Source organism: Myotis myotis, unplaced genomic scaffold (assembly GCF_014108235.1).
Source record: "Myotis myotis isolate mMyoMyo1 unplaced genomic scaffold, mMyoMyo1.p scaffold_m19_p_3, whole genome shotgun sequence".
NCBI lineage: Eukaryota > Metazoa > Chordata > Mammalia > Chiroptera > Vespertilionidae > Myotis > Myotis myotis.
In genome coordinates, this window is record NW_023416335.1 from 85,171,107 (window position 1) to 85,747,822 (window position 576,716).

The window sequence follows — 576,716 nt, forward strand, 5'->3', positions numbered from 1 at the left end:
TTAGAGCAGCCATAGGAAGCAAATATAATGCCAATCACATTTAGACTATGTAAAGGAAACCACTCTGCAACACCTTTCAATGCTTATGTTGTTACCTACAATAATATGTAAACAGCAGGCATTTCTACCCACTGCCCCCACCAATTCCACACAGGTTGATTTCTAAGGACCTGCCCACCTCTCACATTCTCTGATCTGTCTAGAAACTATAGCCTTTAGTGGTGGCCTGTGTGATGATAACAGGATTCCTGGATGTAGTAATAAGAGCCATCTTTAGTATCTAAAAGATGAAACCAAAGGACTGTATGAAAGTGACCCAATGATAAAGTGGGATGCCTTCAAACCCACAAGTAAATTCTGCTAGCTTCCTAAATAAAATTGGCTTTAATTATCTAGTTGAGAAGAATATGGAAATACCCTAGTTTTACTAAAACTCGAGTTGAATCTATAAAATGCTAATTGAATGAAACCTAAAATGGAATTATACAGGTAAGGCATGTCATTACCTGTATTAATTGGTTAATTAATCTCTGCTCACACAGATTTCCACTTGACAGAATGTCATTGTGCTTAGGGTTACTTTAAAACCAGCTGCGGACCCCACGGGGGTCCTTCACTGTTTTTCAGAGGCCTTCACTGTTTTTCATACTTTATTTTTTATAGGTTTCTTTCTTTGTTTCCTTTTGTTTTTAAAACCAGGAAAGCAGCCTTCATTTCCAAGGTCATTAACTCCCTCGAAGTTCTCTTCAGGACCATATTGTTTTGTTTTTCTTGAACCTAGGAAAAAACTCAACCACAAATGTAATGTTTATCTTTCAAAATAGCAGCTGAAAAGAGCACAGGATGTGTGAGACCAAAAACACTGTTTTGACTTCCTCTCCTTTTTGTGTGTTTGTGACCTTCCTCAGGTTCTTCCCAGAGGATGCCTGCGATCAATAACATACTTCAGTTTGGCTTAGGCGGAAAGTTTCCTAAATGAGAGCAGCCATCATGACCTTAGGAGCAAAACCTTGTCTGTTATGTGCATTTTGGCACAGGGTTAACTTCAGCTCAGCAATGATTCTCCTCTATCTTGTCTTCTTCAGTATGTCATGACTTGAATTGTGCTGGTCTTGCCTCTCTCCTCAGTTGTTTGAAGATACCCTTTGATCATGGATACCAGGCCTTCTGAAATGTTGGCTTTCGTTGGGCCCTCCATAGGAAAAACTTCCTGAAAATGTCTTCAACTGAGTTATTTATTTTCTTTTTGGGTGCATTCCTTTGGACAACAGGATTTATTAGTTTAAATTTTTGCCTCATAGAACTAACTACCGGTTCTTAATAATATGTGTCCTTTCTTCTACTTCCCATTGCCTCTTTGCTCAATTTCTCCTTAGTTTCATTTTCTGCATCTTTGCACAGTCTTCTGCAACCACCCACCTACTTGCTATTAACAAGGGACCTTTCTCACCCCCACTTTTTTGGTTGTGACTTTTACAAAGTGTATAGGTACTATGGTTTTTAGAAATTTCAATTGCATTGTTTTGATTAGACGCCATTAAAATTCCTGTCAGCAGTACATGTGTTTGTTTCTGTTACATGCACTCTAACTCTTCAGAGAAGTAACTCTTGTGTCTCAGAATGATGGTCATGTCATTTCTTGGTAATGACTGTAATGTAATGTTATGCCTCCACAGTACCATCTTTCTCCTTGCAAAATGTGATTAGTTCTCTTTCAGAAAGAAATGAGTATCAAAGTTTAAAAACGGACTAACCCAAAGAATGGAAAAACTAGTTATGGTATATCTGGGGCAGCATGCTCCATTGGCAGTTTGACCCACAGCACTGAAAGGCCAGGCACTGAAAGAATCAACAAGGACAAGCGGGTCCTCTTCGAACAGTGCACCAGCCACACTGAGGTACCGCAACCCCTTGTCCTGCTGGAAGGGGCTTTCACTGAGACGAGGCTGCTTTAGGACAGTTCCTGAATGTTAGGTATCTCCTGAACTACTGGCAATTTTTGTTTCTTTTCAATTGATTAAAGGTTTATTTGCAGTCCTATGTAATTTTGTTCTTCCAGGGGCTATCTTATTGTATTGGTTCCTTCATTCCTTCTCTGCCTAAAGAATGGTCTTGAGCTGAGCACGTAGGAAAGGGAAGGAGCTACTATTTTTTATTCCTTTGCTGTTTTCGCTGGTGAAACCAAAGGCAGGCCACTTCCTTGGTAAATCTTTTATCTATATTTTTTCTCTCTGTGTGGTCTCTTAAAGAAAATGTCAGTTAAACATGCTGTTTCTGGCTTAGGTCAGGTACTATCTCAAGATGGATTTTAAAGGCCTTTAATGCAGCATGATCCACCAGCCCCAAGAATATCCTGACAAACTTCCAAGCTTAGTGTATTTAACATGTCTGATTTTCTCTTGCCTTCAGAGGCTGTATCCTGGCTCTGAACTTATTTTATCTGTCTGAAATATCCTTTAAGGGAAATCACAAAAATACAAAAGAGGTTTTTACATAAATATTTGGATCTTGGTTCTCTGGAGTTTTAATAATCTCTTCTCCCCCCTCCCCCCCTTTCTTTAAAAGAAGTCAGAGAAAAACTAGATAAAGATTATGCAGAAACCATTTCTTTATATGCTTTCCTACTCTAAGTACAAGCAATTTTTCTCTTGGGCATAAGTTCTCTATGTCACGCAATGATTCAAAGCAGAAGGAAGTTGATTATACCAAACTCAAAGTAAAAATTGTGGACCCTGAGAAGGAAGATACCTACTAAGAAGAGTTCCTGGTGGCTAACTGGGTTCAAATTTTAAAAACACGATCTAGCAAATGACCAAATGGAACTACCAAACAAAATAGAGACAGACTCACAGAGAGCAAGCAGACAGCTCTGGGAGTGGGAATGGGGTTCTGGAGGGATTCAGCAAAAAAGGAAAAAAAGAGAGGGAGAACTCATGGACATGGACAATGGTGTGGTGATTTCGAGGTGCAGGGGTATAGGTGGAGGTGGAAGAGGGGACAAATAGTGATAGAAAAATTTAATTTAATTTTAAAAAATAATTAAAAAATAAAAACAGGGTCATGCACCCATTTTTACACAGGGGCCTCTCACACAAACTGCTCTTCAGGGAGAAGCCTGCACAGAGCTGCCTTCCTGCACTATGTTTCTGCAGTCAGAGCCAGCCCTTATAATGGAGTTCCTCAAATCCTATATCAACCAATAGGACTGAGACTTGCCCTCCAATCAGAGCTGCACAGCTATATCCACTTCAGTAGCTTCATAAATGAATCATAATGGCTCCACTCTGACTAATCAGGACAGTGCCTTTGACCAATCAGACTTCGAGGATTTGGAGCCCTCATTTATACGAGGATGGACCAATCAGGGACCAGAAGCAGAAACTTTCATATCAACTCCCCTCTGGCTCCATGAGCACACTTTCTCTATCCACCCAAGACTGACCAGAGCACAGCAGAGCTGAGCTGTCTAGCCAGGGCCACCTTGCCCTGGGCCTCTTCACAGCTGTGCTGCTTCACATCCATGCTGCTTCCTAATTGAGCGATCTATCTATATAAAAGGCTAATATGCTAAGTGTCCGACCATCCAGGTAATGATGTCAGGTAGCAAAACTTGGCTTCTTCTCCCTAGCAACCACTAGCCTCGGGTGGAAACACTTTACACTGTAGCCAAATGTCTGTGAAGCGTTTGCCTCATCTTATTTGATCCTCACAGGAGTCCTGGAGTGGGTAGATAGGAGACTTGGTGAAATCCTATTTTCTTTTCATTAGCCAGAAAACAGAGATTTAGAAAGTTTAGAAACTTGACCCAATTGAAAAGAAGTAAGAAACGGTGGACCTTGAAAATGACTTCAGGTTTTCTCACTGCGCAGAATATAGTCAAACACTGCTGCAGTTAAATATTTTACCCTTTGTTCTCCCTGCATGATCTACAATAATACTCTGCTTCATGTTGATATTTATTGCTGTGTTGCTGACATTACCTGAAAGAGAAGTTGGGGGTGCTTCACTGGGCTGAAAAAAGTTTAGCTACATCAGAAAGCAGGTCTAATTAAGCAAGCTTGTTCTATATCTATAAAAGGCTAAGTTGACTCACACATGTGTGATACATATAAAGCTCTCGCTGGCACCAATTGCACGCATGTGTTTTGGTCTGTCATTGTCGATCATGAATTTGGTTGTTTTTGTTGACATTCTGAAGTTGAAAGAAAGCAGTGGCATCTCATGGAAGTAACAATGGCAATTAAGTATGATCGTAATAGTGATTGGGTAGATATAATTATCCCCCTGTAACTAAATTTGCCATCATATTCAGAAACAAAGATTGAGGACCTCCTTTTGAAAGAGACTTGCTCATTCATTGTAAACCAGATCCCAATAATCCGAATGCCACTAAAATGAAACAAATCAGTATCCTGTTTTCTACATTTGATGCAATGATGTATCCTATTCTTTTCCCCGCATGGTAAAAAAGACTGGAGAACGGATATTGCATTAAGACTCAGAGATAACAGTGTAATTGACAATAATACTAGATTCAATGGATGATACCGAAAAGGAAAATTTTCCCATCGAATTTCTTAAAAGTATTATTCCTTTGGGAATGCCATGTCATAAATTAGAATTGAAAGTAGATGTAATCATCATGCTACTGAGAAATCTTAATAGTGAATGGGGTCTTTGTAATGGTACTAGATTTATTATCGAAAGATTGCGACCTAACATAAGTGAAGCTGAAGTATTAACAGGATCTGTGGAGGAGAGGTTGTTCCGATTCCAAGAATTGATTTGTCCCTGTCTGACACTGGCCTCAGTGTTAGAATAAGTTTAATCAATTTATCAGTCATTGTTTTTATCAATGTTATTTTTGTATCCTATCTTTGTTGTTTTTATTGTTTATTTATTAATCAATTTTTATATTATTTTAATATACATTTTACTAATTTTCTTTCATGTCTGATATTTCTAGTATAGAGAAAGGGTGAATAGCACTATTAAAATATTTCTTCTAATTAATTTCCTTTCAATGTGCATGAATTCATGCACCAGACCACTAGTAAACTATAAAGCTGTTCTATAGCCTTGCTGCTTTCACAGATGTGCCATATCACAACTGAGCTGTTTTCACTGAAGAAAGTTTCCTTCTTCGCCACACCCAAAACTGGGGATTCCTGTTGGCATTGAATTGGTGCCAAGGACCATTGGTTAGAAAAACCCAAATAGATTTCTCTTGCTTTGGTGGGCTTATTCGCATTTCCCATATTCTTTTGCATGTTGGTTAAACTGGCCTGGGACCCAGGCATATTTGCCCAGTACAGATTAGGGAATAAAATAACTCCTTTTATATCTGATTGCTTTGTAGGGAGCAATCTGTAACAGGGAGACTCTTAAACACACTCCTTTAAGACTTCTTTTGGTCTTGGCATGGGTCACAGAGCAAAATTCATTTCTTATACTTTTAGCACACCTTTGGTTATAACCACCCAATTTGCTTTACACCTAGCTATCACCTCATTAATGGCCAAACAAACTTTAAATGAAATTAGAACAACCCTTAAAAATTTTTTAAATAGTAAGGGCCAGAACCCAACCAAAGAAACTAGCTCATTTCACCAGCCCAAAGATCTTGCAATTTTCAACAAGTTTGAGAAACATAACTCCCAAGTACAAGCCCTGCCTCTGTTTGCCCTAGAAGTGCAATAGCAAGAAGTCTGATCTGGGCAACACAGGTTAACTGTGCCAGTTGGTTTTAAGGGTGTATTTGTCAATAATTCATTGTGGGGCCTTTCCCAGGGCTTTGTGTCCACAGAAGGCTGGGGGTGCAGCGGAGAGTTTTAGCTAGGCATAGACTGTCATGTTGATCTAGTTAAATATCTCTGAGTTAATAGCAAATAGCTTCCTCCTCAGTAGCTAGGGCTAGGTTTGGGTTGAGCTACCAACTAGAAGCCATGAAGACTAAGTGTGGAATAAAGCTCTTACTATTTCTATTCATTAATTATGCTGCTTTATGAATGTTTTTCTTGCTTAATGACTATTGCCACATGCAATGTTTGTTGGGGTCCCAAGTTGGAAAGCTCACTTTAGTGACCTTTGATCATAGTTCCATTGATCACAGTTCTGCAGGCAACCAAAATAGTTCAAGTTTTTCTTTGATTTTTGAGTAATTTTTTAATCATCATAAGAAAAATAATTTTATTGAGGCTTTAAAAATTCAGTCTGTCTAAATAACCATGACCTTCCCATTAGACTTAATTACAATCTGATCTTAGACTAGGCAGAAAAGAAATATCAGAAGACTTCTCGAAGTCTTTTTTCAGGACTTTGATTCTAATAGCTAGAACATTGTTTGAACACAAGGCAAAGTCCTCTGGCTATTAAGTCTGAGAGCATGACACTTCACATTTATGGTTTTCAGAAATTTGAGTGTCCGAAGACAGCCAAGTTTATTTTTTTATTTTCTGCCCAGCGCCTTTTCTTTTTTATTTTGACTTAGGTTCAAACTACACATATGCCTTAGTTGTAATTTATGACTATATATGAAATACAAGATATAATGTACAAAACTATTTAGAGATATGATAGATCAAACCATGGTTAGGCTATCTTAGTCATTCTCATAAAGATTCTAGAGCAGGGGTCCTCAAACTACGGCCCGCGGGCCACATGCAAATACAAATATTGTATTTGTTCCCGTTTTGTTTTTTTACTTCAAAATAAGATATGTGCAGTGTGCATAGGAATTTGTTCATAATTTTTTTTTAAATCTACAGTCCGGCTCTCCAACGGTCTGAGGGACAGTGAACTGGCCCCCTGTTTAAAAAGTTTGAGGACCCCTGTTCTAGACAATTGAATTTTTAAAGTTTTTAGCAGTTAAGTTTATGAAAATATTTCCAGGAAATAACATATATTGCCATGTATTCCACTAATGAATGCATCTACACTTTAAACAATATTTTTAAAGTTAGGGTTAAGTGATATTTTTTTCTTTATTTCATTAAAGTGCCAGAATGTTAAATAATTCACCAGAATTCAAATTAAGTTAGTATTGTTTTTATCTCAGCTGTAGGGAAAATGTTAAAAAATAAGGAAGGAAAAATATATTTAAGGATTACATGGGGATTTTAATTAGATCCTAGGGTAATTAATACATTTTTAAAAATCAGTGTTAAATGGAGTCTGCCTTCAGGGTCTCTATATGTATCCTACTCTATGTATCAGGCTTATCTCATTTTAGAATATTGCACAAAAGATGGAACTAGAAATTTAATCAAACTTCTAAAAAACTCACTAAAAGAAATTTATTTATACTAACGTCATATTCCCTTTTTTATTGTAATAAAATTGGATTTGAAATAGCAAACTACCTGCTTTCTCTGTATTAATTAGAATAATGATTTTGATAAAGATATAAGAAGAGTAAATTCCTATATTTAAAGCTGGCCAGAATAGAGTGGAGAGAAAATGCACTGGGGATATAGGTTGGCTTGGTGATAGAGGGCCTTGAAAAGTTTAGAGTATACACATACACGTACAGCCTCACATATGCAAACTGTAGTGAGGCATATATGCAGTCATGATAGAGAAATATTAGTGCCTCCTCCCACAATCTATGTTGCCAAAATAATGGTTATGACAACAATACCGCTGCACTATTTGCCTGGAAGTGCTAAGCCCGGTATGACACTTGGTAAGATTTAACTGGAGTAGGACAGACATTTTTATGGTATTAGGCCAACCTCTGTGCATATGTTTTACTTTATTTGACTTATAAACACACATACTCACTCAATTATACATTATTATCCTATATAATAAAAGCCTAATATTCAAATTGTCCCCTTGACCAGGAGTTCTACTGGGAGTTCTACTGAAAGTTCGACCAGGGGTGATGGCAGTGATGGCGGCAGTGGCAGGCGGCTGGGGAAAGGGAACAGTGGTGGAGGTGGCAGGCAGCCGGGGAAAGGGAGGCACCCTGGACGGCAGCCGGCAGCCACTAGGGACCCTACCCATGCATGAATTTTGTGCACTGGGTCTCTAGTTATTAATGTTAGTTTATATGGTATCCTTTATTCTAACATAAATAAAAGAGCATTAGAAACATCTCACTTATCCTCATAATGAAAAAACAAAGAGAGAGAGAAGCTGTTTCAATGGTCTTGAAATTTCTGTCTTTGGTGATTCCTTCTTTCTCATTAACCTGGAAATCCAGATTAATCTTTATAGAGCAACCTTCAAAAAATAGGTTATTTACAGAAACTTTTAGCAATCTTCTCAGGAAAAATTCCACACTAGTCATTCTAACAGTCATGGAGATTCATAGCTCCATCTTATCAATCCAGCTGTCATTCTCTACAATTATTCTACATATGCCCTCTTCCAGATGCTGCTCTTCTTGCTAAGTGCTCCCTTATGGTCTTGGTCTTCTTCATACTGTTTCTCCCTCTCAGGTCCTTCTTCCTCTTCCTTTCACTTTATCCAAACCCTTTCCACTCCTCCAACTAAAATCCTTTCTCCTCTACGAAACCTTAAAGGCTACTCCAGGTCATTTTAGACTTTCCTGTCATGCTATAAACAGTTCGTTTATTTGTTGAGTATTACTAATAAAATATGAGACATAATGAGGTTTAAGCAAGACCAGGTTTCAAGTCTTCTGAGTGAATTCCATTCCCTGGACTATCTTTGTGCCTTTCTGCCATTTCTATTTTTCTCTGACTAATTTTTTTCTCATTTTCATCTCTTTTTTTTTCTTTCTCTCTGTTAAATGCAGAGACACATTCTAAGAATGGGGCTTAGAAAGCAATGCTTGGAGGAGGAAAAGCAATAGATGGCAACTAGATGACTAAAGCAGTGTGGAGCATATCCCATCTTTTCACAATCAAAACAAAACAAAATAAAAATCTCAACTGCCACAATCAATCAAATCAAAGGAGAACTGCATTTATTATTAGGACAATTCCCAAAGGGTTGGTATATTGCAGCCCAAGATTCTGAGAGGGAAAACAACAACAAAAACCTCACCTAGACAGTTCATCATGGAAATAAAAACATGCTATACAGAAAATAATGGAAAACCATATAGGGCAATGAGGGTAGGGAGGAAATAAGAAATATAAACATGGGAGCTAAGAAATTTAGAAACAATAAAGGATATCTAAAGTTATAAAGAAAGGAAAACAGTGGGTGCTTAAGTCTGAAGAATGGTAAATAGAAGCCTTCACCTTTTGCCTAGAAGAAACACTTCTATAATAATAAAAGCATAATATGCAAATCGACTGACTGACTGAACAGCAGAACGACTGTCTGGATGACCTTCCAGATGACCAAGCTATGACACGCACTGGTGCCAGGCCAGCCAAGGTGGGTGCAATGTGATTGGTTGGGGGGCCCTGCCATCGCCCCACAATTGCCTTGCAGAGGGAGGGCCAGGTCACTGGCTGGTGGGGCAATCGGGGGTGGGGGTACCCAAAGAGGGATCACCCCAAAAGAGAGAGGCTCAGGCCACCCGGCCAGCAGCCACAGAGGGAGGCCCAGGCCACCCGGATTGTGGTGCTGCGGAGGGTGGGCGGGGCCTCCCTCTGTGGGGCAATCGATCTGGGAGCCCCATGATTGATCACCCTGCAGAGAGAGGCCCAGGCCAGCCAAGCGATCGCACCCCACGCCTATCATCTGCAGAGGGAGGCAATTGGTTTCGGGGGAGAAGAGGGGCAACGCTGCACAGATGGCAAGCAGTGGCAGCGGCCGTGGCAGGGCCAGCTGCCAGCAGCTGGGGGTAAAAAGCCCCGTTAAGCCCTGATTGCTGGCCAGGCCTAGGAACCCTACCTGAAGGGTCTCGGATTGCGAGAGGGCACAGGCCGGGCTGAGGGACACCTCACCCCCATGCACGAATTTCATGCCCTGGGCCTCTAGTTTTTAAATAAAAAGCTAAGACAAAGCCACAAGATACCCTCCAACAGTAATGCTTTGGGTTAAAAGAGAAGCACATTTCAAAGGGCACATTCAGTGATGTTGTTTCACTAAGTGTCTCATATTTGCAAAAATGTTTTTCCAATCATCCTGCTAAAAGTGAAGGAGATATGGGGATAGAACCTGAAAAAAGAAATCCCTGTGCAAGCTTATCACACAAATCTGAATGATCTAATATTCTTGAATTTATTTGGCTGGCTCTATTTTGTCCTCCCCCCAGGTTAGGTAGAAAAACAAACATGAAAATCAAGATGAAATGTAAAGCTACCATCACTTTAAAAATAGTCTTCTTACTCTCTCAAAATCAATGTGAAAAAAAGGAAAACAAAGAACTTCTAAAACTCTCTTACATTCAATAGTTAATGACTATGTTTTTAACTTTCTTTTGTTGAGTCATCAACTCTCCTTCCCCCACTCCTTAGTTTCCAGGGTCAACGAGCAGCATTTTATAAATCACGGGACTGGATTTGCTATGTTTGGTCTTGAGCCAGTTTCTTTATTATCTCTGCTGTTGTACACTACAGTTTTGTAGACACACCAAATAAAATGAAGAAACAAAACAAAACTAGGAGATTATTCCCAGACTGTTTGCCGACTGTTAACTGTTACTAGTACACAAAATTTCTAACTGTTGATAGACAAAACAATGGATGGTCCTTTATTCCTGAATCTTTTAGAATAGAAACCGGGAGTGGGGGGAAGTAAGAATGGGAGGTTGTGATTTCCTTTTCTGTCAAACTCCTTTGTTCCTCCTTTGCCTCAGTTTCCTAATTTGTTGAATAGTGTTGTTCAGAATTTTGTTTTCTTCCCTAGTTCTACCTAGCGCAAAATGCCTTGAGTATTTTTTTGCATCATTCCATCACAACAAAAAGAGAATCAGGAAGGCTATATGTGTATTCATTTATAACCTTCCAGATCTTGCTTCCAGCATTCCTCAGTCTTCAATTGTAGTGTCTCAGGAAATCTATGAAACCATGTCAGTTCACAGTCAACCCCACAGAGTTGATTCCTAGACAAGTGTTTAAATAAGTTGCTGTAAGTCATATGGCTAGTTAGGGTCAGAATTCACGAGAACTAAAACCCAACTCTTCCTTATACGCCATTGAACACTGAAATCATTTTCACTGGAAATTCAGAATGCCTAAGCAGACTCAAGGTCTGGACTGGGTTTCTAGCTCAATCCAGGATGACTCTTGGACGTATATGATCAGAAAGATTCTGAGGTCTTGGGCTGTTTCTCTGGGATTGATGGTCTGATTCTATGGAGTTTAAGAAACCCGAGCCCTCCTTGAGCAGGACCTACTTTCTTCGTGGTTGACCCAGGGCAGAGCTGACACAGCTGAAACATTTTAGAGCACACCCACATCTCTGGTTGAACCAGAACAGAGTGGGTGGGAGAAGGGCCATCTGTTGACACGGTCATTAATCCAATAACAGTGCTGGCCAGTATCCTCTCTGAATTAGTTCTAAGTAAAATTTCTTCAAAATGTAATTTTGTTTTATCCTTAAAATTACGCCCCCCCTACCCCCCCCCAAAACTACTAAAGACTCATCATCGTCATCATGGAGTACCTTGCCTCGAATCACAAATCAGGCCAGTATGCATGTGGGTTTTGTCCAAGTCTGCATAAGAGTGGAACATTTTGTTTTCGGAATGTGAGAAGTATGAAATACAAAGCTGCCAAAAGGCTTCCTCTGAATTGCTCTGGGACTAGGCAGGGCAGGCATTAACTTTCCCAGGGATGGGAGAAGACCAGGCAAGTCTGAGTCAGGTAACGCCCTTGGGTGAGGTCTGAGAAAGATAAAGAATTCAGATCCCAAAGATAGAGCCCATTAGACATTCCTGCGCCCCGCTGAGTCGGTTCCACAATGAAGTGAGAACATGCACGCCCCAACATTTCACGGCCTTTGGACTCGCAGGGGGGGCAGCAGGCAGGGAAGGGTCGGCCTGGTGCTGCCAGAGGTTAAACATTTGTACACCGAGAAGCCAGGAAAGGGCACCTGATTTCTCTACAGAACTGTAGCACTGCGTCTGGGAAACCTGTTGGGAGCGAATTCAGAACTAGAAAATCCAGGTCCGCACCCAGGAGCGCCCCTCCCTTCATTCCCGGATCACGCGTGGGGCCTGCCTCCCCGCGGGGTCGGCCCCTCGGCCCCGCCCACTTCCCCAACCAGCCCCGCCCCGCCCCGCCCAGGCCCCGCCCCCGCCCGGGGCTGCGCGAGCCGACTCCGCCCTCGCCCGGGAGCTGCGGGGCTGCGGGAGCGCTGCCGCAGTCGCTGCCTGCCCGCCGCCGAGCCGCCCGTGCCGCTCAGCTCCGAAAGCCGCGCCTCAAGCCCTCCGTGGGCACCCCGGCCCCGCCATGGTGAAGGTGACGTTCAACTCGGCTCTGGCCCAGAAGGAGGCCAAGAAGGACGAACCCAAGAGCAGCGAGGAGGCGCTCATCATCCCCCCCGACGCCGTCGCGGTGGACTGCAAGGTCCGAGGGCGGAGGGCCGGGCGGGCCGGGCCGGGCTGGGCCGGTGAGCTGCGCGGGGCGCGGGGCCGAGGGAGCCGGGCTCCCCCTGCTTCTCGGGCTGCGCCCCTTGCTTGTCTGGCCGCAGCTTCTTTGTAAGAAAGTGCGTGTGCAGGAAGCCGTGCCTGACGCGGGGCGGGGGGCTTGGGGGGCCTGGAGAGAGAAGGATGGAAGAACTGTGCGAGCTCGCGGCCGTCGGTGCAGTCGCGGGGCCGGGACCGGGTTCCTGCGACCCGGAGGCCAGCGGCGACCAGCAAAGCCTCACAAACAACTCCGGAGTTTGGCACTTCCTCCCGGTGTGAGTGATGTGCCTAAAATGGCTGACATCACAGCCAGCCCAAAGCCCTGCTGCTTCCTACTTTCGCTTGGAGGCTGAACAGCACTTGGACTAAGTCCGCCCACTGTAAGCCTCGTCATTTTAAAAGCATTTTCTTCTTTACCTCCTTTCCCCACGGCCCTTCGCTGTTGGCAGGTGAACTCCAGGATGGGGTCGGGAGAGGGAGCGAGGGGGGCGGGCGCGGGGGGACGGCCAGGTGAAGGTGCGCAGGGCAGCTTCTGGCTGCAGGTTTTATAACTAAAATATTGCAGCTAAAGATCAGTAATTACTATGTAGATGTGAGTGTAAAACCGACAGTTGGCTTTTATAGGACCCTTTAGGCTAAGTGAAATTAAATGTAGCAAACTTGTCCTATGTCCCTTATAAAATGTTCCTTTAATTTTACAAAACGCCTCTTTTAGTTCTAAGTAAAACCAGGAGTGAAATCATAATTGTGCTCATCTTCGTTTGCATTTTTCAAGACTTACTATCACTAGGTTAAACTAAGTTTTAACTTTTAAAAAAACTAAGTTTGTGTGCAGGCATGCGTCATACGCATTATTTTTTATATACCCTACTGAAAATTGTTACTGAAAAATAGGCCACTAATATACTATAAAAATGTTTGAGAATTTAATGTTAATCCGGATGTAGGACTGTTAGCCTGTACTTATTTTTGGAAATGTTCTAGTTAAAAACACAAAGGTCAGGGTTGATTTTAAATGTCTGCCTTGCCTTGGAATAGGAACAGTGAACTTATTCCCGAAGGATTAAGTTTGGATATTGTATTGTTTTTCTGAATCCATTGCAAACAGGCTTGGTCTTACAAGAAAATGTTTGGAATGCACAGACCATGATTCCAGTAGCAAATTATCTTAGCTCTATATTTAAGTAACATTCAGTGTACCTGAAATAGATTGATAATCAAATGCCCAGTCACAGCAGTCTCAAATACATATATATATATATAGATAGATAGGTTTTAATTCTATTATATGTCTTTTTAAATGGTATAAACAAGTATGATTCCTCCCATTAAAAAGGGGGGAGGGGAGCATCAGATGATGTCACTTCAGACAGCTTTGCTCTGTTCCCCCGAAGTGAAGAAGGTTTGAAGCTGCACAGAAATCAGAACAAATTTGCTGGGCAGCTTTAAATCCAACTTTTGACATTTACTGCCATTTCTGAAATGTTGACCCTGTTTTTAGATCCTCGGGATTTCTAACTATTTCACCATATTCACATTTTTTTGGTTATAGCAGCTATGAAAAAGTAACCATTCATAGCTCTGTGCTTTGTTTTCCATTTCTATTTCCTCAGATCCCCATATCCAAAGAAAAAATACTGGAACTAAGCTGTGAGGGCTAGAGTCTTCCTTTGTGACCACACAGCAGTTATGGATGAATGGACAGATACAAAATGATTAATTCTTTTTCTGGCTATCAGCTCAAAGATTTCTTCAGCAAGTGATAAAATACTGCTGTACATGAAAAATAGAATCCTTACAATCAGCTAGTCACTTAATGATAAATGGAAAGCGTATTTTATAACACACATTTGTGAAAGAACTCTCTCTTCATCTTAGAGCTTGGGCAGTGATTACATAATGTTCTCTGGCTCCTTGGGGTGACAGTCACCACCTAGTTTGACTGCCTGGATTCTGCACAGAATCACCCTTCTGGGGGCTTTCCTTTTGTTGAGAGGATCAAGTAAAGCTAGTTATGGACCAGAACTCCTGAACAAGAATTGGTAATACCTTTAACCCTCCTAGAACACAGTATCCTAAAAAACAGCGTTTCTCAAAATGTACTCTTTTTTTTTTTTATTAAATATTTTTATTGATTTCAGAGAGGAAGGGGGAGGGAGAGAGAGAGAGAAACATCCATGAGTAGAGAGAATTCATGGATCGGCTGCCTCCTGCACGTCCCCTACTGGGGATCGAGCCCGCAACCCGGGCATGTGCCCTTGACCGGAATCGAACCCGGGACCCTTCCGTCTGCAGGCCGATGCTCTATCCACTGAGCCACACCGGCTGAGGCTCAAAATGTACTCTTAAGGGGCACTTGCTCTCATATCATCGGGGACTCTGATTTGAAAATACAGGTTCTACTACCTTATGCTTCAAGAATTCCATCACTCCGGTCAGCTGGCTTATGTAATACGCATTCCAGTACTTTTACACTGCTCTTATCTTTTGCTGTTTCTTTAGCTCTTTTCTCACTTTAGGGTGAGAACCCACTGGAAGCAGTTTTATTGCCCCATTTTTCAATCTTGTCTTTTCAGTAACTGTTAATTCCAATAGCCATATCTGTTTATTTTTTTTTTTTTATCTCAACAAGCTGTGCTATTTTTTATTCTTTTCCTACATTTCCCCTTAACTATTTTCACCTTCCTCCACCTGTCCCAATTAGCACAAAACTCTTAGATGTGTAAAAATAGCTAAAAGTACTACCTATGTTTTGTATACCAGGTGAATTTGAAATTAATGCATGTTTTATGTTACAGGCAAAAATTATGTTTGTGTCTGTAACTTTGAACTTTGCAAAATCGTTTGTTATAGATGTGCAAATGTCAAAGAAGATACTTGATGTACTGAGTCAGATATCTCAGTTAAGTCGTTACTTAACTGTTTGGACTTGTGTTTAAGATTTTAGTAAGATAACATGGTAGGACCAAATGGTTCATAAGGACTCTTCCAGTTTTAAAATTCTATGCAGAGGCTAGGACTATATAATTATATTTGGCAGAAATTAAATTGTTTTCATTGTGGAAAATAACTACCTCCTCACCCTAACCAGACGGTTATCCTTCCTGTATTTTGCATGTTATGTTCCTTCCTCATATTAAGTAGCAATAGGTCAAAGAGAAAGGAGATGAATAGAGAGAGGTATTATGTAATAAATCAAATATTCATTTTGGGTTATGTCAGTGTAGAACGGGTGGGGGACATTTTTTCTGCCAAGGGCAATTTGGATATTTATAATATCATTCACGGGCCATACAAAATTATCAACTTAAAAACTAGCCTGCTATATTTGGGCAAACATTTAATTAGCTCACCCCTAGTGCCTTGGCAAGGCCAGACCAAATGATTTCACAGGCCTTATATGTCCCATGGGCCCGGACATCCCCACTCCGGCTGTAGAGCAATAGTTGTCAACAACTCATTTTGTTGTAATGCATAATTATGAAACACCTTTCTCAGTGTCCAGCCTGGTAAAGGCTAACGTTTGCTTCAAAGATATTCCATACGGCATGCCTTTTGCTGATAAATCATATTACCTCTTCTCGTACATTGGAGTTGTAGACATTCTTAAAAGGGATATTTTTTTTTTTTTAATCCTCACCAGAGGATATTTTTCCATTGATTTTTTAGAGAGAGTGGAAGAGAGAGAAATAAAGATCGATGTGAGAAACACATCAATTGGTTGCCTCCTGCACGAGCCCCAAACAGGGCTCAGGCTGAGGAGGAGCCTGTAATCTGGGTACGTGCCCTTGACCAGAATTGAACCCAGGACCTTTGGTCCAGAGGCCTATGCTCTATCCACTGGGCCAAACTGCCTAGGGCAAATGGGAGATGTTTATCAAATTAAAGTGTTTGTGGGGGCGAGAAGATGGGGCAGGATGGAAGCTTGAGAAAAAGTGAAATACTAACCCAGTAAGGTCTAAGTTACCCATCAGAAAATGGCTATTTGGGCCCTTATTCTTGACACTTACTGGCATTTCCTATTTGCATTAAACCGGGCTAGAGGGTTTTATAATTTAGCTTTTTTGGTGGTGGTCTTTGTTTTTCTGATTTTTTTTTTGGTGGTTGGGGGCAGAGGAAAGAAGGAACAAAATATGTGATGACATTTACTGAAATGTGTTGATCTTCACAGAGGGGATTGGGAGCTTGGTTCTCCTTGACAAGTGCATATCATTACCTAGTGTTTGTAAACATCAGTCTGTAAAAGCTTTGCAGGCATTACATTTGGTTCTCCATGAGGGTATTGATATGTGAAGAGAAGCTTTAGTACTGGGAGATAAATTATTTGCTCTGTACATGCCAAGTGACTTGGCAAGACCTCCTGTGTACACATGCCCCATCGGATACTGCTACTGCAGAGCGTGGACCAGGTTGCATATTATATAGTTGGAGGACAAGTTATCTGCTTGGGGTATTCCCAGTGTCATCTTAAACATATTTTCTCCTGACTAGACACGCAGGTATACTATCCTTGGCAAAATCATACACTTTTAAGACATTGTGGAATTCAACTCTCATGTAAGAAAGAGGTTTAAGTGTGTAGAAGTACTTTTGAACAGAAATATCTTTTGGAACACACAGTTATAAGCCTTTTTAAGTTGATTTAGAATTTAACTTAAGAGGTTTTCTTTATGTATTGCTGAAGTTTGACTTGCTTTTAATGTACATTGAAAATGTTATAAGTAGTAATTGTGGGACATTTTCTTTTAGTGCTATCGAATCGTAACTTAAATAACTGAGGTGTCTATTTGAAAGGCATGCTGTTTTTTCAACAGGAAATATTTTCTGAATTCACATTATAACTACTGGTACTTGGACTGCTTTGTCTATCTTTGTTATCAGTAGGGGATGATCCAGGAAAAATTTCTCCTCCGATACATTGATGAATTTATTCTCCTAAACTTGTTGGCACTTTTTATTAGTGCTCAGACTGAAGAAGTTAAGGACTTTGCCCTCGAAGATATTCTTCAGGCCATAACTGCTGTCTGTTAAATAAAGGATTTGACAATTTTGAATTTCTGAATGAGGTTGTTGTTTATACGTTGTAGAAAATAGTAATACTGCAGCTATATTTTCAAGAAGCTTATATTATGTGTGAAGACTTATTTTCTTGGCTCTGTTTTGTTTTTTGTACAAAGCTTAACAATGAGAATCACTTACAGGGTAGACTGCTGAAAGTTGAAAATTGGAAATTATATTAGAGATATGACCCTAAGAAAAATCATTGAAAAAATATGTAATTGTGATTATCCTCTTTAATCAGTATTTATGGTACATATTCTTAATTGCTTTTAGGAAAACTACAATAAAATTGTACTTTCTAACAATTGCATGAATAAAATTATTTTAAACAATTGAAGACTTTTTGTGCTCTTAAATTGAGTAGAGATAAAAATAACTTTTAGGGAGCATTTCTATATTCTACCATTTGGGAGGAAATCAAGAATATTCTTAAGCAGAAGAATTTCAGTCTTGAGTTACAGAAATGAGGAAATTACTCTTTATGATAGAGGGATTTCTAATTTTTCATTGATTTCTTTTTTTACTTTAATGCTGATAAGTTTCCAGCAGTAATTTTATGACTTAGAGCTAATGAAAATATATCAAGAAAAATTAATGTTGAAGTTAAAACACTAACATTTTGAAGTTAAATATCTTGGAAACTTGTTTGGGAAATTAATACTAAGTATGGTGTTATATATTTAATACTTTGAGGTTTTGAATATTTGCATAAGCCTTTTTGGCATAGTTTTGATGGATTTTTGTATTTTTGAATGTTTAACTTTTAATGCCAAAATCATTTTAAGAAACTTAAGTCTATGTTTTGCAGAATGAGTTAAAAATAGGTTAAATCTTGAATTTATTTTTTTCTTTAAATATGATTATAATGTTTAAAATTATCTATACTAATAAAAGGGTAATATGCTAATTAGACTGGGTTGACTGGACATCTTCTGGTTGTCCGGTCCTCCTTCCAGACAAAACCATGGTGGCGGGGCCGAGACAGAGGCGGTTAGGGGCATTCAGGCCCTCAGGGGAGCAGTTAGGGGCGATCAGGCTAGCAGGGGAGGGCGGTTAGGGGCAATCAGGCCAGCAGGGGAGGGCAGTGAGGGGTGATCAGGCAGGGAGGCAGAGGTGGTTAGGGGTGATCAGACAGGCAGGCAGGTGAGTGGTTAGGAGCCAGTGGTCCCAGATTTCAAGAGGGATGTCCGACTGGCGGTTTAGGCCCCACAGGGATTGGGCCTAAACCAGCAGTCAGACATCCCCCAAGGGGTCCTGGATTGGAGAGGGTGCAGGCCAGGCTGAGGGGACTCCCTCCACCCCTCCTTCCATGAATTTCGTGTTCCGGGCCTTTAGTTTAATATAAGAGCCAAAAAAGTGACATCCAAAAGAAGACCCATCTTTATGCTGGGAAAAATGATTTTAAGAGCTAGTTGATTTAAGATCTGCATTTCATAATATTTTGTTAGCCAACCCTTTTCTAGTATTTCTGTTCTGCTGTATATACTACTCCATCAGATTTTGTAGGAAAAAAATCATTTTTTTCTTGCTTTCATTTTAATGCTAGAAAAAATTTTCCCAGGCCCATCAGTTTCAGCTAGTGTAATGCTAGTCATATAAAGCAAAAAGGGCAAACTCCATGCCTCCTGGGCACAAGAAAATGAATTAGCAAAGCTGGGTGTTTTGCATATTAAACAAGTTAGAACATTGTTCATTTTTAATATGGATTCAGTGTTGCTCAGCCCTCTAATTTTTAAGCACTAGAATCAGGGTTTTTATTTGAAATATTATTGTTAAATATTAACTAATTCATACAAGCATTTTAGGCAAAAAGACACTAGAGGCCTGACATGGACAGCTGTTTTAGTTTCCTTTGTAGTGAAGAGCCGTGCTGGTAAATTATGGTCCATGGGCCCAAATATAGTCTGCTGCTACCAATTTTTATATGGCACATGAGCTAAGAATGATTTTTACATTTTTAAATGGTTGGGGGAAGAATCAAAAGAATATTTTTTTCCTTTTTGCCCCAGTCCCCTCAAGCAGAAGAGAGGTACAGTTCAGGACAATATTGTCAAGACTTTATGATTAAGAGTATAAATCCTGCCTTTACCACTGTGATACTTTGGTAAGTTATTTCAACCCTGTCTCAGTTTCTCCATCAGCAAAATAGGGAATATGATAATCTAAAAGCTTATCACAATGCTGTAACAGAGTAAGACTCCATAAATACTAGCCGCTATTATTGTTATTACTACTATTAGAGTTACTACAACTCTAACTTTGTTACAGGGTTTTCCATTCAAACAGTTTCATGATGCGAGACAAATGTAGTATCTATCCAGTTTTCCTTTTTGCTTTTGATTCAGCTTTGCAGATATCACTGGTTTTAAGTTAGCTTACCTTAAATATTTTTAGAAGTAACAGACTTTAAGAAATAAATTAAGCAAAGCAGTTATTAATTTTTTGCTTTTATAGATTAATGCCTCAAACCTAAAGCCATTTTCAGATACTGTTAGGTCCTACAGGCAAATGATAATACTGTAACCTGTATATTAATTTGGGCAAGTCAGAAATCCTCCCAAGCTTGTGTCCTCATTTGTAAAATACAGTTGGTGGTACCAACTTTGCATAGTGTTGTGAAAACAACACTCTGTTGAAACTGTCAAGTGTTAGTGCTTTTGCCCATTTTATTCCCTTTATTCTTGCTTTGTAATATTACTCTCCCTCACATGTCAATTATATAACAACTAGAGGCCTGGTGCATGAAATTCGTGCACTGGGCAGTGTGGGGACGGGGAGGGTGTCCCTCAGCCTAGCCTGTGCCCTCTCGCAATCCGGGAGCCCATGGGGGATGTCTGACTGACGGCTTAGGCCAAGCGGGCCTAAACCATCAGTTGGCCATCTTTAGTACTGCTGTGGAGGCGGGAGAGACTCCAGCCACAGCTGCTTGCCAGCTGTGAGCCTGGCTTCTGGCTGAGTAGTGCTGCCCCTGTGGGAGTGCACTGACCACCAGGAGGCAGCTCCTACGTTGAGCGTCTGCCCCCTGGTGGTCAGTGTGATGACTGGTCATTCTGATGTTCAGTTGATTTGCATATTAGCCTTTTATTATATAGGATATTCTTGCTATTTCACACATAGGCCCCCACCAACTGGAGAGGATGCATTCCTACAACATAAAAACTCTTTAGCACAGTGAATTTCAACCAGTGTGTCATGAGAATTTTTAAAACATACAATACCTGATTATTTAGTCAGGGGGACTGACCCCTTTTCACATAGATTTAAAAAAAAAAAAATGACAGCCAATACAATAACCGTCTGGTGTGAATGACTCAAAATTGTATTTATTTTTGTCAGATTGGCAAAAAATATAATATATTTTTTGGTGTGCATAGAATTTTAGTAATTAGTTTATGTGTGCCATGAAATGAAAAAGGTTAAAAAATTGCTTTAGCATTCAGAAGCTAAGTAACATTGTTTTCTGTTTTTGTAGCATTCTTTACTTAGCTTAATAGAAGGCAGCTGGATTCACATATCAGCTTCTGCAGCCGGCCTGTTGTACTATCATCCACTTAGCTTTTGGAAACTCCACTGTACACTAGTCTGAGAGTAATGAAGAAAACATTGTCTTAGTTTTATTATAAGAATAGTTCTAACAGGTGGGTCCTGTGAAAGGGTGTTCCTAGACCACATTTGGAGAGCTTCTCTAAATACTTGCATATACTGCTGATTCATTGTTTGTGGGTTTTTTTCTGTTTTTTGTTTTTTGCAATATGTATTGCCTACTGGCTTCCTAATAATAAAAAAAGTGAATATTTAGCTTTTTCTATATACTTTTCTATATTGCACATAATCTATTTTCCTGGTATAGTTATAGTAATTTCTGGTTAAATTTATATTCTTTGTTTTTATAATTGACATAAACATTATTCACATCTGAGTAGTATAGAATGACTTTATACTACCTTTCTCATACAAAACCTTTTTATTATTTGATAATTGCTCCTTAGACTGAGAGGGAGAATTGCTTATTTTTCTATGTACTTATTGCTGATTCATCTTCAGACTCTCTGACAGTAGTATAATTGCTTTTCTGTATGTACAGACTTATCAGGTAGCTTGATCATGTTTCCTGTTTTCTTGGTGATAGTCCACTTGTTATTCTTCAGTGTTATCATCTAGACTGGTTACACTCCAACCATGTTGCTATGCAGATGTCCTGAGGGTAATTGTTATCCTGGATTTGAATGAACTTTGCCTCCAACCCCTGTTGGATCGATAGTTTTATGAATCTGAGATCAATATTTTTGAAACCATGCATGCCTGAGAATCTTGATCCTCACATTTAATTAATAAATCATCTGGGTATAAAATTCTAGGTTAGTAATTTTTCCCTCCAGCATTTTGTTATCTTCTGGTCTGATGCCATTCTAATTCCTGGTTCTTTGAACATGGCCAATTTTGCTTTACTTTTTTCCTCTAGAAACTTCAGATGTTTTTCCTTGTGCTTTCAACTTTCAAATTTTTATTGACATAGTTTGCTGTCATTCATTTTTATTCTCTGTATTTAGGTTTATTTTGTTTATTCTTTTTACTATTACTCTGTCCAGCTTTCAGGAAGATGTAAAGATAAACATTTAACTGGAAATCAATAGGACTTTGAATTTTGCTATCTTGATAGCTTTTTAAAGATTTATTAGACTATGTCTTAAACATCAAAAATGGACTTAATGATAATTAATAATAGATAATGGAAACCAGCTGCATTATTAGCACTAGTTTAAGGTCAGACAGGATTGCCTGGAGAGAGAGATATAAGGCATTTTCTGGTTTTCCTCTTTAAAGCTCCAAAACTGTCTTCTTTAGAGTAACAACTCATCACCAACTTTGTGGTTTTGCCTTGTGGCTTTATCACTCTTAACTTTACTTAGGCTTCATTTTGTACTTAATATCTTTTTCATTTATTTTGACATGCTTATATAAGCTGTTGTGCCTGAATTATTTTTCTTTATTGTTTTTTGCTTCTGTGCATATGATTTTAATACTTTTTTATTACTATGCTTTGATGAACAGTAGATAAAAATCTGGCACAGCACTTATTATGTGTGTGGTTTAATTGAGGTAAACCCATTATGATGCAGAATTCTGTAGAAACTCAGGCTATGTTTTTGTTGTTGTTGGATATGAGTATTATCCAGTTTTGACATCATGTCACTTTACCTATTACCAGAATTAATTTGCCTGAGTTGTTAGTCAGGTGGTTGACCTAATATCTTCATGCTTCCTCTTCCCTAAGATGCACATGGAGTCAGATGATATTTTAGGCTTTATTAGTTCTGTGATAATACACAAATAATTTTACTTAACTTTTCTGGCTTTCATTATATTTATAAATATAATATAAAATGATGTATTGGACTAAAATGCCTTTTCATGGTCCTTCCACATGGAAGCTTTTCTTTCTGAGAACTAAACTGATCATATATTCAGAGACACCTATTGCATGGCCAGACACTAGACTAGGAATTTTTAAGTTACTAAGCGGCCCCAACGTTTGAGAAGCACTTAGTGTAGCTGAGATAGACTAACCAATTATGTAAACCAAATTAATCACAACCTATTTAAATGTCTGTATCTGCTTTCACAAGAAAACAACACCCTTGTATCCAAGAGCTAGAAGGCTGGTGGAATGAGGGAATAAGATCAAATGACTACTGAGTATTTATTGTAGATGCATTTGATACTTAGGCATAGGGTTCAAAGCACTTTTAATTTTATTTTATGTGTTAATCCTCACACCAGGATATTTTTTTTCCCATTGATTTTTAGAGACAGTAGAAGTAGCAAGGGAGGGAGGGAGCGAGAAACCAGAAGAGAAGAAGAGAAACAGAAAAGAAGAAACAATAATGTGAGAGAGACATACGGATTGGTTGCCCCTGCACACGCCCAGACCAGGGCTGGGGATCCAACCTGCAACCCAGATGCTTGCCCTTGACCAGGAATGGAACCCACAGGGTGACACTCTAACCACTGAGCCAGGGCTCAAAGTACTTTTTACATTTCACTCTATAGAGACAAATATCCCCCATCTCAAGAACTGGATTTATTTTTCTAGTAGTCATGTATTAACTTTGAAATTTTTCAACTTGGTCAGAAGATACAAGTTTCCATTTAAATTATTTTATGCTTTTAATAGAATATACTAGGAATTTTCTTATAAAAATTCTGCATTTTAAATGGCATTATTCATATTTGAATATGAATGTGTAATTCTCTTGTTGAGTAACATTAAGATCCAAGGTTTAAACAAAAATGAGTCTAGAACAGGTTTGCTTTCCCCCCTCTAATCTTTACACTTAATGTTATAGTGAATTATAGAAATTATTATTCCTATCATACCTAAAATTTTCAGAAAGACAGTTGACATTCTTATTAGGAACAATATGAACTCATGATTAGGCAGTGGCAGAAGAAACCTATTTTGACCAATTTATTCCTGGTAAAGGCTACAATTCACAATAAGTAGCATATGTAATACCATTGTTTATAAATCTGCCTGTAAGTGCTGGTCTAGACTTTCCTTTTGACTACCCATTGCCTTTAAATCTCACCAATATGAATTTTATATATATATATATATATATATATATAAAAGAATAAAAGATTTTTAAGGTACATATTCATATATTAATATTCTGCTTTGTTCCTAATGATATAAAAGAGAGTGAGTTATGATCTAGCACTAAAAGCATTTACAGCCTGATTTTTTATTTCTGACCTATTTTCTAAACATAGACCTGTGCTGATTATATAGAATGAATGCCAATATGTGGTTCAGATTTTATAGATTTCTTAAAATAGTTAGATTGTGACACAATGGCTTTAAATTTTAATTTCTTTTTGTGCCTGTATTGCTGCTTGTATATTGTAGGATTTTTTAACAGTAAAGGATGTTCATTAATGAGAAATGTGTTTTGTAGACATTGTAATTTTAGATTAATTTCTCATTTTTAAATCTCCCCCTATTCCAAGTACAGAATAGTATAATAACTCTATTCATGTAATGATAGTCACTTGAAAAACTGCTTTCTTTTGCTATGTCAGACACAGCATTGCCCATGTGGACTTTTGTCACCATAGCTGAGATTGTAGCAATCTTGTTTGAAAAGTCAAATACTGATTTAAATGAATAAGAAAATGCAAACAAACGTTTGCTGTCTTTATAGCTTAAAAATAATAAATTGGAGCAATCTCTGACATAACTTTTGTGCGTCTAAGATTATAGTTAGGAGAGCATTTTGGAATTTTTAAAGTAGATTTTAAATGATAACCAAGGTTTTTGTTTGTTTATTTTAAAATTCTTACTGGAATGGAAAGGGATTTAATTTTGTTGTCCAGTAATGTAAGTCTTTTTGCAATTGGCCTTTTCAATAGTAGATTGCTTTTTTTTTTTTTTTTGTAGATTGCTTTTTATTTGCTTCAACCTTAGTAGATTTTTATTTCAGCTTATCTCTCTCAGCTAAATCAGCTGGTGAAGGAAATGACAGCTGTCATTTATTAAGTTCGTATTTACTATGTACCCAACAATGATTTAAATGCTTCATATATTTTCTCATTTAATCCCCACAACAACCCTATCAGATAACGCACACTTATGATGAAGTAATTGAGATGGGAAAGTTAAAATACCACTTGTCCAGCTGTTTTTCGTCCTCTAAAATTTTGACATTTCTTGTCTGATATCAATCTTATTTTTCTCTTCTTTTTCTTACAGATTTTTACCTTTTTCAGCTTCTTTAGTATCATTTAATTGGGTCTTAGGAAAAATAAAACACACACACAAAACCTGTCCTTGCTGTTCATAAGTTGAGAAAGGAAAGGAATTCGAGTTTACTGGAGTATTGAATACTGGAAAGTTTGGCCTTTTTAGGTATACAGTTCTGGCAATTTTGACAAGTGTATACAGTCATATACAGAATATTTTCCTCAAATCCCCCACCCCCCCCAAAAAAAAAAAAAATCCTTCATATCACTTTGTATTCATTCCTGTCTCTCACTCCTGTCCCAGTTTTCTGTTCCTAGAGTTTGCCTTTTCTAGAATGTCATATAGATGGTATTATAACCTATGTAGCCTTCCGTCATTCTCATTGTTTTATCTTTTCTGGAAACTGGGAGTTGTCTGGAACAGCTCTTTGATTCCTGTAGCCCTTGGACCAGAGTTTTCTTTGGGCTTATCCAATCCCTGCTCTTCTCTGCCACCATTTTTTTTTTATTTGCTGATGCCAACTGTTTGGATTTGTTTTTAGTAAAAGAATGCCTGTTCTGTTATTTAAAAAATTAAGGTGCTTTATTAACCATATTAATCTAGTCTCTAAAACCCAGAACTCAAAATCCTTTATATGGGGAACTGGTTTAGACCAGTTGTTTTATAAAATTGGGTTCTCGGAAGGGAGCATCCCTAGTCATAGCTAGAAATGAAGGTCAAGGTTCAAAACCCTGTGATGTAGAAAAGAACTTGGAATGTTTTGTTTTCAACTAGGGACAAAAATGATGCGAAAGGAGTTGAGAAAACTAGACCATTAATCAGAAATCCATTTTTAAAGATTTGAATCATCTGATTTTTCAAAATGTTGGAGACTAATTCTGTATTTTGGAAAACAGTACACAGACCAAACGGCACATCCATGGGCAGCTGGCCTGTGCATCCCCATATTTATCCATATTACCACATGAAAGGGTTAAGGAGAATAAAACGGGAAAGAGAAAAACTTATTGTGCTTAGCAGATATCTTGCAGAAAGCTTGCAGCCTTGAGCACCGCATAGTCCAGAAAACCACTAGCTATCTGACGCTGGGAGGAACCAAGGACAACTGGACCCTTAGCGGCTTACAATCAGCAAAAATTAATAAAAACCTTTTCTCTCCCTGCTCTCTTTGCTGACTCCATTTTGTCAGACTCAGCCCACCTGCACACAGGTGCCTGGAATAAAATCTTTTCTTATATATATATGTTTCTTTATTGATTTCAGAGAGGAAAGAAGAGGGAGAGAGAGATAGAAACATCAATGATGAGAGAGAATCATTGATTGGCCGCCTCCTGTATGCCCACCACTGGGGATCGAACCCAAAACCCAGGCATGTGCCCTTGGCCGGAATCGAACCTGGGACCCTTCAGTCCACAGGCCAACGCTCTATCCATTGAGCCAAACCAGCTAGGGCAATAAAATCTTTTTTGATACATTATGGCCTCATGTCATAGGTGCATGACCCCGGCCCACTCTGAACCTTTCACCAAGTACGTTTTCAAATGTGCATTTCTAAATAACTAAATTTAGTTCAGAAGGTTCAGTAGCTCATGTTACTCTGAGTTGAATAAATTATATTGGTTCTTTTCTATATTTCTGTCTCATTTTTATACCTGAAGTGTTTATGATGTCACTTTTTTTTAATGTAATATAATTTTTAACCCTAAGAGATATTTTTTTTTCTTAGTACTTTGGTTCTTAAAGCATTGTTCATTTGCTATAATAATGCAAAATAGTATATCTGAGAGCTTTTGAAAAAATGTTTTTTTCATTCTTCCTAAAAAGGAGGCTCAAATAGAAGTGCCTGAGTATGTAAATTGCTTTGTTAGTATGGGATCAGAATAAAAATTAGATGAAAACCGTTGCATTTTGTCTGAGTTAAGTTTATAACTGAAGCACATTTCTGAGGCTCCTTAGGGAAATGATTAAGGTGACCTAATTCTTAACTAATTGAAACACCAGAAGAGATTTTGTCCTTCATTTTGCTTAAGATGTAATTAAGCAATTTTACTTTATCATAAAGATTTATTTGAACTAGAAATTAGTACCGTGCAAGACTGAAAATGCTTTTGAATGCCGTGTCTTTCTATACCTGCTGTTGAGGAATGATTGTAGGCCAGCGTGTGCTTAGTGTCTTCAATTATAAACTGGGGTAAAAACTTGAGGTTTTAGAAAGATTAATGAAATGATAATTGTACAGCACCTGCGGGAGATCTCTTACCTCACATTAGCATAATTTAAGGTGAACCAGTTTTATTGCAGTACATAGGGAGGTTATGTTTCTGCAATTTGTTTTAAATTAGGCCAGGTAATGTTATATACCCCAGTGAAGAAGCTCCTGTTCACGAGTGATTTTCTTGTTGATTTTTTGTTGTTCTTTAATTAAGAAGTAATCATAGCACTGGCCAGCGTGGCTAGAGCACCAGCCTGCGCACCTAAGGGTCTAGGTTCGATTCTTGGTCAAGGGCACGTACCTGGGTTGTGCGTTCACTGCCTGCCCCCCATCAGGACATGTGTGGGAGGCAACCAGTTGATGTGTCTTCTCTCACATAGATGTTTCTTGTCCCTCCTTCCCACTGTCTCTGAAAAAGCAATGGAAAAAATATCCTCAGTTGAGGATCAATAAACAAAAAAAAATTTAAATAATATAAGCATACAAAAACAAAGAGAATCTAATATTTTATATTTTTAAAGTCTTAGTATTTACTCTATGTATTACGCATATTACTTGGTTTGTGTTTTGTTTTGTCTTTTGTTCAGCATTATGTTTCTGAGATTTATCTCAAAATCAGCAATGCTAGTTGATTTCATTTTAACTATTATTATATGAACCTACAATACTTTATTCTCCACTTGATGGATATTTAGGTTATTTCCAATATTCTTAATGACAATTCTACAGTAACCGTTATTGGAGTTATATCTTTATGTATGTGCACAAAAGGATATCTAAGGCTATAGTCCTAGGAATGGAATTGCTGGTCATAGGTATGTATCTTTAATTTTATTAGATGCCGCCAAGTTATTCCCCAAAGCAATTGTACTGACTCCTGTCAATTCTATGAAAGGTTTCAATTCTCATTGTTCCATACTTCTCCAGCCTTTGGTGGTGTTAGATTTTTATTGCCTGATATATAGGATTTCTGTTGATTTTTCCCTCGTTCCCCATATTGAAATAAAATTTACATGCAATAAAATTGACCCATATTATATGTACAATTTAATTGAATTTGTGGTAACTGTATAAAGTCGTATTTCACCAAAACATTCAAAATATGAAACATTTCCATTAGGCTAAAAGGTTTCCTCATGTCTTTTCAATCTTCCTTCACCAGCCCTTGGCCATGGCAACCACTAACTTGCTTTTTGTCACTATAGTTTTGCCTTTTCTGGAATTTCATAAATATGGAATCATGCAGTAAGTAGTCTTTTGCATTGGGCTTCTTTCACTTGCATGTTTTTGATTCATTATAAATATACCACAATTTATCCATTCATCAGTGGATATTTGTGTTTCTATTTTGAGACAATTATGAATAATGACTCAGTTGATTTTTAAATACTGATCTTCTACAGTCTTGCTGAACTTTTAATTGGTTTGAATAATTTGACTTTCGGATTTTCTACAGTTATATCATTTACACCTGGCAGTTTTGTGTTCTCTTTCTTAATCTTTATATCCATTCGTGTTCTTGTCATTTGTGTACTAGCTAGGATCTCTAGTACAATGTTGAAAGGAAACAAAAAATCAATTTTAGTGGGCATTCCTCATATTTTTGTATTGAAAGGGCATGGTATAAGTCTGAAGTTTCACCATTAAGGGTGAGGTTTGATACAGGTTTCTTATGACTAGCTTTATTTATGTTAAGGAATCTCACCTCTTTTTTGCAAAAAGATTTTATTACGAATGGGAATTGGAGTTTGACAATTGTATTTTCTACATATTTTGAGATGGTTGAGGGGTTTTTCTTCTTAAATTTTATATGTGGCTTTTTTCTTTAAGCTTACTCTTTCAAGTGTTAAAATTTAATTATTTAAAATACACTTAATAAATTGCTAGTTTAAAACTTATCTATCTTGAATATTCTTTAATTCCTCTCCATGACACAGATTGTAATATGGCATGTCATTTATTTGTCATGCATAAGTTAACTTTGGCTGTAAATTGCTTAAGATATGAGCCATGTCTTAATCAAGATATGAGTCAGGTCTTAATCACACTTGAATTTCCCATAGGTTCTAGCACAGTACATTGCAAATAACAGGCCCTTAATAAATGTTGAACAGGGCTAAGTACTTAGGGCTGCTGTTCTTTGCTAAATAGCCACAAATTCATATGTTGCACCACCCGTATCATTATCATGCTGGCTACTAATGTAACTTACATGGGTTATTTAGGAAAAATTAAGCTTAAAGAAGATACAGATTTTATTCACCCATCAAATATTTGTAGAGAACCAACTAAATGCCAAGGTTGGCTGTAAGCTAGCAGTACTGCCTAACGACAGGGATCCATACTGAGAAATATGTTAGGCGATTTTGTCATTGCGTGAACATTATAGAGTATACTTGCACAAACTTAGATGGTGTAGCCTCCTACATACATACCTACGTTATATGGGACAACCTGTGGCTCCTAGGCTACAAGCCTGTTACAACATGTCCTGTACAAAACAATAAGAGATTAAATCAAGCACAAGAGAAGATGATGCAATCAAGATGAGGTGGCAAGTGCTCGCTTCAGCGGCACATATACTAAAATTGGAACGATACAGAGAAGATTAGCATGGCCCCTGCGCAAGGATGACACGCAAATTCATGAAGCGTTCCGTATTTAAAAAAAAAAAGATGAGGTGGCAAGATGAGGTGGACAGAAGATATATGAGGCTGTTTCCATTGTAACATGGCATGGTGCTTTACAGCAAACTTTTTGTTTTTAAATAGATTTTTATTGATTCCAGAGAGGAATGAAGAGGGAGAGAGAGATAGAAATATCAATGATGGGAGAGAATCATTGACTGGCTGCCTCCTGCACACCCCCTACTGGGGATCGAACCTGGGACCCCTCATTCCCCAGGCCAATGCTCTAGCTAGCCACTGAGCCGAACCGGTTAGGGCCAGCAAACCTTTTTTTGATAAGTGAAAAAAAGAGTACACTCTAAATAAGAGATTAAAAGTATACTCTAGTAAATACATGAGTGTAGTGTATGGACTTTGGCTCCATAACTTGGCGATAATTTTCTGATTCATAAGCCGTGGTTCACAACGTTGTGCTGAACAATGGTCTGTGGATAAGTATTTTATAAATTCTTTGAGAAACTTAAATTTTTTGTCTTACTGTCATAGTCTTAATGTTTTATTTGTTTTGCTTTTTTTTTTTTTTTTTTTTTTTTTTTTTTTTTTTTTTTTTTTTAGCTTCAACAAAACATTTATTTCTCACAGTCTAGAAGCTGGAAAGCCCCAGATCAAGGTGTAGGCAGATTCAGTTCTTGTGAAAGCCTGCTTCCTGGTGTAGATGACTATTTTCTCTTTGTATCCTCACATGGTGCAAAGCAGAGACCTTAAGAAATTTTATTGATTTTAGAGATGGGGGTGGGGAGGAAACATTGATGTGAGAGAGAAACATCAATCAGTTGCCTCCCATATGCACCCCAACAGGGGATTGAACTCACAACATAGATATGTGCGCTGACCAGGAATCAAACCTGCAACCTTTTGGTGTCTGGGATGATGCTCCATCCAGCTGAGCCACTCCAGATACCTCTCCTTTGGTCTGCCCCATTGACTTCTCCATTCTCATCTCTTGTACCCTTTCCCACCATATTGGGCACTCTAGCCATACCACATGAAGCCCTTGGAGATACACATTTTAGCTTGATGATTTTATTCATTTTTTTGCCCCTTAACTCTGTCTTCTGTGTGAGTAATGAATATTTGTTCTTCAATATTCCATTCCAGTAGGTTCTCCCTTGGGTAGTCTTCTTCAAACAATATCATCCCTTCTTCTGTGCTCTCTACATTCTTTATTAGAACCCATGCCATATTTATGTTCTCTTTGCATATTTATTTTCCAGACTGATTTTGTATGATCTCCTCTTGACAGAGGCTATCTAACCAATGCCTAGAACATAGTAGACCAGTGGTTTTCAACGTGGAGGCAATTTGATTTTTTAAGGGGGGCATTCGAGAATGAGTTAACAGTGAATTTTTTGCATTTCTTATGGTTCTAGGGGCCTCATATACTGTATATAAATATATATTGTGACATTTGTGCATTTCAGTTATCATGTGTTTTGAAACTTTGCTATTTTTCATATCGCTGCATATTATTATTAATTTCTTAGTGATTTCTTCGTCAGTACTTCAGCTGTTCTTTCGTTCTTTTATTTTTCTCTTTCATGGATGCCATGTTCTTTGGAAGTTTGTTTAGACCAAGTTAATGGCCTTTTAGGCTTCCTCCATGTGAATAGGAGTTCACTTTTTGAATAATAAGAATTATATGTCCGGGGAGGCGGGGCTGGGGGGAGGCATCAGGAGATGCTTTAGGTGGGGCATGGCCAAAAAAGGTTGGGAACCACTGTAGTAGACATTCTTGAAATTATTGTTTACTGGCCAGTTAAAAATGATATACCAAAAGGCCTGGAAACTTGTCATTAATTTGATAGTTAGGGCTGTATATTCTTTTACAAGTGTCAGCCCATGCTCTTTGGCTATTCACTTATGTGCTACTAGAAAAGAGAGCCTGCCAAACAGTCAGTGTTGTACACACTTTTGACTGTCTCAACAGCTGGTACCAAATGTTTAGAAATGACTATTTCCACCCCTCCACTATGCCTCCATCTTAAAATTATGCTTGGAATGAATTCTTATCTCCTAAGGGCTCAAGCAAAACACTGTACTTTATCATTAATTTTCATTTTACCTTATAGCAGTGGTTCTCAACCTTCCTAATGCCGCGACCCTTTAATACAGTTCCTCATGTTGTGGTGACCCCCAACAATAAAATTATTTTCGTTGCTACTTCATAACTGTAATTTTGCTACTGTTATGAATCGTAATGTAAATATCTGATATGCAGGATGTATTTAGGTGACTCCTGTGAAAGGGTCGTTTGACCCCCAAAGGGGTCGCGACCCACAGGTTGAGAACCGCTGCCTTATAGCTTCATGAAATTCTTAGTAACTTTTCATTCACAGGTGTGGAATATCTTACATGACTTAATAAATTCTTCTAGTCTTATTCTCATTATGTACTACTCTCTTGCAGTGCACTTGTTATGTTAGTATACAGTACATTGACAAGCATACCTACTCTAGCACAGTTTAATGTTCTGACAGCTTGATGGTTAGACAGTCACAACTTTGCCAAGTGTTCCCCCGATATTTCCAATACCCATCTGACACCATACATAGCTACCGCAATGTTATTGACTATGTTATTTTTTTGAACCACTAGTAATGTAATTCCAGCAGATAACCTCCTTTGTCTGCTGTTTGCATATGAAACTGGGTACAAGTACTATAAGAAATTAGCTATTACTCTGAAGTGACAGAGTACAGGAACTGAGTTAGGAGGGCAAAAGGAGTATCTCAGGACTTTACCCCAGATGACATTCTAATTTTAAATTATTTCCTTGGGTTAATCAAAATAAAAATTCTAGTAATTGTATGCTAGTTGTATGTCTTTTGACTTTATAAGGGCTTGATTTTTTAATTGAATCTTTCCTTGAATGGTCTTTTAAAAATTTCCTAGACCATTTTTCTGCTGCAAGTAATCTATTATACTCTAGTTATAATATACAAGGCTCAGCACCATAATATTGCATGACAAAGTTGTGTTGTAACCTTTTCTGAATTTTTAAATGTTAGAAGACATTAATCACCAAATGTTGTGCATGGAAAATAGAAATTATGGAGTATGTTATTACTAGAGAGATATGGATAGCAGATGGGGTGTTGAGAGTGAGAAGACAGAACTCTCCCAAGGGACTGGTTTCGTAGCTCCAGAGGCATTATGATGAGTTTTGGTGCCACTGCTTTGATCTTGATTAGAGACCTGACTCCTTGGTCTCTTAGTTTATAAAACAATAATCCTGAAGGTTTCTTTCAATCCTGACCTTTCTGTGATTCTGACTGGAGATATGATATTGACCATCCGTCTGTTTTCATATTTTAGGACCCAGATGAAGTGGTACCAGTTGGCCAGAGAAGAGCCTGGTGTTGGTGCATGTGCTTTGGACTAGCATTTATGCTTGCAGGTGTCATTCTAGGAGGGGCATACCTGTACAAATATTTTGCACTTCAAGTAAGTGGAAAAATAGTAAGACCATTTTTGCCTTTTCTTCAGTGTGTTAGAAAATTGATCCTACCTTGTTCTAAGCCAGCACTTTAGTCTGTGGCCCTTAGCCAGAGCGGTGGTCCTATTTTATAATTTTTTTTTTAAATGAAATTTTTAAAATAATAATGGTGAACAAAAAACCTAGGGACAGAATAGCAAGCGAACTTACAATTTATTTTTACAAAAAAAATTTATAATTTTTCGAAAATATATTTTATTGATTTTTTTTTTACAGAGAGGAAGGGAGAGGGATAGAGTTAGAAACATCGACGAGAGAGAAACACCGATCAGCTGCCTCCTGCACACCTCCTACTGGGGATGTGCCTGCAACCAAGGTACATGCCCATGACCGGAATTGAACCTGGGACCTTTCAGTCCGCAGGCCGACGCTCTATCCGCTGAGCCAAACCGGTTCGGGCGAAAGTTGTGTTTGAGTCTCCTAAACCTGTTTGCCCAGCCTTTAGACAGTCTTTTAGACACACAGAATATACTGGAGTACTTCTCTCTGCCTCTTTCTCAGTCATTACTTTCTCTAGAGCAGTGGTTCTCAACCTTGGCTGCACATTAGAATCACCTGGGAATCTTTTTAAAAGATTCTCATTGAGGCCCAGAAATCAGGATTTTAAAAAGATTCCTAGGTGATTCTAATGTGCAGCCAAGGTTGAGAACCACTGCTCTAGAGAATTGTGTGACTTCAGCAATAATGTTGAAGTAACTTAAGATGGAAGTTATTTAAAACTTAAGTATTTAGTAGTAATCCTAGTGGGTTAAGACAGATTTTTCTTCTGATTATAATTATCCCCTCTGTTTTGTGGTATATTTTTCTGGGTGATAATTCAGTAGGTTTATTGGTTTTTTTCTTAATGTAATCTTGGAAAATGAGCTTTTTATGACTACCTCAAATGTTTTTTAATATTTTTAAAATTTAGGGAGAGTGTTGACAAATAGATTTTATTAGTCTGCCAGAAGATGTATAAATTTCATGCTCATTTTCTGTATTTTTCAAGATGATGGCATATCAATAGACATTACTGAAATACCACTCAACCGTGTTTAATACAATTTTTATAAGAAATATATTTAATAAAGGAAAACTCATTTGCAGTTTTATTGCCCAAAGATACTTGTTGTCTTAATGTTTTGTTATATACTTCTAGTTTTTATTATATATGTTTACTTTTTGCAGTCTTTATAATGATTTGCTGTAATGTCATATTTTCCATTTAATTGTGATATATTTTAAGGAAAAACCAGACTGAAAATTTCAGAAAAATTATCCCTCTTTTGGCTAATAGAAAAATTATTGAATCAGTGAATCATATTAAAAGTTTTAATAAAAGTATGCTCTTTCAGAAGAAACATTAATTTCTGAATATATTCTTTTATAAAAATAATGCCTACAAGTAGAAATAGGTCTGTGTGTTTCTTCAAACTTACTTGTCACCAGATGGATAATTGCTTTTATATTCTATTTCTGTGGACCACAAAGAATAAAGGGAAAATCAGCTGTTTTTCTCCTTTTGAAACTTTTTTTTACAATACTTTAAAACCTGATCTCAAAGAATGTGTTAACTCTGTAATTAAACTGTCTGACTTGTCATCTAAAAGTATGAGTTTGCAAGCAAACTACTACTTAGATAGCTGTGGCAGCTTAAGTAATGCTTACATTTAAAAACCTCTCTTACTGAAATGCTGAAATAGTGTTTAAACCCTCTGTAGCCAGATGACGTGTACTACTGCGGAATAAAGTACATCAAAGATGATGTCGTCTTGAATGAGCCTTCTGCCGATGCCCCAGCTGCTCGCTACCAGACAATTGAGGAAAATATTAAGATCTTTGAGGAAGATGAAGTTGAATTCATCAGCGTGCCTGTCCCAGAGTTTGCAGATAGTGATCCTGCCAACATTGTTCATGACTTTAACAAGGTGAGCCAGATGCCCTGAACTACAAAAAGAGTGCAAGTTCTTTAATTTATGCTTTTTGTAGTTTTCCGTATTTCCTGATTTATTCTATTTAGAGTTTACTTTTTACTTAAAAAATTGAACTTGGGTTTCTTCTGTCCTACAAAATAAACTATCAACATTTGATGGGCTCATTAATTATTTTTAAGTTCCCATTCTATATTTTCCCCAACTATTGAAAATTGTTAAGTACTGCAGAAAAGTTGAAGTGAAAATACAGTTAATATCCTAAATTCTCCATGTAGTTACAAAATTTTATCATACTTCCATCAAATTTTATCATATGTTTTATTTTTATCATCTCTTTTTCTCACTTTTAACACTTGACCCTAGATACATAAAGCTATTATCTCTTAAGAATGAGGACTTTATTTATATAACTACATAATTATCACATCTAAGAAAATTAACATAATATAGTATTATTTAATATCTGGTTGATATTTAAATTCCCCCAATAATTTCTGTCCCAAGAATGTTTTGTTCTTTCAAACCAGGATTCAGAAATTCAGAAATTCTCATATTACCTACAGATGTTAAGTCAGTACATATTTGCCATTTTGAACATGTAGACATATCACTGAAATTGGCATTGCATTTTATCCCTGGTAAAATACATTTGCTGAATATTTATAAGCCAATTTGAAAAATTACTTCAAGGTAATAAACCTTATCCAAAGCAAATAGTAAATAATAGTAGCTAACACTTAGCTCTTAAAATCTAAATGTTTACATGGTTTAGTTAACTCATGTTAATCCTCAAAACCATCCTGTTGATAGTCTTTCTCAACCAGGGTTTCTCACCCAAACCACAAGAACACAGACAATCATTAAATTGACTGTTACTCAATTCTCTAAGGATAATATTAATTGACTAGGAGCCCAGTGCACGAATTTGTGCACCTTGAAAGGAACTGTGGACCGCGAGGCTGCGGTGGGCACAGGGGCAGATCTCGGCCCATCCTCCATGCCCCCGCCTACCCTCTCCTGCCATGGCCGCTGGCCCCCTGTCTGCCAGCAGCCCTGCTCCCACCGCCGCTGATGGCGCCAGCAGCAAGTGCGAACAGAGCTGTCGCCAGCAGTGGATGTGGGAGGCGGCTGCTGGCCCCAATCGTCCCTTAGGAGCAAGGGGAGGTGGAGGGGCGATTGGTGCCGGTGCTGGGTGCTGGCAGTGGGTGCAAGCAGCGGCTCCAGCGCCAGCAGTGGGTGTGAGAGGGGCCAGCACCGGCAGCAGGTGCAAGTGCCGGGCGGGCGGGACCACAGTGCACGAGAGCAAAGAATTTTCAGTAACCACCAGAGGCTCGCCCTAATGACAGCGACCTGCACCCTGCCTTGGTCTGGCGCCCCTGCTCACCTGCTCCACCATCCTGCTGCAGCTGACACCTGCCATGTTCCGCACTCAGCCGCCAGCTGCTGATGCCCACCATGTTCCGCATGCGCCCCTGGTGGTCAACACACCTCATAGCGACTGGTTGTTTGGTTGTTCCACCATTTAGTCTATTTGCATATTAGCCTTTTATTATATAGGATAGGATACTATTCTAGATGCATAGGAGAGTTCATTTTTATCTACAATTGATGGATACCTTGGAGGACATTAGGGCTTAAAATAAGGGAACTAACTGAATCTCTTAATCAGATTATAGGTTATTTGCTGTTAATTTTAATAGCTTATTATAGAAACAAACCCCTGATAAGAATTTTATTTCCAACCTGGCCAGGTAGTTCAGTTGGTTAGAGTGTTGTCCTCATACTCCAAGGTTGCAGTTCAATCCCAAGTCAGGTCACATACAAGAGTCAACAGTGCATAACTAAGTGAAATAACAAACTGATGTTTCTTTCTCTCTGTTCTTTCCTTTCTCTCTCTCTCTAAAATCAATAAATAGATAAATACATTTTAAAAGAATTTTATTTCTTAATAGCAATTTTTCTTCTCCCATTTCTACTTCCATTCTTATCCCAGCAAAGTCTTGACTTATTGAAATACAAGTGATTTACATATTCTAAAGCCAACCCATTTTAAATTATTCTTAAAAGTACAGCTCTTGCGTGAGTTATAAATATTAATCTAATAAAAATGTATCTTTTTCTTCCCAGAAACTCACGGCCTATTTAGATCTTAACCTGGATAAGTGCTATGTGATTCCTCTGAACACTTCCATTGTTATGCCACCCAGAAACCTACTGGACTTACTTATTAACATAAAGGTATACAGTTTTGAAATATTTCTTATTAATGCTGCTGCTATAGCACCTTGGAAATTCTTGTTGAGAAACTAGCCCTATAGGAGCCCATTTTACTGGAAATACAGCTGTGAGGAACTAGGACTCATGGTTTTTATGTTTTTTTTATTTTTTTCTTCTAATTTTGAAATTAAATATGTAATTTTTAAAATTATACTTAAGTTTTCAAGGGCCAGAGAATAAATAGGAGGCTTTTAAGAAAAATAAAATCTGTGTTACAACTACTCAATTCTGATACCATGGACAATATGTAAACAAATTGGCATGACTGTTTTTCAGTAAAACTTTATAAAAACAGATGGTGGGCAGTAGTTTCAACTATAATCAGTTTCAACTATAATCTGTAAGAATTTTATTTTCCTTGTCTGTTCAGTGTAGGCCTTGAGATATTCATGTAATTTATTTTTTTCCAAATGTAGGCTGGAACCTATTTGCCTCAATCATATCTAATTCACGAACACATGGTTATCACCGATCGCATTAAAAACGTTGACCACCTGGGTTTCTTTATTTATCGACTGTGCCATGACAAGGAAACTTATAAACTGCAACGCAGAGATACCATTAAAGGTAATAACTTTTTAAAGTGCTGGCAGACAAGTATTTTGTTTCACTTCATTGTGTTAAGCTAGATTTAATATGTTTGCCATGAATGAGAAATAGAACTCTGTTCTATCACTATATAATATTTGTAGATTTCTGAAGAATCATCTTAACTGTAAATCCACTCTTTTTAGAGAGAGAGAATAGGTGCATGTGAAATCTCATTGCCTTGAGCTGCTGGAAGGTTTCTTCCATGTAGTCATCCAGGCCAATGTTCTATCCTGTTTGGTATAGCCACACAGCAAAGGTTCTTCTTATCCAGAGGGTGTCTGGAGAAGCTCTTCAGGTGTCTGCTCAGGCATCTGGGTTCTAAGCAGATTGTTTTTCTTTTGGATCTTGGTGAAGATAATCACAGTCAGGTTAATTACAAAGGAATTTGGCTGAAGAATTAAGAGCATTGACACAACTAATACAGCTTTGCCAAATAATTAACCTTTGTTTTCTCACCTAAAAATTAAGGATAATAGTGCCTCCCCATTTCCTTTCAAGATCATTATAAAAATAAAATGAAAGTACATGTGGCAGAGCTGTGGGAAAGTAAGTGACATTCAAATACTAAGGTGTGATTTCTTTGGAGCTGCAGCACCCAGTAAAAGTGCTTTCCTGGCTTTGGTTAGCATTTTTACTTATTTCACCTGATGAGTCAGTCACCTGAAATCTACTGCTTGATTTCTTACATTTTTAAATTATCTTAATGGTTCATAATTTTTTTTAAAGGTCAGATTATGCATTTGAGATTCTCTCTTTTAAGTCTGAAGTTTCAACAAATCACCACCACAGTCAAGATATAACTCTAAGTTATACTTATGGCATTATTATTGTTATTAAGATCTGTTAAGACATTTAGTTCAGAAAAGAGAAAATTATTTTCTTTAATGTTAAAAAATCAAGCTAATGAATGGAATATAGAGTAGAATATTTCCATATGTCTAAATAATAACTATGTGGATTAATGTGAATATTTATGACTAAAGAACCAAAAATTTAACAACTTTTCCCTTCCAAACAGGCATTCAGAAACGTGAAGTCAGCAATTGTATCACAATTCGGCATTTTGAAAACAAATTTGCCGTGGAAACTTTAATTTGTTCTTGAACATTCAAGAAAAACATGGAGAAAAACTTAATAACACAGCATAACCATACTCTTTGTATTTTGTGCAGTGATTATTTTTTAAAATCTTCATTCATGTAAGTAGCAAACAGGGCTTAACTATCTTTTCATCTCATTAATTCAATTAAAACCATTTCCTTTTAAAAATATTTTCTTCTTTCCAAGTGTGGTGTCTTTTATCTTTGATTTAGTAGTTGTATAAAGTCATAAAAAACAGTACACTTCACCATATATCTTAGGTAGAGAGATTCTATGTTTTATGCATTTTCGAGAGGAGTGATTATCTAAAGGATAATCATATAAATGCATACATAAAAATGGACCATTGTGACTTATTTGTAGTTGTTAGTTGCCCTGCTACTTAGTTGTTAGAGCATTTAAGCACACAATTTAAGTTTTCTCTAATTAAAATATTCAGTATTTTCGGTGTAATATTTAACTCTTTAGCGTATAATTTCCACCTCAGTGTTTTAATATCCTAGGCATCTGCTGTAATAATATTTTAGAAAATGTTTGGAATTTGAGAAATAACTTGTGTTACTAATTTGTATAACTCATATATGTGCAATGGAACATAAATATCACAAAATTATTTGACTAAAGGCCTGTGTGTTGTTTTTCCCATATAAATAAAAACAAAAGTAATTTGTTTCTTTGTATCTTAAGATATTCCATGTAAAGGAAAAAACATTTTTAAAAAATCTAGTTCTCTATATGCAGTGAGTAAAATAGATTTTTAAAAATAAGCTTTTAAAATAACTATATACTTCATGAGTGCTATTAAAGTAATACCTAAGACTGAACCTTGAAAGTTGCTGTTTAATACATTTTAAAATAATTCTTTTGTATTTAATGGAAGGACTGTTACTAAACCTAAAATTTCTAAGTAGCATAAAATACAGTCCTTTTCTGATCCTGTCTCCTTACAAGTGGAATGCTTTGAATTACAGTGATGATTTTTAAATCTCTAAGGTTACTTTCTATGTGAAATAATTCAGAATCCACCTCCATTTAAAATACGTAGGAATAATTTTGTTGCAAATTTTCAAGATGAAAAAAATTATTTCTGAATTTAGGAAGTCAGAATTTTTAAAGCTTCACAAACCCATAAAGGATTTGGTCTAGAAACTAATTCTAGTTCAAAAGGATGTTATTTGCTTCTTGGCTCTTGGTTTCATTTCAGAGCTTTAGGCTAGGCAGTCAGTTATTCAGGGATTGAGAATTTATTTTAGAAGAGAATATGTTTTGATAAAGTGAAAATTGCTTTTCCCTACCTTCCAGGCTCTAAAATTTCATGGTATTTTAGGAAGCTATGAACATTTAAGAGCACATTAATTCATTCTGAGCATCCTTTATATACCCGGCATGAAGCATTAAGCTTTGAAGATACATCTCTGAAGAGGACCCCTGCTGCCTCATTGGACACTTACGAACTAGTGAGAGGGATTGCTGAATAACAAACTAATTACAATACAGCTGTGATCGGTACTCTAATGGGGAAGCACAGATCCAAGAGTTTAGGGAGCATTTAGGAGGGACAGTGGGATTTTTAGATTGAAGTGCATGGTGCCAGGTCATGCACTTCATGCATGCCATCTGAGGACTTCAGTAGATAATGGACCACTATTAAAGATTTGTATTTTGGAAGGAGCATTTTCGTTTCTCTTTCCTACTGATAATAGTAATGGCTAAATTAGGATAGATGAGCTGCTGTAATAATTGCAACATCTCAGCAGCTCCATAATATTCCAGTGTGGCAGGCTCCAGGTTCCCAGGGATCCAGACTTCTCCACTTTGTGACAGTGCCAGCTTTAAATCTCCAAACTTCCCATGGAAGGAAATGAGCTAGAATGGTGGATTCTGCAGAGCTCTGATGGCCAGGCCTGACAGGCATACATCACTTCCCATTTCCATCAGCCAGTACTCAGCCAAACCATTCCCAGCCAATGGTAAGGGAGATGGGGAAAAGTAGTCATATGTGTTTGGAAGAAAAACCAAATGATTTGCTGATCACATAGCACTGTCATTGCCACAAATGGACATTATAAATGAATGAATGAATGCTAAAATAACTAGAAAAGAAAGATCACCCAGGAAAAATCTCAGGAAGATTTTGAGTGTGTTTAATCTATGTTATCCTATATAATAAAAGTCTAATATGCTAAATGTCCAATCGTTCATTCATTCAAGCAGTCGCTGTGACGCGCACTGACCACCAGGGGGCAGACACCCCAACCAGTAGGTTAGCTTGCTGCTGGGGTGCAGCCAATTGGGACTGGGTGAGACGGACCAGACACACCCTGAAGCCCTCCCCGAACCCTCCCCAGCCAGCCAACTGCCTGTGGTCCCTCCCCAGCTCCGATTGTGCACCGGTGGGGTCCCTTGGCCTGGCTTGTGCCCTCTTGCAATCCTGGACCCCTTGGGAGATGTCAGAGATCTGGTATTGGCCTGATCCCCACAGGCCAGGCCAAGGGACTCCACCAGTGCACAAATCCATGTACCGGGCCTCTAGTCCTATATAATAAAAGGCTACATTTAATTGACACATTCCTAATGCCTTGGTGGGGCCAGACTAAATGATTTCATGGGCCTTATATGGCCCTTGGGCCAGGCCTTTCCCATCCCTGCTCTATAGGTAAGGTGTTTATTTTTTTCCTCTGCCTTCTTTTAGGATTTCTAATTTAATTTTTATTTTCTTTGTAATTTGAAATTTTCTGCTCCTGTGAGCCTCTGCTTCAATAAGGGGTGACTCCCTGTACTCTGACTGACTCTCTCTCTCAGCCCTTTGCCCCTAGGTCTGCCCTTCTCTGATGGATCCAAGAAGAGTTGTTGATTTTTCAGTTGGTTCAACTTTTTACTTGTTAGGGCAGAGTGGCAGCTTCTAATCTCCTTATGTTTGAAACCAGTATGTCTCTTTTAAAACATCGTTTATCTTCTATTAAGTCAAATAGAGTTTTTATTCCTTATATATTCATTTCTCTTTACACACATGTACATACACGTACAAACAGGCCCTGATCTCATACTCCCAGTATAGTTACAGGGCAAATTTTAGTTCAGTCAGACATCAGAATTTATATTACCATGACAATATTCAGCTCAAAGCTAAGAAAGGGTACTATGGTACTCCATTTTTAGGCTCATTACCTTTTTTCATAATCTTTAATAAATCATAAAAATTTCAATCTCTATTAGATTGAGTACTTATTCATCATTTTTTTTTCTTTCCCAATACTGAAACATACCAATTCTCTTTGTGTAGACCTCCCTTAGAGCTCTCAGTCCTGTTTCACTCTGAACCGAAAGTTTTTGTAGCTTGTTGTCCAGTGTGTCATTTTGACCCCGGGTGTTTTCATGTGTGTGTGTTGGGGGGTGGAGGGGATTGGTATACATTTTTTTTTTTTTATTGAGGGAGGAAGGGAGAAAAGAGGAACATCAGTGTGAGAGAGAAATATCAATCTGTTGCCTCCCAAATGCGCCCTGACCAGGGATCAAACGTAGGTATTGTGCCCTGACCAGGAATCGAAACTGCAACCTTCTGGTGCACAGGTCAACGCTCCAACAACTGAGCCACGCCTGCCAGGGTATACATTTTCAGCTGGCTTCTTAAGAAAGTGTTTTCTTGGTATTTTAGATGACAACTCAGACTTCCAGTTTGAATATGGGAAATTTCTAGACTGAATATGTATAAGACCCGTTTCTTCATTCTAAAATTTTTTGAGATTGTTACGCCTGTGTTCTCATACTTCATAATGATGATCTTCAATCTTACAGCTTATGAAATGTTCTTATTTCCTCAATAATTTCTTCCATTCATTCTTTCAGGAATTTCTATTAATCTATTGGGCCTCCTAGAGTGATTCTCTATGCATCTTTGTTTAACTGTTTTCGTGTCTGTTTTACTGTTCTTTATGGGAGATTTCTTTGATTCCGTTCATCAGAGCTCTTCCTCTTCAGTTCTCTGTTTCTGCATGTTGGCCTTCGTTTTGTTGTTACTAACCCCTGTTAATATCCACAGGCCTTTTTTTTGGAGTCCTTAAATCGATGGAAACAAGTTTTTGATTCTACCTTTTGACATTTTCAGCTAGAATTTTATCCTCCTACCCCAACCACCAGCCAGCCATTTGGATTACTTTTCTACCTACCTGGCTATCATGGACATCTTTCCCCAGCACCCTTGAATTATTAAGCTTTAATGTATATTGATTTTTTCCAGGTTTTAGTATAATCTTATAAAAACACTCATTCAAAACAGTTACAATCATTGATTTGACCAGATTGGTCTGTACTACCCATGATTTTACTTTATTTCCATCACTATTAAGACAATTTCTCTTATTAACAGTCAGTCGAATAGAGGTGCTCATCTCACCCAAGCTTTGTCCATCAGCTATCTCCCAGGAATTTTGGAACTTCAACTGTGATTCTGGGGTATACCCTTTGAACTCATGTGCCATGCCTAAGAGTGGAGTCTCGGTGTGGCCATGGGCTTGGAAAAACCAGAGACTTTGGAGGATAAGAATGAAAAGATAAACTAAGAATCAGGCAGGCAGAGAGGACTGCTCAGTTTCCTGGTGGGTTGTGGAGACTCAGCTATACTTCCCTGTTCTTGAGTTCCATAAGGCACTCTATCTTGTGTATGTATGTACTTACCTAAGAGAACTATCATCCAGGTCCTTTCCGGCAACATTTTATCCCTGTCAGAAGATTAAAATCTTGGCACAAGTTGTTAGGATTCTGATCATGACATGAGTGAGAATCTTTGTCTCAAAAGAGGCAGAAAATAAAATGATGGATGTGAAAGTGTTTTGTGCGGCTCTGCACAGTTGTGGTCAATTAATGGTTTTCTCTTTTTCTCTTTTAGCAAGAAACGCTGATCTTAATTTTTAATGCACATTTTTTTCTCCTTTTTAGAGTCTTCACGTCTATATTAGTAAGTGGGATGCAAACAAACAAAACCCATAAAATAAAACAACAAAACCCCCCACACTGTTCTAAGTGGTATTTATCTCATAGCAGCAGTGGGACTACAGAAGACAAAGAAACCCAAAGGCAGTTTAATGTAAATGAAAAGGTCCCAATTCCACATTTGAATGTCGTTATGAGTTAATGCTGGCTGAATCTGTAAGATTCTGCTATAAGTGCACATTTAAGAGTTCACTAGATACCCCCTCTTCTGCCTAGTGGAGTATTGCCCATAATTAAACAAGTTCTACTCGGTGTTGGACACCAATCCTTCCATGTTTAACTCTTTGAGACTTAGTTTTCTAGATAAGGACTTCATGTGTATCTGTTTATAAAAAGGACAACCCCTCCTCTCCACAAAACTACAGAGCTCTCAGTTTGCTGAATGTTTCTTCCAAAGTCAATGCTACCTTTTTTCTCTCTGGGCCTTTCTCAGTGAGTAACATGAGGAAGAAATACGTTTAGTCTCAACTCTCTTAGTATTGATCATTGTTAGTCTTTAATCTGAGAAAATATGACTCACAAGATTTTTTTTTCAGTATTTTCTGTGGATTCTACCCTTCTTCCAACCTATTATAGATTACTCATGAGAAGCAGAATGGGTGGGGGAGGGCCCTTGAGTGCTCAACATCCAATTAATTCTAAATGACCTAAGATAAGACAATCCTAGCTGTCTCCTGCTTACATTTATAAGTAATTTGACAGCATTTCTATATCATATTTTAAACATTTACATTTTTATAAAACTCAAACTAGAGGCCCGGTGCATGAAATTCGTGCACTGTGGGGTGGGATTCCCTCAGCCCAGCCTGCCCCTCTCACAGTCCGGGAGCCCTCAGTGGATGTCCTACTGATGGCCACAGTCTGGCAGCAGAGGCTCAGAGCAGGCGTCCTGTGTGTGTGTGTGTATGTGTCCGCTGGGGGCCTGCCCCCAGCCACATTGGAGGCTCAGAGCAGGCTCTGTGTGTGTGTGTGTGTGTGTGTCTGCTGGGGGCCTGCCCCCAGCCACACTGTGGAGGCTTGGAGCAGGCGCCCATCTGTGTTGATCTCTCAGGCTCCTGGCCTCCACTGTGTGTTTTTCTCTCCCTTGAGCTGTGGCCAGGGTGGGGTGCTGCCTGCAGGCTGCACTTTCCTGCTCATGGATCCCCGGATCACTGCAGAGACCGGGGGCAGGCCCTGCTGGGTGCTGCCTGTGGGGAACTTTCCTGCTCTGGGACCGCCCTCTGCACTTGCCTGCTCTGGGATTGCCATGGGGTCCCAGCTGGCAGCAGGGCTTAGGCGGCACACGGGGGTCCTGGCTAGGGGTGGGGCTTAGGCGACGTGATTGTGCCACCTAAGCCCGGCTGCCCAGGGCCGCACACAGGGCCCGGATGGCATCTGGCACTGGCCAGCCCTGCCTGCAGTATGGCAGCTAATTTGCATATGGCACTGATTAGCCAATGGGAAGTGTAGCGAAGGTATGGTCAATTGTCAATTACCCTTTTTGTCTTTTATTAGATAGGAGGATAGTTGATGATAAAAAGTGAATGGCTTCCCTCTTTCTGCAGTCCCTATTTATAAATGTCCCATCAGCTATCTCCCTTAGCATATCATTGGCATATTACGCTTTGATTGGTTGTTCGGTTGTTCTACCATTTGGTCTATTTGCATATTACCCTTTTATTATATAGGATTTGTTTGAATTGAGATTCAAGCAAGGTCCACACTTTGCATTTGGTTGCTATAGCCCTTAAGTCCATATTTATCTATAATTTCCTCTCCACCTCTACTCCATTACATTTATTGTTTAAAAAGTTGGGTCATATGTCCTATTGAATTTCCCAAATTTTGGATTTTTCTTTTTTTTTTAATATATTTTATTGATTTTTCACAGAGAGGAAGGGAGAGGGATAGAGAGTTAGAAATATCGATGGGAGAGAAACATCGATCAGCTGCCTCCTGCACACCTCCTACTGGGGATGTGCCCGCAACCAAGGTACATACCCTTGACCAGAATTGAACCTGGCACCCTTCAGTCCGCAGGCTGATGCTCTATCCACTGAGCCAAACTGGTTAGGGCTGGATTTTTCTGATTGAGATTCCAGGATGTCATATTAAATGTGCCCATATCCCCTGTATTTTATTTTGTAACTTGATCTGGAGGAAGGATTTAATTCAGGTGATTTATTTTGTGCCGGGGTCCAACCCCAGCAGGTCCAGGGGTCCCCAAAGGTGTAGACGGAGTCAGCGAAGAAGGAATGACATGGAGAGGGCGTTCAGATGATCATCATAGCAAGGTTCTCTAGCCACGTTCTGGTCAGGATCTCCAGTGAGGTTCTGGTTAGGATCTCCAGCCAGGATATGTGTCCATGTTCTCTTGCTAGGTTCTCCAGGTCCTCCAGCCAGGTTCTGTAGCCATGTTCCCTCGCTAGGTTCTCCAGCCAGATTCTGTCCAGGTTATCCAGCCAGGTTCAGTCACCAGGTTCTAGTCAGGTTCTCTTGCCAATTTCTGTAGTCAGGTTCAGTCCAGGATCTTTTGCCATGTTCTCTCGCTAGGTTCCGTCTCTAGGTTCTGAGGCCAGTTTCTGTCCAGTATCTTTTGCCATGTTCTCTCCAGCGAAGTTCTTCTGTCTCTAGAGAACGTTCTGTGTAGGTTCCGTGCCTAGGTTCCGTCTCTCTTGGTTCCGTATTCTAAGTTCTGTCTCTTGCTGTCTTACTACATCTGTATTTATACCAGTTGATTCAATCCTACCAATCTCTGTTACAAAGGTTAGGGCGTTTCTTATCTCCATTCCAGGGAGTAAAGATTATGTAGCTTAAGCATGATTGTTCATAGTTAAAGTGATTAATTACCCACCTGGCACTAATTAAGAGGTTTTATTCCCTCCCTAACTTCAGGGGAAAATCCCTACCTGGGGAAACAACCTTTCTCAGAGACCTTGGTTAAAACACATAGTGCCAAGAAGGTGAGCAAACATATTAAGAACAGTATGCCATATATGCCAGGTCCCTTGAAACAGCAAGCATGGACCGGCTCCCGGCAATTTTGGCAAAAAATTAGTAAATTCCCATTCTCTTCGGTCCTGTTCTCCAAGGGAGACCACTGTTAACAGTTCAATGTGTAATGTAACTTTTAGACAACTTAGTTCTTGACTTAATGAATAAAAAGACAAATGCCTTTCTCTGATCAGATGATAAGATTATGTTTAGTAAGACAGAACCAGAAATACTCTTCACAGTCAACACGTCCTCTACCTCCCATCATCTTTCTGATCTTAAGCAATCATGGCTTAACCCATTTTACAATATCCACTTCTCCACCCCTACAGTCCTTCACACTTGCTGTCAATAATCTTTTCAAAACATGAATTTGATGTTTTCTTTATCACATCTCCTATTTAAAACATTTTCAGGGCTTCTCCTGGCTCTTAGGATAAAGACTAAACTACTTAATGCTGCATGGTCCAGTCCAAAACCACCTCGCCAACCTCATCCTAATCACTTTTCTCTTTGCATCCTGCCACACTGGCTATTTTACAGTTTTATGGTAAATCCTGTTCTCCCTCCATCCATTCTCCATTATGTCCTTTTAGATAGCTTCTAGTCAACCTCCAGAATTTAGTTCACATTTCCCTTCCTCAAGGGAAACCTTTCCTGAAGCATTAGGAAAGGTTATCTTATTTCACAGTTTCATAGCATCATATATTTCCCCTTTGTGGTATTGAATATAATTAAAGTTTTATATTTTATCATTGTTGCTTGTTTGATCAATTTATTTCCCCCACTAGTTTCCTCCGTATCCTTAATAGAGTACCCAGCACCTATTTGGAGCTCATATTTGACTGAATCATTCCTTCCTATAACACCTTGTTTTCTATTCTGGATAATATAACATTTCCCAACCAGTTGTCTGGATGTCTCTTCCGAAATCTATGCTAGCTTTCTCCTAAAATGTATTCACTCTGAATCTGAGTAAATTGCCTTAAATAGAAATCTCATTATGTCTTTCTTTTACAAAATTCTATGATAACATTCTGTTGCACTTAGGAAAAAAAATCTGAATTCCTTCCAAACTCTAACATTCTCCTCTCACTAGACTTTCAATAATTTTCTGCTTTTATCCTACCCTCTTCTTTGTGTTTTGGCTTTCATATAAGCTGGTGGCCCTCCTAAAACAGTTTTCTTTCTCCTCTTACCCCATCTGCACAAAAACATAGAGTTAACTCTTACTCATCTTTCAGATTAAAAGTTTCCTCATAAAGGACATCATAACTCTATTTATTATCTGTCTCCCTGAAACCTTCCACTAGACTAGTGATTTTTCAACCAGTGTGCTGCAATAATTTTTGAAACATGAGATAACTAGTCAGGGGCATTGACCTCTTTTCTCTTAGATTGTCAAATTAAAAAGAAAATGACAAGCCAGCATATCAATAGCTATCCTGTGTGAATGAATCAAAATTATACCTATTTTTTTTTTGTCAGGCAAAAACATTTTTGGTGTGCTGCTGAATTTTAGTAATTTATGTGTGCCATGAGATGAAAAGGTTGAAAATTGCTGCACTAGAGACTACTAGACTGTTAGTAACGCTTACCACTGTGTCCTTTCCACTTGGCACATGATAGATCTTAACACTGAATGAATAACTTCTTGGTCAACTGTAGATAGAAAAAAAAGTTCAATAAAACCAAAGTATTTTTTAGCAGAAAATCTTCAGCATTTGAATAGACAATTCAATGAATATTTGTTGAATGAACTACATTTTGTGGATCAACTCATTCAGCTGGTGAGGGTTTTACTTGGAGACTATTTCATCCTGGAAGGCAATGGTGCAGACGTAGCACCATTCTAAATAAAATGTTCTATGGGTGCAATATTAAGGTTTTTTAATATCACAGAGGTGAATGACTGATATATCTCATGTCTTCTGGTATGCTTTACAGAGTGGAACTTTGGACTAGTTGGTTGCTCTTCCACATTCAAAAGGATAACAAGATTCTTTTAAGGCTGAATGATTAACAAAGGCATGGTAGTAAGTTTTAAAATGTAGGGCAAATATTTTGGTTGTCACAAGAATTTGTACTTAGTGGGTGGGGCCAAGGATGCTAAATGCTTCAAAAGTAGGAAGTCTTGCACACACAAAAATGTGTTGCTCTGTTATAATTTGTCATTTATACCCCTGCTGGGAAGCATGGAAGGAGATTCAGATCTGAGTTTCCATAATGCCAGGGATCAAGGTATCCATTAACCACCCTCCCTTTCACCCCCCAACTAAGTAGAGCCAGGCATAGTTTTCCATTTGGGCATGAATATGGCAGTTTCTTAGAACATTCTTATAACAAAACCATTAGTTACATACACGTTTAGTAGCTAAACCCCACATATCTAGTTTTAATCAACTCCAGAGAACATTACACTTTAGTTAACCCCTCATTATCTGATATCCAACTCCTGTCACAAACTCAGCTGAAATGTCCAAGAAAGGTGAGCCTGTGAAATGTGAGCATTCTCTATTCCTCTCGCTAGTTGACACTCTATACAGCTCCTTGAATGCCTTCATTTAGCTCTCCACAGAAATGCCTTCATAGAACCATGGCTCTCAGCTTTGGTTGAGAAGTGATAGAAATAAAAATGAGCCTTCAATTTTTATAAAAGTTGAAGTTTCTTTTTGTAGAAGATGAAAATGTTCCTTCAACTTTTATGAAAGTGCTAGTGAAAATGTTACCTAATATCTAGTATTTCTTATCTAAATATTCTTAAATTTAGTGTTAAAATATGTTCTCTCCTAATATATACTGATATTAGATAACAGAACTAAATAATTTGTTTCCCTTTTGCCTTGGTTGTCAGGAAACTTGGAGCTAAACTTTGTGCTCAATTAGATTAATTACTTTTAGCAGAGATTTTTCTGTGTATTATTCTTTCAGTAGTGGCTCATGTTTTGTTGTGTATTTAAGACAGAATTTACTTGCAATAAAATGCACATAAATATTCAATTCAATTAATTTTGACAATTTTATACATCCACGTTAACAATCTGGAACATTTTCATCACCCCAGAACATTTTCTTGTGTCCCTTTCCAATCAACTCCTCCTCCCTCTATTGCAACTACTTTTTGGTTTCTATGGCCATATATTAGTTTGGGGCTGTTCTTGAACTTTGTTTGAATGGAATCATACAGTGTGTAATATTTTAGTCTGGCTTTTTTCTCTCAACATTTCTGCCATTCTTCTTCCGTGTTGTTGCATGAATTCCTTTCTTTGCAATTGCTGAGTAATATATCACTTCTTAAATATATCACAATTTGTTTATCATTTCTCCTGCAAGTGAATATTTTGGTTGTTTCCAATATTTGGCTACTATGAATAAAGTTGCTATGAACATTCATGTACAGTGTTTTGTGGACAGCTCATTAAAAAAATCTTTGTTTAATGATTTAACTGTGATTAGATTTATAATCATAACTTAAACAATAAACACAACAACTTACACATTTTAATTTCCCATTGTTTTAGAATTGAAGATCAAGCTAGATATATAACTTATCCCTTCAAATAAACTTCTGCCTTCTCATTTAAATTCACCATAAGGTATATGTGGCTATCTTCTCAAATCCCCATTTTTCTTGTCCAGCATGCAGATCAGATTTAACATATTCAAAGCCAATCTTGATTTTCTCTTCAAACCTAACCCTTCCATGGTTTCTTTAACTCTTTTCTTTTTTTTTCCCAGTCTCTCGGGCTGAAATTGTGGAGTTATCCTTAATTCCTCTTTTTCATAAACCTCACATCAAATCCATCAGTAAATGTGGTGCACTCTACCTTCAAAATACAGATTATCAGGAATTCAGCTACTTCTCTCTCTGTTGCTAACATTCTAATCAAAGGCGTTATCATCTCTTGCTTGGATTAGTCTAATAACCTAACTGGTCTTTCTGTTTCTGTATTGGCCCCTAGAACCTATTCTAAACAGAGCAGATAGAGTGATCATTTCTAAATCTCAGTGACATCATGTCACTCCTCTGCTCAAATCTCAATATTTTTATTCAGAATAAAAACCAAAGGTCTTACGATGGACTGATTACAAGGCCATAATTGATCTCATGTTACATCAACTCCTACCAATTAGAGCCTTTGTATTGTATTTTTAAAATATATATATTTTTATTGATTTCAGAGAGGAAGGAAGAGGGGGAGAGAGAGAGAGAAACACCAATGATGAGAATCATTGATTGGCTGCCTCCTGCATGCCCCCTACTGGGGATCGAGCCCACAACCCAGGCATGCGCCCTTGACCAGAATCAAACTCTGGACCCTTCAGTCCAAAGGTCGAAGCTCTATCCACTGAGCAAAACCAGCTAGGGCTTAAGTTGATATTTTGTATGGTCTGTGAATGATGTTACAAATATCCAAGTGGCCAGAAAATGGAAGGTCCCTTCTGTGAGTCATACCTTACCCAGAAGCCATAGCCTTCCTGCAATCATTGTTAAAAACCCCAGATCTCTTGGTAATGACTTTGAACCACATTTTCAATATTATTAACCCACATAGCCATTCCTAGATGTACAGATTGTATGGTCTCCTGGTATGTGATCAGAACAGAGGACCAGGCACAGAGTACAGCAAGGAGAGAGCAGAAACAGAAGAGACATTTGCCCACCAACCACTACCTTTTTGTTTTTTAAAGATCATATGCATCTTTGACTTTTTGTTATGGAAATTTTGTAACATAAACACAAAAGTAGAAACATTAGTGGCTCTCTTGAGACCATCACTCAGTTTTATCAATTAGCAATATCTCATCTTTCTCATTTCATCTATTCCCTCCTATTTTATTAGTTTTATTTGTGCTGAAAAATTTTAAAGCAACTCTCAAGTATTATATCATAATGGTACCATTGTAATTAACTAATTATTAATAACAGAAAAGGAGCAAAGGGAAGGCCAGACATTATAGGAATGTTTCCTGCAAAACAGTGGGGGAGGGAACCACATAGAAAAGGTAGACACATGCCCAGAAAAGTTGGGGTGACATACAGAAGATATTTATTTGCTTGTCAATCTCACATGGGGACAGAGATCGTTGGCCAGATGGGCATGGCCACTGCAAACACTTGAAGATTTGGAATATATAATCCCCTGCCCAAAGGAGTTTGATCTCTTGTAATTTCGGGACTCTTGGGGCTCTTGGTGCTCAGGATGTGCTCTCTTGATTCTCTTGCATTCACCTAAATGGCCCATGGCCATGCAGATTCCTCACAATGGACTAATGGACTGCAGCTAGCCTGATGCTGAACTTCTCCAACATGGCTTTGCTTCTAGCTCTACCAAAACCCCAGCTACACTTCTTCCATGACTGGACTAAGGCAAATGAGACTTTGAAAACATAGGGGTATAATTCCACAGAAATAAAACTTTCTGCTATATCTTATCATCCCTTACAAGTCTCAGAAAATTCCTTTTCTCAGAATATTATAAGAATTCCAACCCCAATAGCAGCTGGGAGAGATGAGGCTAGCTCCCCTCCTTTAACAATTTCACCCATAAATACTGCAGTACATATCTTTTTTAAAAACAAAATTATAATACTCTTAATCTCAACCTTAACAAAATTAACAGAAATTCTTTTTGTCATCTAAATCTGTGATTAGATTTCCTCGGTTGGCTCAAAAATGTCTTTTTATACTTGACTAGAGGCCCAGTGCACAAATTTGTGCACAGGTGGGGTCTGGGTGGTCTGCAGAGATCAGGCCGAAACCCATAGTCCAACGCTGCCTGCAGCTCTTACCTGCTGTTCCTGCTCATCTTGGCCTCACTCTGCCTGCCACAGGCTCGTGCCCAATCAATCTCAATCGAGAGAGGCTTGCACTGCCGCAGCAGCACTTGCCAGCCATGAGCCCTGCATCTGGCGCCCTCCCAAGGGGAGTGGCCTGTGGGATCGGGCTGAAGCCGGCTCTCCGACATCCCCCTAAGGGTCCCAGATTGCGAGAGGGCTCAGGCCAGGCTGAGGGACCCCAAGGATGCACAATTGGGTTGGGGAGGGACCACGGGAGGGCACAAGGGCATGTCTGGCCCATCTCAATCAGTCCCAATCGGCCGGACTCCAGCAGCAAGCTAACCTACCAGTTGGAGTATCTGTCCCCTGGTGGTCAGTGCAAGTTATAGTGACTGGCCAACTGTCTGCCCCCTGGTGGTCAGTGTATGTCATAGTGAGCAGTTGAGCAGCCTTAGCATATCATTGGCATATTACACTTTGATTGGTTGTTCGGTTGTTCTACCATTTGGTCTATTTGCATATTACCCTTTTATTATATAGGATTTGTTTGAATTGAGATTCAAGCAAGGTCCACACTTTGCATTTGGTTGCTATAGCCCTTAAGTCCATTTTAATCTATAATTTCTTCTCCATCTCCACTCCATTATATTTATTGTTTAAAAAGTTGGGTCATATGTCCTATTGAATTTCCCAAATTTTGGATTTTTCTGATTGAGATTCCAGGGTGTCATATTAAATGTGCCCATATCCCCTGTATTTTATTTTGTAACCTGATCTGGAGGAAGGATTTAATTTAGGTGATTTATTTAGACAAGAATACTTCAGTGGCTGTGCTATAATCTTTCTATTGAATCACATCAATAGGAAGTGATATTCAGTTGATTAATGGATTCAGGTAGGTTTGTATAATTTTATTTAAAATTCTTAATTATGGAGAGAACCAAGATGGCGGCGTAGGGAGTAGACCTGTGCGTGCTGCCTCCCACAACATCATTGAAACTACCAACTATAAGACAAAAAACCACCATTCAGAACCATGGGGAAGTTGGCCCAGTGGAAGTTCTACAACTGGAAGGAAAGAAAGAAATGCAGTGAGACTGAGTAGGAGCTATAGAGGCGCCAAAAACAGAGGTACACAGTCGCACACCAGGCGGGCTGCAACTGGATGCGCGGATTTTTTTCAATCGGATTGCTCGGGGCGGGTCTCTGAGGCCCCAGGCCCCACAGGGAGAGGTGGCACGGCCTTGCAGTGGTTGGAAAGCGAGGGAGGCTCTGTTGTGCAGCTGCTTGCCGGCACTGGGGGACGTGAAGTCCCGGTGTCCCGGAGAGGCGAGGAGCCGCGGAGACTCCGCCATTGCTATTTGCTCCGCCCTGGAGACTCCCTGAGACCCCACCCTACTCAATTTACCTTCCCATCCAGGCTATGCCAGAGGCACAAGAGGAAATGCCTGCGCTTTTACAAACTCTTGAATCCACTGAGCTGGTTCGGGCAGGATCATGAGGCCCCAGACCCTACGGGGAGAGGTGGCATGGCCTTGCAGCCGTCAGAAAGCGAGGGAGGCTCTGTCGCACAGCTGCTCGCCGGCACTGGGGGACACGAAGTCCCAGAGCCCCAGAGAGGCGAGGAGCCACGGAGACGCCATTGCTATTTGCTCCACCCTGGCGACTCCCTGAGACCCAGCCCTAATCAATTTACATCCCCATCCAAGCTGTGCCAGGGGCACAAAAAGACCCACCTGCGCTTTTGCACCCTAACCCAACAAATCGCAGACTTCAATTCCTCGCACCCATGGGAGACACACTCAAGAAGCAGACCCAGGAGAACCAAAATGGCAGCGTAAGGTATAGACCTGTGCGTGCTACCTCACACAACAACATTGAAACTACCAACTATAGGACAAACAGCTATCATACGGAACCATGGGAAAGCTGGCCCAGTGGAAGCTCTACAACTGGAAGGAAAGAAAGAAGAGCATTGAGACTGAGTAGGATGTGCAGAGACACCAAGTACAGAGCCCAACCCAGCAGGCTGCAGATTTCGGCTCCTCGCATCTGGGAGGGACATACTCAGGGGATGAAGTTGGGTTCAGGGCAGGCCGGGGCCGATGTGGAACCGCTCTACCAGCAGGCGCACAAGCACGCCCACTGGTTCCAGTCTCGCGTGGGACCAGACGGGCAGTCTGTGCATTTGGTGGAGGGCGAAGTCCAAGCAGGTGTGCTAGATGTTCAGCCACCAGGAACGCCTGGAGATTTTGTCTGGTGGAGAGCCAACCAGCAGGGGACAGAGTGCCAAGCTTTGTGTTTCCCTGGTGAGCCTGGGACGGCCCCGGTGAGGTCAGGACAGCCCCGGTGAGGCCGATACAGCCCCGGTGAGGTCGGGACAGCCCTAGTGAGGTCCGGATGGCCCTAGTGAGGCCAAAATGGCCCCAGTGAGGCGGGGATGGCCCCGGTGAGGTCGGGATGCCCCCGGTGAGGTTGGGACGGCCCCGGTGAGGTCAGGACGGCTCCAGTGAGGTTGGGACGGCCCTGGTGAGGTTGAAACAGCCCCAGTGAGGCCAGAACGGCCCCGGTGAGGTCGGGATGCCCCCGGTAATGTAGAAATGGCCCCGGTGAGGTCGAGACTGCCCCGGTGAGGTCGGGACAGCCCCGGTGAGGTTGGGACAGCCCCGGTGAGGTTGAGATGGCCCCGGTGAGGCCAAAACGGCCCCAGTGAGGTCGGGACAGCCCCAGTGAGGTTGAAACGGCCCTGGTGAGGTTGAAATGGCCCCAGTGAGGTTAAAACTGCCCCTGTGAGGTCGAGACGGCCCCAGTGAGGTTGAAATGGCCCCGGTGAAGCCGAAAGGGCCCCGGTGAGGTTGAGACAGCCACGGTGAAATTGGAATGGCCCTGGTGAGGTCGGGACGACTCCGATAAGGTCGAGACAGCCCCAGTGAGGCCGAAATGGCACCAGTGAGGTCGGGACGGCCCTGGTGAGGTTGAAACAGCCCCGGTGAGGTTGAAACAGCCCCGGTGAGGTTGAAACAGCCCCTGTGAGGTCGGGACGGCCCTGGTGAGGTTGAAACGGCCCCGGTGAGGTAAGGGTAGCCCTGGTGAGGTAGGGATGACCCCAGTGAGGTCGGGACAGCCCCGATGAGGTCAAGATGGCCCTGGTGAGGACGAAACGGCCCCGGTGAGGTTGGGACAGCTCCAGTGAGGTTGGGACAGATAATGGGGACCAGTATAGACTGATGAACAGGGGTAGATGCAGAGGCAGAGCAGCATTGAACAGACTGTCAAACTACAGTGGGAAGCCTGGGGAGGGTTTGGGGGGTGGTTAAGAGATCAACCGAAGGACTTATATGCATGCATATACGAATAACCAATGGACACAAGACACTAGGGGGTAGGGGAGGCTGGGGGAATGTCAAGGGGGGGAAAAAGGAGACATATGTAATACTCTTTGTAATACTTCAAGAAATAAAAATTATTTTAAAAAAATCTAAAAAAATAAAAAAATTCTTAATTATGAATATAATATGTTCATTGTGGGAAAATTAGAAAATATAGATTGTAATAAAGAAGAAAATAAGAAGGAAGTGTATTGCCACAATCCAAAGATGACTACTATTTACATTTGGTATCTGCCTTTCTAGTTTTTTTTTTTCTATTTTGGTTGATTAATCTTGAAACTTCCCCTTTCTCTCCCTTATTGGACTATACTTCCCTTTTAAATATAATCCAAATAAGTCCTTTTTGAGGTGCAAATATTTTGGGGTGCCTTTTTGATACTGGAAAGAAGGAAGGAAGGGAATGAGGGAGAAAATATAGATTGACCATCTGCTATGTAGCTGTTACTTTTACATCTTTTTTTTTTTTTTTTTTTTTTTTTTACTAATCTTCAAAATGACCTTGTCAGGGAGGTATTATATTCCCATTTTATAAAAGAGGAAATTGAAATTCAGACCTCTTGGTGTTTTTAAGTCTGAATTCAAAGAGTCTTGAAGTCTTCTGATTCCAAAGTCCTAACATTCATTTCTTTCCTGAATTTTGGGGTATTGATATCAAACATGAACATTCTATCTAGGCAGTTAAGAATGTACTTGATGAACAAGTACAAAAAATGTACTTGATGGCATGAAAAAACTTAGTACTTGCTTAAAATGCTTGAGAGATTTTATTTGATATTTAGCAAGGCAAATTCAGGCATATGGAAACAGTACAGAAAGTTCTCCATTTTTCAGAGGTTAAAAAAAGTTGCATGTTTTCTATATTCTACTATATTAAAAAATATATATATTTTTATTGATTTTAGAGAGGGAGATGAGAGAGAATCATTGATCAATGCCTCCTGCATGCCCCACACTGGGTATCCAGCCCACAACCCGGGCATGTGCCCTGACTGGGAATCAAACCATGACTGCCTGGTTCATAGGTTGATGCTTAACCATTGAGCCACACTGGCTGGGCTCTACTACATTTTTGCGATTTATCTTTTTTTGTGGTACTTGCAGTTAGGGTCTTTAACTTAAAGTAGGTGAAAGAATGGAAAAGTAGATAAAAATCTGTGATGGAGGAGATTGGGATTTGAGTTATTTATAAATCCTGTGTCATACCAATTTTTAAAAAATATATATTTTATTGATTTCTGCCGAAACCGGTTTGGCTCAGTGGATAGAGCGTCGGCCTGCGGACTGAGAGGTCCCAGGTTCTATTCCGGTCAAGGGCTTTTACCTGGGTTGCGGGCATATCCCCAGTAGGAGATGTGCAGGAGGCAGCTGATCGATGATTCTCTCTCATCGATGTTTCTGACTCTCTATCTCTCTCCCTTCCTCTCTGTAAAAAATCAATAAAATATATTTAAAAAATATATATATATATATTATTGATTTTTTACAGAGAGAAAGGGAGAGGGATAGAGAGTTAGAAACATCAATGAGAGAGAAACATCGATCAGCTGTCTCCTGCACACCCCCTACTGGGGATGTGCCCGCAACCAAGGTACATGCCCTTGACCGGAATAGAACCTGGGACCCTGCAGTCTGCAGGCTGATGCTCTATCCGCTGAGCCAAACCGATTAGGGCTGTCATACCCATTTTTAATTGCATGAGTTAATTCCAAGAAGCACGGAATTTTAGAACTGGAAGGTGCCTTAAAGATCATCTTCTGGAACATTCTCAATATATAACAAAGAGTCCAAAGCTCTAGTCGGTTCAGTGACTTTCTTTGGGTTACTCAACAACTTTGATATCGAGACATGACTTGAATTCAATATCTTTGACCTGCAGTTTTACATATCGCCATTTTGTTAATTTAACCCATTTTGGAAAAAATTTCCCTCTATGAACAGAAGGAAATGTTTAGACAATCTTTTCATTACACTTAAGGTGAGTTTTATCAGATTCAGAAGAAAGTCCTACAATTGTAACATGTGCCAGAAATGATTGCCTACTATTCTGAAAGCTGAGGGCAAGAGTACAAATAGGGACTGCAGAAAGGAGAAAACATATTTTAAATAAAGCTGTAATTATATTTTTCTAGTTTCTTTAATCCTCTATAGGAAAGTTTAAATAAATGTGCCTTTTAGAGCCATTCAATACTTTAATTCCAAAACAAAGGTAGAAGTTTGATAAGCTTGTTTATAATCTTACTGATCATACTTATAAAAAGAGAAATACTTAACTATAGAAAAGTACAAATATGTAAAATTCATTAGGGGAAATTTAGGCAAAATTGTTTTATCATGTTACACTTTAAAATGCAAATATAAAAGAAATAAATAATAGGAAATAGCTAATTGTTTATTCAGTAACTAGCTCTTGGGACAATGGTTTGAAGCAGCTGGATGATGTATTTAGCATTCAGTTTCCTACTATTTTGTATAAACATTGCCTCTCTGTTTCCTTCATGGATAAATTTAACCTAAAAAAACAGTCTCAGTGTCTCCAGTGCTGTCCTGTTTTCAGGGCAATAATCAGTCCACCATTTTTGACACTTTGTGGCTTACAGGCTATCCTTCAGCAGACAGACATGGGCATTAGTTACCTATTTTCTAATGATATTTCTGGACTGTGTACAGGGACTGGTGGTACCATGTGGTATATGGCTATTTTTTCTGGCTTCTAAGCAATTGGAATGCAGAGAACGACTTAGTTCCATGGTTCTTGAAAGAAGGCAACAGATTTGCTAGACAAGGTTGAAAACAAGCATGTCAATGTCATTGTGGGCTGAGAATAAATTGGGATAAATGTATCATTCCTATTTGCATATCCAGTAATAAAGAATAATATCAGATACCATTCATGTTAAAATACATAATGAAGTAAAAGGAACTCTGATGTAACCATCAATTAACTTTAATAATTATTAGTTCATAGCCAATCTAGTGTGCTCTAATCTACTCAAACAAATTCCAGACATCAAATTATTGTACCATAAATATACTATTTATCTCTAAAACACAAGAACTCGTTATTTTATTTTATTTTTTTACTTTTTCTAATTAAATCTTTATTGTTCAGATTATTACAGTTGTTCCTCTTTTTTCTCCCCATAGCTCCCCTCCACCCAGTTCCCACGCCATCCTCTGCCCTTACCCCTGCCACCCACTGTTCTCATCCATAGGTGTACAATTTTTGTCCAGTCTCTTCCCACACCCCCCACACCCCTTCCCACCCCCCCGAGAATAGTGAGTCCACTCCCTTTCTATGCCCCTGATTCTATTATATTCACCAGTTTATTCTGTTCATCAGATTATTTATTCACTTGATTTTTAGATTCACTTGTTGATAGATGTGTATTTGTTTTTCATAATTTGTATCTTTACCTTTTTCTTCTTCTTCCTCTTCTTAAAGGATACCTTTCAGCATTTCATATAATACTGGTTTGGTGGTGATGAATTCCTTTAGCTTTTTCTTATCTGTGAAGCTCTTTATCTGACCTTCAATTCTGAATGATAGCTATGCTGGTTAAAGTAATCTAGGTTGTAGGTTCTTGCTATTCATCACTTTGAATATTTCTTGCCACTCCTTTCTGGCCTGCATAGTTTCTGTTGAGAAATCAGCTGACAGTCGTATGGGTACTCCCTTGTAGGTAACTGAGTTTCTTTCTCTTGCTGCTTTTAAGATTCTCTCTTTGTCTTTTGCTCTTGGTATTTTAATTATGATGTGTCTTGGTGTGGTCCTCTTTGGATTCCTTTTGTTTGGGGTTCTCTGTGCTTCCTGGACTTGTAAGTCTATTTCTTTCATCAGGTAGGAGAAGTTTTCTGTCATTATTTCTTCAAATAGGTTTTCAATATCTTGCTCTCTCTCATCTTCTGGCACCCCCATAATTCGAATGTTGGTACGCTTGAAGTCCCAGAGGTTCCTTACACTATCTTCATATTTTTGGATTCTTTTTTCTTTTTGTTTTTCCAGTTGGGTGATTTTTGCTTCTTCATATTTCAAATCTTTGACTTGATTCTTGTGATCCTCTAGTCTGCTGTTGGAACTCTGCATAATATCCTTTATTTCTGTCAGTGTATGCTTAATTTCTAGTTGGTCCTTTTTCATAACCTCGAGGGTCTCACTAAATTTATCAGCGGTCGCACTAGATTTCTTGAGGGCCTCACTAAATTTATTGACGGTTTCTAGAAAATTCTTAAAAAACCTTAGAAGTGTGGTTTTGAACTCTATATCCAGTCGTTTGCTTTCCTCCATTTCTGTCATTTGTGACCTGTTTCTTTGTCTCCCCATTTTTTATGCTTCCCTGTGTTGATAGAGTGGCTTTCTGTGTTAGGTGTCCTTTAGGGCCCAGTGGCTCAGCCTCCCCAATTACCTGAGGTGGACACTCTTGGTGCACCCCTTTGTGGGCTTTGTGCACAGTCTTGTTGCAGATAAGGCTTGATTGTTGTAGGTATCACTGGGAGGAATTGACCTCCAGACCAATTGTCTGTGAGAATCAAGCTGTGTCTGCAGTGGGAGAACTTCTGAGCGGGAGACAACCTTCTGGGGCAAGACTTGCTTCAGTGGGGCTTTGGTGCTCACTGAGTCTGCCCCCTGAGTGTGTCCCTTATGGATCTGAGGAGTTGTAATTGGATGGTCCCACTCTGACCACTGGTACACTGGCTCTTGGATTTAAGGAGGTGCTAATTTAGCCTCTTCCTGAGGCTACCCCACAGGAGCTATGGAGAGATTCCTCTTCTTTGTTTGGGGTTTGGAGGTGCCCAGATGAGGCCCAGCTATGAAGCAATGCAAGCTGCTGTGTGGCCTTGGACCTTCTTTTGGAAGTTCTGGGTCCCTCTGATTCAGCTGCAGTTTGTTAGGTAATTTTCAGGTTGCAAAGGGCCAGGCCTTTCATATGCACCACATCCTCAGTTGCCAGCCCTTTCGGCGTGCGCCTCCGTACCTCTGCACTTTACTTCCACACCTCTTCTGAGTCTCAGTGTGCTTTTCTCTTTCCTTCTAGTTGTAGAATTTCCACTCAGCCAGCCTTCCTGTGGTTCTGGATGATGTCCGTTTTGTCTTTTAGTTGTATTTTTGAAGTGGTTTTGCAAGGCAGCAATTTCCGGTGTTTACCTATGCCATCTTGGTTTCTCCAGGAACTTGTTATTTTAAAAAAAAAGACACCCACAATAACATATCACAACAAAAAGAAAGTCCATAATAATTTAATTAATTAAACATACAGTTACTATTAAAATTTCCTGAACTGTCTCATATTTTTGTGTTCTTTTAAGTTAGTGTGTTTGAGTCAATATTCAGATAAGATTCATGCATTGCAATTGACTATTTCTTAAATCATTTTAAATTAAAAACTTGGTATTTTTAATTGTGGTATATATACATAACTTAAAATGTACTTTCTTCACTATTTATAAGTGTACCCTTCAGTAGTGTTAAGTACATTGACATTGTTGTACAATTATCAACAGCATCTATCTCCAGAACTCTTCATCTTGCAAAACTGAACTCTATATCCATTAAACAACTCCCCATCCCCCCATTCCCTAGGTGCCTGGGAATCACTATTCTACTTTCTGTCTCTATAAATTTGACTACTCTAGGTACCTCATAGAAGTGCAATCAGACAGTCTTTGTCTTTTTGTGACTGGCTTATTGAACTTAGCATAATGTTCTCAAGATTCATCCGTGTTGTAGCATGTATTATACTTCTATTCCTTTTAAGGCTGGATAATATTCTATTGTATATTTATACCACACTGTGTTTATCTATTGATGTATACTTGGGTTGCTTCCACCTCTTGGCTATTGTGCACACTGCTTCTCTTAGCATGAGGGTACAAATAACTTTTTGAGACCCTGCTTTCAATTATTTTGGATATATACCCAGACCTGGAATAACTAGATCATATGTTAATTCTTGTGGGATTTTTTTTTCTTTTTAAGAACCACCATACTAGTTTTCTTAACAGCTACACCATTTCACATTCCTACCAACAGTGAATAAAGGGTTCCAATATTCCCACATCTTTGCAAAAACTATTTTCTAGTTTTTATTTCATTTTGTTTCTTAATAGTAATCATCCTAATAGGTGTAGGGGTGGTATCTCATTGTGGTTTTGATGTGCATTTCCCTAATGTCTAATGATGAGCATCTTTTCATGTGCTTGTTCTCCATTTGTATACTTCCTTTGAAGAAATTTCTATTGAAGTCCTTCGCCCCCCCCCCTTTTTTTAAAAAAAAAAATAAGGTTATTTGTATTTTGTTCTTAATTATTAGTTCCTTATATATTATGAATATTAACCCCTTGTCAGATATGTGATTTGCAAATATCTTCTCCCATCCCATGGGTTATCTTTTGGCTCTGTTCATTGTGTCTTTTGAAATACAGAGGTTTTAAATTTTGATGTAGTCCAGTTCACCTATTTTTACTTTTGTTGCCTGTACTTTTGGTGTCATATTCAAGATATCATTGCCAAATATAATGTCACGAAGCATTTTTCCTATCTTTTCTTTTAAGAGCTTTTTGGTTTTAGCTCTTATGTTTAGTCTTTTATCAAATTTTAGTTAATTTTCATATAGGGTGTAGAGTACGACTCTTAAATCTGTCTTGTTTTTTAAGGCTAGATTTTTTTTTTTTTCTGAAGACAGTTTTTGACATTTTAATACTCTATTGCAAACTACAACACATATAGAAAAGTATATTAAACATAATGAACAGTTTAATTTTTTTATATAAAGTAAACCCATATTGGGTCAAGAAATAAAACACTGCTAGCCTCTGGAGCCCTCCTGCATATCTCTTCTCAAATGCAGTTCCCCTTCTCAAAGGCAATTACTGCCTCTACTTTTATGGTAATTCATTTTTGCTTTTCTTTAAAATTTATCTACATAAATATACATCCATGGACACCATTGCTTGATTTTATCTGTTACTGAAATTTATAGAAATAAATCCATACATTGTGTTTTTGATGTCTGGCTACTTTACCAGCAATGTTTTTGAGTGGCATTCATGTTGCACAGAGCTGTAGTTAATTTACTGTACTATTGTATAGTATTTTATTGTATGAGTAATCAGCAGGATTTTACAAATTTCACTTAATTGTGGAATTTAATTATTATTAATTTGGGGATTTTAATTTGTGGAATACATCTGCTCTGAGCATATGCTTCCATGTCTCCTGGTACTCAAGTACAAAGATTTAAATAGGGTAAATACTTTGGATTATAATTCCTGGATCATGGGGTATGTTCCTTTAACTTTACTAGATGATTAAAAAGTGATTCCTTTGATTTTGATTCCCATCAACTGTGTCTGAGAGGTCTCAGTGCTTCACATCCTCACCAACACTTGATAATATTAGTCTTTGCAAGGTTAGCTTTCAATTTCTTTTAATCTATAGATTCCTTCCTTTCTTCTTTTTCTCTCTCCTCCCTTCTAATTTTTCCTTGCAATTTTTTTCTTGTTGAAAAAAAAAAATGGGTTGTTTGTCTTGCAAATAAGTTTTGTTGATGCAGGCTGTTGTTTTCATTCAACAGTTTCTCGTTTCTCTTCCCTGAATTTCCTGTAAACTGGTAGCTAGCTCTAAAAGCATGATTAGATTCTGACTCAATTTTTTTGGTAAGAATATTTCATAAGTTATATAGGCACATCAAGAAGAACATAATATCTGAGTTTTTTTTCTTTCTTTCTGTTGTCGCAATGTTAACCACCACTGAACAATAATTACCTGGGTGGATCTGTTCACTCACAAGGGTTACAAAAAAGTGATATTCTAATTTTTCATTCCCTCATCACTCATTTATTAGAAATACTCTGTATAGAAAAACTTATAATCAGTAGCTAATTAATTGCCTTTACTTAGTGTTTATATATGGAAAATAGGCTAGAGAATTCCAAAATGGCAGCAGAGTAAGTGGAAGCCACTCTAATACTGTCCCAGGACTAAACTGGAATTACAACTAAAAACAGAAAAACCATCCTAAATAATCACCTAGCTGGAGAGACCCCTGATAACAAAGGACAAAAAGTAGAGACTACAGAGAGACTGGTGGGAAGTGTGGAGCCATGAAAGGGTTGGCTGGGCTTCCACAGACAGCAGCTGAAGTTCCAGAGGGATATCTCAGCTGAGGGGGATTCCTACTGAGAACTCGAGATGCTAAACCCCAAGCTGGGCCCCCAGCCCAGAGCAGCAGAACTGAGAAGGGTGCTCACATAACATCTGGCTGTGAAAAGCAGAAGGGTTGCTGTTGGCCAGGTAGAGACTGCAGGAAATGCAGGCACCCTCTTAAAGGGCCAACACACAAAATTCCATGTGCAGTTACTCACTTTGGGATATGGCAGAGGGATGGCAGAATGGACTAGAGCTGTGTAAGCAGAATCCAGGGTTAGGGACTCTGGGATTAGAGCTCAGAAGGCAACCAGTTTCCTGTGCTGAGTCATTTCCTCATCCTGCAGAGGACATCCTTCTCTGGAAGACCTTTACCATCCAGGCAGCTTTTGCCTGGAGGGGAAGCAATTGCCCCACTCTGTTGGAAAACCTCTTGCCCCACTCTGCGGTTGATAGCCTGAGGATAATCAAGACTGAATAACAATCAGACTGCAGACAGAGGTGAATTTCTGGAGGTGTTGAGTCTTTTCTTGATCCCCTACTGGGTCCGGGGCTAGGGAAAGCAAACCTTGGTGCACATTTGGTACTTTCCAAAGGTACTCAGTCCAGCACAGGAAGCCACAAGCTGTGGATTGCTGATAGCTCCAAAGAGGGTGCTCAGTTACAAATAGCATCTGACGTTGTCCTGCCCCAGAGGTTGAGAGGCATAGCAGATCTACGTAATACTTAGACATACTCCAAACAGTCAGACAAAATGGGGAGACAAAACAAAACAAAACAAAAACAACAACAAAAAACACACAGAGAGAAAAAGAACAAGAGAATCTTCCAGAAGAAGGCCTAATGAAATAGAGATAAGAAACTTATCAGATATAGAGTTCAGAATAATGATGGTAAGGATACTCAAAAGCATGAGAAAAGATATAAAAACTATGAAAAAAGGCCAGTTGGAAATAAAGAATGACATAGCACTAATAAAGAAGACATTGGAAGGAATATATGGCAGATTAGGGGATGCCAAGGACCAGATCAGTGAACTAGAAGACAGGGTAGAAAAAAAATCACTCATCAGAGAACCAAAAAGAAAAACAAAAAAAGAAAAACAGGAGGACAGTCCTCACTGGTTTGGCTCAGTGAATAGAGCATTGGCTTATGGACTGAAGGTTCCTATGTTAGATTCCAGTCAACAGCACATACCTGGGTTGTGGGCTCAATTCCCAGTAGGGTGTGTGCAGGAGGCAGCAGATCAATGATTCTCCCTCATCACTGATGTTTCTATCGCTCTCTCCCTCTCCCTTCCTCTCTGAAATCAATAAAAATATCTAAAACACACACACACACACACACACACACACACACACACACACGAGGACAGCTTTAGGGAGCTGTGGGATAACATGAAACCTAATAATATTCACATCATAGGAGTGCTATAAGGGTAAGAAAGTGAGCAAGGGATAGAAAACCCATTTGAAAAAATAATGACAGACAACTTCCTTAACCTGGTGAAGGAAAAAGTCATACAAGTTCAGGAGGCACAGAGTCCCAAGCAAGAAGAACCCAAATAGGCCCACACCCAGACACATCATAATTAAAATGCCAAAATTAAAGACAAAGGGAGAATCTTAAAGGCAGCAAGAGTAAAGCAACTTGTTACCAACAAGGGAGCTCCCATAAGGCTGTCAGCTGATTTCTCATCAGAAATTCTACAGGCCAGAACGAATGGCATGAAGTATTCAAGGTAATGAAAATCAAGGACCTGAAACAAAGATTACTATATCCAGCAAGGCTATGATACAAAATAGATTGTGAAAGAAAGTATTTCTCAGACCAAAACAGGCTAATGGAGTTTATTACCACCAAACAGCACTGCAAGGAATGCTAAAGGAACTTTTATGAGAAGAAGAAGTGCAGAGAGAGAGAGAGAAAAATAGGCATAAAGAATAAAAATGGCAATAAATAAGTACCTATCAATAACCTTAAATGTAAATGGATTAAATGCTCCAATCAAAAAATATAGACATGAAGACATGACACAAATATATGCTATCTATAAGAGACACACCTCAGAACAAAGGATTCACACAGATGATAGTTAAGGGCTGGAAAATTTTTTCCATGCAAATGGAAACAAACAAACAAAAACTGGGGTAGCAATACTCATATCTGACAAAATAGACTTCAAAATGAAGGCCATAAAAAGAGACAATGAAGGTCTACATAATACTAAAGGGATTGATCCAACAACACTGGTAAACATATATACACCCAATATAGGAACACCTAAAGATATAAAGAAATTTAGAAATTTCTAGAGGACTTTAAGGGAGAGATTGACAGCAATATAGTCATAGTAGGGACTTTAACACCCTGATGACTTCACTGGATAGATCTTTAAGACAAAAAATTAACAAGGAAACAGTTTTTCAAAATGGCACACTGGATCAGATGAATTTAATTGACATTTATAGAACATTTCAGCCCAAAGCTGCAGAATATACATCCTTCTCAAGTCACATGGTCATTCACAAAGATAGTCCATATGTTAGGGCACAAAACAATTATCTACAAGTTCAAGAAATTTGAAATCATATCAAGCATCTTCTCAGATCACAATGGAATGAAATTAGAAATCAACTTCAGTAAAAACACTCAAAAACTTTCCAGCACATGGACTCTGAATAGCATGTTATTAAACAATGAATGGCTTACAAATAAGATCAAGAAAGAAATAAAAACTTCTTGGAAATAAATGAAAATGAACACACAACAACCCCAAACCTCTGGGATACAGCAAAAGCAATCCTGAGAGGGAAGTTCTTAACACTACAGGTCTACCTCAAAAAACTAGAAAAATTAATAATAAACTCTTTAACCCTGAATCTTAAAGAACTAAAAAGAAAAAAATAAGAAAGGCCCAGAGTAAGTAGAAGTCAGGAAATAATAAAGATTAGAGCAGAAATAAATGTCTTGGAGACTAAAAAAGCAATGCAAGAGATCAATGAAACCAAGAGCTGGTTCTTTGAAAAGATAAAACATGATACATCACATAAACAAATTGAAAGACAAAAAAATACATGATCATATCAATAGACACAGAAAAAGCATTTGACAAAGTCCAACACCCATTTTTTAATAAAAACACTCAGCAAAGTGGGAATAGAGGTATCATACCTCAACATAATAAAGGCTATATTTGACAAACCTACAGCCAACATAATACTTAATGGGCAAAAACTAAAACCATGTCCCCTAAGAATGGGAACAAGAGAGGGAGGTCTGCTTTCACCACTCTTATTCAACATAGTACTGAAAGTCTTAAACACAGCGATCAGACAAGAAGAAATATAAAAGGCATCCAAATTGGAAAGGAGAAAGCAGAATTCTCATCACTTGCAGGTGAAATGACATTGTACATAGATAAACCTAAAGAGTCCACCAAAAAAACTACTAAATTAAATAAATGAATTCAGCAATGTATCAGGATACAAAATTAATACCCATAAATTGGTGGCATTTTTGTACACCAATAATGAATTTTCAGAAAGAGCAACTAAAAAAACAATCCTATTTACCATTGCAGTAAAAAATTAACATACTTAAGGAATAAACTTAGCTAAGGAGGTAAAAGACTTGTATTCAGAAAACTACAGGAAGTTAAAAAAAAAAGAGAGATAGAGGATGATATAAACAAGTGAAGGAATATATGGTGTTCATGGGTTGATTGGTAGAATAAACATCATTAAAATGTCCATATTACCCAAAGATATCTATATTCAATGCAATACTACTAAAATACCAACAGTATATTTCACAGATCTAGAACAAATACTCCAAAAACTTATATGGGACCAAAAAGGACCTCGAATATCCACAGTAATCTTGAGAAAGCAGAACAAAGTTGGAGGGATCACAATACCATATATCAAGTTATACTACAAAATTGCTGTAATCAAAACAGCCTGCTATTGGCCCAACAGGCATATATAGATCAATGCAACACAACAGGGGCCCCAGAAATTGACCCAAGCCATAACACTCAATATTTGACAAAGGAAACAAGAGCATACAATGGTGTAAAGACAGTCTCTTCAATAAATGGTGTTAGGAAAATTGGACAGGTACATGCGAAAAAATGAAACTAGACCACCAACTTACACTCTATTGTTAGGAGCAGACATATTTATACTTATTATAGCTTCCTAAAAAATTGATATTACAAAGTGCTCTTTTGACCAATAGTGAATAATTTTGGTTAAAGTTGCTTTTGTCTGAAAATTTTTTAAAATAAATCTTTATTGTTTAGATTATTACAGTTGTTCCTCCTTTTTCCCCCCATAGCTCCCCTCCACCCAGTTCCCACCCCACCCTCTGCCCTTACCTCCTCCACTGTCCTCATCCATAGGTGTACGCTTTTTGTTGCTGGGTCAAAAGTCATACACATGGAAAATGTAGCTATTTTCATCCGCAACGTGTCCCTGTGTTTGGAAAGGTCTCTCACAACTTGTTCACGCTCTACTCAGAAAGGGTACGGAGCCATGTAATGGCTTTTTAAAATAATGTGTCCTCTTATGTTTAAAATGAGGATTTCGCTACCAAAAATGAGGATAAAGCAACACTACAGCTGCTATCGCCCCTCTTGCCCTTTGGGTGATAGTTGTGCGTGGGGCTGTGAGCTGGTTCGCGGGCCATCAACGAAGACGTCTGGGCCGCTCATGCGGTTCCGCCAGCTTCCCAGGGGCCGTTGCAGTCTCGCAGGAGCCGTCGCAGCCTTGCAGGGGCCGTTGCAGCCTCGCAAGGGGCGTCGCAGCTTTGCAGGGGCCGTTGCAGACTCGCAGGAGGCATCTCAGCCTCGCAGAGGGCGTCGCAGCCTCACGCAGCCTCGCAGGGAGCGTCGCAGCCTCGCAGAGGCCGTCGCAGCCTCGCAGGGGCCGTCGCAGCCTCGCAGGGGGTGTCGCAGCCTCGCAGGGGCCATCACAGCCTCGCAGGGGCCGTCGCAGCCTCGCAGGGGGCGTCACAGCCTCACAGGGGCCGTCGCAGCCTTGCAGGGGCCATCACAGCCTCACAGGGGCCGTTGCAGCCTTGCAGGGGGTGTCACAGCCTCATGCAGCCTCGCAGGGGCCGTCTTGGCCTCGCAGGGGGCGTTGCAGCCTCACAGGGGCTGTTGCAGCCTTGCAGGGGGCGTTGCAGCCTCACGCAGCCTTGCAGGGGGCGTCGCAGCCTCTCAGGGGCCGTCGCAGCCTCGCAGGGGCCGTTGCAGCCTTGCAGGGGGCGTCGCAGCCTCGCAGGGGCCATCGCAGCCTCACAGGGGGCGTCGCAGCCTCACAGGGGGCGTCGCAGCCTCGCAGGGGCCATCGCAGTCTCACGCAGCCTCCCAGGGGGCACTGCATCCCACGTTGGAGGTGAAGGTGCGAGACAGAAGCTCCTCTTGCTCTCTCTCCTGCTGCTTCCTTGCGTATCACTGATGCTGGAAGTTTCTGAGAGCAGTCTGCAGGTGCTGGACATCATACTTTAACTGGTCAACACGAAGTTTGGCATTCTGTCTTTTGTTGGGAGGCTCCTTGCTGGACAAAATCTCCAGGCGCTCTAGCTGGCTGAATATCTGGTACGCTTGCTTGGATTTAGTTTTCTACTAAGTGCACAGACTGCATGTGAGACTGGATCTGGTGGACCTGCTTGTGCGTTTGCTGGTACAGCGGTTCCATGTCACCGGCCCAGCCGGGTCCAGCTCTGGCTTCCTTCGAACCTGATTCTGCTTCTTGAGTGTGTCCCTTATGGATGCGAGGAGTTGAAATCTGCAGTTTGTTGGGTTAAGCTGCAAAAGCGCAGGTGGTTCCTTTTGTGCCACTGGCACAGCTTGGGTGGGAATGTAAATTGAGTGGGGCGGGGTCTCAGAGAATCACCAGGGTGGAGCAAACAGCAATTGCCTCTCTGCGACTCCTTGCCAATCTGCGACTCCGCGTCTCTGCATCCCCAAGTGCCAGCGAGGAGCTCCGCAAGAAAGCCACCCTCACTCTCCGACCCACTGCAAGGCCATCCTGCCTCTCCCTGTAGGGGTCTGGGACCTCAGAATCCCGCCCCAAACAAGCTCAGTGGATTCGAGAGCTTGTATCCCCTTCCGATTGAAAAAAACCGCGCTTCCAGTTGCAGCCCACCTGGCACGCGACTCTGTACCTCTGTTCTTGGTGCCTCTGCATATCCTACTCAGTCTCAATGCACTTCTTTCTTTCCTTCATGTTGTAGAACTTCCACTGGGCCAGCTTTCCCATGGTTCTGAATGATAACTGTTTTGTCTTATAGTTGGTAGTTTCAATGTTGTTGTAGGAGGCAGCACGCACAGGTCTATACCTTATGCCACCATCTTGGTTCTCCGCTTTTGTCTGAAATTGATCTATCCAATCCAGCTTTCATATGGTTGTTGTTTGCATGACATATCTCATCTTTTACATTTACCTATTAGTATCTTGATTTAAAGTGTCTTGTAGACAGTACAAGAACCTTAATTTTTATTCAGTCTGCCAGTCTGTCTTTGCATTGTTTAATCTATTCACATTTAATAGCATTATTAATATAATTTTATTTACACCAGCCATCTTATTTTCATTTTTTATATGCCTCATGCATTTTTTTCTTCCTTTATTCTTCCTATGGTGCTTTCATTTACATTCAATGGATATTTTCTGATATAACATTTTAATTCCTATACTTTTTTTCACTATTTTTTGAATTATTTTCATCATGTTAGTTCTAGCATTTAAATATCTTTAGAATCTATGCCAAATTTATACTAACTTATAATTATACTAGAGGCCTGGTGCACAAAATTCATGCATGGGTAGGGTGCCTAGGCCTGCCTGGTGATCAGGGGCAATCAGGGCCTTCTTTCTGACTGCTGGCCAGGGCCTTCCTTTGTTCTGCACAGCCCCCTGGTGGTCAGTGCACTCAAAGCGAGCAATCAAACTCCCGGTCTCCCAGTCGAACTCTCATGGGGACACTTTGCATATTAGCCTTTTATATATATAGATAAAATATATCTATAATAATAAAAGCATAATATGCAAATCGAACAAACGACCGAACAGCAGTACGACCGTCCAGACAACCTTCCGGATGACCATGTTATGACATGCACTAGTGCCAGGCCAGCCAAGGCGGGTGCAATGTGATTGGTCGGGGGACCTGCCATAACCCCTCAATCGCCCCGCAGAGGGAGGCCCAGGCCAATGGCCAGCAGGGCAATCAATTGGTGGGCTCCATGGGACTGGGGAACTGGGGGTGTGTGGTGTTGGACATGGGCAGTGCCAGGCCAAGGCAGGTATGGGTGGGGGCTGTGAGGCAGCCGGTGCCACGAAACAGCTGGAGCTGCAAAAGCCCCGGCAGCTGGAGCTGCAAAGGCCTACCCTTGCATGATTTTCGTGCATCGGGCCTCTTGAGAATATATAAAACATTACTCCTATAAAGTTTTATTTGTTCTCCCATTCATGCTATTATTATTAATTTATTATGTTACAAATTCACCAGCACATTGTTATAATTTTTACTTTATGTAATTTTATGTCTTCTAAAGAAGCTTTCATTTACCATTTCTGATTCTCTTCATTTATTTCTCTGGATTCAAGTTCCAGCTGGTGTCATATTCTCACTCCTATACAGCTTTGCTCCTACCCATCTTCTTTGTATTGTTATTGTCAAATACATTATATTTCTTTATGTTATAGGCATTATAATATATTTGTATTTGCCTCCTGCATATCCCCAACTGGGGATTGAGCCCACAACTTGGGCATGTGCCTTTGGCCAGAATTGAACCTGGAACCCTTCAGTGCAGTCTGATGCTCTATCCACTGAGCCAAACCAGCTAGGGCTACATATTGTTTTTTTGAAATTATTTTTAATTCAGTTAAGAGGAAAAGGGAAAAGAAATATGCATTTATACTATCTATATATATAAACAGGAAATATGCTAATTAGCCAAGCATCATGACTGCTCAGGAGGAGCTCTGTGCACAGATGGGCGGGAGGGGACTGCGTGCCTCCCCCACCCCAGTGGCCATGGGAAGGTTGGGGCTGGGAGCGGGCTGGATCAGAGACACAACACACAGAGAGGTTGGAGCTGGGGGCAGGCCAGAGCAGAGACACAACACATGAAGAGGCTGGGCTGGGTGTGGGCCAGAGCAGAGACACAACACACAGGAGCACCTGCCCCCACCCCAGTGGACACAACACAGTGGCCAGACGGCTCTATGAGGGCCAGGCATGGGTCCCAGCTCCACACAGGGTGCCTCCTCACACAGTGGGATGCGGGTGCCTCCTCGCGTGATTTCAATCACATACTGGGCCTCTAGTGTTTTATAATTAGACTAGAATCCCAGCGCCAGAAATCACCTGGCCCCGCCCACCCACACACTCCGCCCACCTGCCCGCTGCCTCGCCGTGCTCGCAGCCCCACCCACCTGCACCAGTGGGCATTATGGCGTTAGGGCCACAGGCCTTTTATAATATAGATAATTGTTTCTTGTGCTCTTTGCTTTTTTGTGTGGGTTAATTACTGTTTGTTGTCACTTGCTTTCACCAAAGACATACCTTAGAATTTCTTGAGGAGACAAAGAAACATGTCCCAAACGAAGAACAGAACAAAACTCTAGAAAAAGAACTAAACAAAAATGCAGCCAAGAAATTTATAGGAAATCATCACTAGAGTAGATGAAGCTAAGAATCAAATTAGTGATTTAGAATATAAGGAAGCAAATTAATGATTTAGAATATAAGGAAGCAAAAAACACCCAATAAGAACAGCAAAAAGATAAAAGAACACAAAAAAATGAGTCTAGTGTAAGGAACCTTTGGGACAAATTCAAGTGTACCAACATTCGCATCATGGGGGTGCCAGAAGGAGAAGAGAGAGAGGACAAGAAATTGAAAACCCATTTGAAAAAAATAATGAAAGAAAACTTTCCTAACTTGGTGAAGGAAATAGACATACAAGTCCAGAAAGCACAGAAAGTCCCTAATAAAATGAACCCAGAGAGGCCCACACCAAGACATATCAGAATAAAAATTGAAAAGGTTAAAGACAAAGAGAGTATCTTAAAATCAGCAAAGAAAAGCAGTTAGTTACTTATAAGGAAGCTCCCATAAGACTGTCAGCTGATTTCTCAACAGAAATGCTCTAGGCCAGAAAGGAGTGGCAAGAAATATTCAAAGTGATGAAATGCAAGGACCTACAACCAAGATTATTCTACCCAGCAAAGCTGTTATTTAGAATCAAAGGACAGATAAAGAGCTTCCAAGACAAGAAAAGGCTAAAATTCATCATCAGCCAACCAGTATTATATGAAATGTTAAAGGATCTTCTTTGAGAAGGATAAGAATAAGAATAATAAGAAGGGATACAAATATGAATAAAATGTCAATAATATGTATCTATCAACAATTGAATCTAAAAAATATAATAAATGAACAAGCAGAAGAGAAACAGTCACACAGTTACACAGAACATTTTGACAGTTTCCAGATTGGAGGGGTGGTTGTTGAGGTAATGGGTGAAAAAGGTGACAGGATTAAGTACAAATTAATTATTACAGAATAGTAATGGGGATGTAAGGTACAGCATGGCAACTACAGTCAATAAGCATTATAATAAAAGGCTAATACAGCTGTGGGCAAACTACGGCCCGCGGGCCGGATCCGGCCCGTTCAGCTGTTCTATCCGGCCCGCGGAGCCAAAAGAGCGGAGGGTTCTCTTGCTCTCCCCTCCGCTCCTTCACCAGCAGCAGTGTTAACATGTATTAGTTCACACAAACACTCCATCCATGCTTTTGTTCCAGCCCTCCAGTCCAGTTTAAGAACCCATTGTGGCCCTCGAGTCAAAACGTTTGCCCACCCCTGGGCTAATATGTAAATGGTTGTCATGCCATGATGCCATGACACCTTAAGGATCGATCAACAGGGACCAGAGGCTGCATGGTGCCAGGCTGGAGCCGGGGGACCTGAGGCTGTGCCTCCCGCCATGGTGCCAGGGTCGGGGGACCTGAGGCCATACCCCCTTGAAGCTGTGTTCCCTGAGGCCATGTCCCCTGCCCCAGCATCGGGACATTAGGCTGTGCCCCCCGCCCAGCAGGGCTTGATGGGGGTGGGGCTGGCCAGGTCTTGATGTCGCCCAATGGGGGTGGGGCCAGCCAAACACATCTATTATAGAGAAAAGGCAAATAGCAATATTAAAATATTTCCTCTAATTAATTCCCTTTTAATGAATTTTGTGCACTGGGCCTTTAGTATTCTAATAACTATATACAGTGTCAGATGGGTGTAAAATTTATCAAATGAACACATAGTAAATTACGTAATGTGTAATCACTGGATTGTACACCTGAAACTAATATAATACTCTATGTCAACTGTAATTGAAAAATTAAAAAAAGCTGCTAAAAAAAGACCTAGTAAAGGGTTTATAAAAATTATTGGTGAGAGGAAAGTTTGACAGATCTCTGATCCCAGAGGGTCAGAGGGAGATGGAGAGACACCCAGCCGCGTCCCTTGGGACAGACACAGCCCCTGACTGGGGAAAGGAAATCTGCAAGACTGTTCGTGCTGGGGGATTTGAGATCTGGGTTCCATAATTATGGAGGACTTAACCTAAAGGGGGCAGCCTGAAGCACTGACCAGACCATGCTGTGCCGGTAAGAGAGGAGCTCACAGAGACTCAGTCTTCCTCATTTCTGCGGCCGGCATTTGTTTGTTTGTTTTCACTGAACCCTGTTCATAGGACATTTTGGATACAGACACTCATCTGTGCTAAGGAGCAAGAGAAGGTGCGGGCAAGTGGAATCTGGTAAGAGGCTGGGGAGAGAAGGTGGTCCAGGAGAGGTGGCAGCAAATTGAGTGCTGAGTCATGCCTGAGCCCAGGACTTGGGAAGCCATTTTCTCCTTAGGATATAACTCCTCCCTCCAGCCCCCAAGCAAGGAATATAGCCACACCCAGATTCCACCATGAATGTGCTAGAGAGCAAGCCACATAACCAGACACCTGGAAAGGAGGAGCAGCGACACATGCAGCTCACTCCCGTCCGAAGAACAGCAGCCATGCAAGCAGCCCACCCCCATCCGAGGAGCAGCAGACTTGCAATCAACCTGTCCAAGTCCAAGGAGCAGTAGCCCCACAAGAAGCCCACCACATCAGAGGAACAACAGCAGTGTGCAGCCAGCCCCCATTCAAGGAACAGAAGCCATGTGAGCAGTCCGCCCCAGTTCAAGAAGTAGCAGCTGCATGTGTAGCCTGCACCCATCCAAGGAACAGCAGCCTCGTGATCAGCACACCCTCTGTCTGAGGAACAGCAGCTGTGTGAGAAGCCTCCGCCACCAGCCAGAGGAGCCACCACAGCTGTGAACAGCACCCACCAGAGGAGCTGCTTCCAATTGAGGAGCAACTGCTACCACAACCACTTGAGAAGCAACCACAGCCTGAGAAGCCACAGCCACCCAAGGAGCAGCCCCTGAACAACTCAACATCTAGATCTGTCAGTGAGATCAAACATGGGTAGACAAAGAAACCCCCAAAGGAAAGAGGACTCACCAGAAAAGCAGCTAAGTGAAACAGAGGCAATGCAACATGTCAGAAAAAGAATTCAGATTAAGGGTCTTAGAGTGCATAAACCGGAAGGAGGAAAAAATCAACAACTTATGCAAGAATGAAGAAGAAACAGATGAAAAAATCAACCATTTATGTAAGAATCCAACAGAAATGGATGAAAAATATCAATAACTTATGTAAGAACCAAGAAGAAATAAAGAGTGATATAGGTGCAATAAACAACAACATTGAAAGTTTCAAATATAGACTAGGAGAAGTGGAGGACCGAATTAGCGAATTAGAAGACAGGGAAACAAAACGCACCCAAACTGAACTGCAATTGGAGGAAAAAATTAAAAGACAGGAGGAGAAACTAAGGGAGCTATGGGACAACATGAAACGAAACAACATACGAATAATAGGGGTGCCAGAACAACAGAAAGAGGAACAAGGGTTGGAAAACCTATCGGAAGAAATAATATCAGAAAACTTCCAAGAGGTGGGGAAGAAAAAAGTCACACAAACACAGAGAGTCCCAAAAAAGATGAACCCGAAAAGACCCATGCCAAGACATATCATAATTACCATGGCAAATGTTCAGGACATAGAGAATCTTAAAGGCTTCGAGAGAGACGGAAAGTTACATACAAGGGATCTCCCATTAGATTATCAAATGATTTCTCAACAGAAACACATCAGGCCAGAAAAGAATGGACGGAAATTTACAAAGTGATGCAAAGCAAAGGACGGAATCCAAGAATACTCTATCAAGCAAGGCTATCATTCAAAATTGAAGGAGAAATAGGAAGCTTCACAGACAAAAAAAAACATTAAGGGAGTTTAGCACCACCAAGCCAGCAATGCAAGAAATGCTAAAGGGACTGGTGTAAAAAGAAGAAATAAAAAGGTAAGAAAAAAAACAGGCACAAAACATAAAAATGGCTACAAACAAGTACCTTTCAATAATAACTTTAAACGTAAATGGACTAAATGCTCCAATCAAAAGACATCGAGTGCCTGAATGGATAAAACAACATGACCCATATATTTGCTGTCTACAGGAGACCCACCTCAGAATAAGGGACTCACACAGACTGAAAGTGAAGGGATGGAAAAATATCTTTCAGGCAAATGGAAATGAAAAAAAAGCTGGGGTAGCAATACTTAATCAGACAAAATAGACCTCAAAGTGAAGGCCATAACAAGAGATAAGGAAGGACACTTCATAATACTAAAGGGATTGATAAAACAAGAAGATATAACCCTGAGAGAGATATCTGCACCCAATGCTGGAGCACCCAAATACATAAAAAAACTCCTGGAAGATATCAAGAGAGAGATAGACAACAATACAATCATAGTAGGGGACTTTAATACACCACTGACATCACTGGATAAATCCTCTAGAAAAAAATCAGCAAAGAAACAGCAATCCTAAATGACTCACTAGATCATATGGCCTTAATTGACATCTTCAAAAAATTTCACCGCAAAGCCACAGAATATACGTTCTTCTCAAGTGCTCATGGGACATTTTCAAAAATAGACCACATATTGGGTCACAAGCAAAGTCTCCCCAAATTCAAGAAGATTGAAATCATACCAAGCATCTTCTCAGATCACAATAGCATAATATTAGAAATAAGCTACAATAAAAACAACCCAAAATACTCAAACACTTGGAAGCTGAATAGCATGTTATTAAATATTTATTGGGTTACCAATGAGATCAAAGAAGAAATTAAAACATCCTAGAAACTAATGACAATGAAAACACAACAATCCAAAACCTATGGGACACAATGAAAGCAGTCCTGAGAGGGAAGTTCATAGCCCTACAGGCCTACCTCAAAAAAAACAAGAAAAAATGGTAGTAAATCATCTAACTCTACATCTCAAAGAATTAGAAAGAGAGCAACAAGAAAAGCCCAGAGTGAGCAGAAGGAAGGAGATAATAAATATCAGAGCAGAAATAAATGACATAGAGACAAAAAAAAAATACATAAAATCAATGAAACCAAGAGCTGGTTCTTTGAAAGGATAAACAAGATTGATGACCCACTAGCCAGGCTCACCAAGAAGCAAAGAGAGAGGACCCAAATAAACAAAATCAGAAATGATAGAGGCGAAATAACAACAGACCCCACAGAAATACAAATGATTGTTAAAAAATACTATGGACAGCTCTACTCCAACAAACTAGACAACTTGGAGGAAATGGAAAAATTCCTAGAAAAATACAACATTCCAAAACTCAATCAAGAAGAATCTAAAAATCTCAATAGGCCAATAACTATGGAAGAAATTGAAGCAGTCATCAAAAAGCTTCCAGCAAACAAAAGCCCAGGACCAGACAACTTCACAGGGGAGTTTTAACAAACATTCAAGGAAGAACTAAAACCTATCCTCCTCAGACTACTACAAAAAATTCAAGAGGAAGGAACATTTCCAAGCTCATTCTATGAAGCCAGTATCACCCTAATACCAAAACCAGAGAAAGACAACACAATGAAAGAGAATTACAGGCCAATATCCCTCATGAACATAGATGCCAAAATCCTCAACAAAAATCTTAGCAAATCGGATCCAGCAGTACATCAAAAAGGTTATACACCATGACCAAGTAGGATTTATCCCAGGGATGCAAGGATGGTACAATATCCGCAAATCAATAAACGTGATAAATCACATAAATAAATTGAATGAAAAAAACCACATGGTCATATCAATTGATGCAGAAAATGCATTTGAAAAAATCCAACACCCATTTCTAATAAAAACTCTCAGCAAGGTGGGAATAGTACTCCTTTTCAACATAGTACTGGAAGTATTAGCCATTGCAATTAGACAAGAAGAAGAAATAAAAGGCATCCAAATTGGTAAAGAAGAAGTAAAACTGTCTTCATTTGCAGAAAACATATTATACATAAAAAACCCTAAAGACTCCATCAAAAAACTATTAGACTTAATAAATGAATTTTGCAATGTAGCAGGATACAAAATTAACGCCAAGAAATCTATGGCATTTCTATACACCAATAGTGAACTTATAGAAAGAGAGACTAAAAAAGCAATCCCATTTACCATCGCACCAAAAAAAATTAAGCTACCTAGGAATAAACTTAACTAAAGAGGTAAAAGACCTCTACTCAGAAAACTACAGGACGTTGAAAAAAGAGATGGAGTAAGACATAAACAAATGGAAGAACATACCATGTTCTTGGATTGGTAGAATCAACATCATTAAAATGTCCATACTACCCAAAGCAATCTCTTAATTCAACGCACTTCCCATTAAAATACCAACAGCATATTTCACAGATCTAGAACGAACTCTCCAAAAATTCAACTGGAATAAAAAAAAGACCCTGAATAGCTGCAGCAATCATGAGAAAGAAGAACAAAGTTGGTGGGATCTCAATACCAGATATCAAGCTGTATTACAAAGCCACTATTCTCAAAACTGCCTGGTACTGGCAAAGAACAGACATATAGATCAGTGGAATAGAATAGAGAGCCAAGAAATTGACCTGAACCAATATGCTCAATTAATATTTGACAAAGGAGGCAAGAACATACAATGGAGTCAAGACAGTCTCTTCAATAAATGGTGTTGGGAAAATTGGACAGATACATGCAAAAAAAATGAAACTAGACCACCAACTTACACCATACACAAAAATAAACTCAAAATAGATAAAGGATTTAAATGTAAGATGGGAAACCATAAAAATACTAGAGGAATCCAAATGCAACAAAATCTCAGACATATGCTGAAGCAATTTCTTCACTGATACAGCTCCTAGGGCATTGGAAACTAAAGAGAAAATAAACAAATGGGACTACATCAAAATAAAAAGCTTCTGCACAGCAAAAGAAACCATCAACAAAACATCAAGAAAGCCCACTGCATGGGAGAACATATTTGCAATGTTATCACCGGTAAGGATTTAATCTCCAACATTTATAGGGAACTCATACAACTTAACAAAAGGAAGATAAACAATCCAATCAAAAAATGGGCAAAGGACCAAAATAGACACTTTTCAAAAGAGGACATTCAGAAAGCCAAGAGACATATGAAAACTTGCTCAAAGTCACTAATCATCCGAGAGATGCAAATCAAAACAACAATGAGGTACCATCTCACACCTGTCAGAATGGCTATCATCAACAAATCACCAAAGACAAATGCTGGAAAGGATGTGGAGAAAAAGGAACACTCGTGCACTGCTGGTGGGAATGCAGACTGGTGCAGCCACTATGGAAGACAGTATGGAGTTTCCTCAAAAAACTAAAAATTTAACTCCCTTTTGACCCCGTGATCCCACTTCTAGGAATATATCCCAAGAAAACAGAAACACCAGTCAGAAAGGATATATGCACCCCTATGTTCATAGCAGCATAATTCGCCATAGCTAAGATCTGGAAACAGCCTAAGGGCCCATCAGCAGATGAATGGATTAGAAAACTGTGGTACATCTACACAATGGAATACTATGCTGCTGTAAAAAAGAAGGAATTCTTACCATTTGCAACAGCATGGATGGAACTGGAGAGCATTATGCTAAGTGAAATAAGCCAGTCAATGAAAGAAAAATACCACATGATCTCACTCATTTATGGATAATTAAGGCCATTATAAACTGATGAGCAAAAATAGATACAGAGGCAGAGCAACATCGAACCGACTGTCAAACTACAGTGGGAAGGCTGCGGAGGGTTGAGGGTTGGGAAGGGGGGGTAAGCGATCAACCAGAGGATTTTTATGCATGCATACAAGCCTAACCAATGGACACAAGACACTGGGGGGCATGGGAGGCTAGGGGAGGGTCAAGGGGCGAAAAAAAAGGAGACATATATAATACTCTTTGTAATACTTTAAGCAATAAAACAATTTAAAAAATTGTTGGCGATTTTCAACATAAATACATTCACAATTTTCCCTACAAAATCATCAAAAAACAACTACATTTTGCATTAATATTTTTATGCTAGCAATTTCTTTGGCAGAATTTGCAGATGTCCTACATCCAGATTGTCGGGGGGTGAAATAAAAACCATAGCAGAGGAGAGGATGATTGACACTGATTACATTTGAAGCAACTATTTAGCAGGGGTGGGGAATGTCCTGCCCATGGGCCACATAAGGCCCATGAAATCATTTGGTCTGGTCAAGGCAATTGGGGTGAGTTAATTAAATGTTTGACTAAATATAGCAGGCTAATTTTTAAGTTGATAATATTGTATGGCCCATGAGTGATGTTATAAATATCCAAATGGCCCTTGGCAGAAAAAAGTTTCCCCAACCCTGCTTTAGAGAAAAGGAGCTTCTAGAGACAGTAAGTAGTGGAGTCATTTAAAACCACCTATTCTGTTTCTGGGGTGCTGCCCCTTTTCTTCCCACCCCATGTTTTAAACCTGTCCTTAGTTTTTTTTTGTGATAAGTGTCTTATAGCGCTTGTTTGCCAGATCCTACCACAATATAAATAGCTTGCTTTCATTGGTATTTTTTAAAAAAATAAAATTTATATTTAGAGCAGTTTTATATTTACAGAACATTTGAGAAAATAGTAGTTTCCATATATCCTGCTCATATCCAGCACAAATTTTCTCTATTGTTAACATCTCACATTAGTATATTATATTTGTTACAAAAAATTAAACAACATTGACAAATTATTATTAATGAAGTCCATACTTTATTCAGATTTCCTTAGTTGTTATTTAACTTAATGTCCCTTTTCTGTTTCAAGATTCCATCTAGGATAGGAAATTACATTTAGCTGTTATTTCTACTTAAGCTCCTTAGACTGCAATGGTTTTCTCAGACTTTTCTTGTTATTGATGTCTTTGAGTTCATAGGTCTTTTGATTATTTTATTTGGCAGAGCACCACAACAAATATTATTTTGAATTAAGCATTATCTCTGGTAATTGGTGAAAATCAAATCCGGTTTGAAATAACTGCATGATAAGAATGATGAACTTATTTTAGCAGCCTTGTTTGTGTATGGGTCATATTATTACTATGTATTACTTAAGTATGGGATATAAAGTTCAGAGCATTCATTGGGTGGGATGACATTCTTTGGGTAGACTGAGTCAATAAAGCTCATCTGAGAGAGCAGAACCAATTAGAGGGTACCTTTTCCCTGGAGCTTTACATTCTTACAGAATCCACATGGCAGATGTTCTGTTTTTCTCTCTATCTTTGAAAACATCTTGAGATAGTTTGACTTGAGACATATGCTACTATTGTTTACCAAACAAGTATTTCCCTTGTCCTTTGTTTGCCATTTTTAAAAATTAAAGTATAATTTACATATAATGATAAGCACAGATCTTATGTGTACAGTTCAAAGTGTTTTGACAAATGCATACACCTTGGTTATCCACACCTCATCAAGAGAGAGAACATGTCCATCACTGCAGAAAGTTATCTCTTGCCTTTTCAAATCAATGCCTGCCCTCAATCCCCAGAGGTGACCACTAGTTCAATTTCTTTTATAATAGACTAGAAGCTCGTTGCACGAAAATTCACGCAATAGGCCTTCCTTCCCCTGGCTGCTGGCACCGGTTTTCCTCCGGCACCTGGGACCCAGACCTCTGGTCTGGCCGCAGTGGAGAAGCCAAGCCTCTTCAGTCTTCAGTCTTAGCTCTGCGCCTGTGTATGCAAATTAACTGCCATCTTTGTTGGGTTAATTTGCATAGTTGCTCTGATTGGCTGGTGGGCGTAGCAGAGTGACACCGATTTGCATGTTTCTCTTTTATTAGTGTAGATTAGGTTTGCTTGGTCTAGGAAATAAAAAAATAGATAAATTGGGTTCAATTAAAATTCAACTTTTGTGCTTTAAGGGACACAATCAAGACAATTCATAGGATGGGAAAATATATTTTCAAATCATATATCTGGTAAGAGACTTTTATCTACAGCACATAAAGAACACTTACAATTCAACAATAAAAAGACAACCCAATTTAACATGAGCAAAACGTTTGCATAGACATTTCTCCAAAGAAGATATGCAAATGGGATAATAAGCTCATGAAAAGATTTTTAGCATCATTTATTCTTAGAAAAATACAAATCAAAACCATAACAAGATAGTGTTTCACAACCACTAGGATGCTTAAATAAAAAAGATAGTCAATGGCAAATGTTGACAAGCATGTAGAGAAATTGGAACCCTCATATATCCCTGGCGGAAATGTAAAATGGTGCAGCTACTCTGGAAAACTGTTTGGAATTCCTCAAAAAAATTTTTAAAATTCCACTCATAAGTATATAAGCAAATAATTGAAAACATATATCCACACAAACCTTGCACATGAATGTTCATTGCAGCATTATTTCTAATGTTGGAAACAAAAGTGGAAACAACTAAATGTCCATCAACTGATGAGTGGATAAACAAAATGTGCTATTTCTATTCAGTAAAATATTATTCAGCCATATAAAGGAATGAATACTGATTTATGCTACAATATGGAAGAAACTTGAAAATATGTTTTATGATTAATTTATGTGAAATATCTAAAATAGACAAATAGATAGGTATAGAAAGTAGATTAGTAGTTGCCAGAGCAAAAGAAGAAAGAATAGAAACTGCTAGTGGGTAGAAGGATTCTTTTTGGAAAGAAAAAAATATTCTTGAATTTTATAGTGTCAATGGATGCACAACTCTGAGAAAATACTAAAAACCACTGAATTGTACTCTTTAAAAGGGTAAATATTGTAGTAGTATAATCATAGCTCCTTCAAAATAATTCTCAAAAAAATCAATCAATGTCATTCACTGTACCAATAGACTAAAGAAAAAAATGTATTAGATTCTCAATAGATTCAGGTATAAAGCAATTATATCCACTTCACCACTTCTGTTTAATATTGTACCTGAAGATTTAGTTAGTCCAGTAAAGCAAGAAAATGAAATAAAAGCCATAAAGAATAGAAAGGGATAAATAAAACTGTCTTTTTTAAAAATAAAGGTTTTTATTGATTTTAGAGAGAGGAAGGGTGAGGGATAGAGACAAAGAAACATCAATGATGAGAATCATCAATCTGCTGCCTCCTGCACGGCCCCTACTGGGGACTGAGTCTGTAAACCCGGGCATGTGCCCTGATTGGGAATCGAACTGTGACCTCCTGGTTCATGGGTTGACACTCAACCATCAAATCACACCAGCTGGGAAAAAAACTGTCTTTATTTTCATAAAATATTATGATGTACATAGATGTATAAGTGAATTTAGAAAGGCTGCAGTACAGATCAATATACAAAGCCAACTGTATTTCTTTATATAGTTGAACCTTAAACATGGGTTTAAGTCACTGGTGTACACTTATACACAGGGTTTTTAAATAAATATTTTCTCTTCCTTATAACTTTTTAAATAATAATTTCTTTTCTCTAGATAATTTTATTGTAAGAATACAGTATATAATACATATAACATAACAAAATGTGTGCTAATCAACTGTTTATATTATTGGTAAGGCTTCTGGTCACCAGTAGGTTATTAGTAACTAAGTTTTTTTGTTTTTGTTTTTTTAAAATATTTTATTGATTTTTTTACAGAGGGGAAGGGAGAGGGATAGAGAGTTAGAAACATCGATCAGCTGCCTCCTGCACACCCCCCACTGGGGATGTGCCCGCAACCAAGGCACATGACCAGAATCGAACCTGGGACCTTTCAGTCCGCAGGCCGACGCTCTGTCCACTGAGCCAAACCGGTTGGGGCAGTAACTAAGTTTTTGGGGAGTCGAAAGTTATATATGGATTTTTGACTGCACAGGTGGTCAGCACCCTTAATCCCTGCATTGATCAAGGGTCAACTGTACTGTCTACAACCAAATAGAAAATAAACTAAATAGCATTTACATAAAAATTCAAATACTTAGGAATACATTTGACAACTGATAGGTAAGATTTCTACAGTAAGGACTACAAAACATAACTCAAAGAAAATTTAAAAAGACTAGCTTGGCCGTGGTGGCTCAGTGGTTGAGTGTCAACCTAGGAACCAGGAGGTCACGGTTTGGTTCCAGATCAGGGCACATTTCCGGAATGTGGGCTCGATCCCCAGTGAGAGGAGTGCAGGAGGCAGATGATTGATGATTCTCTCTCATCGTTGATGTTTCTATCTCCCTCCCCTTCCCTACCTCTTTGAAATCAATAAAAAATATTTTAAAAAAGACTAAATAAATTGCGAAATATACTATAGTTATGGATTAATGATTAAAATAAAAATCCCAGCAGTCTTTTCATAGAAATTACTAAGCTGATTGTAAAATGCATATTAAAATTAAAAAAAACAACAACACAAGAATACAAAAGAAAATTCAAAAAGTAGAAAAAAGTTGAATGGCTAATGTTACTTAACTTTAGGAATTACATTGCTGTATTCATGTAAGGATAGACAACAGATCAACAGAACAAAATAGTCTAGTAACAATCCACATTAATAAAAATAAATTGATTTGACAAAGATACCAAGGCAATCTAATGAGGAAGGAATGTCTTTTTTTTTTTTCAAACAGTACTAAAACAACTGAATATTTATATGAAAAAAATGAGCCTCAATCCCTATCTCACACTGTATATAAAAATTAACCTAATTGAAATTTTAGAATACTACATGCAACAACTGTAGAATATACATCTTTTTAAAGTCACATGGAACATTCATCAAGATAGACCACAGGCTAGCTAGGCCATTAAAGAAGTCTGAATAAATTTCAAATGATTGAAAACAAACTATGTTTTTATTGAAATTAAAGGACAAACAATCTGGAAAATTCTCAATTACTGTGCTGTACTAACCCTATCAATTCCTACAAAAGGAGTGCTATAAATCTTTTATTATAATTGGGGATTTATCTATTTTTCCCATTAGTCTGTCAATTCTTGCATTGTGAATTTTGAAGTTATCTTATTTGATAGATGCATATTTAAAATTGCTGTATTTTCTTGAGTGACCCTTTTACTAATATGAAATATTATTTTCATCTCTGGTAAAACTCCTTGTTCTAAAGCCTACTTTCTTTCATATTAAAATAGGCACTCTAACTTCTTTATGGTTAGTGTTTGCTTTTTAAAAAATATTTTTATTGATTTCAGAGAGGAATGGAGAAGGAGAGACAGATAGAAACATCAATGACGAGAGAGAATCATTGATCGGCTGCATCCTGCACACCCCCTACTGGGAATTGAGCCTGCAACCCAGGCATATGCTCTGGACTGGAATTGAACCCAGGACCCTTCAGTTCACAATCTGATGCTCTATCCACTGAGGCAAACCGTCTAGGGCTAGTGTTTGCTTTTTAATTACACCTTCCTTTCTTTTGTTTGGAGTCTGATTGCTATCTCTCTACATAAAACGCTAATATACTAAGTGTCCCTCCAACAATCTGACCAGTCGCTATGACGTGCACTGACCTCCAGGGGGCAGACGCTCAGCCCAGGAGCTGCCGTGAGGCGCACTGGCCATTTACAAAGAAACAGCACCGCGGACCTGGCACCAACAAAGCAACACTCGGCTTCCCCCGATAGGGACACAGGCCCTGCCACCACCCCGGAGTGACAGCCCACCAAATTGCAGCCAACGCTGCGGAGAGCCAGCCCATGGTGCAAAATGTGGCCCACAGTCCAGCCCAGCCTGGAAACGGTGGCTGTGGGCGCCAGGTAATGACGTCACACAGCAACGCCCGGCTTCTCCCTAGCTGCAGGCCATTTAACAATAAACGGCACTATGGACCTGGCACCCACAAAGCAACATTCGGCTTCCCCCAAGTGAGACACAGGCCCCGCCACAAACCCGGAGTGACCCCCCACCAAATCGCAGGCAACGCTGCGAGACACCATGGCGCAAAACGCAGCCCACAGCTCAGCCCAGCCCTGAAATGGTCGCTGTGGGTGCCGGGTAATGATGTCATGTAGCAACGCCCAGCTTCCTCTCTCTTGCGACTAGCCTCCTTGGAGTTTCTTCAGCCCAGGAACACGACTTGCTTTATAGTCAGGGGCAAACATTTCACACGTTAACCAAATGTCTGTGAAGCGTTTTCCTGTGCCTCATCTCAATCAGCGGTTCTCAACCGGTGGGTCGCGACCCCTTTGGCGGTCGAACGACCCTTTCACAGGGGTCACCTAAGACCATCCTGCATATCAGATATTTACATTACGATTCATATCAGTAGCAACATTACAGTTATGAAGTAGCAACGAAAATAATTTTATGGTTGGGTCACAACATAAGGAACTGTATTTAAAGGGCCAGAAGGTTGAGAACCACTGTCTCATTTGCTCCTGGAGTAGGTAGATAGGAGACTTAGTGGAATGCTAGTTTCTTTTCATTATCTGGAAAACAGAGATTTAGAAAGTTTAGAAACTTGACCTGACTGAAAAGAAGTAAGAAATGGTGGAACTTGAAAATGACTTCAGGTTTTCTCACTGTGCAGAATATTGTCAAACACTACTACAGTTAAATATTTCACCCTTTGTTCTCCCTGTGTGATCTACAACAATAATCTGCTTCATATTGATATTTACTGCTGTGTTGCTGACAATTACCTGAAAGAGAAGTTGGGGTGCTTCACTGGGCTGGAAATAATTTAGCTAAATCAGAAAGCAGGTCTAATTAAGTATATATATATATATAATCTCTCGCTGGTGCCAATCACATGTGTGTGTTTCAATCTGTCATTGTTGATTGTGAATTTGGTTGACACTTCTATTATAGAGAAAGGGCAAATGGCGATATTAAACTATTTCTTCTAATTAATTTCCTTTCAATGTGCATGAATTTGTGCACTGGGCCTCTAGTAATGATTATAATAGGCACCTCTGATGAATTAATGTTATACAACTTTATTATATGTGAGAACCTCACAACAGTGATTGTATATATTTTTAATGAAAAATTATATAGTTAATTATACAGTTTTTTCTTATTACAAAACATCTGACATAGAATTGCACAAACCTAAATTGTATAAAATTAAAAGAAACACCTGCCTGCACATTGTTGTTTATCTTTTGAGGCCTTTTTCTACATGCAAATGCACTTCATTAATTCTATGAATTTGCCACCACTCATTATTAAATGCACCTCAGTCTCAGTCTCATGTGAGCATCTTTCAAGAGGCAATATAAACGACCCTAATCTCAGAACAAACTTCTTGGAAGAAGACATAGAATTTATCTGCTAGATTCCCTTATCAAAGTTTTTCTTCATGGAAATTAAACCCCCCACATTTTTGGGTTGTACATGTATAGGCACTGTCAGGTCCTGCATTATCTCATTCCTCATTGCCAACAGAAAAGCTCCGGGGCAGGAGGTGACAAGATATTGTTTGGGTATAACGTGAGCCACCACTGAGTTGTGCTTCTATGCAGTCTGTTTCCACAGCAGTATAGCCCACCAGGAGTTGCTTGCCACAATCTTGGCTGGTATAATACAAGTGGCTAATGTGGAGCCAGTGAGGCCAAGAGCATCTGAGTACATAAGCAGTGTTCGATAAAATCCATTTCTTGCACCATTTATTTTCACTCATGCCTTTCCATTATATTCACCCCCATATTGCGTACATACAATAGGGGTATCCAGTTTTGTGTAATCATACCTTCACTTCTTCCCTAAGGAGGAAGGAGCAAGTCCATTTTGTCATAGTCCTGTTCAAGATGGTGTCCAGCCACAATCTCTGAAAAGGCACAAAGGTTAATAAAACAAGGTACTAAGACCATAATTAATAATCTTCCTCTTTCTTGCCTTAACCCTTTAATACCCTTCTGTCAGTCAATTATGGGGCCAAGATCTGTCAGCAGTGAAGGGGTGGGATCAGGAATGGGGGTAGAACTCATAGATGAGGCAGCTCCCATTTGGCTGAGGACAATTCTCAGTCAACATTCACAGCAGTTGGGGGATGAGTGTGCCAGTAGGAAAAGGAGATTTAAGCAAAGTATCAACATTCATCCAATACAAGGGGCTAATCCTACCTCCACTCTTTATTCCTTGAACCTTCATATTCTAGTCATAGTATCACATATTAGCTGTTGGTTCAGTGCATATACTGACAGTGCCCAACCATGCCCTAAGTCTAGAGCATTTTGTTATGTAACAAGATCTAACTAATACAGATCAGTTACATAAGACCACAGGGGCCTTTGGTCATGTGTTCATTGTTTCTCCTCTTTTGTCATAAAATGGATCCTTTGGTCTGAGAAACCATGTCAATAGACCAGGCTTCTATAAATTCTCGAATAGTGATCCTGGCAGAGGCACTGAGGACAAGAAAGGCAAATTCATGGCTAGATTAGGTACCAGTTCTGATGAGGATGAATTGCTGCTTCCTCCCTTGTATAAAGAATGCAGTGTGATCAATCTGCCACCAAGTGAGTGATCGGTCTTTTCCAAGAGTAATGCCATATATCGGTCTCTCAAATGGCAAGTTGGGAATAAAGCAACGGCAGTAAACATCAATGTGAATAGATCAGAATTGGTGAGAAGGAGTCCATATTTTTGGGCCCTTGTAAGACTTTCATCACTGCCACCATGACTTCTCTATTCCTGGGATCTTTGTGCTGGCTAAGTTATTTCATTCACCTGGTGCCAGAGAATCTCCTCTGTGATTGATGCTCTTTGGTGGGAATTAACATGAGACACAAAGATAGAAATGCTTTATTCTCACTTCTATAGATCCACTCATCTTCTGTTTTGAGACCAAACTATCCCCAGTACTCCAATCTTTTTCCCCCAAGGTCCTGACCAAGCCAAGAAGTTCATGTATATTCATATCTCAAGCCACTTATTCTTCCTAAGAAGTAAACAATCAAGTTACTACTCACAAATCTGCTCAAGGGAGGATTTCCATCATCACTGTAATTTAGGGCATCAGCAATGCATTTTTAATAGCACCTACATTTTTTACCAACCCATATGTAAACTATGTCAGAGGTTCTTCCTCCTCCATCAGTTGGCCCTAGAGAACCTCCTTTGGCCAAAGGACTGAATTCAGGGAGAGGTATCAGTGCAAGAGAGTTGGTGAAATAAGAGTTTGGATCATTTGTTCACTTAGCTTACTCATGCCTTCTTGGTCCCTGCATGGGCCTGATCCTGAATGTACTATATCCATTGTATAATAGATTGATGCTGTGCCTGCCAGTGGCAATAACTTATAACTCAGTGTATAATAATCAGCTCATGATGGGCTACTCCTATTGTTTAGGCACCTTATGGTCTCCCATAATTAGGCACTCAGTTCCACTTGGGCCAGGTAGCACAAATGACTGATTTTTCAAATAGAGATAATTCACTATTGCAGAAGGCATTGCATTGCTCCAAAACCTCAGAGTATACTTCCTACTGGGACTTACCAGAGACTCTATACATTGCTTATCCACCACAAATACATACTATTGGATTTGGTGGATTATACTGCTCAAGTAGTAGGGCACCTTGTGCTGAAGCCTGGACCTGATTTTGAGATGTCTCTTATTTTGGCACCCACTTGCAAATAAAAGCTTTTAAGTTACCTGAAAAATGAGTTTAATTTATATTCCCAAAGACAATATATACTGACCTCAAAATCCAAAAAGGTCCACCACTATGTGATGAGTCTCTCTGTTAGTGGCAGGAAGTGAGAGGTGCAACAACTTGTTCTTTACATCAGTGATATTCCTAGCATTCCCAGAATATTGGAATTCTAAAAACTTCATCAAATGTGGCAAGCCCTTGGATTATTTTAGACTAGAGGCCTGGTGCACGACATCGGTGCATGATATTCATGCACTGGAGGGGGGCAGGGGTCTCTCAGCCCGGCCTGTGCCCTTTCAGTCCGGGAGCCCTCAAGTGATGTCCAACTGATGGCCGTCAGTCAGATATCCTTAGCGCTGCCTTGGAGGTGGGAGAGGCTCCTGCCACAGCCACTGCCCTTGCCAGCCCTCAGCCCGGCTGCTGGCTGAGCAGTGCTCCCCCTGTAGGAGTGCACTGACCACTAGGGGGCAGCTCCTGTGTTCAGCATCTGCCCCCTGGTGGTCATTGTGCATCATAGCGACCAGTCGTTCTGCTGTTAGGTCAATTTGCATATTACCCTTTTATTATATAGGATTCTATGCCGGGGTCCAGCCCCAGCAGGTCCAGGGGTTCCCCAAAGGTGTGGACGGAGTCGGCGAAGAAGGAATGACACGGAGACAGCGTTCAGTTGATCAGCAGCCTAGCCAGGATCTCTAGCCAGGATCTCCAGCCAAGTTCTGGTCTTGATCTCCAGCGAAGTTCTGCTTAGGATCTCCAGGTTCTCCAGCCAGGTTCTGTAGCCATGTTCCCTCGCTAGGTTCTCCAGCCAGGTTCTGTCCAGGTTCTCCAGCCAGGTTCAGTCACCAGGTTCTAGTCAGGTTCTCTTGCCAATTTCTGTAGTCAGGTTCAGTCCAGGATCTTTTGCCATGTTCTCTCCAGCGAAGTTCTTCTGTCTCCAGAGAATGTTCTGTGTAGGTTCTGTGCCTAGGTTCTGTCTCTCAGTTCTGTGTTCTAAGTTCTGACTCTTGCTGTCTTGTTGCATCTGTATTTATACCAGTTGATTCAATCCTATCAATCTCTATTACAAAGGTTAGGGCGTTTCTTATCTTCATTCCAGGGAGTAAAGATTATGTAGCTTAAGCACGATTGTTCGTAGTTAAAGTGATTAATTACCCGCCTGGCACTTAGTTAAGAGGTTTTATTCCCTCCCTAACTTCAGGGGAAAATCCCTACCTGGGGAAACAACCTTTCTCAGAGAGGAGACCTTGGTTAAAACACATAGTGCCAAGAAGGTGAGCAAACATATTAAGAACAGTATGCCATATGTGCCAGGTCCCTTGAAACAGCAAGCATGGACCGGCTCCCGGCAATTCTATCCTCCATTCTTTGACATGCATTTGCTTTACTAGGCCATTTAGATTGTGTTATTCAAAGTATAACCTATAGACTGGTGTTGTTAATTCTTGGTTACTGGTTCATGGCAAGATAAATTCAGAAATTAAAATTAAAAAGGATAGGAGTACACATTTACTTTCTAGCCTCAGGGCTATTTTAATTCTTCTGTCTTCTGTCCTGGTGAGTACAAAGGGACAAGTACTCTAGATTAATGCTTGTCAAGCTATCTGTGGTGAAGGACCAGTTTTTTCAATATGTTTTAGAGCAGTCCAGGGTATGATATATTTATACCCTGTTCAAGGAGATGAGTCTTCTGATCGTGTGCTTGGATGTCAGAGCAACGTCAAATTTCTACAGGAAATCACAGCCTTGTAAAAAAGAAACTGCCAGTAGAGGCCCTCTGACATTCTTAGTGTGCTTTAAAGTGACAGTTGGCTGTCTGAGGTATCATTTTCTCTTGCAAGGCATACACTTCCATAAACAAAATCCATCCCATCCACAATCCTTAAAATTATTGTCACCATATTGTTCAAGGATCATAGCCACCACACTTTCCAATGCCTCACCTTCTACCTGCACTGCAGCCCAGTGGACACAGGTGTGAAGCCTTAGCAATTATGATCTACTGTGTGGCCTCACTTACTACATAACTTACTATGCCAGGGGTCTTTATCACCCTGAGATATCAACTCTAATATCCCATTCTGTCTGTAGGACATTCCTGGGATCGTCTTTTAACTTGGGTTCTCTAGAAAATACAGCCCGAGTGCAATTTGAGAGAAACAGGAGTTAAGACAAATGGGAGTGGACAGGGAAGGAGAAACGAATAGTGTAATACCAAAACTAGCTATCCCTTGGTATCAAGTCTAACTGATTGCTCAGTGCCATGGGCACATGCTAGGCATGGAGATACCATAGTTAGTAGAACAGATATAGATCTATCCTCATGGACAGGGTCAGCTTTAGGGCATGTGAGCAATACATTTAGAAGGGTTTTATGCTTGAGTTAATGTCCTATGTCACCATCTTGAAAAAATCTCAATAATTTTTGAAAAAGGAGTTCTACATTTTCATTTTGCACTGGGCCCTGCAAGTTTGTTACCTTGTGCTGCTAATGTAAATTGCAGTTTAGTGGGGGAATCAATCATTCTCTCTCCAGAAGAGTGTGAATTGGTGGCATGGAGAGAAGGTCATGTGGCAGAAGAACAGCATAAAGAGATGAACAAAAACACCATTCACAGGGGCAGGAAGGAGGGGAGCCCAAGTGTAGCAGAAGGGGCTCTTTTTGTTGTCTTCTTCACTTCCCCCCCTTAAACTAATCATTAATCCTGAATAATCCAGGTAAACTGAGCAGGTCTCTGTTTCTTAAACCCCGAAAGAATCTAAGAGCATATACATATGGGAGGTAATTTAAATCATGAGAATTGAAATAGAGCAAGAAGAAAGTTGAGGATCTTCTAGGCTACCGCTGACTCACACTATCTTTAAAGAAACTTTTTAATTTCTGATTTTTCATGAATTGATAATTTTGGAAAATAAAAATTTAAAAAGTACTAGAAAAATCAAATGAAGTCACATCACATACAAGCTCAGATTTTTTAGTATTTTAAACAGACATAAAATTATATTTCAGAAAACAATTAGAATAAAAGATAAAAGGATAAAAAAACCTACAAAACTGCACTTTGTTCACTGAAAATGCACATGTAGATGATTAACAGAGGATTGCTAATACAACCTTAATCTGTTATGATTTCACAGTCATAACAACTAAATAAACCTTGGTAATAAATTAGCGATTTCCCACATTAAATGCTATAACAACATTTAGTATTTTAAGTTTGTCACTATTTAAAGTTTTAACATGACAAATGAATGTGCCTTTTGCTTATTAAAGTATCTAATCTAGGTTGGATTGGGGACAATGCTACTTACAGGAGATAATGTAGTACATCTAAACTGTTTCTATGTTTTATTTAATAACACTCATAGCAGAGAAACCAGTCTCTCAAAGGTATGTTTAAGGAAATGGAAGAAAAGATTTTAATGCAATTTTAGCAAGCTCAGGATATTCATTTTTAATTTTTACCCAAAAGAAGCAAACAATGCTTTATTTTTAAAATCCATTTTCAACTCTTTATCTGTAGCCAGGTTCCAAAATGTCTCCTATTAAGTAAGTTATAGTTACATTTAAATTATCTTTTAATGGGAGAAATAAATTTTACACCCATGAATTTCTTATGTGTGGAGTTTATTTTCATGGAAAATAAAAATTCAAAATGTTTTATCAAATTCAAAATTGGTTTCTCTATATTTTATATGTTAACTAGACACCCGGCACATGGATTCGTGCACCGGTGGGGTCTCTCAGCCTGGCCTGTGCCAGCTTGCAATTCTGGACCCCTCGGGGGACGTCGGACTCCCAGTTTCGGCCCGACATCCTCCGAAGGATAGAGTGCGAGAAGTGGCAGGCAGTTGGGGAGGAGCCTGAGCCTGGGCCAGGTGCCACACTGCTCCCACTCATCCTGGCCCCGCTGCACCTGCTGCTGCCTGATAGGTGCTGCCGTGGAGGGGGGAGAGGCTTGCACCGCTGCAGCTGCGCTTGCCAGCCATGAGCTGGGCATCTGGCACCCACTGGTCAGCTGAGTGGGAGTGCACTGACCACCAGGGGGCAGCTCCTGTGTTGAGCATCTGCCCCCTGGTGGTCAGTGCACATAATAGCGACCGGTCGACTGGTCTTTCTGTCGCTTAGGCTTTTATATACACAGATGCCACTCAAGTTTGATGGCTTTATTGCTTCATTTGTCAGTTTGTGGTTTTAATACTATACTATGAGTTATGGCTATGAACTCAAATATACTTCTGAGTAAAATTAGTACTAACACTTAGGTATTTAACCCCTTGGGATCATTTCTCTGGTCATTATTTGGCTTACTACTATCATTACTAACTTGCTGATGTGTGTGTCTTTTCTTGACAAAATAGGATAGTAAGGCTTATTTTACCATCTATAATTTAGGGTTATAAACAAATGACACAAATTTTACTTCCCTAATGTAGCTATGCTTTTCAAAAACAAGCTTGATTAAAAATTCAAATGAGCCAAAACCGGTTTGGCTCAGTGGATAGAGTGTCCACCTGCAGACTGAAAGGACCCAGGTTCGATTCCGGTCAAGGGCATGTACCTGGGTTGCGGGCACATCTCCTGTAGATGTGCAGGAGGCAGCTGATCGATGTTTCTAACTCTCTATCTCTCTCCCTTCCTCTCTGTAAAAAATCAATAAAATATATTTAAAAAAATTCAAATGACTAGAAAATAATATTATAGAAGTAAATAAACATATAAATTTTAACTTACTTTTGGGTTATAGTTGACAAATTAACCTTGAAAAAACATGGTCCTACTGCACATGACAAAGGCATAGCCATGCTACCTGCAACTCATCACACAAGTTGGAGAACACCTGTACTGTGCTATACTCTGTTTAATGAGAGCTGTCCAATCATCATGCATTTGGATATTGATGAAATGTTAAATTGCTAAAAAAAAAAAAAAATGCTGCTAAGCATTTACTCTTAATTTCTGTACTTGTCTTCTGGTAGACCAAACACAGTGTGCAAATTGGCACTGGTCCAAGGACCACTTTGAGTAATGCTGCTTTAGGGAACCTGCGCTGAAGAAACTGGGAGAAGAAATAGTGGAGGAGTTTATGAAGTAGCAGAAGGGAGGAGGAAAACAAGGAGACCATGGGTTTGTGGAAGAGGAGGTAAGTATTAAGAAAGAGGAAGTGGTTAATGGTGTTAAGTGCCAGAAAAGTTAAATAGGCTGAGGACAAAAAAGAAGCCCTGAGTTGATAATTAGGACATCAGTGACCTTTGAAAAAGTGATTTCATTGGAGTGCTGGAGTGGTGTTGCTGGTAGAAAAAAAGCAGGCACTAGTAGGCTCAGGAAGGAGAGAAAACATATGGGGACCTCCCTTTCAAAAAGCTAGATTGTAAAGATATGGAAATAGTATGGTAGCTTATGAGTGCAAAAAAAGGTCAAAGAAAGACTAAAAAAAATTATAATATCATTGAAGGCACCTCCAGATAGAAAATCTAAGAAAGATTGTCATTTGGACTTAATGGCAATCTTAAAACTACTGTGGAGGTGTGGGAAGTTCAGGGGAAGCTTCTTTTAAGAATCTGCAAAATTTCTAATACTTCTCTGGTAGTGCAACAAAGATAAGGATTTTGATTGACTTGATTTTTCCTGAGTTGTGTATAAAGGTTTAAATGTAGCAAGGAACAATTTAATTTACATCCTTTTGTAAATTGAGGAATCTCTCTTTGACTTATCATAATTGTGGTAAATCCAGATGTTAACAAACTGGGTTTAATAAAGCAAATCATACCTATATATGAAGAGAGTTTACTTCAGTTCCCAGAACTTTCCTATGCTCTCCTGCCCCCCTCACTTTTAACAAATAAGAATTTACTGTGTGCCCGACAGTGTGCTGGGTACTAAGGCAATAATGATGATTTGTTCTCTATTCTGAAGGAGCTCATTAGAGAAAAATCATGTTATGATGTTTTCTGGTTAAGTTAGAGGCTCAGTTATGTCACTGAGGACCCATTTTTTAAATATTCCTACTGTGCCATCCTTAATATTTCTGCTTTATTCTCAAGTCAGGTGTCTTAGGTCACAATGCTGCAGCAATTGCATGGAAAACAATCTCATAATAGTTAAGAAGTAGAAGAATGGTGTCATACTTATACTTCATTTTAGCAGGCTTTCAGTGGACTATCTTTGGTCTAGCAAAAACCAAAATTTCACCCTGAGTTCCTGCCTATACTACTCCTGGGCAAGGTGAATAGGATTAGAAAGGATTACCACTTTGATGATATCTTCTCTCTGTAGTTGGAGCTGGTAATGGACTCTACCTCTTGACAAACTTTTGGCCTCCAAGAGAGGGTTTCTGAACTTTGGCTGATATAGCTGACTTACAAATATACCTGGGCTGCTGAGTAGGCCAATGATTGCCAACCCTTTGTATATTCTGGCATATGTCATGGCATACACAGAAAATCGTAATCCATCATACCACTCACTGGGATAATAAACCCAAGAGGTTTGCAGCCATACCTTGCCTGAAGGCTCCTACTGCCTCAGCCCTGCTCAGCTTTTCCAAGGATAAGGAGATTCACATCAGAGCACAACTGTATTTCGTTCACTGCACCTTAGTTGTGAAGTTCTGGAGGGACAATCAATAGCATCTGCCAAAGAGAAAAAAACATGTACTCAAACTAGACAATTTATTACTATAAGTGAAGACCAAGAGACGGAAGAGACAGCTTCTGAGCTAATGTTTGATGGTGGTAGTTCTAGCAAGCTCTTTGATGATGTGTTTGTGCCTTTGCACATGCTGCTTCTCTCTTCTTGCTGTTTTCTTTATCAGTACAATATAATGGATTAGCAGAGTCCAATATACCTGGGTTCAAATCCTCTGCCATCCATCAGCTCTGGAATATTGGGCAAATTAATGAACTCCTCTGAGCCTGTTTCTCCATATGCAAAGTGGGATAATACTACTCACTACTCATTTGAAATAATTGTTTCTTTTTGAAATAATTGTTTTTGAGGACTAAGATAATTATGTAAAACTAGAGGCCCGGTGCATGAAAATTCATGCACTGGAGGGAGAGTCCCTTAGCCAGGCCTGCCCCATCTCACATTCTGGTAGCCCTCAGGGGCGGGAGGCAACCTGGCGATCAGGAGAAGGCGATGCCCCATCACACCTCTGCTGCTGTCACTGCCGGCAGTGCAAGCCTCAGCTGGCCCTGGTTACCTGAGCCTCGGGCGGCCCTGGGTGGCTGGGCAGCCGCCATCTGAGGCTTGCCTGCGCCTTGGGCCAGCCCTGGGCAGCTGGGGGGCTGAGGGGACTGGGGGACTCCAGAGGCAGACGCGTGGAGTGGCTGGGCTGCACGCCTGCTGCCCCAGCAGGGCTGAGGGGACTGGGTGCCACCATCTTGTGGCTGTGGGCACTTTCATCTTTGAAGGTGGGGCAGTCAATTAGCATATTCCCTCCTTATTGGCTGTGGGCGCTGCCATCTTTGTGATGGCATGAGGGTCAATTAGCATATTCCTTCTTTATTAGATAGGATTACCAACACAACTTAATGTTAACCAATAAAGATTTGAGGCTATAAACAAATTAAAAGTTTGTTTGGGAGTCTTAAAAAAAGAATTAGAACTTGAGACCCAGATTTAGGTAGCAATCCAAACTGCTCTCAAGAGAACAAAGGAAGGATTTATAAAGGCAAAAACCACAAAATATAATTCTTTCATGCAAATGAACTATTGCTGGGTAAGTACAGAGATTAGTTAGTTCCAATATACTAGAGGCCCTGTGCACGAAATTCTTGCACTGGTAGGGTCCCTAGGCCTGGCTGGCGATCAGGGCCGATCTGTGTGTTGACTGGCGGGGAGATGGGGGTGGGGGGGGGGGGGGGCTGCTGGCACTTGCCTTGGCTGGCCTGGGGCCTGCGGGCTGGGGCAGCTCCTCCTTACAGTGTCTGCCTCCTGGTGGTCAGTATGTGTCATAGCAACCGGTGGTTCCACTGGTTGTTCTGCTGTTCAGTCGATTTGTATATTAGGCTTTTATTATATAGGATGTAGGGAGGCAAAAAAAAAATTACTTCCTATAATGACCTGCTCTAAGAACTGAAGCACAAGATGTGGCTGGGCCCCACTTCCCTAATAGCCTCTATTTTCAGTGACTCTCTTAGCAATGCTTATTCCATTTAAGTTTTCCCCATTATCAATAGTAAGCCCTCCTTAAATGTTATATCTCCCTGGCAAAATTCTATTCAACTGCTACTGTTCCTTTGAAGATGTCCCTTAGACATTCTAGGTGCCTCCTGTTTTTACACCACTAGACAATTTATTACTATAAGTAAAGACCAAGAAAACATGTTATGTTTTCTGGGTAAGTTAGAGGCATGAAAACATTTATCACACTGTAATCTGTTCTTTACCCACAGTCCTCCTCTCTTCCCTAACTGGTGATCCTGCCATTTGTATCTCCCGGTGACTGGCAGAGTCCAGCTCCTACAATGTGTCCCAGCAATGTTTGTGTTTGTTTGGCCCACTCTGCCTAGCGGACGGGCGGGGGGGCTGCGGTGGAGACTCGGGGCGCCGCCCAGAAGGAGAGGGGCGTGCCCGCTGGGGGTGCAAACGCCTGATACTCCCGGCTTGGCCTGAGCCGCACCCCATGATCCACCCACAGACGAAGATGGGCCCAATCTCGCCCGCCAGACTGTGCAATGCCCCGTTCCCGGCACCCATGCCCGGAAGGGAGCGTTTCGGGTAGAGACAGGTTCGGGCGGCGGCTGCAGCCTCAGGAAAGACGCCTGGGCGCCGGCCGGCCCGGGCTCCCTGCCCAGCGCGCCCGACCTCGCGCCCCCGCCCCGCGCGCCACCCGGCGCCCGGGTTCCCTCCAGACGCCGGCGGGCCCGGAGCCTCGCGGACGTGACGCCGCGGGCGGAAGTGACGTTTTCCCGCGGTTGGACGCGGCGCTCGGTTGCCGGGCGGGGGAGGGCTTGTCGGTTTTCCTCAGGGGACATTCATATTATTTTTGTAACGGGAGTCGGGAGAGGACGGGGCGTGCCCGGCGTGCGCGCGTCCTCCCGCCCCGGCCCCCCTCACCGCTCGCGGGCTCTTGCCCTGGCAGGGACGTCATGCCGCCCAAAACCCCCCGGAGAGCCGCCGCTGCAGCCGCCGCCCCCCCGCCGCCGCCGCCCCCTCCTGAGGGGGACCCCGAACAGGACAGCGGCCCCGAGGACCTGCCTCTGGCCAGGTGAGCGAGCAAAGCCGCTGCGACTGCCGGCGCGCGGGAAGGGCGCCCGGAGGATGCGTCGGGGCTGGCGCCGCGGTGCCTGGCGGGGGCGCGTCTCCGCCGGGGGCCGGTCCGCGGGAGGGGGGTCCCTCCGTGCCCCCCGCGGCGGCGGCGCGGCGGGGGGGGAGGGGTGACAGGGGTCTGGGCGCGCGAGCGAGGGCAGAGCCGCCGGAAGGGTCTGGCTCCCGCTTGACAGGTGTCCGGCGGGTGGGGCTCCAGTCCCTGAGCGAAGTGACAGGTGCCGCCTTCCCTCCGCGGGACTGGCGGCTCGCAGGCGGCGGGTAATTTCGAGGCCCCGTCAAACGGGGGGAAAAAATCCTCCAAAAACAACACAAAAGGACTAGGGTCTGGCGGGGAGTGTTCTCCCGTGGAGACTCGCAGCGCGCCGGTGGCCGGGTGACTTTCTGTTTGGGTCTCCCGGGGATGCAACAGTTGGAAGAGTTCTCCTCGGGCGTGCAGCCGCCGGAGCCTCCCCTGGGAGAGGCCGGCCGGGCCGCGGGCGCTGCTGCGGAGCCGCCATTGGGGAGCGTTCGGGGTCCTGGGGCCAGTTGTCCCCCGGGCACTTGGCCGGGGTGCCGTGTGGGGTTCCCTTAGGCCAGTGCTTCGAGTTCTTGGGGCTGCAGAGCCGTAGCAGTGACTGGGGGGACAGAAAGCTCTTTAGAGGACCCGGTGTGTGGACACAGGTTTAGCCTACGTGCCTAATAGTCCCTAAACTGCCTCTTCCTTTCTTGTTCCATGTCAGCTGGCTTCAGCACGTCTCATTATTTTTGTCCCTTTTTGGCTATGAACCAGCCGGGGGTCCTGTTGCTCCCCCTCCCCCCACTTTGTGTGGGCACAAAATTGGTGTCCTTGTGCTCCCATGAATGGACTTTACATTGAAGAAAGTCACGATACCATGATGTAATAACGCAGCGGACCATGGCAGGGAGATGTTTGTTCTTTTTGGCAACATCTTATTTTTCTCGATTGCGATACTCTGTGGTTAAGAAGCTAAGATGGGAAGAGTATCGTTGTCTTTATTCTTGTCAGCGCCGGTCCTCCCGAAGACCACGTAGCCATTGCAGGGGAATGAGACTCCTTTCTGTCCCTCTCCACTCCCTCCGTCTTTCTGCTCCATTGCCAACTCCTGTTTCTTTCACCTCCCCAGACACTAATAGAATTCAGGCCAAATTGTAAAAGACTGGAATGGGTTTTTGGAAATGGCTTGTGAAAGACCATTAAAAATTCATATATTTAAATAGACTGCCTTGTGGGTCAGTTAAAAGTCATACTCACCAGTTAAAGAAAAAAGCCTGAGGATGTTCTGGGAGAAGACATTAATTTCTGCTTAAATTCTGTTGTATCGAATACTTGAAAGTTTCCCTTTGGAAAGAGCAGTAAAGACTCAGTGAAGTGTCCCATGTTATACAGAGCTTTGGAAGCATTCTGGATTATTGTATGGTAACCAGAAATATTGAAGTTCTGGTCTTCATCTGAACTTTGTTTGTGTTGTTTTTTTTAAACACTTTTTTTTCCCTAACACTTTTTATATACCTTAAATGATTATTAAATTACCCTGTAAGTCAAAACCATACAAAAATAGTTTGCTCTTTATTATCCACATCCACAAAAGGTTTCTTTAGCATGGGCAGCCAAACTCTGTAGACTAACTGCTTAGCAAGGATAGAACCACTGCCTGGCAAACTGAGGCCAAGAAACTTACTGAGGTCCCAGTCCAACTGGACTTCCGGTCACAGAGTCCATTTCTACCTTGAGAGTTGAGATCTTATTTCTGTTGCATTATCTCTGGCCTAAATGGTGTAATTGGAAGGGAAACTCTCACTAGTATCAGCATGCTATCTTTATTGTTGAGATAACCGAAAGTGAATTATGTATTGAGAGAGGGTTGACAGTCTGGAATAGTGGTCAAGGACATGAATTATGAATATGAAGTTAGATTGTTGAGTTTATGTCCACGTTCCCACTTACTGGCTGTCATCCCAGGTGAGTGCTTTAACTTCTCTGATTTGATATTTATCTGTAAAATAAGGATAATAAGAGTACTTACCTAATAGGGCTAATTTGGGGATCTAGGGAAACCATGCATCTAAGCTACTTTATACTGGGGTCATAGTAAATACTCAAAAATTATTAGCTATTTCTCCTATTATTATTATACGGACATTATTTATACAGTACTAGAGGCCCAGTGCACAAATTCGTGCACAGGTGGGGTCCACTGGCCCTGCCCCAATTGGGAGGATGGGTGCTGGGCCTGTTGGGAGGAGGAGATGGCAGGAGGTTGGCCTGCCGGCCCACCCTGATTGGGGACAATCAGAGCCGGGCCAGTTGGGGGAAGGGCGATTGGCCAGTGGGCCCTGCCCCCAAATGTGGTAGGGGGTGCTGATCAAGGGCCAGCAGCTTGGGGGAGGGGCCATGGGTGGTTGGCTGGACAGTCCTGCCCCTGATGGGGTCAGGGGCCGATCTGGGGTGGGACTGGTGGGGGGGGAGGGAGGGGCTGCAGGCCAATCAGGGTGGTGGAGGCCCATTGGGGGTGTGGCCATCCAGGGGGAGGGGCTGCAGGCAGTTGGCCAGTTAGCCCCGCCCCCTATTGGGCTGGGGGGTGTGATCAGGGGCAGGCCAGCCGGGGGGAGCGGCTGCAGACCTATCATGGTGGGGGAGGGCTGATTGGGGGCAGGTTCCCCCAGGGGGACAAAGGGAGGGGACGTTTGGCCAGCGGCCCACTCTTGATCAGGGTGGGAGAGTCCAATCAGGTGCAGGCCGGCAGGAGGGAGGGGCCACGAGGTTGGCTACCCGCCCTACCCCCTGATGGGGCAGTTTGCTGGCTACAGTGGGCGTCATAGCGACCGGTCATTATGGTGGTTATGGTCGTTATGGTCACTGGCTTTTTATATATATAGATTATACATATGGTTAATATTCAAAAATTATTAGCTACTCCTCATAATATTATTATTAGATGTCAAATAGGCATTAAATGAATAAAAAGGAATTATCGAAAAAGAATAATTTATGTCAAGTTAATCATTGTGTAAGAAATGTCATCAGGTAGATTATGTATGAAACATTGATAATTATAGACTCTATTTTAACTAAGTCACTGGTAGTGAATTGATTCTGTAATAATGGGTTTTTCTCCTCTTGCTGTTATAGTTATTCCAGGTTCCCCAAACAGCTTTAGCTATCTATTACTTACTTTTCTTCACAAACTATTTTGCTACTCTGAAGTGTGATTCACCAGGCCAGCAAACATTTTTCACTGTGTAGTATCCTTATTTTGGAAAAACTGAAAAAGATAACCATATACTTAAATTCTAAGTGTAAATTTTTAAAAGATAAATTTATTCTATAAAGATAAATAAGATCCTAAAGTATTTAGTGATGCTAGCTTTTCAGAATAGTGCTATTATTCGCAAACCATTGAAACAAATGTTGACTTAGTTTAATTTATGATTTTGTGCCTATTAAATGTATATCTTTATTTGGTAGGCTTGAGTTTGAAGAAACTGAAGAACCTGATTTTACTGCATTATGTCAGAAATTAAAGATACCAGATCATGTCAGAGAAAGAGCTTGGTTAACTTGGGAGAAAGTTTCCTCTGCAGATGGAGTATTGGTAAGAATTTGCCTAAATTTTTCAAATAAATTTTTATCACCTTAAAAATAAATTTTTGGATCACTGTAGAAAATTTAGAAAATAGAAAAATTCAAAGAAAAGAAAAGCTAGTAATAATTCTATTACCCAGAGGCAGTTTACCTCTGATAACATAAAAACATCACCACATAACTTCCCCACCAAAGTATTTTAAAGCCAATCTTAGATATATTTTATTTATAAAAACTTCACTATAATATAAAGACTTTTTAAAAACAAAGTCATACCTTATAAAATAATTTTTAATATATTCTATTATGCAGGGAGTGTTCAAATTTCCTGTCTTAGAATTAGTTTTATTAGAATTAAGAATCTTTGATAATATTTTGATGTTTCTTCTATTTTTTCTTTGCATATAATATTTGAAATAATTACTAGTGCTTTATATGTACTGGGGAAATATTGTAAGCACTTTGTAAATTACTGATTTAGCAGTCCATTGGGATGTGAAATATAAAATCCTTATTTTACATGTATTATGTAAAATCTTCATTTTATAGATGAAGACACTGAAGTAGAGTAAGGTCAAGTAATTTGACCAAGGTCCCTGGCTGGTAAGATCTAAAATACAGATTTGGGATCCCACCTATAGTTATATATAATTACATATACTTTTATATCTTGCTTTAAGTGTTTTTCTTAATATCATGAGCATTTACTTGTTATTAAATATTTTAAAAAATAGGATAATGTACTTTCCAATGGAAGTATAATATTTTATTCATTAGATGCATTTTAACTTTTTAATTCTTACTATTATTAGACACTTATTTTTTTCCCTAACTATTTTGCTATATAAAATAATGAGATATCTGTCCTTTCTTATTCATAAGAATAGTGTTTGCCACAAAATAAGTCCTTGATAATTTGTTATATAAATTAATGAATGACTCTCTGATTATTAGAGTCAATTTTTATGAGTTGAATTACTGAGTCAAAAGCTATGAACATTTAAAAACTCTTGATAATTATTGCTGAATTGCACTCCAGTCACTTTTAATGAATTTATTTCTCATCAGCATTGTATTAGAATACATGTGTCTCTTTTTACTGATCAGATCAATACAGAAAAAGACAATCTCTGCTGTCTTAGTCTACTCTGTGTACTATAACGAAATACTGTGGGCTGTGTAGCTTATAAACACCAGATATTTATTTCTCACAATTCTAGAGGCTGGGAAGTCCAAGATCATGGTGCTGGTAGATTCTATGACCATTGAGGGCCCACTTTCTTACTCATAATTCTTGTCACTGGCCTTACATGGTGGAAAGGGTGGGAGCTTTCTCTAGCCTTTTTTATAAGAGCAATCATCCCATTCATGAGAGCTCTGCCTTTATGACTTAATCATTGCCTACAGGCCCTACCTCCTAATACCATCATGTTGGGCATTTAGTTTCAGCATATGAATTTGGGGAGAATACAAGCATTCAATCTATAGCATCTATAATAATAAAAGCGTATTATGCTAATTAGACCAGACGTTCTTCCAGACAACCTTCCAGACGAAGCTGGGGCTGTGAGGGAAGCCCGGGTCCTGGGTGCCAGATGGAAGCTGGTGCCGGCAGCCGGGGAAAGGAAGGCCTACTCCTACACTAATTTCGTGCATTGGGCCTCTAGTCTAGTAGTAAAAAAGATAAAACAAATCCCACAATTTCAAAGATCTAAACATATTCTAGAAATCCTTACTAAAAAAAGGAATATTGCAGTATCATGAATGAATGATTTTGGTATTATCATCCCAAAGCATCAAATGTACAGCCATTGATTTGGATGCTTCATATACAAAGCTGTTTTTGTGCATATGCGGTTAAAGGGAGCCAGAGCTTCTTCACTTCTCTTTCAGAAAACTTAGGCTTTTAGTTTTCAGAGAGTTGGGAAGGTGTAGCTGATTATAGAGAGTATAAATGAATATAGATAGTCTCCAATTTATAAGTGGGTTGCAGTTCTACACTGCAAGTAGTGCAGTGTAGTACTTAGGTTTCTAGTTAGTTCAGCGCAACTATAGCAGTAATAGTATAGTAATAGTAATATAGGCCCTCTTGGGCTTTAGACTTGAATACATATACCAATAAATGTTACTACTTTCTTACTCTAGCCTTGTCCCCTCCTGGCTTTGCTCCTGCCTTCCATGCGAACTGGCATAGTTTAAATCTCATGTCCTAATGGAGCTCATGATGGGGACTAAAACATGTGGAATCATTTCTGGTTGTGTACTGGAAGAAGACAAGAAAGGCATTGCATGATACCTTTGGGATTTTGGGTACCTTTTTTGGGGGTACATCAGAGGTTGATGATGTATTGTCCTGTTACAGTTCACCACACTTTTACCTAGAAATATTAAATGATTTAAGTTTTTGAGGGTTGGCCTGAGAACTTCACCTACATTTATGCAGTAATTTCTAAGGGAGAATGTGACAGTGTGTGTGCTGAGAAGAAAGTGTAATGACAAAATGAACCTGTTTTTGAAGTAGCTACTCGAGTTGCAATTGGCTATCTTTGAAACAAGAAAAGGAATGTGGTATTACAGGGAACTCTTTTTTGCAACTGAAAGATGATGATGTTTATTGGAATAGAATAGTGATTTTCAACCTTTTTCATCTCATGGCACACAAACTAATTACTAAAATTCTGTGGCACACCAAAAAAATATATTTTTTGCTGATCTGACCAGAAAATAGGTATAATTTTGATTCATTCACACTGGACAGCTATTGTTGTCTTGGCTGTTATACTTTTTTTTTTTTACTGTCTACAGGAGGTCAGTGCCCCTGACTAAATAGTCAGGTATCACCTGTTTTAAAAATTATTTCAATTCACGAGTTGGAAATCGCTGGAATAGAGGATGGGCTAAGAGTAAGGATTTGTTGTCAGACTAGGCTGACTCAAGTCTTAGATCTACCATTTACTAGCTCCGTGATCTTGAACAAGTTACCTAAAATCTCCGAGCCTCAGTTTTCTTATCTGTAAAAGGGAAAAGTAATCATTTCTGAATCGTGTAATTACTACATGGATTTAATAAATTTGTGCACATAAAGCACGTATTAGTGCAAAGGAGTGCCTACATTAAGTCATACAAGCAGAATAATTTGACTTAAGAATTATTATAAATTTTTAGGAGAACTTAAGAATCTGTTAAAATAGTTGAATTTTTTTTAAAAAAATATTTTTTTTATTGATTTCAGAGAGGAAGGGAAAGGGAGAGAGAAAGTGTTTTCTCCCTTTTGTATAAATGTTTAAAAGTGTGTAATACATGATTTCTGTCTTAAGATTAGATTGTGTTCATGCTGCTTATAGAATATGAATAAGGGACTTTCCATTAAGAAATTGGCCAGAAGTGCTGCTCTTTTTTTTTTCTTTTGCTAATCTTCACCCAAGGGTATTTTTTCATTGATGTTTTAGAGACAGTGGCCGAGAGAGGGAAAGACAGAGAGAAACATTGATTGGTTACCTCCTGCATGAGCCCCTACTAGGGCTCAGATTAGGGAGGAGCCTGCAACTAAGGTACGTGCCCTTGACTGGAATTGAACCCAGGACCCTTTGGTCCTCAGGCTGATACTTTATCCACTGAGCCAAACCAGCTAGGGCCAGAAGTGGTGTTCTTATTGTGACCTACGATGAGTCAGTTGTTAAAATTTTGATTTTCTTTCTGCATCTCGAATGGCAGTGTGGTAGACTGGAAAGGCCTTGGACCTCAAGGCAGAAAACTTGGATTGTAGTTATATTGTACCTACATGATTTTAGGCAAATTGGTTAATTCTCTAAGTCTCAGTTTGCTTATATATAAAGTAGAAATCATGCCTGAATGTCAAACCTCTTAGGGTTTTGTGTGTGTTACACATATGAGTATTCAAGAGCTTTGAAATATATTGCTCTTGATAGAGGCATTTGTTTTTGTGATATGGGTCATTGTATTTAGAAAGATAATGGAAAAGAATGGAGTTAGAGTAATTCTGGGCATTCCATTCAATTTATACTATATAAATATGATGAACAAGTTTCTTAATAACTTTAAGAAGCAGACTGTCTTTTTAATAATTATGTGTAATGAAAGGTCTCTACCTATTATTTTCCAATTCTTAGTAATGTATGTACCATTTCTATTTAAAGATGGTGCTAATATTCTGATTCCATGTGGGTACTGCTGAGAAACAGTTTTCCGAGAAAACATTTACAAACATGAATATGAATGTTATATTTTGTCTTAATAGATGTAGGCTACTTGCAGCTTCTAAGTAAGAAGTGGAATCAGAAACACATTTTATTATAAAAAGTCAGACATTTATAAAAATAGATAGGGAAAATAGTATCAACTCTCATCAACCTCTTAACACGTTAAGCACCCTGTCAATTACCGGTGACTGACACTATACTTTCCATCCGGAAGACAAAATAGGCTGGGCACTTAACATGTTAACAAGTTTCAACAGTTAAACATGGCCAAACTATATTTATCTCTGAGCCCAGATTACTTTAAAATAAATCCCAGATAGGATGTTTTATCTATAAATATTTCAGTATGTATTTGGAAAAGATAAGAATTCTTAAAAAAATAACCACGGTTCATCACACCTAACAAAATTAATGAAAATTCTTTAATGTTAAATATCCAGACTTTAAAATTTCTCAATTGTTTTATAAATTGTTATTATTCAGTATGTTCTAATCAGTACTAAAATAGGCTCATACATTATGATTGGTTGATTAATCTCTTAAATCTCCTTTAATCTGTAGGATTTACCTCCTTTCCTCCCCCTTTCCCTTTGTTTTCTTACACTTTACTTTATTTGTTGAAGAAACTGGGATTTATCCTGTATTGTATATTTTCGATTTCATTTCCTTCATTGTTTAATATATTTGTCTAATTTCCTGGAAGTGGATCTAGAGGCCTGATTAGTTCCTGATTTGATTGTTTTTGGAAGAAATACTTCAGAGATGTTGTGTATGCTGTCAGGTGGAACATAATGTTTTATTATTTCTCTTTTTGATGTAAGCTATTATTACTGGATCAATTAGGTGTAGCTAAAAGGTGAACTGACGATTTTATCATTCCTCTTTTCAATTAGTTGTAATTCTTCTGTAAAGAGAAACTTTTCTCCATCAACAATTCTTATTTGAAGTATAGTTCATTCAGAAAAGGTAGGATAAGTGCTTTATTCTTTGTTTTTTATTGACTAGTTTTCAAACTAATGAGTTTTTTTCTGTAACATCCTTTAAAGGTGATTAGTACTTTTCAAGTATTATCTTGAGAGTACCAATAGACCAGTTTGGCTTTACATAGACATTTAATTAAGATTTTTACTCAATGATAATGTGACATACTTTATAATTTCAAGGATTTTATATAAATGGAGTCATGTAGTATTTAATCTTTGGGGCTGGCTTTTTTCACTAAGCACATCTTCCTGGGGTTATCTATTTTAGTTGTATATCTATTTTAGTTTGGTAAGGCTGCCATAATAAAATGCTACAGACTGAGTGGCTTAAATAATACAACATATTTTCTCACATTTCTGGAGGCTAGAAGTCCAAGAAGAGATGTCCACAGATATAGTGTCTTCTGAGGCCTCCCTTCTTGGCTAGAAGATGACTACCTTTTCCTTATGTTCTGGAATGATTTCCTTATGTGAACATCCCTGGTGTTTTTATGTGTATCCAAATTTCCTGTTCTTACAAAGACACTAGTCATATTGGATTAGGGCCCACACTTATGTCTCATTTTAACTTACTGTACTTCTTTGAAGCCCATCTTCAAATACAGACACATTCTCAGATACTTGTGCCTAGAGTTTCAACACATAACTTTTTAAAAAGGGGTATGTGTAATAATTCAGCTCATTGCATAAATGATAATCTTTTTAATAGACTTTAAAAAAACAGTTTTAGGTTCACAGAAAAAATGAGCAGAAGATGCAGAAATTATATATGCCATATCCACAGATGGATGGTCTTTCTCAGTATTAAGATTCCCCAAAAGAGTGTTACATTTGTACAATTGATGAAGCTACCTTGGTACATCATCACCTACAGCCATAGTTGTTGAAGGTCTAAATGCCCTTGTTTGCCATTTGTTTGTCGTCATCAGTGAAATGTCTCTTTGTTTTTGCCTATTTTGTGTTTTCATAGGGTTCTCTACATGCACAGTTATGCAGTCTGTGAATAATGGCAGTTTTATTTTTTCCTTTCTAATCTTTGTGCCTTTTTTTCTTGCCTGTTGGCGTTGGCTAAGAGTTCAATACAATGTTGAATAGAAATGAGAGTTCCTTCTCTTAGGGAGAAATCATTCTGTTTTTCACTATTAAGTTTAATATTAGGTGTAGGTTTTTCTTGGATATTCTTTATTAGATTAAGGAATTTTCTTTCTATTCCCTTCTGTTCCTGTTTTGCAGAGGTATTTTTTATTTATTTATTTTTTAAAAAATATTTTTATTAATTTCAGAAAGGAAGGGAGAGGGAGAGATAGAAACATCAGTGATGAGAGAGAATTAATGATTGGCTGCTTCCTGCATGCCTTCTACTAGGAATTGAGCCTGCAACACAGGTACATACCCTGATTAGGAATTGAACCATGACCTCCTAGTAGTTTATAGGTCAATGCTCAACCACTGAGTCACACTGGCCAGGCTGCAGAGGTATTTTTTAATGTATTAGAAATAAATGTTGGATTTTATCAAATGCTTTTTCTGCATCTATTGAGATAATCACATACTTTTCCTTTTTTAGACTGTTAATATGATTAATAATGTTGACTAATTTTCAAATGTTAAAGCAACCTTGCATTCCTGGAGTAAACTCCAGTCGATCACAATATACGATCCTTCTCATATATTGTTGAATTTGATTTGCTAAACTTTTGTTAAGAATTTTTGCATATATATTTATGAATGGTAGTGGTCCATAGTTTTTTTTTAAATATATTTTTTATTGTTGATAGTATTATATATATCTTCCACTTTTCCTCCCTTTACCCCCCTCCTCCTAGGCCCTACCTGCCCTGCATGTCTTCACCCCCTTGTTGCCTGTGTCCATGGGCTATGCATACAAGTATATAAGTTCTTTTTTATTATTAAATATATTTTTATTGATTTCAGGGAGGGAGGGAGAGGGGAAGAGAGAGAGAAACATCAATGATGAGAGGGAATAATTGATCGGCTGCCTCCAGAATGCCCCCTACTGGGGATTGAGCCCACAACCCCGGGCTTGTGCCCTGACCTGGAACCAAACCTTGACCTCCTGGATCATAGGTCGATGTTCAACCACTGAGCCACTCTAGCTGGGCAGTATATAGGTTCTTTGGTTTATTTCTTCTTGTTCCCCCAAGCCCCACATGGAAGTATGTCAGTCTGTTCCATGCCTCCATGCTTTGTGTCTTATTTTGTAGCTCAATTCATTTTGTTCATTAGATTCTACAAATAAGTGAGATCATGTGATATTTGTCTTTCTCCAATTGACTTCACTTAGTATAATAGTCTCCAGGTCCATTCATGCTGTTGCAAAGGATAAGAGATCCCTCTTTTTTACTGCTGCAAAGTATTCCATTGTGTAAATGTCACACAGCTTTTGTATCCATTCATCTACTGATGGGCACTTGGGCTGTTTCCAAATCTTACTAGTAGCTATTGTAAATAATGCTGCTGTGGACATAGGATGCACATATTTTTTTCTGATTGGTGTTTTGGGATTTAGGATACATTTCCAGAAGTGGGATCGCTGGGTCCAATGGAAGTTCCATTTTTAATTTTTTTAGGAAACTCCATACTGTTTTTCATAGTGGGTGCACCAATCTGCATTCCCACCAGCCGTGAACTAGTTAGTGTTCCCTTTTCTCCGCATCCTCACCAGCACTTGATTTTTTAAATTGTTCACCCGCCCTAGTTTTTGTCTGGTTTTGTGACAAAATAATGCTGCCTCATTGAATGAATTGGGAAATATTTTTTTCTCGTCAATTTTTTGGTAGAGTTTTTGTAAAATTGGTATTATTTCTTTCTTAAATGTTTGGTGAAACCATATCAGCCTGGAGTTTTCTTTGTGGAAAGGTTTATAACTACAAATACAATTTCTTCAATAGAGATTTCAAGGAATTCGTCCATTTCATCTATGTTGTTGAATTTATTGGCATAAAATTATTTATAATATATTAATATACTTGGTCATTAATATATCTTATATATGTCATATATTAATGTAGTATATAATGAAATGGCCTTCTTTATCTTCCATAATGTTCTTTGCTTTGAAATATACTATTTTTAATATCAATATAGACATACGAGCTTTCTTTTGACAGATATTTGGTACACATACCTATTTTTTATTCTTTTCAACCTATTTGCGTCTTTATGTTTAAAGTGTGTTTCTTCACCAGTCAGAAAGGACATATGCACCCCTATGTTCATAGCAGCACAATTCACCATAGCTAAGATTTGGAAACAGCCTAAGTGCCCATCAGCAGGTGAGTGGATTAAGAAACTGTAGTATACCTACACAATGGAATACTACGCTGCTGTAAAAAAGAAAGAACTCCTACCATTTCCAACAGCATGGATGGATATGGAGAGCATTATGCTAAGTGAAATAAGCCAGTTGGAGAAAGATAAATATCACATGATCTCACTCATTTGTGGAATATGAAGAACAACATAAACTGATAAACAAATATAGATCTAGAGACAGAGAAGCATCAAACAGACCATCAAACTTCAGAGGGAAGTCAGGGGAGGGAGGTGGTAAGAGATCAACCAAAGGACTTGTATGCATGCATATGAGCATAACCGATAGACACTAACAGTAAGGGGGTGAAGGCATGTGTTGGGGGTTGGGAGTTGTTGGGGAGATGTAAATGGGGGAAAAGGAGACATGTAATACTATATGTAATACTTTAAACAATAAAGAAAAAATAAAGTGGGTTTCTTATAGGTAATAGATAATTGGGTCAGTCTTTGTCTTTTAATTGGGGTTTTTAGAGCATCGACATTTAATGTGATTACTGAAATGGTTGGGTTTTAATCTACCATCTTGCTATTTAATTCTATTTGCCTCTGTTTCTTTTCCCTTTTTCTGCCTTTGTTTAGATTGACTATTTTTTTATGATTCCTTTTTTTCTCATTTGTTAATTTATTAACTATAACTCTGTTGTATTATCTTAGTCATTACAATGGAAACTTTTCAGTCTATCAAACAAAATTACTACGTTATGTATAGTATAAAAACTTTACATCAGTATACTTCCATTTCTTTTCTCTTGGACTTTGTTCTATTGTCATATTTTTACTCATACGTGTGATATAAACTCTATAGTACACTGCTATTATTTTTGCTTTAAATAGTCAATTATTTTAAAATAAATTTAAGTAAGAAAAAATGTCTTTATCTTTAGCAATGTAGCTACCATTTTCAGTGCTCTTCATTCTTTTATATCAGTCCAGATTTCCATCTGGCATCATTTTCCTTCTTGAAGGATTTTCCTTTTTTAAAAAAATATTTTTATTGATTTCAGAGAGGAAGGGAGAGGGAGAGAGAGATAGAAACATCAATGAGAGAGAGAAGCATTGATCCACTGCCTCCTGCACATCCCACACTGGGTATCAAGCCTGCAATATGAGCAATGCCCTTACCAGGAATCGAACCATGACCTTCTGGTTCATAGGTTGATGCTCAACCACTAAGCAACACCAGCTGGCCTTGAAGGATTTTTCTTAACATTTTTTATAGTGCAGGTCTGATGATGATTTCTGTCAGCATTTGTATGTCTGAAATAGTCTTTATTTTGCTTTATTTTCTGAAAGATATTTTCACTTGTTAAAGAATTGTAGATTGACTTTTTCCCTCAGTACTTTAAGATGTTGTTTCTCAATGTTCTAGCTTGCATTGTTTCCAAAGAGAAATCTGCTGCCATCTTTATCTTGGTCCTCTGTCTGTAATATGTCATATTTTATGATCTTCTCTTCTCACTGGATTTTCATGCTTTGAGTGAGGTTCATTACGCTTCTTGAATTTGTAGGTTTATAATTTTCATCAAGTTTGGAAAAATTTGGCCATTATGTCTTTAAAAAGTTTCTTTGGTCTCTTCCCTTTCTTTCCTTTCCTTTGGGGTCTTTAATTGTACATATAGTTAAGTACTTGAAGTTTTTCCATAGTTGCCGGGAGCCGGTCCATCCTTGCTGTTTCAAAGGACCTGGCATATATGGCATACTGTTCTTAAAATGTTTGCTCACCTTCTTGGCACTATGTGTTTTAACCAAGGTCTCCTCTCTGAGAAAGGTTGTTTCCCCAGGTAAGGATTTTCCCCTGAAGTTAGGGAGGGAATAAAACCCCTCAACTAAGTGCCAGGCGGGTAATCACTTTAACTACGAACAATCATGCTTAAGCTACATAATCTTTACTCCCTGGAATGGAGATAAGAAACGCCCTGCCCTAACCTTTGGAATAGAGATTGATAGGATTGAATCAACTGGTATAAATACAGATGTAACAAGACAGCAAGACACAGAAGAGAGAAGACAGAACCTACACACAGAGCTTAGAATACAGAGCTTAGAACACAGAACTAAGAAGACAGAACCTACACAGAACTAGAGACAGAAGAACTTCGCTGGAGAGAACATGGCAAAAGATCCTGGACTGAACCTGACTACAGAAATGGGCAAGAGAACCTGACTAGAACCTGGTGACTGAACCTGGCTGGAGAACCTGGAGAACCTAGCAAGAGAACATGGTCACAGAACCTGGCTGGAGATCCTAAGCAGAACTTCGCTGGAGATCCAGACCAGAACTTGGCTGGAGATCCTGGCTAGAGATCCTGGCTAGGCTGCTGATCAACTGAACACTGTCTCCGTGTCCTTCCTTCTTCACCGACTCCGTCCACACCTTTGGGGACCCCTGGACCTGCTGGGGTTGGACCCCGGCACATAGTCATTGGTCCTTTGTTTAGTTTTTGGTTTCTGATTTTCTTTGCTGTGCATTTCATTTTGGATAATTCCTTTTGCTTTGTCTTTAAGTTCAGCTATTTTTCCTTTTGCAACAGTCTAATTTGCCCTTAATCTCATTCAGCTTACTATTTATCTCAGATCTTTTTTTTTTTTTAGTTTTCATCTCTAGAAGTTCAATTTAGGTGTTTTAAAAATATATTTCTTTGAACTTAATATGTTTAATCTTTGCTCTAGCTCGGGTGTTGCTAAACTTTTTCTATAAAGGGCCAGATAATAAATGTTTTAGGCTATGCAGCTCTACCTACCATTGTAGTATGAAAACAGTCCTAGACAAAATGCAAATGGATAAGTGTGGCTATATTTCAATAAAACTTAATTTATAAAAATGGGTAGGCTGGATTTGGCTGTAGTTTTTTGATGACTGCGCTAGCTTCTTGAACATATAAGATTCATTTATAAAAACTGCTTTAATGTCGTTATCTAATAAAACTATCTGAGTTAAAATTTTTTGATTGATAATTCTCCTTATTATGGTTATTTTTCCTGCTTCTTGTTGTGATTTCTTTTTCTGGCTGCAAGATATTGTAAATTTTACCATGTTGTGTATTGGATATTTTTGTATTCTTCTAAATATTCTTGAACTTTGTTCTGGAATTTGATTATTTTTCTTGGACACAGGTTGTTCCTTTTAGGTTTTATGTTAAGGTTTAATAGATGGCACTAGAGAGGAGTTTAGTTTAGGGCAAAGATTGCCACTATGACACTTTGGGTTGAATCGTTTTTGTTGTGGAGGCTATCTTGTGCATTGTAGAATGTTTAGAGGCATTATCTCTAGCTTTAATCTACTGATGCTAGCAGTATACCCAGCCAGTTGTGACAAGCAAAATTATCTCCAGACATATGGCCATATATCCACTGAGATGGAAAATTGTCCCTGGTTGGCAATCACTTGTCTAGTGTTAAATCTTTACTATTGAGGTAAACCCCTTTCCTGTAATGTATACCTCCTGTATTATGTTTTCTCCTCTGGCCATTGGGAATAGGCAGTATTCCTAGCATGTGTGAGCCAGAAGTAATTATTTCTCATCTTGGATGCTTTGATGTTTTGGCAATTTTGAATAAAGCTGCCCTAAATTAAATTGACATAGGTTTTCAACTCTTTGGGTAAATACCAAGGAGCTTGATTGCTGGATCCTATGTAAAGAGTTTGTAATTTTTGTAAGAAACCACCAAATTGTCTTCAGTATGACTGTACCATTTTGCTTTTCCAGTGTTAATGAAAGTTCTTGTTACTTCACATCTTTGCCAGCATTAGTGTTTGGATTTTGACCTTTTAATTTTAATGAAGTCTAGGTTATCAATTCTTTTATGAATCTTGCCTTTGGTTTTGTAATCTAAAAAGTCATTGCCTTCATGCATTCAGTGGTACAGAATAGATGCCCTAGAAATAAATCCACAATATATGTTCAATTAATTTGTGAGGTGTGCTCTTGACTGGAATCAAACTTGTGACCCTTTGGCTGATGCTGTAATCACTGAGCCAAACTGTTCCCTCGCTTTTGAAGGACAGTTTTGCTGGTTATAGTGATTTTGGCTGTCAGGTTGTTTTCTTTTAGCACTTTTAGTATATCAGCCTGCCTCCTGGCCTTCAGAGTTTCTAATGAGCTGATAATCCTATTGAGGATCCCTTGTATGTGATGACTGACTTCTTTCTTGCTGCTTTCAAAATTCTTTTGTTTTTTATCTTTTGACAGCTTGATTATAATGTGCCTTGGTATGGGTCTCTTTGATTTCATTCTACTTGGAGTTTATTGCATTATTATATGCATTATAATTTAGAAGCCTGATAGTCATAATTTTGATGTTCAGATTTGTAGTAGTTTCTGGTACATATTCAACTATATACAGATAATCAAGTTTATCTGAGACCTAGATATTTAGGAAAACTTTTAAATGAAATCTTCTTAAAACATTCCTATTCTTGCTCCTATTTTAATTTATCTCTTTTATATGTACCTGGCTATTTTAATTCTGCAAAGTATTTTTTAAGGTAAGTTGAATCAGAATTGTATTGCACTCAGAAACCACCAAATATCCATTATTAGTTTTCTTTGACATGGAGTCTATTTCAGAAACTCTACCAAACTTTGTTTATTAAGAATTATTTTTTATTAAACCTATATAATCTTATTACCCGGTGTCACCCAATAAATTTAGTTTTAAAAAGGAATTATTTTTCCTAGTTTTATTTAGAGCATAGCACGTTGATATCCAGTGTTTTTAATAAATATAAAGATAAAGTGTGTTACCATGCTGCAGTGAATTCTGGAAAAAGGACAAGTATTTGCTATTTTAGTAGCAGGGGTTTTATTGAAAGTAAACATATGGGTACTATTAAGTTTTTTTAATATTGGAAAATTTGCCAAAGGTTATCATTTTATGATTTAGAGCTCTAGAAACTCCCAAACCACAGGATTCTTTCATTCTGATGTTAACTCATTTATTGGTGATAGTTCCCTTTTTTCAAGCAGAGTGTGATATTTGTAGAAGGAGTTGACATGCAAACTTTGGAAGATACCATTTATTCACATAATTGAATATGAGCTGTAGAAATTGACCTCTCTCCTCAGTGTTTTCCACCTTGTTTCTAAGAGTGGTAGACATCAGTTTTGTAGCTTTTTGACAGACAAGCCGTTTAGTTAAAGGCTGTTTGAATATGGTGGCAGTTTTTTTCTCCTATATGGTTATATCTTCTTGGGTGGATTATCTTTGGGCCTTTATTCCATAAACTAAGCAGAGAGCTTCACTAGAAACTAAGTTCCAAATTAGTTTTATATTAACTCTTTAGAAAATGAGGTATGTATTATCATTTCTTTGTATGAGTTACTCTTTCTGATACCACTATTTTGTTAACAATGTGTGAATGGGAACTGGCCAACAGTCTTGCCGTACATTTTGTACTGGTGATTGATTCAATGCTGCTTTTTTCTCGGAGTGTATTTAAGGGGGTAGGGGGAGAGACATTCTGTCCAGTATTGGTCGGTCTCTCTCTCTCTCTCTCTCTCTCTCTCTCTCTCTCTCTCTCTCTCTCTCTCTCTCTCTCTCACACACACACACACACACACACACACACACACACACACACACATTTAATATCGATTTAGTGCTGGACACTGTACGAGGCTCTTGGGGCTATAGCAGTGAATTAGATATAATTTTGCTGTCTACAAGATGCTTATGGCCTAATTGAGGTACGGATAAGTGAGAAAGCGAGTTAATTGCTTAGATAGGCCTATCCACTGAGTTCTGTAGTTGTTGTTAAGGGAAGGAGTTCAAGGTGCTCATGTCTTGGGCCAAAGGCCAGGTAAATCTGAACTTGCCAGTTACATATTTTTCTGGGAGTAGAGTCAACTCTCTCCCCACAAAGCCTTTGTGTAACTGAATGGCTGATTCAGCTGGTGTTAACCCCTGCATGTTGTATTTAAAAAAATGTGAAGAATACAAGTAAGGTTAGCTTTTGCATTCCTCTTCCTGGCTATGTTACTCTTGCCTTTTAATTTTTCTGACCACCTCAAAGAATGTCCTTAACGTTAACTGTTATCAACTAATATTATACAAGTGAAAGGGGAATTTTCTGGCATATTAGCATTTTATCTCTTTCGTTCCTACATATAATATAGTGAGGAAGAACTCCAGGAATAGAAGACAAAGGCAGTTTTATCCCTTATATTCCTCTAATACATTCCTAAAATATATTTAACCTGTAACCTTATTTCTAATCACTCATTATAGTCTCATGAATCAAGTGTAAGGATATATCCTTTTGATGCTGAGATAGAGAACATATTCCCAATGGCTTATTTTCATCTTGGTGGTGGCAAATATTTTAAAATGTGAAGATTTGAGGCTAGTGGTTTTAACTTTTAAAATTTCAAGTTAAATTCATGCTAGTTAACTTATAGCATGAATAGTAAGATAATTTGATTTTCTGATGCCAGTTTTTCTGGTGTTTCCAAGATGATTTATGTCACCACTTGGTGGAGCTCTTTTATAAATTACTGCATTGTATAAAAGCAAGTACAAGTCTTCGCTAATTAGGGTTTATCATTAGGGTAGTTCCAGTGAACTAAACTGGAATGATAGCTTAGAGGTAGCCTCTTCAAATGTTGATTATTGATCTTTATTTAAACTGTAATGCTATATCTAAAATTTAAATATTTTAAATATTTTTCTCAAGAGTATTCCTAATTTATCTCTCTTTATATAAATTTAGTACTTTTTAAAGTTGACTTTTCCTCTTATTTTGTAATTGTAGGTAATTTGGAAAATGTAACTAAGATTAATGAAGAAAATTAAAATCATTTGTAATTCTACCATCTAGAGATAATTAACATTTGCTATATTTTTTGCTTTCCATTTTTAAATTTTTCACAAAATCAGAATAAAAACCAACACAGAACTTTGTATTCTGGTGTTGTTGTTTTTTCTTAAGATATCTTTGGTATTTTTCCATGTTTTAATAATCTTTTAAATGTTTTAAGGGTTTTATATTATACCATGATAGAGTTCTATCTTAATTCATGAAACTATTTTATTTTTACTTTTTAAAATATGTTATTATTGATTTTGATGGGGAGAGGAAGGGAGAGGAATAGGGAGATAGAAACATCGATGAGAGAGGAACATCATCGATCGACTGCCTTCTGCACTCTCCCTATTGGAAATCGAGCCCACAACCCAGGCATGTGCCCTGACCAGGAATCAAACTGGTAACCCCCTTGGTTCCTGAGTCAATGCTCAACCACTGAGCACCACTTAGCTGGGCTAACTATTTTATTTTAAAATATTTAGGCTAAAAAAAATAAAAGAAATAAAATATTTAGGCTATTTCCCCTGTTTTGCTATTATGAGTAATTCTTTGAACATCTGTTACACTAAATTTGACTTAACTCTCCTATTTTCAGTTTATAAGTTTTTTGACATAAACTAAACTCTTAAGGATCTTGTTGCATATAACAAAATGTCCTTCATTGACACTGTTTTGAAGTTTAGTATTTTCTAAGTATGTTTTTTGGAAAGTATTGTTTTTTTTCTTTTGTAAAATACTTTTTCTTGTCCTTTGCTCATTTTCCCCCTCTATGTTTTACTATTTCTTTTTAGTGATTCTTTTGGCTAGGTAAAAACAATGACTTTTCCTCTTCTTTAACAATTTTTAAGGTGCTGTTCTGAGCCCTTTTCATAATTCTCATTTAAGTTTTCAAGAAAACACATCAGTTAAAAATTTTAGTTCTTAAGTTGCCATCAGAAAATATAGCCTGGATCTTGAGAGACCTATTAGGGCTGGCTGGAAAGCAGGATGGGATGTATTAATAATCTATATGAAGGTGATGGGGATACTGTGGAAGTGGATGAAATTGCTAAGGAAAAGAGAAAGGTGGTGGGCAAAAGTCCTTGGAGTTAGGAAACACTGAAAAAGTTGTGAGAGAAAGAAAAGAGAATGAGGATGTTGTAGTATTTTAAAATCTAAGGAAAAAACTTACTGTAAGAGTGTCAGATGCTAACATAGAAGTCCTTTTGGATGAAACCAGAAAAGGTCATTCAACTTAGAAAGACAGAGATATTTTTCTGAAATAACACTTTAAAAAAATGTAAGTATTTTTGGTATAGAAAATTATATTGGTTTATTAGTTTCAGGTGTTAAGATTTGAGCTTTTTATACAATGTGATCATCCTACTAATTTTAGTAATCATCTGTCACTGAGTAAAATTATCACAATATTATTGACTACTAGAGGCCTGGTGCACAAAATTCGTGTACGTGTGTGTCTCCATACTGCCTGTACCCTCTCCAATCTGGTACCCCTCGAGGGATGTCATACTGCCCGTTTAACAGGCAGTCAGACATCCCTCTCACAATCCAGGACTGCTGGCTCCCAACCACTCACCTGCCTGCCTGCCTGATTGCCCCTAACCACTACCCTGCCAGCCTGATCGATGTCTAACTGCTCTCCTGCAGACCTGATTGCCCCTAACTGCCCTCCCCTGCCGGCCATCTTGTGTCCACAAGGAGCGGCCATCTTGTGTGTTGGAGTGATGGTCAATTTGCATATTACTCTTTTATTAGGTAGGATTTTTCTCTTCCCCTTTTCACTCATTCTCCTTGTCCCCTCCCTTCTGGTAAACATCTCTTTGGTCTCTGTTTCTATGTTTTTGTTTTGTTTTGTTTATTCCACATATAAGTGAAACCATATGGTAATTTATCTTTTTCTGCCTTCTTTAGCATAATACCTTCTAGATCTATCTGTGTTGTCGAAAATGTTAAGATTTTAATTGTTTTTTATTGCAGTATAATATTCCATTTTATATATTAAAATCACCTGTGTGGCTTCCATATCTTGGCAATTGTAAGTAATGCTGCAAAGTACATAAGGCTGCATATGTATTTTCAAATTAGTATTCTTGTTTTCTTTGGATATATAACCAAAAGTGGAATTGTTGGGTCATATGGTATATCTGTTTTTAGTTTTTGAGGAATTCTGTAGAGGCTGTACTGGTGTACAGTCTCACCAATAGTGCACAAAGTTTCCTTTTTCTCCATATTTTTGTAACATTTTTTTGTAACACATATTACTTGGTGATTTATTGATAATAACCATTCTGACTGAAGTGAGGTGCTATCTCAGTGTGGTATTGGTTTGCATTCTCCTGATAATAAGTTATGTTGAACATCTTTTCATATGTCTTTTGGCCATCTGTGTCTTTCTTTTATTTTAAATATTTCTTTTATTGATTTCAGAGAGGAAGGGCGAGGTAGAGAGATAGAAACATCAATGATGAGAGAGAATCATTGATTGGCTGCCTCCTGCATGGCCCCCACTGGGGATCAAGCCCGCAACCCAGGCATGTGCCCTTGACGGGAATCGAACCCAGGACTCTTCAGTCCACAGGCTGATGCTCTATGCACTGAGCCAAACCAGCCAGGGCCTGTGTCTTTCTTTAAGGTAATTTTTTTTTTAATGTTCTCTGCCCATTTTTCTATTGGATTGTTTATTTTTTGTTATTAAGTTGTATACATTTTTTATATATTTTGAATATCAACCTCTTATTGGATACTAGAGGCCCGGTGCATGGTTTCATGCATCGGTGGGGTCCCTTGGCATGGCCTGTGGGGATCAGGCTGAAACCGGATCTCCAACATCCCCCAAGAGGTCCCAATTTGCGAGAGGGTGCAGGCCAGGCTGAGGGATCCCACTCGTACACGATCAGGGCCTGGAAGGGACTACAGGAGGGCTCCAGGGCGTGTCCAGCCCATCTCACACAGTCCCGATCGGGCCAGCCAACCAGGGAGGGACCGTGGAGGTTGGACGTCTGGGGAGGGACTGTGGGAGGGCTCCAGGGCATGTCCAGCCCGTCTCACCCAGTCCTGATTGGCTGGATCCCAGCAGCAAGCTAACCTACTGGTCAGAGCTTCTGCCCCCTGGTGGTCAGTGCACATCCTAGCAACTGGTTGAATGGTTGAACCAACAGTTGGACACTTAGCATATTAGGCTTTTATTATATAGGATATCATTTGCAAATGTATTCTCCCATATAGTAGGTTGTCTTTTTATTTTGTTGAAGGTTTCCTTCGATGTGCAAAAGGTTTTTAGTTTGAGATAGTCCTATTTGTTTATTTTTGCTTTTGTTTCCCTTGCTCTAGGGAATGTATCCAAAAAGATATTATTCAGACTGATGTCAAATAGTTTACTTCCCATGTTTTCTTCTAGGAGTTTTATGGTTTCAGTCTTTACATTTAAGTATTTAACCCATTTTGAGTTTATTTTTTGTATATGGTGTAAGACAGTGGTCTAGTTCTTTCTTTTTGTTGTTGTTGCATACTGGTATATCTGTCTAGTTTTTCCAGCATCACTAGTTGAAGAGATTGTTGATACTTCAGTGTATATTTTTACCTCCTTTTTCATAGATTAGTTGAAAAACTAATATAAGCAAGGGTTTATTTCTGGGCTCTCTGTTCTGTCTTTTGATCTAAGTGCCTGTTTTGTGCCAGTACCATGTTATTTTAATTATAACTTTATAATATAGTTTGGGATCAAGGAGTGTGATACGTTCAATTTTGTCCTTCTTTCTCAAGATTGCTTTGGCTATTCAGGATCTTTTGTGGTTCCATATAAATTTTAGGAGTAGTTCTAGTTCTGAGAAGAATGACATTGGTATTTTGATAGGAATTGCATTGAATCTATAAATTTATTTGGATAGTATGGACATTTTAACATATTAATCCTACCCTGGTTGGTTTTCTCAGTGGTTAGAGTGTCGGCCCATGGACCGAAGGGTCTGGGTTTGATTCCTGGTCAAGAGCATGTACCTGGGTTGCAGGCCTGATCCTGGCCGGGGTTTGGGAGTATGTATGAGGCAACTGATCAATGTGTGTGTGTGTGTGTCTCTCTCCCCCCTCCCTTCCTTCCACTCTCTCTAAAAATCAGTGGAAAAACAAATCCTCAAATGAGGATTAACCAACAATATTTATCATTCCAACCCATGAGTATGGTATAGCCTTCTATTCATTCGTGTCTTTTTCAGTTTCTCTCTTCAGTGACTTACAGTTTTCAGAGTACAGTCTTTCATCTCCTTAGTTAAGTTTAATCCTAGGTATTTTATTCTTTTTGATGTAATCATATATGCGATTATTTATTTTTTCTCCTGTTCATTACTAATGTATAGGAATGTGACTGATTTCTGAATATTAATTTTGTATCCGGCTACTTTACTGAATTCTTTTGTTAATTCTGTCAATTTTTGATATATTCTTTTGGTTTTCTATATATAGTATCATTTATCTGTAAATAGTGACAGTTTTATTCTTTCTTTCCTATGAAAGACAGAGATCTTTGAAAGCTGAGAGAATAGTCTTAGTAGAATAGTGCTTGTATAGTGAAAGTATGTGTTCAGTGAATGCAATATGTGTGAATTGTGAGAGTATATGTGGTGAGTGTGAGTAATGTGAATAGTGAAAAGTTTGTGTAGTGAGGACATTAGCTTGATAATGTCCAGGGATAGAGGATAGGTTATTTTTTTTAAGGCGATGCAAGCTTATTTGTGATGAAAGGGAAAGAAGTTTAGGAAGAAAACTGTTGGAGAAATTACAAAAGACAGAGAGAGAGAGAGGAATTAATAAACTAAGTCTTAAAGGAGATGAGAGGCATTGTGGGAGGTAGGCAGGGATTAGAATTGTTAATTTGAGAGTGGGAGAAAATGTCTATTTGCCAAAGTCAGAAGACAAGAGAAACTTAGGTTGAAGAAGTTTTGAGGAAGACTGGAAGATAGGGTAATTAGAAATTATTTGATGTGGAGAAAAATGTTGTGGTTGTAGGTATTGTGATTCTTTAACCTTCTCAATATAGTAAAAGTCAAGAGTACAGAATAGTATAGCAATTGAATACTATTAATTGAATCTTGGTGGGTAATGAGATTAAGTATTTCAGTAGTGAAAATGTTAGGAACATCGTGTAGCAATGTGATGAGGAACTATCTTTAAAAAATGGAACAATAAACTTTCTAGTCTAGTTTCTTAATCTGAACAATGAGAAATGAATCAAACGACCTTTCAGATTGAAAATTTTTGAATAAAGTGAACTAAAAAAGAACAAAACATTTAAAGCTACATTGTAAGTGAAAGAAAGACAAGTAGGCCAATGGAACAGAACAGAGAATCCAGAAATAGAGTTTAGACATTTATATAGTAAGTCTTTGCACACAGAGGGGCAAAAGTAATTCAACAAAGGAAGGATATTCCTTTCAGCAAATGATGCTGGAGCAGTTGGACATTTATAGGCAGAAAATGAACTTTGATCCCTGCCCCGCACCATTTATAAAAATTAGCTCAAATGAATCATAGACCTAAACTTGTACAAGGTGACATAGGAGAAAAATCTTTGTGACCTGGGATTACACGGAGATTTCATAGATAACATAACTGTAAGCATGATCCATAAAAGAAGTTAATAAATAGAGCTTCATCAGAATTAAAAACTTATACTCTTTGCAATATCCTGGTTAGGAAAATGAAAAGGTGAGTTTGAGTGAAAATTTTGGCAAAACACATATCTGTTAAAGGATTTAAGTCTAGAACATATAAATAAATAACTCTTACAATGTATTAAGACAAATTGAATAGAAAATTGGCAAAAGCTTTAAAAAGACCTTTCACCAAAGAAGTGATATGGATGTTTAGTAAGATCTGTAAAGTGCTCAATGTCCTTGGTCCTTGGGAAAGTATACCAAAAGAAACGAAAATGTACATCTACTTTAAGACCTGTAGTTTGCTATTTAAGGTTAGTGGCCTTATTTATGACAGTGTATTAAACTGTTGGAATGGATAAACAAATTGTGGCATATTCATACAATGGAGTGCTACTCAGCAATTTAAATGAATAAATGCTAATAGGTACAACGATATGGATGAGTTTTAAGCGGCATTATTCTGAATGAAAGAAGCCAGACAAAAAAGGCTATAAACTATATAAGTCATTTGTATGACATTCTGGGAAAGGAATTAAAATCAGGTCAATGGTTGCCAGGGATTAAGGGTAAAAAAATTCTTTTTTCTTAAAGTAAAATGAAACAAAACTATAAAATTCTAGTATTCCAAGGATGGATATTTATTGTATAGAGAAGGCAAGAAGGTCAGATAGTGGATAGTGTTGAGACAGAGATAGTGTAGTGCAATGAGTGCTCGATTCACTGAAAATAGTTTTGCTGCTGATGATAGTTAACTGATTCAGTGGGTACTATGCCAGGTACCATGCTGATTACTTAAGAGCATCCTCACTGTTAATTTTCACTGTGACTCTATGATTAGACACTATTAATAACATCCTCACTTTAGTAGAAACTGAGGTTTGATTAGATTTAAGCTAGGCACCCACAGTTACACTCCTAGAGTATGTATGCCAACTATTGAACTTAAATAGATTGTAAGATAGTTTGTTTTTGTTTCTGTGAGTTCCATCACTATGTGCCCAAAGTCATAACTATGATAGTTACATAATGAATATTTCACTTAAAAATATATTTTTATTATTTTCAAAGAAGGAGAGGGAGATAGAAACATCAATGATGAGAGAGAATCATTGATCGGCTGCCTCCTGCACGCCCACACTAGGATTGAGCCCACAACCCAGGCATGTGTCTGGGTCAGGAATTGAACCGTGATCTCCTGGTTCATAGGTTGACACTCAACCACTGAGCCACCCTGGTTGGGCCATAATGAATATTTTTTGAAAAATTATTAGAGATCTAAAGTTTTGGAAGATATAAAAAAACAAATTAGAAGGTGCAAAGAAACATGTATGAAGATAAATATATAATTTTTAAATGATTGTGAATTTGGTGGTTATACTGATCATTTTTGTTTAGGCATTTATTATATCAAATGACTGTTAAATTGTTTTTGGTGTGTCCTAATAAAATCTGCTGTTTTAAAAAGTGAGAAAATTATTTTTTTTTTTTTTTTTTTTATTGCTTAAAGTATTACAAAGGGTATTACATATGTGTCCATTTTATCCCCCCGCCCTAGACAATCCCCTAGCCTCTCCTATCCCCCAATGTCTTATGTCCACTGGTTATGCTTCTATGCATGCATACAAGTCCTTTAGTTGATCTCTTACCCCCCTACCTCCTGCCCCGCAACCCTCCCCGGCCTTCCTGCTGCAGTTTGACAATCTGTTTGAGGCAGCTCTGCCTCTGTATCTATTATTGTTCAAAAGTTTATAATGGTCTCTATTATCCATGAATGAGTGAGATCATGTGGTATTTTTCCTTCATTGACTGGCTTATTTCACTTAGCATAATGCTCTCCAGTTCCATCCATGACGTTGCAAATGGTAAGAGTTCCTTCCTTTTTAGAGCAGCATAGTATTCCATCGTGTAGATGTACCACAGTTTTCTAATCCATTCATCTACTGATGGGCACTTAGGCTGTTTCCAGATCTTAGCTATGGTGAATTGTGCTGCTATGAACATAGGGGTGCATATATCCTTTCTGATTGGTGTTTCTGGTTTCTTGGGATATATTCCTAGAAGTGGGATCACAGGGTCAAATGGGAGTTCCATTTTCAGTTTTTTAAGGAAACTCCATACTGTCTTCCATAGTGGCTGCACCAGTCTGCATTCCCACCAGCAGTGCACAAGTGTTCCTTTTTCTCCACATCCTCTCCAGCACTTGTCGTTTGTTGATTTGTTGATGATAGCCAGTCTGACAGGTGTGAGATGGTACCTCATTGTTGTTTTGATTTGCATCTCTCGGATGATTAGTGACTTTGAGCATGTTTTCATATGTCTCTTGGCTTTCTGAATGTCCTCTTTTGAAAGGTGTCTATTTAGGTCCTTTGCCCATTTTTTGATTGGATTGTTTATCTTCCTTTTGTTAAGTTGTATGAGTTCCCTATAAATTTTGGAGATTAGGCCCTTATCGGATATGACATTGGCAAATATGTTTTCCCACACAGTGGGTTTTCTCGTTGTTTTGTTGATGGTTTCTTTTGCTGTGCAGAAGCTTTTTATTTTGATGTAGTCCCATTTGTTCATTTTCTCTTTCGTTTCAAGTGCCCTAGGAGCTGTATCAGTGAAGAAATTGCTTCGGCATATGTCTGAGATTTTGTTGCCTTTGGATTCTTCTAGAATTTTTATAGTTTCCTGTCGTACATTTAAGTCCTTTATCCATTTTGAGTTTATTTTTGTGTATGGTGTAAGTTGGTGGTCTAGTTTCATTTTCTTGCATATATCTGTCCAATTTTCCCAGCACCATTTATTGAAGAGACTATCTTGGCTCCATTGTATGTTCTTGCCTCCTTTGTCAAATATTAATTGAGCATATTGGTTCGGGCCGATTTCTGGGCTCTCTATTCTATTCCATTGATCTATATGCCTATTCTTGTGCCAGTACCAGGCAGTTTTGAGAACAGTGGCTTTGTAATACATCTTGATATCTGGTATTGAGATCCCACCTACTTTGGTCTTTTTCAGGATTGCTGCAGCTATTCGAGGTCTTTTTTTATTCCAGATGAATTTTTGGAGAGTTCGTTCTAGATCTCTGAAGTATGCCGTTGGTATTTTAATGGGAAGTGCGTTGAATTTATAGATTGCTTTGGGTAGTATGGACATTTTAATGATGTTGATTCTACCAATCCATGAACACGGTATGTTCTTCCATCTGTTTATGTCTTCCTCTATATCTTTTTTCAACGTCCTGTAGTTTTCTGAGTAGAGGTCTTTTACCTCTTTAGTTAAGTTTATTCCTAGGTAGCTTAATTTTTTTGGTGCGATGGTAAACGGGATTGTTTTTATAATCTCTCTTTCTGAAAGTTCACTATTGGTGTATAGAAATGCCTCGGATTTCTTGGGGTTAATTTTGTATCCTGCTACCTTGCCAAATTCATGTATTAAGTCCAGTAGCTTTTTGATGGAGTCTCTAGGGTTTTGTATGTATAATATCATGTCGTCTGCAAATAAGGACAGTTTTACTTCCTCTTTTCCAATTTGGATTCCTTTTATTTCTTCTTCTTGCCGAATTGCAATGGCTAACACTTCCAGTACTATGTTGAACAGGAGTGGTGAGAGGGGGCATCCCTGTCTTGTTCCTGTTCTTAGGGGAAATGGTGTTAGTTTTTGTCCATTGAGTATGATGTTGGCTGTGGGCCTGTCATATATGGCTTTTATTATGTTGAGGTATGATCCTTCTACTCCCACCTTGCTGAGAGCTTTTATCAAAAATGGGTGTTGAATTTTGTCGAATGCTTTTTCTGCATCAATTGATATGACCATGTGGTTTTTTTCTTTCAATTTGTTTATGTGATGTATCACGTTTATTGATTTGCGGATATTGTACCATCCTTGCATCCCTGGGATAAATCCTACTTGGTCATGGTGTATGATCTTTCTGATGTACTGCTGGATCCGATTTGCTAAGATTTTGTTGAGGATTTTGGCATCTATGTTCATGAGGGATATTGGCCTGTAATTCTCTTTCATTGTGTTGTCTTTACCTGGTTTTGGTATTAGGGTGATGCTGGCTTCATAGAATGAGCTTGGAAGTGTTCCTTCCTCTTGAATTTTTTGTAGTAGTCTGAGGAGGATAGGTTTTAGTTCTTCCTTGAATGTTTGGTAAAACTCCCCTGTGAAGCCGTCTGGTCCTGGGCTTTTGTTTGCTGGAAGCTTTTTGATGACTGCTTCAATTTCTTCCATAGTTATTGGCCTGTTGAGATTTTTAGATTCTTCCTGATTGAGTTTTGGAATGTTGTATTTTTCTAGGAATTTGTCCATTTCCTCCAGGTTGTCTAGTTTGTTGGAGTAGAGCTGTCCATAGTATTTTTAACAATCATTTGTATTTCTGTGGGGTCTGTTGTTATTTCGCCTCTATCGTTTCTGATTTTGTTTATTTGGGTCCTCTCTCTTTGCTTCTTGGTGAGTCTGGCTAGAGGTTTGTCAATCTTGTTTATCCTTTCAAAGAACCAGCTCTTGGTTTCATTGATTTTCTGTATTGTTTTTTTGGTCTCTATGTCATTTATTTCTGCTCTAATCTTTATTATCTCCTTCCTTCTGCTCACTCTGGGGTTTTCTTGTTGCTCTCTTTCTAATTCTTTGAGTTGTAGAGTTAGATGATTTACTACCATTTTTTCTTGTTTGTTGAGATAGGCCTGTAGAGCTATAAACTTCCCTCTCAGGACTGCTTTCATTGTGTCCCATAGGTTTTGGATTGTTGTGTTTTCATTGTCATTAGTTTCCAGGATGTTTCGAATTTCTTCTTTGATTTCATTGGTAACCCAATCAATATTTAATAGCATGCTATTCAGCTTCCAGGTGTTTGAGTATTTTGGGTTGTTTTTATTGTAGTTTATTTCTAATATTATGCCATCGTGGTCTGCGAAGACGCTTTTTATGATTTCAATTTTCTTGAATTTGGGGATACTTTGCTTGTGACCCAATATATGGTCTATTTTTGAATATGTCTTATGAGCATTTGAGTAGAATGTATATTCCCTGGCTTTCGGGTGAAGTGTTCTGAAGATGTCTATTAAGTCCATCTGATCTAGTGAGTCATTTAGGATTGCTATATCTTTGCTGATTATTTGTCTAGAGGACTTATCCAGTGCTGTCAGTGGTGTATTAAAGTCCCCTACTATGATTGTATTGTTGTCGATGTCTCCTTTGATATCTTCCAGGAGTTTTTTTATGAATTTGGGTGCTCCTGCATTGGGTGCATATATGTTTACCAGGATTATATCTTCTTGTTGTATTGCTCCCTTTAGTATTATGAAGTGGCCTTCCTTATCTCTTGTTATGGCCTTCACTTTGAGGTCTATTTTGTCCAATATAAGTATTGCTACCCCAGCTTTCTTTTCCTTTCCATTTGCCTGAAAGATATTTTTCCATCCTTTCACTTTCAGTCTGTGTGAGTCCCTTCTAATGAGGTGGGTTTCTTGTAGACAGCAGATGTATGGGTCATGTTTTTTTTATCCATTCAGCCACTCGATGTCTTTTGTTTGGAGCATTTAGTCCGTTTACGTTTAAAGTTATTATTGAAAGGTACTTGTTTGTAGGCATTTCTGTTTTTGTGTGGCTGTTTTCTTTCTGAGCTTTTCATTTCTTATTTTTATACCAGTCCCTTTAGCATTCCTTGCATTGCTGGCTTGGTGGTGATAAACTCCCTTAGCCTTTTTTTGTCTGTGAAGCTTCTTATTTCCCCTTCAAGTTTGAATGATAGCCTTGCTGGATAGAGTATTCTTGGATTCAGTCCTTTGCTTTGCATCACTTTGTAAATTTCCGTCCATTCTTTTATGGCCTGATGTGTTTCTGTTGAGAAATCATTTGACAATCTAATGGGAGATCCCTTGTATGTAACTTTCCGTCTCTCTCTTGCAGCCTGTAAGATTCTCTCTTTGTCCTGAACATTTGCCATGGTAATTATGATGTGTCTTGGTGTGGGTCTTTTTGGGTTCACCTTGTTTGGGACTCTCTGGGCTTGTGTGACTATTTTCTTCCCCACCTCAGGGAAGTTTTCTGATATTATTTCTTCTAATAGGTTTTCTAATCCTTGTTCATCCTTCTGTTGTTCTGGTACCCCTATTATTCGTATGTTGTTTCGTTTCATGTTGTCCCAAAGCTCCCTTAGGCTCTCCTCCTGTCTTTTAATTTTTTTCTCCAATTGCAGTACATTTTGGGTGTGTTTTGCTTCCTTGTCTTCTAAATCACTAATTCGGTCCTCCGCTTCTCCTAGTCTACTGTTGATACTTTCAATGGAGTTTTTCATTGCAGCTATATCACTCTTCATATCTTCTTGGGTCTTACTTAAGTTGTTGATTTTTTCATCTGTTTCTTCTAGCTTCTTCCATATGTTATCGATTTTTTCATCTGTTTCTTCTAGCTTCTTCCATATGTTATCGATTTTTTCATCTGTTTCTTCTTGCTTCTTGCTGAGGTTGTCGATTTTTTCCTCCATCCGGTTTATGCACTCTAGGACCCTTATTCTGAATTCTTTTTCTGTCATGTTGCATGCCTCTGTATTACTTAGCTGCTTTTCTGGAGAGTCCTCCTTCTCTTTCCTTTGGGGGTTTCTTTGTCTACCCATGTTTGATCTCACTGACATATCTAGACGTTGAGTCGTTCAGTGGCTGCTCCCTTGGTGGCAGTGACTCCTTGGTCTGCGGTTCCTCTTCGGGCGGTTGTGGTAGCAGCTGCTCTTCAGTTGGCAGCAACTCCTCTGGTGGGTGCTGTTCACAGCTGTGGTGGCTCTTCTGGCTGGTGGGGCGAGGTTTCACGTACAGCTGCTGTTCCTCAGCAGAGGGTGTGGTGCTCAGGAGGTTGCTGTTGCTTGGATCTGCTGTGTTGATTTAAAGGCACAAAATACAACACAACAAGGCACCACGTACCAGGCACTATACACAAATATATTCACGATATTAATAACCCCAAATAAAGGTGAGCACCTGAATTAAGAGAATTAGGGGATAAGGAAAAGGAAGAGAAAAAGAGAAAAGAGAAAAAAGAAAAGAAAATTAGGGACCAAAAAAAGGAGTGCAAAAATGAAAGTGGGAAAAAGGAGGGGGGAAAGTAAAAGCGAGAAAAGAAAGGAAAAGAAAAAAAAAAAGAGCGAAAAGAGAGAATGAAGTGGAAGAGGGGAAGAGACTTTTTATATGAGGAGAATACTCCTATAGAACAGCCATTAATCCCAACAAATTCCAGCAACAGCTCCCTGGAGATAAATGCAAACTAGAAACAACCAATAATATAACGATGAAAATAGAATGGAGAACACTAATCCCAAAATAAAATAAAGAGAAAATAAAATGGCACTTTAAAAAAAAATGGTAAAATGGTAGCAGTAATAATACTGGTTAAAATAAGAAGGTAGTAATTAAAAGGGTAAAATCAGGTGATGGAAAAAAGAAGAGAGAAAAAAAAAAAAGAAGAGGAAAAGAAAAAAAAGAAAAAAAAAGAAAAAAATTGGTTTCTTAGTTAAAAGGTGAAAAAAAAAAAAATATTGCAGTAGTGAAGGTCCTTCGGTTCTTCTATTCTTCAGTGTGGCTCGCCTTAGACCTGCCAGGTATTCAGGAGAGTGTTGAGTTTCCCTGCGATACACTGTTCCTCTGTGTTGTAAACCACAGTCCTTATTTTAAAGCAAGCCGCATTTGTTTCCCAGACTGCCTTATTTTGTGTTTAGCAAAGAGTCAGTTTGTGGGTCAGCCTCTGGGTGGCAGTGATCTGGGGTTGGCCTCTGAGGCTACAGGGCCTCTCTGTCCAGTGGAAGTTCACTGCCCAGAGCTGGCTGCGTAAGAGTTACCAGTGCTGTGTTGTTGCTGGGATTGAAAATCCCTCTATAGGCCAGACCCTGTTAACTCCCAGGGACTGATCAGGTTATTTTAATCCTTGATCTCCTACAGGGTGGAATCTGGGTGTGGCTGTGCTCCTTGCCTGGGGGCTGGGGGGAGGAGTCTCACTCTCCGGAGAGAATGGCTGCCTCAGACGTGGGCTCAGGGGTGTCTCAGCACTCAATTCGCTGTCACCTCTCCCGGCCCCCCTTCTTTCCTCAGTCTCTCCCCAGATTCCACTCCTCCGCACACTCTCCCTCTCTTCAGCACAGGTGAGTGTCTGTATCCGAAATGTCCCATGAACAGGGTTCAGTGAAAACAAACAAACAAACGCCGGCCGCGGAAACGGGGAAGGCTTGGTTTCTGTAAGCTTCTTCTCTTACCGGGACTGCATGGTCTGATCAGCTCTTCAGGCTGCCCCCTTTAGGCTCAGTCCTCTGTGATCACAGACCGAGCTCTCAATTCCCCCGGCAGCGCCAGGAATCCCGCGGTTCTCCTTTCCCCCGTCAGGGGCTGTGCCTGTCCCAAGGGACGCGGCTGTCTGCCACGCGGTCTCCCTCCGACTCTCTGGGCTCAGAGGTCTGGTAAACTTTCCTGCCCAAATCCCTGGTTTTTTTACCTTTCCAGGGGAGTTCTGCTCTTCCCGGCTGTAAACCGTCTCGCCAGCTGAGGAATTTCGCCAATTCGGGGTGGATGTTACTAGTTTCAGCTGCTCACTCCATTTGCTCAGGGACACGACCTGGGACGCGTCTGCCTATACCGCCGCCATCTTCCTGAATCTCGAGAAAATTATTATAGAGTAGGATTTGCAGTTGATTCTAATCTTCATGACTTTGTAAATTCTTTCCTTCTTACAAATCTTGGTGGCATCCAGGTATAAAATCAAAGTGGATGTTACTGGTGATAATCAAAATGCAAGCTTTTTTCATATTTTATATACTTTTACATATAAAATTTTATATAGTTAATTTAATATATAACATATATATTTACACACAATTTTGAGTACTTTAAATTGAGAAATTTCACTTCCAGGACTTTCCTAGTTGGAAACTGGTCATTTTCTTTGCATAGGTACACAAAAATATTTGCTGGTGAATGAGTCATCCAGTTTTATAATGTTGATCTCACCCATAATCTGGTTCCCTCTAAAGAATTAAGTCAAATAGATGATTAAAATATTATTTAATAGAAACAAGTTTAGAAGAAATATTTCGTTTTCTTCCCTAGGTATATGTATGAAGAAGAAAAAGCATTTTATCTAAATACAGAGTTAATTTGGAATGTGACTAGAACAACAGCAGCAGCAAAAAGTTTTATAATTTATCTGATATAAAGTTCATATATTTTGCTCATTAGAAAGTTCCTCAGGCCCTTAAAAAGCAGAACCTATTTATATAACGTTTCATTTAAGCATTTTATTATTTCAAATGAATTTGTGTTGAACTGTATTGGCTATATCCTAATAAAATTTTCTGTTAAAAAATGAATAAAGAACATATTCTATTTTTACAACTTTAGTTACTTCATTTCCAAACCTTTAAAATAATTTTAAAAAAGACCGAAGTTGTTGAAAACACATAGAGAGCAGTTAGGTTCAACAGGCTTTATAGCAAAGAAGCAAATAAAAAACAACATAACAACTAAGCATAAACATTTAAAAAGCCTGGTATTTGGGAAGTTATTTACTATAGAGAAAAACCACCTTTTACATCTCAGTAGTTACTGAGAAATTGACCATCTATATATATAAAAGCCTAATATGCAAATTGTCCCCAAGGGAGTTCCACCGGGGAACTGATCGCTTGCTACTAGGTGCGCTGACCACCAGGGGGTGGCGCGGAATGAAGGAAGGCTTCGGCCGGCGACCAACAGCCGGGGAAGAGAGGCCCTGGCCGGCAGCCAGAAGGAAGTCCCTGACTGGCAGCCGGAAGGCCCAGATCGTCCCTGATCACCGGCCAGGCCTAGGAACCACCCCCTGCACAATTTTCATGCACCAGGCCTCTAATATTAATATAAGCACATATACAAAAGTTGTTGTTCACTCATTTTATTAAAATGCTAGAGGCCTTGTGCACAAAATTTGTGCGGGGGGGGGGGGGGCAGTCTCCTCAGCCTGGCCTGCACCCTCTCGCAATCTGGGACCCCTTGGACATCCCTCTTGCAATCAGAGACTCCCTGGCTCCTAACTGCTCGCCTGCTTGCCTGCCTGCCTGATTGCCCCTAGCCACTCGCCTGCCTGATTGCTCCTAACCACTCACCTGCCTGCCTGATTGCCCCTAACCACTCGCCTGCCTGATTGCCCCTAACTGCTCACCTGCCTACCTGATCACCCCTAATCACTCGCCTGCCTGCCTGATCACCCCTAACCCCTCTGCCTGCCTGCCTGATCACCCCTAACCACTTGCCTGCCTGTCTGATCACCCCTAACTGCTCTCCCGCCTGCCTGATCACCCCTAACCACTCTGCATACCTGCCTGATTGCCCCTAACCGCCTCTGCCTCAGCCCTCACCACCGCTGCTTCTTCTGGAAGGTCATCTGGAAGGACGTCCAGAATGACATCTAGAAGATCGATCGGCTGTCTGGTCTAATTAGCATATTATGCTTTTATTATTATAGATAATATACTTTTAGTCATTATAACATTAAGGAACATACGTATACTTTGTATAATCAGTCTCAGAAATAGTAAGTGTAATTTCAAAATCTAATTTATTGAGGTATAATTTACAAATATTAAAATTAACCAGTTTTAAGTGAACAGTTCAATAAGTTTTAACAAATGTACTTTTAACCATGTATGTACCACCATTAAGATATAGAAATTTATGATTACTCCAGAAAGTTTTCTCATTCTCCTTTTTAGTTATTCCCTAACACCCTTACTCCTGTCCCCAGGCAGCAACTGATCTATTTTGTGACATTAAAAATTAGTTTTACCTTTTCTAGAATTTCATATGAAAGGATTGTACCCATACTCAATGTACAGTATGAACCCATTTGCATCTGGCTTATTTTTCTCAGTGTAATAATTTTTTAGATTTGTCTATGTTGTGTTTATTAGTACTTTTATTTTTTACTGTTGAATAATTCCATTGTGTGGACATACTATAATTTATCTGTTCACCTGTTTCTGGATATTGAGTTGTTTCCAGTTTTTTGTTTTTATGAAGGAAGTTGCTGTTAATATTTTATGCAAAGTTTTCATTTCTCTTGTGTATAAATATCTAGGAGTAGAATTGCTAAGTGTTATGGAAAGTATATATTTAACTTTATAAGAACTTGCCAAACGTGTTTCCCAAAATGGTTGTATCATTTTACATGTTCACTAGCAATATCTGAATGTTCCATTGCTATATATCCCCATCAACCCTTGATATTGTTGGTATTTTTTTAAAATGTTTTTATTGATTTTTAGAGAGAGAGGAAGGGAGAAGGATAGAGAGATAGAAACATAAATGTGAAAAATCATCAATCGACTTCCTCCTGCACTCCCTTTACTAGGGACCAAGCCTGCAACCTGGGCATGTGCCCTGACAGGGCATTGAACCTCTTGGTTCATGGGTCAGTGCTCAACCACTGAGCCACACCAGCCGGATGATATTGTCAGTCTTTTTTATTTAAACACTAGAGGCCCGATGCACAAAAATTTGTGCACTCGGCCAGCGGGGGGAGGTCCCTCAGCCCGGCCTGTGCCCTCTCGCAGTCTGGAACCCATTGGGAGATAACGACCTGCTGGCTTAGGCCTGCTCCCGGGTGGCAGAGGGCAGGCCCAATCCCTAGGTGCAGCCCCTGGTCGGGCTCAGAGCAGGGCTGATTGGGGAGTTGGGGCACCGCCCCCTGTCATGCACAGAGCAGGGCGGATCAGGAGGTTGTGATGCCACCCTCAGTCACGCTCAGGGTAGGGTCGATTGGGGGGTTGGGGCACCGCCCCCTGTCACACTCAAGGCAGGGTCGATGGGGAGGTTGCGGCGCCACCCCTGTCACGCACAGAGCAGGGCCAATCGGGATTGGGGCGCTGCCCCCTGTCACTCACAGAGCAGGGCCCATCAGGGGGGTTGGGGCTCTGTACCCTGTCATGCACAGAGCAGGGCCCATCAGGGGGTTGGGGAGCTCCCCCCTGTCACACACAGAGCAGGGCCGATAAGGGGGTTGAGGACCTCCCTCCTCTCACTCACAGAGTAGAGCTGATAGGGGAGTTGGGGCACCGCCCCCTGTCACACACACAGCAGGGTGGATCAGGGGGTTGGGGCGCTGCACCCTGTCACACTCAGGGCAGGGCCAATGGGGAGGTTATGGCTCTACCCCGTCACACACAGAGCAGGGCCCGTGGATTGCGGTTGGGGCACTGCCCTCTATCACCCACAGAGCAGGGCCGATCAGGGGGTTGGGGTGCCGTCACTGTCAAACTCAGGGCAGGGCCGATGGGGAGGTTATGGCTCTACCCCGTCACACACAGAGCAGAGCCCATGGGGGGCAGGGGGGTGTTGGGGCGCCGCACCCTGTCACACACAGAGCTGCAGGGTGGTCAGGGGGTTGGGGAGCTCCCCCCTATCAGGCACAGAGCAGGGCTGATCAGGGGGTTGGGGCACTTTCCCCTGTCACGAACAGAGCAGGGTGGATAGGGAGGTTGTGGCCCCGCCCCCTGTCACACACACAGCCACAGGGTGATCAGGGGGTTCGGGCGCTGCCCCCTGTCATGCTGATCCCGGTGCTAGTAGGCATATTACCCTTTTACTATATAGGATAGAGGCCTGGTGCACGGGTGGGGGCTGGCTGGTTTGCGCTGAAGGGTGTCCTGGATCAGGGTGGGGGTCCCGCTTGGGTGCCTGGCCAGCCTGGGTGAGAGGCTGATGGCTGTTTGCAGCTGGTCACACCCCCTTCAGTGTGGGGGTCCCCACTGGGGTGTCTGGCCAGTCTGGGTGAGGGGCTGAGGGCTGTTTTCAGACTGGCGGGTGACTGAAGCTCCCAACCGCTCCTTTTTTTCTTTTTTCTTTTTTTTATTCTGGGCCAGCTTTAGCTCTGAGGCTTGGCTCCAGCTCTTCGGCCTTGGCTGCTGAAAGCAGGTATCTGGTTTGTGTGGGTTCTATAATCGAAACACTGTTTCAACTCCAGCTCTGAGATCCCGGCGGGCTGAAAGCAGGTTGCTGGAATTTGTTTAGAGTCTATATTTGTAACAATGTTTCAAACTGCAAGCTCAGAGGCCGGCAGCGGCTGGCGGGGAACGTTGACTTCCTCTGTCACTGAAGCAAGCAAGCCTCATGTTCGCTTCAAGCTGCCTGGCTGCCAGCCGCCATCTTGATTGGCAGTTAATTTGCATTACGCCTTGATTAGCCAATGGGAAGGGTAGCGGAGGTACGACTAATTACCATGTTTCTCTTTTATTAGATAGGATTCTAGTTGGTATATAGTTGTAATATAAGTTTTAGGATATTATTACCAAAGTAGATAAAATTAGTGAAAAGTTTAAAATCAAATACTGATAAGCTTTTTATTATGCATAAATTGGATGGTCTAGAACAATTCTTTTCCTAAAGCTTTTATATAATTGAGATTTCAAAACAATGAAAATTGCATCACATTCTTTTCAGCTTTATCGTAATCTCCAATTAAGACTAAGCAAATAGTTTCAGTTGTTTAATAAAACATCAGATAATTTAATATTCCTTTTGTTTTCAATTTAATCCAAGCTTTACCAACAAAACTGAACTTTTGTAGACAGTGGTATACATTTTTAGGGGAAAAAGTGTGTATTCTAATGATGAAAAATATTCTGATAATGAAAGCCATCACTAATGGAATACTAATTATATGCCAGATATTATGCTAAGACATTCATTTCATTTAATTCTTACAAAGTAAGGTATGCATTATAATTCTCATTTTGTAAGAAAGCAAGTATGGATCAGAGATATGAATTTCACAAAATTAAAATATACATAAATCAGAAGATTGCTAAAATAATGAGTGAATGAAAGCAAAAAGAAGATAATCAAATTAGAAAGCGGGTTTTAGTTATTTCTTTATTTTTAAAATATATTTTTATTGATTTCAGAGAGGAAGGGAGAGGGAGAGCTAGAAACATCAATGAGAGAATCATTGATTGGCTGCCTCCCACATGCCCCCTACTGGGGATCGAGCCCACAACCCAGACACATGCCTTTGACCAGAATTGAACCCGGGACCCAAATTGAGCCCGGGGCCCTTCATTCTGCAGTCTGATGCTCTATCCATTGAGCAAAACTAGCTAGGGCATGGGCTTGTTTTTTAAACAATTTATTTTTAAAATTTCTGAACTCTGAAATTTGTTAACTTGGCTTTGATGACATTGGAGTATTGAAAAATGAACTTCAAAGAACTGACTGACCCCTAAATTTTCCACAGTAAGTTGTAACTTAACTTTTTTTAAATCTCTCTAGTATTTTTTTGTCTTACAATATAAAATGTAAATGTTCGTTAATAGTATAGAATTAAATGCTCTCAAGTATATGCCATCATAAGGGTTTAAATACTATTTTGTTATGTTGAATAAACAATTACACATAACACAAATTTAACACAGTATTCAGTTGTGAATGATTTAATGAAATACTTGAATTTTTTTTTTTGTTTGTTTTCAGGAAAGTTATATTCAGAATAAAAAGGAAGTATGGGGCATCTGTATTTTTATTGCAGCAGTTGACCTAGATGAGATGCCATTTACTTTTACTGAGCTGCAGAAAAACATAGAAACCAGGTAAAAATTTTTCATCAATATCGCCTCTACTATTAAAGAAAATTACACCTGAACTTTCCTCTTAATAAACATTAGTAAATGAAACATAAAGGACTTAGGTCAACTAATGAACTGTCATTCTCTCATGGAGCCCTTAATGAAAGCGTATTTATGCTGAACTTTCTTAAAAATATATCAACTTGTGTCCTGGCAAAATTATCATCATGTCTCTCACTGTCTTTAAACTTTCTTAATTGTAGCGGTTGGATAAAGCCATCTAAAATTAAGAAAATTGTTGTTTTATTTAAATGAGATACATTAAATTGTTTCATTTTTTGGTAATACTTTTTCTTATTACCTCTATATAAAATGTGGAAACATAGGCCTGGTATAATCATACTTAACTTATTGCAATGATTTTCAACGTGTGCCACAAGAATTTTTAAAACATGCATAACATGACTATTTAGTTAGGGGCATTGATCTCCTTTGCCTTAAATTGTCAAGTAATGTGAATGAATCATAATTATACCTACTTTTTTGTCAGGTCAGCAAAATATATATTTTTTTGGTGTGCCACAGTATTTCAGTAATTAGTTTATGTGTGATGAAAAAGGTTGAAAATCGCTGACCTAGGGAATTAGAATTGGTTTCCCTCTTAGAGCTTTCACAGTTTAACTTTATTAAATAAAATTGCTAAATCAAAGTAGTCTTATGTAGCTGAAAAGTAATCAAAATATTTAAGTAAATTTTCACATTAATTTATCCATTCAGCAAATGACTTAGTGGCTTCAGAAGATTAGAAATAATATGGATGTTTGGATTAACATAAACTGGATTTAAAACTGGGCTCTGTTGTTTTATAAGCTATATGACTTGGAGCAGACTGTTGAGCCTTTAGTCTCAAGTTCCTCGTCTGTGAAGTGAAAATTATTAGTTACTTCAGAGAATTACGAGAATTAAGTTATGATGTATAGAGATGTAAATACAGTAAAAACTTGATATAATGGGCTAATTTGGGCGAGGGGGTCTCCATTAAAGCTGAAAGTCCGTTATATAATAAAGTAGGTTTTCCAAATTCGTATGTTAAATTGACAAATTAATTTACCTATTTTTACTTTTGTAGACATGTTTTGTGTAATTAAGTATGTATGAAAAGTTTTCTATACATATCACTGTAATTTTAAACTTATACTCAATAGCTTCAGTAAATGCATGCATTCATGAGTCACATGAATAAACAAAGGCACAAGGCTGGGGCTTGGCTTAGTGCACATGGGAACATTGCCCTAACTTGTTAAAGCTGCTGCAGAAAGTCACGCCACTTGACAATAGAACCAATTACCTACTGCACGTGATGTGAGATTATAGCTAATCATTCCCAAATATTGTTTACAAGCCCTGACTGGGATTTAAATATGTAGACTATAGTTGTAGATATATAATATTTATTTATGTTGGTGGAATTACTACAGTGTTTTTTCTAACATATGGCCTATTCGCTAAAATGTTAATTTAATTATAAGCACATCTTGGCTAAAAGCATTTAAAAATTAACCAGAGTGTTAATTTTCACATGTAACATATGGACTAGAAATTTTGTTTGTTAATTCCGAAATCCGTTAAATCAAGGTCTGCAAAATCAAGGGTTTACTGTAGTTCATAGTCAATACCTGTAACATCTTAGGCACTGACTGGGTCTTAATCTCGTTTTTTCTGTAGCCCTGTCTCCCCATTACCTGCCATACCCCCACAAAAAAAAGGAAAGAAAGAAAACTTAAACAACTGCTAGGATATAATACTATGCCACGTTATAATGATATAAAGATGAGAAATAATCTCTGACCTCAAGAAACTCAATTCAGTGGGAAAGATAAAATTAAACAGATGATTGCAATGCAGTATTATATTCATAGACTATTAAATGAATATGACAGAGAAAGGCTATTACATCTTTTATCTATAATATAAAATAATTTTCCTGGCAAAGCTTTTCCCAAACCCTTTTTCTTGAGTATTCACAGAGCAACCTGATTTATAATTTGGGCACGTCATAAATAAATATAGTAATGTATTTGGTATACTTTTTTCTTATGCAACTTTCATTGTTCTGGTAACTATCCAGGAGTGTTATCTGGACAATTGCATCTTAAATGTGCTCTGGTGAAGGACTAGTTGTTTTTTATTTCCAATGTGTTACAGACTGATTTTTTTTTTAAAAATGTAGTATAAATAAAAATAAAAAATGAAACAACAAAATCAGAGTAGACATAGGACTAAACTTTTTATTATAAGATTCAGCAGGTGTAAAAGTATTGTCAAATTGCCATAACATGCTTACTCTTAATTTCTGTACTTGTGTTTAATTGGGGACTGGTAACAAACATTTCACAGACCAGTATCTACTCATGGAGCATTGCTCTAGAATATGTAGTTATCAACAGATCTATGTGTCTTAATTATGGCTTTTTATGCCGGCCTGCCTACCTGTCTACCCTGCCTCTGTTTTTCTTCAGAGGGAGGGACACAGAAGGAATAGATAGTCACATAAGTTAAACCTAGGAAAAGAAGGCTTTGTATTCACAGTTCACAGTTTTCATGGTGATCCATGGATAGGTAATGCCATATATCTCATTAAAACCGAAACTGAGTGGTTCTTGAATAAATGCTATTCTAAGGTTGATTTTGTTTATTCCTGTATATATCTATACATTTGCTCCACTCTCTTTTCTAAGTAGCAATCTGATCATCTACTCCATATCATTTCTCCCCTCCTTTATTGGATTTTCCACATAGTGTGTCATGCCTGCCCTAATCCCTTCTATATCAAGGGAACTTCTAATAACCTTCTCTTTGGGCTTTGTGCCCTTTGCTAATAGCTGAAGTTTTTATTTTTGTAGTTCTCAAGATAACTGTCTGAGTACTGCAGCCCATTTTTTGGAATGAAACCTATAACTTTAGTTGCTGGACAGCCTATGAATGGGTCTGGTGGCTACCCTTGAGGGCGGTTCAGGAATGGGGAGTCAGTTGGAACAGGAGAGGAGAGTACCCATGTGGGGGAGTGGGTAGCTTTGGAAATGCAAGGTGGTTACATAAAGGGAGATTGAGTCAATAAATTAAAGATAAATGGTTCCTAGGCTTTCTCACTGTCAATGAAGAGTTATAAGCATGAAATGAAACAATTGAGTTTATGTTGGAATTGGATAAATAAATGTGAACTTATGGTTTTAAAAACATATAGGTAAGTAATGGAAATAAATATATAGTTATGTATGTCTTTTATTATCCTTTTTTATATTCTTAATGATAAATAGATGTAGGCATAGGTATGTAGATATAAGGGTATAGGTTGAAGACTAGTGGGTTATTTTTCTCTTCAAATTCTAGGAAAATAAAAATAAAATTAATTCCAAAGGATATAATAGTGATTTGATATAGAGCTAATTATATTTTGAATTGTAATGTCTATGCTTTGAAAATGAAATAAAATAAATTTTTAAAATTGCAATTCACTTTTTTCTATTCTTTCCTTTGTAGTGTCTATAAATTTTTTTACTTACTAAAAGAAATTGATACCAGTACCAAAGTTGATAATGCTATGTCAAGACTGTTGAAGAAGTATAATGTATTGTGTGCACTCTACAGCAAATTAGAAAGGTAAAGTAAAAATTTTATTAGAATTACACCCTGGTTTTTTATGTCATTGTTCATGATTAGATTCCATCTGGGAACTATTACATATTTAGCAAAGTTCTTAGGTATCTTTTTAAAAATATATTTTTATTGATTTCAGAGAGGAAGGGAGGAAAGAAAAATAGAAGAATCAATGATGAGAATCATTGATTGGCCTTCTCCTGCACGCCCCCTTACTGGGGATCGAGCCCAAAACACAGAAAGGCATGTGCCCTGAACAGGAATCACACTGTGACCTCCTGGTTCATAAGTTAATGCTCAACTACTGAGCCAAACCAGCCAGGCAAAGTTATTAGGTATTACCCCTTAGACTTGTTCCCTTTGCTATAAGTTTTCTTATTAATTCTTTGCTTTTTAATTTATCCAAGTATATGCATTCTGAACGTTTTTTCAAAAATGAATTGTTTTTCTATATTTTCATGTTCCCATTTGTTTTACCAAACTTTAAGCTTAGTTCCCACTTTAGCCTTCTCTGTGAGAAGACTTACAGTTTTGAGTGGAAGAGTGACCTAAATTTAAACTTCTTCCTAATGATGTTATTTAATCTAGAAAGAGAAAACATATTGGTGATGGAAGGTATATGTAATCTATACTACCAAGCCATGATTGTATTCCCAGTGGTGGTTTAGAAGATACTTTATTCAACTAGGAAAAAGATGAAATTCAGATAAACTTAGGTTAAGTTTTTAATATAATAGTACTTTCCATCCAAGTCTGTACTCCTAGTATTATAGTCCTTAATTTGGCATGTGCCTATTACTATGTTATTTTGGGGCTTGTTTCATGTGGGTAAAAGAATATGAAAGAATGTTTTGGCTAAATAAGCAGTTTTAAGAGGAGAAGGGAAAAAAGATGTGTCCTTATTAAATATTCAGGGGAGAATGAATATGGAGATAAGAGCTGAAAAGAAACATCTCTTCAAATGGATGTTTTTATTTTTCCTTTTCTTTTTGGTTGGTATGTCAGTCCAACCTCAGAGGTATGATTGTGAGTGAGAAAAGTGGAAAGAAAACTGAAAGATTGGCCTAGGGCTTTTAAAAAAATCCTCACCTAAGGATATTTTTTCCATTGATTTCAGAGAGAGTGGAAGGGAGAGGTGGGGGCGAGAGGGAGAGAGAGGGAGAGAGAGGGAGGGAGAGAGAGGGAGAGGGGGGGAGGGGGGGGGAGGGGAGGGGAGAGGGGAGGAGAGGAGAGGAGAGGAGAGGAGAGGAGAGGAGAGGAGAGGAGAGGAGAGGAGAGGAGAGGAGAGGAGAGGAGAGGAGAGGAGAGGAGAGGAGAGGAGAGAAATATCTATGTGAGAGAGACACATCAATTGGTTGCCTCCTGCATGAGCCCCAACAGGGCCCGGGTATTGAACTTGCAACCGAGGTATGTGCCCTTGACCTGGAATCAAACCTGAGACCTTTTGTTCTGCAGGCTGATGCTGTAACCACTGAGCAAAACTGGCCAGGGTGGCCTAGGGCCTTTTGAAAGATTTTTTCTTGCTTCTGGTTTTTAATTGTAATATGGTAGCATTGGTCATCATTATTTTCTTTTTTAATTGTTTTATTGCTTAAAGTATTACAAAGAGTATTACATATGTCTCCTTTTTCCCCCCGCCTTTAACAATCCCCCGGCCTCCCCTACCACCCAGTGTCTTATATCCATTGGTTATGCTTATATGCATGCATACAAGTCCTTCGGTTGATCTCTTACCCCCCTACCTCCCACCCCTCAACCCTCCCCGGCTTTCCCGCTGTAGTTTGACAGTCTCTTCGAGGCAGCTCTGCCTCTGTATCTATTTTTGATCATAAGTTTATAATGGTCTTTATTATCCATGAGTGAGTGAGATCATGTGGTATTTTTCCTTCATTGACTGGCTTATTTCATTTAGCATAATGCTCTCCAGTTCCATCCATGACGTTGCAAATGGTAAGAGTTTCTTCTTTTTTACAGCAGCATAGTATTCCATCGTGTAGATATACCACAGTTTTCTAATCCATTCATCTACTGATGGGCACTTAGGCTGTTTCCAGATCTTAGCTATGGTAAATTGTGCTTCTATGACCATAGGGGTGCATATATCCTTTCTGATTGGTGTTTCTGTTTTCTTGGGATATATTCCTAGAAGTGAGATCACAGGGTCAAATGGGAGTTCCATTTTTAGTTTTTTGAGGAAACTCCATACTGTCTTCCATAGTGGCTGCACCAGTCTGCATTCCCACCAGCAGTGCACGAGTGTTCCTTTTTCTCCACATCCTCTCCAGCACTTGTCGTTTGTTGATTTGTTGATGATAGCCATTCTGACAGGTGTGAGGTGGTACCTCATTGTTGTTTTGATTTCCATCTCTCGGATGATTAGTGACTTTGAGCAAGTTTTCATATGTCTCTTGGCTTTCTGAATGTCCTCTTTTGAAAGGTATCTATTTAGGTCCTTTGCCCATTTTTTTAAAAAATGTATTTTATTGATTTTTTACAGAGAGGAAGGGAGAGAGATAGAGAGTTAGAAACATCGATGGGAGAGAAACATCGATCAGCTGCCTCCTGCACACTCCCTACTGGGGATGTGCCCACAACCAAGGTACATGCCCTTGACCGGAATTGAACCTGGGACCTTTCAGTCTGCAGGTCAATGCTCTATCCACTGAGCCAAACCAGTTACGGCTGTTTGCCCATTTTTTGATTGGATTGTTTATCTTCCTTTTGTTAAGTTGTATGAGTTCCCTATAAATTTTGCAGATTAGGCCCTTATCAGATATGACATTGGCAAATATGTTTTCCCAGGCAGTGGGCTTTCTTGTTGTTTTGTTGATGGTTTCTTTTGCTGTGCAGAAGCTTTTTATTTTGATGTAGTCCCATTTGATTATTTTCTCTTTAGTTTCCAATGCCCTAGGAGTTGTATCGGTGAAGAAATTGCTTCGGCATATGTCTGAGATTTTGTTGCCTTTGGATTCTTCTAGTATTTTTATGGTTTGCCGTTGTACATTTAAGTCCTTCATCCATTTTGAGTTTATTTTTGTGTATGGTGTAAGTTGGTGGTCTAGTTTCATTTTCTTGCATGTATCCGTCCAATTTTCCCAACACCATTTATTGAAGAGACTATCTTGACTCCATTGTGTATTCTTGCCTTCTTTGTCAAATATTAATTGAGCATATTGGTTCGGGCTGATTTCTGGGCTCTCTATTCTATTCCATTGATCTATATGTCTGTTCATGTGCCAATACCAGGCAGTTTTGAGAACAGTGGCTTTGTAATACAGCTTGATATCTGGTATTGAGATCCCACATACTTTGTTCTTTCTCAGGATTGCTGCAGCTATTCAGGGTCTTTTTTTATTCCAGATGAATTTTTGGAGAGTTCGTTCTTGGCCTGTGAAATATGCCGTTGGTATTTTAATGGGAAGTGCGTTGAATTTATAGATTGCTTTGGGTAGTATGGACATTTTAATGATGTTGATTCTACCAATCCAGGAACATGGTATGACCTTCCATCTGTTTATATCTTCCTCTATCTCATTTTTCAACGTCCTGTAGTTTTCTGAGTAGAGGTCTTTTACCTCTTTAGTTAAGTTTATTCCTAGGTATCTTAATTTTTTTGGTGCGATGGTAAATGGGATTGTTTTTTTAGTCTCTCTTTCTGTAAGTTCACTGTTGGTGTATAGAAATGCCATAGATTTCTTGGCATTAATTTTGTATCCTGCTACATTGCCAAACTCATTTATTAAGTCTAATAGCTTTTTGATGGAGTCTTTAGGGTTTTTTATGTATGATATCATGTCATCTGCAAATAAGGACAGTTTTACTTCTCTTTTTCCAATTTGGATGGCTTTTGTTTCTTCTTCTTGTCTAATTGCAATGGCTAATACTTCCAGTACTATATCAAACAGGAGTGGTGAGAGTGGGCATCCCTGTCTTGTTCCTGTTCTTAGGGGAAATGGTGTTAGTTTTTGTCCATTGAGTATGATGTTGGCTGTGGGCTTGTCATATATGGCTTTTATTATGTTGAGGTATGATCCTTCTATTCCCACCTTGCTGAGAGTTTTTATATCATTATTTTCTTTTGTATTTCTTGTCTAGAGTTGAATCTCTTTGCATGGGAAAAAATTAAAAATGTTTTTTAATTCTTAAAAAATAAGTAATTTGGCTAAGGAATGTGAATTAATTGTCAAATACTTGGAAAACACAGAAAAGCATAAATAAGAAAATATGAATGACCCAAACCTTTAACACTGGAGATATTTCTTTCCTTTGGATATTGTTTTGCATAGAGTAGATCATATTGTATATATAATTTTTGTCTTGGCTTTCTTTTTTTTTTTTAACCTAATAGGGACTTTCTAAATGCTTTTCTGTCCCTTAAATATGTTTACAAACTTTTATCTCATATCTTGGAGCTTATCCTATGAATATTATCCTAAATACTAGAAAGCTTTATAGATTTTTATCACAATATTATTTATGCCACTGAAAAATTTGAACCAACCTATTGATGCACAACTGAAATAAACAAAATATTAGAAATATAATCTAAGTATATTATATTATAAATATTTAAAATTTGATGAGGAGTAATGTCAATATGGAAAAAATTCTTCTAATGTTAAATAAATAAAGCAGGATCTATAATAATAAAAGGGTAGTATGCTAATTAGACTGGACATCATTCTGGATGTCCTTCCAGATGAAGCCAGGGCCGGAGGGAAGTCTGGGTACTGGGTGCAGAGGGAAGCCAGTGCTGGTAGCTTGGGGGAAGGAAGGCCTACCATTGCACTAATTTTGTGCATCAGGCCTCTAGTATACTATAACTGCAGAAGGAAGAAACCCAGACACTAATACATTGAATGAAATGACTGGAAAGAAGTGTACCAAAATGTTAGCTGAGGCTTTATGTAAGTAACTTAAATATGTGTTACCTGTATAAAAAATTAGGCAAAACTCTTGATGCTAATATTTAAGAAAAATCTATTCTGTAAAACTGGTAACTCAAAATCTGGTATCAGAAATAATCATCAGACTCTTTCTAGATACAGAATTTTAGTGAGAATGATTTGAAGTACAGTCCTATTTTTTTTTGTTTTGTTTCCTGCTGTGATAATTTTAACTGAATATTTCTAGGTTTTGCTCTGCTTTATGAGATTAGAAATCTTCTTGGGTATTTGTTTGTGTCTGCCTCTTTCCTTTACCTCCTAGTGATCAATTATACTTATGACTCTCTTGGAAACTAAGGGAGAGTTAGAATATAAAGTTAGAAAATGGAATATGGTACTGACATTTTTGAAGTTTTTAGGTTCTTCCTACCTCCCATTCCCTTTAGGCCAGTGTAAACACTCATTATTTCAGGTTAGTAAATAGGACACAAGGTCAGAGTTCACAAAGAATTTTCTTTAAAGCAGTGGTCTTGTTTGATGCCCTACCAAAAAAGGGAGGCCCCACTAGAGCTTGATGTTGAAGAGAATGTAATTTTTTGAGTCGGACAGATTTGGATTCTAATCTAGACTCCAACATATATTGTGTGATCTTGGACATGTGAATTATCTAACTTTACTGGTTAGTTTTCTAATGTGTCCGTTGAGTTCATAATAGTGCCTATTCTGTTAAGGTTATATATATATATATATATACTAGAGCCCAGTGCACAAAATTCGTGCACCGGGGGTGGGGGTCCCTCAGCCCAGCCTGCACCCTCTCCAATCCAGGACCCTTTGGGGGATGTCTGATTGCCGGTTTAGGCCCAATCCCTGTGGATCCGTCTTTCAATCTGGGACCACTGGATCCTAACCACTCAGGGCTGCCTGCCTGCCTGATTGCCCCTAACTGCCTCTGCCTACTGGCCTGATCACCCCCTAACTGCCCCCCTGCTGGCCTGCTCATCTCCTAACTGCCCTCCCCTGCCAGCCTGATCACCCCTAATTGTCCTCCCCTGCCGACTTGATCATCCCCTAACCTCTCCCCCTGTTGGCCTGATCGCCCCATAACCGCTCCCCCCTGCCAGCCTGATTGCCCCCTCGCTGCTCCCTCCGCTGGCCTGATTGACCTTCACTGCCTCTGCCTCGGCCCCTGCCACCATGGCTTTTTCCAGAAGATGTCCTGAAGATGTCTGGTCTAATTAGCATATTACCCTTTTATTAGTATAGATTTTATTGATTGATTTTAAAGAGAGAGAGAGGAAGTGGGGGGGGGTGTGCAGAGAGAAAGAGGCAGGGAGAGAGAGACATTGATTTGTTCCACTTATTGATGCATTCATTGGTTGTTTCTTCCGTGTGCCCTGACCAGGGATTGAACCTGCAGCCTTGGTGTATTGGGACAGTGCTTTAACTGAGCTACCCAGCCGGGGACTGTTAGGTTTTTTTAAATGTATTAAATGAGGTAATAGACCAGCAGTCGCCAACCGGTGGTCTGCAAGGTCTGAAAGGTTGGCAACTGCTGGCATTAGACAATGTTGAGTCCAGTGCCTGGTGTAAACATAGTAATATTTTCCATGAATCTTAGTTCTTTTAAACAAAAATTCTGGCCAAATTTGTGAAAATATGCATACCATATGTCCCCGCCCCCGCTCCCCCCCCCTTAAAGAATCACAATTGACATTGGCAACCCAAGTTTCTTAAAAGTCCTGTACCTTTTTATGTAATGATGTTTACTTTGAATTTATATTAGTTCACACAAACACTCCATCCATGCTTTTGTTCTGGCCCTCCGGTCCAGTTTAAGAACCCATTGTGGCCCTCGAGTCAAAAAGTTTGCCCACCCCTGCCCTAGGTGCAGCCCCTGGTCGGGCTCAGAGCAGGGCCGATTGGGGAGTTGGGGCGCTGCCCCCTGTCATGCACAGAGCAGGGCGGATCGGGAGGTTGTGATGCCACCCTCAGTCACGCTCAGGGTAGGGCCGAGTGGGGGGTTGGGGCACCGCCCCCCGTCATATTCAAGGCAGGGTCGATGGAATGGTTGCAGCGCCACCCCGTCACGCACAGAGCAGGGCCAATCAGGAGGTTGGGGCACTGACCCTGTCACTCACAGAGCAGGGCCCATCAGGGGGGTTGGGGCTCCATACCCTGTCACGCACAGAGCAGGGCCAATCAGGGGGTTGAGGAGCTCCCCCCTGTCATTCACAGAGTAGGGCCAATAGGGGAGTTGGGGCACCGCCCCCTGTCACACACAGAGCAGGGCGAATCGGGGTTGGGGAGCTCCCCCCTATCAGGCACAGAGCAGGGCTGATCAGGGGGTTGGGGTGCCTTCCCCTGTCACGAACAGAGCAGGGCGGATAGGGAGGTTGTGGCCCCGCCCCCGTCACACACAGAGCCGCAGGGCGATCAGGGGGTTTGGGCGCTGCCCTTGTCACACTGATCCCAGTGCCGGGAGGCCTCACGGCTCTGCTGATCCCGGTGCTGGGAGGCATATTACCCTTTTACTATATAGGATAGAGGTGTGGTGCATGGGTGGGGGCCGGCTGGTTTGCCCTGAAGGGTGTCCTGGATCAGGGTGGGGGTCCCCACTGGGGTGCCTGGCCAGTCTGGGTGAGGGGCTGATGACTGTTTGCAGCTGGTCACACCCCCTTCAGTGTGGGGGTCCCCATTGGGGTGCCCAGCCAGTCTGGGTGAGGGGCTGAGGGCTGTTTTCAGACTGGCGGGTGACTGAAGCTCCCAACCGCTCCTTTTTTTCTTTTTTTCTTTTTTTATTCTGGGCCAGCTTTAGCTTTGAGGCTTGGCTCCAGCTCTTAGGCCTTGGCTGCTGAAAGCAGGTATATGGTTTGTTTGGGTTCTATAATCGAAACACTGTTTCACCTCCAGCTCTGAGATCCCAGTGGGCTGAAAGCAGGTTTCTGGGGTTTTGTTTAGATTCTATATTTGTAACAATGTTTCAAACTGCAAGCTCAGAGGCCGGCAGCGGCAGGCGGGGAATGTTGGAGTCCTCCGTCACTGAAGCAAGCAAGCCTCATGTTCGCTTCAAGCTGCCTGGCTGCCAGCTGCCATCTTGGTTGGCAGTTAATTTGCATATCGCCCTGATTAGCCAATGGGAAGGGTAGTGGAATGACAACAATTTGCATGTTTCTCTTTTATTAGGGTAGATTTTACCTTATTTTTAATTTTTTTTCCTTTTTTAAATTTTGTTCTTCTTATCCACTCATTCGCTTTCTACCTCCTCTATAATGAACCAATATAGCGAATATCATTTTTGCTCTCTTTTCTCTTTCATAATTCTCTTTTTTCTGGTGGTCACTTATATTGGGGTTATCAGTGTTGTGAGTACATTAGTGTTTTGTTCCCTTTGTGTCATGTCTTGTCGAATTTGACATGCTTTCACTAAACAATCACTGGTTTGATTACTGGTCAGGGCACATGCCCAGAATGCAGTCTCAGTCCCCAGTAGGGTGAGTGCAGGAGGTGGCGGATAAATGTTTCTCATCATTGTTTCTATTTTTCCCTTTCCCTTCCTCTCTAAAAAAAAAAAAAAAAATCAATAAAAACATATATTTTAAAAAGAAGCTTACAGTAAACATATTTTGTAATAAAAATGTATAATAATGCATGTAATGCATTTGTAGAGGATTATGTCCAAGAAGTAGAAATTAATAATAAGCAAAATATTGTATATGTTGAAGGTGGTTATGGGGTGCTTTTGATCAGGAAAAACTTATAGAAAGCAATATCTGAATAGGGTTTAAAGGATAAACAGAAACTCACCAAACAAAATGTGTAGGAACTGGGACTGAGCATCCTAGGCAGAGTGATTAGTATGTGTACAAAGCCAAAGCAGTACCATGATGTATTTTAATATTTATAGAGGCTGAAAGGTAGGAAGGGATCAGATTGATAGTGAATTAGACTTTCTCCTGCAGATGATGGGGAGTCATTGAGTTTAAGCAAGGGAGTAATATAGTCATATTTGGCCTTATGAGGTTCACCTGGGATTAATATAGCCATATTTGGCCTTATAAGGTCACTCAGGTCTTTGTAAAAGGGATTACAATTTTTATTTACTGGTTACATGAGATAATCCAGTGTTTACTGGCCTTGAAGTAGACTGGCAGGGTTTTAAAATTTCATTTGTACTGTTTTCTGGAGAGCAGTTGGGAAGATTAACTGTGATATCAAAACCTGTTTATTTAAGGTTATACTTTAGGCACATACTAGAGGCCTGGTGCACGAAAATCGTACATGGGTGTAGGGTCCCTAGGCCTGGCCAGCAATCAGGCCCCATCTGGGCCTTCCCACTGCCGGTTGCCAGCTGGGGCTTTCCTTCGTTCTGCACCACCCCCTGGTGGTCAGCACACGGCATAGCGAGCGATTGAACTCCCAGTCTCTAGGACAAACTCCTGAGGGGACAATTTGCATATTAGGCTTTTATATATATACTAGAGGCATGGTGCACAAAAATTAGTGCACTCGGCATGGGGTCCCTCAGCCTGGCCTGTGCCCTCTCGTAGTCTGGGACCCCTCGGGGGATGACCACCTGCTAGCTTAGGCCTGCTCCCCGGGGGGTTGGGCCTAAGCTGGCAATCAGAGATCCCTCTGGCAGCCCGGCAGCCCTTGGGGGATCTCCACTTGCCAGTGGGGAGCAGACCTAAGCTGCAGTCGGACATCCTTAGCGCTGCTAAGGAGGCAGGAGAGGCTCCCACCACCACCGCTGTACTGGCAGCCATCAGCCTGGCTTGTGGCTGAGCAGAGCTCCCCCATATGGGAGCACACTGACCACCAGAGGGCAGCTCCTGCATTGAGCATCTGCCCCCTAGTGGTCAGTGTGTGTCATAGTGACCAGTCATTCCTAGTCTTTCTGCTGTTAGGGTCAGTTTGCATAGTACCCTTTTACTATATGGGATAGTGGCCTGGTGCACGGGTGGGGGCCGGCTGGTTTGCCCTGAAGGGTGTCCCGGGTCAGGGTGAGGGTCCCACTGGGGTGCCTGGCCAGCCTGGGCGAGGGGCTGATGGCTGTTTGCAGCTGGTCACACCCCTTCAGGGTCCCCACTGGGGTGCCTGGCCAGTCTGGATGAGGGGCTGATGGCTGTTTTCAGGCTGGCCACACCCCTTTTAGGGTGGGGGTCCCCACTGGGGTGCCTGGCCAGTCTGGGCGAGGGACTGAGGGCCGTTTTCAGGCTGACTGGCGACTGAAGCTCCCAGCCTCTCCTTTTTTTCTTTTCCTGTTTTTGTTCTGGGATTTATTTACCTTCTATAATTGAAACTTTGTTGCCGTCACTGGAGCTAAGAGCTGGGCTCCTGCTCGCTCCAGCTCTGTGGCCATGGCCTGCTGAAAGCAGTTATCTGGGGTTTGTTTAGCTTCTATAATTGAAACTTTGTTGCTGTCACTGGAGCTAAGAGCCAGACCACGGCAGGTGGGGATCCTTGGCTTCCTCCATCACTGGAGCAAGCAAGCCTTCTGTTCGCTTCAGCTGTGTGGCTGCCGGCCATCATCTTGGTTGGGTTAATTTGCATATCTTGCTGATTAGCCAGTGCGAGGCATAGCGAAGGTATGGTCAATTACCATGTTTGTCTATTAGATAGGACTAGAGGCCCGGTGCACAGAATTCGTGCACAAGGGGCGGGGAGTCCCTCTACCCGGCCTGCACCCTCTCACAATCTGGGACTGCTGGCTCCTAACCGCTCACCTGCCTGCCTGCCTGGTTGCCCCAAACCACTCTTCTCTGCCAGCCTGGTCGCCCCAAACTGCCCTCCTCTGCTGTCCTGTTTGCCCTTAACTGCCCTCCCCTGCTGTCCTGGTCACCCCTAACTGCTCTCCCCTGCCAGCCTGATCGCCCCTAACCGCCACTGCCTCGGCCCCCGCCACTGTGGCTTTGTCCGGAAGGACATCTGGATGGATGTCTGGAAGATGTCCAGTCTAATTAGCATATTACCCTTTTATTAGTATAGATATGGCAATAGGCTGTAGTGATTACAACTTTAGAAAAGCTAAACAAATCCAGGTATGAATATTAATTTTTTCTTTTAAAACTATGTGCTAGGGAAAAATACTTAACTTTTCTAAACCTCAATTTCAATCTGTAAAATATAGCTAATAAGGCTTTCTTTTTAGGGTAATATAAGAATTAACTAAAATAATGTTACTGGTTATCTTGTCTCCTAGAACATGCTAAGGGCTTTTTAAACAGTAGTTTTTTAAAGCTATTTTTTGCAATATTAGTGCTGTCTCATAGAAATACAGTGCAAGGGCCCTAACCAGTTGGGCTCAGTGGATAGAGTATCATCCTGCAGACCGAAAGGTCCCAGATTCAATTCTAGTCAAGGGTTGTGGGCTCGATCCCCAGTAGGAGGTATGCAGGAGGCAGCCGATCAGTGATTCTCTCTCATCATTGATGTTTCTATCTCTCTCCCCCTCTCTCAAATCAATAAAAATCTATTAAAAATAATAATAAAAAATAAAATAAATAAAAATGTACTTAAAAAAAGAAATACAGTGCAAGACATGCATTTTAAATGTTCTAGTAGCTACATGACAAAAAAGTAAAAAGGAACAAGTGCAATTAATTTTAACATTTTATTTAACCCATATATCTTAAAATATCTCATTTTAGCATGTATCATTCACACAAAAATTGTACACAGAAATTCATAGCATTATTCACAATAGCCGAAAAGTGAAAACAACCCAAATGTTTGTCAACTAATGAATGGATAAACAAAATAAGATATATCCATGTCTATCAAATAATGAATGGATAAACAAAATATGATATACCCATATGATGGAATATTATTCATCCATAAAAGGGAGTAAAATACTGTTACATGCTACAACATAAATGAACCTCAAAAACAAAGCTGAGTGAAAAAAGCTAGACACAAAAGGCTAGACACAGCATATCCATAGAGACAGAAAATAGATTAGTGATTGCCAGGGAGTGGGAAGTGATGGGAGTGGGGAGTAAGGGCTCTTACGTATTGAGTTTTCTTTATGAGGTGATAGAAATATTCTGGAATTAGATAGTGGTGATGGTTTTCTAAAAAGATGAATATAATAAAAATTATTGAATTTATAGACTTTAAAATTTTATGTTATGTGAATTACATTTCATTAAGAAAACAAAAAGCCAATATAAAAGTTATTAAAGAGATATTTTACATTTTTTCTCTTAAGTATTTTTTAATACTTCAGTGTGTAATTTACATTTACAGCACAGCTTCATATGGACTAGTCACATTTCAGGTGTTCATTATTCATAGGTGCTTGTGACTACCGTATTTGATAGCACAGATATATACAGAATGTAATTATCTTCACTATAGAGAATTTTATTCTTAGTTATATTAAGTTACAAAATGATAACTAGAAAAACAATACATTTGACATTAAACATTTTTTTCTATAATTTAAAAAATTCATTTTTTATTACTGTTTTATGTTATGTTAGTTTTCTGTGTATATATTTTTGATTTATATATTTTTTTTTGACTGGCTTGTTTCATGTAGCATATTTTCATGGTTCACCCATGTTGTAGCATAGTTCAGTATTTCATTACTGTTATGGAATAATATTCCATTGTATAACTATACATTTTATTTATCCTTCCATCAGTTTATAGACATTTGAGTTATATGTCTTTGAAGTAGTTGAGAGTATAAAGGAGAGCAGTGTTTTTACTTGTATGTAGAGTTTGTTATTTTAACTTTCTTATTTACCATGTCTTATTCATTTGTTCCCATTGATTCAATTTATCATCTAGTGTCATTTGTTTATTTCACTAAAGTTTTGATCCCATAGACCTTCTTTGTGCTGCTGTTTTCACATACATTACATTTCTGTATGTTACAGGCCTAACAACACAATTACATATATAGTGTTATACAGTTGCCTTTTACTTCAATTAGGAGAAGAAAGGAGAAAAAATATGCAATGACATAATCTTTTATAGTTACATAATTACCTATACCAGTGCTTTTTATTTTTTCATGTAGATTTCATGTGAATTACGTCTTGGGTCACTAGTTTTCAGCTTGAAGAACTTCTTAATTCACTGTTTTTTTGTAAGGTGAATCTACTCTCTATACATTTCCTGATGTTGTTTGGGAATGCCTTTCTTTCAGTTTTCCTTTTGAGTTGTAATTTTGGCAGATATATGATTCCTGTTTGACTATTTTTTCCTTTCAGCACTTTGAATATGTAATCCCACTGCCTTCTGATGCTCAGTGTTTCTAATGAGAAGAAAGCTGTTAATGTTGGAACATTTTTCTTTGGCTGCTTTCAAGATTTTCTCGTTGTCTTCCATCGTTTTTACTTGGATACATCTGGGTGTAGATCTCTTTATATTCATCCTACTTGGAATTTTTTTTTTCTTGGATATATAGAATGTTTTTCATCAGATTTGGGAAAATTTCAGCCATTACTTCTTTAAGTATTACTTCTGCTTCCCCTCACTCTCCTCCTCCCCTTCTGGTACTCCCATTACCCTATATATTGGTATATTTTTTGGTGTCCCACATTTCTGTGAGCCTCTTCATTTTGTCTTTTTCTCTTTGTTCTTCAAACTACTTAATCTCTTTAACTCTACCTTCAAGTTTAGCGATTCTTCTGCCAACTCAGATCTATTGTTGAGCTCCTCTAGTGAATCTCTCATTTAGGTTATTGTACCTTTCAACTCAAATTTCCATTTGGTTACTTTTAAATAACTTATGTCTCTTTATTGATATTCTCTGTAGGATGGGGCATTGTCAGCATATATTTCTTTCTCCTTTAAGCCTGGTTTCCTTTAGTTCTTCAAACATATTTATAAAAGCAGCTTTGAAGTCTTTGTTAAATCTGACACCTGGGTTTTTTAAATGCAGTTTCTGTTGCCTGCTTTTTTCCTTATGTAGAGTTCACCCTTTCATACTTAATTTTTGCAAGCTGGCATTTTTGATAACATTTTGGTAACTCTGGATAGATTCTCCTCAATCCTGCGGCTTGCTGCTATTATTCTTTTCTTGTTTATTTGTCTAGTGACTTAGCTGTAATAGTTCAGTGAAGCCTATTTATCCCATAGTGTATAGCTTCTAATATTGCTCCTCCATGTAGCTTTGGGCATGTGTACAGTCACTCTGAGGTGATAGTGGTTTTAGTGGGGTTCTCTTTGATTATCTTTTCCTCTGACCTCTCTTGTTAATCTAATTGCCTCGGTTACTATTGCACCTAGCTTTTACTTTCCCCTAATTAACTGATCGCTTCATTTTTTGACAATGCCCTGGGTATTGGTGGAAGTGGGGTTAGTGGGGTTGTAGGAATAAGCATTTCTGTAGGCCCTCATGAGTGGATGACATATAGGAGAAAGCTTTATTTTCTTGGAATTACATCCCTGGTTTCTAAAGTTCCCTTTCCCTTAGTTCAGTCATAGAAGAAGTGTAGCTGGTGTTTCAGTAAAGCTACAAGCAAAGCCAGTGTCCACAATTTCCTTTCCATGTTGGAGCCGGGTCCAATACAGCATCAGGCAAGTTGCAGTCCATTAGTCCATTGTGTGTGTGAGTCCACATGGTTGTGGGCCATATGGGAGAACGCTGGAGAGTGCTCCCTAAGTAACAAGAGTCCGAAGTGTCCTGAGAGCACAAGAGGATGAATTCCTTTCTTTAGGGGATCAAATATTTCAAATCATCTGGAGCTTGCAGTGGCCACACACATTCTGGCCAATGACCTTTGTTCCAAGGAGTGACTGACCGGCAAGTATTGCAGGAAGAGTGCTTATAATGTCTGGCCTTCCCTTTGCTCCTTTCCTGTTATTAATAATTAGGTTAATTACAACGGTATTAGTCTGATCCATTTAAGTTTGACTCCCTTTGCAAGAGTCATCTTTGAGTCCAGTCTTGAGGTTTGTTCTAACCTCAGGAGAGCTCTTCTTAGCTTTCCCCCGATTCTCTCTTAGATGGACTAGGATTTAAGTTGTTGTTCTCATATAGCTACCAGCCTTCTCTTACTTGCTTACCACCAAACTCTCCATTATTTTCAATAAGGCTTTTAGCCTTGATTGTTTCCACACTCTGTTCCAATGACTTATGTCTTTTTATTTGATATTAATTGAAGTTAATTCCCTTGGAGAGAGTTTCAGATCTCTGTGTTCTTAAGGTCTATCTCTCCCCTGGGCAACACTTTTGTGCCACTACTCAGGAGATCAGAGTGGGAACAGTGTCCACTTTTTTGAGTGACACCTCTGCTTTGAGTGGGATGCTAAGAAGGCGCCATAGTGCCTTGCCTTCTCAGATTGCCTTTATTGGTTGGAACCTCTGTCTTGTCAGCTAACAGGGGTAAGGGAAGTCAGGGCCCCAGTAATTTTGATCTGCTCTTCCTGGATCTTTTGTCCTATGAAGGCTGAGGGGAGGGAGGGAACCCCAGACCTCTCAGCTTGTCTTGCATGGGATAGACCTTCTGCAGCACAGAGCTGGGGGTGATGAAAAATGCTGGTATCTTGCACTTCCCAGAGAGATAGTCCTAGGCTGGGAGCTCAGGAGAGAGGGAGCCTTGTGTCTTGGCTGCACCTGCCCATGTTAGAGCTTTGTGATGCTGGGATAGAGAGGAGGAAGAAGTAAGTTTTTCTTTAAATTCCACAGACTATCATTGTTCTTACCAAAATTTAGTAAATTTTCTTGAAGAAATGTTTCTATTTTTGCTTTGTACAACCTTAGGAAAATTTCCAGAGACTTTAAATGTTTTTGAATAAATAATTTTCACCAATTATAGTTATTACACTGGAAACAGGTCTATGAAGATCCTTATTTTGCCATTCTGGAAGTCATTGTCCTAAAAAAGTAGGTTTTATTGTATTTTTCAATTGTGTTATTTTAGTGAGACTATTTGTTAAGTAGGTTTTTATGACCTGATCTGGGATTATAACAGATCAAGATTCAATTAAAAAAGTACAAATGAGTTACAGATGCACATTTGAAGTCCAATCCTTTTGTAATTAGATATTACCATGTTGTGTGTGAAATGCATAGTTGGAAAAACCTACTTTAAATTTGTTTTATAATGCTATGATTTTTAAAAAACATATACTTCTTTTTTTTTTTTTATTTCAGCTATAATCTTTATTACTTCCTTCCTTCTGCTCATTCTGGGCTTTTCTTGTTACTCTCTTTCTAATTCTTTAAGTTGTAGAGTTAGATAGTTTATTATCAGTTTTTCATGTTTTTTGAGGTAGGCCTGTAATGCTATGATCTTCCCTCTCAGGACTACTTCCACTGTGTCCCAGAGATTTAAAATGGAACTCCCATTTGACCCAATAATCCCACTTCTAGGAATATGTCCCAAGAAATCAGAAACACCAGTCATAAAGGACACATGCACCCCTATGTTCATAGCAGCACAATTTACAATAGCCAAAATTTCAAATCAACCTAAGTGCCCATCAGAAGATGAGTGGATTAAAAAGCTGTGGTACATCTACACAATGGAATACTATGCTGCTGTAAAAAGGAAAGAACTCCTACCATTTACCACAGCATGGATGGACCGGAAGAGCATTATGCTAAGTGAAATAAGCTGGAGAAACCAAGATGGCGGCATAAGTAAACACCGGAGAATGCTGCCTCGCACAACCACTTCAAAAATACAACTAAAAGACGGAACGGGGAGTGCCGGGGTCCAACCCCAGCGGGTCCAGGGGTTCCCAAAGGTGTGGACGGAGTCGGCGAAGAAGGAATGACATGGAGGCAGCATTCAGTTGATCAGCATAGCGAGGATCTCCAGCCAGGATCTCCAGCCAAGTTCTGGTCTGGATCTCCAGAGAAGTTCTGCTTAGGATCTCCAGCCAGGTTCTGTGTCCATGTTCTCTTGCTAGGTTCTCCAGCCAGGTTCTCCAGGTTCTCCAGCCAGGTTCTGTAGCCAAGTTCCCTCGCTAGGTTCTCCAGCCAGGTTCAGTTACCAGGTTCTAGTCAGGTTCTCTTGCCAATTTCTGTAGTCAGGTTCAGTCCAGGATCTTTTGCCATGTTCTCTCGCTAGGTTCTGTCTCTAGGTTCTGAGGCCAGTTTCTGTCCAGGAACTTTTGCCATGTTCTCTCCAGCGAAGTTCTTCTGTCTCTAGAGAACGTTCTGTGTAGGTTCTGTGCCTAGGTTCTGTCTCTCTTGGTTCCATATTCTAAGTTCTGTCAAAAACATATACTTCTTAAATAAGATTAATAAAGCATGATAAAAATCGATTTTTAAATTATGAAAATATTACAAAGTAACTTTTTAAAAAGCCATAATGTTAATATAATTCTTTTTTCCTTTCAGGACATGTGAACTTATATATTTGACACAGCCAACCAGTTTGTAAGTAGTTCAGTGCATGTTATTTTTCACCTTTTTTTTTTTTTTTTTTTTTAAGAAAGATCTTTCTGGAGTGATCCCAGATATGTTGATAATGTCTGGGTTAGTTTGATTGATTATAGCATGCTTCTTCATAAAGTAAGGTTATAGATCTAAGCCAAACAGATTATTTATCTTCTCATAAAGAAAAATCATATGAAGTACTTGCCTTTTACTATACGGGGGAACTAATAAGGTGAAAGTTGTTTTAGTGCAATGTATCATCAACTGTGGGAAAACTGCAAATTCAATGACTAAATCTTCATTGAGGTCCTATTACAGACATATTCTTTTTAAAAATCCTCGTCCTAGGATATATTTTTATTGATTTTAGAGAGGGATGGGGGAGAGGGAGGGAAGGAGGGAGGGAGGGAGGGAGAGGGAGGGAGGGAGGGAGAGAGAGAGAGAGAGAGAGAGAGAGAGAGAGAGAGAGAAAGACAAAAATCAATGTTAGAGAGAAACATCAATTAGTTGCCTCCCATACATGCCCTGACTAGGGATCGAACCCACAATCTATATATATACCCTGACTTAGAATTGAACCTGCACCTTTTGTTGTACTGGATCATGCTCCAACCAACTGAGCTACCCGGCCAGGGCCAGGCACATAGTTTTTGTGTAAAAAATAAGTTTGAAAACCTATATTAAAATTTCCAAATTATTTTTTTAACCTATAACATATGTTCCAACAGTATACCCATGTAAGATCTCTATAGAGTTTTCCTTTGGGAAAAGAATGAGTAGTATATGAGATTTTCTGCCCCATTCAAGTAGTAGTATTGAAGATGATTAATATAAAGGAAAGTTGTATATTTATTAACTCTGTTAATCATTAATTTCACTTGTTAATTCCAACAAGTGAACGAATCCGTGAACTAGAATAACCCAAACCTCTATTTTTCTCCTTACTATGTTGATTTTCATTAGAAAACAAAGAGCAGAAAAGTATTAAGTAAATGGAAACTAAGTACAGTATAGCATACTATTTCCTGTGCATAATTCAATTTTTTAAATAAAATGTTTACTACTATGGGCACAATATTACCTTGGTATAAACATTAACTGAGACAAAGTAGTAAGTACATGTGTACATTGTGCATTTAAAATGGACTGTATTCTATTATATAATCCAGTCTGCATTTAAAAAAGTGTGTGTGGGAGGGAATCAGGTATAGTTAGAAAGCTATAGTAAAATTTTTTTTCTCCTTCTGATTGTTTACTAGGATATCTACTGAAATAAATTCTGTGTTGGTGCTAAAAGTTTCTTGGATCACATTTTTACTAGCTAAAGGTAAAGTCATTATGTTTGTTACATGATAATGTTTCAGATATAATAATTGATTATTCTTTTGGACTAAGTTCAAAGTTTTATTCAATCTAATGTTGCCTCCCTTCTCTCCCTATCAACTACAACTCTTTCTGTGGCTTGTTAATTATTAGCAAGTCCTTGTAATTCTAATATTGGAAGCAACATTGGAAATACCTCATTTCATTTCTAATATCCACTCCTCTTCTCTTTCTAATTTCTAAAGAATAATCTTATTGATTTTATAAAAATGATGTGTACTTACTAAAAAGAATTCAAATAATACAAAAAAATGCAAAGAAAAACAGAAAAGTTACCCAAAACCCAACCAAAAATAATCATCATTAAAATTATGGGGTTTTCCAAAGCAATGTAATACCCATCAAAATCCCAATGACATTTTTTAAACTAATAGAACAAAATATCAGATTTGTATGGAATGACAAAAGACTCTGAAAAACCAAAGCAATCCTGAGAAAAAAATAACGAAGTTGGAGGTATCACACTATCTGACTTCAAATTATACTACAGAGCAACACTAATCAAAGCAGCATGGTATGGGCCAAAAAAACATATACTCAGACCAATGGAACAGAATTGAGAACCCAGAAATAAGACGCCATGTATGTGGGCAAATAATTTTTGACAAAGGAGCCAAAAGCATACAATAGAGAAAAGAAAGCCTCTTTAATAAATAGTGTTGGGAAAATTGGAAAGCCATATGCAAAAGAATGAAACTAGACTACAGTGTGTCACCAAGTACAAAAACTAAAATGGATCAAAGACCTAAATATAAGATAGCCTATATAATAAAGAAGTAATATGCAAATTGATGATCATGCACTCGCATACAGTGGCCGCCCCCATGTGGTCACAAGATGGCTGGCAGGGGAGGTCATTTAGGGGCAACCAAGCCTGCAGGAGAGGGCAGTTAAGGGTGACCAGGTCGCCAGGGGAGGGCAGTTAGGGGTGACCGGGCTGGCAGGGAAGGGCAGTTGTGGGCGACCAGGCCAGCAGGGGAGGGCAGTTGGGGGTGATCAGGCTGGCAGGGGAGCAGTTAGGTGTTGATCAGGCTGGCAGGGGAGTGGTTGGGGGTGATCAGGCTGGCAGGCAGAAGCGGTTAGGGCAATCAGGCAGATAGGTAGGCAAGTGGTTGGGCGCCAGCAGTCCTGAATTGTGAGAGGGATGTCTGATTGCTGGCAGTTGGACATCCTCCAAGGGGTCCCAGATTGGAGAGGGTGCAGGCTGGGCTTAGAGACACCCCCACAGTGCATGAATTTCGTGCACTGGGCCTCTAGTGAAACAATAAATTACGTAGAAGAAAACATAGGTACTAAACTTAGGACCTTGGTTTTAAAGACCATTTTATGGATTTAACCCTGAAGGCAAGGGAATTAAAGGCAAAAATAAATGAATGGGACTGTATCAAACTAGAAAGCTTCTGCACAGCAAAAGAAACCACCAACAAAAGAAAAAGGAAACCAACCAACTGGGAGAAGATATTTTCGAACAATAGCTCCAACAAGGGCCTAAGACATGGTGGCCAAGAAATGGAAAAAACTCAGCTGTCCTTCAAAAGATAGTTGGTAAAAGAAGATGTAAATAAATATAATGGAATACTACTCAGCCATAGAAAAGATAAAATACTGCCATTTGTGACCACTGGGATGAACCTTGTGAATGTTACGTTAAGTGAAATAAGTCAGCTAAAGCTAAGAACCATATGATTTCATTCATACGTGGAATATAAAACTGAAAGCCATAGACACAGATACTAGTAACAGTATGGTGATTGCCAGAGGGAAGTAGGTAGAGGGATAGTAAATGTTAAAGTGGGCTAAATATATGGTGAAGATGATTTGACTTTGAGTGGTGGGCACATACTGCAATGTACTGAACATCTACCATTGAAATGTACACCCAAAATCTATATAATCTTTTTTTTTGAAATTCTTACTGAGGATATGTTTATTGATTTTTTAAAAATATTTTTTATTATTGATAGTATTATAGATATCTCTCTTTTCTCCCCTTTACCCCCTTGTTTATTGATTTAGAGAGACAGAAACATCCATGTGAGAGAGAAACATTTATTGGTTGCCTCCTGCACATGCTGTGAACCTTCTGGCTTATAGGTTGATACTCAATCACTGAGTCATACCTGCCAGGCAGTGTTTTTCTTTTTTTAAAATTTATCTTTATTGTTTAAAGTATTACCAGAATCTCCTCTCTTCCCCCATTGATATCTCCTCCTCCCCACTTTTGCCCCATCCCCAGGCCTTCACCCCACTATTGTCTATGTCCATGGGTTATGCACATCCTAATATATAAAAGGCCAGGGTTGTAACGACCGATCACAACCGAAGGCTGACCAACACAGAAATCCTTCAGTCAGCGCTGCAGCCTGGTGACCCAGCACTGACTGCCCTGGGGACTGAGACCCAGAGAGAAAGGTAGGGTCTGATCCGCAGGCTCAGTGGCAGCTGTTGATCAGTACTTGCCTCTCTCTTTCTCTCCCTCTTTCTTTCTGAGCTTTATCAGCAGCCAGGCTTTTCTGGCCTCCGTGGGGGCTGCTGTTCAGCCTGCCTCTCTGATCAGGCACAGAGATAGGCCCAGAGATGCTGATTGGCATAGGAACCGACCAATCAGAACCAAATGTGGGTGCTGTGAAGAACCAATGGCTGCCTAGGAGGCAGAGCTTTTGACGTTGATTGGCATAGGAACCAACCAATCAGAACCAAATGTGAGTGCTGTGAAGAACCAATGGCTGCCTAGGAGGCGGAGCTTTTGACATTGATTGGCATAGGAACCGACCAATCAGAACCAAATGTGGGTGCTGTGACAAACCAATGGCTGCCTAGGAGGCGAAGCTTCTGACGCTGACTGGCATAGACACTGACCAATCAGAATCAAATGTGGGTGCTGTGGGGAGCCAATGGCTGCCTAGGAGGTGGAGATTTTGATGCTGACTGGCATTGAAACTGATCAATCAGAACCAAATCTGGGTGCTGTGGGGAGCCAATGACTGTCTAGCAGGCAGAGCTTTTGATGCTGACTGGCATTGAAACCGATCAATCAGAACCAAATCTGGGTGCTGTGGGGAGCCAATGGCTGCCTAGCAGGCAGAGCTTTTGATGCTGACTGGCATTGAAACCGATCAATCAGAACCAAATCTGGGTGCCGTGAGGAGCCAATGGCTGCCTAGCAGGCAGAGCTTTTGATGCTGACTGGCATAGAAACCGACCAATCAGAACTAAATCTGGGTGCGTGGGAAGCCAATGGCTGCCTAGGAGGCGGAGCTTTTGACGCTGCATAGAAACCAACCAACCAAACCAAATTGGCCAGCAGAGGAGGGCAGTTGGGGGCGAGATCAGGCCGGCAGGGGATGGCAGTTAGGGGCGATCAGGCAGGCAGGCAGAGGCAGTTAGGGGCGATCAGGCAGACAGGCAGGTGAGCAGTTAGGAGCCAGAGGTCCCAGATTGCGAGAGGGATGTCCTACTGCTGGTGGGATTAGGCCTAAAGTGGCAGTTGGACATCCCCCAAGGGGTCCCCAATTGGAGAGGGTGCAGGCTGGTCTGAGGGAAACCCCCTCCGTGTACGAATTTCATGCACTGGGCCTCTAATATGCATATAAGTTCTTCAGTTCATTCCTTCCCTTCTCCACCCCCTCTCCCTCTAAGGATCCTCAGCTGGTGTTTTCCTTATGTATTGACTATTTTTATCTCAAGCCATCTGTTTTGAGTTAACTATGTTTGTAATGGTGCTTTTTGGTTCTCAGGTTTTTCTTAGGTTGTCTAGCTCCTTGTTGTTATAAAATTTGTTTTGTAAGTTAGTTCAAGGACTCAGGACATTTTCTTCCAGTAGATTATCTTTTAGATTGGGTTTTTTATCTGATTTCCCCCACTTCTCTGTTGTGATTATATTTCTTTTTTTTCTGTAGTATGTTTGCATAATCTCTGTGCTTTTCCCCCCATGTAACTAGAACTTCATGTGGGCAACCCTGACCTGATGTTCTGTTTTCCTTGATGTGATGTGAATAAATTTCCCTTTACTCACTTTGCATTTTATCTGTGACTTGTGTTCCTCCAAAAGGCTATGAGAGCAGGCTTTTTTTTTTTTTTTTTTTTTTTTTTTAAGACTTTTAGTCAGAGGGAGAGAAAGTGAGAGTTCATCTGGAATGCTATGTGTCTTTTTTTAAAAAAATATTTTTATTGATTTCAGAGAGGAAGGGAGAGGGAGAGAGAGATTGAAACATCAGTGATACGAGAGAATCATTGATTGGCTGCCTCCTGCATTTCCCCCACTTGGGAGCGAGCCTGCCACCCAGGCATGTGTCCTTGACCAGAATCGAACCCAGTGTCTGCAGGCTGACACTCTATCCATTGAGCCAAACTGGATAGGGCTGCTACGTGTCTTTGATGTTCTGAGAGTTTTGTTAGAATAAAAAATAAAACAACACTTCTAGTGGCAGTTATATCCTGTTCCCATAACAGAATTTTGTTGGGATTCTAATTGTTTCCCAATCTGGAATCTTTGTTTGTCAGAAAGTTAGCTATAGTTGTTTACCTTCCTCCATTTTACCCTTTTCTCATCAACAGTTTCTACTTTCTCCAAGTAAGAAGAGAAAAGAAATGATACTTTTGATGTCAGTATATCTCAAATTTGCTATTGGTGCTAACACTTAACCAGTATATTTGTTTGTTTTATTTTATTAGATACTAGAGGCCTGGTGCATGACATTCAGCAGGCTGGTCCCCTCAGCCGGGTCTGTGCCCTCTCTCAGTCCAGGACCCCAGAGGGGTCCTTAGCACTGCCATGGAGGCGGGAGAGGCTCCCGCTACCGCCGCTGCGCTCACCAGCCATGAGCCCGGCTTCTGGCTCCTAGTTGTCATGGTGACCGGTTGTTCTGCTGTTCGGTCGATTTGCATATTAGCCTTTTATTATATAGGACTACAGGCCTGTTGCACAAAGAGATTTGTGCAATAGGCCTTCCTTCCCCTGGCTGCTGGCAGCTGTTGTCCTCTGGCACCCGGGACCCAGGCCTTCGTTCCAGCCGCAGCGGAGAAGCCAAGCCTCTTCAGTCTTCAGTCGTTTTCAGTCTTCAGTCTTTGCTGGGGCCGGAGCCTTCGGTCTTCACTCCATGCCTGCATATGCAAATTAACTGCCATCTTTGTTGGGTTAATTTGCATACTCATCCTGATTGGCTGGTGGGCATAGCAGAGTGACACAAATTTGCATGTTTCTCTTTTATTAGTGTAGATTGGAAGAGAGAGATTCTTTTTATTTGACTTCACTCTACTATTTTTAACTAAAATTCCTTCATATCATTCTTTACCTCTATGGTATTTTTTAATAACTTATTAAGTATATTATTACAGACAAATTTTTCTACCATTCCTATGCATCTAGCAAAACCTACCTGATGCAGGGTTGCTTATTTCTCATAGTTTCTACACCATCAGTATTAGTTGGGATTATTTTTTTTTAAATATATTTTTATTGATTTCAGAGAGGGAGAGGGAGAGAGAGAGAGAGAGAGAGAGAGAGAGAGAGAGAAACATCAATGATCAGAGAGAATAATTGATTGGCTGCCTTCTGTATGCCTCGTATTGGGATCAAGCCCCAACCTGGGAATTGAATCATGACCTCCTGAATCATTGGTCAATGTTCAAACCAGTGAGCCACACTGGCTGGGCTTTGTTCGGGTTATTAATGGTTTAGCAGTCTCATATCAAGAAAATAGAAAGTGAGTTGAACTTCCCTTTTAAAAATATTGTACAACATAGAGCCATAATCAAATATGTTACAGCTATATTTGATCATGACTTGTATATTTTATATAGCTGTACTATTTTTTCCTCAGGTACTTACTATATGCATTTATTTATTCACAGTTCTGTATTTATATAGCTATTGTATTAACTTTCAGGATTTTGTGCTAAATAATTTATAGATGACTTTACAATTATATACTAATTTTGTTTTTAATGACTTTTGTTATATTTTGGGTGGGGTTTAAAAATGAAAACATAGGATTCATAAATAATAGAATTAAAGATTAGCATATATCATACTTCAAAATTATTTTTAGAATATATTCTATAGCTCTTACCAAAACTGGAAGTTTAAAAAAGCAAAAGACCAAAGTAATTTATACATAAGGAATGAATTATAATAATAATAATATCTAAACTTAAAATTCTCATTGTAAACTTTTACTTTATTTTAATTTCATAACTTTATATTTTTATATATATCAAATCTGACTTAGTTTTTATAAAAAATAATCGTTAACATGCCTCTAGTGACTATTGAATAAATGAGTATGTGGATACATCCATACTGACAATTTCCCTGACTTAAGTGTCTCAATCTTGCCCTAGCCAGTGTGGCTCAGTTGGTTAGAGTGTCGTCCTGTGCACTAGAAGGTTGTGGGTTTGATTCCTGGTCAGGGCACATACCTACGTTGTGGGTTTGATCCCTCTTCTGGGCCGGAGGCAACTGATCGATGTATCTCTCTCACATCAGTGTTTCTCTCTCTCTCTAAAATCAATTCTCCTATATAATAAAGAGGTACTATGCAAATTGACCATCACTCCAACACACAAGATGGCCGCCCCCATGTGGCCACAAGATGGCTTGCAGGGGAGGGCAGTTGGGGTCAACCAGGCTTGCAGGGGAGGGAAGTTGGGGGCAACCAGGCCAGCAGAGGAGGACAGTTGGGGGCAACCAGGCCTGCAAGGCAGGGCAGTTGGGGGTAACTGGGCCAGCAGGGGAGGCCCGTTTTGGGGGGAACAGGCCTGCTGGGGAGGGAAGTTGAGGGTGACCAGGCTGGCAGGGGAGGGCAGTTAGGGGTGACCGGGCCTGTAGGAGAGGGTATTTGGGGGCACCAGGCCTGCAGGGGAGGGCCGTAGGGGGCGACCAGGCTGGCAGGGAAGGGCAGTGGAGGCAACCAGGCAGGGACCAGGCCTACAGGAGAGGACAGTTGGGGGTTACCAGGCTTGCAGGGGAGGGCAGTTGGGGGCGACTGGGCCTGCAGGGGAGGGCAGTTGGGGGCAACTGGGCCTGCAGGGGAGGGAAGTTGGGGCAACCAGGCCGGCAGGGGAGGGCAGTTAGGGGCAACTGGGCTGGCAGGAGAGGGCAGTTGGGGGCGTTTGGGCCAGCAGGGGAGGGCAGTTGGGGGCGACTGGGCCTGCAGGGGAGGGCAGTTTAGGCAACCGGGCCGGCAGGGGAGGGCAGTTAGGGACGACTGGGCTGGCAGGGGAGGGCAGTTGGGGGCGATCAAGCTGTCAGGGGAGGGCAGTTGGGGGCGACCGGGCCAGCAGCGGAGGGCAGTTCGGGGCAATTGGGCTGGCAAGGGAGCAGTTAGGTTTCGATCAGTCTGGCAGGGGAGTGGTTGGGGGTGATCAGTCTGGCAGGCAGAAGTGGTTAGGGGCAATCAGGCAGGCAGGCAGGCAGGTTAGCGGTAGGGAGCCAGCAATCCCTTGAGGGGTCCCAGGTTGGAGAGGGTGTAGACTGGGCTGAGGGACATCCCCCCACCACCGTGCATGAATTTCGTGCACCAGGCCTCTAGTAATAAAATAAAGAAAGAATCTCAATCTCTAACTTTACTTTAAAATGTGAATCTTTTTTATATTCAGGGGAAATATTACAGATGGAAGATGACCTGGTGATCTCATTTCAATTAATGCTATGTGTCCTTGACTATTTTATCAAACTCTCACCTCCTGCATTGCTCAAAGAACCGTATAGTAAGTATTTTAAATATTTTGTGCTCCTCCTACTTCATCATTCAACAGTTGTTTGTTAATATCTGATACATCCAAAAAGTGGTTTTAGACCCTAGGCTATGATAATAAATAAATCAGACGTGGACTGTGTTCTCAAGTAATGTAAGATATAGCAGGAGGGATAAGATAAGTAAGCAAGTAATTAGAGTATATGGTAGAAAGTGGTCTGGGCCAAAATATAACAAATACTATGGAAGTTTAGAAGATGAGAAAGTTTTCCCAGCTGGGGAAGAGCAAGGAGGGCCATATTAAGGAGGTGGCATTTGAACTGAGAGAAAATAGTAGTTAGGATTTGAATGTTGTGGTAAGTTGGGGGAGGGCATTCCCAATAAAGAGCAAATCAAGAGGCAAGGCACAGATATGAATGAAACTACATGGGAAAGAGTTGTCCATTCTATAGGAACAGATTAAATTTTTATTATTGAATGCTGTAATGATTATGCGACATTTTTTTTTGTATATGAAGTGTGTTGATCTATTTCAGTGGGTGATGAGATGGGAAATGTATTTAAATAAAAGTAACTGTTGCTAAATTAATTAGATATCATTAAGCAAAGATGAGTATATTGTCATAGAATGGAATTGCTTCCTCTGGTGGCATCATGAGTAGGATTTCAAAATTATTATACTACAGAAACATGTAAAATTAACTAAGGCTGACCTGATTCTTTGGCTCCTAAAATGATGAAAATATTAATAATACTAAAATAATGTAGGACAGATCAAAATATGGAAGTCTCAAAGTGTCTTTGAGTGGCTGAAAAACTGAAGCCTTATTAATCTATGTGAACAATAACTTCATGGGAAAATGAAGTCTGAAGCAGAATTTTGAAAATTTGTTGAACATGGTTTGACAAAAAAGGCAGTCATTTAGCAGAAACCATATGTAAAACAGAGAGAGAGGAAAAATAGAAAACAATAAATATATTTTAAATTTTTCTTTACAAAAATTTCTTTATATGCATTTTCCTTAATATTTTCAATGTTATAATATTAATAACTTCATGTAGGATATTACTTTAGATTGACAGGCTTTTTTTTTTTTTTTTTTGGTATTATTTCAATACACATTTAATTCTCTAAGTGATGTGTTAAAGAGAAGCCAGGATGAGTTATTGAATTGACTGAGTATGATACACTTTTAATTATCTTTTTATTATGGAGAATATCAAATGAATACAAAAGTAGAGAGTAATATAATAAGCCTCCATTTATTTATTACCTACCTTTACTGTCCAGTTCTACCAGCTATTTTATTTTGAAGCACATCCTTATACAATTCATCCTTATAAATTTTAGTATCTCTAGAAGATAAAGACTTTTATTTTTTATTTATTTTTTTTTTAATATATTTTATTGATTTTTTACAGAGAGGAAGGGAGAAAGATAGAGAGTCAGAAACATCGATGAGAGAGAAACATCGATCAGCTGCCTCCTGCACATCCCCCACTGGGGATTGCCCGCAACCCAGGTACATGCCCTTGACCGGAATCGAACCTGGGACCTTTCAGTCCGCAGGCCGATGCTCTATCCACTGAGCCAAACCGGTTTTGGCATCTAGAAGATAAAGACTTTTAAAAAGCATAACAACAGTATCATTATATCACACCTAAAAATCAATTAATAGTGATCTCTTAATACCATCAAATATTTAGTAAGTATTCACATTTTCATTTGTCTTCTAAAAGTAATTTAAAAAATTTTACAGGTTGACTAAGAATCTACATGAGATCTATAATTTGCGATTGATTTCTATGCTTTTAAGACTTTAAAAAAGTTCCTCCTTTATCTATCTTCCTCTCTTTTTTTTCCCCCTTGCAATTTGTATATTAAATACTGTTGTTTCCCATGTTTAATTTTTTACGATTGCATCCTGTGGTTTGGTGTAACATGTTCCTCTCACCTCTTGATTTCTTGTAAATTGTTGGTTGGGCCTTGAGGCAGTTAATACTTTTTATACATAGTCATCTGGAATCTCTGGAATAGCTGAATCCAAATTCAGTTTAAATTGGAAATGCTCAAAATAATCCAGGGAATTTTTAAAAAATCTACATATAAAGATTTTAAGAAATCACAATTTAGTATCACATTATAATATGTATATACTTATCTTTTGAAAACATCATAATTTACTATGGTATTTGCTAAAATTTTAAAAATTTATTCATTTATATACTCTATCTTGCAATTGAATCCATAAATACTTACTTATATTTTTAAGATACTTTAAAAGACAGAAAACATTTTTTCCCCTTGCAGACTGAGTAGGATAATTTAGAATTACTTTATAAGTTGGCTATTTCCCCTTGTCTTCCTAATATTTAGCTTTAAGTATTTTAGTTTATTTTTGAACTAATTGGGGGCAGAAGAGGATAGGAGCATGGCAAAAACTATTTTTAGTACATAATTTATAATAGATATGCAATAAATAGATAAAACTGTTAGCCTTTAAAGGAAGCCTAATAATTAAAAGTAGCATAATGTTATCAGATTATTTTTGACCTTCCTAGTTATATTTAAAATATTTCATTATTTTATACAGTGGAATTTGCAATTGTTCTGATCTAATTTACCATTTTTACAGAAACAGCTGTAATACCTATTAATGGTTCACCTCGAACACCAAGGCGAGGTCAGAACAGGAGTGCACGGATAGCAAAACAACTAGAAAATGATACAAGAATTATTGAAGTTCTCTGTAAAGAACATGAATGTAATATAGATGAGGTAATTTGACTTCGTGATTTTTAAAAAATAGTTAAAGTAGATTTAGATATAAGTTCTTTCTAACAGTATATACTTCTTTTGTAACGAACTTGCTTTTTGTAATTAGTGCTAACCCTTTTGCAATAGCAAAATGTTTAGCAAAAATTTAATTTTCATGTTCAGCTACTTTGATTTTAAAGAGTAGCTCCCTCACTGTGGAATCACAGAAATGTGAATCATTAAGGCAGTAGTTTTCAAATGTGTTTATTCTTTGATTCCTCTGTGATTATTGGTACTCCTAATGTTTTAAAATACCCTGCTAAGAAAGCCCTAGTGTTTTTGGTTTAGTGATAAGTGATACATACCAGCATTAAATTTCTGTTCAGTCTTCTATAATTACTATCTTTCTAAATATTACATCAGATATTAATGGCTGGTAGAGAATACACATAAACACCCAGGAATTGCTTATCTTGTTCATAGAATCTGGAATGTTGGAATTGGAAGGACTCTTATAAATAATATACTCTGCCTCCTTTTTGTAATGAGTAAACAAGCTCCTAGAGACTGAACTAATTACCAACAGTCTAGACTCTGGGACATCTTGCCACCAGTGCTCCTGTCACTGTACCATGCTGTTTCTCTCATACACTGTTATATTGTTCACAATTCACTACTGTCATATAGCTGTATGAAATGCTGCATCTTTGAAATTTCTCTGTGAACTCTAGGAAGAAATGGGGTTTTAAAAGTGTTGGAATGATTTATCAAGATATCTGGGTTTTTAGCACTGTGGCTTTTGTTAATTTCAATAAGTAATAGATATAGACATATAGATACAGATATATCAACTTATGTATATAGATATGTGTAGTATATATACTTTTTGAGAATCACAAATTATCCTTGTTAATAAGCTAACAAATGTGGTTGACATATATATATATTTTTTACTCCAGTCTACTGCTCAGTCTGTTTTCTAATTCCTAGTTGTTAATTCTCTGAATTTCAGAACTACTTGTAAAATTTCATTTTTAAAATCAGGAGTAAATAATTTTTTTTTTACTTTTTTTATTCTTTGTTATAATTTAGAATCATTAAAGTAATGCTTTTTAGAGTATAGGTAATTAAAATCTTTGGTAATAATTGACATTAACTAGTTGACACTTGGTTATTTACACAGCATTTATTGGTTAGTTATATTTATGGTTATATAATTATTAGTGAACTACCCACCTTTTAAATATTCTAGTTAAGTGGGAATTAATTAGAAAACAAAGCTAGTATGTTTAACAGAAGCTTAATTCTTACAACTTATTTGTGAAGTAGAAGACAGGAATTGATGTTAAATCATTTCCAGCTTAGTAAATGTAGACTTCAAAGTTGTAAAAGGAAGTTAAATGAAGGAAAATAAGTTGTTTAAAATTCCACAACACATTGCAAGTGTAGAATAGCCCGGAATATAACTTTAGGTTTTTCTGAGTACTGTGTTTATTTTCCATATTAAAAACAGGAGGCTTTTGCATGAATTTGCATAATTCCACAAAACAGTTTATTTTGGTTTTGAATTCAGTTATTGGGTTTGTTTGTTTTTTAAATATATTTTATTGATTTTTCACAGAGAGGAAGGGAGAGAGATAGAGAGTTAGAAACATCGATGAGAGAGAAACATCGACCAGCTGCCTCCTGCACATCTCCCACTGGGGATATGCCCGCAACCCAGGTACATGCCCTTGACCGGAATCGAACCTGAGACCTTTCAGTCCACAGGCCGATGCTCTATCCACTGAGCCAAACCGGTTTTGGCTATTGGGTATTATTTTTGTGTGTGAAATTATTTTGTTACAAAAGCAGGTTATTTCCCCAAATTTATGCTAAAATAATTGACTTAATATTCCCTAACCTGGGTATTAGATGGTGTGTGTGAAGTGGACTAAACTATACTTTGGGGACAAATCAGAGGCAGTGCAGAAGTAAAAAGAGTCTTGGCTTTGCTCTTAGGCAGATTAGGTTTAAATTCCAGCTCTGTCACTTTTTAGCTATGTAACTTTGGTTAAGTTGATTAAATTTTTTGAGCCTCCAATCTTTTCATCATTTGTTCAATGTGGAATACTGACATTGGTTTCAATGGCTTTTCTTCTTATAAATCCCATTTCATTAAAAACTCTAACTCCACCTCCATTTTAGGACCTGAAACCTGCCTCATATAATTTTAAAGGTAAATAATTAAATTAATTATATATAAGTGTCACACTAGGTTGAATGTAAGTTATTGATCAGAATGTCAGTTAACGCTTTCATTCTAGTGATAGTGATGGAGATTAATTTTTAAAAATTTTAATGGTCATCTACCTCTCTTTTTCAGGTGAAAAATGTTTATTTCAAAAATTTTATACCTTTTATGAATTCTCTTGGAATTGTAGCTTCAAATGGACTTCCAGAGGTAATTTGAAAGAAAACTTAATAATATGTTAATGTGTTTTGGAACTTTTGGGAGGGGGGAATAGTTGTCTAAATTTCTTAAGATCACTTTACTGTATATTAAATACTTCTTGCTCAGGAAAGGGAAGCTAAGAATTGTGATAAACCAACTTTACATAGAAACAAGAAAACCTTTTCAACATGTACTCAAATGTATAAATAAGCAGTATTTTGTAATTTAAACTAGAAATTGATTCATACTAAAATGTTTCAGAAATTTAAGTGTAGATTTTTGAATTTCAAAATTTCATTAATCCTAATATATAAAAACCCAGGGTCCATAATGACTGAAGGCTCAACCGACAGGAAGTCAGTCCTGCAGTCAGTGCTGGGTTGCTGTGGCGACCCAGCACTGACTGCTGCTGCTGTGATTGCGGCGACCCAGCACTAACTACCGAGGGGGCTGCGGATCAGGCCTGGAGAGAGGCCCGAAGAGAGAGGCAGGGTCTGATCCACAGCCTCCGTGGCAGCTATTGATCAGCTGTTGCCTCTCTCTTTCTCTCTGGGCTTCGCCACCAGTTGCGCCTCTGTTTCTCTCTGGGCTACCACGGGGGCTGCTGATCAGCCCTGCTTCTCTGATCAGGCCCGGAGATAGGCCCGGAGACGCTGACTGGCATAGAAACTGACCAGTCAGAACCAAATCTGGGTGAAGTGTGAGGAGCCGGTGGCTGCCTAGAAGGCGGAGCTTTTGACACTGACTGGCATAGAAACCGACCAATCAGAACCTAATCTGAGTGAGCTATGAATGCAGAACCTAAGGTGGGGCCTGAGGAGGGGTTTTAAAGTCAACAGCTGTTTAGTATAAGGTGTAAGAAAGCGATTCAATTTTTTAATGACCAGTTTGGCAGAATAGTGCATATGGCTGGCTATCAGTCCAGATATAGGGATAATGTATTTTTGTCTGCCAAGAGCATCTCCTCCGGCTGAAAAAGGCTCCGCCACCCCAATTTAAGCAATCCTATCCTATATAATCTATCTATACTAATAAAAGGGTAATATGCTAACTAGACCAGGTAGACTGGCTATCTTCTGGATATCTGACTTCCTTCTGGACAAAGCCATGGTAGTGGGGACCGAGGCAGAGAGGGCAGTTGGGGGTGAGATCAGGCTGGCAGGGGAGGGCAGTTAGGGGTGATCAGGCAGGCAGAGGCAGTTAGGGGCAATCAGGCCTGCAGGAGAGGGCAGTTAGGGACAAGATCAGGCCAGCGGGGAGGGCAGTTGGGGGCAACCAGGCTGGCAGGGGAGGACAGTTGGGGGCGAGATCAGGCCAGCAGGGGAGGGCAGTTGGGAGCGAGATCAGGCCAGCAGGGGAGGTCAGTTGGGGGCGATATCAGGCCAGGAGGGGAGAGCCGTTAGGGGTGATCAGATAGACAGAGGCAGTTGGGGGTGAGATCAGGCCAGGAGGGGAGAGCAGTTGGGAGCGAGATCAGGCCAGCAGGAGAGGGAAGTTAGGGGCAATCAGGCAGGCAGGCAGGTGAGTGGTTTGGAGCCAGTGGTCCCAGATTGTGAGAGGGATGTCTGACTTCCAGTTTAGGCCTGATCCCTGTGGGAACCCCTGCCCCCATGTATAAATTTCATGCACCAGGCCCCTAGTCTGTAATAATAAAAGTGTAATATGCTAATTAGACCAGACGTCCTTCCTTCCGGACAAGGCCGCAGTGGGCGGGGGCCGAGGCAGAGGTCCCTCCCCCCCAATGCCGTGGCAGCAGTGGGCAGGGGCCGGGGCCAAGGCCCTTGCATGAATGTTGTGCATTGGGCCTCTAGTATTTAAATATAGTGCTCGCCTGGGCAGCACATATACTAAATATAACTAAACATACAATCACATTTGACTCTAATTTGTTTCACTGCACATCTTTGTGCATAGGATCCATAATTCCATTAATTTTATTGGCATTACTGTATTGCAGAGCATCTCTTTTGAGTATTTTTAAAAACTACTTAACTGACAATAAATTCGGTTTAAATGACTGTGATTATATTGCAGAAATGTTTTACCTTAATGGTGTGCCATCCATCCATCCATCTGTTTTTTTTGCACATTTTGCCTCAAATGTTTTGCTCTTCAATGAGAACAGAACTGAGAACTTATGTGGTAAGGTAAAATATGTGGAGAAAAAGGTACTTCAGATAAAGGATGAAGAACACTCAGTGATAAAGCAGTATTTTAAAAGCAGCTAGCATTAGTCACTAAGACCAAAAGATGTGAAATCAGCTAGACTGCTGATTCTGTGACCTGAATTTGTGGTTAGTCCTTGAAATCATTCATTCATTCATTCAACACTGTTTATTGAGTGCTTAGTATGTGCCAAGCATTGTACTAGATATCATTGATACAGAGATTTAACTTGTAGTTGCTGTCATTAAGGTGCTAGTGGGGCATAGACAAATAAATAGAACATTACAGGGGACTGTAAGAGTCTGATAGAACTATATACAGTGTGTTGTAATATTTTGGAGGAGGACAACCTAATCCAAAGTGGGGCAGATAGGTTTTGCAGAAAATTGTTTGGAGTGATGTCATTTCTGAGCTGAGTAAGCTTTATGAGGGAAAAATGGCATTTCCAAGGGTTGGAAGTTATAGATTCAAAGGCACAGCGATATGTGATAGTTTGGTCTGTTAAGTGAACTCCACCTTGTTAAATTTGGGTTACAGGGCAGAAGAGAGGCAAAAAGGGGCCAAATGTTGTATTACTGAGACTTGTTAATAAAAATATATGCTGTTCACACCCCCCAAAAAATGTTGGACACTTGTAGTAATTTTTCTACAAGAAAGGATTATAATATTAATAGAAATCTTAAGATAAATTTGACATTTTCCCCAGTATTTTGTATATAGTACTCATAGCTGTCAATCAATAAATGATTGATAATTAGTGCTTCACTAAGCTGGTGCAGTAACACTTATTAAACTTAAACATTAATGATTGTTCTACCTAAAAAATTTACGCAGACAAAAAGTTTATACTTTCCTGGATTTCTTCTTCCACTCCTTTTGGAATGAAACTTTAGTACCCTCAGGTTGGAAACACTTTTGCCTTAAAAGTCACACAGAAGGCATGCCAAATAGTTGTCTATCGCACATTGATTTTTAAATTATGATTCAAAATTATGAAGCAGAACTGATAAAAGAATTGCAGATTCTAGCAATTGAAAAAGTGTCTAAGAGTGGGAATAAATCATGCAAATGTGTTAATTGGTCTAATTAATTGAGCTAATACTCTTGCTTAACATACTTAACTGAAGGAAGTTGGAGTGAATTAAAAGATTTAGAAAAGATGGGAAGAATATATAGTCAAGAGGATTTGTTACAGTATTTTGAAAAATATTTTATATTGATAAGCATAGTAGAAGATTAAAAGTGAAATGTGTGGGATGTTTGGAGGATCTTGGCAGTTAAATGTTTATAATAATACTTATTTTTATCTTACAGTTCCATCTCAGTACTGATTTGGGCATTGATGAATCTTGTCTACATAAAATTCTAATGAATGGGGTGCATGCATAAAATATGCTTAAAATTAGACTCAAAAATTTGTAGTTTCCTTTACTTCACTTGCACACATGCCTTATTTATATTGCATGTGAACTCAGTGTGTTCTAAAATTAAGTGTATATTGTACAAAAATTTTTAAATTAAATCTTACTTCTGTGTATTGAGAGATGTAATGACATGAAAGGATAATCATCAGTATTGTTTTCTTTTGAGGTGGAAAGTCTCTCTAAACAGTATGAAGAAATTTACCTTAAAAACAAAGGTCTAGATGCAAGATTGTTTCTGGATCATGATAAAACTCTGCAGGCTGATCCTATAGACAGGTATTGTACATGGTATATTTTTGTTGATATGCTTTTCTATAGGTCAGTTTTGATAGAGGTAGGTTAAACAGGTTTTTATTTAACTTGATCTTTAAATAACATAATGATTACTTCAGATGTCTTTCTATAATACTTAAGCATATAATTTATTAACAAATGGAGATTTCTTATGATACAGTATCTTAGGTTTACATAGATTTTAAACCTATTCTTTTTATTTAAACAAGTGAAAAATATTTTCTCTATTGTCTATGTAAACATTAATTTGCCTCCTGTTATGCACAGGTTTGTGTTGATTTTTAATATCTTTTTAAAGTAATTTTTCTCCAATCAAGTCAAGGCAGAGAATAAATCTTTCAGTATTTCCTTCATGCTTTCTGGAATGTAGTTGTTTTCACTTTTCCTCACTGAGTCTTAATTTCCCCATCTTTACAATGCAAGCATTTACTATAGAGTCACATATATACTTTGTACTATATATACATGTATATTAATGAAAGTACTTTGTAAATAGTAAAGTGATAGAAAAATGCTAGCTACTTGATTCCCAGTTCAACTTATGGAGTTGAATATTTTTCATAAAAATAGGATAGGATAAATTTGTATACATAAGAAAGCAATCAAACATAAGTTAGAGAAGAGGAAAATGAAGATGCTGAACAGCCAACTGAATATATGATTTTGTTTTTTTAAACTAAAAAAAGTTCACCCATTCCCTTCCATTCCCTCTGGTTTGTTCTCTGTATCTAAAAGTTTAAATTTAAAAAGAAAATACAACATATAAGAGAAATCATACTGTATTTATTTTTCTCTTTCTGGCATTTCACTTAACGTAATGTTTTTAAGGTTGCAATGGCAAGATTTCATTCTTTTTAATGGCTGAATAATACTTCATTGTAATTTATATATATATATATATATATATATATATATAATCTTACAGTTTCTTTTTTTTTTAAAAAATATATTATATTTTATTGATTTTTTTACAGAGGGGAAGGGAGAGGGATAGAGAGTTAGAAACATCAATGAGAGAGAAACATCATCAATCAGCTGCCTCCTGCACACCCTCTACTAGGGATGTGCCCGCAACCAAGGTACATGCCCTTGATCGGAATCGAACCTGGGACCCTTCAGTCTGCAGGCCCCGATGCTCTATCCACTGAGCCAAACTGGCTAGGGCATTACACTTTCTTTATCATTCATCCATCAATGGACATTTATGTTTCTATATTTTAACTATTATAAATAATGCTGCAATGAACATTGGGGTGCAGGTATCACTTCAAGTTAGTGTTTTTGTATAAATTTCCAGCAGTGGAATTACTGGATCATGTAGTAGCTCAATTTTTAATTTTTTGAGGAACTTCCATATTATTATTCATAATGGCTGCACCAATTTACATTCACACCAACAGTGCACAAATGTTCTCTTTTCTCCACATCCTTGCCAACACTGGTTATTTAATGTCTTTTTGGTAATAGTCATTCTAACTGGTGTGAGATTATATTTAATTGTGGTCTTGATTTGCATTTCCCTGAAGACTAATAATGTTGAGCATCATTTCATGTACCTGTTGGCCATCTGTATGTCTTTGGGAAAATGTCTGTTCAGATCTGTTCATTTTTAAATTTGTGTTTTTGAAATTGAGTTCTTTATATATTTTTAATATTAACCCTTTATGAGATATGATTTGCAAATATTTTCTCTTATTGAGTAGATTGCCTTTTTTATTTTGTTGATGGTTTCATATGCTGTGCAGAAGCTTTTTAGTTCATTGTATTTCTGCTTGTTTATTTTTGCTTTTGTTGTCTTTGCTTTTGGTGTCAGATTAAAAATATCTCCACTACTGATGTCAAAGAGCTTCTAAACACCTCTGCTTTGTTTCAAGGAGTTTTATGGTTTTTTGTCTTACATTCATGTTTTTAATACATTTTGTGTTAATTTTTTAGGATGATGTAAGATAGTTGTCAAGTTTTATTCGTTTGTATGTAGGTGTCCAGTTCTGTCAGCACCACCAAGGATATTTTTTCCATTGATTTTCAGAGAGAGTGAAAGGGAGGGAGGTGGGTGGTAAGAGAAAGGAAGGAAGGGAAGTGGGAGGAAGGGAGAGAGATACATCTATGTGAGAGACACACATCGACTGGTTGCCTCCTGCATGCACCCTGACCCACAACCCAGGAATTGAGCACTCAACCCTTAACCCAGAATCGAGTGCAACCCTTCAGTCCAACGTTCTAGCCACTGAGCAACATGGGCTAGGGCTCAGCATGACTTACTGAAGAGACTGTCCTTTCCTTATTCTAAATTCTTGGCTTCTTATCATGAATGAATTGACAATATATGTGTGGGTTTATTTCTGGGGTCTCTATTCTGTTCCCTTGATCACATGTATATTTTTCTGCCAATGTCATGCTATTTTGATTACGCTACCTCTGTAATTGAAAAAGTAGTTTGAAATCAGGAAGTGTTATGGCTCCAGCTTTGTTCTTTGTTTTTTCAAGATTGCTTTGGCTGTTTGGGTACTTTTGTGGTTCCATACAAATTTTAGGATCATTTGTTATGTTTTTATGGAAAATGCCATTGGAGTTTTGATAGGGATTGTATTGAATCTATAGATTGCTTTGGGTAATATTGAGATTTTAATATTAATTCTTTCGATCCATGAGCATTGAATAGCTTTCCATTTATTCTTGTCTTCCTCAATGTTTTTAAATCAATGTCTTATACTTTCAGTGTATGGTACTTTCATTCCCTTGGTTAAATTTATTCCTAGGTATTTTATCCTTTTTTTTCTTTTTAAAGGAAGGGAGAGGAACAGAGAGCCAGAAACATCGATGAGAGAGAAATATTGATTCAGCTGCCTCCCGCACACTCCCCACCGGGCATGTGCCTGCAACCAAGGCACATGCCTTTGACCAGAATCGAACCTGGGACCCCTCAGTCCGCAGGTCGATGCTCCATCCACTGAGCCAAACTGGTTAGGGCTATTTTATTCTTTATATTTATTTATTTATTTATTTATTTATTTATTTATTTATTTATTTTTTAAATAAATCTTTATTGTTCAGATTATTACAGTTGTCCCCCTTCCCCCCCCCCCATAGCTTCCCTCTACCCAAGTTCCCACCCCACCCTCTGCCCTTACACCCCCCACTGTCCTCATCCATAGGTGTACGCTTTTTGTTGCCGGGTCAAAGGTCATACACATGGAAAATGTAGCTATTTCCATCTGCGACGTGTCCCTGTGTTTGGAAAGGTCTCTCACGACTTGTTCACGCTCTACTCAGAAAGGGTACGGAGACACGTAACGGCTTTTTAAAATAATGTGTCCTCTTATGTTTAAAATGAGGATTTCGTTACCTAAAGTGAGTAGAAAGCAACACTACAGCTGCTCTCACCCCTTTCGCCCTTCGGGTGATAGTTGTACTTGGGGCTGTGCACTAGTTCGCTGGCCATCGACGAAGCCATCTGGGTGGCTCGCGTGGTTCCACTGGCTTCCCAGGGGCCGTTGCAGCCTCGCAGGGACCATCGCAGCCTTGCAGGGGCCGTCTCAGCCTCACAGGGACCGTCTCAGCCTCACTGGGACCGTCTCAGTCTCACTGGGACCGACTCAGCCTCACTGGGAGCGACTCAGCCTCACAGGGGCCATTTCAGCCTCACTGGGACCCTTTCAGCCTCCCAGGGACCGTCTCAGCCTCACAGGGGCCATCTCAGCCTCACTGGGACCATCTCAGTCTCACTGGGACCGACTCAGCCTCACTGGGAACGACTCAGCCTCACAGGGGCCATTTCAGCCTCACTGGGACCCTTTCAGCCTTCCAGGGACTGTCTCAGCCTCACAGGGACCGTCTCAGCTTCACCAGGACCCTTTCAGTCTCACAGGGGCCGTTTCAGCCTCACAGGGGCCATCTCAGCCTCACAGGGACCGTCTCAGCCTCGCAGGGGCCATTTCAGCCTCACAGGGGCCGTTCCAGCCTCACAGGGGCCATCTCAGCCTCACAGGGACCGTCTCAGCCTCGCAGGGGCCATTTCAGCCTCACAGGGGCCGTTCCAGCCTCACAGGGGCTGTTTCAGCCTCACTGGGACTGTCGCAGCCTCACAGGGGCCGTCGCAGCTTCACAGGGGGCACCGCAGCCTTGCAGGGGGTGCCGCATCCCACATTGGGGGTGAAGGTGCGAGTCAGAAGCTCCTCTCACTGTCTCTCCTGCTGGAAGTTTCTGAGAGCCGTCTGCAGGTGCTGGACATCATACTTTAACTGGTCAACATAAAGTTTGGCATTCTGTCTTTTGTTGGGAGGCTCCTTGCTGGAAAAAATCTCCAGGAGTTCTTGCTGGCTGAATATCTGGTATGCTTGCTTGGGTTTCGTTTTCTACTAAGTGCACAGACTGCTCGTCTGCTGTCTCCCGGTATCCCATGTGAGACTGGATCTGGTGGACCTGCTTGTGTCTTTGCTGGTACAGCGGTTCCATGTCGCTGGCCCAGCCTGGTCCGGCTCTGGCTTCCTCCGAACCTGAGTCTGCTTCTTGAGTGTGTCCCTTATGGGTGCGAGGAATTGAAATCTGCAGTTTGTTGGGTTAAGCTGCAAAAGCGCAGGTGGTTCCTTTTGTGCCACTGGCACAGCTTGGGCGGGGATGTAAATTGAGTAGGGCGGGGTCTCGGTATCACCAGGGCGGAGCAAGCAGCAGTGGGGTCTCCATGACTCCTCGCCTCTCCACGACTCCGCGTCTCCGCGTCCCCGAGTGCCAGCGAGCAGCTCCGCAAGAGAGCCACCCTCGCTTTCCGACCTGCTGCAAGGCCATCCTGCCTCTCCCCGTAGGGGTCTGGGACCTCAGAATCCCACCCCAAACAAGCTCAGAGGATTCGAGAGTTTGTAACCCCTTCCGATTGAACAAAACTGCACATCCAGTTGCAGCCCGCCTGGTGCGCGACTCCATACCTCTGTTCTTGGCACCTCTGCATATCCTACTCAGTCTCAATGCTCTTCTTTCTTTCCTTCCAGTTGTAGAACTTCCACTGGGCTAGCTTTCTCATGGTTCTGAATGATAACTGTTTGTCTTACAGTTGGTAGTTTCAGTGTTGTGGGAGGCAGCACGCACAGGTCTATACCTTATGCTGCCATCTTGGTTCTCCTTAAGTGTATTTTATTCTTTTTAATGCAATTGTAAATGAGATGATTTTCTTAATTTCTTTTTATCATAGTTTGTTATTAGTATATAGAAACACAAATGACTTTTATATATTGATATTGTTTCCTGCAACTTTACTGGTTTTTGATGGAGTCTATAGGATTTTCTATATATAATTTCATTTAATCTGCAAATAGTGACAATTTTTCTTTTTCATCTCTAATTTGGATGCCTTTTACTAGTATTTCTTTTTATTGCCTAATTGCTCTGGCTATGACTTTCAATATTATCCTATCTAATAAAGAGGGGATATGCTAATTGACCCTCATGCCGTCGCAAAGATGGCGGCACCCACAGCCAATAAGGAGGGATATGCTAATTGACTGCCCCACCCTCAAAGATGGCAGCGCCCACAGCCAATAAGGAGGGGATATGCTAATTAACTACCCCACCCTCAAAAATGGTGGCGCCCAAAGCCACAAGATGGCGGCGCCCAGTTCCCTCAGCCTCGCTGGTGCGGCAGGCGTGGCGAGGCCTGCCTCCAGAGTCCCCCAGTCCCCTCAGCCCCCCAGCCACCCAGGCCAGCCCAAGGCACAGGCAGCTAGGGCTGGCAGGGGCTTGTGCTGCTGGCAGTGGCAGCAGCAGAGGTGTGATGGGGCATTGCCTTCCCCTGATCGCCAGGTCACCTCCCACCCCTGAGGGCTCCCGGACTGTGAGAGGGGCAGGCCAGGCTGAGGGACCCCCGTCTAGAGCATGAATTTTCATGCACTGGGCCTCTAGTGTTGAATAAAAGTGCGAGAGTGGTCATCTTGTCTGATTTTGATCTTGGGTAAAACTTTGAACTTTTCATCATTGAGAATGATGTTGGCTGTGGTCTTGTGATATACGACCTTTATTATGTTGAGGTACATTCCCTCTGTGCCTGCTCCGTTGAGAGTTATTATCATAAACGGATGTTGAATTTTGTCAAATGCTTTTTCTGCATCTGTCAAAATGATCATACGATTTTTGTTTTTCATTTTGTTAATGTAGTGTATCGCATCGACTGATTTGTAGATGTTGAAGCATCCTTGCATACCTGGATAAATCCCACTTGATCATGGTATATGATTCTTTTAATGTGTTGTTGAATTTCATTTGCTAATATTTTGTTGAAGATTTTTACTTATGTGTTCATCAGGGATATTGGCCTATAATTTTTGTGTGTGGCATTTTTGTCTGGTTTTATTATCTGGCTAATAATGCAGCCCTCATAAAATGGATTGTGAAGAGTTCACTCCTCTTCCTTTATTGGAAAAGGAAGAGGAGGACTGATATTAATATTTCTTTGAATGTTTGATGGAATTTACCAGTGAAGTTCTCTGGTCCTGGATTTTTGTTTGTTGGAACATTTTTAATTACTTATTTAGTCTCCTTAATAGTAACAGATCTATTCAGGTTTTCTATTTCTTCAGTATTCAGTCTTGGAAGATTGTATGTTTCTAGGAATTTATCCATTTCTTCTAAGTTATCCAATTTTTGTGTGTAATTGTTTATAGTTGTCTTATGATATATTTGTACTTTTGTGGTATCAGTTGCATCATGTCCTCTTTCATTTCTGAGATGAGGAATGGTGAGAGTAATCATAAATCTTTTTGAATGACTATAAGTTTGAATAATACTAGTAAGTATTTTATGTATTTATGTGTTCGCTCTCTCTTTTCTTTGTTTCTGTTGAGTCTAGCTAAAGTTTTGTTAATTTTGTGTATCTTTTTAAAGAACCAGCTCTTGCCCTGGCTCAGTTGGTTGGAGCATCATCATGTACACCAAAAGGTGGCGGATTCAATTTCTGGTCAGGGCACATACCTAGGTTGCAGATTTGGTCCTCCGTGGGGGAGCTTACGGACTTGAGGGGCAACTGTTTCTCTCCTTCCTCTCTCTCAAAAGAAGTCAATAAAAACATATCCTTGGGTGAGGATTAAACAACCAGCTCTTAATTTTATTAATATTATCTACTAGAGGCGTAGTGCATGTATTCAAGCACATTGAAAGGAAATAACTAGAAGGTGGCCAGCAGGGTGGGACTGGGTGAGACGGGCCATACACCCCCTGGAGTCAACCTCCCGTGGTCCCTTATTGGCTGCACCTGGGGTGGCGCTGGGGCTCGAAGGGTGTCCCTCGGCCTGGCATGCGGGGATCAGGTCAAAACCAGCAGTCCAACGTCCCCTGAGGGGTCCCAGAGTGCAAGAGGGCACTGCAAAGTTGTCACTCGGCAACTCCTGTGTTGAGCATCTGTCCCCTGGTGGTCATTGTGCATCATAGCTACCTGCTGGCTGGTCAGCCAGTTGGCCGATCGCTTAAGCTTTTATATATATATATATATATATATATATATATATATATATATATATATATATATATGTTGTCTTTTAATCACTACTTTATTTATTTCTGCTCTGATCTTTGTTATTTTGTTCCTTTTACTATCTTTAGGCTTTGTTTGTTCTTTTTTTCCTAGTTCCTTGAGGTATGAAATTAGATTGTTTGAGACTTTTCTTTTTACCTGAAATAGGCATTTTTGCAATGAAATTTCATCTTTGAACTGTTTTTGTTGCATTACATAATCTTTGGTATTTTACATTTTCATTTTTCTCAGGTATTTTTATATCTTTTAATTTTTATTTGACCCATTGGTTGTTCAGTTTCATGTTGTTTAATTTCCACATATTTGTGAATTTTTTAGTTTTATTCATGTAATTAATTTTTAGTTTCATACCAGTGTGTTTAGAAGAGATTCTTGGTATGATTTTAACCTCTTAAATTTATTATGACTTATTTTGTGGCCTCACATGTGATGTATCTTAGAAAATGTTCAAATGTGCACTTGAGGAGAATGTATATGCTATTGCTTTAATGTTGTTCAAATATTTTTTAACTCCATCTGATCAAATATGTCATATAAGACCAGTGTTTCCTTATTGAGATTCTGTCTGGATGATTTATCTATTGATGTAATATTAGTGGGGTAATGGTAGGGAACTTTTTCTATTATTGTATGCTGTCTATTTCACCTTTCAGGTCTGTTAACATTTGCTTTATATGTTTAGGTGCTCCTATGTTGGTTACATAATATTTACAAATATTATAAGTGTTATATCCTCTTGTTAGATTGACTCCTTTATCATTATGTAACACCAGTTTTTTTGGTCTCTGAGATAGAAATTTAATGTGAATTGTCTTGTATATCCACTTTTTAATTCTCATTTAGATGAGTATAATTTTTAAAATGAGTATCAAAAGAAAATTGTTGAAATACAATTGTCCCTTGAACAATTCAAGGCTGGGAGTGCCAACCATCTGTGTAATCAAAATTGGTGTATATTTTAAGTTGGCCCTCTGCATATGTGGATTCCAGACCATGGATTGAAAACAGCATTGATGGGTAAACATCGCAGGTTTGAACTGCGTGTGTCCATAGCATAAGGGAACAACCCACTTTATTCAAGGGCCAATTCGTTTACTAAAGTAGATAGTGATCTCTGTCTCTATTTAGTCTTTCACCTGCTGTTACTTTTTGGTTCATTTGTTTAAAGGTTAATACCAAAGTGTATTCTCTTAAATTGTCATCTAGAATCCTGAACTAAGAATGGTTGAGAGTAATTACAAAAAATTTCCTGTGACCATAAGTATGATTAATATGGCTTTAGCATGAAATATTTTAATATGTAACTGAAAAATATATAATTTTGTAATTAAATATAGGCAAGTATTTCTAATTTTATTTAAATAAAGTAAAGGTTTTGGAAGACATAATGATTGAAAAGCTTGAGTTTGATATTTTTTGACATGGAACAACTTGATTTATAATGCCATAGAGAAAATATCTAACTTTCTCTTTCAAAAAAATCCTTAATCATTGTACCTATTTGTCATAAACCTAGTAGAAAGAAACCCAATTTAAAAACAATAGTGAAAGCCCTGGCCGGGTGGCTCAGTTGATTGGAGTGTTGTCAGGTACATCCAAAGGAGGTTGCACGTTCGATCCCCTGTTGGGGCATGTACCGGAGGCAACTGATTAATGTTTCTCTCTCACATAGATGTTTCTTTTCTCTCTCTCTCTCCCTTCCTCTCTCTGTAAAGTCAATTTAAAAATATCCTTGGTTGAAGAATTTAAAAAAACACCATAATTTTATTTATTTATGCAGCTGTTGGATTATCTACTTCCTATCACTTCAATTATAGACTTGTCATTTTGTATGATGTTATGAGGCAACACAACATATTATACTGTGTTGTCTTTTGGTTTTTTTTTTTTTTACTCAAAGTACAAAGTGTAAATTTTCAATCTGAATGACTTTGCTTTTTATTATTTAGTTTTGAAATGCAGAGAACACCACGAAAAAGTAATAATGATGAAGAGTTGAATGTGATTCTTCCCCAGACTCCAGTTAGGTATGAATTTTCTTACTCTTCATTTTCATTATAATTGTTTATCAAATGCTTCAAAGAGCTTTGGGTTCGTTTATTTATTCCATTATATATTTATATATAGATGCCACAAATATAGTATATTGAGTGCTTTTTGCGTTCGGTATTTTGCTAATTGCTGAGGATATGACTATTAGACCTAGTTCCGTCTATCATTAAGGAATATAGCCTGGAATGGGAATGTGCTCCATCTCAGTAAATAAAAAAGTAAAAATATGTTTCACCATTTGGTTTGCATACAACCTAGAAGGATTAGAACTATTTTTTGTGACCTTATCCTCACTTACTTCCAATATATAATCTGTTTCAAGTCTTATTGAATTTACCTCTAAAATATTTCTTGAATCCATCTACTATTCTCCATTTCTACTCTCACCACCCTGTCCAAGATATCTTTTTTCTTTGATTTTTTGAGGTATCCTAATATCTGATCTCATCACCATTCCTTTCTGTCTACCACCAGATCTGTTCTCTAGAACCGCCAGAATAATATTTTAGAAATATAATTCTGATCATGTTCACTCTGCCATTAAATCTTCTGAGTGTTTCCTATTGCAATGGAAATACAATGCAAATGTTTAAATAATGCCTACAGGATCTTATATGATCTAGCTGTGTTGCCTGTCTAACCTCATCTTGTTTTCCTGTTCATTATGTATTAGCCAGTTTCCTGAACTCTCCAACCAGCCTCTTCTTTTGTGCTTAAGGACTTTTACGCTTGCTTTTCCCTCTTAACTCTTCTTTCCATGAATTACCAACTGTTACTGTTCCTTTAGGTTCAACACAAATAGTACTTTTTAAAAAAGATTTATTTCTCTCTGCAGTATTTTCTTTTATTCCTTCTCAGAGCATCCTTTTGAATTCCTTCATAGTGTGCATCACAATTTGTAATTAGAAAACCATTTGTGTGCTTGCTTGTTTTTGCTAATATTCATAAAAGACTTTAAGTTGTATACCACATGGACGATGACTTTTTTTGTCCAGCATGTGATAATTAGGGCCAAGGCTAATACTTGGCATATAGTAAGTAATCAGTCATGTTTTTAAATGACCATTTAGAGATATAAAATACATTTTTGTGTAAGTATAGTAATAGACATAAGACAAGTTAATGAAATGGCACAGAATGAACTTTATGAAGTGATATTTGAACTGAGTTTTGAATATGTAAGGATTTATGTCACAGGATACTGGCATTTTAGTGGGTGGGAACAGCATATGCAAATGGATGGAAGGAAGAAACAAGATGTTTCCGGGGAACTATTAGCAGCTCTGTATTGATTGACTGTAAAATGAGAAAATGTCATGGCAAGAGAGGAGGGTGGGAATCAGATTATGAAGGACCTTATTTTCCATACTCACAAGTTTTGACATTAGCTTGTGCACAATATACATAGCCTGTTGGTATAAATGGGTGTTAAGCAGAGGTAAGGATAAAATCAGACTTGGTTTTTGAAAGTTTACATGGTGTTAGTTTGTGAGGTGGTAGAGGCAAACATGGTGAGAAATACTGAGACCTGTTAATCTGTCACAATGGTTCTTAATCAGGGGTCAAATTATAATAACCTGGGGAGTTTTTTCAAAGTACATGTGCCTAGAGCAGTGATGGCGAACCTTTTGAGTTTGGCGTGTCAGCATTTTGAAAAAACCTAACTTAATTCTGGTGCCGTGTCACATATAGAAATTTTTTGATATTTGCAACCATAGTAAAACAAAGACTTATATTTTTGATATTTATTTTATATATTTAAATGCCATTTAACAAAGAAAAATCAACCAAAAGAATGAGTTCGCGTGTCACCTCTGACATGCGTGTCATAGGTTTGCCATCACTGGCCTAGAGCCTACTACCCTAGACATAGTGAGTCAAAATCGCTGTTGTATTGCAGTAATTCAGTTGAAAGATGTTGAAACAAGAGATAGGCAGTGGAAATGAAGGAGCAAGAACAGGTTTGCAAATATTTGATGAATTCATATTTAGAATATTATTCTTGCGGCTTTTATGGGATATGAAGATGTGTAGTAAGTAGTAGGACATAAGGATCTTACATATTAGGGAATAATCAGGTAGAGTTAAAGCCCTAAAGTAGATGAGGTTGCCTGAAGTGAAGGTGTATAATGGCAAGAATGTATGGCTAAGGGCTGAACCAGAAAGAATGCTGTCATTGAAGGACTAAATAGAAAGTAGATTAAATGAGAAGTGTGATTGGGGGCCCAGAGAGTGAAGGCAGAAAAGCCAAAGGTGGGGGTGGGAGCGGGGGGGGGGGGCAGTTTCAGGAAAGAGCAGGTGTTTAAGAAAGTCAAGTATACCTCAAGGAAGTCAAATATAAGATAAAATGAGAAAGATTTTTGGTTTAGAAGTTTGTGACTTAAGTCACTGTGCTTTAAGTAGATTATTGGATGTACAAGTCATAGAAGCAATGTATTTGAAAGGTGAGGAAGTGTAGGTATCAGTTTATAGATGCTTGACTGAGAAAACTGAACATATTTTACTGAATAATATTTAATAATCCTTTCAACCATAAATATTCTACAGTTCTTTGCATCATTAAGTAGTGCCTACAGTAGCAACATACTGCTACTCCAAAATTGGAACATTAATATTTACTATACCATCAATCATACAATTAATAGAATTAGAGAATTCCTAAGATATTGACCTAATTTTATGCTTTAACAATGATGACTTCTAAAATTATGTATGCTTTCCTTTTGAAAAATTTCTTGCTGTCTTTATTTGAAAAAGTTTAGTATTTAATTATATTAATGTTTTATTAAAATATTACTATTTTGATGCTAGCTTATATGTTTTCTCCTTAATATAATATTAGTTTGACCACTTAATGTTATATTGAACTATAGTTCTATTAGTAAATAAGCTCATCGTTTTTTAGAAATATTATGAACACATTTTATCGTTAAGCTTTAAGTAAAATATAATTCCTTGTAAATAATAGTACACTAAGGGTTTTATAAAGTTTTATTGCAGAGAACTTTTAAAAAATAAATGGGAGACAGTGAGTTTGAAGATATATTTAATTTGTGTGTTAGATACATTTCATTTTTTTCCCTTTATTGCTTAACACTTCTGTTTGTTGTTTTTTTGTCTAGGACTGTTATGAATACTATCCAACAATTAATGATGATCTTAAATTCAGCAAGTGATCAACCATCAGAAAATCTGATTTCCTATTTTAATGTAAGCCATATATGAACATTATTTATTGTAATATCTTAGCAAAGAAATTTTAAATTAGAAGTTAAAATTCTGAGTATTTTTAAAATACTTATCTCCCAATCAACAAGAATATAGTTGTCTATTACCTTATTTTTTAAAAGCTTCAATATTAAATATTATTAGTAGATGTTACTAGTAGACAGCATTTTTCTTAGATTTCCTCTTATTTATTATTTACCTTACTCAGCATTTTTTCTTATAATTTATTTTTTTAACTTTATTTTTATTGTTGACATTATTATAGATGTCCCCATATTCTACCTCCTTTGCCCATCTCCAACCGAGTCCCAACTCCCTTCCCTTCAGCCATCACCACACTTGTCTGTGTCTATGGGTTATGTAAATACTATAGGCCTGGTGCATGAAATTCATACATGGGTAGGGTCCCTAGACCTGGCTGGCAATCAGGGCAGATTGGGGTCTTCCGGCTGCCAGCCAGGGCCTCCCTTCTGCTGCTGGCCGGGCCTTCCTTCGTTCTGCACTGCCCCCGATGGTCAGTGCATGTCATAGAAAGCGATTGGTCTCCCGGTTGAACTCCCATGGGGACAATTTGCATATGAGGCTTTTATATTTATACACACACACACACACACACACATACATATACACTAGGAGTCCAGCGCATTATATCTCGTGGCGCTGCCCACCCACTGGCAGCCCTGCCATGACACCTGAACCTGTCCACGGAGAGCTCCAGCATGCCTGGCCCAGCCCCCAAACCCTCTGGCCTTCTCTGGCTGCTTCAAGCCCCGACCTCAGTCCCTCCAGTCGCCTTGGGCTGGTTCTGCCTTCTCCAGGTGTCTCCCCGCTTCTGCCACCTCTCCAGAGCAATGCGGACGCTCCGCCCTGTCATGGCTCTGGAAGAGAGCATGGAAGCCTCCACATACTGTGCTGTGCTCCTTCCCCTGGCAGGTGGGCTGTGGGGCACTCAGAGTGCCTGCGGTGGGTGGTGAAGGACTGGTGAGGGGGGTGTTATGGGCTCTCACCCCTTCTCTCCCCGGCACAGGATGGTCCCGCCTCTTCCAGGCGCCTCCCAGCTTACGCCCCGTCTCCGGAGCAACGCCCCAGCTAATATGCTAATAACCTGGTCATTACCCATTATGGCATCATGCTCATTAGCATACTAGCTCTTTATTAGTATAGACAGATGTTCTTTGGCTAATCCCTTCATCTACTTTTATCCAGTCTCCCTCCTCCCTTCCCTCTGACAACTGTCAGTCTGTTCCTCGTATTCATGCTGTTAGTTTTGTTCATTAGTTTATTTTGTTCATTAGATTTCCGCATATAAGTGAGATCGTATAGTATTTGTCTTTCTCTAACTGGCTCATTTCACTTAGCATTAATAATCTCCAGTTCCATCCATGCTGTCACAAAGGGCAAGATTTGCCCTGGCTGGGTAGCTGTTAGAGCATTGTCCCTATGTGCCAAGGTTGCAGGTTTGATCTCCTGTCAGGGCACATACAAGAAGCAACCAATGAGTGCATAAATAAGTGGAAAAACAAATCTCTCTCTCTCTTCCATCCTCTCTCTCTCTCTAAAAACGAATAAAAAGTAAATTTAAAAGGTAACATTTTCTTCTTTTTTATGACCACATAGTATTCCATTGTGTAAATATACCACAGCTTTTTAATCCACTCATCAACTGATGGGCACTTGGGCTGTTTCCAGATCCTGGCAATTATAAATAATGCAGCTATGAACATAGGGGTACATGTATTCTTTCAAATTGGTGTTTCAGGATTCTTAGGATATATATTCAGAAGTGGGATCGCTGGGTTGAAAGGCAGTTTCATTTTTAATTTTTTGAGGAAACTCTGTTCTGTTTCCCACAATGGCTGCACAAGTCTACAGTCCCACCAACATTGAACTAGGGCAGTGATGGCGAACCTTTGAGTCAGCGTGTCAGCAGTTTGAAAAACCCTAACTTAACTCTGGTGCTGTGTCACATATAGAAATTTTTTGATATTTGCAACCATAGTAAAACAAAGACTTATATTTTTGATGTTTATTTTATATATTTAAACGCCATTTAACAAAGAAAAATCAACCAAAAAAATGAGTTCGCGTGTCACCTCTGACACGCATGTCATAGGTTCGCCATCACTGAACTAGGGTTCCCCTTTCTCCAAATCCATGCCAGCACTTGCTATTTGTTGATTTATTGATGGTAGCCATTCTGGCAGGTGTGACGTGATATCTCATTGTGGTTTTAATTTGCATCTCTCTCATGATTAGTGACTTTGAGCAGTTTTTCATCTATTAGTCATCTGTATGTCCTCTTTGGAGAAGTGTTTATTGAGGTTCTTTGCCCATTTTCAGTAAAAAATGGGCAAAGAACCTGATTTGGATTAATTGTCTTCCTGGTGTTGAGTTGTATAAGTTCTTTATATATTTTGGAAATTAACCCCTGGTCAAATGTATCATTGGTGAATATGTTCTCCTGTACAGTGGGGTTCCCTTTTCACTTTATTGGTGGTTTCCTTTGCTGTACAGATGCTTTTTAGTTTGATGTAATCCCACTTGTTTAATTTTTTTCTGTGTTTGTTTCCATTGTCCAAGGAGATATATCAGCAAAAATATTGCTATGAGAGATGTCTGAGATTTTACTGCCTATGTTTTCTTTTAGGATTTTTATGGTTTTGCAACTTACATTTATATCTTTTACCCATTTTGAATTTATTCTTGTCTATGCTGTAAGTTGGTGGTCTACTTTAATTTTTTTCACGTACTTGTCCAATTTTCCCAGCATCATTTATTCAAGAGGCTGGTTGTCTTTACTCCATTGTATGCTTTTGCCTTCTTTGTCAAATATTAATTGACCATAAAGGCATTTATTTCTGGGCTCTCTGTTTTGTTCCATTGATCTATATGCCCGTTCTTATGCCAGTACCAGGCTGTGTTAATTACAGTGGTCTTATAGTTTGCTATCAGGTATTGTGATATCTCCAACTTTGTTCTTTCTCAAGATTGCTGAGGTTATTCAGGGTCTTTTGTGGTTCCATAAAAATTTTTGGAATATTTGTTCTAGACCTGTAAAAAATGCCATTGGTATTTTCATAGGAATTGCATTAATCTGTAGATTGCTTTGGGTAGTTTTGACATTTTGATGTTAATTCTTCCGATCCATGAACACAGTATACAAGTATTCTTCCATTTGTTTGTATCTTACTCAGTTTCCTTCTTCAATGTCCTATAGTTTTCAGAGTACAAATCTTTTATCTCCTTGCTTAAAGTTATTCCTACCAGTAAGTACCTAGTTTTTGTTGAAATAGTAAGTAGGATTGCTTTCTTAGTGTTTCTCTTTCTGATAGTTCATACTTGGTGTATAAAAATGCCACTGATTTCTATATTTAATTTTGTATCCTGCTACTTTGCTAAATTCATTTATTAGATCTAGTAGTTTTTTTGTGGAGTCTTGTTCAGACCTGATTTCCAAGATCATTTTCTTTCTGGTTCAGACATAGCTTTTATTTAGTTCCTTTAGTAGTGAAAGTTAGTTTAGGATGAACTTAGAAGGTTTTTTGGAGTTTTATGTAGACTACTAGTACAAATTGCCTATCTCAGAATGGACATATCTTGAAGAACAGTAAGCTTTTCTTTGATTTTGCTTCTTTATTACATCAGGTTTATTCATTTTAAAAATTAATGCCACATTTCCTTTTGTGTATAAGTAAAATTTTAGAAGCTTATACACATTTTAATGGATATTTTGGCAACAATAATTTTCTGATAGGAAATGTTTCTTTGTTTCCATGTTTCTAAGACTTGTGTGCTGTTTTTGTTTCATAAAGATAAAATCATTTATTTTATAGAATGGGAAATTTTTGAATGACTGTTTACATTTCAAAGAAAATTATAATTAGTCTTAATTTTGAAACATTTTCTTTTTTAGAAAATATATTTTTATTGATTTTATAGAGGAAGAGAGAGGGGGAGAGAGAGAGAGAGAGAGAAACATCAATGATGAGAGATAATCATTAATTGGTTGTCTCCCGCACGCCCCCTACTGGGGATCGAGCCCACAACCTGGGCATGTACCCTGACTGGGACTCAAACATTGACCTCCTGGTTCATAGGTTGATGCTCAGCCACTGAGCCACACCAGCTGGTTTGTTTATTTTCTAATGTATAATATTTTAAATGTGTTTGATTGATAGAGATTATAAAATGAAGTTCATGTTTGGTTATAGCTGAAGAAAATCAGGTTTGTGATAATATTTTAATGTATCATAATATGCATTTTAATAATTATCTTGTGAGGTATTTTAATCATTAAAATTGATATAACCTGCCCTGGCCAGTTTGGCTCGGTGGACAGAGCATCAGCCTGCAGACTGAGGGGTCCCAGGTTTGATTCCGGTCAAGGGCACATGCCATTGTTGCAGGCTCGATCCCCAGTCGGGGGGCGTGCAGGAGACAGCCGATCCATGATTCTCTTTCATCCTTGATGTTTCTATAGCTCTGTCCCTCTCCCTCTCTGAAATCAATAAAAATATATTTTGGAAAAAAAATTGATATAACCCTACCTTATATAATACATATATTAGAACTTTGTAACCATTTCTCTATCTTGTGTTTCTAAATACGTAGCTAAATTATTTAGGTAATTCTTAACTTTTTTTTTTTAATATATTTTATTGATTTTTCACAGAGACGAAGGGAGAGAGATAGAGAGCCAGAAACATCGATGAGAGAGAAACATCGATAAGCTGCCTCCTGCACATCTCCCACTGGGGATGTGCCCACAACCCAGGTACATGCCCTTGACCGGAATCGAACCTGGGACCCTTCAGTCCACAGGCCAACGCTCTATCCACTGAGCCAAACTGGCCTCGGCCTTTTTTTTTTTTTTTTTTTTTTTTTTTTTAAGAGAGGGAGGAAGGTGGAGGAGAGAGAGTGGGGGGAGAGAAACATCAATTTGTTGTTTTACATATTTATGCATTCATTGGTTGATTCTTGTATGTGCCATGACTGGGGATCGAACCCAAAACTTTTGATTATCAGGATGACACGATGCTATAACAAGCTGAGCTACCTGGCCAGGGCAAAAACAATTTTATTTTTTTCATTTAAAAAATCTTTATTGTTGAAATTATTACTTATGTCCTCTTTTTCCCGCCATTGGCCCCTTTTAGCCCATCCCCGCCCGCACGCTAGGCTTCACCACACTATTGTCCATGGGGTATGCATATATTTATACAAGTTCTTTGGTTGATCTCTTTCCACCCCTCACCCACTCTCACCTTCCCTTTGAGATTCTACAGGTCCACGCTTCTATGTCTCTGGCTCTGTTTTGTTCATCAGTTTACTTTGTTCATTAGATTGCACATATGAGTGAAATATGTGATACTTATCTTTCTCTAACTTATTTCACTTAACATAATACTCTCCAGACCCTCCATGCTGTCTCAAAGGATAAGAGATTCTTCATTTTTTACTGCTGCATAGTATTCTATGGTGTAAATGTACCACAGCTTTTTTTATTTTTAAGTATATTTTTATTGATTTTAGAGAGGAAGGGAGAGGGGGGAGAGAGAGAGAAACATCAATGATGAGAGAATTATCGATCGACTGCCTCCTGCATGCTCCACACTGGGGATCAAGCCCTGCAACCTGGCATGTGCCCCAACTGGGAATTGAATCATGACCTTCTGGTTTATGGGGGGATACTTAACCACTGAGCCATGCCAGCCGGGCTGTACCACATCTTTTTTATCCACTCATCTACTGATGGGCACTTGGGCTGTTTCCAGACCTTAGCTATTGTAAATTCTGCTGCTATGAACATAGGGGTGAATACATTCTCTCTGATTGGTGTTTTGGGTTTCTTAGGATATATTCCTAGAAGTGGGATCACTGGGTCAAATGGCAGTTCCATATTTAATTTTTTGTGGAAACTCCATATTGTTTTCCTTAGTGGCTGCACCAGTCTGCATTCCCACCAGCAGTGTACTAGGGTTCCCTTTTCTCCACATCCTCTCCAGCACTTCTCATTTGTTGATTTGTTGATGGTAGCCATTCCGACAGGTGTGAGATGATACCTCATTGTCATTTTAATTTGCATCTCTCTGATGACCAGTGCCTTTGGGCATGTTTTTATATGTCTCTTGGCCATCTCTATGTCCACTTTGGAGAAGTGTCTATATAGCTCCTCTGCGCATTTTTTAATTTGATTCTTTCTTTTGCTAAGTTGTATGAGTTCCTTATATATTTTGGGTAATAACCCTTCATCAGATGTATCATTGCCAAATATGTTCTCCCATACAGAAGGCTCTCTTTTCATTTTGTTGATGGTTACTTTAGCTGTGCAGAAGTTTCACGTTGCCCCATTTGTTTATTTTCTCCTTAGTTTCCCTTCCCCTAGGAGATGTATCTATAAATATATTGCTATGAGAGATGTCTGAGATTTTGCTGCCTATGCTTCCCCCTAGGATTTTTATGGTTTCACAACTTACATTTAAGTCTTCTATCCATTTTGAATTTATTCTTGTGTCTGGTGTAAGTTGGTGGTCTGGTTTCACTTTTTTGCATGTACCTGACCAATGTTCCCAGCACCATTTACTGAAGAGACTGTCTTGACTCTATTGTATGCTTTTGCCTCCTTTGTCAAATATTAATTGAGCATAATGGGTTAGGTCTATTTCTGGGTTCTCTGTTCTGTTTCATTGATCTATATGCTGTTCTTATGCCAGTACCAGTCTGTTTTGATTACAGTGGCTTTGTAGTATAACGTGATATCTGGTATTGTAATCCCTCCAACTTTATTCTTCTTTCTCAACATTGCTGCAGATATACACGTTCCTTTTGGGTTCCACATAAATTTTTAGAGTATCTGTTAGAGATCTGTGAAATATGCTGTTGATATTTTAATAGGGTTTGTATTGAATCTGTAGATTGCTTGGGTAGTATGGACATTTTAATGATATTACTTCTACCAGTCCATGAATATAGTATATTCTTCCACTTGTTTATATCATCCTCTGTCTCTTTTTTCAATGTCCTGTAGTTTCCTGAGTACAAGTCTTTTACCTCCTTGGCTAAATTTATTCCTAAGTATCTTAATTTTTGTTGTTGCATTTTAAATGGGATTATTTGTTTAGTTTCTCTTTCTGAGACATCATTATCTGTATACTAGAGGCCCAGTGCATGAATTCGTGCATGGATGGGGTCTGGTGGCCTGGCCCCAAATTGGGCAGATCATGGCCAGGCCTCTCGGGAGGCGGGAGGAGGAGATGGCGGGAGGTTGTCCAGCTGGCCTGCCCCAGATTGGGGCCCAATCAAGACTGGGCTGGTTGGGGGTAGGGGCTGTGGGCAATTGGCTGGTGGGTCCCGCCCCTGATTAGGGTAGGGGGGCTGTGGGTGGTGGGCTGGCTGGCCCTGCCCCCAAATGGGGTGGTGGGGGCCCATTGGGGGTAGGGCCAGCCAGGGGGAGTGGCTGTAGGCAGTTGGCTGCCGGCCCTGCCCCTGATCAAGGTGGGGGGACCAATTTGAGGTGGGACTGGGTGGGGGGAGGAGCTGCAGGAGGTTGGCTGGCCAGCTGAAACCACCCCCTATTGAGGTACATGAGCGATCAGGGGTGGGACGGCCAGGGGGAGGGGCTGTGGGCTGATGGTGTTGTGGGGGCTCATTGAGGGTGGGGCCAGCTGGGAGGAGGGGCTAAAGAGGTTGACTGGGTTGCCCCGTCTCCTATTGGGGTGGGGGGCAATCAGGGGTGGCGCTCCTTGTGGGGAGGGGTTGTGGGCCAATTGGGTTGTGGGGGCCCATCGGGACAGGGCCATCCAGGGTGGAGGTCCCCAGGGTTTTGGCTGAACGCTCTGCCCTCCTATCAGGGTGGGAGAGGCTGATCAGGGGTGGGGCTGGCCAGGGAGAGGGGATGTGGGAGGTTGGCTGGCTGGCTGCACCCCGTGATTGGGCCGGTTGGCTGGCCGCAGTGTGCATCATAGCAACCAGTCATTCTCATCGTTTCGGCAGTCTGGTCACTGGCTTTTTATATAATGCCGTAATGACCATAACAACTGGTCGCTATGACGCCCAATCCCACCAGTGAACCAGCTCGATAGGGGCATGGGGCCAGCCAGCCAACCCCCACGCAGCCCTTCCTCCCGTCCGGCCCCATCCCCGATCATACCGCCCCACTCCAATCGGCCCTCAGCCCCTTCCCCCAGCTGGCCCTGCCCTTGATTGTCCCCCCTACCCCAACATGGGGCAGGGCTGGCTGGCCAACCACCTGGGGCCCCTCCCCCCTGTCAATACCACCCCCAATGGGCCCCCACCACCCCAATCAGCCTGCAGTCCCTCCTCCCAGCCAGCTCTGCCCCTGATCAGTCCCCCCACTCTGATCAGGGACAGGGCCGGCTGGCCAACCACTCATGGCCCCTCCCCCAGGCCTCTGGCCCCTGATGAGGCCACCCAACCCTATTCAGGGGCGGGGACTGCTGGTCCACCGCCCACAGCCCCTCCCCATGGCCGGCCCCACCCCCGATCAGCCCTCACCACCCCATTGGCATGTGGCCCCTCCCTCCAGCCAACTCTGCCCCATCGCCCCCCCCCCCACTTGGGGGCAGGGCTGTCCAGCCCACTGCCTACAGCTCCTCCCCACAGCCGGCCCTGCCTGCAATTGGTACCCCACCCCAATTGAGGGTGGGGCCTGATAGCCAATCACCCACGGCCCCTCCCCCCAGCCAGCCCAGCCCTGATCAGGCCCTGAATGGGGTGGGATGGCCAGCCAACCTCCCACCATCTTCTACTCCCAACAGGCCTGCCCCTGATCCGGCCCTGTTGGGGCTGGGCTGACCGGACCCCACCCATGTACAAATTCGTACATTGGGCCTCTAGTTGATATATAAAAATGCCATTGATTTTGAGGTGTTAATTTTGTATCCTGCTACATTGCTGAATTCATTTAGTAAATCTAGTAGTTTTTTGGTGGAGTCTTTAGGGTTTTCTATGTACAATGTCATGTCATCTGCAAATGATGAGAATTTTGCTTCCTCCTTTCCAATTTGGATGCTGTTTATGTTTTCTTCTTGTCTGATCACTGTGGCTAGCATTTTCAGTACTATGTTGAATAAAAGTGGTGAAAGTAGGCATCCTTGTGTTGTTCCCATTCCTAGGGAACTAAATGGTTTTAGCTTTTGCCCATTGTGTATGATGTTAGTTGTAGGTTTGTCATATGTGGCCTTTATTATGTTGAAGAATGATCCCTCTGTGCCACTTTGCTGAGAGTTTTTATGAAAAATGAGTGTTGGATTTTGTTGAATGCTTTTTCTATGGCTATTGATATGATCATATGGTTTTTGTCTTTCATTTTGTTTATGTGATGTATCATGTTTATTGATTTGCAAATATTGTACCAACCTTGCATCCCTGAAATAATTCCCACTTGGTCATGGTGTATGGTCTTTTAAATATATTGTAGGATCCTATTTGCTAATATTTTGTTGAGGATTTTAGCATTTATGTTCATCAGATTTATTGGCCTATATTTCTCTTTCTTTGTAGTGTCTTTATCTAGTTTTGAAATTAGGATAAAGCTGACCTCATAAAAAGAGCTTGGAAGTCTTCCTTCCTCTTTGATTTTTTAAAATAGTTTGAGGAGGATTATTGTTAGTTCTTCTTCATTCCCCTGTGAAGCAATCCAGACCAGGGGTTTTGTTTGCTGGAAGTTTTTTTTTTATTATTACTGCTTTAATTTCATCAGTTGTTATTGGCCTGTTCAGTTTTTCTGATTCTTTCTTATAATTTTAGAAGATTGTATTTTTCTAGGAATATTTCCATTTTATACACATTGTCCAGCTTATAGGCATATAGTTGTTCATAGTATTTTCTTATAATCTTTTGTATTTCTGTGGTGTCAGTTGTTACTTTACCACTTTCATTTCTGATATTATTTATTTGAGTCCTCTCTCTCTGTTTCTTGCTGAGTCTACCTAAAGGTTCATCAATCTTCTTTATCTTTTTAGAGAACCAGCTCTTGGTTTCAGTGATCTTTTATATTGATTTTTTAGTCTCTATGTCATTTATTTCTGCTCTAATATTTATTATTTCCTTCTACTTATTCTGGGCTTCTCTTGTTCTCTTTCTAAATCTTTAAGTTGTAGGGTGAAATAGTTTATTAGACATTTTTCTTGTGTGTCTTTTTTAGGTAGCCATGTAGTGGAACTTCCTTCTCAGGACTATTTTTCCTGTGTCCCAGAGATTTGGGGTTTTGTCTGTTCATTTTCAATCGTTTCCAGGAAGTTTTGTTATTTCTTGATTTCATTGATAACCCTTCATTGTTCAATAACATGCTAGTTAGCCTCCAGGTATTTGAATGTTTTTTAGTATTTTTATTGATTTCTAATTTGATTCTATTGTGACCTGAGAAGATGCTTGATATGATTTCAATCTTTGTGAACTTGTAGAGACTTATTTTGTGTCCTAAAATGTGGTCTCTCTTTGTTAATGACCCAGGCACACTTAAGAAGAATGTATATTCTGCAGCTTTGGGTTGAAATGTTCTATAAATATCAGTTAAATCCATCTGATCCAGTGTGTCCTTTAGAGTCACTGTTTCCTTGTTAATTTTTTGTCTGGAAGATCTATCTAGTGAAGTCAGTAGGGATGTTAAAGTCCCCTACTATGACTGTATTGTTGTCGATCTCTCCCTTAAAGTTCTCCAGAAGTTCTTTTTTTTATATATTTAGGTGCTGTTATGTTGGGTACATATATGTTTACCAGGGTTATGTCCTCTTGTTGGACCGATCCCTATAGTATTTTTTTTATTTGATTTTTTTAAATATATTTTTTATTGATTAAGATATTACATATGTGTCCTTGTCCCCACGTTACCCTCTACCCCCCCCCCCCCATGCCCTCACCCCCCCATTGTCCGTGTCCATTGGTTAGGCCTATATGCTTGCATGTAAGTCCTTTGGTTGATCTTTCCCCCTTACCCCCACCCTCCCCTACCTTCCCTCCAAGGCCCGACAGTCCAATCAATGCCTCTCCGTCTCTGGATCAGTCCTTGTTCATCAGTTTATGTTGTTCATTATATTCCACAAATGAGTGAGATCATGTGGTATTTATCCGCTCTCCAGTTCCATCCATGCTGTGGCAAATGGTAAGAGTTCCTTTTTCTTCTTCCTCTTCTTAAAGAATACCTTTCAGCATTTCATATAATGCTGGTTTGGTGGTGATGAACTCCTTTAGCTTTTTCTTATCCGTGAAGCTCTTTATCTGACCTTCTATTCTGAATGATAGCTTTGCTGGATAAAGTAATCTTGGTTGCAGGTTCTTGCTATTCATCACTTTGAATATTTCTTGCCATTCTCTTCTGGCCTGCATGGTTTCTGTTGAGAAATCAGCTGACAGTCGTATGGGTACTCCATTGTAGGTAACTGACTGTCTTTCTCTTGCTGCTTTTAAGATTCTCTCTTTGTCTTTTGCTCTTGGCATTTTAATTATGATGTGTCTTGGTGTGGTCCTCTTTGGATTCCTTTTGTTTGGGGTTCTCTGCGCTTCCTGGACTTGTAAGTCTATTTCTTTCACCAGGTAGGGGAAGTTTTCTGTCATTATTTCTTCAAATAGGTTTTCAATATCTTGCCCTCTCTCTTCTTCTGGTACCCCTATAATTCTGATGTTGGTACGCTTGAAGTTGTCCCAGAGGCTCCTTACATTATTTTCATATTTTTGGAATCTCTTTTCTTTTTTCTTTTTCGGTTGGGTATTTTTTGTTTCTTTGTATTTCAAATCTTTGACTTGATTCTTGGGATCCTCTTGTCTGCTGTTGGATCTCTGTAAATTATTCTTTATTTCAGTCAGTGTATGCTTAATTTCTAGTTGGTCCTTTTTCATGTCCTCCAGGGTCTCACTATACTTATTGAGGGACCCACTAAATTTATCGGCGGTTTCCATAAAATTCTTGAAAAACCTTATAAACGTGGCCTTGAACTCTATATCCAGTCGTTTGTTTTCCTCCATTTCTGCCATTTGTGACCTGTTTCTTTGTCTCCGCATTTTGGCTGCTTCCCTGTGTTGGTAGAGTGGCTTTGTGTGCTAGGTGTCCTGTAGGGCCCAGTGGCTCAGCCTCCCCAGTTACCTGAGGTAGACACTCTTGGTGCACCCCCTTGTGGGCTTTGTGCACAGTCTTGTTGTAGTTATGCCTTGGTTGTTGTAGGATCACTGGGAGGAATTGACCTCCAGGCCAATTGGCAGTGAGAATCAGCTGTGTCTGCAGTGGGAGAACTTCTGTGCTGGAGACACCCTTCTGGGGCAAGACTTGCTTCAGTGGGGTTTTGGTGCTCACTGAGTCTGCACCCTGAGTGTGTCCCTTATGGATCTGAGGAGTTGTGATCTGGATGGTCCCCCTCTGACCACTGGGTACAGTGGCTCTTGGATCTAAGGAGGTGCTAATTTAGCCTCTGCCTGAGATTACACAGCAGGAGCTACGAAGAGAACTGCAGATTCCCCTTCCTTTTTTGGAGTTTGGAGGTGCCCTGATGAGGCTCAGCTGTGAAGCAATGCAAGCCGCTGTGGGGCCTTGGGCCTTCTCTTTGAAGTTCTGGGTCTGTCTGGCCCGGCTGTAGTTAGGTAATTATCAGGTTGCAAAGGGCTGGGGCATTCATATGCAAAAGCCTCTGCTGCAGCCTGGGTGGGGCGGGGTCTCAAGGAATCAAAGGGCGGAGCAAGCAGCTATGGCGGATCCTTAGCCCTGCCCTAAGGAGTCGCGCGTCTCAGTGTCCCGGTAACGGCTGCAAGCGCCTCTGAGGGAAAGCCGCCCTCAAGTTCGCCCGCTGCCAGACAGTCCAGTTTCTCCCCGTATGAGTCCTGGGTCCCCAGAGACTTCCCGGAACCAGAGTTCAGAGCCGTCCGGAGCTTGTGACTCCCTCCGGATTCAAAAAGACAGCCGCGTCCTCAGGTGCCAGCCCATTCCACGCGCGCGAGCCTCCGTACCTCTGCACTTTACTTCCGCAGCTCCTCTGGCTCTCAGTGTGCTTTTCTTTCCTTCTAGTTGTAGAATTTACACTCAGCCAGCCTTCCTGTAGTTCTGGATGATGTCTGTTTTGTGTTCCTAGAAGATTTTTCAATTGTTGTGGGAGGCAGCAATTTCCCGGTGTTTATCTATGCCGCCATCTTAGTTTCTCCCTCCATCTTTCCCGATCCCTATAGTATTATTAGTGACTATTATTGTCTCTTGTGATGGCTTTCATTTTTTTTTTAAATATATTTTATTGATTTTTTACAGAGAGAAAGGGAGAGAGATAGAGAGTTAGAAACATCAATGAGAGAGAAACATCGATCAGCTGCCTCCTGCACATCTCCCACTGGGGATATGCCCACAACCCAGGTACATGCCCTTGACCGGAATCGAACCTGGGACCCTTCAGTGACGCTTTGTCCACTGAGCCAAACCGGTTTCGGCTGATGGCTTTCATTTTGAAGTCCATTTTGTCAGATATGAATATTGCTACCCTAGATTTTTTGTTTGTTTGTTTTTATTTGCATGGAAAATTTGTTCCCATTTCTTCATTTCATCCTTTGTGAACATTTTGTTCTGACGTGGGTCTCCTGTAGAGAGCATATAATTGGGTCATGTTTTTGTATTCATTCAGTGACCCTATGTCTTTTGATTGGATCATTTAATCCATTTATATTTAAGGTTGTTATTGATAGGTTCTTATTTATTGGCATTTTAATAGTTTATTACTATGTTTCTCTCTGTATTTCTTCTTCTCATTACTGCAGTTCTTTAGCATTTCTTGCAGTGCTGGTTTGGTAGTGATAAACTCCTTTAGCCTTTTGTTGTCTGGGAAGCTCTTTGCTTCATCATCTACTTTGAATGATAGTCTTGCTGGATATAGTAATCATGGTTTCAGATCCTTCCTTTTAGTTCATGCCATTCCCTTCTGGCCCAAAGAGTTTCTGATGAGAAATCAGCTGACAGCCTTATGGGAGCTTCTTGGTAGGTAACAAATTGCTTTTCTCTTGCTGCCTGTAAGATTCTCTCATTGTCTTTAATTTTTGGCACTTTAATTATGATGTGTCTATGTGTGGGCCTGTGTAGGTTCTTGCTTGGGACTCTCAGTTCGTCCTGAACTTGTGTGACATTTTCCTTCACCAGGTTAGGGAAGTTTTCTGCCATTATTTTTTTCAAATAGTTTCTCTATCCCTTGCTCACTTTCTTTTCTTTCTGTTCTCCTATGATGTAAATATTGTTATGTTTCATGCTGTCCCTCAGCTCCCTTAAGCTGCCCACCTGTTTTTTCTTTTTTTTTCTTTTTGGTTCTCTGAGTGAATGATTTTTTTCTACCATGTTTTCTAATTCACTAATCCCATACTCAGCTTTCACTAATCTGTTGTGTATTCCCTCCTATGTCTTCTTTGTTAGTGTTATGTCATTCCTCATTTATGACTTTTTTCATAGTTACTATATCTTTTCTCATGCTCTTGAGCATCCTTGCCATCATTATTCAAAACTTTATATCTGATAAATTTCTTATCTCTGTTTCATTTAACTCTTCTTCTGGAGAATTCTCTTATTCTTTCATTTGGGCTTGATTTTTTCTGTCCTGATTTTGGCTGGCTGTCTGGGTTTGTGTCATGAGTTAGATCTACTACCACTCCCAATCTCTAATGCAGGACAATGTCAGATGCTGTTTGTGCCTGGCCCTGGGTACCCTGTTTGGAACTATTAGCAATTCATAGCTTGTGGCTCCCTCTTCTGGGGCTTGGTGCCTTTGGAAAGGACAAAAATGTGCGCCAAGGTCTGCTTTTCCTAGCCCTGGGCCAGAAGAGGATCAAGCAAAGACTCAAAGCCTACAGAGATCCACCTCTGCCTATAGCCTAATTGTTATTTAGTCTTGATTAGCCTCAGGCTTTGGACCACAGGGAGGTGCAAGAGGTTTTCCAATATGGTGGGGCAGTTTCTTCTTCCTGCAGGCTGAATGTTATTCTCTTAATGGGCCTCAGAAATTTCACAGTCTCTTAATGCAATCCAGCAATTCCACAGTGTGGGGCAAGGGTTTTTCCAATAGGGTGGGTCAGTTATCCCACCCCCACCCCCCAGGCAAAAGCTGTCTGGATGGTAAAGGTCTTCAGAGAAAGATGTCCTCTAAAGCGTGAGGGAATGAATCAGTACAGGAAACCAGGGTAGATGACCTCCAAGCTCCAATCCCAGAGCCCCCAACCCTGGACTCTCCTCACACAGCTCCAGTTCACTCTACCATCCTTCTGCCAGAGCCCAAGGAGAGTGGCTGCATACGAAATTTTGTGTGTTGGCCCTTTACGTGGGTGCCTGTATTTCCAGCTGGCCACCCTGGCAGATAGCAAACCAACCAGATGTTGCGTGAGCACCTTTCTCAGTTCTGCTACTCTGAGCTGGAGGACTAGCTTGGAGTTTAGACCCCAGAGTTCTCAGTGGGAAGCCCCCCATTGCTGAGATATCCCTCCGGAACTTCAGCTGCTCTCTGTGGGAGCCTGGCCAGCCCTTTAGTGCCTCTACACTTCTTCCAGTCTCTATGTGGTCTTCACTTTCCATCCTTGGTTATGATGATTCTCTCCAGCTAGTCTTCATTTGATTATTTAGGATGGTTTTTCTGTATTTTAGTTGTAATTTCAGTTTAGTCCTGGGAATATGTTAGTATAGCTTCCACTTACACTGCCATTTTGGACTCTCCTGAAAGCACAATTTTAAATGATACCAAGCTCAAATCTTAGTTTCATTTTTATCAGTTGATTTTTGGGGGCATAACATACATTCTAATGTAACTCCTAATTGACGATAATTTATGAGAGCATATGAGGCTCTTTTTCGTTTTTGGTAATTGTTTCATTTTTTTTAGTAAGGTGTAATAGATACATTATGACATTGTTAGTTTCAAGTATACAAAATTTTTGTTTTTGAGGTAGAGACTTTTAAGACCTATTCTCTTAGCAGTTTTCATATATGCAATGTAATATTGTTAACTATAGTGACCATGCTATACAGCAGGGGTGGGGAACTGGTTTTCTGCCACGGTGCCATTTGGATATTCATAACATCATTCACAGGCCATACAAAATATCAACTTAAGCCCTAGCTGGTTTGGCTCAGTGGATAGAGCGTCAGCCTGTCGACTGAAGGGTACTGGGTTCAATTCTGATCAAGGGCGCATGCCTGGGTTGCGGGCTCGATCCCTAGTAGGGATTCTATTCTCTCTCATCATTGATGTTTCTATCTTATCTCTCCCTCTCCCTTCCTCTCTGAAATCAATAAAAATATATTTAAAAAATATATATCAACTTAAAGTTTAGCCTACTATATTTGGTCAAACATTTAATTAACTCACCACTGATGCCTTAGCAGGGCCAGACCAGATGATTTTTGGGCGTTTTATGGCCTGCAAGCCCAGTGTTCCTCAACCCTGCTGTACATTGTATCCCCATGACTTATTTATTTTATACCTGGAAGTTTGTACCATTGATCTCCTTCATCCATTTTGTTCACCCCACACACCTCTGGCAACCACTATCTATTCTCTGTATCTATGAGCTTATATTTTTTGTTTTATTTATTTTTAATATTATGTATATAAATGGGATCATAGGGTATTTGTCTTTCTGTTTGACTTGTTTCACTCAGCATAATGCCCTTAATATCCATCCATTTTGTTGCACATGGCAAAATTTCCTTTTTATGGCTGAATATTATTCCATTGTGTGTGTATATGAGTGTGTGTATATATATGTGTGTATATATATATATATATATATATGAATTATATACACCTGTGTATAAATATAAGGCATCACAAAAATATGTATACACATTTTAACAGCTGATAGCTCAATTTTGAAAATGAGTTGTATTTTAATAAACACTGTCTTTATAATTATTCAAAATGTGTATATACATTTTTTGGGACATCCTATATATACACATATACCACTTCTGTTGCTTTATTCATTTAGCCATCAATGAACACTTAGATTGTTTCCATATTTTGGCTATTGTAAATAATGCTACAATGGTCACGGGGTGCAGATATCTTTTTGTGTCAGTGTTTTTGTTTTCTTTATATAAATACCAAGTGGGATTGCTGGATATTATGATAGTTCTATTTTTAGTTTTTTTGAGAAATTTCCATTCTATTTTCCATAGTGACTACACCAATTTACATTTCCACCAACAGTATATAGTGCTTCTTTTCCTCTACATCCTCATCTACACTTGTTATTTTTTATCTTTTTTATCATAGTCATTCTAACAGGTATGAGGTTATATCTCATTGTGGATTTTGATTGGCATTTCTCTGATGATTAGCAACATTAAGCAACATTTTATGTACCTGTTGGCCATCTGTATGTCCTCTTTGGAAAAATGACTATTTAGGTCTTCTCATCTTTTTAAACATATTTGTAATACAATTTTATTTTTTAATTAAACTTATTGGAGATGACATTGATTAATAAGATTATATAGGTTCAAGTGTACAGTTCTGTGATACATCATCTGTATACTGTATTGTGTGTTCACCACCCAAAGTCAAATCTTCTTCCATCACCATATATTTGACCCCTTTTACTGTTTACCCCTCCCACTTCTCTTCCCTCATATTACCACTATACTGTTGTCTTTGACTATAAGTTTTTGCTTGTTTGTTTATCTTGTTTTTTCATGTGTTATTTTCAGTTTTATATCCCTCATATGGATGAAATCACATTATTCTTAACTGTTTCTTTCTGACTTATTTCCCTTAGTGTGATATTCCCAAGATCCATCCGTGTTGTCACAAATGGCAGTATTTCATTTTTTCTCATGGCTGAGTAGTATTCCATTGTATATATGTACCACACCTTCTTTATCCAATCATCTATCAAAGGACACTGGTTGTTTTCATGTCTTGGCCACTATGAATAATGCTGCAATCAACATAGGGGTGCATATATCTTTGTGAATAAATGTATTCAAATTTTTCGGGTAGCTACCCAGACAAGGGGTTTCTGGGTCATATGGTAACTCTATTCTTAATTTTTGGGAACCTCCATACAGTTTTCCATAGTGATTCCCACCAGCAGTGAATCTCTCCAACACTTGTTATTACTTGTCTTATTGATAATAACCATTCTAATAGGTGTGAGGTGGTATCTCATTGTAATTTTGATTGTATTTCCTTAATTGCTAGTGAAGTATAGACAATATGTTAATTTTGATTGAAAAGTATTCTCAATATTTCTGTTTTTCTTCTTAAGAACTGCACAGTGAATCCAATGGAAAGTATCCTGAAAAGAGTGCAGGATATTGGATACATATTTAAAGAGAAGTTTGCTAAAGCTGTGGGACAGGGATGTATAGAAATTGGATCACAGGTAACTATAATATTGATTACTGTTGTTATATTTCAAATGCAACATCTGTTCAAACTGTATAAGTATTATTATGGTATTTGTCCAATAGTATAAAATACTGACACATACTATATCTCCGCTGCTCATCTATGCTGCTATTATGGAAAACTTTATGGGAGAATACCCTTCACTCCTATAAAAAAACAAAAGTAAACATGCAGAAAATTTTAGAAAAAGTGTAGATATTTAAAAAAAATCAAAGAAGAAAAAGTTTTTTAAAAAATCTTTGATACTATTAAATATTATTGCACATGCTTTGACTTCTACATTTAGGAATAGTTCTGTATGCATATACTTGTATGGGATGGGATTATATTGTACATGCCATTTATCAGTAATATTTTTAATACTGCTATTATTATTTCAGAAAATTTAAAACTAATATGTTGGATAAGAGTATGGGCTCTGGATCAGAACCATCTGGTTCTATCATTATAATCAGTCACTTAACTTCTCTGAAAATCAGGTGTTTTTTTTTTGTTGTATTTTAAAAAATATTTTTATTGATTTTAGAGAGGAAGGGAGAGGGAGAGAGAGATAGAAACATCAATGATGAGAGAGACTCATTGATAGGCTGCCTCCTGCACATCCCATACTGGGAATTAAGCCTGCAACCTGGGCATGTGCCCTGACCGGGAGTCAAACTGTGACCTCCTGGTTCATAGGTCGACGCTCAACCACTGAGCTACACTGGCTGGACTGAAAATCAGGTTTTTTATTTACTGTGCTTCATTGTGACATTAATGAGGTAATACATAAAGATATATATGAAAACTGTTTTCTACTATGCACATTTATTTCAGTGTAGCGAGTTTATATTTCAATGCCATGAGTATTTTAAACAATTATATTTAATATTTAATTGAATTTATTGGGGATGACATCTACATAATAAAAACCCAGTGGTCGTAACGAACAAAGACCGGTCGGTCACCAGGAGGTGACTTGACGCTGCATCCCACGGCACGCAGGGTCTGGGTCTCACGCAATTTTGCGCGCTGGGCCCCTAGTTGGTTAATAAAATGATATAGGTTTCAGGGGATAATTCTATAATACATCATCTGTATATTGTGTGTTCACCACCCAAGTCAAGTCTCCTTCCATTACCATTTATCCCCCCTTTACACTCTCCTACCTGCAAAGTTCTTTTTGTTTGTATATGAAATTTATGCTCATAATTTGAAATGAAGCAATATGGCTTGTGTGTGAGTGTGTGTATGTCTGCATGTGTGTATCTCTCAAATTTGATTATTCTTTAAGCTAATGGGAACTAGTTTTTAGGTTAAAATTTTTTGCTGATAAGATCAGTAAAATTTGATTTTTGCCTTTGCCAATTTTATGGACAGAGTCTATTTTGTCATCCTAGACAGCTATCTTGAAAATACATGGTCTAGGTCACAAAAAGTATTACATTAGTATGTAAAAATAGTACTAGGCACATAACATTTTATATATATAATCTGTTGAATGATATAGACTGAAGTGGTATGAATGAAAACAAAGACCTCCCTCTTGATAATTTATTGGGAATGTTAGCTATCATTTATATTTAAGTGTTGAGTTTTAGACAAGCTACCTTTCCTAATCTCTTGGTAGTCATATTCCTAAGAAGGTTCAGAAATGTGTTTCAAGGAAAATTTTAAAAAGATTAATAATTGTTGTAATTTTCTAAAGTAGTGGGATATAATTATTTTTCTTTATTTATAGCGATACAAACTTGGAGTTCGGTTGTATTACCGAGTAATGGAATCCATGCTTAAATCAGTAAGTTAAAAAGAAAATAATAGAAAAAAATTTCAATGTCAACATAAAAAAGGTTTCAGTTAAACTTTTTTTTAAAATTTATTTTTATTGTTGAAAGTATTACAGCAGCGGTTCTCAAACTGTGGATCGTGACCCCTTTGGCGGTCGAATGACCCTTTCACAGGGGTCACCTAAGACCATCCTGCATATCAGATATTTACATTACAATTCATAACAGTAGCAACATTAAAGTTATGAAGTAGCAACGAAAATAATTTTATGGTTGGGTCACAACATGAGGAACTGTATTTAAAGGGCCAGAAGGTTGAGAACCACTGTATTACAGATATCGCCTTTCCCCCCACTATTACCCCTTCTCCACCCAGCTCCTGCCCCCTCCCCAGGCCTTTCACTATTGTATGTGTCCATGGGTTATGCATATCCTGTATAATAAAAGCCTAATATACTAAGTGTCCAGTTGTCCGTTCAACCAATCAAAGTGTAATATGTTAATGATATGTTAAGGCCGCTCAACCGCTCATTCTGATATGCACTGACCACAAGGGGCCAGTCGGCCTGTTGACCAGTCGCTATGACGTGCACTGACCACCAGGGGTAGTCGCTCCTACTGGTAGGTGAGCTTGTTGCTGGGGCCTGGCTGATTGGGACTGAGGGAGATGGGCTGGTCACACCCTGGCCAACCTCCTGTGTCCCTCTCCAGCCCCGACTGTGCACTGGTGGGGTCCCTCAGCCTGCCCTGCACCTTCTCACAATCCAGGACCCCTCGGGGGGAGGTCTGAGAGCTGGTTTCAGCCCAATCCCACAGGCCAGGCCGAGGGAGACCACTGGTGCATGAATTCGTGCACCAGGACTAGTATTCATATAAGTTCTGTAGTTAATCTCATCCCATGTCCCTGCCCCCCTTAGATTCCTTGGTCTGTTGCATGCTTCCCTGTTTCTAGATCTATTTTGTTTGTCGGTTTATTTTGTTCATTAGATTCCACATATAAGTGAGATCATGTGATACTTGTCTTTCTCTGACTGGCTTGTTTTGCTTAGCATAATACATTTTTTATGTGTTTTAGGAAGAAGAACGATTATCCATCCAAAATTTTAGGTAAAATTTTTTAGCTTTAGTAAAAACAATTTTTTTTACATAGAAGTAAGTGTTTTTTAAAATCACTTTATTTTTTTCTTTTAGCAATCTTCTGAATGACAACATCTTTCATATGTCTTTGTTGGCATGCGCTCTTGAAGTTGTAATGGCTACATATAGCAGTAAGTTAAATTTTAGTAAATAAACATTTTAGTTTAATTTAAAGTTAAAAAAAACTCATTGAAAGTGTGGTGTGTTTTTGCGGGGGAGATGGATGTCGTTAAGGTGAAGAAATGCATATTTTAAATCATTATAGACTGAAGAATGTAATCGGTCACAATAAGCCATTTATTTAATTGGCTTATATTCTGAATTATTTCAGGTCATATTGGGAATGGTATTTCAGTGGGCTCCTATTTTGGGCTATTCTGAATCTAGGAAATGTACCTATTGAAATCCCTTCAAATACTTATGAGATTGTAAAATGCTAAGAGTACTAAGGAGCTGCATCCACTGATAGGAAGCACTGCTATAGATACTATGATCATGTAACCAAAGGTTGGAGCTAGAATCCACCAGATAATCAGAAAGAGGCCACTGATAGTGTTTTTTAAAAAATATATAATTTTAAACATGTATTATTTTGCAGATAAGGTTGGAAATGTTAAAAAATACTTCCTTTGCAAAAACAAAAGATTCATCTAAGGAAACAAGTACACAATAAAAGAGAAACTTAAATTTGTAAACAAATATAGAAAACTGTGAATCCTCATTAATAACCGAGAAATGCACATTTAAAAGAAAAAACATTTTCTAAGCAATTAGCAAAATCTTAAAGAGTCCTTTCTTTCCCCCAACCAAGTATTAATGAGACAGTTAAAATGGGTTTGTTAATGCATTGCTGGATTAGATATTAAACCTGTCCCTGATATAAGTTTGGGACACTTAAACCTTTGAAAATTTGATATAAGCTAGAAACATCATATATGCACATATACTCGAAATTTCAAAATCTATACCCTGGGAGTCTTTGGGCTCCAAAATAAAAATTATGTTCTAAATAAATTTTTTTATTTAGCTTTTTATAGTGTTTTTTAATTTTTTGTTTGATAAAACCTTCCAGCCTAAAAGTAAGTAGTTTAAGACTTAACATTTCATACCTAAGTTACATTTTTTTTCTTTTATTTTTAGGAAGTACATCTCAGAATCTTGATACTGGAACAGATTTGTCCTTCCCATGGATTCTGAATGTACTTAATTTAAAAGCTTTTGATTTTTACAAAGTGATTGAAAGTTTTATCAAAGCAGAAGCCAACTTGACCAGAGAAATGATAAAACATTTAGAGCGATGTGAACATCGAATCATGGAATCCCTTGCATGGCTCTCAGTAAGTAACTAGCTAAAATAATTAAAGATGTTTATGTGAATTTGGCATATCTCTTAGTGAGAGATATTAATTAAACTTTATCTCAAGAGCAAATATACAATTTAATGAATAATGTGATTTCAGTGTATAGCCCAAGAATCAAGTGGAATATTAGAATTGAGTTTTCTTTTTTTTTAACTCCTTTGACCATCAGATATAGTGATTTATTTAGGAAAAGCTTTTTTTTTTTTAAAGCATGGCACTTTAATACAAAGCTGAATTCTTTAAAGTATGGAAGCAATTTATTTAAAACAGAGATGTCATGTTTGAAAATTTAAACATCTCTTAAATTTCAACAAAATGATAAAAAATTTTAGATTATACTATTTAGATGATTTAAAAGTAATTTTTTAGTTCAATTTAGTTGAATTTTTTCTATTGTTAAAAATAGTTATAAAACCTATACTATTCTTAAGTCATCATTACTGTTTTTATAGCATTATAGATAAGGCACAAATCATATTCTCTAGGTATTCTATTTATAACATAAACTATTAAGGTTTTGTGGCATTTTTAATGTAGTAGTAGTAAAATACTTGAAGTTCTTCTATTATGTTCTTTAAATCTGCATAGTTGAGTAAAACTTTGTGAAACATCAGATTTATAGATTAATATAGAATTATTTTTTTGAAACTGTGTTGCATGCTAGTATGTATATATTTTTATTTATACCAGTATACAAAATGGCAATGAAAAAATTAAGACTTTAGTTACATTAGAATCCTAACCTGAACATGTAACCTTAATTTTAAATTTTTTATGTTTTAAAAACTTAATGGCTCAGAGATAACTCATTTCTTAGTGTTTGCTTATATTACCATGCAGACAGTGGATAGAAAAGGAGGTGAGGAGGGAAAGTTGATAAAAAGATGTTATATTGCTATCCATTAAATTTAGTAACTCCTGATAGAGGAGCTTTCACTTTATAAGAAAAGGAACAGTTAGGAGAAAATTCAGAATCTGAGAAAATAAAAGTAGCAAAAATAAATAAATAAAATAGAGAGTGCTTTTCACAGGCTGATATGCCATCTCCTTGTAGAAACTGAAATCAACACATTTACTATATCATCTCAAAGTGACTATTCTCATTTCTTTTAGAGAATTACTTTTCATTACATCAATGCTTTTCTGCTATATGCCTTGCATTGGGATAAACATTGTAAGGATACAAAAAAGACGTGGATTTTGAAAATTGTGGAGGAAATAGTAGATATTTACTGTTTAAAAATTGCTTGTGCTGCCCTAGCCAGTTTTGCTCAGTGGATAGAATGTTCGGCCCCATAGATTGAAGGATCCTGGGTTCGAGTCTGGTTAAAGGCATGTACCTGGGTTGCAGGCTCAATCCCTGGCCCTGGTAGGGGCACGTGCAGGAGGCAACCAGTCAATGTGTCTTTCTCACATTGATGCTCCTCTCTCTCTGTCTCTTCCCTTCCCTTCCACTCTCTCTAAAAATCAATGGAAAAATATCCTCAGGTGAGGATTAACAACAACAAAAAATCGCTTGTGCTCAAGCCTATTAGTACATTTTACAGTGTCCCAGGATTCTAAACAATATTCCTTTATTTTTTGGAGAAAAAGTGACATGCTTGAACACTCCATGTTACCAATGCCTAGATCTTAGAATCAGAGCAAATTTCCCTAGTCTTTTGCTTCTATATCACAAGAATTATTCATTAAACTATAGATTGATAATAACATATTTAAATGTATGTAGGGGAACATTAAGTGAGGTACTACTTGCCTTGCTTCTAATAATTTAATGGAAGACATATTTGTAATTTTTATTAGTTGGTATTTATTTTTTTTATTTTTCAATTACAGTTGACATTCAATGTTATATTAGTTTTCGGTGTACAGACATTTATATAATTTACAAAGTGATCCCTTCAGTTAGTCTAGTACCTATATTACACTATATATAGTTATTACAGTATTATTGATTATATTCCCTATGCTGTACTTTACATGCCATATACTTTACATGCATTTTGTAACTACCGTTTTGCACTTCTTAATCCTTCAATTTTTCACCCAGCCCCCTAAGCCCCTTCCATCTGGAAACCATCAGTTTGTTCTCTGTATCTGTGAGTCTGTTTCTGTCTTGTTTGTTTGTTTATTTGGTTCTTCAGATTCCACATAAAATTGAAATCACCTGGAATTTGTCTTTCTCTGTCTGATTTATTTCACTTAGCATAATGCCCTCAGATCCATCCATGTTGTTACAAATAGTAAGATTTCATTCTTTTTTATGACTAATATTCCATTGTATTGTATTAGTGATGGCGAACCTTTTGAGTTCGGCATGTCAGCATTTTGAAAAAGCCTAACTTAACTCTGGTGCCGTGTCACATATAGAAATTTTTTGATATTTGCAACCATAGTAAAACAAAGACTTATATTTTTGATATTTATTTTACATATTTAAATGCCATTTAACAAAGAAAAATCAACCAAAAAAATGAGTTTGCGTGTTACCTCTGACACGCATGTCATAGTTTCACCATCACTGTATTATATGTACCATATCTTTATCCATTGGTCTTTTGATTGGAGCATTTAATCCATTTACATTTAAAGTAATTATTAATAGTTTGTAGTTATTGCCATTTTATTAGTTGTTTTCTGATTGATTTTTAACTCTTCTGTATTCATTTCTTATTCTCTTGCTCACTTTTGTTGTATGTTGGTGGCTTTCTGTAGTGTTGTGTTTGTATTCCTTTCTCTTTATTTCTTGTATCTCTTTTGTAGATTTTGGGTTTTTAATTACCAGGTGCTCCATATATATCAAGTTATGTTGATAGTCTATATTAAGTTGATGTACTTAAGTTTGAACACAGTCTGAAATAACTACCATTTTATGTCTTTGAAATTATTTTTTAATTATTTTCTCTGTATTTTTGTGTGTGTCCCTTAATTTACTATTGTAGTTACACATAGTCTTCCAACTTTGTTTTTTTAATCTTTGTTTTAGCTTTCTTGTTGATTAATGCATTGTTTTTATTATGTGTTTGCCTTTGTCAATGAGAAGTGTTTTTTTGTGATACTTTCTAATTCATATTTATTATTATTATTTTTTCCTTCTTAAAGAGGTCCCTTTAACATTTCTTGTAATACCAGTCTGGTGGTGATGAACTCCTCCAGCTTTCTCTTGTCTGGGAAGATCTTTATCTCTCCTGTGATTCTATATGACAGATGGCTAGAGTAATCTTGGTTGTAGGTCCTTGCTTTACGTTACTTTGAATATTTTTTGCCAGTCTCTTCTGGCCTGCAAAGTTTCTTTTGGGAAATCAGCTGACAGTCTTTTTATTTTATATTTTTCTTTATTGATTAAGGTATTACATATGTGTCTTTATCCCCCTATTGCCCCCCCAACTCCCCACTCATGCCCTCAGCCCCCCGGTGTCTGTGTCCATAGGTTAGGCTTATATGCATGCATATAAGTCCTTTGGTTGATCTCTTCCCCTTACCTTCCCCCTCCCCTACCTTCCCTCTCAGGTTTGACGGTCTGATAGATGCTTCTCTGTCTCTGGATCTGTTTTTGTTCATAAGTTTATGTTGTTCATTATATTCCACAAATGAGTGAGAGAATGTGATATTTATCTTTCTCTGACTAACTTATTTCGCTTAGCATAATGCTCTCCAGTTCCATCCATGCTGTTACAAATGGTAAGAATTCCTTCTTTTTTACCATAGCGTAGTATTCCATTCTGTAGATGTACCAAAGTTTTTTAATCCACTCATCTGCTGATGGACACTTAGACTGTTTCCAAATCTTAGCTATTATGAATTGTGCTGCTATGAACATAGGGGTGCATATATCCTTTCTGATTGGTGTTTCTAATTTATTGGGATATATTCCTAGAAGTGGGATCACTGGGTCAAATGGGAGTTCCATTTTTAGTTTTTTTAGGAAACTCCATACTGTTCTCTTCAGTGGCTACAGCAGTCTGCATTCCCACCAGCAGTGCAGGAGGGTTCCTTATTCTCCGCATCCTTGCCAGCACTTGCCATTTGTTGATTTGTTGATGATAGCCATTCTGACAGGTGTGAAATGGTACCACATTGTCCTTTTGATTTGCATCTCTCGGATGATTAGTGACTTTGAGCATGTTTTCATATGTCTCTTGGCCTTCCTTATGTCCTCTTTCGAAAAGTATCTATTTAGGACTGTTGACCATTTGTTGATTGGGTTGTTTATCTTCCTTTTATTAAGTTGTATGAGTTCCCTGTAGATGTTGGAGATTAAACCCTTATCAGTGATAACATTGGCAAATATGTTCTCTCATGCAGTGGGCTTTCTTGTTATTTTGTTGATGGTTTCTTTTGCTGTGCAGAAGCTTTTTATTTTGATGTAGTACCATTTGTTTATTTTCTCTTTAGTTTCCAATGCCCTAGGAGCTGTATCGGTGAAGGTATTGCTTCGGCATATATCTGAGATTTTGCTGCCTGTAGGTTCTTCTAATATTTTTATGGTTTTCCATCTTACATTTAAGTCCTTTATCCATTTTGAGTTTATTTTTGTGTATGGTATAAGTTGGTGGTCTAGTTTCATTTTTTTTTTTTTTGCATGTATCTGTCCAATTTTCCCAACACCATATATTAAGGAGACTGTCTTGACTCCATTGTATGCTCTTGCCTCCTTTGTCAAGTATTAATTGAGCATAGTGGTTTGGGTCAATTTCTAGGTTCTCTGTTCTATTTCATTGGTCTATATGTCTTTTCTTGTGCCAGTACCTGGCAGTTTTGAGAACCGTGTCTTTGTACTACAGCCTGATTTCTGGTATTGAGATCCCTCCTACTTTGTTCTTCCTTCTCAGGATTGCTGTAGCTACTCGGGGAATTTTTGGAGAGTTCGTTCTAGGTCTGTGAAATATGCTATTGGTATTTGAATGGGGAGTGCATTGAATCTATAGATTGCTTTGGGTAGTATGGACATTTTAATGATGTTGATTCTACCAGTCCATGAACACATATATTCTTCCATCTGTTTATGTCTTCCTTTCTCTTTTTTCAGTATCCTGTAGTTTTCCTAGTATAGGTCTTTTACCTCCTTAGTTAAGTTTATTCATAGGTATCTTAATTATTTTGGTGCAATGGTAAATGGGATTGTTTTTTAAATCTCTCTTTCTGTAAGTTCACTATTGGTGTATAAAAATGCCATAGATTTCTTGGCATTAACTTTGTATCCTGCTACATTGCCATATTCATTTATTAAGTCTAACAAATTTTTGATCAAGTCTTTACGGTTTTCTATATACAATATCATGTCATTTGCAAATAATGACAGTTTTACATCTTCTTTTCCAATTTGGATACCTTTTTTTCTTCTTCTTGTCTAATTGCTATGGCTAGCACTTCCAGTACTATGTTGAACAGAAGTGGTGAAAGTGGGCATCCTTGTTTCGTTCCCGTTCTTAGGTGAAACGGTTTTAGTTTTTGCCCATTGAGTACGATGTTGGCTGTAGATTTGTCATATAAGGCTTTTATTATGTTTAAGTATGATTCCTCTTTTCCCATTTTGCTGAGGGTTTTTATCAAGAAAGGGTGTTGGATATTTCTGCATTAATTGATATGACTATGTGATTATTATCTCTCAATTTGTTTATGTGATGTATCACGTTTATTGATTTGTGGATATTGACCATCCTTGCAACCCCAAGATAAATCCTACTTGGTCATGGTGTATGACCTTTCTGATGTAATGCTGTATCTGATTTGCTAAAATTTTGTTGAGGATTTTGGCATCTATGTTCATGAGGGATATTGGCCTGTAATTCTCTTTCATTATGTTGTGTTTATCTGGTTTTGGTATGAGGGTAATGCTGGCTTCAGAGAATGAGCTAGGAAGTGTTCCTTCCTTTTGAATTTTTTGGAATAGTCAGTAGGATAGGTTTTAGTTCTTCTTTGAATGTTTGGTAAAACTCCCTTGTGACACCGTTTGGCTCCAGGCTTTTGTTTGTTGGAAGCTTTTTGATGATTGCTTCATTTTCCTCCATAGTTATCTGCCTATTGAGATTTTTAGGTTCTTCCTGATTGAGTTTTGGAAGGTTGTGGTTTTCTAGAAATATGTCCATTTTCTCTAGGTTGTCTAGTTCGTTGGAATAGAGTTGTTCATAGTATTTTTTAACATTCCTTTGTATTTTTGTGGGGCCAGTTGTTATTTTGCCTCTTTCATTTCTGATTTTGTTTATTTGGGTCCTCTCTCTTTGCTTCTTAGTGAGCCTGGTGAGAGGTTCATCAATCTTGTTTATCCTTTCAAAGAACCAGCTCTTGGTTTCATTGATCTTTTGTATTGTTTTTTTGGTCTCTATGTCTTTTATTTTTGCTCTGATCTTTATTATCTCCTTCCTTCTGCTCACTCTGGGCTTTTCTTGTTGTTCTCTTTCTAATTCTTTAAGTTGTAGAGTTAGATAATTACCATTTTTTCTTATTTTTGAGATAGGCCTGTAGAGCTATGAACTTATCTCTCAGGACTGCTTTCACTGTGTTCCATAGATTTTGGATTGTTATGTTTTCATTGTCATTTGTTTCCAGGATGTTTTTAATTTCTTCTTTGATCTCTTTCGTAACCCAATCATTGTTTAATAACATGCTATTCAGCTTCCAAGTGTTTGAATTCTTTGACTGTTTTTATTGTAGTTTATTTCTTTTTTTTTAATTAAATCTTTATTGTTCAGATTATTACATTTGTTCCTCTTTTTTCCCCCCATAACTCCCCTCCTCCCAGTTCCCGCCCCACCCACTGTCCTCATCCATAGGTGCACGATTTTTGTCCAGTCTCTTCCCGCATCTCCCACACCCCTTTCCCCCCCAAGAATAGTCAGTCCATTCCCTTTCTATGTCCCTGATTCTATTATAATCACCAGTTCATTCTGTTCATCAGATTATTTATTCACTTGATTCTTAGATTCACTTGTTGATAGATGTATATTTGTTGTTCATAATTTGTATCTTTACCTTTTTCTTCCTCTTCCTCTTCTTAAAGGATACCTTTCAGCATTTCATAGAATCCTGGTTTGGTGGTGATGAACTCCTTTAGCTTTTCCTTATCTGTGAAGCTCTTTGTCTGACCTTCTATTCTGAATGATAGCTTTGCTGGATAAAGTAATCTTGGTTGTAGGTTCTTGCTATTCATCACTTTGAATATTTCTTGCCACTCCCTTCTGGCCTGCAAAGTTTCTGTTGAGAAATCAGCTGACAGTCATATGGGTATTCCCTTGTAGGTAACTGAGTTTCTTTCTCTTGCTGCTTTTAAGATTCTCTCTTTGTCTTTTGCTCTTGGCATTTTAATTATGATGTGTCTTGGTGTGGTCCTCTTTGGATTCCTTTTGTTTGGGGTTCTCCGCGCTTCTTGGACCTGTAAGTCCATTTCTTTCACCAGGTAGGGGAAGTTTTCTGTCATTATTTCTTCAAATAGATTTTCAATATCTTGCTCTCTCTCATCTTCTGGCACCCCGATAATTCTGATGTTGGTACACTTGAAGCTGTCCCAGAGGCTCCTTACACTATCCTCGCATTTTTGGATTCTTTTTTCATTCTGCTCCTCCGGTTGGGTGTTTTTTGCTTCTTCGCATTTCAAATCATTGACTTGATTCTTGCGCTCCTCTGGTCTGCTGTCGGGAGTCTTTATAATATTCGTTATTTCAGTCCATGTATGCTTAATTTCTAGATGGTTTCCCATCATAACATCAAGGGTCTCATTAGTTTTCTTGTAGATCTCATTACGTTTATCGGCGGCTTCTAAACAGTTCTTGAGAGACCTTAAAAGTGTGGTTCTGAACTCTATATCTTCCATTGAAAATTTTGTCCTGTTTCTTTGTCTCCGCATTTTGTTATGCTTTCTTGGTGCACCCCCTAGTGGTCTTTGTGTGCAGTCTTGTAGTTAAGCCTTGATTGTTGTAGCTAATACCAGGGAGGGTTTGACCTCCAGGCCAAGTGCCTGTGAGAATCAGCTGTGTCTGCAGTGAGAGAACTTCTGTCCTCTAGGGAGGTGCTAATCTAGCCTTTGCCTGAGGCTATCCGGCCAATGCCTCTGTGCAGGACTTGGACGGGGCAGGTTGCACAGGATCAACAGGGTGGGCCGGAGAGAGCAGTTATGGCGGCTCTCAGTCCTGTCCCCAGGGGCTCTGCCTTTCTGAGTCCCAGCAACCGCTGCAGACCTCGGAGAGAAAGCTGCACTCGCTCTGACCGAAGCCAGACAGTCCCGCTTCTCCCGTTTGAGTCTGGGTCCCAAGAGACTCGCCTGTATCTGGAGCTCAGAGTCTGCGACTCCTCCCGATTGAAAACGCCAACCGCGCCCTCCGCCGCCAGCCCGCTCCGCGCACTCTGCACCTCAGAATTTGACTTCAGCACTGCGCCTCCTCTGAGTGTCCATATGCGTTTCTCTTTCCTCCTAGTTGTAGGACTTCCACTCAGCCAGCGTTCCTGTGGTTCTGGGTGATGTCCGTTCCGTCTTTTAGTTTCACTTTTGAAGTAGTTGTTCAAGCAGCAAACTCCGGCGTTAACCTATGCCGCCATCTTGGTTCTCCTCCTGTAGTTTATTTCTAATATTATGCCATTGCAGGCTGAGAAATGCTTGATATGAGTTCAGTCATGTGGGTCGCATGTGCACTTGAAAATGTCCCATGTGCACTTGAGAAGAATGTATATTCTTTGGCTTTGGGGTGAAATGTTCTGAAGATGTCAATTAAGTTCATCTGATCTAGTGAGTCATTTAGGATTGCTGTTTCTTTGCTGAGTTTTTGTCTAGAGGAATTATCCAGTGATGTCAGTGGGGTATTAAAGTCCCCTACTATGATCATATTGCTGTCAATGTCAACCTTGATATCTTCCAGGATTTTTTTTATGTATTTGTGTGCTCCTGCATTGTGTGCATATATGTTTACCAGGGTTATATCCTCTTGTTGTATTGATCTCTTTAGTATCATGAAATGGCCTTCCTTATCTCTTCGTATGGCCTTCACTTTGAGGTCTATTTTGTCAGATAGAAGTATTGCTACCCCAGCCTTTTTTTCATTTCCATTTGCCTGAAAGATATTTTTCCATCCCTTCACTTTCAGTCTGTGTGAGTCCCTTGTTCTGAGATGGATCTCTTGTAGACAGCATACATATGGGTCATGTTTGTTTGTTTTTTTTTATCCATTCAGCCACTTGATGTCTTTTGATTGAAGCATTTAGTCCATTTATGTTTAACGTTATTATTGATAGGTAGTTGCTTGTAGCCATTTTCAGTTTTTTGTGCCTGTGTTCCCCATTTTATTTCTTCTTTTACACTAGTTTCTTTAGCATTTCTTGCATTGCTGGCTTGGTAGTGATAAACTCCCTTATTCTTTTTTTGTCTGTGGAGCTCCTTATTTCCCCGTCAATTTTGAATAATAGCCTTGCTGGATAGAGTATCTTGGATTCAGTCCCTGGCTTTGCATCACTTTGTAAACTTCCTTCTTTCCTTTCTGGCATGATGTGTTTCTGTTGAGAAATCATTTGATGATCTAATGCGAGATCCCTTGTACGTAACTTTCTGTCTCTCTTGCACTCTTTAAGATTCTCTCTTTGTCTTGAACGTTTGCCTTCGTAATTACTGTGTGTCTTGGTTTTGATCTTTTTAGGTTCATCTTATTTGGGAGTCTCTGTGCTTGTGTGACTTTTTTGTTCCCCACATCAGGGAAGTTTTCTGACATTATTTCTTCAAATAGGTTTTCTAACCCTTGTTCCTCTTCCTGTTATTCTGACACCCCTATTATTCATATGTTGCTTGGTTTCATGTTGTACCAAAGCTCCCATATGCTCTCCTGTCCTTTAATTTTTTCTCCAGTTGCAGTTCATTTTCGGTGTGTTTTGCTTCCCTGTCTTCTAATTCGCTAATTCGGTCCTCAGCTTCTCCTAGGCTACTGTTGAAACTTTCCACGGTGTTTTTTATTGCAGCTATATCACTCTTTATTTCTTCTTGACTCTTACATAAGTTTTTGAATTTTTTCATCCATCCAGTTTATGAACTGTATGACTCTTATTCTGAATTCTTTTTCTGACATATTGCATGCCTCTGTTTCACTTACTTGCTTTTCTGGAGATGTCTCCTTTTCTTTCCTTTGGGGATTTCTTTGTCTCCCCATTTTTGCTCTCACTGAAGGATGTAGGTGTTGAGTCGTGCAGGGGCTGCTTCTTGGGTGGCAGCAGCTCATCAGCGGCAGCTGCTCCTCGGGCAGTTTTGGCAGCGGCTGCTCCACAATTGCTGGGCACTGCTTGCAGCAGTGGTTCCTCCTATAACTGGTGTAGGTAGGCTGTTTGCACAGCTGCTGCTCCTCGGTCGGGGGCAGGTTGCTCATGTGGCTGCTGCTCATGTGGTTGCAGTACCCTAGGCTAAAGTGTTGGGCCAGCCAGAGGGGAACACACTTCGGAAATCACGGGAGCCCGCGCTGGGGTGGCTGGAGTCTCTGTGACCATGGGACCACAGCCAAGGAAACAGGTCCCTGTTGGGTGTGGCTATAGAGTCCTGGGTGTTAACTGGGGGCACTGTGGGTGGAGGTAAGGCTGGGCTTTCTTTCACAACAGCTCTCCCCTTCAAAAAGGTGTGGTCTCTGCGGAAAATCCTGTCTCTCCAGGACTGTTTGCAACAGTAGCAGAAACTGCCTGCTTAAGCGAGCCCGGTCAGCCTGCTCCTGATAGTCCTGCGGGATCTAACTGTACCTCACACACACACACATGAACACACAAACACACCCCACACAACCACACACTCCTCTTTTAGTCCCTCACTCATGCTATCTCCCTCACTGCCACCTTCTTCCTGCCTCTGGAGTGTTATTGACCTTTTCGTGGATGGAGTCTCCTCTCCAGGTGTCTGGTTATGTGTCTTGTTCTCTACCACATTGGCCAAACAGGATAAAATTCACCTCGACAAGACATGACACAAAGAGAACAAAACACGAATGCACTCATGACACCAATAACCCAATATAAGCAACCACCAGAGAAAGGAGAATTAGGGGAGAGAAAAGAGCACAGATGATATCGAAGAGAGAAAAAAATGGTATATGAGAAAACAAAAGGAAGAAAAAGGAAAAAAAAAATATATATATATGGATAAAACACCAGAGAACTAACAGATAAACCAAAACATAGAAACAACAAATACCCAGTAAAGAGGGTGGGGCAGAATCTTATATAAAGAAAGTAAGGTTAAGAAATTGGATGAATTTGAGGAGGACCTCAGTTCAGTATAGAGGAAGTAGAAAGAGAATGAGTGCATAGAAGAAAGAGAAAGAGGAGGAAAAAAATAAAAAGTCAAAAAAATTAATTAAAAAATAGGATAAAATAAAACAAAATTAGAATGATGAAAAAATAATACAAAAAGAAATAGAAAATAGCCTGACTGGTTTGGCTCAGTGGATAGAGTGTTGGCCTGCAGACTGAAAGGTCCCAGGTTTGATTCCAGTCAAGGGCATGTACCTTGGTTGCAGGCACATCCCCAGTGGGGGGTGTGCAGGAGGCAGCTGATCGATGTTACTCTCTCATCGATGTTTCTAACTCTCTATCCCTCTCTGTAAAAAATCAATAAAATATATTAAAAATTAAAAAAAAAGAAATAGAAAATAAACAAACTAAAAAATGAAAATAAAAAAGAAAGAGATAACAAAATAATAATAAAATTTAAAAAATGAAAACGTGAAGTGTTGCTCCTTTGGCTAGTTTAAGATCCCACTCTGCTGTACTGTCTGTGGTTTCTCAGTTTCCTGTTGCTGGGACTGAAGGCCTCCCTTTAGACCAGTCCCTGTTCCCTGTGGACTCTTGGGGATATTCAGTATATATCTCCTTTGTAACACTCAGGATGTAGTCTGGGTGTGGCTGTATTGGTTGCCTGCAGACTGCAGGGAGAGGCTATCTCTTCAGGAGATAATGGCTGCTTAGGTCCATCACGTTAGGCATGACTCAATGCCAGACTCATGGCCACCTCTCCCTGACCCTCTCCTCTCCTCAGCCTCTCCCCAGACTCCACAGATCCGCACCTCCACATGTACCTCAGGCACAGGTGAGTGTCTGTATTTAAAAGGTCCTATGTACTAGGTTCAGTGAACAAAAGCAAAGACCAAAAAGAGGGGAAAGAGCTGTGCCACTGCGAGCCCCTCTCCCCTTGGCTCGGCGCAGCCTGGGCAACCGTCCAGTGTTCCCCCTCTGTGCTCAGTCTTTCATGACTGTGGATCCAGATCTAGAATCCCCTGCTGCCTGCAGTCCTGCGGACCTTTCCATAATCAGATGCTGTTCCTGTCCCAAGGGACTTGGCCACATTGCCTTGCGGTTTCCTCCTGACCCTCTGGGCTTGGAGGTCTCGCAGTTCTCTCCAGCCCAGATCCCTGATTTTACCATTCTCCTAGCGTCCTTTACCCTTCCCGGCTGTGAGTTGTCTCACTAGCTGTGTCTACTTTGCCAATTCAGGGTGGATGATATTGGATTTAGTTGCTCATTCTATCTGTTTCCCAACAAGGCTCGGGACACGTCCGTCTATTCCACTGCCATTTTGTCTCTGCCTCAGCTGACAGTCTTAAGGAAGCGCCCTTGTAGGTAACTAACTGCTTTTCTCTTACTACTTTTAAGATTTTGTCTTTAACCTTTGGCATTTTAATTATGATTTGTTCTGGTGTGGGCCTCTTTGGGCTCATCTTGTTTGGGACTCTGTGCTTAGCAGACTTGTATATCTATTTCTTATTTTCTTCACCATGTTAGGGAAGTTTTTAGTCATTATTCTTTCAAATAGCTTTTCAACCACTTACTCTCTCTCTTCTCCTTTTGGAACCCCTGTGATGCAAATGTTGTTATGTTTGATGTTGTCCTAGAGGTCCCTTATACTATCCTCATTTAAAAAAATTCTTTTTCTTTTTGCTATTTTGATTGGGTGTTTTCTGCTACCTTGTCTTCCAAATCACTGATTATATACTCTGCTTCATTTAATCTGCCTGTTATTCCATCTAATGTACTTTTTAATTCCAGCTATTGTATTTTTTATTTCTGACTGGTTGATTTTTATGGTTTCACTGTCCTTTTTTATGTTTTCTGTCTTGTGTAAGTTCTCATTGAGGTCATGTATTCTTCCTCTAAGTTTATTGAGCCATCCTTATAAGCAGTGTTTTCAACACTGCATATGGTAAATTGCTTGCTGCCATTTTATTTATTTATTTATTTATTTATTTATTTATTTTAGTTTTTTGTGTTTTTTTTTTTCATTTGGATCATGTTTTTTGTCTCCTCATTTTGACTGCCTCTCTGTTTGTTTCTGTGTATTAAGCAGAACCTATATGGCTACCAGTTTTCATGGGATGGCCTTTTTATATAGTAGGTGTCCTGTATAGGCCAGTTGCACAGTCTCCCTGTTGACCTGAGCTGGGTGCTCCATGGGTGTTCCTCATGTGGGTTATGTGTGCTATCCTTGATTTTTTTTTGGCATGTAAATGGATGGGATCAACCCTCAGGCTGACTGGTTGTGAGGACTGGCTGTGACTACAGCAGATGAACTGTTGTGTGGGGGCTGACCCCAAAGAGTGAGATTAAGTTTAGCAGGACTCTGGTACCTGCTGAGTTCACTCTTTGGATGTGTCATTTGTGATTCTAATTTGGTGGTGTGTTAGTGTAGTCTGAAGCCGGGCACTGGGTACATGGGACCTCTAGGGAGAGGCTCCTGTGCAGGGCAAGGTCAGCTGCTGCCTTTGTCCATCCCAGGGCTGGGCTTGGAGGTGCCTGAGAGTGGGTATGCTGTGAACGGAGGCCTCCTGCCATTAGTACTTGGATTTGGGCCACTTATCAAGGGGTACAGGGCATGCAGAGGCCAGCCACTGCTTGTTTGGGGGTTTGTGGACCTTTGAGAGATGTTAAGAAAGTCTGCAGCATGGGCCCAGGCTGGCTGCTTTTGTGGATTAGCCTCTGAAAGAAGTTTGGGCTGGAACATGAATTGGGTGTGGTGGGCTCTCAGATAATTAATAGTGTGGGGTGAGAATGGCGTTAGCCAGGTTGATGGAGACTCAGATTGGTTGCCCACCTGCTCCTGCAGGCTGTGTGTGGGGGGGACTCAATAAAGGAACATTATGGCACCTGCCAGCATTTTAGTTTCAGAGAAATGCCAGGCCTTGCCCTGAAACCAGACAATTCGTTTTCTCCCTGTATGTCTTTGGAGCTTAGGGAGAGTGTTTATGAGTGAGTGAGTCTGTGATACTCAGGCCCTTTAAGAGGGTGGCTGGGCCTACAGCAGCCCTTTGTCTCACTAGTCTGATTCCCTGTTGATTTTCACAGTCAGCTGTTGTGGGGACTTATCTTCCCAGCACTGGTGCTCTGGGCTGTGCTCCCAATGTGGGGCTGAGACCCCTCACTTTTTAATGGGGATCTCCACAGCTGAGATATCCCTCCTGATTTTTAACTCCCATATCCTGGGTCCATGGATAGGATTTGAGGGGTCAATCCCATATGGCTTTTTTATATCCTTAGTTATAAGAGTTCTGTTCAGCTAGTCTTCAACGTGTTTCTTGAGGGTGATTGTTCTATAATTTAGTTGCATTTTGATGTCACATCTTTGTATTTTTAATGATTATATGAGGGAAAGGTTTAGCATCTTTGTTTTGACAATCTTGAGAAATAATCAAGAACAAAATAAGTGTGAAGAGGAATAAACACACCTCTGTTTCTTTTTATTCTCAGAGAGGTTTACAGGTAATATATGAGTATACAATGCTAAACAATCTATTGAAAAAATCTAATGAAATCTTGATCTCTGGAAATTTAGAGGATTAGAGGTGATTTTGTCTAAATGATACCTAACTTGTAGATTAAATGATTTCCAGATGTTTAATTCTCTTAAATCTGTTAAGCAGTTTATAATGCCATCAGATGATGATAGGGTGATATTTGGAAAACTTATTTCAGTAATTCCAAAATTTATCAGATTTTTAAAATAAAATATTTATAAACAACAATATACCAGATACTTGATTTTCTAAATGGTCTCTCTTTCCTGGTCTATTGTGGATTCTTCCTGTTACTCTCTCCACATCTCTAGCTACCTTAAGTCTGAGCAATCGGCCAGTAGGCTGACCAGCTGATAGCTATGATGTCCACTGACCACCAGAGGGCAGACACTCAAAGCAGGAGCTGCCAAGCTGTGGTGGCTTGGCAGCTGTGGTTCTTGGGTGATGCACCTGGAACCAGAAAGGAGGGAGCCCGATTCCAGAGTGCGTCACCCGAGAACTGCCCTCTTGCAATCCGGGATCCCTTGGGGGATGTTGGAGAGCCAGTTTCAGCCGGATCCCCACAGGCCAGGCCAAGGGACCCTACCGGTGCACAAATCCGTGTACCAAGCCTCTGGTATTTTTATAATGAAGATCTATCTCATTATGCTAACTTATCAGATAAAAATCTTCTGAGGGGACCTATGTATCTGGTAATGGTGTAGTATGACCCTACTATATGATTCCCTGCAGAAAAAGATAGCTATAGAACCTGTATATAATACAAAAAGCTACTGCCTGAAATCCCTGGACAGAAAGAGTAGACAGACTCTATTTAAGGAGAGGAGGGGGACTATGAGCTTTGAGAAGAAACTTTCACCTGGGGCTAAGTGGAGTAGGCAGAAAATTATAGTAGAATGGGGTGGAAAGCACCATGGGAAAACTTGAGGACTTTCTAACCAGGGAAACTGAAGCTGAGGAAACCTTGGCCACTGACGAGTGGAAGAATACTGCAAAGGAAAGAGAGCCAGAGAAAGATTGTTCAAATTCTGTCTTCCCACATCTCTGACTGAAACTTGAATCTTGGGGTGTAATAGACTCAAAGCAGCTGAATAAAAGACAAAAGATCTGAACTGAGCAAGAAGCTGCTGCCCAATAAACAGTTTACAGTTCAAGTTCAGTGAAAGTAATTGCCTCATTAAAAACGAAACAGCAATGCTCATTTGAGAAAAACAACAGAATCCAGAATTTTTACAACTTAACATTTGTGATGTCTAGGATATAATTCTAAAATTACTCAGCATACAAAGAGCATTAAAGGTATCAAGTGCATGCTTTTAGAATGGGATCTTTAACTCGGCCATTTGAAGCCTCAAAGGCTGTTTTTTTTAGCTTTGTTTCTCCTTTTTTCTTATATTAGCAGTTCAAAGTGTGGTCTATGATTTCCTGGTGGTCCCTGAAACCATTTTAGGGAATCTGCAAGGTAAAAACTATTTTCATATTACTATTAAGATGTTATTATCTTTTCACTCTGTTGACGTTTATCATGTATACTGATGATATAAAACTTGGCACCTTTGCAGGCATCAAAGCAGTAGCATCAGACTGGTAGTAGTCATTTTATTTTTCACCACCCAAACTCTCAGTTGATATACAAAACACACTGATGAAGTACTAAAAAGTATTAACTTTATTAAATCTTCTCACTTATTGTTGAAAATGAATCTCAGTAAATCTTACCAATGATAAATTTTGACTTTTCAAAGTGAAAATTAGAATTTTGTTGAGCTTGTATCCACTATAAGCATGGCAGCTTCCCAGTATTTCAGAAACTTTTCAGATGAAATCAGTAACATTAGTAATGTGATTTTTTATTGTATTAAGAGATTCATCAACATCTGTAGGATTTTCATAATTCAGTGAATCAATATTTCCAATTTCATCATATTATGAAATAAAGCATGATAAGAAATTTATTTAAAATTCAAGATAGACCAACAGATTGTAAAGTCTCAGAATATAAAAAGTTTATTTCTGTTCATCAATATTGGTTTCAATTCCATATTGCTAACCTTTAAGAAACTACCATTTATCGAGTTTTGGGGTAGTGTCTGAAACATCTATTAAAATACTCCTTTTTCCAGCTACATATTGTGTGAGGCCAGATTTCCTTATACTTCACTCAAACAACATATTGCTACAAAGTAAATGTAGAAGCAGATTAGAATTCAGGTTCTTCTATTAAGCCAGATATTAAAGAGGTTTGCAAGATTGTAAAACAGTACCACTGTTCTCACAAATTTTTTTTGGTTTTGAAAAATATGGTTATTTTTCATAAAATGTTATTGATGTTAATGTAATGATCTTATTTGGGTTGTGTCTCTCTCACATCGATGTTTCTCTCTCTCTCTCTCTGTCTCCCACCCTCCCCTCCACTCTCTCTAAAAATCAATGGAAAAAAAAATATCCTCGGGTGAGAATTAAAAAAAAATACTTATGTAGATAGATATAATCCACATGACCAAAAACTTTTGGGTCCTCAATAATTTGAATAATGTAAAAGGATTATGTGTCCAAAATGTTTGAGAACACCAGCCTTAAATTCTCTACTTCGTTCAGACTTGTATGTTTACTATCACACACTATGTTTGAGTCTTGATTCACTTTGTAGGCCCCACTTGAAATGCTTCCCTCTTTTTTATTTTTATCAGACTTTCAGGTCTATTTCCACTTTGCCCTTTGTGACAACCCTGTGTATAATCATTTTCCCCTCCTTGAATGTTTGTTTATACTACTTATTGATAATTTATAAACTTTATATCTTATATGTGTGTGTCCCATGTTAAAATAACTGATTTTTGTAAAGCACTTAGAACAGTATTGGGCATTGTATTATAAGATGTGGCAATTAATTAGAAAAGTGGGAGTGAAGAACAGAGAGAGGTCAACTCATGAAGACATCTAGGTAGTGTCATTCATTAAAATACCCAGGTTTGAATGAGATTTGATTGGGAAGATGCATTCTACTTGATTATGCTGAATTTGAAATGTAGGTCATTCAAGTAGAGGTCTCAAGCGTAGTTGGATATGTGTGTCTGGAGCTTAGCAAAAAAATGTAGGCTAGGATTATGAACCTGAGATCTGCCGGCACATATATAACAAAAATTGCCATCCTTTATTGACAATTTATGTTTTGCTAGGCATTGTGGTCATCATAATTCTTTTAGTAATATCATTTAGTTATCATAATCCTTTTAGTATTATTATTCTAGATGAGGAAATTAATGTTTCACTGAAGTTTAATATCTTTGCCTAGACCACACAAGCTATATGGCAGAGCTATGGTTTGAACACAGGTCTCTCTGGCTCCGAAGCTACTAATCCCTGTGTTTTATCAAGTAACTAAAATTTGGAGAATTAATAAGATCACCTAAGGGTAGTATACAGAGAGAAGACAGGTAAAGATAGATAATCCTGAGGAGCTCCAGCATTTACAGGATAGACAGAAAAGAGAAGCCAGCAAGAGATTGAAATAGAACAGCCAGAGAAGAAGAAAATCAGAAGTGGTATCATAAAAAGAGGAAGCATCAAAAGGTGTGAGTGAGTGCTTGCTATTTCAGGTACTATAGGAGCATCCAGTAAGAACAGAAAAGTGTTCTTAGGTTTAACAACAAGGAAGCCACTGATGATGGTAGCAAGGACTGTTAAAAGAAGTGGTGGGGGCAGGAGTGATTACAGTGGGATTTGGATGAGATGTGAATGAGAAATAAATAAGAAATGGAGATAGTGATTGTAGACAGCTTTTAGAAGAATCTTGTCTATGTAGGAAAGTAAAGATGTATACCTGGAGGTGTGTCAGATGGAGGGAATATTGTTTTTTTTAAGATGGGAAAGGTAGGATTAAATGTTGATTGAAAAGAGCCCTGAGGAGTGATCTCTATTGCTAGATTACACACTAGTGACTAAAATAACCACTTTATTTTGCTCATGATTCTGTAGGTCAGGGATTTGGGAAGAGCTTGACTGGGTGGTTCATTCCTGACCATGTAGTGTTAGCAGGAGTCCTGGACAAGATCCACTTCCAAGGTGCTTCTTAACTCACTTTGTTTCTCCTTGTTACTTGCCCACCTCTCCCTCCATTCCATTTCCCTCCCTCCTCATATGAGAAACTAGGTGTCACATAGCATTTTAGTTTTAGGTAATCAAGCTTCTTATAGAAGCTGGCTTCCAAAAGGCTTCTATGGACCAAAAAGACCATAGCTGAAGCTGTAATTTGTTGGTCAAAGCAGTCACAGGGCCTATCCAAAATCAAGGGGACCCCTTGAATAGATGTAATTTCTTGTTTTAGGAGAGGCAAGGTGGGATGGGAAATATTGAATGGCAGAATGGAAGTAATGACAAGCCAAGTTGTATGTGGAAGCCATGGCAGGAAATTGAGGAAGTGTCTGTCGATATAGTGGCTTAAAAAAAAATAGAGCTGAGGTAATTTGCTGAGGGGTAGGTACATGAGTGGGGTTGTAACTGGACAATCAATGGGTCTGAGCTGCCTGTCACTTCTTGAGCCAATTTAGCAGAGACAGGGTTGAATCATATACAAATGTTTATTCCCATAATGCAGGCAGTATGGGAGAGCAGTGGGTCATCCACAAAAATCTGCTTTCCCCCCAACATAAGCCAGATGCTTATATAGGGTAGAAGGATGAAGATTACATGGGGAAGTAGGCAAGAGGGATAAGAATGGGTATACAAAATGGGCAATTTACAGATAATGCAGGCTGGGGGTTTGTAAAGGCCTACAGGTATGTAAAGGGCTGGGTGTTTGCAAAGGGCTGGTGCCTCTGGTTCCTGCAACAAGGTTGTTAACCTTTCCATGATAATAGGCAGCTCCTGGATATGGAGGATGGGCCGAATTTCCAGGTGAGCTCCCAGTTCCCACATGCAACTCCCAGCCAGATTAGAATGTGCTTTCTTTAATCAGAACAAAACAATCATGGTTAACAGAGCATGATTAATATGTCTTTTATTATAGCTGGTCCCCAATGTTCTATTTCTGCCCCTATCAGGGTGAGGAGTGTAAAGTGGTATAATCAGAAGTTTGAGGAGTGCGGACACAATTTGAAATTTTTGCTAAGGAGAACAATAGAGAGATGACTGGTGAAAGACAAGAGGATTGCACTGAAGGCAGTTTTGAGGGTAGAAATTCTAATTTTGTAGTGCCACGCCAACTCTGCGTGGTGGTATTATTTTGGGGGGGAGGGGGCATCACCTAGCAGTCTGGTGTAGGACTTAGAAAAGGTGAACTAAATTGAACCAGAATATTATGGTTTGGCTAAGCAGATGCAATAGAATGATTAATGGGGCAAGTAAGATGAGGAAGTTGATCAGAGTGAAACCGAAATGTGGGTTGTTGAGTCCCAGTTTGTTGTCTCACCAAATCAAAGAATGAAGTTGCGGACCAAACCAGTTAATGGAACCAAAGTTTATAGAGAGAAGCCATCCTGGAAAAGGTGCAGCTGGAGTTCCAGGAGCAGGCCAGTGTCCAGAGCTTCCTTTCCATGTTACAGTCGGGTGTTAGTATTAGTCCATGTGTAGAGCCCCACATGGCTGTAAGCCACATGGGGGCAGGAGATGTGCTTCCCTGCCACAGGAACATCAGGGAGCTATTGTGTGCTAGGGGGAAGAGGGAGGGGGAGAGGAAGTGCATGCCTTTTAATTTAGGGGGTACATATAGCCTTGCTAGCTCCTAATTGGTTTTTTCAAATAATTCTGCCTTAGTAACATTCTTGGGATTAGTTATTCGCCTCACTGTCTTGTTATTGGTTATCTGTAAGCTGCCTATCTTAGCAACATTCATACATTTTAAAGCTCATGTCTTCTGCACTCGCCCTTCCTTCCCCACTCAGTTGGGGTGCCTTAGTAACTCCACCTGTTGTATTGTACCCTGTGAATCACACAAGGATGCCTCAAGAAGTTGAATTAAGGAGTCACATTTATTTTGAAGCCGGGACTACAAGGGGACATTTTGCTCTCCAAATCTCCTAGTCCTTAAATGGCCGCAACACCAGATTTATATAGGCAAAAATCACAAAGGTATTGATTACATCTCGGGGTTAGGAATGAGGAACCTGGTTTGCAAAAAAGCAGTTTGTTACAGAAGCTAGATTGAGCTGATTAGTTATCTATAAAGATTAATTATAGTTTTGGGTCTGGGAACCACTGAGTCAATGGAAACACATTATCTGGAGCCATCGGGTCTTGGGACCACTGAGTCAACGGAAATACATTATCTGGAGCCACTGGGGCAATTTAGAGTAATTGTGCAGTCCTGGTCTCCAGGTACAGAGGAATGTGTTTTCTAAAACCAGTATGACCACAGCCAATGGGATATTCAAATTACAGTCAATAGGGTATTCAATCGAATGGGATGATGTATATAATTCAGAAAATCAAAATAACTTTTCTATTATTTTAGCAAGCAAATAATGACAGAAGCCAAATCAGCAGGGTTAAAATATTAAACAGCAATTCCCACCAAGCATGGTTGCCACCACGCTTCACACCTAGATGGGTTCCCTGAGTTATTCCTTCCCCTCCCCCATGGTCCCAGTCCCTGTCTATCTAGCTTCTCTCTGTCTCCTCAAGAGAGTAACTAAAAGGTTAAGGTTTGGAGTTTCAGCTACAATGTAGGAAACAGGAGATTGCTGAAGAAGGGAGAGATTTTGAAAAACATGAGGTTTTTATGAAATGGCAGTGACAATGAGGATGAAAGGAAGAGGTTGTTCAGAGAGTCAGATGTTTCAACTTAATATTCCAGAGATAGAACATTTTTGGGTAATTTACTGTATACTAAGAAATAATCTAGGGGTTGTATGACTGAATTGGAATGAAGATGAAGGCCATTGGAAAAGAGGAGGTCAAGGAACCAAGAGGCTGAGTGAAAAATGAAGTCACCCAGTACATGTGATAGAAAAAAGGAATGTGGACTAGAAACCAAAGTTTTCAGTGTGTGACTGAAGTAACCAGGAAATTAAAAAGATGAGCAAGGTCCTCCAAAGGAGTTTGAAAAAAGAAAAAATAGATAGAAAATATGAGGGGCAGATGGTTAGTGGGATCTTGAAAAGCTAAACTTCTGTCTTACTTTTTAAAATAATGTGTTTATTGACTATAGAGAGAGAGGTTGGGAAAGGGATAGAGAGCTAGAAACATTGATGAGAGAAACATTTATTGGCTGCCTCCTGCACGCCCCCTTCTGGGGATTGAACTGCAACCCGGGCATTTGCCCTGACCAGGAATCAAACCCGTGACCTCTTGATTCATGGGTCCATGCTCAACCACTGAACCACACTGGCTGGGTTTCTGTCTTACTTTAAAAAAAAAAAATCTCTCTCACAATACCTAGTCCAGTGTCTTACATATGGAATTTGGGTGCATAAACAAATAGAATTGTAATGTCTTCTTGATGAATTTAATCCTTAATCATTACAAAATGAACCTCTTTATCCCTGATTATATTCTTTGCTCTAAAAATTACTTTATCTGATATTAGTAAAACCACTCAGGTTTTTTTTTCATCAATATTAGCATGGCAGAGCTTTTCCTATTTGTTTTGTTTTAACCTATTTTTGTCTTTATACTTAAAGTAGGTTTCTTATAGACAGCATGTAGTTGGGTCTTGCTTTGTTAACCCAGTCTGACAATCCCTGCTTTATAATTAAGGGATGCTTACAACATTTACATTTAATATTGTTATTGGTTTGGTTAGGTTTAAATATTCTGTTTTACTACTTTTTTCCATTTGTTCTACCTCTTCTTTGTTCCTCCTTTCCTTTTTTTCTGACTTCTTTTTGATTGAATATCTTCTATTCCATATTATGTTCTCTGCAGGCTTACTATTTACTTATTCATTTTGTTTTATTTTGTAATTGGCTGTTTTATTATTTATAATATACATCTTCCATTAGTTTATAGTATTACCCCACTTGACATCCTATCTAATAAAAGAGAAACATGGTAATTATCATACGACCGCTACCCTTCCCATTGAATAATCAGGGCGATATGCAAATTAACTGCCAGCCAAGATGGCGGCCGGCAGCCAGGCAGCTTGAAACTAACATGAGGCTTGCTTGCTTCAGTGACCGAGGAAACCAACGTTCCCCGCCTGCCTTGCCGGCCTCTGAGCTTGCAGTTTGAAACATTGTAACAAATATAGAAGCTAAACAAAACCCCAGGAACCTGCTTTCAGCGAGCCGGAAACTCAGAGCTGGAGTTATACATTGTTTCGATTATAGAACCCAAACAAACCAGATACCTGCTTTCAGCAGCAGAGGCCTCAGAGCTGGAGCCAGAGCTAAAGCTGGCCCAGAATAAAAAAAAAAGATAAAAAGGAGCAGTTGGGAGCTTCAGCCCTCAGCCCCTCACCCAGACTGGCCAGGCACCCCAGGGGGAACCCCCACCCTGAAGGTTGTGTGACAGCTACAAACAGCCATCATCCCCTCACCCAGGCTGGCCAGGCACCCCAGTGGGGACCCCCACCCTGAAGGGTGTGTGACCAGCTGGAAACAGCCATCATCCCCTCACCCAGGCTGGCCAGGCACCCCAGTGGGGACCCCCACCCTGATCCAGGAAACCCTTCAGGGCAAACCAGCCAGCACCAGGCCTCCATCCTATATAGTAAAAGAGTAATATGCCACCCAGCACCGGGATCAGCGGAGCCGCGAGGCCTCCCAGCACCGGGATCAGCGTGACGGGACAGCGCCCAAACGCCCTTATTGCCCTGCACTCTGTGTGTGACCGGGTGCGGCGCCCAACCCCCTGATCGGCCCTGCTCTGTGTGTGACAGGGTGCAGCGCCCCAACCCCCCGCCCCCCATGGGCCCTGCTCTGTGTGTGATGGGGTAGAGCCATAACCTCCCCATTGGCCCTGCCCTGAGTGTGACAGTGGCGGTACCCCAACACCCTGATCGGCCCTGCTCTGTGGGTGATAGAGGGCAGCACCCCAACTCCCTGATCTGCCCTGCTCTGTGTGTGACAGGGCGGTGCCCCAACTCCCCTATCGGCCCTACTCTGTGAGTGACGAGGGGAGCTCCCCAAACCCCCTGATGGGCTCTGCTCTGTGCGTGACAGGGGGGAGCTCCCCAACCCCCTGATCGACCCTGCTCTGTGAGAGACAGTGTAAGGAAACCCAAATCCCCTGATGGGCCCTGCTCTGTGCGTGAAAGGGGGTGGCACCACAACCTCCCCATTGACCCTGCCTTGAGTGTGACGGGGGCAGCGCCCCAACTCCCCAATCGGCCCTGCTCTGAGCCCGACCAGGGGCTGCACCTAGGGATTGGGCCTTCCCTCTGCCACCCGGGAGCAGGCCTAAGCCAGCAGGGCGTTATCTCCCGAGGGGTACCAGACTGCGAGAGGGCACAGGCCAGGCTGAGGGACCCCTCCTTCCCCCCGAGTGAACAAATTTTTGTGCACCGAGCCTCTAGTCCTATCTAATAAAAGAGAAACATGGTAATTAGCGTATGTTCGCTACCCTTCCCATTGAATAATCAGGACGAAATGCAAATAAACTGCCAGCCAAGATGGCGGCCGGGGGCCAGGCAGGTGGAAGCTAACATGAGGCTTGCTTGCTTCAGTGACAGAGGAAACCAGCGTTCCCCGCCTGTCTTGCCGGCCTCTGAGCTTGCAGTTTGAAACATTGTTACAAATATAGAAGCTAAACAAAACCCCAGAAACCTGCTTTCAGCGAGCCGGGATCTCAGAGGTGGAGTTGATACAGTATTTTTATTATAGAACCCAAACAAACCAGATACCTGCTTTCAGCAGCAGAGGCCTCAGAGCTGGAGCCAGAGCTAAAGCTGGCCCAGAATTAAAAAAAAAAAAAAAGAAAAAAAGGAGCAGTTGGGAGCTTCAGTCACCCGCCAGCCTGAAAACAGCCCTCAGCCCCTTACCCAGACTGGCCAGGCACCCCAGGGGGGACCCCCACCCTGAAGGGTGTGTGACCAGCTGCAAACAGCCATCATCCCCTCATCCAGGCTGGCCAGGCACCCCAGTGGGGAACCCCACCCTCATCCAGGACACCCTTCAGGGCAAACCAGCCGGCCCCCACCCATGCACCAGGCCTCTATCCTATATAGTAAAAGGGTAATATGCCTCTCAGCACCGGGATCAGCAGAGCCGCGAGGCCTACCAGCACCAGGATTAGCGTGACAGGGGGCAGCGCCCAAACCCCCTGATCGCCCTGCAGCTCTGTGTGTGACAGGGGGCGGGGCCACAACCTCCCTATCCGCCCTGCTCTGTTCGTGACAGGGGAAGGCGCCCCAACCCCCTGATCAGCCCTGCTCTGTGCCTGGTACTGGGTAGCTCCCCAACCCCCTGATTGCCCTGTGGCTCTGTGTGTGACAGGGTGCAGCGCCCCAACCCCTTGATTGGCCCTACTCTGTGTGTGACAGGGTGCGGCGCCCCAACCCCGCCCCCCCCCCCCACGGGCCCTGCTCTGTGTGTGACAGGGGGCGGTGCTCCAGCCCCCTGATAGGCCATGCTCTGAGCCTGATAGGGGGGAGCTCCCCTACCCCCTGATCGCCCTGCGGCTCTGTGTGTGACAGCGTGCGGCGCCCCAAACCCCTGTTTGGCCCTGCTCTGTGAGTGACAGGGTGTGACGCCCCAGCCTCCCACCCCCGCCCCCCATGTGCCCTGCTCTGTGTGTGATGGGGTAGAGCCATAACCTCCCCATTGGCCCTACCCTGAGTGTGACAGTGGCGGCACCCCAACCCCCTGGTCAGCCCTGCTCTGTGTGTGACGGGGCGGTGCCCCAAGTCCCCTATCAGCCCTACTTTGTGAGTGACGGGGGGGAACTCCCCAACCCCCTGATTGACCTTGCTCTGTGCATGACAGGGTATGGAGCCCCAACCCCCTGATGGGCTCTGCTCTGTGCGTGACAGGGGGCAACGCCCCAACCCACTGATTGGCCCTGCTCTGTGCGTGACTGGGTGGCGCCGCAACCTCCCCATCAACCTTGCCTTGAGTGTGACAGGGGGCGGTGCCCCAAACCCCCAATCGGCCCTACCCTGAGCGTGACTGAGGGTGGCATCACAACCTCCCAATCCGCCCTACTCTGTGCATGACAGGGGGCTATGCTCCAAGTCCCCAATCGGCCCTGCTCTGAGCCTGACCAGGGGCTGCACCTAGGGATTGAGCCTGCCCTCTGCCACCTGGGACCAGGCCTAAGCCAACAGGTTGTTATCTCCCGAGGGGTCCTAAACTGCGAGAGGGCACAGGCCGGGCTGAGGGACACTCCCCTGCCCCCCGAGTGCACAAATTTTTGTGCACCGGTCCTCTAGTATAAGAACCTTGGAAGAGTATATTTCCATTTCCCTTTTCCCAACTTTTGTGGTGTCACAACCTTTGTGTCATGTTTAACCTCAACCTATGTCATAAGCCCGATAATACGTTACTTTTGCTTTAAAACATCAGTTACCTTTCAAAAGAGAGTAAAAGAAGTATTTTTAGTTACCCACATATTTACCATTCAAGTACTCTCCATCCCTTATGTAGATCCAATTTCCATCTGGTATGTATTGTTTTCTGTGATAAATGTTTTCAGCTGTTTAATGTCCAAATATCATCTTTACATCACTTTTGTTTTTGAAAGACATTTTGCTGAATATAGAATTTTAGGTTGACAGGTTTTTTCTTAAAAAATGTTGCTCTACTGTTTTCTACTTGCATTGTTTCTGATGAAATCTGCTTTTTATTAATTTTTCTGTAGGTAATGGGACTTTACTTTCTGCCTGCCTTTATTATGTTCTCTTTCTCACTGATTTAAGGCGGTTTGATTATGATATGTCTTGGTTTAGTTTTCTTCAGGTTTCTTTTGCTTAGAGTTCTTTTCATTATGGGAGCTTTTAGATTACATCAAATTTGGAAATTTTGACTATTATTTTCTTAAAATATTTTTGTTGACTCCATCCACACCTTCCTTCAGGGATTCCAATCATACATGAATTAGATCACTTGAAGTTGTCCTGTAGCTCACAGATACTGTGTTGTTTTTTTTTCCTCCAGATGTTAATTTCCTTTGTTTCATTTTGGATAGTTTACATATCTAAGTTTTCAAGTTCACTAATTTTTTCTTTTTGAAAAAATTTTAACATTTTTATTGATTTCAGGGAGGAAGGGAGAGGGAATGATGAGAGAGAATTATTCACTGGCTGCCTTCTGTATGCCCCGCACTGGGGATCGAGCCCACAACCTGAGCATGTGCCCTAACTAGGAATCAAACTGTGACCTCCTAGTTCATAAGTTGACACTCAACCACTGAGCCACACCAGCTGGACACTAATTTTTTCTTCTAAAATGTGTAATCTTCTTATCTTACTGTATTTTTAATCTTAGACACTATGGGTTTTTTTGTTTGTTTGTTTTTGTTTTTGTTTTTGTTTTTTTAAAAATATATTTTATTGATTTTTTACTAAGAGGAAGGGAGAGAGATAGTTAGAAACATTGATCAGCTGCCTCCTGCACATCTCCTACTGGGGATGTGCCCACAACCCAGGTACATGCCCTTGACCGGAATCGGACCTGGGACCTTTCAGTCCGCAGGCAGACGCTCTATCCACTGAGCCAAACCAGTTTCGGCGACACTATGTTTTTATCTCTAAAAGTTTGAGTCTTGTATTTCTTCCATGTCTCTAACATGTTTGTGCTTTCCTTTACCTTCTTGAACATATAGAACATAGCCAATAATAACTGTTTTGAAATCCCTATCTACTAATTCTAACATCTATGTCTTTTTTTTAATTAAATCTTTATTGTTCAGATTATTACATTTGTTCCTCTTTTTTCCCCCTATAACTCCCCTCCTTCCAGTTCCCGACCCACCCTCCGCCCTCACTCCCCACCCACTGTCCTCATCCATAGGTGCACGATTTTTGTCCAGTCTCTTCCCGAATCTCCCACACCCCTTTCCCCCCCAAGAATAGTCAGTCCATTCCCTTCCTATGTCCCTGATTCTATTATGATCACCAGATTATTTATTCACTTGATTCTTAGATTCACTTGTTGATAGATGCATGTTTGTTGTTCATAATTTGTATCTTTATCTTTTTCTTTTTCTTCCTCTTCTTAAAGGATACCTTTCAGCATTTCATATAATACTGGTTTGGTGGTGATGAACTCCTTTAGCTTTTCCTTATCTGTGAAGCTCTTTATCTGACCTTCAGTTCTGAATGATAGCTTTGCTGGATAAAGTAATCTTGGTTGTAGGTTCTTGCTATTCATCACTTTGAATATTTCTTGCCATTCCCTTCTGGCCTGCAAAGTTTCTGTTGAGAAATCAGCTGACAGTCGTATGGGTATTCCCTTGTAGGTAACTGAGTTTCTTTCTCTTGCTGCTTTTAAGATTTTCTCTTTGTCTTTTGCTCTTGGCATTTTAATTATGATGTGTCTTGGTGTGGTCCTCTTTGGATTCCTTTTGTTTGGGGTTCTCTGCGCTTCCTGGACTTGTAAGTCTATTTCTTTCACCAGGTGGGGGAAGTTTTCTGTCATTATTTCTTCAAATAGGTTTTCAATATCTTGGTCTCTCTCATCTTCTGGCACCCCTAAATTCTGATGTTGGTACGCTTGAAGCTGTCCTGGAGGCTCCTTACACTATCTTCATATTTTCGGATTCTTTTTTCATTTTGCTTTTCTGGTTGGGTGTTTTTTGCTTCTTTGCATTTCAAATCTTTGCCTTGATTCTTGCACTCCTCTGGTCTGCTGTAGGGAGTCTATATAGAATTTGTTATTTCAGTCCATGTATGCTTAATTTCTAGTTGGTTCTTTATCATAACATCGAGGGTCTCATTAGATTTCTTGAGGATCTCACTACATTTATCGGCGGCTTCTAGACAGTTCTTAAGAGACCTTAAAAGTGTGGTTCTGAACTCAATATCCTCCATTGACAGTTTTGTCCTGCTTCTTTATCTCCGCACTTTTTATGCTTTCTTGATGCACCCCCTAGTGGTCTTTGTGCGCAGTCTTGTTGTAGTTAAGCCTTGATTGTTGTCAGCAATACCGGGGGTTATTTGACCTCCAGGCTAACTGGCTATGAGAGTCTGCTGTGTCTGCAGTGGGAGAGCTTCTGCGCTCGATCTCTAGGGCGGTGCTAATCTAGCATTTGCCTGAGGCTATCTGGCAAATGGCTCTGTGCAGGGCTTGGGCGGGGCGGGTTCCCGGGGATCTACAGGGCGGGCCGGAGCGAGCAGTTATGGCTGCTCTCAGTTCCGTCCTTAGGGGCTCTGCCTCACAGAGTCCCAGCAACCGCTGCAAACCTCGGAGAGAAAGCTGCCTTTGATTTCCGACCGAAGCCAGAGAGTCCCGCTTCTCCTGTTTGAGTCTGGGTCCCTAGAGACTCGCCGGTATCTGGAGCTTGAAAGGGTGGGGACTACGCCCTACACTTTGCCCCAGGGTAAGAGCTATGCCCTCCACCTTGCCCCAGGGTATGGGCTATGCCCTCCATCTTACCTTGGCCATGTGCTCAGCAAGGCTTCTTCCCGGAAGCCAAGCCGCTGCTGGCCACGCCCAGGATTTCTCTGGACTGGCCAATGATAGTCAAGGGAAGTGCACGCCATCACTATGACCACATCCTGTGTAATGAGACACCGACTCGCGCCTGGCCAATTGGCAGGGCCCACAGTCCTTTCTCCTCCCCTTACCCCAACCCCCTATAAAACCTCTCTCCACACAGAGTTTTCCCTGTCTCTGCCACCTTCTGCTGTGCCAGTAAGGGGGGGGCAGGGGAGCCAAACCTAGGTTTGAAATAAATGACTCTTTGCTTTTGCATCGGACTCGCTGGCTCCCTGTGGGTTCTTGGGAATCTTGAAATCTGGGCACAACAGAGCTCAGAGTCTGAAACTCCCTCCCGATTGAAAACAACAACCGCGCCCTCCGCCTCCAGCCTGCTCCGCGTGCACTCCACACCTTAGTTATTTCACTTCAGCACTGCGCCTCCTCTGAGTCTGGGTATGATATTCTCTTTCCTGCTAGTTGTAGAATTTCCACTCAGCCAGCCTTCCTGTGGTTCTGAATGATGTCCGTTCCGTCTTTTAGTTGTTTTTTGAAGTGGTTGTTCGAGGCAGCAATCTCCAGCGTTAACCTATGTCGCCATCTTGGTTTCTCTCCCATCTATGTCTTTTTAAGTTTGTTTCTACTGACTGATATTTCTCCTTTTTTAGGGTGTTATTTTTTATGCTCTTTTGCCTGCCAGACATTGTGAATTTTACCTTATTGGTTCCTAGATAGTTTCATATTCCTTTCACTATTCTTGAGCTGTGTCTTGGTACACAATTTAGTCACTTAGAAATAGTGTGATTCTTTTAAGGCTTTTGTTGGTGGTGTTTTTAGATAAAGCCAGAACACTCTTTAATCTGTGACTAATTTTTCCCCATTATTGAGGCAGTGTTCTTCTGAGTACTCTTCCTGATGTCCCATACATTACAAGGTTTTCCACTCTGGCTGGTGGAAATCAGAACTCTTCCTGGCCCTGTGTCAGCTCCTCCAATGGTTCTGCTTCTTCCAATGGCTCTTTCCCTGGCTTTGGGTAGTTTCTTCACATGAATGCATTGATCTGTATTCAGCTGAAGACTTAAGAGTAACCCTCTGCAAAACCCTGCAGCTCTCTCTTTTCACCTCTCTCTATTTAAATCTTACCTGTTTGGTAGTCTGTCCAGCTAATTTTAGCTGTCTTGGCTTCCTTGAATTCTCAACTCTGTTTCCTCAACCAGGGAGACCATTAAGCTCTATTTCAGTTTGTCTGCTTGCATTGTAGCCTGGGAACTCCAGATAGTGGCGGTTTACCATTTGTTTTTTCTCTCTCAGGGATTACTGTCCTATGTTGCCTATTGTTCAGTGTCTGAAAACTGTTGTTTCATGTATATTGTCTGATTTTGTAGTTGTTTAACACAAATTAGTCTCTGCCCCTTCATCATGGCTGGAAGAGTTATATGTAGTATTTAATGATTCATAAAGTATTTATAAATATGTGTACTTAAAGAATATTTAGGGTATCATTTCTGTCTTCCTATATTAAATGCATTCTATCTTCTGAATGATACTGTTTCAGAGGGCTACTTACTATATGAAAAGCATAGCTGGAAGTACTAGTTATTAATTATTTTCTTGTATTAAGTTTTAATAAGTCATAAGAAAGTTGACTCTCCTTTAAATATTGTCAAATATATCTGACTCATTAAATTGGATTCTGTCATACTATTTTTCTCTAGTCACCAAACGTTAGCAAGTTTCTTCATTCAGTTACACAAATACTTGGCCAAAGCACTTTTATATAAGAAAAGATTAAAAATATTTTTTAAAATTATTTTTCCAAATTTTAAATGAAGACCTGTTTTATACATCACTACAGTTATAATGAATAACTTTTTTTTTTTTTTTACAAACTCATAAAAAATATTTTAAGCTTCTTTGGTGTTCTTTTGAAAGGTCAAACTTGACAGGAAGTGAACACAAAAGAGAGAAAAGTCTGTAGCTTTGAAAAAGCCCCAAAGGATATCTGTTGTATATTTGTGTGGTGGATAATTAACCTCTGGTGCACTTTGCACAAAGGTTTTAGTATTTACCATTAGACAATTGTCTTTAAAGAATGTTACATATTACTAAGAGCTGTGTTTCAAGAAGGTGGGTGAAGTATAAGGTGATGATTAAGCCATATTTAACACTTTTTCAAAATCTGGGTAAGTGCAATGAAGTAATATGCTATATATTATGCTTATACAACTATGCTTCTATAATGAAAAATGTTTTATGTTGGGTTTTTATTTATTTATTTTTAAAATATATTTCTTTATTGATTTCAGAGAGAAAGGAGGAGAGAGAGAGAGAGAGAGAGAGAGAAACATCAATGATGAGAGAGAATCATCAATGATGAGAGAGAATCATTGACCAACTGCCTCCTGCACTCTCCCCACTGGGGATCGAGCCCGCAACCCAGGCATGTGTCCTTGGCCAGAATCGAACCTGGAACCCTTCAGTCCGCAGGCCTACACTCTATCCACTGAGCCAAACTGGCTAGGGCTTATGTTGGGTTTTTAAAAGCCCCTCATGAGTTATATAAAACAACCATATATTTACTTTTTGCCAACAAGAGGAAACATTTTAATTTTTTAAAATTTGATTCTTTTTGAAAATATAGGTAAGACTTTAACCTTTCCTCTGACCAATATGTTTCTAATTTCTTGCCTTTAACTCTCAGTTAACTAGTACCTTCTCAAGTGATTTAGGAGACTTGATTTCACCATTCAAAACTGAAATTATTTTATTTTGTTCTAAATACAACTGTGCTACCCAATATGTATATTTTTACATTACTTTTCAAGTCACCCAGGATTGAATACTGAGCATTTCCCCCCACCTTTTTCTCTATACTTAGGTACAGAGTTTTGTAATTAAAAAACAAACAACAGCAACAAAAAAACTTTATCATGTCTCTTAGATTTATTTTATTATTTAAAAAATCTTTCCCTTCCTCTGAAATCAATAAAAAATATGTATATTAAAAATATACAGATTTTTATCAAGTAGCTCTAGGTCAGGGGTGAGCAACCATTTTGTGAGTGTGTGCCAAAACCAGCAAAATCTCTGACTCAAAATTTTTCTACGTGCCAACCCTAATTTTTTGAGAACATGTTACACCTACTTGATATCTCTGAAGGTGTACGTATGTGAAGAACCTTGAAGAAATAATAAAATTCATTCGAGCGACAAAAACACAGTATATGATGATGGAAAATACATTTATTTTTTAATGTATACATGTACACTGATACTCTGACAGAAAATGTTATGACTCCGTTTGATATTATCAGTGGGACTTTTGCTGCTGCATCACTGATGACAGAGATTTTACATCAGGTTTATATTTCGTGACCTTCAGAGATATGCACGAGCTACTACTTTCATCCGTCAGGCTACTCCTATTAGGAGACTTAACAAAATTCATCACTGAGAACAAAGATTCACAAGCGTATGTGGATGAAAACATGGAGAGTAATGCTGTTGCAAAGTTTTTTAAACAGAAAAAATTTTCTGGAATGGCATTCCAAGTCCTCAATAGTTCGTTTTCGACACTTTTCTCTGGTACTCCTGTCTCTAATCGCTTTTTTTCAATGTTTTCCAAGTCAACTCTAAGGTCAATAAATTTCTGCTTCCAAATTGAGCTACTCTGAAATTCAATCAACTGCATTTCAAAGCCAGCCATGTCTATCCATGAAAACATTTGTAAGTTTAGTTCCTCCAGTTTCATGTTGTCTGGAAACCTCCTGAATTTTGCTGTCTCTTCCAGTTCTCTTAATTTCGCAAATCTTGAGAAGAACTGCTCAATAGTTGACTTGATGATGTTTAAAAACAGCTTTTGAAGGCTTTGACAATCTGTTCTGTTATCTTTTGGGAGGTCTTTGATGTGCCTCTTGAGGTTTGGGAAATACCTAAATCTCTCACCATCCACATCCCTCTTAAAGACTTCCAGTTTCTTTTCAAAAGCCTTTATGTAACCAAACATAACATCAAGTGTCTTGCCAGTTCCTTGTAATTTAACATTGAAGTTATTCAAATGTTCACAAAAATTGTAAATGGAAGATTATAAGAGAGGGTTTCACGTGCCGTCAAAAGTTACTGGCATGCCATGTTTGGCACACGTGCCAGGGGTTGCCCACCCCTGTTCTAGGTTGTGGCTTGAGATTCAGCATTTCTAACAAGTGCCCGGATGAGTCTCAGGGTGCTAGCCTGTGGACCACTCTTTAGAGTGGTCAGTTTCTGGGTGATTGTAAAGCCCTTACATTATGAGGCTTTAATATGAAATACTCTGTTGGCCCTTTACACTAACTCTGCAAAGTAGAAGGTATAGATATGATTCCAGTTTTGCGTATGAGAAAAGAGAAATACAGAATACCTATAAAGTACTCCTGTCATTGTATCACCTTATTTCTGTTAAGTCATTCACACTGTTTTTATCACCACTATAACATCTAGTAAAGCTTTGGGGACAGTATAAAAGACAACAATATAAATAGTAAATTGATTTTATTCTAAGTGAAAAAATATATGTGTATTTTTTTATCTTGAGTAGCAAGGTAAGTATTTTGCCTAAGAGCTAATTAATGATAGGAAGGGGAACAAGTACCATTTATTAACCAGCTCCTTTTTGCAGTGCACCAACTCTACTGGTATAATGTATTTCTCAAGAAGAAAAGATTAAAAGAGTACTTTATAGAAAAAGAGCAAACTGTATTTTAAAAGGAAATGCTAATGTGCATACGTAGTTCATTCATACAACTTTCAGAAGTAAGATTTTAACATAAGTATTTGTAGAATATATAATATTTAGGGTTGATGAAATTGGGTATTTGGATCATCTTTCAAGGAGATTGAAGGGAGACATGAGAATGAGATGAAATGGAAAACGAGTCTCTTTCCATAAACTGAAATGTTAGAACTGAGCTTTCTCTCAGTTTTTAATGAAAGATTCCAGCTAAATTCATCTATAAGAAAAAACACATGCCCTAACCGGTTTGGCTCAGTGGATAGAGCGTTGGCTTGCAGACTGGGGGTTCCTGGGTTGGATTCCAGTCAAGGGCATGTACCTTGGGTGCAGGCACATCCCCAGTAGGAGGTGTGTAGGAGGCAGCTGATCGATTTTTCTCTCTCATCGATCTTTCTAACTCTCTATCCCTCTCCCTTCCTCTCTGTAAAAAATTAATACAATATATTTTTAAAAAAACAAAGAAAAAAGAAAAAAAAAACACATAAAGCCTGAGAAGTGAAAATAAAGGAAGGCAATATCTTAGAAATAAAATGTTTGATAGTGACCTTGTATTCTACTAATTTAGAATTAAAAATATAGGTATGCAGAAAAGTACAAACAATAACATAAGGATAAGAACTTAGCTTACAGAAATATTCACTGAAATGTGAAGAGATAATTGCTTTTTAAAGGACTAAGAATATAAGCTCAATTTAACAAGATAACTGTAACTTCAAAATAATTAAGGATCAATGAAGCAATAGTGATTTTTATGTGGTTCCTCGTATGTTAAAAAACAAACAGAAAATCCAAAGAAACTGAGATAGTCATTATGAATTAATGCAAGTCTTGTATTAACTAGTTACATGAGGTTGAGTTCTTCATCCAGATCTAGTTATGGTTTTAAACATAAAATCTTTCTGAGGTCTAAACCTTTGCTTCCGTGCCTTCTTGTCTTGAACCCCATGTGATTCCTCAGGTATATTCTTTTGTTTACGCATTTTTCTCCTTCTTTAATCTTTAGAACATTCTGACACATGAGAAATTGCTAGAGTTCACTGTGGAGGAGAAGTATTTATGACTTGTCCATTCATGTCTCCTAACCGCATTCCCTTTGTCCATACTATACATTTTCCTTGTTCATGAATTTACACAGGGACTAAAGACATTCAGGAATGGTGAAAAAATCCAACTCAGAAATGTCCCTTAGTAGCTCATAGAAACTTGCTTTAGGAAGCAATGCTTGTAAAAGCTATCACTGGTTCCTGCTTGGAATCCTTCCTGGTCACCATACAGACCAGCATAAGAATGACTCTTGATTATGCATATGACATTTCAATGTAGAAATCATAATAATTAATATTTTTGCAGGTGTGCTGTTATAGGCACTGTTATAGGCAGCTAAATTCTTCTATAAGAAAAAACACATGCCCTAACCGGTTTGGCTCAGTGTGTAGAGCGTTGGCTGAAATGGGTTAACTTACTTACTTTACACAACCCTGTGAAATCTATGCTATCATTATCACCATTTCACAGATAAAACTGAGGCACCAAGAAATTGAGGAAGTTTCCCTTGTTCACAAAGCTAAGTTGATGGCAAAGCCAGAATTTTAACTCGGGCTATCTAGAGACTACCCTTAACCTTTGTGCTGCCTCTTGGGGTGTTTATTAGTTTACTGTTGGGTATATGCACTGTTGTGATTAGTTTCTTTATTCATGTTTTCTCTGTGTTTGTATCTTTCTCTTTATGTCACTGTGCTGTGGCAGAAGGAGCCTGGGCTTTGGAGTCACCAGGTCTCATTTAATCTTCACAGAAGTAAACATTGCTAACTCTATTTTAAAGATAAGGAAAGCTGAGGTTCAGAGGTATAAATATGAACAAGTTATGTCTCTGTATCTCAGGTTTTTGTCTGTAAAAATGAGGATAATAATACTTTCCAGAGTTGTAAGGAATAAACGAACATTTATGAGAATGGTACATTTTAGAAACATCTCAATTGTTAGTTCCCTTCACTTCATCCCTTTTCCTCTACTGTACAGAGATTTCTTAAGAAAAGAGAAGTGAGAATACACTTAAATGGTATTGGATCTGTTTACCGAGCTTACTATAAGAATGTAGAACTTTTTTTCTTTTCCTGAGATGCCCCTCTCACATTTCTTCCTCAAAACGGAAAAGTTTCACAAAATAAAAGGTGTCACTGAACGCCAGTGGGCAGTGTTCGCTGTTCCACTGTAGTTGGAATGTGCTTTATGAATCATCTCAGTTATTACCCCAGGTAAGTGTGTATTCATTATTCAAGTACAAAAATAAGGGAGATAGCGATTATGGAAGAATAGCTCGGGTATATCCTTTGTACATAACCAGTGGGAATGGAAGCACTTGTGACTCTGGTTCAGAAGGTGTTCTACAAGATCATCATGTTAGATAATTACTTGAATTAGTCTTAGAAATTCCAGCCTCTAAACTTATGGTCATATCATAACTGTGATAATGAGAAAAGCTTCTTGAACCTGGATTTATAACAGAAGTATCTTATGAGATATCTATTCTGATTAATGTAGTTTTAAAAATTTCTGCAGCAAAATAAGAAGCTGTTATTTAGTAAGTTTAGTAAAATTTTTAGAACCACTCTAGTGCAATTATTTTTAAACCATCTAAGCTCATTTTCTTTAATTATAACATAGAACCAACTTTTTTTTACATTTATTTTTTACAAATATTTATGGCTTCTTTTTAAATCTCTAAACTGTCACAACCTAGTTTTAAAATACACGTGAATGTTATGTGTTTTTATCAATTTACTTACTGGTTCTTAATATTTTCCACTTTGCCAGAAATGACCAAATATCAAAAGCATTTTTGGTGTCTTCCTGTAAGTGCTAGATTTAGATTATGATAAGGAAATGTAGAATAGGAAACAGCTGGATTTGTTTCTCTTTTAAAGAAATCTTTTCTATTTTTGGTAAGTTTCAGTGTTTCTTACGTTCAGTAAATATAACATAATTTCTCTTTAAGATTTTGATTATACTTTTAAAGAATCCTTCAGAGACTAACATAAATCTGTCTTGCTCTCTTTTAAGTTCATTTTTTGGAGTTTAATATCTGGTCATTTTTATCTTGATTAAAAATAATAAGTACTTATTTTTATTAATATCTGGTCATTGTACTTAATCTTTCCATGTCTAAGATAATTTAACTGTCTAAAAGGTTTTTTGTTTACTTTATAAGTAATGCTGGGTTTTATTATTTTGTCATTTCAGTTTTTTCTTTTAAACATTAAAATGAGAATTTGGAAAAATAAAATGACTTATCTGTTACTAATTATTGAGTCATAAATAAAAATGAAAATTGGGGTTCCTAATCAAAACCAAACTCTTTAAAATATAAACTGTTCTTGAAAAATACAAACTTTTGCATTATCCTGTAATAGACATATTGGATACTTTTATTAACACTATGTACTTTTAGACCAGGGTCTAACTCACATATTTAAACAAGGTCTTCTAAAAGTAGACTTTTCTATAGTTCAGTTGCAAGTGAAGAATAAATGGCCTGGATGGATGGAGATGGGTAAAAATTGCCATTATAGTGAAAAAATGATATCTCTGACTTTTGTAATTATTTGTCTAGTAACAACTCTATAATCTCTTCTAGACAAACTACTTATACATGTCCTTTTCTATTTTTTAATACATGCCCATTTTTTCCCCCTTGAGTAGCTAAGATTATTGAATTACATGTGTTTCGGTCTAACGAAGTCTTATAGGACCACAACACAAAGTATAGCAATTTTTGCCTAGCCATTTTAAAATTACATATGGGGCACGTAGGCCAAAAGGTATAATTTTTTAGTGCAATGTTTTAAGTAATATCCTATATAAGAAAGGCTAATATCCAAATTGTCCCCACGGGCAGGAGTTTGACCTACCCAGAGTTAGACGTGTGCTGACCACCATTTTTTTTAAAGAGAACTAACTTTAAGGTTATGTTCATAATATAAGGATTTCCTTTGTTGTTTTTTGTGTGTGTGTTTTCCTTCTGTCTGGGATTTGCTTTGTTTTGATGAAAAGGCCTGCTATTTTTTAAGATCAGTAAAAGGTTTATGTATTATAATTTTTTTATGTAACTTAGATGTGCAGTTGCTTTAAAATATAGAGTATTTCTGGTTGAGAATAGTAAAGTGACCACATACCTTTACCTATTTTCCTTCCCTAAACCTCTAGAAAAGTTATAGAAAAGAAAAAGCAACAACACATGGGTTGAAATCCAGCAGTACTGAGACTCTGAAGTGGTAAAACTATGGAGGGAATTTGAGGGATTGATTCAGTTTTGAGAATAAAAAAGAAATGAGGAGTCTATTGATGGATACAGCAAAGTAAAGAAAACTACAGCTCTGAACACACCCAGGAAAGGGCTCTCGTGGAAGTGGGAGACAGTCTCCAAGGCCAAAGGAGCAGGTACAGAGAGTAGTGCAGTAATCAGGAGAGTTCTCTAAAGTGCCAGTGGCTCTCAAACTTTAGCATTTATCAAAAGCACTTGGAGGCCTTGTTAAAACTTCTGGGGCCAATCCTGAACTTTCTGGGGGAGAGCCTAAAATGTGCATTTCCAGCATTTGTCCAGGTGATATGCTAATCTGGCAAATCTACATTTGAGAATTGTAGATTTGAGATCTATTGGTGCATGAAACACCTGGGCCAGTCCCCCACTTATCACTGTGCCAGCCTATAAGAATTCAGAAAATATGTCTCCTTCCATACTAATGAATTTGAAAAAGATGCCCCTCTGGACACATGTGCCCTAGGCTTGGTATACAGAGTTTAGGCTGAAGCCTTGTGTTCCTGTGCAGTGCACAAACTATACAAATATATGCCTGGCTCCAATCCAACTTTTGCATATGTGCACACAGGGCTATGGCTTTGTGCTGTGCCTGCAAAAGAAGCAGAATAGAAATTAAGAAAATCCAGATTTCTATCACAGACTTGAAGAAAAAGGGAGAAAAAAAGGTAATTCTGCTTAAGAAGGAAATGCCACAGACTATTTCACTGCTAAGTTTATTGCCCTTATTTTGGTATTTTGGGACACCTCATTTCAATATTTATTCATCCTCAAAAGAAGGACCAGAAAAAATGGAGGAGAGAAAATAATGATTAAAAAACATATCAGGAGAAAAAATTTCAAAGCTATTGAAAGCCAGAAGACCAGATGGAAAGGACCATAATACCAAGCAAGATGAATGAATGGATACATCTTGGTGAGAATTCAAAATTTCAAAGGTGCCCTAACCGGTTTGGCTCAGTGGATAAAGCATCAGCCTGCGGACTGAAAGGTCCCAGGTTTGATTCCGGTCAAGGGCATGTACCTTGGTTGCAGGCACATCCCCAATAGGAGGTGTGCAGGAGGCAGCTGATTGATGTTTCTCTCTCATCAATGTTTCTAACTTTCTATCCTTCTCCCTTCCTCTCTGTAAAAAATCAATTTTATATATATATATATATATATATATATATATATATATATATATATATTTAAAATTTCAAAGGTAATGAGAAAATTAACATCTTTTAGAGAGAACAAGAAAGTTATTTGCAGGGAAATAAGATCCAGATCATAATCAGTTTTTATCTAGAATTATTTATCTGACCCACACTGTCAACATGAAGGTAAAATGAAACAATTTTCTGGCATGCAAGGACCAAGAAAGTTTATCTCTTGACTGCCCTTTTTGAAATAGAATAACTAGAGGATATGCTTTAGCAAAATAAAAAAGAAACCCAAGAGAGGAGATATCACAGAATCTAAAAAAAAAAAAAAAAAAAATTGAAACTGTCAAAGGAGTACCAAGAGAAAAAAATGGAAAAAATCCTAGGATTCATCAGGCCTAGCAAATAATTGTTCCAAAAGAGAAGTCAATTCCATAAAGGTCTTCAAGAACAAAGTGGTTTCTTTTAACAACGTATCACCTCGTCTAAATGGTGGGATGCAACAGATATAGTTTAAAATTAATAAATCAAGTAATAAGTTATGGTGATGACTATAGTAATTGAATTCTTGTACGAGAGTAATATTGGTAAAAGAAAATTTGCCTTTTAACCTTGGGCTTTGGAATAATTAAAAGAACCATAGGTTTGGTAATACAAAAGGCAAACTCTGTGTGTAGGTATAGGACATTTATTAAACTACATTGATAAAGACCCAGAGTAGATACTCTATAAGTAAATAGATATTAGTTATTTAAAATTAATATTTTTCTGGCAGGAAAGTAATATATAATTTGCTTTTAACTCTAAGCTCCTTCCTTCCAATCTTTATGCCCTCTATTTCAATTCTATAGGTATGTTAGGTGCTGTAGAGAACACAAATAAATACAAAACATAATCCATTTCTTCAAGGAGCTTCAGATATCTAGTAAGGAAGATAAAACATAGCCCAGGCAAAAAAATAAAACAAACAAAACAAACAAACAAAAAACTAACAAAGGCGTTAAAGAACTACAATAAGTAACACAGACAGTGTTATCAAAGGTTTTGTTTAGGAGTTGAACTGGGTCTTGTAGGATGAAAAGGGAAGAGGAGCAAAGTGAGCCTTGTTGACTGGGATAGGGAGAGGGGTGAGTAGTGTGAGTAGTATATTATGTACCTAAATGTCTAGAGCAGCAGTTCTCAACCTGTGGGTCGCGACCCCTTTGGCAGTCAAACGACCCTTTCACAGGGGTCACCTAAGACCATCCTACATATCAAATATTTACATTACAATTCATAACAGTAGCAACATTACAGTTATGAAGTAGCAACGAAAATAATTTTATGGTTGCGTCACAACATGAGGAACTGTATTTAAAAAGCCAGAAGGTTGAGAACCACTGGCTAGAGTCAAGAAAGTGAGAGTTGTGGCCACAGGACAAGTAATAGACCATCCTGGAGTAGAGGTTTCTTGTTTGGGAGATAAGAGAAAACAAAATATTGGGTAGGTTGAGGTAATATTTTGGTGAAATTTGAACTTTGAAACTGGACTTTTCCCTTCAGGTTATGGTTAATCTGACAGCTTTTAAAACTGGACATTAATCAGTACAAGGTGATTTAATAGGTGAATCTAGTTGAGTTGTCTTGCACGGGTTGAAGGGAAGAAAGTAGGAAGCAGGCCGAGTTAAGAAATGATTGGAGTAGTCCCAATATAACATGGCAACAGTGGTGAAAAAATGGTTACTAAAAGAAAGAAATGGATGAAAATTATAACTGACAAGAATGAGAAACTAGGATATAAGGCATGACATGGACCTTACATAATATCTAGTTCAAAACCCATAGTTAAAGATGCAGAGGTCAACATAAAAAGGTTAAATGACTTAACTAAAGCTATATTACTTTGTAGCAAAGCCCTGACTAGAACTCATGTCCATCCTATATAATTAAAGCCTAATATACTAAGTGTCCAGTCATCCGATCATTCTTTCAACCAATCAAAGCGTAATATGCTAATGATGTGTTAAGGCCATTCAACTGCTCACTGTGATGTGCACTGACCACCAGAGGGCAGACACTCCGACTGGTAGGTTAGCTTGCTGCTGGGGTCTGGCCGATCAGGACTGAGCGAGATGGGCTGGACATGCCTTGGAGCCCTCCTGTGGTCCCTCCCCAGCTGGCCAACCTTCTGCGTCCCTCCCCGGCCCTGTTAGTGCACTGGTGGGGTCCCTTGGCCTGGCCTTCACCCTCTCGCAATTCGGAACCCCTCAGGGGATGTCAGAGAGCAGTTTTCAGCCTGATCCCACAGGCCAGGCTGAGGGACCCCATTGGTACATGAATTTGTGCACTGGGCCTCTAGTCTTTTAATAGAACTTTAAGGTTTATTCATTCAGCAGGTAATTATCAAGACCTGTTATGTGCCAGGCACTAATAAAGATGCATATGTAGGGTTTTATTTTTTTTTTATTTTTATTTCTTACCATTTTGTCTTTAGTTTTTGACTATGTAAGACAGGAGGTAGTGCACACAGACCACAGCCATCTGTTTTTATAAGTAGTTTTATTGGAACACAGCCACACTCATTGTTTATGTATTATTCATAGCTGCCTTTGTACTACAATGCAGAATTGAGAAATTGCAATAGGGTGGTATATCCTATAGGCCTAAAATATTTACTATCTCATCCTTAAAGAAAATGTTTTCTGATTCCTGATGTACAACATTAGCATGATTTCCAAAGTTTTGCACTCAGTTGAGAGTTATTTCTTTCAGTATCTCTTCTACACCATTTCCCACCCCTATAACCTTATTTTTTGGTTTATTGATTTTATGTTTCTGTTTGTAAAATGAGTAGATATATGTATGTTTTTTTGTTTTGTCTTTTTCTTACACAAAGTTAGCATGCTACGTGTGTTCTTTTATGCTTTGTTTTTTCATTTAACCATACTTTCTGCCTATCAATTCTTGGAGAGCTTTCTCATTCTTTATTATAGTTGCACTAGAAGCCTGATGCACGAAATTCATGCAAAGGGCTCAGCCCTTGCAGCCCCGGCTGCCTTGGCTGGCCCTCGCAGCCCCGACTTCATCCAGAAGGTCATCTGGAAGGATGTCCAAAGGTTGTTTGGCTGTCCGGTCTAATTAGCATATTAGCTCTTTATTATATAGGATAGCAGTACAATGTGCATATGCACTACAATTTATTCTATGCTTAGACAAGACATCTGGGTAGTTTCCAATTTTTACCATTTCAAATAATGCTGCACCTTGTACATATGTATTTTTATTTTATTAAAAGTGTGTGTTCAGGGTAAATACCAAAAAATGAGAATGCTAGGTTAAAGGGTAAGTGTGTGTGTGTGTGTGTGTGTGTGTGTGTTAGATATTGCCAAATTCCCAGTCATAAGGATTATATCATTTTGTATTCCCACCAGCAATATATGAAGGAACTAGTTTCTCCACAAGGGCTACTGGCTTAATTGTGCTAAGTAATGACATTAAAATATCCTTCCCAGCTCTGGCCAATGTAGTTCATTCAATTGGATGGGCATCTCCCTTTTACCAAAAAATTGCTGGTTCAATTCCCAGTCAGGGCACATGCCTGGGTTGCAGGCTCAATCCCAGGAAGGGGCGGTGCAGGAGGCAGCCAACCGATTTTTCACTCTCACGTCGATGTGTGTTTCTCTCTCTCTCTTCCTTCCTCTCTAAAAATCAATAAAAAAATAATTTTTAAAAAATCCTTTCCATCTATCATTACCATCATTTCAAAAAAATAAAGGCTACCTTAATAACAAAGAAAGGATGTAATCAAAATAAAGGATAAGAACAGCTCTTTTAATTTAAATTGCATAAATATAGCTCTTATTGTGGTTCTTTTTTACTTTTTGCTGAAGACAAATGCATTTCTTCCCTGTAATCAGAGGGATCATTTTAGAATTTTAAACCTGATCATGTCTCTGCTTTTACTTGAAAGCCTTCAGGACTTTCTACAACAACTCAGATCTTAACATGGCTTTATCATGGCCTATAAGTACATGAATGATCTCAACCTTACATCTCCAGCTACTTTGGCTCTGTTTTAATCCTTTCAGTACAGCAAGTTCTCTCTCACAGGGCCTTTGCATGTGGTACCTCTCTTGCCACTTTAAAGAAATAGACATGTCAAAAAATAATAAAACTAAAACCACAAAAAACCCAAGTTCTTACCCTGGCTTTACTTTAACTTGTTATGTGACCCTGTGCGAGTTACTTACCCTTTTAGTTTTTCAGTTTCCTCAGCCTAAGTAAGGTGAGGCCGTTGTTTCAGGCGACTTCTAGGCTCTTTCCGTCCTAAATGGTGAATTTACCAGAAGCCATTTGGATGGGAAGATAATAGAACTCTGCACATTCACCCTATAGGCATTAACTGTAATTTGGCTGTAAGTATATTATACATATTTGTCTTTTATTCATAATATTTACTTAACCTTTAATTATTTTCAAAAACTACTTGAGTGAATTTCTAAAGTAAAGCAGGTTTTGAGTTTGAAAACTAATTATTAAACTCATTAGTTGTCTCTACTTCTGGGGTCCTGTCTTTTGGATCCTGTTTTTGCCACTGCCATTGCACAAAGTGATGAAGGAAATACTTTTGTACCCTGTTAAGCAGTTATTGAAGTAAATATTTTTGAGAGAGGGAAGAAAGGGAAAGGCTTGGTAGAGAAGTTTGCCTGGAGTTTAATTTTGTATTCTCTTATTATTCTTATCTATTGCCCTATTTAAATGATATTCTTTGTACTTTATAAAATTGTCAAAAATGCGTAGCAGACATCAGGTAAAAAGATGAGGAAAGATAAAGTAGAAATTTGAGAATTAGTGGTTTTAGGATTATGTATATATTGATCTCTGGAAAATTTTGCTAATTAAATATTGTTGGTTATTAAATATTTGGGTTGATTTAAATATGTTCTGTGTCATTAGGTCTGTCCATTAGTCCTTTTTAACTTGGAACTTATTTCTTAGAATTCATATTATAAATAGATAAACTTGTTCTCAGGCCAGCTGATGAAAAGAGCTTTTTAAAAAACAATTTACCTTGGGACTACCTTCATGTACTAATAAGCACTGTTTATAAAATTTTCTATATAAAAATTCACAACTGAATAAACAACCACACTAGGTCACATTTTTCTTCTTTTGTGACAAATGGTTAGATTGGCATGTAGGCACTAAAGTAGTTTCGATGTTGGGATGTAGTAAAGATTCTGCTAGGAAACAGTAACATAATATATTGACAAAAGATCAGGTCACCTGGTTCATCAGAGGTCCAGAATTGCAGGACCAAAAAACTATTGCTTCTGTCTCTTCTTAGCGACATACCTTTCATAAATTAAATGTTTCTCGGTTGGGGAGATCAAGTTTGCTAATGTTCCATTTTGTATTTTCTATTCCTCAACTGAATGACTAATTTTTTTAAATACCAATACCTATAATTGGGATTTATACCTCAAATTTGCTTTTAGTATTTTGAATGTAGAATATAAAGTCAAAACTCCTTGATAAAATAGTATCTTCAGTTTCTTCAAATTTTCTGTTGGATAAATTATGTACAATGCATATATTTTCATACATTCTTTTGGTAAACTAATTACTTGTATTTTCTCAGAAAAGGTAATTTCTATGTTCAGAACTAATCATTAGGGGTCTGGAAAGCTGTTTTTCAGAAATGTCCTCATCTTCTATTCCTTTGAAGGGAGTTAATGTGGAAAGGAAGATTAGTTAAATAATCTTTTATAAAAATGTTGAAAACAGTGGGCACCATTTTTTGGGGGGAAGGAGGGCTTGGTATTGTCACTTTAAGGAAACAAAAAGTAAATTCTCAGTTTTATTAATATAAGTTTTCTGGGTAAAGGAGAAACAGAAAGGAATATGTAATTTACCTTAAAGTGCAACTCTAACAAAGGAAAATAACTGTAATACTCCTTCTATCCCTGTAGGTAAGGTTTGCCCAGAATTTGAAGTTCTCAATGTGAAAAATAATACTTGTTATGTTACGTATTTCTTTGTGAAGAATCTTACAAAACTTGTGATTCGTCTTTCTGTTGACAAGAGGGCAATAAAAATTTCCCCACTGAGTGCAGTAATAACAACTATCTGATAACTATTTTGCTTGTGTTTTTTGTTGTTTTCTTTTAATCATCACCTGAGGACACATTCTGATTGATTTTTAGAGAGGGAGGAAAAAGGGGAAAGAAACATCTATTGACTGTCTCCTGTATGCACCTTGACCAAGAATCGAACTTGCATGCCTAGTCAGGAATTGAACTCGCAACCTTTTGGTGTATGGAATGATGCTCCAACCAACTGAGTCACCTGGCCATGGCTAATTGGCTTGCATTTTAAAGTAATAGCTATGCTTTGAGATCTTGCTGTCTTGCTCACAGATCTTTAATCTAAGGAAAGTTCTGAGAAATCTGTTAACAAACTACCACCTCTTTCTTCCACATCAGTAAGTTATTAGTTGCTTTTCAACTCAAAAATATACAGAGTGGGATAAAAATAGGTTTACAGTTGTATGTATGAAAAATAATCCAATAATTACTAATATTATACTAATAATATAAGAATAAACTCTGTTTCGTGCACTCACAACTGTAAACTTACTTTTGCCCCACTCTCTATATTTAGTGCTAAATGTGTTTGTTTTCCAAAGCATGATATCAAATAAAGGTACTTTGGAGTCAATTAAAGAAAACATGTTTACAGCATATATCCTTTCTTTTGGGCTATAAAGGACCATGCTTAATTTCTTCCCTAGCCGTTTTGTTTGTTTGTTTAATAATTTGTTTTCCTTCTAAAGCAGGGTGAGGAACCACTTTTCTGCCAAAGGCCATTTGGATATCTATAACATCATTCAGGGGCCATACAAAATTACCAATTTAAAAATTAGCCTGCTATTTTTGGTCAAATATTTAATTAACTCCCCCCTAATGGCCTTGGCAGGGCCAGACCAAATGATTTCTTGGGCTTTGTCTTGCCGATAGTTCCCACCCTAATCTAAAGGAAACCATGGTTCCCTAAAGAAAATCCCTTCCTTCCCCGTTATTTCATTGAAAATGAGTTTACTTCTCTAGAAAATGACTATTATCCCTCTGAAATCATTGCATCACAAACCCAGAGAAGAGCAAAAAATCAAGTTAAAATCTTAAGAGTATTTGTCCAAGGTTGTATTCTTGAAAGAGGAAGATGTAAAAATCAGATAGGTTAAATGTTGAATTGAAATTATGTGCCTTATTTTCAAATAAAAATATATATTTTTTTAGTTAACTTTGGAGAACTGCTTGAATTTGAAAATAAAGATATGTTGGGAAAAGAAACAGTTTCAGTGTAGTTGGTGCATCATATCTAAATTATAGCTCAAAGCAATACCTTTTTTATATTTACTGAAATGAAAATGTAGTTATATTTAGTTATTTGGCTCTTTAGTTTTACTTCTTTTGATATAAGGAACTATGTCCTTACTTCATGAATTATTTTGACATACAGTAACATTTTAGCAACTTGAAATAATATTTTTAGCTATTCTTTATTTGGCTTTGATCAAAAGATGGAAGGGAAATAACACACAAATTGATTACTTTTTAAGTGCCAAATATTGTATTTTACTATCTTACTATTTATGGTGCTTCACTAATCTAATACTTAAAATACAAGTTATTTAGCATGACATAAATATACCTTGAAAATGTACCTTCAGTAGAATTTTATTTTTTAAACATTTATTTAGCAAAATAACATTTAATTAGTTTTCTCCTCAATTTTTGTGGCATATAACATTTTGAAATTGGGTGCCAGTAAAGCAAGAAAATGGATCAAATAGTAATTTTAAAGCATGCTATACTTCATAGTTAGATAGCATCTGCTTTTTATGAATTGTATGCAAATACAAAATCCTTAATGTTATCTTTAAGTGTAACTGCTCAAGATCCTCAAATAGTATCTATTATTCTACAGAAGTCATTTTTAGCTACTTTTTGGAAAAATACTCCAAAAACACTTATTATTTTAAATTACCCTCTGTTCTCATTTATGTTATTATAGTATAAGAAACATGATAAGTAGTTTCAATTCAGATGAAACAAATTAGATATATGTTGAATAAAATATCACTTAAACAAAACATTTAATATTCGTAAATCACTTAGTATAAAATTACTAAAAACTTTAAAGACAGTACAGATGCTCACCACATGATTTAAATCATAATCACTTTTAGACTTTGAACAACTTTTTAAGGGATTTTTTTTAATGAAGAGGAAGGTACAAATCAAAAATGGCTAAGAAAAATAAATTGGAGTGTATACAAGAATAGAATACATTTTAATGCTTAACACATTGAATACAACTTTTTTTTAATACTAAAAACTTTAAAATGTCCACATGCTCATTTTCTTTTTGAGGTGAAGAAAGAATCGTTCAAGAAAACTTTTCACAGTTGAAGAAACTTGGAGGTTCTGTCCCAGTGAAGTTCTATTGGTTTTATTCCAGGCAGCTTATATTGTAGATTCACTGTCAAATATCTTAGTTTTTAAGGTTTCTAGATTATGATGAATAAAGTTTTCTGTGCCTTGAACTTCCGACCATCTTGAATCATTTCTCCTAGCAGACCAGTTTTTCATTTTTATAGAATTCTGAATTGTGTCTGACGTGAAGTAGTAAACTATTGGGTCAAAGCAGCAGTTTGAAACAGCAATGCAGAGAGTGATTGGGTACATGGTCCTTACTGCTGTCACTGCTGAGCAGTTAACAAATATCTGTGTTCTCATAAGAGAATATAAAATAAGGTTAATATTATAAGGCACAAAACAGAAACAAAATATGACCAAATGTACAAAAATCATTCTTAAAACTTTAGTTTTGTTTATTTTACTTCTACTTAGGGTAATAGGTTTATTTAAAGTTCTTAGCACCATACTAGAACAAGTTACATTTAAAATTAGAGGAATAAAGAATCCAACTATTTCAATGAAAATTACAATCCGTGAGAGATAAGTTTTCCATGTGTCATCAGGAAAATTTTCAAAGCAGGCTTCTGAGGTATTATTACCCCGAGAGTGGGTAGACTGAAAAAAAACTGCTGGTGCACTTCCTCCCATCACAGTTAACCACACAGCAATGCAAACGATTTTTGCATTTCGTTTGGTTCTTAGGGTCTTTGACTTAAATGGGTAAACAATTGCCAGAAATCGATCTACACTAATGCAGGTTAAGAACAGAATGCTTCCATACATGTTGGTATAAAACAGCATCACTGAAATTTTACAAAGTAAATCTCCAAATGGCCAATTCCGTGTTGCAAAGTAAAAAATCCTGAAGGGTAGAGTAAAAACGAAAAGCAAGTCTGACATTGCCAAGTTAATCATGTACGTTGTAGTTTCATTTCGCACTTTGAGGGTACAAATGAAAATGTATATGGCAACACAGTTGGATATTAACCCAAGCACAAACACCATACTAAACATGCACCCATACAAAGTGTACTTAAAGGAGTCATCATAGGAGCATTGGGAGCTGTTATTGCTTACCATTCTAAAAGGCACGGTCAGCTTACTGTGTTGAAGTCCTTAAGGCAGCAGGCTCCTTTGGTATTCAGATTTTGACCACTTAAAAAACCCCCAGTGTATTTGCAAATTCTTCGGATCTTTGGGTGGTCTTACAAATATTTCCTTTCTCTCCAGAATCTCCAAAAGAAACATGAAATTTGTTGCTGTAAAGCTTGCACTTGGTTCCTCAACAGGAAAATAGTCTCATTTTCTAGTATCCAAAAAATCTTTGAATCCAGGGCTTGTTAACCGATGAGCAACCTTTAAAAAATGCAGTCAGTGAAGCCAATCCATTGGATTGTAGATGGTAAAGAAACGCCGTGTTCTAAGATGAAATAAGTCTACTTGTCCGGTAAACTTGTATTTCAGTAGTCTGGATGATATTCCAAAATTCAGGTTTCTTTGTGCTCCAGAATTTTTAAGCTAAAGTTAGCAATTTTATTTTGCTTTTCAATGCAGACTTTCAGAGACTTAAACATTCACAATTTGGTCTCATTTACTTCTTGCTTTTTTAAAATGAAGTTTTCCTTTTTGTTATTCCGGTAGTGGATCCCAAGTGGTGGTAAGTAGAAGAGTCTTTTAAATGCTCCGAAATAAATTCCTAAGCGTGTTCGCTCTTGCTGAACGAGGTCTTTTTCTCTGTTGCCAGCTGTATTGTGTGATGGACTTTCTCTGAAGTGAAAAATAAAGGCTTGCTAGATTTGTAATATGACATCACAGGAGGAAGAGGCTGGGCTTGGACAAAGAGAGGTTTCAGCCCAGTTTGTTTGCAGCTCTTTAATCTGGAAACGTGTCTGCTGAGGATATACCTGGGAGGCTTGTCACTGTTTAGCTGCGTCGTCTGGTTGTTAACTCTTTTTATGCGGAAATGCCTTCTAGGATGACCGCCTCTCGGGTTTTCTTTCTTTTCTTTCCTTTTATTCTTTCTTCTGGTCTTAATAATTGAAAGAGAGAGAAAATCAGTATTAAGCTTGTTTCTCTTGTTTGCTTTTGTGTTTAGGATATGACTTTTTTTTTTTAGAAATAAAATATATATGAGTATTTTAATTGAAATTGCTAGTGATATCTTAATAAAGCATTTTTTAAAACTATAATGACTGAAAGACAGCAATTTAATCTTCGGGTATATAAAGGATTTGATTGAGAGACCAACAGTAGTTTTGCCACTCTTGGCTTCTGTTTTCCATAATTGTTCCTCAAGATTTAATTTAATTGGTATGATTGTGAATGGCTCCAATCCCAGATGTCTTTAGTTTTTGATAAACAATTTTCTAACATTCTTTGCTTTTTTCTATAAAATTGAATTAATATTTTAGGTCACTAGTTCTATTTTTAAATTACCACTTTCACTAAAGAATAAATTTAAAAATGTTTGTTTTGTGCAGTATTAATCTTATGCACACATTAAATTGTATCTTTTCAAACTAATTTTATTTCATTCCCCCACTCCCCCCCTTTCCCTCTTAATATGACATTAACTATATTTTGGAATATGATTCAAATTTGTCTTCATGTAAAAGCTCCTATGAGTGGTTTCTCTATATATTTATATTTGAAGTCTATTCATTTTTTAAAGCCCAAAGAAATTGGAAGAAGAAAATATGTGTGATGGGGATAGTTGAATGTAGATGTTATTTTCTCAAGACTGAAGATATTACAACTACTGGACATACACATGTTTTTCTTATTTTAAATTACCATTTTTCAGAAAAGGCTAGATAAAGTTCTGTTTTACTGTTGTTATTTTCTAGTTTGGTTCCATTTGTACTGAAACGCTTCCTTTTGATATGAATTAAGTAAATTTAGGGAATTTAAGAGCAATTTATTTTCCTTTATAAACTACTTAGCTAATTTAAAAATGTGTGAAAAAATTAAAAATAATATGTTGCAGTAATATATTTTATGCTGATTTTGCACCTTTTTAATTTGAGCTACACTTTCATGTTCAGCAACTTTTGTTGTTTGTTGATAAATCCCTCTTGAATTGTAATCTATTTTTATTGTTTTGACTGAAAAATTTGTAATCAAGTAAAAAACATGAATATTACTTATAATCAATAAACTTAAAACTTTAAATGACTGAATATCTTCGTATTGCATTGGTATAGAAAAAGTAGTATAGGTGTGCTCATATAGAAGCAGGAAACTGAATAAAGAGTAATGAAAAAAAAGGAGTAGATATTTAATAAGCTTGTATTCTCAAAAAATCTTTTATAGTTTTTTTAGTAATCTACTTTCAAATTGATAATCTATTTTTTAGTCATTAAATATTAAATATTAGCAGTTATATACCCTGGCCTTGTTTACTTCCACTTTCATTTTGAATATGGCATTTTCTCAAAGAATTAAAATTCTACATTAGATTATTCTTCCACGTATTAATATTGTTATTCAACTGCTTATTTACTTAAATGTTCATTTGCAATTGTGTGTGTGTGTGTGTGTGTGTGTGTGTGTGTGTGTGTTATTGGTGCTTAAAAATGGGTAGATTACTATTTGTTAAATTAAGCTTTTTGTTATTACAAGCTAACTCTTACATGATGCTTGAACCTTAGTAGATACTCACATGTTTGCTAATAAATGAATCATATCAATAAGTCGGAATTTTGTTATAAATTGTCTCTACTGAGGAAGAGCAGTAGTAGAAGGGCTGTTTGTTTCAACAGGGAAGATTATTGAATGCTGTTTTTGTTTTTTTGTTTTTGTTTTTTTGAGATATTTAATTAAGGGACCAAAGTGAAATTAGATACCTTGAAAAAATTTTAGGTTAAGATTTGAAAAATATACAGATGTCAGATGAGGCTGGAAAGCTAGACCAGATAGACCAGAGCCATATTATCAAGGACTTGGAAAATAAATGCAAGATGACTGACTTTAATGTCAGAGATAAAGGGGAGACATGAAAAGATTTTGGAGAAAGTTGGTAATATGGGTAGAGTGCATTTTAGAAAAACAAACAAAAACCATAGTCAGTGAGGTGTCTTGATGATCTGGACAACAAAAACAGATAGGTGGTCCTGGTAAAAATTCAGGTCAAGCTGGTGAGGACCCAACCAAAAGCTGGTGGGAAAGAAAAATGGAGTGGAATTTAGACACATGTTGGAGGTAAAAATGGCAAGACTTAAAAAAGGAGTAGCTGTGAGGAGTAAGGGAGAAGGAAGAATTAAACTTGATTCCTATGTTTCTAACTTTGTCAACTTAAGATAAAATATTTAATTAACACTATTTGAGCTAAGCAACACAGGATAGAATTGAACTAGTGGTAATGATATGAAATTTGTGTAGACATAAATTATTTTGCTCATGACAGGTGTCTAAAAATGCCAGCTTTTTTTTACACCCTCTTTGAATTGGGAGATGTGAATGGCATATTTAAGTGAAGATGTCCATTAAGATGGCAACTTGCACTTGACCCATAGAAATCAATCTAGAGATCCAGATTTATGAGTTATTGAACTAAAGTCAGGAAAGGGGATAAGAGTACACAGGAAAAGATAGGGAAAATAAGTCAGCATTAAGGAACCAAACTATCTTCAGTCAAATAATCACAAGAATTGAAATGTTAGCCCAAATATCAAGTCTTTGCTTTCAGTAAATGTTCCTTACAAGCATTTCCACAATTTTCAATTATATATAAAATCATAAAAAAAAAAAAAAGATTTGAAAAATATAGAGTAGCTACTTACAAACAGAGTTAAATAAATCCAGGGAATTGAATATATTAATAGGTGGTGCTTTTATATTTGATAGACTCAGACCAAACTGTTCATTTAATGTGAGATTAGTATATTTTTGAAGTTAAGTCTGAATCAATTTGCTTCTTGTATAGAATTTTTAGGGGTTATGATAACATACAGCTGATTTGAAATTTAGTGAATCTCATTATGTAACTCATTACTTTCCAAATTTTAATTATATCAGAAAACCAGATAAATAACCAGCTAGCCTATAAAGTAGATGTTTTTATTAATCACTACAGTAAATGGTATAAATCATTTAGTTGTAAACTAATTTTTATCAACTTGAGAAACAGTAGTATTCTGTTAATTAACCATTAGAAGTTTAAGGATTTGGATTACTTCTGATTTCTTGACTAAATTTCTGCTATAACTGTGGCTTTGAAGAGACAAGAAATCTGATTTTGTTTATCCCTGATTCAAAATAAGCTCATAATAATATTTGTTGAATTAATAAACAATGTTTATTGAATACCCACTATAGATAAATAAATGTATAAACTGGGCTCCTCAGCCATTTTTATTTTCTCTAATATTTTATACTGGTCTTGATAGTATATGAGTTTTATTATAACCCCTCTTTTTTTCCACTGCCACCTTTTGGGACTAATACTGTTCACTCATCTGTAAGGTTATTATAATGCCTTATCTCCTTACTTCTAATCCAACCCATTTCCAGTTTCCTCCTGCCATTCTGTCACAGATCAACTCATGAATGAATCAACTAATTATTTATTTATTTATACTCTTCTTCCTTTCAAAAAGAATTTAAAGCAGATTATAATTTTAAAACTGTAAAAACAGATGGAACTAATAAACATTTAAGATTTTAGGATTTTAGTGTATGTAAATAATACCTACATTTTAAAAATTTTAAAAGAAAGTCATTGTAGAACAGTTAAAAATTTAAATGAGAATTTTGGGAAAAACGATTTTTAAACATTAGTCATATTCACTATTCTAAAATTATTTATTTTGAACACAATAAATGTTTCCAAAAAGCAAAAAAGAAAATTAAACACACATTCATAACACATTAGCAAAATAATAAAAGCCAACAGGGATGGGAAGGGCAATGTGTAAAATGATGTTATAAAAATCTAGGCTGCATTTGACACAAAACAGAAAAGGAAAACATAATGAATTATGTAGTTTTAATTCATTGAAATAAAACATTCCAGAGTGTCAAGGGAAAAACTTGTTTTCCTTTAATTCAGAAATATATTGTGAATCTTTACACATGAACTATTCAATGACCACTGTTGATTGTTTTCTACTAGCAGAACACATGTTATTTTTTATTGGCCCTCAATTCAAGAAAAGCAGTCAATGTCAAAGTGTGGTTCTGGGAAAACATACTTATTGGTAGATTAGCATAGTCTAATTATATTTGGTTTAATGCCAGGCCAAGTTTGATAGTCTAGTGCAGTGGTCGGCAAACTCATTAGTAAACAGAGCCAAATATCAACAGTACAACCACTAACCGCTGCACAGTGAGACTGCTGACTGACTGGCTCACTCAACTCGTGCATGAATCGCGCGCACCTCCCCCGTGCTGCGTCTCCCGTTGCCCAACGGACCGACACCCCCCACTTCTAATGCCACTTCTTCAAAACAGACTCGCCCAGGCCAAAAACTGACTTCTGCGCATGGGCCACGAAGTTTCAATTGCACTGTACATGCGCGCCCGCATGTGGTATTTTGTGGAAGAGCCATGCTCAAGGGGACAAAGAGCCGCATGTGGCTCGAGAGCCGCGGTTTGCCAAACACTGGTCTAGTGTAAAGACTCTCCACCTGAAAACCTTGAAATCTCTGAAACCCCTGTATACATTCCCCCAAGGTTTGGGTCCATGGCTTTGATGAGATTGTCAAATAAGACATGACTAAAAATAGTTAAGAAACCACAGTTCTAAAGAAATGGATTAGAAAATCCTGTAGACTATTTCTCTGAAATATCTGGAAATCTGAAATATTTTGAAAGTTTTTCTCTATGGGTAGAAGAAATCTAGACTATAGTTGCTAGTGCAGATTCTTTGTTAATGAAGTAAGATAATTACATACGTAATAAAATGTAAATCTATTTTTTTATTTAAACAGGGAAGTGTGAAAGTGTTGTGAAAAGAACACAGGCAGAAAATTAAGAGACACTTAATAAACAGTCACTTGACCTTTCTAAGTTTCTGCATCTTTGGCTGTAAAATGAGGGAGCTGGACTGCTCAAAGGTCCCTTCCTGCTTCTGTATCTGATTCTGATTCTTTGAATACTCTGAATGCTGAAGCTGCCAGTTTTTTGTTTGTTTTTTCACTCTTAGGAGTCACAAATCAAGGGGTCACTTTTCATTTTTTGTATTTAAAGATACATATTTAATTTTGAAACCAGGTTGTGCAAGAAACATTCTTTGCTTAACCCAAGAGTTTCATAATATAGGAAGGAATTTGTTCATATTTTGTTATACTGTGAAGAATAAACATTTTAAAAAGTGTTTATATTTCTATAGCATTCTTTTAAAAAATATATATTTCTATTGATTTCAGAGAGGGAGAGGGAGATAGAAACACCAGTGATGAAAGAAAGACATTGATGACTCTACTGGGGATTGAGCCTGCAACCAGGGCATGTGCCCTTGACCAGAATCAAAGAGGAATTGATCAAAACTTTCAAGTAGTCTTTGATTAAAAAGTTTGATGGCTATAATTGGGGTTGTACCTAAAATAACATTCAGGTACAACCCCAATTATATGAGATAATGTGAAAAAAAATTGGATGATAGAATATATGAAACTTAAGCTGAGTAAATTTGTTCAAATTTAAATGAAAGTGTGGAAAAGTAAGATTTTAAAATGTAACAAAAATTTTCAAAACTCTATTTATTTTGAATGCAGCAAATGTTTGCCATGATGAGATGTGGCTCTTCAAGATTATTTTCCATCTCCAATTTATGCTAATGAAAAAAAGCCAAAGTTTTTTCATTTGAAATCTTCTGAAGCCAGTTATGATAAATTTTCTGTTTAATTTTAGAATTGAACAGAACTTTTGCAGTTTGAGAAATGAACATTTGCAATTTATGTTGATATAATGTATTTATTTTCTATAAAAAGATCTTTTGGCCTAAAGGAAAATTTATTCTAGAATCATTACTGCAAACAACCCTTTTTGTCACTCTTTACCCAAGTTCAAAGGGTTGATTGAACTAGTTTGTAGGGTTTCTAACAAAGTAAAAGTGGATGGGATTGATGGTTGAAGTAGGTTCAAGCCAAGAGGATAGTGGAAATTAAAAGGATCATGAATTTTGTTGTGTATAAGACTTAAAACTTGAGAAAATATGTTTTTCGCTGCCAATACTTAAATTGTCTTTTCCTTTTTTTTTTTTTTTTTTTTTTTTCCTATCTCTGCCTGTTCCCCCTACCTTTATATCTGCCTCTTAAAATTCTATCACATTTTTCTATGGAAACTTCTCAATCTCATCAATTTCTTTTTAGTACTTCCTCAGTATGTACTTAGTTTGTCTTCCTTTTAAGACATATTCATGCAGCTCAATTATGATTTAAAAACAAAAAATAAATGCAACACAAAGTGTTAACAATAGATGTTTGTACAGAATAGCGATAAGCATGAACCAAGTCAGTTAAAGGGCCTCCAGGACTACATCAAAAGAAAAAGCTTCTGCACAGCAAAAGAAACCATCAACAAAATGAAAAGGTAGCCCACTGTATGGGAGAACATATTTGGCAATAATATATCTGATAGGGGGTTAATATCCAAAATATATAAGGAATTCATACAACTTAACAAAAGGAAGACAAATAATCCAATTAAAAAATGGACAAAGGAGCTAAATAGATACTTCTCGAAGTGCACATACAGATGGCAAAGAGACATATGAAAACATGCCCAAAGTCACTGATCATCAGAGAGCTGCAAATTAAAATGACAGTGAGGTATCACCTCACACCTGTCAGAATGGCTACCATCAACAAATCAACAAAAGGCAAGTGCAGGCAAGGATGTGGAGAAAAGGGAACCCTAACACACTGCTGGTGAGAATGCAGACTTGTGCAGCCATTACAGAAAACAATATGGAGTTTCCACAAAAAATTAAATATAGAACTGCCATTTGACCCAGTGATCCCACTTCTAGGAATATATCCTAAGAAACCCAAAACACCAATCAGAAAGAATGTATTCACCCCTATGTTCATAGCAGCAGAATTTACATTTGCTAAGACCTAGAAACAGCCCAAGTGCATGCATTTCAGTAGATGAGTGAATAAAAAAGCTGTGGTACAGCCTGGTCAGCATGACTCCGTAGTTGCACAGCAACTTATAAACCAGGTCATGGTTCAATTCCAGGTTGTGGTACATGCCCGGGTTGTGTTTTTTTTCTGTTTAGTTTCCTTTGCCCTACAAGATGTATCTGTAAATATATTGCTGTGAGAGATGTCTGAGATTTTGCTGCCTATGGTTTCTTCTAGGATTTTTATGTTTTCATGACTTATATTTAAGTCTTTTATCCATTTTGATCTTATTCTTGTGTGCTACTTTTCTCAGTCATGGCAGGGTGGCCTTATTTATTTACTTTTCATTTTTATTATTTTTTAAATAAATCTTTATTGTTGAAAGTATTATATTTGTCTCCTTCCCCACCCTCACCCCACCCCTATTGACCCCCTCTGGCCTACCCCTAACCCTCACTCCAGGCCTTCACCACCTTATTGTCTGTATCTATGGGTTATGCATATATGCATACAAGGTCTTTGGTTGATTAGCTCCCACCCACTCACCCTCCCCCACCTTACCTCTGAGATTCCACATTCTGTTCCATGCTTCCATGTCTTTGGATCCACTCTGTGCATGTTTATTTTGTTAATTAGGTTCCACATATGAGTGAGATCATGTGATACTTGTCTTTCTCTGACTGACTTATTTCACTTAGCATGGTGGTGGCCTTATTTAGTTGATATCCTGTGAGGCCCAGTGGCAGTCTCCCTGGACACCTGAGCTAGGTGCTCCAGGAGTGTCCCATGTGTCGGTTGTGTATGCCTTCCTCTTGTAAGTGGGCCTTGATTGCTGTTGGTTCATCAGTGGTGGGGTTGACCCTTAGGCTGACTGGCTGTGATGATCAGCTACAACCACAGTGTACAAGGTGCATGTGGGGGCTGACCCCACTGAACGCAGTATTTGCTTCACTAAAGTCTGGTTCCTACTGATACCATCTTTGGATGTGCCACTTGTGAAGCTAATCGGGTGGTAGTCCTATTGCAGTCTGAAGCCACCCACCAAGTGTATTGGTTCTGGGGCCTCTTGGGAGGGTCTCTCAGATCCAGGCCAAGATCAGCCACAGCCTATACCTTGCCCAAAGCCAACTGGTATGAGCTACAAAGTGATTGACAATTGGTAGCTGCCTATGCTGGACATAGAGACAGGTAGGGGAGGCCATGCTGCAAAGCAAGGCTGGCTGCCACCAGTGCCAGGTCTGGGTCTGCTCAACAAGAGGCACAGGTTGCGCGGAGGCCAGCCTCCACCGGCCTGGAGTCTGAGTACCCTCTAAGAGTTTTTAGGAAAATCTACAGACAGCAATCTGAGGCCGTCTGCCTGTGAAGAAGAGCTGCTGTAAGAGGCTTGGGCAGTTCATCATTTGGGTGGGGCAGGGTCTCTGTGGCTAGGTTAATGTAGATTCAGATTTGGCCCCCATCGACACCTACAGTCTGTGTGACAATAGGGCTCCACAGAGGAACAATGGCAGCTGCCCCTCCAACACGCACCCTGAAGCCACACAACTTGGTTTCTCCTCATATGTGCCTGGTACGTTTCCATCTTTGGAGCTTTAGGCGAGTGAGTGTGTGCACGCCCAGTAAATGGATGCCTGGGTTTCCAGCAGCCCTCCATCTCTCCCAAACAGAGTCCCTCCTGATTTTCACAGCCAGATGTTGTGCAAACTCCTCCTCTTGGCACTGGTACTCTGGGCTGATGATCCCTGTGTGAGGCTGGGACCCCTCACTTCTCAGGCGGACCTCTGCCACCAAGATATCCCTCCTGATTCTCAACTGCCAACGTGAGTGTGGTACCAGCCCATTTTTCATCTCTGCCCCTCTTATCAGTCTCTTTGTGGTTTCTTCTTTATGTCTTTAGTTATAGGAATTTGGTTCATCTGGTCTTTAGATGGTTCTCCAGGGTGACTGTTCTGTAATCCTCCTATATAATAAAAGGCTAATATGCAAATCAACTAAATGGCAGAACTACTGGTTGCTATGACACGCACTGACCACCAGAGGGAAGACGCTCAACACAGGAGCTGCTCCCTGGTGGTCAGTGCACTCCCACAGGGGGAACACCGCTCAGCCAGAAGCCAGGCTCATGGCTGGCAAGTGCGTCGGCGGTGGAAGGAGCCTCTCCCACCTCTCCGGCAGTGCTAAGGTTGTCCAACTGACAGCTTAGGTCCACTCCTCGTGGGCTCCCAGACTGCGAGAAGGCGCAGGCTGGGCTGAGGGACCCCAAACCTCCGAGTGCATGAATTTTGTGCATCGGGCCTCTAGTTTAGCTATAATTGTTGTGTGTGGTCATGGGAGGAGGTGAGCATATCATTTAACTGTTCTGCTATCTTGAATGGAAGTCAGTCTGGCTTGTTTGTTTTTTTAATCATTGAGTTTTGAGAGTTCTTTATATCTTCTAGATACTGGCCTTTTGTTTAGTATATAGTTTACAAATGATTTTTTTTTCGTAGATTCTTTTTTTGTCCTCTCCACATTGTCTTTCTCATAGGAAAAGTTTTTAATTTTGACAAAGTCTAGTTTATCAGTTTTTCCTTTTATGGATCATGCTTTAATGTCAACTCTAAGAACTCTAGGTCCTGAAGCCTCTCCCCTGTGCGTAAAAAAAAAACGTTTTATAGCTTTATTTATATTTAAATCCATGATCTATTTCAGTTTATTTTTGTACAAGGTTCGTTCATTTTCTTTCTTTTCCTTTTTTCCTTCCTCTCTCTCTCTCTCTCTTCCTCTCTCTCTCTCTCTCTCTTTCTTTTTCTTTCTTCCTTGCTTCCTTTCTTGACTATAGATATTCAGCTGTCTCAGCACCATTTTTTTGTAAAGCCTATTCCTTTTCCATTAATTTGTTTTTGTACTTTTTCAAAAAGGGAACAGAGATAGGTGGGACAAATAGATGTGGGATTTAAACTAACCATATTAATATGTTAAATATAAATGGTCTAAACACCCCAATTAAAAGGCAGAGATTAAATTAAACTGGGGAAAAATTAAGGTTTAACTCTACGCTATCTACAAGAAACCAATTTTAAACATAAAGACATAAATAGGTTCAAATAAAAGCATGAATCAAAAGATTAGGTGCCTAGACTGAAGTGAGAATAATTCTAAGATTTGTACTGTGGGTGATCAGGTAGTTGATAATACAGTTAACCAGAGAGGATATTGAAAGGGTCATAGCTGATTGGTGATGAGGGTAATGAATTCATGTTAATGTTTGATCATATAACATTTTAAATGTTTGCCATTTGTACATACATGCAGACCTAGTTGGACATAATGGATCTGAAACTTAAGAGAGTAGTTGTAGTCATAAATATAGACTTAGGAGTAATCCTATCTAATAAAAGAGAAACATGGTAATTAGCCGTACCTCCGCTACCCTTCCCATTGGATAATCAGGGCAATATGCAAATTAACTGCCAGCCAAGATGGCGGCTGGCAGCCAGGCAGCTTGAAGCGAACATGAGGCTTGCTTGCTTCAGGACGGAGGACTCCAATGTTCCACTCCTGCCGCTGCCAGCCTCTGAGCTAGCAGTTTGAAACATTGTTACAAATATAGAAGCTAAAAAAAAACCCAGAAACCTGCTTTCAGCCATCCGGGATCTCAGAGCTGGAGTTGAAACAGTGTTTCGATTATAGAACCCAAACAAACCAGATACCTGCTTTCAGCAGCGGAGGCCTAAGAGCTGGAGCCAAGCCTCAGAGCTAAAGCTGGCACACAATAAAAAAAAAAAAAAAGTAAAATAGGAGCAGTTGGGAGCTTCAGTCACCCGCCAGCCTGAAAACAGCCCTCAGCCCCTCACCCAGACTGGTCAGGCACCCCAGTGGGGACCCCCACCCTGAAGGGTGTGTGACCAGCTGCAAACAGCCATCATCCCCTCACCCAGACTGGCCAGGCACCCCAGTGGGGACCCCCACCCTGATCCAGGACACCCTTCAGGGCAAACCAGCCAGCCCCCACCTGTGCACCAGGCCTCTATCCTATATAGTAAAAGGGTAATATGCCTCCCAGCACCGGGATCAGCGGAGCCGAGAGGCCTCCCGGCACCGGGATCAGCATGACAGGGGGCAGCGCCCAAACCCCCTGATCGCCCTGCAGCTCTGTGTGTGACAGGGGGCGCGGCCACAACCTCCCTATCCGCCCTGCTCTGTTCCTGAGAGTGGAAGGCACCCCAACCCCTGATAAGCCCTGCTCTGTGCCTGATAGGGAGGAGCTCCCCAACCCCTGATTGCCCTGCGGCTCTTTGTGTGACAGGGTGCGGCGCCCCAACCCCCTGATTGGCCCTGCTCTGTGTGTGACAGGGTGCGGCGCCGCAACCCCCTGTTCGGCCCTGCTCTGTGTGTGATGGAGTAGAGCCAGAACCTCCCCATCGGCCCTGCCCTGAGGGTGAGAGTGGCGGCGCCCCAACCCCCTGATCGGCCCTGCTCTGTGGGTGATAGAGGGTGGCGCCCCAACCGCCCCCCCCCCCCCGACAGGCCCTGCTCTGTGTGTGACGGGGTAGAGCCATAACCTCCCCATTGGCCCTGCCCCGAGTGTGACAGGGTACGGCACCCCAACCCCCTGATCTGCCCTGCTCTGTGTCTGACGGGGTGGTGCCCCAACTCCCCTATCGGCCCTGCTCTGTGCGTGACAGGGAGGAGCTCCCCAACCCCCTGATGGGCCCTGCTCTGTGCACGACAGGGTACGGAGCCCCAATCCCCCTGATGGGCTCTGCTCTGTGAGTGACAGGGGGCAGCGCCCCAACCCCCTGGTTGGCCCTGCTCTGCGCGTTACGGGGTGGCGCCACAACCTCCCCATCGACCCTGCCTTAAGTTTGACGGGGGCGGTGCCCCAACCTCCCAATCAGCCCTACCCTGAGCGTGACTCAGTGTGGCATCGCAACTTCACAATCCGCTCTGCTCTGTGCATGACAGGGGGCGGCACCCCAACTCCCCAATTGGTCCTGCTCTGAGCCCGACCAGGGGCTGCACCTAGGGATTGGGCCTGCCCTCTGCCACCCGGGAGCAGGCCTAAGCCAGCAGGTCGTTATCTCCCGAGGGGTCCCAGACTGCGAGAGGGCACAGGCCAGACTGAGGGACCCCCCTCCCCCCCGAGTGCACAAATTTTTGTGCACCGGGCCTCTAGTATAGATATAATTAAAGCCATGATAGTGGCTCAACCATACATATTGGCAAGAGGATCCTGAGGAATATCAATATTAAAGAAGTAGTGAAGTTAATAGGAAGAACTGTCAGAAAGGTCAAGGCCTACCCCAGATTTTTATTCTAATTTCCATTTGCAAGGCAAAATGGTCTCATAGTGATTTGGCTTAGGATAGTACAAAAACATATCCCGTAATATAAGTCCAATAATAATTCTTAAAATACCTAGAAAACAATAGCAATTCCTGTCTTCCACTTCCCCTATTGTTAATTTTTCTACTAGCAGTGGACACGTTGTACTTAGTTGGATGATCAAATTCTCTTTTAAGATCACCTTGGCCTAAATAGCCTTTTAAGTCTTTTACTCTCTGGAGAAGTTCATGCTTGCTTCAGAAATGTATTTAATTATGATTAAATTAGATAGGCATGTAGCTTCTACTTTTTCTGTCCATATTACTTATTCAGTGTGATTTATACTAAACTTGATGACAGAGTCTGGTTTTCTTCACAAGATTAAGTGGCAAAATAGAGTGAAGTATTATCCAAAGAGTGATTATACTGACAGTTAATTTAAGTAGATACATAATCACATGAGACAGCTTGGCTGAGTCCAAGAGAAAACTGCTGTCTGAGTCTGGGTGGAAACAGTGCTACAGGTATGAATACATAAACTTTCAAAAATTAAACATACAATTAAATCTTTTCTTTACAGTTAAAAAAAAAATCAGTTGCTCTATTAGTTATCTATTCTGTGTAAGAAATTTTCCTAAAACTTAGCAACTTAAAACAACTAACATTTATTATCTCGCACAATTTCTTAATATCAGGAATTTGGGGGTGGCTTCGCTCTATGGTTTTGGTCTGGTTCTCTCAGAAGAGATCCTCGAGTTTGCAACCAAGCTGTAGTCAGTTTAAGGCCTCATTGGAATCAGAGAATCTGCTTTCATTTCACTCAGATGAATGTTGGTTGGTAGCCCTCATTCCTTCAACTGGCTGTTGGCCAGAGACTTCATTTGTTTGCCATGTGAACTTCTCATGAGTGCTCAGCACATGGCAGCTGTTTTTTCCCCAAAGCAAGAGATCCTAGAGAGAGAAAGTGCCTAAGATGGAAACTGCAGGTTTTTATAAGCTAATCTCAGAAATGACGTACCATCACTTCTGCTGTATGCCATTGACCACACAGACTAACTTTGGTACAGTGTAGGAGGGGCCTATAAAAGGGTGATAAATACCTAGTGACAGGAATTAATTGGGGTTATCTTGGAGGCCAGCTGCCACAGTTGATATTTAGTATCAGTTAGAAAGCAAATTGTATGATCAGTTTTCTTCTTTTGCTTTTCTGTATTTAATTTAACCCATGATATGACTATGTTATATAACATTCTGGAAATATTTATTGAGTGTTCATTATATAGGAGGCACTGAGATTTTAAGAACTCTCGAAAGTCCTTCGTGGTTCCTGTTAGTCACCTGCTTAAAATCCTTCATTGAGTTTATCTCTCACTCTTTCTTTGCTATGCATTCTGTTTTACTTTATGGTACAAATTATTTTAGTCTTAAGAGTTTATGCCCCAGGGGTGGTTCTGAGTACTTTGTACTTATTATTTTATTTACTTGTCAAAACAATCCTATGAGGGTTATAAGTGAGCTATGTGAAATTTTTCTGACTCATTTTACTTAAAATAACTTTTTTCTTTAGGACTCAAATTAAATATAACCTCTTCCAAGAAGTCTTCATTTGGATTAGTTGTCCCTCTCTTGATTTGTATGGCACCCTGTGGAACGTATTACTCTGTACTGAGATTTTTAAAGTTTTATTTCCTTCATTAGATTAGAAACTATAGTAAAAACAAAAGCTCTGGCATCAAAAAACTTGGTGCCAAATGCTGGATCCACCTCTTACTGTGACTTTGGGCAATGTACTCTTAGCCCACCTTTCTTCACTTGCAAAATGACATGGAAAAAAAATAGTACTTTTCTCCTAGAGTTTGTTGTGAGAATGAAATACAAAGTACTTGATGCTATTCTTTTTTTTTTAAATTTTGTTTTATTTCTTAAAGTATTACAAAGAGTATTACACATGTCTCCTTTTTTCCCCCTTGACATTCCCTCGGCCTCCCTTACCCCCCAGTATCTTGTGTCCATTGGTTATTCTTATATGCATGCATACAAGTCCTTCGGTTGATCTTTTACCACCCCCCCCCAACCCTCCCCAGGCTTCCCACTGTAATTTGACAGTCTGTTCAATGCTGCTCTGCCTTTGTATCTATTTTTGTTCATCAGTTTATAATGGTCTTTATTATCCATAAATGAGTGAGATCATGTGGTATTTTTCTTGGCTTCCCAGGGGCCATCGCAGCCTCACAGGGGCCGTCTCAGCCTCACAGGGGCCGTCTCAACCTCACAAGTGCCGTCTCAACCTCACAGGGGCCGTTTCAACCTCACCAGGGCCGTTAGAACCTCACTGGGGCTGTCGCAGCTTCACAGGGGCCGTCCCAGCCTCTCAGGGGCCATCCCAGCCTCACAGGGGCCATCCCGGCCTCACCGGGGCCGTCTCAGCCTCACCGGGGACATTTCAGCCTCACTGGGGCCGTTTCAGCCTCACGGGGGCCATCTCAGCAACACAAAGTTTGGCATTCTGTCTTTTGTTGGGCGGCTCCTTACTGGACAAAATCTCCAGGTGTTCTTGCTGGCTGAATTTCTGGTATGCTTGCTTGGATTTTGTTTTCTACTAAGCGCACAGACTGCTTGTCTGCTGTCTCCCAGCGTCCCATGTGAGACTGGATCTGGTGGACCTGTTTGTGCGTTTGCTGGTACAGCGGTTCCATTTTGCCGGCCCAGCCGGGTCCGGTTCCGGCTTCCTCCGAACCTGAGTCTGCTTCTTGAGTGTGTCCCTTATAGGTGCAAGGAGTTGAAATCTGCAGTTTGTTGGGTTATGCTGTACGAGCGCAGGTGGTTCCTTTTGTGCCTCTGGCACAGCTTGGGCAGGGATGTAAATTGAGTAGGGCGGGGTCTCAAGGAGTCACCAGGGTGGAGCAAACAGCAATGGTGTCTCCTCGACTCCTCACCTCTCCACGACTCCACGTCTCCGTGTCCCTGAGTGCCTGCGAGCAGATCCGCAAGAAAGCCACTCTTGCTTTCTGACCCACTGCAAGGCCATCCCGCCTCTCCCCGTAGGGGTCTGGGACCTCAGAATCCTGCCCCAAACAACCTCATTGGATTCGAGAGTTTGTAACCCCTTTCAATTGAAAAAAAACCGTGCATCCAGTTGCAGCCCGCCTGGCGCGCGACTCCGTACCTCTGCCCTTGGCACCTCTGCATATCCTACTCAGTCTCAATGCTCTTCTTTCTTTCCTTCCAGTTGTAGAACTTCCACTGGGCCAGCTTTCCCATGGTTCTGAATGATAGCTGTTTTGTCTTATAGTTGGTATTTTCAATGTTGTTGTGGGAGGCAGCATACACAGGTCTGTACCTTACACCACCATCTTGGTTCTCCTTGATGCTATTCTTGGTAGTCAATGTGTTATTGATAAACTCTCCGAAGCCAGAATTTTAAATTACTGATTCAATTATTTAATAGTTTATAGGATTATTGAGGTTATATTATTTCTTTTTTTATTGAGTTTTGCTAATTTATATTTTTGTGGAATTTTCCACTTGATGTAAGTTTTCTAATATATTGACATAAAAATATAATGATTCCCTGTTACCTTTCTAATCTTTTTGATGAAGGTCCCAATTTTTGTTGTTAATACTCTTTATCTATCTCTTTTTCTTAGTTTTACAGCTAGTTTATTTCATTTCATTATTTCAAAGAACCGATTATTCGGTATGTTGATCAAACTGTATTTTATTTTTTTCTTCAGTTTCATTAAATTCTTCTCATATCTTTACTATTTCCTTCTTTTTACCTTCTAAGATTTTTTCTGTCTTTTTTTTCTAACTTAAATTTTTTTTATTAATATGAACATTTAAAGATATACATTTTCCTAGTCCTTTTTTTTTGTGTGTATATAGTACTAAAATGGGCACTTGGTATTCTCAAAGTGGAAAACAAGTTCTCATTCGTGGCTCAGTGGTTAAGCATCAACCTGTGCACCAGGAAGTCAATTTGATTCCCAGTCAGGGAACATGCCCAGGTTGCTGGCTCAATCCCCAACCAATCAATGATTCTCTCTCATCATTGATGTTTCTATCTCTCTCTCCCTCTTTCTTCCTCTCTGAAATCAATAAAAATATTTTTTTTTAAAAAAGATCTCATTCTGACTTCTAAATTAGTGCTCACCATGTCAAAAATATTATTTTGATATGTAAATGGGAAAATCATACTTACCAGTGTTGTTTTAATATCATCTTGTCTCATATAGGATTCACCTTTATTTGATCTCATTAAACAAGCAAAGGACCGAGAAGGACCAGGTGACCACCTTGAATCTGCTTGTACTCTCAACCTTCCTCTCCAGAATAATCATACTGCAGCAGATATGTAAGTAGAATATATGTTGTGCTATCTATTCGACCTACAAATGGATTTGAGCATAGTATAATGTGAGATACTATATAGTAAAGCTGTAGGGAATAGAATTTTGAATAAGACATTCTTGCTTTCAAGAAGAAGGAATATAGAATGCATGACTCAAGTAAAGGTCATGTAATTAAAGTGGTACAAAATGCAACTGAAATCACTCAGGTTTGGTGTAATGAGGACAGTTTTCATGGCAGAGATACCAATTTAATAGGCCTTAGAGATGGAATAGGATTTCAACATGTAAACTGGAGAGGATGGAGGAGACAGAAAAGTGTTCTAGAGTCAGAAATGGTATGAATTCCGAAGCTTAATAGCCAGGAAAGCAGGAAACATTTTATAGGGAGTTGAGATCAGTGCATTTGGAGTGAAGCGTGGGATAGGCACAGGGACTAGTGTGGTGTATGAGATTAAAACAGCTGATTAGTGTATGGTAATGGTGGAAGAAGAAAGCAATAGCTAACATTTACTGAGGGTTCACTATGTGCTGAACAGTTGCCTAAGTACTTCAGATTATTTCTTTTTTCCCATTTAATCTTCCTAACAGCCCTGTAAGGTAGCAGATACTGCTATCAGCCTCAGTTACCTATAAAATAGAGCAATAAGGTAACTTGCCAAAAGTCCACAGAAATCAAACCCAAGTAATCTGACTCCAAAGCCCATGTTCTTAAACATTCTAGATGCACTGCTTTTCATAGAAATGTACCTAATGTTATGTTTCTGTTGAGTTCTGTGTAGACATTGATATTACAGTGTTCCCCGATTAGTGCAGGCACTGTTTTCCAGAGATGTCGTTTCCCTGCTAGCTTGTATTTCTAGCATGTGGAGCTTCGCCTACACATATAAATTTGTTTGCTAGGTAATATATTAATATAAGTAAGTCAAGCCTTATCTTTTTCTTTCATATAACAAAGCAGTTGTCAAGAATTGTTCTAGGCAGTAGGAATACAGCGGTGAATAAGGTGGACTAGGTCCTTCCCCTCATAGAGTTTACATTCTGGAGGAAGGAAATAGACAGTGAACATGTCAGCTAATACATGGGATGATTTTAGAGTACAGTAAGTTCTGTAATGAAAATAATAAGAGCATGGTGAAATAAGAAAAAAAATGAGAGAGGGATAGAATGTTTAGGGAAACTTTCTCTGATGAAGTTTGACCTGAGACTCAAGGACAAGTGGATGCTGGCCAGGCAAAAATCTGCATGGTGTGCATTCCAGACAGAGCAGACAGCAAGTGCAGTGGCCCTAGAGCAGATCAAACTTAGCTGGTCTGAGGAACAGAAAGAAATCTCAGTGTGGCTGGAGTAAAGTGAGCAAGAGGACACTAGTACAAGATGAGGTTGTGCTAAACTGGGGCTATGTTCCCATAGGAAGGAGTTTGGATTTTGAAGAGCAATGGGAAAGCATTAAAGTTTTAAGCAGAGTTATAGCTTGCTATACTTTCTTTTTCCACAGAGCCACTTTCTGGCTGCTGTTTAAAGTACTGGTAGGGTTAGAGGAGGGGAAGAAACAGGGCAAGGAAGAAAGTAGAAAGACCAGTTTGGAGATAATTTCAATAGTCCAAGTGAGAGATAATAGGTGACATGGTCTAAGGTATGTCAATCAGTAGAGAGAAAGAAATGGAAAGATCTTGGATGTATTTTAGAGGAAGATTTAATAGGGCTTGGTGTTTCATTGGTTTTAAAGAACTAAGAAAATAGATAAATTAGAAATAACTCCTAGTTTCTGACTTAAGAAACTGGATGTAATGCAGAGCCATTTATTGAGATGGGAGAAACAGGGGGAAGAAATCAAGAACTCCACTTTGAGATTCAAGTAGTGAAGTCCAGAACATAATTGAATATTTGCACCTAGAACTCAAAGGGGACTAAATTCTAGCCAAGTTCAGTCATTCTACAACATTTGACAGACTAGAGGCCCAGTGCACGAATTGGTGCACATGTGAGGTTCCTCAGCCTGGCCAACAATCAGGGCAATCGGGCCAGCTGGGGGGAGGGGCCGAGGGAGGTTAGCCGGCTGGAGGGAGGGACTGCAGGAGGTTGGCTGGCCATAAGAGGTTGGCTGTGGAAGCGCACAGACCACCAGGGGCAGCTCCTGAATTGAGCGTCTGCCCCCTGGTGGTCAGTGCACATCATAGCGATGGGTTATTCAGTCGCTTAGGCTTTTATATATATACTAGAGGCCTGGTGCACAAAAATTTGTGCACTCGGGAGGGAGGGGGGGTCCCTCAGCCCGGCCTGTGCCCTCTCGCAGTCTGGGACCCCTCAGGAGATAACGACCTGCTGGCTTAGGCCTGCTCCTGGGTGGCAGAGGGCAGGCCCAATCCCTAGGTGCAGCCCCTGGTCGGGCTCAGAGCAGGGCTGATTGGGGAGTTGGGGCGCCGCCCCCTGTCATGCACAGAGCAGGGAGGATTGGGAGGTTGCGATGCCACCCTCAGTCATGCTTAGGGTAGGGCCGATTGGGGGGTTGGGGCACCGCCCCCTGTCAAACTCAAGGCAGGGTCGATGGGGAGGTTGTGGCGCCACCCCGTCACGCACACAGCAGGTCCCATCAGGGGGGTTGGGGCTCCGTACCCTATCATGCACAGAGCAGGGCCCATCAGGGAGTTGGGGAGCTCCCCCCTGTCACGCACAGAGCTCCTCACTCTCACTCACAGTTTTAGCTTTGAGGCTTGGCTCCAGCTCTTAGGCCTCCACTGCTGAAAGCAGGTTTCTGGCCTTTGCTTACAATGTTGCGATTCTGCTGGCTGAAGTCTGGCGGTATTCGTTACAATGTTTCTTAAACTGCTGGCTCAGAGGCCTGCAGCCACAGGAGGGGAACTTTGGTTTCCTCCGTCACTGAGGCAAGCAAGCCTCATGTTATTTTCAAGCTGCCTGGCTGCCAGCCGCCATCTTGGCTGACAGTTAATTTGCATATCTCGCTGATTAGCCAATGAAAAGGGTAGCGGTCATACGCCAATTACCATGTTTCTCTTTTATTAGTGTAGACTAGTGGCCCGATACATGAAATTCGTGGAAGCGGGGATGGGGGTGTCCCTCAGCCCAGCCTGCACCCTCTCCAATCTGGGACCCCTCAGGGGATGTCTGACTGCTGGTTTAGGCCCGATCCCTGTGGGCCTGCTGGCCTGCTCACCCCCAACTGCACCCCCTGCTGGCCTTCTTGCCCCCAACTGCCCTCCCTTGCTGGCCTGATCACCCCCAACTGGCCCCCACTGCCAGCTTGCTTGCCCCCAACTACCCCCCCTTGCTGGCCTGATTCTCCCCAACTGCCCTCCCCTGCTGGCCACATGGCCTCCAACTGCCCTACCCAGCCGGCCTCATGGCCCCCAACTGCCCTCCCTGCCTTGTCTCCTGGAAGGTCTCCTGATCTAATTAGCATATTACCCTTTTATTAGTATAGACTAGAGGACTGGTGTACAAAAATTTGAGCACTCGGGGAGGAGGGGGGTCTCAGCCTGGCCTGTGCCCTCTCGCAGTCTGGGACCCCTCAGGAGATAATGACCTGCTGGCTTAGGCCTGCTCCCAGGTGGCAGAGGGCAGGCCCAATCCCTAGGTGCAGCCCCTGGTCGGGCTCAGGGTAGGGCCGATTGGGGGGTTGGGGCACCGCCCCCGTCACACTCAAGGCAGGGTCAATGGGGAAGTTGCGGCACCACCCCCTGTCATGCACAGAGCAGGGCCCATCATGGAGTTGGGGAGCTCCCCTCTGTCACGCACAGAGCAGGGCCGATCAGGGGGTTGAGGAGCTCCCCCGTGCCCCTCACAGAGCAGGGCCGATAGGGGAGTTGGGGCACCGACCCCTGTCACACACAGAGCATGGCGGATCAGGGGGTTGGAGCGCCGCCCTCTATCACCCACAGAGCAGGGCCGATCAGGGGGTTGGGGCGCTGCCACTCTCACACTCAGGGCAGGGCCGATGCGGAGGTTATGGCTCTACCCCGTCACACACAGAGCAGGGTCGATCAGGGGGTTGGGGTACTGCACCCTGTCACACACAAAGCCGCAGGGCGATCAGGGGTTGGGGAGCTCCCCCTATCAGGCACACAGCAGGGCTGATCAAGGGGTTCGGGCGCCTCCCCCTGTCACGAACAGAGCAGGGCCGATAGGGAGGTTGTGGCCCCACCCCCTGTCACACACAGAGCCACAGGGCGATCAGGGGGTTTGGGCACTGCCCCCTGTCACACTGATCCCGGTGCCAGGAGGCCTCTCGGCTCCGCTGATCCCGGTGCTAGGAGGCATATTACCCTTTTACTATATAGGATAGAGGCCTGGTGCATGGGTGGGGCCGACTGGTTTGCCCTGAAGGGTGTCCTGGATCAGGGTGGGGGTCCCCACTGGGGTGCCTGGCCAGTCTGGGTGAGGGGCTGAGGGCTGTTTTCAGGCTGGGGGTGACTGAAGCTCCCAACCTCTCCTTTTTTCTTTTTTTTTTTTATTCTGGGCCAGCTTTAGCTTTGAGGCTTGGCTCCAGCTCTTAGGCCTCCGCTGCTGAAAGCAGGTTTCTGGCCTTTGTTTACCCTCTGTATTTGAAACAATGTTGCGATCCTGCTGGCTGAAGCCCAGGGGACTAAAGCAGGTTTCTGGGGTTTTGTTTAGCTTCTATATTTGTAACATATTTACTTAGAGTTACAGCTCAGAGGCCAGAAGCGGCAGGCGGGGAACGTTGGAATCCTCCGTCACTGAAGCAAGCAAGCCTCATGTTCGCTTTAAGCTGCCTGGCTGCTGGCCACCATGTTGGCTGGCAGTTAATTTGCATATTGCCCTGATTAGCCAATGGGAAGGGTAGCGGTCGTACGCTAATTACCATGTTTCTCTTTTATTAGATAGGACTAGTGGCCCAGTGTACAAATATTTGTGCACTCGTGGGGGAGAGGGGCCCCTCAGCCCGGCCTGTGCCCTCTCGCAGTCTGGGACCCCTCAGGAGATAATGACCTGCTGGCTTAGGCCTGCTCCTGGGTGGCAGAGGGCAGGCCCAATCCCTAGGTGCAGCCCCTGGTCGGGCTCAGAGCAGGGCTGATTGGGGAGTTGGGGCGCCGCCCCCTGTTATACACAGAGCAGGGCGATCGGGAGGTTGTGATTCCACCCTCAGTCACGCTCAGGGTAGGGCCCATTGGGGAGTTAGGGCACCATCCCCTGTCACACTCAAGGCAGGGTCGATGGGGAGGTTGCGGCGCCACCCCTTGTCATGCACAGAGCTGGGCCAATCAGGGGTTTGGGGCATTTCCCTGTGTCACTCACAGAGCAGGGCCCATCAGGGGGGTTGGGGCTCTGTACCCTGTCACGCACAGAGCAGGGCCCATCAGGGGGTTGGGGCGCCGCCCTCTATCACCCACAGAGCAGGGCCGATCAGGGGGTTGGAGCGCTTCCACTGTCACACTCAGGGCAGGGCCGATGGTGAGGTTATGGCTCTACCCCGTCACACACAGAGCAGGGCCCGTTGGGGCGGGGGGGGTTTGGGGCGCCACACCCTGTCACACACACAGCAGGGCCGAGCAGGGGGTTGGGGCGCCGCACCCTCTCACACACAGAGCCGAGGGCGATCAGGGGGTTTGGGTATTGCCCCCTATCACATTGATCGCGGTGCCGGGAGGCCTCGCGGCTCCGCTGATCCTGTTGCTTGGAGGCATATTACCCTTTTACTATATAGGGTAGAGGCCTGGTGCATGGGTGGGTGCCGGCTGGTTTGCCCTGAAGGGTGTCCTGGATCAGGGTGGGGGTCCCCACTGGGGTGCTTGGCCAGCCTGGGTGAGGGGATGATGGCTGCCTGCAGCTGGTCACACATCCTTCAGGGTGGGGGTTCCCACTGGGGTGCCTGGCCAGCCTGGGTGAGGGGATGATGGCTGTTTGCAGCTAGTCACACACCCTTCAGGGTGGGGGTCCCCACTGGGGAGCCTGGCCAGTCTGGGTGAGGAGCTGAGGGCTGTTTTCAGGCTGGGGGTGACTGAAACTCCCAACCGCTCCTTTTTTTCTTTTTCTTTTTTTTATTCTGGGCCAGTTTTAGCTTTGAGGCTTGGCTCCAGCTCTTAGGCCTCCGCTGCTGAAAGTAGGTTTCTGGCCTTTGCTTACAATGTTGCGATCCTGCTGGCTGAAGCCCGGCAGGTTTCTGGGGTTTTGTTTAGCTTCTATGTTTGTTACATAGTTGCTTGCAGCTCAGAAGTCTGCAGCGGCAGGCGGGGAACGTTGGAGTCCTCCGTCACTGAAGCAAGCAAGCCTCATGTTAGTTTCAAGCTGCCTGGCTGCTGGCTGCCATCTTGGCTGACAGTTATTTTGCATGTTGCCCTGATTAGCCAATGGGAAGGGTTGCGGTCGTACGCCAATTACCATGTTTCTCTTTTATTAGATAGGATTATTAGTATAGACTAGAGGACCAGTGCACAAATTCGTGCATGGATGGGGCCCCTCGGGGTGGCTGTGGGGATCAGGCCAAAACCCACATTCCAGTGCTACCTGTAGCTCCTACCTGTCGCTCCCGCTCATCCCAGCCCCACTGTGCCTGCAGCAGGCTTGTTCCCAATCAGTCTCGATCGGGAGAGGCTCGCACCACCACAGCGGTTCTCGCCAGCCATGAGCCCTGCATCTGACACCCTCCTGAGGGGAGTGGCCTGTAGGATCAGGCCAAAACTGGATCGCCAACATCCCCTAAGGGGTCCTGTATTGTGAGAGGGTGCAGGCCAGGCCGAGGGACCCCACCGGTGCACAATTGGGGCCGGGGAGGGACGTGGCAGGTTGGCCAGCCGGGGAGGGACCATAGTAGGGCTCCAGCACGTGTCCAGCCCATCTTGCTCAGTCCCGATTAGCTGGACCCCAGCAGCAAGCTAACCTACCTGTCAGAGCATCTGTTCCCTGATGGTCAGTGCACATCGTAGCAACCGGTTGACTGTCTGCTTCCTGGTGGTCAGTGCACATCATAGTGAGCAGTTGAGCAGCCTTAGCATATAATTAGCATATTACTCTTTGATTGGTTGAACAGCTGACTGGATGACCAGACACAGCATATTAGGCTATTATATAGGATAGTGAATTGAAGGGAATCAAACATTGATAATAGACTAGATCTGGTACTTATGAAATCATTATGATGTTGATTCCCTTTTCCTAGTGTATTAGTATATTGCATGCAGTAGAAACATCCATGATAAAGTACAAATCCTACTTCCTGCTCAGAATTATTTCTTAGCTACTAATGTAAAATTAGAAAGTAGATTTGGATTATCCTGTAAAATAAAGAGCAGTACATCAGTAGAATGTCAGAAATTGAGATTTGCCCTAGCCAGTTTTGCTTAGTGGATAGAGCATCGGCCTGTGGACCAAAGGGGCCTGGGTTTGATTTCGGTCAAGGGCACGTACCTTGGTTGCAGGCTCTTCCCCTGCCAGGGCCCTGGTTGGGCTCGTGCAGGAGGCAACCAGTTGATGTGTTTCTCTCACATCACTGTTTCTGTCTTTTCCTCCCTTTTCCACTCTCTAAAAATCAATGGAAAAATATCCTCACGTGAGGATTAACAAAAACATAAAAAGAAAAAGAAATTGAGATTTATGTTTGACATACAGGATGGGGGAAATTAGGTTTATAGTTGTGAGTACACGAAACACAAGTTTATTCTTGTATTATTATTTACTTATTATTATTTTATTTTCCATGCAAACAACTATAAGCTTACTCTTGCTCCATCCTGTATTTAGTATACAGGTGTAAATCTGCCTTGATAATTTTATCTAAAGTATTAATTCATAGAAATCTGTATTAAATAATTTAGATGGGTGTATATATGTGTACAGATATGAACCACAGTTATTAATGAGACATTTTTTAAGAGGAAAGAAAAATGACAATACTATTTTAGTATAATAACTTGTTATTTTAAGCTGGAGTCATTTTATGATCTCAATTCCACTATAATTATTAAAATTGAACATGTATACTATGTATTTTTTTTCAATATGGCAGTAATTACCTGGAAAAGCCATTTATTAAAGAGTTAGAAATAATAATGACAAACTTAATTTGCCTATTAAGCTATATTTTTCATTATATATTTAAATAGCCTGCTCAAGGAATAACAGAACAACAGAATAAATATACAAGGTGTGTTTGGATGCATGTGTACAACTATGTGTGTGTGTGTGTATGTGTGTGTGTGTGTGTGTGTGAGAGAGAGAGAGAGAGAGAGAGAGAGAGAGAGAGAGAAGGTGGGAGAGGGGTGAGGGAGAGAGAGAGGTTTTTTGCAAACATATGAAGACTTTTCCTTTGAATATATATAGGTATCTTTCTCCTGTAAGATCCCCAAAGAAAAAAGGGTCAACTACACGTGTAAATTCTACTGCAAATGCAGAGGCACAAGGAACCTCAGCCTTCCAGACTCAGAAGCCACTGAAATCTACCTCCCTCTCACTCTTTTACAAAAAAGGTTAGTAGATGATTACTTTCAAGACCATGGACTCTGAAACCAGCCTGAGTAGGTTCAAATCATGGTTATTCTGCTTACTAGGTGTGACCTTGGGCACACTTAATATCTCTATGCCTCATTTTCCTCATCTGTAACATACAAATGATAAGCTACCTTATAATTATAATAATTTACCTTATAGATTTTTTGAGAGAATTAAATGAATTAATACATAAAATGCTTGCAGCGGTGCCTAGCACATAGTAAGCACTCAGAAAAATGTTATTGTTGCTGCTATTGTTATGATTTCAAATTTATGTCTGGAAATCCTTGCTCCTGATATTGCTTTTGCTGTTCAGGTGTGCATGTTCAGGTGTTCAGATGTATATGAGAGTACACAATGTGCTGTGCCCTAGTACAGGCACATTTCCTAATAACCAGCTTGAATAGCACTCTGATCATGTGTGTTTGCTAGTACAGGGAGGTTGGTTTGTATGTCTGTGCATGTGTTTATACACACAAGTGTACACACCCTTGAGGCTCTTTAAAGGAAAGTGAAAGGCCAGATTTCTCTGTGTTAAATATTTTTTTTCTGATTTATTAAAGTCAGAAATATTGTAAGACAGCCCTTACAAATGCAGTGGTTCCAAAGTGTAGCCCCCAACCAGCAGAGTCCAACTTACCTAGAAAGTTGTAGAAATTAAAATAAACTACTTAATCAGAAACTCTAGGATGAAGCAAAAAAACCCAAAACCTTGTTTTAACAAGCACTCTTGGCAAGTCTGATGCACACTAAAGTTTGAGAACCACTGGGATAAATTGTTAACTAAAATATTCTGATTACCTTATGCAAGTCTTTTAATGGTACATTTAAAACCAAGGGTATTCATATTTAAAGTAGATGGAGGAAAATTCAATTTTGTGGATTTCTTTTCCCCAAACCCTGTATTCCAGTAGTATTTTTAATACAGTAATCTCTAAATAAAGTTTATATCACAGTCATGTTACCACTTAGTAGTACAAGTCTACCATTTTTTCAACAGAGTATGCTCCATTGGCATTTTATATGTGTTTAGGATTTGAAAATTTAAGACACTGAAAATTCATTTTTTAAAACAATGTTCCCTTTTGAATACCAATAGAATTTTTAACATCTCTGCTGAGTGGTTACCAACAGAACTGAAACAAACCCTATGTGGTTTGTCTAATTTCATATTTTATGATCTTCTTTCTTTTACCTTCCACTCTGTCTCAGTTTTATGCTGTAATAATCAATTCAGCAAGTATTATTTTACCTAGCACTATGCTAAGACTAGGAATCATTTATTCATAAGGGAAAGAGTGGTAGAAGTGTAGATATTATTAAAATTCCATTTAACAGCATATGGTTATAGCCATTTAATGTTTTTTAAAAAATCCACTGATAATTCAAGATGAACACTAGACATAACTAATTCCCCTTGTCTCTTCAAGTGTACCGACTAGCATATCTTCGCCTAAACACTCTATGTGCACGTCTTCTGTCTGACCACCCAGAACTAGAACACATCATCTGGACCCTTTTCCAGCACACACTACAAAATGAGTATGAACTCATGAGAGACAGGCATTTGGATCAGGTAAGAAAAGAATGCACTTCACCTTCCCTTCTCCTACATATTTGTTAACTATGTACTGATTTCTTAAGATCATATTCAAATAGCTAGATCAGTTTAGTAGACTTAATATATATTTACTTATTGGCTACCATTTACATTTTTCCTGTAATTCTTACAAATTAAAGCTTGAGAGTATTTCAGTAACTTTGCTTGCTTAATGACATGAAAGATCTTATATGTAAAAGTCACTGAAGAAACTGTTTATCATAGGTTTTTCTGTGTTGTGATAAGCTAGATTTCATTTTATTGTAGAATAAAGCAGGAGACTTAAGAACCAATTGATCTAAAACAGTACCTATTGATTGAATGAATGAATGAATGAACTAACAAACAACTGGGTTAATTTACAGAGAACAATCTCATATTTCCCTTTTTCTTTTGTGTAAACAGGATAATAATATTTTGGGGTAACAGCTTTATTGAGATTAAGTCATATACCATACAAATTACCCATCTATACTAATAAAAGACAAAGATGCAAATTGACCATCCCTCCGCAATGCCCACCAGCCATGCCCACCAGCCAATCAGGAGTGAGTATGCAAATTAACCTGCCAAAGATAGCAGGTTAATTTGCATATGCAGGTGTCAAGAGCCCTGGGAGGCAACGGCGGCCATGGGCTCCCGGGACCATCACCGGCCCCGGGAGGCAAAGCCGGCCATGCCTAGCCACGCCCACAGGCTCCTGAGACCTTCGCCGGTGGAGAGCAGAGAGGGAGAGTGGGTGGAGAGTGGGAGGTATGGAAGACTTGGCAGAGCAGGAGGCCGCTGGACATAGAGCAGAGCAAGAGAGAGGGTGGCTTAGAGGGCGTGGCTCCCTCTGTCACCCCAACTTACTCATCACAGCTGTGGAAACTGACGGCAGGGAGGAGGAAGTCCCACCCCCACAGAATCAGCCAGAATCAGCCATTGGTCAGACAGCTCTCAGCGGCCTAACAGCCAGGACTCTCATTCACTTGCATCTCAGACCGTGACAGCAGAGAGGTGGGACTATGTCTAAAGAACAACTGTTGATGCAACGCAGCTCTGCAGCCGAAAGATTCCATCGTTATCGACAGAAAATGTCTGAAGAGCAATGTGCAGCTGATCTTGAAAGAAGGCGGCACCTGTGACAGAATGTATCTGAAGACCAGCTATTGGAAAAACGTTACTCTGATGCCGAAAAACACTGGCATCATCGACAGAAAGTGTCTAAAAACCAACGTGCCTTTGAAGTAGAAAGAAGGTGGTTGCAACGACAGAATATGTCTAGAGAACAGTCATCAACAAGTACTACAAATTCTGGTAAGAACTGCCTTCTCAGCGAAAATGGAGTACATGAGGATGCAATTCTTGAACATAGTTGTGGTGGAATGACTGTTCAATGTGAATTTTGCCTGTCACTAAATTTCTCGGATGAAAAACCATCCGATGGGAAATTTACTCGATGTAGCAAAGGCAAAGTCTGTCCAAATGATATACATTTTTTATATTACCCAGCATATTTAAAAAGATTAATGACAAACAAAGATTCTGACAGTAAATAATTTCATGGAAAATATTCGTTCCATAAATAGTTCTTTTGCTTTTGCTTCCATGGGTGCAAATATTGCATTGCCATCAGGATATGGGCCATACTGTTTTGGAATACATGGACAAGTTTATCACTGTACTGGAACTTTGCATCCTTCGGATGGTGTTTCTTGGAAGTTTGCTCAACTCTGTATTTTGGATACAGCCAAAGCTACAAGTAAAAGATTAGCAATGCCAGAAAACCAGGGCTGCTCAGAAAGACTCATGATCAACATCAACAACCTCCTACATGAAATAAATGAATTAATAAAATCGTACAAGATGCTACATGAGATAGAAAAGGAAACCCAGTCTGAAGCAGCAGCAAAAGGTATTGCTTCCACAGAAGTAACAATGGCAATTAAATACGATCATAACAGTGACCCGGGTAGATAAAATTCTCCCCGTGTAACCGAGGTTGCTGTCATATTCAGAAACGAAGATGGAGAACCTCCTTTTGAAAGGGACTTGCTCATTCATTGTAAACCAGATCCCAATAATCCAAATGCCACTAAAATGAAACAAATCAATATCTTGTTTCTTACATTAGATGCAATGACATATCCTATTCTTTTTCCACATGGTGAAAAAGGCTGGGGAACAGATATTGCATTAAGACTCAGAGACAACAGTATAATCGACAATAATACTAGACAAAATGTAAGGACACGAGTCACACAAATGCAGAATTATGGATTTCATCTCTCTGTGCGGGACACGTTCAATCCTATTTTAAATGTAGGAAAATTAACTCAACAGTTTATTGTGGATTCGTATTCAAAAATGGAGGCCAATCGGATAAATTTCATCAAAGCAAACCAATCTAAATTGAAAGTTGAAAAATATAGTGGTTTGATGGATTATCTCAAATCTAGATCTGAAAATGACAATGTGCCAATTGGTAAAATGATAATACTTCCATCATCTTCTGAGGGTAGTCCCAAAAATATGCAGCAGCGATATCAGGATGCTATGGCAATTGTAACAAAGGATGGCAAGCCCGATTTATTCATAACCTGACATGCAACCCCAAATGGGCAGATTTTGCAAACATTTTACAACACTGGCAAAAAGTTGAAAACAGACCTGACTTGTTAGCCAGAGTTTTTAATATTAAGCTGAATGCTCTTTTAAATGATATATGTAAATTCCATTTATTTGTCATTGAATTTCAGAAACGCAGACTGCCTCACGCTCACATCCTCTAATTAATTCCCTTTCAATGTGCACAAATTTTGTGCACCGGGTCACTAGTTTAAAGTATAATTCCAGTGGTTTTTAGTATATTCACAGGGTTGTACAACCATCACCAAAGTAAATTTTAAAACCTTTTCATCATGCCAAAGAAAGAAACCTCATACCCTTTAGCACTCACCTACCACCCCATTACCAACCTTCTCCAGCCCCGGGCAACACTGATACACTTTTTGTCTGTAGATTTGCCTATTCTGGATATTTCATATAAATTGAATCATATAATATGTTATCTTTTGTGTTTGGCTTCTTTCACTTAGAATAATTTTTTATAGATATTCATAGATGACCTGGGTGTGTGCAGATATATATGGATTCTTTCTTCCTTTCTTTCTTCCTTTCTTTCTTTCTTTCTTTCTTTCTTTCTTTCTTTCTTTCTTTCTTTCTTTCTTTCTTTTTCTTTCATCTTTCTTTTCTTTCTTTCCTTCCTTCCTTCCTTCCTTCCTTCCTTCCTTCCTTCCTTCCTTCCTTCCTTCCTTCCTTCCTTCCTTCTTTCTTTCTTTCTTTCTTTCTTTCTTTCTTTCTTTCTTTCTTTCTTTCATTACTGATGACAGTATTACAGATGTCCCATTCCCCCCCTTTGCCCCTCTCTGCCCCCACCTCTAGCCTTTACCATACTATTATTTTCATTGTTCATCTGTGTTATAGCTTTTATCAGTACTTTATTCCTTTTAATTGCCAAATAATATTCCATTGTATAGGTATACCACATCATGTCTATCTCTTCATCAATTGATGTACATTTGATTTCTACTTTTTGGCTGTTGTAGGTAATGTTACTATGAACATTCATGTACAGATTTTTATGTGGACATATGTTTTCATTTCTCTCAGGTATTTATTTACCTAATATTAGAAATTCTGAGTCAAATGGTAACTCTGTGTTTAACCTTTTGAGGAATGGCCAGATTGTTTTCCAACATGGCTACCCCATTTTACGATTGTGCCAGCAGTGTATGAGGTTCCAGTTTCTTCACATCCTCACCAACTTGTTATTTGCTTTTTTTGGATATAAGCATCCTAATGGGTAGTTACTTTTTTATTTGCATTTCCCTGGTGGCTAATGATGTTAATTGAGAATCTTTCATGTGTTTATTGGCCATTTGCATATCTTCAGTGGAGAAATATCCTTTGCCTATTTTTAAGTTGGGTTCTATTTTTATTATTGAATTCTAAGGGTTCTTTATGTATTCTTTATACAGATTCCTTATTAAGAATAATTTGCAAGTATTTTCTCCAATTCTCTGAATTCTGTTTTCACTTCCTTGATGGTGTCCTTTGAAACTCAGAAGTTTTTAATTCTGATGTTCAATTTACCTATTTTTTCTTTTGTTATTGGTGCATTTGGTATCATATCTAAAAAATCATTGCCAAATCACAGGTCGTGAAGATTTATTCCTGTTTTCCTCTAAGTTTTATGCTTTTAGCTCTTACATTTAGATTTTGTTCCATTTTGAGATAATTTTTGTATATAGCATGAGGTCCAACTTCATTCTTTTGTATATGGATACTAGTTGTTCCAGCACCATTACTTGAACAGTGTTTACTTTCCTTATTGAAAGTTTTAAAAATAAATTAATCGTAAATGTGTGTTTATCTCTAATCTCTTCTATTTTATTGATCAATATGTCTTTTCTTATGCCAGTACCACACTGTCTTGATTACTGTAGTTTTATAGTAAGTTTTAAAATAGGGAAGTGTGAGCATTCTGATTTTGCTCTTTTACAAGATTGGTTTCACTATTCTGAAACTTGCTTTCTATATGTATTTTAGGATTGGCTTGTCGATTTCCACAAAGAAACCTGCTGGGATTATGATAGGGATTACAGTGACTCATAGATCATTTGAAAGAGTACTGTCAAAACAACAGTGCCTTTCCATTTATTTGAATTTTTCCTAATTTCTTTCAACAATGTTTTTTTAAAAATTTTTTGACTTTTAATTTCTTTGTTAATAAAGGTATTACATATGTGTCTTTAGCCCCCATTACACCCCCCTACTCATGTCCTCACCCCTCCTTTTGTCTGTGTCCATTGGTTAGGCTTATATGCATGCATACAAGTCCTTGGTTGATCTCTCCCCCTTACCCCTCCCCTCCCCTCCCTCTGAGGTTTGACGTTCTGATCGATGTTTTTTTTAGAGTACAAATCTTTCACTGGTTTTGTTAAATTTATGCCTAAGTATTTTATTCTTTTTAACACTATTATAAATATAATTTTTTCCTTAATTTCTTTTTCAGATTGTTCATTACAAGTGTATGAAAATACAGTTGATTTTTGTATATTTATCTTTTGTATATATAATCTTGCTGAAGTTGTTTACCACTTCTAATAGTTTTTAGTGGACTCCTTAAGATTTTCAATATAAAGACCATGTCTTCTGTGAATTTACTTCTTTTCAATCTAGGCAACTTTCATTTCATTTATGTGCCAAATAGCCCTGGCTAAAACCTCCAATATAATGGTGAATGGAAGTGGTGAGAAGGGATATCTTTGTTTTGTTTCTGACCTTAGGGGAAAGCATGCATTATTATTAAATCATTAAGTATGTTGCTAGCTGTGGGTTTTTTATATATGTCCTTTATTAGATTAAGAAAGTTTCTTTCTATTCCTAGTTTATTGAATGCTTTTATCATGAAAGGATGTTGAATTTTGTCAAATACTTTTTCTCTGTCTATTGAGATCATTGTTCTTTCCCTTTTATTGTATTGATACTTAGTATATTATATTAGTTGAATTCTACGTGTTAACCCACCTTGCATTTCTAGAATGAATCCCAGTTGGTCACAGTGTATCCACAGTGCTGCTGAATTCAGCTAATTTTTGTTGAAGATTTTTAAAAATTGATTTTTAAAGAGAGGGGGAAAAATGGAGAGAAAACAGTGAGAGAAACATAGGCTTGTTGTTCCGCTTATTTATGTATTCATTGGTTGTTTCTTATGTGCGCCCTGATAAGGAATTGAACCCGCAATCTTGGTGTATTGGGACAATGCTCTACCAACTAAGCTACCCGGCCAGGACTGAAGATTTTTCCATTTATAATCATAAGAGATGTTAATTAACAATTTTCTTGTGATATCTGGTTTGGTATCAGAAAAATACTGGCCTCATAGAAATAGTTGGGTAGTGTTCCCTCCTCTTCTAATTTCAGAAGAGTTTGTGAAGAATTGATACTGATTCTTCTTTATGTGTGGTAGAATTCACCAGTCAAGCCATCTGGGGAAAGTTTGTGGAAACTTTTTAATTACTAATTCAAGGTCAGCTCTTCTTGAGTCAGTTTTGGTAATTTGTGTCCTATAAATTTTTCTGTTTTATCTTAGATATCTGTTTTGTTTTTTGTATACAATTATTCATAATGTTTCCCTATAATTTTTTATTTCTATAAGGTTGACAGTAATGTTCCCAGTAAAAGTGTTTTGAACAAAAGATGAATTATTGTATAAAGGTGTAACCTACAGATATGTATATCTTTCCAGATTATATTTGGATGTATACATTCTAGTATGTTGGATTTTTTAATGTAGGTACCTGTTGCCTTTTGGTTCTACTGCATCTCTACTATTTAGAAAGATATAAACAGTAGTGCTAAGGATTTCCAAAGAAATTGGGTACCTAGACTAAAAATCATTTGTATGAGAGAAACAGAACAGTCTCAACAGTTCAGAAGATTCTCTGCTGTCCCCTTTCAGTCACTGCATTCCCCTTACCATCACCATCAAGTGTATTAAATATGATTTTACCTGATAATTTGAACCTTTTTCACACCTGGCTCTTTTTTAAGTGCTATTTACAAAGTGAACTGATTCCAATTTCAACTTTCATCTTCTGGGAAATATCTAAGGGATAGGAGTAAAAGTAGGGTTATTATAAACCAAATGATCAGTTCTGAATATTCGAGAGTTGGCTATTTGTGTTTTATTCTTTAAATACAATTTGGGTTAAACACTTCACATACTAGTAGACTTTCAAACTGAGCTCAGGATGGGAAAAGATAACCCTGTAGGAAATTAAATTTCAATTTTTAAGGTTAAAAAGAAAGATAACAAATGCTTTTTAGAAAATAATCATCTTATAAAATTCTGACTACTTTTACATTACACTTATTTCTTAGATCATGATGTGTTCTATGTATGGCATATGCAAAGTGAAGAATATAGACCTTAAATTCAAAATCATTGTCACAGCTTACAAGGATCTTCCTCATGCTGTTCAGGAGGTAGGTAATCTTCCATAGTAAGGTTTTTTTGGGATAGGTCCATATTTATCATATGGATAACTTCAGTTATTAATTAGATAATATATTCTGATCTTACTATATAAATTCACATATTAAATTTTTACTTTTATGTTATTGGTTAATTATTTGTAACTAAAATGTAATTAGAAAAGTAATGCTCTTTAATATCCAAATTTACATTACAACATTAATAAGAAATACTATATCCCTATAATAATCCAAGTCCAGGCTTTTTTAGATTATTTTTTTCTGTATAATATGTGTTTCTTACTATTAAAAAATATTATGAACTATTAAAAAAGAAAATCTAAAGACAAATTCCCAAATTAATTTAACAAGTGTTTTTATTCTTCTTCCTCAGACCTTCAAACGGGTTTTGATCAGAGAAGAAGAATATGATTCTATTATAGTATTCTATAACTCGGTCTTTATGCAGAGACTGAAAACAAATATTTTGCAGTATGCTTCCACCAGGGTATGTTAAAAGTAACCTTTGATTGGGAAAATCTAATTATAAAGCAATGGATTTCACTAAAACATTAAATAAATAATCTGCCTCTTTGCTTTTACTATAGCCCCCTACCTTATCACCAATACCTCACATTCCTCGAAGCCCTTACAAGTTTTCTAGTTCACCTTTACGGATTCCTGGGGGGAACATCTATATATCACCCCTGAAGAATCCATATAAAATTTCAGAAGGTCTGCCAACTCCAACAAAAATGACTCCAAGATCAAGGTTTGTGTTTTCTCTTTAGGGAAGTGATAAAATATAAGAGGGGATTATTTTGATTTAAGCATAAAAATATAAAACTTTCTTCATTTAAAATAAGCTATACTCTTGCATCCCTAATTTGTTTATTTATATTAAGTGGCATGATAAGAATTTGGGGTGAGTGAAAGATACTGTGTTTATACCTAGGTAGGTTTGCAAATTAAGTCATTAGCTTTCCTGGATGCTGGAATCTGTTCTTTTATAAACAGTCTGAGAACCAGTTTGGTAATAGGTTTCAAGTCATATTTCTGTTAGCCAGCCTACTAAACAAAGAGTACTTTTGGTTAATAAATTTTATTCTGTGGTTTATTGAAGGTCCTGTAAACTCTTTCTGTGCACCTGTTCATCTTGCTCTATTATAAAAGTGTAGATGGGTGATTAAAAGTAGATGACTAAGTTAAGTCTTTAGAAGTCCATCCCTAATTCTTCCTGTGGCTTCCTTATACTACCGTGGGCAGTTTTCTGTGTCTACCTCAGAAAGGTGCTATGGATCTGGGAAATGATGAGTGTGAAGCAGTTTTAAATTTTTAGATGAAAGATTCTGTGCAACTACAAATCATTATATTATATTCCACATCCAACCACAACTGCTCTCTGGCTTTGAAGTGCTTCAATTGACTTATTATATGTTATCATGGGCTATTTGAAACTGCTATTTGTATAAAGTGCAAGGCAGGTTAGCAATTACAGTTAATGTCATCTCATCTTGGAAATTGTCAGCCTATATAGTTGTATTTAATGAACAAAAAAAGCAAACAAGGAGAGGGGATAATAATAATATTAATATTTGTGGTATGTTTAATTATATAAATAATGCATTCTTATGATAAAAATTTCAAGCTCTACAGGAACAGATAAGGCAGGAAGTAATTGGAAAATGATATATATGCTTTTGTGTGCCCCTATACAATCCTTTATTTGGTATTACAGTTGAGTATCTGTGTATTAAAATCTGCAATTTATGTTATAAACTGCTAAGATGCCACATCATATTTATTTAATTTACACAGTCATACACTTCCACATGAAAATGTATACAGGGTAATTTTTTAATGATGATAATTAATCCATATTATGCTGATAATGATGGCTATTTGCTGATCCTAGTGAAATCACTTCTGGGTTGGGGTTCTTCTTTAGCAAAGAAGTCCCATGAAAATCCTAATGTATCATTGATCAAGCATTAACAGAGCATCTTAACACTTTATTTACCCAGCATATTTAGGTATTCTGGTTAGTCAAATATATAGAGTAATGGCCACTTACCAATGAATTAAAGGACAGTAAAATCTGGATGTCTACTAGTTCCTTGTACATGTCATCAGATCTTTGTTTTGTCAGGCTAATGCTGTTCTTCAGCTTTATTATCAAGAACATAAATTATATGGTTCAAACAAGGCCAAGAAGACTCATGGAGATTTCTGATTCTGCGATATATGATAAATAGCATTTACTCTATATCCTAATTAGAATAGATTATTACATAATGTCATACATTTTGTCAAATGTAACTTGATTTTTTTTATGAGAAAATATAAAAGAAATGTTAATAACTTACCTATTTATTTAGGAAGAATTAAGTAGAGGTAAACTTAAGTTTTTCTTTTACCCTCTTTAAATGTGGACACCAGCAGAATATGTTCTTGCAGACACATAGTTCTTGCTTAAAAATCTAGGAGACAAGATCAGTGTCTGACTAGACTACCACTATTAAAATAAACCTGTTAGTATAATTTATCAGTGGTTCTAGGGTAGAGGAAACATTTGATTTGGTATTTCTGATAGTTCATCTCTGATAGTATATGTTCATCTCTGTCTGCTCTATGATTTTCATTACTAATTTGTATTTTATCTTAACTTGACAGAATCTTAGTATCCATTGGTGAATCATTTGGGGTGAGTATTTTTCTATGAAATACAGGGACATGCACTAGAAATGGAAGATTTCTATAATTTAAATTTATAAATGCTGTTATTTAAATACCTCATTCAGTCATGTTTTACAGAATTTAGAATATATATACTCAAATGTATTTTCAAATAAAATGTTTTCTAAACTTTCCTTTGAGATTATGTAATATACATATGTGTCTACATACATTCATGTAGATATATACCTATACGTACAAAAGGATAATATGCAAATCAACCCGACAGCCAAACAACTGGTCACTATAACGTGCACTGACCTCCAAGGGGCAGACGCTCAACGCAGGAGCTGCCCCAGCCCACAGGCCCCGATTGCCCAATTGGAGCCTGCCGGCCAACCTATGGGGAACAGGGAACTGGGGGTGGGTGGCAAAAGATGTGGGTGGTGCCAGGCCAACGTGGGTGTGAGAGGGGCCCCAATCACCCCACCGGTCACCCCACACACACAAAGGGTGACCGGTGGCAGGAGGCAGGGCCGGCGAGTGGGTGGGAACGGCCAACCTCTTGGTCCCTCCCCCTGGCTGGCAGGCTCTGATCACCCCATGGGGAACAGGGAACCAGGGGTGGGTGGCAGCTGACAGTGCCAGGCCAAGGCGGGTGCTGGAAGGGCCCCAATAGCACCCCCCCAGTTGCCCCACACACAGAAGGCCACCGGTGGCGGAGGGCTGGGCTGGCTGGGACCCTACCCATGCATGAATTTCGTGCACCAGGCCTCTAGTGTGTATGTATATGTGTATATGTATATATATATATATATATATATATATATATATATATATATATATATATATAAATTGTGCATCAGGCCTCTACTATATATATACAAATCCTATCTAATAAAAGAGAAACATGGTAATTAGCCATACGTCCACTACCCTTCCCATTGACTAATCAGGGCAATATGCAAATTAACTGCCAGCCAAGATGGCGGCCGGCAGCCAGGCAGCTTGAAGCTAACATGAGGCTTGCTTGCTTCAGTGACCAAGGAAACCAACGTTCCCCGCCTGCAAGGACGGCCTCTGAGCTTGCAGTTTGAAACATTGTTACAAATATAGAAGCTAAACAAAACCCCAGAAACATGCTTTCAGCCAGCCGGGATCTCAGAGCTGGAGTTGATACAGTGTTTCGATTATAGAACCCAAACAAACAAGATACCTGCTTTCAGCAGCAGAGGCCTCAGAGCTGGAGCCAGAGCTAAAGCTGGCCCGGAATTAAAAAAAAAAAAGAAAAAAAGGAGCAGTTGGGAGCTCCAGTCACCCGCCAGCCTGAAAACAGCCCTCAGCCCCTCACCCAGACTGGCCAGGCACCCCAGTGAGGACCCCTACCCTGAAGGGTGTGTGACCAGCTGCAAACAGCCATCATCCCCTCACCCAGGCTGGCCAGGCACTCCAGTGGGGACCCCCACCCTGATCCAGGACACCCTTCAGGGCAAACCAGCCGGCCCCCACCCATGCACCAGGCCTCTATCCTATATAGTAAAAGGGTAATATGCCTCCCAGCAGCAGGATCAGCGGAGCCGCGAGGCCTCCTGGCACCGGGATCAGCGTGACAGGGGGCAGCACCCAAACCCCCTGTTCGCCCTGCGGCTATTTGTGTGACAGGGGGCAGGGCCACAACCTCCCTATCTGCCCTGCTCTGTTCTTGACAGGGGAAGGTGCCCCAACCCCCTGATCAGCCCGGCTCTGTGCCTGATAGGGGGGAGCTCCCCAACCCCCAGATTGCCCTGCGGCTCTGTGTGTGACAGGGTGCGGCGCCCCAATCCCCCCACCCCCCACGGGCCCTGCTCTGTGTGAGGGGGTAGAGCCATAACCTCCCCATCGGCCCTGCCCTGAGTGTGAGAGTGGCGGCGCCCTAACCCCCTGATCGGCCCTGCTCTGTGGGTGATAGAGGGTGGCACCCCATCCCCCTGATCCGCCCTGCTCTGTGTGTGAAAGGGGCGGTGCCCCAACTCCCCTATCGGCCCTGCTCTGTGCGTGACAGGGGGGAGCTCCCCAACCCCCGGATGGGCCCTGCTCTGTGCGAGACAGGGTACGGAGCCCCAACCCCCCTGATTGGCCCTGCTCTGTGCGTGACAGGGGGTGGTGCCACAACCTCCCCATCGACCCTGCCTTGAGTGTGACAGGGGGCGGTGCCCCAAATCCCCAATCGACCCTACCCTGAGCGTGACTGAGGGTGGCATCGCAACCTCCCGATCCGCCCTGCTCTGTGCATGACAGGGGACGGCGCCCCAACTCCCCAATTGGCCCTGCTCTGAGCCCGACCAGGGGCTGCACCTAGGGATTGGGCCTGCCCTCTGCCACTCGGGAGCAGGCCTAAGCCAGCAGGTCGTTATCTCCCAAGGGGTCCCAGACTGCGAGAGGGCACAGGCCGGGCTGAGGGACCCCCACCTCCCCCGAGTGCACAAATTTTTGTGCATCAGGCCTCTAGTATATATATATACAAATATGTATAAATATACTAGAGGCCTGATGTATAAAATTCATGCCCAAGGGGGGGGGTCCCTAAGCCCGACCTGCACTCTCTAATCCAGGACCCCTCGGGGGATGTCTGACTGCCTCTCACAATCTGGGATGGCTGGCTCCTAACCGCTCGCCTGCCTGCCTGATCACCCCTAACCACCTCTGCCTGACTGCCCGATCACCCCTAACTGCTCCCTTAGCGGCCTGATTACCCCTAACTGCTCCCATGCTGGCCTGATCACCCCTAACCACCTCTGCCTCGCCCCACACCTGAAACCCAGGATTCCCTCCTCCAGCCATTCGCAGGCACCCAGGACCCAGGCTTCCCCCACTCTGGCCAACCACAGGCACCCAGGACCCAGGCCGGCTTTGCCCGGGCTGGCCGCAGCCACAGGGGACCAGGGGCAGGCAGCTTCGCCTGGGCTGCAGCTGCAGGCACTGGCGCCTGGGACCGCAGGGCGGTCGGCTTGTCCCTCTCCCGGGCTGCAGGTGCAGCCACTGGCACCTGGGACCGCGGGGCAGATGGCTTGTTCCTCTCCCAGGCCATAGCCTGGCTGGTCCCCATTCCTCTCTCGCAAGCTCATTTGTGCCTGGCTTGTCCCCATTCCTTTCTTGTGAGCTCATTTGTGCCTGGCTGGTCCCCATTCCTCTCTCCCCGGTGTTGAGTGTCTGAGCCGTTATGGTATGTGGGCGTGATGACCATTTGCATATTAGCTCTTTAGTATATAGGAGATATATATACACACACACACACACATACACACACACACACATATATATACACACACATACATATATGCACACACACACACACACATATATATATATATACACACACACACATACATATATGCACACACACACACACACGGAGGGTGGGAGGGAGAGAGGAAGAGAGAGGGAGAGAGAAAACACGTTTAAAATTCATTAATTTTGAGTATGATTTGAAATAAGATACTCCAAAATGCAAGCACCATATCCAAATGTCACCAGCCAGTCCCTACCTACTGGTCTCCTCTACACATATATACACTTTTGCTTGTCCTTCCTCTCAGACTTCTAGAATAATCTTTCTCTAATAAATGGATTAGGCTTTGGTTACATGACACTCTGCCCCAGTGTAAATAGTAGGGCATATGGTGATCTTTGTTCCTAAGGGATCCAAGGGAAAGCTTAGCTTTGAAAGTTAATCTAGAATGGGAACCTACAACTGTAGTTCGCCTTCCATTAACATCACTAATTCAGCAGTCCTATATTCAGTGTGCATTACTATTACTGTTTCACCACTCGCATTTCTCTTTATTATGTATTTACTAGAGGCCCGGTGCATGAAATTTGTGCACGGGAGGGGGTGTCCCTCAGCCCGACCTGCACCCTCTCCAATCCGGGAGCCCTCAGGGGATGGCCTACTGACGGCTTAGGTCTGCGCCCTGTGGTTCTCTTCGGTCTGCAGGGCCCGCTTGGCTGCTCCCGGGTCATCCTGGTGATGGCCAAGCAGGCCCTGCTCTCAGTGGCCGCCCCCTGGGACTGGAGGATTTCAGCGGGGCTGAGAGGACTGGGCGCCGCCATCTTTGTGTCGGAGTGGCGGTTAATTTGCATATTACTCCTTTATTAGATAGGATTGCTGCGTAACAAATCACACCCACACTTAGTAATTTAAAACAAACATTTTTTCTCTCAGGTTTCTGTTGTTTCAGTAATCCAGGAGTGGCTTAGCGGGGTCCAGGTTCTGTCGTCATAAGGCTGCAGCCAGCATGTCAACTGGGGCTGCAGTTATCTCCAGGTTCAAATGGAGGAGGATTTCTTGCAGACTCACTTGTATGGCTGCTGGCTGGTCCTTGATGGCTATCTGCCCAAGCCATCCACTCCCTGCCACTTGAGGCTTTCCATGGGGCTACTCACTGCTCACAATGTAATAACTTGCTTCCCCCAGAGCAAAAATTCCAGAGAGAGAGGGAGGGAAGGCAGATAATGAGTAAGATGGAAGTTACAGTCTTTTAGTCACTAACATTGGAAGTGACATTCCATCACTTTTGCCGTATTGTTTTTATCAGAAGCAAGACAACACTAACTCCAGCCCATACTCAGGAGGATCACACAAAGTGTAAACACTAAGAGGTGGGAATTAGTAAGAGCCATTCTGCCTGCCATCCTTCCCCAGATAAAATAACTAGAGAAAGACGAAAAGTTTGTACACTAAAAGACCAGGTGTTAAAATGTATGTTACAAATAATAAAATGATGTGACATTTAGCTCAAGGTAGGCTACAACTCGCAGACTTCACAAAGGAGACACACATAAGTAGACTTGGATCTGGATAAGTATAGAGTAGTGGTGTGCAAACTTTCTTGCTTGCCATAACCTTTAAAAGAACTGAGAAAGTGTTGTTATATGTACTTCCATATTTTAAATTCTTCCTCAGGATATCTCTCTCAAACCGTCTTCAATAATACTGGATGAACTCAAATTTTTAAGTCTTATTGTTGTTGTTAATCCTTACCTGAGGATATTTTTCCCATTGATTTTTAGAGAGTGTGGAAGGGAGAAGGAGAGGGGAAGAGAGAGAGAGAAAGAGAAAGATCAGTGTGAGAAAGACACATCAGTTGGTTGTCTCCCACATGCTCCCAACCCGGGCCAGGGGTCAAACCTACAACCCAGGAACATGCCCTTGACTGAAAATTGAACCGGCGACCCTTTGGTGCATGGGCCGATGCCCTAACCACTGAGAACACTCGCCTGGCCTTAAGTCTTTTTGTTATTTGTTATTTTAAAATTTTATGATTTAGCAGTATTTCAACAAATACTGTATCAATGATGGCTTAAAATATATAAACTACATGATTTGTCAACATAATACTCATAAAGTGAGTCCAAAATTATTATTACTGGACACTTCATCTCATTAAGTTCTCATGATGTTCTCTCTGGTTATGTTATGTCCTAAAAAAAAAGAAAAGAAAAAAAAATTGTCAAAAACAGGGTTCCAGAAAGCTGTTTCAACTTTATGTGCTTCTGAGAAAGAGGAAGCCTCGGTTTGGGTGTAAGTGTGTTCTGAAATTGAGTAACCAGGACTTTCAGAGCAGTAGTCAGACAGGAAGATTTAAAAAGAGGGAGTAATTAATTGGGCACATAGTTATTCTAATTTTGAGATTTTTCATGTCTTATTTGGTCCAGTAAAGCAGAAAATTAAAATGCAGATATTACCTCTGCCTGATTTTTTTTTGACACACCTCTAACTACAGTTAAGGATTGCTAACTACAAAATGCTGATATTAAAAAATTTAATAAGGAATTCTGTAATTTATAGACTTCTGAGAAGTTCCAGAAAATAAATCAGATGGTATGTAACAGTGACCGTGTGCTCAAGAGAAGTGCAGAAGGAAGCAACCCTCCTAAACCACTGAAAAAACTACGCTTTGATATTGAAGGGTCAGATGAAGCCGATGGAAGGTAGGAACAGTCTTAGAATGTTTTTCAGTAGCTGAGCTGGTCATCTGGAGAACCAGAGTGCCAGCTCTGCTTTTGACTTCCATCAATCCCTTTCATGCCAATTTTATTTGGAAATTGTGAGGATTGCACAAAATAATAGGTATGACTGCATCCCAGAGTTAAAAGCACCATATAAATAAACCATATGCCATCTACTGAAATACATTGAAAATATCAGATGTTTAAAATCTGATCATTTCTTACAAGATATTGATAAAATTGTGTTACTTTTGATTAACATTAGATTTTAAAATGCTTACTCTTGAAAAATATTAGCTACCTTGTTATAAGAACCACATAAATTTGTGATATTCATATTTTAGATAGTTTGTTTATAAGCCTTTGACATTAAAAGCTCCTCGCTAAAATAAGAATATGAAATAAGTCATTTAAAGCACCATAGTTACTGGAAATTAGAGTTTTCAATTTATACATATACACATAAAATGTTTTGCATTTTTTTTCATCTGCAGTAAACATCTCCCAGGGGAGTCCAAATTTCAACAGAAACTGGCAGAAATGAGTAAGTACTTATCATTTCACTTTATGTAAATGAAATTGTTTACATTACAAAAATAGTTTTCATGTTAGAAAAGAATAAATACATATAATTCCTTCAGTTAGTGGACTTGCTCAAGTATTTAAAATATAATTTAATCAAGAATGTATTATTTACCTACATAAACATTTGCAGTTTAAATGTATGATACAAAATAAAGGTCATCTTGACCCTTTCTAAAATACTTTGCTCAGGAAGACTAAGAAATGAAACTGCATCTTCAACATGGATGGCTGTGGGTAGGAGATATTTCAGGACAGCAGGACTATAATGAGGAACTCTTAAAGAGTGTTGGCTATAGGGAAAGGTCTTATAAACTTAGCATATATAAAATCATAACCCTTATTTAAACAATAATCTATTCTATTACTGAACTTTCCTAACTTGCAAGTTTTCAAACTTAATTTAAAACAAAAGTTTTCCATTACTTGAAATCAGAATTTTGATAAAGACCACCACCTGATCATTTTCCAAGTTATACAGTAACATAAATTTGGAATGTTAAGATAAATAGAGTTCTAAGTTATTCTGACAGTATAAAGGATTAACCCAAGTACAGTAGATGGAAAGCACATTACGGAAAAGATAAATGTATGCTAACTGCTACTGGGTTGTCTTAGAGAGAGACCTTTGGTATATTAAAACTTAAATATACCAAAAGTTTAAAATTTTTTATTATAAATAAATAAATATATATATATATATATATATATATAGAGAGAGAGAGAGAGAGAGAGAGAGAGAGAGAGAGAGAGTTAGAGTTAGAGTTAGAGTTAGATTTATATTTTACATTGACTAATTTACTCCTATTTTTACTTTGAAATAATTGTGGCTTTTCCACTCTAATAGATGAAAATAGAAATAAAGCTTATAACCAAAATCAGGCCTTGAAAACATGTAGAAGCACTATGGAGCCCTCAAATATACATTTAAAAGGGAGCAAAAAGCTGTAAAAAAAATATGTATATTTTTAGAGAAGAGTTCAGTTTCTGTAGTCAATACATTTCCTGATAATCCACTTAGCTGTGATGGTGAATTCCCTCTGACAGGTTGGAATTCAGGGATCTATGCAGCTGGAAATTTGGGGAGAAGCAGCAGGAGTTTTAACTGGTAAAGCTAAGGAATTCTCCAGGCTCCTTTTCAGCTTTCCTCAAAGAACTGCACTGAAAAAAAAGATCATCAAACAATACTAGATGACTCAGAGTGGAAAAGCAAGAGGGAGAGACTTAGAATTGCTGTTTTCTTTCTTTTCCAAGTGTAAATATTCTTTGTGCTTCTTTATTAAATACTAGAGACCCAGTGCACAAAATTCATGCACTCGGGGGGTCGGGGGGAGGTCCCTCAGTCCGTCCTGTGCCCTCTCACAGTCTGAGAGCCCTCAGGATATGTCCGACTGCCGTGGAGGCAGGAGAGGCTTCCGCCACTGCCGATGCACTCGCCAGCCATGAGCCCGGCTTCTGGCTGAGCAGTGTTCCCCCTGTGGAAGCGCACTGACCACCAGGGGGCAGCTCCTGCATTGAGCGTCTGCCCCCTAGTGGTCAGTGTGCGTCATAGCGACCGGTTGTTCTGCCATTTGGTCAGTTTGCATATTAGCCTTTTATTATATAGGACTTGAGGCCCAGTGAATGAATTCGTGCACAGGTGGGGTACGGCCAACCCGGCTACAATTAGGGTGGATCGGGGCTGGGCCTGTTGGGAGGAGAAGATAGTGGGAGGTTGGCCATCCAGCCCACCCCAATCGGGGCCTATTAGGGCCAGGTTGGCTGGGGGAAGGGGCCGCGGGCAATTGGCCAGTGGGCCCTGCCCCTGATTGGGGTTGAGGGGCCAATTGGGGGTGGGGCCAGCCATGGGGAGGTGCTGTGGGTGGTGGGCTGGGTGGCCCCTCCCTGAATTGTTTGGGGGGGGGTACCGATCAGGGGCCAGCGGCCTGGGGAAGGGGCTGCAGAAGGTTGGCCAACCAGCTCCGTCCCATATTGGGGTGAAGGGTGCGATCAGGGTTGGGCCAGCTGGGGGGAGGGCCTGCGGGCATATCGTGGTGGGGCAGGCTGATCGGGGGTGGGGTTGGCCAGGGGGAAGGGAGGGGGCATTTGGCCGGCAGCCTGCTCTTGATTGGGGTGGGAGAGGCTGAACAGGGGCAGGCCGGCAGGGGGGAGGGGCTGTGAGGTTGGCCGGCTGGCCCCACCCCCTGATCAGCCACAGTGGGCATCATAGCGACTGGTCGTTACGGCCATTACGGTCGCTGGCTTTTTATATATATAGACTAGAGGCCCAGTGCATGAAATTCGTGCACGGGGGAGGGGGGGGGCGGGGGGGGAGGGTGGTGTTCCTCAGCCTGGCCTGCACCTTCTCCAATCTGGGACCCCTCAGATTGGTCTCCCCCAACTGCCCTCCCCTGCTGGCCTGTTCGCCCCCAACTGCCCTCCCCTGCTGGCCATCTTGTGGCGGCTATCTTGTGACATCGCATGAAGGTGTGACGCCACCTAGGCTTTTATTATATAGGATAGGATTCTTTGTGCTTCTTTATGAAGAGCTCCTGTCGACCACTAAAATCAAGTTAAGAATTTTAAAATAATTTAAAAGAAATACCTGACTACTGCAGAGGGAAGGGAGCTTGCAAAGCTGGGTGAAAGGTGAAAGGATTAAGAAAAATAAAATAAAATGAAAACTCATAGACCCTGAAGACAGCATGGTGATTGCCAAAGGGAAAGGAGGCTGGGGGAAGGTAGAAGAGGTTAAAGGGAGATAAATGAGGATGGAAGGACACTTGACTTGGGGTGGTGAACACACAATATAATATACAGATGATGTATTACAGAATTTTACACCTGAAACCTATATAATTTTATTAACCTGTGTCACCCCAATAAATTCAACAAAAAAAAGAAATGTTCTGTTTTTGTCTATGATGTAATTAATAATGTACTTTTTAAATGTCCATTTCCACAACTCTACAGCTTTGGCATAAGCATAACATATATGGCAACCCTTTGCCAAATTACCTGGCACCAGCAGTGCCATTAACAGTACTTCATTTTTTTTCCAGCATCTACTCGAACACGAATGCAAAAGCAGAAAATGAGTGATAACATAGATATCTCCAACAGGGAAGCCAAGTGAGGATTTCATGACTTTGGTGGGTACTGTGTTCACCTCTGGCTCTTACAGAGCTGACTGTGTAACTCTCCCAGGTTCTGTTTACGGCCACATTTAATACATATCTTCTGCTCTTTTTATGGATATAAAATGTTCAGGTGCACATTGAATATTTGTGCAGACAATTCCTAAGCCATTTGCAATGCTGTAGTTAATAGAATATGCATTATTATTGTACAAGATTGAAAATCTTGTGTAAAATCTGCCATTTTAAAGTTGTAACAGATATTTGTTTCCAAAGGATGCCTGGGAGTGGGAGTCCCAACAACCCATGCCTGTCTGAATACTTTGTCTTTTCTTGTGGCGTATGTGTGATGTTTGCTATTATTTTTATTAATTTATATTTATTTTTTTTAATTTAACATGAACATCCTTAAAAATGTGTCTTTTCTTCCAAATGCAATTTGGCTGACTGCCCCCCAATAACCCAAATGATCCTGAATTCTTCTTCTAAAACAGATATTAGAAACTATGAAAAAATTACTAATTTTTATACATTAGATTTTAGTTTACTAATGGAATCTGATGTACTGTGTTTTGTTTTATACGTTTTAGCTTTTAAATACAAGCAGAAAGCAAACTATAAGCATAGGATATTGTCATACTACTGATACAGATTTCATACCTCAGGACTTCTAAGAATTTGTTGATTCTTTCCTTCATCCAACTCATGCTTTAAAATTAGGGTTATTTATAGTGCTCTTGGTTATGCCATTCAGGTTACTGAATTCAGAAAGTATCCATCTAGTCCATGGAAAATAGTGTTCAGCCATAGCTTTGCCTCAGAGGACCCTAATGCAGTATATCCAAAGTGCACTTTCTAATGTTCCTGGGTCCTGAAGAATCAAAATTCAAAATAATTTTACTCCATAAAACAGACTGTTAAATTAGGAGTCTTAATTTTTTTATTTTTTTTTTTTATTTTTTAGAGATTAGTCTAATTGCATCTCAGCAGTTATTCTGCCCTCCTAAATTTGGGAAGGGGTGTGTGTTCTCTCGAATGGCACATGTCTTCCTTGTATCTTTAGAGCTGGCAACTGTCTATTTATCTTTTTTTTTTTAACATCAGATGGTCTAACACTGGCACATTCACAGCCACATTATTTCTAGTTCAGAATTTCAAGTACATATTCAAAGGCCTTTGGGTTAGGCATTAATGTTTCTAAGTTTTTGCAAAAATTTCAAAATAGCTATATTGTAAGAGAGGTGCTTTCCCTCCTGGCACCTAAAGGTGTGTTTGAACTATCTTGTGTGATTAACTTATTTAGAGATGGTATAATTTAAAATAGATGGTATTTAAGGTAGCATCAACTAGCTTTTAGGAAAATCACTTTTGTCTAAACTCTTTCTAAAAAGAAATCTGCTCTGTTTGTTAGAAAACAAATTTTATTTTATGCTCAATTAAGTTTCAAACTTTTATTTTTACAGTTATCTTGATAACAAAGGCACTAGAATGCTTTACTCCATTCCCTCATTAACTTTTGCATGAATATCATACAAATCAGTTAGCTGTTAGGTCAAGGGCTTACTGTATTTCTGAATCTTTTGCTAACAAACTTCCATTAGAAATAGTACCGGAATTTTAGGAACTACAGAGATCGTGTATTGAGATTCCTTAAATAAGGCTTCAGATATTACTTTATTGCTTTTTTGTATTGGTTAAAACTGTACATTTAATATTGCTGTGTTACTATTTTCTACAATTAATAATTTGTCTATTTTAAAATAAATTAGTTGTTAAGAGTCTTAATGGTCTGTTGTGGTCTTTGTATTAATTGCACTAATGTTCTCTTATATCTAAACTCTCTACTGGTATCTCATCTGTTCTTAGCCTTGGTGGGTTTTATATGCTGATGATCCCTAAATTTACTTCTCTAGCCCTTACCTCTTCACAAAAGTCAAACTCTCATAGCCAATAGACCTCTTCATTCCTACTCCTCCCTGCTCTCAACTAATTAGTATGAACCAAAATCAAACAAAAATACCTTGTTTCTACCCTAGTCTTTCCCCATTTTACTAAACACTTGCTTGAGCAAAAAACCTAAGAGTCATCTATTAATTCCTGTTTGGACCACCATTAAAGATTTCTAAAATCTCTCTCTCTCTCTCTCTCAGACAACCCAGACAAATAAGGTCTCTGTTTCCTCTTTCCTTTTTACCTTTCAACTCCATAAAGAACAAAAATGATCCTGTTAAAATGTAAATGGATTTTCATTGCTACCCTACTTGAAGCATTCACACTCCTTATCTTGGCCTATGAAGTGGCCCCTACCTCCTTCTCCATCCTCACCTCACTTTTCTGCTTGCTTCATGTGCTTTAGCCACGCTGACCTTTCTCTAATGATGCCAAACCTGTCCCTACAGCTCAGGCTTTTATGTTTGCTATTCCTTCTGTCTCTAGGTGCTCTTTCCCTAGAATTTTGCCTTTCAGTGCTCAGTTCAGAGGATTTGTTTGACCATCCAAGTATGTAGAAGCAAATAATATTCCCTTCCTCTTTTCAGATGCCATGTACGTACTGTATTCCAATCATAGTTGTAAATGTGATGATACAACAGTTAATAAAAAAAAAACTGCCCTAACCGACGTGGCTCAGTGGACACAGCATCGGCCTGCGGACTGAAGGGTCCCAGGTTTGATTCCAGTCAAGGCATGTACCTTGGTTACAGGCACATCCCCAGTGGGAAGTGTGCAGGAGGCAGCTGATCGATGTTTCTCTCTCATCGATGTTTCTAACTCTCTATTCCTCTCCCTTCCTCTCTGTAAAAAATCAATAAAATATATTTTAAAAAAACAAAACCAAAATCCCATCTTTGTGGAACTTCATTCTATTTCTAGTTTGGGGTAAGTACAGCAAGTGAATAAATAAATGTGGAATACATAATATGTCCAATTGTATTAAGTACTTTGGAGAAAGAGCAGGGAGAGGATAGGGAGTGCTGGTAGGGAAAGTTTTAAATTTTCAGTAGAGTTGTCAGGGAAAGACTTGCTGAGGTGATACTTCAGCAGAGCCCTGAAGGTGGTGGGAGAGAAAGCCATTGACAGGAAAACAGTCCCCAGAGGGGGAAGCCAGAGCTAGGCAGTGGGAATCGTCTGGTGCTGTGGTCGGCAAACTGTGGCTCGCGAGCCACATGCGGCTCTTTGGCCCCTTGAGTATGGCTCTTCCACAAAATACCACGCGGGCGCGCACATACAGTGCGATTGAAACTTCGTGGTCCATGCGCAGAAGTTGATTTTTGGCCTGGGCGAGTCTATTTTGAAGAAGTACTGTTGATATTTGGCTCTGTTGACTAATTAGTTTGCTAACCACTGTTCTGGTGTGTTTGAGCAATAAGGAGTCATAGAAGAATGGAGAGTTGTAAGAGGGGGAGTGGTGGAGCAGGTATCTCTCTTAATCTAATATAAAGTTTATATGAAAGGCCTTTCCTCCCAAGCATCTTTTATGTATATAACAAACCCACAGTTCATCTGCAATTCTGAAATCCAAAAGGCTTAAAAAGAAAGAAAGAAAGAAAAAGAAAGAGGTGGAGCTCTGGCTGGGGTTGCTAATTGGTTAGAGCATTGGCCTGCTCAGTGAAGGGTCGTGAGTTTGATTCCCAGTCAAGGGCATGCACCTGGGTTTCTGTTTCCTCCCCATCCCAAGGTGGGGCACGTGGGGAAGGAAGGCAACCAGTCTGTATGTCTCTCTCCCACTGATGTTTCTCTTTCTCCTCCTCTCTCTCTCCCTCCTCAACCTCCCTGCCACACTCTGAAAAGTAAAGGGAAAAATATCCTCAGGTGAGGATTCAAAACAAAACAAAACAGGGTGGATAGTTTGTTCCTGGAGGAAGAAAGGCAAATAAAGAGGTTAGAGCAGGAAAAGCAGCAAGCATATTTGAAAGGACTGTATTTATGTTGGATGGAGATCTTATATGAAATGCAGTCTCAGGGTAAGGCAAAATCAAGCAATTTATGACACTAAAACTTCTTAATCTAGATAATAAAAATAGATCACTTCTGGCAATTTAGTATTTTAGAAATTAAAGTTCTTTATTTAAAAAAACAAGTTCAAATTCATATATTTTCATCACTTTCCCAGTGCAGATGTTGGGGGAGGGGGCACAGCCATCTACATGCTAGTTCTGTTAACATCTGCATGGATTCATAGAAACTTGCCTGTAGAAGCATATTTTTGTTCCTCATTTTGGGGCCAGATAGTGTACCCAGCCAGCACTGGGTTGGTAACACTGTATAATATTTGAATGGAATTAAAATAGGCTTTTTAAATTCTTTTTTTTTTCCTTTAGAATGTTTTTATTTTTTTTAATTGCTTAAAGTATTACAAAGGGTATTACATATGTGTCCATTTTTTCCCCCCGCCCTTGACAGTCCCCTATCCTCCCCTATCCCCCAGTGTCTTATGTCCATTGGTTATGCTTATATGCATACATACAAGTCCTTTGGTTGATCTCTTACCCCCCTCCCTCCTGCCCCCCAACCCTCCCCGGCCTTCCCGCTGCAGTTTGACAATCTGTTTGAGGCAGCTCTGCCTCTGTATCTATTATTGTTCAAAAGTTTATAATGGTCTCTATTATCCATGAATGAGTGAGATCATGTGGTATTTTTCCTTCATTGACTGGCTTATTTCACTTAGCATAATGCTCTCCAGTTCCATCCATGCCGTTGCAAATGGTAAGAGTTCCTTCCTTTTTACAGCAGCATAGTATTCCATCGTGTAGATGTACCACAGTTTTCTAATCCATTCATCTACTGATGGGCACTTAGGCTGTTTCCAGATCTTAGCTATGGTGAATTGTGCTGCTATGAACATAGGGGTGCATATATCCTTTCTGATTGGTGTTTCTGGTTTCTTGGGATATATTCCTAGAAGTGGGATCACAGGGTTAAATTCTTATAAATCCTTTTTTTGTATCCATTATTTTGGGACTATACTTATATATTAGCATTGCTATATATGATAATGGTAGTTTAATATGAATGTTAAGTTGATTCCACAGACCAACATCAGTTACTTCCTGAATAGAAAATTTTGGGATTTTAACTAAATTTAGTGAAAGAAAATCAGGATGATTTGTTTCTATGCTTTGGCAAAGACTGAATTAAAAATAACAATAAGGTAACCTTTTTCCTTTCTTTTTACAATTCTCCCAACCTATTTGTTGTAATAATAGGAGGGGGAGTCTAATAAGAGACAAGACTGTGTAGTTTGTCATTGCTTCCTTTTCATTACTGGTCAAGAATTCTATTTCTAAATAAAACTCACCAGGTTATGGTTCAGAATGACTGGCAGTTTCTTCCGGTCTCAGCTGAAGAACATTAACCTTTACTTTTAAAAAAGCATGGATTTGTATCTTCATAAACATCTATCAGCAGATGAGGATACTGCTTTATTCCTGTAAAATCTTAACTTTTCTCTGTAAATTAGGGTAAAATTATTTTGGAAGCATTAAAACATTGAACCTCCTCATGTGAGCAGAGTGGAAACAAAAACTTAAGGATAGGAAATCTAAGATGAAAGGAAGGATCCATTCTTATGTACTGTTATTATGAAAATGTAACTTTTCTCTCTCATATCCCTAATTGAACAGTAGTGTTTCTGAGACTCTATCCTCAAAGACCAGAGAGAAGCATGTTTTTTTCAGAGAGATGCATCCACTGGACTCATACGTCATCTTTCAAACGTCTATAATTAGCCCTTATTGTTTGGAATCGGGGATTTTAAGCGCTCTCATCCTTGGCTAAAAACATCAAAAATACTCTTTGGTTACGTATTTTTTAATATACTGAATTAGAATCCTTGAATCTATATTTTGAAAAGGTCCTATGGCGTAGATTATTCTGTTGTACCCAAAGATACGAAGCACTGAGCTATATAGCAGTGCAGACCTAACATAACAAAGTGTAGAAAGAAAACCCAGATACAAATCCACCTGACCCTCCTTAATAACTTGTACTCTGGCAATATGGCTATTGACTCATTGTGGAGTTTGGTAAAGGGTGGTCCATTTTGCATCCTTAAATAAACTTACCTGTTCCCTTTGTTCCAATTTTTACGAAATGAGTTCATAAAAGAAAAAGGCAGCAAGGAGCTTCCGAAGACCCTATCAGACTGCAAGAAAGAGGAAAGGCTTTGGAAGACACTATGAAAGTGTGAAGGTTTTGGTCAGTTACAGTGAGCACAGGAGGGTGCGGAGGAAAAGTCAGACATGATGAGTGGAGTTGTCCAACTGCGAGAACTGACAGCTATAGGTAATAGCCAGATCTGCGTATTTCTTTGCTGGATAAAATAGCAAATCTACCAAAAAGTGGGGGAAAAGGATATATGGTAGGTTTAAAATAAGTAACTGAATGAGACTACATAATTCCAGAAATAGGATTGTAATTTAGAACTAGAGGCATCCAGATTACTTAGCCTCTACAAGATAAGGTGTGCAAAGCTGGATAAACAATGAAACTAAGGATTCTAATGTGACCTCACCAATAAAGAACAGCCACAGGCAATAATATGAACAGCAAGTTGTTTATAACCATTTGTTTTAAGTGGGCTTCAGTATGCTACCTTATTTGAGTAACTGCTTTAAAATACAAGCTCATATCACATGGATTTATAGACATAAGGCATAAAGTTGATGCAATTTTGCTGTTTCTTAGGAATTAAAAAACGTGGATATAAAGTACAGCATAAGGAATATCGTCAATAATATTGTAATGATGTATGTATGGTGCCAGGTAGATACTAGAAATATCGGGGGGAACACTTTGTAAAGTACATGATTATCTAACCAGTATGCTGTACACCTGAAACTAATACAAAATAATATTGAGTAGAAACTGTATTTGAAAAAAAATTTAATAAATTAAAAATACACATCTGTTCTATTATATTCAAATAAACACTTTATTATCAAATAGTTCAGTATCAGAACAAGGTTTCTAGTTCCAAGAGTTTTCTTTACATAACATCATATTGTAAAACGTATTAGGAAGATCTGATACTATCCTATATCTCATTCCAGTTTTTATTTTGCAGTTGGGTAACTTGTTTTTGATCTAAAAAGTATAAATTTATCTCATTCTTCTTAATGCTGTATATGAAATGTGAGTTTTAGTGCCTTTTCAGCTGGTATTTTATAATTATACTGTACCAGGTTAAGAGACCTGATTTAAAGGGACATAAAAGTCAATTACAAGAAAAACAAACATTTTTATATACAGAGGCAAATCTCTCAACACAAAGGCAAAGGACATTTTTCAATTATGTAAGGCAGGTGAGCCCAGAAATAATATTCATTCAAAGATAGTACTTCATATTCAATAATCCCATAAGCGAAATCAATGACTCAGTAAATAGAAAATTAAAGTTAGCCCTTAGGCCTTTGACAATTTATTTGCCAAGGCCTTTTGTGAATTCTACTTAATGCTCTAAATTAGCCACTATTTCTCAGAACAATGCACCAGAAGAATATGAACCTTAACAGATGCATGCTGTTTTCAATTTATCTCGCACAAAAAAGTTATTCTCAGGGCATACTTAAGATTTATAATAAATTGAGTGCCTACTATATGCAAGGCACTGTGCTGGATGCTGAAAATGTGGTGGTGACAGCATTCCTTGTCATTATCTATGCAATATCAGCCTGTTGAATAACAGAACATTCAACCAGACTAGCATATACTTAGACCAATATGCCAAAAGTGTCCAACTTAAGTGACTCAAAAGAGGAAATGGTAAATATAATAAGAATTTTAATTGTTTTCCCTGGAGCTTAGTCACATCTGATCAGAGTGTTTAATGCCTTTTATATCAACTCTGGATTTCAGCAGATGGGGAAGACTGACCACCATCCCTCTTTTGACAGAACGTAAGTATTCAGCCAAATGTAGCTCATTATTAATACTATTAAAGAGAAGTTATTCTCTGGCTTTTAAAGGGAAGACAGGAATGCTAAAAATGTTTTCCTGCAGGTGAGGGTCAATTTTTAAAGGCTCCAACTCTGCTTGCTTTGCTGATAAAGTTCTTCAGAAGATCATGGTCCATTTCTGCAAAGCCTGAAGTTTGTGTTACTACAGTCAAATGGTTTACACAAAACCTGAAGCAGAATTCTTCCAAATCCTAGGAACAACAAAAAAATATTTTAACAAATTCATATTTTCCAATGTAATACAACGTAGAATGAAAACACACAATCAAGGAAAAAGGATTTGATAGCCAATAGGAAGACATATTGGTATGGCAATACCTAAAGAATAGTTATAAAACTATAGTGCTAATATGAAGCTATGGTTGTAAAAATGTAAATGACAGAGTAAAACATTCAGGTTCCTCCACACCAGCCAATACCAGAAATAGGCACCTACATGTCTGAATTCTGTACCTTTCACAGTGAGAGTACTAGTATTACTAGTATTTGTACTGTTGGTTCCACTTTCAGTATTTGTTAAAAGTATGACACCCCTAGGGCAGAGGTGGGGAGCATCTGGCCCACAGGCCATATAAGGCCCACAAAATCATTTGGTCTGGCCCTGCCAAGGCATTAGGAGTGAGTTCATTAAATGTTTAACCAAATATAGCAGGTTAATTTTTAAGTTGATAATTTTGTATGGCCTGCCAATGATGTTATAAATATGTAAATGGCCCTTGGCAAAAAAAAAAAAAAGAAGGTTCCCCACCCTTTTGTTTATTGTCTATATTATTTTGAATATAATACAAAGGGAATATAAAAGAGGAGTGTCATACTTTTAACAAATTCTGAAAGATGGGATGGTTGTTCCATCAGACCCTGATTACCTTCAGTAATCTTAACTGGGAAAATGAAATCATGACTTTCTCCTAAAAGAAATTCCTCAGATTGGTGTTTCTGCCTTACTATAATTCACTCTGGGCCAAAGAATAGTCCTGTAGTACTTCTCTTGATCAGATTTGTAAACTCGAGACAGAATGAAGGTGGCTGGATGCGTTTTTGGCCCCAGACAAATTAGAGCTAGAGGCCTGCTGGCGGAGACTCCAGTTGCCTTTGACCCTGGGCTATGCTGCTGTCTTGACCCAGGACAAGGTGCTGCCAGGTAGAAGTCAACCCAAAAGTTTCTGCTGTATTAGCTGAAACTGATTTATTTAAAAAGCCCAAAATAATGTCCAAGCAGTCACATATACACATTACATATATAAATTACAGCAGATGCTAGAGATGAAAACACAGGCAAAAAATCACAGTAGTAATAGCCATGCCAATCAAATTCACAGTATCTTTTAAGTAAAGAAACAAACTACATGAAGAAAGTCTATCCATTTCACCCCAAACAGCTACGTAAGCTGCTAGGGTCATAGTGGCAATATGACATCTCAAGTCCTTGGTAAGCCCTAAGTGATAGAACAGCCAAAAATACACACACACACTCAATATCAGAACATGTGACTATACATAAAAATGTGCTTCATTAATATATAGTGAATATACCAACATCCATTTGAAATTATGGACTCTTGCTTAAATTTTTAGAAGTGACATTTTTGCCTATAGCACACTGAAATGAAGCAAAACAGCAAATACACTGTTCTTTATGAAAACCTGTATTTTATGTATACATATGGTCTACTTTACTGATGTCTCTTATGTAATGTAGGTACAACAATTAGTTAGATGGGCTACAGTAAAATACAGTGTCTCTATAGGCTAAGTTGAAATTCACTAAATAAACATTTCTTCTTTTTTTTTTTAATATATTTTATTGATCTTTTACAGAGAGGAAGGGAGAGGGATAGAGAGTTAGAAACACCAATGAGAGAGAAACATCGATCAGCTGCCTCCTGCACACTCCCCCACTGGGGATGTGCCCGCAACCAAGGTACATGCCCTTGACTGGAATCAAACCTGGGACCCTTGAGTCTGCAGGCCAATGCTCTATCCACTGAGCCAAACCGGTTAGGGCAGAAACAAACATTTCTTGATATGTGTCAGGCACTATCCTAAGCACTAAGGATTTGGTTGTGAGTAAAGCAAAGTCCTTGCCATTCTTCAAGGAGCTTACTTATTAGAAAACAGAGAGCTGGAAGGTTAACCATACAAATAAGTCACATAAGTAAGGAATATGAAAAAGTCCTGGAAATTAAGCCTAGTTCAGATGAAAACACTATACTACATCTACCAAACTGCCATCCGAGGTAGCTCACCAGAGTCCAGTATTATCACCATGACTTTAACGAACTACAAAAAGCACATTGATTTTTTTATTTTTTGCCAGAAAGCATTTTGCATGTTGTAAGTGCCCAATAAAGCATTACCTGGATGCAAGACAAACGTCCACTATGCTTTTAAATGTCAATGTTTCTAGCTGGGTGAGACTTTTTAAAACATTAAGTAAAAAAAAAACAACAACTAGTATTTAGAAATATATACATAATGTAATCTAGGAAAAGATTAGAAGGAGCTGTGTGAAAATGTTATGTTCTTTGGTTAATGAATCATTTCCTTCCTTATTCTTTTTTTATTTTTCAAATTTTCTTTACTAAGCATATTATTATTTATATAAGCACACAAAAGGTTAAAACCTTTTCTTCCACCCACCACTAAAATGTCCCTGTTTTTTTTTAACCAAAGGAGAGGATATCCTTATAACAAAAGGAAATCAACTCCAAGAAGTATAGCCTGTTTCCTAAAGATTTAGCTCTAAGACAGGTTTTCTTTCCTTTCATTATCATTAAAACAATACATGGTCACTGCACAAAGTTCAAAAAAAAAAACAAAGATAAGGAAATGAAAATCATCCATAATTCCACCATCTAAAGATAACCACTGACTATATTTTTCAGTCTTTTTTCTTCGTAGATAATGGGAATAAAAGCAGTCTTAGTCTTTTTAAATTCAGCTATTTATACTTTTAAAAAAATGAAAATGGGACCATAGTTTTTCATATTATTAATATTCTATATAGTTTATACAATTCTCTAGGGTTCACATTGACTTTTTCTAATTTTTCAAAATTATAAAGAATACTGCAATAAACATCTTTTAAGTTAATCTTTATCCAAATCCATGATTACTTCCTTAAGACAATTTATGTGAATTTCTTAAAGAATTAGATCTTTAGAGTTTTTAATACATATAATACCAAACTGTGCCCCAGAATGATTGTATCAGTTTGCACTTTCATCAGCAGTTTAGGAGGACAGCCATTGTTCTGAGCTGTAGTATTTCTAAAAATATATTCCCTGGTGTGACAAACGTTTTTATTTATATTTTTCATTTGTTCATAAATCTATATGGTTCATTTGTTCAGTCAAATCACTCATATTATCTTTTTTATTTTTAAGAACTATACATTATGGTAAGCTTCCTTTATCATATGTTGCAAAAAATTTCCCAGCGTATTATTTACTTTTTAATTTTCCTTGTATTTTTTGGTGCATAAGCATCTTTTTTTTTTTTTTAAATCAAATCCATCAATCCTTCCTGCCTTTGAGGTCCACCCTAACGTTATATAGTCACTAATATTTCTTCTGATATTTTATTGTTTACATTAAGTATTTAACCTACTTAATGTAAAGATATGAAGTAGACCTGTTTTTTTCCCAGAAGGAAAGCGAACTGAAAAAATGCTTTTCTTACCTGAGCATCGTACTTCACAGCAGCAGAGAGCAGAGCAATGGCGTTCTCCTCACAGATGCCTTGCTTGATAGTTTGCTGGCAGAGCTTTTTCAAACGATTTTCTCTATAAAATGTAGCCAAATCTAGCAATCCTGGTGGAAAGAGATGTTTATGTAGGGGGAGTGACCAAGCACCCTAATTTAAACTCACTCAACCGTTAAGATTTTTTTTGGACATTATTTTGAATATAATCCTTAGTGAAGGCTGTATAGATAGCTTGTGCTCATACACTCTGAGCAGGTGGCTTTCCCTAAAACATGGCTGAACTGAGAAAATACAATAGAAAACAAGCAGCCATGGAAAATAAGAGCAGTGAACAAGGCTTTAATATGTTTCCTAGAAATGCCCCTCTAATTATCTGTCCGCCTGCATTACCAATGTCTGCTCTGGGGTCATTTCCATCAGCATACATACATGCTATAATGGCGCTCATCTCTTTAAAAAGGAAAAGAAAAACCTGTCATGGGGACATGTCTGCCTCTCATCACCCTACCCCATTTCTCTGCTCCTCTCTACAGCAAACCTCCGGGGGAAAGTCCTCTGCTTGCTGCCTCCATTTTCTGAGCTCCCATTCTCATCTCAAGCCATTCCAGGCATAATTCCAGCCCTTCCACTCCTGACATCACACCTGGGATTGTCACTAAAGGCTGCCACAATGCCAAGTCCAAGGCTGTTCTCCAGTTTCATTTTACTCAAGAATGACACAAAATTTCCTGTGGCTGATGATCATCCCTTTCTTGAAATGCTTTGTTACTTGCTTGTGTTTTTCTTCTTTTTAATTAGTTACTCTTAAGTCTCTTGGCTAGACCATTTTTCCTGACTTTCAAATGTTTGAGTGCCCCAGGGTTCAATCCTCATATTCTTATTTCACTTATTCCCCTAGTCAGTGGTCGCCAACCTTTCGGATCTCGCGGACCACCAGCTGGCAACCACTGCCCCTAAGTGATCCCAGCCCGGAGGTTTCAAATGCCATTACTTGTTATCTACCCCATAGGACACTATGAAGCACTCCAGTCAGGAATGGCCAGTTAGCATTTGAAAGACCCTTGTCAGGAGTTTCAGATACTTCCTAAATCTTCAGAGAGAGCTAGAGATACTTTGTTATTGGTGACATGAGTAGTGTTCAGGATGTGTGGCTTGGCTCTAAATATCGTGAGCGCCCTTTTGCCTTTGCATGAATGGCATTCAAGCATCATGAGCTTAAGTAGTCCTATCCCTGTGGAGTGGTACATTCGCTAGGTCTACATCCAGTCCTAGGCTGGTCAAAAGGTTAGCTAAACCCTGCTACCAGAGTATTGTTACATCTACTTCAAGCTAACCTTCCAAGCAAGCTACTTTATAGAGGGCCTAATGGACAGATAGCAGGGATTTCATCAATCTCACAACATTTACTGCTCTTGTTTGTGTCTGCTACTGAGTTTTGTAAGTGTGTAAGAATTTGGTCAGAAACTTGCTTTCATTGTAAAATGACACACATTATCAGAGTTATGAAAGAAAAGCCTGTGGTCCGTTGGAGGATGCTGAAACCATAAGAGTTGTGAATGGCTCAGTGGTTTCTAGTCAGTTTTCAACAACTCCCAAACTCATACCAACAGCCCTGTGTACTCCCCAGCTTCAGACTCACCTTGACCCAGACCCTTCCTCCTTAAGATTCTGGGCATTTGCCCTTCACCCCTTTGTCACTGTCCCTCCATCCTGTTACCTGTAATGCAAATGCGGTCTTGGACCATGAGCATAGGGGCCACATATAGCAATGCCCTGCCCTGTATCCCCGTGTGAGAGAGAAAGATACTATCTTGTTTAAGCCACTCCCCCCCCCAATTTTACTGTCAGAATTAAAGCAAATCCTAAATAACACAACCCTATGCTCAAAACCTCACACCAAGAAAAAAAAAAAAAAGCTCCTCGCCATGGCCTTCATGGTTAGGTATGATCTTGCCCAGCTCTCAACTCCTTAAATCCTCCCAGGATAAGTCTTGCTCAGTCCATTCCAATCACCCTGGCCTTCCCCCTCCTCTTCCACATGCTAACTTTGTTCCTGTCTTAGACTTTTGCACTTACTGTTACCCATGCTTAGAGTGCTCTTCCTTGGGTATCTGCATGGCCCACTCGTGACTCCCCAGGGCTCTGCTCAATGCACTTCCCAATGGAGGCTTCTCTGACCCTCCTGACTGACTGCTCGCATTTATTGCTTAGGGCTGGCCTCCCTCATCTGAGTACAAGCCCCTCAGGGGCAGGGCCTCAGTCTGTCTCTGCACAGATGCCCAAAGGAGCTGCAGCACACAGTGGGCATGGGCACTAAAACATTGTGCAAGAAAGGAAGGAAACTGTAAAACTTCAGAAATCAGACTTTTGTTTACCTGAGTAAAATTACATGCTAATCCGGTAAAAAAAAATGTTATATTGACATGTATAAACATGTCAAATGAATGTTTAAAAATTTGGGGATTGAACTCTTTCTTTAGTTCCTGCCAGCTGTAAACTGAAACTTAGTATGTATTGAACTCTGCATCCATGGGGTACCCTGTGTTGCTTTTTTAATGTCAGGTGAACACATCTGTCTCAAAGCCATCTGAGATGGAAATTCACAGATACAGAGACCAGCAGGGCTTATGATGTGGATTTTATCTGTTTTATAATGAAAACATCTTGAGGGCAATAGATATGACACCTAAAAGTTATGTACAATACTAACATATGGTAATTAAGAGTGGTACCCGCTGCACAGTGATGATAATTCATCTATCTCTTCTTTTATCTATTCAGTCAACTTCTGAATGATTAGTAACAAGGGAAAAGAGTTTGGGTTCAACACACAAAAAGAGAACGCCTTCTGCGATTGCACTCACAGCGACATCCACTCAGGCTCCACAGAAATCACCTTGCCAAGTTACCCAGCACTTTGCCAATCTCTTGGTAAAGTCTAGTGGTAATTAATTACCTACTGCCTCCTCAGGGGGAAGGCTGATGCTGTCTGTGTACAGGTATTCCAGGAAGGCTCGGTAAACAGGATATGAAAATTCACTCATTTCTACGATATCATCCTCACTGTCATCCAATGAAGAACGAAAATGCTCGCACCTGAAGGAAGAAAAGCATGTCAGGTCCTAGCTCCTGGGCAAGAGCAGTTAACACCAGGAGCTCACCCCTGTGGGGCTTAAAGGGGAAGAACCTAACAAGGAGAAAGGAAACACATTACACATGACACTCGCCAAGTTGCACACTTTTATGTCCCTGCCCTGGCCCCTCACTTCCTCTGTGTCCAGTTTTCATTAATTTAACAAGGTTGCAAATGCAAACCTGCTGTGGGAGAGCTGCCCCTGCAGCCACACTGGATGGAGACAGTGCTGCCTCCCTGAAAGTACCACACCGTGTCCAGGGAGCAGCATTTATGGAAGTCGGGTGGGTTTATTTTCGTAACTGCTGAGTAATTTTGTTTCTTCACTTCCTGTTACGGTTTGAATTATCTCTCATAAAATTCATATGTTGAAGTCCTAACATCAGAATATAACAATATCTGAAGAAAGGGTCTTTACAGAGGTTAGTTACCAAGTTAAAATGAGGTCATTAGAGTGGACCCTAATCCAATATGACTGGTGTCCTTATGAAAAAGAGGGAATTTGGACACAGGTGTGTGCACACACAGGGAGGACGCCATGTGAAGACTGCATTTATGTTGCCACAAGCCAAGGAACGCCAAAGATTGCCAGAAATCACCAAAAGCCAGGAGACTGGTGGGCCAGATTCTCCTTCACAGCCCTCAGAAGGAACCCACCCTGTGAACCCCTTGATCGTGACTCCTAGCCTCCAGGGCTGTGAGAGGATAAGTTTATTGTTGAAGCCCAGTTTGTAGTACTTTGTTACAGTAGCCCTGGAAAACTAACACACACACACCCTTTACGAAGGTTTATGGACTATAATAAAAGTGAACAAATGTTGTACAGCCTGACCTTACTGAGAGGTGAACTTGAGACTAACACGCTATATTGAGCTTGTTATTTGTTGCACTGGGATTTAAGTATCTATTAGACAATAGGATGGTTTTCAAAATCATTATGTGAAAAGAAAGAAGCCAGGCACAGAAGAAAACGTGTAACTCCATTTATATAAACTTCTAGAAAATGCTAACTAATCTCTGTGAGAGAGGAAGATTACCTGCCCCAGAGCCCAGGGCACAAGGGATGTTTGAGGAGTGACAGAAACGTTCTCGATCTTGACTTGGGGTGATGCTTTCACAGGTGTATTCATATGTCAAAGCTCCTCAAATGTGCACATTAAATGGACTTTAAATGGATGTAACTCATTGGTCAAAATTTCTATCAGTATATTTGATTTTTTTAAAAATCTGTGTTAGCTCTACCCTGGGTCTGTTGCTCTGGAAAAGCCTTATCTTATCTTTTTTCAAGCCTCTAAAAGTTCCGTACCCCACAGCTGAGTGGGGAGAGTGATGTTCCCCGCCGGGCCCACCGCCTAGCGCGGAGGTTTACTTGTGTTGAAGCCGGCGGTGCTAACAGCTCACAACACTCACCGAGGGCAGCCGGCTGCTCCCTAAGCCAAGGGCCGTTTCTAGTCGTGCAAGGAAGCCGGAGAGCTCCTGGAGAAAGCTCCTGCCCTGAGCCACCGTGTGTGTGTGTTTGTGTGTGTGTGTGTGTGTGTGTGTGTGTGTGTGTGTGTGTGCGAGCTCCTGGAGAAAGCTCCTGCCCTGAGCCACCGTGTGTGTGTGTGTGTGTGTGTGTGTGTGTGTGTGTGCGAGCTCCTGGAGAAAGCTCCTGCCCTGAGCCACCGTGTGTGTGTGTGTGTGTGTGTGTGTGTGTGTGCGAGCTCCTGGAGAAAGCTCCGGCCCTGAGCCACCGTGTGTGTGTGTGTGTGTGTGTGTGTGTGTGTGTGTGAGCTGAGAGCTCCTGGAGAAAGCTCCCGCCCTGAGCCACCGTGTGTGTGTGTGTGTGTGTGTGTGTGTGTGTGTGTGAGCTGAGAGCTCCTGGAGAAAGCTCCGGCCCTGAGCCACCGTGTGTGTGTGTGTGTGTGTGTGTGTGTGTGTGTGTGTGTGTGAGCTGAGAGCTCCTGGAGACAGCTCCGGCCCTGAGCCACCGTGTGTGTGTTTGTGTGTGTGTGTGTGAGCTGAGAGCTCCTGGAGAAGATCTCCGGCCCTGAGCCGTGTGTGTGTGTGTGTGTGTGTGTGTGTGTGTGTGTGTGTGTGTAAGAGAGCTGAGAGCTCCTGGAGAAAGCTCCGGCCCTGAGCCACCGTGCGTGTGTGTGTGTGAGCTGAGAGCTCCTGGAGAAAGCTCCGGCCCTGAGCCACCGTGTGTGTGTGTGTGTGTGTGTGTGTGTGTGTGTGTGTGAGCTGAGAGCTCCTGGAGACAGCTCCGGCCCTGAGCCACCGTGTGTGTGTGTGTGTGTGTGTGTGTGTGTGTGTGTGTGAGCTGAGAGCTCCTGGAGAAAGCTCCGGCCCTGAGCCACCGTGTGTGTGTTTGTGTGTGTGTGTGTGTGTGTGTGTGTGTGTGTGTGTGTGAGCTGAGAGCTCCTGGAGAAGAGCTCCGGCCCTGAGCCACCGTGTGTGTGTTTGTGTGTGTGTGTGTGTGTGTGTGTGTGTGTGTGTGTGTGAGAGCTGAGAGCTCCTGGAGAAAGCTCCGGCCCTGAGCCACCGTGTGTGTGTTTGTGTGTGTGTGTGTGTGTGTGTGTGTGTGTGTGTGTGTGAGCTGAGAGCTCCTGGAGAAAGCTCCGGCCCTGAGCCACCGTGTGTGTGTTTGTGTGTGTGTGTGTGTGTGTGTGTGTGAGCTGAGAGCTCCTGGAGAAAGCTCCGGCCCTGAGCCACCGTGTGTGTGTTTGTGTGTGTGTGTGTGTGTGTGTGTGTGTGTGTGTGTGTGTGAGAGCTGAGAGCTCCTAGAGACAGCTCCGGCTCTGAGCCACCGTGTGTGTGTGTGTGTGTGTGTGTGTGAGCTGAGAGCTCCTGGAGAAAGCTCCGGCCCTGAGCCACCGTGTGTGTGTGTGTGTGTGTGTGTGTGTGTGTGTGTGTGTGTGAGCTGAGAGCTCCTGGAGAAAGCTCCGGCCCTGAGCCACCGGCGCTGCGCGGTCGCCTCTGGTAGTTCTTGTTTCGTGTATATGTGTTTCCCCGGCTGCACTGAAAGCCCCTAAGGGCAAAACCAGCCTCACATTTTCCCATAATTACTGAAGTACCTAGAGTAGTTCCTTGGCAAATAACAAATGTATTTACTTATTTAATTCTCAAAATAAGTGATTCCATACCTAATTTTGAGAAGGACTTTATGTGCATAAATGTACTTTCCATCCACCAGAAATCTCAGGTCTGCGGTGTTGGGGTTGTCAAATTCCCTCTTCAGAGACTCAGCCACTGTGAGGTGGTCGTCAGGTTCTAAGAGAATCACAACAGCAGTGTTTCTAGCATCAGCTACAGACATAATGAAGACGCAGGCTGTAGGACAGCATTGCTCTGCGGCGCAGACACCCGGGAAAACATCAGCTCTCTAAAATAACTGCGCAACTGAGCCATGCTTCTCCCCGAAATATGAACTCGCACCTCTGTAATCATTAAAGGTTAAAACCTCACACACATCTCTTTATAAATCTGGCAAAACAACTACAAAGTCCAAAACTATCTCACGAAATGAAATTTTTGAATATTTAAATAAACACACTAGCTAAAAAACAATTTCTCAGTCAAGTTAAAAAGTAGTCAAAAGTACTTTTAGTATGTAGTGTTTGTTTCTGATACTTTTAAGATAAATAAATCAATCAAACTAGTTTCTTTTCACAGGAGTCCATTAGAGGGAAATAAATGATATGATACTGCACTTAACTAAGTCTTTCCTATCAAAATAAAAGCACCATAGTTCTCTTCCTAGTTTTCAAGCATCACCCAAATGGACAGTGATCAGCTCACCCACAGAGAGGAGGCGCCAGGAGACGGCGGGAGTGGCAAAGCAGGCAAACACGTCGTCGGTGCAGGAGAGGTGGGTGAGGTGAGGCAGGACCACGGACTGGCCCCGGCACTGGCCCCACATGTACACGTGCCCTCCCTGGGTCTTGGCGGCAGATGTGTGGGCAGAGTGGCAGGCTGCAATTTCTATAATTCTAAATTCAAAAAAACAAGTAAACACAGTAAACAGAAGAAGAAATGACTTTATCTCATCCCCTTAGGTTTGATTTCAAAACAAAAAACAAAAAAAGTTACACACCTAATTTAGATTTTCAGGTAGTACAGGTATTTACATCGAAGCTATACTTCAATGCACTTATAACGCATGAAGACCTTATTACCACTTCTAGCCAGCAGGCTTATAAAAACATGTACCATCCCATTTTGAAATCCAGTACAATCCAAGAAAGTAAAGACAAAATAAGGAAGGGGAAAAAAGGTAATATAACTTTTTATTAAAATGTTACTCACTGAAGTAGATAATAAAGGCTAGAACCATCTTGACGCAGGTTCAGAAAGTATTTTCATCAAAACATCACCAATTTTAGAGTTAAACAGAACATGCTGTAAGTCACCGCAACTCACACTGCGAACAGCACATTCAGTAGTGAGACCTCACTGGACTGTGTCATCTAGAGACCAAGCGTGCAGTTTTCTGGGACCCACCTGTGTGAGACCCTGGTGCAATAGGCTCATGACTGCCAGGGAGGCAGTTCTCAGAACACTTCCTAATAGAAAACACTGTTTTTGTTTATTTGGAAGCAATTACTTTGCTCTAAGAACAAGCCACCATACAGATTCAAAGAAGACAGTAAACTATTTTACCCCAAGTGAGGCGGTCATCTCGGGTTTGCTGCGGCAGGCAATGGGATCAGCATCCTCCGTGACTCAGCTCAGAACCTCAGAGTCATCTTTGGCTTCTTCTCCCTCCTCACCTACCACTTCCTTCAGAATATCCACTTGACAGATAACATAGTCCCTTCGTAATTTCCCCCATCGGCCACCACCCTCAGTCAGACACACCCCACATCCGGACCAATGGAATAGTCTCCTAGGTCTCTCTGCCTTAGAACTTCTCTCTCCTCTGACCCAAATTGCACAACACTGGCAGGTTAATAATCTTCTTGAAACACCATTCTCACCAGTGATTTCCCACAAGATAAAACCCAGACAAGTGACATCAAGGCCTTCCATAATTTAGCTTTCACCCATGTCCAACCTTCTTTCAAATGAGTTTTGCCCACACACCCTATGTTCCAACAGAGGTACACACTGCCCCTCAGTGTCGGTATTCACAGTTCAAGTCCTTATTCAGGAATGTTCTTTCCTTTCTCTTTGCCTCAGAAAGCCTACCCATCCTTTAAGGTCCAGTTCAAACAGCCAGGAGGCAAGAGGTCTCTCGCTCACCTAAGCTCTTGCAGTACCGCCTGTCCACACCAGCCGGCCTGACCCAGTTACCTTTTAGGTGGATATGTCTTAGTTAGATTACAAGTTCCTGCCAGGTTGATTCACTGGCTTACTTCTCTCTCCCTAAGCACCCAGTACGTGTCTTACTAAATATAATTTGTAGATCATTTTATTGACTAATTGGGAAAGAGTCAACAACACAGAACAACTGAAGATTGGATAAGCCCACACTGGCCCAGGCTAGCAATTGAAGGGTGGAGATATTCCTCCACTGTGTGCTTTAACTAGAGGTTCCCCAGTCCAGGAGGATGGTCCTCGCACAATCTGGAGATTGCTGTGGCGGCTTCCTCAGAAGGCTGAGAAATATTCTTTTCATGTGCAGCCCAAGTAATTCCCCTGATTTATTAGAAGGTAGCTCTCAGCTCTTGAAGACAACCCAAGTACTGGAGGAAATGAGGCTGTATGTCGCAGAGTGGGGAGCCTGGATGTGGAGGTAGGTTTGAATGCTAGCTTTACCATGAGGCTGTGTGACTGGGAATGTCCCTGAGATCTACGAGTCTGTTTCATCACATTGCAAGGCCAGTATTGCGAATTAAGTGAGAAAACATTAGGCCCAGGGGGTGGAGTGGGGTGGAGGGGATCGATGAGGGAAAAAAGGGGGATATCTGTAATACTTTCAACAATAAAGATAATTTTTTTAAAGAAAAACATTAAGCCCCAAGCGCGATGACTGGTGTACAAACGTAGCCTAACAGTAGAGGTTTCTCATTATTACTACTTCTACTCAGCATTTTAAGTGCCAAAGCCTCATGTGTGTAGAGAATGTGTATTTCTAATGGTCAATTCAAATTAGTAAGGCCTTTCCTATTTACATAGTTAAGTTAGTCAAATTGGCTCAAATCGAACCTCGCCTACATGGGGAAAATGGTCAATACTATTTTGCTTCTCAATAAGGATTTTTTTTTCCAAAAAATAAAGAAAAAGGGCAAATACATTAAATACATTTATTCAAAGAAAGTGAATTTACTACTACCATCCATCTACCCTCATGTTACAACTACATATGAGAGGAGCAATAATTCACTTAAAATGGCTTGGTGCAGCAGGCAAAACATGGGCTGGAAGTCAGAGGCCAAGTACTTAAACTCTTATAATCCATTTTATCATCTTAAAAAAGAGAAGTGGAGGCTTGGTGGTGAAGATAAATGAAGTAATCTACCATCCCAGTGCACATTCAAAAATGGTTCTTCTCAGAAGTAGCAGTTGCTTCAAGCACAATGGGGTCTGCCTGGAAGAGCTCATGGCTTAGCTGAAGAGAGAAGGAGCGCATCTGTGAAACTGCAAACAGTTCCCAGATAACATCATAGCACTGCCTACAAGTGCTCTGGTGAGTAAGGGGAAATACCTGGGGTCTTCTCAGGCCGTCTTTACAGTAAAAGGGGGTAAGAAATACATGGACAAATGTGTAGGCATAGGGTGAAGAAGGTTCAACATTAAGAGGTCCTACCCGGCAGAGACAAGCAACTTTGGGGGGAAGAGAGCAATGACATTTGCTAGGAACAATCTTAGAACCAAGGCTGAAGGGTTTAGATTTAATCTGATGTGATAGACAAGTGGGAAACAGCTGTGTAAACAGAGCCATGATAGGATGAAACCGAGTTCTTAAATTACTCTGGCAACAGTGTGCAGGATAGGCTGAAAGGGAGAGGAAGAATAGCCTAGAAGGTGAGCTGGGAAAGGCTGACGGATATGCAGATGTCATGTCCCAGCATGGCGCCAAGGAAGAACCCGGGTGGCCTTTGATATTGTGGGAGTTCAGGGCAAGTCACCCCAAGATGAGCTTCTATGGTATGCAGATTGTTTTGAGCTAAAGGCCACTTTAGCCATGGGTTCAAGAGAAATTTCTGCCCCTCCCTGAACTACCTAGAATAACTTGAATTAGGAGTCTTTTTTAATTGAGATTTAGAGAGAGGAAAGTAGAAGAGGAGAGAGACATGGATGTGGCAGCGGAACATTGACCAACTGCCTCCTGCACACCCCCTATTAGGGATCAAGCCCGCACCCTAGCATGTGCCCTGACCGGGAATTGAACCAGCAACCTTTCGGAGCACAGGAGGATGCACTGGCCAGAGCAGAGATAACCTCTTTTGATCTACCTATAGGGCAGGACAGACTTCTATTTACTAAACGTCTGCTCTTCTTATCATCCCGCAATGACCCTTTGAAGCCCCCAAAGCACCTTACCTCATCCTAGCTCAGGGATGTCTCATATACCCATGTTCCCTTCTGTCTCTGAACCTCGCATGTATGTGAATTCTCTGACTGTCTCAGTAGGCGGGGTCCCCATACATATGTATGTATTAAATTTGGTTATTTTCTCTTGCCAATCTGTCTCATGTCTATTTGGTTACTATACCAGCCAGAAGAACCCTGAGAGCAGAGGAACGTTTGCTCCTGCCAGATAGTATCCATGAGAGGAAGCAGAGGCCTGAGTCTAAGAAAACACCAACCTGGCAGTGTGGAGGGAGGGGACCCAGTGCTGGTCAGATGGCAGGATGGGGGCTCAACATACAGATAGCTGAGCAGTTAACAAAAGAAAAAGGCCTTCTACATTTTAACTACTTTAGTTATAAAGCAATCCGGTGATCTCTGGGAGAAGGGGAGGTTAGAACAGCCCAACACTGTTTAGATAAATATTAACTACTCTGTTCTCATCATATGTAATCACTTCCACAATGACCTACTCAGTAAAGACTTTTAGATTTTTTTGAGTATCTTTTGTGTACTTTGGGGAAACTCTTAAAATGATAGCCTTCCTTTTCCATGATAATGTTCTATGAAAAATGTAACTGGTTGAAACACAAAGAGTGTCCATCAACGCTAAACTACCCACCACAGAAAACCAAAATTCCTACATTCACTTCTGAAATGTTTACTATTAGCCTCACAAACAGGGAGCAGCCTTTGCCGTTACAGGAGGTGGAAACACTGCTTTTTGCAGAAGGGCTGGTATAGAGACAGCAAAGGGGTTGGGATGCGGAAGGATGAGGAGCTGGCCTTTCCTAAGCACTGCCTGGTGACATTCCCCTGAACTCCTAGAGACACAAGGGAAGTCCAGGGTGGGGCACAGGCATGGCTGACACTGCAGCTGCTACAGGAAGGAGCGGGGAGAAAGTTTAGAGGGAACCTTCAAGTCCAGGTTTGGGACCAAAGCCACTGCCTAGGCACCTCGCCTTTGCCTGAGGTCGTCTGTTCTGATACCTGATTCATATCAAGAAGCAAATTTTCCTAAACCACAGAACACAGACTGCAAATGTTATCAACTTCCTCTTAAGAATGTAAAACAGAAAACAATGAGGAGGGCAGGAAAAGGTCAGTTGTGAGGAGAAGAATGCAGAATATTTGTTGGAGGTTTAGTCATTGTAGTTTGTATAGAGTAACTATTGGAGGTATCGATGAAATATGGCTAAGGGAAATAGAATATTTGACATAAGTTAAATTCTCCAACAATCCAAAGCCAATTTTAAAAAGGAATGAATGAATGCTCATGTTAAAGATATTCTAATACTAGCAGCAAATTCCCCACAATTCTGTATTATGTCTAAGTTTTGTTTAATCACTAAGGAACATTGAGGTTATTTTGAAAATGCACATATTACCTGTCCTTTTCCACAACAACAGGAGTAGGATAGGACTGGTTACTTTTATTGCCAGTGCCCAACTGGCCATAAGAATTTGCACCCCAAGCATATACTTGGCCTTCATCTGTTAATACTAATGTGTGTGCGTAGCCACAGGCAACCTGAAAGAGAAAAACCAAATCCACTCAAGCCTGCAAATAGAGAGAAATATGCTTTCACAGAATAGGTTAAGAATCAAAAAAAAAAAAAAAGAGAGAAGAGGCAGCCTCCAAGAGAGCAAGCATTAAGTTAACCAATCTCTCCATCTCTCCAGAGCCAGCTTAGTTCCCATTCGGCCAAAATTACAGTAAGCTCACCCTGAGTCCTTTAGTGACATGAGGCCAGTATTTACCTTCAATGTGGCATTCATTATGCTCACAGAGACCAAGGGGGTGAAGTTAATAAGCAACAGACACTTTCACTTTTTAAGAAGAATTTTCTTCTTTTTTTATAAAAGTTAACATGTTCAATGTGAAAAAGTATAAGTATGAAAGTAATCTCAATCTTGACATTTTCTTGAGTTATATAAAAATATGCAGATAGCTTTTTTAAATGATCGTATTGTATAAGCAGTTCTTTATCTTTTTTTACTTAACATTATATAGAGTACTATTCCTAAATCATAAAAACCCCTTGTAAACATATCTTCCCCACTAATTCTGTAAGTGACTTTTCTCTTTGGTTCCTCAGAATGGAGTAGAGTTAGAGATCAAAGGGTCTGAATATTTTTAAGCCTCTTGATATATACTTTCAAAATTTCCTTGGAAAAGATTTTAACAATTTATATTCCAACAGCTGTGTAAGAGAGTGCCCTAGAAATTTAAATCTTCTAATGAATAACTATAACTTAATTCAAGGAAATAGAGCTTAAACCTTTACTTCAATGAAGATATCCAAGCAGCTAAACTTTTCATCCTGCTATAGAAACTGTTTTTAATACATTCGTATCTTTGCCACTAAAGACTTAAAAACCAATAGAAGACATACCCGCTGGACACGAACACCTTGCAAAGCTAGTCTACAGGGGGTTGACTGGTTGCCACTACTGCCAAGTCCGAGCTGCCCATTTCCATTGTAACCCCAGACATAAACCTGAGAGAAAATGAGAGACTCAATGCAAACAAAAGACAGAAAGTTCTCTGTGTGAGAAACATGCCATGTGGGTATGACACTGAAAAGGCAAACAGTTTTCTTAAGTGAAACATGAAATAACCTTCTTACCTCCCCATTGTCCACCACCGCCATGGAGCACATCTGCCCACATGCTATGTTCACAACTACTTTATTCTGTAAGCCGCTAGTGACTCTTCGAGGGATCGGCTGATTAGCTGTTGATCCAGATCCTACCTGCCCAGAGTTATTATAACCCCAGGCAAATACCTATTGGAACGAAGAGAACAATTAATGCAATATACTAATTTATAAAGTATCCCAATTATACACTAACATATTTGTATGGCACCTCATCTTTGCTCTCAAAGTGGTTGCTATCCATAAACTGTCACAACACAGGCAAGGAAGTTTTGGTAAAATTCATTCTTTCAAAATGTATTAATTTATAAAATTAGGTTATTGGTGTTATCTATACAAACAGTAGTAATTATTACCAAGTATCATATAATATTTATAATAATATCTACTTTGCACCAGCCATCTTTTCCAGCATTTGGAAATTTTTCTTTTTGTAAATAACCCCTTTGAATATAGCAATATAGAATTTTGCAGTAATAGACATTTTTATTGCATGAAGGTAAAAAATAATATAAACACCGTGACTATGAGTTGCTAACAAGAATAAAACTAAATTTGAGGGAGGTGGTCATTTTAATCAAATGATCATCCTTCTAGGATTGCTACAGGAATCTATATAATTTTACTGAAAAAAAAAATCAATGACATTTATGCTAACTATTCTTACTTCTCCATCAGATGTTAGCACCAAAGAATGGTAAGACCCACAGGCAACTTCAATCACTTGTTTGTTGGACAAATTAGTAGAGATATGACAGGGCACCAAACCATGATTAGTTGTCCCATTGCCCAGCTGGCTATAAGCATTATGACCCCAGGTAAAGACTTCTCCTTCTGAAAAAATAAAAACAAAACACAAACATAATTAGCTTTCAAAATATCTGCTTCATCATATGAAAATACATAGTGCACTTCTACAAGTGAAACTAAAAATTAAGTTGCAAAAGCGAATCAACTTCCCTATTCCACCAAACTCATTCTGTAAAAATATACATTTGAAAATATAAACTACATTCTACTTCAAAGCAACAAGATGAAATTGAAATAAATGCAATTATAATAGCTGGAAGATAGGTTCTTAATAAATGGCAGAAAAAAGGCTGCTTTCAATAGAGTAAATAGAAAAAAAAACATTAGATTGAAAATAAAAAAATTTAACTTCCTTATCTATAAAATGAACACCAAGTTATTTTTAATTTTTGTTATTATATCACTTATTGCACAATATAATACACATTCATAAACATTCATAAAATATATATGCACAATTTCATAAATAATTATAAAACACACATACCCATGTGCTACCATTCAGGTGAGAAAATATAACCTTTGGTCACTCCCAAAGCCCCCCACATATAAATCCTGAATAACAAAATTGTTTGTCCTGTTTTTAAACTTTAAAGAAATGGAATCATACAGTATATACTTGTTTCATCTATATTTTATACCATATTGTCTCTTTGTGCTATATTCCAGATAATTATTTCTGTTCTATCTTCCAGTCTATTAATTTTGTCTTTTGCTGTGTCCAAACTGCATCTTAAATTGTCTACTTAGTTTTTCATTTGGATAATTATACTGTACATCTAGTTCTTTTTCAAATCTTTTATGATCTCTGCAGGTATCTTAGAGATCATTTTTTATTCTTTCAAACAATAAATACAGCCATCTTATCACTGGTATCTGGTAATTCTAATATCTGATATTTAGTAGTCAGTTTTTGCTGGCTTTTTTGCTGGTTCTCCTTCATGCTGCCTGTTTCCTTATGTACCTTGTTGCCTTTGACTATGTGCTGCTAATTGCGATTGGAAAATTATTTTTCAATGGCATCATACTCCCTCAGGCCCAGAATGAAGGTGCCTTCCTAAAGAAAGGATTTACATCAACTTCAGAAGGTACTTAAAGGTATCTCTTTAATAAATTCAAGACAAGATTTCTTGGACCATCCAGTCTGATGTGAATACAAATCTATGATTACAATCTCTCAGGGAGAGGTTTTCTTTCTTTTTTTTCCTTCCTAATTTGCTCAGAGCCAAGGAATTCTTTAGTTCGGTCCTGTAAGATGGAAGAACTGGCTCATCCTTGCCCTGAGAGTGTAGCCCTCTGTGGTCTCAGCCTAATGTGCTGACTTATGACCCCTTCACCTCATGAATACGTTAGACCACAACTCCATTCAAGGGGACAGGCAGATGTCTTTAAGGCCAAATTGGCTTCAAGTTCCCCTCTGACTTCTTAGTTCACACTTTCTCCTAAATCTGATCTAATAATTCCTTTTTGCCTTGTCAGTGCTTTGATGCCTCATGAAAAATATTTTTAATATTTTTAATAGTTGTTTTCAGTGAAGAAATTATCTAAATAATTTAGCCTGCTATTACTGGCAACCAATTAATCCCTAAAGGTTATTTTTTAAAAATGTGAAATAAGCACATAAAAGAATAGAAAATTTATTTTCGGTTCAAAGAATACAAAATGAATACCTAGCTTAAGAAAAACTCTAACTTATGTTTTAATTATAATGTCTTATTAGTCTGAATTCATGAAATAGCCACGAGAATACTTAATTCCTTATATTACTAACTACAGTCATCAGTCACTAACATAAGAATCACAGAATGCTAAGAGTTGGAGGGGATGCTGGAATCTGGCTTTAGTCTTTCAGTTCATAGATCAGGAATCTCAAATTCAAAGTCTAGAGCAGTGGTTCTCAACTTTCTGGCCCTTTAAATACAGTTCCTCATGTTGTGACCCAACCATAAAATTATTTTCGTTGCTACTTCATAACTGTAATGTTGCTACTGTTATGAATCGTAATGTAAATATCTGATATGCAGGATGGTCTTAGGCAACCCCTGTGAAAGGGTCGTTCGATCACCAAAGGGATCGCGACCCACTGGTTGAGAACCGCTGGTCTAGAGTGGGTTCACCATTTTAATGCAAAATAATTATACTTGTAAAGTGTAAACAAAAGGGGCTTACTGGGCTTAACACACTGCCATTCTTATATCTAAAGTGCCAATAATTGCTAGATTCCATCTGCTACATTACTTTACTCTGATATTCAGACATGTTCATATTTTATGTTGTCCAAAGCATAGTCAAGTTCACAAGGCAGACCAGAAACTCTTGTCTAATCAAAAAGTATGTTCTCTGTTTAGGGGATGGTCCTACTCTTTTTTCTCAATAAATAAAGCAAGGGCTAAAATTCTACAGTGTGTTCCTAGGTTACCTGTTGTTGCAAGAACAATATGTGGACCACTCCCATAGCTGAGGCAGGCTATCTTTTTGCCACTTAAAGAATCCAGTCTCCGAGGTTCAATGGTGCTCTGGACATCACCTAAGCCCAAACAGCCACAGCAGTTTGTGCCAAGTACAAACACCTGTGGGGAAAACCACTGTTAGTTAAAGCAGTTCTACTTCTGACAAACCTACAATTACCTTCATACAGGCATTGTCCTCCTAAAACAAAACTGCTTTATTATATAATAAATACGAATCTACTCTCTGTACTTTTTTTTTTAACCTTAATTCCTTAGTTCCCCCAAGGTCTTCAGTCTAGCAAATTTATTTCTGAAAATAGAAGTGGTTGAATTTTTTCTTCAAAATTACCTCATCATTTACTGTAGTATATAAAACTTCATTGCCAGCACTTCCAAAGACACAGGCCTGACGAATTAACTGCAGTTCTTCCTCAGAACAAAGGGAGAAAATTGGCCACTTCCCCACATCTAACATCTTCAGAGATGACGGAGTGGCCTGTACTGGTTGAAAAGGAAAAAATATATATATATTGAGACTATTCGTTTAAAAATTAAATTTCTTTGCCCCTTTCATTTCTGTAGAAGAGCAGGCCTGGTTTCATGAGGAACAAGTTCTTTCTATTTTTGAGAGGCTCTCACTGCTGTGGAAATTGCCTGTACAAGCTCAGGTACTTCAGTACTGCTCTCACTGCAGCGAGAGCCAGAAGCTCTGGACAGAATCAGATGTCACCTACTAATTTTCGTCAAGGACATGGGTATGCTGAGCGAGCACAGCCAAGGGTTCACAAGCCTGAGTGAGGGCAGCGAATGGATGAAGAAATGACAGAGAGAATAAGCCAGGTCTAGGTGGATCTTCCTGTGCCTGGCTGAGGCCACAGAGAGAGATCCAGAGGCAAGCTGAGCCTTTATTTTATAGCCAGAGGTAAACAAGGTATTCAGTCACCATAGTTACAATGATCTTGTGAGTTTCACTTGTTTTGGCAGCACTTTCTACACCTCCCACAGCCCATTAGCTACCTAGGAAGGATCTAGAGAGCGTCATAAGGTCAAGCCTAATTATGCTAAGAAGACTGTGCCCTCTAAGCTGGGACTTGTTTGTGGTTTTGCTAACAGGTCAGCCCTGAGGCTTAACCCTATAGCCACTCCCTACATCTCACCCTTTTTTTATTTTTATTTAAGCTACTATAATGAAAGTAAAACTTAAGCAACAAGAACAAAACTCTGGCTATTAAAACAATAACAAAACAATGCCAATGCAAAACCCAAACTACAGACATGTTAACATTTTAAAAGTTAAACATAAAGCTCTGGCTATTAACAAAACAATGCCAATGTGTTAACATTTTTAAAACTAGTAAGAATAACAAAACAATGCCAATGCAGAACAGCAATAAGTGAGTTTCTGCTAAATGAGAGTTTCTTTTGCTGATTTACTCAGAGTCCTCGGACTTGGCTGCACAAGACTTTGCAGAAGACTGGCAGCTAACCAATGCTAGCATAGCCAGAAACATGATTGAGGGAGTGGCTTCCACATCTTGTTTTTCTACCATCTTCTGGGCCTCAGTTGTTCACTTCTTCAGCTGACCCCATGTTGGCACTTCAGTCCCTTGCATAGCCTTCCTTTTCTTCTTTTTTCCACTTTGCTGTCATCAGGGCAACTCTCAGTCTTTTGAATGATGGGACAAGGAGCTTCTCTGGGTCCACTGTGGTAATGCATTTAACGCTCTGGTACTCAAACTGGCTGCACTGCTCTTTCTGGAAAGATACAAACACAACCTCTTCCCCACATCATTACTGAATCTGGTAAAACTCTTGTCAGGAGGCCCGATGCCTTTCGGCCACTGTACAACCCTCTGCATTGTAATTCAAAAAATTTTAACACATCACATTCTTCAATTTAACACACAACATTCTTCTCCCCCCCCTTTTTTGTTTTCATGGTTTCATTTTAAGAGTAGGATTGGCTCTTTCTGCTATTGTCGGAGTCCTGATCTATCACCTCAGGAAGAACTTGTCAATCCTGCGCTTCCCAGGGTGGCATGATAAAGGTTTACTGAGCCGGCTGGAAAGGCTGCAGTGGGGTTAAGGATAAGGACTCTACTGTCTGGTGGGACCTGAAGTTTCCCTGCCTAAGGGGTATTAAATTATCATCAACATCAGTCATTTACCCAATTGCTTTCCTCTCCTGCATCCTGAACATAGTCCAGGCTGCTTGTTTCCACTCCCTGTAGCCCTTTGACTTTCATTTCCAGCTGCTTGTTTAGGGGGTAAAAGGAGAGGCTTATGAGCAACAGTGAGCTCTCCAAACGTTTACACCAAACCCCCATCATCCCAAACCTGCCGGCGCTGTTCCTTTGCTTCCTCCAATCCTCGCTCATATTTGGGAGGAAGCTCATTGTCCGGAGGGCTCTCTTCCACAGGAGCTGCAGCCCCAGGGACTGGAGGAGGCAGCAGAGGCGCCGATGGTGCAGGTGGAGTCGGAAGCCTCTGGTAGCCTTCCCCCATCTGTTGATTCCCCTGCCACATTCATCCACTCCCTTTCTGGAGTGGGCTCTAGGCAGTCCCGAATCAGGGACCACAGACTGAAAGCAGAGGCAGGCATTTCCTCTGGACCTTCAGCTATATAATGATCTTTAAGTTGTTTTCCTACCTTCTCCCATGCCTCTATATTTACCTTTCCTTCCTCAGAAAACCATGGGCAAATTTTACTCACAAAACCCAACAACTCGAAAAGCTGTCCATACCTCACAGAATAGCCCCGTGCTTGGAGCATAGCCTTAAGATGGATACGTATAAATTCTTTTCCTGTGATCCTGAATTCCCATGTTTTACACCTAGTTACAGCACTGAACTTCGCTCCTTACCTTCCTTCTTGTTTTCTGCACGTGCTGCACTGGAGCGTTCTTTCACCTGACAACTGAAGTTCCCCCGAACTCAGGCCCCGCATTGGGTGCCACATGTGCCAAGCCAGCTCAGCCAAGGGTTCGAAAGCCTGAGTGAGGGCAGCGAAAGGATGAAGAAATGACAAAGAGAATAAGCTGGGTCTAGGACAGGTGGATCTTCCTGTGCCTGGCTGAGGAAGCAAGTTGAGCCTTTATTTTATAGCCAGAGGTAAACAAGGTATTCGGTCACCAGAGTTACAATGATCTTGTGAGTTTCACTTGTTTTGACGGCACTTGCTACATCTCCCACAGCCCATTAGCTTCCCAGATAAGATCTAGGGAGGGTCATGAGGTCAAGCCTAATTATGCTAAGAGGACTGTGCCCTCTAAGCTGGGACTTGTTTGTGGCTTTGCCAACAGGTCAGTGTGAGGCTTAACCCTATAGCTGTGCCCTACACACGGGAATCATCCAAAGCCAAACGTCGGGAGCTGAATGTCTAGCCATCACTTTAAGTGTTGGCTGTGTCTTAAAGACAGCTCTGGAAGCTAGGCTGGTTGTAAAAGCAGGAGGGTAAGGGGGAGAGGTAGGACTGCTATTTCATTAGCTGCCCAAGTCTTAACAAAACAAGTCCTTAGAAAAGAACAACACTGAAAGTGATACCAAGGAAACGGTCCAGGAATTTCAGGTCAGGGGCCAGTTCTGACCTTCAGTTTAAACAGCTGGTGGGTTCCCTCATCCCCCACTCAGGTTTGGGTATTGGTAGGAAGAAACACTCAGAAAGTGTATGTATTCATTTGCTAGGGCTACTATAACAAAGCACCACAAATGGAGTGACTTGACAACAGAAATTTATTTCTCACAGTTCTGGAGGCTGGGAAGTCCAAGAGCAAGACACCAGCACAGTCATGTTCCTGGTTCATTGCTGGTGGTTCTCAGGTGGTGGAAGGTGCTGGGGATCTCTCTAGAGCCCCTTCTAGAAAGGCACTAATCTCAATCATGAGTGTTCCACCCGTGACTTAAGCACCTCCCACTTCTTAATACCATCACCTTTGGAGGTTAGGATTTCAACATATGAATTGGGGTGGCAGGGCAACAACAGTGATACCTTCTGAGAAATGCATTGTTAGGCAATTTTGTCGTCATGTGAACATCATAGAGTGCACTTAGACAAACCTGGGTGCTATGTACCTAGGCTATATAGTATATATATATATATATATATAGTATAGCCCAGTCATCGGCAAACTCATTAGTCAACAGAGCCAAATATCAACAGTACTTCTTCAAAATAGACTCGCCCAGGCCGAAAACCGACTTCTGCGCATGGGCCACAAAGTTTCAATCTCACTGTACGCGCGCTCGCACGTGGTATTTTATGGAAGAGCCACGCTCAAGGGGCCAAAGAGCCACATGTGGCTCGTGAGCCGCAGTTTGCTGACCATGGGTATAGCCTATTGCTCCTAGGCTGCAAGCCTGTATGCATGTTATGTACTAAATACTGTAGGCAATTGTAATGCATTGCACTACAGTGTTACAATGTCACTAGGCAACAGGAATTTTTGAGGTCCATTATAATCTTACTAAAGGCCAGGTGCATGAAAACTTGTGCACTAGGGGGGTCCCTCAGCCCAGCCTACCCTCTCTCACACTCCAGGAGCCCTCAGGGGGTGTCCTACTGATAGCATAGGCCACAGTCTGGCCTCCCTCTTTGGGAAGCGACCACCTATCAGGGGAAGGCGCCACCACTGCTGCTGCCACTGCCGGCCACCTCGGCTGCAAGGTCTGAGCCCCGGGCCTAGCAACCACCAGGGCTCACAGCTGCCTGAGCCCATGGCTGCCTGAGCCCACGGCTGCCTGAGCCCATGGCTGCCTGAGCCCACAGCTGCCTGAGTCCCGGGCCTTGCAGCCACTACCATGGCTGCCTGCCCTCAGCCCTCACCAACACCACCATGGCTGCCTGCCTTCGGCCCTCGCAGCCACTGCAGCTTTGTCAGGAAGGACATCCAGAAGACATCCGCTCTAATTAGCATATTGCCCTTTTATTAGTATAGATAAGACCACCATCCTTATGTGAACTTTCATTGACCAAAAAACATGGTTATGTGGCACATGACTGTAAACTCAAAACAGCACACGTTTAGTTCCTGAGCATCTGCACTCATGATGAGAAAAGAGCATTCAAGGTGGACACTATAAAGCTATTTTGAAGGGAGCTTTTATTGATTTGCTATACTGAAAACACTTTTACTTATGTACTTATCAAATTTCAATATTTTTGTAGATTACAATAAGATGCTAAAAAGCCAATATGCCTATCAAATGATATGTTTGGCCATTTCCCTCAATAATCATCATACTCTTGTCCTGGCGGGTTGCTCCGTTGGTTGGAGCATAAAAAGGTTGTGGGTTCAATTCCTGGTCAGGGTGCATACCTAGGTTGTGGGTTCAACCTGAATGAGGTGCATACAGGAGGCAACTGGTCAATGTTCCTCTCTCTCTCTCTCTCTCTGACCCTCTCCCCTTTCTCTCTCTCTCTCTCTTTCTCTCTCTCTCTTTCTCAAATCAATAAACATATCCTCAGGTAAGGATTAAAAATCCTATATAATAAAGCGGTAATATGCAAATTGACCATCACACCCTCACACAAGATGGCCGGCAGGAGAGGGCAGTTGGGAGCGACCGGGCCTGCAGGGGAGGGCAGTTGGGGGCAACTGGGCTGGCAGGGCAGCAGTTAGACATCAATCAGGCTGGCAGGGGAGTGGTTAGGGGGTGATCAGGCAGTCAGGCTGAAGCGGTTAGGGGCAATCAGGCAGGCAGCCAGGCAAGCGGTTGGGAGCCAGCAGTCCCGGATTGTGAGAGGGATGTCTGACTGCTGGTTTAGGCCTGATCCCTGTGGGGGATAATAATCCCCCAAGGGGTCCCAGATTGGAGAGAGTGCAGGCTGGGCTGAGGGACACCCCCCCACACACACACACACCCAGTACACGAATTTCGTGCACCAGGCCTCTAGTAAATAATAAATAATCATCATACTCTTTATGGGTTTAAAGGAGCAAGGGATTTTCTTAGGCCTGTCTTTCCCATCAGCTATCAAGTCAACTTTACTAGAAATGAGTTCTGGTAGAAAGATGATGACGTTAGATACTTATTTTCTACAGACCTGAAAGGATATTTGTCCCTTCCACCCTTAGGAAACATGGCCTTGCTGACATCTTGGTTCTAGACTTCTAGCCTCCAGGACTAGGAGCAGATAAATTTCTGTTATTTTAAGCCCCCCAGTTTGTGGTCCTTTGTTAGGGCACCCTTAGGAAAATAATACAGAGGCAAAGCAGCTTGTCACTGCTAACAGAATCACCCTGAGTTAGTGGCAGAGCCTGAACCAGGGCACACTCCCCTGATGCCTAATCCAACCACTTAACTTCACCATGCCACTTGAACTGTGAGACCCTGTCCCAAGAATGATGTCGTCTATTATGTTTTGGGCAGCACCCAAGGTCACTTTAGAGCTAAGGACAGAATCTAAGCTTCTGCTTTAAATCATCCACATCTACAAAGAACCTAATTTTCTATGAGGTCCTTATTTTAATATTTTTCCTACTTAACTCTAGAAATTTCAAAAAGAACAATGTTTTGGATATGACATCAAATATTTAATGAAGATATATTATGTGCTAGTTAAGAGTCCTTACATATTATTTCTAATCTTCTCAATTGTAGGACATAGATATTGCTATCCTTGTTTTACATATAAAAAAACTGAGGCCCAAAGAGATTAAGTAATCCTCCAAGATCACTAGCTCCTAATGGATGAGCTCAGATTTCTTTCCACACATGATCTCTTGCTGAGTAAGACGTTCACATAAAAAGTTGTATTACTGGTAGACCTAGTGCTTGCTTGTATCTGCAGAGCTTTGGCTGTTGTTCACACAAAGTCCTTATGAGCAGGGCAGTGATACCCATTGTGTGTTGTTGTCATGCACAAACAGGGCAGATGGCAATATACGAGAAAACACGCAGCAATATAATGACTGATTGCTACCTAATTTTTCCCTTTCAAGCAGGCTTTTGGATTTCAACCTGTTCTGCTATAAAATCAAGTGGTTTCTTAGATGCCTAGAATCAGGTTGCAAATTCAACTAGCAACTAAACATGAGCCCACCTCTACAAGACCTATAGTACCCAGCTCATAACTCTGCTGACCACTGGGATTCCAGTGTGTTTGTAATGTCACCTGCAGCCATACATCTGTGAAAGGACACTTCTGGCCAAGAGAACACTGGCTCTGACAGTATCATTGAACATTTATTGAGTGTCCAATATTAAAGGTATAAAAATGCGACATAATCACTCCCTTCAAGGAGCTCACAATTTAATAGAAAACAAATAACTACAATATAACCTAAGTAAAACAGAAGTGTGAATATACTGGTTTTTAAATCTGTCAGAGGCTAGCTGCTGAAGTTAGTCATCAAAAGTTCATTTTTTGTTGTTTGTATGTAAAATCATACAATAATTAAAGAATTACGAAACAAGAATAAACTGTTTCATGTACTCACAACTGTAAACCTACTTTTGCCCCACCCTGCATAATAAAAGTATATATTAGTACAAGAATTCACACAAGCACCCTATAGGAGCCTCAATCATGCTGCAACCACCTGCAAGATGGGAACCATCTCCATAGAAGGCACCCAACTGCCTCTGTGCCCAACTGTTAGGTCAGGGACTGGCTGACCAAGAGCCAAGAGTGGGCAACAGAAAAATATGTATAGGGGGAAAGGCGCTATCAAGGAATGAGAGCTCTGCTTTACTGCTTTGTTCACATCCAGTCCACCTCCCCCATCTTTCGCTGGCGTCTGTTTGGGAAATGCAAAGTAGCAAAGTTATAATTAGCTCAAGGAAAACATAATTAAGGAAATAGAGCTCCATAAAGTTAGAAACCAAAATGCATTTTATTATTCCTTTGAGTGTGTGTTACATGTGTAATTGTTTTTCCATCAATGAGAACCAAGTCTATTATGATACTTCACTTAACTACAAACAATTATTAAGTTGTCATAATTCAACTTAAAATACAGCATATGGAAAAGAATTAAAATTACATGTTGGACTTCCTAGCAAAAAAAAAAAAAGAAAACCAGCCAACACCTTGCCCTTTGAAGATTTCCTGGCAGTATAACACTTTATATGTAATAACGTAATTTCATTGCTAATTTTTGAGTCCATTTTTTATTTTATAAAATCTGTCTCCAAAGAAAAGTCAGGAATTTTCCTATTAACATTTTGTAAGACTCCCAAGTCCTATATATTACTTTTCTAGCAATTTTTGGACTTTCCTACAAGGACTCACAAACAAGCACTTTGAATCAGCACATGGCAATATTATAGTTGAATTTCAGAAACTTCTGAAACTATGCTCGCTTTGTATAATTTACATTGTTCACTGTATTTTGACAATATTTTATTTAAAAAGAGTGGAAATAGAAAAGTAAAAGTTAATAGTGGCAGTTAATATTAAGCAGATATTAACAGTGAAGAGCAGATATTCTCTAAATTTAATAAAATTAACACTAGATGGAAATCAATGTGCATGCTGAAAGATGTGAAACTTTTAGTACCAATTGGACACTGACTGGACTTAAGCTGGTTGACTGTAATTTTCGGATGTGATGAAACAGAAATAAATTAAAGAATATCTATAATGAATTAAGATTATGTCATCTAAGAAGAAATATTCTATAATTTTTAAAAATATCTGGGAATGGAATGAACATTCCAACTCAAACCCTTCTATAGGACAGCATTATTTCACCCAGCTCAAACGTCACCATCTCTGGGAACCCTCTCTCTACTCCTCAGACTATATCCATAGTTCCTTGCTGGGTCCTATATCCTTTACATTCTATACCCACAGTTGGCATCTTAGTCACTATACTGTGAGCCCCTCAAAGATAGACACTACCTCACTGATCTTTCTATCAGATGGCCAATAAATGTTTGATGAAGTGTTTCATGCCACAGAAAATACATGCTCCGAGGGCATGCTTTTTGTCTAACCTTGCCACTTTCTCCATAAAAAAGGGGAAGTTCTTCTTCCATATGGATTCAGTCCTGTGCAGTCCCTGAGGAAAAAGCATCCCGTATGTCAAATGACACTAGGCAGGTTAAAACTGCTGCTAATTAACAGAAAAAATAAGCTGAGCTCAAATATGGTGAAGAGAAAATAAAGGAATTAAGTTTTAGGCATGGGAGTTAACAGCTGTAACACTCCAAAGGTGTGTTAACTGCTCTGGAACTACCACATTGCTTCTTACGGGAATCCTCCTGCTGAGGTGTGAAAAGCAATCCCAGGATAAACACAGATTCTTAAATCTAAAAGGAAATAAACAGAAAATTTTCATTTCAGAGTTAACTTTCTATAGATAAAGAAAAATAAACTTAGACCTTGTTCAAACTTTCCCTGGGATTGGAAAATTCCAAATCACTGTGATCAGCAGACTTATCAATTCTCAGCTCCACTGAGAAATATACGATTTACTAAACTGGGGAAAAAGGTAGTGGGGGAGGGTAGGTAATGAATGAAAAGGATGAAACGATGAATGAACATGGCTTCGATATCCTAAACTTTAACAAAAAATCTAAAACAACGGCCATCAAGTATGTAGCAACAGTACTGCATGTCCCTGCCTTAGCCATCTTCACAATATTTTCTACCACATAGAAGTAATAGCAGAAGCAGCCCTATCAGAATATATGCACCATGTCCATGATTCAATCATTACAAGTCAACTATCTTGTCACTAAAGATGAAAAAAAAAAAAAAAAAGGCAATTTAATGAGCCCTGGCCAGTTTTCTAAGTGGTTAGAGCAACTGCCTACAGACCAAAGAGTCTTGGATTGGATTCCTGGTCAAGGGCATGCACCTTGGTTGCAGGTTCCCTAGCCCCAGTAGGGGCGCATGTGGGAGGCAACCAATTGGTGTGTCTCTCTCACATGGATGTTTCTCTCTCTCTTTCTCCCCCTCCTCCCTCCCTTCCACTCCTCACTATAAATCAATGGAAAAAATATCCTCCAGTGAGGATTAAACAAAAAGCAATTATATTTAATAATGTAGATATTTCTGATGTAAGTTGGATTATATTTACTCAAATACAATCCATATTTCAAGTACTAAAATGAGAACATTTTATTTAATATTATCTACAAGTAACCAAAATAAAGCCAAGCTTTGCCCTGGCCAGGTGACTAAGTTGGTTGGAGCGTCCTCCCATACACCGAAAGTTAGTGAGTTATATTCCCAGTCAGGGTTTATAGGGGAAGCAACTGACTGAAGTTTCTCACATTGGTGTTTCTCTCTCTCTCTCACCCTTCCTCTCTAAAATCAATAACATATCCTGGGGGAGGATTAAAAAAGTAATAATGAGGTCAAGTCTTAAAGGTGTTCCTTATTGATATTTTATATGCCCTTAAGGATACTGTTAAAATGTTGTTTTCCTCAGCCATAAAAAGATCTCTCAGAATATAAGGAATAATATATTCAGAATACTTATAACTCAAACCATGGCAATTGATACAAAGATTACTTCTAATGTTTGGAAAAGATACGCTTGCTTTAAAAGGATCACTTGGACTTTTCTTATAAATTTACTAGAGGCCTGGTGCATGACATTCGTGCACTCGGGGTGGGGCGGGGGGGAAAGGGGGTCCCTCACCCCGGCCTGTGACCTCTCGCAGTCCCTCTTGCAGTCCAGGAGCCCTCGGGGGGTATCCGACTGATGATGAGCCTAAACCATCAGTCAGACAGCCTTAGCACTGCCGCAGAGGCGGGAGAGGCTCCCACCACCACAGCTGCACTCGCCAGCCATGAACCTGGCTTGTGGCTGAGCAGTACTCCCCCTGTGGGAGTGCACTACCAGGGGAAGCTCTTGCATTGAGCATCTGCCCCCTGGTGGTCAGTGCGCATCATAGCAACTGGTCGTTCCACCGTTTGGTTGATTTGGATATTAGCCTTTTTTTTTAAAATATATATTTCTTTATTGATTTCAGAGAGGAAGGGAGAAGGAGAGAGAGAAACATCAATGATGATAGAGAATCATTGATTGGATGCCTCCTGCACACCCCCCTACTGGGGGTCGAGCCCGCAACTCAGGCATGTGCCCTTGGCTGGAATCGAACCTGGGACCCTTCAGTCCACAGGCTGACGATCTATCCACTGAACCAAGCCAGCTAGGGCTTAGCTTTTTATTATATAGGATAAAGCTAGATCTGGTTGTCAGTGTGGAAAGATAATTTCATATTCCTAGATAATAGGATAATAGACAAACTTTTCTATTAATTTGCAAGTGCTTTAAGAGAAGGCACCATGACTCGTTTACTGCTATAACCACCACAAAGTAGAATGCAATATATTCATTGAATACAGCTTTTTGAATATTGGATACTAACTATATCGGAAATTCTTCTATTTTTGCCTCATCCTAACCAGAAATACTTTTTCCATATCTGCCCCAACTTTATTGAATAAAAATTAGAAAAGAGGAGAGGGATGAGAATAAAGAGAAAGAGAAGAGAAAGGAGAGGAGGAGGATTCAAAGGCAAAAAATTGAAATATAGAAAGAGGACCAAAGTAGAGATGTGACTGCCCTCATTGTTAAACTTTAGACCACCTTTTCTTCCTGGTAGAAGCGAAATCTTGCTAATATGCCAAATCACAAAAAACCATATCCAGGTTTTTGTTTGTTTGTTTGTTTGTTTGTTTGTTGTCTTTTCCACCTCATCCCTGTACCACTGCAGATAGAGATTTATTTTAACAACTGTATATGTTGGTTTTTTTAAAGAGGAAAATAAATAGCTTTTTTTCAGTGTCTTTTAGAAATTTCAAGAATAGAAACACATTAAAAATTAGAATGATGAAAAATGAGCCATTCTGTTTATTTGATAAGACATAATTGCATCTAGGCATAAGAAAATTACCATCTTCAAATAAAAACATTCAGTTGAATTCAATTAACATAATTTCATTTTTGTTGATCAAAATTCCCAATATACTTAGTATCCAACATACAAAAATGATTCAAGATTATTATTTTACAGTACTGTGAAAACATATTGAATCTTCTAGCATTGTGAAAAATGCCTTTTTAGAAAACATTCCAATGTGATACGAACACATAGAAGAAACAGAGAAGGAAAAGAATATACCACCTTGCAACTTTAATAAAGTCATTATTTACCTGAGAAAAATACAATTTAAAAATTACATCAGCTCTATTATTTGAAAGTCAGCAGTAGAGGTACTCAATTATAAAAAAATTAATATTGTAAAATATAGCTTCTAGATATTATACTTTATAAGTTTTGGGAGCAGGCTTCAACAATCCAGACAATGTAACATGAAAAAACATATACTAAAAAAGTTTAATCTACAGTATTTCAACATAGAAAATTCAAAGGAAACCATCTGGAATGTGAAAAAAAGCAAAACTTTCAAATTTTTGGAACAAAGTATAAAAAATATCTTTATGATTTCAGGGCAGGGAAAGATTTCTTAAATAAGACACAAAACAAAAGCATAAACCACAAAGAAAAGACCAATAAATTTTACTACATTAAAGCTTAAAATTTTGGCATAATAAATGACAAAATGAACAAAAGGGAAAAACGTGATAAGGAACAGGAAAAGATATTTTCAACACATATAACTGATAGCTGACAAAGGGTGAGCACCCAGAATATGTAAAGAACACTTAAAAATCAATAAGAAAAAGACAATTTAGAAAGGGGCAAAGGATACAAGTAATTCCCAGAATAAATTAATAAACATATAAAAAGATGCTCAAATTCACCATGGAATTTAAGATGGAAATGCAATCACAATGAGTTAGATCTCATCCATCAGATCTGCAAAATTAGAGAGGAAAAATACCTAGTGTTCGTGAGGATGCAGACCAAAAGACACTTCAACTGCTGTAAGGTAAACTGATATAGTAACTTTAGAGAGCAATCAACAATGCTGCCTTTCAATCTTTTTGATACATATATGTAGTTGAAACAAAAGTTTCATAAAATCTTACCCTTACTACATGAGATGCTTATATCTTCTTTTGTATTTTTTCTATTTTATTCTATTCTACCCTGTTTTATCTTATCTTTCTCTATTTCATTTTTTTAAAACATACTCAGCCCACTAAAATAATTTCAAGATCATTAATAAGTCATGTCTTGTAATTTGGGAAACAATGGTCTAGAGAAACTCTAGAGCAGCGGTTCTCAACCTGTGGGTCACGACCCCTTTGGGGGTCGAACGATCCTTTCAGAGGGGTCGCCTAAGACCATTGGAAAACACATATATAATTACATATTGTTTTGTGATTAATCACTATGCTTTATGTTCAATTTGTAACAATGAAAATACATCCTGCATATCAGATATTTACATTACGATTCATAACAGTAGCAAAATAACAGTTATGAAGTAGCAACGAAAATAATTTTATGGTTGGGTGTCACCACAACATGAGGAATTGTATTAAAGGTCGCGGCATTAGGAAGGTTGAGAACCACTGCTTTAGAGGGTCAAAATTAGATGCTCAAGGGCCAATGTTTCAAGTTTCGGCAAGAGTAATTTTCTAAACTAAATATACATCAACTAAGATAATCTTTTGCATGACATTTCTTATTTTGGTTGTTTTCCTAAGTATGTATAGTTCAATAATTTATTTCCAAGTTATCCCTCTTTAGGACAGATAACTTCTTATTCTTATATACTCTATTTCAAGATTTTTTCTTACATTCTTAATAACTACACGGTTGAATACTATTGGACAAGCAGACAATCTTTCAATGATTGAACATGGTAATATATACATTCTGAATCCTCTCAAAGAACAGGGCAAATAATTCACTTCCCTGTATAAAGCATATACAAGGCAGTCTCTGCACATTATTGTTGGTAAAGCAATCACTATTAATCAGTGTGTCTGCTAATATGACATGTCATTATGGAATGAAATTTGGTTAGGCCTATGTGGTTCATTCAGAAGTCTCTAAGAGCGATAATTTAATACCTTAAAGCCTGACATAATACCAAGTGAATCTTTAACACAGTTTCAAATAAAGAAAAGCAATGACCATGCTAGAAAACAACGTCACAAGTCATACATGGAGGGACATTAAGAAGCAATTGCAAAGTGTAGTAAAATGTAAAGAAAACATACAAATTTTTCAACACATCAGTAGTATACCTTTGGCTAGTCTCTTCCATTTAAGAGCCCAGTCTCTTAACTTGATGTGCTGAGTTAAACTGTAAACCTCGAATAACTTGAACTCAATTAAAAAACATTTGTTTTACCTTTATATTATAAAAGATGATTACACTTGCTTTAATGGTCATAGTATGAGTCCCCATGAAAGACATAGTAGAGAATGGCAAGGGACATTTTCTCCCAGAAAGACAATTAATTTTAAAAACCAGTTCTCTGCCATAAATATCACCTTCAGTTTACCCTCCAAACCCACAGTAACCATGCTGTTAAAACTACAACCCATATGTACACTCCTAGTCCCCTTTCTCTGCTCTCTTTTTTCATTTTTTCATAGCACTCATAATTTTCTAGCATTAAATAAATGTTTATTGTTAATCATTCTTGGCTAGAACGTAAGCTCCAGAAGAAAAGAAATCATTGTCTATTATGTGCACTGACATCTCCAAACACCTAGCCAGGATCTGATACCAAGCAGTAACTCAAATGTTTGTTGAATGAATGAATCCAAGTTGAGAGTTTAGTACAGAATATTTCTGAAGACAGTCAAATTTCAATTTCAATTATAGATTTAACAAATATATACTGAGATCTGATTATGGAAGAGACAGATCATATCATATCAGATAGTGGTAAGTGCCCAATAGAGCAACTTAAGAGCAAGAGCAGCAGCTGCTGTAGAAGAGGCAGCTACCTCCAGGAAGTGATGGCAATTGTTTTGCGGCTGGAATGAAGTTGGGTGCTGTGCAGATTGGGTGGAGGGGGAAAGTAAGCTTTGAACATGGACGAAATAAGGAATGGATAGGCTCTAGGGTTGAGGAGTTCCATACCAACAATGAGGCCTGCATGGTGGGAGTGGGGTGTGCAAGAACCTATTCCAATCGATAACATGTACATACTACCTAGCGCCCTGGAAAACAGAAATCACATTTCACCTGGAGAACTCAGATTCTCTGACAGTGCCGCTTCTGCTGCAGCCCCCAAATGCCGGTATCAGGCATCCTGAACGACTGCAAGGCACGCAAAGTTCCAAGCAGCCCCAGGAGCCACGCAACCGACTTAAGCACCACGGCCCAGGATGGTAAAGCCACCAGCAACTCCGTGCCAGCAGGTGCGAAGCCGGGAGGCCGCACAGGCATGACTGTCTCCGCCCGGCTGGGACAGAGCGTCTTGCAAAGCGCCACTGGTGAGCACGACCACCTCCATTCAGCTGGGACAGAGATCAAGGGCCAGGCGCGCACCGGGCAGCTCCCGGGCAGGCATTCTGACACAGCCGTGGGCTGGAACTGTTCCAACGTTTTATGTAATTTCCCAGAGAACAAAAGCAAAAAGTTCACTGTGAACTCGCCTTCCAATTCAAGTAGGAAGTTCCTGTCCGGCCCAGGCTGGGCTCTTGGAAAGTTATCTGCCTCTGAAAATCTCCATTTCCGGGTCTGAGAGAAGCAATGATCTTCCCTCTTAAAAATAAAGATTTAGAGCGATGCCTCCCCATCCCTCCCACATCAGTTTCGGAACAGCTTCGCCTAGCTTGGTCCAACTTGGCGCGTTATCCCTCCATTCTGGCCCAAATGCTGAAGGCACAAGGAGTTAGTGAGCCCACTGGGGCCTGGACCTCGGGAACAGACTGAGGGCCCGGAGCCAGAGTGCAGGCCACAGAAGCGAACACACAGTAGCCGACGGGGGCCGGCGCGTGGGAAGGGACAGGGGAGCTCAGGCCGCGCCCCCGCCGGGCTGGCCCACGGCCCGGAAGTCTCGGGCAGGCGACACCCCCCGGGTCACGTCCACGCCGCCCTAGACCAGGTCCGCTACCTCCGCCCGCAGCGTCGCGCATGCGCAGCGCCGCCACGGCGGCTGGCTGGTGGGTGTACAACCCCGGGCCCCGCGCCCAGCCCCCGCTGGCGGGTGTGCGCACGCGCAGCGATGCCGGGTCCCGAGGCCTGGGCGGCGGTGCAGCCCGCGGCCGGCGCCTAGGCCCCGCCAGCGCAATTGCGCTCGCGGGAGGTGGGCGCGGCTGGGGGTTCAGAAGCTGCTTCAGAGCCGCGGCATCGTCCCGCAGCGCGGGCAGCGGGGGCGGCGGCACCGCCCCGGGGACACCCGAGACTGGCCCGCTGCAGCCCGGCCCTTCCCGGCTCGGCGCGCCTCCCCAAGCCCTACCTCAGCGCCGGCCCGCCGCCTCCGCTCCGCCTCCTGCGCCGCCCGCACTGCACCGTCCCGGGCGGGCGCGACGATGTGGCGCCTCCCCTGCAAGCGGCCAGGCCTCGGGATGCGCTCGGGTGCCGGGCGGACCAGGGAGGGGAAGAGAGGGGAGCCCACGCGAGGGGAGGGGGGCCGGGGAAGGCGCCTCGCCCCTCCTCTCGTCTCCGCTGCCCACCGCGCGCCCCGCTCCTCCTCGCCCACCTCCCCTCCCCTGGAGCCGCCGCCGGGGGCTGGACACCGCCTCCCGCCCGGGCCCACCTCTGCCTTTTCTCCGGAATTCCCCTGTGGGACACCCCCGCCTTCTCCATGGTTCCGGTGCCCACCGCCCTGGGAGTTTGGAGATGCCCGACTCCTGCGTGTGAGGCGTGTGTGATGCTGCGGGCAACCCGTCTGCCGTCCTGGCCGGCTTCCCTCGGGGTGGTCCCCATCTGGGATCTCAAGTCGCCTTTTTCTCACGGGCCCGTTGTCGCCCGCTCATGTGGGACAAGCCCTGCACCTTTCTAGTAGGAAGGCCGAAATCGCAGGGGTGTGCCGGGGAGGTGACCCGAGTTCCTTTGGGACCAAGACCTGGAACAGCCACTCTCCCTTAGTCGGCCGCCGTCATTTCTGTGTGACCCTCACGCACTTCTGCTGCCCTTCGTGCATTTTAGTGAATGCACCACGGCTTTATAATGCGCAGTAATTCCTTTCAGATTACCACACTCCATTCCTGAGCGGATTTTGGTAAGATGCCCCACAACTAATAATATTATTAGCTGTTCCTATAAAGTCAGCTGGTTGCTTATCTGCCGGCTTTTCAATGACATAGGTTCAACATTTAAATGATTGACAGAAGTAGGACAGCCAGATACAATAACAGATTTCAGCCCAGTGTAGTCAGGTCAGTCTCCTGTTTGGTCTGGCTTTTGTCATTTCATTGGGAAATGACATTTCGTTGGGAAAGTTCCAGAATGGCTAGCTGCCCTCAGTGCAGCCGCTGTGGTGCCATTTATGTCTACAAGCAAAGCTTACTCCATTGAGCCCCAGAAGGAGACTTGCGTTTATTTGATTGTGCAGGACATGAGTAGGGCCAGAAGTTTGCATGCATGGCATCGCCTAAGGCAAACTTTCCCCCTGAAACCATCAGTTACTCTTTGCCCTTTTAATGTAAACTCTGACATAACCATAACTGGAAGGAAAACTTAGAATTTTTATTTTCAAAAGGATAATTAGAGGGACCCCCTTCAATAGTACTTACCCAAAAGGAGAGGATGGCCAGACTAAGAAAAGCAGTCAGAGAGAAGGAGTTATCAACATACCTTCCTTACAATTACTTGGGATGTTTAAAACTCACTAGATTGTGAAATTCTTGAGGGCACAGATCATGCTTTATTAATTTCTGTACCACAAAATACTTAATAGATGTTTGTGGAATTAATCTATTACATGCCTTTAATTCCTCAAATATGCTTCCACACTACATTAAGAAACTTCAACAGAAACACTAATCCACTGTCTACTCTCATTTTAATTGGTTTGTGCTAGTTCTGGGCCTGACTGCCTAGATAGCCTGACCTCTTAAGAGTGGTTGACATCAAATCCACAAAGCCTTGAGATTACCTTTTCTCATACCTTGATTCTCCTTCCTCCTTTTCTTTTTTTTTTTTAAAAAAATATATTTTATTGATTTTTTACAGAGAGGAAGGGAGAGAGACAGAGAGTCAGAAACATCGATGAGAGAGAAACACCGATCAGCTGCCTTCTGCACATCTCCCACTGGGGATGTGCCCTCAACCCAGGTACATGCCCTTGACCGGAATCGAACCTGGGACCCTTCAGTCCGCAGGCCAACGCTCTATCCACTGAGCCAAACCGGTTTCGGCCTTCCTCCTTTTCTTATGGCAAAGCTGTATAACACTGAGTCTATATTTAAAACCTAATGACTTTGTTTTCTGTTCAGGAAAAGGCTTGTCCTCTGATCACCTCTATAGGGAGCGGCTATAGGGTTAAGCCTCAGGACTGACCTGTTTGCAAAGCCACAACAAGTCCCATCTTAGAGGGCACAGTCCTCTTAGCATAATTAGGCTTGGCCGTATGATGCTCCCTAGATCTTACCTGGGTAGCTAATGAGCTGAAGGAGATGCAGCAAGTGCTGCCAACACAAGTGAAACTCACAAGAACATTGGAACTGTGGTGACCACTACCTTGTTTACCTCTGGCTATAAAATAAAGGCTCAGCTTGCAGTCTGGGTATCTCTCTGTGGTCTCAGTCAGGCATAGGCGATCCACCCAGACCCAGCTTATTCTCTTCATCTGTCTTTTCTACATCCTTCACCCACCCCACCTCCCCCCCTCAGGCTCACCGAATCCTTGGCTGTGCTGGCACAGCACACACCTCCAGAGTTAAAATTCATCATTAAACAAGTTTAGTTTTCATTAAACAGGAATTGTTTCTAATTCAAACACTCAAGATCTCTTGTCATTTTATCCCTTTATCCAAACTGTTTGGTATTTAAAGCATTTTAAGGGATTTGAGTCACCATTTACAGAGCAAAATTACAGAAAACCACTTTCATACAGAATGTAACACATCATTTACAAATCAACCTAGTAATAATTTGAGTTGATACTTTTTAAAAGTCCAGAGATTATTCCTGAATTATGAAAAATGTATAGCACAGACTTTCTTTGATTCCTAGCACTGACACATATTGTTAATGGGGAACTTAATGTTAAGATGTGATTACAACAAGAATAATTAGAGCAGAGGATTTCAACAGGCATAGTCCCAAAGTATAGAAAGGAAAACTTCCTATAACAAGTCTGACCCCTGGAGCAGTTGGAATATGGGAAGAAACTGTTAGACTGTCTCTATTTTTTACCTAAATTAAGAAATCAAGGGGATCCAAGAGAGCAGTAGAGTAGGAGGATGTTACACTCACCTCCTCCAAGGACCAAACTGGTTTTTTAGGTTGAATTAGAACAATCAACCTAAATAACCCCAACTGAAAATTCGTTGAATAAGAGTCTTAAGTATTTACAGAAGAAGCCACATAGAGACTGGTAGGAAGGGCATAGGTGCAAAAAGGGCTGGCCCTGCACCCATGTGAGGCAACTGAGAATCTGGAGGGATATCTCAGCAGGAAAAGTCCTGGGTTACTGTGAGGGGTCTCAACTCCACACCAGGTTCCCAGCCCAGAGCACCAGAACCAGAAAAAGAGCCCACATAATATCTGGCTGTGAAAAGCAGCAGGGATTCTGTCTTCCAGGTAGAGATAGAAGTCTGCTAAAAAACCCGGATGTCCTCTTAAGAGGCCAGCACACAGTACACTTGCAGCCACTCACCCTGGGTTCTGGTGGAGGGAGAGAAGATCAAAGTGGACTAGAATTGTGAGAGGAGAGACTGGGCTGTGTGGCTCCAAGGAGAAATCCACCGGGACAACCGCCAGGGTTCCAGTGCATAGTTCCTCTCCCACAAACTCCGTCTTTCTTGGGTCAAGAACTCCCTTCCAGATGGCATCAGCCTGGGGGGATGCAATAGCCCCACCCTCCCAACTCGCTGTTTCCCTGCCCTGCCAAGCCCAAGCCCTGCAGAGGTGTCAGCTGCCTGGGGCCCCAGGTGTAGAGGTCTGGGCAGAATCAGGGGGTGTTGGAGACTGAGTTGTGCGGCTATGGGGTGGGGGCCATTCACCTCAACCTTCCTGAGAGCCTGACCTGTGTCGTTCCTCCACAGGAGGTCCACTGGCTTCACCCTCCCAACTCCCAGCAGCTCTGCCTTGCTGAGCTCAAGGTCTGGAGGAGGTCTGGGCAGAATCCAGGACAGACTGAGTTGTGTGGCTTTAGGGCCATTTTCTCCTCCCACACCCAACCGTCACCCCTGTTCCTGTGCAGATCCCTTCCTTCACAGCCCAATCTTGGTCTGTTTGAGTCTGATAAACTCTGCTGGGCCTCATTCTGATGACTTCCTGAGATTCTGCCCCACACCAAAGTTCTGCAAACAGCTGGCCTTGGTGAACCCTGAGATTTTGCTGGGTGGCTTCATACCAAGCACTGGCGCTGAGTTTGAATCTGTATCAGTTTGGTACCACTGACCCCTACTTACTGATTCACTGAGAGCTGTTCTCCTGTGACGGAGCCTAACAGTCATGGGGGTCTCTTCGGCCTTTGGCTAACCTACCACCAGGCTCAGTGCTGGTGGAAGGCTGCCTTGTATGCAGCTTAGTGCACACTCAGGCCCAGAACAGACAGGCACACACTGTGGGTCACTTTGTAGCTCAAAACAGGTTGCCCAGGGCCAGTCACAGGCAGCATTGGACATTGACCTGCACCGGGGTTCAGTCCAAGAGGCCCCAGAACTACCACACCCAGTGGTGGACTTCAGACCACATCACAGCAGGTCCTGATTAGCTCCACAAGTGGCAAATCCAAAGGCCACCAGACCCTGCTGAAACATTTTGCTTCATGTAGTCAGCACCTGCACAGCAGTTCATACACTGTGTCAGGATCGGTCCTCCTAGCAGGCAGCCTGAGGGTTAATCCCATGCACAAAAGGGGCCAACAGCAATCAAGACTCAACAAGAAGGCTCACATAACCCGCACAGGAGACATTTCTGGAGCATCCAGCTGAGCTGATCAGGGAGACTTTGCCACTGGATCCCACAGGACCTACTACATAAAGCCACCCTATGAAAACAGGGAGACATAGAGCATCTACCTAATACACAGAAACCAAGAGAGGCAGTCAAAATGGAAAAGCAAAGAATATGCCCCAAATGAAAGAACAGGAGAAACCTCGAGAAAAAAGAACCTAATGAAATGGAAGCAGGCAATCTGTCAGATACAGAGTTCAAAACAATGGTTATAAGAATGCTCAAGGAACTAAGTGAGAACTTCAACAGCATAAAAATGAACATAGAAACCATAAAAATAACCAGTCAGAAGTGAAGAATACAATATCTGAAATGAAGAATATAGTAGAAGGAATAAACAGTAGGTCAGATAAAACAGATTAGTAGTTACAAAATAGTCATGGGAATATAAAGTACAGCATGGGAAATGTAGTCAATAATCCTATCTAATAAAGAGAAACATGGTAATTAGTGTCACTCCGCTACCCTTCCCATTGGCTAATCAGCGAGATATGCAAATTAACTGCCAGCCAAGATGGCGGCCGGCAGCCAGGCAGCTTGAAACTAACATGAGGCTTGCTTGCTTCAGTGACGGAGGAAACCAATGTTCCCCGCCTGCCTTGCCGGCCTCTGATTTTGCAGTTTGAAACATTGTTACAAATATAGAAGCTAAACAAAACCCCAGAAACCTGCTTTCAGCGAGCCAGGATCTCAGAGCTGGAGTTGATACAGTGTTTCGATTATAGAACCCAAACAAACCAGATACCTGCTTTCAGCAGCAGGGGCCTCAGAGCTGGAGCCAGAGCTAAAGTTGGCCCAGAATAAAAAAGAAAAGAAAAAAAAGGAGCAGTTGGGAGCTTCAGTCACCCACCAGCCTGAAAACAGTCCTCAGCCCCTCACCCAGACTGGCCAGGCACCCCAGTAGGGACCCCCACCCTGAAGGGTGTGTGACCAGCTGCAAAAAGCCATCATCCCCTCACCCAGGCTGGCCAGGCACCCCAGTGGGGACCCCCACCCTGAAGGGTGTGTGACCAGCTGCAAACAGCCATCATCCCCTCACCCAGGCTGGCCAGGCACCCCAGTGGGGACCCCCACCCTGATCCAGGACACCCTTCAGGGCAAACCAGCCGGCCCCCACCCATGCACCACACCTCTATCCTATATAGTAAATGGGTAATATGCCTCCCAGCACCAGGATCAGCGGAGTCGTGAGGACTCCTGGCACCGGGATCAGCGTGACAGAGGGCAGCGCCCAAACCCCCTGATAGCCCTGCAGCTCTGTGTGTGACAGGGGGCGGGGCCACAACCTCCCTATCTGCCCTGCTCTGTTCATGACAGGGGAAGGCACCCCAACCCCCTGATGAGCCCTGCTCTGTGCCTGATAGGGGGGAACTCCCCAACCCCCTGATCGCCCTGCGGCTCTGTGTGTTACAGGGGGCGGGGCCACAACCTCCCTATCCACCCTGCTTTGTTAATGACAGGGGAAGGCGCCCCAACCCCCTGATCAGCCCTGCTCTGTGCCTGATAGGGGGGAGCTCCCCAATCCCCTGATTGCCCTGCGGCTCTGTGTGTGACAGTGTGCAGTGCCCCAACCCCCTGATCGGCCCTACTCTGTGTGTGACAGAGTGCGGCGCCCCAACCCCTCCCCCCCCCCCCCCCCCCCCCCGCCCATGGGCCCTGCTCTGTGTGTGACGTGGTAGAGCCATAACCTCCCCAGCGGCCCTACCCTGAGTGTGAGAGTGGCGGCGCCCCAACCCCCTGATCGGCCCTGCTCTGTGTGTGATAGAGGGCAGCGCCCGAACCCCCTGTTCCGCCCTGCTCTGTGTGTGAAAGGGGCGGTGCCCCAACTCCCCTATCGGCCCTACTCTGTGAGTTACAGGGAGGAGCTCCCTAACCCCCTGATTGACCCTGCTCTGTGCGTGACAGGGGGTGGCGCCGCAACCTCCCCATCGACCCTGCCTTGAGTGTGACAGGGGGCAGTGCCCCAACCCCCCAATGGTCCCTACCCTGAGCGTGACTGAGGGTGGCACCACAACCTCCCAATCCACCCTGCTCTGTGCATGACAGGGGGCAGTGCCCCAACCCCCCAATGGTCCCTACCCTGAGCATGACTGAGGGTGGCATCGCAACCTCCCGATCCGCCCTGCTCTGTGCATGACAGGGGGCGGTGCCCCAACTCCCCAATCAGCTCTGCTCTGAGCCCGACCAGGGGCTGCACCTAGGGATTGGGCCTGCCCTCTGCCACCCGGGAGCAGGCCTAAGCCAGCAGGTTGTTATCTCCCGAGGGGTCCCAGACTGCGAGAGGGCACAGGCCGGGCTGAGGGCCCCTCCCCCCGGAGTGCACAAATTTTTGTGCACCGGGCCTCTAGTATTCTAATAATTATGTATGGTGCCAGGTGGATAATGGAAACATTGGGGGAATACTTTGTAAAGTATATGACTGTCTAACAACTATGCTGTACACTTAAAAGTAATACAAAATAATATCAAATGTACATTGTAATTTAAAAAATAAATAAATAAAATTGTCTAATATTTCACAGGTAGATTTACAATAGTGCATATCTTTGTGATCAGAGCACATGATCAAAAATGTTTAGAAATCACTTCCATAGAGTACCATCAGCTCTATAGGCAGGTATCTGATTTCATCACATTTTGAATCTTTGTAATATTATAAGTACAATATTTGGAATTTAATAACATTGTAAGTATAATAATCAAAATGTATATAACATTTAAAATTTTACCTTTTACTATGCAGTTAGTAAATGTTTATCCTTCAGTCACTTTCAGTATAATATACTTATTTAGCAAATCTTGGTAATTTTACATAATGTTTCTTTACCTTAACATTACTTTGTATTTTATATTTGCAAAATCATAGAGCTGAAAGAGATGAAATATTATTCCTCAATTTATAGATACCCAGATTGTAAGGTAACTTATCTCAAGTCTTTGGATTCATAATATCAATGCTTTTTCCAATGCATCATCCGATTCACAGAAAAATAGCAGGATTTCATTATCCATCAGATAAATGATAGCAGCTATGCCATTACACAAGATGGGAGGAAGGTACAGCTATTTATCATAGAAGCTTAAGTGAAATAAATTCTTTTTAACTTTTCCCTTTAAAATAATTATACGTTCACAGGACATTGTGAAGATAGCACAGAGAGGTCCTATGTTCCTGCCTCTAGTTTCTTCCACTAGTTATATTTTATAAATGGAAGAAGTTTACCAGGCAACATGTTTGCTCTCAATTCAAACCAATAGCTTTAATAATGATAGCCGCCATTTTTTGAGTACCTATTGTATACCAGGAGCTTTAACTATATTATCTTGCTTGGAGCTCATAAAAGTCCTTTAAGGCAGGGGTCATCCTCAGTTTACAGCTAAGGCAACTCAGAGAGATTAAGTCACTCCCATCAGTCCCAAGGCCAATCTGTACCATAGACAAAGTACCATAGACTGGGTGGCTAATGCACAACAGAAATTTATTTTTCATAGTTCTGGGGACTGGAAGTTCAAGAGCAGGTTCTTTTTCCAGGTTGCAAAATGCCATCTGATTGTATTCTCACACAGTGGAAAGAATGCAAGAGAGTTCTCCAGAATTTCCTTCATAAAGGCACAAATCCCATTCAGGGCGTGGGGGGGTGGGGCTCCACCATTAGGGGGGGGACCTGATTACCTCCCCAAAGCCTCAGCTCCTAACACCATCACATTGAGGGGTAGGGTTTTAACACATACATTTTAAGAAGATGCATTCAGTGCATTGCACCTACATCTGGACTTGTGCACTTTGCATACCCTCCTGTTCCCAAGATTGAAATGCCCATGCTCCCATCTAAGTCCCACTCTTCCACTTTTGTATGATATCTGTCTTTTATAGTCTCAATATTGTTACTCTAGCAGTTGTCACCTCTCAATCCTACATTATTATTTTTTTCTCTATTCTGGGTTATTCCCATAAGCATGTTAACATTGTGTACCATTTTCACAACTTTTTAAAAACTTCCTTTAAAAAGAAGTATCTCTTACCCTTTGAGACAGCATGGAGAGACCTGGAGAATATTATGCTAAGGGAAATAAATGAGTCAGAGAAAAACAAGTATCACATGATCTCACTCATATGTGGAATCTAATGAACAAAATAAACTGATGAACAAAATAGGTCCAGAGACATAGAAGCATGAACAGACTGAGGAATCTCAGAGGGAAGGGAGGAGGGTGGGTGGGGAGAGATCAATCAAAGAACTTGCATGCATAGATGTATAACCTAAGGATACAGACAATGCAGTGAAGGCCTGGGGTGGGGGGTGAGGATGGGGACATGGAAGGGAATCACTGAGGTGAAAAGGGGAAACCTGTAATACTTTCAACAATAAAGATACATTTTAAAAAATAAAGCGGAATTTCTAACCTTAAAATAAAACAATGTCCTGACAACCCATTCCCCTCCAGCTACCACCCTATTTCTCTGCTTTCCTCCAAAATTCCTGGAAAGAGCCATTTATACTCTCTGCATCCTCATCCCCTCCACCTATTCATTCTTGAATCCACTCCAATCAGTTTTCTGCTCCCACCTCTCCACTGAAACTGCTCTTGGAAAAGTCACCACTGATCTCCGTATTGCAAAATCAGGGGTTATTTCTCAGTTATCTCACTCCAACTCTCAGCAGTGTTTGAAACCGTTGTTCATACCAGCTATCTTGAAGCATTCACTTTCAGGAGGCCCCTCTCTCTGGTCTCCCATCTAACTGGCAGCTCCATTGGTTGATCACCTCTCATCCCCCACATCTCCAGTCCTTGGCACGCCCAGAGTTCCGTCCTTGGATTCCTCTGTTCTCTCTCCCTTGGTGATGTCATTTATTCTCAAGATATAATTTTTAGTGTTCAGCTTCTCCAGCCACTCCTGGGGCCATTTCCCCTCAATGTTCTGTCACTTTACTGGAGTAGATTCATGACTCTACTCTAGCAAAACATGAAGCCCTTGTTCTTTTTCCATCCCACATTGGGCCCAGCCATAATGGGACTGTCTTCCCTTTTTAATTCTCCAAAGCAGAGAGACTTCATCTTGCTTTTTTCCCCCCCAGACAGCCAGGCAGAAATGCCCCACCTTCTATTGTTGTTTTTTTTTTTCTTGAGAATTCAGAAAAGTCTAGTTATACTTCAGGGAAGAGGAATCTCTTTTTTCCTCCTTGTTGAGTCTTCAGCAGCAAAAAAAAGTACAAATAAGTTTCTCCATAGGTCACCTTGTTACAGATTAAATGAATAAATTAATTAATGAAAGAGAACTGTACTTAGCTGCCCTGGCATGCCACTGATTGAGTAATGACCTGGTGAAACAGATTAGTTTTCTAAAACTTAAATTTCTCAAGACTTTATGAAATTGGTGATTGGTATTACATTTTGAAGTTTCCAACATTTCAGATAATAATATACTGCAAATGCTAAGAAAAAGCAAAGACTTGGGTTCAATTGGCTGACCAAATTGTGGGAAAGCTGACTGGCCAGAAGCTAAAGGTTGCAAAGTACTGGGATAAGGAGTCTGACTGAGGGGAGAAGTTCCAGAGAAGAGGAGGAGGAAATGTAGGAGGAAAAGGAGGAGGAGAAAAAAGAGAAGGAGGAAAATGTGAGGAGGAAAAGGAAGAGGAAAAAAGAGAGAAGAAGAGATGGAGGAGAGGTAGAGGGAGAGAAGGAGGAAAAAAAAAAAAGGCCACTAAACAACACATTTCTTGGTCAGAAGAAAAGAGATGCCTCTATATCAGATAGACATTTTTCTTTTGTGTTTCTATTTTTTTGTCTGTTATTTTATCATTTATAATTTCTTTTTCAAATGTTATTCCAGATAATGTCATTGTGATCTATGTTTCTGCAGGTCATAGTTTGGAAATACAGCTAGGTCACACTAAAAGAGAACAATTTTCTGACTCCACATCTCAGGACAACCTTATGGGAGTATTAGCCCTCCTTAAATCCCATAGGGGCTGGGAGGATGGGATGTTCTAGTATAATCTTGCAGACACCATCTAGCATCCTCTGGGGTGGACATGTGACATCCTGATTGTAGACACATACAAGGATGTCACTAGGAGGAGTCTAAGAAAGTCCCCTCTAGCCCAGCTGATGTAGCTCAGTGGTTGAGCTTCAACCCATGAACCAGGAGGTCATGGTCTGATTCCTGGGCAGGGCATTTGCCTGGGTTGTGGGCTCAATCCCCTAGCAGGGGGCATGCAGGAGACAGCCAAAAAATGATTCACTCTCATCATTGATGTTTCCATCTCTCTCTCCCTCTCCCTTTCTATCTGAAATTTAAAAAAAGTATTAAAATAAATAATAAGAAAGACCCCTCCACTCACTCAGTTGCCCTCTCTCCCCCTCTTCCCTTTTAGTTTCTTTTTACATTGTCACACGAGGAAATGATGTTTGGAGAGCTGCTGCTGAAACATGGAATATCCCAATGGAGGCACATGATGCACAATTATGAAGAGTAATACCACAGGTCTAGGCTTATTGCAGGAAAATAAATCTATGTTATGTTGCTGATATAGTATCTATCATAAAAATCACTTACATAAAGTTGTACACAAGGGCATATATTTACACAGAGACCTGCCTAGAATTATGTTGACTTAAATATTAAGAGTGGTCATCTCTGAGTGGTAAGATATTGGTGAATTTCTACTTTATTTCTTGTATTTTTTTTTCTATAAGGCTTAAGGATCAAATAGTTATGTGAATAATAAACTTTTAAAAGCCATATGATTCTGGGCAATTCCCATTTATCTCATGTTGCTTATAATGGTTTTAAAAAAATAAATGTATTCCATCATAGAATTTCTTTTTTTATAAGACCCCATAACTGGCATCACATGTTTTTTCTTTGTGGAATAATCATCAGGCAGGAAATGTTTTGATTCTGGAATAACATTTCCTGATAAACATTTTTTGGAAGCATTTAAGCATTTCCTGATCTAAAACTTTTTGTGATTTTTCTTTGTGTATCCTATTGTTTTAATTAACAATACTTTAGCCCTATGGGACATAATCATCCTGTTGGAGAGAAAAAAATTCAGAAAAACATTTTATTAGAGAGACATTTTCCAGTAACCAAGAAAATAAGATTGGCACAATTTTCACTTAGTGGTAAAAATAATAAATAGGCTCCCTTTAGCCTACATTTAAGAAATTTTGGTTCATTTAATTCTCCCAAGAAACTGCATATTCTTAAAACCAAAGAGTTACTAAAAAAAAAAAAATTCTAGGCCTCCAGAGTAAAATTGACAAAGGGTCTTTCTTCCTTCTGCAAATTACCCTTTGCATGGCTGGTTCTGCAAGCTCCCTGCCAAGACAGGGAGCCAGGGCCAGGCCGACTATGACAGTGAACAAAGGAGATAGAATCCACAGCTATTTATGGCCCAGGTGCTGTGTACCCTTTATTACCACAGTTGTGACAAATACAATGAAGGAGATAACCTTGCTCTCCTGACTTCTAATCTTAAGTGGAGAAATGCTATAAAGGCAAAGGGGAGACAAGGCTGGAGATGAGTCTAGAAAGGCAATTCCTTGAGAGCTTTAAACAGAGATCAGATATGGCTTGGAGAATAGCATGAGGGGAACAGAAAGACATAGGAAAAGAAACAGACGTGGTGGCAGGAGTCCAGATGAAAGACAATGCAAGCTGGAATTTGAGCAGTGGCTTTGGGATGCAGAGGAGAGGACAAAAGAGAAATTAAACAAATACTTACATTATATAGTCTCTGTGGTCATTTTTCTCTTATTCTATCTTAACATCAATGGAGTCTTCAGCGGGATTTAACTTATCTCAGTTGGCGTAAGGGAAACAGAACAAGGTGTTTTTTACCCACCCTGGGTCAGAACTCTGAGGGACGAACAGCTTGCTCCTGGGCAGCCAGCCTGGAAGTGGTGAAACTCTGAGCCAGGTTATCTGCAGGTTTGTTTTTGGTCCAATAGCTCCACCCCTTCACTTGAGATTAACAGTAGGACTTACCTTGCGTATGGATGGGGACGAGGTCTTGAACCCAGTGCAAATGCAGCAGGCCATAAATCCTAGGACCATTTATAGACTTGATATTTTCTTCCTGTTCTGCCCTCAAAGTCTTCAGGGAATTGGTGTACCTCATACCCTCACCTGGCAGTGTCCTGGATTGGGTCTGCTCATTTACAGCCCTCCTCACAACTGACTCTTCAACCAAATTGCCTTTTAGGGAACAGACTGTCCTGAAGCCTAGTCAGATATCAAACAAGGCTTCTCTGCAACAGCAGAAATTCAAAGCTGATGTTGCCACTCCAGCCTGAGCCAATGTGGGTCTACAGAAGGTATTGTAGCAAGTCTGCACCACAGAGGAAAGGCAGGGACTGTCTCTGGCCAAACTGTTTAAAATTCAGGATCTCAGGCTTTGGGTCAGGAGCGCCATCCCAACTGGTGAAAATGCACGGGACGGGTCAGGGAGAGTTTAAGAGCCCCACCTAGAAGAAACTGTGCTGAGACTCTATTATTTAGTACTGGCGTCTCTTTAACCCTCTTCCCTTTTGAGATTCCTATCTGGTGTACTAGTTCCTAGCTAGAGTTTGGTGCCTCAGACCCAAGTCACTAGAGAAAACTTGGAAACTAACTCATCGTCTCATTTTGCAAGACCAGTGTAATGTTTCTAAAGCTCAATAGTATAGTCTGAACTGATGATCTCATATGTATCACAGTGAAAAGAGGAACAAAATAAAATTTCTAACTCTTTTTGTAAATTTAAATAATTGTCGATGTAGTTAGTAATTTGAGGTAAGGCCAGCTTCATGGTTTCCAAAATTAAAATTAGGAGAAAGGTGTGTAAAAAAGTTCTGGTCCTGTTACCTGGAACTACCTAGCCTGGGAAATGGACCATGTACTGAACCCTTGTCCCAAATGGCTATCCATCCTATTTCCAGAGACCTTCCCAAGCAGCATATAGGCCAGTGGTTCTCAACCTTCCTAATGCCACGACCTTTTAATACAGGTCCTCATGTTGTGGTGACCTCCAATTTCATTGTTACAAATTGAACATAATTAAAGCGTAGTGATTAATCACAAAAACAATATGTAATTATAAATGTGTTTTCCGATGGTCTTAGGCGACCCCTGTGAAAGGGTTGTTGACCCCCAAAGGGGTCGCGACCCACAGGTTGAGAACCGCTGATATAGGAGAAATGAAGAGTAAGATTTTAGGTAAATTAGGAAGCAATGATCAGTCAATAATGTACAACAGGATTTCAAAATAGGCAATACATACTAGGTGTACTGGTTAATAATGGCGAATTTTGTAATCAAAGAAAACAAGATAATTTCAAGAGAAACATCAAAAGTGCTTTATTCAAAGTAATGTCCATCGCGAGTTACACATTTCCCTCTCTTTTAGGTAATTTGTGGATAGCGTCCCAGTAGAACTTTTCTTGCTTTGATGCAAACCATTCAGAGACCCAATTTTCCACTTCTTCGTACGTTTTGAAGTGCTGCTCAGAAAGTGCGTGTGCCATCGATCAGAACAAGTGGTAATCTGAAGGAGCAAGGTTTGGTGAAAACAGAGGGTGGGTTAATACTTCCCAGGCAAGATCCTTTAATGTGTCTTTAACTAGTTTTGAAGTGTGTGATGTGCGTTATCACGAAGCGAAATTACTTTGCCCTGTCTTCTGGCCCATTCTGGTCGTTTCATGATCAAAGGGTGGTTCAAATTGATTGTTATCGGTAGAGATCAGTATTAATGGTTTCACCTGGTTTTAGAAGCTCATAATACACCACACCTTCCTGATCCCACCAAACGCAGAGCATCGTCTTCTTTCCCAAGCGATTTGGCCTTGCAGTCGATATTGATGGTTGACCTGGATCAGCCTTGATTTTGTGCATTTGGGACTCTCAAAATACTAGTACACATTATCGAGAAACAGAGATGATGTGACAAAATGTCATCTGCTTTGGCTATACTCCATGCTCTCTTAAACTCACCTCTCATCTCCACCCACTTCCAATCTTTTTCCACAGGATTGGACAGGGCTTTCTTTTGAACTTTTCTATGATTAAGATTTGACAGTAGCTGTTCTCTGGCTTAGCTCTGGGCTTTGACACTCTAGAAGCCTCTCTCCACAAACCCTTGTCTCACAGCAGTTCCACCTTTTGTCATCTCCACCTGTGACCCAGAACTTCTACCTACTTAATTAGTCAGAATGTCCAGGCCCTGGTTTAACCAGTCTTCCTGGTTCCTGTGGCCTCAGATTCTTCTCTTTCCTTTCCCCAGTGAGTGCCCCAGTGGACAATCTTACTAACCCATAGCTCAGATATGTCTCCCATATCTCCTTAAAAGCTCAGAGAAATCCCTGCCCCAAATAGACAATCCTAAGAAAGCTCACTAGCTTCCCCTTTTGCTTTAGTGGTTGGGACTTGAAGATGATTATTTTGATTCTAGGGATACTCTTTCCAGCCCGCACCAGAAGATATGGTCTATGGATCCCTGACTGCATGCATCCCAGAATGGAGAATTGTGTTTTGGTGACAATGTCAGGAAGCCGACCCCACTAGGTTGTGCAATTCTCTTTTATTTACACACACAGTATGTGATTTCATGTCAAACTATTTTTAGAGAAATGATGATGTTTTTAACATTGTTCCTAAACTACTGTCTTAATGTCTCTTTGCCCTGAGCTGATTTGACTTTAGAATATAAATTACTGATAAGACATGAACATGGAAAATGATTTGATGTGGGGAACCATGGCAACAAGGAGAAGAGGAACTAACATTTATTGAATACTTACAATGTATCAGGTACCAGGCATAATTAATCATAATGATAATATTTATTGTATGCATGTTTATGTAAGTACTGTGCTTAGCCCTTATACATGACCCAATTTAATCCTCACAACCACTCATGAGATAAGCACTGTATTATTGCCCTCATTTTATGAATGAGAAGCTTGAGCTTAAAGAGGATAAGTAACTTGCTCAAGATGAGCTGAGTTTCAAGTCAAGGTCTGTCTGAAGTTAATATCTAACAAGTTTTCTCTCTCAACTTTCAACATAAAGCTGCTATGAACCTTTGTGTATAAGGTTTTGTATGGACGTATAGCTCTTTTTCTCTTAAGTCAATTCCTAGGAGTGGAATGGTGTATGTTTAACATTTTGAGTTGTTAAAATCTTTTCTAAAGTGACTGAACCATTTTACATTACCATCAGCAATACATCAGAGTTCCAGTTTCCCCACATCTTCACCAACACTTAATATGGCCAGCCTTTCTAGTTTAGATGTTCGAATAGATATATACTAGCATCTGGTTGTGATTTTAATTTGCATTTTTCAAATGACTAATAGTGAAGGTGTGGGAACAGGCACTTTTATGTACTGTTGGTTGGATCAAATATGGGAACCTCTTTTTTGTATTGCAATTTGAATTTTGGTAGTTCCTTAAATATGAACAAACTTTTTTTTTTTTTGGTTGGAGATATTTTTATTATTTTTTTTAAATAAATCTTTATTGTTCAGATTATTACAGTTGTGCCCCCTTTTCCCCCACATAGCTCCCCTCCACCTGGTTCCCACCCCACCCCCTGCCTTTACCCCCCCCCCCCGTCCTCATCCATAGGTGTACAATTTTTGTACAGTCTCTTCCCACACACCCCACACCCCTTTCCCCCTGAGAATTGTCAGTCCACTCTCTTTCTATGCCCCTGTTTCTATTCTATTCATCAGTTTATTCTGCTCGTCAGATTTTTTATTCACTTGATTTTTAGAGTCACTTGTTGATAGATATGTATTTGTTGTCACTGTTGTTCATAATTTTTATCTTTACCTTTTTCTTCTTCCTCTTCTTAAAGAACACCCTTCAGCATTTCATATAATACTGGTTTGGTGGTGGTGAACTCCCTTAGCTTTTTCTTGTCTGTGAAGCTCTTTAGCTGACCTTCAATTATAAATGATAGCTTTGCTGGGTAGAGTAATCTTGGTTGTAGGTTCTTGTTATTCATCACTTTGAATATTTCTTGCCATATGAACAAACTTTTAAAAAAATCCTCACCAGAGGATATGTTTTTATTGATTTTAGAGAGAGGAAGGGAGAGAGAAAGAAGAAAAGAGAGGGAGAAAGAGAGAGAGAGAGAGAGAGAGAGAGAGAGAGAGAGAGAGAGAGACATTGATATGAGAGAGAAACAAAGATTGGTTACCTTCCATAAGCACCCTGACTGGGGATCTAACCCACAATCTAGGTATGTGCCCTGGCTGGGAATTGAACCTGCAACCTTTTGGTGTACCAGATGATACTTCAACCAATTGAACCACACGGCCAGGACTGAACAGACTTTTACACCTATTTCTAGAAATCTATTTTGTTATAAACTGGGCATTTCTGCAGAGACTATCAGGCTAAATTCAGTTGTTTCATAATTTCCCTTTGAGTCAGAAATGGTATTTTCAGAAATCGTCAATTTCCATTTCTCCACACCTTTCATTCAACACTCTGAGTGGTTGGAGTGTATGAATTGTTCAGTTCTACACTAGTGATTTAACCTAAAATTCAACTAGATATCTTAGTTTAAAGATGGAAAACATAACAGTGTAGTAAATTGGGTAGGATTTTTTTTTTTTTTTCCTACCCAGCACATTTGGTGGCAACTCTCCATTTCCTTTGGGAAACTCCCAACTTCATACAATCTGGACAGGGCTGTCAATTATACTGTCTGGCACTCTTTGGCCATGGGGTGGTCAAGTAATCCAGACTGGGCCACTCATGGTTCATTATATGCTTGGTCTACTGATTGAACCAGGAATGGGCCCATGATTCAGGAGGAACAGAGTCTTCCTCCAGAGAGAAAGTGAGGAGCCAATTGCTTTTCTGTTGAGACTGCTGGGCTGGGAAAAGGTGGATCTGGGGCTGCCAGTGGGTGCCATCCCTAGCTGCATGGAGAAAGCCTGTCTTTAGCGAAAATTAAAGGAGTGAGATGAATGGACAGAGAAAAGCAGAGGTGGACATGGAGAGAGAGAGAGATTGAGAGAGAGAGAGAGAGAGAGAGAGAGAGGGAAATGGGGCAAAGGGTGGGAAAAAAGAGACAGAGGAAAAAAGTGAGAGAGAAAACAGCATTACCATCTCTAAATCCAGATTCATCCCTGGACTTCCCTGTTCTATAAGCCAACTTACTTTTCTCCATTCCTCTTCCTATTTCTCTCTTTCTTAATTTAGTTTATCTTGGGTTTCTGAATTTGCAAGTGGCAGAATACAAACAGTTACATTCCTCTCCTTTTCTTTGAGTCCTATCAAGAATCTATTCATACAAACGTTTAGTAAACAATGAAAAGTGAAGTTTTCTGAACATTGCATAGAAGAGAGAAAAAGAGGAGCTGGGTTTCTGGTCTCTGCTCCTGTTCTAATGGAGTGGCTCCCTTCCGATTTGTTCACCTCACAGCCTCCAGCCCCTTTAGTTCCTTCTATTATGTAAATTTATCTCCCCCCCCCTTTTTTTTTATCACTTGAGCATTCCCTTGAGGTTCTGAATTCTAAGTACTTTTTCTCTAAAACTAAAACCAACGTATCGATTTTAATTTAAGTATTAGCTAGTTCCAAGCTTACAATTCTGAAGGCATAACTTTCTGGTAAACCGGAATGGAGCATGTGATTCATGTCCCATGTGTGCCCAAAGCAAGCCACCAGTCAACTGCTGCTATGAGAGCAATGAAAGTGCTCAAAAACTTGTAAATGAAGAGAAAGGGACCAGAGACAAAGATGCATGAATCATCCCTTAGGCAAAGCCTTGATCAGTTGACCAATTCAGCTGCATGGAAGGAAGAAATGGAGCAGAGCATCCATGCATAGGCATTGTATACTGTGCAGTGACTGCCCAAGAGTCAAGATGACCCTGTAAATGTTCTGGGATCAAAGTAGTATTCTCTTACTTGGAGGAGGAGAGGAAGGGAGGAAGATGGTGTGGCAGAAACCACTGGTTTCCTCCACGTTATCAATTATTTTTCCTCAGTAATAGAAGCCCCAAATTTAGTTGGGTACTAGCCACTTAGAATAACAACTGAACTTCCTAGCTTCCTTGAAGCTAAGTGTGGCATATGGCTAAGTTCTGGACATTGGGATGTAAGCAAAAGGTGATGTATGCAACTTCCTGAAAGTGTCCTAACAGATAGGAGGTGTGAATGTGAACATGATGGCAGGATCTAGAGAAGCCTCTTGGGCCACAAGACGGAAGTCTGATGGCATAGATCACTAAACCACATGAGCAAAGAACAGAAAGGGAACAGTAGAGATGAATTTGCCAATCTGAATCTGTACTTAAGACAAGTTTAATCATATTACATAACTGATAATTTTAAAAACTGAGAGGAGAATGTTAGGATAAAATTTTTAATTAATAACATCTATTTTATGATCTAGCTCTGGAGATTTACTACTTGCCTTCCGCATAAAATTATTTACTCTCTTCTCTTGGGATTAATAGTTATTAATGGGTCACCTAATAAGTAATAAATAAATTGAAACAAAAGTAAGGAACTAGAATAGTAAAGTGGACATGTGTAGGTTTCAGCTGTCCAGGGTCCCTCCTCTTGTTTCTTTTGGAAACCACCACTTTCAGTGTAAGCGTATAATCATATGGTTCTCAACAAATACTTCTGTCATCTTTTAAAAAGTTCTGAATTTAAAGCCCTTTAATCATTGTCAGGGAAAATTGCTCTATCGTGGGTTTGTTTTTTTTCCACCCACACTGAGGATATGCTTATTGATTTGAGAGAGGTGAGAGAGAAAAATCGATCAGTTGCCTCCTGCATACACTGACCAGGGATTGAACTCACAACCTGGGTATGTGCCTTGACTGGGAATCGAACCTGCAACCTTTGGTGTACGTTATGTCGCTCCAACCAACTGAGCCACACTGGCCAGGGCCAGATACTCTATCTCAAAGAAGCTGATTTTTTTTTTTTGCCTGAGTGTGTTTGTATTTATACCATATATCTTATAGCATGAGTTTTTCACTCAGTAATTTGTTTTTGAGCTTATCCATGGTGAATTATTTTGATCTAGATTATTAAATTTCAGCTCCTATATAATAGTCAGTTTAATGAATTTATTAGGTTGAACCATATCAAAATGGCTGAATAACAGCAATTTCAAATGGTTCAACCAAATATTACAATTGTTTATTTTCCAATTGAAGAACATTAGAGTTATTTTCAGTATTTTATTATTGTAAGCAATGATGTAATGAAAAATCCAATTATATATCTTATTAAGTGCAAGTGCAAAAATTTCTCTAGGGTATAGACTAAAAAGTAGAATTGCTGTATCTTATGGTGTGTACAACTTCTGTTTTATCAGATAATGCCAAATTATTCCTCAAATTGTTTGTATCACTTTCCACTTGCCAGCCTTGTATGAGAATTTTCTTATCCTGACCAACACGTGGTATTATATTAGATATCTTACCAATCCGATAGGCTTGAAAAGATTTTTCCTTGTTTTAATTTGCATTGCCTTGATTAGTGACCAATTTGAACATTTTTTTGTATTTATTTAATTGGCCAGTCATGTCTCCATTTCTTTGAATTTACTCTTTATATATTTCTCAGCTACCAAATGGTATATTTCCTTTTGATTTATAGAATTTTTTCATATAGTTTGACTATCGAATCATTGTTAAACATATGCATTGCAAAAACCTTTTCCAAATCGCTGGCTTGTCTCAATATCTTTAGTTTACAGAGGTTTTACATTTGAAAATACTCAAATTTAATTATATTTTCTTTTTTTTTCTAGTTTGTAAATGTGATGAATTCTAAACTTGTGCAGGTTAGCTTTATTTATTCATCCTGAGATTTTTTTTTATTGTTTTATTGCTTAAAGTGTTACAAAGAGTATTACATATGTCTCCTTTTCTTCCCTGCCCTTGACAATCCCCTGGCCTCCCCTACCCCCCAGTGCCTTATGTCCATTGGTTATGCTTATATGCATGCATACAAGTCCTTCGGTAGGTCTCTTACCCCTCCCTTCCTGCCCCCCAAGCCTCCCCAGCCTTCCTGCTGTAGTTTGACAGTCTGTTAGAGGCTGCTCTGCCTCTGTATCTATTTTTATTCATAAGTTTATAATGGTCTTTATTATCCATAAATGAGTGAGATCATGTGGTATTTTTCCTTCATTGACTGGCTTATTTCACTTAGCATAATGCTCTCCAGTTCCATCCATGCTGTTGCAAATGGTAAGAATTCCTTCTTTTTTACAGCAGCATAGTATTCCATTGTGTAGATGTACAACAGTTTTCTAATCCATTCATCTACTGATGGGCACTTAGGCTGTTTCCAGATCTTAGCTATGGTGAATTGTGCTGCTATGAACATATGGGTGCATATATCCTTTCTGATTGGTGTTTCTGGTTTCTTGGGATATATTCCTAAGAGTGGGATCACTAGGTCAAATGGGAGTTCCATTTTTAGTTTTTTGAGGAAACGCCATGCTGTCTTCCACAGTGGCTGCACCAGTCTGCATTCCCACCAGCAGTGCACGAGTGTTCCTTTTTCTCCGCATCCTCTCCAACACTTGTCGATTGTTGATTTGTTGATGATAGCCATTCTGACAGGTGTGAGATGGTACCTCATTGTTGTTTTGATTTGTATTTTTCGGATGATTAGTGACTGAGCATTTTTTTCATATGTCTTTTGATTTTCTGAATGTCCTCTTTGAAAAGTGTCTATTTAGGTCCTTTGCCCATTTTTTTATTGGATTGTTTATCTTCCTTTTGTTAAGTTGTATGAGTTCCCTATAAATGTTGGAGATTAAACCCTTATCGGTGATAACATTGGCAAATATGTTCTCCCATGCAGTGGGCTTTCTTGTTGTTTTGTTGATGGTTTCTTTGGCTGTGCCGAAGCTTTTTATTTTGATGTAGTCCCATTTGTTTATTTTCTCTTTAGTTTCCAATGCCCTAGGAGCTGTATCAGTGAAGAAATTGCTTCGGCATATGTCTGAGATTTTGTTGCCTTTGGATTCTTCTAGTATTTTTATGGTTTCCTGTCGTACATTTAAGTCCTTTATCCATCTTGAGTTTATTTTTGTGTATGGTGTAAGTTGGTAGTCTAGTTTCATTTTTTTGCATGTATCTGTCCAATTTTCCCAACACAATTTATTGAAGAGACTGTCTTGACTCCATTGTATGTTCTTGCCTTCTTTGTCAAATATTAATTGAGCATATTGGTTCGGGTCTATTTCTGGGCTCTCTATTCTATTCCATTGATCTATGTGTCTGTTCTTGTGCCAGTACCAGGCAGTTTTGAGAACAGTGGCTTTGTAATACAGCTTGATATCTGGTATTGAGATCCCACCTACTTTGTTCTTTCTCGGGATTGCTGCAGCTATTCGGGGCCTTTTTTTTTTTTATATTCCAGATGAATTTTTGGAGAGTTCATTCTAGGTCTGTGAAATATGCCGTTGGTATTTTAATGGGAAGTGCATTGAATTTATAGATTGTTTTGGGTAGTATGGACATTTTAATGATGTTGATTCTACCAGTCCAAGAACATGGTATGTTCTTCCATCTGTTTATATCTTCCTCTATCTCTTTTTTCAACATCCTGTAGTTTTCTGAGTAGAGGTCTTTTACCTCTTTAGTTAAGTTTATTCCTAGGTATCTTAATTTTTTTGGTGCGATGGTAAATGGGATTGTTTTTTTAGTCTCTCTTTCTGAAAGTTCACTATTGGTATATAGAAATGCCATAGATTTATTGGCATTAATTTTGTATCCTGCTACATTGTCAAATTCATTTATTAAGTCTAATAGTTTGTTGATGGAGTCTTTAGGGTTTTTTACGTATAATATCATGTCATCTGCAAATAAGGACAGTTTTACTTCTTCTTTTCCAATTTGGATTCCTTTTATTTCTTCTTCTTGTCTAATTGCAATGGATAATACTTCCAGTACTATGTCAAACAGGAGTGCTGAGAGTGGGCATCCCTGTCTTGTTCCTGTTCTTAGGGGAAATGGTATTAGTTTTTGTCCATTGAGTATGATGTTGGCTGTGGGTTTGTCATATATGGCTTTTATTATGTTGAGGTATGATCCTTCTATTCCCACCTTGCTGAGAGTTTTTATCAAAAATGGGTGTTGAATTTTGTCAAATGCTTTTCTGCATCAATTGATATGACTATGTGGTTTTTTTTCTTTCAATTTGTTTATGTGATGTATCACGTTTATTGATTTGCGGATATTGTACCATCCTTGCATCCCTGGGATAAATCCTACTTGGTCATGGTGTATGATCTTTCTGATGTACTGCTGGATCTGATTTGCTAAGATTTTGTTGAGGATTTCGGCATCTATAGTCATGAGGGATATTGGCCTGTAATTCTCTTTCATTGTGTTGTCTTTACCTGGTTTTGGTATTAGGGTGATGCTGGCTTCATAGAATGAGCTTGGAAGTGTCCCTTTTTCTTGGATTTTTTGTATAGTCTGAGGAGGATAGGTTTTAGTTCTTCCTTGAATGTTTGGTAGAACTCCCCTGTGAAGCCGTCTGGTCCTGGGCTTTTGTTTGCTGGAAGCTTTTTGATGACTGCTTCAATTTCTTCCATAGTTATTGGCCTATAGAGATTTTTAGATTCTTCCTGATTGAGTTTTGGAATGTTGTATTTTTCTAGGAATATGTCTATTTCCTCCAGGTTGTCTAGTTTGTTGGAGTAGAGTTGTCCATAGATTTTGTAACAAGCATTTGTATTTCTGTGGGTTCTGTTGTTATTTCACCTCTATCATTTCTGATTTTGTTTATTTGGGTCCTCTCTCTTTGCTTCTTGATGAGTCTGGGTAGAGGTTCATCAATCTTGTTTATCCTTTCAAAGAACCAGCTCTTGGTTTCATTGATTTTATGTATTATTTTTTTTTGGTCTCTATGTCATTTATTTCTGCTCTAATCTTTATTATCTCCTTCTTTCTGCTCACTCTGGGCTTTTCTTGTTGCTCTCTTTCTAATTCTTTGAGATGTAGAGTTAGATGATTTACTACCATTTTTTCTTGTTTTTTTTTTTTTGAGATAGGCCTGTAGAGCTATAAACTTCCCTCTCAGGACTGCTTTCATTGTGTCCTATAGGTTTTGGATTGTTGTGTTTTCATTGTCATTAGTTTCCAGGATGTTTTTTTTTTTTAATTAAATCTTTATTGTTCAGATTATTACATTTGTTCCTCTTTTTTCCCCCCATAACTCCCCTCCTCCCAGTTCCCACCCCACCCTCCGCCCTCACTCCCCACCCACTGTCCTCATCCATAGGTGCACGATTTTTGTCCAGTCTCTTCCCGCATCTCCCACACCCCTTTTCCCTCCAAGAATAGTCAGTCCATTCCCTTTCTATGCCCCTGATTCTATTATGATCACAAGATTATTTATTCACTTGATTCTTAGATTCACATGTTGATAGATGCATGTTTGTTGTTCATAATTTGTATCTTTACCTTTTTCTTCTTCTTCCTCTTCTTAAAGGATACCTTTCAGCATTTCATATAATACTGGTTTGGTGGTGATGAACTCCTTTAGCTTTTCCTTATCTGTGAAGCTCTTTATCTGACCTTCAGTTCTGAATGACAGCTTTGCTGGATAAAGTAATCTTGGTTGTAGGTTCTTGTTATTCATCACTTTGAATATTTCTTGCCACTCCCTTCTGTCCTGCAAAGTTTCTGTTGAGAAATCAGCTGACAGTCATATGGGTATTCCCTTGTAGGTAACTGAGTTTCTTTCTCTTGTGCTTTTAAGATTCTCTCTTTGTCTTTTGCTCTTGGCATTTTAATTATGATGTGTCTTGGTGTGGTCCTCTTTTGATTCCTTTTGTTTGGGGTTCTCTGCTCTTCCTGGACTTGTAAGTCTATTTCTTTCACCAGATGGGGGAAGTTTTCTGTCATTATTTCTTCAAATGGGTTTTCAATATCTTGCTCTCTCTCATCTTCTGGCACACCTATAATTCTGATGTTGGTACGCTTGAAGCTGTCCCAGAGGCTCCTTACACTATCTTCGTATTTTTGGGTTCTTTTGTCATTTTGCTTTTCTGGTTGGGTATTTTTTGCTTTTTCGCATTTCAAATCTTTGCCTTGATTCTTGCGCTCCTCTGGTCTGCTGTTGGGAGTCTGTATAGTATTCATTATTTCAGTCCATGTATGCTTAATTTCTAGTTGGTTCTTTATCATAACATCGAGGGTCTCTTTAGATTTCTTGAGGATCTCACTACATTTATCGGCGGCTTCTAGACAGTTCTTAAGAGACCTTAAAAGTGTGGTTCTGAACTCAATATCCTCCATTTACAGTTTTGTCCTGTTTCTTTGTCTCCGCATTTTTTATGCTTTCTTGGTGCACCCCCTAGTGGTCTTTGTGCGCAGTCTTGTTGTAGTTAAGCCTTGATTGTTGTCGGCAATACCGGGGGTGATTTGACCTCCAGGCTAACTGGCTATGAGAGTCTGCTGTGTCTGCAGTGGGAGAGCTTCTGTGCTGGATCTCTAGGGTGGTGCTAATCTAGCGTTTGCCTGAGGCTATCTGGCAAATGGCACTGCGAAGGGCTTGGGCGGGGCGGGTCCCCGGGGATCTACAGGGCGGGCTGGAGCGAGCAGTTATGGCTGCTCTCAGTTCCGTCCCTAGGGGCTCTGCCTCACAGTGTCCCAACAACCGCTTCAAACCTCGGAGAGAAAGCTGCCTTCGAGTTCCGACCGAAGCCAGACAGTCCCTCTTCTCCCATTTGAGTCTGGGTCCCTAGAGACTCACCCAGATCTGAAACTCCCTCCCGATTGAAAACAACAACCATGCCCTCGGCCGCCGGCCCACTCCACGCACACTCCGCACCTGAGTATTTCACTTCAGCACTGCGCCTCCTCTGAGTCTGGGTATGATATTCTCTTTCCTCCTAGTTGTAGAATTTCCACTCAGCCAGCCTTCCTGTGGTTCTGGATGATGTCCGTTCCGTCTTTTAGTTGTTTTTTGAAGTGGTTGTTCGAGGCAGCAATCTCCGGCGTTAACCTATGCCACCATCTTGGTTTCTCTCCAGGATGTTTTTTTTGTTTGTTTGTTTTGTTTTTGTGTTTTTTTTTTTTGAGGAGGCTTCATAGAGAAAGTTTTAATTGAGTAGTGCTTTTAAAAATTGTTAGGATAGATGTTTTTTTTGAAGAGAAAATAATGAGGTTGGGGTAGCATTTGCAAAACAAGCACAGAAGCAAAATTATGCAAAAAACAAAGAAAAAAACCCACCCCTGCTTGAATAAAGGTATACTGGTTCCAACCCCAGCAGGTCCAGGGGTCCCCAAAGGTGTGGACGGAGTTGGCGAAGAAGGAATGACACAGAGACAGCGTTCAGTTGATCAGCAGCCTAGCCAGGATCTCTAGTCACAATCTCCAGCCAAGTTGTGTTTTGGATCTCCAGCCAGGTTCTGTGTCCATGTTCTCTTGCTAGGTTCTCCAGCCAGGTTCTGTAGCCATCTTCCCTCGCTAGGTTCTTCAGGCAGGTTCTGTCCAGGTTCTCCAGCCAGGTTCAGTCACCAGGTTCTAGTCAGGTTCTCTTGCCATATTCTATCCGGGTTCTGTAGCCAGGTTCTGTTTCTAGTATCTTCAGCCAGGTTCTCTCGCTAGGTTCTGTCTCTAGGTTCTGTTGCCAGTTTCTGTCCAGGATCTTTTGCCATGTTCTCTCCCTAGGTTTTGTCTCTAGGTTCTGTGGCCAGTTTCTGTCCAGGATATTTTGCCATGTTCTCTCCAGTGAAGTTCTTCTGTCTCTAGGGTCTGTGTAGGTTCTGTGTCTAGGTTCTGTGTCTCCAGGATGTTTTTAATTTCTTCTTTGATCTCATTGGTAACCCAATCAATATTTAATAACATGCTATTCAGCTTACAAGTGTTTGAGTATTTTGGGTTGTGTTTATTGTAGTTTATTTCTAATATTATGCCTTCGTGGTCTGAGAAGATGCTTGGTATGATTTCAATCTTCTTGAATTTCGGGAGACTTTGTTTGTGACCCAATATGTGGTCTATTTTTGAAAATGTCCCATGAGCACCTGACTGGAATGTATTTTCCGTGGCTTCGGGGTGCAATGTTCTGAAGATGTCAATTAAGTCCATCTGATCTAGTGAGTCATTTAGGATTGCTGTTTCTTTGCTGATTGTGTGTCTAGAGGATTTATCCAGTGATGTCAGTGGTGTATTAAAGTCCCCTACTATGATTGTAATGTTGTCGATCTCTCCCTTGATATCTTCCAGGAGTTTTTTTATGTATTTTTGTGCTTCTGCATTGGGTGCATATATGTTTATCAAGGTTATATCCTCTTGTTGTATTGATCTTTTTAGTATTATAAAGTGGCCTTCACTTCGAGGTCTATTTTGTCCGATATAAGTATCTCAATCACAGCTTTTTTTTCCATTTCCATTTGCTTGAAAGGTATTTTCCATCCCTTCACTTTCAGTCTGTGTGAGTCCCTTATTCTGAGGTGGGCCTATGGTAGACAGCAAATATATGGGTCATGTTTTTTTATCCATTCAGCCACTCAATGTCTTTTGATTAGAGCATTTAGTCCATTTACGTTTAAAGTTATTATTGAAAGGTACTTGTTTGTAGCCATTTCTATTTTTTGTGGCTATTTTCTTTCTGAGCTTTTTATTTCTTCTTTTTATACCAGTCCCTTTAGCATTCCTTGCATTGCTGGCTTGGTGGTGATAAACTCCCTTAGCCTTTTTTTGTCTGTGAAGCTTCTTATTTCCCCTTCAATTTTGAATGATAGCCCTGCTGGATAGAGTATTCCTGGATTCAGTCCTTTGCTTTGCATTAGTTTGTAAATTTCGGCCCATTCTTTTCTGGCCTGATGTGTTTCTGTTGAGAAATCATTTGATAATCTAGTGGGAGATCACTTGTATGTAACTTTCCGTCTCTCTCTTGCAGCCTTTAAAATTCTCTCTTTGTCCTCAACATTTTCCATGGTAATTATGATGTGTCTTGGCATGGGTCTTTTCAGGTTCATCTTGTTTGGGACTCTTTGTGCTTGTGTGACTTTTTTCTTCCACACCTCAGGGAAGTTTTCTGAAATTATTTCTTCAAATAGGTTTTCTTACACTTGTTCCTCTTTCTGTTGTTCTGGCACCCCTATTATTCATATGTTGTTTCATTTCATGTTGTCCCATAGCTCCCTTAGGCTCTCCTCCTGTCTTTTAATTTTTTTCTCCAATTTCAGTTCAGTTTGGGTGTGTTTTGCTTCCCTGTCTTCTAACTCGCTAATTCGGTCCTCCGCTTCTCCTAGTCTACTGTTGAAACTTTCAATGGTGTTTTTTATTGCAGCTATATCACTCTTCATTTCTTCTTGCTTCTTACATTATTTATTGATTTTTTTCATCCATTTCTTCTTGATTCTTGCATAAGTTGTTCATTTTTTCCTCCATCCGGTTTATGCATTCTAGGACCCTTAATCTGAATTCTTTTTCTGTTATGCTGCATGCCTCTGTTTCACTTAGCTGCTTTTCTGGCAAGTCCTCCTTTTCTTTCCTTTGGGGGTTTCTTTGTCTACCCATGTTTGATCTCACTGACATACCTAGATGTTGAGTTGTTTAGGAGCTGCTCCTTGGGTGGCTGTGGCTCCTCAGGCTGTAGTTGCTCCTCAGGTGGTTGTGGTAGCAGCTGCTCCTCAGTTGACAGCAGCTCCTCTGGTGGGTGCTGTTCACAGCTGTGGTGGCTCCTCTGGCTGGTGGGGGGAGGCTTCACATACAGCTGTTGTTCCTCAAACAGAGGGTGTGCTGATCACGAGGGTGCTGCTCCTTTGATGTGGGCAGGCTACACACGCCGCTGCTACTTTTTTAACTGGGGCAGACTGCTCACATGGCTGCTGATCCTTGAATGGGGGCTGGCTGCACGCTGCTGTTGTTTCTCTGATGTGGTGGGATGCTGGCGAGGCTGCTGCTCTTTGGATGGGAGTGAGCTGCACACGTGGCTGCTACTCCTCAGATGGGGACTTGCCACTCAACCAGCTGCTACTTGTCAGACAGGTGCAGGCTGTTGTGGCTCTGTTCCTCGGACGGTTACATGCTGTGTAGGGCTGCCACTCCTCGGATGTGGGCGGTCTCCTCGTGTGGCTGCTGCTCCTCGGACTGGGGTGGGATGCTGCTGCTCCTGTAATGGGGCCAGGCCGCTCACAGAACTTCTGCTCCTCAGATGGGGATGGGCTGCTCACACAGCTGCTGTTCCTCGAATTGGGCAGACTACTCATGCGGCTGCTGCTGCTTGGGCGAGGGCAAGATGCTTGTGCAGCTGCTGCTCCTCGGAATAGTGCAGGGTGCGGACTGTGTGCAGCTGCTGCTCCTCAGATGGGGCGGGCTGCGCAGGGCTGCCGCTCCTTAGATGTAGGAAGACTGCTCATGCGGCTGCTGCTCCTCGGACAGGTCGGACTGCTAGCATGGTTGCTGCTGCTCAGATGGGGAAGCGGGCCACTCACACAGCTGCTGCTCCTTGGACAGGGGCAGGCCACATGATGCTGCTGCTCTTAGGTTCAAGGCAGGCTGCTCATGGGGCTGATGCTCCCTGGTCAAGAGCGCACTGCTCACGTGTCTGCTGCTCACGTGGTTGAAAAAATAATGTGAAAAGAAGTAGGAAATAAAGGAAGAGACAAAAAACCAAACCAACCAAACAAACAAAGAAAAGAACAAAGAAAGAAGCAAAAAAAGCAACAAACAAACAAAAAAAGGGAAAACAAGGAAAAAAGCAAAGAAAAAAAAGCTAACAAAATAATAATAAAAAATAAAAATGAAAAATTGAAATATCATTTCTTTGGCTGACTTAAGGTCCCAGTTTTCTGGAATGTCTGTGATTTTTGTTGTTGTTGTTGCTGGGACTGAAAGTCCCTCTATAAGCCAGACCAGCCGTGGGAAAACTACGGCCCGCGGGCCGGATCTGGCCCGTTTGAAATGAATAAAACTAAAAAAAAAAAAGACTGTACCCTTTTATGTAATGATGTTTACTTTGAATTTATATTAGTTCACACAAACACTCCATCCATGCTTTTGTTCCGGCCCTCTGGTCCAGTTTAAGAACTCATTGTGACCCTCGAGTCAAAAAGTTTGCCCACCCCTGGGCCAGACCCTGTTAACTCCCAGGGATAATCAGATTATTTTAATCCTTCATCTCATTCAGGGTGGAATCTGGGTGTGGCTGTGCTCCTTGCCTGGGGGCTAGAGGGAGGAATCATAACCTCCGGAGAAAATGGCTGCCCTAGTCCTGGGCTCAGGGGTGACTCAGCACTCAATTTGCTGCCACCTCTCCTGACCCCCCTTCTCTCCCCAGCCTCTCCCCAGATTCCACTCTGCACCTTCTCCCGCTCTTCAGCACAGGTATCCGAAATGTCCTATGAACAGGGTTCAGTGAAAACAAACAAACAAACGCCAACTGCAGAAACCGGGAAGGCTGAGTCTTTCTAAGCTCCTTTCTTACTGGCACTGCATGGTCTGGTCATCGCTTCAGGCTGCACCTTTTAGGCTCAGTCCTCCGTAATTACAGAACCCAGATCTCAAATCCCCCGGTGCCAACAGTCTCACGGATCTCCTTTCCCCAGTCAAGGGCTGCGCCTGTCCCAAGGACGCAGCTCTGTGCCGCGTGGTGTCCCTCTGACCCTCTGGGCTCAGAGGTCCGGCAAACTTTCCTGCCCAGATCCTTGCTTTTTACCTTTCCAGGGGAACTCTGCCCTTCCCGGCTGCAAACTGTCTCACCAGCTGAGTAACTTCGCCAATTCAGGGTGGGTGTTATTAGTTTCAGCTGCTTACTTCATTTGCTCCGGGATAAGACCTGGGACGCATCTGCCTATTCCGCCACCATCTTCTAATTATATTTTCTTTATGATGTGTGATATTTGTAGGAACTCATTCTACTCTGAGGCTATAATGTCATATTCCTACATTAACTCCTAAAAGTTTTGAAGTTTTGTTTTTTACATTTGAGTCTAATTCATCTGGAATTGAGCATGTGTATGGTGAGAGATAAAGGTCTAGCCTTTTCCCTCATGAGGTGACATATTGTTCCTGCATCACTTATTGAATAGCCATCTTGTCTACACTGAGTTGTAATGCTACTTCTGTTATATAAAAATTTTCCAGTCTTGTAAGGTCTTTCTAAGGACTTATTTTTCTGTTAATTGTTCTATTTTTTTCTGTCCCTTTGCTGATGTCACATTATTTTACTTCCTATTGTTTTATGATAAGTATTGGTATCTAAGAGTGATATCTATCATATTTCTTTCTTCAAAATTGCCTAAGCCAGTGGTCAGCAAACTGCTGCTCACAAGCCACATGTGGCTCTTTGGCCCCTCGAGTGTGGTTCTTCCTAAGCCTTAGGAGTACCCTAATTAAGTTAATAACAATGTACCTACCTATATAGTTTAAGTTTAAAAAATTTAGCTCTCAAAAGAAATTTCAATTGTTGTACTGTTGATATTTGACTCTGTTGACTAATGAGTTTGCCGACCACTGGCCTAAGCTACTCTTGGCCCTTTTCTATTCACCTGAAGTTTAGGCTCAACTTCTCAATGCCCAAGACAAAGTCTCCTGAAAATTCATTTGGATTTATACATTATTATTGGGAAAGAAATGACATTTTCATGATACTGAGTGATCTTAACCATGAGCATATTCTATCTCCCCATTTTATTAGATACTAGAGGCCCAGTGTACGAGATTCATGCACTCAGGGGGGTCCCTCATCCCAGCCTGCACCCTCTCACAGTCCAAGAGCCCTGGGGGGATGTCTGACTGACAGCTTAGGGTGTGGGCCTAAGCCACAGTAGGACATCCTTAGTGCTGCCACAGAGGCGGGAGAGACTCCTGCCACTGCCACTGCACTCGCCAGCCATGAGCCCGGCTTCTGGCTGAGAGGCGCTTCCCCTGTGGTAGCACTCTGACCACAAGGGGACAGCTCCTGCATTGAGTGTCTGCCCCCTGGTGGTCAGTGTGTGCCGTTTGGTTGATTTGCATATACCCTTTTATTATATAGGATTTTTTAATGTTATGAAGTAATGTATTATAACATTTTCCATAAAAGTCTTCTGTATCTTTCATGATAGTTGTATTCCTATTGCTTTTTTTAAAATACATTTTTTTATTGATTTCAGAGAGGAAGAGAGAGGGGAGAGAGAGATAGAAACATCAATGATGAGAGAGAATCATTGATCGGCTGCCTCCTGCACTCCCCCAACTGGGGATTGAGTCTGTAACCTGGGCATGTGCCCCTTGACCAGATCAAACTCGGGACCCTTCAGTCCACAGGCCGATGCTTTAACCACTGAGAAAAACTAGCTAGGGCTTCCCATTGCTTTTGTAACGTTCTAATTGGTTGTTGCTAGTGCACTGGAATGCCATTTAATTTTTGATATTGCTTTCATAGCACATCCTCTTGTTGAATTTTCTTATTATCTTGAATAGTTTGTAGCTTCTCTTGGGTGCTCTGTGTAGACAATCCAATTATCTGTATATAATTTTCTCCCTGTCCATTTAAGTAATTATCTTTCATTGATTTTTCTCATTTCTTTTTTTTTAAAATATATTTTATTGATTTTTCACAGAGAGGAAGGGAGAGGGACAGAGAGCAGAAACATCGATGAGAGAAACATCGACCAGCTGCCTCCTGCACACTCCCCACCAGGAAGGTTCCCGCAACCAAGACGCGTGCCCTTGACTGGAATCGAACCTGGGACCGTTGAGTCCGCAGGCCGACACTCTATCCACTGAGCCAAACCGGTCAGGGCAGATTTTTCTCATTTCTATCTCTGGATAAAACCTCTATAGCTAAGTGGAATGGAAGCAGTAACGGTGACATACTTGTCACATTCCTGACTTTAAACAGAAGCCTTCTAATATTTTACCATAGAGTATGATATTTGTGGTATAGTTGAAGAAAGTTCCCTTCTGTTTCTGAGTTCTAAAGTGCTCCTTTTGATTATTTAAAAACTAGTGACCTGGTGAATGCAATTTGTGCACATTAAAGGAGAATTAATTAGAGGAAATATTTTAATATTGCTGTTTGTCCTTTCTCTATAATAGAAATGTCAGAGATGAAAGAAAATTAGTAAAATGTATATGAAAATCTTCCTCCTGTCAGAGTCTGGGGTACACCACGGGACCCAGAGTAAATTCCCCGCCCACTCATGCGAGACCCAGGCCCATCTGGCCCCACCCTTATCAGGCCCCGCTGGGCAGGGGTGAGCAGCCTCAGATCCCTTGTCAAACCCCACCGGGCGGGGAGCGCAGCATCAGGTCCCCCATCAAGCCCTGCTGGGTGGGGGGTGTGGCCTCAGGTCCCCTGGCCTGGGGCAGGGGACCCGGCCTGAGGTCCCCTGTCAACCCCTGCCAGGTGGGGCTGCGCAGCTTCAGGTCCCTCAGCACACCCTTAGGTTCTCTGGCCCAGTGCCGGAGTGGGAGGCATGTCCTGAGGTCCCCCATCAAGCCCTGCCAGGAGGGGGGTGCAGCCTCAGGTCCCCCGCCCCAGTCCAGCACCACACAGCCTCAGGTCCCGGCTGATCACTCATTACGGCTTGTTATGGGAATCCCGCCTCCACTGTGGGCACAGCCATTTTGTGTTACAGGAACCCTGCCTCTGCTGTGGGCACAGTCATCTTGTGATGGCATGATGGAGTGAGGGTCAATTTGCATATTACCTCTTTATTATATATAGACCATGAATAAATATTGAATTTTATTAAATTTTTTGGCATATATTAAATTATCTTGTTTTTAAAAATTTTATTAGTGTGGCGCCCTGGCCAGGTGGATCAGATGGTTGGAGCATTGTCCTGTAAACCAAAAAGGTTACGGGTTTGATTCCCAGTCAGGGTACATATCTAGGTTGTGGGTTCAATCACCAGTTAGAATGGGGGCGCTTACAGGGAGCAACCAATCTCTCTCTCTCTCTCTTTCACCTTTCTCTGTCTCCTCTTTGTATCTAAAATCAATAAACATATCCTCAGGTGAGGATTTTTTAAAAATATTAATGTGGCAAATTATATTAATAGGATTTCATGTCTTAAACCATCCTTATATTCCTCGAATAAACCCTAGTTAGTCATGACAAATTTTATATACATTGCTGAATTTAGTTTGCTAATATTTTATTTGTGATATTTGTATCTGTAAGGTTCGCAGCGCAGGAGACAAGGTCAGAGAGCCAGGCAATTCAAAAAGGAGGAAGTTTAATCTGCACTCCCAGGTGAGGTTCATGGGTCCAAGGGCAGGGCCAGTGAAGTCGCACTAAAAGGGAGTGGAGGCACTTTTTTTATACAGCTGTTCAGTGCGGGCAGGGGAGCATGAGCTGTGGGAGTTTCCACTGCGGGCAGGCTGCTCCAGGAAGGACCCAGTATCTGTGCCGCTATCTGTCTGGTGCACTAGTCTGTTATGGGTTCTAGGAAGGGACCAGTATATGCGTCACCGTCTGCCTTGCGGTTGCATGCATTGGTTCCTGGACTTCCCTTCGTCCTAACAGTATCTATGTTCATACCTAAGCTTATCTATAAAATTTCCTAAATAAGACTTTTAGTCTAATTCTGATTTTTTCTTTTTCTATTACCTGGAACATTTTGTATAAGAACAGATTTATTTGCTCCTTAATGTTTTGATAAAACTTATTTGCAAAATTATTTGGTATGCTACTTTCTTGGTGTGTAGATTTTTTATCTTTGATTTAATTTCTTCAAGATTATGAATGAGATTGATAGTCATTTGGTACACATGGTAAGTTTATCCCAGTCATTTCCACCAATGTCTATTTGGACTTGTTGTAGTCCTTTGATTTTATCATTGCCTGCCCTATATCTGTTGTTGAATATTTTAAAACATTACTTCTGGGTATAGAGCTCTTTAAATCTTTTATTTATTTTTGAGTCAATTTAGATGATGCAACTTTAACCAAAACGTCTATTAGTTCTAAATTTCCAAATGTGTTATTATAAAGTATGCAGAGAAATTTTAAAAACCTTTACAGTAAATTTTCATTTCAAACATGTTTTATTTGTGTCTTCTTTTTTCTTTATCTATCTTTCTAGTTGTTTATTTAGACTTTATTATAATCTATACATAGTTCTACTTTAGAGGGGCTTACTCTGTTGTTTTTCCTAACTTTTAATTAAACACTGAGTTCATTTATTTTCAATCTTTTAAAAAATGTAGACATTTAAGACTCTAAATTTTCCTTACTAACTATGTCTCACAGGTTTGAAAATGCAATGTTCACATAACATCGTTCAGATCTAAACACATTTTATAGTTAATTACATTTTTTTCTTTTCAGGCTACTTTTGAATTTTGATTTCTAATTTTATTGCATTGTGGTCAGTGTGGTTTACATCCTATTGAGTTTTGTACTTTTAAAGATTTCCTTTGAGGCCTAGGTTGGAGCTTGGTTTTCATAAATTCTCTATGTGTGTTCAGAACTTTAATTGTTAGGGACAGTTTCTCTTACTTATAGCAAGCCTTTTAATATTATTGTCCACATTTTCTATTTTTTCTGTCTTCTATCTTTTCTCTGTCTTCCCTTTTAATTATTCTAATATTTTATCAAATTTTCCTTTATAAAAAAAATATGTACTTAAGGCTATGTTGTTTATTGCACAGAGTCAAGATTACTCTCTCTTCCTGGTGAATTGTTTTCAATCCTCTATCACTAAAACTAAAGTGTGCCTCAAAGTCTCTTTTGTCTCGTGTTGCTATACCTACATCACCATCATTTTGTTTAGTATTTGCTTGTTATGTCTTTCTTCTTCTTTCCTTTACTTTCAACTTTTCTGTGACATTATTTGAGTGAGTTTCTTATAAAAGCATAGAACTAGATTTTAAACATTTTCTCAGTGAATCTCTGGTTTTAATAAGACTGTTTAACCTGTTTTATGTATTTTAAGTAGTGATATATCTGGGTTTATTTCTGCTATCTTATTTTGTGTTTTATGTTTACCATGCTGTTCCCTATTATCATCACTTTTCTCTATTGTATTGAATTTATGAGTTTTTTTGGCCCTCCAACATTTTAATTCTTTTACTGGTTACCTTAAATATTAGTTTGTGTAATTGACCTAATAAACTCTAATGTTAGTTGTGATAGCCTATTACATTGAACTGTCTCTAACTATTCATGTCCTTGTGCAGTCTCCATCCCTTGAGTCTGGGCTTGTCTTTAACCAAAAGTAGTGACAGAAGTGATGCATGTTAGGTCTTGATTTAAGCGTTAAAAAGGACTGGTAGCCTCTGCTTTTATAGTCTTGGAAGTCCTGAGCTTACATGTAAGAAGTCTGGCTATCCTGCTGGAAAGTCACATGGAGATGCCATGTGGAAAGGCCAGATGAGAAGGAGAAGCATGGGAATATGTGGGAAAGAACTGAGGAACTGAGCTGACAATTGAGGTCCCAGCATATGATCCCAGTTGAGTGTTTTAACCAGACAAGACATTTGAGCCCTACTAGGACAAGTGAGTGAGAAAACACACACATTTAACCACAGAATTGCACGTAAATGAAATGATTGTTCTTTTAAGCTTCTGATGCTTGGGATATAGTGCTACATGGCAATAGATAACTATTATGTTAATAAAATCTTGTTTATAAGGAATGTTAATAAAAGCTTGATCTTTATATTGAATTGCATACTATTTTTATTCTTTAATTTCAATTTTCTCCCTGCTTGGTCATTTTCTATGATGTGATCCTTTTGTGGTTGTATATTCCCTTTAAACATCTTTAAATTAATTATTTTTATCATTTTTAGTTAACAAGTCATTGGATATATCCTATTATTTGTGTCCATTAGGTAGTGCATATATGGAAAACAAACATATAAATTCTTTGGTTAATCTCTTCCCACTTTCTCCCTCTGCCCTCTAAGATTCATCAGTCTGTTCCATGTTTCCATGCCCGTTTCTATTTTATTCATCAGCTTATTTTGTTCATTAGATTCTTTGTTTGCTTATTTTGATTTTTAGATTTGTTGTTGATAGATATGTACTAGTATTTATTGACATTTTATTGTTCATATTTTTATCTCTTTTCTTCTTCTTCTTCTTCTTCTTCTTCTTCTTCTTCTTCTTCTTCTTCTTCTTCTAGAACACTCTTCAGTATTTCATGTAATACTGGTTTGGCTTCTTCTTATTTATGAAGCCCTTTCTGACCTTCAATTCTAAATGAAAGCTTTGCTGGGTACAATAATATTGGTTGTAGGTACTTGCAATTCCTCACTTTTAATATTTTTTGTCACTCCCTTGTTGAGAAACCAGCTGACGGTCATATGGGTGTTCCCTTGTAGGTAACTAACTGCTTTTCTCTTGCTGCTTTTAAGATCCTCTCTTTGTCTTTAACCTTTGGCATTTTAATTATTATGTATATTGGTGTGGGCCTCTTTGGGTTCTTCTTGTTTGGGACTTTCTGCACTTCTAGGACTTGTAAGTCTATTTCTTTAACCAGGTAGGGGCAGTTTTCTGTCATTATTTCTTCAAGTAGGTTATCAATAATTTTTTTTCTCTCTCTTCTTCTGGCACTCCAATGATGTGAATGTTGGTACACTTGAAGTTGTCCCAGAGGCTCCTTACACTATCTTCATATTCTTTTTATTCTTTTTTCTTTTTGCTCTTCTGAATGGGTGTTTTTTGTTTCCTCATATTCCAAATCACTGATTTGAGTTTCAGCATCCTCCACTTTACTGTTGATTCCCTGTAAATTATTTTTTTCATTTCCGTTAGTGTATTCTTCATTTCTGACTGGAACTTTTCCATGTCATTGATATTCTCACTAATTTCCTTGAAATTTTCACTAAGATCCTTGAAATTCTCACTAAGTCACTTGAAGGTCTCATTAAGATCCTTGAGTATCCTTATAACCATTGTTTTGAACTCTGTATCTCATAGTTTACTTGCTTCCATTTCATTTAGTTATTTTTCTGGAGATTTCTTCTGTTCTTTCATTTGTGACATGCTTTTTTGTCTTTGCATTTTGGCTGCTTCTCTGTGTTTGTTTCTATGTATTAGGCAGAACTGCTATGTTTCCTGGAATTGGTAAAGTGGCCTTATGTAGTGCCTTCCCAGTCACCGGAGCTGGGCACTCTAGTGGTGCCTCTGTGTGGGCTGTGTGCACTGTCTTGTTGCAGTGGAACCTTGATTGCTGTTGTCATCACTGCGAGGAATCACCCCCCACGGCAACTGGCTGTGAGGACCAGCTGCAACTACAATGGAAGAGCTGTTGTGCAAAAGACACCCCTATGCATTAGGTCTTGCTTCAGTGCTCACTGAGTCTGCCCTTTGAGTGTGTTGCTTGTGGATGCGTAGAGTTGGTCTGAAGCTGTCCACTGGATGTACTGGCTCTGGGGCTCACCTGGAAGTGAAAAGTCAGCCACTGCCTGTGTCCTTCTTGGGATCACCTGTCAGGAGCTACAGAGTGATCTGTAGATGGCTGCTATTTGTGTTGGGTTTGGAAGTGCTGAGGAGAGGCCAAGCTATGAAGCAAGGCAGGCTACTGCTAGTGCCAGTCCTGGGGCCTGTTATTGAGTGGTATGGGGCATGCTGATGCCAGTTGCTGCTTATTTGAGAGATTTTATGAAAGTCTGAAGCCTGAACCAGAACAGGCCATTCATAAGGAAAAGCCACTGTGAATACCTTGGGTGGGGCTGCAAATTGGGTGGGATGGGGGGTGTCAGGGAATCACCAGGGCAGAGCGAACAATGTGAGCCAGGTTGATGGAGATTCTGCCAGTCAGCTCTGCAACAGGAATAGTTTCAGTATAAGATCAATGGCTGCTTCAAGCACCCCTGTCTGGGAGAAAGGCTCCCCTGAGTTCTTGTTCCAATGCCAGACAATTCAGATCCTCCCCATATGTACCTGGATCTCTCCCAAGCTTCTACCCTAGTGCTGGAGCTCAGAGGGAGTGAGTCTGAGTAAGTTCATGTGCAGGCCCTTTAAGAGGAACACCTTGGACTCCAGCAGCCTTCATGTCACTCAGTCACAATCCCTGCTGGCTTCTATAGCCTGAAGGTACAGGGACTTCTCTTCCCAGCACTGGAATTCTGGACTAAGGGATCTGGTATTGGGTTGGGACCCCTTGCTCCTCACTGGAGGCCTCTGCAGCCTAGATATCCCTCCTGACACATGTGGGTGTCAGACCAGCCCAGTCCATGCTTCCACCCCTTCTACCAGTCTCAATGTGCTTTCTTCTTTACTTCTATAATTGTAGGACTTCCATTCAGCCAGATTTCAGGTGGTTCCAAAAGATGGTTGTTCTGTATTTTAGTTGTAATTTTGATGTGGTTGTGAGAGGCAGCAAGTACTACATTTACCTATATCACCATTTTAGTGCTTCTTTACCTGAAATGAAAAAAAAATTTAAATGGGTAACAGATTAGTGGTTGCCAAGAGTTAAGAATGGGAGAGTTACATCTTCTTATAAAAGGGCAATAGGAGGGATCCTTATGGGGATGTAATGTTCTATATGTTAACTGTGGTGACAAATACATGAATTTACATATATGCTAAAATTGTAGAACTAAATACACACAAATATGTACATATTAAGGTGGGGAAATATGAATAAGATAGGTGGGTTGTATTGTGTCAATATCTTAGCTGTGATATTCTAGTTTTGCAAAGTGTGACCACTGGGAGAAACTGGGTAGAAGGTACTCTATATTATTTGTCACAACTGCATGTGAATCTACAATTATCCCAGTAAAATTCTCAATTAAAAATGCTTCACTAAATAATTTATTTTTTTAAATTTTTCAGGTAAAGTTTCATTTTTTACCATTTACTGATTTATTATACACATTTACTAGATAAAGTTATTTTATATATTATGCTTAAAGAAGAAAATATAGCAAAATGGATAAACATGCTCCCAACTAACAAATAGTAGTAGACAGTTTTTGGTTCTAATTTTTTTTTTAGCTGAGTCAGTCATATTAAAACCATTTTCTGTAATTACAGGAGAAGAGTTGTGAAGAAGACACTTGCCTTGGAAGTGGTCAGGAAGCACTTTCTTTGATAATGAAGTGATTAAGAACTTCTGTTCTTAGAATTCATTGTACACAGCATCATAGAGTTGAAGGGACATATCTCTTCAAGTCTATCTGTTCTATCTTCCTACTACTGCAGAATTGTTCTCTACACTGCACTCATAATAAATGATGATTACTGTTATTACTATTAATGGCCCCAACAACATTATACAGTATAATGGCTCTAGTGATTATACTGAAAAGTTTGATAGAAATTATTTTCCTGAGATCATCCTAAAATTTCTTCTTCCTCAATATTATCTCGTTATTTCTATTTATGTCTCCCTTAAAATACTTTATCCATTCCCTCCCTTGTAATTATAAGCTCACTGGGGTAATACTCTTTCATTTTGGTTTCGTCTTATTGCCTGAAGCATTGTAGGCATTCAGTTAATGTTGTTTTACTTTTGATGTTGACATCTTCAAATGGAGACAGGTGGCTTCACAAGTTAGGACGGTCATTGCATCAACGAGGATTAATTTCTTAATTATTTAAAGCTCATTATAATATTGGCCCTTCTCCAAGCACCTTGATTTTTGACAGATTAGTGCTGACAACCAGGCTTATTCTTTTCTTTTTTAAATTAAATTTATTGGGATGACATTAGTTAATAGGATCATATAGGTTTCAGGTTTGGATTTTATGTTACAAGATCTGTATATTGCACTGTTTCCCCACCACCCACAGTCAAATCATCTTCCATCACCATATATTAGGCCTCCTTCATCTCCCATCCCTCACCCCTTACCTCTGTCAACTACCACACTGTTGTTTGTGTCCATGAGTTTCAGTTTTATATTCCATATATGAGTGAAATTATATGGTTCTTAACATTTTCTGCCTTATTTCACTTAGCATAATAGTCTCAAAATCCATCCATTTTTTCAAAAGTGGTAGCATTTTGTCTTTTTTATGGCTGAGTAGTATTCCATTGTGTATATGTACCACATCTTCTTTATCTGATCCTCTATAGAAGGACGCCATGGTAGTCTCCATGTCTTGGCCACCATGAATAATGCTGCAGTGAACATAGGGGTGCATATATCTTTGTGAATACATGTTTTTGAGTTATGTGGAAATATACCCAGGAGAGGAATTGCTGGGTCATATGATAGCTCTATTCTTAATTTTTTGAAGAATCCAGGAAACCAGTGAAGGTGTTTTAGCGAGTGTTCATTGAAATGGATTTAAAGACCCAACATAAACACAAATCTGCAGTTGAAAGCAAACTTCTAATGATTCTGAAGAATCAGAAAACAGATCTAATTCAAAAAGAGTTTATGTTGACCAGTGTCCTCTTGGCTGAATGTTACCTGCATAAAAAAAGTGATAAACTCTAACTTGAGATATTCAGTGCCTTATCTGCAGGAAGCACCACTGATCTAAAAGGAAGAGAAACAGAAAACACACACAAGAGAGATCCGGTCAGAGACAGTGAGAACTGGAGCTGAGCCTCAGAAGTAGCTATTTTCAAGAAATGTGGCTTCATATTTGGATAACACGGAAGGTTCCCTGTATGAGTTTCTATTCTGCCACTTAGCCCAACCTCATTGCCCCAAATTGAAGACCCAAACTTGGTAAAATTTCTCCAGATCAACTAAACAATTTGTACCAAATTTATTAATCATGAAATTAATAACGTATAGTAATATGCCCAAACTTGGACAAAATATGGGAGAACACCAAAAATTTTTTAAAATATGGTTCCTTACTTGGAGTTATGGGGAAAGGATCCTAATGTTACCGAGTAACATGGGCGAAGGTGAGTAAGGTTAATATAATGCAGGTGTATAGGTTGAAAGTGCAAAAGGGAAGATGCAAAAGGGAGGATGCAGAATGAGGGCTTCTGATCACTATTCATTTCAAAGTTATTTAGATATCAGAAAATGCCATTTTCCATCTCTATCTAGGAAGATAGGCTTCTTGAACACAATGGTATCTTTGCCTTGAATTCTTCCCATAGATCTCCCTTTTAGTGGTATCTCTACTCAAGATTATTGAAACCAAGAGCAACTGGCAGAAAACATTTTATTCACAGAAAGACTTGACTGCCTCCTCTGTTGGCCAAGATGGTTTCTAAGATAAGATGTCCTTCAATGAAATAAGAAAATGTTCAAATTGATCTTCTTCTGAAACCCTCACTGAAGTTAAATGCACTTGTAGCTAAATATTCGCAGAAATCAGTGTTAAAGGCATAGAATCATATGCTCTTTGTCCATTTCTCTGTACTGCAAACATCTCTCAGATCTATATGATATTTAGTGCTATGACTATAATAAGGATATGATTTAATTAAATATATTTCTTTGTCCAAATGTCCAAAATAATATAAATCCATACTCTAATGGAAAAACGGTAGGCCAAGTCTAATTTGTCACCCAGGTATTTTTTAAAATATATTTTTTATTGTTGATAAGTATTACAGATATTTCTCATTTTCTCCACCTTTACCCCCCTCCTCCCAACCGCTACCCACTCCATCAGGTCTTCTCCACCCTATTCACCCAGCTAACTTAGTTGAGTCACCGGACCTTAGATGAGTCACCAGACCTTCCAGGTTCCTATCTTCCTCATCTGTAACATGGAGATTTGGCTAAATAATCCCGAAAGTCCCTCCCTGCTCTAATACTCCCCAATTCTTCAGAGTACCAAAAGGGAGTAATCTTTTCTCTAATTATTTTATAGCTTCCAATGATCAATTGCATTCTTTTGGTTGCTGGGTATCTAAATAAACAAATTTCTTGAATTATTTAAAGGCAATTATCACATTTAAATATAAGTGTTTGTTTGCACTATAAGGAACTATAAACAAAAGAATCTTAGTATAAGGCCCTGTAAGCTTTCATTTAAGTTAACAAAACTTCCTGTCTCTGTTTCATCAGCTTTCAAGTCATCCAAACATGCACTGACCTTGATATGCTTTTAATAAGCTTAGTGACTCACCAGGAAGACAAAAGCAATAGATTCTGTAAGTGTTTTAGACTGTTTGCTGGTAAGAGCCCTCAAGGGAAAGCATGATACACAGTTGGCAACCAGCATCTTGGAAAGAGATTGAAAATGAAGTTGCCACCAGAAAAGCAGAGGGTGTTATGCCCAGATTTCAAGATCCCCAAGAGACCACACCAGGGAGCCAGCCGAGTCTGATGCAAAAGCAGAGAGTCTTTTATTCAAACCTGGGCTTGGCTCCCCTACCCTCCTTACTGGTACAGCAGTAAGTGGCAGAGAGAGGGCTAGCCCGGTGGGAAGAGAAGTTTTATAGGGGGGTGGAGTAAGGGGAGGAGAAGGGACTGTGGGCCCTGCCTATTGGCCAGGCGCAAGTCGGTGTCTTGTTACACAGGATGTGGTCATCTCTATGGCGCGCACTTCCCTTGATTGTCATTGGTTAGTTTAAAGAAATCCTGGGTGAGGCTAGCAGAGACTTGGGCTTCTGGGAAGAAGCCTTGCAGAGCACATGGTTGCCCAAAAATGGAGGACCCAGGATAAGATGGAGGGCGTAGTCCTCGCCCTTTCAAGGGCAATTAATAGCTTCAAGTTTTTTATGTAGAAATAAATAATGATAAATAAATGCTATCTCTTCTCCGGGATAATTGGCAATAACAACTCATGAACAAAATATTCATGCTAGTACAGCAAAGAAAGTGTGATGACAATAAAAGGCCATGGCAGGTCAGGAAGGATGTTTACACTGGTTAAAAAAGATCATCTTTCCTTGTCTGTGTCTTACTTCCTCTTTGAGCTGCTGACCTATTCTATTATGACAGTGATAAGAGGAACTTTGAGAGGTTTTACTGACTCTGCATAAGTTTGAAGTTCTCAGTAAACTTGGACCTATGCCCCTTATTTAGGCAAAAGAAAATGAAAATAAATTGAGCAATGTAGAATTTATTTTAGAATCAAGTTTTGTGAGAAGGAAATATGTGTGTACGTGAGTGTGTGCGTGCATGTGCCCCAGATGAAACACATTTCTGAGAAAACTCATCAGAGTACCACGCCCAGGGACAGTATGAGGCCCCAGACGTGAATGTAGACTTCAGATGATATTCCATGTCTTAATGCTATGTTTTGCAAGTATTCTTAAAACTGGGAACGTAAAGGATGGGTTCTTAAGATTTATTATAGCCCATTTGACTTTGACACACTGAACCCAAATACTCTCCTTCTCAGATGCACTGCAGGTGGGTTCCCCGGATTTCCAACCATTATTTACCATCTTGGTAGTTTTGCTTTTTCCTGAATATTATATACTAGTAAGTAGAATCATACCATATGTAGCCCTTTCAGACTGACTTTTTTTTCACTTAGCAATATGCATTTAAGACTCTTCTATGGGTTTTCATGATCTTTTTACATATGCCTATAAGTTGTTGGTGTTTTCCTACTTTCTGGTACACCGTAAGTTCATCTACATTTTCTCCTCCCAACCTTGAAACTGTTCCTTTTCTCAAGGAGCTCAGTGGAATGGTGTTTAGAAACCAATATCTGGGCACAAGGTGTGCTTATTGCTACTGGGGTATCCTTGCTTCTATGCCCCTTCAGAGAATTAGAATACATATTTATTTAAATCATGGCTGAATCACACTAAATCCTCTGTTCTTAATTTTAAAAAAAACCAAAGGGTTCTTCCTTTAATGGAAAGGGATTCTACATTCATTACTTCAAATCAGTGCCCCCTAGTTAGAAATATTTCTTGTTTTGTCTCAAGTTTGGAGCCATTTATTTCTTACTTGCTCCTAGAGTGACTCAGCAAATGACTCAAGGACAGCTGATCTGTAGGTGGATTGGTTTTTATGGTGACCATTTTTCCCAAGCAGAATATTATAGTTTCCATTCCTTTTGCCTGGATCTAAAGATGCAATCTGTTATTTTTTTTTAGTACCAATTAAAACAACAACACTTTTCAAAATCCTAAGCACTTCACACGTCTCTAAGACTCTGGGAACAGCCCAATTTGTACAGCTTTCTCCAAGAACAGCAGAGTAGAGAGAACAAAAAGGATAAGGGTTGTCTCATCATCTCTTATTTATATTTCTTAATATTTGGAGTCCTGTGACTAGGACATATTTCTGTTACTAGAGAATTAAGATACAATATCTTAACTATCCTTCTATTCCCATGAAGGTAAAGGATGTGCTGTGTAGAATGCTGCTGAACTTTCTTCATTGGCTCCAAAAGACAGCTCTATTCCATCAAAAGAAAATTGTTTTTCATGACAAAGCTGGCTTAATTTTCAAGTGGCATTGCGTAATTAAAGTGACTGTGGCAATGACAGAGATGTGGGTTTCCTGTTTCTTTCCTTTTTATGAAATCCAAGGGGGAACCAAAATGAAATGCAAATGGAAGCTTTCTTTGTCTTCTTTCTACTGAGCTTTGTTTGAGGTTCCAAATTCAACAGAAGGAGGGTGCGGCAAAATTTCCAGCAGCTGCAGCCAGGATTAACTGTACTGTCTTGTTCTTTTGCCAAATCCATTTGTGAAACAAAATGAAACAGGCCCTGAGCCTTCATAATCTTTGGAAGTGAGATGAACACACACGCAGAGTGCTGTGCTTGAGAGGAACTGGGCTTGTGGTCGGTTTTGCCTCTTCAGGCCTCATGGCCTTGGGCAAAGTTCCTGTCCGATCTGAGCCTGTTTCCTTCTCTGCAAAGCAAGAATAAAAGTCACCGCCTTGCTTACCTCATAAAGGCATTTGAGGCTCAAATTAAATGCGATAATGTCAAAGAGCTTTGCGAACTCCAAAGAACTATAAATACAAGGTGTTATTAGAAGTGGTTGAAAGTAAATGATGAGACAGCTTAATTTAAGTAATTTCAAATGCCTCAGGTGGAATAGAGCTGTGTGAGAGTGTTAGATATTGTCATTGGCCTGTGGCAAAGGGAGAGAAGGTAGGTCTGTATGGGAAAGATGGTATTTCTTTGTCTCCCCAGGTAAATTGGGGGCAGAGTTGGGGAAGGCAAGAAAAATCTTGGGGTTTTTGAGAATGGAACTATGATGATGAGCCAGGATTTAACTAACAGGAGATAGAAAGATGGCCGGAGGGGCCACGTGTGCTCTACAAATACCAGAAGTGGACCAAAAGATGTGGCCCAGAAGGGGAAGAAAACAGAGGAAGTTGAGCCTGTGGAAGAGCAGAGGAGGGGCAGCTGCTGGCGGCACGCATGGGAAGCTGTACAATTGAGGGCGAGGATGGAAGGACTTTCCAGGCTCAGGCACAAAGGAGCCCGCAACCCAGAGGCCAAACCTGGAGAATCAGCTGGAATTGGGCTTTATATCCCAAAGCAGCAGTTTTCAGACATGTAGAGATTTACTGATATGTGAGTGTCTACTGTGTGCCAGATACAAGAAAGGGAACCCCATTTCTCAACAAACTATTATACAGAGCCCCATTATGGAAAATAAATATTGAAGCTACTCTGTTGAAACGAGGCTTGGAGAAACCAGGGTCACTCAACTTCTCTCTGGATCCCTTTGGCAGCAGCCAGGGCGCTACTGAGAGACAAAGATAGGACCATTCCTCCTTGTTATAGCTCTAGGGCAGCGGTTCTCAACCTGTGGGTTGCGACCCCTTTGGCGGTCGAATAACCCTTTCACAGGGGTCGCCTAAGACCATCCTGCATATCAGATATTTACATTACGATTCATAACAGTAGCAACATTACAGTTATGAAGTAGCAACAAAAATAATTTTATGGTTGAGTCACAACATGAGGAACTGTATTTAAAGGGCCAGAAGGTTGAGAACCACTGCTCTAGTGCCTCACACATGTCAGTTGCTCGATATTTCCCGAGTGAATGAATGTGTGAATGAGACAGCGGGTCAGTGGTCTGCAGGAGAGAATTCAGATCGATGAGTTTAGTGGATTCTGTCATCACATTGTGAAGCTGTAGCTTACCATCTATACATAGTTAATACAGAAAAATTTCTCAGGCTTTAGCCATGGACAGGTAGGTGGATCGCTGTAGCTAGCGGAGGAGCTCCCTAGTCAGGGTGTGTGTCCAGCCACAGCAACCAAAGTTGTAGAGAGTAAGGCAAGCCAGAACCAGAGGAAACTTCTATGGGACATATCTTGGTAATTTCATCACAAAAACACAACCAGCCCATTGCTTTGTTCCTACAGAGTAGGGCAGGCTGTCTTCAGAGTCACACCCCACAACAAAAACAGCTGACATTTACCAGGTGCTAACGGCTTGCCAGGCACAGTAATAACCCCTTTATGCTGTGTGATGGGCAGAACAATGGCTCCCCCCAAAGACGTTTATGTCACGGTCCCTGGAGCCTTTGATTATGTTGTTAGATGGCAATGGAGGATTTAAAATTGCAAACGGAATTACGTTTACTAAACAGCTGACTTTGAGATGGAGAGAATAGCCCAGATTATTGGGTGGGCCCAGTGTAATCACAGGAATTTTATAAAGTGAAAGCAGGAGGCAGGAGGCGGTGTCAGAGAAGAGGTGACTACAAAAGCAGATGTGATGTGAGGGCTCCACTGACCATTGCTGATTTTGGAGGAAGGGGAGCATGAGCCAAAGAATGTGAGCAGCCTCTAGAAGGTGGAAAAGCAAGAAAACAGATTCTCCTTTAGAGCCTCTGGCTCTGCTGACTGTTGATTTTAGCTTAGTGTAACCACTGCAGATGTCTGACCTCCAGAACTGAAATCTTAAAAAGTGTGTGTTGTTTCAAGCCACAGTCTTTGGGGTAATTTGGTACAGCAACAATCGGAAACGAATACAGATTTTCTCACTCCACTTTCACAACAGCCCCATAAGATGGGTACTTAATATTGCTATTTTATAGAGGAGTAGACTGAGGTTTGGAGAGGTTGACTCACTTGACCGAGAGGTGAGTGGGTGGCCTGAGTCCGGAGCTGGCTCTCTCTGCCACACTGCTACCTTGAGATGGCCTTATTTCCTTATTTCACAAATGAGAAACTGAATCCCAGAGGTGTAGCCTGATCTGCCCAAATCACACAAGTTGGTGACAAAGCTCAACTGTACCCAATGAGAATGGTGTAGGCCAGCACTTCACAGACATACATGTGCACACAAGTCACGAGGAATCTTGTTAGGAGATGCAGGCTCTGACTCAGCAGGTCTGGGCTGGGATCCAGGTCTGCATTTCTAACCAGGTCCTGGGTCAGGTCACTGCTGCTGGGCCCGGTGTAGTACAGCTGCCCGGCTTTGGGAGTTCCAAGTGATCCAGACACATCGGAGAGCTTTGGGCATCTAGTAGGATGAGGGGGCCCTGGGGAAGGAGAGAGGATGCTTAAAATGGGAGAAACACAAGAACAGACGGGACAAAGTTCTGTGGAGAATGAGATTCAGGGTCTCAGAGGGAAAGGTCAGAGTTAAAGACAGGCTATCACACGTTGGGCCCCCCTTGAGAAATATGTCACACAAGCATGATGTATTGTTGTCATGTGAAGTCATTTAAAACTAGCAGGCATCATAGTTGCCTGTATTCTTTTATGGAACAACACACACAGGTCGAGAACATTTTTTCTGCCATGAAAACTAAAATAGCTCTACGTGACTGTTGGAGAAAGAACAACAGTCTCCATTCCCTACTATATATTTTATATAGTGATTTTTTTTTAAGAGAAAAAGAGGACAGTCTGTTTATTTTTTGAGAAACATCTCTAAAGCTTTGACAGAATCAAACTTCTTATGCCCTGGCCCCTTCCTTTCCTTAGCCTACCAACTCAGGGCCAGGAGTGTGGTTCTCTGAGACTTCATTGTAATACCCTTTGTAAGACTTTAAGCAATAAGACAATTAAAAAAAAAAAAAGGAAATGCCCCACCCCCATTTGTGTGGGAGTGCTGGGAGGTTCTCCCTAACTTCACCAATTGCAGAATTTCTGGTCGTCTGTGGCTACCAGAGCTGCCTGAGGGCCAGGGATATTCTGGTTTCATTTTGAAACAACCAAGCACGCAAGCAAGAAATATCAACTTTTTCTTCAGCTACATGAACTCAAAGAAGAAGCAAATGTTTGGCTGACTGTTTCCTAGGGGTATAGAGTAAAAAAATACACCTCTATATGCTTACAATGGCTCAAAAATGAAAGAAATTATTATTATTATTTTTTTTACTCAGCTGACTTGGCACTATTAACCTTTAATACTCCCTAATTTACAGTTTGCAAAATGGAATTTCAAAGCATTTTAAAATAAGTTTTCTTCAAACTTTCTTAGTTCTAGGATTTACCTCTGAAGTAGTGGTGATTCTCCTGGAAAATAACAAAATATGCTGATTAGTTGTCTGGATCACTCAGGAAGCACTGGAGAGCCCTATAAAGTACAAGGAAGGTATCCTGCTAGGTTCTGATCTTTGCCAGGGCCCAGGTGGCCAAAGTGGGGAGGATTCAGGCCATCCTGGGTGCCTGCTGTTATGGGCGCTTTCAGTTGTCCTTGTGACGAGGTGAAAACACACGGCTTGGGAGTCTGACATCCCTTGTTAACACGTCTTGAATGGGCCCCTATCTTTCTCCTCGGTTTATTTTTCCACTAGGGGCTAATGTCCTTATCTGAAAAATGTGAATCATAACACCTTCATCAGGATTACTGTGAGGATTAAAGGAGATGATGTGAGAGGCACAAAATAGGCCCCTAAAAATGTTCATCCCTCCAAGAGCCAGAAGTGAGCAGACTTTCAAGAAAAAGTTCTGTTTGATTGTGGAATGTATTGCTATTTTTCTTCCTTAAATCATTTTCCTTATATTTTCCTTGGTCTGTCAGTAAAATGTTTATTGGTTATAATCTACAGAATGCATGAATACACACAAATAAATGAGATGGCTATTTTTGGGAAAAAATGATAATAAATCATTTAATTGATTATCCTCTTGATATGAAACAAAGATTCAGTGCCAGAAAAGACCTTTGGTGCCTACTAAAAATTGTTGGGGACCAGAAGAGTTAGACTTTCATTCCTGTCTCCCTTCAGTCCCCTCCCATCCCTACCCCATGCACATACACCTTCCTCCCTTGCCAGAGAAAGCACTTCCAGGGTGATACTGATGGGAGTACTCCTTTTCTTGCCTTCTGATTATATCCCCTAAGCCACATAGCTAAGGTCAGCTCACGCGAACCAGGTGCCAGCCCTACCCCAAGCACGGCCTCCTATCCCTTTGCTGCAATGTTTCAAATCAAGGCGGAAGTCCTGGCGTGCTGGCAGATTTCCTGCCTAAGTGCCAGTCAGAGGGAATCAAGCTTAACCTGGAGGACTCCTCCCTTGCACAGGCCTTTCGAAGGCCCTAGAAATAGATTCTCATGGTCATGTGTTTTTTAAATAAAAGTTGAAAGACATATTTTAAGCATAATCAGTGAAGACCCTATTTCTTTTACTCTATTTTTCTTCCATCATGCTTCCCTATTTGTCAGTGGCACTGTGTATGTCTGTGGGCTCTTGGGGAGAAGTTGAGTTGGAGATACATTTAGTTTGGGCTCAGTGGGATATATTTATGTCTTCTGTGATCTCTTCCGTGTAGTTAAGCTATTGCCCAATCTCTGGGAGTTGTGACAGGAAGATGCTGGGGACAGAGGTCATTTTTGAACATGGACATGTCCTCCTGCAGCAATGGCTCTGGAAATATGAGAGAAGAAGAGAAACAAGGTTTGAAATGTTTGGAGCCAGAAAACAGTCTATGGAACATTCTTTCAATAATCAGCAAATGGAAGATTCACTTCTCAAAGATGCCTAGTCAAAATGCAAGTTCTTTCCTGTCAGGAATATGCTAAAACATGCGCAGACAATTGTAATACACTACATATATACATTTTTTTCTTTTCTGCATTGATGGGAAAACATTTATCAGAACTCCTGAGTGTGTAAGCACCAAGTCTGAAGCAGTGCTACAAAAGCAAGGTATCTGCAGCAGTTCACAATGGAAAAGAATAAAAATAGAGGAGTTCCAAAATTCAGGACAGCGATCTTTTAGGTCAAGATGGCAGGGTAGATAAATGCTATGCTTGTCTCCTCCCATGACCACATCAAAATTATAACTTAACTACAGTAAAGCCATCATTGAGAACTGCCTGAAGTCTAGCTGAGCGGAAGTGCTATAACTAGGATATAAAGAATAAGCCACATGAAGATTCGAGCAGAGACACAGAATGGCCTGGTACCCCAGGCACATGTGCTGGATAAAAATTGGGAGGCATATCTTGTTGCAAAGGTGCCACCTGAGGAGCCAGGTCCCAGCCCCACACCAGGCTCCACAACCTAGGTCCAAGTACCAGGAAGAGAAGTCTCCATAACTTCTGAATGTGAAAGCCAGTGGAAACTGGCTGAGTGAGATGGAGGGCTGCTGCAGTCCCACATTCTCCTTAAAGGCCCTGGCAGTACTTACTGATGGACTCACTCACTCTGAGCTCCAGTGCTGGGGCAGAGCTAGAAAAGTGCCAGGGACATACAGGGAGAACTGAATTGTCTGCTTTGAGGGGCAAGGATTGAAGGGGTAAGCTTTCTCCCACCAAGAGTGCTTGCAGAGGCCATTATTTAATTGTTGAGCCCTCACCCCACTCAACCTGTTAAAAGGCTGGTGCCATCTCTGAGTCTTCATCACACTGGCTAATGCAGTTTTCCCTGCCCTAGTGACTCCCTGAGACTCCACCCCACCCAACCTGCAAACCCACCCAAGCCACTTCCAGTGTTTTCCCCATACAAACAGCATATCTTGGCTCATGCTTTGGACTTTCCTAAAATCTTTGGCCTCTGCATGCCTCATACCTCTTGCTAAGCAATCCCAAACTCAGCACAAGTGGTAGCCAGCATTAGTTTGTAGCTTAGCCTCTCCCAGGCACTTCCAAGGCCAGCACAAGTGGCAACAATCTACAGATCACTTTGTAACTCATACCAAGTGGCTCTGGGCAGGACACAGGCAGCAGCTAACCTTGGCTTTCACCTAAGTCCCTCCCAGGAAGCCTCAGAACAAACACACCTGGCGGTCAGCTTCAGACCAACCAGAGCACCACCCAACCAGTTTTACAAATGACACACCCAAAGGGTATCCTTGGCAGGCAACAGAGCCTTCCCTAAAGAAAATCCTGCACTATAGAGTCAGTTCCTGCACAACAGCTCCTCCAATGTAATCATGGCTAGTCCTCACATCCAATTAACCTTTCTATAGACCAGCCAATAGTAATCAAGACTCAACTATAACAGGAAGGCATATATAACCCACACAAGGGACATTCCTGGAGCACCTGGCTCAGGTAATCAAGAATACTGGGCCACTGGACCCCACAGGACACCTATACATAAGGCCCCTCTACCAAGATTGGGAAATGTAGCAGTTCTACTTAATATATAGAAACAGACACAGGGAGGCAGCCAAAATGATAACACAAAGAAACATGCCCCAAATGAAAGAAAAAACAAAAGTCCAGAAAAACGAAACAAAATACAGACAAGCAATCTACCAGATGCAGAGTTCAAAACATTGGTTATAATGATGTTCAATGATCTTAGTAAGAACTTCAACAAAAAAACTAGAAGCATAAAAATGAAGATAGAAAACTTAAAAGAGAACCAGTAAGAAATGAAGAATACAAAACTGAGCCCAGCTGGTGTGGCTCAGTGGTTGAGCATCCACCTATGAACCAGGAGGCCATGGTTCAATTTCTGGTCAGGACACACGCTCGGGTTGCAGGCTCGATCCCCAGTGTGGAGCATGCAGGAGGCAGTCAATCAATGTTTCTCTCTCATCATTGACATTTCTATTTCTCCCTCTTTCTTCCTTTCTGAAATCAATAAAAACATATTTTTTAAAAAGATTACAAACTGAAATGAATAATACATTAGAGGGAATCAACAGTAAATTAGATGAAACAGAGAATCATATCAGTGATTTGGAAGACAAGGTGGCAGAATATACCCAATCAGAGCAGAAAAAAGAAAAAACAAACAAAATGATGATAGTTTAAGGGGTCTCTGAGACAATAGCAAATATACCAACATTTGCATCATAGGAATACCAAAAGGAAAAGAGAGAAAGCAAGAAATTGAAAACCTTTTTGAAGAAATAATGATGAAAAACTTTTTTTTTTAAATATATTTTATTGATTTTTTACAGAGAGGAAGGGAGAGAGATAGAGAGTTAGAAACATCGATGAGAGAGAAACATCAATCAGCCGCCTCCTGCACATCTCCTACTGGGGATGTGCCCGCAACCCAGGTACATGCCCTTGACCGGAATCGAACCTAGGACCTTTCAGTCCACAGGCTGACACTCTATCCACTGAGCCAAACCGGTTTCAGCATGATGAAAAACTTTTTAACCTGACTAAGGAAATCTACATTATAAAAGGCCAGGGGTCTTCATGACCTTAACGACCAGACAGATGACTGGTCACCAGGAAGTGCATGGAGCACCTCTAGGTCCCTCCCCCGTGGCCCACAGGCTCCCATCACAGCAAGGCTGGTGGCCAGTGGGCGGGCGGGGCAGCGGGAGGGAGGGGGTGGGCAGGGTGAGGTGGGCATGGTGAGGCCTAACAACCTCGCCGCTGCCACAGTGGCTGCAGATCAGGCCCGGAGAGAGGCCCAGAGAGAGAGGCAGGGCCTGATCCGCAGCTGCCACGAAGAGAAGCCCGAAGATAGGCCTGGAGATAGACCCAGAGATAGGCCTGGAGATAGGCCCAGAGACCCTGACTGGCATAGAAACCAACCAATCAGAATCAAATCTGGGTGAACTGTGAGGAGCCAATGGCTGCCTGAGAGGTGGAGCTTTTGACACTGACTGGCATAGAAAATGACCAATCAGAACCTAATCTGAGAGAACTGGGAAGGCAGAATCTAAGGTGGGGCCTGAGGAGGGTTTTTAAGGGCAACAGCTGTTTGGTGTAAGGTGTAAGAAACTGGTTCAATTTTTTAATAACCAGTTTGGCAGTATAGTGCATATGGCTGGTTATCAGTCCAGATATAGGGGTTATGTATTTTTGTCTGCCAAGAGGATTTCCTCCTGCTGAAAAAGCCCCTCCTCCCCATTTAAGCAATGTTATCCTATATAATCTATCTATACTAATAAAAGGGTAATATGCTAATTAGACCAGGTCCACTGGCCATCTTCCAGATGCCCATGGTGGTGGGGGCTGAGGCAGAGGCAGTTAGAGGTAATCAGGCCAGCAGGAGAGGGCAGTTGGGGGCAAGATCAGGCTGGCAGGGGAGGGCAGTTGGGAGTGACCAGGCTGGCGGGGGAGGGCAGTTGGGGGCAATCAGGCCAGCACGGGAGGGCAGTTGGGAGTGATCAGGCTGGCAGGGGAAGGCAGTTGAGGGTGACCAGGCTGGTGGGGGAGGGCAGTTGGGCACAAGATCAAGCCTGCAGGGGAGGACAGGTGGGGGCGACCAGGCCAGCAGGGGAGGGCAGTTGGGGGTGACCAGGCTGGCAGGGGAGAGCAGTTGGGGGCAATCAGGCCAGCAGGGGAGAAGTTAGGAATAATCAGGCAGGCAGGCAGAGTGGTTAGGGGTGATCAGGCAGGCAGGCAGGTGAGCGGTTAGGAGCCAGTGGTCCCAGATTGCGAGAGGGATGTCGGATTGTAGAGGGTGCAGGCTGGGCTGAGGGAACCCCCCATGCATGAATTTTGTGCACTGGGCCTCTAGTAGATATATAAGTCCTGGAAGTGCAGAGAGTCCCAAACAAGATGAACCCAGATAACCACAGAATGACACATCATAATTAAAATGGCAAAGGTTAAAGAGATAATCTTAAAAGCAGCAGGAGAAAATCAGTTAGTTACCTACAAGGGAGCTCCCATAAGACTGTCAGTTGATTTCTCAACAGAAACTTTTCAAGCCATAAGAGATTGATACAAAATATTCAAAGTGATGAAAAGCAAAGATCTAAAATCAAGATTACTCTACCCAGCAAAGCTATCATTTAGACTTGAAGGATAGGTAAAGAGCTTCCCAGACAAGAAAAAGTGAACAGAGTTTCATCACCACCAAAATAGATTACAAGAAATGTTAATTGGACTTCTTTAAGAAGAATAAGAAAAAGAATAAGAAAATGGCAATAACTACATATCTATCAACAATAATTTTAAATATAAGTGAATTAAATGCTCTAATTAAAAGACAAATGGTAGTTGAATGGATAAGAAAACAAAAACCTTCCATATGCTGTCTATAAGAGACTCATTTCAGATGGAAAGACCCACACAGACTAGAAATAAAGTGATAGAAAAGCGATTTCATGAAATTGGAAATTAAAAAGAAAAAGCTGGTGTAGTGATGATACTTGTGCCAGATGAAATAGACTTTGAAACTAAGTCTCTAATAAGATACAAAAAAAGAACCCAGCAATTCCACTTATAAGTATTTATCAGAAGAAACCAAAAACACTAATTTGAAAAGACATATGTATGCCTATATTAATTGCAGCATTATTTACAACTAGAGGCCTGGTGCATGAAATTCATGCATGGGTAGGGTCCTTAGGCTTGGCTGGTGATCAGGGTTGACCAGAGCCTTCCGGCTGCCAGCCAGGGCCTTCCTTCCCCTGGCTGCCTGCTGCTGGCCGGGCCCCTGGTGGTGAGTGGTCAAACTCCTGAGGGGACAATTTGCATATTAATCTTTTATTATATAGGATAGCTAAGATATGGAAGCAACCTAAGTGCCCATTTATAGATGAATGGGTAAAGAAAAAGTGGGACATATATACAATGGAATATTACTTAGCCATAAAAATAATGAAATCTGCAGCAACATGGATGGACCTAAAGGGTATTATGCTAAGTGAAATAAGTCATATAGTGGAATGTTGGGAGCCATTAGAGATATTGGCCTAGACAAAGCCATCTTAAGAACAATAAGTTTCTGGTAGGAACTCCTAGTTACCAGAAACCACGTATGTCCTGAGGTTTGGTCAGCAGCTAAAGATAACCATCCTGTACCCTGAAGCAACTACTCCCACAACCGGAGCCTGCTACAACCCTGCTGATAAGCTAATAGGCTTCTCCACCCACCCCCCGTCCCTAAAACAACATATATTCTGCCGCTGTAAGAATAAAATTTGAGGCTTGATCAGAATCCTGTCTTGCCTCCATTTCTTCGCGTCTCCTATCCTCTCATTCCCTTACAGGAATCGTCACGGTGCCCACGTTGCATGCCCCGCGGGTCGGGGCAGTGGAAGACAAATACCATATGATTTCATTTCTATATGGAGTCAGAAAAGCAAAATAAATGAACAAACAACACAGAAACAAACTCATAGATACAGAGAACATTTTGATGGTGGCCAGATGGTTGAAGGGTGGGTGAAAAGGGGAAAGGGATTAAGAAGGAAAAAAATGGTAGTTACAAAATAGGAAAGGAAAGTACAGCATAGGGAATATAGTCAATAAAATTGTAATAACTATATATGGTATGTTGTCAGATGGGTGACTATTTCATAAGTTATAGAAATGTCTAATAACAATGTTATACACCTGAAGCTACTATACTGTTGTTTGTCAAATATAATTGAAAAATAAAACATGATTTTAAAAACTTTTAGGACAATAATCTTATAAATGTACATGACTTTACCAATAATGATTTGGAAACCAGAGATAAATTTTTCTAAGCAAGCCATTGTAGAAAATAGATTTCAATAAACCCTGCTAGAGGGAATACTGAATTATGGTTCTATGAGAGGACCGGTGCACAAATTCATGCACCAGTGTGGCCCCTCAGCCTGGCCTGTGGTATAGGGCCAAAACTGGCTCTCCGACATCCCTGAGGGATCCTGGATTGTGAGAGGGCACAAGCCAGGCCGAGGGAACCCAACCATGTACAATTGGGGCCGGGGAGGGACACGGGAGGTTGGCCAGCCATGAAGGGACTGCAGGAGGGCTCCAGGGTGTTTCCAGCCTGTCTTGCTCAGTCCCAATCGGCTGGACCCCAGCAGCAAGCTAACCTACCAGTCAGAGCATCTGCTCCCTGGTGGTCAGTGCATGTCATAAAGACTGGTCAACCGGTTGACTGTCTGCCCCCGGTGGTCAGTGCATGTCATAGCGAGTGGTTGAGTGGCCTTAGCATATCATTAGCAGATTATGCTTTGATTGGTTGAACGGCCGACAGGTCGACTGGACACTTAGCATATTAGGCTTTTATTATATAGGATTTTCTCTATAGATAATATGACATAATTTAGTCATATGAGGAGGTGATCAAAGTTTACATATCCTAAACAATAAAGGAAAAAATATTACAACAATGTGTCAGATAGTTAATTAGTAAAATGCTATGTCATTTTTCTGTATTTTAAAAATTTTGTAATTTATTGTGATACATTTTTTCATTCTAAGTGAATGTTGACTTTCAATACCTAATTTTGGATGTCTTATTTTATATTATTTTTCTTAATTAGAACCCCAAATCATACAAGTTTTAGCTCCCTTAAAACCTGGACCTGTCCCTAGTGTCAATGTATTATTTAAAGCAGTTTCAAAACATACAAATGATTCAAAGTTATAGACTCAAGACAGCACAGGAGTGAAAGCCAAAAATGAGGTTGCTGATGTATAAAATGATCCTACAAAACTACTCTGGACACAATCTGGACTCTAATGAAGGATTTGGGATAAACCACCTACACACTTCCTTTCCATCCTCAGTATGACCATCAGGCAGCCAAAAGGATCCTGCTTGAGTTACCATCACAAGTTCTCTTTCTTTTTCTTTTCAATTCTTTTGTTTTTAAATTAAATTTGTAGTTTTACAATATAATACATGTCATAGCCTCAAAAGGCAAGTAGCACTATGAGGTTATGGTGAGGAACAGCAGCTCCCCCTCTCCATCTCCAGGTAACTGCTGATTATGTTCTCCAGTTAGTTATTTCTACATTTTAGCAGAACACGCTAACCTGCAGCTATTTAACTTAATTGTAAGCTTTTTCTGTTAACGTTTGTCTTTATTCTATAATAAGAGACTTTAGTCCTTATTTCCATCCCCTCTCTACTCTCTACTCCCCACTTTGGACATTCAGCAAATTGGGGTTAAATCAATATTTGGTGCTTATATTATTATGCATAGTACATATATTTGTTTTTTTTTAAAACAGAGACTTCTCTGACCTCCTGCTCCAATCTTGACTGATTGCTCACGGGGTCTGCTGCCCAGCTGTGGTTTCAGACTTCCCTTCACCACCACCCTGGGAATGCTCTTTACCCAAAGTTTGTGTTGGAGCCCTTGTTTTCTAGAACTTGTCTCTTCCTGTTTGATGGTTTAATTCCTTATTTTGGTGGAACACTTCCTTCAGGAACTTCCTGAGAAAGAGTTGGTAGTGGGAAATTTTAAAGTCCTTGTTTGTCTGAAAATGACACTATTTTACCTTCACATTTGATAGGTAGTTTAGCAAAGAATAGAATTCTAGGTCAGAAGAAGTTTCTCTCAAATTTTGAATGTAAAATTATGGGACCTCTGGCCCCATCGTTTCATATGCTTATTTGCTATCTCTATATCTTCTTTGGTGAGTTCAGATATTTTGCCTATTTTAAATTGAGTTGTTTTCTTATTGTTGAGATTTTAGAGTTCTTTGTATATTTTGGATAAAAGTATTTTATCCAAAGATGTGTATTTTTCAAATATTTTCTCTCATTCTGTGGCTTATCATCCTATTTTTTTAGCAGTTTTTTTTTTTTTTGAAAAGTAGAAGATTTTGATTTTAATGAAATCTGACATCAATTTGGATTGTGCTTTTGGTGTTCTAATTAAAAAGTTACACCTAATGCTAGGTCACCTAGATTTTCTCCTATGTTATCTTCTAGAAGTTTTATAGTTTTGCATTTACATTTAGGTCTATAACTAATTTTAAGTCAATTTTTGTACAAAATGTGAAGTCTATGCCTAGGTAAAATTTTTGCATGTTTATGTCTAGTTGTTCCAGCACCATTTGTTGAACAGACCTCTTTGTTTCCTTGTTCTACTTTCTAAGAGATTTTTCCTTATCAGCAGTAGAAATCTCTTTAAATTGGGTTTAGAAAAACAAAACAAAGCAAAACAAAACAAAATAAAGCAAAACACTGTCTTGTTCATGTTAGTACTGAACCCATGTCCTCAGCACCCACATTTAATCTCTCACCATTAGTATGTATTTCTATGTGCATCTCCTGGTCATTAGGTGGATCCCATCCTACTGGCCTCCATCCTATTTCCTGTTTTGTGGTTGATCGTATTTGCAGGTCTTTTCTAGAGATTAAAATTCCAACATTTGGAGAACATAGTTTATTTAAACCCAGTGCAGGAATAGGGACTAACTTCCTGACACAGAATTGCTAGATGGCACAGAAAAGGGCACTCACAGAGTCACAGAGAGGTTAGTGGTTTCTAGGTTCAAATCCCAGCTCAGCCTCTGATTGGCCATGAAACCTTTGATAAGACATTAAAACCCTCCCTACTTAGTTTCCTTATCTCTAAAGTACAGGTAATAATAGAAATTGTGTCCTAGGGTCATTGGGGATTAAATGACTTAATTTCATACAAAGGGAATAGAACAATGCTTAGCATACAGGAAGAGTTGTAAACATATTTTCTATTATCATTGTTGCTTGACTAAGTTTGTGAGTCACCAAAATCTAAAAGTCAGAACTTCAATCCCTTTGTGTAACTTGTCATTGTACACTTGAAGAAACTAGGGCTGGAATCACAGTATTGACTGAGTCATTCCAGCTCTTCCAATACTTATCAGCTTTCATATTTCAGCACTAATTTAGAATGAAGAAGTACCTGCATCAATGATAAGTGAAAAGGCTTACACTGGCTTAGCAAACTATTCTATTTTAATAGTCCCAGGAGTATCACCACTCCAATTAAACTAGTCCCAGGGACTAGGACTGCTTAGTAAGGTCACCATTTGATTTTACCGTTCTTGATACTGGATCAGGAATACTAAATCTATGTATCAAGGAAGTTTCAGGTTCTTCTGTGTTAACCTGACCTTACTCACTCGACTCTGCTCCTATCACTTCACAACGCACACTACCTCTGGTCCCAGTTCTCATATTTAAAAGCAGAATGTCACCCAAAGCCCTGCCGATTTATTTTTTTTAGGAAAACACTCCTGTTTTTACATCAGAATTTGACCTCCTATTGAGTTCAGTGACTGACAAGCTCCCAAGGATGTGTGATCTAGCTCAGAGTACTAAGTTAAAAGGAAATAATACTAGGAATACTCTTCTTTAAGATGTCACCTAGTAGGCAGAAAAGGTCAATTTATTTTGTGAGATGTTTTGGGAGAAAAATATAGAATAATTTTTTGAGGTGTTCTGAGATTTAAAACAGCCTCTAGAAGTTTTCTCTCCCCTCTGCTTCTGCTATATCTTGATTTGGGGTATAGTCAAAATATCTAAGCTTGATTGCTGGTAGAAAGGCACTGTCAAATTGGGGTGTGTGAATCATTGCTCAGAAATTATGAGTAGCTCTCACTTCCTTAGCTCTTAATAACAAGGCCATGAAGAAGGGGAAAGTGCATTAGTCCTTTAAAAATTCATAGAGAAGGTTGAAGAGGTGAGGAAGGTCAAGTCTCTGGAATACTTGTGTGGAAATTCCATAACATTATCTTCAGGACACACAGTAATGGTGATGATGATAACAATGGTGACGATGATGGCGATGCACTTAGCTCACATAGAATCCTTTCATCTGTAGACTCAAAGTGCACCGCAACCACTAATTAATACTGAAGGCAAGGTAAGCAAGAATCATTACATCTAATTTACGGGCTTGGAATCCAGGCAGGAGACAATTAAGCCCTTTTCCCAAGGCCATCTCAGAGCGAATACCAGAAGTGAAGCATCCCTGCCTCCTTATTGTCCATTGGCTACTCTAAAGGTAACTACAGAAGGGCTTTCTTTTATTCCACAGACAGAGAGCTCCTAGGTGCATCTGAGCCTTTCTGTTATAAAGTTTGGTGAGGGTTGAGAAGAAGCCTGGTAGAATGAAGTCTGTACCACAACACGACTTTGGGAGCTGCCATATCCCTACCTAACCATGGAAGTAGAAGTATGGAAGGTGTACATGAAACGCTATAATTAACTTGAGGGCAAGAACTACAACTCATACTTTTGTATACCCTATAATAGCCAGCATAGAGCCCAGCCACAGATTGTCACAATTTTGGTCATTTCTTGATTGATAGTGCTTTTTTTTTTGTAAGGGGAAGAGATTTTTCCTTTTTATCTAAAGTCTATTGAGTTAGTTTAACGTTCCTGTTCCTAGAAGGACTTTAGGCAGAGACAGTAGCTGACCACCAAGGATTTGTGTTCCCGTCCCATTCAGAGTTGTTTTTAGGAAGTGGCCGATCATTTGGGAAGAATGTTTCCTCGGAGCTTTGCATGGGGGTGACTGCCTGGTTCTATCTAATAGAATGTGAGAGGAATGGCGTGTGTCAATTTCAGGCTGAAGGGGTTAAGTATCTGAATATCTTTCTACTTCTTTTAGCCACTGTGGGGCTATATGTTGAGGGTGGCAGAGCTAAGTAATACCCACATTAGACTTAGGGTAAGTGAGAAGTCAACCTGTTGTATTGTATTCATCTTTTGGAGCCATTTGTGACTGTGGTCAGCCTACTCTGACTAATACAAGGCACCTTTAATATACACACAAGGTGATAAACAACTTAGAAATGATGCAATCAGGGCAAAAGGAAAGCAAGGATAAGAAAATAAGATGAACTCAAGTGCAAAGTACATACAGAAAATGCACGCTATAGGCACTGTACAAGTTGTTGGAAGTGGGCAACATAGTAGGCTTTGAGTTTTCTAGCACCCAAACCAAAGACGGGAATTCTATGAGCTACAAGATTAATAATGCCCAGAAGAGAAAAACATGCCAATGCTCAGGAAAAATACACATTTTTCTGGCTCTTCAAACTGGGATACATTTCTCCTAAAAGGCCTGTCAGCTGTATTGGGTCACTTCCTCAAAAGCATCTGTACAGTGGCTGTCACAGGAATGTTTCTATAGCTGATGTAGCATTCCTCAATGCAAAGAGTGGTAGTGTAGATAAAGGTAGTTCAGAAATAGCACTGTTAGGAGATGGGAGGTAATGTAGAGCACAAAGGCAGCTCTCCAATGGTCTGGCTTAACCCAGCATCCAAAGATTTTAAAGGGGGGCCTCCTTGCTCTGGCACAGGCTCAGGCTCTGGGGTTATTGCTCAAGAATAAAACCATCTACTTCTGGATGAACCATGAAATAGAAGTCCAGCCACACAACTTTGCAAGAGCACAGCCTGATCCATTGGATGGATGGCCTGTCAGGAGGTGGCCCAAACCTGACTTGCTGACCATGAAGTCAGGAAGGTCTCCTCCCTGACCTGCTTGCTTGAGTGGGTGCTTCTGGTGTGAATGTTTATTCAGTTTCCACATCTCAAAGGTGGTGATGGACAAGAAATCAGGGCTGCGCCTACTGAGGTCATCCTTCGTTTCCTAAGGCCCACAGGTGTGGATGAGAAGCATCTGGCCAGGAAGCCAGCCTTCCAGAGTCCCCGGAATAAGAACACTGAGCCACACCACCAGGAAGGAAAAAAGCTCCTCAGTGTTATTCTGGTCAGCACTCAAATCCTCAGGGTTTGTGGAGCAAAGAACTGCTTCATACAGCTGCCCTGCCCAAGGTCTTCAGAATGAGGTAGACTACATCTCCCAATTCCTAATCCCTCCTGAAGCTAGGTGCTTAATCCTGGAGGCATAAACAATGTCCCTCTGAAAGAAGTTACTGTTCTTAGGGAAGATGTGTGTCATGGGAAATGGCTAGACTTTTCTCCCAGAGAACATGTTCTCCACTTGCTTAATGAGAAAGAGAGGTGGGACACGTGTCAAACACCACAAAGCTGTTTTGTTCCTGTCTTTTCCTCTTCCCTTTCCTTCCTCCCTTTAAGACACAGATAGAAATAATACATTAACTATAACCATGGATATTCTATTTACCAGTGATATTTATTTACAAAGGCTGATATCAACAGAATTGAAATATTCATTTTTGAAGCTTTTCATGGGAACCCCTTATAATATATATGTATATTATGTATCTATAATATATATGTAAATATATATTATATATATGGATCAGAAAAAGTCAGTTAAATTACCAGCCATCACTACCTAAATGATAAATCATAAGTAAGCGTATAAAATTATAACAATAATAATAAGACAAATATACAAATAAATAATATAATCCTATATAATAAAAGCCTAATATGCAAATTGACCAAACCATGGAACGACTGGTTGCTATGACGTTTACTGACCACCAGGGAGCAGACACTCAATGCAGGAGCTGCCCCTAGCTCACAGGCCCCAACTGGCGTTGGTGATGGGGGGGGCAGGGCTGCAAGCAGACAGCGCCAGGCCAGATAAGGCGGGTGCCAGCAGGGGCCCCCTGATTGCTCCACTGGTCACCCCACAGATTGGCCTTGATCACCGGCCAGCCTAGAGACCCTACCCGTGCACAAATTTTGTGCAATGGGCCTCTAGTTAATTAATAAATAAGAATAGAAAAATAAACTCTGTTTTTCATGTACTCACAATTATAAACCTACTTTTGCCTGCCCCTGTTTATGTGATTATACCCAGCCTTTGGTGAATTCAGTCACTTTATTATTTCCTTTTTTTGTGTGTGTGAGGAAGAGTTTTCCCTTTCTCCTTCTAAAAATATTATAAGGCATACATTAATTTTTCTAAATGTGATATAATTAAATTGTTTTTTAAAAAGAATTTGGGTGAATTTCAGAATCCCTTTGAGATTGTAAGGGATATTATGGATGTCTGAAAAACAATAAAGAATCAAACCACTAAGTTAATGCTCTGTGTCTTCTCTTCTCTTTGAAACTTGTATTCTTTAGAGCCCTGTCTAAGACCTTTAATTCCCCTGGGAGAGGTTGTGTGGGGTTACACTTTTTCCCAATTAATTTTTCATCCCCACAGCTTCAACACCATTTTCATATCCAAGGGTCACTAAACCTTCTTGGGTCTGACTCATAAGGAAGTGCCTGAAAGGTGAGCTCCTGGGTCCTGTGGGCACTGCCCCTCCTGTGGGCGCGTGTTATCCTGGGCAGTCCCTGCTGCTGCGGAGGCTTAGGAGGTAGGTTTTCACCATCGAAGTTCCCTCCTGACAGCCTTGCCTGCCATCTCTCTGGCATTTCTGTGGATAATCCTTTGCTTACTGGGAGTGAAGAGAGGCAAGTAAGCATCCCCTTGAACGTGAATAACAGCCTTCCTCTCATCCTCCTGAATGACAGAACATTTAGGCAATGCCTATACTTTAAGATGTGTTAGAGCTGAGTTTTCTAGTTAACAGTAAACTGGAAGCAACTTGCCAGGAAACTTTCAGTTCACAAGTTGCAGGAAAAATGCCATCTCCAAAGGCCCTACCTCCTAATACCATCACCATGAAGGTTAGTATTTCAACATGAATTTGGGCAGGATGGTTCAGTCCCTGGTCCCTTGGTGCAAGGGTCCTGGTGCTATCTTCTGGAAATACAAAGCCAGAATTTGGTTTTGTATTCCAGGTTTCCTCTGGAATAAGCCAGAATAAGCCAGCTTGCCAGATGGTCAGCATCACAGCTACTCTACATCTTTGAGAAAGTGAAGAAACTGGCACAGCTAAGACTGTGATGTCATGCAGTGTGCACACTGGTCTCCTGTAGAGTCAACCACATGGTGAGTGTGTTTTTATTAATTTAGTCAACAGCCTGACTCTCACTGTTCATTTCTCAGTCTGCATTTCCCTCTGTGGGAGGGCCCACATAGGTAAACTCAGTGAGAGTGGCCAGCTGTTTTGTTTGCTCAGGGAAATGTCAGATGAATAGGAGCATTTAATCAATAACTCTGCCTTTGGTGGTGGTGATGATAGATTGTTTCCTGGCAGATTACACAGTTCCTGATATAGTAAGTCTTATATTTTTACAGTTAATTGTTGGCTTAAGCCTATGTATATATAAATATTTACAATGCCCATATCTAATATACTATACATATTACATCTCTCTATATAAAAGCCTAAGTGACCAGCTGGTAGCTATGATATGCACTGACCACCAGGGGGCAGATGCTCGATGCAGGAGCGGAAACCACAGGCATGGAAACATGAATAAATGAATGAATGAATCTCAGAGGGAAGGAGGGAGGGGGGATAATGGGAAGAGATTAATCAAAGATCTTATATGCATGCTAGAGGCCCAGTGCACAGATTCGTGCACTGGTGGGGTCCCTGCTGGGGTTGGCCAAAAACCGGCTCTCTGACATCCCCTGAGGGGTCCTGAATTGTGAGAGGGTGCAGGCCAGGCCAAGGGACCCCACTGGTGTACAAATCTGTGCACTTGACCTCTAGTCTAGTATCCTATATAATAAAAGGCCAGCGACCATAACAGCATAACGACCAGAACAACTGATCGACCAGTCACTGTGAGGTGCATTGATCACCTCTCGGTCCCTCCCATTAGCCTGCAGGATCCAATTGCTGGATGGCCAATGGAGAACCACGAGGTAACCAGAGTGGGTGGTGGTGGGGTGGGACTGGGGACTGGCGAGCGGGCGGAAGGCAGACCTCTTGGTCCCTCCCCCCAGCTTGCAGGCTCCGATCACAGGAACCACAGGGAATCAGGGTGGGTGGTGGCGGGGAGTGAGACTGGGGCCTGGCAAGTGGGCAGAAGATGGCCTTGATAGTATGCTAAGCCTAGGGACCCTACCCATGCATGATTTTGTGCGCTGGGCCTCTAGTATATATATAAACACATACATACACACATACAGAGATGTGTACATACTTTTGAGGTATTTCCAATTTTAGGAAAAAACGAGAACTGGTAGTAGAAAGTAAGCTGTGGTTTTTATTGTTATATGTTACTAGAGGCCCAGTGCACAAAAATTTGTGCACTCGGGGGGAAGGGGGGTCCCTCAGCCCAGCCTGTGCCCTCTCGCAGTCTGGGACCCCTTGGGAGATAACGACCTGCTGGCTTAGGCCTGCTCCCGGGTGGCAGAGGGCAGGCCCAATCCCTAGGTGCAGCCCCTGGTCGGGCTCAGAGCAGGGCCAGTTGGGGAGTTGGGGCGCCGCCCCCTGTCATGCACAAAGCAGGGCGGATTGTGAGGTTGCGATGCCACCCTCAGTCACGCTCAAGGTAGGGCTGATTGGGGGGTTGGGGCACCGCCCCCTGTCACACTCAAGGCAGGGTCGATGGGGAGGTTGCGGCGCCACCCCCTGTCACGCACAGAGCAGGGTCGATCAGGGGGTTGGGGCGCTGCCCCCATCACTCACAGAGCAGGGTTCTTCAGGGGGGTTGGGGCTCCATACCCTGTCACGCACAGAGCAGGGCCCATCAGGGGGTTGGGGAGCTCCCCCCGTCACTCACAGAGTAGGGCCAATAGGGGAGTTGGGGCACTGTCCCCTGTCACACACAGAGCAGGGCAGATCAGGGGGTTGGGGCGCCACCACTGTCACACTCAGGGCAGGGCTGATGGGGAGGTTATGGCCCTACCCCATCACACACAGAGCAGGGCCCGAGGGGTTGGAGTTGGGGCGCCGCCTTCTATCACCCACAGAGCATGGCTGATCAGGGGGTTGGGGCGCCGCCACTCTCACACTCAGGGCAGGGCCGATGGGGAGGTTATGGCTCTACCCCATCACACACAGAGCAGGGCTGATCAGGGGGTTGGGGCGCCGCACCCTGTCACACACAGAGCTGCAGGGCAATCAGGGGGTTTGGGTGTTGCCCCCTGTCACACTGATCCCGGTGCCGGGAGGCCTTGCGGCTCCGCTGATCCCGGTGCTGGGAGGCATATTACCCTTTTACTATATAGGATAGAGGCCTGGTGCACGGGTGGGGGCAGGCTGGTTTGCCCTGAAAGGTGTCCTGGATCAGGGTGGGGGTCCCCACTGGGGTGCTTGGCCAGCCTGGGTGAGGGGATGATGGCTGTTTGCAGCTGGTCACACACCCTTCAGGGTGGGGGTCCCCACTGGGGTGCCTGGCCAGTCTGGGTGAGGGGCTGAGGGCTGTTTTCAGACTGGTGAGTGACAGAAGCTCCCAGCCGCTCCTTTTTTTTTTATTCTGGGCCAGCTTTAGCTTTGAGGCTTGGCTCCAGCTCTTAGACCTCCGCTGCTGAAAGCAGGTTTCTGGCCTTTGTTTACCTTCTGTATTTGAAACAATGTTGCGATCCTGCTGGCTGAAGCCCAACGGACTAAAGCAGGTTTCTGGGGTTTTGTTTAGCTTCTATATTTGTAACATAGTTGCTTAGAGTTGCAACTCAGAGGCTGGCAAGGCAGGCGGGGAACGTTGGAATCCTCCGTCACTGAAGCAAGCAAGCCTCATGTTCGCTTTAAGCTGCCAGTTGGCTGGCAGTTAATTTGCATATTGCCCTGATTAGCCAATGGGAAGGGTAGCGGTTGTACGCTAATTACCATGTTTCTCTTTTATTAGATAGGATATTTGTAATTGACACTCTGTTATGATGGTGCTATGGTGATGAAGAGAAGTGGGAAGAAGGGCTCAGTTCACACCTGCCTAGAGGGCTCAGAAACAGCTGCAGAGCTGCCATCTGGAAACCTGCCCCCACACCGGTCCCTGTTGCTGCAATTCCTTCTACTAGGGGCATAACCTTGTATTGCAATTTCAATTAAACAACTATTCAAATGCCCACATGTTAAAATCACCACCCATATGTTAAAACTTGCCTGATGGCAGTTTTTATATCCAGAAGGAGAAGTGTGTAGATGGGAAGGGGACACCAGAAGCAGGGAATAGAGACATTGTTGATAAGAGGAATCGGGAACTGTAGAGTCTAAACTCATTACTTCATCTTTTTCTTTCAATTTGATCTCTCTTCCCTGTCTCATCTTTGAAAGAAGCTTTCAGTTCCTATCACGGTAATGATTAATATGAATGAACCATGGCCTGTTTGTCTACATGATCTACCTGTGCTTTCAATTTAAATATTTGGTCATTTATTCAAGGCCTGACAATAATTAACTCACCATAAGGAAATCACATGGTTTTCTTAGTGAAATGGCATCAGAAAAATAATTTCCTGGAATCACTGAGAACTGAAAGGGCCATAGTCACATTCGGGCCTTTTTGTGTCAGCCAGTGCCAAAGTCCTTTTTAATCACAGGTGGCGCCTGCCCTTTCTGAGGACTGTTGGACCTAAGCCATTTGAGGCAGGTAGGGTTTCAGGGATAAGGGAGCCTTGCCTGAGTCATGTAGACATGAAATTGGGCGTGTGCTTTACCCAGAGCTTCCCTAGAGCTGGAAATAGTCTAACTGTTCGTCCATGAAACACTGTTTGAGTGCCCACCTGGTACTGGGCACTGTTAAACTCTAGAAATAAATAAATTGGTTAAAAACAAAAATAATACTCTTTTGGCCTTGGGAAAACGTACTGACACACAGGCCTTTAGTATTTCTGTTCTGGTCAACCAGCTATTCTTCCCTAACGCCACAAACTCTGAACCTCATTCTTATTCTAATTAACATTGTTTGAAGGCAAAGAGGAAAGTTTATCTCCAAAGAACTATTAGGAAAAAAAAATTCTTTTTACCTCATAACGTTTACCAATGCTGCCCTCTGCAGAGCAAAACTAGAATCTCAATTCAGCAGTTTACAAACTTCCCAACATTGGTTAGTTTGGAGAGAGACTTGAAGGTCCTGGGTCTTCAGACTTCAATCGTACCTCCTAAAATAATTGCGAACAATTATGTGCTCCCTTGCACATTTTTAAAGTTGACATATAAATTTGTGTATCAATTTAATAATTGTAAAGGATAAATTTCCCACGTATTTTTTTCTGTGCTTGAAATACTTGCAGATTGTGCTCATCCGTTTATGAAAAATGTCCTCTGCGTCAGCTGGTGGGCAAACCCAGACCTCATTGTCAAACCAATCCACCAAATTAAATTTCTTTCTGACAGGAAAAAGAAAAGTTTACTTGCTTTTTTCCATTTAACAAAACTGTTTGTTGGTGGCCACCGTTGTACTCTTGTGCTCTAAACCTGAGGTGGGTGGCTGTGGGGTGGAGGTAGAGGTGTGCTAGCTGGAGCAGACACAGGTGACTATGACACAGCCCAGTTGGATTTCCTGCCAGAAAGTCCCAGTTGCTTTCCTTTCCTGGGAATTTCCTCTCTTAGATTTGAATTTCTTATTGTGCTGCTGTTTGCTGCATGTTCTCATACCCTGGGACAGTGTATTTAGTAAGATGCAGGATGTTAAGAGCTGTTCTTCTTCTGTAGGGTGGGAGAAGGGAGATTGTAAAAGGGGAGGTATAAGCAAGAAGTGAGGGGGCAACCCACTGAGTGAGCAACCACAGGCTCTTTCTTGGGTGATCACTTTTAGGAACACAGAAGCTGAGCATGTGGAAAACGATTTCTGTAGACTACTGTATTGGGTAACCCCCTCAACCAACAGGCTGACCTAACTCACCTGAGGAACACAGCCACCTGAGAGCCACATGCTGACCACAGACAGGGTCCAAGAGGTCACTTATGTTTTGGTGACTCTTCTTATCTCTCCACTCTCACTCTGGCCTTTGACAATGGCTTTCCTCAGGGTCCCCTAAAGTGCAGAACTGTGTGCCTCTATCACATCTTTTAAAGGTTAGGCCTTCTGGAAAGTAACTCTTCCTTCTCTCCCTCTCTTGAGGTCGCAAAGATAACTTTTGATCCCCAGGAGCTACTTAGTAAAAGGCAAATGTCACTTTACAGCACTTTTCTACTCATATTATCAGGTCAAGAGGCTTTTCCATCTGGTCGGTAGTTGGACAAGTGTCCAGTATGGACGAAGACAACTACACCAGAGGGCCGGGGTGTGGAGATGATCCACTGTCTGCTATGCAGCACCCTGAAGGCCAGCCTAAGACATTCTAGATCCTGTACCACTTGACCCAGCCTACCATTCTGGGCTCAGCTCCTGCTGTATCCTGCACCCTACTGGTGTGAATATAATGTGCCTCCCACAGACCCTGTGCTGTTTGTTCTGTCTGGCTTGCCTTGAACCTCATCTTGGTCTGTCAAAAGCCTCTTTCAAGGTTAAAATCCTTGTTTTCTGATTATTCCCCAGTAGTGGTCTCTTTTCTTCCCTTTAATCCTATAATTCTGTACTTCTTAGAGCATATATTGTATTTTGCCTTGGGTTGTATTTCTTAAGTACATGTCCCATGGCTCTTTGAGAAAACAGACAAATTTATTTTTATATTTCCCAGCTGTCTAGCTAAGATCTGGTAAGGAGCAGGTACTCAGAAAATATTTCAAGTCCCAGGTACATCCCATACCATCCTATGTGCATTTATAAAATGCAACTGCCAAATACATACAGATTCTGTTTCCTCAGATCAAAGGATGCATTCTCATCACACATCTAAAGAACAACAGGATGCGTTGTGAAACTTGGCAGCATCTGCAGTTGGAGTAAAGGGCTTCTGTGGGGGTAAGGGAACTAAGAGTACAAGCTCGGATCCTGAAATTTCTAAAGCACTGCCTTGTGCTTCCAGGTCAGCAGAGTTCATGGATGGCATGCTGTGCATTGAAGGAAAAACAGAAAGCTCTCCCCCGCCCCAACCCCCACTCCCCAAGGAAATATTCTGCTCAAGGCCCAGATTTATTTCTTGATTCAGGTAATTTTTAAAACATTCCAAAGCATTATTTGGGAATGTTTCCAAGTTTTATCAAAGACACAGAAACATCCTAATATATAAAAACCCTGGGTCCGTCACATCCACAATAACCAGAGGCTCGTCCTAACGCCCAGGCTGCACATGCAGCAGGCTCTGGTGGGTGGGGACTTGTGGCAGTGGAGATGGGGAGGGGGGAGGCGGGGCCAGCACTCACATTCACTCACAACTGCACACACGCACAGACACACACAGCGCCCACCAGCTCACAGCTCTTTCTTTCCCTCCCTCCCAGCTTGCTCTTGGAGCCTTTTTCAGAATGAGGAAACAAAACAGACTGGGCCTGAAGAGGCCTGGATGGAAGGGAGGGTGGGCAGAGGGTGGAGTGGCCTCCACTGGCCCCGCCCCCTCCCAGACAGGAAAGAGGAAGAGGGAGACAGGGAGGCCTGGAGGACTTCTGAGAAAAACAAAGAGAGACAGAGATGGGCAAGATCAGGCCGGCAGGGGAGAGCAGCTGGGGGCAAGACTAGGCTGGCAGGGAAGAGCAGTTAGGGGCAATCAGGTAGGCAGGCAGAGGCAGTTAGGGGTGATCAGGCAGGCAGGCAGGTGAGTGGTTAGGAGCCAGTGGTCCCAGATTGTGAGAGGGATGTTTGACTGCCAGTTTAGGCCCAGTCCCTGTGGGCACCCCCAAGGGGTCCCTGATTGGAGAGGGTGCAAGCTGGGCTGAGGGACCCCCGCCCCCCCCGTGCATGAATTTCGTGCACTGGGCCACTAGTCCATATATATAAAAGCCTAAGTGACTGGTCACTATGATGCACGCTGACCACCAAGGGGCAGATGCTCAATGCAGGAGCTGCCCCCTGGTGGTCAGTGTGCTCCCACAGTGGGAGTGCCACTCGGCTGACCGGGATGAGCAGTGCTCCCACAGTGTGCTGATTCCCACAGGCCATGCCCCCCCCACCAGTGCACAAAATCTGTGCACTGGGCCTCTAATCTCTACATATAAAAGCCTAAGTGACAGGTCGATCGCTCAACTGCTAGACAGTTCGACTGGTAGCTATGATGCACACTGACCACCAGGGGTCAGATGCTCAACACAGGAGCTGCCCCCTGGTGGTCAGTGCACTACCACAGCAGGAGCACCACTCAGCTGACCAACAGGTGCCAGAGCCAGGCTCATGGCTAGCGAACGCTGCTGCAGCAGCACAAGCATCTCCTGCGAACACACCCCCTGCACACCCCTCCCCTATATGGACTGGGACCGGGATCGGGACCAGCATCTGGACTGACTGGGCATGAGCCCGTGACCACTTCTCCGATGCTGCGTGAAGAGCTAGGCTGTGATGACAAGAAGCAGCTGTGCAGTCATGGGTGCACTAGTATCACCCTAGGATGAATCACCTAGTTTTTAGATGCTAAAGTTTAGAGAATTCATCCACCAAGTCTTACCCAACACGCCCTTCTTCTTCTTTTTTTAAAAAATATATTTTTATTGATTTCAGAGAGAGGAAGGGAGAAGGAGAGAGAGATTGAAAATCAATGATGAGAGAGAATCGTTGATTGACTGCCTCATGTATTCCTCCTACTGGGGATTGAGCCCACAACCCGGGCATGTGCCCTTAACCAGAATCAAACCTGGGACCCTTCAGTCCACAGGCCAACGCTCTATCCACTAAGCTATACCAGCTAGGACCCAGCATGCCCTTTTTCATTGAGCACCTGTTATAAGCTCTGCACACCAGGCACTTGAGCATTTGTCAGCTAAGGTGTTCCCATGGAAACCAGTTCCACTTCAGGAGAGTTTTCCAATCTGGCTGTAAATTGGGGTTAGTGAGAGCAGCCTCCATCCTGCTAAGAAACAAAGCCAGCCTTTCATAGGAGTGGCAAGCTGGTTCTGTACCACATGTTTTTCCATCATCCTCCATAAAACCCTTTGTGGTGTTTGCTGGATGACCTCTCCCTGACCTTTCCCTTATATCCTAAATGCCATTCTCATGCCAAGCTTGATGAGCATTCTCATTCTTTCTGCAATAGGAGGGTTGTCAGGTTTAGCAAATAAAAGTACAGGACTTCTGGTATTTAATTTGGATTTCAAATAAACAACAAGGATTTTTTAAATATATAATATTTGTGACATACCCTAAGAATCATGATTTATCTGAAATTTAATATAATGGGCAAATCTCCACAGAGACTCAAATCTAATTTCCCTCTCCACTAGAATGCATGTGTGTGTGTGTGTGTGTGTGTGTGTGTGTGTGTGTGTGTGTGTTTTCTGTTTATCCCTCATATCAGGAAATAATGCTGCATAATCTGGAACTACTCTACTTACCTAAAAAAAATACACTCTCCTTCCCTCAAAAGTTATCAATACTATGTAATAGATACACTTTTCATTAATTACTGTCCTGAGATTTGTCTATTCTCTTCTCTGATGCATAGAACTATTGCCTTTCAGTCTTTACCTCTTCAGTTCCATCTCTGCCACTACTTGTCTCATGTTCTTAAATAAGATAAAATCCTTTATTTCAACCATGTAAAGGACAGAATTACCCAATCCGTTATCTATATTGTTTATGCAATTTTGTGAGTACTGAATCTAATAATAGAGCAGCCAGCCTGGAGCTCTTTCCGTTGCTAGGTAGCACTTTCATGAAGTAAAGATGACCCCACATTTTAGGTTAAACAGTTAGAGAAGACACTTTATTTTCATTTTTTTTTTTTGAATCATCATCACAGTAATCTAAGGGGTTGTCTGAGAATCAGCAACAATCACAGGTTTCATCCCTCACTTTTGGAGGCTGCTATCTTGACTGTTGTCACAACTAAACACTTCCTTCCCAGTGTTTGCACCCACAGAAAGGCTGCGGTTCCTTTTTAGACTTTGGCCAATGTCCAGCCTCTGTCTACAGCAGAATCTGTGTTGGAACCTGCTGACAGACTCTGGGTTAGTTGGCTCGAAATCTGGTGTCACAATCTAAGAGGCAACAGGGAACTAATTACACAGAGGAAACAAAATCCACGGAACAGGTAATTGTTAAGGATGGATTTATTTCTGATTAACTGCATGGAAGACACAACAGGAAGGTATAATCATAGGGTAGGGTTTGTACTGTCAGAGATAAGCATATTTAGGGTGCGGCAGGGTAAACATATTTTGACTTCTTAAATGAAATAAGGTACTTATAACTTGGCCACACACAAAGTTCCAAAACAAACACAAAAGAAAAACATCTGGGAAGTGAACAGTGGCTGATATTGGGGGCCTAGATATGAGGGGTGGATGAGACAGAATCCCTCTGAAGGTACTAAAATCAGGCTAGGCACAAGGACAACTTTAGAAATACTTAAGAACAGGACATCAATTATACAAATTTCCCTGAATTGACCCATGACTCAGATACAACAGAAAGCACACCTCTTGCAGGATTGAGTCTGAACTACACACTCCAACATGTAAGGTCCCCACAGTCGGGCCTGAGCCTCAGCTCTCCAGCCTGTCCCTCATATCTCTCTTACTTGCTGAGGGGTGGGGTCAACAAGGAGGTCACAGGGACACAGAATCTGTGTTTTTGCTAGTGACTCTTCCCAGATCACCTGCTGTATACCCCACAGGCCAGGCAGCTTGGCCTCCGTGAATTCCCAGACCATTTCTGGTGCTTTCTTCCCATGCCTCTCGTTGCAAAGCCCTTTCCTTTCCAGCTCTTTGACTTTTTGACTCGAGGGCCACAATGGGTTCTTAAACTGGACCGGAGGGCCGGAACAAAAGCATGGATGGAGTGTTTGTGTGAACTAACATAAATTCAAAGTAAACATCATTACATAAAAGGGTACGGTCTTTTTTTTCAATAGTTTTATTCATTTCAAACAGGCTGGATCCGGCCCGCGGGCCGTAGTTTGCCCACGGCTGCCATAGCCCCTCCTTCAGCCACCCGATCTTGTATGTCCTGTCCAAGATTCTATTCTTGTTAGCTATAATGTGAGTCTGGCAGACTCCCCCACTGAACTGCAAACATCTAAGGGCAGAGCCTGTCTTTTTTTTTTAGTCCTCATCTGAGGACATGTTTATTGATTTTAGAGAGAGAGGGAGAGAGGGAGAGAGGAAAAGAGAGAAGGAGATGTGAGAGAGAAACATTAATAGGTTGCCTCCCTCAAGTGCTCTGATTGGGGATCGAACCCAAACCTAGATATGTGCCCTGACTGGGAATCAAACCTACAACCTTTTGGTGTACAAGATGACATTCCAACCAACTGAGCCACCCTGCCAGGGCAAGGACCTATTTTTTACCTACTTTTCTACCTCCATTAGTATAGAAACCTGGACCAGAGTAGATCCTTAGTAAATGTTTGTTGTTGAACTGTAGGTGGATGGATAAATGTTGGTAGGATGAATGGATGGGTGAGTGAGTGGATGGGTGGATGAACTGGTGAGTGGATGGACAAAATGAGGATGTTCACTGAGTGGTAGAAATCCACACCAAATAGGAAACCACCTCTAAGTTCTCCCTGGGCTAGGAAAGCAACAGAGCAGTAGAAAGACCAGAAAACAGGTGAGGGTTTTCACCCTAACTTCTTCATCACTGGCCATGTGTCCTTGGGTGAGTCACTGAACCCCTCCAACCCCCATTATCATTCGCTTGTAAATTGGTGACAAGAACACTTGTTGGTCTGGAGTTGAACTGGATCGTCTCTCAAGGTCATTTTCAGCTGATTCTCTGAGTTTGTTTTCCCCATATCTTCCTTAAGTCAAGCCAGACAAGGAGGCTTTCTAGCACAGAGCTCCTGAGTAATATACGGCACTGGGGAAGCAGCCTCATGATGTTTCACCCAGCAACAATTCACAGAGCTTGACTTTTTCCAGCATCCCTGGTGCTAGAATGCTGTAATCCTTGTCAGGCACTTTTCAACCTCGATGCTGGTTATACCTCAAAACAACCTATGAATTTTCCCCAGCATCTATCATTTCTCATGGACTGATCATGAACACACAGCCCAGGCTTCAGTCTTGTTTATCTCGGAAAGCAGAGCCCTCATTTATAAGAGGTTTCCTTTCACAGAGTAAAAGGATGCGTACTGAAGGCCTGGATGGGCTGCTCAGCCTGTTCTCCTCATCCCATGACAAGTAGGATTGATTAATAAACTTGCTTTAAAACCAAGAACTAATGCATCAAGGCTTGATAAACACATTTTTCTAAGGAAGCTGAAGTATTTTTAAAAACAGTGCTTACTGTGATCCTGGTCATTGGGGGTGACTAGGGATAGCATAATTTTTTCCCCTGCAGTTGGTTTCTGTTTGTCCAATAGTTCTGCTAAGTCTGAACTTGGGTTCCCCACCTTATCCCACTGTAGACTGACTTCCTCCGCGTTCCTCCCACTCAGGGAGGAAACGAATGTGTGTGTGGTAGTTGTTAGTCTATGTGTGTGTGTGTGGGTGGGGCGAGTAAAGAAAGAAGCAAACTAGAGGTTAGTGGCAGCTTGGGTTGATCTTTGGAATTAAAAGAGGACCTCCTCTCAGGACGTTTCAGTGACTGAATTTTGCTTTGGGCAAATGCCCCTTCCCCCACCCTGAGCTTCTGGGCCCTTCAGTGCAGGGTTTTGTGACACCTGATTTGGTCTCCCCTTTGCCTCATTTCAGGCTCTGATGAGGGTGTCAGGTAAGTGTTTTCCCATGTTTGCCTTTGCCCCAGAGTGTGTGTGCACACCTGTCTGTGCGACATGACTGTGAGTCTGTGAGCTTTGACCTGGTCACCAGCCAAGAAGCTGGATCTCACAGCTGCTGGGAGCTCCCAGGGCTGGTGGCCCTCATATTGCTTAAGACTCAGCCTAAATAGAATCCCTTGGCCAATTGGGTTTGGGGCATAGCGTCTAAACTTCCGTCACTGCATAAAGTGAGGGGATGTAGAGGTAAGGGCCCAAGTGGGAAAAATCCTGCATTTGTTTCCACTTATCATCTCATGCAATCTTCCTGGGTTGACTAAGGCAGATAAGTATTATAATTTCCTCCATTTTCACACGAAGAAGCTGAAGCATAGAAAACTGAGTGGGGGATTCAATTCCTTTGATTTTGACTTCTCTGCTTTCATCATTTATTTTTCTCCTGGAGGTTTCCCATGACTACAATTTAATTTCTTTTAAAACAAGTACATGCTCTTTGTTTAATAAATATTTCAAACCTCCTGAAGAATATAAGTGGAGATATCTGCATCTCCAGTGGCCTCCCTCTCCATACTATTTCCCTGAGGAGCCCACTATTTATTGTAGATATTAAATTCTTGATGTTCTCTGTCTCTCATCAAGTTTCTGCCTCAGGCCTGCCTTTCCTTCACTCAGTTATTCTTCCCAGCGTTGCACAGTGAGAAGCCCAGAGGACGTGGGTATTCAACCCATCCTTTCATGGTTTCCACTTATTTCAGGAAAGTCTCTCTTTTCTTAAGGATCTTCTCCATTTTAATCATGGAATGCTTTTGCTTGGAGTGTGGGTAGAGAGGTGGACCGGAGAGTGGCAAAAGGGAAAGGAAAATCACGTTTTTGGAATTATTAAATCACGTTTTGGAATTATTCCCTGCAGAGAATAATTTCCTCAGGCTGTGAGTGTTAGGAAGCCTGTTGTGAGATTTTCTGCAGCCCCAATCATTATTTCAAACATGGTGTACCAGGATTTAACTTTCTGGCCTTCACTGAAGGCTTTGTTGGGGTAACTTGGTATTTTGATTAATTAACTGAAAGCTGGATTCTACATACTAGTAAATGCAAATTGTCACCTTCCCCCACCAACAGAGTCCTCAGGCATAGAAATGGGTAATAGCTGAGAAAAATGAGGTGGAGTTAGAATTACTGGCTGGCTGTGACTTCATCTGAATTTTGTCTCTCAGAGGTGGGGGACATGGCTTATGCAAATGCCATCGTCACAGTCCAGCATTAGCAAAATGTAGTCACCTGAGGTAGAGGCTCAGCCTTTGACACAGAGCTGGGTGGCACGATACTAATGAAATAGGAACACAGGGTGACAGTAAGTAATCTTTTAGATTAGAAGGGGAAAATGTCACCAAAATTCTGATCTTTGTAGATACAAAGGAACACACACTTGTGGAGTTTTACCTTCTATCAAAGTCTGACTTCACACCTACCAGTCACTGATGTTTACTTTCCACACAAGACAGTGCGGGTGGGCTAGGGAGGACTGTGAGGGTGACAGGAGCAGACAGGGCCTACCCACTTCAGGAAGGTTGCCAGTCAGCAGGAAGAGCTGGGCTTGGTGGTCACACATCCCTGGGCTGCCATTGACTGCTTGGATGAATTTGGACACAAAACCTGACCTCTGGGACCACTGGATGTCAGTGAATATGAGGCTTGCCTCACAGGAAGGCAAAGAGAGCTCACATTATTAGTGCACATAGCTGCTTAACAAATACCAGCTAAATACCATGGCTTTATCTCATCTGGGTTTACAGTTTCTTTCCTTTGGACACTTTTCTCCCAGAACCTGCAGAGGGTGGCAGAGTGCTTCAGTCTGCTGTTCCTTCTTCCTGCTTCGTGCTCCTGCCCAAATTTCCACTGGGCGCAGAGGGCACAGATCTACGGGTCCATGAAACTTTTGGGGAACCCATGAAAATTCCTCTTAAAATCAGAAGAAAAATAACATTAATGAATATGTAACAATTTATCCTGTTTGCACTATATTAATCTTTATATCAGGACAGTCATTAAATATAATTTTAAATATATTTGCGGAGGAAAAAGCCAGGAAGTTAAGGTGCCTTGAACTCATGGAAGTTGTAATGTGGCCCCACAGGTTCTGGAACTCACTTCAATTGGCAGCCTGGGCTGCCTTTTGGCAAAGGTAAGAGGGGTTGAGCTACCGAAGCCCCGGTAGGATTTAGGAGATATTCTTTATCAGCTATGGAAAAGCATATAACTTTTTCTGGAGAAAAACCTTGCTGCCCAGATATGCAGAATAAACAGCCCGTTTGTTCAATAACTGAACAAGTGGATTCTGAAGGGAGACTTTGTGGTGAGAGCTTGAGGCAGGCGGTGGGGGCGGGATGGGGGGGCGCATTGGGGGTGTGGGGAGGATGGTGATGGCCAACTGCACTGGATTCAGTGTAGGAAACAAACAGGGCCACATGAGCCATTTTCCAAATAAGTGAAGTTTGCATCTTAAATACAATATGGGTGCTTGTTGACACCAGCCATTGTTGAAGGAAATCTCTTTATAATGTGTCATATTAGCTAGTCTCATTGCATTTTAAACTTCTATCAGTGGATTCAAACACACACACACACACACACACACACACACACACACACACACACAGTCAATAGTACTAAAAGATTCAGACTAATAAGAGTGGTTCCTTGCTTCACATTTCTGCCTCTCCAGATCTTCATTCCTGCCCTTGGAAAGCAGTCACCGTCAACCCTTCCAAAGCTTTCTATTTTTCTGGTACTTAACTCCAGATTTCTAAGGGATATATATATATTTCCTGACTGGTCCACTGCTGAGCCAACAATTACTTTCCCCTTTTTATATTATATTTAAATCATCCAGGACTTAATATTTGCTTCATTTTTAATATTTGTCTAGTTATCTTTTTGTAGTATTCTTTAATTCTTCCTAAAGAGTACAAATATCATGGAGAACATGATAAAAGGCAATTTATCTGTTCCTTTCACTTCTCTGGATCCCTTTCTTGAAGCCCTTCCTGCTTCCTGCTGGAAAATGGGATGGCTTCACCCTCTCCGGTGGCTCCAGTGTTGGCTTCCTGGTGTTCCCCGTGACAGCTCTCCGGTGTGCCTTGCTAGTTTTCTAGATTCACTGTCTTGACCTTTCTTCCCATATTTACTCTTTTGATTGGTAGCTTCTTGAGAAAGCTTGTATGAGACATGAATTTTTTTTTTAATCATTGTGCATCTGAAAAGGTCTTAATTCATCATATTTAATTGATAAATTGGCTTCCTAGAATTTTAAAATGTCTCTTTTTCATACTCTAGTTTCCAGTGTTGTTGAGAAGTCAGCGATTCTGTCCTTTATATTTGATTGTGGTTCCTTTGTGGAAGCTTTTAAGGGGTTCTCTCTATCACAGGGATTCTGAAATTTCATGATGACATGTTGTGGGGTGGGTCTTTTTTTATTCATTGGGTTGAAGATTCGGTAGGCTCCTTTCAACCTAGAGACTTAGTTCCTTCAGCCTTGTACTTTTTCCTTCCCTCTATTTTTATTTTTCAACTAGAGGCCTGGTGCATGTGATTCATACCCTGGGGGAGGAGTCCCTTAGCCCGGACTGGGGCCTCTCACAGTCTGGGACACCTGGGGGGATGTCTGCCTACTGGCTTAGGCCTGATTCTCCCCACGCCCCCAGGGATCGGGCATACACCAGCAGTCAGACATCTCTCTCACAGTCTGGGGCTCTCATAGTCCAGGACCCCTCACTCCTTGCCACATGCCTGCAGCAGAGGTGGGAGAGGCTCCTGCCACTGCCTCTGTGCTCGCCAGCTGTGAGCCCGGCTTCTGGCTGAGCAGCGCTCACCCTGTGGGAGCACACTGACCACAAGGGGGCAGCTCCTGCGTTGAGCATCTGCCCCCAGGTGGTCAGTGTGCATCATAGCAACCAGTTGTTCCGCCGTCCAGTCTATTTGCATATTAGGCTTTTATTATATAGGATTTTCCCTTTCTGGATCTCCTATTAGTTAGATATTGTACCATCTGATATTGATCCTCTAATTTTCTAACCTCCTCCTAGTTATCCATCTCTTTGTCTTATTGTGTTACTTTCTGTGTCATATTACCTTTAAATTCCAAGTGTTATGTACAAATAAAAGTCTCTGAATCTCCAAAATCTTTAATCATCTTCTAAAATTATGTTGACATTTATTGTCCATTATTGCTTTCTTTCATGCTCTCTTTAGTATCTTTGTGTATTTATACCTTTTAAATGTCTTGATTGTCACTTTGGTGGGGTTTGCAGAAGGAGGATTTTGGGGGAGCGGGTGTGGATAGGAACAGAGTAGAAGTTTCAACACTGGGGTTACCTGGTGGTATTGTTCCTATTTTATTGCTGATCTGCTTACCCCATGGGGCCTGGACACTCACTGGGCTCAGTTACTACACTCTCCTTCAAGCTAACCCTTATTAACATCCTTAGTTTATAGAGGCAGAGGGAATAATGGAAGATTTCTGGACTGGAGTCCTATGAAGTGAGTTCAAACTCCAGTTAGGTGCTTTATTAGCAATGTTGATTTAGTCAATGCACCAAACTTCAGTGCTACCATGTACTCCTCTGGGAAATGGTTCTGTTATACCTGCTCTACCTATTATGAGCATCAGATCAGGAGATATCTTGTGTAAGACTGTTGTCAAAACTATAAGGCCTTATGAACATATTAATTAGGGTTGACAGTGAATGATAGAGCTGACAGCTAGTTGCTCATGTTTGGAGGCAGAACACAGGATTTTTTTTACTTCCTGGCTGCCTATACCTTCCATGAATCACTCTGAATGCTTGCTATAGACTATGAACTTGAAAACTCCATTGCCCTTTGTGGAGGAAACAAGGATAAATCAACATGTGTTGAATAGGACTTTCCCCCAAGAGATACAAATAGGTAGCTGGGGACACTCAGCTCACCCACTTTTAAGCAAGTTGACCAGGTTGCCACGGTTTAGCCACTAGAAGGAATGATTGAAAGGTGGGTGTAACCAAAAATGTTAGAACTGGCTTGTACCTTGTCTGAAGAAAGAATGTGCCAATTCAATGGCACATCTGGGACCCACCACCAGAATTTACTCAGATCTGCAGAGTAAAAGGGAGGTCAGGGAGCAAAATGTTGTCAGTGTCTTCAGTACCATACAGTGAAGGTACCAGTGGGGACACATGTCCATCACATCTGCTTGGCAGCTGCATTTTCATAGCAGAGATGTCTGTATCAGTCCACATAAGCTTATCAATACAAATAGGACAATTAAACAAATTTTCCTTGTCCTAATTCTATGTTGATTAAAGAACCATTCATTCATTTAACAAACAGTCTTTGAGCACATGCTGTGTGCTGGGCACTCTTTTAGGTGCCTGGGATATAAGCAGCGAACAAAAAAGGCAAAGATGCCTGCCCTCCTGAAGCCTACCTTCTATTAAAAAATAACTTCTTGAGCCCTGGCTGGGTGGCTCCATTAGTTGGATCATTGTCCCATACACCAAAAGGTTGCAAGTTTGATTCCTGTTCCGGGGCACATACCTAGGTTGCGGGTTCCATCCCTAGTAGGGAGACTTATGGGAGGCAAATGATGGATGTTTCTCTCTCACATCGATATTTCTCTCTCTCTCTCTCTCTCTCTCTTTCTCTCCCCTCCTTCCTCCCTCTCTAAAATTAATAATATCTTTGGGTAAAGATTTTTTAAAATAAATAACTTTTTGAGTGATTTTATATGGTGCTAAGTGTTGAAGTGACAGTAATAAGGGCTAGAACTGACCCTCTAGGGATTCAACAATTAATAGATATGGCTTCCCAATTAGATTTTTCCATAAGGAGAGCATTAATGACTGGCTAATTGAAATGCCCAATCCCTTTGGCACACTAAAAATTAATTCATTTCATTCTGGCCTCTTGGGAGTTTGGTTAGCTTGAGGAAGTCCTCAACCCTCGATCATGAATGTATTGTAAAGATTGGGTGTCCAGACCCAACAACTTCTGACGAGGCCCTGGAAAGTGCTGACCCATAAAGTTAATTTTCCTTAGCTATATACAGGCTTAAATATTCTTCTCTAATTTCTCTATCATGTCTCTTTCTCTTTCTAACTTCAACAGATATATTGGTTATGTCATTCATAATCATACACTTCTCATAGAGCACATGTAGGAACAGATAAAAGTGAGTTATCCATACATTTATTCCTCAGATATTTCTTGAGATCTGTTATATACCAGACACGGTGCTCCTCACATGAACATGGCAATTTCTCCAAATCGGCTGATTACAGGGCACATGGTAGAAAGCTCTCTTAATGGACAGAATTAAATTACAATCCTGGATCTGCTACTAACTTGGGTGAGAGACCTCTTCTTCCTGGGCCTTAATTATCTCATCTGCAATCGAGAGGCTGACTAGCTGACCTGCTTTCTGGTAATATTTCTGTGTCAGGAAGGTGTGTAATGGGACCCGTTGGAAAGTGACTGTGAGGGAAAACATTCTGTAGTTTGGCAGAGAAAGGGAGAGGAGGAAAAACATGTGGTTTTGCTTTTTCTGTATTTTTTTCACCACCAGAAACTTTCATCTTTGCTCACCAGTGGCAGGAATCACTATGCAGGCAGTTTGCCATGGAGCCTGCCTGTCTTTGCTAACAGACACTGGACTCAGCTGGTAGATAAACCGACTGAGACTTCAGGCCCTGGCAACATCCTCCAAAAATCACTGTGAGTTCAACCAGTGCGCCCCGGGCAAAGGCAAGTTGAATCTGCATATGAGTACCATGCTCCTGGTGGATTTCTGCTGGGTCCTGAAGTGGGAATTGCATTTTTAGCATCTGGATCAAGAAAAAATAATAAAACAGCTTCTTCACCAACGGCAGTTTCATTTCCTCTCACTTACTGACCTTTTCAAATTCCATTTTCTTAAAGAAGGTACAGAGAGCAGGGTTCTTTTCCTTGAATTGTAACCACCCAACAATTAGCCTCTTTTGTACTACCCCCTTCCAAATACACACACCCACAAACACACCACACTCACACTATGCACACATATACATATATACTAAATACATTACACTCAGAGACCTCACACATACATACTTCATATACACACTGTAAACAAACATTCCACACATTCACCACACATATGGACCGCACACACACACACACACACACACACACACACACACACACACACACACACATACACACTCCATACCACACACATACCCCTCCTTTAACCAACATTATAGCAAAATAATATGTCTTCTGCATTTGTTTGTTCATTCGACGATTATTTATTAAGACCCTACTAAGTACCAGGCATGTTCTAGATTCCAGGTATTTTGTGGTGAACAGAAGAAAACAAGGCCTGCCTTCATGGAGCTTACTTTCTGTGGGGAGAAAGACCATGAATATATTAACAAATAAATATAAACTACATAATAAAATAGTCTGGTTGTGATAAATGCTATGAAGTGAAATAAAGCAAGGTCAGGGGAACATGGGTGTGGTGGGGGAGGCTAGGTAAGGTAATCATGGAAGGCTTTCACTTCAGGTGATCTGTGAGCAGGGTTCCTTATGGGTGAATTTTTCCAATTTCCGAACCTTACCTCTTTAAATGCCAAGGAAGCTTCTATTCTAACTAGTTTTGACCAAAAACTACTTTAAATGTGTTGTATACCTATGCCTTATAACATGGGAAGCCAGCATAATAGATCTTTTCTTAAAGATTCAGGGTCATTATGGGAACTCCTGGTAGTGTCTTTGGCTGGAATATAGGCCAGTAGTTCTCAAAGTCCGTTCCTGGACCAGCAGAAGCGGCATGCCCCAGAACCTGTTAGAAATGCACATGTTCAGGCCCACCGCAGACCCACTAAATCGGAGACGGTCGGGGGCAGGGCCCAGCAATCTGTGTTACAACACTCCCTCCCGTTGATTTCGAAGCCCATTCACGTTGAAGAAGGGCTGATAAAGGGTTGGCTTTGGGGCTACAACATGGACAGCATCCCCAGGCCCTGCTTCTCTCTTTGCAGGAGGAGTTCCTGCCTCCTTTCTGGTTATGTCTCCTGAGGCTGTCAGTGTTTATTCCTCATGCTGTCATCAGTATGTCTCTGTCTAATTTGTATCCCCTTCTAATTTGCTGCTTCTAATCTCTGTACTGAGAAACCAGATCACTAGCCATAACTTAATTATGCAGAAAGTAGGAATAAATTCCAGGGCTGCTGGGGCCCGTCCTTATTAATTTCACTTTTGTTCTTATGACTTTTGGCATAGTGGAGATAACACAGTCCCTGGAGTCAGACAGACCTAGTTTGCCGTCCAGAATCCTGCCCAGGCGGGGACTCTCCCAGCTGATGTGTATGTTTATTCCTATTATGCATTTTGGAAATGGGGAAATAACCACAGGATGGGTTTGGGGGCCCACTGGACCCGCTGTGAGCTAAAATTCCATTGATCACCTTATCTCCATAAGCTCCCACTTTGTGTTCTGGGACTTTTGGAATTAATTCAGTTCAGAGTTATTGTCTAGTAACCCCTGAAAAGTATGTTATTGTCTTTTCCCCAGTGCATGGTCACCCTGGTAAAGGCCGGAGGTCCCTTTGGGGAGGGCTAGGATAAAGAACAACAACGTAAGTTTTTAGCACTGTAGCAGGCCTCTGGCTGTATGATCTTGGCAGAGTTAGAACAGAATTGCCTGGCACCAGCAAGATGTACAAGTACTGGGAGGTATGGGGAGAAATTTACCTATTTTTGCACTAATCATTGCCTTTCAGAAAATTTTCTTAATCTTTATGCTTTTTAAAAAAACAGCTTTATGAAATATAGTCACCTACCATGCAATCCACCAATTTAAAGTCCATGATTTAATGACTTTTAGTATAGTCACAAAATTGTGCATCCATCACTACAATCAATTCCAGAATAATTTTATTAACCTGAGAAAACTCTCCTCATTTCCCACAGCCCTAGGCAACCATTAATGTATTTTCTGCCTATTCTGGACATTTTAGGTATATAGAATCATACAATATATGGCTTTTTTGTGACTAGTTTCTTTCACTTAACATAACGTTTTGGAATTTCATCCATGCTGTATAGCATATATTAATATTTCATTTTTTATTGCCAAATAATAATCCATTGTATGGCTATAGCATATTTAATTTATCTATTTTTATTATTTAATAAATTAAAAAGTTTTTCAATTACCATTGACATTCAATATTACATTAGTTTTAGGTGTACAACATAGTGGTTAGACATTTATATAACTTACTAATGATTCCCTTCCCCAACCCCCAATAGGCCTTCACCCACCTTTACTCTTAATTTTGTTTATGTAGTATACCACATTAATTAATTTTTAGATATTGAACAAAACTTGCATTCAGGGAATAAATCCCACTTGATTAAGGTGTATGATATTTTTAATGCATTGCTGAATTCAGTTTGCTAATATTTTGTTGAAGATTTTTGCATCTATGTTCATATTGGCCTATAATTTTCTTTTTTGTAATCTCTTTGGTTTTGGAATCAGAGTAAATGAACTGGGGAGCCTTTTCTCCTCTACAGATTTTTAGGATAATTTGAGAATAAGAGGTGTAAATTCTCCTTTAAATTTTTGGCCAAGTCTACTTGTGAAGCTACATGATCCATGACTTTTGGTTTTTGGGAGTTTTTAAATTACTGATTTTATTTCAAAAGTAGTAATCGGTCTGTACAGATTTTATGTTTCTTCTTGACTCAGTATTGAAAGGTTGTATGTTTCTAGGAATTTATCCATTTCTTTCAAAGTGTCCAATTGTTGGCATATAATTTTAGTACAATGGAACCTCAGTTCTCAAACTTAATTCATTCTGGAAGGCTGTTCAAGAAGCGATTTATTCAAAAACTAAATCATTTTCCCCATTAGAAATAATGTAAATTGAATTAATCTGTAACAGACCCCCAAATGATTCCCTGTTTTAACCTTTCTTTTATACGGTATGTGTCTATGTACTGTTTGATTTATAAATAAACACTTCTTTTCTTAAATTTATCGAACCACATCCTACCCGCCTTAAATGAATCACTTTTAGCATTTGGTCCAGGGATGTCTTTCAGGTCCGTAATCAGCATCTTTGCTTGTTCATATATCACTGCCTCTGAAATGGCTATCACTGGCTAACTGCTTTTCTGTCACTGGCTAACTGCTTTTCATTTATCCAAATCAACAACAGTTTTTCTTCCTCTTTAATTGTCTGTGATCATTGTTTCTTTCACACTCTTAGTAACATTAGCATCTTGATGGCCTCTTTATGTTTTAAAACAGTGCTAATGTTGATTTCACCAGCAATAAAAGCATTCTCTTTTTCTTCGTCCCTCAGTTTGAAAGGGTTGTCAGTTCCTAAAACTGAAGTTTGCTTCACAACTGAGACATTTTTTCTGTGAACAACTTGGTCAAGAACCAAACTGTTCAAGATGGAAGACATGTGAGAAACTAGGTTTGACTCTATTTCCTTATAATCCTTTGTATTTCTGTGATGTCAGTTGTCACTTGTCCTCTTTTATTTCTGGTTTTATTTATTTGGGTCCTTTTATTTTTTTCTTAATGAGTCTGATAAAGGTTTATTAATTTTGTTTATCTTTCCAAACATGAGCTCTTGGTTTCATTAATCTTTTGTTTGGTTATTTTTTAGACTTTATTTTATTTTATTTATTTCTGCTCTGATCCTAATTATTTCCTTCCTTCTGTTCACTTTGGGGTTTGTTTTTGCTTCCTCTCTGAGTTCCTTTGGGTGTAAAGTTATATTGTTTATTTGATATTTTTCTTGTTTTTTGAGTTAGGCTTGTATTACTATGAATTTTCCTCTTAAGACTGCTTTGCCAGTATCCCATAGATTTTTTTGGGCCACTGTGTTTTCACTTTCTTTTGTCTCAAGGTATTTTTTAATTTCTTTCCTGATCTCATTACTAACCTATTCATTGTTTAGTAACATATTATTTAGCTTTCCTGTGTTTGTTGTATTTTCAATTTTTTTTCTCGTAATTGATTTCTAGTTTTATACCATTGTGATCAGAAAAGATGCTTGATATGATTTCAATCTTTTAAAATTTATTGAGACTGATTTTGTATCTTAATATGTGATCTACCCTAGAAAATGTCGCAGGTGTGCTTATAAAGAATGTATATTCTGATGCTTTGGGGTGTAATGTTCTAAAACTATCAATTAAGTCAATCTTGTCTAATGAGTCATTTAAAGCCACTCTTTCCTTATTGATTTTTAGTGTGGATGAACTATCCATTGATGGTAATAGGGTGTTAAAATCCTCTACAACTACTGCATTATTGTTGACTTCTCTTTTTATGTCTGTCAATATTTGCTTTATATATTTAGGTGCTCCTATGTTGGATTCATAAATATTTATAAGGGTTATATCCTCTTGTGGGTTGATTCCTTTATCATTATTAAATGTTCTTCTTTGTCTCTTACAGACTTTGTTTTAAAGTCTATTTGTCTGATATAAACAACTTTTTTTCATTTGCATAAAATATATTTTTTCATCTGAAGTGGCTCTTTTGAAGACAGCATATATACAAGTCTTGTTTTCTTATCAATTTAGCCATCCTATGCATGTTGATTGGAGTATTTAATCCATTTATTTTTAAAATAATTATTGATAAGAATGTAGTTATTGTTATTTTATCTTGATCCTCTTTTTTTCTTAAACAAGTTTCTTTAACATTTCTTGTAATACTGGTTTGTTGGTATTGAACTCCTTTAGCTTTTTTCTTGTCTGGAAAGCTCATTATCTCTCCTTTGATTCTAAATGATAGTCAAACTGATTAGAGTAATCTTGGTTGTAGGTCCTTGTTCTTCTTTTTTTTTTAATCCTTCTCCGAGGATATTTTTTTATGGACTTTTAGTGAGAGACAGAGAGATCAATTGGTTGCCTCACATATGCACCCCAACTGGGGATCAAAACCACTACTGGGAATTGAGCCCAGTCAGGGTACACACTTTTTGGTGTATGAGATGACTCTCTTACCAACTGAGCCACCTAGTCATGGGCTAGGTCCTTGTTTTTATCAGTTTAAATACTTTGTGTCAATCCCTCCTGGCCTGCAAATTTTCGGTTGAGAAATCATCTGACAGTCTTCTCTGAGAGCTTTCTTGTAGGTAACTAACTACATTTCTCTTGATGTTTTTAAGATTCTCTTTGTCTTTAACCTTTTATATTTTAATTATGGTGTATCTTGCTGTGGGTCTCTGGTGTATTTGGGTGTGTCATTTGTTGAGCTAATTAGTTGGTGATCAGGTGTGGTCTGAAGCTAGCCACTGGCTGTGTCGGTTCTGGGGCTTCTTGGGGCGGGGGGTGCTCCAATGCAGGCAAAGACCTGCCACTGCCTGTGCTTGCCCAGGGGCCATCTGGTAGATACTACAAAGTGATCTGCGGTTGGTAGTTGCCTCTACTGGAGGTGCTTATAAGAAGCTATGCTGTGAACTGAGGCCAGCTGCCATTAGTGCTGGACTTAGAGCTGCTTAGCAAGGCCGGCTCCTGCTTGTTTGGGGCTTGGAGTTTGTTGACATTTGAGAGATTTTAGAAAAGTCCCTAGTATGGGCACTTGTGAGAAACAGCTGCTGAATGAAGTTTAGGCCAGTGCAAAAGTTTTGTGGGGTGAGCAGTGTTAGCTAGGTTGATGGAGACTGAGATTTGATGTTCAGCTATGCCTTCAGGCTGCATGGGGAGAGGGCTCAATAAAGGATTAATGGCACCAGCCTGCACTTCTGCCTATTCTTGCCTGCTCTGTTGGGGGAGGGCTCAACAAAGGAACAATGGCATGTGCCAGCACTTCTTTCCCAGAGAACTGCCCCTCCAGCACTCACCCTGAAGTCAATTCAGTTCCTCTCTATATGTTCCTGGCACTTTTCAAGTTGCTTTCCTTTGCTGGAGCTTAGGGCTAGTGTTTGTAAGTGAGTGAGTCGACTTGGGCCCCTTAAGAAGATCCCTGGGTTTTCAGCAGCCCTCCATCTTACCCAGATGAAGTGTGTCACTGCTGATTTTCAGTCAGATGTTGTGGAAACTACTTTTTTCAGCACTTTTGTTCCAGGCTGGCATGTCTGGCAGGTGTGTGTGTATGTGGGGGGGGGGGGCATATTGGGGGCTCCACAACTGAAATATCTCTCCTGATTCTTAACCTCCACATGTGGATGGGGAACCAGACTATTTCACATCCACACTCCTCTTGTCAGTCTTGACTTAGATTTTTCTTTATATCTTTAGTTATAGTCAACAAGTGGTTTTCAAGGGTGAATGTTCTATAATTTAGTGGCAATTTTGATGTGATTGTGGGAGAAGATGAGCACAGCATTTACCTACTCCACTATCTCTTTATCTATTCATCAGATGGTGAATTTGGGTTGTTTTTACTTTTTGGCTATTAAGAATAATGCTGCTATGAAAATTTGTATACAAATTTTTGTGTAGATGTACGTTGTTATGGACTGTATGTCTGTGTCTCCCAAAATTTATATGTTGAAGCTCTAACTTCTAATGTGAATGTTTTAGGAGGTAGGATCTTTGGGAGGTAACTAGTTCATAAGAGTGAAGTCCCCATGAATGGGATTAGTGCCCTTATAAAAAGAGGAAGAGAACAAAACATGATATCTCTCCACCAGGGGAAAACAACAGCAAGAAGATGTCATCTGTAAATCAGGAAGAAGGCTTTCACTAAAACTTGGTCATGCTGATACTCTGACCTTAGACTTCCTGCCTCCAGATCTGTGAGAAAATAAATGTTTGTTGTTTAAATCACCTAATCAATGACATTTTGGTAATAGCAGCCCAAACCGACTAACTCACAGGCTTTTATTTCTCTTGGGTATATAGTTAGAAATAGAGTTGCTGTGTCATATGGTAAGCCTATGTTTATACTTTTGAAGAGTTGCCAGACTGTTTTCCAAAGCAGCTGCACATTCTACATTCCTGGCAGTAGTATTTGAGGATTTCTTTTTTTTTTTTTTTTTTTTTTTTACATATCTGCCAGCTTTCTACATACTTTTTATTATCTGATCTTTTAAAATTCTAGTCATTCTAACGAGTGTCAAGTGGCATTTCATTGTGCTTCTGATTTACATTTCCCTGATGCTTAATGATGTTAAAACATTTTTTTACGTGTTTATTGGCCATTTATATATCTTCTGTGGAGAAATGTCTATTCAGATTATTTTTGTATTTTAAAATTACTTGTCTCTTTATTATTAAGTTGTAAGAGTTCTTTATATATTATACATACAAGTCCCTTATTAGATATATAATTTCCAAATATTTTCTTCATCCTATAGGTTGTCTTTTTACTTTCTTTATGGTATCCTTCGATGCACAGAATTTTTAATTTTGATAATGTCTTATTGCAATCTATTTTTGCTTTTGTTGCTTGTGCTTTAGTGTCATAATCCAAGATTAAAGATTAACCCCTATGTTTTCCCCAAAGAGTTTGAGACTAGGTGGCTTAAACAACAAACATTTATTTCTCATAGATCTGGAGGCTGAAAGTTTAGGGCCAGGTACCAACATAATCAAGTTTTGGTGAAAGCCTTCTTTCTGGTTTACAGATGACACCTTCTTGCTGTGTCTTCACATAGTGGAGAGAGACCATGTTTTGCTCTCTTCCTCTTTTCATAAGGGCACTAATCCCATTCATGAGAGCTCCACCCTTATGACCTAATTACCTCTCAAAGTTCCCACCTCCTGAAACCTTTAACTCTTAGGCCTTTGATCCTTTGAGTTAGTTTTTGTTAGTTATAGTGTAAAGTTAGGGTCTAATTTCTTTCTTTTACATGCAGAAATCCAGTTGTCCCAGCACTATTTGTTGAAAAGAATATTCTTTCCCTCTTTAATTGTCTTGGCACCCTTGACAAAATCAATTAACCTACCATATTGTTTCGCTTTCAATTTTTACCCCAAACAATTTTGTTGATGAAGATATTGATATGGAAAAAAACAAACAGCTGAACAAACAGACACATTGAACAAAAGCCAGCAGTGCACAGTATTCAACTCCTTTTTTATGGAAACAGACTACAGCTGTCCCAAGTAGATCCTGGGAAAGGATCTGGGGTGTTTATCTAAGGCGTCCCTTGAGATAAACTTTAACCGAGCAGGTGTGGGACATTCAAGTAGTTGCTAGCGAATAGGCTACTCTATGCAAGCAGGAGCAAGGGCAGGCCTAGGACCGAAAAGACCAGAAGCTTTAATTTTAAGCATCACAAAATAATTCAATTAACTGCCGGAGGAATTACACCACATGAAACATGCAGTTGCACTTTATTACTCACACAAGTTCCTGATGCTGCGAGTACAGACTTAAAGGGGATCCCGGTGGTGCTGTCCTCTGGGCTGGTCTGGTCCGGATGCAGGGGGCCGGCATTCCTTACCTGAGAGCTCGGTCCTGTCTCTATCAGTTCAGGTGGCTATCAATGAATTACATCAATGCACACATGTTAATCTCAAACAGGGCGAGGGGCTACATGTGGTTATCTAGGGAGAGTACAGCACTCACTCAAATGGTTATCTTGACAACTCACTCTAAGTCAGTAACTGAAGTTCAAATCCTTATCTATGAGGTACACATGCTTCAGGGCAGTAGGGAATGTGTCCTTAATATCACACTTTAAGTTTCAAGGAAAGTTAACGCAAACATTTTAAAACCTTAACATTTTTAGATAGTTTAAAAGCATTTTTAAACATTTCTATATTTTACTACAACAACAGCCCTTGTTAAATGTTTCTAATCTGTGTTTTAGTGTATACTGACCAATTTGTTCATCAGCTTGCTCCTTGGCATCATGTGCTAAAAACTTTTTACTTCACCTCAACACAAACACAACAGAGATTCCACGAGGAACATGCTAGCTCTAGCTGATTAGAGAGACCTTAACATTAGCCACAATTCACTCTTATTTTTTCTAAGACTAAGACTTTGACCAACTTGGAGGAGTCTACTAAATTTTAGTTGTAAAATAAAAAATCTGTTGAAGACATTGCTGCCTTTCTTGTGGGGTCATGATATCTGTTTAAGGGCTGCAATTTAAGAATTTTCTCAGTCCCAGAACTATCTTCCCACTAAACCTCTCACTTTAGGGAGGCTGCTCACTTTGGGTAATGATATAGCATCACTACATGTATCAGCAATTACAAGAGTTGTGACTCAAATGCTGATTATCACAAACATTCAGAGCTCCTTTGTTGATAGGGAAGAGAAGAGGGAATGTGTGTTCTCTAACAACTCAGGAGCAGTTCAGACATGCCAGCCTGTCTAGGCTGCAGCACTGTCTGCTGGGCCACAGACACAAGAAATGTAAGCTTCAAGGAGAAAAGCAACTTTAGGAGAGCTTATCATTCAAAATCAATCAAACAAAGACTCACAGCATTCGGTCTCCGATGATCTTCACAGGTGTGAGTTGAATCCCATTCAGAAGAGTATTTTTAGCAGTGCTCAGCAATGGACTGTGAATCAGCTCTGGTTATAAAATATTCTTCTTCAGTCTGGTATCAGAATTCAATATCATTTTGATTTGCTCCTCACTGAACAACTAGTAGATACAAAGTTCCATACATGCATTGTGGGGAGGAGGGTGGTATAATAACGAATACAGAAAGACACAATCCTCACTGTCGTGGAGTTTACACATTCAGTAGGAGTTTGCCAGAACTCATTGCTGAAGGAACCATGCATTGTTAAAAAAAATGTTAGACTTCTTTAGACAATAATTCCTGTGTTTGAGGGTCCCCAAGACAACCCTCAGGTTCAATGGTTCATTAGAAGGACTCATAGAAACGACCAAAGCTGTTAAAATCACGGCTATGGTTTATTATAGTGAAAAGACACAGATTAAAACCAACAACAGAAACTGGGCATAGAATGTAGTCGAGGAGAGACCAGGCACAAGCATCCAGCTGTCCAGTGGGGTCATATGGACAATGCTTAATTCTCCATATAACAATGTGTGGCAATGCATACAAAGTATTGCCAATAAGGGAGACTCACCTGAACCTTGGTGTCCAGGATTTTTATTGTAATTCATTTACATAGGCATGGCTGACTGCCTGTGTGGTTGACGTAACTCCAATCCTATGATACTATGTAATCCAGGGCCCTTATCAGGTCACATTGTTAGCATTGACTATCATGTGTGGTTCAATACTCTTAGGTAAACAAAGGTACTTTTATCAGGCAATGCATTCCAATGATTTAGAGGTTATCTCCAAGGAACTAGGCAAGGTCCAAAACTTTTTTGTGAGGTGTGCAGTGTTTGGCAACCCAGACTTGCTGAACTAATCCTTTATTGCACAATACCCAAATGCTTTCTTATTGTAAAGAAAAAAATTCCTCATACATTACAGATACATCTAAAGCACTCCTCCCCATATCAGGAGCATATTTACAAAAGCAATGTTTGCCTGCATGCTGTCATTAGAATCTCTGTTTTAGTGTGCATTGGAATAAACTCTCAGAAAGGGGGATGGTGGAAAGCATACTTAGCATTAGAATAAACTTTCACATACTTAGCATTAGAAAACTTCCACGTACTTCCCCAGGGATTCTCAGAACTCAGAGATTACATTCCATTTGAGCACAGATAAATAATGGAAAAATCAACATAAAATTTTTAGGATGACAACTGAAGAGGCACTTGACCTCAAACCTGCTACAAGTCCAGGGTGGCGCATGCTGGTTCACTGGGATTACCTTCAGAGAAACATCTAGAATAGTATTTTACCACATCTGGGGATGATGGCCCAGCCATCACCTGTCACAGGGGGTGACAGGGAAGGCCATTCTGGGAAGGTGATATTTAAATTGAGAGAAATCTAAAGAATGAAGAAGAAATCAGACATGTGAAGAGGGAGAGAAGCATTCCAGGTAGAAGATACTAGCCTCAGTGTCAACTTCTCTCAAGTTGGATTTTTCTTTCATCACCTGCCATAAATATCATTAAATAACAAAAGGAGAATAACAGCTGGTTCTTCGGTGGAACCAAGGTTCTGTCATCTAGTGACACAAGGTCAGTCCTTTTTCTATTCCAAAATTAATCTGAGAAATTCCAAAGTAGGGGATGTTGTCCATTTCCCAAACTGGACAGGACACCAAGGCAGGTTTCTAAGGAAAGCAATGGGGAAAGGAAAAAAAAAAGCAAATCTCAAAAGCTACAGAGAAGATGATTGAGACCTTGAGAATTCACTTAGTTTTTCCTTGGAATTCTAAAGTTACAGCTCATACATGATGGTTGGAAATCCAACTGATTTGAGAAAAGGCCTGTTCTCACAGTGAGGAGTGCCCCAGATCCAGACACATCCTATTGCGAGAGGGTGAACTGCTCCTCGCCCTGGCCTTAGTGCCATCTTCCCCAACTCCCACAGCTCTGGCTTAGGACACACCTGCCCAGCAAACCAAACCCACTTTTCCTCCACAGTGCAGCCCAGGTCCTCCTCCCCGCCCCCACCTCAGGCTGGCAGAGACTGGTGTGCCAGGACTTGCTGATTTCTCCTCTTTGATGCTCTTGGCTTCAGGCAGGATGTGCTGGTCTGAACTCCAGTAATTTGTATTTTATAGTTTTAGGGCTCTTCCTCCCTTGGGAAGCTTATTGACAGCCTCTATGTCAACCAAAGTGGCATAATTATTTGCCTTTCTGGTACGTGTATGTTGCAAAAATGTGTTTTTCTTTTGGTTCCTTGCTCTAAGTCCCTCTAAGTCTCTCCCTCTCTCTCTCTTCCTGTTAAGGAAGATACAAACATCTCTCTTGAGGAAAGTACAAAATGCTCTGTGTTGTTTTTCCCCTGGGAGTGGTCCTTTTTGTGCTTTCCTCTCTGAAGAAGGAAACTCTGTCCTTTCTTTTCCCTCAGGCTAGGAGTTGACTGTTTTATTCCAGTAACTCAACACTCACATGCTAATTTATTCACCAGCCAGACTATAACAGCTTCAGGTGTTGGACCTAAAGCCAGTGAAGCTTGTACAATTTGAAAATTGTGCGGATAATTTAAATTCTGGCAAAAATTTTAGGTATGCAGATAGACCATAGGAAGTAAGTTTTCTGGTTAAATGTTAATGTTTTATAAGGATAAAATAAAGCCCCAAAGAAGGTCTTCTACCTTTCCTGAAATAAAAATAATAATAGCTAACGTATGTAGCACTAGGAGCCAGACATTGTTTTCACACTCTGGAAAAATTAACCTATTCAGTCTTCACACAACCTCAGAAGATTGACACTGTAATCCTATGGACAAAAAAAGAGGCCACATACTAAACCTGAGGAGCTCAGGGGAGGCCTACATGGCAGGCCTTACAAACTCAGAGACCTAAAACTTAACTGAAAGCGAATCATGGAGGGCAATCATGTCCTAGGCTGGTATCTTCCTTGACGAAGGTCAATCTTTAACTTAACTGAGACTCTCTATTGTCTTTTTGCATCTACAGTAACATACTTGTGTAATTTCAGAGTAATCCCCCTTTTTCCAGACCCCTCAGGGTACAATCTTCAACTAGATCAGAGAACATGGAAGCCCCTAATGGTTATCTTGTTGCCCAAATACCATCTCTACTTGCTTTAAGTGTTAATTATTAACTATGCTATATCCACCAATGTAAAAGTAGCATTTGTCTCCTTAGAGATTGCCCCATTTTGCTGTCTTCTGCTTCCCTAATCCACCACCAATGAATTTCATGTATCTCTCCTTACATCTCCTCTTTTGATGGTAATGTATAACATAAACTGTAAAACTGCCATTCTCCAGAGGGTTTTCTCAATCTGTTGAGATTTTTCTTCCTGGCAATTGTCAGTTGGCTCAAATCTATATATATAAAAGGCTAATATGCTAAGTATTCCTATGACCATCTGACCAGTTGCTATGATGCACACTGACCACCAGGGGGCAGATGCTCAACACAGGAGCTGCCTTGACGCACACTGGCTATTTACAAAGAAACGGTACTGTGGACCTGGTGCCAACAAAGCAACAGTTGACTTCCCCTGAGTGGGACACAGGCCCTGCCACCACCCTGGAGCCAATGCTGATGAGGCCCCATGGCACAAAATGCGGCTCACAGCCCAACCCAGCCTGGAAATGGTGGCTGTGGACACTGGGTAATGACATCAAGTAGCAACGCTTGGTTTCCTCTCCCTAGCAACTAGCCTCCTTGGAGTTTCTTCAGCCCAGGAACAGGACTTGTTTTATAGCCAGGTGCAAATGTTTTACACTTTAACCAAATGTCTGTGAAGCATTTTCTCATGCCTCATCTCATTTGATTCTCACAGAAGTCCTGGAATAGATAGATAGGAGAGTTGGTGGAATACAATTTTCTTTTCATTAGCCATAAAATGAAGATTTAGAAACTTGACCCAACTGAAAAGAAGTAAGAAATGGTGGACCTTGAAAATGACTTCAGGGAGAACCAAGATGGTGGCATAAGGTTTAAACCTGTATGTGCTGCCCCCCACAACAACATTAAAACTACAACTAAAAGACAAAACAGCTATCATCCAGAACCACGGGAAAGCTGGCCGAGTGGAATTTCTACAACTAGAAGGAAAGAAAAAAGCGCATTGAGACTGGGTAGGAGGTGCAGAGGCGCCAAGAGCAGAGGTACGGAGGTGCGCGCGAGGTGGGCTGCACCTGGGTGTGCGTTTTTTTTTGTTTTTTTTTCAATCGGAAGGGGATACAAGCTCTCGAATGCACTGAACTCATTTACGGCGAGACTCTGGGGACCCAGACTCCTATGGGGAGAAACTGGACTGTCTTGCAGTGGGTCGGAAAGCGAGGGTGGCTTTCTTGCTGAGCTGCTCCAGGGATCATTGTTACTGTGGGGCTACAGGACTCAGGGACTCGGGGACGCGGAGATGCGAGGAGTCACGGAGACAGCTGATGACAGCCATTGCTATTTGCTCCGCCCTGGTGATTCTCTGAGACTCCACCCCACTCAATGCACATCCCCACCCAAGCAGGGCAAAGGAACCGCCTGCCCTTTTGCAGCCTAACCTAACAAACTGCAGCTGGGTCAGAGAGCTCCAAAACTTCCAAACCCCAAACAAAGAGGAGAAATTTGCTGATATCGCTGTAGCTCCTGTTGGGTGGACTCACACAGTGGTTGACTTGGAGATCCAGGAGCCAGGGTACCCAGTGGTCAAATACCAGATTTCAACTCCTCACATCCATAAGGGACACACTCAAGAGGCAGACTCAGTGAGCACCAAAGCCCCACTGAAGCAAGTCCTACCCCATAAGGGTGTCTCCAGCACAGCAGTTCTTCCACTATAGACACAGCGGGTCCTTGCAGTCAGCCAAAATGCAGAAACAAAGAAACATGTCACAAATGAAAGAAATGGAGGAAAGCAAACTACTGGACATAGAGTTCAAAACCACAGTTATAAGGTTACTCAAGAATCTTCTACGAACTTCCAAGGAACTTAGTGAGACCTTCAAGGATCTTAATGAGAATGCCAAAAAAAAAAAAAAAAGGAAAAGGACCAGTCAGAAATTAAACATACATTGACTGAACTTAAGAATAATATACAGAGATCCAACAGCAGACTAGAGAATCCCAAGAATCAAGTCAAAGATTTGAAATACGAAGAAGCAAAAAACACCCATCCTGAAAAGAAAAAAGAAAAAAAAATCCAAAAATATGAAGGTAGTGTAAGGAGCTTCTGGACAACTTCAAACATACCAACATCTGAATTATGGGGGTGCCAGAAGATGAGAGAGAGCAAGATACTGAAAGCCTATTAGAAGAAATCATGAAAGAAAACTTCCCCTACCTGATGAAAGAAATAGACTTACAAGTCCAGGAAGCAAAGAGAACCCCAAATAAGAGGAATCCAAGGAGGACCACACCAAGACACATCATAATTAAAATTCCAAGGGCAAAAGACAAAGAGAGAATCTTAAAAGCAGCAAGAGAAAAACAGTTAGTTACCTACAAGGGAGTACCCATACCACTGTCAGCTGATTTCTCTACAGAAACCATGCAAGCCAGAAGGGAGTGGTAAGAAATATTTAAAGAGATGAATAGCAAGAACCTACAACCAAGATTACTCTACCCAGCAAAGCTATCATGTAGAATTGAAGGTCAGATAAAGAGCTTCACAGACAAGAAAAAGCTAAAGGAGTTCATCACCATCAAACCAGGATTATATGAAATGCTGAAGGATACTCTTTAAGAAGAGGAAGAAGAAGAAAAAGGTAAAGATAAAAATTATGAACAACAAAGTGACAACAAATAAATATCTATCAACAAGTGAATCTAAAAATTAAGTCAGAATAAACTGGTGAATATAATAGAAGCAGGGGCATAGAAAGGGAGTGGACTGAAAATTCTCGGGGGGAAGGAGGTGCCGGGGGGGGGGGTGCAGGAAGAGATTGGACAAAAATCTTACACCTATGGATTAGGACAGTGGTGGGGGGTAAGGGCATGGCATGGGGTGGGGTGGGAACCAGGTGGAGGGGAACTTTGGGGGGGAAAAGAGGAACATCTGTAATAATCTGAACAATAAAGATTTATTTAAAAAAAAAGAAAAGAAAATGACTTCAGGTTTTCTCACTGTACAGAATATAGTCAAACACTGCTGCAGTTAAATATTTTACCCTTTGTTCTCCCTACTTGATCTACAATAATAATCTGCTTCATGTTGATATTTACTGCTGTGTTGCTGACAATTACCTGAAAGATAAGTTGGGGTGCTTCACTGGGCTGGAAAAAGTAGATCTAATTAAACAAGTTCATTCTATATCTATAAAAGGCTAAGTTGATATGCACATGCACAATAGATATAAAGCTCTCGCTGGCGCCAATCACATGTGTGTGTTTTGATCTGTCACTGTTGATTATGAATTTGGTTGACATTTCTATTATAGGGAAGGGGCGAATAGTGATATTAATATATTTCTCCTAATTAATTTCCTTTCAATGTGCACAAATCCGTGCACCAGGCCACTAGTAAACTCATAAAAATCCTCTATAGCAGGGGTGGGGAACCTTTTTTCTGCCAAGGCCCATTTAGATATGTCATTCAAGGGCCATACAAAACTATCAACTTAAAAATTAGCCTGCTACAGGAAAATGGCGACCAGCAGGAAGGTAGGGAGGGAGAGAGTGTGAGAGTGCAAGGAAGTGATAGAGGAGTGTGTGGACGTGTGTGGTGTGTGTGTATGAGCTAGGGACAGTTAGATTTTGCAGGTCTTCTAAGGGGCTGCTAAACCGGGCAGTCTTAGGCGGTGGAGCCCCGCTCCTTGAGCGGACACTCCTGGGCGGCCAGCACAGGCACAGCGACCACACCATCTTGGGAAACAGAGCTGCCTGAGCCTAGGATCCTGGCCTCAGCACCACCCAGTCTGATCTCAGGCACATACCAGGACCCTGCAGCCACTTGGGACAGAGCCCTGTGACCACAGCTACAGACCTGCGGACACCAAAAGTTCAGAAATCCCCGCGGCAGATCCGTGAGTAACAGAGCCCATCCCCCCTTCCCGCAGGTCTTTTTTTATGTATTTGGGTGCTCCTGCATTGGGTGCATATATGTTTACCAGGGTTATATCTTCTTGTTGTATTGATCCCTTTAGTATTATGAAGTGACCTTCCTTATCTCTTGTTATGGCCTTCACTTTGAGGTCTATTTTGTCTGATATAAGTATTGCTACCCCCCTTTCTTTTCATTTCTGTTTGCCTGAAAGATATTTTTCCATCCCTTCACTTTCAGTCTGTGTAAGTCCCTTCTTCTGAGTGGGTCTCTTGTAGACAGCAAATGTATGGGTCATGTTTTTTTATCCATTCAGCCACTCGATGTCTTTTGGTTGGAGCATTTAGTCTGTTTACGTTTAAAGTTATTATTGAAAGGTACTTGTTTGTAGCCATTTCTTTTTGTGTGTGGCTGTTTTCTTTCTGAGCTTTTTATTTCTTCTTTTTACACCCGTCCCTTTAGCATTTCTTGCATTGCTGGCTTGGTGGTGGTAAACTCCCTTAGCCTTTTTTTGTTTGTGAAGCTTCTTATTTCCCCTTCAATTTTGAATGATAGCCTTGCTGGATAGAGTATTCTTGTATTCAGTCCTTTGCTTTGCATCACTTTGTGAATTTCCATCCATTCTTTTCTGGCCTGATGTGTTTCTGTTGAGAAATCATTTGATAATCTAATGGGAGATCCCTGTATGTAACTTTCCGTCTCTCTCTTGCAGCCTGTACGATTCTCTCTTTGTCCTGAACATTTACCATGGTAATTATGATGTGTCTTGGTGTGGGTCTTTTCAGGTTCACCTTGTTTGGGACTCTCTGTGCTTGTGTGACTTTTTTCTTCCCCACCTCAGGGAAGTTTTCTGATATTATTTCTTCGAATATGTTTTCTAAACCTTGTTCCTCTTTCTGTTGTTCTGGCACCCCTATTATTTGTATGTTGTTTCGTTTCATGTTGTCCCATAGCTCCCTTAGGCTCTCCCCTGTCTTTTAATTTTTTTCTCCAATTGCAGTTCAGTTTGGGTGTGTTTTGCTTACTTGTCTTCTAATTCACTAATTCAGTCCTCCACTTCTCCTAGTCTACTGTTGAAACTTTCAATGGTGTGTTTTATTGCAGCTATATCACTCTTCATTTCTTCTTGGTTCTTACATAAGTTGTTGATTTTTTTCATCCGTTTCCTCTTGCTTCTTGCATAAGTTTTTGATTTTTTCCTCCATCCAGTTTATGCACTCTAGGACCCTTAATCTGAATTTTTTTTCTGTCATGTTGCATGCCCCTGTATCACTTAGCTGCTTTTCTGGCGAGTCCTCCTTTTCTTTCCTTTGGGGGTTTCTTTGTCTACCCATGTTTGATCTCACCGAAATATCTAGATGTTGAGTTGTTCAGTGGCTGCTCCCTGGGTGGCAGTGGCTCCTAGGGCTGTGGTTGCTCCTCAGGCGGTTGTGGTAGCAGCTGCTCCTCAGTTGGCAGCAGCTCCTCTGGTGGGTGCTGTTCACAGCTGTGGTGGCTCTTCTGGCTGGTGGGGGGAGGCTTCACATACAGCTGCTGTTCCTCAGGCAGAGGGTGTGGTGATCAGGAGGCTGCTGTTGCTTGGATCTGCTTTCCAGGGGAGCTCTGCCCTTCCCTGCTGTAAACTGTCTCACCAGCTGAGTAAATTCACCAATTCGGGGTGGGTGTTATTAGTTTCAGCTGCTTACTCCATTTGCTCCAGGACAAGACCTGGGACGCGTCTGCCTATACCGCCGCCATCTTGAATCTCTCCGACAATTTTACTTCTTCTTTTCCAATCTGGATGCCTTTTTATTTCTTCTTGTTGTCTTATTGCTTTGACTAGCACTTCCAGTACTATGTCAAACAGGAGTGGTGAAAATGGGCATTCCTGTCTTGTTCCTGTTATAAAGGGAAATGGTTTTAGTTTTTGCCCATTGAGCATGATGTTGGTGGTAGGTTTTTCATATAAGGTTTTTATTATGTTGAGGTATGATCCCTCTATTCCCACTTTGCTGAGCATTTTTATCAGAAAAGGGTGTTGGACTTTGTCAAATGCCTTTTCTGCATCAATCGATATGATTATGTGAGTTTTGTCTCTCAATTTGTTGATGTGATGTATCACGTTTATTCGTTTGTGGATATTGTACCAGCCTTGCATTCCTGGACTAAATCCCACTTGTTCATGGTGTATGATTTTTCTAATGTAATGCTGGATCTGGTTTGCTAGAATTTTGTTGAGGATTTTAGCATCTATGTTCATCAGGGTTATTGGCCTGTAATCTTCTTTCTTTGTGGTGTCTTTATCTGGTTTTGGGATTAGGGTAATGCTGGCTTCATAGAATGAGCTTGGAAGTGTTCCTTCCTCTTGAATTTTTTGGAATAGTATGAGAAGGATTGGCTTTAGTTCTTCTTTGAATGTTCGGTAAAACTCCCTTGTGAAGCCATCTGGTCCAGGGCTTTTGTTTGCTGGAAGCTTTTTGATTACTGTTTCAATTTCATCAGTAGTTATTAGCCTATTCAGGTTTTTTGATTCTTCCTGGTTGTTTTGGAAGCTTGTATTTTTCTAGGAATGTGTCCATTTCATCAAGGTTGTCCAGTTTGTTGGAGTACAGTTGTTCATAGTATTTTTTGACAATCCTTTGTATATCAGTAGGGTCAGTTGTTACTTCACCTCTTTCATTTGTGATTTTGCTTATTTGGGTCCTCTCTCTTTGTTTCTTGGTGAGCCTGGCTAGAGGTTCATCAATCTTGTTAATCCTTTCAAATAATCAGCTCTTGGTTTCATTGATCTTTTGTATTGTTTTTTTTGGTCTCTATGTTGTTTATTTCTGCTCTGATCTTTATCATTTCTTTCCTTCTGGATACTGTGGGCTTTTCTTGTTGCTCTGTTTCTAACTCTTTGAGTTGTAGGGTTAGATCATTTATTGCCAGTTTTTCTTGTTTTTTGAGGTAGGCCTGTAGAGCTATGAACTTCCCTCTCAGGACTGCTTTCATTGTGTCCCATAGATTTTGAATTGTGTTTTCATTGTCATTTGTTTCCAGGATGCTTTTTATTTCTTCTTTGATCTCTCTGGTAACCCAGTCATTGCTTAATAGCATGCTATTTAGCCTCCAAGTGTTTAATTTTTTTCAATGTTTTTATTGTAATTGATTTCTAATTTTATGCCATTGTTATCTGAGAAGATGCTTGTTACGATTTCTATTCTCTGGAATTTGAAGAGACTTTGCCTGTGTCCTAATATATGGTCTATCTTAGAAAATGTCCCATGTGCACTGGAGAAGAATGTATATTCTGTATCTTTGGAGTGAAATATTCTGAAGATGTCAATTAAGTCCATCTGATCTAGTGAGTCATTTAGGATTCTGTTTCTTTGCTGATTTTTTGTTTAGAGGATTTATCCAGTGGTGTCAGTGGGGTATTAAAGTCCCCTACTATGACTGTATTGCTATTGGTCTCTCCCTTGATATCTTCCAGAAGCTGTTTTTTGTATTTGGGTGCTCCTGTATTGGGTACATATATGTTTACCAGAGTTATATCTTCTTGTTGAATTGCTCCCTTTAGTATTATACAGTGGCCTTCCTTATCTCTTGTTATAGCCTTTACTTTGAGGTCTATTTTGTCAGATATAAGTATCGCAACCCCAGCTTTTTTCTCATTTCCATTTGCCTGAAAACTTTTTTCCATCCCTTCACTCTCAGTCTGTGTGAATCCTTTATTCTAAGGTGGGTCTCTTGCAGACAGCAAATATATGGGTCATGTTTTCTTATCCATTCAGCTGCCCTGTTTCTTTTGATTGAAGCATTTAATCCATTTACATTTAATGTTATTATTGAAAAGTACTTGTTTGTGGTCATTTTTATTCTTAATGTTTGTGTTTCTTCTTGTCTTTCTGTTTCTTCTTTTTACAGCAGTCCCTTTAGCATTTCTTGCATTGCTGGTTTGGTGGTAATAAACTCTCTTAGCCCTTTTTTGTCTGTGAAGCTCCTGATTCCACCTTCAATTTTGAGTGATAGTCTTGCTGGGTATAGTATTCTTGGATTCATTCCCTTGCTTTGCATCACTTTGTATATTTCATTCCATTACCTTCTTGCCTGGTGTCTTTCTTTTGAGAAGTCAGCTTATATTCTAATAGCAGATCCCTTGTAGGTAACTTTCTGTCTCTCTCTGGCAGCCTTTAAGATTCTTACTTTGTCGTTGGTGTTTGCCAATTTAATTGTGATGTCTTGGTGTTGGTCTTTTGGGGTTCATCTTGTTTGGCACTCTGTGTGCTTCTTGGACTTGTGTAGTTTTTTTCTTGCCAATATCAGGGAAGTTTTCTGTCATTATTTCTTCAAACAGGTTTTCTATTCCTTGCTTCTCTTCTTCTCCTTCTGGTATCCCTATTAAGCAAATGTTGTTTTGTTTTGCATTGTCCCAAAGCTCCCTTAGGCTCTCCTCTTGCTTTTTAAGTTTTTTTTCCAGTTGCTCCTGTGTTTGTGTGTTTTTTCCTACCTTGTCTTCTAATTCACTGATGCGGTCCTCAGCCTCTTCCTGTCTGCTGTTTAAGCCTTCCATTGTGCTCTTTATTGCAGCTATGTCTTTCTTCATTTCCTTTTCGTTCCTTTTCATGTTGGTGACATTCTCATACAGCTCCTTATAATTCTCATTGAGTTGTGTGCATTTGTCGTCCAGCCATTTGAGCATCCTTATAACCATTACTCTGAAATCTTTCTCTGATAAGTTAGTAGCCTCAATTTCATTTAACTCCCTTTCTGGTGACTCCTCTTTTTCTTTCCTTTGTGGGTTGTTTTTTTTTTTTTGTCTTCCCATGTTTTGCTGTAATGTTTTAATTGTAGTTCCGATTGCTTTGCTACCCAGTTTCTTTAGGGTGTGGTGCTACTGGTGTGACCTCTCAGGTCTCCTGGGTTTGATAGTCTAGTGTAGCTCCCTACTTGGGCTATTTGGGTTCTCTTGATGTAGGCCTGTGAGCTGGAAAGGCGCAGTTGAGGTGTCTAGAAGTCAGCAGCTGTGGAGGGGGTGTTCCAATTTTTGCTGCCTTATGCCCTTGATTGAAATCACGCGTGCCCTGCAGGGACTCACAGTGGCACCCAGGAACTGTCTATTGGGGTGGTGGGGTTCAAGAAACCTGCATTCTGGCAAAGCGTGACTGTGGTGTCCAGAGTTCTGTCGTTGTGGGGTGCGTAGACTCAGCTTTTGCTGCTGCCTCCGTGGTTGGATACACGTGATTCCAGCAGCAGCTCACAGAGGCACCTGTGGTGTGTTTGCCAGCAGGGTGTACTGACACACTCTGAAGGGCCCTGGCACTGAAGACACTGGATTGCAGTGTCTGTGGGCAGGTATCCCAGAAGAGGGAATTCAGCGTTTCTACAGCCCAGCAGTGCACCCCTGTTTATTTAAGTGCATGATCAGCAGGGCTCACAACGGGCCCCAGGGCTGCCTGTGGAGCGGTGGTGTTGGGAGACCTGCACGCTGGAAAAGCATGCACCTGTAGTGTTCAGAGTTCTGCAGCTGTGGGGTGGGGAAACTCAGATTTTGCTGGTGCACTTGTGGTGGATAGGCTCTCTTTCCCTGTAGAGGCACACAGGAGCACCCGCAGTGAGTTTGCTAGTGCAGGTGCACTGAAGCACTCTGAAGGGCCCTGGCATGCTTTGGGCAGGTATCCAGGATCCAGGATGGGTGAATTCCGAATTTCTACTGCCCAGGGGAGTGCGTCCCTATTAGTCCAAGATAGGACCCAGCAGAGGCTCACCGAGGCTTCCCCAAAGTGCCCTGTGGATAGATGGGCAGAGGGGGAGTGAGCAACTGTGGCGGTGCAGTTCGCAGGTGCAGTTCCCGGGCTCTGAGCTTTGACGCACTCTGTGGGGCCCTGGCGCTGAGGGGCCCTGGCGCTTAAGTTGTGCAGCTGGGTGTGTGGGGGCAGTTATTCAGGCAGAGGGAATTCAGAATTCCTATTGGATGGCAGTGAGCCTGTGTCTGTACAAAATCACACCCAGCTTAGTCTCCCAGTGACTCTATGGAGTGGTGTGCCTCAGAGATGCGCAAACGCAGGAGCAGGCAATGTCGGAGGTCTGCTGCTGGGGAGGAGGAGACTGAACTTATTGCTGCCAGGGCGCGTTGCTCCTTTGGCGCAGAGTCCCAGAGTCTGCGGGTGTGGCTGCCGGGTCAAGGGCAGTGTCCAAGGCCTGTCTGAGTGGTGGTGCTGCTGAGTTCCTAGAAGAGGCCGATCTCCCCTTTAAGATGGTGTGGGCTCCCTGTCTGGGTCCCACAGTTCCGGGAGTGCCGCAGCGGTGGTAGTCTCTCAGTGTCCCAGAGAGCCTGGTCTGTCAGCCTCTGCTGCTCCTGCCGGATTTAACTGTCCCTCACTCACTCACACACCACACACTCTCCATTCATCCCCTCCCTCACTCACTTCCTATCCCTCACCTCCGTCCTGCCAGCCGCCATCTTTCACAAAATCGGGAATCTCTATTGTATTATTATTATTTACTAGGGGCCCGATGCACGAAATTCGTGCACTGGGTGTGGGGGAGGGGGGAGAGTGTCCCTCAGCCCAGCCTGCCCCCTCTCACATACTGGGAGCCCTCAGGCGTTGACCCCCATCACCCTCCGATCGCCTGATCGGCCCCTTGCCCAGGCCTGACGCCTCCGCCAGAGGTGTCAGGCTTGGACAGGGGACCCCCATCTCCCCCCGATCACTGGCTCTGGCCCCCGCCCAGGCCTGAGGCCTCTGGCCCAGGAATCATGCCTGGGCAGGGGACCCCCACCTCCCTCTGATCGCTTGCTCCACCCCCCGCCCAAGCCTGATGCCTCTGACCCAGGCTTCAGGCCTGGGCAAGGGGACCATCATATTCCCCCAACCCCCGGCTCCGCCCCCCACCCAGGCCTGATGCCTCTGCCAGAGGAGTTGACCCTCATCACCCTCCGATCACCAATCACCGGATCGGCCCCTTGACCAGGCCTGAGGCCTCCGGCAGAGGTGTCAGGCCTGGGCAGGGGACCCCCAGCTCCCCGCGGTTGCAGGCTCCGCCCCTGCCCAGGCCTAACGCCTCTGGCCGAGGCGTCCGGCCCGGGCAGCGGGGACCCGCAGCGGCAGCGGGGGGTGCCGCGATTGTGGGCTTCGCTTTAGGCCCAGGCAAGGGACCCCTAGCTCCTGGGACTGCCAGCTTCGACCGTGCCCAGCTCCCATCGCTGGCTCCACCCCTACTTCCTGCTATCACTGGCCAGGGCGGAAAAGGCGCCTGATTCTCCGATCATGGCTGCCCCCCAGCTCTTAGCTCCCCCCTGGGTTTCCGATCACTGTCAGTGGCAGGGGGCTTCTTCCTGCTTTCCCTTTCGCCTCCCTGCATTGTGCCTACATATGCAAATTAGCCGCCATCTTGTTGGCAGTTAACTGCCAATCTTAGTTGGCAGTTAATTTGCATATAGCCCTGATTAGCCAATGAAAACGGTATCGCCGTATGCCAATTACCATTTTTCTCTTTTATTAGTGTAGATTACTGTATTATTTTCCATACGAACAACTGTAAATCTACTTTTACCCCACCCTATATTATAATAATTACCCCCCTGAGCCAGGAGACAGACCTGAGAGGGTCCCTGCCATCCTTGTCATGGGGACCCTGAATGAGGGCTTCCTGGCCTGCTCCAGCTGGTAGCCAGGCCCTCAGGCAGGAGGTTATTATGACTCAGTTCTTTTCTTGCATCAGGATACAGGCGGAGCCACTGAGGCATGTGGACCCTCCCCTTCTCATCTGCAGCCAGCAAACCTCTCCTTAAGCCAGTGCCTGGAGGAGAGCATCTCCAATAGTAACGTGAGAAAGCATCACCTCCTGCTGCCACCCCGGCTCAGTAGGTCAGGTGGAGCCTGCATTCTGTCTTTCTCACAAGCTCCCAGGCCATGAAGCTGCTTCTGGTCCAACGGACTGAGAAGCAAGGACCTAGAATACGTGCCTGATTATACTTGTCAGCTGTGGGGTTTCAGCAAATGGAACCTTTCTACTAAGTCCCTCTGTATTTGAACACATATTTGACCTGGTTGCCCACTATTGTCTGTCCTGTGACATTGCCTCCCATATCCAGGTCTGATGAAATGGTAGAGATGAAGGCGGGACTGGAGGGGAAGTGAACACTAAGTACCAACAGAAAGAACTGTTTCACTAAAAACTTTAAGATGTTGGGTTATGAACAGTGACATTTGGTATCCCTCCTACAGCATATTGTGTAAAAGCAGACACGTTATCCACATTTTTTGCCAAAGCCCACCCCACTGCTCAGCACAGCAAAGCCCCCAGTGCCTGGTGGCTGTTCCTGAAGGAGATGTCCCTCGGGGCAACTGGCCCTGAAGACATGGCCACGATCAGCAGAGGGAGTTGAAGCAGATGAAGAGACTGGAAAATGGCTAATAAGATTTGAACCTCTGTGAGACACCCCTGGGATTCATGAAAATATTTTGGGGGCCTTGGACTCAAGATTGTGGTCCTGATTAATAGATGGGAACAGGGCTCAGTGAAACTTGGATCATATAAAGATTAGGAGCAAAACAGAAAAACTTTGAGTTGGTGCTCAAATTATGGAAGCTACTAGCCCACAGAATACCTACAGAGATGGTGACTAACCATTAACCTTACTCATTCCAATTTTAGTGTATGTACTGCCAAAGTGAGCACTAAACTTACCTGTTTAATGAGATGACTGACGTTTTATCTTGTGAGGCCCATGTGATTGTTACAGTTTTCATTCATTTTTCGGAAATATTGAAAGTCACCCCAGGACTCTATCTTAATGAATCCCTGGGGGAGGAGGTCTTCAGCTCAGAAGACATGGAGGATGTGAACGCGGAAAGGATGTAAATGGGGAAATGATGTGAATGGGGAAAGAATGGGAAAGGGGAAGGGATGTAAATGGGAAAATGATGTGAATGGGGAAAGAATGGGAAAGGGGAAGGGATGTAAATGGGAAGGGTAGTGGCCTCCATGTCCTATGCTTTAGGCCCCCAAGGAGTCCCTGGTGCCAACACCCTGTCTGGTGGGTGGGGAGCCTGGCCACGTGAACTTTTATTCTGGTTTATTTGCTTCGTGGTAGAGCCAAAGATCTTGTGAAGCCTCAGGAGACCTTGGAATAAATAAAAAGGTCTAACAACTTCTGGGTTAGGTACGTAAAATTAAGAAAAGAAAATAAGATTAAAAATGGAAAAATATTTGTGGGCTGCAAGTGCTATTTTCAGGCTCCTGGAAAATACCAAACTGCCACATTATAAGCATTTACCCCTAGGTTGGTCAACAAATGTGAGGGTGCATTAAAGGAAAGAGTGATGATAAGGATGGTGACATAACCTGTAATTTTCCTTCTATCTCAATTTTCTCTAATCATGATAATTTTTGTTGCCTTAGTGTTTAGATAAACCTTTCTGTACACACACACACACACACACACACACACACACACACACATGGCTTTAGTCTTCAAATTGAGTCCAATCTGTGCTTTAAGCTGTTAAGCATCCTATGAAAGAAGCCTGTGTATACTGTGCACTGTTAATGAATAAATGTAGGAAATTTGACAGCAGTATTTGAAATAAGGAGAGGTGGGAAGGAAAAGGAGAAAGGGCAAAGCTAGAGAGCAGATTCAATTTATTGGCAAGATATAATATTTCAATTAATTTCAGTTTTGGGGTGGGAGTGGACAGGGATCATTTCTTTATTCTTACCCCCATCCAATATTCTTTCTTGTCTTGTTCCTCAGTATGCAACTCAATTTTAAAAAAATTAAAGTGAAGCTTTTGCTCATCCTCATTCATCAGCAAACAGGATACTCAGCCTCCTACTTTAGTGAAAAGTCAGAGAAAGCCTTTTAGGGTATTATTCTGCAGCAACCAGATAGCAACATAGGAGCCGTTGGAACTCTCCTTCACCCCTCCATGCACCAAATGTACAGCTATACATGGAGCAATTCTCTCTGAAAGAGATCCAGAAACTAGCTGAGCAACTCTTACACATTGGAGGAATGGGAAAAATTGTCTTACAATTGGGAGGGCACCCACAACTCCTAGCTTCTCCCTGAAGAACAAAAGATTTTGACCCCACATCTAGCACTCCAATTTTTCAGGCTATTATCAGAGGGACAGGCTCCTGAAACATTTGGCTCCGAAACCCAAGGAGGCTGTTGTCCACAAGACACACAAGACTATGGCAAACAAAGAAGCAGTTCTTTTAAAATATATATATTTTATTGATTTTTTACAGAACAGGAAAGGGAGAGGGACAGAGAGTCAGAAACATCGATCAGCTGCCTTCTGCAAACCTCCTACTGGTGATGTGCCTATAACCAAGGTACATGCCCTTTACCAGAATTGAACCTGGGACCTTTCAGTCCACAGGCCGATGCTCTATCCGCTGAGCCAAACCAGTTAGGGCACAAAGAAGCCATTCTTAACTGAGCCCGAGCACTCATTGTGCCTCTCCCCCAGGGCTCAGGGCAGAGTGAGCAGGCAAAATCGCCCATCATTCATTTCTCTCTTGAAAGAAGTTTATCTGCAAACCTTAAAAGCAGCTGCCAGTCTTTTAATTTAGCAGGCACTAAAAAAAATTGAACTCATAGAAACAGAGTAGAAAAGTGGCTATCAGAAGCTGGGTGGGGGTATGTGTGAGAGAGAAATAGGGAGAGGTTGGTAAAAAGGAAATATTTTAAAATGGGAAAAAAAGAAAAACAGTGAACGTAACAATTTACATTTAATCAGGAATTACTGGACATTTCCCATTATATAATACCTCCATATAATTTTATATCGGGGAAAGAAGACATTCCACTGCTGGGTTGTCAAATTTATTTAACTACACAATTGATTTTTTCATTTTGCTAAAATTCCTGGCAATAAGAGTGAGAATAACATTCGATTTGTGTTTATGATGTGACAGGCATTATACTAAACATTTTACATACACTATTTAATTTAATGCTTATGACTGTCATACAGTTGTTATTATTATAACCGTTTTAGTGATGAGGCAACCTACTGCTCTATCAGGTGGCATATTTTCAGCTTCAAGCAGCAGAACACCCGATAGAAGTGGCTTGAAAAATATAGATTCGGTAACTCATAGTATTGAAAAAAGACCACAGGTTGGTGGGACCAGGTATGAGTCAGGGCTCTGATTCCATTTCTCTTAGATTCTCTTGGCTTTACCCTCCTCCATATGTCAGATTCATCCTCAGGCGGGTGTCATGAAGGCTACAAGATATGTGGACATCACAGCTACATAGGACAATATCCAATCTTTTCCTGTGGTCATTTGTGAAGAGTGAAGGAACTTGCCAAGAATCCCTGGACAAACTTCTCACATCTCACTGACCTCAGATTTTGTTACATGCTCATGTATAAACCAATACCTGTGACTGAATGCCTTGTGCTGATTGACTTGGGCCAAAGTTTCTGAACCAATCTCTGGTAATGAGCATGGAATTAACTTTTAGACCAATTAGAGCTAGTTGTGTAAAATTGAGTTCAAGAATCTAGAAGGTACTTTGCAAATAAAAGAGAAACATCAGTGAAAATGTAGAGTCTCAGTCTTAGGTCTTGCTTCTGTCCACCTGGGTGGGTCACTGAGTCAATCTCAGTTTCTTTTTCCTCAGCTGAAAATGATGACATTTGTCTACTAGATGAGCTGCAGGTACCTTCCAGCTCTAAGCACTATCGGTTGTCCCAGTGTCTTCTCCTCACTAGTTCCTGTAGTGACTTTCCCCCTTACTGCTGAGGCATCACAGTCACTCTTTTCTCTAACACTACCCATTTCTCAACGTTGTAGACAGTACTGCCTCCATGACTGCGCCAGAAAAAATAAACCACCTTCATTGATGATTTTAATACTAGATAATAAATATTCTCAAAATGGGACACAATACTTAATCTCAAAATGATGAAGTATTGCATTGTAATACATTAGTTTTATTTATGTATCAAAAATGTTTATTGAGCACCTACTATGAGTCAAGTGTTCTAGTTTCTGAGGAAATGTGATAACACACAGAAAGATTCTGCCCTTATGGAGCTTACTTTCTAGCAGAATATAAACCAATACACAGATAAATATATAAATAAATTAGTCAGAAAATCTACAATCTAAACGGAAAAGTGCTATAAAAAATAAAGCTGGGTAAGGGGTCGACAGAGTGTGTGGGAATGTTGGGTGCTCTGGGAAGCCTTTTCAAGGTGACAGGAGAGCGAAGACTTGAATAACTGGGGGAGTAAGACATGGACTATATGTGGAAAGAGTATTCCAGCTAGAAATGCAAGCAAGTACAAAGGCCTAGAGACAGAAATGGATATGACGAATTTGAAGAGATAAAAGGAGGCTAGGAGGGTAGGAGTGATGTGAATGAAGGGCATTGTGGTAAAGACTTTGGGTGTTTTTCTAAATGTGCTGGGCCATTGTTGCTGCTATAGTGAGTATTAAGCTCTTACTGTGTGCCAAATAACTGTGCTAAATGCTTTACATGTGTGTTTTTTCCAGCCACATTGTAAACCCTGCAAGCTCTATTAGTGTTGGAAGCCAATACATCTGGGTTTGCAACCCATCCCTACCACTTACTAGCTATGTGACCTTTGACAAGTTGCGGAAACTTTGTGTCTCATTTTCCTTATTTGTAAATTAGAGGCAAAATATTTATCTCATAGGGTTGAGAGGATTAAAATAAATGGTCCTTGTTAAATAACCAGAAAAATGCCAAGCACTTAATAGACCATAGTAGTTTCAGTTTCCTTCCTTTTTCTCTTTGTTGTCCTCCCACTAAGGTCAGTGAGCAGGTCTTAATGCGTTTTTATAATCCTTTTTTATCTAGCCTAATGCCCTGAATACAGGAGTGACCAGTAAAGTTCATTTGAGTGAATGGATTTCCTTACTGTACAATTGTAACCACAGTTAGTCATTGCTAGGGGATGAGGCAATTCTGGCTGATGTTGGCATCAAGGCTGTGGGTCTGGGAAGGGATGGGAGGGTAGGGAAGGCACACTAAGATGTAGGAATGTCTCCATATAAGGCATGGATGCATGAAAGGGCAAGGATACTACAGAAACCATGACTCCTGAGTGATGAGAAACATGCAATTATGTGAAAATCTGAGGGAAAGATTATAGGCAGCAAGGCTTCCCTGTGATGGGAATTAGCGTGAAGTGTTTATGGGCCAAAATAATCAAGTGTGGCTGGAGGAGAGGGTAACAAGGGGAGAGTTGAAGGAGATAAGACTTGGAGAGGCAAGCACAGGATGAATTATGTAGGGACTTGAAAGACTTTAGATTTTATTCTAATCATAATGTAATTCCAATCATAATGTTTGGAGAGCTTATGATGGAAAGTGATATAATTATATTTATGAAATAAAAAGATCACTCCAGATGCTGTGTAGAAAATGGATTGTGAGGAGCAAGATTGGCAGCATGGAGACCAGTCCCAAGGCAGTTACAATAACCTAACTCTATTGGTCAGAGTTTTCCAGGGAAACAGAACCAATAAAATATATATATATATATATCTGGAGGTGTAATTCAAAGGCCTGAGAGCTGGAGAGGCAATCAATCTACTGGGAAATGTAGATCCCAGTTTGAGTCTGAAGGCCTGAGAACCAGGAGCACTGAGGGCAAGAGAAGATCAAAATCCCAGCTCAGGCCCCTCAGCAGATTAGATGATGATCACCCACACTGAGGGCTAGCTGCTCTACTCAATCCACCAATTCAAAGGCTAACAATTGAAATGCTGTCACAGACATATTCAGAAATACTGTTCAATTAGATGACTGGCCATTTTTTTTTTTTTTTTTTTTTTAGTAAATCTTTATTGTTCAGATTATTACATTTGTTCCTCTTTTTTTCCCCCAGTTCCCACCCCACCCTCTGCCCTTACCCCCCCCCCCCCACTGTCCTCATCCCTAGGTGCACAATTTTTGTCCAGTCTCTTCCCACATCCCCCACACCCCTTTCCCCACCAAGAATAGTGAGTCCATTCCCTTTCTATGTCCCTGATTCTATTATAATCACCAGTTCATTCTGTTCATCAGATTATTTAATCACTTGATTCTTAGATTCACATGTTGATAGATGCATATTTGTTGTTCATAATTAGTATCTTTACCTTTTTCTTCTTCTTCCTCTTCTTAAAGGTTACCTTTCAGCATTTCATATAATACTGGTTTGGTGGTGATGAACTCCTTTAGCTTTTCCTTATCTGTGAAGCTCTTTATCTGACCTTCAATTCTACATGATAGCTTTGCTGGATAAAGTAATCTTGGTTGTAGGTTCTTGGCATTCATCACTTTGAATATTTCTTGCCACTCCCTTCTGGCCTGCAAAGTTTCTGTTGAGAAATCAGCTGACAGTCGTATGGGTATTCCCTTGTAGGTAACTGAGTTTCTTTCTCTTGCTGCTTTTAAGATTCTCTCTTTGTCTTTTGCTCTTGGCATTTTAATTATGATGTGTCTTGGTGTGGTCCTCTTTGGATTCCTTTTGTTTGGGGTTCTCTGCGCTTCCTGGACTTGTAAGTCTATTTCTTTCATCAGGTAGGGGAAGTTTTCTGTCATTATTTCTTCAAATAGGTTTTCAATATCTTGGTCTCTCTCATCTTCTGGCACCCCTATAATTCTGATGTTGGTACGCTTGAAGCTGTCCCAGAGGCTCCTTACACTATCTTCATATTTTCGGATTCTTTTTTCATTTTGCTTTTTTGGTTGGGTGTTTTTTGCTTCTTCGCATTTCAAATCTTTGTCTTCATTCTTGTGCTCCTCTGGTCTGCTGTTGGGAGTCTGTATAATATTCGTTATTTCAGTCCCTGTATGCTTAATTTCTAGTTGGTTCTTTATCATAACATCGAGGGTCACATTAGATTTCTTGAGGATCTCAGTAACTTTATCGGCGGCTTCTAGACAGTTCTTGAGAGACCTTAAAAGTGTGGTTCTGAACTCAATATCCTCCATTGACAGTTTTGTCCTGTTTCTTTGTCTCCACATTTTTTATGCTTTCTTGGTGCACCCCCTAGTGGTCTTTGTGCGCAGTCTTGTTGTAGTTAAGCCTTGATTGTTGTAGTTAATACTAGGAGGATTTGACCTCCAGGCCAAATGGCTGTCGACTGGCCATTCTTGTGTGTGGGAATGTTGGGTGCTCTGGGAAGCCTGTAAAACTAATCCTATCTAATAATAGACAAACATGGTAATTGACCATACCTTCGATATGCCTCCCATTGGCTAATCAGCATGATATGCAAATTAGCCACCAACAAAGATGGCGGCTAATTTGCACACTGTAGGCAGGGCGGGACAGTGCACCTGCCAGCGTGAGCTGCCATCCTGGCCGCAGGCTGGCCCTAGAAGCCCCAGAAGCCGCCCAGAAGCCAGTGATTGGGGGAAGATGGGGGTCCCCTGGCCAGGCCTGACACCTCTGGCAGAGGCGTCAGGCCTGGGTAAGGGGCCAATCCTGTGATCGGTGGGTGATGCGGGTTGACGCCTCTGGCCAAGGAGTCAGGCCTGGGCGGGGGGCGGAGCAGGCAATCGGAGGGGCCTGGGGGTCCCCTGCTCAAGCCTGAAGCCTGGGCCAGAGGCATCAGGCCTGGGGCAGGGGGGTGGAAGCCGGCAATTGGTGTGAACTACAGAGGAAACACCTTTTCTGACCACTCATTGGTTAAGCTCCCTGCATGCCACTGGTAATATTCTTAGTAACTTGAGTAATAAGAATCCAAAAAGGTGATCTAGTGTTTTTCACCACACTCCTGGCAAAAAAAACAAAGGTCCGCTGCTGGAGGGCTAAGAAATGTCCTATCCTGCCCTAGCCGGTTTGGTTCGGTAGATAATGCCTCGGCCTGCTGATGGCAGGGTCTGAGTTCAATTCTGACCAAGGGCATGTACCTAGGTTGCAGGCTCCTCCCTGGCCAGGGCCCAGGTCATGGCTCATGCAGGAGGCAACCAATCAAAGTGTTCCTCTCACTTTGATGTTTCTTTCTGTCTTTCCCTTTCTCTTCCACATTCTCTAAAAATCAATGGAAACAAATCCTTAGGTGAGGATAAATAATAATAATAATAATAAAATTATTATTATATGAAAGACACATCTTGAAAATGCCTAAAGAAAGTTGTCATTTTTTCATGGTGAAGGGACTGGAGTCCATGTTGATGAAAACACTGGCTGCAGTGACTGGCAGTGGCTGCAGCAGCGGAGTGATGGGGCTGGTGCCTTCCCCTGATCAGCCCGGTCCCCTCCCACAAAGGGAGGCCAGACTGCGCCTTAGGCCTGCTCCCTAAGGGGAGCAGGGAGCAGGCCTAAGCCGTCACTAGGACATCCCCTGAGGGCTCCCAATATGTGAGAGGGGGCAGGCTGGGCTGGGTGACAACCCCCCCCAACCAGTACACGAATTTCATGCACCAGGCCCCCAGTCCTATATAATAAAAGGCTAACATGCAAATTGTCCCCTCAGGAGTTCCACCACTGGGAATTTGACTGCTCGCTATGACATGCGCTGACCACCAGGAGGCGGCGTGGAATGAAGGAAGGCCCTGGCAGGCAGCCAGCAGCAGGGGGAAGGAAGGCCCCTATTGGCCCTGATCACCGGCCAGGTCTAGGGACCTGTGCATGGATTTCATGCACTGGGCCTCTAGTATATTAACATGCAGTACTTTATAATCCAAGAGAAAGCTCTTGAAGGTTTGAGGAGGGAGAGAAGTTATCTAATAGTCTCCTCGAGGAGAAGGGACTGGATTTGTAGGGGGATGTAGGGTCCCTTTACTTTAAATCATAAATTTAAAGTAAAAAACAAGCATAAGGATTGTCTAATTATCTTCATCTAATTTCTGCTGCTGGTGTTCAGGCATGAAGTAGGAAGACAGTTGGTTTAATTAGGGTTGGAGTTTTTCCAGGTGAATTCAATAGTGGGAAAGAGAGAAGGGACCAAGGATATTTGTAGGAGAGGAGCTAGAGTGCTGGACCTCAGGCTCTATGCTGGGGAAGGAGAGAATCTCTAGAGTAACTCTTTGTTTTTGCTTTTTAAAAAAATTATTTTTATTCATTTATTTTTAAATTTTTTATTGTTAAAAGTATTACATAGGTCCTCCTATTCCCCCTATTAACCTCTTCCAGCCTGCTCCCATCCTTTCCCTAACCATCCACCCCCCAGACCCTCACCACCCTATTGTCTGTGTCCCCAGGTTATGCATATATGCATACAAGTTCATTAGTTGATCTCTTCCCACCCACCCTCCCCTGCTTTCCCTCAGAGTTCCACAGTCTATTCCATGCTTCTATGTCTCTGGGTCTATTTTTGTTCATCAGTTTATTTGGTTCATTAGATTCCACGTATGAGTGAGATTATGTGATATTTATCTTGCTCTGAATGGCTTATTTCACTTAGCATAATATTATTCAGGTCCATCTATGCTGTTGCAAATGGTAAGAGTTCTTCCTTTTTTACTGCCGCATAGTATTACATCGTGTAGATGTACCACTGTGTTTTTTTTAATCCACTCATCTGCTAATGGGCACTTAGGCTGTTTCCAAATCTTAGCTATTGTAAATTGTGCTGCTATGAACATATGGGTGCATATATTCTTTCTGATGAGTGTTTCAGGTTTCTTAGGATATATTCCTGGAAGTGAGATCACTGGGTCAAATAAATAGTTCCATTTTTAATTTTTTTTTTTAAATATATTTTATTGATTTTTTACAGAGAGGAAGGGAGAGAGATAGAGAGTTAGAAACATCGATGAGAGAGAATCATCGATCAGCTGCCTCCTGCACATCTCCCACTGGGGATATGCCCGCAACCCAGGTACATGCCCTTGACCGGAATCAAACCTGGGACCTCTCAGTCCGCAGGCCGACGCTCTATCCACTGAGCCAAACCGATTTCGGCCCATTTTTAATTTTTTAAGGCAACTCCATACTGTTTTCCATAATGGCTGCACCAGTCTGCATTCCCACCAGCAGTGTATTAGGGTTCTCTTTTCTCCACAACCTTGCCAACACCTGTTGTTTGTTGATTTGTTGATGATAGCCATTCTGACAGATGTGAGGTGATATCTCATTGCCGTTTTGATTTGCATCTCTCTGATGATTAGTGACTTTGAGCGTTTTTCATATGTCTCTTGGCTTTCTGTATGTCCATTTTGGAGAAGTGTCTATTTAGGTCCTTTGCCCATTTTTTAATTGGATTGTTTGTCTTTCTTTTGTTAAGTTGTATGAGTTCCCTATATATTTTGGAGTTACCCCCTTATTGGATGAATCATTGGCAAATATGCTCTCCCATATACTGGGGTCTCTTGTTATTTTGTTGATGGGTTTTTTGGTTTTTTTTTTTTTTTTTTTTTTGCAGTGCAGAAGCTTTTTATTTTAATGTAGTCCCATTTGTTTATTTTCTTCTCAGTTTCCATTGTTCTAGGATATGTATCAGTAAACATATTGCTGAGAGATGTCTGAGATTTTGGTGCCTATGGCTTCTTCTAGGACTTTTATGGCTTCATGCCTTACATTTAAGTATTTTATTCATTTAGAGTTTATTTTTATGTATGATGTAAATTGGTGTTGGGAGCCATTAAAGATATTGGCTTAAACAAAGCCATCTTAAGAACTATAAGTTTCTGGTTCCTCCAGAAACTCCTAATTACCAGAAACCACCTGTGTCTTGCAAATTGGCCAGCAGTTAAAGATAAACTACCCTCACACAGCCGCTAAATCACACATCTCCACTGATAAGCACACAGCCATCCAGAGCCTGCTAAATCACACATCTCCGCTAATAAGCACAGCCATCCTAAATCACTAGTAATAGGTTACTGCCCATAGACCCCTTTACCCACCCCCCTTCCCTAAAACAGTATATATCCTGCCGCTGTGAAAATAAAGTTTGAGGCTTGATCAGAACTTGTCTTGCCTCCATTCTTTCGTGTCCCTTGTTTGTTTCATTCTCCTAGGGTGTCTCTTCGTTCCCACGTTGTTGTCCCGCGGGTCGGGGCAAATTGGTAGTCCAGTTTTATTATTTTGCATGTACCTGTCCCAACACCATTATTGAAGAGACTGTCTGTTCCAATGTATTCTCTTGCTACTTTGTCAAATATTAATTGAGCACAGTGTCTTGGGTTGATTTCTGGGTTCTCTGTTCTGTTCCACTGATCTATATGCCTATTCTTGTGACAGTACCAGGCTGTTTTGAGCACAGTGGTTTTGTAGTATAAATTGATATCTGGTATTTTGATTTCTCCTACTTTGTTCTTCTTTCTCAAGATTGCTGCAGCTATTCAGGGTCTTTTTTGGTTCCATATAGAATTTTGGAGTGTTTGTTCTAGGTCTGTGAAATATGCTGTTGGTATTTAAATAGGGATTGCATTGAATCTGTAGGTTGTTTTGGGTACTATGGACATTTTAATGATGTTAATTCCACCAATCCATGAACATTGTATATTCTTCCACTTGCTTATATCGTCCTCTATCTCTTTTTCCAACGTCCTGTATTTTTCAGAGTACAGGTCTTTTACCTCATTGGTTAAGTTTATTGCTAAGTATCTTAATTGTTTTTTGCAATGGTAAATGGGATTGTTTTTTAGTTTCTGTTTCTGAGAGTTCACTAGTGGTGTATAAAAATGGTATGGATTTTTGGTGTTAATTTTGTATCCTGCTATGTTTCCAAATTCATTTATTAAATCTAGTAGTTTTTTTTGTGTGTGTGTGGAGTCTTTAGTGTTTTCTATGTACAGTATCATGTCATCTGCGAATAATGAGAGTTAGTTTTACTTTCTTCTTTCCAATTTGGATGCCTTTTATTTCTTCTTCTTGTCTGATTGCCAGGACTTCCAGTACTATGGTGAACAAGAGTGGTGAAAGTGGACATCCCTATCTTGTTCCTGTTCTTAGGGAAAATGGTTTTAGTTTTTGCCCATTGAGTATGATGTTGGTTGTAGGTTTGTCATATAAGGCTTTTATTATGTTGAGATATAATCATTCTATTCCCACTTTGCTGAGGGTTTTCTTTATCAAAAAAGGGTGTTGGCCCTAACTGGTTTGACTCAGTGGCTAGAGCATTGGCCTGCAGACTGAAGGGTCCCAGGTTCGATTCTGATCAAGGGCACATGATTGGGTTGTGGGCTCAATCCCTAGTAGGGGGCATGCAGCGGGCAGCAGATCAATAATTCTCTTTCATCATTGATGTTTCTATCTCTCTCTCCCTCTCCATTTCTCTCTGAAATTAATCTCTATATATAAAAGTCTAAGTGACCGGCCAACCTGCTGACTGGCAGATCAGCTGGCCAGTAGCTATGACACGCACTGACCACCAGGGGGCAGATGCTCAATGCAGGAGCGGAAACCACAGGCATAGAAAGATGGAACAGACTGATGAATCTCAGAGGAAAGGAGGGAGGGGGGAGGGCGGGAAGAGATTAACCAAAGATCTCATACCCATACTAGAAGCCCAGTGCACCAGTGGGGTCCCACAGCCTGGCCTGCGGGATTGGGCTGAAACCAGCTCTCTGACATCCCTGAGGGGTTCCGGAGTGCGAGAAGGAGCAGGCCAGGCTGAGGGACTCCACTGGTGCATGATTAGGGAGGGAGAGAGGCAGGAGGTTGGCCAGCTGGGGAGGGACCACAGGAGGGCTCCAGAGTGTGTCTGGCTCATTTTGCTCAGCCCAGATCGGCCGGACCCCAGCAGCAAGCTAACCTACCAGTTGGAGCGTCTGCCCCCTGGTGGTCAGTGCATGTCATAGTGAGCGGTTGAGCGGCCTTAGCATATCATTAGCATATTATGCTTTAATTGGTTGAATGGCCAATCAGTAGACCGGACATTTAGCATATTAGGCTTTTATTATATAGGACTAGAGGCCTGGTGCGGGTCTCTTGCCTGGCTTGTGGGGATCAGGCTGTAACTGGTTTTCTGAAACCCCCCAAGGGGTCCTGGATTGCTAGAGGGCACAGGCCAGGCCAAGGGACCCCACTAGTGCATGAATCTGTGCACCGGCCCTCTAGTAAAAATATATTTTGAATTAATCAATCAATCAAAAAAGGGTGTTGTATTTTGTTGAATGCTTTTTCTGCATCAATTGATATGATCATATGATTTTTGCTTGCAATCTCTTTATGTGATGTATCACATTTATTGATTTGCAAATATTGTATCAGCCTTGTATCCCTGGAATAAATCCCACTTGGTCATGGTGTATGATCTTTTTAATGTATTGCTGGATCCAATTTGCTAAAATTTTGTTGAGGATTTTAGCATCTATGTTCATCTGGGATATTGGCCTGTAGTTCTGATAGAGTGGCTCTTTGTATGGTGTGTGTGTGTGTGGGGGGGGGGGGGATGTGCACTCACACACATATGTACTTGTGTATTGGGGATTAGGGGGCTTTGTGAGTTTGAAGTACAGTGGAGTGGAGAAACTTGAGTGAGTAGATCAGCAGGGAGGAGGTGGTGGGCAATAATGAGCAGGATGTTTGAAACAGAGAATGTGGAGATGGTATGGTTAATGATGAAGATAGGCTTGAGGCTGTGCCTGTGGGAACAGACAGCCAAGGAGAAATGGAGAAAGTGACCATTGGAGTTAGAGGCCAAAAAACCAAGAGGCTGGAGTTCTGTTCGTTTCCTCTCCCACAGGTATCAGCTCTGTGTCCCATTGGTCCTTGGTAATTGTTGACTAAATGTTGGGCACGGGGCAAGGTACAGAGGGGATCAAGGAGCAAGAACGGGATTTAGAATGTGTGTGGAGGACAGAGAAAGGTGAAGAAAGAGCGGTTTTTAAACAATCTGCAATCCCCTTGGGTGTCCCTAGAAATGCTGCCATTTGTGGGAATTTAATATAGTTATTCCTTGGTTATCCATGGGAGATTGGCTCCAGGACCCCTGCAGATAGCAAAAATCCATGAATGCGGAAAAAATCTGTTATATAAAATGACATATAAAAATCTGTTATATAAAATTTTTGTATAACCTACACACATTCTCTGATGTATTTTAAATCATCTCTAGATTACTTATAACACCTAATGCAATGCAAATGCTATGTAAATGGTTGTTATACTGTATTGTTTAGGGACTAATGACAAGAAAACAAAGTCTGTACATATTCAGTACAGATGCAAATCATTGTAGGTCTAACTACATAGTACACGTCAGCAACAATGTAACTTTTTTGTGAATATTTTTGATCCATGATTAGTTGAATCTGTAGATTCAAAACATATGATTATAGAGGGCCAACTATATACTCTAATGGAGCAATCTGGGGTCCATGGGAAGAGATTTTACTAAATTCAATATGACCAATATTTATTGAGCACCTCTGTGTTTAGAATGGCAGGCTATATGCTGAGAGGATTTAGAAAAGCTAATAATCTAGTTGGAGAGAGGGCATAAATCATACCTAAAAATGTCATGTAGAGTCCACTAAGTGCCAAACAATAATAAATAACTTTGCCTACTTTTTTCAGTGAACTGGATTCCTTGAGAGGTGTGTATGATATTGTGGTCTCAGGTAGGTCTACTTTAAGGCAATGTGCAATTGAGACTGAGGGGACCACAATTGGTAATTATCTATCCTGCCCCCACCCCAGTTCAAAAGTGTTGCAAATTTATATTCCCCAGACAGAAAAGTTACTAACCTAATCTTTCCCCTTATACACAACAAATCCTATCCATTCCTCATAAATTTATGGCACATGGTGCATTATTAGTCAGGGTTTTCCAGAGAAACAGAACCAATAGGGGACACACACACACACACACACACACGCACACACAGGCACACACACTCAAGTTTATTTTAAGGAATTGGCTCACAGGAATGTGGGAACTGGCCACTACAAAAACCGTGGAACAGACCAGTAGGCTGGAAATTCTACAGGGTAGCAGGCTGGAAACTCAGTCAGGGTTTCCATGTTGTAGTCTGGAGAATTTCTCTTACTTTGGGGGACCTCAGTGTTTCTGTTAGGGCCTTCATCTGATTCAATGAGACCCACCTAAATGATAGAGGATAATTTGCTTTACTCCAAGTCTTCTGGTTTAAATGTTAATCTCATATTAAAAAAACAAACCTTCAGAGCAATGTCTAGACTGGTGTTTTACCAAACAACTGGTTGCCATAGTGGAGCCAGTTGACACAGAAAATTTACCATCAGACATGCCTAGAAAATAAGCAACTTACAGGAGTCTAAATTCATCTGTTTCCTCTGTGGAATGCTCACATTCTGCCTGTAGTATAATTTTTGTGTCTTATCTGAACTATTAGAGTTTAGGCTCCTTGCTGGTAGGCTCCATTTTTAATTCCCCTTTCTATTGGCTTCCAAAACTTAGCACAATACTGTATGTTAGGTCCCGTGCCAAGCACTTTCCATGCATTAACTAGTTAATCTTCAGAACAATGCCAGGCTGCTACAACCTCAAGCACAATTTGAGACAAATCATTTCACAGGGAGCAAAGAGGCTTGAAGAGGGTAAATCATGTCATATGCACACAGAGCTGGCAGTGCCATGTGGGATTGGAGCATCTTTTTTTCTCCCAGAGCCAGTTCCTGCCCCACTGCCTCTAAGAGCCTTTTCTGACGTGCTCTTCCTTGGGAAGAAGAGCTGACCTGGGCCACTCGGGACAGCAGTGCCGGTTGTGCCCTGGGCTGAGGGGGAGTGGGATGGAAATCCAGCTCCTGCTCCCTGGCAAGTGAGCCCTAGCCCAGGGCTGCAGCAGATGGAGGGAGAGACACCTTATTGCATTATTATACCCAGAGGGGTTGTCCTTCACACGGAGGCGCCTGTAGGGTTGCATGGGCCATGGGACGGACCATTTCGTCCTTCAGGCTTTCTCCAGCACAAGTACTCAGGAATGTTCACCTCCTGCTTCTCTCTACTAGGATATTGACCTTCTTGGCAGGGCCCACATTTTAGGTGTAATTGTTTACCCTCATCATGTACAGGGACGGGCACATCTCTGTTTAATGATTGTTGAGCAAATGGATAGAAGGAAGAAGGAAGGAAGGGAGAAGCCTAGATGTATTTCTTGAAATTGGCAAAGGTTATTTCATTCCTTTCTTCATCCGTGCATGTATCTTTACTGAGCACCTACTATGCATCAGTCACAGTATAGACAATGGGACTACAGAGATAGGTAAGATAGTCTGATTGTGGTCCACAGGAAAAACTAACTTGTTCTTTCCTACCACTTTATCCAGAGAGGGGAGCAGCAGCCTTACAGCAAGCTGGTTCCTTAATGTACACTACTAGGTTTCCCAGGGTTTCATCCTTCCAGGCTCCTAATTACTTAGCATGTTCAAAACAGAAGAGTCTTTTTATGTTCACCAGATGAAGGAATTTGTAAACACTGACATCCCTGGAGCATAGAAAATTCAGACTTCAGGATGCCTTCTTCACTACATGTGGCCCATCTGCTTGTTTTTCTGCAGCACCCACTCCTTTGCCAAACCTCCCTCACTCCACTCCACCAGGACAGAGCCCAGGCTTGTCTTCCAGGCTCCGCTCCTTCTGCAGCACCCCTCCCTCCACCCCCACCCTGTCAGAGAGGGTAATGCTAATTGTGTCCTGGGCTGTTATCAACAGGAGCCTCATGGCTCCTCTGTGGAAAGAAAAGTGAATTGGTTTGTCTGGGCAGTGCCTAAATGGCTTGGTACTTCCCTAATGACCTAGATGAGATGATGCAATTTCCCGGGCTCTGTGGAATTCTGAAGTCACTAGCTATTAAAGTACTTTATGCCAAGTACCCTTTAGATGCTTAAATGTGGAATACATTTTGTCTTGCTGTTTTCTTGAGCCATCGGCTTGTGCCCATTCAGTTGAGCATGCCTTGTTTAAGAGGCATCTGTTGCTCCCATCTTCAGGACTGTTAAGATGGAGAGAGGTCTGATAAACTGAGGAAACCGCGATGCCAAATGAATGTGAGGGTCATGTCAATGCTCGGCAGTGCTAGGAGGAGCCTGCCACTCCTACTAGTAAGTAATTGGGCCAGATTGGTTTACTGTTTGTATCTGCTGTTTGCATCCCTGGTATGTGCTAATGGTAGGAGAATGCATAATCACTCAGCAGCTCTGAAATGTAGGCTCATTTAGATATTGTCCCATCTGACAATATCTAGAGCAGCGGTTCTCAACCTGTGGGGTCAAACGACCCTTTTACAGGGTTCGCCTAAGACCATCGGAAAACACATGTATAATTACATATTGTTTTTGTTTTGTGATTAATCACTATGCTTTAATTATGTTCAATTTGTAACAGTGAAAACACATCCTGCATATCAGATATTTACATTACGATTCATAACAGTAGCAAAATTACAGTTATGAAGTAGCAACAAAAATAACTTTATGGTTGGGGGTCACCACAACATGAGGAACTGTATTAAAGGGTCGCGGCAGTAGGAAGGTTGAGAACCACTGCTCTAGAGGGTCATTGCAATGACTGCACGAGCTACGTGTGTAGCAATGCCTGTCATAGGCCTGACACACGGAGGGCGCCCAGTAGCTGACTGTGGGAGTGTTTGAGTGTGAACATGTGTCCCTCATTGAGCGAGGAGCTTAATGAAGTAGCCCATCCCTTAGCACACATGGGCCTTGGTGGTATGGTTGCCTGAGACCAATCAGGAACACAGAACCCATGCTGAATATTTATTTATTTATTTAATATATATATATTTTATTGATTTTTTTTTTTTTTTACAGAGAGGAAGGGAGAGGGATAGAGAGCTTGAAGCATTGATGAGAGAGAAACATCGACCAGCTGCCTCCTGCACACTCCCTACTGGGGATGTGCCTGCAATCAAGGTACATGCCCTTGACCGGAATCGAACCTGGGACCCTTCAGTCTGCAGGCCAACGCTCTATCCACTGAGCCAAACCGGTCAGGGCCAGGCTGAATATTTATAACCAGTGAGGTGTGCGCAGGTAATGGAAGAGTTGAGAGACCAAGAGGGAGACTGAGGTAACAGACTAGCATGGCAGGAGGCTGTTACCATGGTGGGCTGCAGGGACAGAGGGAGGGGATGGCTTTCCCTGAGTTTGGGGGTCACACTGCAGGAGCTGGGGCCAAGGCAAGTCAGAGGGGCAGGAATCAGAGTCACAGAGGACACACGGCTTCCATCAGAAATGCCACCTGAAGAGCAGATGGGAAGACATACCCTGGCTTCTTTCTTCCACATTCCACCTTCCACTAATGCCAAGTCCAGCCAGGAGCCGGGTGGACCTAAAGTGTGAGGTATGTGGCCTCTGGGGATAAGCCCCTTAACCCCCATAGAGAGCAGCGCTGGGAGCGGTAGGGATGAGGGTAAACAGGCCCTAGCCCCTGGCTGCCCAGTGGGCTTTTAAGACTCAGTGTAGAGGGGTCTTCATCTGGAGTGACAGTTTGTTTCCAATCGATTTCCCTTCCCCCTGTCCTTGTCCCCAACCTTCCCCATGCCTCTATTTTCCAAATGTCCCTGAGGTTTTCTTGCTCAAGAAGGACCTTATCCATAGAAGAGAGGCAGCAGGCCCATGCATCAGACCGTCACCCCACTGACTTTGCGACTGCTGTCCAAATGCCCGTCCACAGGCAGTGCCTGACTGCCAAGCACAGAGGCAAGTCAGGGAAACACCATCACTGCTGTCACGTACTCCCTCTTCTGAGAACTGGATGGAAATAGCTTAAAGGCTCTCTTGGGGCATCTGGGTGCTCTGACCCTGAGCCTGGTCATGATGTGAGAGGGAAATTTCTCTCACTGAGTCAGTTCTTAAACTCTGGCCTCAAGCTCCTCATTGACCTAGGAACACTGTTTAGGACTTTCGGTAGTTCATTTGCCATTTTTTCTCAAGAATCCTTTCATCATTGCTGTGTTAAGCTTCATATTTACAAACTCCCTCCTTACCGTCTGTTATTGAAACTAACTCAGAGCCAACACAGCAGTCTATCACTCCAAATTTGGAAAAAGCTTTGTGCATCAAAGGAGAAAATAGCAATGAGAGCAGTTTATTATCCCAACTACAGTGTATCCTTATTGATGGAATAGAACTAAATCATTTAAATATTTTACTGACATGGGAAAATGTTTTAGTGGGAAAAAGCAAAAATACAAATTTATGTACAAAAAAGGAAACAACAAATGAGTCGATAGCATAGACACATGTCTGAAAGGGAATGCACTAAGAAGTGTTTTGGGGAATGGTACTATGATTGATTTTAGTGCAAAGAAACAAAGTTTAGCCCAGAAAATCCTTGTGTCACTTATCATTGTATCCTCCTTCCTCCCCCTCCCCCATGGAGGAGGTGGATGGAGTGTCCAGTATGTTTCCGGATGCACGCAACTAAGCCTGCTGAGATTGGACCAGACCATCTCTTGACTCTGTTCAGGGTTCTTACCTGGTCACCTGCTATCTCAGGCAAAGATAGGAGTGAAGAAGGCTCTCCCCTGCCAGGGCTGAAGCCACAGGGAGCAGAGAGCCCTGAGATCTGGTCAAGCAGAGCTCTGGACACCACAGTTGGGGTTTGGAAGAAACCAGAAGGGAGTAATGAGCAATTATAGATTTGAAACTAAACTGGTCAGTTTAGATTCTCTTCTGTACCCTGCATTTTGTTGAGGTTCTAATTCTGCGGTCCTTTTCCAGAATGCTGCATTCTTAGGCAGTAATTTATCCTGTGATGAATGCCTATTTCCTCTAAAAGGCCTAGGATGAGCAGAAAGAGATTTTAGGGGTCTCAGAGGGAGAGGCTGAAAGAGAGGGAAGGTCCTATATGGGGAATGAAGAGTGTGAGGTAACTGTGGCCTGTCTCTCCACGTTTATCCCCTTCACAAAGAGAGCTCTGCCTAGATGTAGGGCACGGCTATAGGGTTAAGCCTCAGAACAGACCTGTTGGCAAAGCCACAAACAAGTCCCAGCTTAGAGTGCACAGTCCTCTTAGCATAATTAGGCTTGACCTTATGAGCTCCCTAAATCTTATCTGCGTAGCTAATGGGCTGAGGGAGATGCAGCAAGTGCTGCCAAAAAAGTGAAACTCACAAGAACATTGTAACTATGGTGACCACTACCTTGTTTACCTCTGGCTATAAAATAAAAGCTCAGCTTGCCTCTGGATCTCTCTCTGTGGCCTCAGCCAGGCACAGGAAGATCCACCGCTCACCGAACCATTGGCTGTGCTGGCACGGCATACCTAGACCCAATCGTGTAAGTCATACTGTGGGCAAAAGACCTGCTCCTTCCCAAAGGCTGTTGGCTGTGTCCCTTAAGTTCTAGACCTGGTGTCTCCTCATTCTCATTCTCATGCAATATTCTGCAAGGAAAATTCACCCCCTCTTAGAATTTCCAGCTTGGCAACTCATACCTCCTTTGCTCAACGTAATCCAAAGGCACGTTACAAAGGGATGTGTGTGTGTGTGTGTGTGTGTGTGTGTGTGTGTGTGTGTGTGTGTGTGATGTGACTTACATGCAGAACAATTTTACTTCTTTGCCTCCCTCCTATACTCTGATTGGACTGGACTGAAGTTGCCATTAAAGCTTACTTTAGTCTCAGTACCCCTGCTTGGGAAAGTAAATTGTTCCTTTGAAGGGAGGATTAAACATGATAGATTGAAAATCCAAACATTTAAATACATCCACTGAAAATTAGTTAAACCTGGCTCATGGCAACCATTCTCTTTCTCCCTGAACTCTAGGTCTTCCTGGTTAGAGAAGGTAGGTGTATGAGTTCCCCAGGGCTTCCAGGACAAATTACTGCAAGCCTGGTGGCTTAAAACAACAGAAATTCATTCTCTCACAGCCCTAGAGGCCAGACATTTAAAATCAAGGTGTTGATAGGACTATGGTACCTCTGGAGGTTCTAGTAGAAATTTTCATGCTGTTTCCAGCTTCTAGTGGATTTCAGATATTCCTTGACTTGTGGCTGCATCTCTCTAACAACTTCACGTGGTCTCCTCTGTGTGAATATGTCACAAGTTTGTAAAAACAAACAAACAAAAATACCTGGCCTGATTCTCTTTACTTCTCTTTGTCCTCTAGAACAAACTTTAAGATCTCCTTTGAAATTAAAGTTGATTCTCATCTGTTGAAAACTCATAAGGATACCCATGATTTTATTTTGGGCCTACCTTGGTAATCCAGGATAGATTCTGCCCCACAAGATCCTTAACTCTGTCACAACTTTTGTCATGCAAGATAATACATAAATTCTGGGATTATGATTTGGATATATCTTTGGCGCCATCATTCAGTCTACTACACTAGGTAATTTTTTCCTCTGTTTGGTCTTACTACAGAAAAAAAAAGTTTGTTGCTTTCTAAATTTCATGAGTTTCTAAGTTTTGCTTCCATTCTTTACATTCATTAATGACCCAACTAGAACATGACTCACACTCACTTCTTCCTTGGTGATTAATCTTGCATTATGAAAATAAGCTACTCTCTCTGATTCCCTAGCCACTTAATAGTGGTTCTGATCTTGTTAAAATTCCAAATTTGTGTTTACGATAACATACCTGCTAGATTCAAGCTTATGTCTCTAAAAGTCTGAGAAAATAGCTCTGTGACTAGTACATTAGCGCAATTAGCAAGAAACTGCCCCTGATTCTCCTTAATTACTTTGTCATCCAGGAACAAACTTTTTGATCTTCAGAAGTACAGTGTATTTTCATCTTCTGATGACTTCTGCAGGCCCTAGAGAGTTCCCCAGTCATTCTCTGTGCACTGCATGCATGAAACATGCTGCCATTTTTTTGTTTTCTCAAGGTCACCAGGAGAAACAAACTGGAAAATGTGTTTAATTATTTCTCTGCTTTCTCAGAATTTTCTTCTTTTTAAAGTCATGGATCCTTTCCCTAGCGACTCAAAACAAATGACTTCATTTTTCATCCAGGGAAATCTGATTAAAATAAGATTTCATCTCTTTATGTCAACAGATAAGTTATACAAAGAAGGAATTTATAATAGGTACTTTTCAGTGAAATTACTGCCTATGGAGTGTTTAGAGACCCCAGGCTACTCTAAAAATAGAAGACAGCTGTGAAGAGCCTTCTCCCTCCCCAAGGTTTACATAGTCAGAGGCAAGGGGAAGAGTGGCTGTCCCCTCCTCATCTTTCTGACATGCTTAAAGAGAGTCTTGTTCTGCTCCTTGACACCCTGACGTGCAGGAGTTATCTCTGGGAGGGCAGGGTTGAATTTTCTTCACACTTCTTGGTTAATCAAATATTAGAAACAGAGTCCTAGGTGTGGTAAGAACCTGTTCTTAAAGCAGCAGCCTTGGCCTTAGCCCCTTTCCCACAGCTCCATAAAGAAGCAGCAAATAAATTCAACAACAAATAGAAACAGAGGCATGGATACACGGAACAGACTGACAGCAGTCAGAGGGGAGGGAAATGGGGAGGGACTGGATGGAAGAAAATGAAGGGATTTAGCCAAAGAACATACATGGATAACCCACAGGCATGGATATCAGTGTGGTGATGATTGGGGCAGGGCGGGGCGGGGGTGGGGGGAGGCTGGGGGCTGGGTGGAGGCAGGTAAGAAGGATATGGAGGATACCTGTAATAGTGTCAAGAAGAAGGAGAAGGAGAAGGAGGAGGAGGAGGAGGAGGAGGAGGAGGAGGAGGAGGAGGAGGAGGAGGAGGAGAAGGAGAAGGAGAAGGAGAAGGAGAAGGAGAAGGAGAAGGAGAAGGAGAAGGAGAAGGAGAAGGAGAAGGAGAAGGAGAAGGAGAAGGAGAAGGAGAAGGAGAAGGAGAAGGAGAAGGAGAAGGAGAAGAGTCAGAATAGCATGCAATGGTAAGGAATTTAGTTGCCACCTGCCCTCACCTAGGGTACTGCAGTGTGAAGGTCAGATTACTGCACTGTCCTGGCCACACCACTGCCAGAGAGCTATGGGATGCTCATACAATGGTTCCAGAGTCCTCCTTCCTCTTCATTTTCACAGCTGTCCAGAGGTGTCAAGGGAAACATAATTCTAATTTCTTCCAAGATTCAAGATTTTTGTCACTTGTGGGAGCTACAGAAAGGATGAAGAAGGAAATGAGGATTCACAGTTTCAACCCTTGGCACCAGGCCAGAGTCAGGGCTGGGACAGGGCACTAGAATCAGTGGTTTCCAGGTTGAAGGAGACTTAGGTGTGTCCAGAGCCAGGATCCCATGGCCTTTGGGCTAGCAGAGGATGCTAGTGGAGTTGGGTAGGATGGGAAGGCATTGTGGATTGTTAGTAGCTTTTCAGGTCCTGTTTTGGGTTCTTGCCCTGGTGTGACATTAACTAGCTGTGTGGGAAGATTAAACTGCTCAGTAAGCCTAACCATTTGTTCCTAAGTAACATGATGACTTTTAAGGTGACTGTTCCAGCAAACAAACTATATAAACAGCAAAAAAACAAAAAACAAAAATCAAAAAAAAACACAAAAACCCAAAGTCTTCCTTGTTTATGTTCAAAGGAACATTAACTATATTTTATCCAACACAACTAAATTCCTTACCACTGCATGCTATTCTCAGGTTCTAAAATAGTGGTTTTTATTTTTGGAGATCAACAAATAATTCAGTTTGACTGGGGCATGGAAAGGAACAAGAAAGCCACTAACAGTGTGACCTGAAAGGGAGGTTGGAATGGGGTCATGAAGGCAGACCACTCATAGACTTGAGCATGAGGAGCCACTGTCCTGGGTACCATGGTTAGGGGGACACTCACCCGCCCCCCCCCCCCCGACACACACACACACACACACACACACACACACACACACACACAGAAACACACATTGCAGTCTGTAGTGTGCTCAGGATATTGAGCATTGCCCAACCAAGTGTCCCCAAAGGCTGTATGGACTCCTCCCCAGATGTATCAGAACATACCATTTGTGTAGCTCTATGTTTTAGGGGTGACCAAGGGCAGTTGTTTGCAGGGGTGGGGATATATATGAAGGTTTGAGTGTCACCAGGACACAGCAGCCGAGGTTGGGGCTCCTGATGTTTGTGAGGCAGCTAAGGGTGGGACAAGGACAAAGGCAGCTGCAGACTTCTGAGGTGGCCACATTCCAGCCAGAACCCCAAGGAGTCTGAGAAGTGTATACAAACATATAACCTCTCCAAAGTGACAGCATTTAAGCAGAGACCTGAATGAAGCAAGGGAGTGAGGAGGCAGGCTTTCCAGCACAGATGCCTGGAATAGTAACTGGGAAGTCCTGGTGGCTAGAGATTAAGTTGTACAGATATGTAGGAGGAGCTGATCAGGTCAGGCCTTTATAGGACAGAATAAAGATTTATTTTTAACGTATGTTGGGAACTCATTGCAGAGTACCAAGTAGGGGAATGACACATTCTAATTTACTTCTTTTTTCCCCAAATATGTTTTTATTTATTTCAAAGAAAGGCAGGGAGAGGGAGAGAGATAGCAACATCAAGGATTGGCTGCCCCTTCCTGGGAATCTAGCCCACAACCCAGGCATGCGCCCTGACCAAGAACGGAACCATGACTTCCTGGTTCACAGGTTAATGCTCAACCACTGAGCCACACGGGGCAGGCTGATTTACTTCTTATAAGATTGACTATAGAGCAGCAAGGGTGGAAATAAGAAGGCAATTAGGTAGGATGTTACTACAGCATATTTTTTTTTACTTCCAATTTATTTTTTAAAATTATTTTATTTTTAAATATTGTAGTAAAATATACATAATATAAAATTAACCATTTTAACCCTTTTAAGTGTACAGTTCAGTGGCATTAAGTACATTCACATTGTTGTGTAACCATCACCACCTCCAGAACATTTTCATCTCACAAGACTGAAACTATTATTAAATAATAATTTCTGATTTCCCCCTCTCTTCAGCCCCTGGTAACACCCTCTACTTTCTGTCTCTATAAATTTGAATACTCTAGGTACCTTATATAAGTACAATCATACAGTATTTTTGTGAATGGCTTATTTCTCTTAAAATGTCTTCAAGGATCTATATAAGTACAATCATACAGTATTTTTGTGAATGGCTTATTTCTCTTAAAATGTCTTCAAGGATCATCCCTGTTTTAGCATATATCATAATTTCCTTCCCTTTTATTCTAAACTAGAGGCCCGGTGCACAAAAATTTGTGCACTTGGGGGGTCCCTCAGCCAGGCCTGTGCCCTCTCACACTCTGGGACCCCTCAGGGGATGACCAGCTGCTGGCTTAGGCCCGCTCCCCATTCACTGTTCTATTATGTGTATAAGTATTGGGAGCCATCTTATCTCTTTAGTGAAAGGAACCTTTTGTTATGTTACAACGACTAACTTTATCTCATGAGTTGTGTTTTGGCTTCAAGCCTGCAAGTATTCATGCAGCAACTTCAGCGCTTCTGTCCAATATTTACCTGACATATCTTTTATTTTATTTTCTTTAAATCTTTCTAGATTTTTATGTATTAGATAGGAAGAGCCCATGGACAGAGACAGTAGTCTGGCTAAGGCCTGGAAGGGGTGGGTGCAGGGTGGAGGAGATCAATGGGGGGAAAAAAAACTGAAACAAAGGGACATCTGTAATACTTTCAACAATAAAGATACATTTTAAATAAAGAAAAATATCTTAGTTGAAAAGAGTTTTATGTGAAATAATATAAGTAATTGCTCTACACTGTACTTTATATTCTCAACTCCTCTCAAAGAGATATTAATTGACCCTATGTCACTTAATATTAATTGACCCCATGTTCAATGACTGCAGGATTGACTTCCACCACACCGACCCAGCACTGACTGCCATGGGGCTGCGATCAGACCCTGCTTTTTTCTCCCGGTCTGTTCCAGACCGAGGGTTCCATCTCCGTGAAACCCGGGTCAGTCTTTGCATCGGGCAAGTGGAATCACTGAGGCCTATTTGAGAGTTGCCAAGGCTGGGAGCGTGATCTCAGAATAGTTAAAAACACGTTCGTGAAGTGATGCTAGGGGTTCTCATTAAAAAGCCCACACGTGTCTGTGCTGCACCAACAGGGTTGCTTTAACACAGATGCCTCCATCCGCAAGCCCACCGGCTCCAGGAGCGGGCGGGAGGTTGAAAGTGGCCGTGGGTAGATGAGGCCGGTGCCAGGCGACCTGGCAGGTGTCAGCAGCTTGGCTGTCTGAGCCCCAAGCGCGGGGAGACAGGCTCTGACGTCATCACCGCGCGGAGGATTTGACAGCAGCGGCTTCAGAGCTTGTTGCTATTTTGTTTTATTTATATCTCCTTTTCCCTTTAAACCTCTAGGTTGCCTTTGTTGGAGAGAGGAACAGCCTTTGCAGCCTCCTCAGTGGAGAGCAGGCCTTCGATCTGGGTTCATACGCAGCGAGACAGACTCCTGTTTAGAAACACGTGTGGGTCTTGCATTATTTGCTCTGTTACCCAACAAGATGGTTTTAGATTCTGGCAGTAAATGTGTTTCCTGCTTATCCACGATGGCAGGCCGAGCGCAGCCACAGGCATAGCCACAGTTCTTCACTCCTTCGCAGGCCTCCGTCCCAGGGCAGCGGTGCAGGCGCTTCACACAGGGAGGGGGACAGAGAGCAGGTGGGGCAGCCCTGCTTTTCCCAGACCTTCTGTCTCAGTCCCCATCTTCCTGCTCCGGGTTTGTAGGGTCTTCCTTTTGAGGCGGATTCAGGCGTCTGGGGGGACCTGTTTATCACACGCTGTTTTCCGTGTGGGTGGTCAACGGCATTGCAGTAGGGTGGGAGGTGGGGGAAGGTGCAAACACAACCCGTGGCGACTTCTCGCTGAGCGCCTTCTGTATACCTGGTGGGCGTCTCCCCTCAGAAAGGGCGTCCCGGTGTCTGCGACCAGTAGGTGTGTGTGTGTGTTGTGGGGTGGGGGGGAGGAGGATGAGGCTGGTTGGCTGCTGCCGTGCCCTCATAGCCAGTGTCAGCGGGTGGGGCAGAGTACCTGGGACCCTGGATCCCCTCTGGGGTTTGCAGAATCTCCCCCTCCCTTTGTTCTCCCATTCTCCGCGGAGGAGGCGGCTGTTGGCAGACAGCAGGGCGGATGGATGCGCCATCAGACCTACCGCCGGACCTCCAGGGAGGTTTCCTGACCCTTCTGTGTCCCCCGCTCACCTGAAGCCCCTAAAATCGTCGGAGTGCCCACTGCTCAGAGGCTCCCGTGAGCTCATGGAGGTGGGCCCTTGGTCATGGTTTTTATTTTTTTACTACATTGTTTCTGTGTGCAGTGATCACACTTCACCTGGAGCAGGGCGGGCTCAAGTGACCTTGTGGAGTGTCTAGGGCGGGGAAGCAGCCGCAGTGCCATGGTTGTCAGTGCCTGCAGCTCCGGACCACCCCACTTGGTTTTAAACGCAAACCTGCCTTGGACAGGCCTTCAAGGTCTTTTTTCCTTCTGTCTGCTCACATTCAAGTGCTGGCAGCGCTGGTCCCTTGGTGCCTGGCCTGTCCTCTTCAGATTCAACCTGCAGGACTACTAAGGGAGCGATGCCACCCTCAGTCTGTTGGTGACAGGGGAAGGTCCAAGGGAGGGGAAGCAGCCTCAGTGCTGATCGCAATCACAGGGCACAGGCAAGGCGGCACACAGGCCTGGGGTGCCACCTTGCCTGCGCCCAGGCTCTCCGATGGCAATGCATCTCTCTCTCCCTCCAATTGCCATGGGGATCACCGGCTGCAGGCCAGCCAGCACCCCCCGGCCTGGGGGTGTCACCTTGCCTTCTGCCCGGCTTTCTGATGGTGATCACCAGCTGAGGGACGGGCAAAGGCGGCCCTGCGGGCCTTTGCCCACCCCCCAGCTCTTGCCTGCCACTGATCTTCCATCTTTCCCCTTTCACCTCCCATCATTGCGCCTATGTATGCAAATTAACCGCCATCTTGGCTGGCAGTTAATTTGCATATCACCCTGATTAGCCAATGGGAAGGGTGGTGAAGTTATGGTTAATTACCATGTTTCTCTATTATTAGATAGGATAACATTCCAGTGGTATGTTTATCTATTCATCAATCAATGGACACTTGGTTTGCTTCCACCTTTAGTCTGTTGTGAATAATGCTACTATAAACATGGGTGTACAAATATCTCTTCAAGATCCTGCTTTCAATTCTTTGGAGAATATACAGTCAAACCTCATTTCCTGAACGTCTCTCATCTCGAACAATTTGGTTCTCGACCAAGTCATTCACAGAAAAAATGTCTCAGTTGTCTAACCAAACTTTGGTTTTATACCTGACAACCTTTCATGATGATACCACAGCATGAAAAAGTGTGTCCTCAGGCAACAAAGGAGAAAATGCTTTTGTTACTGGCGCAATCTGGATTAGCACAATTTTCAAGCATAAAGGAGCCATAAAGAGCGCTAATGTTGCTAAGGGTGTGAAAGAAACAAGAATCATAGGCAATTGAAGAGGTAGAAAAACTGTTGTTGATTTTGATAAACAGAAAGCAGTTAGCCAGTGACAGCCATTTTGGAGGCAGTGATATATGAATAAGCAAAGATGCTGCATGCTGACCTGAAAGACATCCCTGGAAGGAATGCTAAAAGTGATTCGTTTAAGGCTGGTAGGGGGTGGTTCAATAAATTTAAGAAAAGAAGTGTCTATTTATAGATTAATCAGTACCTTAAACATGTAATGAATATAAGAAAGGTTAAAATGGGGAATCATTTGGGGGTTAGGAAAAGATTAATTCAATTTACATTATTTTTAATGGGAAAAATGATTCAGTTTTCAAACAAATTGCTTCTTGAACAGCCTTCTGGAGCCAATTAAATTGAGAACTAAGGTTCTTCTGTACTCAGAAGTGGAATTGTTAGATCATATGGTAATCCTATTTTTAGTTTTTTGAGAAACCACCATACTGTTTTCCATAGTGGCTATAACATTTTACATTCCTAACAACAATGCACACGGATTCAATTTTTCCACATTCTTGACAACACTTGTGTTTGTTGTTGTTTTTTGGTGTTGTTTTTATAATAGACATCCTAATGGGTATGAAGTTGTGTCTCATTGTGGTTTTGATTTGCACTTCCCTCATGATTAATGATGTTGAGTATCTTACTGGCCATTTGTATATTTTCTTTAGAGGAATGTCTATTCAAGTCCTTTGCCCATTTTTATATTGGGTTGATTGTTTTAGTCATTGTTGAGTTGTAGGAGTTTTATTTTTCTTCTAGATATTAATCCCTTATTAGATATACGATTTACAAATATTTCTTCCCACTCTGTGGATTGCCTTTTTACTCTGTTGGTACTGTCTTTTGATACACAAAACTTTTTAATTTTGAAGAAGTCTAATTTGTCTATTTTTCTTTTAAAAACTATGCCTTTGGTGTCATATTTAAGAAATCACTGCCAACTCCATGAAGCTTTTTCTCTATTTTCTTCTAAACAGCTTTAGCTCCTTATAGTTTTAGCTCTTATATCTTGAGTTAATTTTTGTATATGGTGTTAGGTAAGAGTCCAACTTCATTCCTTTGCATGTAGCTATCCAGTTTTCCCAGAACCATTTGTTGAAAATACTATCTTTTCCCTTAAGTGGTCTTAGTACCCTTGTCAAAAATCATTTGACCATACATGTGCAGGTTTGTTTTGGAGCTGTCTATTCTACTCCATTAGGCTTTATAACTGTCTTTAAAACAAGACTACACTGTTTTGATTACAAGAGTTTTATTGTAAGTTTTGAAATCAGGAAGTATCAGTCCTTCTACATTGTTCTTCATTTTCAAGGTTATTTTGGGTTTTGGGGGGTCCCTTAACATTCCATATGAATTTTAAGATGTATTATTCTATTTCAGAAAAATAATCATTGGCATTTTAATGGGGATTGTGCTGAATCTGCATATCAGTTTAGGTAGTATTGCTATATTAATAATATTAAGTCTTCCACCCCATGAACATGAGATGTTTTTTCTTTTATTTATGTCTTCTTTAATTTCAGTAATATTTTGTAGTTGTCAGGATACAAGTATTTCACCTCCATAGTTAATTCTTTTTTAAAATTTATCTTTATTGTTGAAAGTATTACAGATGTCCCTTCCCCCCTCATTGACCCCTTCACCCTGCTCCCACCCCCTCCCCAAGCCTTAACTGCACTATTGTCTGTGTTCATGCATTATGCATACCCTATATAATAAAAGGCTAATATGCAAATTGTTCCCTTGACCGGTAGTTCGACCAGGAGTTCAACTGGGAGTTCGACCATGGGGCGGGGCTGGCCAGCCAACCTCCTGTGGCCCCTCCCCCAGGCCTCACTTTCTCGTCGAGCTCCCAGTTGAACTCCTGATCAGGGCGGGCTGGCCAGATACACCTGTGCATGAATTCATGCACTGGGCCTCTAGTGTGCATATAAGTTCTTTAGTTAATTTCTCCCCCCACCCCTTCTGAAATATGTCAGTCTGTTGCATGCTTCATTGTCTTTAAATCTATTTTGTTTAGTTTATTGTATTCATTAGATTCCACATGTAAGTGAGGTCATGTGATACTTGTCTTTCTCTGACTGGCTTATTTTACTTAGTATAATACTTTCCAGATCCCTCCATGCTGTCTCAAAGGTAAGAGATCCTTCTTTTTTACAGCTGCATAGTATTCCATTGGGTAAATATATCACAGCATTTTCATCTATTTATCTACTGATGGGCACTTGGGTTGTTTCCAGATCATAGATATTGTAAATAATGCTGCTATGAATTTAAGGGTTCATATTTTTTTTCTGATTGGTGTTTCAGGCTTCTTAGGATATATTCCTAGAAGTGGGATCACTGGGTCAAATGGCAGTTCCATTTTTAATTTTTTTAGGAAATTCCACACTGTTTTTCATAGTGGTTTTACCAGTCTGCATTCCCACCAACAATGTACTAGGGTTCCTTTTTTTTTTCATATCCTCTCCAGCACTTGTTATTTATTGATTCATTGATGGTAGCCATTCTGGCAGGTGTTAGGTGGTACTTCATTGTCATATTAATTTGCATCTCTCTGATAATCAGTGGCGTTGAGTATTTTTTCATATGTTTCTTGGCCTTCTGTATGTTCTCTTTGCTGAAGTGTCTATTCAGTTCCTCTACCCATATTTTAATTGGGTTGTTTGTCTTCCTTTTGTTGAGTTGTATGAGTACTTGTATTTTGGAAATTAACCCTTTATCAGACATATCATTGACAAATATGTTCTCCCATGCTTGGGTTCTCTTTGCATTTTGAGGATGGTTTCTTTTGCTGTGCAGAAACTTTTTAGTTTGATGTAGTCCCATTTGTTTATTTTTAACTTTGTTTCTCTTACCTTAGGTGATGCATTGGTGAAAATTCTCCTCTGTGAGATGCCTGGTATTTTGCTGCCTATGTTTTCTTCTAGGATTTTTATGGTTTTATCATTTACATTTATGTCTTTTATCCATTTTGAGTTTCTTTTTGTATATGGTGTAAGTTGGTGGTCTAGTTTCATTGTTTTGGTTTTTTTGCATGTACTTGACTAATCTTCCCAACACTATTTATTTAAGAGACTGTCTTTGCTCCACTGTCAAATATTAATTGAGCATAATGGCTTGGGTTGATTTCTGGTTTCTCTGTTCTGTTCCATTGATCTATATGCCTGTTTTTGTGCCAGTGCCAGGCTGTTTTCAGTACAGTGTCTTTGTAGTATAATTGATATCTAGTATTGTGATAACTCTAATTTTGTTAATCTTTCTCAAGATTTCTGTGGCTATTTGGGGTCTTCTTTGGTTCCACATGAATTTCTGGAGTATTGGTTCTGTGAAATATGCCATTAGTATTTTAATAGGGATTGCATTTAATATATAGATTACTTTAGATAGTATGGACATTTTAATGATTTAAATTCTACAAATCCATGAAAATGACATATAGCTCCACTTGTTTATATATTTTTCTACCTCATTTTTCATTGTCCTCTAGTGTCTGAGTACAGGTCTTTTACTTCCTTGGTTAGTTTATTCCTAAGTATCTTAATTTTTTTTATTGCAATGGTAAATGGGATTTTTTAAGTTTTTTTTTTTTTTTCCTGAGACATTATGGTGTAGAAAAATGCCATATATTTCTGGTTGTTTTGTATCCTGCTGAATTTATTTATGAAATCTAGTCATTTTTTGGTGGAGTCTTTAGGGTTTTCTATTTATAATATATCATCTGTGAATAATGACAGTTTTACTTCTTCCTTTCCAATTTGTTTGCCTTTTATGTTTTCTTTTTGTCTGATCACTGAAGCTAAGACTTCCAGTACTATGTTGAATAAGAGTGGTGAAAGTGGACATCTCTGTCTTGTTCTTGTTCTTGTTCTTGTTCTTGTTCTTGTTCTTGTTCTTGTTCTTGTTCTTGTTCTTGTTCTTGTTCTTGTGGGGAATGCTTTTAGTTTTTGCCCATTGAGTATGATGTTGGCTGTATATTTGTCATATATGACCTTTATTATGTTGAGGTATGATTCCTCCATCCCCACTTTGCTGAAAGTTTTTATCAAAAATGGGTCATGGATTTTGTCTAATGCTTTTTCTGCACCTACTTATATGAGCATATGATTTTTGTCTTTCAATTTGTTTATGTGATATATCACATTTATTGATTTGAAAATATTGTAACAACCTTGCATCCCTGGAATAAATCCCACTTGGTCATGGTGTAAGATCTTTTTAATATATTGCTGGATCTGATTTTCTAATATTTTATTAAAGATTTTAGCATCTATGTTCATTAGGGATATTGGTCTATAATTCTCTGTTTTTGTACTGTCTTTATTTGTTTTTGGAATTATGGTAATTCTGGCCATGTTGAAAGAGCTTGGAAGTGTTTCCTTCCTCTTGGAGTTTTTGGAATACTTTGAGAGGATAGGTGTGAGTTCTTTTGTGAGTATTTGGTAAAACACCCCTGTGAAGCCACCCAGATCACAACTTTTGTTTGCTGTGAGTTTTTTGACTACTGGTTCAATTTTATTGGTTGTTTTTGGCCTATTCAGGTGTCCTGATCCTTTCAGATTGAGTTTTGGAAGATTTTATTTTCTAAGATTTTTGTCTGTTTCATCCAGGTTGTCCAGTTTATTGGTGTATATTGTTCATAATATTTTTACAATCCTATGTATTTCTGTAGTGTCAGTTGTTACTTCACCTCTTTTGATTCTATTTGTTTGGGTCCTCTCTCTTTGTTTCTTGATGAGTCTGGCTACAGGTTCATCAATCTTGTTTATCTTTTCAAAGGACCAATTCTTGGTTTTATTGATCTTTTGTATCATTTTTTAAATCTCTATGTCATTTATTTGCTCTGTGATGGTTATTATTTCCTTCCTTCTACCTACTCTGGGCTTTTCTTATTGTTCTCTTTCTTTTTGTTGCTGTTGTAGTGTTAGATAATTTATTAAAGCTTTTTCTTATTTCTTCACATAGGCCTATAATGCTTCCCTCTCAGGACTGCTTTTGCTGTGTCCCATAGATTTTGTTTTTTTGCATGATCATTTTCATTTGTTTCCAGGAACTTTTTTATTTCTTCCTTTAGTTCATTGATAACTCATTAATTGTTTAATAACATACTATTTAGACTCCATGTGTTTGAATGTTTTTGTATTGTGATTAATTTCTGAGTCATTCCTTTGTGAACTGAGAAGATGCTTGATATAATTTCAATCCTCTTGAACTTATAAAAACTTATTTTGTGTCTTAACATGTGGCTTGCCCTAACTGGTTTGGCTCAGTAGATAGAGTGTCAGCCTGTGGACTGAAAGGTCCTGGGTTTGATTCTGGTCAAGGGCATGTACCTTGGCTGTGGGCACATCCCCAGTAGGAGGTGTGCAGGAGGCAGCTGATCAATGTTTCTCTCTCATCAATGTTTCTAACTCTCTATCCCTCTCCCTTCCTCTCTGTAAAAAAAAATCAATAAAATATATTTTTAAAAAACACCAAAAAACAAAAAACATGTGGCTTATCTTTGAGAGTGTTCCATGTACACTTGAGAAGAATGTATATTCTGCAGCTTTGGGGTGGAATGTTATGTAAATGTCCATTAGATCCATCAGACCTAGTGTACTATTTAAGGTCTCTATTTCCTTGTTAATTTTTTTCTGGAAGGTCTATCCAGTGATGTTACTGGGTGTTAAAGTCCCCTACTATGATTGTATTCTTGTCAATCTCTCCCTTAAATTTCTCCAAGAGCTTTAAAAAATATATTTAGGTTCTCCTACATTGGGTGCATATGTGTTTACCAGGTTACATCCTCTTCTGTATCAATCCCTTTAGTATTATCTAGTTGCCTTTTTGTCTCTTGTTATGTCCTTTGCTTTTAAGTCTACTTTATCACATATAAGTAATACTACCCTTGCTTTATTTTTTCATTTTCCTTTGTATGGAAATTTTTTTCCATACCTTCACTTTCAGTCTGCGTGAATCTTTTGTTCTGAGATGGGTCTCTTGTAGACAGCAGATGTATGGGACATGTTTTCTTATCCATTCAGCTACTATATGTCTTTTTTTTAAATTTTAAATCTATTTTATTGATTTTATACAGGGAGGAAGGGAGAGGGATAGAGAGTTAGAAACATCGATCAGCTGTCTCCTGAACACCCCCTACTGGGGATGTGCCCGCAACCAAGGTACATGCCCTTGACCAGAATCGAACCTGGGACCCTTCAGTCTGCAGGCTGACGCTCTATCTACTGAGCCAAACTGGTTAGGGCTACTATATGTCTTTTGATTGGAGCATTTCATCAATTTATATTTTTATTGATAGGTACTTATTTACTAGCATTTTTTTCTTTATACCTATGTTTGTCTCTCTTAATTTCTTCTTCTTTAAGCACACCCTTTCATATTTCCTGAAATGCTGGTTTGTTAATAATGTACTCCTTTAACCTTTTTGTGTCTTGGTATGTTTTTTATGTTTCTCTTCAATTTTAAATGATAGCTTTGCTGCACAGAGAAGTCCTGGCTTCAGGTCCTTGTTTTTCATTACTTTGAATACTTCATATCAATCCCTTCTGGCATGAATTGTTTCTGCTGAGAAATCAGCTGACATTCTAATGGGTTCTCTCTTGTAGGTAACATTCTGTCTCTTTCTTACTGCCTTTAAGATTCTTTAATGTTTGCTCTTTTGATTGTGTCTTGGAGTGGGTCTCTTTAGATTCATCTTGACTGGAACTCCCTGTGCTTCCTGAGCTTGTGTGACTTTTTTCTTCACCAGGTTAGGGAAGTTTTCTCTCATTATTTGTTTAAACAGGTTCTCTATTCCTTGTTCACTTTCTTCTCCTTATGGCATGTAGACTTTGTTATGTTTCATATTGTCCCAAAGTTCCCTTAAACTATTCTCCTGCTTTTTAATTATTTTTTCTCTTTGCTGCTCTAATTGCATGTTTTTTTTTTTACCTTGTCTTCCACGTCACTGATTCAGTCTCTTGCCTCATTTAATCTACTTTTGATTTCTTCCAGTGTATTCTTGATGTCAGATATGTTATTCTCCATTTCCGACTGATTCTTATTTATGGTTCCTATTTCTTGTTTCATGCTGTTATAATTCCCACTAAGTTTCTTGAAATTGTCACTAAATTCTTTGAGCACCCTTATAACCATTACTTTGAACTCTATTTCTGATAAATTGTTTGCCTCTATTTCCTTTAGCTCTTTCTAGAGTTTACTCCTTTTCTTTCACTTGAGGGTTGTTTCTTGGCCCCCCATTTTTACTGTCCCTTTGTATTTGTTTCTATGTATCAGATCAAATTGCTATCCCAGTCTTTGTGGGGTGGCCTTATGTTGTAAGTGTTTTGTGGGACCCAGTGGTGCAGTCTCTTAGATATTGTGAGCTGGTTGCTCTACAGATGTCCCTTGTGTGAGTTACTTGGGCTCTCCTATTCTAATAGGGTCATGAATGTCATTGTCCCATTCATTGGAGGAATCTCTTCTCAGACTGGCTGACTGTGAGGCTCATCCCCAACCACGTTGTGCAAGCTGTTGTGCAGGTATAGTCTCCAAGTGTTTTCTGTCCTTCTTTAATATAAGTCTCTTCTCAGTTGCATCTCACTTGGTAATTCTGGGTGAATGTTCCCAAATTTAGTTGTATTTCCAGTCTGGCCCTGGCAGGAGGTGCAAGAAAGGTCTGCCTATTTGGCCACCATCTTCTCTCTATAGTTAATTCTTAAATATTTTATTCTTTTCAATGTTATCATAATTGATAGTGTATAGAAATGAAACTGAGTTTTATGTGTTGATTTTGTATTCTGCAACTTTGCCTAATTCATTTATTAGTTCTAACAGTGTGTGTGTGTGTGTAAAATCTTTAGGGTTTTCTACATAATAGTATGTCATTTGCAAACAGACATATTTTACTTCTTTCTTTCCAATTTGGGTGCCTTTTATTTCTTGATTAATATTACTACATTCTACCCTAGAAATGATGAGTATTTTTAATGAGAATAGGGAGGTAAGTACTGGTTGGATCTGGGAAATATTTTTCAGGTAGAGCAAATGAAATTGTTTGGCTTGAATTCTGGCTGTGAGAGAATGAGAGAAGTTAAAGATGACTTCTTGGTTTATAAACTGATTAATGGGTAAATCATTGTGGTGACATTTGATTGTATTGTTTTGATGGAGGAAGGTATGCTTGAGAGGGGAAGAGATAAGCTCTGTATTAGACATATTAAATTTGGCCATATGTAGGTAATGTAGACATAGATAAAAGAATACAGTCAGAAAACAGACTTTTGGGGAAAGCTCATTTTTAGAAAAGGTGTGGAAGAAGAGGCATCAGAAAAAGAGGCAAAGAAGAAGCAATCAATGGGGTAGTAAAAGGACCAGGAGAATGAGAGAAATAAGGAGTAAAACTTTTAAGAAAGTGGCATTGATTCATTGTATAACCACTAGGGCAGCGGTTCTCAACCTGTGGGTCGCGACCCCTTTGGGGTTGAACGACCCTTTCACAGGGGTCGCCTAAGACCATTGGAAAACACATATATAATTACATATTGTTTTTGTGATTAATCACTATGCTTTAATTATGTTCAATTTGTAACAATGAAATTGGGGGTCACCACAACATGAGGAACTGTATTAAAGGGTTGTGGCATTAGGAAGGTTGAGAACCACTGCACTAGGGGAAGGAAGATGAAGATGAAGAAAGAAAGAACCTTTGACATGAGCAATGAAGCAATCTTCGGTAGCCTTCCATGAAGCATTTTTCAGCAGATTGGGTAAGGTCTTTGCCTGAGGGCAAGTAAGTTGATAAAGCAAGTGGGTGATGGGAAGTGCTCTAAACATATCTAAAGTGCTGTATACTTAAGGCTAAAATATTGATGTTACTGTTGTCATGGAAACTAAAACCAGTTAAGTGAACTAAAAGCCATTTAAAACCACTGACTCAAGCCCATCACATCCCCTTGATCTGTTGTAAAAGATGCTGATAAAAATAGTCCTTAGAGAGTCAGAGCTCATCTAGGCTTCTTCTTTTAGATGTAGTTCCTAACTGGAAATCTTTCCCCTTTTTGAGAAGGAAGCCAGCACCAACGCCCACACCTAGTTTCTATGAAAGAGATGGCCCACTGACTGAAAAGTTCCTTACTCTCTTGCTATTGGCTGACACTGTTCATAAAGTATAACTCACAGTTTCACTTTTCTTTTAAATGAGCAAGCTGAATTACTTGGAGGAGGAAAGCAGGAGAGACAGAAGAGACGAACACTAAATCACTTGAAAGAAAGAAACCTCAGGTGAGCATTTTTATCTTTGTTTTGTTCATTGTTAAGACTTATACCTTGCTTGTCACTTTAGACATAGTCGGAAGAATTATTTTTGAAAAATAAGTCACTTTTGTTTGACTATAAAATTGTTTCTTACCATATATGTAGTTTAGAAAATATTAAGAAAGTACAAAAAAGTGTAAGGAAGCAAATGCCACAGATGAAATAGCCTCCATTGATGTGTGTGTGTGTGTGTGTGTGTGTGTGTGTGTATGTGTGTGTGTGGCATTAATTTTACATTCTTTTTCTTTTGTGTGTTTCTGTGTATAACTTTAGTTTGGTTTTCGTAGTTGTGTTCAGATGGTATAGATATATTTATATTTATTTTTTCACATGGTCATAAATTATTGATAGTCACAATTTAATATTGCCAGGCAATATTACATTAAAAGGATTTATTGTACTTTACTATACCTTCATTTTGGGCTATATAGCATCTTTCCTATTTTTCATAAATGGGTCATTTTATTATGTAAGATGTATTTTTCCATTCAGAGTCTTATTTTTGGAGGGAGGGGGGAGGAGGTTAAATTTGAGATTGTAGATTTCATTGCTATTACTCAGCGGCACAATGACAGGGAAAGTGTATGTGAGAGCATATGTTTATAACCTGTTTATTACCCCTTTGGAGTCTAAATCAGTGGTTTTCTACTCTAGCTGCACATTCTACTCTAGCTGATCCTGAGGAGATTAGAAAATTACCCCTAGAAAAGGGGAAATTTAACTTTTGAAGGTAAGGCAGTAATCTTATAGTAGTTTCTTACTTTTCTTTTTTCCTAAACATTCTCAAGTTGTTCTAATGGCCAACACAATAGCAACTGACCTAAGTAATTTGAAATATTTCCCTATCTCTGACATATACCTAATACCATAATACCTAATACCATAATACAAAATCAAGGGAAAGAAAGGTACAATTTCAGGCAAACCATCTAAATCTCCCTTTTAACACTGTATTAATAATGCAAGAGTACTTTGTGGGAAATATAAGACTTCTAGAAATTTCTGTCATCCACCTCAATCACATAAACTGTAGAGATGAGAATCTTCTTGAGAGTTTTAATTTACTAATGCTTTAAAGAAATTGATTTGCTTCCAAGATATAGTGGTTAAAAGTTAGAGACATTGAGACTCCAGAATGTTCTAAATGTATCAAAATTTAGCCTAGGATCTGTTAATATTCTGCCTCCCTACCCACCTGGCATTCTAAGGTGTACCCCTATCATCTAAGTAGCACCTGGTCTGGAAGAAAGCTGTTATACTTTTGCAATGTGACTCCATTGGTGTGTGTCAGGATCATCTTGGACATTTAAAAAAATCTCGTGTGTATTCATTCCAGGCTCAGGGACTTCTGCTTCTTTAGTTTATCTTGCAGACCAGACATCTGACGTGTGCTAGTTCCCCAAGACTAAGCCTGGAAGATGAAAGCCTAACAGGGGCTCAGCTAGTGCAATTACCCAGTGAGCGCTGGATAAATGCAGTGTCCAAGTTGGATAACGCAGAGAAAGGCAAGCATTTGCCTGGGTTGCTCAGCTTTGCTCTAAAGCCTTATCAGAGCCCCGTGAGAAAATGCAGCACTGTCTCTGTGCTTTTCTCTGGATATTACCCACTGCCTTCTTTGTATTGTAGTTACTTCCGTGAGGGTCTCATCCTTTTACCAGACAAAGAATGCCCAAGGCTGGAGTTCTTGCAGAAAACCCAGTACATGGCTCCATTAAGAATAAATGGGAAAGTGTAAATAAATTAATTCATGAATGAATGTGGACTTTAGTTAACAGCATATGTTTATCTCTGCTGAACCTATTAATCTCTTTATATTAATTGACCCATGGAGAAAATAGTACCATCTTTGACAATATTTACAGGAAAACTTCTCCTATTGGATTGATAACTTGGTGAGAGTATGGGTTCACCCTTTTGACAAAGAAAGTAATGTGGTCTGAGCAGTTGGAGCCAGAGAATCCCAAAGTTGGAAGGGTCTTTAGGAAAAGCCAGGGCCAGGCACGGAAGCTTTTTGTGTCTTCAGTGTTTTAAGGAGAAGTTTCAAAGAAGAAAGGAAGCAGATCTGAGGGAAAATAGAAGGAAGACAGGAGAGGTGGAGGACAAGGGAGGGGAAAACAGGCTAGGGAGGGACAGGAAGAGGAAAAGGGTGGAGAGAAGGAGAGGAAGGGAGGAGGGAGGAGAAGAGCCTATTTGTTTCTGGAACTTTAAAGATTACTTACGCTGGGAGAATTGAAAAGGACCCAGTCCACGGCTATTGTACATTATAATGTACTGTACATTATAAAAAGGATTTTCATAATGAGAAAAAAATATGTGTCATGTAAGTGTCATCTTGTGAAACTATAGAGATGCCTTTTGCCTCATTTGCACCTCTAGTACAGAAAGCACAATTGTCTACAGAGTACTTGGAGGCATCATAGATTCCTTAAGGTAAGTTGATTTCTTTTTATTTTGAGTTTACCTTAACAATAACTTTGTTTCCTTATAAATTCTCTGAGATGTTTGAAGGAGGCTTTCCTTGTTAGCAGAAGAGTAAGTAGTCAGATATTCATTTTGGAGAGGTCACTCCGGCCACCATGTAGAAAATGCGTTGAGAACAGTGAGAGTAGAAGCTGGGCGTGACAGACTGTGTTCTCTGTTGTCCGGGGGTGAGACCACACCGGGACTAGGAAAGCCCTGAGCTGGCCCCTGTGACAGAAGGACCTCACGGAGACAGGTGGGTAGTGATGCCAGGTCTGCCTCACAGGAGATACTGGGCAGCAGGATGGTCTGGGGGAGGAGAAAGCTGGCAGTTTGCTTTGTTCCTTGCCCTCTCCTCTATAGTTTCAGATGCCCACTGATCCCAGGCTACTGGCAGCTGCCTGGGGGCATTTCCCAGGCAATTAATTCCCTGTTTTTCAAGTTTTCCAGACATATGGAAACATTCTCTGCTTAGCTGCTTGTTTTTTACTATCTTTACATGTATTTTATACCCAGAATTCTAAAAAGTTCTTAGGCATTTCTTTCCTGGACAGCATAAGGTTGCAACAGGAATGATAATGCATTGGATATATATGATGGGCCAGGCTCGGTGCAGCTATATAGGAGGCTTTCACCTGTGTTGCCTCCTCTAGGTCTCTCAGTAACAACAAGAGGATGAGTACTTGCTAATGCTCACACTGTTGGCAAGAGCCAGGATTTGGATCCTGTTGGGATTTACTCACCAAGGGTTTTCATGATATCACAATACCTCTATATCATTCTAGGAAACATATGATGTTTAACAAGCTACCTTTGTAAATAATTCTTTTGCTCTAATAAATGAATTTAATGCCTAGGTAGGAGGGAAGGGAAAGAGAGGAGGTTTTAATTTGAATTAGTGGGCTTTTGGGAGCCCCTGAGTCATGTCATTTAGTCACTTTGATTGGCGAGGGGGGGGGGGCGGGGGGGGGAGGCGGGGGGGGGGGGGAGTTTCCTTTTGCTGACACAATCCCTAGGAATTATTGGAAGGAGTTTGGCCTCTGAGATAATACCTGCTGATCTACTACCTTTCTTCTTCTGTCTTTGAAATTAGGAGAATTGGGAATCAAGATTCAAATGCAAATGATTCTGCAGCCTTACTTAGATCAGAAATTGGGTTAATAATAGATACCTCCAATCTTCCTTAATAAGGTAAATTGCACTAATAAAGTGCACTAGAAAAATGACAAAAATTGGTTGAGATAGTTTTATAACATTAATTCATAATCAGCATTATAGGCTCATACGTCCTATTAACAAAAACTGTCTCTTAGGGGCTTCAGGTTACTTTAGGATCCTGTGGTAACACCGTGGGCAACACAGCACATTTTCTGTCTGCTAAGCTCCAAAACAAGTCAAGCACTGTTTGGGTACTGGGAGGACAGGGCTTTATGAACTTTACAACGTCCAAATGTGGAGTCCTAACCAGAGGACAAATATTAGACAATAAAACTCTGCAGAGACCCAAGAGGGGAAACTGCAGTTATCCTGCAGGGTGAATAATCAGGCCCCAGGGGTCTGGCTAAGAAGTCTCTCTGGGCCCCAGAGTTGTTGAAGAGAAGCTCTGCAGGACAGAGAAAGTGGACTAAATAATTCCCTTCTCAGGAAACTTCCAGAGCCATAACTATTAAACACCTACTGGTTTTCAGCAGTTCTCCAAATATCCCTTTTACTAATGGGCCCAAGGTGTTGATTTTACAGTTATGAGGCCTGGGGAAACATGATATCAGGAAGGCAAAGGGGCGTTAGCTTGGTGGTGCACTTCGGGGCATTTTGAGGAACTTTGCGGGAGATAGCATGGAAGACAACTGGAGCAGCAGAATGATCCAAGCTGCCGACTCCATAGAAATGGGGAACTGTGTGGTTCACTGTCCTGCCCCCATTAATTCTGGAAGCCTGGACACTAGCTTGGTTCCTTATTCAAAAGATGTTGTGATCTCAATTCTTTTTGTCTACATTTCTATTTTGATCTCCAAGAACTACATTCACTTTGTCCTTTTGCAACAATTCTTAAAGCATGAGACTGTTCCCAGGAGGCCAGAAAGGTCAACAAAGCTTTATGTTTCTACCATGACATTTGGTGCCTATTTCAACTAAGGACTGAGCTAGCGGTCTTGGATTTCAAGAACTAGACACTCAATGATACCTCCCTATTTGGGGAGGGAGGCATATTAGCTCAGCAATCTGGGGCCTCTGGGATTTTGAGGTACAAACATGTAGAATCTTCCAATCCAGAGGGTTGTATCTTCTCTGCACAACTTCAGGGAGCTAAGTCTGGAAGCTTTTACAAAGAAATGAGAGCCGCAGTTTGGAAGAAAACTTGGAGCATTTTGAATTTAAAGCATTTATGAAACATGCAATGGAACTGTTTCTTGCAATCCAGAGGTGGGGAGGAAGAGCTGAAGGAGCCTAATTAATTTAGGGGCCTTGATGGTAACTGAAGCCAGAGAAGTTGATGAGTTTATGCAAGGGCATGAGTACAGAGAAGGAAAGAGGATCAAGGAGAGAACCTTGGAAAACATCAACCATTAGGGGACAGGCAAAGAGAACAGCAGCCTGGAAGGAAAGACTGGCCAAACAATAAGAGATGATTCAAGAACGCAATGTCGAGGAGACCAAGAGAAAGTCTGATTTAAGGGGGGAGTGGTTAGTGGGGATAAAAGGATCAAAGAACTTAGCAATGAAAAGGTTAGCATTGATTAGACAGTGGGGGGAGGGGCTGTGGAAGCCCAGGGACAGGAAACTGGTCAAGTTGCAGTAGTTGATAAAGTGAGCACAGTGAGGGGAGAGGAGATTCTCACGCCCTGCCACCGTGAAGGGCTTCTTGCTGGAGGAAAAGTTTGAGTCGGCCAGGGAAGATGCAGTCTTTTCTTACTCTCAGCCCATCTCCCCCTAGTGCCTTCATTTTCTTCTTCTGTTCATTTCTCCTCCTGTCTCTTCAAACTTCATTCTCCTGAAGCACACTAGAGTGGAATGTACTCTGTACTTGAAGCCCAGCATACCTAGTTTGACTTCCCACCCACTCACTTTCCAGCTGTGTAACCATTACTCTTTAAGGTTTGGCTTCCTCACCTTGAAAAGGAGGCTAGCAAAGATAGTCCCTTAGGATTATTTTGAGTTGTAAATGAAAGAATGTATTCACTATGCATAGCAGGTGGTCAATCAAATGCTACTTTCCTCTAACTTCGAGACCTATTCAAATTTCTTTATTTCCTTGTCCTTTTATGCCTAACGTCCCTAAAGCACTGGGCACACTGTTGTCATTTCTATCTCATCTTCCTCTTCTTAATGCACAGCAATAGCTGCCCTGCCCCATCCCCACCACCACAGAGACCCTGAATTATACATAAGTAGGCTAAGGTCATTGGCTCAGCAGCTGATTCTTCTCTCTTTTCTCACCTGATCTTCATGTCTTGCCTTTGGACCTCCACTCCTTCCCTGACTTCCGTGGCCTGAGGACTTATGGTTTTCCATTTCCTGACTGCTCAGCCCACTAGCAGTTCATCTTCACCTGACTGTGGACCCCCCACTAGAGCCCCACCATGGTCCTCAGCTACCTCTGTCTATAATTGCCCAAGAACTCACCCATCCTGGTTACTTGAGTTAATATACAAAAGATCTTCACAGAGTGCCTACCACAGAGTAAATGCAGTACAGGTTGGCTATAGCTCCTTGTTAAATACACAAGCATTTGTGGTTTGAGGTGGAGGTGAAGGTGTGGGTGGAGGTGGAGGTGGGCTGATAGAGGAAGCATGCTTTCCCAGAGTCCTTAGGCAGGTTTGGCCAAAGCTGGGGGACTTGCAGTAAGGGATAGTGGGGGTGGCGGATGAGGTCAGACAGACAAGGACCCTGATGTCAATTTTACTAGAAGAATTTTCCTTGTGGGAGTTCAAAGGCCCAGAAACAGTGGCCAAACAGAGGACTCAGAACATCACCTAGTAGCAATCAGGGAAGCTGCTGGCATGGCAGGTCTACCAGTTCTCCTTCCAATGAGTGCTGCTGCCCTTTACCTAGGGACTGCTCTGCACAAAATGCCACCACTAATATGCCTTGTAAAGATGATGCACACTGCACCAACCTTGATTCTCCAGAACATTATCTGTTCTTTAGCAGTTTACCACAATGTCACGGCAGCTGTTTGTCTAATTGCACATCACTTGCTGCTCTTCTAGGTATGTCCATGTTAGTGTGTCTGCCTCAGTCTTGAGGTTCAGAGTGCAGATCACAAACCCAGATCTGGGAACTGAAGGTGAGCACATCTATGGGTTCACAGTCCCAGTCAGTGCTGACGGTGAGGGAGGACTCTGCGACAAGTTCTCCTGTCAATGCATCAAAAATATATTTTTTTCTAAGTAAAAAGGAATATAACATCTGTGAGGTTCCGGACAGTTGCAGCTTTGCGATGATCATGAAAACATTCAGCATCAATGCAAGCTATTCACCCTCCTCAGATTTCAACTGGTCTAGCAGCACATTTGGATTTATCCTTAGCTGAAGTATGGCACCTCCATCTGCTGCTGATTCTCACTGTTTCTTCTCTGTTGTTTTATTACCAGTAGAGCTGCAGGAGACAAAGCCTTCATTCTTTCTTTGTCCCGAGCCCACTGTCAGTACAGAAAGCTATGCACACTCTCTCCTCTCTCTCTTGATTTATTTCCAAATTTCCCTTTAATTTGCCTGTTCATATATTTCTCAGCTTTCTACCACATACTTAATTGGTCTGGCTGGTTTTTACAGCCACATCTAGCAAGTGATTTTTTCTTTCTTTCTTTCTTTTTTTTTTTTTTTAATACAGTCTAGTGAAAGGTTGCAGTGTAGTGTAGTCAAATATATTTTGTGTTGGCAGGAAGGACCCATCACAATGTTTCAGAGGTTTCTCCAGAGGAAGTGTTGAACTAAATGGAATTTTGGTTGAGTTAGCCCTGCTTTTAGCCTGTGCCTGTTAGCTAAATACAGCTTCTAGGAAGAGTGTTTGTATAGTTTCCTTTTTTAGCTTTACATGGGTTAAGAGGCTTTTGTATTCAAAGCAGACTCTGTAGTTATTTTCTCCCTGCAACCTTGGCAGTTTGGCAGTTATCCACCACTTCCACTTTCTGGCAGCCCGAGGGGGAGCCCAGAACCAATCCTAACCTCAGGCAGAGGAAATGAAGCAACTCTGGGACTCAGCGTAACCCTTGGGTATGATCTGATCTGATCTTGTGCATTGACTCTAAAATTGGGCATCTCTCTTGTGCCTGAGGTTTGGTCTCTACCTCATTCAGGGAAATGGACCCCTGTTTTAGCATTTGCGGTCTGAGTGTCTGTGTCCAAGGCTTTGCCCAACATTTGGGCTCTTCAAGACTCAGGACCAGCCTGCACTGGCCTGGCCTTCTCTCAGGTCTAAAGTCCTCTCTTTGTATTGTGGCTCGGCAGTGAAGGGTCTGGCTGCTTGCACACTGACCTCCCCATGAATTCTTCCTTTCCTCCCCAGTTGTTCAAGGAATCCCTAGAGTCTGTTTTTGATCCCCCACACCCCTCAACTCCCTAGTGGACCACCTGTTACCATCTTTTTTGATGACCCTGTCTGTGGGTCATGCATGCTGGATCCCATGCTCTGCCTATGATAAGGGACTTTCCCCCAGCTTCTGTAGCTGACAGCATCCCTAAAGGTTTGCCACACCCCAGGCTACCTTCTCATTACAATACACAAGCCCTGTTGGTCTTGAGATGGGAGAAGTGGTGGTCTTCATGGTCAAAAAGTTTAAGGACTTGATTGCTTTCAAGTCTATTTGTACTAATTCAGACGTTTCCTTGGCCTCTTAGTTTTCTTTAGGATTCTGTCACAATCCAGGTTCTATGGCCAGGCTCTTTAGAGTAAAGAGGTTCTATATGGCCATAGGGACAGGTCTCCATCCTTTTCAAAAAAGCCCTTTTGTAATAGAACACTTCCATGAAAATTTATCTGGCTGGTCACATACCAGTCTTAACTCGCTTGCCTTGTTTCCTATCCCCTAGGCTCTGTGTGTTAGCCCTGACTCTAGTGCTATGCCCATCCAGAGCTGTCACGTAATTGTGACATCCAATCCAAATCCATGTTTGCCTCACAGACTTGGCTTGTGCCTACTGCCTGTATGAACTCTAGCATTGCAACACTGTCCTTTCTGATTTGGGGTTTGATCCTTCTGTCCTGGTCTTGCCAACCAAGAGAAACTTCAGTTCTCTATGAAATTGGTTAAAACACTCTCTCCAAGCTTCTGATTTTGTTGTATTCCCTTTCCCAAGTCAGGCTTCCAGACTTCCGGTCTCTTCATGGCTATCTCCCTCAACTGTATCAGCAGCCTTGTTCTGTCTCGTGAGCTCTAGAATATGTGCTTCTTATTAAGCTAATGTCCTCACCGTTCTTCTTATAACCCAAATAGAAACCTCATATTTGCTGTTGAAACAGATCAAAAGGAGAGAGCCACCATCAGTGCAATCAGCACTAAGGCTCTTGGTCATTTCAGAAATAGGATATGACCCTCAGCTCTGTACATGAGAAATTTCATGTTGTCAGTCTACTCCTAAGCCTCAAGAAATCAATTTACAGAAACCAAACTCATATGGAACAAATTTTTAACCCAAAATTCTGATTTGTGTATTTATAATGGGGGATTCTACTTTCCCTTAATTGCAATTTTCTAGTTCACAATCCATAGTTCACTTTTCCAGAGAGACATAAGAAGATGGGTCATCAAAAAATTCCTGGTAGGCAGAGACTCAGAGTAAAGGAGTAGAGTGATTTTTGAGAGATTTTCATCATAAATATGTCAGAATAATCTAAGAGTAATCAGTATTTTTGTAGAGTATGCTTTTGTAGCAAACACCAAGAGAAATCTGCTTTTTAAAAAAATATATTTTTATTGATTTCAGAGAGGAAGGAAGAGGGAGAGAGAGAGATAGAAACATCAATGATGAGAGGGAATTATTGATTGGCTGCCTCCTGCAGGCCCCTATTGGGGATCGAGCCCACAATCCTTGACTGGAATCAAACCTGGGAACCTCCAGTCTGCAGGCCAATGCTCTATCTGGTGAGCCAAACTGACTAGGGCGAGAAATCTACATTTTATACCCTATATGAATGTGAGAATTGAGGTCATCAACTCATTCTCATGGTCAGTGGAATGACAGATGTTGAAGCTAGATCATTTTCTATTCAAGAGAGTGAAGCAGCTAAGGAACACTTACCAGTGCCATGTACTCTGTGAAGTGCTCTTGCACTCTGTCTTTCTCATTTAGTCTTTACAACAACTCTATGAAATAGATGTTATATATCACTGTTGTGGTTGAATTATGTCCCCCAAAAGTTAAGTCCAAGTCCTAAACCCAGGTAATTGTGATTGTGACTTTATTGAGAAACTAGAGGCCCGGTGCACAAATTTGTACATGGGTGGGGTCCAGCCTGCCTGCCCCAATCGGGGCCAATCGGGCCAGACTGGCCGGCGGGGAGGGGATGCATGAGGTTGGCTGGCTGGCCCCACTCCCTGGTTGAACTCCCAGTCGAGGGGACAATTTGCATATTAGCCTTTTATTATAGAGGATAGGATCTTGGCAGATTTAATTAATTAAGATGAGATCATACTAAACTAAGATGAACTCTGCCCCAATGACTGGTATTCTTTTAAGAAGAGGACAAGACCCAGAGACACAAAATACATAATGGGAAGATAATGGGAAGACATAAGAAAAACATTATGTGACAGAGTCAAGAAATTAAAATGATGCATCTATAAGCCAAGGAATGACAAAGATTTCTGGTAACACCAGAAGCTAGAAAAAGCAAAAAAGGATTCCTCCCTAGAGACTTAGAAGGAAGCATGGCCTTGCTGACACTTTGATTTCAGACTTATAGCCTCCAGAACTGTGAGAGAATAAATTTCTGTTGTTTTAAGCCACCCAATTTGTGGTACTTTGATAAGGCAGCCCTAAGAAACTAATACAATCTCCATTTTATAAATGAAGTAATGGATGCTCAAAAATTCTGATTTAGTCTAAAGTGCTTAGAGCTTCCTGACTCCAAACACTTGAACACTTGCTTGTTGATTTGGCCCATTGGGGAGTGGTGGGTGGGCGGGTAGAGGTTTTTCTTTCTTGTCTATCAAAATTGTCTTCCAGATATATTTTATAATAACATCAGCATTTCACATTTAGTTATGTGAGATAGAAGTATGTGTTAATGTGCAAAAAAAGTATTCAGAATTAAAAAAAAGAAAAAGGAAGGCTACCCTGTATAAATCAGACATTTTCACCCTTCAGAGCCCCACAGAGCCGTTAACATGGCTTATGGATCTGCAAGGGAAGAATTCTAGAGCGTGCTGTGTTTCTCAGGCTGATTTAAACATGGAGGCCACATTATAGCGCATCTCATGTAACTCATATTCTTTGGAAGATACTTTTGGAATTGCTAAGTTAAAGAAAAAAATGCTGTGGGTTTTTTTTTACATAATTTATATGCAAACAATGTTGTCTAAGTCACATCTTCACATAGATCTCTGTAGGGGGATTGAAAAACATCCATACTGCATCAGAAATATACTTACAAACCACCTTTTGGTAGGTTAATTTAACTAATGTTTTTCCATACTTTTTTATTCTTTAGATTATTACATGGATTTTCCCAGTCAGTGTCTTCTAGTACAAGGGCTTTAGGAACATGCCTGTAGTTGAATAAAGTTGGATTTATTGTTTTATTATATCAAAAGAGAATGTACATGTTGGGAAACTGGGATGTCTCAGTAAGAAGATGTGAGGAGTTATAGGATTTGTGGTTGTGTTAAGTAATTTGGGAGTAAGATTCAAGAAAGAAAGACATTGCAGACACAAAAATGGTTATTCATTCTTAAAACAGATTCTGAAAAACAGGAAGCCAGACAACAAAAATATGTCCCCCAAAATCTACCTGTTCTTTTCTGTATATTCAGGAATCTTCCCCAACACCCCACCCGAGTCATGGGCTGTTCTGTAGTATTTATGCAGTTGTAATAAGAGGTGTTTACTCTTACATAAATTTCTCTTTGACTGGCTAAGAAGAAATTAAGGACTATGTCATTATCCATGACAACTCTGCCTAATAAATTTACATTTAAATCTAGGCTTTTTCACAGATAAAGCTGGACACCAGATAAAGTGAGACAGATTTAATCAGTAATATACTATTGCAACAGAGAAAAGAGTCCAACAAGAACTGAACTCAGTTTTGATTTTTATAGAGATAACTGAATGTTTTCAAAGGAGAATGAATAAATAGAGGCAGTGCTCAGTAGGTCAGGGAATTGAAAAATTATAAAAAGTTGTAAGGGAAGTTTGGTCCATTTCAAATGCATCTAGGTTTGCTAACTGGTGTTGTGCATGTTAGATTCCTACCTTCCCATCGATGCTGGGAGGCAGGGGTCAATCTTCAGCTGTTAGCTGGGTCACACAGTAAATTCTTTTGACAGCCTTGAGTTTCTCAGGCTGTGTAAGAAGGGGAGGTTAGGGTCATCGTACAGACGCGGCCTTGAGCTTTATTAATGTTTTATTGGAGTCTTTATAGGCCAAGGAATCCTAGTTGAAAAGAGAGCTCAGAGGAGCTTGGCTGGAGTTTGATTAAGGAAAGAACCTTTGTCAACTCCCAGAGACGTTATATAATTTATGGCTTTTTCCAGGGTCAGAGATGAGTTTTGGATGATCCTTTCCAGTTGCGTTGTCTCAACTCTGGTAGTAGCTGACTGCACAGTCGGCACACCTGGGAGTCAGTTGTTAGTCCTGAGAGTTCTCTCACTTAGCAGTGCTTACCTTTTCCAGAGGTTTCTGTGATGATTCACTGAAGAGCTGATGGTTCAAAATTCTACAATTCTCTAACAATGATCCCGATTTCACAGGCTAAGTTAGTGTGTGACAGGTGGGTGTAAACCTGCTATCCTCATGAGAAGTATCCCAGTGAGGCCAAGACTATACTGGTATTGGGAGTTTAAGAATTATTATTTTTTTTTTATTTTATTTTTTTAAATCTTTATTGTTCAGATTATTACATTTGTTCCTCTTTTTTTTTCCCCCCATAACTCCCCTCCTCCCAGTTCCCGCCCCACCCTCCGCCCTCACTCCCCACCCATTGTCCTCATCCATAGGTGCACGATTTTTGTCCAGTCTCTTCCCGAATCTCCCACACCCCTTTCCCTCCCAGGAATAGTCAGTCCATTCCCTTTCTATGTCCCTGATTCTATTATAATCACCAGTTCATTCTGTTCATCAGATTATTTATTCACTTGATTCTTAGATTCACTTGTTGATAGATGCATATTTGTTGTTCATAATTTGTATCTTTACCTTTTTCTTCCTCTTCCTCTTCTTAAAGGATACCTTTCAGCATTTCATATAATCCTGGTTTGGTGGTGATGAACTCCTTTAGCTTTTCCTTATCTGTGAAGCTCTTTATCTGACCTTCAATTCTGAATGATAGCTTTGCTGGATAAAGTAATCTTGGTTGTAGGTTCTTGGTATTCATCACTTTGAATATTTCTTGCCACTCCCTTCTGGCCTGCAAAGTTTCTGTTGAGAAATCAGCTGACAGTCGTATGGGTATTCCCTTGTAGGTAACTGAGTTTCTTTCTCTTGCTGTTTTTAAGATTCTCTCTTTATCTTTTGCTCTTGGCATTTTAATTATGATGTGTCTTGGTGTGGTCCTCTTTAGATTCCTTTTGTTTGGGGTTCTCCGCACTTCTTGGACCTGTAAGTCCATTTCTTTCACCAGGTGGGGGAAGTTTTCTGTCATTATTTCTTCAAATAGGTTTTCAATATCTTGGTCTCTCTCATCTTCTGGCACCCCTATAATTCTGATGTTGGTACGCTTGAAGCTGTCCCAGAGGCTCCTTACACTATCCTCGCATTTTTGGATTCTTTTTTCATTTTGCTTTTCCGGTTGGGTGTTTTTTGCTTCCTCGCATTTCAAATCATTGACTTGATTCTTGTGCTCCTCTGGTCTGCTGTCGGGAGTCTGTATAATATTCGTTATTTCAGTCCGTGTATGCTTAATTTCTAGTTGGTTCCCCAATATAAGATCGAGGGTCTCATTAGTTTTCTTGTAGATCTCATTAAGTTTATCGGCGGCTTCTAAACAGTTCTTGAGAGACCTTAAAAGTGTGGTTCTGAACTCTATATCTTCCATTGACAATTTTGTCCTGTTTCTTTGTCTCTGCATTTTGTTATGCTTCCTTGGTGCACCCCCTAGTGGTCTTTGTTCGAAGTTTTATAGTTAAATCTTGATTGTTGTAGCTAATTCCAGGGAGGGTTTGACCTCCAGGCCAAGTGGCTATGAGAATCAGCTGTGTCAGCAGTGAGAGAACCTCTGTCCTCTAGGGAGGTGCTAATCTGGCGTTTGCCTGAGGCTATCTGGCAAATGCCTGTGTGCAGGGCTTGGGCGGGGCGGGTCGAACAGGATCAACAGGGTGGGCCGGAGAGAGCAGTTATGGCGGCTCTCAGTCCTGTCCCCAGGGGCTCTGCCTCTCTGAGTCCCAGCACCCGCTGTAAAGCTCGGAGAGAAAGCTGCACTCGCTCTGACCGAAGCCAGACAGTCCCGCTTCTCCCGTTTGAGTCTGGGTCCCTAGAGACTCGCCTGTATCTGGAGCTCAGAGTCTGCGACTCCCTCCCGATTGAAAACGCCAACCGCGCCCTCCGCCGCCAGCCCGCTCCGCGCACTCCGCACCTCAGAATTTGACTTCAGCACTGCGCCTCCTCTGAGTGTCCCTATGCGTTTCTCTTTCCTCCTAGTTGTAGGACTTCCACTCAGCCAGCGTTCCTGTGGTTCTGGGTGATGTCCCTTCCGTTTTTTGGTTTCACTTTTGGAGTAGTTGTTCAAAGCAGCAAACTCCGGCGTTAACCTATGCCGCCATCTTGGTTCTCCGAACAATGCTGAATCGGAGTTTAAGAATTATTTATCACAACAGAAATGAGTCTTTATTCACAGGTTCCTTTAGTAAAGTCAAACTTGTCCTGCTAAGCAGTCTGGAATGCCTTTGAAGAAAATGAAGAAACTGTTTTTATCCAGGATAGGCCTAGCCTTTGTTCCCACTCCTAAAGTGTTGGGTTTTAATGATAGGGTGGTAAAAACCTCAGCACAGGCATTTTGTTGAGGTGGGTTAATGCACAATTTTGAAAAGATTCAGATTGGGCCATCTGAGGGGAGGTCTCAACACAAGAAAGATGGTGCCTGCCTGTTGGATGTGTAGGAGGAAGGTTTAACACAAGGACAATGGCAGCTGTCCTCCCTACCTTGCCCTGAAGCCATACCATTTAGTCCCTCCACTACATCTCTGGCACTCCCCAAGCCACTGTCCCTCCGCCAGAGCCTAGGGTAAGTGCCTGCAAGTGAGTGAGTCTGTTTGCAGGCCCTAAGGGATGCCTGGGTTCCAAACAACCTTCGGTCTCAACGGGCCAGACAGAATCCCCACTGATTTTCACAGCCAGTTGTTGTGGGGACTCCTCTTTCTGGCCCTGGTACTGCAGGCCCTACTTCATCATGGAGTAAAAAAACTGTTTTGTAGCCGAAACCGGTTTGGCTCAGTGGATAGAGCGTCAGCCTGCGGACTGAAAGGTCCCAGGTTCGATTCCGGTCAAGGGCATGTACCTGGGTTGCGGGCACATCCCCAGTAGGAGATGTGCAGGAGGCAGCTGATCGATGTTTCTCACTCATCGATGTTTCTAACTCTCTATCTCTCTCCCTTCCTCTCTGTAAAAAATCAATAAAATATATTTTTTTAAAAAAAACTGTTTTGTATATTGCTAAAATCTATTTGATAAGATTTTTACATCTCTTTTCATAAAGATTATTGATCTGTAGTCTTGTGTAGGTTTTTTCATAAAATAAATTGGGGTAGTATCCTCCTCTTCTATTTTCTGGGTGATATTGTATAGAATTGGTGTTAATTCTTATTTAAATGTTTGGTAGAATACTTCAGTGAAACTATCTAGTATTGGCAATTTATTTTGAGAATTTTTAATTAAGAATTTAATGTTCTTAATAGTCAAATTACCTATTGCATATTGGGTGCATTGGGATAATTTGGATTATTTGAGTAATTAATCTATTTAACTGAAGTTGTCAAGGTTATGTTTGTGAGGTGGTCATAGTATTTCCTTATTACCTTTTTGATGTCTCCAGTGCCTATAATGATGTCCCCTGTTTTATTCCTGATAACAGTAACTTGTGTTGGCTCTATTTTTCTTTTGCTCATCTTGCTATAGGTTTGTCAATTATATTGATCTTTTCCAAGAACCAGTCCTATTGCATTTACCCGTATTTTTGCTTATTGTGTTCTTTCTTCTTTTATGATATTCCATGACTCCCTTTTTTATTGATTCCTTTCTGTTTGGGAAATTCTTTTCTTCATTCTTTAAAGTAAGCCTGCTGGCAACAAATTCTCTTAGCTTTCTATCACCTGAGAATGTCTTGATTTTGCCTTCACACTTGAAGGATGTTTTTGCTGAATATAGAACTCTAGGTTGGTAGAGCCTTCCTTCCAGCACTTGAAAAATGTTGTGCCACTTCCTTATGTCTTCCATTGATGGTAATCAGAAATCTGCTGTTCAGTAGATTTAGGCCACAGTGTTGCAGGACATTCACGTCAACATGGACACTAGGCCAAAAGTCTCTCAAGTTTGAGGCTTCAGCTCCAATCAAATAAATTAATGTATATTCTGTATCCTAGAATTTTATCATGAAATATAATGGAGCATATAGTAAATATTAGCTAATATGTTTTTGATTTATGTTTCAAAGAAAAACTAGTATTTCTCTACACTTCATAAAACCTGGAAATATGTAAGCAGTGAGCAGGAAGTAACTTTTATGTCTTTTTTTTTTTTTTTAATCCAGCATGGAGAGAAAACTTATGTCTTTGCCTCTATCCACTTCCATATCAGAAATGGAACCCAATGACACCTTCAGCAATAACAACAGCCACAAGGACTGCCTGATTGGAAAATTCAAGAGGGATTTTTATCCTGTTGTGTACCTGATAATATTTGTCTGGGGAGCCTTGGGAAATAGCTTTTCCATATATGTTTTTCTGCAGCCTTATAAGAAGTCCACGTCTGTGAATATTTTCATGCTGAACCTGGCCATTTCTGATCTCTTGTTCATAGCCACACTGCCCTTCAGGGTTGACTATTACCTCAGAGGCTCCGATTGGATATTTGGGGACCTGGCCTGCAGGATTATGTCTTACTCCCTGTATGTCAACATGTACAGCAGCATTTATTTCCTGACCGTGCTGAGTGTTATGCGCTACCTGGCAACTGTTCACCCCTTCCGGCTCCTCCATGTCACTAGCATCAGAAGTGCCTGGGTTCTATGTGGGATCATATGGACCCTCATCATGGCTTCTTCAACAGTGCTTCTGAAGAATGGCTCCGAGCAGAAGAGTAATGTCACATCATGCTTAGAGCTGAGTTTCAATAAAATTGTTAAACTGCAGATCATGAACTACATCGCCTTAGTGGTGGGCTTCCTGCTGCCATTCTGCACGCTCAGCATCTGTTACCTGCTGATTATTCGAGCCCTGTTAAAGGTGGAGGTCCCAAAATCAGGGCTGCGGGTTTCTCACAGGAAGGCGCTTGTCACCATCGTCATTGCCTTGATCATCTTCCTCCTGTGTTTCCTGCCTTATCATGTACTGAGAACCTTCCACTTGGTTGTGTGGAAAGTGGGTACATGCACAGACTGGCTGCAAAAAGCTGTGATCATCACACTGGCCTTGGCAGCTGCTAATAGCTGCCTCAACCCTTTGCTTTATTATTTCGCTGGGGAGAATTTTAAGGACAGACTAAGGTTTGCATTCAGAAAAGGGCATGCACAGAGAACGAAGTGCAGCTTTCTTGTTGCCTGTGGTTGAAAAAGGAAATAAGAATGTAAGAGATTATTAAGTGAGGTTTGTTCTTATATTTCTCTATCCACTTTTATTAAAACGTAGTTTCCAAGTGACCATGTATTTACATCATTCCCAACAAAGGCTATTTCCCAACACTTACTTCACCATGACTTTTGCTAGTAAGACCTACTTCAAAAATTTCATTAGGTGCATTTTCAGTGGTTGAGGCACATGAGGAACATAGTAGGGACACTCTTTACTAGAGTTTTGCAATCTGAAGTGTCAGACAGAGACAAAATGCCAAGTACAGTGGGTGCTACTTTTCATCAGATTCTGTACTAGATGGCCCATCAAGTATTCTAAATTCTTAACTTTAAGATAACCCCAACTTATCCAGCTCCTTCATTTCCTCTTCCTTAGTCAATCCCCCCTGAGATATAGCCAATTAACGAAGTTGCTGGAGGTCCAGAGCAGATTAAAAAAAAAAGTATCCTAAGAATTTAGGGAAAAGACCTTGATTGTGAAGAGAAAGACTATCCTCCACAAAGCCAGAGTCAAGGTCCCAATGAGCAGTGAGAGAAAAATGGGGAAGAAGGACAAGGGCACGAGAGAACTGGTGAGAAGGATGGGAAGGAGGAACCTCTCTTTGCACTGGGAGAGGGACTCTAGCACACTGAAGGCAGGAAGGTTCTTCTCTCTTGTGCCAGGAGTGATAAGAAAGAGAGAGAAAATAAGAGAAAGACAGAGGGCATTGCGTAGAATGAGGGAGAAGGGGGACCAGTTTTACTTTTGAGATTTGGGCTCTGACTGACTTCACTGAAGTTTTCAGTCTTGCATGTTAATCCATTGGGTTGGGGGTCAAAATGGAGGAGATGGCTTTAAAGGTTTGGTTGGGCGCTCAGAGAGGGCGGCGTGGAGGACAAGTTGCAAAGGTTGTGATACCCTGAAATTTTATTAAAACTTTGGCAGAACATAAGTAGGGTGGCTTTCCTTTTGAGATTGTAGAAAAGCTGAGGATTACAACTACTACCATCATGACCACTGTATGTCCAAAGGAGTGCCCTCTTTATGCTGGGCAGACTGTGACAGGCACTTCACACTCATTGATCCCATTTAATGCTCACACCAAAGCCCTGTGTTTCCATTTTACAGATGAAGAAACTGAAGTTTAGAGAAATTGAGAGACTTGTTCAAGTTCACACAGATCATAAGAGTAAAAAACCTCTCTGACTGGTTGGCTGGGTGCTTGCTTCCTCCACTGTTCCTCCTGAAAACCTCTAGGAAGATTAGTTGAGAATCAGAATAACAGTTCTCTTCTCCAAGCAGGCATCTATCCTTCCTCACTCTTATGAGAAGACTGAAGATGGAGGTTTTCTCTTCTGATTTGCTGACTTTGGGCACAGTGGAGGGTAGGAGGGAGGTGGTGTTCTACAGCTTGGGAGGAAATGCATCAAAGCCTTCATGGTAAACAAGAGCCCCAGAACCCTTCCCTTACTCAGCAGCCAGAATAGTGACAGACTTGTAGCCTGTCAAGACAGGAGCCTGGAGGATCCTCCCATGAAAAAACTGTCCATCCCAAGAAAAAAGATCAACATACACAGACTGTTGGGGATTCCCCAACCCAAAAGCCAGGGCTTGCCCTATTGTCGAGTATCTATTAACATGTTAGTCTCACTCTTAATTATGAATAGTCAATGACCACTACACATTGGAGAAAAAGGGTCAGACTTGGAAAACACCAACAAATAAATGAGAAGATAGACAGAGACATTTTAAGTATGAGAGGTCTCAAATTTGTTATCACCTTTGTACTTTTGATCAGAAATCTACTGGAGGATGTGCTCTTCCAAAATAGCAGGTTAAACTAGGATAGAGGAAAACATAACAGTGTAGGAAACAAGAAATCCAACACAGGAGAAAGGTGGAAAGAATTCCCAGCATGTTGGTATGTAGCAAAAAACCACACACAAGAAACAAATTGATTTGTAAACATTGGAGCGATTTATATTTTTTTTAGAGAGCCTAGGATGAACTAGTGAAGATAAACAGAAAAATAGCAAGTGAAAAGACAATGCAATTATTAAATACTAGGGAAAACCTGTTTTTTTTTTTAAAGAAAGGAAATAATATACTGCATGGTTTAGCTGTGAATAATATTTATATACAGAATAATATAAATAACAAAATATTATGACAAACTTTTTTTTAGGAATGAGGGGGAGAGGATTTTGTATGTGGGAGAGGAGGGGTTAGCAAACTAAATCCCCATCTCATATGACAGAGAATATATAACTAAAGCTAGAAACTAATAAATAACTGTATAAAAATTTATTTAGCAATAGGAGCTGAAGTCCAGAAGAAACAGTGAAAAGAACTGACAGAGATTACCCCTGGAGAGAAGTTGCAGGTGAGAAGATAGGGCCGAAACTTCTCTTCTCCTTTTAAGAACTATTTAACTGTGTAACTTGCAAATATGTATTGCTGAAATAAAATAAAAATTAAGTTAGAATTAAATTTTCAAATTAGTTATTTGTGTTGTCTTTTTTTTTTTAAATGAGGAAGAAATAAAGAAATCCCCCCAGATATGGAAATTGAATACTGACAGGAGAAAGAAAAGCAGAAAGGGACTAGACTTGGATTTGGAACCCTGAGGGATGCCCACCCACCTCTGCCATGGGAGGGGTGTCACTTCCTGGGGCCAGATGAGATTTGAAAGATCTGGATATTTTTTAGTTGCAAGTAACAGAAAACACAACTCCAAGTGGCTTAAATAATCATTATCTCACATAACTGAAACATAACAAAAAGAAGTTGGCTCTATTCAGTCAGGGTTCTGTGAGCCTCCCTCTCCAGGTGTTGGCTTGGTTCCATGGCCAAGGCCCATCAAGAAAAAAGCTGATTGCAAGCAGCTTGGGGCTACATACTTCTTTACTTGTATCCAGGAGAAGAATCAGACCCTCTCCTGCCCAACTCAACTAGCAAAAGTCACAAGCTTCCTTTTGGTAAGACCTACTCAGATCACACACTCAGCTTCTAAACAAAATCAGGAAAGAAAGGATTGCTCTGAGTGAGGATGATATGAGTCTACAATTAGAGTTGAGGTTTGGGTTAAACCATTGAACACTCACTGGAAAAGAAGTAAATGAGGCTTGCAGAAGCCACATATCCTGCCCTTCAATGAGTTGGAAAGAGAACGGCTGGGCATGGCCTGTACCTAAGCAGCAGGCCCTGCAGCCAAGGAAGGTGGAAAGATGCTGCACTTGAAGAAGTTATAGGGGATTTTCAAATGACAACTAGAAATCTCAACAACTCAACAACTAAGTATAAGATAGTCCATATAAAACTGGAAATAACTGAGAGCAACCAAGGCCCTTGGCATGAGCAGTAATGCAGGGGTTGTGATTTATTAGTGTCCTTAAGTCTGTAGTGTGTGTGTGTATGTGTATGTGTGTGTGTGTGTGTGTGTGTGTGTGTGTGTGTGTGTGTGTGAGAGAGAGAGAGAGAGAGAGAGAGAGAGAGAGAGAAAGAGAGAGAGAGAGAGAGCACTTAATGACTTATTATTCCTTTTTTCAAGACATTTTCTAGCCAGGGGGAAGCATCTCATTTTCTCAACAATGTTGTCCTTGAGGAAGAAAACAAAATGGGACTCTTTATTTACCAAAGTGAAAACCGTCCAGGGTTTCAGACACCATTTGTTTTTGTTTGAGAGGTTAGGTACCCCCAAGCAAGTACATAAATTGTTCAACTGAGAGAAAGGATTTTTGTTGTGTAAACTTTAGTATAACTGTGTTACTGAAACTGTGCTTTATATGACCAATTCTCTATTTTAAATTTAACTGAGCTGATTTGCAATTTATTCTGAAGTAGAAATAATGGCAAACTGGCCCAAAACAGGTTCGGAGGGAGAGATAGGCAAGGCGGTGGCTTTCCATAGAGAACTCATTTTTATTCTTGGGAAAGGACTTGAAAGTAGAGACTCTATCAGGGGAGAATGGGGTGAAAGCAGGGGTAATCCAGGGAATATGCCAATGGAAATTCTTCCTCTGAGGACATTTCATCCCCAAGTAGATAGAGGCAGCTAGTTGAGCCTAATAAAAGTCAAAAGGAGAAATATAACAAGAAAGGGCTTGTTAAAAAGTTAACATGTATTTCAAAGCTCTAATAAATAAAAAGACTAAGGCACTGGCACACAAATCCACAGAGAGATAAAAGAAACACAGCTTGGAGTGGGCTCTCTGTGAACCACCATGGCAGAGCAAACAGTGTGAGCCAGGCTAATGAAGACTCAGATATGGCTGCCAGTCAGCCCTGGGACAGGGAGAAGGTACCAGCACAGGAACCCTTGTGAGAACCCCTGTCTGGGAGAAAACCACCCCTGAGTTCCTCCTCTGATGCCAGACAATCCAGTTCCTCCCCATATGTATCTGGGACTCCCAAAGCTGCCTGGCGCTGGAGCTTAGAGGGAACAAGTCCAAGTAAGTTTGTGTATCGACCCTTTAAGGGGAACACCTGGGTCTCCAGCAGCCTCTGTGTCCCTCAGCCACGATCTCCACTGGTTTTTACAGCCTGAAGTTGAAGTTATGGGGACTTTTCTTCCCAGTTCTGGAACCCTGGGTGGGGGCTTGATGTGGGGCTGGGACCCCTTGCTCTTCACGGGTGGCCTACACAGGGACAATCTCCCTCTTGATTTAAAAAAACAGCACACGTGGTTGTCGGACCAACCTGTTTCCCACCTCCGCCCCTCCTACCAGTCTCAATGTGCTTTCTTCTTTACTTCTTTAGTTTAGGACTTCCATTCAGCCATATTTCAGGTGATTCTGAGTGATGGTGGTTCTGTATTTTAGTTGTAATTTTGATGTGGTTATGGGAAGCAGCAAGTACGGGCGTTTACCTATGCTGCCATCTTGGTTCCTATCACCTGTATTTTTTAAAAGCTTCACTGGTGATCCTGATGGAATATATTTTTATATTCTCTTTTCAGAACCTGGCAGATCTCCAACTATCCTCTTTGGAAGAAGTCAAGTCATTTTTTATAAACAGTTCTCCATTTCAAATTTAAATGTACCCCAAAATAGCCCCTAGCTATCTAAGTTCTGTTTCAAGGGAAAATATAAACAGAAAAAGAAATATGCTTATAGGGAAAGAATATTTAAATAAAGAGTTTAAATAGTGTCAGGTCTTATTCAGCTATGTGACCTTAGGCAAAGGATTTAGCTCTTTTTGCCTTAGTTTTCTTATTTGTAACATGGGAATGACAATACAAGCCTAACCTTGCAAGATGAAGACAATATAAAATATGAAAACACATGTCAAATCCTTTAGAAATCCATAAACCCTACAGAAATGCAAGCGATTATATACTACTAGATATTTCATATAAATAGAGTCTTATTACTCAAATTATATTTTAAATGCCTTTATGGAGTCTGCCATGCAAGTAAAATAATCGATAAATTTAATTAAAACAAATAATTATTTGTGATGAGTCAGCCCCTAATTTGTTTTTGTGTGTGTGTGTTTTGCATGTGAATTTGGTTATTTTGAATGTTCTGAAAATAGATCACAGTCATGTTTCAACTGAAAAGGTTGCAATGATTGTAGCATAAGGCAGCACTGGGCAGAAGGGAGCCTGCCCCTCAAGGGAAAAGACAACATCCTAGAGCTCTTCCAAGTGGACACAGGGGTCCCTGGGACCAAATGACTTTAATCCTCTTTGTTTAAGAAGTGGCATCATGAAAGCCAAATTTTTTATGATTCAAAGTAACTGTGGATCTCCTTAACCTCCTCTCAAATGCAGACATCTACAAACATCTTCTTACATAATGTATTTAGTAACTATGAAAATATATGAAAAAAGCCATAATCACAAAATAGCTAAAGGAGCTCATCACCATCAAACCAATATTACAAGAAATCCTAAAGGGACTTCTTTGAGGAAAAGGAGGGGGGAAAAAAGAACATAAATACAACTAATAAAATGGCATTAACTATGCACCTATCAATAATCACTTTAAATGTAAATGGATTAAATGTTCCAATCAAAAGACATAGGGTAGCTAAATGGATAAGAAAACAAGACCCATATATATGCTTCTACAAGAGATCCACTTTAGATCTAAAGACACTCAGAGATTGAAAGTAGAGGGATGGAAAAAGATATTTTTTTATAAGTAGAAACAAACAAAAGAAGCTTGGGTAGTAATACGTATATCAGAAAAGACAGACTTCAAGACAAAGGCTATACTAAGAGACAAAGAAGAACATTTCATAATGATAAAGGGATAAATCGAACAAGAGGATATAATCCTTGTAAACATTTATGTGCCCAACATAGGAACACCTAAATCTATAAAGCAAATATTTATGGACATAAAAAGAGAAATCAACAGTAAAGCAGTCATAGTAGGGAACTTTAGCACCCCATTGTTATCCACGGATATATCTTCCAGACAGAAAATCAGTACAGAAATAGTAGCCTTAAATGACACAATTAGACCAGATGGATTTATATTTTTAGAGCATTTTACTCCAAAACAGCAGAATATACATTCTTTTCAAGTGCACATGGAACCAGCATTATTTATAACTAGAGGCCCAGTGCACAAATTCATGCACGGGTGGGGTCCGGCCAGCCCGGCCCCATTTGGTGGTTTGGGACTGGGCCTGTCAGGAGGAAGAGATGGTGGGAGGTTGGCCTGTCAGCCTGCCCCAATCAGGGGCCAATCAGGGCCAGGCTGGCTGGGGTAAGGGGCCGAGGGTGGTTGACTGGTGGGTCCTGCCCCTGATTGGCGTGGGGGGGGTGATTGGGGGTGGTGCCAGCTATGGGGAGGGGCTGTGGGCAGTGGGCTAGCCAGCCCCTCCCCCAAATAGAGCCAGGGGAGAGGCCATGGGAGGTTGGTTGGCCAGCCCCACCCTGATTGGTGTGTGCGTGGGGGTCCAATAGGGGATATAGCTGGTTGGGGGGAGGGGCTGTGGGCCAATTGGAGTGGTGGGGGCTGATTGGAGGTGGGGCCAGCAGTGGGGAGGGGCTGTGGGCAGTGGGCCAGCCAGCCCTGCAGCCCCACCCCTGAATTGGATAGGGAGGCCGATCAGGGGCCAGTGACCTGGGGGAGAGGCCATGGTGGTTGGCTGGAAGCCCTGCCCCTGATCAGATTGGGGGGGCCAATTGGGTCAGAGCTGGCTTGGGGGAGGGGCTGCAGGCCGATGGGGTGGTGGGGGCTGATCAGAGGTGGAGCTGGCTGTGGGGAAAGGCTTTGGGCAGTGGGCTGGCCGGCCCCATCCTCGAATGCAGTAGGGGGGCCCAATCAGGGGCCAGCAACCAGGGGAGAGGCCATGGGTGGTTGGCCAGTGGCCCTGCCTCTTATCAAATTGGGGGACCAATCGGGGATCAAACTGGCTGGGGGAGGGGCTACAGGCCTATCGGGGTGGTGGGGCTGGCCAGGGGGAAGGGCTGCGGGGGTGTTGGCCAGCCACCCCACCTTTGATCAGGGTGGGAGAGGCCTATCCAAGGGTAGGGCTTGCTGGGGGGAGGGGCTGCAGGAGTTTGGCCGGCCAGCCCCACCCCTCGATCAGGCCGGTTCACTGGTCTCAGTGGGCATCGTAACAACCAGTCATTCAGGTCATTACAGCATTCCCTTCACTGGCTTTTTATATCTGTAGATAGCCAAGATATGGAAACAACCTAAGTGCCCATCATTGGATAATTGGATAAAGAAGAGGTGGTACATATCTACAATAGAATATTACTTAGCCATAAAAAGAATGAAATCTTACCATGTAAGATTGTATCAACATGGATGGACTGAGAGAATATTACACTAAGTGAAATAAATCAGATAGACAAATACCATATTATTTCATTTATATATGGAATCTAAAGAACAAAATAAATGAACAAATGAAATAGAAACAAATTCACAGAATAAAATGATGGTTGCTAGGTGGAAGGCAGGGTTTGGGGGCTGGGCAAAATGGTAAAAAAAAAACTAAGAAGTACAAATTTGTAGTGACAAAATAGTCATGGGGAAATATAGTACAGCATAAGAAAAATAATAATATTGTAATAATGTAGAGTGCCATTTGTAAATTATATAAATGTCTAACCACTATGCTATCTACCTGAAAATAATGTAAAAAATAATGAATGTCAATTATAATTGAAAAATTTAAGAAAACACTCAGATTTTTTAAAATTTAAATTTCTTTTTAGCCCTAGAATTTTCAATAAATGATGTATCCTTGAACTTTAAAAAGAAACAATATTTAGAATATTATGATGGCAAAAATCAGTACATTTACATTAATCAACTAATAAGATTGTTAGTATTATGAATTTAAAGTCTTCTTCATTTCTATTTTTTTTATTTATTGTTAATCCTCACCCAAGGATATTTTTCCATTGGTTTTTAGAGAGAGTGGAAGGGAGCGGGAGAGACAGAGAAACATCGATGTGAGAGAGACACATCCACTGGTTGCCTCCTGCACACACCCTGACCAGGGCTGGGGAACCTGCAACCTACATGCCCTTGACCAGAATCAAACCCCGGACCCTCCAGTCCTCGGGCCGATGCTCTATCCACTGAGCCAAACTGGCTAGGACTCTTCTTCATTTCTAAATGTCACATCCCTAGAGTTCTTTCACAACTATATCACACACATACATTATTATTGAGAAAAATTTCCCATAAGGGATACATACACATTTACCCTTATATCCTTCTCAGTACAACACTTTATATATAAACAAAGTCCAGCTACTATTTATCCAATTGAATTTTATATTTATACCTTCCCCCAAAGCACTGGTATTATCATTCCCATTTTATAGATGAAGAAACAGTCATAAATAATTTAAGGCATCCTGGATTCCAAACCGCCCTTGGCTCAGCCCTCCTGTAAGCAAAATTGCCCTTCCTAGAAGTCAGAGGGGACCCTCCTCCCCAGTTTGTTAGTAAGGCAGGCCATGACCTGGCCTCATAAAAGTCCAATGATGCAGTAAGAAACAACACAGAAATAACCCGTTGTAGTGTATATTAGTCTGGTCAGGCCGCCATAAAATACAGGTGGATGGGTTAAACCATAGATTTTTGTTTGCTTGTTTAAATATATTTTATTGATTTTTTACAGAGAGGAAGGGAGAGGGACAGAGAGTTGGAAACATCGATGAGAGAGAAACATCGATCAGCTGCCTCCTGCACACTCCCTACTGGTTATGTGCCCGCAACCAAGGTACATGCCCTTGGCTGGAATCTAACCCGGGACCCTTGAGTCCACAGGCCGACATTCTATCCACTGAGCCAAACCGGTCAGGGCTGATTTTTTTTTTTTCTTCACAGTTTTGGAGTCTAGACATCCAAGATCAAGGTGCCATCAGGGCTGGTTTGGTGAGGCCTCTCCTGGCTTGTAGATGGTTGTCTTCTCCCTGTGCCCTCACATGGCCTTTCTGTGTGTACATGGGGTGTGTGGGGGGTGCCGGGGGTGGGGTAAGCTCATCAGAGGGTGCTCTGGTATTTCTTTTCCTTCTTATAAGGATGCCGGTCCTATTAGATTAGGGTCCCACCCTTATGACCTTAAGTATCTCCATGAAAGTCCTATCTCCAAATATGGTCACATTGGGCAGTAAGGCTTCAACATTAGAATGTGGTGGGGGACGCAGTTCAGTCTTTAAGAGCGTGATGAGACTTTTGAGGCAGAGCCCCTTCGAACAACATGATTCTCCTCAGCTCAGTGGTTCTGGCTCCTCTTGATGGCATATTCCTCTTTCCTCATGAGCTATGTGCACTCAGAACTTGGGTTCTCTGAGAAGAATAAGGGAGGTGTTAGGAAGAGTTGTCCCTTGTATTCTTGATCTTGTACATAACCTTCACTCCGATTGATGGCTGGTTGGCGAGTAAACTGAAGGAAAGCAAATGTTAAGAGAGTCCAAACCATCTTCTTTGCTGATCTTTAAAACTAGACTATCTCTTATGATAACTCCTTGAAGAGGTTACATGATACAATGTAAAAAGTATTGTACCTGGAATCAAGTCATGGCTTCAAATCCCATAACAGCTTACCATGGCTCATAGGCCCCCTCATGACTGGGGCTCTGGCTCCCTGCACATGAAAGTTGCAAGGCACAGAAGAGAGAGGAGGGAGGAAGAAGAGCCTGAATGGAGAGAGAGGCCTGGACAGAGAGAGAGCAGTGAGTCAGTGGAGAGTAGGATTCAGGCTGGGCTGACAGAGGACACGAGGGGAGAAATGGGGGTTACAAAGAGATCTGAGAGAATCTAAAGGATCAAGCAGAGTGTGCTTTTAAAAGGATGGCAGCATAGAAGGAGTAGAAGAGAAAGAGGAATCTAGAGACACAGTTGGTTATGCTGGCTGGTGATGTCCCTCTGCAGAAGGCCTGGGGAAGGTTTATGCCCACGTGGGCAGAAGCAGGCCAATTCAGACCTGTGGGGAAATGACACAGGTCTCAGCAGGAAACAGAAGTTCCTTAACACAGGATTCATCAGGCTTGGATGCCACCTGGGGAGGAGGAGATGGAAATACAGTAAATGTATCTCATCATCCAAAGCAAGAAGGAATGAAACATTTTAGAAGTCACTAAAAGGCAGATTTTATGTTAATCTATAATAATAAAAGTATAATATGCTAATTAGACTGGACAGCTAAACCACCTTCTAGATGTCATTCTGGATGAAGCTGTGACAGTGGAGGCCAAGGCAGAGGCGGTTAGGGGCAATCAGGCAGGCAGGCGAGCAGTTAAAGGCAATCAGGCAGGCAGGCCAGCAGTTAGGGATGATCAGGCAGGCGAGTGGTTAGGGGAGATCAAGCAGGCAGGCAGCGTGGTTAGGGGTGATCAGGAAGGCAGGCAGAGGGGTTAGGGGTAATCAGGCAGGCAGGCAGAGGGGTTAGGGGCAATTGGGCAGGCAGGCAAATGGTCAGGGATGATGAGGCAGGCAGCAGAGTGATTAGGGGTGATCAGGCAGGCAAGCAGGCGAGCCAGTGGTCCCGGATTGTGAGAGAGATGTCCAACTGCTGGTTAGGTCCAATCTCTGCAGGCCTAAACCAGCAGTTGGACATCCCCCAAGGGGTCCCAGATTGTGAGAGGGTATAGGCCGGACTGAGGGACCCCTCCCAGCAATGAATTTCATGCACCGGGCCTCTAGTTTTTTAATAAAATATTTGGTTAACCACTTGCTGTCTGAGTGACTTGATTTTTTAAAAAAATATATTTTATTGATTTTTTTACAGAGAGGAAGGGAGAGGGATAGAGAGTTAGAAACATCAATGAGAGAGAAACATTGATTCAGCTGCCTCCTGCACACTCCCCACTGGGAATGTGTCTGAAACCAAGGTACATGCCCTTGACCAGAATCAAACCTGGGACCCTTCAGTCCGCAGGCCAATGCTCTATCCACTGAGCCAAAACAGTTAGGACTGAGTGATTTGATTTTTTATGTTCAAGATAGCTATTACCTTGGCATACACTAAGGTCCACAAGCTCAGGCCTGCTCCAGCTGTGCATGTCTGCATCATTTCATCAATTACTTGATTCCTCATCAAGTTCTTTGCAAACTGAGTAAAACTTCTCATAACCCTCCAGTCAGACACTCTCTCCAAAGATCAGGTTACCTCCTAGAGCATCTTTTGTTATAAGCTAGAGTTGCTACCAGGAATTTGGGATAAACTTGCTCAGGGAACAATGTAATCACTACCATTTATTGAGTGCCTAGATCAAAATAATTTTCATAAACCACTAAGATGTTATTTGTGTTTTCACTCCCATTCTTTCACAAGTTTTCACAGGCTACATGAGGTATGAAGTCACAATAGTCTGAACACAGACTAGGCTTGCAAAATGAAAAACACTGTTACTCTTCTAACTTTTAAAATTTGAAAATGTAATTATTTTTCATAAAAACATGTTTTTAAAGTTCACATGTTATAGGCTTGTTGTTATTTTCTAACATAAATAGTTTAATAAGAAATTTAATTGAAAAATAAATTTTAGATTTTAATGTGGTAGATATTGACTGATAGAACCTGTATAAACAAAAGCTCTTTGAGTCTTCAATAATTTCTAAGAGTGTAAAGGGGATGCAAGACCAAAATAATTGCAAATTGTGTGACATCATGTATTTACGTACCAGTTCGGTGCATTCGCTTTATTCTCCAGAACAGACCTGTAAGATAAAGCCTTTGATCTTCAGCTTCCAGAAGACAAAAAAAAAGAGGCTCAGAGCAAACCCATACCTCTCATACGAGACAGATCTAGGACTGCACATGCTTACTTTTGCTGCTGTATCCACTTTTAGCACTTCCTCTTCACACCTACTGGAGCAAAAGGAAGTTTTATGTAAGAAAAAGAAACCACAACAGTTAGTAATTTTGCAAGAGGCAACCTTCACTCCCCAATATTTTCTGAAAAATATTCTCTGGGCTACATTTTCTCAAGGTAAGGAAACCAATTTAGTTCAAAAAGACATTTTTCCATCCCTGCCTTAGTCCTAGGCACCTATTCTGGGTGTCTTGGGCAGGGGCCTTGGAAAAAAAGACCTGACCAGCATGCCTGCACAGCGCCCTCTGCTGGTCTCTCTCTGCTCCAGCACTTCTTGCTTGAGTCTAGTGGCCTGAGAGGTGGCTCCCCTTTCTGGGGAGGGCCCACAGAGACCACTGGCATCTTACAAAGGTTGAAAATTCCTTCAGGGACAACCAGTCTTTCATATAAATATATGGTGGGGCAAAAGTAGGTTTACAATTGTGAGTACGCAGTTTATTCTTGGATTATTACTTATTAATTATTATATTATTTTCCGTTTGAACAGCTGTAAACCTACTTCAACAGTGAATCCTCCCTTTGGACCTCTCCTGGTTTGCAGGCTCATTTTTCTGCATCATTTCTACACCCAGAGCTCAGAACACTCACAAAGAACTGCTATCGTCTACTCTTGTCACCTGAGGAGGAAGCCTGGCCTGGGCTTTGGATTCACACAAACTTGGATCTGAATTGCGGCCCCTCAGCCTGCAGCTCAGCAAGTTATTTAGCCGTGTAGAGCCATTTCTTCTAATTTAAAAATGGAACTGTTAGCATTTACCTTGTAGATTATTGTAAGCATGAAGTGGGCCAATACAGAAGTACTTGGCACAGAGCTGAACAACGCTAGCTTCCTTCCCCCCTTATGCTCTGGGCTACCGGAGGAGCCATCACACTGCAAAAGCAGACACTGTCACTGCGGGCGACTGCGAGCTGCAGGAAACCTGACCACAGCCGGTCTCCTTCCGGTCTTCGGTCGTGCATTTAGCTCCCACATAGGCAGGCATTTGTGCGACGCTCAGGACATAAAATTGAAATAAATTAGTGTCTCTTCTCTCAAGCGCAGCAGTTCCCAACTTTTTCAAGCACATCGCTCACATAATGCTTCTCTTAAAAGACTTTAAAAAGAGATTTTATTTTAAAAAGCCATTTTAAGGTCACAGCAAAATTGAGCCAAAGTACAGAGATTTCTCATGTATTTCCTTCCTCCAGATATGCACAGCCTCCCCCACTGTTAACATCCCCTACCAGGATGGCTCATGTGTTACAACTGATGAACCTTCAATGACACATCATTATCCTCCCCCTCAGTCCACTGTTCACCCTGCCCCAGTCCACTGTTCACCTTAGGGTTCATAGGGTGCACTGTCGGTGTTGTACGTTCTATGAATTTGGACAAATGTATAGACTCTAAGTACATGTAAGCCAAACTGGAAGCAAGGGTCAGAGTGAGAGATTTAAAGCTGTTACTTCACTGGCTTTGAAGATGCAGGAGGGGACCATAAGCCAGGAATGTAGGTGACTTCTAAGAGCTAGAAAAGGCAAGGAAATGGGTTCTCCCCTAATGTCTCCAAAAGTAACACAGTCCTGCTGACACCTTGATTATAGTCCAGTGAGACCCTTATCACACTTCTGATGTACAGACCAAAAGAGAACAAAAAGGTGTTTGAAGTCACTCGGTTTGTGGTAATTTGCTACAGCAACATTAGGAAATGAATACTCAGAGGAGAAGTATGTACCTCTGGTGATCACAGCACTCCCATTTGGCTGCAATGTGAGAAGCAGGAGTCCCGCTGTTGGGGCCTTCAGGGCAGGGCTTCATTATCATTTGTACCATTCGCTTCATACACTTGGATTTATTTGTATTTGTTTTTTTTTGCATTTCAGCAATTCTCACCTGTAGCATTGAAATTATTGTTGTTCTTATATAAGGGGTTATTTATCACAGTATCCTATTTGAAGTGATTATTCTTATTCATCAAATTAAATTTAATTAATTTTCATATTTTAAGGGCTTGATAACTGCTAACTATATCCAATTGGCCAATAACTTCATAAAAACAACCTTTATTTTTCCTTTTGCATTTACTGGCATCCTAACCTGCTCTGTATGCAAGGCCAAATTGGCAAATTCTCTGGAGGGAAGAGAATTTTCTAGTAAAACACAGCCCAAGAATTTGTGGCAAGCAGATGAACACTGAGAATACTGTTTCAGCTGAAGGAGCGGGTGGAAGACAGAAGGCATACTGTGAAGGTGACAGTACCTTTCAGGAGGAGCGGGGCTGCCAAGCCCCAGAGCAGATGCAGCAGCCACCAGCAGCTGCCCAGACAACTTCAAAGAGCTTTCCACCCTGCCGAGCCTGTTTCTGAACTTATTTACCTGGGAAACCTTGTGAGTAGCTTTTTCATATTTGTTGTCCAGCCACCACAGAGGAAGCCTATGTCTGTGTAATGCTTGCATACAAGTTCTGGAAAATTCAGATCCTCTGTTCAGGGACATACTGCCTTCAGGCCCTAGTGTGACCTCAGGCTCCATCTGGGTGTTTGGTGACCCAACTCAGTGTCATGTTTTGTGTATGTGAATCCACATGTACAGCAGCATTTATTCTCAGATTGACCTGAGGGTAATACTACGAAGGGCTTCAAAACAAAGGACAGGCTTCTTGCTGAATTTATGTGAAGCATAATTAAACTAATGTCATCATACAACATATTATTACACATATCTATAAAATGGGTGTCTATTTACACATATACACATTAGTAGAGATACAGCATTCAGGTGAGATTTCTGTACAACTCCAGCAAGATTCTGCCATCAACATTCGATAATCTGTAATTAGTACTTTGGTCAATAATGTTTTAATCCTAAACTAATAATACTTCTGTATAACCCTCCGCTTTCAAATATCCACCCCAATTGCAGATTGACAGACTTTTCCATGTTACACGCCCTTTCACATACATTATTTCACTTGATACAATGGTCTGGCTGTAAAGTGAGGGATATAAGGCTAAGAGGGTAAAGGTTATACCTAAAATTACAAAGCCACCAAATGATGGAGCTGAAGTCAGCAAATAACAGTTGCTATTTGTCCTGTATGATTTCACATTTGGGGAACTCAAAAATATTGAGAAGTTGTTATGGTCATAAAAAGAATAATTATCATTCGTTCAGCATATACTGTGTGCCAGGCACCGTGCTGGGCACTTCTGTGTACTTCTCATGTAGTTTTTCTGTTTATCCTAGAGGTAGGTAGCATAACTTCCACTTTGCAGGTGAGGAATCTGAGGTTCAGAGAGACAAACCAACAAGCCCAAGGCCACACAGCTCACATCTGGCAGAGCCAGCTTTGAAATCAGTTCTGACTCAACAAAGTCAGAACTCTTCCCTTTGTACCATGTGGCCTATTTACACTTCACGTCAATGATGCTACCTTTGCACCAGTATTTGCATTTTGTAACATCTCTAGTTATAGAATGTGGACTTGTCCCTTGTTTAAAAGAAAATCCCACACCGTAGGAAATAGATGGAAGGTAGAGTCTAAGGCCAATGGGCAGCCCCCCGCCCCCACAATGTCTCTGAAAATCACACCACAGAGCTGGCCAGCCCAAGACTGCAGGTGGCATAATTTCAACTCTCTGGGAGCACCAACAGACTCTTCTGGGAAGTGTTGCATCTGGATCACAGCAGAGAGATCCTGAGTTCCCGAGGCAGAACACCTGAGTCTGAGTGGTCCTGCTCCTAGGAGTTGTGTGGCCTTGATAACTTCCCCTTTCTTTCTAGGAAAGCAGTGATTAAATTAGGTAATGCATGGGGTCTGCAAGGCAAAAAGCGGAAGCGATTCTTACATGTTCTCCTGTAGCAACTTAAGTTTCCCTTCACCCTTCTCTGAGCCACCACTTCGAGTAACACATTAATGACCACCAGGGCATGGACTTAAGAAGAAGCTTTCTCATGCTGCCTTCTCAACAGCTTGTGCTGTGTGGATGCAAGCATCATTTCCTGCTGCAGGAGTTTCCAAACCTCTTCACCAAGAAGCTACCTTACTTGCCAAGGCGGTTGTTTGTGCTAAGAAGTAACTCTGCTAATCACAGGGACAGCTCCTGTGCTACAGGCTGTTGGCTGGGAGAAGGAAGCCAGCCTGCAGCTGCAGGTTTCCAGGAACCAGCTACAGGAGGTGGGCGGGGCCCAGCTTCAGAGTCTCCCAGCTATAATGTCTGCCAAGATGGCTTCACCTCTCTAACCTCGTGTTTTTGTTTGTATAATAAAATTAACAATGTCTATCTTTTAGGACACCTGTAAGGATTTCAGATCATGTTAATAAAATGCTTAACAAAAAGTCTGGGAGATAGGTATTTAGTAAACCTTAGTTCTCCTGTTTCCCCTTCCAGCCTCCCTTCTCCTTCTCCTACCCACGTTCAGAGGTATGCATTTGTAATAGACACAAAGGCAACAAGTGCATGACGAAAAGCTCTGGAGGGGCTCTTTACCAGGCTCTGTCCACTCTGGAAGGCTCCCCTGGATCCACCCTGTGCAGATGTTCCAGTCAGTTGTGTTCTTCAATGTGAGACTTTAAAAAGATTTGGTAAAGATGGCTGAACCTACTGTATTCATGAGAACAGTCATTCAAATACTACTGTGTGGTGACCCCTGCTGAATTCTGTCATCAAACCTCTGTCTATGTTCACTTATGATGTGTGGGGGTGGGAGTATTGCCGTCATGTGGGGAGAGGCCCACACGGTATGTTTGCCACATCCCGGGAGACCTCCTGAGTCTTATTTTCCTTCATTGCCTCTGCTGAAGTGCCCACTTCCTGCTTCAGATGGTAATGCTGACTTCTTAGCCTTCGTTTATGCAGTTGCTGAAAGTGGAGTTGGTAAGCCCTGCATCTTTATCAAATTGATTTCTGCAACAGGCTTTGCCTCCCTCACCTATGCTCTGTGAATGCTGGTTACTGCTTCTCAGTCTGAGTGAATGTGAACCCCATTTGGAAAAACTATAGCATTTCCTGAGAACAGAGTTTAAATAATTCCTGGGAAACAGCTGTTCACCAGCATGGGTCTTAGTCATATTATATCCAATTTCCATAGTTTCATTATTCTCTGTATGACTTTCAAGATTAAGAAAGAGAATAGAGAACCTGTCTGAAGAAATAATGGCAGAAAACTTCCCTAAGCTAGAGAAGTAAAAAGTCACTCAAGTTCATGAAGCATAGAGAGTCCCAATCAAGATGAACCCCAAAAGACCCACATATTAATTAAAATGGCAAACATTAAATACAAAGAAAGAATCTTTAATATATATATATATATATATATATATATATATATATATATATTATTGATTTCAGACAGGAAGGGAGAGAGAGAGTGACAGAAACATCAATGATGAGAGAGAATCATTGATTGGCTGCCTCCTCTATGCCCCCCCCCCCCCCACCTAGGATCAAGCCTGCAACCCGAGCGTGTGCCCTTGACCAGAATCAAACCTGGGACCCTTTGGTCCACAAGTCAATGCTCTATCCACTGAGCCAAACCAGCTAGGGCAACAAAGAAAGAGTCTTAAAGGCTGCAAGAGAGAGACAGAAAGTTACCTCCTTAGGAATTCCCGTTAGACTGTCAGCTGTCTTCCCAATAGAAACACTTCAGGCCAGAAGGGAATGGCATGAAGCATACAAAGTAATGAAAACCAAGGGACTTAACCCAAGATTACTCTATAAAGGGATCAATACAATAAAAGGACATAACTCTGGTAAACATATATGCACCCAACATAGGAGCATCCTATATAATAAAGAGGTAATATGTAAATTGACCAACATGTCCTTGCACAAGATGGCCACCCCATGTGATCAAAAGATGGCTGCCACAAGATGGCTGGCAGGGGAGGGCAGCTGGGGGCAACTAGGCCAGCAGGGGAGGGAAGTTGGGGGTGACCAGGCCTGCAGGGGAGAGCAGTTGGGGGCAATAGGAGCAGTTAGATGTCAATCAGGCTGGCAGGGGCATGGTTAGGAGGTGATCAGGCTGGCAGGCAGAAGCAGTTAGGGGCAATCAGGCAGGCAGGCAGGCAGGTGAGCAGTTGGGAACCAGCAGACCCAGATTGTGAGAGGGATGTCTTACTACTGGTTTAGGATCAGGCCTAAACAGGCAGTTGGACATCCCCCGAGGGGTCCCAGATTGGAGAGGGTGCAGGCTGGGCTGAGGGACACCACCCTCCAGTGCACAAAATTCGTGCACTGGGCCTCTAGTCTACTCTATCTAACAATAGACAAACATGGTAATTGACCGTACCTTCACTACACCTCCCATAGGCTAATCAGCAAAATATGCAAATTAACCACCAACAAATATGGCGGTTAATTTGCATACATAGGCACGAAGTGGCGGAGCGAGACTGAAGGTGGCTCTGGCAGGAGTGAAGGCCTGGGTTCCGGGTGCCGGAGGAAAACCGGTGCCGGCAGCCAGGGGGAGGGAAGGCCTATTGCAAAAGTTTTTTCATGCAACAGGCCTCTAGTATATATATAAAACCCTAATATGCAAATAGACCGGATGGTGGAACAACTGAACAACCGGTCACTATGATGTGCGCTGACCACCAGGGGGGCGTGCATAGAACATGGCGGGCGTTGGCTGAGGCAGGATGTGGAGCAGGTGAGCAGGGGTTCCAGACCAAGGTGGGGCGCCAGTTGCTGTCATTGGGCTGAGCCTCTGGTGGTTACTGAAAATTCTTTGCTCCCGCATGCCTTGGTCCCACCTAGTGCTCACACCCACTGCCGGCCCTGATCGCCCCTGAGGGATTCTCCACCTCCCCTTGCTCCTTAGGAGCAATTGGGGCAGCAGCCATGCTCACATCCGCTGATGGTGCCGGCCCTGCTCACACCCACTGCTGGTGCCAATCCCAATCGCTCCACATCATCAGCAGGTGGGAGTGGGGCTGGTGCCATCAACACGTGGGAGTAGAGGAGGCAGGAGTGGGGCTGCTGGTAGACAGAGGACTGGGGGCCACAGCGGGAGGGGCCAGGTGGGGGCGTGGAGGATGAGCCAAGACCCGCCCCTGTGCCCACTGCAGCCTTGCAGTCCACAGTTCCTTTCAAGATGCACGGAATTGTGCACTGGGCCCCTAGTTCAAATATATTAAAAAACTTCTGGAGGATTTTAAAGGAGAAATTGACAACAATACAATCATAGTAGGGGACTTTAACACCCCACTGACATCATTGGATAGATATTCTAAACAAAAAATCAATAAGGAAACTGACTCTTAAAGACACACTAGATCAGATGGATTTAATTGATATTTTCAGAACATTTCACACAAAAGCTACAGAATATACATTCTTCTCAAGTGCACATGGAACATTTTCAAAGATAGACCACATGTTAGGACACAAACTAAGTCTCTACAAGTTCAAGAAGATTGAAATCATATCAAGCATCTTCTCTGATCACAATGGCATGAAATTAGAAATCAACTACAATAAAAACACTCAAAAACATTCATTCAAACACATGGAGGCTAAGTAGCATGCTATTAAATAATAAATGGGTTACCAAAGAGATCAAAGAAGAAATCAAAAACAACCTAGAAACAAATGAAAATGAAGACACAACAACCCAAAATCTTTGGGAAACAGTGAAAGCAGTCCTGAGAGGGAAGTTCATAGCATTACAGAACTGCCTCAAAAGTCAAGAAAAATTTTTAATAAGTTATCTAACCCTACAACTTAAGGAATTAGAAAGAGAACAATAAGAAAAGCCCAAAATAGAAGGCAAGAAATAAACACCAGGATGGAAATAAATAACAGAGACTACAAAAACAATACCAAAGACCAATAAACCAAGAGCTGGTTCTTTGAAAAGATAAACAGGATTGATGAACCTTTAGCCAGACTCATCAAAAATCAGAAAGGACCCAAATAAACAAAATCAGAAATGAAAGAGGTAAAGTAATAACTGACTCCACAGAAATACAAAGGATCATTAAAAAAAAAATACTACGAGTAAGTTAGACAATTTGTATGAAATGGACAAATTCCTAGGAAAATACAATCTTCCAAAACTTAGTCAGGAAAAATCAGAAACCTGAATAGGCCAATAACAACTGATGAAGTATAAGCAATAATAATAATAATAAAACTTCCAGCAAACAAAAGCCCTGATCTGGATGGCTTCACAGGGGAGTTTTACCAAATATTCAAAAAAGAACTAACACCTATCTTCCCCAAACTATTCCAAAAAATTTAAGAAGAAGGAACACTTCCAAGATCTTTCTATGAGGCCAGCATTACCTACCCTAATTCCAAAACCATATAAAGACACTACAAAGAAAGAGAATTGCAGGCCAATATCTCTGATCAACATAGATGCTAAAGTCCTCAATAAAATATTAGCAAATCCTATCCAGCAAATATATTAAAAAGAGCATATACCATTATCAAGTGGGATTTATTCCAGGGATGCAAGGCTGTTACAATAATTGTAAATTCTGCTCTAGTTTTTATTATTTCCTTTCTTCTGCTGACTTGGGGGTTGCTTTAGTTCTTCTTTTTCTAGTACTTTATGATGTGACTAGAGGCCTGGTGCACAAAAATTTGTGCACTCGGCAAGGGGTGGTGGTGGGGGGGAGAGGACATTCCTCAGCCTGGCCTGTGTCCTCTCGCAGTCTGGGACCCCTCGGGGGATGTCCACCTGCTGGCTTAGGCCCACTCCCCGAGGGATCGGGCCTAAGCTGGCAGTCAGACATCCATCTGGCAGCCCAGGAGCCCTCAGGGGATGTCCACTTGCCAGCGGGGAACAGGCCTAAGCTGCAGTCGGATATCCTTAGTGCTGCTGAGGAGGCAGGAGAGTCTCCTGCCACCACTGCTGTGCTGGCAGCTGGCAGCCTGGCTTATGGCTGAGCAGAGCTCCCGCTGTGGGAGTGCACTGACCACCAGGGGGCAGCTCCTGCATTGAGTGTCTGCCCCCTGGTGGTCAGTGTGTGTCATAGTGACCAATCATTCCCAGTCATTCTGCTGTTAGGGTCAATTTGCATAGTACCTTTTATTATTTAGGATGTTAGGTTGTTCACTTGGGATTTCTCTTATTTCTTGGGATAGGACTATGATGATATGAGCTTCCCTCTTATTAATGCTTTCATTGCATCTCAGAAGTTTCGATGTGTTGTATTTTCATTCTCATTTGTCTCTATATATCATTGATCTCATCTTTTATTTCTCCTTTAGAGTATGTTGTTTAATCTCCATGTATTTGTGGGTTTCTTTACTTCCTATTTGTAGCTGGCTTTTAATTTTAAGGCATCATGGTTAGAGAATATACTTGGTATAACTTCAATCTTCTTGAATTTGTGATGCTAGTTTTGTGACCCAATATATGGTCTACCCTTGAAAATAGTGCATGTGCACTGGAGAAGAATGTGTATTCTGATGTCCTGGATTGAAAGGTTCTGTAAATGTTAATTATGTCCATTTGGTCTAGTGCAGGGTTCCTCAAACTACAGCCCGCGGGCCACATGCAAATACAAATATTGTATTTGTTCCCGTTTTGTTTTTTTACTTCAAAATAAGTTATGTGCAGTGTGCATAGGAATTTGTTCATAGTTTTTTTTAAAACTATAGTCCGGCCCTCCAATGGTCTGAGGGACAGTGAACTGGCCCCCTGTTTAAAAAGTTTGAGGACCCCTGGTCTAGTGTTCCATTTAAAGCCTATATTTCTTTTTTGACTTTCTGTTTGGTTGATCTGTCTAGAGCTGTCAATGGAGTATTAAGGTTCCCAACTATGATTGTGCTTTGATCTGTTTCTCCCTTTACTAGTAGTTCTAGTGAGTAGTTGTTTTATATATTTCAGTGCTCACTGGTTGTGTGAATATATATTAAGAAGTGTTATGTTTTCTTGAAGTGTTATGTTTCCCTTTATTATTATAAAGTATTCATCTTTTTCTCTTGTTATCTTTAATCTATTTTGTCAGATATAAGTATGGCTGTACCTGCGGTTTTGTGGATATTATTTACTTGGAGAATCATTTCCTGCCCTTTTACTTTGAAGCTACCTTTGTGTTTGTAGCTTAGATGTGTCTCTTGTAGGCAGTATTTATTTGGGTTTGTTTTTTTTGATCCACTCTGCTATTCTGTGCCTCTTTATTGGTGAATTTAGACCATTTGCATTTAGGGTAATTACGGATATATGAGTATTTTCGCTAACCATTTTATCTTTTGTTTTCTGGTAGCTCTGTGCCTCCATTGGTTCTTTTTTAAAAAATTAAATTGATTGGGGTGACATTGGTCAACATGAATATATAGGTTTCATGTGTGGATTTCTATGTAACAAGATCTGGCATCATATGCCCACCACCCAAAGCCATATTAGACCCTCTTCTCCCTGCCCACCCCCCTTCCCTCTGGCAACCACAACTCTGCTGTTTGTTTTTACAAGTTACAGTTGAGTGAAATCATATGGTTCTTAGCTTTTTCTGACTGACCTATTTCACTTAGCATAATGTTCTCAAGGTACATTCATGTTGTTGCAAATGGCACTATTCCATCCTTTCTTATGGCTGAGTAGTATCCCATTGTGTATATGAACCACATCTTCTTTTCCAGTCCTTTATCACAGGACACTTTTATTGTTTCCATGTCTTGGCCACCATGAATAATGCTGCAATGAATATAAGGGTACATATATCTTCGAGAATACATGATTTCAAGTATTTTGGGTATATACACAGGAGTGGAGTTACTGGATCATATGGTAGCTCTATTCTTAATTTTTTGAGGAATTGTCAGCTGCTTTCCACAGTGGTTGTACCAGTCTACATTCCCACCAACAGTGAATGAGGGTTCCCTTTTTTTTCCAAAACCTCTCCAACACCTGTTATTGCTTGTCTTGTTGATAATTGCCACTCTAACTGGTGTAAGGTGGTATCTCATTATAGTTTTGATTTGCATTTCCCTAATTGCCATTGAGGTTGAACATCTTTTCATATATCTACTAGAGGCCCGGTGCATGAAAATTCATGCACTGAAGAAGGGGTCCCTCAGCTCAGCCTGCCCCCTCTCACAGACCAGGAGCCCTCAGGGCAGGAGGTGACCTGGTGATCAGGTGCCCCATCACACCTCTGCTGTTGCCACTGCCGGCAGCACAAGCCTCAGCCGGCCCTAGTTACCTGAGCCTCAGGTGGCCCTGGGCAGCTGGGCAGCCACCATCCAAGGCTTGCCTGCACCTCGGGATGGCCCTGGGCGGCTGGGGAGCTGAGGGGACTGGGGGACTCTGGAGGCAGGCTCACGAAGCAGCCGGGTCAGGCCTTGCCACGCACCTGCCTCCCTGGAGGGGCTGAGGGGACTGGGCGCTGCCATCTTGTGGCTGTGGGCACCACCATCTTTGAGGGCATGGTAGTCAATTAGCATATTCCCTCCTTATTGGCTGTGGGCACCACCATCTTTGCAATGGCATGAGGGTCAATTAGCATATTACCTCTTTATTAGATAAGATTGGCTGTTAGTATTTCTTCTTGGGAGAGGTGTATTTTCAGGTTCTCTGCCCACTTTTTGATTGGATTGTTTGTTTGGTGTTGAGTTGTATGAATTTTTTTATATATTTAGGAAATTAAACCTTTGTTTGAGCTACTGTTTGCAAATATCATCTCCCATCTGGTTGGCTGCCTCTTTGCATTGTTGTCCATTTCTTTTGCTGTTTAGAAGCTCTTCAGTTTAACATGGTCCCATTCATTTCTTTTTGCCTTTACCTCCTTGCCTTTGAGGTCAAGTCCATAAAATGTTCTCTATGACCCAATTCCATAAGTTTGGTACCTATATTTTCTTCTCTGTAACTTATATTTTTGGGTCTTATGTTTATGTCTTTGATCCATTTTGTTTTCCTTTATGCTTCTCTCTGTTGTTTTTGTTTGGTGGTATTCCATACTTCTTTCCTTTGTTTCCTCTTTTTTTTTTTTTTTTTTTTTTTAATGTTCTTTGTTCTGGTTTGGGGATTTGTGTGTGTGATTACCATTAGGTTTATAAAAAATGAAGTTTCATATATACTGTAGTTTTTTTTTTTTTTTTTTAGTGCATCTGACCTCATCTTCCTTTGCCAGTTCAGACCTTTCCCCTTCCCCTTTTATGTTCTTGTTGTCACAAATTATCCCTGTTTATGCTGCTTTTTGGAGATCTTACTCACAGTGTTGTGAACTTATGTTCTTTGTTTCAGGTAAAATAACTCTGAGTATTTCCTGCAATGGTGATAAAACATCTTAGTTTCTGTATGTCTGGGAATGTCTTTATTTCTCCTTCATATTTAAAGGATAATTTTGCTGGATATATTATTCATGGCTGGAAATTTCTCTCTTTCAGATGTTTGAATAATTGGTTCCATTCTCTCCTGGCTTATAGAGTTTCTGCTGAGAATCGAATAAAATTCTGATGGGTTTTCCTTTGTATGTTACTTCCTACTTTTCCCTGACTGCTTTCAGAATTTTTTCTTTGTCATTAATTTTTGACAGGTTTAATACCAACTGCCTTGGAGAAGGCCCCTTTGGATTGAGGTAACTAGGTGTTCTATTTGCTCTTGGATTCAAGGATCTAGTTCTTTCCATTGATTTGGGAAGTTCTCATCCATTGTTTGTTTTAAGAGACTCTCCATTCCATACTTCTTCCTTTCCTCCTCCTCAGTCCTGTAATTCTAATATTGCTTTTTCTGATGGATTCAGATAGGTCTCGTAGAGCTGTTTCATTTTTCTTTATGCTCAGGTCTCTCTCTTCTTCCCTCGGCATCATTTCTTGATTCCTATCCTTAATATCATTAACTATTTCCTCCATCTAGTTGGTTCTGTTTTTTATGTTCAGTAGTTCACTCTTAATCTCTTTAATTTCATAGTTCCTTTCCAGGATTTCTGATTGGTTCTTTTTAAAGTTTCCATTTCTTTGGTAAAGTTCATGTTTTGTTCATTGATTTGTTTTCTGAGTGCACTGAATTTCTTGTCAGTATTTTCTCGCATCTCATTAAGTATTTTCAGAACTGCAATCTTGAAATCTGTCATTTATATCAGATATTTCCAAGTGTTCCAGCTTGCTTTCTGGGGATTTTTCATTTTCTTTCTGGTCATCCTCCTTACTGTGGTTCTTCATGGTATTTGCTGTCCTTTGCTTACTCATTTATCTCTGAAGAGGTTTTTCTACTATTTTCAGTAGATGGTGCAAGATTTTTTTACCTCTGTAGTCTCCCAGTTTTGAACCTCCCGGGTTTCTGTAAAATAGTATGGCTGCACTACTTAGGTGGGGATTGTTTTGCCCTAACTTTAATGGCAACCCCTGACCTCTGTGGGCTCCCACCCCAACCATCTCTCCTGGGGATCAGTTACAGAGGGAAACAGTGGTTCTACTGCTAAGATCTTAGTTTATAGATGATATGGTCCTGGACATGACTCCAAGGGCAATGGGAGGCAAATTTGGGAGTCCAGGGGCAGCAGGGCTCTGTGGTTTCGTTTCTTTGTCTGAAACACCACTGTCTGACCTGGCAGTGGAGACCCATGCAGCAGAACCCCCTGCTCTGTCAGGTATCTGCTGACTCATTAACTATTTGCTCAATTCCTCTCGCCCTGCTGTCTGCCACCTGCAACTCTTTGTTCCTCCCAGCCAAAGGATGTGGCTGCTACCACTGGCTTTCTCTCCTCTCCTCGCCATCCAAGCCACGAGTTCTCCACTGGAGGTCTGTGTCTGTGGGCTACCTGTGCTTTTCTCCTTTCTTGTTTCCCATTTATTCCTGGCTGCTTACCCTTCGATGGGCAACCAGGAATAAATGTATGGGTCTCTCAGGTATATGTCTGTTAAGCAGGGCTTTCTTTATTGACTTATTGTTGGTTAACTTGTTGAAATTTCAGAGGGAGAGAAAAGGGTGTGTTCTCATGCTGCCATTCCTCTGACATCACCTCTTTACATACTATTTTAAATGTAAATTTTTTCTCAGATATGTAGTTTGCAAATATTTCCTTCTACTCTGGATTTTATCCATTCATCATTTTAATAGGGTCTTTTGCAGGATAAGTGTTTTTCATTTTAATGAATTCTAACTTATCGATTTTTTTTTAATGAATCATACTTTTGATATCATATCAAGACCTTTTCATATGGCTCTAGGTCCTGAAGATGTTCTTCTATATTTTCTCCTAAATGTTTTACAGTTTTATATTTAACTCTATGATCTATTTTGAGATAATTTTAATTTAAAGTTTGAGGTTTAATTCAAGGTTTTCAAGGTTTTTTTGTTTGTTTTTGCCTATGGATGTCTAATTGCTTCAGTACCATTCCTTCATTGACTTGTTTGAGCATTTTGGTATGGGCCTCTGTCTTGATTTTTATTTGTTCCGTTGATCTGTTTCTATCCTTCTGCCAATACCACCCTGTTTTGATTACTGTATTATGTAGTAAATGTTCAAATCAGATAGAGTGGCACCATCCTTTTTGTTCTTTTGCAAAATTGTTCTAATTCTTTTGTTTTTTCTTATAAATTGTAGAATAAATGTTTCTATGTCTACTAAAAAATCTTGCTTGGATTTTCATAGAAATTGCATTAAACCTATAAATCAGTTGGGGTACAACTGACATCTTTTTTATGTTGAATCTTCTGAATCATGAACATGATATGTCTCTCCATTTGTTTAGATCTTCCTTGATTTCTTTCAACTGTATGTTGTAGTTTTCAGCATACATATTCAATAAAATAATTTTAAATAATTTATATAGATAAGTTTAGAGGTAGAGAGTTTTGAAATGGAAATAGGTGTTAAAAGCAGATGTTATGTATTTATCTTTTCTCTCAAAGGCAGTGATAATGAAGGGAAAGAAGTAAGCGCTGCCAAGGGTGAGGCCCAAGCAAAGGCTCTAGGCAGCCAGAAATGCCACAGGAGAAGAGACCCAGAGTGAAGTGAGGGCTCCCTGAAAGAAATGTGGAAAGATACCCCATGTGGCCCTCACTTATTTATAGTGCTGTCAAGAAGCACCCAAAGCCACCACCAGCTCAGGGTGAGGCATGGAGACCTGTGATCTCACAAGCAAGAGACACATCTCTCCTTTCAAGGAGGAGGTCCTTTATGAAATTCCCAGCTTTTCATCCAACTATGTAAAAGTAATGTGTCTGGATTTGAAATCACTCAGTGACTAGGAGACTCAAGTCTAGAGAGCACATGTACAATAACCTACTCAGGTGTCACATTCACTATGCCAATGTAGTCTTCTAAGTAGCTCAGAGTGTTTTCCCTCATTGCCAAATAGTCATGGCAGTCAATAAAGATGCCATTACTTATCCTCACAATTCCCAACCACAAAGACACTAAGATATGACTTCTAGTTAATTCTATTATGTTCCTTTCCACAGGGCAAAGGAACTAACATAGGAATGGTCATTTTATCTCCTACATCTTTGCAAAGAAAACAGTAAAACTGGCTCAAGTATTGAGAGTTTTTGCCTTAAATTCTCATCTTCTTCATGCTAAAACAGAGATAACTAGAATATTAGCATTCAGAAAAACAAAGATGAAAATATAATATACATGAAGCAATGACAAATCAAATTATATTATATTATATTATGGCTGAAAGAACTAAAAATTTTTTTAAAGGCAAATATGATCTTTCTTCAGCAGAATATCATTTTTGGCTTTTGTCAAATAAATCACTAAGAAGGAATAGCATTTATTATTGCACAGAGTAATTCCTGAAGAGAAGGAAATGATGAGTGTGCAGTACCATGTCAGGATTTTGTTCAGACTTATGGAATATATTGAAAACACCAATGTAGACATTTATCCAAATTCCATTCAGGAACCCATAAATGAATGGAGCAGATTCCAAGACCAAATAGCATAAACTAGCACACAATAGAATACTGGTATCCATGAGAATAAATTACAAATTTTAATAGAAAGCTATCTACACTAATAATAGACAAATATGTAATGGACCGTACCTCCACGACACCCCACAGCCAATCAGGAGGGAATATGCAAATTAGCGGGCCCTGACCAGTCTGGCTCAGTGGATAGAGCATCGGCCTGCGGACTCAAGGGTCCCAGGTTCGATTCTGGTCAAGGGCATATACCTTGGTTGCAGGCACATCCCCAGTGGGGAGTGTGCAGGAGGCAGCTGATAGACGTTTCTCCCTCATCGATGTTTCTAACTCTCTATTCCTCTCCCTTCTTCTCTGTAAAACATCAATAAAATATATTTAAAAAAAAAAAAAAAAAAAAAATTAGCGGGAGGTGTGGGTCGCCCCTGGCCATGAAGGAAGCCAAGTTTCCAGCCTGCCTGGGCTGGCCACTGAAGGAGGGGCCTGCAAATGGCCCTCAGCTCCTCACCCAGGCTGGCCATGCCACCATCAGGGTGAGGGTCCCCACTGGGGGGCATGGCCAGCCTTCATACAGCCATCAGTCCCTCACCCAGGCTGGCCGCACCCCCCCCCCAGGGAGGACCCTCACTCCATGGGGGCGTGACTGACCTGCAAACCACCACAGACCCCTCGCCCAGGCCACCCATCCCCCCAAGGGAACCCCCACCCTGATCCAGGACACCCTTCAGGGCAAACCAGCCGGCCCCCACCAGTGCACCAGGCCTCTATACTAATAAAAGGGTAATATGCTAATTAGACTGGGAGATCTTCCAGGAGACCTTCCGGATGTTCTTCTGGACAAAGCCATGATGGCAGGGCCAAGGTAGAGGCAGTTAGGGGCCAAGAGGGGAAGGCAGTTGTGGGTGATCAGGCTGGTGGGGGGGGACATTGTGGGTGATCAGGTGAGTGGGGGGGGCAGTTGGGGGTGAGCAGGCTGGCAGGCAGAGTGGTTAGGGGCAATCAGGCAGGTAGGCAGGTGAGCGGTTAGGAGCCAGCAGTCCTGGATTGCATGAGGGTTTAAACCAGCAGTCGGACATCCCCCGAGGGGTCCCAGATTGGAGAGGGTGCAGGCCAGGCTGAGGGTTGCCCCACCCCTGTGCACAAATTTTGTGCACTGGGCCACTAGTTTAATGTAAATTAGTTATACCTACTACCTGAGATTACTTGAGAGGGTTCAGAACTTGTACTAGAAGAGGAAATGAAATGGGCACAACAACTAGAACAGTATACAGTTGGGCATTTGGAAGGGTGTTCTAGAGAAAGCTAGAGTGTGATTTTGTTAAGTAGAAAGAATGAGCTGGAAGTCTATATACACAGAGTCTTTGTTACTGCCATATGGGCTTTTTTGAGGCTTGTGAAAATCACAGTGAAGGAATGGCATTTCCCAAATAAACATCGTGAAGTTCTTGACAATTTTTTTCTATAGGCAAATGTTATCTAAACAAGACATAAATGTGATTTGTTCATGTTTGGAGGCACCACAAGAAGTAGTCAAAAAACATAATAGTAGCTGACCAGAAGAAAGCGAACACTCAACAGTCTTACCCTGAGCCAGGCACTGTTCTCAGTACTGTGCAGTTGTGGCTGATTATCCTCAGGACAACCCCGTGAACTAACAGATGAAGAAAATGAGATGAAAACAGGTTCAGTTAACTGCCCAAGATTATTTAAGTTAGACAGTGGCAGAACTAGAGCCCGTGTTCTTAACCACTATGCTATGAAAGCAGTTTAATAGGATATTAAATGAGTCAGAAATAGAAAATTGGTGCTAAGTCCTCCCACATGTCACAGTAATTTCCTGTTTTTGAATTGGTCCCTGCCATTAAGACTGGGAGATTCACACTGATTCTACAAAGATTTAAATAAAGAAATGCAATCTCTGAGGGAGAATTTCTCCACGAGGAAAGAAAGGGCCTAGCAGGGGAGATTTGGCTAAGAGACACAGAAAAATGATGATAAAACAGAAGGCTGGAATCCAGGCTCTGGAACAACCATTCCAACCTACACCAAAGGGTTAAGTCTGCAAAATCTAGTAAGAAAGTCGAAAGCATCTCCAAAGGCCCTGGTGAGGTGACCCAAGTAGGCAGGTAGGAAACAAAAGGGACAAAAATGTGAGGCAACAACTACTCATTGTGTGAAGCCAAATCCGGTTGACTGAATACATCACACACCTCTAAATTACCTGCTTCATGGTTTACTTGTAATTTGGTGAAATCACTTTGCCCAATAAGCATCTGTGTACTAAGAGACTTGTGCTGAAGACCATTAGTGGGGCAATACCATGGAGAAACAAAGGAAAAGATGCCTTTCCTAAGGTCTCACCCTTTTGAGAAGAGCCCAGAAATTCCTTCACACCATCTGTGAAGGAACTAGCAGCTCACAAGAGGGAGCCTTCTCTGTGGTCCATTCTATTACCATGGTTCCTTCTTCTTGGCAATTATGCTTAACAGGAAACCAGGATTCATCTTCCCAAATTTTGGCTTTGAGATGCACCAGGAAATAGCATGTGGTGTTGTGATTTCTTGATCACACAACATTTGCTAGTCCACCAGATCCACCGTGGCCGAGCTTAGAGCTCAATAACCAGCATCATCACCAAGCTTCTCAGAGCTTCTCACTGAGGCCCAGGACAGCAGTGATACATCTATTTCAGGCCACCGGGGGGAGGTAATACTCTCTCAGAGCCTCTCTTACCAAGCAGTGTTATTTTTGCAAAGAGGTAGCCTGCTGGACACAGAAGACAAAAGTCAGCACTCAAATGAGCCAGCTCCTAGGTCCCTCCCTGAAACTCTCCAGTCTTGAGAGTGTTTTCTTGGTACTCAGTATCCACCTGAGACCTCTGGTCCCATCCACCTGCTGTTTATTCTGGCTGAAATGTCCTTCTCTAATCTCTCTTCTTCTTTGGATCTGTCTATTCTTAGTCATACTGTAGGAATTACCTTGGTCACCTCCTCTAGGAAGTCAACCCTGACTGCCCCAAGGTTATAGTATAATCCACTTATATCTATGGTCCCTAGCACCCTGTGCTCACCTCATTATAGCATTTATCAAGCTATGTTGCAATTTCTTTTTTACTTTCCTCCCACTAGCCTATAAGCTCCATGAGGGAAGGGTCTGCATCTGGTTCATGGCTGACTGATAACCAGTACTCAATAGAGTGCACATTCTGGACCTTGACAAATATTTGCAAGAGGAGTTAATGTTGGAACCCAGCTGATGTAGAGAAGTGAAGGCATCATTCAAGAACACAGTTGATGTCAGACAGGCCTGGGTTAGAATTCCAGTACTGCCACATACTAGCAAAGTGATGTTAGACCTACCAAAACTTTAATTTCCTCATTTATAAAATAACAACCACAACAGTGACAATATATAATAATTATTAAGTTTGTGTATATTACTGTACCTATATCAGGATTGAAATCAGGGTTAAGTGAGATATTCTTAGTGCTTACAGCAGAGCTTGGCACCTTCTAAAGCAGGGGTCCTCAAAGTACGGCCTGCCGGGTGTTTTTGCCGCCACTGCCTGTCCTGCTTAGCAGCCGACTCGTCCTGGGCCCGCAGTGCACATGTGTGGAATGTCTGAGGGACAGTGAACTGGCCCCCTGTTTAAAAACTTTGAGGACCTCTGTTCTAAAGGCTTGACAAATATTAGCAATACACCCTCCCTTTCTCCGATGCTGGCCTAGTTTTTCCCCTGCTCAGGTGGGTTTTGAAAAGAAAAATTATTAATATGTTTAGAAAATCCTAAAATTCATATTTGAAGAAAACCAAATGGAATTATTTTTCAAAGACAGCCTCCAGTTGGCCAGAAGCACTTAGTCATCTCTTACAAAGATGAGTTAATATCTATCACGCTCTCATCCGGAATGACTCACAGTGACAGCGTCTCATTTCCAAGGGTGAGTTTGAAGTGTTTCTCCAGTCATTTTTTTACTTACAAAACTCACCATTAGGTGGCAGCCAAGCCAGAGTTCCTCAGAGAGAGCAGCCTGACTCTTGAAAGCAAGGCCACTTGCAGAGGCCATGCTGTCAGAGGCAAACATCTGACTCACCCTGGGAGTGTTAGCTCAGAAAATGGCAAGGGCTTATTTAAACAGTGTGTGAAATATAACATCTCTGGGCCCAGAGTAGTACAATAGATATGGTAAGCATGAGTGTCATCGCCCCAGAAATAAAAAAATTAATGTGGTTGATAAATGAAGACATCAGAGCTTATAAACTATTTTAGACACATGCTATACATTTGATTCCAAGATAATTAATTGATATTGCAGGCAACCTCACCAAGTCAGATGTCTCCCCTCCCTGCTTGAAAGCCTACAATGACCCCATTTGTCAACCAGTGGTGGGAGTAGGGGGTGAGAGACTGATGTCAGGAACTTCAGTGGAGCGATCATGGTTTGAGAAAGCACATACAATACTCGCTTCATAATATACTAGTAAAGGCAGGAAAGTAAAGCTTGATGGAATCTATCCAGTGGCTATACGCAAAAGATAAGAGTGAAAAAGCACTGAAAGGACATGGATTTTTAAAAAGATATCGGGAGCATGGCATAATATTAACAACAGCAATGATAATTGGCACTTATCAAGTCCTTAATATGCACAGTGCTATCTGCCTTACTTACATGTTTTATCTCATTTAGTCCTCATAATCCCCATGAGGTGGAAATTATTAATATTCCCATTTGACAAATAAGCAAACTAAGGCTCAGAAAACTTAAATAATTTGCCTCAAAGCATACAGCTAGAATCAGAGACAGTATTCAAATCTCAGCATCCTGACTCCAGAGAGTACAGGACGTCTGAGGTGGTTGGCAGGACTCCTGAATGCCCTGCAGTTATTTTCCTGCATCCTCTTTTCCCAGGTGTACCCAGACCTCTTGGGGAACTAAGTTGCCTGCAGAAGAGCAGCTTCCTGGGCTGGCTGGACATTCCAGGAGCTGAGGTGTCACCAGAGGTAACACTGAAGGAGGAAGGGACTAATGGATAAACAGCTCTGTCAAACAGGTACTCGTGCCCTAGCCGGTTTGGCTCAGTGGAAAGAACATCAGCCTGTGGACTGAAGGGTCCCAGGTTCGATTCCGGTCAAGGGCACATGCCTGGGTTGAGGGCTCCTCCTCGGCCCTGGTTGGGGCATGTGCAAAGGCAACCAATCACTGGGAAAATATCCTCAGGTGAGGACTAAAAAAACAAACAAGAACAACAGGTATTTGTCCATGGCTGAGTACAAAACAAGACATTTACTATTCCAAAGTGAAAGCCTCCAAATTTAGAAATCTCCAGCCCAAGTTGAGATTATTAAAATACTTGCTCTGAAAGCCTTGGGAATCTCTTTTCCATATTCCTTCTTTAAAGGGCAGGGCCCTGAGCTCACTATGCTGGCTCACATGCCGAGGCTTTGCACCTGTCCTGTTGGCCACTTGTCATCAGCTCAGACCTTGTTTCCTCTGCAGAACTTCACTGCCACCACCAGTGTTCCATGTGCTCTCTTCTCTGCTCCTAGGAGATTCTGCAGCAACTAACACTGGACTTATCTGACTGCATTTACCTATTTTCTGCCCCTCACTGGACTATGAGCTCCCTAAGTAAGGGCCTAGATCTGCCCTTCTTCATCCTCAACTGCTCAGTCCAACCCAGTGCCTGGCACAAAAAATACACCATTCAGAATGTCTACCAGGTGAGTAAGTTCTTAAATACCTGCTTGTTCTCTGGTTAGAGAGTAAAACACCTTCAGCCATAAAACTGGTTCAAATTTAAAAGCAGGAGCAGGCTCTTTGAAATCCCAGTTCTGGGCTCCTAGTCTTAGCTGCGTTCCAAGACAAGGAAGAGCCTGGGACATGCTAGACATCTATTACAGGGAATCTGGAATGCCACCCCAGGGGCTTCCTTAGAGCCTGTGGATACTTGACTAGAGGTCCCCGTCTGTAGCAAGGAGTCAGGGGGAAGTCCCTCTGGCTCCCATCTCCCTCTGGTTCTCAATAATAGCAAGAGGGTTCTTCCTGAAACGAACCCAGCAGTCAGTTCGGTTTTCTGTTCACAATTAACTTTCAGGTTGTTGGTCTTCTTTAACCGTGTGGCACTGCAAAACTGTAGCTTACACCCCTGTCCTAAATCCCTTACAGATACAGATGCATGCATTTTTTAAGTGGAATTTATTGAGTTTATCGAATCTGTACATTGATGTTTTTCATCACATTGAGGAAATTTCCAGACAAAGCCTGGGGTAGTGGTGACTTCACCGAACTGGTTTTGGGGTGATTTTGAACATTGCTCCTGGCTTCCTGAGCTGGCCTATTTAGTCCTTTATGCCCCCTCCCCCCACTTAAGATTTTGTAAACTATCTCGTGTTTTAAAATAAATCTGTTGTATGTTTAAAACAGCCGTAATTGTTTTTCTAGTGCTTGCAACTACCGATCTTGCCTGAAGCACCCTTACCCAGAGACAACCACTGTTGCTATTTTGGTGAATATTAAGGGGTTTTTACATATTAAAAGCCTTAAATTAATCAATGGAATTTTTTCTTTCTTGAAATCCAATTAATGAGGAGATAGATATTTGCTAGACCTCTTTTGGAAACCAAAAGCTTTGCATAAACAGAGTCAGCCTTATGTTATACACTAAATGATTTTTCATAAGGTCACATGACCTAAAAAATGTTTATTCCAGATCTTTTCTAGGCTTCCAAATAATCTGGGGAAATTTGTTAAAAAGGTAGATATCCAGACCCCAATACATTCCCCAGATTTATTTTTTCAAGTGTCCCAGGAGATTTTGTTATCCATCATTGTTGGAGGACCTTTGGTCCTCAGGACACCTCCACTTAAATGTTTCACTACCCCCATGAAATGTGTCCCAACCTGACTCCTTATTTGTTTATGGCCAAGTGATATTCCATTGTTCAAATGTACCACCATTTCTATACACTCATCTACTGATGGACTCTTGGGCTGCTTCCACCTCTTAGCTATTGTAAATAATGCTACAATGAACATGGGGGTGCATATATTCTTTCCAATTGGTATTTCAGGTTTTTTCAGATAAATTCCCAGAAGTGGAACCTCTGTGTCATAAGGCAGTCCTATTTTTAATTTTTTAAAGGTAACTCCATACAGATTTCTCTGAAATCAATAAAAACATATTTTTAAAAAAAAATAAAGTAAGCACTCTATTATTATAGTTTCAGTTAATGGTAGTGAATAAGCTGAGTCATTCAAGTTGAAGACCTAGGGCTCATCATTGATTCCTATATTGTCCCTCCATATGAATTTACCAAGTCCACTGACTCTACTTCCTTGATATTTCTCACACCAGATATTTCTTCCCATTCTCACTGCCCATTCTATAGTTCAGGTCTTCATTGGTGCTTATCTGGATTACTGGCCTCCCAGTAACCCCTCTTGACCTCCCAATCCTTTCTCCATGGTACTGCCAGAATGATATTTCTAAAACAAATTGTATCACAACAGTCCTCATTGCCTTCAGAATAATATACTTACTAGTTGTGGGACTTTGAGTAAGCTACTTAACATCTCTTGCCTCCATTTCCTGATCAATAAAATGGGAATAATTATCATACCTCTTACAGCTATTGCAAACATATGATATAGTTCATGTGTGATGTGCCTGGTGCATGATGTACACTTTGAAAATATTACTTCTAGTTATTTGTTTCTCATGTTCATTATTTGCTGATACCTGTAGTGATTCTGTGATGCTGGTTGTGTCTTCAGCATCCTATTATTTTCCTTATTTTAAAGAGTATCTTAAGTCTCAGCCATGTAGTTTGGGTTCAGTTGACCCCACTCCAACTCTAGGAGTGAGTCCCAATTGACTTAAGCCAATTTAGAGTATCACCTTAAGTCAAGAACAATGAGAACCAAATTTAATTAATTTCGGTGGTTCAGTTTTTATTATTAAAGTATGGGCTTGCCCTGGCCTGGTAGCTCAGTTGGTTGAAGCATTGTCCCATTCACCAAAAAGGTTGTGGGTTTGATTCCAGGTCAGGGCACATACCTAAGTTTCAGGTTCAATTCCTGGTCGAGGCACATAAGGAGGCAACTGATGGATGTTTATCTCACATTTCTCTCTCTCAATCTCTCTCTCTCTCTCTCTCTCTCTCTCTCTCTCTCTCTCTCTCTCTCTTTCTCTCTGTCTTCACTCATCTCACTTTAAAAATCAATGAATACATACCCTTAGGTGAGGATTATACAAAAAAAGTGGGCTATTCTTTTCTGGAGATCCTGAACAAGAATAGTTGGAACTATAGGCTGCCATTATAAGATCACACTTAAACTAGCTTTATTATGAAGCAACTCAATGAAAACAAAGTGCAGGCTTGGAATGAATCATGATTGAGCTGTTGATTTCAGGCTCACCTGAAGCTAGACCTATCTCTTGACTTTTTGTGAGCCCATAAATTTACTTTATTGTTTAGGCCGTTTCATATAGGTTTGCTAATGCAACATAAATTCTAATATTAGTACCTAAAAATGGATTCTTGAATATGTCTTTTTCTTCAGGTCATTCTGTTATAAATGAAGCTGACTCTAAGGTCCTTACCTGCTACGGTGGGTTGAATGGTGGTTCCCCAAAATATATGTCCACCTGGAACCTGTAAATGTGAATGTACTTGAAAAAAGGGCCTTTGCAGATGTAATTAAGTTTAGGATCTCAAAATGAGATATACTGAATTAACTAGATGAGCCCTAAATCCAATGGCAAGTGTCCTTATAAGAGACAAAAGAGACATGGAGAGGAAAGAGTGGAAAGCCACGTGACAGCAAAAGTAAATGTTGGAGTTATGTATCCAGAAGCCAAGGAATGCCTGGAGCCACCAGAAGCTGCAAAAAAACAAGAAAGGAATATCCCCTAGAATCTTAAACAATAGAGTCTCGGGACACTTTAATTTCAAACTTTTAGCCTCCAGAATTGTGACAATAAATTTCTATTGTTTTAAGCTATCCAATTTGTGGTAATTTGTTGTGATAGCCCTAGGAAATTAATATACCTGTCTTATGAGGACAATTTGCATATATAGAACTGTAACAGAATGAAGAGACGCTGTATTCATAAATTTCCGCCGTTTGTAGGAGAAATTGCCTGAGTATATTTCTTTACAGATCTTTCTTCATTATTGTTCTTCCATCTATATCTGTAACAGGTGACTACTTTATATTCTATTTTATCTAGGTCTTTTTTTTCTCCTTTTCTATCACAATTTAAGCCATATATGCCACTTTGCCTGACTGTTCCAGTCTACACCTACTGTCCCAATGTCCCAGCACCGTTTCTCTCTCAAGTGTCTTAATGTGTTCAGTTAATTTTATGGCCACCCAAGCTTCAACCCTGTTAATGAAATCTGTCAGCTTCTACCAAACTCATTGCATTTAAGATCTGCCATCACCTTCCTACTTACACTTCTTGAAGTCACATGCCATGCTCAGAACTCTGGTCCCTTAATGGCCAGCACCACATGTTCCCCCAGTCATGATGGATTGGGGTGATCACCTGGCTCAAGCATCCTTCATCTGTCAGTGGTTCTCAACCTTGGCTGCACATTAGAATCACCTGGGAATCTTTTTAAAATCCTGATTTCGGGCCTCATCCTCCGGAAATTCTGTTTCTTTGTTATGGGGTGAGGATGAAATGGGGTGAGGATGAGATGGGGAAAAGATTCCCAGGTGATTCTAATGTGCAGCCAAGGTTGAGAACCACTGAATAGGCTGGTCAGAAGCAGGTGATTTTTGTCATCTGTCTCAAAAAGATGAGCTGGATATGTTAACTTCCTCTCTCAAGAATTTGAAATTGGAAAATCAAGAGATATGGGTCATTAGGAACACAGCAATAATGAAAGGGGATGAGGCAGCATTCAAGATGTAACAATCTGTTTATCACCCAATTAAAGGGATGGAGAGAGTATCCATCATCAATATTGCCACAGGATTGCACAAATGGAGTTGTACTCTAGGGTGCACCATTCAAACAGAATGCTTTGTGAACTTTGCTCCCTAAAACTGCAATACAGTAGCCTTGATCATTTTGTTTCCTGGCATTTTTCTACTCCAATTCCATATCTATTATATATCTCTATCAATAGTTCTTAAATTCTGCTTTATGGTAGAACTAGAGGCCCGGTGCATGAAATTCATGCACGGGGGAAGTGGGGTGGAGGGAAGGAAGGTGGGCAGGGAGGTCCCTCAGCCCGACCTGCACCCTCTCCAATTTGGGAGCCCTCAAGGGATGTGCTACTGACGGCTTGGGCCCACTCCCCATGGTTCTCTGCTCTCTGCGGGTCCTGCCTGCTCCACACCACGGGGATGGGCAAGCAGGCCCTGCTGGGTGCTGCCTGCGGGCCCCAATTGCCTGCTCCCTGGTTGCTACCACCACCACCCAGCAGGCCCTGCTGAGTGCCGCCTGTGGGTCCCGCTTGCCTGCTTATGGGTTGCCACAGTCACCACCCAGCAGGCCCTGCTGGGTGCTGCCTGTGGCCCCCCTTGCCTGCTGGGCTCACGTTGCCAGGGTGACGCTGCCAGCATCCTGCCCAGCCACTATGGGAGGCACCATCTTTGTTGTGGAGTGATGGTAAATTTGCATATCACTCTTTTATTAGATAGGAATACCCAAGATATTTAAAAAAAAAATTCTGATCCCTAAATCTCACTCTAGACTGAATAAATGACTATAGCTGGAGTGAGACCCAGACCTCAGTAGTTTAAAAATTCCTCAGGTATGCCCAACTGGCATAGCCCAGTTGAACATCGACCCATGAACCAAGAGGTCAAGGTTCAATTCCCAGTTGGGGCATATGCCTGGGTTGGGCCATGCAGGAGACAGCTGATTAAGAATTCTCTTCCATCATTCATGTTTCGTTCTCTCTCTCCCTCTCTCTTCCTCTCTGAAATCAATAAAAAATATATTAAAAAATAGTAAATAAATAAATAAATAAATATCCCTCAGGTGAAGTGAATGTATAACCAAGTTTGCGAACCACTGATAACTCCCTGGGCCACCTTTTCTGAGGTCATTTGAATGTGTCTTTGTTGCAATCAAAAGATCCTCATACATCACTCTCCCAATCTTTTTGATGGGCTTTGACCTTTCCCTGGTGTTCTAGATGGTAGGTAGGTTATGGTCTATGGCAGCGGTTCTCAACCTGTGGGTCGCGACCCCTTTGGGGGTTGAACGACCCTTTCACTGGGGTCGCCTAAGACCAGCAGAAAACACATATATAATTACATATTGTTTTTATGATTAATCACTATGCTTAATTATGTTCAATTTGTAACAATGAAATTGGGTGAGGTGTCGAGTAAGACTCCCTCCACGTTCTGCGTGGAGTAGGGTTCGGTATCTGAAAGAGGAGCCGCACAACAAATGAGAGAAAAAGACATGAGATAATTTTGCAATATTGGGGGACCAGGCGGCAAGTCCCGAAGGACTTCCTCCGATGCTCAGGCCGCTCCAATCTTTTATTGATCTGGAGTAGCCCTTAGGGTAAGGAGGTTTCAATGACACACAGATCAGCAGACAATTTCCAGGAATAGACAAAGTATCTGATTAACTCATCAATAGATTTCCGAGAGTAGGCAGAGTATCTGATTAGCTCATCAATAGATTTCCGGGAGTATCTGATTAACAATAATCAACAAGGATCTACATAAGTATCTAAGGAATTAAGGGAACTAAGGTGGGGGATGCTTCAACTATTATTACCTAAATTAACTGAGTGGTTCCTAGATTAACTGGGTGGTGCACAGCCCTGACCTTTGCTAGGACTTTTAAGCCCTGACCTTTACTAGGACTTTCAAGGGCTACTAGCTTTTGGGGGGTCTCTGTCTAAACTCAGCTAGTGAAGACAATGAATGGACTCCGGCAGTGCGGGTCACCACAACATGAGGAACTGTATTAAAGGGTTGTGGCATTAGGAAGGTTAAGAACCACTAGTCTATGACAATCTTCTTATTGGCTTAGACTTTCTTCTTGGCTTCTCTATTGATTACAATGCCCAGTTGTCATCATCCCTATCTAAAAAAATCTGGTGCACTTTGCCTGATACTCTATATCAGCGGTTCTCAACCTGTGGGTCGTGACCCCTTTGGCGGTCGAATGACCCTTTCACAGGGGTCGCCTAAGACCATCCTGCATATCAGTTATTTATATTACGATTCATAACGGTAGCAACATTACAGTTATGAAGTAGCAACAAAAATAATTTTGTGGTTGGGTCACAACATGAGGAACTGTATTTAAAGGGCCAGAAGGTTGAGAACCACTGCTCTATATAATGAGGTAGTTAAATTGCTGGCTAATTTCCTGAGCCCTTTGAACAGTTCTTTGCATGAAAATGAGAATTATGTAAAACAGATTCTTGTTTTTGTTCATCCCCTCTGCTTCATTTTTCTTGGTGCTACTGTTAACAGAATGAATCATCTCTCAGCTACCACTGGACTACAATTTCTTTTAAAATACCCAGCAAATTTGATTGTGCATTTTTTTCTTCATATTGGTTTCAGGATGTTCATTTCCTACCATGTTTTTGTGTCTCAGCAGTAGCTGGTGGTTGCCTGTGGTTTATAAAAGCATATAGAGACATAAATACTGTATCTGGGAATGGCCACTTTCAATGACAAATTAATTCAAGCTCTGGAATTTTCTGTATTAAATGAGCATGGAGGAACAGTCTTTTCTGCCCACTAGATGACTTTCTCCTATATTTGCTGGAAGAATCATTGGTCATTTATTGTTATTAGCAGTACCCACCGACCCATTACCTTAGCACTACTTTTAAAAATGAGATTAAATGATTCCAGAGAGAAAAGTCTCTCATTGTCAAAACAGGGATAGGCAGAACCTATTTACAGCCAGACATCACCATTGTGATTTGCTTACTTTTCCCCATGAAAGGCTAACAGAGAAGTATGAGCTAAGCACTTTCTAGGTCAACTTGTAGGCCTGGGCTCATTCATGGAACTCCAAGCTCTAGTCTGCAATAGGCATTAATAATTCTTGGCTTCTCTATTGATTAACATGCCCAGATATTTGAACATGGATGTGAGCCAAAAGAGAGACTAATAATTCCAGGCCAGGCAGTCTAGAAAAGAAAGAGAAAAGCTAATCAGTTTTAGAGCACTCCATGCTCCTTCTGTCTTTGCTTTTACACCACTCTTCTTACCTGTCTGGTGAACTCATTCTCATCCTTCAAGGTACAGTTCAAGAGACACTTCTGTAAAGTTCTCTATTTCCTTTGCTGGGAGATGAGGAATGAGAACATAATGTTTTTATTGTACATACCATTTCCGTGAGTTCACTTAGCCATACCTGTCTTTTTCACTATATTAAAAACCCCTTGAAGCTGGGATGCTCTCTCTGATGCACCCCTACACTCCATATCACAGCACTTGTGTGAAGTGCCTTCTGGCACATAGCTGGTACTCAATAAACAGATGGAGAACGCAGAAGGCTAAGTAAATGGCTAGAAGCGTAGACAGGGAATAAACATTATTTAATGGTGTCCTATGTGCCCAATACTTACATTATCTCATTAAATTTTCTTAACAATCTCTTTCACTCTATAATAACCTGAGTTCCTCTAAAGCCTCTTTTAAAATGGAACCATACGTTCCTTTTCCTTAAATAGAACATGCTAATGAGTGAAAATCATTTCATTTGAAAATAGACATTCTGAATATATTAACTTAATTGTAGCCTCTTATATGCAAAATCTTTAAAAGTGTAGGTATCCTTAAGTGCAAAGGGAAGTGGGGTTTTTTTTGTGTGTGTTTTTTTTTTTTTTAGGAAAAATTTGAGCAGGACTCATTGTATATACTCAGTATATTGGAAGCATCAAGGGGGTTCATGAGATAGGAGTCCACATCATGGTGGGCTTCTTTCAAAGAGCCAGTTCAGAAATGCAGCACAGAGTGTGCTAGCACCTTTCAATAGCAGAAGCATCCTGCAGGGCTAACAAAATGATCTCAATCCCACAAGGACTGTAGCACAATAATTCCAACTGTAGGTGAGCTTGGAAAGGTCTAGTAGTAGTAGTAGCAATGAGATTCACCCTTCATCATCACTTCCTGTGTGGCAGAGACTGTGCTGAGTATTACAGGCCTCAGTTCATTGATATGTGAAAGTAGGGTCTTGAAGAGATATTTGTATACCCATGTTCATAACAGTATTACTCACAATAGCTACAACATGGAAGTAACCCAAGTGTTCACCAATGAATGAAAGGATAAGCAAAATGTGGTCTATACATACAGTGAAATATTATTCATCTTAAAAATGAAGGAAATTCTGGCATATACTACAATGTGAATGAACTTTCAGGACATTATGCTAGGTGAAATAATCCAGTCACAGAAAGACATATAAGGTATGATTCCACTTATATGAGGTACTTAGAGTAGTCATAGTCATAGAGACAGAAAGTAGAATGGTGGTTTCCAGGAGCTGTGGGGAGGGGGGAATGGTAAGTAAATGTTTAATAGTAACGTCGGTGGTCTTGATCAAGCATCTAAAAGGGTTCAGAAATCTGGAGAAGGCACTGTGCATAAATTAAATAAAAGTCCAGAGACGAAAAATAATTTTGAAAGGCATTATAGGGAGTCAGAGAAGACTTAGCTAAAGGAACTAAGTTCTCTTCATCTCAGGACCCCTTGCTTTTTATTAACACAATTTGTCCTAAATCAAGGGGAGATATATACATCAAAGGGTAGGGTTAGGTACAGAATCCATTGTCAGATTGGAATAATTTGCCTATGGCTGTTTAGGTGTTTGGCCGGTAGGAGGCAATAACATGTAGATTGAAATGCCCTTCGCTGTCTGGCAGCAAGCAATCATATTATGCATCCTTTTCAGGTTTGGGGGAAATGCCCTCCCTCAGCCATTCCCAGATGATTCAACCCTTTTGACATGCTTGAACTGGCTTCCGGCATAATAGGTCTTGGGTTTCAGTTTGTAAAGATGAAGAGAGTTCTAGAGATGGATGGTGGCGATGGTTGCACAGCATTATGAATGTATTTAATACCATTGAACTGTACACTTATAAATGGTTAAGATGGTAAATTTTATGTTATGTGTATTTTGCCACAAAAAGTTGGAGAAACAAAACAAAAGTAATATATATATATATATATACATATATATATATATATATGTATATATATATATATATAAAGAGAGAGAGAGAGAGAGAGAGAGAGAGAGAGAGAGAGAGACATATTTGGAAATGGACCAAAAAGGGAATAGAAGGCTACACCTAATTTGATAACAGTGGTTCCCTCCAGTGTTGGGTTGGGGAAGGAACCAGGATTGGAGAGGTGGGCAGATAAAATCTGAGCCTAGTTGGTAATGCAAAATGAATGCCTGCTTCCTGTTTTCCCCTCCTCTTCCTCCTGGTTGAGTTCCAAGCTCCATTCTACCATGAGCACATCTGACTGGCAGCTTTTCAACCACATCCTCAAGCCTCACTACAAAAAAGCGTGGGAAATGTCAATTTTCCCCACCTCCCCATGCTGTGGTAGAAAAGGGTTGGGCTGCATGTAGAACTTGTCAGTATGACAATAATATTATAGGCAACAAATGCTTTGGCCAAACTGCCAGATAAAATCAAGCTAAAGTGAAAAGGACGGAAGGGTTAATCATATGGATTTGTACATGATTTCTTACTCCACAGGGTCAACCGTAGTCTGAAACTGCAATAGTACGAGCACACAAGAGAAAGGAGCTGCACAAAAGATCTTGACCTCTGTGAACCAAAACATTTTTGTCATCATCCCAGGGAGCCCCTCCTCCATCCAACCTGCCAGAAACTCTCACTTCCTCTTGAGAAGCTTTTATTCTGTCATAAAGAACGGCACCACTATAAAATAATTTAGAGAAATATTTGGGAACAAACATGTTCATATCATGTTATTTATAATTGTAAAATTGAAAATAGTTTAACTATTCAAAAATAAGAGATTTAGTTATGTATTTATGGACTGAGAAAAAAGTCAAAAGCATTTCAAAGTCTTATATGCCATAATTATTGGTGATTTCTTTGTAGTTCCTTTTTTTATTTTCCAAATTCTCCACAGTGAGTACACATTACTTTTATAATCAGAAATATGGTAATTTGCACAAAAAACACATCTTCCCTTTCTCATCATCCCTGTCTTCCATCACTTTTGCTATCTATGGCATGAAGTTTCCCCTCCACAATGTTTATTTTCCAGACAGGAAGTTACACTGTGCTCTACCTCTTCTCCATCTTGCTCTCCATGTCTGAAATCATTTTATTTCTGTTGACAGCAGATTCCCTTCCTCTTGTCGGCCCTATACCAGGGGAAGATTAAGCTGTTAGGCTTTAGAGATGGAGAATTTTTAGGTGCTTAGGGTTAATCCCACTGGCAAAGGCCATGGATAGGTAGAGGAAGGGAATATTTGAAACAGAATTAGACAGAGGCACAACCTGCACCCCACAAATATCTGTGTCACCATCTCTGTCAGGAGCTTCATAGTGCCATCCAGCTCCCAGCTTCAGAAGCCACCCCCACATCAGTAAATGGATCAAATGGAAGTGAGAGATGTGGTGACAATAAAAGTCCCCACCCCCAACCAAGAACACCCACAGATCCCCCTGTTACCCACAGACCCCTTCTTCTGTTGCCATTTAAGGTCACTAGGCCAAACTTACAATAATCTGGAAATTCAGGCCTGGCTGGCCATCATTAATTTGACCTTTTAAATCAAAGGCCCAGTCCATGGTTAGAAAATCCTTATTTCGGTTTTGGGTTTAGATAGTATTCTGATAGAGGGAAGAAGTTTGCAGGTTGAAGTCAGAGGCTGTGCTGTCAGCTGCAGACATCTCCAGCGGATCAGGGATGATCAGGGATAAGGAAATGTTTATTGGACACCTACACCTCTGGGCAGCCCAGCCCTGGATGAAAGAGCAGGGCGACCGGCACACTAAGGACTCACAGACAGCAGGCTTATAAATGAGAGCCTGGGGGTTGGCTCCGTGAACCAAGCTTGCTGGCCAGAGGCATTCCTAAGAAAAAAAACTGCAAAATACCTTTAGCTGGGGCTCCCCCGTGCAGAATGATAAGCTTGCTGGCTGCCTGTGGTGCTTTCAGTCCCTGACTGAACTTGGCCGTCTGGCTGGCTGGAGGTTGCCAAGACTTCAAGTAGCTCAGGCCGCAGAGAGGAAGGTGTGGTGAGAATAGGAGCAAGTGACACGAACTTTCTGAGGAGCTTCTGTCTGTTGCGTAAAACAGTTAGACTGTCTGAAGATAAGGCAGCTTAATGTTCCCTGTCAGTGAGAGAGGGCTACTGTCTAGCTAATGAGGCAGGACAAGGGCAAGAACAGTAAATCCGAACACACTTGTGTTCCACTAAGAGGAAACAACACATCAACTAAAGAGAGGGCTGTTGCAGAGGTGGGGAGACGTGGCAGGGTACCCGTTCTGTGCATGGACCAATTGAGGGGAGAGCCCCTCTCACCAACTTAGCAGGGTGGTGGTAAAAGGAAGGAAGGCTCCTGTGGTGTAAGCGAGGCTAAGCTCTACTAAGTTCTAAGACTATGTGTGTTCTTTTTACCGCTATGCCCAGAGTCCTAAGACAGTGTCTGAAACATTGTAGATGCTCAGAAAATATTTGTTATCCACAGGGAGGAACATATGAAGTGGGAAACTGTAGGTTAGAGAATCTGTAGGCCGGGCATGAACCATTTCTTACTTCCCTCTATTGAGCATGACCTGGATTGCAGGCCCTTCTCAGTGTGACTTTGGACAAGTTACAACTTCTCAGAACCTGGTATTTTGTTTTGTTTTGTTTTCATATGTAAGATAGAGATAATAATACTTTATAGGATTCTTATAAGGATTAAATAAGATCATGTATATTGAGGTGATTTATAAACTATGAAGTGTCATATAAATGTTAACTTTTGCTGTTTTGTGATGATGATATGATGATAACAATGATAATGATGGTTTCTTTTAAAAGAAAATGATGTGAAATGCTGAAATGAACCTTAGAGAATTTCATATGTGGAACAGGAGTGAATGTGCCATTGGAAAGAAAGTTCACAGAAGCCAGAGACCCCAAAGCAGGATTTTGCTCAGGTGGCTTGCACAGGGGGCAAAATGTTTGTTAGTTTTGAACCCCAGATTAGGGAAGCTCATTTAAGATAAGGAGTGTCTTTTGCTTCTGTTTGCACCCATGCACCTTACATAGTACATTGTTCCTAGTAAGCAGTAACATTTGTTCAGGGGAAAAATGAATAAATGATTTGATGGAGGGTGACATAGCTGCAGTAAGCAGAGAAATGAGAATATTAATTGAGCAGAGACTAGTCCCTGAAAGTAATTTGTTTAGCCAGAATCAAAACTGATCTTGTCACTTTCCTGATTTAAAAATTTCTTTGGCTTTCACTGCTTAAAAAATAAAAGCCGAGCATATTATTAGGGCAGAGAAGGTCCTTCATAAACTAGATACAACCTATCTTTTGGGTCTCTTCTTTTATCACTCCATCTCCCCAGACCCTAATTGCCTTCCCAGGTATCTTTATTTACCCCACATTCTAATGATGGTGAACTTCTTAGAGTCCCCTGGCTATGCCAGGTCTTCTCATAGGTTATTTTCTCTCCCCTTGGCACATTCCTGTGTGCTTGTGGAGCCACAGCTGTAATGCCCTCTGTTTTGTAAATTGCTCCCTGAATCCCAGGCATTTCCTCCTTCACAGAACAAGTATTCTCTTAGTGCCTGCTATGAACCAGACACTGTTTTAAGTGTTGGACACGGCAGTGAACACGTCAGACTGAGTCCCTGTCCTCATGAAACAGTCATTCAAATAGGAGGGGGAGAATTAAAAACAAGAAAGAAAATCAGCATACCCTATGCTAGGAGGTGGTAAAAGTAAGGGTGATAAGGAACTGGGGAAGCGGTTGAGGGTGGTATTGTATTTAAGGTGATGTACCAGTCAGAATAAGTTGAGTTATGTTGAAATAACAAACAACCCCCTAAAATTATAATGGTTCATAACAACGATTTGCTTCTAGCTCATGCTATATGATCACTGAAGGTCAGCTGGGGCTGAGCTCCACATTCTTCACTCTGAAAATAGATCCAAGTAAATGGTTCTCTGCTCTGGCAGAGGCTACAGAAAATGAGGAGAAGCATGCACCAGCTGTTAAGGGATTCACCTGAAAATGGCAAAAGTCTTATCTGCTCACATTTCATTGGCCAAAATGAGTCACGTGGTCACTCCTGAGTTAAAGAGGACATGGAAGAACAATCCTACCATCTTCCTGAGAGTGAAGAGAACCAAGCATATGTGAGTAGCAGTATGACTGCTACCCATGGTCAGGGAAGGCCTCTCTGAAAAAGGGATATTTAAGCAGAAACCTCAAAAAAGTAAGGAGCTCACTGGTAGATATTGGGAGTCGAGGACATCTCAGGTCAAACAGCTTAGAGTTATCTCTGACTCTTTGATCTCTTCCTTTCACAGCCCATATCACATCTATCAGCAAATCCCATCAGGTATACATTTGACACCCAGATTTAACCACTGCTCACTGCCTCCACCTTTGTCTGGTTCAAGCTGCATCATCTCACCTTTGGATTATTGAAATTAGCCTCCCAGCTGTTTTGCTACTTCTGCCTGTGGCCCTTGCAATCTCTTCTCCCACAGCAACCAGGGGGATCCATTTCAAATTTAAGTTGGATCATGACACTCCTTCTCCCAAACTCTCTTATAGTTTTCCAGCTTTCTCAGAGTAAAAGCCATAGTCCTTACAGGGCCTCACACTGTCCATACCTCTCTGTGGGAAGCCGCCTATTGTCTTCACTAGCAGAGAGGTGTGGACAAGGAGCCCGGAATGCTGGTGACCCTTGAGCCCTGGCAAAGGTCTGAGCTATGCACCAACTGTTTAGTCGAGACAGTGGTAGCTGAAGCAACTTCCCGACCAGATAGTCATGTAAATCCTTATTGATAAGATTGTCTGTTACTGGAACTTGCCTGCCTAAGGGCTATAGGTGGATCCCAAACTGAATAAAAGGATGGCAAGGCTTGAGCACAAGTAGAGTTCTTCCTCTTGTATTGGGCTCCTGCCTGGCCCCCCAATTTCCAAATTATTATTTCTTGTCTTGTCTCTGTCATTTGCGTGTGGCCCTTCTCCTGACCCCGAACCCTGAACCACGAGGGATGTGGGTCTTCACACTTCTCCCACCAACCACCACCCAGAATGCTCTCTGCCCTCACCCACAGCTCTCCCTCACACTCACTTTGCTCCTGGTATACTGGCCTCTGTATATATTCATCCAGTTTGGTCAGTAAGTACTCGAGTGCCTACTCTGTGCTAGGCACCATTCTTAGTACTAGAAATACAAAGGTAAAAATACAGTTAAAAACACATGCCTATGCTGTATTATAACTAGTCTGTTTACCTATCAATCCCCCCTACTACACTATTACTTCTGTTTTCATGTTATTTATCTGTGTATCTTTGTGCCCAACACTATGCTTGGCATGGTTTAGTGAGTGATCAATACATGTTTGAGTGAAGATGTAAAGATGGATGGACAGACAAATTATATAGATTAGATAGATAGATAAATAGATAGACAGATATATAGATGGACAGACTTCAACTTTATTGGAACTATGGCCTGTGCAATGAGTTCTCTGTTGTGGAATATAAGCAGCTTCTAAGAGGTTATTTGCAAAGAAAGCCTGACCGCAGAGGGCCCTACCTGAATTTGATCAGCATGCTCAGGAAGACTATAAAAGTGAACAGACTTTCTTATATGAAAAAATAGATTCCAGATCTGAAACAATTTATTCTTGCTAGATGAGTCAACCCTAGTAAAGAAACACAGGCTCAAGTGGCAAGTCATAGCCCATTAACATGCCCCATGGTTTGACTAGAACTTTGGGGAGAGAAAAGCCAATGGGTTGATAAGGTCAGAAATAAAAGGAACATATTACCTATAATATTGGTGGAGAATATACCAGGGTCATTCAAGGCTCCATTTAAACTAATAAGTTTTCTGGCTTAAGCTTGTGGTTACAATCCTCAAGTGTGAATATATAATCTTTTCACTTCCACCCATGTCAATTTCAGAGAGCTCAAATTAAGTGTGTACCAAAAGCAAGTTTATTTAAATTGCAGGCTATAATACTTGTTGCTATGATAAATGCCTTTATTTAATATAAATTTAAAAAGACATCGATCCAGAAGATATAAAAAATATTCATAATACACCACCCCCCAACATGATTCAGTTCCTCTTGAGAAAGAATAAAGCTAGTCCCCTCTACTGGAAAAAGACAGGTATGTTGTCCTGCTGCATTTCCTGGGGATGAGATTCTGTGGTCTGCTCTCCTTCTGTCATCTTTTGCCACAGAGTTGGGAAGATTGCCTTCCTAGAGCCCGTTGGGCAGATGGCAGGAATGTAGGGAAAACACCAGCTGAGTTAGGAAGTCCTGCACCCCCGGCCTATTGACAGAGAACTCATGGCCAACACAAAATAACAATCAGTGAGTAGTTCAAGCAATTGAGCTTGTTCTAGATCTTCAAGAATTCAATCAACTGAGGAAATTATTCATCTTTGTCAAAAATTAAAAAGATGTACCTTATATGTTACTAGAGCAGTGGTTCTCAACCTTCCTAATGCCACGACCCTTTAATACAGTTCCTCATGTTGTGGTGACCCCCAATTTCATTGTTACAAATTGAACATAATTAAGGCGTAGTGATTAATCACAAAAACAATATGTAATAATATATGTGTTTTCTGATGGTCTTAGGTGATCCCTGTGAAAGGGTCATTCGACCCCCAAAGGGGTCGTGACCCACAGATTGAGAACCACTGTACTAGAGGCTCGATGCATGAAATTTATGCAAGAGTAGGCCTTCCTTCCCCTGGCTGCTGGCACCGGCTTCCCTCTGGCACCTGAGACCCGGGCTTCCCTTGCAGCCCTGGCTTCGTCCGGAAGGTTGTCCAGAAGGGCATCCGGAAGGACATTCAGTCTAATTAGCATATTATACTTTTATTATTATAGATGTAACAGAATGCACAGACCATTTGTATTTCTCAGTCCACATATGGATGTGTTTACATAATTACATTATATTCCATATAATCTCTACTTGTGTCTCACAGCCCAACTAGGAGATAGGCTCCTGATTAGAAGGGGTAATGCTGCCTAGTTTTGCAGCCCTCCCCCCAGTTTTATTGAGAAATAATTGAAATTCATAACTGTGTAATTTTAAGGTGTACAGCATGATGGTTTGATTTACATATATTGTGAAATGATTAGCACAGTAGATTCAGCTAACAGCCATCTTCTCATATAAATAACAAAAAAAAGAAAACAATTTTCTCCTTGTGATGAGAACTCCTAAGATTTACTCTCTTAACAACTTTTCTTTCTATCATACATCAGTGTTAGCTACAGTTATCATGCTGTACATTATATCTTATAACTGAAGTTTGTATCTTCTGACCACCTTCTTCCAATTTCCCTTCTACCTCTGGCAACCATAAGCCTGATCTCTTTTTCGTTCTATATTATTTTATTATGTACTAGTGGCCCGGTGCACAAAATTCGTGCACAAGGGAATCCGGCACCGCTGGCTCCTAACCGCTCACCTGCCTGCCTGCCTGATTGCCCCTAACCACTTCTGCCTGCCAGGCTGATCCCCTAACTCCTCCTCTGCTGGCCTGATTGACACCTAACTGCTCCCCTGCCAGCCTGATCACCCCCAACTGCCCTACCCTGCCACCTGATTGCCCCCGACTGCACTCCCCTGCTGGCCGAATCACCCCCAACTACCCTCCCTTGCTGGCCTGATTGCCCATAATGGACGTCCCCAGCCATGACCTGCCTCCTCCGCCAGGACCCGCCTCCTCTGTGTGAGGCAGCAGAGACTCCGGGACTGGCCTCCTCCACGCCACGTGGAGCCACAGGATCCCCAGGCCTCATTGTGTGGAGTGGCCACCAGGCCCTGCCTCCACTGTGCAGGCAGCCATCTTGTTGGGGCCATCTTATGACAACGGCATGCACGAGGGCCACTCAGGCTTTTGTTAATATAGATTTGTTTTGGGTATATAGCTTAGTGGTTAGACAACCATATACTTTACATAGTATTCCCCTTAATATTTCCAGCACCCCAAATGGCATCACACATAGTTACCACAATATTATTGATGATATTACCTATACTTTATTTACATCTCTGTGACTATTTTGTAGCTACCAATTTATGCCTTTTAGTCCCAGTGCTCCAACCCTCCTCCCTCTGTAGCTATGAGTCCATTTCAATTTTGTTTGTTCATTAATTTTATTTTTTAGATTCCACATAAATTGAAATTATATGGTATTTTTCTTTCTCTGATTTATTTCACTAAGCATAATACCCTCTGGATACATCCATGCTGTTACAAATGGTAAGATTTCATTCCTTTTGTACCACAGCTTTCTTATCCACTCCTTATTGATGGGCACTTGGGTTGCTTCCATAGATTGGCTATTGTAAATAACACTGCAATGAACATAGGGGTGCACATATTTTTACAAATTAATGTTTTGGGTTTCTTCAGATAAATCCCCAGAAATGGAATTGCTGGGTAGTAAGGCAGGTCCATTCTTAATCTTTTGAGGAAACGCCACACTGTTTTTTATAGTGGCTACACCAGTCTGCATTCCCACCAATGTGCACTAGGGTTCCCTCTTCTCCACATCCTCACTAGCAATTGTTTGTTGACTTACTGATGATAGCCATTCTGACAGATGTGAGGTAATATCTCATCGTGGTCTTAATTTACATTTCTCTTACAATTAGTAATGTTGAGCATCTTTTCATAAGTCTATTGGGCATCTGTATTTCCTCTTTAGAGAAGTGTCTATTCAGAACCTCTGCCCATTTTTATATGTTTTTTTATTTTATTTTATTGATTTCAGAGAGAGGAAGGGAGGGTGAGAGAGAGATAGAAACATCAGTGATGAGAGAGTCATTGATCAGCTACCTCCTGCACACCCCCTACTGGGGATGGAGCCTGCAACCAGGCATGTGCCCTGACAGTGAATTGAACTGTGCTTCCTGGTTCATGGGTTGAACCAGGAAGCCACCCCAACCACCCCACCAAGCCATCCCGGCTGGGCTGCCCATTTTTAAATTGGGTTGTGGGTTGTTGATTTTTTTATGTTGAGTAGTATGAGTTCCCTATAAATTTTGGATATTGACTCCTTATCCAAATGTATCCAATAGTATCAGATGTCCCATTAGCAAATATGTTCTTCCTTTTAGTAGGTTGTTTCTTCATGTTTTTGTTTGTTTGCTTGTTTTGACATTTTTCTTTGCTGTGCAAAAACTTTTTAGTTTTATGTAATCCCATTTGTTTATTTTTTCTTAGGTATCTCTTGCCTGAGGAAATATATCAGAAAAAATATTGTTTTCAGAAATGTCTGAGATTTTACTGCCTATATTTTATTCTACAATTTGTATGATTTTGAGGTATACATTTAAGTCTTTAATCCATGTTGAGTTTATTCTTGTATAACGTGTAAGGAGGTAGTTTAGTTATTTTGTTTGTTCCTTTCTTTCCTTCTTTGCACTTATCTGTCAAAATTTTCCAGCACCCCTTATTGCATAGACTGTCTTTACCTTATTGTATGTTCTTGCCTCCTTTGTCAAATATTAATTAAGCAGATAGACATGTGTTTATTTCTGAGTTTTCTATTCTGGTCCATTGATCTATATGTCTGTTTTATGCCAGTACCATGCAGTATTAATTACTATGGCCTTATAGTATAGTTTGATATGAGTAGCATGATACTCCCAACTTTATTCTTTTTTTCAATATTTCTGAGGCTATTCAGGATTTTTTGTGGTTCCATATAAATTTTTGGATTATTTGTCTTAGTTCTGTGAAATGCACCATTGGTATTTTAACAGGGATTGCAATGAAACTATGTATAGATTACTTTGTGTAGTATGGACATTTTAATGACGTTAACTCTTCCTACCCATGAACTCTGTATGTACTTTCATTTATTTGTATCTTCTTCATTTTCTTTCTTCAGTGCCTTATAGTTTATTGAGTACAGGTCTCTTAACTCTTTTCTTAAATTTATTCCTAGGTATTTTTTTTTTTTGGTGTAATTGTAAATGGGATTACTTTCTTGGTTTCCCCTTTAATATTTCACTATTGGCATATAAAAATGCAATCAATTTCTAAATATTAATTTTGTATCCTGCTAGTATACTGAATTTATTTATCAGTCCTAGTAGTTTTTGTTTTAGTTTGGTTGAGTTTTTAGGGTTCTTTATATACAGTATCATGTCATCTGTAAATAATCACATTTCCCTTCTTCCTTTCCAATTTGGATGCCTTTTATTTCTTCGCCCTGTCTATAGTTGTGGCTAGGACTTCCAGTACTATCATGAATAAGAGTGGTGAAAGCAGATTCCCTGTCTGGTTTCCAGTCTTAAGGGAAGCACTTGTACTTTTTGCCCATTGAATATGATGTGTGCTGTGTGTTTTTCATATATGGACTTTATTATATTGAGGTATGTTCCCTCTATTCCCACTTTGCTGATAGTTATTATTGTAAATGGCTGCTGTTTTGTCAAATGGTTTTTCTGCATCTATTGATTTAATCAGGTAGTTCTCATCTTTCATTTTGTTTATGTGGCGTTTTACATTTATTGACTTGCACATATTGTACCAACCTTGTATCCCAGGAATAAATACAACTGGATCATGGTGTATGATGTTTTTAATGTATTGCTTCATTTTAAAATATGTTTTTATTGATTTTTAGAGAGAGAAGAAGGGAGAGGGATAGATAGAAAAATTGATGAGAGAGAAACATCATTTATAAGCTGCTTCCTGCATGCTTCCTACTGGAGATTGAGCCCACAACCCAGGAATGTGCCCTGACCAGGAATTGAACCAGCAACCTCTTGTTTCATGGGTTGATGCTCAACCACTGAGCAACACTTGTTGGTCAACTAATCTTTTGTTGAGTATTTTAGCATCTATGTTCATCAGGGATATTGACCTAAGATTTTCCTTCTGTATAGTATCATTATCTGGTTTGGGGATTAAGATAATGCTGGCCTCATAAAATGAGCTTGGGAGATTTTATTCCTCTTGAATTTTTTGGAATACTTTGAGAAGGATAGCTATTAGTTCTTCTTTGAATGTTTGGTAAAATTCACCCATGAAACCATCCTGTCCAGGACTTTTGTTTACTGTTAGTTTTTTATTATTATTTTTATTTCATTAATTGTAATCAGTCTGCTCAGAGTTTTTATTCTTCCTGATTCAGTTTTGAAAGATTGTATGCTTATAGGAATGTATCCATTTCATCATGGTTGTTCTATTTGTTGGCATGTAGTTGTTCATAATATTTTCTTATATTCCTTTGTATTTCTGTGGTGTCAGTTATTACTTCTCTTTAATTTCTCATTTTGTTGATTTGGGTCCTCTCATTTTTTTTCTGTATGAGTCTTACTTGAGGTTTGTTTGTTCTTCCTTTTCTAGATCCTTTACGTGTAGGGTTAGATTGTTTATTTGGAATTTTTCTTGCTTCTTGAGATAGGACTGTAATGCTATGAAGTTCCCTCTTAGGACTGCTTATTTGTCCTATAGGTTTTGAGTTTTTGTGTGTTAATTTTCATTTGTCTCAAGGTAACTTCTGAATTCTTCTTTGAACTCATTGTTGACCCATTCATTGTTTAGTAACATGCAAATTAGCCTCCATGTGCTTTTTAGATTTATTTCTTATAATTGATTTCTAGTTTTTTATCATTGTGGTCAGAGAAGATGCTCAATATGATTTCATTCTTCTTAAGTTTACTGAGATTTATTTTCTGTCCTAACATGTGTTTTATTCTAGAAAATGCTCATGTGCACTTAAAAGAAATATAAATTCTGCATTGAATCAAAAATTGCTTTAGGTAGTATGGACATTTTAATGATGTTGATTCTACTAATCCATGAACATGGTATGTTCCTCCGTTTATGTCTTCCTCTATCTTTTTTCTCAGTGTCCTATAGTTTTCCTAGTACAGTCTTTTATCTCCTTAGTTAATTTTATTCCTAGGTATCTTAATTTGTGTGTGTGTGTGCAATGGTAATTGGGATTGTTTTTTTAATCTCTCTTTCTGTAAGTTCTCTATTGATGTATAAAAATGCCATAGATTTCTTAGTGTTACTTTTGCATCCTGCTACATTGCTGAATTTATTTATTAAGCTTAATAATTTTTTGATGGTGTCTTTAGGGTTTTCTGTGTACAGTATCATGTCATCTGCAAATAATCACATTTTACGTCTTCTTTTCCAATTTGGATACCTTTTATTTCTTCTTCTTGTCTGATTGCTATGGCTAGCACTTCCAGTATTATGTCAAACAGGAGTGGTGAAAGTGGGCATCCCTGTCTTGTTCCTGTTCTTAGGTGAAATGGTTTTAGATTTTTCCCATTGAATATGATGTTGACTGTAGGTTTGTCATATAAGGCATTTATTATGTTGAGGTATGATTCCTCTATTCCCATTTTGCTGAGAGTTTTTATCAAGTAAGGGTGTTGGATTTTGTCAAATGCTTTTTATGCATCAATTGATATGACTATGTGATTTTTATCTCTCAATTTGTTTATGTGATGTATCACATTTATTGATTTGCAGATATTATGCCATTCTTGCACCCCTGAGGTAAATCCTATTTGGTCATCGTGTATGATTTTTCTAATGTAATGCTGGATCCGATTTGCTAGAATTTTGTTGAGGATTTTGACATCTATGTTCATGAGGGATATTGGTCTGTAATTCTCTTTCATTGTGTTGTTTTTATCTGGTTTTGGTATTAGGGTAATGCTGGCTTCATAGAATGAGCTTGAAAGTGTTCCTTCCTCTTGAATTTTTTGTAGTAGTCTGAGGAGGATAGGTTTTAGTTCTTTGAATATTTGGTAAAATTTCCCTGTGAAGCCATCTGGCCTCAACTTTTGTTTGCTGGAAGCTTTTAGATGACTCCTTCAATTACCTCCATAGTTATCAGCCTATTGAGATTTTTAGAATCTTCCTGATTGACTTTTGGAAGGTTGTATTTTTCTAGGAATATGTCCATTTCCTCTAGTTATCTAGTTTGTTGATTCATAGTATTTTTTAACAATCCTTTGTATTTCTGTTGGGTCTGTTGTTATTTAGCTGATTTCATTTCTGATTTTGTTTATTTGGTTCCTCTCTCTTTGCTTCTTGGTGAGCCTGACTAGAGGTTCATCAATCTTGTTTATCCTTTCGAAGAATCAGTTCTTGGTTTCATTGATCTTTTGTATTGGTTTTGTTGTTGTTGTTGTTGTTGTTGTTCTCAATGTCATTTATTTCTGCTCTGATCTTTATTACCTCCTTCCTTGTGCTCACTCTGGGCTTTTCTTGTTGCTCTCTTTCTAATTCTTTAAGTTGTAGAGTTAGATGATTTATTATCTTTATTTTTTTGTTTTTTGAGGTAGGCCTGTAGGGCTATAAACTTCCCTCTCAGGACTGCTTTCACTGTGTCTCATAGATTTTGGATTATTGTGTTTTCATTGTCATTTGTTTCCAGGATGTTTTAAATTTTTTCTTTGATCTCTTTGGTAACCCAATCATTGTTTAAATGCATGCTATTCAGGTTCCAAGTGTTTAAATTTTTTGACTATTTTTATTGTAGATTATTGCTAATATTATGCCATTGTGGTCTGAGAAGATGCTTGATATGATTTCAATCTTCTTGAATTTGAAGAGACTTTGCCTGTGACCCAATGTGTGGTCTATTTTTAAAAATGTCCCATGTGCACTTGAGAAGAATGTATATTCTGCATCTTTGTGGTGAAATGTTCTAAAGATATCAGTTAAGTCCATCTGATCTAGTGAGTCATTTAGGATTGTTGTTTCTTTGATGATTTTTTGTCTAGAGGATTTATCCAGTGATGTCAGTGGGATATTACAGTCCCCTACTCTGATTGTATTATTGTCGACCTCTCCATTGATATCTTCTAGGAGTTTTTTCATGAATTTGGAGCTCCTGCATTGGGTGCATATGTTTACCAGGATTATATCCTCTTGTTGTATTGATCCCTTTAGTATTATAATGTGACCTTCCTTATCTCTTGTTATGGCTTTCACTTTGAGGTCTATTTTGTCAGATATAAGTATTGCTACTCCATTTTTTTTTCATTGCCTTTTGCCTGAAAGATATTTTTCCATCCCTTCACTTTCAGTCTGTGTGAGTCCTTGTTCTGAGGTGTGTCTCTTGTAGACGCTATATATATGGATCATGGTTTTTTTATTCATTCAGCTACTCGATGTCTTTTGATTGGAGAAGTTAGTCCATTTATGTTTAAAGTTATTATTGATAGGTACTTATTTGTAGCCATTTTCATTTTTTTTTGCCTGTGTTCCTTCTTCCCTTTTTATTTCTTCTTTTTACACCAGTTCCTTTAGCATTGTTTGCATTGCTGGCTTGGTTGTGATAAACTTCCTTAGCCCTTTTTTTTCTGTGAAGCTCCTGATTTCCCCTTCAATTTTGAATGATAGCCTTGCTGGATAGAGTATTCTTGGATTCAGTTCCATGCTTTGCATCACTTTGTAAATTTCCTTTTATTTTTTTTCTGACCTGATGTGTTTCTGTTGAGAAATCATTTGGTAATCTAATGGGAGATCCCTTGTAGGTAACTTTCTGTCTCTCTATTGCAGCCTTTAAGATCCTCTCTTTGTCCTGAAAGTTTGCCATTGTAATTACAATGTGGGTCTTTTTGGGTTCATCTTGTTTAGGACTCTGTGCTTGTGTGACTTTTTCCTTCCCCACATCAGGGAAGTTTTCTGACATTATTTCTTCAAATAGGTTTTCTAAACCTTGTTTCTCTTCCTGTCGTTCTGGCACCCCTATTATTCATATGTTGCTTCATTTAATGTTGTCCCAAAGCTCCCTTAGGCTCTCCTCCTGTCTTTTAATTTTTTTCTCCAATTGAAGTTCAGATTGGGTGTGTTTTGCTTCCCTGTATTTTAATTCACTATTCAGTCCTCCGCTTCTCCTAGTCTACTGTTGAAACTTTATATGTGTTTTTTTTTATTGCAGCTGTATCACTCTTTATTTCTTCTTGATTCTTCCAGAAGTTGTTGATTTTTTCATCCATCTGCATTATGAACTCTATGACCCTTATTCTGAATTATTTTTCTGATGTATTGCATGCCTCCATTTCACTTAGCTGTTTGGGGGGCGGGGAGGGGTGATTCCTCCTTTTCTTTCCTTTGCGGGTTTCTTTGTCTCCCCATTTTTGCTCTCACCAAAGGATCTAGGTGCGAGTCATCTGGGAGCTGCTCCTCAGGCAGCAGCTGCTCCTTGGGTGGTCAAGGCAGTGGATGCTTCTCGTTTGGCGGTGGCTCCCCTGGTGAGCACTGCTCACAGCATTGGTGTCTCCTCTGGCTAGCGGGGGCATGCTGCTCATGCATGCACCTCAGATGTGGGAAGACTGCTCGTGAGGCTGCTGCTTCTCAGAAATTGCAGGCTGCTTGCAGCTGCTGCTCTATGGAAGGGGGCAGGTTGCTCACAGGTCTGCTGCTCCTCATATGGGAGTGGGCTGTTCATGTGGCTGCCACTCCTTGGATGGGAGTGGGTTGCTCGTGAGGCTGCTGTGCCTCGGGGGTGGGCAGAGCAGCTGTTGCTCCTCGATGAGGGCAGGCTGCTCGTGTGGCTGCTCTTCCTTGGATGGGGTCAGACTGCTCCTGCAGCTGCTGCTCCTCCAATGGGGGCTGGCTGCTTGTGTGGCTGCTGCTACTCAGACAGGGGCATGGACATGAGTCTGCTGCTCCTCATACTGGGGTGGGCTGCTCATGAGGCTGCTGCTCCTCGGATGGGGGCAGGCTGCTCACGTAATCACAGTTACCTGGGTTAAAGAGTTGGGCCGGCCAGAGGGGAGCACACTTCGGAACTCACAGGTGCCCACACCTGGGGTGGCTGACATCTCAGTAACCGTGGGACCACATCTGAGGCAGCAGGTCCCTGGCAGGGGTGGCTTTAGAGTCCCGAGTGTTATCTGAGGGCACTCTGGGTGGAGGTGAGGCTGGGCTCCCAGTCACAGCAGCCCTTCCCTTCAAAAAGGTGCGGCCTCTGAGTAAGAGCCGGCTGCTCCAGGACTGTTTGCTACAGTAGCAGAGGCTGCCTGGTAAGGTGAGCCCAGTCAGCCTGCCTCCAAAATTCCTGCAGGATCTTACTTTGCCACACACACACACACACACACACACACACACACACACACCCCACACGTCCACACATTCCTCTCTTGCTCCCTCACTCACTCACACTCTCTCTCTCATTGCCGTCTTCTTCCTGCCTCTGTAGTTGGGTCTGGAATGTTATTAACTCATTCATGGATGGGGTATCCTTTCTGGGTGTCTGGTTATGTGACTCGTTTTCTACCACATTGGCCAAACAGGATAAAATTCACCTCAACAAGACACAACACAGAGAGAACAAAACACAAATGTACTCACAACACTGATAACTCCAATATAAGTGACCACCAGAGAAAAGAGAATTAGGAGAGAGAAAAGAGAAAACAAATGATATCAAAGAGAGAAAAAATGGTCTTAGAGAAAAGAAAAAGGGGGGAAAAAAGGAATAAAAAAAATATATGGGGAAAAAACACCATAGAACAAACAAATAAACCAAAATATACAAACCCCAAATACC

At 40.7% G+C, this 576,716-nt stretch overlaps 5 protein-coding genes, 3 long non-coding RNA genes and 1 other non-coding gene across 22 annotated transcripts; 6 read left to right on the plus strand and 3 right to left on the minus strand.

Annotated features, from left to right (window-relative positions):
• Positions 1-12,210: 12,210 nt before the first annotated feature.
• Positions 12,211-40,248, plus strand: ITM2B (integral membrane protein 2B). 3 transcript variants are annotated; one of them, XM_036301384.1, is made up of 6 exons: positions 12,211-12,437; positions 33,516-33,659; positions 35,397-35,603; positions 37,737-37,847; positions 38,303-38,453; positions 39,496-40,248. In XM_036301384.1, the coding sequence occupies exons 1-6, from the start codon at positions 12,321-12,323 to the stop codon at positions 39,579-39,581; spliced, it is 816 nt and encodes a 271-aa protein (XP_036157277.1). In that variant the 5' UTR covers positions 12,211-12,320; the 3' UTR covers positions 39,582-40,248. The 3 variants fall into 3 exon arrangements, with proteins under 3 accessions (XP_036157277.1, XP_036157278.1, XP_036157279.1); XM_036301385.1 differs by having other exon boundaries at positions 12,215-12,437; positions 33,516-33,644; positions 39,496-40,196; XM_036301386.1 differs by lacking the exon at positions 12,211-12,437 and adding an exon at positions 12,614-12,876.
• Positions 18,743-26,463, plus strand: LOC118651819. Its single transcript, XR_004966355.1, has 2 exons — positions 18,743-19,661; positions 21,030-26,463. It is a non-coding gene; the product is annotated as an uncharacterized LOC118651819 (long non-coding RNA).
• LOC118652198 lies at positions 30,072-30,178 on the plus strand. Its single transcript, XR_004966467.1, has one exon. It is a non-coding gene; the product is annotated as a U6 spliceosomal RNA (small nuclear RNA).
• Positions 40,249-99,941: 59,693 nt separating the features above from the next.
• Positions 99,942-312,627, plus strand: RB1 (RB transcriptional corepressor 1). 6 transcript variants are annotated; one of them, XM_036299823.1, is made up of 28 exons: positions 99,942-100,168; positions 103,697-103,823; positions 139,274-139,389; positions 142,906-143,025; positions 160,219-160,257; positions 161,517-161,584; positions 169,240-169,350; positions 171,974-172,116; positions 174,461-174,538; positions 178,286-178,395; positions 187,879-187,956; positions 191,104-191,191; positions 209,441-209,557; positions 211,304-211,360; positions 212,425-212,456; positions 212,541-212,617; positions 213,627-213,823; positions 280,399-280,517; positions 288,808-288,953; positions 290,406-290,551; positions 297,506-297,610; positions 297,993-298,106; positions 298,207-298,370; positions 300,272-300,302; positions 306,102-306,244; positions 306,757-306,806; positions 309,886-309,975; positions 312,498-312,627. In XM_036299823.1, exons 1-27 carry the CDS (start codon positions 100,050-100,052, stop codon positions 309,957-309,959), a joined length of 2,769 nt encoding a protein of 922 aa, XP_036155716.1. In that variant the 5' UTR covers positions 99,942-100,049; the 3' UTR covers positions 309,960-309,975; positions 312,498-312,627. The 6 variants fall into 6 exon arrangements, with proteins under 6 accessions (XP_036155716.1, XP_036155715.1, XP_036155717.1 ...); XM_036299822.1 differs by lacking the exon at positions 312,498-312,627 and having other exon boundaries at positions 309,886-311,745; XM_036299824.1 differs by lacking the exons at positions 99,942-100,168; positions 312,498-312,627 and adding an exon at positions 102,141-102,190 and having other exon boundaries at positions 309,886-311,745.
• LPAR6 (lysophosphatidic acid receptor 6) lies at positions 261,568-263,753 on the minus strand. The gene has a single exon (XM_036299835.1). It carries the CDS (start codon positions 262,869-262,871, stop codon positions 261,837-261,839), a length of 1,035 nt encoding a protein of 344 aa, XP_036155728.1. The 5' UTR covers positions 262,872-263,753; the 3' UTR covers positions 261,568-261,836.
• Positions 312,628-316,867: 4,240 nt separating the features above from the next.
• On the minus strand, positions 316,868-354,658 carry RCBTB2 (RCC1 and BTB domain containing protein 2). Of its 6 annotated transcripts, none has more exons than XM_036299829.1 (13): positions 354,466-354,552; positions 341,032-341,159; positions 338,517-338,668; positions 338,137-338,287; positions 335,575-335,741; positions 334,878-335,036; positions 334,644-334,748; positions 333,636-333,778; positions 328,534-328,724; positions 327,879-328,005; positions 324,577-324,716; positions 321,597-321,727; positions 316,868-318,106 (listed from the first exon to the last, which is right to left on the minus strand). In XM_036299829.1, exons 3-13 carry the CDS (start codon positions 338,640-338,642, stop codon positions 317,966-317,968), a joined length of 1,581 nt encoding a protein of 526 aa, XP_036155722.1. In that variant the 5' UTR covers positions 338,643-338,668; positions 341,032-341,159; positions 354,466-354,552; the 3' UTR covers positions 316,868-317,965. The 6 variants fall into 6 exon arrangements, with proteins under 6 accessions (XP_036155722.1, XP_036155727.1, XP_036155725.1 ...); XM_036299834.1 differs by lacking the exons at positions 341,032-341,159; positions 354,466-354,552 and adding exons at positions 343,763-343,766; positions 347,108-347,164; XM_036299832.1 differs by lacking the exon at positions 341,032-341,159 and having other exon boundaries at positions 338,517-338,663; positions 354,466-354,658.
• A 38,652-nt stretch (positions 354,659-393,310) lies between these two features.
• Positions 393,311-445,915, minus strand: LOC118652011. Its single transcript, XR_004966401.1, has 3 exons — positions 445,704-445,915; positions 402,167-402,374; positions 393,311-393,446 (listed from the first exon to the last, which is right to left on the minus strand). It is a non-coding gene; the product is annotated as an uncharacterized LOC118652011 (long non-coding RNA).
• A 53,197-nt stretch (positions 445,916-499,112) lies between these two features.
• Positions 499,113-519,295, plus strand: CYSLTR2 (cysteinyl leukotriene receptor 2). Of its 2 annotated transcripts, XM_036301180.1 has the most exons (6): positions 499,113-499,425; positions 500,113-500,188; positions 501,835-501,888; positions 503,012-503,109; positions 515,822-516,855; positions 519,152-519,295. In XM_036301180.1, exon 5 carries the CDS (start codon positions 515,823-515,825, stop codon positions 516,837-516,839), a length of 1,017 nt encoding a protein of 338 aa, XP_036157073.1. In that variant the 5' UTR covers positions 499,113-499,425; positions 500,113-500,188; positions 501,835-501,888; positions 503,012-503,109; position 515,822; the 3' UTR covers positions 516,840-516,855; positions 519,152-519,295. The 2 variants fall into 2 exon arrangements, with proteins under 2 accessions (XP_036157073.1, XP_036157072.1); XM_036301179.1 differs by lacking the exon at positions 519,152-519,295 and having other exon boundaries at positions 515,822-516,928.
• Positions 519,296-548,787: 29,492 nt separating this feature from the next.
• Positions 548,788-550,667, plus strand: LOC118650037. Its single transcript, XR_004965836.1, has 3 exons — positions 548,788-548,892; positions 549,862-549,953; positions 550,500-550,667. It is a non-coding gene; the product is annotated as an uncharacterized LOC118650037 (long non-coding RNA).
• The last annotated feature ends 26,049 nt before the right edge of the window (positions 550,668-576,716 follow it).

What these genes read in the sequence shown, in the direction of transcription:
- ITM2B (XM_036301384.1), top strand. Translation starts at nt 12,321, where the DNA reads ATGGTGAAGGTGACGTTCAACTCGGCTCTGGCCCAGAAGGAGGCCAAG. An exon ending in TTGTTCATGACTTTAACAAG is followed by an intron (nt 35,604 to 37,736) that starts GTGAGCCAGATG and finishes TTTTCTTCCCAG; the next exon opens with AAACTCACGGCCTATTTAGA. An exon ending in ACTTACTTATTAACATAAAG is followed by an intron (nt 37,848 to 38,302) that starts GTATACAGTTTT and finishes TTCCAAATGTAG; the next exon opens with GCTGGAACCTATTTGCCTCA.
- RB1 (XM_036299823.1), top strand. Translation starts at nt 100,050, where the DNA reads ATGCCGCCCAAAACCCCCCGGAGAGCCGCCGCTGCAGCCGCCGCCCCC. An exon ending in GTATAGAAATTGGATCACAG is followed by an intron (nt 209,558 to 211,303) that starts GTAACTATAATA and finishes CTTTATTTATAG; the next exon opens with CGATACAAACTTGGAGTTCG. An exon ending in CCATTGGTGAATCATTTGGG is followed by an intron (nt 300,303 to 306,101) that starts GTGAGTATTTTT and finishes TGTAATTTATAG; the next exon opens with ACTTCTGAGAAGTTCCAGAA.
- LPAR6 (XM_036299835.1), bottom strand. Translation starts at nt 262,871, where the DNA reads ATGGTAAGCAATAACAGCTCCCAATGCTCCTATGATGACTCCTTTAAG.
- CYSLTR2 (XM_036301180.1), top strand. Translation starts at nt 515,823, where the DNA reads ATGGAGAGAAAACTTATGTCTTTGCCTCTATCCACTTCCATATCAGAA.
- RCBTB2 (XM_036299834.1), bottom strand. Translation starts at nt 347,149, where the DNA reads ATGGAAGAAGAACTTCCCCTTTTTTATGGAGAAAGTGGCAAG. An exon ending in ATACTACAGTAAATGATGAG is followed by an intron (nt 338,288 to 338,516) that starts GTAATTTTGAAG and finishes TTTTCCCCACAG; the next exon opens with GTGTTTGTACTTGGCACAAA. An exon ending in CGGTGGTGGACAATGGGGAG is followed by an intron (nt 334,749 to 334,877) that starts GTAAGAAGGTTA and finishes ATTTTCTCTCAG; the next exon opens with GTTTATGTCTGGGGTTACAA.